This window comes from Bos mutus, chromosome 6, assembly GCF_027580195.1.
Source record: "Bos mutus isolate GX-2022 chromosome 6, NWIPB_WYAK_1.1, whole genome shotgun sequence".
Classification (NCBI taxonomy): Eukaryota; Metazoa; Chordata; class Mammalia; order Artiodactyla; family Bovidae; genus Bos; species Bos mutus.
In genome coordinates, this window is record NC_091622.1 from 67,128,096 (window position 1) to 67,602,838 (window position 474,743).

The 474,743-nt window shown below is 39.3% G+C and overlaps 5 protein-coding genes across 13 annotated transcripts; 3 read left to right on the top strand and 2 right to left on the bottom strand.

The window, feature by feature from the left end:
• Positions 1–4,606: 4,606 nt before the first annotated feature.
• On the top strand, positions 4,607–10,303 carry SLC10A4 (solute carrier family 10 member 4). Its single transcript, XM_070372940.1, has 3 exons — positions 4,607–5,316; positions 6,072–6,282; positions 9,457–10,303. The coding sequence occupies exons 1-3, from the start codon at positions 4,694–4,696 to the stop codon at positions 9,967–9,969; spliced, it is 1,347 nt and encodes a 448-aa protein (XP_070229041.1). The 5' UTR covers positions 4,607–4,693; the 3' UTR covers positions 9,970–10,303.
• Positions 10,304–11,396: 1,093 nt separating this feature from the next.
• Positions 11,397–15,363, top strand: ZAR1 (zygote arrest 1). Its single transcript, XM_005897627.2, has 4 exons — positions 11,397–12,236; positions 13,703–13,795; positions 13,879–13,953; positions 15,053–15,363. Exons 1-4 carry the CDS (start codon positions 11,397–11,399, stop codon positions 15,194–15,196), a joined length of 1,152 nt encoding a protein of 383 aa, XP_005897689.2. The 3' UTR covers positions 15,197–15,363.
• A 3,115-nt stretch (positions 15,364–18,478) lies between these two features.
• FRYL (FRY like transcription coactivator) lies at positions 18,479–287,310 on the bottom strand. 5 transcript variants are annotated; one of them, XM_070372373.1, is made up of 65 exons: positions 287,077–287,310; positions 243,249–243,424; positions 215,799–215,929; positions 199,520–199,609; positions 164,385–164,584; positions 153,369–153,422; positions 149,603–149,742; positions 148,232–148,328; positions 134,808–134,887; positions 134,347–134,427; positions 130,510–130,678; positions 130,122–130,214; positions 126,612–126,710; positions 125,062–125,163; positions 119,126–119,229; positions 118,823–118,931; positions 115,745–115,831; positions 113,513–113,684; positions 112,916–113,048; positions 107,434–107,541; positions 104,244–104,481; positions 103,206–103,391; positions 102,851–102,937; positions 100,666–100,934; positions 95,394–95,589; positions 94,530–94,654; positions 92,555–92,612; positions 90,168–90,259; positions 87,927–88,099; positions 86,370–86,530; positions 85,711–85,821; positions 84,508–84,662; positions 84,102–84,201; positions 81,483–81,651; positions 77,131–77,390; positions 76,616–76,756; positions 72,895–73,063; positions 70,883–70,967; positions 70,277–70,389; positions 69,137–69,287; positions 68,367–68,470; positions 66,630–66,815; positions 65,148–65,352; positions 63,548–63,669; positions 62,319–62,509; positions 60,859–60,953; positions 59,140–59,747; positions 58,724–58,821; positions 54,604–54,774; positions 52,066–52,206; positions 50,497–50,694; positions 47,868–48,029; positions 47,679–47,753; positions 47,182–47,358; positions 43,565–43,768; positions 40,769–40,936; positions 34,561–34,811; positions 31,689–31,896; positions 30,075–30,224; positions 29,244–29,342; positions 25,762–25,830; positions 23,076–23,093; positions 22,165–22,275; positions 20,964–21,154; positions 18,479–20,618 (listed from the first exon to the last, which is right to left on the bottom strand). In XM_070372373.1, the coding sequence occupies exons 5-65, from the start codon at positions 164,502–164,504 to the stop codon at positions 20,360–20,362; spliced, it is 9,048 nt and encodes a 3,015-aa protein (XP_070228474.1). In that variant the 5' UTR covers positions 164,505–164,584; positions 199,520–199,609; positions 215,799–215,929; positions 243,249–243,424; positions 287,077–287,310; the 3' UTR covers positions 18,479–20,359. The 5 variants fall into 5 exon arrangements, with proteins under 5 accessions (XP_070228474.1, XP_070228473.1, XP_070228471.1 ...); XM_070372372.1 differs by lacking the exon at positions 199,520–199,609; XM_070372370.1 differs by lacking the exons at positions 199,520–199,609; positions 215,799–215,929; positions 243,249–243,424; positions 287,077–287,310 and adding an exon at positions 182,107–182,125 and having other exon boundaries at positions 65,148–65,349.
• A 47,820-nt stretch (positions 287,311–335,130) lies between these two features.
• Positions 335,131–358,042, top strand: OCIAD1 (OCIA domain containing 1). 4 transcript variants are annotated; one of them, XM_005897620.3, is made up of 9 exons: positions 335,131–335,223; positions 336,781–336,843; positions 337,270–337,350; positions 341,929–341,982; positions 348,826–348,873; positions 349,674–349,809; positions 350,676–350,851; positions 354,787–354,939; positions 357,516–358,042. In XM_005897620.3, the coding sequence occupies exons 2-9, from the start codon at positions 336,786–336,788 to the stop codon at positions 357,551–357,553; spliced, it is 744 nt and encodes a 247-aa protein (XP_005897682.1). In that variant the 5' UTR covers positions 335,131–335,223; positions 336,781–336,785; the 3' UTR covers positions 357,554–358,042. The 4 variants fall into 4 exon arrangements, with proteins under 4 accessions (XP_005897682.1, XP_070228475.1, XP_014334264.1 ...); XM_014478778.2 differs by lacking the exon at positions 335,131–335,223 and adding an exon at positions 335,263–335,442; XM_005897621.3 differs by lacking the exon at positions 335,131–335,223 and adding an exon at positions 335,498–335,607.
• Positions 358,043–366,763: 8,721 nt separating this feature from the next.
• On the bottom strand, positions 366,764–378,714 carry OCIAD2 (OCIA domain containing 2). 2 transcript variants are annotated; one of them, XM_014478775.2, is made up of 7 exons: positions 378,575–378,714; positions 376,030–376,153; positions 372,880–372,976; positions 371,247–371,300; positions 370,883–370,930; positions 369,593–369,710; positions 366,764–367,939 (listed from the first exon to the last, which is right to left on the bottom strand). In XM_014478775.2, the coding sequence occupies exons 2-7, from the start codon at positions 376,093–376,095 to the stop codon at positions 367,858–367,860; spliced, it is 465 nt and encodes a 154-aa protein (XP_014334261.1). In that variant the 5' UTR covers positions 376,096–376,153; positions 378,575–378,714; the 3' UTR covers positions 366,764–367,857. The 2 variants fall into 2 exon arrangements, with proteins under 2 accessions (XP_014334261.1, XP_005897686.1); XM_005897624.3 differs by having other exon boundaries at positions 376,030–376,157; positions 378,575–378,706.
• Between the last annotated feature and the right edge of the window lie 96,029 nt (positions 378,715–474,743).

The window sequence follows — 474,743 nt, forward strand, 5'->3', positions numbered from 1 at the left end:
TTCTCTCCCATACCCCTCCCCAGTCCCCAAGAGGAGTTAGTTGGATGGGTTGGCCTGCCTCTAGTTACTGCTTATTTAATTTGATTGTGGATTTTAATACCAGTAGCACAAATTGGAGTGGTGTCTGCAGAGTCGGGCTTCAGCTCACCCTCTGCCATTTGTGTTCTTGGTTTATCTTCTCCTGTGGTTTCAAGAATGTAAAGATTCCACAGTGCCTCCTCCTTATCTTGTCTGTCTGTTCACATGTCTCCTACTAACTTAACCGAAGTATTTGGGTGGCATTGTTTTTATCTGCACATAAGCCAAAATGAAAACTTGGAATCTTTTTGGTCACATTCTACTTTCTTCAAAGCTCTATAGATGTTAGAGCATTGTTTTTTTAGATTTACTGTCTGGGGACAGTTTGAGGGTATATTATTTTCCTAAATGCTTGCAGAAGCACTGCTCTTGTGGATTTATGGTCTAATGGAGAGGAAATAAATTATTTGTGATAAAGAGTGTACTATGCCATGAACTTAATCATATTTGTTATGTGTGTGCACGCGTGCTAAGTCGCTTCAGTTGTGTCTGGCTCTTTGTGACACTATGGACTGCAGCCTGCCCAGCTCCTCTGTCCATGGGACTCTCCAGGCAAGAGTACTGGAGTGGAGGAGTGGGTTGCCTCTTCCAGGGGATCTTCCCCACCCAGAGATCCAACCTGCCTCTTTTATGTCTCTGGCATTGGCAGGCAGGATTTTTACCACTAGCGCCACCTGGGAAGCCCCCTGTTTGTCATAATCTCTTCCATTTTCACAAGATTTGGGGAAGAGAAAATATAAACATACTTATATTTTCAAAGGGCAAAGGAGAAAAGGAAAGATGTATCCATTTGGATGCAGAGTTCCAAAGAATACAAAGAGAGATAAGAAAACCTTCCTAAGTGATCAATGCAAAGAAATAGAGGAAAACAATAGAATGGGAAAGGCTAGAGACCGCTTCAAGAAAATTAGAGACACCAAGGGAATATTTCATGCAAAGATGGGCACAATTAAGAACAGAAACAAACAAACAAACAAAAAGAACAGAAACAGTGGGGACCTAACAATAGAAAATATTAAGAGGTGGGAAGAACACTCAGAAGAATTATACAAAAAAGATCTTAATGACCCAGATAATCACGATGGTGTGGTCACTCACTTAGAGCCAGACATCCTGGAGTGTGAGGTCAAGTAGGCTTTAGGAAGCATCACTATGAACAAAGGGGGAGGTGATGGAATTCCAGCTATTTCAAATAGCTCATCCTAAAAGATGATGCTATGAAAATGGTGCACTCAGTTTAGTTCAGTTCAGTTACTCAGTCATGTCCGACTCTTTGCGACCCCATGAACCGCAGCACACCAGGCTTCCCTGTCCATCACCAACTCCTGGAGTCCCAAACCCATATCCATTGAGTCGGTGATGCCATCCAACCATCTCATCCTCTGTCGTCCCCTTCTCCTCCTGTCCTCAATCTTTCCCAGCATCAGGGTCTTTTCCAATGAGTCAGCTCTTCGCATGAGGTGGCCAAATTATTGGAGTTTCAGCTTCAACATCAGTCCTTCCAATGAACACCCAGGACTGATCTCCTTTAGGATGGACTGGTTGGATCTCCTTGCAGTCCAAGGGACTCTCAAGAGTCTTCTCCAACACCACAGTTCAAAAGCATCAATTCTTTGGCACTCAGCTTTCTTTATAGTCCAACTCACATCCACACATGACCACTGGAAAAACCATAGCCTTGACTAGATGGACCTTTGCTGTATTCAATATACCAGCAAATTTGGAAAACTCAGCAGTGGCCACAGGACTGGAAAAGGTCAGTTTTCATTCCAATCCTAAAGAAAGGCAATGCCAAAGAATGCTCAAACTACCGCACAATTGCACTCATCTCACACACTAGCAAAGTAATGCCCCAAATTCTCCAAGCCAGACTTCAACAGTACATGAACAGAGAACTTCCAGATGTTCAAGCTGGATTTAGAAAAAGCAGAGGAACCAGAGATCAAATTGCCAACATCAATTGGATCATCGAAAAAGCAAGAGAGTTCCAAAAAAACATCTATTTCTGCTTTATTGACTATGCCAAAGCCTTTGATTGTGTGGATCACAACAAACTGTGGAAAATTCTTAAAGAGATGGGAATGCTAGACCACCTTACCTTCCTCTGGAGAAATCTGTATGCAGGTCAAGAAGCAATAGTTAGAACCAGACATGGAACAACAGACTGGTTCCAAACTCGGAAAGGAGTACATCAAGGCTGTATATTGTCACCCTGCTTATTTAACTTCTATGCAGAGTACATCATGGGAAATGCCAGGCTGGATGAAGCACAAGCTGGAATTAGGATTGCCAGGAGAAATAGCAATAACCTCAGATATGCAGATGGAGAAGGCAATGGCAACCGACTCCAGTACTCTTGCCTGGAAAATCCCATGGATGGAGGAGCCTGGCGGGTTTCTGTTTATGGGGTCGCACAGAGTTGGACACGACTGAAACAACTTAGCAGCAGCAGCAGCAGATATGCAGATGACATCACAAAGCAAAGAGAAACTTTGCTTTGACAGAAAGCAAAGAGAAACTAAAGAGTCTCTTGATGAAAGTGAAAGAGGAGAGTGAAAAAGCTGATTTAAAACTCAACATTCAAAAAATACTAAGATCATGGCATCTGGTCCCATTACTTCATGGCAAATAGATGGGGAAACAATGCAAACAGTGACAAACTTTATTTTCTTGGCCTCCAAAGTCACTGCAGATGGTGAGTGCAGCCATAAAATTAAAAGATGCTTGCTCCTAGGAAGAAAAGCTATGACAAACCTAGACAGCATATGAAAAAGCAGAGACATTACTTCGCCAACAAAGGTCCATCTAGTCAACACTATGGTTTTTCCAGCAGTCATTAATGGATGTGAGAGTTGGACCATAAAGAAAGCTGAGTGCCGAAGAATTGATGCAAGGAGATCGAAACAGTCAATTCTAAAGGAAATCAGTGCTGAATGTTCATTGGAAGGACTGATGCTGAAGCTCCAATACTTTGGCCACCTGATGTGAAGAGCTGACTCATTTGAAAAAGACCTTAACATTGGGAAAGATTGAATGCAGGTGGAGAAGGGGATGACAGAGGATGAGATGGTTGGATGGCATCACCGACTGGATAAATATGAGTTTGAGCAAGCTCCTGGAGATGGTGAAGGACAGGGAAGCCATGGGGTCGCAAAGATTGGACACAACTGAGCGACTGAACTGAACTGAACTGAAATATAAACATATGAACTCAGTGCATCATTGGGAAATGGAAGTCACCCAGTCTCCACTGATGTAGAAAATGGGGGTAGGGACAAGTTTCCAGGAGGAAGAATTCACTCGAGGATCTTGGCTCCATACAGACTAAACCTGAACTAAGACTTCAGCCTAGAAATCCCTGCTGTTGGCTTTCACAGCTCAACTGGCTATCAGGTTATAGTCACTTCAGTCAGCCAGATGCCTTCTCCATGGCTTCTTGATATGCAGGGAGGTCCCTTTCCTTTGCAGATGCACCCAGGGACTCACATAAAGTTGTTAAGTCAACACTCCCAAGAACTCTGTATTTGATTTGTTTTCTGGATAAACCTGTCTGAAGCGGGGAACCTCACCACTTTAATTCTTTTCAGTTCTTTAATCCTAAAGCCTGGGCTATACTCAAATCACTTCATAAATCTATGACCACTGAAGTAGCCTTTCCCCATCTGCCAAAAATTCCCAAACACACATTTTTCACGGAGACTTTTCTTAGCAGAGCTCTTCCCCTGCAGTGCTTTAACACCATATCCCGATGAACAGAGTCAGGTGCTTGTGGATTTGGCTGATGAGGCTGAGATTTCCCTGTGCCTCGGATTCCTGGTGTGGAAAAATCGAGCTAACAGGATCTCTCCCAAGGCTCTGCTGAGAGAAAATCAAATAAAATAATGCATACGCACTTGCACAAGACCTGGCCCAAACCCCACCAATATATTTTATTACTTTCTACGTTGTCAGAACACAAGTGTTGTGTCTTGCTACCAGAGAGCCATTCCTATGAAGTCAAGCATCCCTCGCAACACTCGGGGTTGCAGGCTCTTTGAACAGTCTGTATGATGTATGTGCGTGCATAGACCAGCTTTCTCTCTCTCTTATGTGTCTGGATGTCCAGATTTCATTATCAAAGAGACAGAGACCATCAGAGAACTTGATCAGCAGCCAGGCACGGTTTTTTCTGTTTTTTTCTTCTTGTTGTCCTTTGTCAGGTCTTTGTTCCGCCCCTGGCTACACTCTTACAGAACCACTTACTGGTGATTAAAAGGAGGGACTCGACCGGCGAAGGCGGGGCCTGCGGGCGCGGGGGGCCCAGCGATTGGGTTCACCCTCGGGGGCTGCGCTTTCTTAAGTGCCAGCCAGCGGGCGCCGGCCAACCCTCCACCGCCCCTCTCCGGCCCCCGCCGCCCACTCCGCCCCACCACAGCCGAGGACCAACCGGCCGCCCCAGACGTCAGCCGCGCGCAGCAGAGCCTTGCAATTGAGTTCCGTTTGGCAGCTGCGGACTGGCGGACAGACAGACGGACGGCGGTGGCGATCGAAGGCGCAGGGAGGCCCGCGCGGCGGGAGGTAAGAGACGTCCGCAGGGCAGGCAAGAGCCAGATCCGCTGCCTCCCCCGACAGAGCCATGGACAGCACCGACAACGCCACCCTGCTTTTCGGCACCGACAATGGCACCCTGCTCTTTGGCCAGTCCACACTGCCCCCGGACAATTACACCTTGTCGCCCACCGCCAGCAGCCTGAGTCCCGGCCCGGACGCACCCCTCGCGCCGGCCTCCAGCGCCGGCCCCGGCCCCGTGCTCAGTGTGGCACCCGGGCCCGGAGTCAGTTTCAGCCCCGGCCCCACTCCGACCCCGGCGCCGACGGCCGGCAGCTTCGCGGGCGGCGCGGGTGGCCCAAGCCCGACCTTGTTCGCTCGGCCCGAGGCGGCCCACGAGCCCCCGTTCTGGGACACGCCGCTGAACCATGGGCTGAACGTGTTGGTGGGCGCCGCCCTGTGCATCACCATGCTGGGCCTGGGCTGCACGGTGGACGGGAACCACTTCGGGGCGCACGTCCGCCGGCCGGTGGGCGCGCTGCTGGCCGCGCTCTGCCAGTTCGGCTTCCTGCCGCTGCTGGCCTTCTTGCTGGCGCTCGCCTTCTCCCTGGACGGCTCGGCCGCCGTGGCGGTGCTCCTGTGTGGCTGCTGTCCCGGCGGGAATCTCTCCAACCTCATGTCCCTGCTCGTGGACGGCGACATGAACCTCAGGTACGGAGCTGCTTACGGTCCCATAGCCGTCTATCTAATCGCCGTCAACCGCGTTTACAGCCACGGGTTCAAGACCAAGGAGGGAGGAAGTAGAGGCGGTTAGCATGGTGCGGAAGAGCTGCAAAGAAACTGGAGATGAGGGTGATGTCCAGGCAGAAGAGATAGGGTTGGAGGGGAGAAGATCTAGATGGGAACAGAGGTGCTCTGAGGTCTGGGGGTCTCACCCCTAGCTCTCTCCCCACCCGCCCTGACTGTTGCACTGTCAGTGCAGGTCTGGGCCCCAGAAGACAAAGGAAACTGGGAAGTCTGAAGCCAGGACTCTCGGGAAATGTAAAAGCAAAATAGGACTGTTGGCTCCAATAAAGAAAGTAATCTCATATATAAGGTTGTGATTGAGGTCAGTCCAACAAGTAGTATCCAGCAGCTTTACCATGTCCTTCAGGGTGCTTTGGAGGATTAGAAAAGATAACAAAAATATTCCTTGCCCTCACAATCATCCAGAGGGTAACCAGTGCAGTAGGCTGCAGAAAGCAGAGAGCCACAGTCCTGAGATTCTTTTTATCTCTTACCTGGAGTTCCTATTTCAATTGGGCTTAGACATGCTGCTCTCTTGGTGCTCCCCTGAGATGAAGCAGGTTCACCCCTGACTTCAAACTGGGGGGCTTGCAGGCTCCCTCTTTCTCCTTTATCCAGTGTGCAAGCAAGGCTCTTTGGCTCAAAGCTGTTCCAACTTCTGTCCATTCCCTTTCCTGCAGTATCATCATGACCATCTCCTCAACTCTCCTGGCCCTGGTCTTGATGCCCCTGTGCCTGTGGATCTACAGCCGGCCTTGGATCGACACTCCCCTGGTGCAGTTACTACCCATAGGGACAGTGATCCTGACCCTCTGCAGCACTCTCATCCCCATCGGTTTGGGCGTCTTCATTCGCTATAGATACAGCCGGGTGGCTGACTACATTGTGAAGGTAAGGTCACTCTTCCCTTTGCCTCCTTTACATTCGTAGAGGGTCCTTGGTCTCCGACCCATGGCTGAAATGGTGAGAAGTTTGGAAAAGAAGGATAAGGAAGAAAAGGACTGGGCAGCCCTTGCATGGATAAACTTAAAAAATTATGCCAGGAAGATAACTTCCATCCCATCTTTTGGAACTTTAAAAATAACAGCTTTAATTAATATACCAAGGTTTATTAAAAACAGCATAACTATCAGTACTCATAGGTGGAAACAGATCATGAAGAAAAAAGATGACTGTGCAATTAAACGGCAACATGTTTTTCACTAAGAAGTCATGTATTACTAAAAATCAAAGCAGGTGAAGTAAAATTATTTTAATTGGATTTGTGCAGTATTTTAGAAATGCATTACTCTGTTCTTTAAAAGTGGAACTCTAATTCTGAGAAACTCTGTAGCAGATTCCTTTAAAATGTTTTATTAGTTTTCTAAAAGTAGCTTTACACTAATAAGACCAAAGGTAATTCAAAAATTACATCGTGGAATATAATAGAATACACAAAATAAAATTAGGTCCTGGGTAAATAATGCAGAATATATTACCATTACTAAATTTGTGTTTCTTTTTTCCTTCCCCATTGCAATATATCATATTATTTCTAAAGCTAGTGAAAGGATGAGATTTCTATTATTTTGTGCAATATTTCCAATATTGCTTTATTTTAAAAAAGTGATGCTTTTTGTAGCAGTAGAGATTTTGTAAAAATTGATTGGAGGAGAAAGATTTAAATATTTGTAAATTAAACTTTCTTTGAAAACTCAAAAATAGTAGTAAATAAGAGTAAACCATGAACAGGATTCTCATTTTAGGAAGTTAAATAAAGTATATAACTAATTACTATAAAGTGTATATGCAAATTCCTTTAGAAAACAGAAAAAGGCTCGCCCTAATGTTTAAATTATGTGGATTTAAGATGACATAATCTTTTGTGTTTTACTTATTTTATTTATTAAAATAATCTGATTATACAGAGGGGCTAACTTTAATATGAAAAATAGAGGGCTCTTTTCAGTACATATATTCAACCTTGAGTAAAAAAAATATGCTCTGTAATAAACATCTATTCTTTGAATGTAACAATTGCAGGTGGATTCTTTACTGTCTGAATCACCAGGGAAGCCCAATAAATATATATGTACATGAAAACATAAATATTTTAATGTTAAACATAATATACTATAGATTATTTTTGAGAGCATTAAGAACTTAATAAGTTTGATCATTAAGCTAAGAGTATTAATGTGATGCATTTACTATAAAACCTTAGGAATTCTAAGAGAAAGTCAATCAAAACCCTATTCCCATGCTAAAAATAGATAAATATATTTAAATAACAGACAATCCAATAACTTAAAGCTGGACTCATTTCTTAACTAGCACACTCATAAGATCAGCTTCATAATATTTTTATACTTTTGCAAACACTTTAAAATGAGTATTAAATGTCAAATGATTTAAAATGGTTCAAAGGAAATGATTCAGAGCCACTATTTTCACAATGAAGAATCAGATTTCTTGTCAAAGCTTTTGATGTAGACACACTTTGAAACTTAATATAAGAAAAGTTTTGATTGGTACATTTGTAGCATGAGTATCTTATAATTTTATTTCCGTACCCTTTAGGATAGATTTTTGACCAGCCCAGATAAATTTTGAATGATTTTTTAAAGAGTATATGCCAATCCCACAGACTCCAAAGGATTATCTTCCCACATACATCTATGAAGCCAGAAGCAACACTTAAATGTCTCTGGAACTGTTGTCTTCCTCACAAACACCCACCCAACCCTCTGCCCCACTGAAAAAAAACAAACTGCCAATCTGAAGAACAAGAAGAATTTCTAGGTTTCCATCTTATTATTTACAAGCCTTTCTTACTTGTATGAGTGAAATGTATCAGTCAGACATCAAGATGACACACTGTTTTATAAATTGTTTTGTATCTAAAATCTTTCTATTATATATAATAATTCCTAAGCACCACTAGAGACAGGTGGGAGGTTTCTCATCAATAGATAAAAAGGAGGGAGTTGCAGAACTACAAAGAATTCCTCACATCTTATGTTTACGTTTTTTCTTTTCTCTAACCTAATCTGAGTTGGTAATTGTTGGGTGTTACTAACAGTTCTCTGAGATATAAAGTATTTTGAAAGTTAAAAATATTGGACACTCAGTTGCATAAATTAATAGTCTTTTATCTTCTGTGTAAAACTAGAACTAATTTCTTATGGAAAACATGGAGTCCTGTTCAGGGGAAGTAATATCCATCTGTCTACTCCATTCATCAGACTATACCTGTTATATTGGGCTCAGTTCTAACCACCCTATTTTTAAGAGGCATATTTACAAATTAAAAAAATGTTCAAAACAGTCGGGCTTCCTAGGTAGTGCTAGTGGTAAAGAATCTGCCTGCCAATGCAGGAGATGCAAGAGATGCGGGTCCGATCCCTGGGTCCGGAGGATCCCTTGGAGGAGGAAATGGCAACCTACACACAGTATTCCTGTTGGGAAAATCCCACGGATAGAGGAGCCTGGTGAGCTACAATCCATGGGGCTGCAAAGAGTCAGACAGGACTGAGTACTCAGAACAAATCTGGACTCCAAAACAGAGTTACGGGATGGAGGCTGAAAACCTGGGACAATCTGCCCCCAGAGAAGAGTAATAACCTTCCCCTCATAACTGATTTTTAAACATGTGTAGGCTGTTTTTAGGATGAGTAGTCTGGTCTGTGTTGCTCCTGAATGTCTATCCAAGACAGTGGCTAGCAGTTATAGAAGGCACACTAGACATAAGGGCAGGTCGCCAAACAGAGCTATCTGACATGGCCTGGATGCCTCCTGAGGTGATCTACCCATTCTCAAAAATAATGTCAAAAACTTTTCATTATATGTAGGAGATCAGACTAGATGACTCGCCTCTTCCAAGAGTCCAGGGTCCCCTTGTTTGAATTCCTCTGCAACTCTTATTGTTGTCTTTAGGGCATACCATACTGGCATTGCACAATCTTAGTTCCCCCACCTGGGACTGAACCCATGCCCCCTGCTTTGGGAGAGCTGAGTCTTAACCACTGGACTGCCAGGGAAGTTCCACAAATTATTTTTGATGGCTTCTCTATTTTCTTTTACTAGATTTCCCTGTGGTCTCTGCTAATGACGCTGGTGGTCCTTTTCATATTGACCGGCACTATGTTAGGACCCGAACTGTTGGCCAGTATTCCAGCAGCTGTTTACGTGGTAGCGATTTTTATGCCTTTGGCAGGCTATGCCTCAGGCTACGGCTTAGCTACTCTCTTCCATCTTCCGCCCAACTGCAAGAGGACCGTGAGCCTGGAAACAGGGAGCCAAAATGTGCAGCTCTGTACCGCCATCCTGAAACTGGCATTTCCACCACAAAACATAGGAAGTATGTACATGTTTCCCTTGCTTTATGCCCTTTTCCAGTCTGCAGAAGCAGGGATTTTTGTTTTAATATATAAAATGTATGGAAGCGGAGTACTGCACAAGCAAGATCCTCTAGATGAAGATGAAGATACAGATATTTCTTATAAGAAACTGAAAGAAGAGGAAATGGCAGACACATCCTATGGCACAGTGAAAGCAGATAATTTAATTATGATGGAAACCACTCAGACTTCACTCTAAATATGGAGATACACAGGAGAGTTTATCTTGCTGAAATACTACTTCATATTTATGGTCTGTGGTAGTGTCTATGGTTTACATAAAGAACAACAGCTGGTTCACATCATTATACATGTAACGATTTTGATCTACCCACCATAAGGTTGCATTGGTATATTACCCAAGCATTTACATAAACTACAAATCAGTGTTGTGAAGTAACTTGCACCTGGGACTGCGAGGTTGCTGGCCTGAACAAGTGTGCTTTTTGGTTTTCACCATGACCAGTATCTATGACTGTTTCAAATATGTTAAACAGGGTCTTGGAAATGTAGAATTTTGATGCACTATCTTATATGAGTAAAAACATGCTATATTTGTAAAGCATAATTGAGTTGAATGTAATTGTTGTTAAAACAAAGTGTGCTTGCTCAGTTTATAAATACTTGACACTGTTAAAATTTGACCTGTATTCAGACAAATCCCCAAACAGGTCAATTAAACAATGAAATATAATATCTCATTGTCCAACCTGTTTCAAATCAGGGAAAAATTACATTAATGTATTTGATTACTTGATCTGATATCTATTTGTAATGAACAGCCGACATGTTTCTAGTGAACGAGGCACTTGCTTTTCAACTGGGGACTGGTTCCATCTTCAGCGTTTATGTAAACACAGTCTAAATCAGTTTTCCTTTGCAAAGTTTATTTGGTCAAAAAAATCTGTGGAACGACTATCCTCCCCAGAGAAGAGCAATCCCTGGTGGTACTTAACAGCACCTCCTGGTCACCATTTGAGATGGGCGGGGGACGGAGGAGGCGGGGAGGCGGGGAGGGAGTAAGTCTTCCAAGGGAGAAAACAATTAGCCTAGATACGATGCCCTAGAGTGCTTTCCCTATGCACTTACTGAAAGGGTTCAATGCGTAGATTTCTCAGAGCAACTCTGAGATGATTAAATAACATATAATCTGAGATCGTAGGTTATCAGACCCCAAGTAGTCTCCCCAAACCTTCTCATTTTTGCTCACTAGCCAGAGGCACCCAGCCTAGCCTCAGCTTCGAAGGCGGCGCAGACAATAACCGAGGAACGGCTATCACCTGGCTCGGTTAATCCGCGGGATGGTTCTGCGGGTATCTTCTTCACCTGGGGCAAGTTCACTTCCAGATCAGTTTTGCATCGCAAAGAAAGCTTTCTTTGCAGATCATCTTAAGAATATTCGTGCCGACCTCCGGGTGTGGAATATTCCCACACCAAGGTCGGGGAGGGAACCCTTCGGCGAGGAAGCTAGGACACCAGTGGGTGGCGGGAAGGGTGCGGGGGGTGGGGGTGGGGCGCTGCCCCAGCACAGCGCTGGCCGCGGGGGTGGGGCCCGCGTCCGACTGCCCCTGGTAGGTCGTCTATTTAGGGCGCCGGGGCCGACGGGCAGGCGGCAGGGGTACACTGATGGCTGCCCTGGGGGACGTCGTCCTGGATGGTTACCTGTACCCGGCGTGCGCTCTCTACTCGTACCGGTGCCTCTACCCGGCCGCCGCCGCCAAGGGAAAAAGCGGGGCGGACGAGGGTGGCTGGCGACCCCGGGGCGGGGGCTACCCTCCCGTTTCCTCCTCCTCTGACGGCGCGGCCTCGTCGTCGTTCCCGGGCCACGGGCAGCTGGCGGCCGCCGAGTACGTCCACAGCTACCAGCGCGCGCAGCTCATGGCCCTGCTGTCGCAGGTGGGCCCCCGCCCGGCCAGCACTCGGGACGCGGCGGTGCAGGTGAACCCGTTCCGCGACGTATCGGTGCAGTGCTCGCTGGGGCGGCGGACGCTGGGGCACAGGGCCCGCGAGTCCGGCCCGAGTCCGGATCCCGAGGGCGCGGCGGACGCGGGCGGCAGCTGCCCGGCCTCCCCGCAGCGCGCCCGCCGGGGCCCGGAGCAGGACAGCCCGCCGAGCCGCGCCCCGCGGCGCGTGCGTTTCCTGCGCACCCTGGCTGTGTACTCGCCCGTGACCTCCCGCTGCCTAGCCACCCTCCTGGAGGGGGCCGAGGCCGCGGCGGGCCAGCAGAGGCCCGGGGAGCCGGAGACTGAGCGAGGGCCGCCACCTGCGAGGCCCCGAGGCCCCGAGGAGGGAGACGGGTCGGCGAGGAAGGTTTCCCTGCAGCTGCAGCCTGAGGAGGACGAGGCCCAGGCCGCAGTACCGGCAAGCCGCGAGCAGCCCCCGCCCGTTGCCAGGGTCCCGGACACCGCTGGCGAGAGATCGTCGCCCCGGAGCCCCCAGCCGAGCAAGGAGCGCCTGCGCTTCCAGGTGAGACCCGAGTCAGCCCGGGAACTGGCAGGGGATCCCCCAGAGTTGTGTTGGCTCCCATCCGCGTCCGGGTGCCCGCCCTCGGCTGCTCTCGACACGTGGTAGCGCGCGCTCCCTTTACGCGCCGGCAAGCTTCGGTGCCTTTCGGTGGCTGCTGAAGTCTTTCTCCGTCAGCATTAAATCGAGTGTAGTGTGCTTGTTGCTATTATCGTAGAACTGCAGCTGCACAGGGGTGACTGTAGAAAAGCTCTTAACATTCTTATTCCGAGAGTATTTGCTGACCGCCAGAGTGTAGTCAGCTGTATACAGCAAATACATTGTACGCTGGATGATCCAGGATGGGTCTCAGAACATGAGAAAGTGAACTTATTGGCCAGGAGAGTCGATTCCCGTGGATCCCACTCTCTGTTTTGAATTCAGTGTGTTAGAAACTGTAACCATTGACTACTGGGGTCCTGGTCAGGATTTTACCTTGCATTTAAGACGCACCCCTATTCAGAAATCTGATGGTACTGCTGGAGCGTGCGCACTGCCGTGCATTGCTACCCAGGAGCAGCAGGCGTGGAGGGCCATGTGGTAGTTGCCTGAACGCTAAAGAGCTGGAGCGCACTGAGGGGTTGTAACCCAGCGGAGGAGAAAGACGTGAGAAATAGTAAGAGGCCTGGAGGAATCCTTCTGATATCTCCTCCAAGCCCTCAAGGCTATTTAGTCGGGGTCCGGGAAGCAAAGAGAGTGAAACAGATTTGTACACAAGCTATGACCGCTCCAAACTGTGTTGATACTCAACGTTTAACCTTCCTGGACTTGAGTTTGCTCACCTGTGAAAATGCTGAGTCTTCCAAAGTTCCTTCCAATCCTAAAGACCTAACCTGAAAAACTTGTCTGTAACTTGTTGCTGAGAATAACTTAAAGAATAAGGTAATACTACTTTTGTTCATATTGTGTATGAATTAATGGCTTATCCATATTTTCAACTCTCAGCACCATTTGGTAGAAACTTAATTAGCAACATAAAGAGCTTTTTTTTTCAAGGTGTTCACCCAAGATTATTTTAGGGTGCAGTCTTATTTCTTCTGTTTGACTACCTCATTTGTGTGTGTGCTAAGATCAGACCTATTTTACAGAAAGAAAAACCCTCCCTCCAGAATCCCAAGATTCAGGAACCCTGTATTTTTGGCTTTCCCCTTGCCTGTCTGCAGGAAAACACCTGCTTAGTAAACTGCTACTTGAACCAAGTGAATGTGGAACACAAACTTTTGTGGGCCCATGCTTTTCTATTCAATACTTGATTAAGCTATTAGCTTTCCTAACTGTTACCTTCTGGAGACCACCTTGAACCTGATTCTACTTTCCTCCATGATCTGAAGCAGAGTGCCAGTTTTAAGTATCAGATCCTTTCCAGGCTGCTTGAGATGAAGGCTGATTCTGATGGCAAGTTGGTTAAACTCTGCTGTTCTTTCGCTCAGTTCTTAGAGCAGAAGTATGGCTACTATCACTGCAAGGACTGCAATATCCGCTGGGAAAGTGCCTATGTGTGGTGTGTACAGGGCACTAACAAGGTAAGCAATGCCCTGTCACCAGCGTCATCCTGACGGAAGGTTCAGGAGGGTTTGGACTTTAAGTTTTTCCTTTGTCCCATCAGGTTTACTACAAGCAGTTTTGCCGAACATGCCAGAAGTCTTATAACCCTTACCGAGTGGAGGATATCACCTGCCAAGTAAATTGAACGCTTGCATTTTATGTGTGAACTAGATAGTGATGAGAAGGTTTAGGAGTAGTTTCTTGAATATTTTTTCCTAAGAGAGCCTAGATTCCCAGTGACCTGAGGTTTTGATTCCTTTCTGGAAGGAGTTGTAGAAATAATACTCAACTGGGAAGCCAGGCCTCGGTGATCGTTTCCTCCTGCTCTTGTAAACCTTGGTCGTGTGAACATCTCTGGAGACTGTCGTCTCATTTGCAACGTGGAAGAATGTTTGCTTTACCTGACACTCAGTCCAGTTCAGGAGAGAGTAAACTTAAAGAACAGAATACCTTTTAACATGAGGTAGTAGAGGCTGACGATTTTATGCAAATACATTTCATGAAGCATGTACCCAAGTTATAAGTATTTAGTAAAAATGCGAGTTTTTCAGAGCTTTCTGTTTTGCCTTAGTTCAGAAAGGAATGTCAGGTTGAGTGGTAACAGGTTGCTTGTTAAATGAGCACTGCCTTGTGATAATGGACTGTGATAATCAGAGAGGGAAGAACAGACTAGGCTGTTACCACACTGCTAGCGGACCTTGGCTTGCCAGTTGAGACAGCCTAATCAATGCCCTTGACTCTGAGAGTAGAGCAAGTTCTAAAGTAGAGAGGAATCGGACAAGGAAATCGAACTCACTCACAGCTCTGCTCTTGGCCCAGCAGCTGTTGTTCTGCCTTCTGCCTCAGCTTGAGGTCCTTTGCAGCAGGGAGAGGGCCAAGGTCAGCCACTGGTGCCGGGCCTGCTACTAGCTCCTGGCCTCACACCTTCACTTTTGTTGTCAGACTCCTCTCTCCTACCTGGTGGCTCTCCACCCTGGCTTCAAGGGTAGGAAAAGATTTCCTCTTAAAACGTCTTCAAAAGAAGCTTCACAATTCAGAATTGAATCCTATGCAAAATGGGAGCAGGAGCGCATGACGGAAGTGCTTCTGTTCTCCCATTCCTGTCCTTGCGGACAGAACCTTGCTTAGTGTGCATTCAGTTAGTATTTGAACGGACTAGAGAAACAACTTTGAAGTTCCAGGACATCACCAAGGGTTTATCTTCTGTATGCATGTCTCACTTTGATCTTTTTCAGAATTGTAAACAGACTAGATGCTCCTGCCCAGTGAAACTTCGCCATGTGGACCCCAAAAGGCCCCACCGTCAAGATTTGTGTGGGAGATGCAAAGGCAAACGCCTATCCTGTGATAGCACTTTCAGTTTCAAATATATCATTTAAGTGAATGGCGGGGGAAAAAAACCCAAGAAAACTGAGGTCCCACTGTGAATGTGTGCTGCTGGAGCAGAAAAGCGAGCTGAGCTTTTTTGCCCCCCATGTCCCTCCTCCTCTTCTGCCGCTCCCTCGAAATACTTCGTGAAAGGCTGTTGTTTGGCAAAACTGTAAAATAAAAGCATTGCAAAACAGTTGATACATTGCATAAAATCCATAGGAGAGCCTGTCTTAACGGTCTGTGCTTGTTACTTTAGCATTTGTCCATTGCTTATGGAGCAGCCAGGCTCTGAGTTAGGCTAGTCATTACTTGACAGTATGAAGGGGCTCACTGATGGGATGTTTATTGCTTGTAGGTCTGATGCCTATAAGAAATTAATTGAACAAAAAAGCCATCTATTAAAATGAGCATTCTTCTGCAGGAGGTGAAGGCAGAGCTAGGCCTTGATGTTTGAGGGGACAGGGGCGATGGGTAACCCAGTCGCAACCGGGAGTGGACGGCCTCCAGATTACCTCAGTGTAGTAGGTGCTGAGGGACAAAGGCTCTGAGAACCTGACTTGCTGACAGCGTCACAGATACGGAACAGATGTGGACTGGAATGGGTGGGGGGCGCCGAGGGCAGTTTTTAGATGTTAAATAACTTCAAATGAACTTCAGCTGGTAATGGAACATTTAAAAAAAATAAGGTCTCCTAAATGTATTTAAAGATGAAGTTGGAGGCAGCTTTAGCCTTTGTCATTGTGGACTTGCAGTTCTGTAGGTGGAAAGTGTTTGGCACCATTTAGCACTATCCTAACTGTGCCTAATAGCTTTCTGCTAGATTACCAAGAAAACACCGAGACCCTGGAGCATTGGTGGGGGTGGGGTATGACAGGAGGGATTCTAATGAAATCAGAGTTGAGAGCTATTGGTTTCCTGGTTACAGAAACAACATAATTGGAACCAGGTGCTAATTATGCCCTCCAAATTTCTAACCATCCTACTTCAGTTAACCCTTACTACCTTAGAGCAACCGTGTATATAGTGAGTCTGTTAAACATCTTGGATGCTTGTACGTAGACAAATATGGGGAGTAAAAGAAACTAAAATTGAAGTCTCTAGAACCTTTTATAGTGGGGGGAAGGCCTCTAACCCCATGGCCTGGTATTTGTAAAAATGCAGAGTCTTAGGCCTCTGTTCCTACTGAATCACTACCTGGAGGTGAAGTGTTTAATAAGCACCCCAGATGTTGCTTATGTAATTGAAGTGTGAAAACAATTGAGTCAGCCCTGCAGTTCCCATGGAGAAACATGGCTGTGGCCTCTGCCCTGTGTAGTGGGTGTATGCCCATTAATTTCTGCACAAAACTTCTGCTATGCACTATGTAAGAGCCCCTTAGCACCTGGTAGAAAACAAAAGGGATCTGACTTGGGGAGGGAAGAGAAGGCTTGCCTGAAAAAATGACACTACAGCTGAGCTAAAGTTTGGATGAGCTGAATTAGGCGAAGAGGGAAAGAAAGAACTTTTCCAGACTAGGCTAACATGTGCAAAGGCCCAGTGGTAGAGAAAGCCAGGAGGCCCCAGTGGCAGAATACACTGGAGGACAGGGGTGGGTGTGATGGCTGGCATCACTGGTAGGCCCAGGCTGGGGCAACTGGTCCTCGCATGTCATCAGGATCCACTGAAAGGCTTTAAAGCTGTGGTGGGGCCTTAGTGACAGATTCACCTTTAAAAAAAAAAAATCACTCTGGCAATACCATGTATCCTCGTAAACCCATAAGAAGTCGTGCAAAGATCAAATGGCAGTGGGGCCAAAGAGAAATGCAGGACGAGGACCACAAGGTGTGGCTGAAGGTGATGAGTTTTGTGTTAATGCTGTTAACTCATCGTGAGGTCACTGGTAGGTACACGGATAGGAAACCAATTTGACTTACATAACATGCAAGAGGTACATATTTACTCTAAGCATCTGATGAACAAACGAGGAACAACAGAAATGAGCCCTACAATGAGCCCTAGGACAAATTCAATGGTTATTAATACGGCTATTAATCATTCTTTAGGCTTAACATGGCCATTACTTTTCCCAATAGCGCAGTTAACCCTATTTTACAGTTGAGCAAAGCCAGGATCAGAGCATGTTTTACTTAGAGTTAGTGGCCTTTCAGAAACTGAACAAAGTGGTACAAGAACTTGTGATGAGAGTTATCGTCAGAACATTCTGGCAATGAAGCACTGTCAAACTGGATGTATAATTAGAGATTTATGTGATTTTTCTGAGAGAGAGTCTGAGAGGCTAGAAGGAAATACCCCAGAATGCTATTCTCTCTTGGTATCAGGGGAAGTGATTCTAGTTTTGTTCATGTTTCTTACATTTGCTAAAGTGACAGTTTTGAAATTTTGAAAATTTAAAAATGCCATAAAGTACAACTATATTGACATCGATTATTATCTCCTCTTGTATAGATTATGCTGGTGGATAAGCAGCTCTCAGAAACCAAAAGGAGGGATGGATGCTCACTCTGGCTCTGGTGAGTGTCCTGAGACTGTGTAACTGTTTTCTGAATTTATGATGGACAGTTGTGGGGGTGGGGGACACCACACCCTCCCCATCTTACACTACTAAAAGTAAAAATATGTTCTAAATCATGTAAACCTTTGGAGAAACCACAGTATCTCATGTTATTGTACAGACTTACTTTTAAAAATGATAAATTTAGCGGGCAAAAGAAAAAGGTTGTAAATGAACAAAAATTGGTTTCTCATTGAAACTAAATAAGGTGTTTAATAAATTAAGCATTTGATATATTTTGTTAATGAATGCACACTTTGGATCCAGAGGACAAGGAGCATCAAAATATAGGTTTTAAGAAAATCTGATTTGTAGAGGGAAATCCTAATGATTTTATATCTGCATCTTGCTTTCTGCAGGTGTATTCATCTTTATTACATTATTAATAGACTTAGTTACATATGAATCGGAGAAGGCAATGGCAACCCACTCCAGTACTCTTGCCTGGCAAATCCCATGGACGGAGGGGCCTGGTAGGCTGCAGTCCATGGGGTTGCACGGAGTCGGACACGACTGAAGCGACTTAGCAGCAGTAGCAGTAGCAGCACATATGAATAGGAAAAGGAAATTTCCAGTGTTTGGAAGATTTGGGTAATTAGTCAATTGAACTAAATGTGTTCTCCCCTTTTGAAGGACAGTTTTTTTTTTTTTTTTTAGAAATAGTCAAGGCAACATTTGAAAAGTTCCTTAATGAGGCACACTATAATCATTCATCCTTTCTTAAAATACAACACAGACCAACAGCTACAATGCTTTTTATTTTAACAAAAAGGATATAAGGAGGGTGAGAAAAATAGGGGATGGTGAGATAGGATGTAAAGTGTGGTGTGTCTCCAGACACCACTGCTCTCTTCCTGCCCCACACCCAGAAGTCATTAAATAATTTAAAGGACACCATTTACAGTACCAGAACACCATCAAAATAATTATTTTTATCAGGGTCAAAAAATACAGTGATTATGAATGTGCTGTGACCAGTTACAGAATTTTATAGGTAACATAACTCTAGTCAGCAGTCCAGTGGCGTGCGCGGCACCCTCAGTTAATGCACTTGAGCATAATTACATTTCTGGCAGGGTCCACGCCGCCAAGAAAAGGCAAAGCTAAGCATTTCATTTCTACATTCTAAACTCTGGAATCCCAGAGCCCAGTTTAAAAGAAAAGTCACAGTGGATAAGAGATGCATATAAAAAATACAAGGTGTTCCTTTCAAATCAGAGGAATTTGTGGGACTACATTCATTTCTTTTACAAAATGCTATTTTAAAAAAAGGACAGAGAAATCCAGTCCATGTTATGCTGCAAACTTGGACAGTGAATAAGTGTATTGCATGTTTTGGTTAAGTCAGTCTTCAGGCTTCCTTTCATCTTCCCCCGTAGCCCCGGGTTCCTTAAGGGTGAAACATGTGAGTCCTGCATAAACATATACAAATGCATCTGCATCTCTCTCCTTGAATTCTGCAGACTTTCAGGGCCTGCAAGTCACATATTCTGCCATCAATGACCACAGTTTTTTTCTTTAGCTTTGTACACCTCTTCTTGTATAACAGTGCATTGCACAAATGTACAAGAAAATACCAGTTTTAATCTATACAGTTTCTATAATAATTATGGAGTAAAATAAGTTAACTTTTCTAATGAGAAGCGCTGACGGGCAGCATACATCTTTATTGTACATTTTAAAGTCTCCGCAGGCATCTACTTTGGTTAGTTATCAACAATTGTAACATAAGCACTGATCAGAGAACTGAGCAGCATTCCAATAACGTTAACAGATATATTATTTCTTTTTGAAATACTGGGAAAGCCCAGTTTTAAAATATTATTAAAATGTCCTAACATTTACACACTAAGAAGAGTTAGATCTAATAAAATAAATTTTTTCAAAAATAATCTTGCAGTGCTCTTTTAGGCATGCTCTGAGACGTTATCACCAAACACCCATACCTTGAAAATATGACTATCACATATGCACACATCTCAGCTCACACACACACACACACACAATTCCTTATACAGACCAAAAAAACAAAACACCCACGCCCTTATCCCACATATTGGAAAAAAAAAAAAAAAATCAATGGTTTTTGCAAATAAGTCTTTCTGTGTCTATCTATCCGAATAGATGTTCTTCATGTAGATGATTAAGCATCAGTTGTCGATTATGCTTGTGACTGCTAGAAACCCAAGCAGCTCTGCAGGTCTTCAGCTAAAATGAACCAGCCTCGATTTCAGCCTCATTTTACCTGCTTTCCAATGTCTCAGTATTAGAGGCCATTATTGCAAACATCCTTAGAATTCTTTTCTTTCTCCAGAAAGTATTGTATTTGTATGCATCACTTTTAGCCCTTTTCTTTTCACGTAGGTAAAGTCATTAAAAAAATTCTTTCTTTATACGCTTATTGTGGGAGGTATTGGCAGCTGTTAAGATGATTAGTTTTTTCCCCTTCAGATGTGGTTCTGACATTCTTTTTTACCTTGAGAAAGTTTGACATTAGTTACACTGGGGTTGTGGATGCTGCCAGAAAAAGCTGTCAGTGAACTGCAAGGGTCCGTAAAAGGTGCTTGTTAATATTCTTAATCATCTTCAGTTCAGTCTTTTCCTGAATGCCTGAAGTTTCTCAAAATCCAGTGCTCACCAAATTTCCAATTGGTTTGGCCTGTGTGAGGAGTTGGTATGATTGCACCGTGCGTAGAGACTCTCTTATTTCTAGGTTAAGTTCCATCAGTTTGTAGTTGGCTTCTGACATGTCCAGGTCAGAGCCTATGACTGCAAAGCTTCCCGTCTGGCCCAGCGTCTGGTGGTGGAAATAGATGTGTAACAGCGTCTGGACAGGGGCGTCTTCACAGCTGCCAAAGATGTCATTGGGCCAGAGAGATCTGAAAGAAGACAGTATTTGTAAGTCCTGATTGTACATTTTACACAGCACACATTTACATTACCACAGCAGTCATTCCAGATTAAGTACTTTTAGGTTAATACTCACAAAAAGTAATTTCCTTATGAATCACTGAGGATCTGTTTTAACATTTTAACAAATATTACTGAAAGTAGCACAGATAATGAACAAAGTCTAAAATTGGTGTCACTGCATTGATAAGTGTACAAAATAAGGTCATGTTTTCCTTTCACAAAGATTGAGACATCAAGTTGAAAACCCAAACTCCATCATAAATTTCCAGCTAGGTATAAAGGCATCTCCTATAAATCCCTTCACATTTTACCTGAAAGCTTTGACTTGTGCTACAGCTGATATAAATTCCTTATTTTTCAAAGTTTCAATTAAAGAATGAATGGCAGTTTCTATAGTAGTTTGTGCAGCTTTGGAAATGTCAATTTCTTCGTTTTCTGAGGCAGACTCGGCTTCTTTGAGGATACTTTCCAACTGGGCAAGTTCCTCTGACATGTTGAAGACCTAAAAGAAATAAATATACTTTAAAAGGATCAAATTTGTATATTCAGTAACAATACTGAGTACTTAGCTGTGAAATTACATCTGATGATGGTAATATTTTCCCTTCAAGATTATTTTCAGTTGTTAAACTTAGGACAGTTAATATTTCAAGTTCTCTATTCAGCTGGAATAATTTCAGCTACCAAACAGTAGTCTTTAGATACTGTTGATAAAACAACAGGTTATCTTAAATGTAATAAATGTTATCAATACACTGTAATAAGTAAAACAATAGGTTGTTTATATTGGTCTGTATTTTAACATGTGATAACATGTTATACATACTTCATCTTAGTAAAAATACATTTATATTATTGTTTTGTAACATAAGGCCTGGAATTCTGGGAGGATCATGAAAAAAAATAATTGACAGTAATGAGATGTCTTTATATTTTAAAGGGTTATTTCTCCAGGGTATTTTATATAAACCGGTATGTATGTATTTTTTTTTTAAGTAAATTTAGAAAATGCAGTGATTTCCTTGGTGATAGTTCTGGTACCAGTGGTTTACAAGAGGGAAAGATTCTAAAGCCCCTACCTTTGAATCTATTCATGCTATGATTTCTAATACTCGCAGTGTTCTTGATGTGTTTATTCTTGTGTGAGTTACTAGAACTATAGAAATACTACATGGACAAGATGTTAGGGGGTTTCATAATACAATTTTGTCTTTATTGAACTGACGTGCTTCACTTGATTTTTGATTACAGATGATCTATTGCTGCTACTGGGAATTTTAAGGTCTCAAACCTTTTAAGATCGCTGGATATCTGCTTTCAGATTTCCTAACTGGTCCTAAAACAGCACATCATTTCAAAAACTGATAATACTTAACTAGGGGGGGGAAAAAGACCCACTAGCCACTCTCCATAAGTGATTTTCGACTTTAGCACTCCCACAAGGAAATAAGTATGAATGTATTTTAATTTTGTACGATCAGTTACTAATGCCTAGTACAACTGAATATTTACCTCTGCTTCATTTTTTATTGTGTTAACTTGGTTGATAAGTTTACAGTAGGCTTGGAACAGAAGCAGCAGTTGAAAATGCAATTTGTATAACCTTCGACAGAGCTCCAGTTCCTAGAAATAAATAACACCATGTTAAATTTAGGTGTTATTTTCCATATTTCACGAGACAACAAAGTTCCAATAAAAATTTATAAGTAATTATTTTAAATTGTTCTGAGATTTATCTTTCTGCAGTAAGCAAGTTAATATGGTATGAAGTTGACGAAACAGATGAAAGATGCTCTGAAGACTGGGATTAAAATAAAAATTTAAAGATTATTGGTTACATAGTTCATTTTTAGTGTGATACATTTTCACATTAGACAAATAGAATTTTTTAGCAGGCAATAAATAGATTGCTTTAAAAAGGATTCACTAGAACTTAAAACTTTAACTTCATAATGAAAATAATTTACAAATTCATATACTTTTGCTACACTGAGATATACATCTCATTGCATTTATCAACAAGTGCTTGATAAAGCAAAAGTAAAACTTTGGATAACCTCTCATCTAAAATGTAAGAATAGTTTGCTTTTTAAATTAATTCCTTTTTCTAAAAAAAAAAAAAATTTATAATCTCACTGAAATAAGACAAATTAACAAATGCTCTTGGATTATTAAAATTAAGAAATTTAAAAGGAGATTCATTAGAGATGTGTAAAAAGGCAACTGCTAGTTGTACATATTAATTATAAAACCTCATTATCTTTGTAGGACTAAAACATTTCATGGATTAGGGCTATGCAGAACTAAAGCATACACTACTCTTAAAGCAGTCCATGATAAATCATTGCGAGGTCACAAATGGCAAATGAAACCAGTTTGTCTGACATGGATAAGTAGTCTATAAATTAAGACAGGTCACTTACTGCTAGAATTTCCATTTGCTAAGCAAGAAGGTGATCGGGTCACAAAAAATACAAAGGAAGAAAAAGACCAAGAATTAGTGTAAGAAATCATTTTAACTAGGGTCACAGATGTCCCAGGCAAACTGAAGAACATTTAATTACACCCCAAAGAAAAATTTATGATGCCATTTCCAGAATAAAGTTTTTTTAGACATTTCTATAACAATCCAGGGTGTTTTTTTTTTCACTCTTTGCCAAATAACAGCTAAATTACATTTAGGCTATAGTTTATTTCTTGTGCAAAAGCTACAAAGGATAAAATCAAACTAGTGGGATGTTGGGAAGTTGGCTAGTGAAAGTGGTCATCTATCTGGGTTTTTATAGCCTTAAAAAAAGCTAAATGTAACAAATTTCTGTTAGGAAAGTGGAAAACTTCCAATTACAATAAGAAATGAGTTACTCCTACTTCTCAGAAGAGAACTGGGATATAATTTTATATAATAAGTATCTGCCCATGAGAATATTATCTCTGACATGGCTAATTCTGGCTTTCTTACCCTTTGCTGTCTACTTAAATCACAAGTTACCATAATTAGCGCTGAATCAGAAGGTAAAATATTGAGAGCAGTTGTGTGTTTTAAATTGCATTTCAAATGAAGTTTACTAAACCTCAGAAATTTAACCCAAGTAGGTTTGAATCAACCAACCAGCTTATGGAATATTTAAAAATTATTACATGAAAATATCTATAGCAACTTAGACCTAGTCTCATTAAAGGAGAAGAATTCTAATTAAAACAGCAATCATCATATGTAAATACTGCTTTTGAAATATTCGGAAATCCCTTTGAAATCTGCTTTTCTAAATAGTTTCCTCTGAAGCACTGTTTATATAACATTTATTGCTATCAATTTAGAAGGGATTTGCTAAGCATAGGTGAACTTTAGCTCTGAACTACTTATCATAAATTACGTGGATGGTCATTCCGTGAATGTTGAGCACAATCCAGTGTCAAACATTAGCATATCTAAATTTCTGAGGTTTTACTTCATATTGTTTTGTATAGAAACTATGAATTTTAAATATATTTTCATTTCTATTAACATAAATAAAAACTGACTCCATACACATATATCCATAGCATCTACTTTAGGATGTAATGGAAAAGATATCACTGATAAAGTTTATAATGATCACAATTATAGGAAATAACAAACATAATTAATTTCTTAGTTTTGAATTACTAGATCACACAAAATGTTAACACTGTACCTTTAAAAATATTGCTTTTTAGTATGTTGAAATTTGCATATATACAATCCTTTCATTTATCTTTAATATTTATTGAGTGCTTATTAGGCAAATGGCTATACTGGTATATAGGAACAGACAGTACATAATGTTGCATAAAAAGAGACCTCTCCTCTCAAGGAGCTGAATGTGAAAGGAGAGCTAAGATATAAATGGAAGGCTTAAATGTAAAGAGTTTTCACTTTTTACTCAGTAGAAAACCTCAAGCTATTTTAATTGACATAGACTGCTGAGATGAACTCCTTGTCATCAGGTAGAAGGGATACAAGAAATACTTAGTCTAATCATCTAATTTATATATGAGAAAAGCAGTCTGTTCCTTGTTTAAGCCATAGTGGCAAAGACAGAATTAGAACCAAAGGATCTAATTCTAGTCTGGGATTAATCCCTTATCTTGCCTTGTTTCTTTCTTTACACGGATGACATGACAATTTCTTTATGACAGAGCAGGATTCGGAGTCAGCCTTTCTAGGTTTGAATCTTAATCCTATTTACGTACTGATTTTAGATAAATTAGCTTCTTTGAGCCTCGATTTTAATTTGCATATATATTTTCTCCTTATTTAAAAATATTTATTAATTGCTTATTATTTATCCTTATCTCATAATGGGGATAATTATAGCATCTACTAGATGAAATTGTATGGGTAGAGATAATGAATATGAAATGCTCAGCACAATGCCTGGCAAACAGTTAACATTTAGTGAGCATATACTGCTATTTTCTCAACATTTCAGTTTTGTAAAACTTCAAATTTTTATTACAGTACTACAGTAACTTTTATGCCAGTCTGACATTGTAAAAGATTAGAATTCTGATGTCAAATGCAGAGGCTATTAATTAATGCATATTCCCCCTATAAAGTTACACTTCTATTAAAATAATTTGTAGGTCTTAATTCTATCCTCATTTAATATATGTGTTATATATGTGCACTCTTCTCTATATTACTATTTTTTTCACTGAATTTTACTAGCAAAAACCATAACTTATCCAACCAGAATTTCATCTTTGGAAGGACTAATATGAATGTATTACTCCAGTTTGCTTTCTTGACCAATTTATCTGTAGAAATCTAACGCAGAATGAAAAAATTTTTAAAGAGGCAGACGCAACTAAAAGTCAACCTGGACTATCCAGATATTCATCGAGCTTATCTATTGAATGTTATTAAGTTTCAGTCACAAGCTGGTCGTTCATTTTTATTAAAGTGAGTTTTTCATTACTAAGCCAACATTCCACTGAACCTAACATTTACAAAGACTATTCTGATAATAAAAATGAAAAATGTTACAAGTATTCTTTATTTTTAGGAATAGCAAATAAGGACATTTGAGCATATACATTATTTTACCTGATACAGAAATATAGCAAAACTAAGAACAAGAAACTTACTTGTGCATCTGTGTTTATCCTATACATGTCTTCTTTGGCACCAAATGTCCTCTTACAATTGTCTAACCACTGAAGAAATAAGTAACAGTACAATTTTAATACAGTAATTGCATAGTACACAATGAAACTGGTACTATAACAGCCCGCACATACAGAACAAAAATCCTAAAAAGTGAACTTGAATTTCTAGGATTGGTTGTAGACACAGATTTTGATCTCCACTCGAGCAGAATCATTTGTATGCGACAAACCCAAGCAGAGGAGGCTGTCTACGTGGCAACATGTACACACTGGGGAGAGTTTATTAATGGAAACGCAATCAGCTGTCTTCTATTCCAGGGACTTGTGGTGCTCCATTTCAGTAAAGAATATTCATTTTTGTAGATTTTACTGGCAATCTTCACAACCTATACTTGACCTGTGTCTAATGTAAGATGGAGAAATGAAAAGTGGGCTTCCCCTCTTGTTAGTTTAATAAAGGCAACTTAGAATTAACCAGGTCTGTTCGTTTATCAGAAGTGTAATTCTCAGAAGACGTGTGTCACTTTTAATTAGTGAAACAGAAACGAAAATCCATTTAAAATCTTGGGTTTTTTTTTCTTCCTTTTTGGACAGCAATGTATGGCAAATGTGTTATCTCCAAAGAGATACTGGTTGCAGAAGCCAAATATGATTTTCTTATCCAGGGGCTAGTCCTAAAGATGGATAATTTATTTAAGGTAACTTTTCCTTGGCCAGATAAAAAGAAAATAACAGTACTGTGGTTTAGTGGGGAAAACACTGGACTCATAGAATTTCCAAGCTGAAGTGAAAGCTAAGAGCCTTCAAGCTAAGCACTTAGGTTTTGATAGTTTGATATTAATAATCAGTTCTTTTGACTGCCAGGCTCTTTCTTATGTGACAGATTAAACATAATAAAATTACAATATATATAATATTATCAAATATATAATATGAATTATATTTGAAATTATATATATGAAACTAGGACATTTTTCATTAGGACTTTGAGAAAAACCATGAGCTACATTGTTTATTCTTTGAAAATATTTCATTATTAGACATTTGAAATTCTCAGTTGTAGCTTAACGGTCTACACGCAAAGAATGAAAATTAGGTGTCTCGGTTGTTTCAAAACAGTCTCTTTGACCTTCTGTCCCTTTTATCCCAGCCCCTCAGCCTGCCTGGGCCCTTAGGCTCTGTACTTGACAGCATGTCAGAAGAAAAACATGTTAAAGCTTTCGTAGTGAGATACAGCTGCTGGCAGCCATTGTCAAAAGCTAGTCAGCAGATTTCTCTATATCAGCAAAATTCAGCTGACATCTATCATGGAATCTGTACATGAATGTCTGCTCACACAAAATGTTAGAATGCCTATATGGTTCATCATCATCATCACAAGTCTAGCCCAGTGTGTCCAGTATGCTGATGAAAAAAATTTTTAACTGCTTATTCTTACTAAATATATTTTTTATACTGTATGCCTATGATAGGGCATGGGGGGGCACTATTCAACATAATTCTGATTTGTATTCTGTTACAAGACAAGCCCCAACCCTGTTGTGCTGTGGCTGCACACTGGCCTGAAAAGTACAGGTCCACAGCTTCCCGGTCAGTGTGTACAAAACACAGCAGACAGTCTGTGTACAGAATAACCTCCAGTTCACAGGTTAATCGGTCTTCCTATCATGATGGATTTTTTTTTTTTTTAATTCAGGGCTCAAATAAAGGTTAAAAATGAACTGGAGAGGTACGGCGTCTGGGTGTGATGGAGTAGCTTATGTAAGGCCTGCCCTCGAAGGACAGCTATGGAAGCTGAGTGAGAACTAGTTGAACTAGGAAGTCCAAAGAACTGACAGGAAATATCCAACTGCCATATTTAGGGAGTTAGAGAAAAGTATCAAGAGAGCCCTACTTTGATTCCAGCGTTACTCTAGGGGATTTGCTCATTCCTGTCCATGGGCTCAGAAGCTGAACAAAAAGTAGTGGCCTGTAGTTTCACTGGGCTGGGAAAGCAGGGCTGTCACAGGTAGTGAGGCCCTAAGGGTCAAGATCCTGGAGAAGAGGGAGCTGCAGAGGAGGCAGCCCAGCAGTCCGTGTGCACTTTCCCCTTGGGGCATTCGTTCCTGTGTTTATCCTGCGCAGGAGGAGAGGCTAAGAAAGCCAGCAGTGGCATCTGGGAGGCTGAAAAGGTAAACAGAGGCTTTTTGGTCTTATGGTGCTGGGGAGACAAAAACTGTTCACTCCAGCCAAGAGAGAGGGTCCTGATGAATACCCCAGGCTTTCACTTGTGATTCTGAGAAGCCTCAAGGAATATACAAGAATGTATTGATACAACTGAAAAACTATTAGAGGGGCAAAAACTGAATAATGAAAAATAGTTGTTTGATAGAAAAGAAGAAAGGAAGCAAAGGAAGGGATAGGATAAAAAATAGTGACATGATTACTTATGAAGGAATCGAGTTCATTTTTCTCTTCCATACAAGTATTTTAATTGATTCAGCACAATTTTCTGGAAAGAACATTCTTGTCCCACCATATTGCAACAGTACCTCTGCTGTAAAGTATATGATTTGGTCTTACTGGCTATAGGTCAGAAGTGACCTCTTCTTGGAAATCATAGATTTGGTTTGCACCCATTCTCTGTTAGACCTACACGACTTTGGGAAGTCTCTTTAATTGCCAGTACTTTTATTTATACTATAATCCCTACTTTGGTTACTAATTATTTGTTACTAATTATTTACATAAAGCACAAAGACTTCTATTCCTAAATATTCCTATCTAGAATATTTAGGGAATAAGAACCAGGTTTGACATTTCATTCTTCATAGGCCTTTACATGTGGTAGATATTTAGTACTTACTAAAGAAAGATGGGCCTCCTAGGGAAAAAATACCTGTCTGCAGTTTGTGTGTAAACGAGAACCATTTTTTTCCTTTAAGTTTTTCTGCCCCTGCCATTGAAAACAGCATGCTGGATTTGCCCTCAGGGATCAGAACTGCTGGCTGTGTTTTGCAGTGCCAGACTGGAGGTAGAGAAACATTTGTGTGCAGGCAGTATCTATAGTCTACTACATGCTCCTTTCTCCCTTTGCTTGCCCATGTACACACACATCACGGGAAAAAGATCACCAGTTCGTCACAAGTGGCGGGTGTTCTGGACCACAACATCATATGCGTTGCTCAGGCAAATACTGCTTTTATATTCCTACTTGCAATGTTAACAGCAGCTATACAGTCTCCACACAGAAGCTTTTTATAAAGCGAGTTTTCCATTGTGTTCTAAGATGCTTAGAAGGCCAGTTTCTAAAAGCTGAAGATCGGGATTTACTGGACAGGCAGCTCCAAGTTCCCCACCATTCTCAGCACAACCTGAGGCAAGTGGCAAGAGGTCCTGTTTCCCTCTCGGCTATTCTGCCAGGTTAGCATGTCTAGTGACACAAGTAACTCTTTTTTTTTACATTGTAAAAAGGGACTGACCTGCTCAGCTGCTTCTTTTTTGGCATTATAAGTATCCAGGTGTTCTTGCAGCTCCAAAACACTGAACTTTAGTGTTTCTAGCAAATCACAGGACATCAGCTGTCAAATCAGAAACACATTGATCCAGGTCACCATTTCTGATCACAATCCTGAGACCAAAACCTTTGGGCTTATGGGTTAGTGAATTTTCAAGCCAACTTAAGGCAGCGTCCCCTACTGTCCACTGTCCTGTACTAAGGACTGACCTTTCACTGAAACAGAGGAGTGCGGTGTGGTTTCAGGAATGTCAGGAAGCGTAAGCATGCCTTCTAATGCTTTCAAAACCTGGCTCAGGCAAAAGTGGCATGTCCCACCAGTGAATACCTTAACAGTAATACACTTGAAGCTTTTTAAACCGTAATTCTTTAACTGTCTTAATACATAATCTACAAATGTGCTTGGAGACAAGTGGAGAAGACCAGGGAGTTCTGGGTTCTTCATGGTGGTGGTGGGGCGGGGGTGGGGGTGGGGGTAGTGGAAATGTGTCTAGCCCTCTCCTGTGAGCTTTGATTCAGGAATCAGGGAAAAGTATGCATCTCTAAGCATGATTCTTTAGCTCTCCCATCCAGGACTCTATGAAAGGTGAGGGCAAGAAGAGGTCAGAATCAGAAACAGTCACAAGTCACTGCATACAGTACATGGGAACTATATTTTTCTAGATATTTATAATCAAGTTGAAAATATGAACCTTTAGACTTTAAAATTCTGAATTACCTTAAAAAAGACCATTTACTGAGTGATGCCATTCTAGTTTACTTTTTATGATAAAGTAAGCCTCATGTAAAAACTTACTGTTTCAGCATCCACAAAGACTGTTGGGCATTCTGAACACATCATCATCACTTCCAATGAGCTTTTAAATTTGGCACCAATGCGCTGCAGACTCTCACCAAGAAAGCTGACTGCCTCATTAGTTATGTCCCCAAACTTTCTTTGAATTGACTGTGGAGAAAATATAAGGAAATGTATTTCATATGAAAGCCTTTTTTAATCTTTAAGTAAAAAAGCATAATTTATAATTAGAGCAACCTTCTATTTTAAAACTATGATTGTAGTGATATATATATAGAACCCTAAAAATCAATCTGTAAATCCTTATTTTTAGGCACTTCTTTAGGAAACATGATAATTTCTAAAAATGATCAAAGATTTATTGTATAGTATTCCTGAAAAGAGAAACTAATGATACATGCTATTCGTCTCCCCAGAGAGGAGTACATGCTAGATATTGCTGGAAATAAAGCCCTCACATGCATGAGGAATTAGATCTTCCGAAGTTAAATTCTACCAAGTGAAACTTTCAGTAAAAGTAGTTTACTCTCCTTGGATAGTTTACTTTCCTGCTGACTTGAACTGAAGTCATCAAAACGCACCAAGGGCAGTATCTTCTCAAAACTCAAGAATATTCATTCACATAAAACCATCAGGGCCTAAACCACAGTGAACACTGAATGAATCAGATGCTATATCAGCAATGTAAGTACTATACAAATACTTGGATGTGTACCTACATGTATACGTGTAGCACCATTAGGTGGCATTATGATTAATTTAAAACAAAGTATAAGCCACAGTCTCACGCATGGAGAAATTTGTATCTCTGGAAAGAAAAGAATATAAATAGAAAACCAAGTAGCAATGCAAAACTACAAAGTTAAGTAAATAAATGCTCCAGTTAATAAGCACTGAAGAACTTTCAGGAGGGAAAGACTGAAGGCTGGGAAAACTTCAGTGAGATTATGTACCGAGCTGGGTCTTCTAAGATGGGCAAAATTTGCTTAGGTAGGGTAGAAAGGTGGCAGGCAGTTGGGAAAATAATGACTTAAATGTCAGCCTTGGTTTCCCTAGCTACAGAATGCTAAAAATACATTACATAGGTCTCTTGTAAGAATTACTTACTGTAAAACATTTAGCTTAGTGCCTTACATGTAGTGAGTACTGAATAAATGTTAGCTCATATTACTTTCAGGGATGGAAGCAGCCTTGGTTAAAAATTTTAAGGTCCCCACATAGTAATGAAAGTGCCAATGAAGTGAACCCTTTATGATACATTGTCTTATGATACTGACTGAAAGCTCCTTAAAGGCAGGAACCCGCCTTTATATTTCTTTGGTGTCCCTGGAGGTGTCTAGCATATTCCAGAATTTGGTCAAATGTTATTTTGAAGTTTTACTCTAATTACCTTAGGGGAAGTACCTGTACTAGTCACTGTATAATGTCATATTAAAATGTAAATTTAAATTATCACTATCTTAGGAAAATAAAAAACCTTTAAAGGAAACTAGTGAGAATATTAAAATTTGAGATACTGATTTTAGATAAATTTTATCTAAATTTTATCGTAATTTTATCGTAATTTTATCCGATAACTGTAGTAGGAATTCAGAAGTCTTCAACCGTACTGACCTGAAACAGCCTAGAAAACACGTGAAAAGTAAAGACTGCACAGGACCCGTCGGTGTCAGACAGCATCTGATTGACGTGGCAGCGCCAGGCTTCTTCCTCGTCGTCATATGCTACTGGCTGAAAAGCGGCTATGATGGCAGAAAGAAATGGTGATGGCAGAGGTGATGTCTGTACTTCTGGAAAACCATCTTGTTCTTCTTCATCTTGACTGTTAACACATACACAGTCGTCATAATATTATCTTAAAAGAATACACTCAATTATTTAAAATACTTTAAATCACCTAACATTATTTCTTACATATGTGCACATATTGATTCAGAAAACGGGCGACCACCTAAATTTTGTGAGAAAGCATGAATAAGCAGATTCTCAGCCTGTTCTTTCTAGCATCTTTGGATTTAGAAATCTGATTTCACACAACCACCTTAAAACAACTTCATCCTACAATGGGGCTTCCCAGGTGGCTCAATGGGGAAAGAATCCACCTGAAATGCAGGAGACACAGAACACATGGGTTCAATCTCTGGGTCAGGATGATCCCCTGGAGGAGGGCATGGCAACCCAGTCCAATATTCTTGCTTGAAGAATCCCATGGACAGAGGAGCCTGGAGGGCTACATTCCATGGGGTTGCAAAGAGTCAGACATGTCTGAAGTGACTGAGCAATCCTACAATATGCCAGGGCTATGGAATAATTTCAGTAACTTCTATGACTAATATAGCCTAGAATGACTTCATTTTAAATGGTCAATTTCAGAGTCTTTTTATTTGAACAGGCCCAAATTGGCAATCATGATACTTTTTAAGTTTTTGTCATGTACTTTTGTGTCAAGGGCTATATATTAGGTGCCTTACATGGGCTGTTTTCATTCAATCTTCACAGAAACTCTATGACAGTTAAGTGCAATTATTCTGATTTTTACCAGTGAAGGACAGAAAGTTCAGTGAGGTTAAATGATGTGCCTAGGCTGCTGGGTAGGAAATGACAGAGCCAGAATTTGAGGCCAGTTCTATGGGACCAAACCCAGTATTATAAAGCCATGACGCATGCTATGTGCCCAGCAGTGTGGCAGTAACAGATCTGACTCAAAGAAATAGAAGACCTGGCCATTTTTTTTGAGGAATCTATAATCCCCACAGTCAGATAATATATACACACAAATATAAGACAATGGAGAAAAAGGTATACATGGTATTTGGGTTGAGCATCCCATAAAGAAACGTGTGACCCTGGGTCTTGAAGAAGTGTTTGGAGCCAGACTCCATAAAGAAATGTGTTACTCAAGGTCTTAAAATTGTGTATTTCACATTACAGGCCTCCACAAGGCCATTCAGAAATTACGGAGCAATTCATATAGAAGAGAGGGATCTGAAAAGACTGGGGAGAAAAGGTCAAAAGGAAGCAGACATGTGAAGTGAAAACTTAAATTCTACCTCAAAAAATTTAATTTTTAAGATGTCACTATGGTGATTGATTTTAAGCAAATGTATCCTGTAACCTTGAGTAGATACACCTCTGTATTTACTAAGGATGTTCTACTTATTGTTTCATCTTTAGTACTTGGCCAAAGTCAAGTCTTTTGTCTGCAGCCTTTTAGAAAGCCCGATATCTGAGTATCTATCACTGCATCATTCCTGACTTCTCTGAATTCGTGTATGATCAATGATGAGTAGTACATAGGCTACTGTCATAGCCAAGTCAGTGACATGAACAACATGTGTGACCAGGATCCTTTGTTAATATCTGAGTGTACACTTTAAAATACAGGTGAACATTCTAGCTATACTGAGAATGAAACACCTCCTTATGTGCTGTATATATTAAAACACTGTTATCACTTGAAGTATAAATAAAAAGCTTTTATTGTAGGAGTAAAACTCTGATATACTTGATCATTAAATATTAAATTTTATATGAGCTTCAAACTGTTGAATAGGGAAATAGATATACTGATAGATAATGCATTAAATTAGATGCCTTTATAAAGAACATTATTTAGAGCTACAAATATTTATAAAATTAAAAATATAAAAACAAAACAGTAGATATAGATTACATCATAATTCTCATCACTGAAGAACTATTTTGTGTTTAAGTAACATAAGCCACCAAAATTTCCTTTAAGAACTTTATGTAATAATTGATCATTCAATTCTGTCTGGTAAAGAATCTGCCTGTAATGTGGGAGACCTGGGTTTGATCCCTGGGTTGGGAAGATTCCCTGGAAAAGGGAAAGGCTACCCACTTCAGTATTCTGGCCTGGAGAATTCCACGGACTTTATAATCCATATGGTCACAAAGAGTTGGACATGACTGAGCAACTTTCACAATTCCATCAGCCCGTGAGTAGAAAAAAGTCCTGTGTGAGATTTCTTCATACTTCGTGGTAATTTTGAATGTATGATGCATAAACATTTAAAAAGAGCACTCTAACATTTGACAGTACTAAGAAATGATACTTCTGCCCGTTATATAAGTCAAACATTATAACTATTGGTAATAAGACTATAATTTTTGGAATATATTTCAGATTTGTTGTGGTATCCAGAAGTTCCTTCCATAATTTTGATACTTGGCTCCACCCACGGCCCAATATGGATTTCAGCACTTGGCCATTGGCATTCTGCCCAAATAGGTATTTGGTGTACTTCTAAATATAGACTGCCCCTCACTGTGCTCTGAGAATGGCCTACTTGTTTTTCTTTAAGTGAATGGCAGTAACAGAGAGTAAAACCATGGCAGGAGCTCATTTTACCTTTAAAATGTACACAGAAATGAAAGTCAGTTTACTGGAACAGAGGGTCATGTTTGGGAGGGGACAGGGTAGAAGCATCCCCTCATCACCGTGTCTGCAACACTGTATTCTCACCTAGACAGCCCCGAGAAGTCTGCTTCCTCCTCCTCGCACCGCTCGTCTAGTTCCTTCAGAGCTAAGGTGACGTCTTCTTCACAGACTGACCCGGGGTAGCTCTCAGGACCTGGAGGCTCCGGCAGGTCTGTCTCCTCTAGATCCAGAATCCCTTGACACACAAGAGAGTCCTGCTGTTCTTGAATAATATACGACCCATCATCTTCAAAGGCGGTAAGAACCTGTTCCTCCTTTAATACTGAACTTGTATCCTGAAAAACAATCGTATTTTTTTTTTTACAGACTTTTAAAACATTAAAAAGCAAATTTTACCAACACAGAATAAATGACTGTTGCCACCAATCTACATTTATTTTATTAGGCAATCTTCATTTATACAGTCTGATTTTTGGAGTTTTGGACTCTGATCACATAAAATTGTTCTTTTTTTTTTTTTTTTTTAATAGTTTCCAGTTTAAAACCCTTTGAAATTAAAGTGTATCACCAACTGCCACACAGAAACATCAAGGAGATCTTTTTTCAATAGGACTCAGCTGTTTACTTAGAAACATATCCTTTGGGGAAATATCTTCTCTCCTGCATATTCTAATTCTCCATAGGTAGAGCTTTATATTACAACTATAAATTCTCTCTTATGGAAATGTCATTTCTTTCATTATGCTAGAACTTATTCTCCAATGAATTCTAGATGTAAGAAGGGGAGGTAATTCAAAATGCTTAACCCGTTGGTTCTGCGGGGCTACCTGTGAATCACGAACAGGTCTTGACCAGTCAGGATGCTGTTGAACAGAAATGACGAGAGCAGCCTGACTGGTATAACTGAGCTGGATACCTGGGATGTATGATTTGCTTTCAGGTAATAAGATTATAATAATTTATTTAGATTTGAGTACTGAGACATCTTCACCACTGAGTTAAGAGTTCAGAAAATGCTGGAAAATTTTAGACTGTTGTACTCTTGAGAATTAAATGAACTATAAACTCACTTATCAATGAGGGAAATGATAACGGAAAGCATGTTGTGGCATTTTTCCCCCCTATCCATTGTAACGTTACTGAAATAATGTTGATACATGTGCCTGGCTTGGAGTAAAAGTTCAACAGGTGTTGGCTGAGTAAATGAGCTACCACTACTGAAAAAGAAAAATCCTTCCAGGGTGTAGATCATGACATATCAGCACCAGTTTTAATTCACATGGACATTAGTTCAATCAGTTTGAAAATAAGCACTTAACGGTCTCTCAGTTTCTTTCAGGACTTAGACCTAAGGTTACTACTGATCAAACTGCAGTTTCTCACCTCTTTCTCACAGATGAAAATACAATTTTCCCTTCCAAATTATGAAAAGTGAAATCCAGCGCCCCTGACCTTAGACCAGTCTGGGCCTTTGTTGTTTAGTTGCCCAGTCGTGTCCGACTCTTTTTCGACCCCATAGACTGTAGCCCTCTAGGCCCTCTGTCCACGGGATTCTTCAGGCTACTGGAGTGGGTTGCCGTTTCCTCCTCCAGGGGATCTTCCCGACCCAGGGATTGAACCCCTCTCTCCGCATCTCCTGTATTACAGGTGGATTCTTTACCACTTAGCCTCTGGGGAAGGCCAGGTCTTAATTTACTCACCTGTAAATTCATGTATAAAATGAAGGATTCTGGGCTGAGTGCTCTGGGATAAATTAATAACGAACTACAATTAGTGTGCAAACTAATATGGGGCTAGTTATGCAAACCACAATAATATACAGTAGAGTATGGTAAGTGAAAGGTATGACAAAGATGGGGTAGCAATAGTGCAATGAATGTTTCTGTCCCCTCAAAATTCATATGCAGAAACCCTAAGCCCCAATAGGGTGGTGAAGTGGGGACCTTGGGAGGTGATTAGGTCATGAGAACTCTCATGAATGAGATCAGACCCTTAAAAGAAGAGGATAAAGAGCTATTCTGTTCTTTCCCACCATGTCAGAACGCAGCAAGAAGAGCTCCCAGGAAGAGAGCCTGCGCCAGACAGCAGTTGGCTGGCACCTTGATCTTGGAGTTTCTGGCCTCTAGAACTGTGGGAAATGCATTTCTGTTGTTGATAAGCCCCTCCCACCCCAGGTGATGGAATTTTTGTTACAGCAGCCAAAGCTAAGACAGATGCGAAAAGGACCTAGAAGATACTAAAGGCACAGAAACGCGGCAGGAAAACACGAAGTATACTAAGGGATAGTTATGGAGAGAAAGTACAAACTCTGAGTCTTCACAGGATGGTGCTTTATAAATAATATGGTATAATCATTCCTTATTTGGTGCAATAGTTTATATTCAATACACTCTATTTAAGGTTTCCATCTGAATTTTCTTCTTAAAGATTTGGCCATTAAATGACTAAGAATTAGTTACTTGGAAAGATACTGTGAGTAACAGTGCCGAAGACACTGCTACACCTAGAATTTTTATTGGTATTAATTTTTCCTTGGGCATCAGTTTGAACATATCGTACTGAAATGATGCACCACCAAATTTCTTGGTTTAATGCCATTACTTTTCATTACTGTATACCTGTAAACACAGGCATTGGTTTTCATTACTGTATACCTATAAACACAGGTATTATTATTTGTTCTTGAATAATAATTTGAAAATACATGTTTCATCTAAAATTATAATGTATGCTGAAATTTTCTAGTAACTCCTGGATTTCATGAAGAGAGAACTTTTTGGCTAATGGAATGAATTCCACTATTATATGTAAATGGTGAGAATCAAATTTTCTTGAACATTACCTTATTGCACAACGACTCCTTCTGTCTCTGTCCCTCACACACACACACACACACTTTCAAAGTTTGATTTTGTATAAGCAATATAATTTCTGGCATGCATGAATTGGTATCTAAACTATTATAAATACTAGGAGAAATCCCTCTGTGGAGGTTCTTCTGATAAACACAAGGATATAATCCTTTCTAGAAGGAATTAGCCAAGCAAGAATATTGGAGTGGGTTGCCATTCCCTTCTCCAGGGGATCCTCCCAAACTGGGGTTTGAATCTGGGTCTCCCGCATTGCAGGCAGGCAACCTGAGCTCTAAGTTTTCTGTCTTGAGGTAGAATGCTTTAGCCTATTATGGCTTCCTAATATTAACAAAATTCAAGGGCAGAAATTCAAATAAACATTTCTAGGAATTTTTTTCTTTAGTTCATAAAATATTTCATCCGGTGAAATTAACTGCTTTCCTCATCTTAAGAAATTGCTTTATAGCGATATGTATAGTATCTGTAACTCATATATAACTTTATACAGTAGGATTATGATTTTATTTATTAGTGCTTTTATACTTTCTTTAAAGGGGCAATTTTGGGTTACGTGACACTATTTGTCACACCAGGAAAAACAAACTAGGCCAACATATCCAACAGACACAAACCTGAATCATACTCTTGTGGACAACTGTTCTTCTGGTGAATTTTTATGTCAACAGAATTATTTTTAAATGAAATAGTATGTTTCAAAAAATATCCCCATTCTCCTCTGTCAGTGTTACAAAGTTTATAGTGATAAGGAAACACACTATTGTAAAAAGAAAAAACATAGTAAATTAAAGCGTTTTTCCTTCATTTAAAAAAAAGTGTCCTTGGGAACTTGATAATGCGTCGGAAGTAGGCCCATTAGATACTGTTGGATAAATGAATGACTCATCTGAAATAACACAATTTCCAGTATGTATGGGAATACATATGAATTTCCAATTCATTTCCAATCAATATGAATGACTTCCAGGAGGTAGCTTACTCACTTACTATGAATACAGCTATTTTAATAACCAAAACTAAAAGACTTTCCTGTTTGTTCACTATTTTTGTAGTTAAAACACAGGACCATTAACCATATCGCTTTTGTTAAAAAGCTATTTTCCATTGTTTCTAATGAGAATGTCTGCTGACTTATAACATGCTATGAGCTATCCTGGACACAACAGATCAGATGATCAATGAGTAGCTAATGCTCACGTCACAGCCTTCCCATACTGAAAGGAATATAGTCTACTTCAGGTGCAGTTCTGAACACTGTCTGCTCCCTTCATAAACACCTTCCTGTCCACGCACTGTGTCAGTTATGGCCCCTTATCTCCTGCTAATATGCCTCTGGTGTGTCTCTTCATGTCAGCCTTCTCCAGCCCTCCCTCCACTAAAACACTGGTCAAACTATAACCTTGCCTGATGACAGACTGCAAGCTCCATGGAGGAGGTACAGGTATGAGAACACACTCACTTTTCCACAAAAAAGCCAAGATTGAAAAAAATAAACACGATCAGATTGTGTCCTTCGGGCTTAAAATCCTCTAGTTGTTGCCCGCTGTGTGGCTTCTAAGATCACCCTTGTGAGCACCTGGTCCCCTCCAGCTCCTTCTCTCCCAATGCCACGCTCTCAGGTTCCCTGCACTCCAGGCCCACAGGCTGACATTTTAGCTTTTCAGATACATGGGTGCCTTTTCCACTCCTGTTTCCTGGGCCCCGAACTCCCCTCCTCCACACTTACAATGACTGGCTCCTTCTCATCACTTGTTTCCACCAGATGCTACCCTACCTAAGTGTCTCCCTCACCAAGTCCATATTCTCATTAGATTTTCTTAATATGGGTAGAAAAGGGATCACTTTCTGATATATCATTGATATTTTATGTTTTTACCTGTTTACTGTGTCTCTCCTGCTCAAATGAAGCTCCATAAACCAGAAGCCTTTGTCTGTTCCACAAAGCACTGTGTGCCTAGGGCTAGGACAGAGCCTAGCACATGGCAGGGCTCAGTAAACAAAGATGCTTAAATGACTGAGTGCTTGGGTGCCCTGGGTATTCCCACCCAGGTATCTGGGACAGGGCTTGGCACATAATTGGCATCTTTGGAAAGAATGAAAATTCATGACTTCCTATTGTTTCAAATAAAGCCTGCCTTTAGTGGAACCCAGCGTGTCTTAGGTCCATCCGTCTTTCCTCCTGCTGCTGCTGCTCCTCCTCTTCTCTACAAAGAGTGATTCCTGCTGCTGCCTGCACATTCCATGTTGTTTCACATGGCCGTGTCTTTCTATACCATGTCCCTCTGCCTGCAGTGTCTCAAATGCCACATAACCCCTAATGCACAGCTGATTGGTTCTCACTCTGAGTTTTCACAAAGCCTTGAGCATGTCTGGTTCTGAGTTTCTCATACTGACCTGCAGTGCTTTTTTTTAAAAAACTTCTCTCCCTTAATAGCCAGTGGACACTCTGAGGACAACGTCATGCTTTACGCATCTTTTCAGCACTTAATGGAATGCCCAGCATCTAGTAAATCTCAACGAATATTTGTTGAGTTATCTAAGCTTGAGCCATACTAATATGAACATTTAAAAAAGCTACCCCCCAAAAGCCTTCATTTCAAAATACATCTGCTTACTGTAAAGACGTATGATACACTGTTGGCGTAATCACAAGAACATGAGATTTCTCCTTACTCAGACAATAAGATCTAATAATTAGACTGGTCTTGCTCTGATAACTATATTAATTTGGTTAACACTGAAAAAAGTGTAGTATTTTCCTGATACCAGGGCATAACAGCACATATGAAAGAGCTATAGCAATTACAGTTTTTTAAAAAGAGATATCTACAGTAGTCTTAAAAAAGCAACTAAGAAAACGAATACTCACTTAGTTTTGGTCATTAGCTTGGAATCTGGCTTACTTCTCACAGGCCTTTCCAAAAAACATAACACTGGTAGTTCCACAGTCTTTCTAAAAGGTTTCATTTAACCAATCGCTAACACAGCTGGCCTGAGGTTTTCATCCCAATTACAGCACCAATCACAAAAAAAAAAAAAAAAAAAAAACCAAATACAAAGCAAAAAGAGAAGAAAAAAACAAAAGCAGTCCTTCAGCACCCGAGAAGATGCTCCCATCCCCGGAGAAGCGCCGGTACATTAACCTAATCACATTCTGCAGCAGGAGATGCTCATTAAAAACACTTAGGGTTATTTTTAACCTGTAGGTCATTTCTTTAATCCATCACTTTTTTTTTTCTTCAGTGATCAGATTTGACTATTTCAGTTGGACTAAATCACTTAACCAACAGGTTAGAAATACTGTAAACAAATCAAATAATTAGCATATCAGATGAAAACTCCTTTGAAAGAAAAGCAAGGGGTATCACAGATTGCTAAAAAGAGCCCAGATTGGCCATGCACCAGCCCCCATGACTCCCCACCTCAGGCAGCTGGCTGTTAGCCTTATCTAGAGAAGCTTCCAAACTGGGGGTCTCATCTCTGATTTGCAGCACTTCTTCTGTGGAGAGGCTGCCAGTGGAATCTTGAGACTGAAGAAGTAAATCAGAATGGTCCGGCAGGGTTTCGTCTGCAGCAGAATCGTTATTTAACTGAAAGGAGAGACAGTAAAATAAGGAAATTTATTTAGGAGTTGGCGATGGTCACTAAGGCTACAAGAAACCTGTGTCATAAGATATTCTGAAGCCATAGTTATAAAGAGCTTCTTTGACTTCCTAAGACCACCTTTCCCCCTCATTTCAGTCTGTATCAGAATTGGTGCGATTAATGCAAGCAGCTAGTTCATCAGTAGAAATGAAGTCTCCATTAACACGGATTAAATTTTGCTGAATAGAAACCACCAAAATGGAAGAGCTCTATATGACTCTGGTAATCTTCATCTAAAATTCTTATTTTTACGGTAATGTCTTATGTTTTCAGTTGGCCTAAGGATTCGCGAATGCAGGGGCTTTTTTTGCCTCCCTGTGGCTTTGGCGCAAGCACTCAGTGGATTCTCAAGAAGCAGTGTTAACTGGAGGCAGGTGCTTAAGTCTGAACTGGCCATTAACTTACTGAACCACAAATCAATACGACAGAACTTCAATAAGACAAAAAGAGTTAGGACAATAAAGCTGAAATGGCAGGCCAGCATTAGTGGGTTTATGTTCTTTGAAAACTAGCAGTAATCAATTAGAACAAAGAAAACACTACCATTTTTCTTCTTTTAAGCAGGGCTATACATTTTTCATGGGTCAGTATTTAACATAAGGAAAATCAAGTTCATGATTTTGAGTAGATAAAAGCAGAAGCTAATTTTCTCCCCCTATGAGGAGGAAGTAGCATCAGATTCTCTTCCAAACTCACTACCACTATAACTGGGCTTCCCAGGTGCTGCTAGCAAGGAACACGCCTGCCAATGCAGGAGACATAAGAGATGCAGGTTCTATCCCTGGGTCAGAAAGATCCCCTGGAGAAGGGCATGGCAACCCAGTCCAGTATTCTTGCCTGGAGAATCCCATGGACAGAGGAGCCAGGCGGGCGACAGTCCATGTGATCGCAAAGAGTCGGACATGACTGAAGTGACTTAGCATGCATGCATACCGCTATGACTAGGGTTGGCCTTATGAAGAGACAGTTCTGCTCCAAGGCTCTCATGGAAGCTAACCTTTGTTCAGCACTTACTATACTGACTTCCCCATGAAATTCCCCCGAGGCAGGTGCTGCCAGGAGTCCTGTTTTAAAGGAGAGGGTAGATAGGTAATGACCATAGTTCCACAGTGGTTTGGTGGCACGATGCTAGTCTCTGAGCCTCCGGTCTGGCCCCGGGAGGGTCTGAGCCTCATTCAGTGAGTCACTGCTGCCAGCAACTCACCGTTCCTTTAAATGCACACAGTCCTGGGGAGGAGCAAGCCTTAGGTGGCATCCAGACTGCCCTGCTCAAATGCACTTACAGGCTGTGTGTCCTGGGACAAGTCACTTAGTCTACAGAGCTGCAATCACTGTGCTTACCTCGTGTACTTGAGGGGAGAGGTATAGTGACTAATCCATGTAGAACACTGTGACCAGGGCCTGGTGTGTCTCAGACACTCAGCAAGTGGTAACTGCTGCTACTGTGTCAGCAACAGCTTATCACTTAATATGTGACAGGGAGTTAGGGAAAGACATATCGGCATAATGGTGAGATGCCAAAACAGGACAGGTGACAAGAAGCCGGCCACAAACCGACAACTGTACATGTTGTCTAAAGGCCAGCTCAGCCTGGCCATTCAACAGCACTACCAGCACTTTACCAGCAGACTGAGTGTGATGCGGATGGGCCAGATTAAACAGAGGTGCAAAAAAAGGCCCTCATATAAGAGCGCTGTAATGTGGCTGCCACCTGGTCTTCACCAGCTGATTCCTCATCGCATGGGCCTTGGTGGCTAATCCACACCCCTGCTCTCTCCTTGTTCTGCCATCTTCAAGTTCTAACCTACTGCCACTGCAAGTTCAGCCTTCCCCTCACTCAGTATTTGGAACACACAGATGATGCTTATAGCCTTCATTTTCTCGTCTCTCTCTCTCTCTCTCTGTATCTCTGCCACTCACCCTTGGAATGTAAGTCAGAACTTCCATATAACTGACTTGATCTTGCAAAGGGAACAAAGTTGTGCTCTCTCTTTCCACACTGACAAGGAAAGAAAAGCAGATGGAGAATTATCCAGTGCTGGTGTTTGCACTGATATCAAAACGTATCATTCAGGGCGAAGGCCTCTAAAAGTGCCCAGCGTAGCTCACTGTGACTAGGAGAGAAGCAACAGAAAATACGTCTCATCAGCTCAGAGGTGCTGTCTGTGCTCAATCATGTGATTCTGTGATCCCATAGTCTATAGCCCACCAGGCTCCTCTTCCATGGAATGTTCCAGGCTAGAATACTGAAGTGGGTTGCCACTGCCCCTTCAGTGCTCCCCTTGCTCCCGACCTAGGGGTCAAACCCGAGTCTCTTGCATCTCCTGCATTGGCAGGTGGATTCTTTTACCACTGTGCCACCTGGAAAGCCCAAGGGGTGCACAGATGAAATGCTTAGTTCCACCATGAATCATGCAACACTCCATTGCTGCTACAGCCTTGTGTTTTCATTTCAGCACATGCATTTTACCCAGAAGGAAATGAAAATCCGAATATCGAGCAATGGTAATTACTAAGTTGGAAGTGAAGACAAAGAGGAGACCAGCTGTCACTGTACAGAAAGCTAAGTGTACCATCTGCGTGCGTGAGAGTATCTGGCTTGCTGTGAGCGCCGCCTCCTCTTCCGAGGACTCGTCTGTGTCCTCCTGGTTTGTCAGGTTCAGGCTGGGCGTGCTGCTGGAGCACTGGTACTCCTGGAGCGACGGCGTGTCCCCTTTGTCGATGCTGTCCAGTGAGCGCCTGCGGACTCCCCAGTTGAAGTTGTCCATACTTTCACCCTGGAAAAGCAAGGCGTCATTTCTAAGACCTCGAACACAAGCTTATAAATATAGGGAAGGTAATACACTGGGAGAACATACACCCAGATGAAAAATACTCAGTGTATTGTCATAAGCAGAGATTCAATCAGCCCTTCAGTTTTTTGAAACTTTTAAAACATCACTCAATATTTATAATGTTTAAAGAGATCAAAGTATGTGGTCGATGACCTGTTTTAACTGAATAGGATTCTCTTGACTTTCTATCTAGGGGCGACCAACTAAATCGACTACCTAGGCCATTTCTACTCTAATACACAAACACAAATGAGACCACAAAGAAGACAAATACGTTCACAGATGACAACAAATAAATAATCCAGAACGCCAGGCTGCAACTTACCTGCAGCTCCTGGATAGCAAAAAGGAAAACACACAGAATTAGAAAGAACGAAGACACACGTGTAAATATACACTACACTTGTGGGGAAAAAATGCTCGGTGATTCTCAAACCCAAAGACTGATTCAAGCTCTGGATGAAGCTTTGTGCAGGAAGTCAACACGTGATTCACATTATTTTTTTATGTAGAATATATCGTGGAAAAAAAGACAGACACTTAAAACAACATTTCTATGATACACTCTGGCAACACAAACTTCAGGAAATCTTTAAAATTTACATAGATTTAATACTGGATACAATGCAAAACCGACTTAAAATACCCACATTCAGTTGACAACATACAGGTTCAACAATTATTTTAGACTGTAGCATGGTTCTAGCTAAATCCAGTGGTAATTTTTGGCTAAAGAGGAGTTTAAAATCAAGATCACAGTTATCAAAACATAACCTAGGTCAACTTCAAAAGGTCAGTAGGAAACAAGCAAGTTTCTGCTTTGCCCCACTTACGGATTTATCTAAGTTACGTTTCTGTTATTCCAAGCTGATCCTCCTTTGATAAGGATATAATTCTTATACTCTTTCTTAAGCTCAAATGACAAATTACAGTGAGTTGGCTAACAAAATCTGACTTATGTGTATTCCTTTATCAAGAGGGATTGTCCAGGATAGAGGTTTTCAGATCTTTTTTTTCTTAAATAAAGCAGAGGAATACTCATTTCACATGAAACATACAGTGGAAATCAACTGTGCAAAAGCGATAACAAAACCAGGGTTGTGGCAACAGCCCTCAATATGCATTTAGGGAATGAATGAATACACGCTGTGGGCTTTCAAGGCTGGAGAGTATTTTAGAAGTTTCATTAGCAGTTAAGTTTATTTTGTAGCAAAGTATTTACTATTACCATGGTTCAAAGCAAGACTAGGTTTTTAGAAAATCTCTTATCATTTGATTTAGCCTAATTATGAGACCTAAGTTAATACCAGCTCAAATTACTGCGACTTGAATAAAAGACAAAAGCATCTTTAATTCATTCTAGGGTTCTACTCAAAAGCCATATTTATTACTAGGAACATTTCAGAGTACAAGACAAACTTGAAAGCAATTATAATGATCTTAAAAAAAAAAAAAAGGCAAACAAAAGAACCTGACCATTATAAAAATGTCAAGAGCCTACCTTCAGAGCTTCTAAATTCTGAACTGAAAAAAGCAAATAACTGCAAAAGACTTTAGAACTGGCTTATGCCTGTGAGGTAGGGCAGCAGGTCTCTTGAACCAATCACACTTTCTTGCCTAATTGTGTAGGTTTTTCCTATTTCCTACAACTTTCTATGTTTTTTAAATTGTGGGAGTTGACAGCAGTTTTGGAGGGTGATGACCTGCTCTTTTTGAAAAAAAATCGAATAGAAAATAGCAGTGTACATAGAATAAGGGTGCATATTCTTTAAACTTTTAAAGGTGTGTCTATATATATGTATATACTTAGATGTGATATGTGATATATTAGCAATGGCTATAGTTTTTTAAAAAAGGCTAAAAGCCACTGCCCTATGACACTGAATAATATGTGTTCCTGGGTTCTGAGAACCTGTCCAGCTGCGTCTGGGAATACATACGTGGTGAACAGTGGCTACCCCTGAGCCAGTGTGAGGGCATCTGCTGGACCCTGAGGCACCATGGTCATATCCTCACATCCTCGGGGTGGCGGGGGAGAGGAGGGGAGTGGTAGTAGCTGAAGCACACAGGAAGACCTCCATACAATGGTTTCCTATCAACAAGTAATGGCGTGACGTGGTGGAAGCTGTTACAGTTCACTCCTCCACCTCGCCTACTTGAGTCAAAGGAAACATCCCTTCAAAGAGGACTGATGAATGCGCATGGGTTATACGAGTAACTTGAACATCCTTGGACAGAGGTGTAGCATGACATGGTGTGGATACTTGACAGTAAGGCATTTGGAGCTCTTGAAGACAGACATTTATAACAATTTTAGGAGGAACATTTCTGTGATCTGTTTGATGTAAACTTTTCAGATTTAGGAGTCTGTGGCTTAGGGGACTAATGTCAGCTATGGGAATAGGTCCCAAACAGCCTGACACAACCAGGGCGATGGGCAATCCTATTGCTCATTTATTTTTTTTAGAAATTGGCAAATGTCTCAATTTGGGCCAAATGAGGTGTGACAAGAAGTGTGCTGAAAACCTTAGGAGAGTTAACTTCTTCACTTTCCTGAGAGCCTTTATGGAAGTGACCCTCACTTTCTCTGAACACTGCCATGTATGGACATTTGAGGTGAAGCCAACTTGCAGAGAAAGGCAGAGCTTAGAGAATGCAAAGAAACAGCCAGAAACTCCACTGAGGTTTGCCTAAATAAGCTCTGACTCTGGGCTAGCCCAGTTCTGTGAGCAAGTAAATCTACCTTTTGAGTTGGACTTTCCACTTAGGAAGCATCTAAACTGACCCAACTATCAATTTTCTCTAAACTGAATCAGTTTTAAGGAGCGAGTCCTTGGTATTGAATGAAACAAGGCATTTGAGAGAGCTAGCTCCACCCTGAAGAAGAAAGTGGTGGGTGATGTCCTGGGTAGAATCTCAGTCACAGCAAAGTGTTCCAGAGCGCCAAAGGCACCTTAATCGTCATTCTGGTTTCAGGGCCACCCTCTTCAAAGTTGTCCGATAGATTTAAATGAAACGTTTACTCTTCTGCTGCACATTAATTTGTGTGGCTTACGCAAACACTTAAGTCTAAGCACACCCTCAATTAAATACTTTTGAAAAAAATCCATTTTTACTCTATATTTTGAAAGATAAAGATGGAAAAAATTAGATGTTCCTTTTATTTCAGACTTATTCTGCTATTGACTAACTGTACTAATTATCTTTAGTTCCCAACTTAGATTTGTACCTTTTGACGTGATACTGCCCCGAACAAGGAAAGATTAAATCCTTGTTTAATCCTGTGGTTAAATCCTTCATTCTCATGTAGCTGTAGCTATTCTATAAATATTATGAAGGAAAGCCCACATCCTTACCTCTGCATCTTCCAACTCAACATCTAAAAAGTCAAAATCCTTAAATACGCCAAACTGTTGTTCGCTGCTATTATCTTCCACAGCTACTTCTTCCTCTTGAATTATGTCGTCTGTTGTAGAAATGAGGCTAGTTTGTTGGTCACCAACTTCCAAATCCTCGTTAGAAGAAAATACAACCTGACGCCCAGCCAAAAACAAAACAAAACAGGCCATCCGTTAGCTCGGTCACTCTGAATATGGGGCATCAGTGCCCTATGAGCCACTGCAGGCCTCTTCTATCAGTGAGCTCAGAGCTTTAATTTGGGCAAATGTCTAACTGTGTGAATACTGAATTAGCACAGGGGCCAAGTGTCACAAAGGCAAGTGACAATTTTTTCATTCTTAGTCAACACCGTTAAGAAAAGGCAAACAAGGAGACACAATGATTTCTGTTTCTTCATGGACTAACACTTCTAAGATTTTTTAAAACACTTACACAGGTTTTCATGATTACTCACCGATGGATTCTTTGGAAGGCCAGACTCTGGACCACAGAGAGAAAGCACATTCATTAGCTTTTCTCTTGTTCTTCGCTAAAGAGAAAGAAAAAATGCAAACGTTAAGATTACTGATGAAAATAAGGCAAATTCTCAAGTTCTCACACGTACCATAAAATTGATTCTTCTGTTCTATGAACTTTTATGTACCTGTGATAACTGTGGCCTCTTCCAACTAACAGGCACCAAGGCATTAGAGTTAGAACCGGAAGAAGTGGAGGAAGTGCTTCTTGTCACCGCGATCACTTTGGGTTTCCCATTCCTACCAGCTGCGCTGTGCTGATCACCATATTTATTTCCAATAATTGGTGTCTACAAAGAAATAAATTGCCAGTGTTTGACTCACACAGTTCAACGTAAGTGGGTTAATAGTGTATCTGTGATGACATTTTTTACAAACAATCAGAAAAACAGCATAAGGAGAAAGATTACTTAGCAAAGGCAGATACTACAAAAATCAAAAGTAATGATACTTTTTTTTTTAATAGTAAGATTTCACTTTACTGGAAACAAGACTCTGAGGAGACTGTTGGAGAACTTATTCCTACTTTAAAAATAGATCTGTTGTCTTTAAAAGCCACCGTCTACATCTTTCCCCCCATGATTATAAAGTATGTCCTCTTTGAAAGCTCAGAAATACAAAAATGATTTTACAAAATCACCTGTCATCTCACCACTCAGATTTAATGTTGGTTAACAATTTGGTCAGACTTCCCCAGTATCTCAGATGGTATAGAGTCTGCTTGCAGTGCAGGAGACCTGGGTTTGATCCCTGGGTTGGGAAGATGCCCTGGAGAAGAAATGGCAACCCACTCCAGTATTCTTCCCTGGGAAATCCCATGGACAGAGGAACCTGGCAGGCTACAGTCCATGGGGGCACAGAGTTGGACACGACTGAGCGACTAACACACACAATATTTTGTGTATTTTTTTACGTAATTGTTAAGTATGTGTCTAAAAGTGCTTTTGCAAATATTCAAGATAAGTAACAACTTCAAAGTGAAAGCTATCATATAATGTCTTATTGCAAATCTAATATATGACATTTCCAAATTTTATTTCAGTAAAATTCCATGATGAATCCCAAATGGTGCTTACCTGGCTTTGTGAAGTGTCTCAAATTTGCATTTGAATATAATTTTAAGCTCATCTGCATGTCATACAAGTCCCTTTATGATCTAGTTCCTGCTCATGTTCCCAACTTCAACTTCTACCACTCGCTCCTGAACTTTGCACTCCATCAAAGCTGAGTTTGTTTCCCAAGATATGGCGCCTTTATGGACCTTTGTGTTGACACATATCCCCTGCTCTGCACGGAACACGCACCAAGCAAACCCTGAGGCACTTTGAACGCTGCCGCCACACTTTCAAGGAGGCCCATGCTGATGCCACCACCACATCTGGGTAATTACTCTTGGACATTTACCCAGTGATATTGATTTGTTTCTTTGCCTGTCTCCAATTGCTCTATGGGAGTCCCTAGACTGAGCGAGACTCATTGCTATTCCTCTAGTATATCTTCAGTGCCTACACATAGCAGGTACTTTAGGAATTTTTGATGAAATAAATTGAAATTAAGTATCTGATATATATCAAATGTTCTGAGGATTCATATTACTCTTCAAACAAAACAATTGTTACATTACCAATTTCGGACTCAGAAGAATAGCAAAGCTAGTTTCTCTATAATATTCCCACGCTGTGTACTCCATGTTTGAAATTCTCAGGTGATATTAACTAAAACACTAGCACAAGCATACTTTATATCTTAAAAAAACATAAATCAATAAGCTTCAGATAAATTCAGCACCAAGTGCTGTGCTGTGCTTAGTCGCTCAGTCATGTCTGATTCTTTGCCCATAGACTGTAGCCCTCCAGGCTCCTCTGTCTGTGGGGATTCTCCAGGCAAGAATACCGGAGTGGGTAGCCACCGTTCCCTTCTCCAGGGGAACTTCTGACCCAGGGATCGAACCCAGGTCTCCTGCGCTGCAGGCGGATTCTTTACCATCTTGAGCCACCAGCGAAGCCCTCAAATACCAAGACTAAACTGCAAATTTTTAAAAAATCTGTATTATCCTTTTCAATTAAAATGTGAGTAGATTTTCAATTGCTATCTTTCTTAACTCCCCCTACCCTGCAAAATACTTGATTGATAACTTCCCTCCTAAAAACTTCCTGCTGGTCTGTTTTCTATCCTGTTCCCAGACTGATCTCCCTAAAATGCAAATCCTAATATTTTCTACTCCAGCTAAAAATCCTTGAGGAGCTACTACTACTTCAAGATATAACCATCTCGTCCGACAATATCCTCATGATTGTGCTGCTCCCTATGGCTTCAGCTTTCTCTCTCATCACACTACTCTATTCTCTGTGCTACATGTTCACAGTAGGCCATGCTAATTAGAATTTTCTAGAGCGCCATGCTTCCTCACACTTACAAGCTTTCATTCACATGTGCTGCTTTTCCTAGGATTAATCTCCCCTGCCCACACTTCCATGTACGCTCCCATTTAGTCAGATTAAGTTAGATGTACATGCTATATAGTCCTATAAAACTTCGAACTTACTTGGCAACCAAAGCACTGTGTTTATTTGCCTATCTCCTCAAGAGGCTACAGGCGCGCTGAGAGTAGGCCTTTCCCCCATGCCCACCTCGTTTTCAGGGCACCTGTCACAGCATCTCCTGCTGACTATGGGCTCAATCAGTGCTTGATTAATGACAGAATGAACAAATGAACATTTCTAATACAGAGCCTTCACCAATACCTGAGCATCTTACCTCAGATATATCAAAATGAAAATCCAAGGTCTTCCCAGGCAACTCCTTAGAGACATTATTAAAAATTTTAGTGAAGGATATCTCAGGAGAGCCCATATCTCCTCCATAGGTCTTGGGGATATCGTTGGGCACGACAAGGCTTGCCGAGCGGGATACCACCAGTTTTAAGATGTTAAGGGCTTCCTTCCAATAAGGACTCTGGTTTCAAAAATTAATAGACATATAAAAGTTAAAAATACATATGTAACTAAGAACAAAAACTTAGTTACATTGTAGACAGTGAAAATATTATTTCTATATAAATTCCTTGTCAATTATTCATTTTTACTCTGAGGTCCTTAACTGAGGGTCTGAGTTACACAAGGATAGAAAATAAGTTATTATTTCTACTGTTAGATTTACAAGATATTATATGCATAATAATGCTAACAACTCAGGATATTTTGCACTGTTCTCAGTAAGTGCTTTATAAATATTATTCATTAAGAAAGTCTAATACAGTAATCTGGCAGTAGGGGTAAGCCAAAGGGTCGTATGTATGTGAACTTTCTAGATGAATGAAGTACATGGCCCTAAGACTCTAAACTTAAAATGTTTTAAGCCTTGTTGATAAACTATTTTTAATGCATCAGATTTCTTAGACATAAACATATTAAAATATTTTTAAAATTTAGATATTTCTTAATGACTCAAGCCCCAAATAATAAGCATAAGTGCTGTGCTAAAACAATCCTCTCAGTGATTCCTGACCTGTATAGGGTGAGCTTTCCCCCTCATATATGGTGGCAATGTTTCGAGTTATTTTTCTGCTTTTCATTTTGTATATTTCTACCAGTATAATTTAGGAATGATTTGTATGACAGATGTATAGGTGGAGAGAAATCAATGTCTAATTAGGAATTTAGAACATTTCTCTTTTACCATCTACTGAAAAGAATCATGTAAAAAACATGACTTTTTTTCTTATTGTGGTACTAAAATCACACCTCAACCCTTTATTATACATATTGTTTCATAGTTAACAGTTCTGAACCAGGTACAATATTACTAAAAAAAGGAAGTGAAAAAATCCTTAGCAGAACTGAGTTTTCCAATTTAGTTAACAACATCTCGATATGAAGCCATCTAAAGCACAAAATATTAGTGATAATAGAAATGTCCAAATGATATTGTGACAATTTAAGCACATCACTGTAGAAACAGTTTATCTTTAACAAAATTAAATAGAAATCATCATTTTTTTTTCCTTACGTAAAAAACTAGGAGCTCTGGGCACTGTAAAATGTGCAAGCCTCTTCAGGGATGTTCCTGTAAATTATATTGGTAGCTGTGTTCTAAATGTAAAAGAAGGCCTACATGTACTTGCTTGCTGAATCCTACCATTCAGATTCTGCTTTATGTCATTCACATTGGGAACATTTTCCCATCTCATAAATATTCCTGAAAACATGATTTATAAACTAACCACTTCCCCTGTTCTTAAGACATTTAAGGTGTTTCCAATTTTTTATGATTATATATTGTTTTTGAGATGATCACTTTCTATACATAAGATTTGTAGCTACTCACCTGAACATATTTGCCAATGATCTTTATGATCTCCAGATTAAACTGCTTTACTGGGGCAGCGGAGAGGTCAATATGACTCAAAAGACTGTAGATGATCTGTAGTAATGACTGCTGCATACTAGACAGTCCTTTTTCTAGCAGCTAAAAGTAATATTAAAAATATATTTTAATCAGGTTCAAGAAAATTCCATTGTATTTACATTACTGATGTTGAAAACCACAATACAGTTAACCTAAGAGTTTATGGTCAGATTATCAGAAATCCAGAGAATAATGAAGGTAAAAGGTAATGTCTGCTATTGTTACTTGTCCTTGCTTCAGAAAGGAGAATTAGGTAGATTGTTTTTTCTTAACCTTAGTGTTTACTTTCATACCCTTAACTAATTTAATTGAACACCATTTATTTTAAAACTCCTCTACCACCATTACCAAAGAATAACTAACTACTCCCGAGCCATTCCCACCAGCCAATGACTACCCATGTAATCTTGGACAAGTTTCTTAACCTCTCTGAGCCCTGATTTTTAAATTAAAAAGTGATACCACTTTCCTATAGGGTTTGTGGGACAATTAAAATTATATCTGTGTAATTTTAAATACATGTAAATAATTTTAGTACTGTTGTTAGTGATAATCTGAGATTCATTAATAATCATAGAACAAGGATAACTTATACTAATAAGAGTAACATTTGGGGCAAAGCATTCTCTTTACAGACTGGAAATATATTGCCCATATGTGGTACCCAATAGGCTACACTGTACCAGTGTCAGACCTTAAAGCCCCACGGGTCAGTCTTCAGGGAGAGCGAGTGTTACTTTGTGATGATGTGCTCAGTGGTGGCCGACTCTTTGCAACCCCATGGACTGTAGCCCACCAGGTTCCTCTGTCCATGGAATTCCCCAGGCAAGAATACCGGAGTGGGTTGCCATTTCCTTCTCCAAGTGTTACCTTAGTGTTGGGCTTTATGGTGGCACAAAAGTGAAAGCTGGATTAAGACACTTAAGTTCAAAAGAGCTTGGGCCTTAGGTCTGGCTTTATGTTGGCTCTTGTCCTAAAGGTACAGGTGTAAGATAAACCTAGTGATGCACATTCATGCATGTCAGGAAGCTCTCAGGCAGACAGCTCACTCTGTCAGCTCACTCAAATATAAAGGTGATGGGAGTAAATCTATCAAAACCAATACCTTAAAAATTCACACCATCTTGAGCACTTTATGATGGGCACCATCAGTGACTTGGATAAGTTAAACAGTGCTGTAAGCAATACTTAAATGCTTATTGGGTTACAAATAATTTAAGTCTGTGTGTTAGGTTTAATCTCTAGAGGTCAACTTTCTAAAAAGGAAGATATCACTTTATTGCAAGCTGATAAACATTTTTAGTGACTAGGAATTTCTTCCTTTTGAAGGTCTCCAGTATTCTCTACCCAGTAACTTACTTTCCTAGGCATGGAGTTACTTCTTCAACAAATTAATACAGTCGACCCTTGAGTAATACGAGTTTGAACTGTGTCGGTCTGTTTATATGCAGATTTTTTTCAGTGCCACAGCAGTACGTGATTCACAGTTGGTTGAATCACAGATGTAGAGGGCTGACTGTAAGATATACTCGAAACCGACTGCATGCAGAGTTAGCACCCTTAATTTCAGCGTTGTGCAAGATCAACTGTGTTAACTTTTTATGCTGTTCTAGGACTAGTTTCAGAGAAGGCAATGGCACCCCACTCCAGTACTCTTGCCTGGAAAATCCCATGGACGGAGGAGCCTGGTAGGCTGCAGTCCATGGGGTCACTAAGAGTCGGACACGACTGAGCGACTTCACTTTCACTTTTCACTTTCATGCATTGGAGAAGGAAATGGCAACCCACTCCAGTACTCTTGCCTGGAGAATCCCAGGGATGGGGGAGCCTGGTGGGCTGCCGTCTATGGGGTCGCACAGAGTCGGACACGACTGAAGCAACTTAGCAGCAGCAGCAGCAGCAGGACTAGTTTTAAATTCTATTTACTGCCCCGCCCATCATATTTTAGATTAGGAGGTAAACATATCACCAGAATAAGTACTTGCCCAGCAGAAATGACTTTACATGCTATACTATTATTCTAGAAAGAATTTCAAAGCCAAGAGCTAATTTATAGAAACAAAAAACGATAACCATTTCCTAGGATCAAGACCATGGAAAAAAAAACCCATTTTCCATTTTAAATAAAGGTGAGGTTTATATTGAGTTTTGTGTTATTTAAAGACAGTGAGTGCAGAAATACATTCAAAAACTGCTAAGTTGAAGTTTACATTATTTTGAGTTTATACCACTTAAAGAGTGAATGAAGAAGTAAACATTGAAAATGAAAAAAAAAAAAAAAACTCATTTGTACTTGAATGATATTACCTGTATATTTTTTCCTCTTAAAAAAGATGTTACCTCTATTCACTCTTAAATAAAATTTGAAAATTAGTATTAGTGCTGCTCTAGAAATAAATACTCTTGAAAATTCTGTCACAGAACAGTTGCAAGATCCTTTTATGGGGGTAAATTTACCTCTGCAAGATAAGTCACAAGACTAAACGTAGTATCTGAGAAGGAGTCGTGCAGGTATCTGCACACTACGTTGATCCAGTTAGAACAATCTCTGGAGTACGTGTGTGTACTGTACAGGCTCATCATGTGAGCCAGGTTGACAAGTGTTGGGCATTTTTCTTCTGCACAAACCTAAAAAAACAACAAAAAAAATTTCATTTACTTAACGACATTAAACATAATTTTATATTCAATGTATTCATTTAATGAAATAATTTAGATCTATATGTTGAAGCATTAATGCATTTTATCTCAATACAGTAGAGAAGTTAAACAGAAAAGGAGAAAGCACAAGGCATCCTTGAGGGAATGACTTAGATAATACGGAAAGATGGTTAATATGTCAAGCACTTCCATGGGTGTTAAGAACACAGCTTTCTTTTCAGTCCAATATTCTAGAAAAATGTCTTTGGTAAAAACCTAAAGTTTTTGTAAATCCTACATATCATCTTGTAAAAAGAGCTTTGTCTTATAAAATCCATATAAGGTTCAAAGTACAAGAAACTAAATAGGCAGACTCAACCAGGAAATCCTCAGGGAGGTTCAGAGTTGCTGTGCCAAAGAAGAAATGCTTTAGTCTCAAGGTGTTCAGGGTATCTCACCAAAGCAGTCAGCTGCAGAAGCCTCAACATGTGTGACACAGTAAAAGGACTTCACTGGAGGGCTGATGAAACGCTGGAGCCCTGCGTCTCCAATGTTCAGGGAATCAGCTAAAGCTCTCAAGGTCCTTGGCCAGTCATTTACAGGCTGGTACAAAGTATACTGACGTTCTTAGAGTTTGCTTGATATGGTATTACAGTATCTGAATCAACAAATGTTTGGGAGAATCTAATGGGCCAAATGCACCTTGTCTGTTCCCTGAGTCATTGGTGGGGATGTTCCTAAACCTCCTTCAAGGATAACTGAACAGTGAAGAACTGGAAAAGGGCCATGTTAGTCTCAGCTATTGTGAAAGGATAGCCGTGACAAAAGTCCTTTTAGTTCCCCTTTTTTTTATTTTCCTCCCTTATTCTTCCATCTTATTTTCACAAACTGCCTACCTAGAGCATTTGATAAAACAAGAGTATTATCTTTTAAAATATATATAAATTTTCAATTTTCAGATGACTGTAACTGACTTTTACGCTTATTCATCATGCAGACAATATCACTGGATAAGCCCAAGATATGAAGGCGTGCAAGACTCTGCAGAAACTTAACATAGTACCTTGGAAGTTATTTTATAAAATCATTCAAAGCAGTTGTTTTCATGCATTAGCCTTTTACTCATAAAAGAGACACCAGGAAGAAAAAAGAATAAGTTGGTTGATATTTCAAAAAGATTTGTATTTCACTTATATTTCAAGATATAATTACTTGTATTTCAAAATATAGTAATTTTTCACACTATTTTACAAAACCATATAACTTTACAATTTCATAATCTGTTACTCTTCAGCAAAAATTTTTATAGTTTGAGGTGAATTCTTTAATCTTAGCTTGAAGAATGACATTCTGATAGAATTCTTATCTTCTTAAAGGATATTTTTTTGAAAGAATGATTTTTTAAAACCTAGTTTTTGAAAAGGAAGACATTCTTTGGAATATAGGCTGTGCAATTTTATAGTAAAGCAAGACCAGCTTAATTTTGGAATTTTGGAATTATCAGGTTAAATTATGAGCCACAAAGAGTTATGTTTTATAACAAAACTTTTTTAGCATGCTGTTTTTGCCATAATGAATAGCTAAAAGGACAATATTTGTTCCAAGCATTGCCTCATTTTGAAATGCTGTGCTCTCCACGGGCACAAACAGCAGCAGCAGTGATATTTGCATAATGAGGAAGCACATAATGGCAGAAAATCACTCTCAACAGTTGAAGTGAGAGAATAATTAAGGAGTCAATTTAGTCCACATCCTGCAGGTTGCTGAAAGCCAACAGAGGGAAACTTTGTGTGCCACTCAACAGGAAGAAAACAGACTTCACAGCAGTTTATGACTCACAGAAAGCCATATATTTGATTTCTTAAAAACAAAAGATATTTGGGACATTCCTGTGCTTTGCCTCGGTCATGACAGCACAGGCTTGGAGCTCAAGGGGCTTCCATGGTCTTCTGGCCACACTGTGCTTCTCACCTGCCCCAGCACTAAGCAAATTACTCATCACGTTTCAGCTGCCAATCTCAAATGTTTCTACTTCCCTTATCAGGGAATTTATGCTTTTTATTTTCTTAAAATCCCCAAATAAGCCGATATTTTTTTCCTTATATTTTCTTTCTTAACCTTCATGTAGGAAAAAAAAAAAAAAAAACCCTTTGTTTACATTTTCCTAATGGTATGTTATCAGAATATTAAAATGAAAGTCATTTTAATAAAATTTTAAAATCACTTTTAGACCTCATTAATGCAAATACACGTTGGGTTTTTTAGTGCAAACCATCATTTTCACAACTAAGATGTATTTCCATTAACTATAATGATGGCTCTTCTTTTTAAACACATGCTTTTAAAATGGTTAAGAATTTCTCCACATCTATTTAGAAATTTAAATAGGGATAGACTCAACAGCATATTTTATTAAATATATTTTTGTCGTTCATTAAATATTATCCATCAAGATAATGAAAGTGTTCTTACTCTTGTAGCTGTATATGTGATAATTGGGTTGATAGTATTTTTTGATTCCATTGGTACCCAGAGATAAATCTGCACTTACCGACATTGAAATGTGGGCCAGGGAGAGGTGGGTGTTTGTTTAGCTTTCTAGAAGCTTGCTCTTTCCATTTATTGATGTGCTATCTGCTACCTGAATCTCAGGTTTGAAAAAAGCTGCTTATATAAAAAGCTCTTCCAGAGAATTTTATGTGCTTGTTCCCTTATGTTGCAGACTTCTCTGATTTTTCCCCAGTGATTTAACCAGGTTATTTTACTTATATTACTATTGAGTCACTTCCTCAGTTCACCTAATTTCCTGTTGCATATATATTACTGGTAAATTCATGTAACTCCTTCTTGTAACTGCTTGTATTTTCTGCTTGAAAAGTCTTTTTTCCAAGACTCAATGTGACAAAATAAATAAATACATAAAATTAGTTCAGAATTAAGTTTAAACAGAAGGCAAGGTAGTTACGATTTCTTTCTTGTTCTTAAGAGGAAATTACTAAGTATATAAAATTCAAAATAATTTTCTTTTACAATTTGATTGAGCTATAAAACTTTTTATACAAAGTTTGTCCAGAGGCAATTTAAAAATAGCTACATACTTGTTTAAGAAATGTATGATGGGAGGGAAAGAGTCAAAAAAGGAAAGAAAAAAGAATGAAGGGAACAGAGAGAAGATGAAGAGAATGTTCAAAGGCAAACAAAAAGAACTTTCAGAATCAAAAAATATATTATGCCCTCTTCTTCCTCAGGGACTCTGCACGTGTGATTTCTCCTGCTTGGAAAATTTCTACCCTCTGCCCTGCTTCTGTTTCTCATCCAGGAATTTTATTTTGGTCCTTCCTATTCAACTTTCAAAGTCAGCTTAGATATGAATTCCTCGAGGCAGATTTTGGTTTATGTGTCCCTAGAATATTTGCATGGAGAATCCCATGGACAGAGGAGCCTGGCGCGCTACAGTCCACAGGGTCACAATGAGTTGGACACCACTGAGCGGCCAACAGTTTCACTTTCATTGCAAAGTCACCAGATTCTAGGTGGTCACACCCCGAACTCTAGGCCCCAGGGGGCTAAAGGTTCTATCTACTTTGATAATCACTGTATTTCAGCACCTGATCCAGTGCTCAGTACATATCTGGTAGTGAATAAATGAATGACCTGGAAACTGACAGGTAGAGGATAAGTAGGGAAACGGAGCAGAAAAAGACTCAAGACTCAGAGGACAGTTAGTCTAAACAAGTAATTTTATTCACTGTCATTTGAGCAATTGTAACTTACATCACTACTATATTACTCCTTCATATATGCATAAAAATAAAAATTTAGATGCAAAATTCACATAGGAAGTGACAGTAAAAGGATTCTGAAGAGATTCCCCCCTTAAGATAGACTCTAGAGAAATTTCCCTCCAGTGTTATCATTCAGCGTAACATTTGCTTACCTTTGCTATTCGACTAGCTGTTTCTTTGCAAAACTGAGTTGGGCTGTCAAAATGCTGGATTAAGTGAGGCAATAAGCAAAGGATGTTAAGAGGAAAGCCTATCAAAAAAAAAAAAGCAAACAATAACCAATTTTATTGCACATTATTTTAAAAATTAAAGGTTTTTATTTTGTTTGTTTTTAACTGGTTCACAGAAACCATTTTCTTTTTATTTCCTGGGGTACTTGATCTTCTAAAAAATTGTGTTTGTTTTTTTGCTTTTACCAAAAAATTTATGCTACTTCACATATTAAGAAAACTCTGTGGAAAAGCAGAAATTAGTAGATTTCCAAACAAATGATTAGTTTACATTTCACTACATTAAAAAGGCAAAAAAAAAAAAAAAAAAAAAGTTGGTGCAATTCTAGTCACATCACCTGACAGCTGGGAAGGGTCCACCAGCGTGTGCTTGGAGACAGAAATCAGTTTACTCAGGAGGTGCACCGTCATTTCCTGCGTGGACACGGAGGTAAAACCCTTAAGGAAGAGCTGCTGAAGGCCTGGGAAGTTATTCCACTTCAGTTTGCTTTGCACGTTTTCAATCTTCTCTCGACTCTCTGATTTATCCAAAGGCAGGTGGATCAGCAGTTTGTTGAGAAGCCTGAGAGCCAGGAGGTATTCATATTCATAATCTGATTCTAACAAAGAGGCTGCTATCCAAAAAATGGTGGCCATCAAGTTGGCGGGCTCAGTAGTGGGCTGCACATCGTACACCGCTTTCTCTCGCAGGGAGGAAAGGCTTCGAGTCCTCGCTAAGCTACTGCTGTGGTTGATCCGTCCGTCCATTATATCCAGTGTGTTACTCCGCCGCCGGTCCCCTCTTCGGTCACCAATTAAACTTAACCTCAAAGAGTTACTTCTTGTATTACTGTTGTATCCCAGATAACTGCTACTATTAATGGGACTTGTGCTTAGATTGAGTTGTCCAGTGCTTTTCCTGTTAGCTGCATACTTGTTTCCCATTATAGGATCATGGTATGAGGTTCTTGAAAGAAAAAGAAAAAGAGATGAATCCAGGCACAATTGCTTCTTTTGCTACCTTAACTGTACTCTTAAAACAGCTGAAAAACAGTAACTGTTACCAGGAAAAGTCATTTTTAAAGTATATCTGACTTAATACCTGAAACTAACACAACACTGTAAATCAACTCCACTCCAATAAAATTAAAATATTTTTTAAAAAAGCATATCTGACTTTGCTAAAACCAATTTCAGTTCTTTCCTCTCTATTAATAAAAAAAACAGTATCTTTCCTACTGTGACCGATTATTTCCCCTGAGTTGGATAAGGTTTGATTTGAAGTGAAAATGCTGCTATAGTTACTGCTGATAATTTTCAGGTCTGGGATTTGGTGAACATTATATCCAAAGCCCAGGCCTCGTTTCTCTCATCTGCAGACTCAACAGTCCTGATGTCCCTATTTCTGTCAATTCACACTCTTTCCAAAAGAACCAAGCTCAAAAATTTAATTTTGATTTCTCCTTCTCCCTCATATCTAGTTATCATTGATTAAAAAACAATTACAGAATATTTTCTACATGTGCCAGTGGTATGCAAAATGCTAGGAATATTGAAGTCCATGAAAATTATAGCCTGCTAGTTGCTGTTATTAAAATATTAAGAGAATACTGTGAGAATCCAAAGGATAGAATGCTTAGCACTCCCCAGGTCGCAGTTAGAAATGCTTAACTAGGAGAGGGACTTGAAGGATAAATCAGTGTGGGATTTACAAACAGGAAGTTTGAAGAGAGGCTGGTCCACGCAGAAGGACCAATAGGTGGAAAGTGTGAGTCCTGAGGAGCCTGACCTGCTGGGGGGACAATGGGTTGTTGAGTGTGCTGGGAACAGAGCCTGTTACTGGGGCTGAAGCCTAGAAGCACAGCATGAAGGTCTCTGGCCAGATGAAAGAGGAACAGTATTGCCTCTGAGACCCTTCACCCATCCTCACTGTCTAAGGCTCATTTTCCCACTGGAATTCATCTGAATTTGGGGGTACTCCTCTCACTACCAATATTAAAACAATATAATATTGTGCCTATTTAGCTACTGAAGTTTTGTATACAAATCCACCGATTGCCTGGCTTATCAATTCTTACTGAGAAAGGGCAGACAGAAGATCATAATGCTTCATGGTTTCAGCTAAAGTATCAATTGCAGATTCCAGCGTGAGAAGCAGCTCAATCACAAATCCCTAGAAAAAAGGGGCAGATTTTAATTAATTATGCCTGAAAGAAGAAACTGTAATGCACATCCTGATGAGATTTTAAAATGGAACAAGTTCCACATTAATATTACAAAATAATTAAACTCTTGAGCAACATGATCTGTGGATGGATGAAAACGTAGCAAACTAATGGTATAAAATGATTATAATGAAAAAAAAAAAATTGATTATAATGGCAACACAACCCGCCCAAAACTGCTGGGGCCAGAAATCTAGGAGACATCCTTATTTCTTTCTCTCACATCTAAACTGAATCCATCAGCTAGTCTTGAAAATACTACTTTAAAAATACATCCTGTATCTGACTTCTCTACTTCCACAGCTTCCTGTAATCCAACTATCACCGTTTTGGTCTGGGGCCTTTCAAACAGCCTCTTAACTGACCTCTTTTGCCTTCCTAAGGATGCCACAAAGCCACCCACGGTGTGAATTTTTAAAAAAGCAAATCACACCCATCCTCCTCCCTTTAAAACTATGTGTAGTTTCCCATCAATTGAGAGTAAAATCCCACCTCTCGCCAGAACCTCCCCAGGCCTCGTGTGATCTGGGCCTGCTGCCCGCCTGCCTCTGGAGTCCCCATCCCATACACGGTAGCCACTCTGGACTGTCTGCTTTTCCTCTGAAGCGCCCACTGCTTCTGCCTCAGGGCCTTTGCACTTGTTAGTCCTATTTCCCTCTGCTGTCTGTCCCAGATGATCACAGGGCTCACTATTCATCTACGCATGTGTTCAGAACTCATCTTCTAGATGATTATATACAAAAAAAAAAACAAAAAAATACCCCTCTCCCCTATCACTGTTTAAGCTGTCACCCTACCGTATTATTTTCACAGCATTCATCATTAAGGAAAATTGTACTGTACATTACTGATGGATTAAAAGGTCTGTTTCCCCAGTGAAATGTGAGCTCTATGCTAAGAACTCTGTGGTGTCCACTACTATATCCTCAGTGTCTAAAACAGCGTTAAATAACATCATGGGTCACAGACCTATGTTAAGTTCCCTACTGCAGTATTTCATGTAATTTATCTTAAAAAATGAAATTCAGTGTTTTACTTTACATCTACTTTAAATTCCTCTTTTACCTTGTAGTCATCACAGAATATCCAGGTGAGTGTGCATAAAGCTGTTTTTATAGGCACCACCTAGTTCAATTTGTATGTTATTAAACATGAATCATCTAACTTTGTTTTTAATTTTCTGCTTCTTAGCATCTGACATCAACAATTCTCTGTGACATTAACTTGGTCTACCTGCCGTGATCTACATTTGGAAGCAGGTCCTTGACAATGAGGAACTGCTCAACACCTGCTGAAAGATGTGAACGAACTACCTGTGCATCTTCTCCTGGATCCCCTACAGTTTCTACAAGTCTGGAGAGAACATCAGAAAGTGTAGTTGCAGAGAGAGGCTGCTTTAGGGCCCTGAAAATCTGAAAGGATCTCCCAGCATAGTGTCGAGAGGAACAAGAAAGTGCTGTTTGCAGCGCGACCTCGCTAAGATGATGTTCCAAGTGAATTCCTTCTGTGAAAACAAAGGAAACGAGTAAGTGCTTCTTGTTTTTCAGGATATATATAGGGATGATGATCAGAAGCTAGGAACCGTATTAAATTCAGTGCCAGCGTAGTACCTGGCAAAGGGAGCATTAACATTTTCTAACATTTTCCAAGTCAATGCTTTTCCTTTTCATACAATTCTATTTACACTTTAGACGACTCTTCATCATAGTCTCCAGGGAAGTAATCCTTGAGAACAAGGTCTCTCAACGTCACCACTATGTCACTTTGGCAAGATAACTCTGTTGTGAGGGCTGTCCTGTGTGGTGTAGTTGTGTGATGGCATCTCCAGCCTCTTAACAACTTGACACCAGTAGCAACTAATCACTGACGTCCCGCCCCCTAATTGCAAGAAAAATGTCTCCAGACATTGCAAAATGTCCCAACAAGAATCACCCCCTAGCTAAGAACCACCATTTTAGACACGTTTTACTCTGATTTTCAGGATGTGTTCAATTTTCGATCACAGAAGCCCAAACCAGTACAGTTTGTCATCTCTATATATGTTCCTTTAAAACAATTGTTTCATGATGAACAATCGTGTTATAATTTCATTATACTATCATATGTCAAACAAAGAATGTCAAAGTGGCATTCTTTTTTTCAAAGATCTATTTGGTATATACCACTTTTAAAGTCTTTATTGAATTTGTTACAGTATTGCTTCTGTTTTTATGCTTTGGTTTTTTGGCCACTAGGCATGTGGAATCTTAGCTCCCTGACCAGGGATCAAACCCACATCTCCAGCAATGGAAGGCAAAGTCTTCATCACTGGACCACCTGGGAAGTCCCAAAAGTAGCAGTCTTATTTTCAAGTAGTAATTTTTCTTCAACCAAAACAAATCTGTTACCACTAATAAGTTAAAAAAGAAAACCTGTCTATGACTTTTGAATTTAGACATGTCAACTGTCAATTTTTTTTGCTGAATATCATCAGAAGTTTTGACATCACAGTAAAAGATCTACTTGAAAGTAAATATTATCTGAAACATTTACTAAAAGATACCTGAGCTTGACTGCTTAAAAACAGAAACCACATGTTTCAAAAATGTAGTCAACTGCTCAGCACTCTTTATGCTAGGATTCTTGGCAGAAACATCCTCATGGTTCCAAAGGGGCCCTCTTTTTCTGAAAACAGAGAACAGATGTGATTCCCTTGGTTTTTAATTTGATATTAAGTTTTACTCACACTCACTTAAAACGTGCTTTTGCAGTTAGAAAGGACAGTAGTTGAGTAAATCAAACAGCATGTCATACAGTCTACTGCTACTGTTTATATACTACCTGGATTTGCAATGATCTAGAGCAAGTAGCCGGAGAAGGCGATGGCACCCCACTCCAGTACTCTTGCCTGGAAAATCCCATGGATGGAGGAGCCTGGTAGGCTTCAGTCCATGGGGTCGCTAAGAGTCGGACACGAGTGAGCAACTTCACTTTCACTTTTCACTTTCACGCATTGGAGAAGGAAACAGCAACCCACTCCAGGGTTCTTGCCTGGAGAATCCCAGGGACGGGGGAGCCTGGTGGGCTGCCATCTATGGGGTCGCACAGAGTTGGACACGACTGAAGCGACTTAGCAGCAGCAGCAGTAGAGCAAGTAGCAGAAGATCCAAGTTACATATAATTTCAAAATGTTCCATCATTATAGTCAAAGGCTCTCAGAGGTAGTAGGAAAATTTGGCAAATTTTGCCAAGTGAGAAGAGTACTGGTTACTGCTTAGATATTAAAGGTCAAAATTTATAGAGGTGACACATTATTTAGATTCTAAGGCAAAGAAAATAATTTATAAGTGAAAACTACAGGAAGTTTAGGACAGAATAATGTCCTTCGGTTCTTTCTTTAAAAATATCTGTGCATTTACCAGTTTGGTTATTCAGGTTTCAGCCCCCTATTAGCACAGGCCAAGATGCCCTGAAAAAAAATGTGGTCACACCGCCTCTAGTTCCTGACACCTCTAATTCATCAAGTACTTTGCTATGAAACTGATTTTTTCAACATATTTATTTAATTGGGCCCTCCTCCACACTCCTCATTCTAGCTCAAAGATTTTCAATAATGTCTCCTTTCTTGAAAGATCTATAACCTCTGGCCTGGGCTTCATGGTTCTGGTTCTCCAGTTTGAATTCTCCCAAGCTTTCTTGTCTAGGAGCCCCTCAACATTACGTTCAAGCTGGATTACTCAGCAGCCTGAGTAACAATTACACCTTGTTTTCTTACGTCTGTGATTTTCAGCCAGCCCCTCCCTCCCCAACTATGTTTCTTCTTTACTTAGAGTGTTTTGCCAAGAGTGGACCCTAAGTAAATATTTGATGAAAGACTGGTAATGCAGCTAATGAAGGCAGAAATATACATTCAGAAAATACTACACTCTCTTTGGGCACTTAATCATTCAGACATGATTAAAGCCTTCCTCACATGTAATCTTGTGAGAGCAAAAGAAGGCGGCCTGGCTGCATCAAATTTTCTAAATATCGCACAAGACAAACCTGTCTTTTCCAAATCAATGACACTTTGGAAAACAAAAATAGGGTTCGCTGAAGCTGACAAATGAAACGACGACTTAACAGAGGTTTATGGCTGGGATGGGAAGAGCCGCAAATGTTACCTTGAGGTAATGAATTCCATGAGGGTTTTGACTTTTCCATCCTGCTCTACTGAGATGTCAACCTCGTTGAGGATAGTGGTGTGCAGATGGGAAATGGCAGCGCTGTTATTTCCTAAGCTGATACTAGAGGAGGTAGAACTTGAGCTGAGCCCTGAGTCGGTCATGGGGGAGGGCTGGTAATCAGGTATAAAATCACTAACACCTGCTGAAAGAGACCATGGGTGTGAATACCCAGATGTGAAACCATCTCCCACAATATTTAAAGATTAAGCTATGGGCCCTTACAGATTACACTGGAGCCTCACAAGCACCAGAGGACATCAACTGAGTTTTTGAGCAAACACTGTTTTCAGAGCCTCGTATTAAAACTGAATGGTTCGGATTTACTATGCTAGCCTATGCTGCCATCTGCTGAACAAAGTTGGAACTGGCAGTTTCCTGATACTTTGGCATATTTCCTCAACATGAGTTAAGGAAATAATTTCTACAGTGTTAGCTGATTTTTAATTTCTTACGTTAAGGGGTCCATACTTTCTGCTTCACTTTACTTAAATCAAGACAATTTTAAAGTCTGTGTGTAATATTTATATTATGCCAATTATTAAATAATTCTAAAGGTTATCACTAATGCCCATATTTATAAAATGGCAAAAGGAGCCTTAAAAACAAACAACAAATACAAACTATGGAATTCTGAATAGAAATGCTTAACTTAAAAAAGGCAGTAAACTTTATTCCATTCATCTTTTAATCATAGTTTTAAAAGGCAACTAAGTTTACTAACGATTGTTTTCTCACTAACTACAGGGCTTTGAGTAAGCTACAGGGCTTGCAGTAAGTAACTTTAAAATGGATCAACCCTGTATCTGACATTATATGATTAGGAAAAAAAGTAGTCTTATTTCAATTTTTAAACCCAATTATTTTCTGGGTCATTTATTATAAACCTGATGATACTGATGAATGAAATAAATGAGTTAGGGCTATTAGGGAAAAAGAAAATACAATTTGAAAAGTAAAACAAATTCACATCAACAGTGAAATAAATTCTACATTAAAGTCTCATTAATTTGGACCTCACTACTTAAAAATATATAATTTGGAACTTACTAGACTTTGAGATGTATAACATTGTAAATGCAATTAGTATAAATGAATGAATAAAATATTTTAAATGTCTTCCTTCGTCAGTTTTTCAGCTCTTGAAAGTAGGAGGAATCTAATACAAGTTCACCATTTTTTTTTCATAACCAGTGCTCAAATTAAGCCACTCAACATTGTTATGACAAAGATCCTTAAAGGTAATAGAGATTCAAATACTCCAAGTTTAATTCCTTCTTTTATGAATTAATAATGTCACTGGTACCTAAAATAATAAAACTATATTAAAAAGTACTCTAGTATCTCAACTTCAGTTGACTTTCTCTAATGCAAGATTAACAAAGTACGGCTGTATTTTCAAACCATTTTTAAAGCAAATACCTGTGAAAGTATAATCTAAGTGTGCAGTTTGTTTGACGGTAAGCACCCTGGGCTCATTGAACTCCTTGTTCCTGAGAAGGACAGAAGCAACAGTTCGGATGTTACTGTTGGATCCCATTACTATTAACAAGTGCAGAAGCAGGCGTTTGCAATGTTCATACACCTCAGGGTGGCAGTGGTCAAACCCTAAAAAGAGTAGTAGACAATTATCATCAGGAAAGGGAAATGATGAGTAGCATTCTTGCTACCAAATGTATATTTTAAAAAGAAAAGCACAAATTAAATATTTTGTGAAAGACGACATACTACATCAAGTTTTTATATTGGCCTAGAGTTCATTCACACTTTTACAATATCCTATGGTCCTACTGGACTAGGGCGAGTCAAGACAAGTTTCCAATGTGTTTTATGTCTAAAATTTAGTAATCTCTTAGAAACCATTACTCTGTTACTTAACACTAGATGGACACGAACTTCTAAAGGCAAGCATTTTTTGTGCCTGGAACACAACAGAAAGTCAGTAGACGTTTGCTTACTGAAGGAAGGAAGTAATATATAATATGTGTACATATCAGGAAAATTTAGGAAAAGATGGCTATTTTGACTTGCTTCAGGCAAACAGTCTTACAAACATGAAAAGTATTGCTGAGATGTGATGGATCCCACATATTTGTCACAGAGGGCACAGTGGAGCTTTAACTGTAATAATTAGACTGTCTACAATCTAATTATTTTGGGAAACAGTCAGTACCCATTTCAATTTTCCATTTACTCTGAAAGTTCCCAGTCCTAAAGGTAAATTAATTTTACTCTTGCTACTGTTACAGAATCTTTCCTGCTGGAAGGTATGTGTATTTTTGTGTGCAGTGGGAGAGACTGTATGAACGGAACAGGAATGGGTATAACAGACTTATCTGTGGTTAAAAGAGAGGCTAGGAATAACACCCCTCTAGACCATGAGAATCCCAGTAAAAAGTGTCATGGGAAACAACATACAAAAATAAGAACAGAAATATGTAGAAACTTTCTTAAAACCATACCGCTTTTCCCACTGAGGAAAACTATGAAGGTTCCTCAAAAAACTAAAAATAGATCTACTATATGATCCAGCAATTCCACTACTGGGGGTATACATCCAAAGAAAACAACGCTAGCAATGATATATGCACCCCAGTGTTCACAGCAGCATTATTTACAACAGCCATTAAAAAAGAATGAAATAATGCCATTTGCAGCATCATGGACGAACCTGGAGGGTATTATGCTTAGTGAAATAAGCCAGACAGAAAAACACAAGTACTGTGTGTTACCACCTATATGTGAAATCTAAAAAATAAAACAAACTACTGAATAGAGCAAAACAGAAGCTGACTAACCGATACAAAGAACATACTAGTAGTTAGTAGCAGGAAGAGGGGTGGTGGGGGAGGTGTGGCAAGATAGGGGTGGGGAATTAAGAGATACAAACGACTGTGCATAAAATAAGTAAGTTACAAGGATATATTATACAGCACAGGGACTCTAGCTGATATTTTATAATAACTATAAATGGCGTAGAATCTATAAAAGTTTTGAGTCATTATTTGTACATTATTTCAAACTCATATTTTAAATCAACTATACCTCAATAAAGGTAAATGAATAAAATGCAACCTATAAAAAACAAACATACCATATACTGCCTTTCAGCGATCACAGAAATGCACAATGAAAGAAACAGCACCAAATATTTATTACCTATAAAAATTGCATGAAGAAGAAGATGGAGGTAGCTTCCCCATTCCACCTTCACACTGTGATCAATGATGAGATCCGTCAAAAGGATCACGGCTATGTTACACCTATGACAAACAAGAGCGTTATTAATGTTCCACTAGAGCAAACCTAGAGAACATCTTAAGCAAATTACTCTAAGATTTTAATATTGTATTTTATGGAAAAATACAATTTCTCAAGAAAAAAAAAAGAAGAAAAGAAATACAGCTGAGGAAACCGTTCAATGATAGTTTTACAGCCTATCTGCTAAGGGCTCCTCCCAGTCAAGGGCCATGTTTTCTTCATCTTCAACCCCCAAGACCTGGTGCACTGCTTGCCACATAGTCGGTGTTCGGTACACGTTTGGTACATTAATACATTTTGAAAGAATGCAGTCACTGTTCTACTGTGATTTTTGCTAAGCAGGAAATCAGCTTAACTCAAAATAAGAGTGCCTACTTCTGTAAAATAGTATTTTTCAGATGTAATAACTGGGTCCCAGAAAGGTCAAGTAACTATGCCAGACACCCAGAAAAGCAGCAGCAGCAGAATTAGATTTAATACTATTCACTGTAAACAGTGAGAAGTCTGAGTTTTTAGATCACTTAAAATCTAAATACACGGATAGAATTTGTGGCAGTATCAAAGGAAAGAAGGTTGCTTGTGTTCCGTGTTGTCAGATAGCATAGAGACAGCTGAAGTATTAAGCAGCGGTTTGGCTCGTATGAAAGAGGAATGACGCTGTGGTCCACCTGTGAAGAGGTAATCCAGGTGATGACGTTTCAGGCAAGTAATCCACCAGTGGTGACCAGCAGCCTCCAGCTGGTGGGAAGGGTAGTGGCTCTCCTTGATTATGCTCCATCACTTTCAGTCGCCAATTAGAATAAAGTGGCATTGAGTCACCTATCAAAATAAAATGATCTCATTGTCTACACCATCTACTTTCTGCCAATATAAGCAAACTCTAGTAAGACACCAACTATTTATACCACTGGAAAGTGATAAGAAAGTTTCCCACTATTTTGACAAATGTTTGCTAGGTAGACCTGGGTACCAATATTATCAGATTAAGCAAATCAGAGAGAGAAAAAGATATATCAATTCAAATTCCTTTATTTTAAATCAAAGCAAAACTACATGAGCACCTCATCATGATTTCACAACTGATGTCCAAGCTATGAGACCACATTATAGGTAAAGCTGCCTTGTATCAAGGGCCTTCTGGTAAGTTACTCAGTTCAAATTTCTGGAGATAGGGCCGATAGAAACCCGTCTTCAAAGGAAATCTGCTCTACTGCAGTGGGGCTGCGGGGTGCAGTAAAAAAAGGCTATCAGGACATGTGAGTTCTGTGTGACGTGGATAAGTCACTTAACCTCTCTGGACCTCAGTTCCATCATGTGCAAAATGAGGAGATTGGACCAGATCATCTTCAGGGTCCCTTGCGGTCTGAAGGCTTGTGCCTCCATCTCACCCTACCTTAGTGTTAAAATGAGACTCGGACAGAGTGCTCATTTTGCAACTGCAAGGGAGAATGTTCAAGAAAACCCAAGTCCCACCAAAGATCAAACCTGTTCAAAAAAGCAGCCTGTTGCCTGTGTGTCTGTTCTGTGATTCTTTCTATGATGCTTCTTGAGAACCAATTCTTATGTTCCTTTTGATCAACCTACAGGGAACCTGTGCTTTTAAAATGTATTTCCCCCACTTCATGTTGCTTCTTAAAGTCAAGACATTTCAGATTATATTGGAACACCACTCGTGGCAGTTAAATACTCTTCTTAAAAACAATTTACTGGAAGAATACAATTACTAACGTTACTATAATGATAGTACACCTGACCATCGTAGTTATTAAAAAAAAAACAAAAAAAAAAACACATTTGGAATGTATTACTTTTTTCTTCTTCATAAGATCCTCCAGAGCTGCTACTGTATCGAGATTCTAGTCTGTGATGTTGACGATTTAAATGACTGTTTAGTCCGCTGTAGATGTCTAGGTGCACATAGCTGTGGGAATGACCACTGAAGTTAGTCACAGTTGATGGTAAAACGGTATTTGTACTTTCTATGCTTAAAAAAAGAACACAGTACACAAATTACTAAAGTTTACTGTGATATATTTTAATTTCCACATTACAATTCAAAAGCTTAAGCTTTGAAGTCAGTTATTTCTGCCTCAAGTTTTTCTTAAACTGTTGTGATAATAACATTCTGGTGAAACCTCTTCCATATAAGACAGGCAAGAGTAAAATTTCCATTTAGAAAAGTTTAAAAAAATGTAGCAACACAAAAAGTGACTCACCATACTCCACCTATTCATCCATTGGTGCATATTTAAAAATCTAGCATGCAAGTGTCTTTAATGTGAAAAATTTCCAGCATGGAAATATATTTCTTCACTAGAATATTAACACCATTCCAATGCAGAAATTATCGTTTATTCTGATGATAATCATATACGTCAAACTGAAAGATTAATAAAGAACAGAGACGTACTTACCTCTCTTCAATACACTCTTTTATGGGCTTATTATCAGGATTGCCATCTGTGGGAGCAACCATTGTATTGCTACTAGAAGTAGTTCCTGTCATCAGAAATAAAACAGTGTCAATGAATGTAAAGCTTAGGACAGCTCAATAAGAACAAAAGATTTCATACTACAGATGTCAAAACTCCACTAAAATGAGAAGAAAAGTGAAAGTTGCTCAGTCATGTCTGACTCTTTGCAACCCCATGAACTATACAAGTCCATGGAATTCTCCAGGCCAGAATACTGGAGTGGGTAGCCTTTCCCTTCTTCAGGGGATCTTCCCAACCCAGGGATCGAACCCAGGTCTCCAGCATTGCAGGTAGATTCTTTACCAGCTGAGCCACAAGGGAAGCCCAAATGAGATGAAGGTGATTTTAAAAAAGGAATGTACTCTTAATGACCAACAGAGTAAGGAGTCAACAGCAACAAAGTTAGGGATGCTGGAAAACAAATGGACAAGAAGTAATTAAGGTCAAAAGAGCTGAATCCAGAGCTGCTAGTGGAGGAAACAAGAAACTTCTGTATCTATATTGTTAAACCTCCAAAAGACTTAGGAATTAGTGGCAACAGAGTACCTCTGGAAGCAGGGGTTGAAGCAGATGCTAAAAATGGCAAGAATGGTTGAAAATCTGTTTCAGAAATAGCTGGGCCCCAAGAGCTACCCCTCTACCTCTTGTAACTGGGTAACTATCTCTGCTCACTTGAGGTCTTCTTTGATGACAATAAATCAGAGGATTTCTAGACTAGGGCACACCATCCACAGGGGAAGGAGGAAGTACTTTACTGAGGATAAGGGAACTAAGTGGAGATATACACACATACGTAACTTGAAAAGACATACCTCCCTGCAACCTTCTTAAACCACTGGGCTATCAGAAGGCTGGAAGACTGCAAGTGTGTTTATCTATGGATTATACATATCAGTACACACACAAACGCACACCCCTACATCTTCTACTCTAGGCAGAGGATTGGAAGAATTTTCTCTGGGGAATCTGATTAGTACAAGAGAAAAGACCAATGGACAGTTACATTGATGAAATCATTGTATAAAAAACCATATCAACAAGTTCCATATATACCTACAGACCATCCAGTCAACTCTTTAATATGCCACTGTTTATGAAAAGACAGATCTAGAATTGGTAGGCTTTTGAAGACAAAATCAAAACAAAGAAACAGCAATATAAAGAAAATAGGAACTTTCCCAGGTAGAAAGCTTTATCAAATATAGAAGAAGGTAGTCCAACTGTGAAACATGACTAGGATGCTCCTAAAATTTTTTTAATTAAAAAACTCTCTTTGGAATTAAAAATATTTTAGCAGATATAAAAAATTCAATAGAAGCATTATTAGAAATCTCCTAGAAAGTATAACAAAAAGATGAAACCAGATGACAAAAGTAAATTATAAAACACAGCATGAAAGATCTCTAATTATACAATGTTATTAACATCACAAAAGCATTTAATATAAACTGAGTGACAAAGAATTTCATATAAGTTTAATCTACAACAGTCCAGATATTTTATCAATTTTCAATGGATGTAGTTTCAACTCAAAATATTATAATATAGATATACATAAAAGTAAATACACTCACATGATTGAATACTATGTATAATATATGCTCAAATAATTATAATATGAAATTACACAGTAATTTCAATAAGTGAGCAATTCTGATATTTACATATTAATTATATCTATTTATAAGAGCATCTGTTGTAAATGGACAAAATGGATATATTCCAGTTCTGAATAGGTATATAAATGTTCCCTTTATCACATTACAAATCCTTACATTGTCAAACCTTTCTACTCATATGAGGATTTACAAAGTTCTGTCAAGTTAATTACATCTATGACTTAACATTTGAGTGTTTTCTCTAGGACGTTGAAAGCAAACGCCTGCTAAAATGAACAGTTGTGGAAAGCTTCTTTTTGCATACAAAGTAATCAGTTTTAAACGACTTCTCACCTGAGGTGACAGAAGGGATTTTATAGCTGGAAGTGATGCGGTAATAAGGGGGGTTATCCATGTGAGTGACTCCGGAACTGACAGGGTCGGTCAGCTGTAGTTCACTCACCAGTTCTTCAAGCAACTGCATTGTTTTGTCTCTACCTAAATATACAATAACTTTCTTCACCTGTCACAGAAAAAATCGTTTGGAAAAGAAAAAGCACAATTTTTATCACACAAACTTGTCTTGAGACAAATTTTATCAGAGTAAAGTTCAGCTTTAAGTAGTAGATGAATAAGCACAATCTAAATTTGAATAGACACTGATTAGCAATTAGACATTAATCAGCTTTATAAGTACTCTTCCCTTCAGCCCTTAATATTGTATCATTAGGATGACCTAGATATACTGCTTAGGCAATGGCACCCCACTCCAGTACTCTTGCCTGGAAAATCCCATGGACGGAGGAGCCTGGTAGGCTACAGTCCATGGGGTTGCGAAGAGTCGGACACAACTGAGCGACTTCACTTTGACTTTTCACTTTCATGCACTGGAGAAGGAAATGGCAACCCATCCCAGTGTTCTTGCCTGGAGAATCCCAGGGATGGCGGAGCCTGGTGGGCTGCCCGTCTATGGGGTCACACAGAGTCGGACACGACTGAAGCGACTTAGCAGCAGCAGCAGCAGCAGCTATATTGCTTAATGGTGTCCATAAAGTTATCACTCCCTTTACTTATTTTTAGAAAAGCAAAAGATCATTGCCTTTTTATAAATCAGTTTCTTTTTCAATGGAAAATGAAGTGAAAGTCACTCAGTCATGCCCACCTCTTTGTGACCCCCATGGACTATACAGTCCATGTTATCAGGGTTGATCTCCCTTAAGATTGACTGGTTTGATCCATCTTACTTGATCAATCATACTTGATCAAAAAGTATGTTTTAGTAGTATGTATTATTGAAATAGGCTGATCAATTAGTCAGTGATCTTTCTTTTTTCTCCCTTTTTAAACCTTAGTACTTAAAATGTGATCCTCGTAGAACATGCATTATTATCTGGAGCTTTCGGGAAATACAGAATCTCTGGCCCCACCCCCAACTCCAGAATGAGAATGAGAACAAGATCCCACCCAGCTGATTCACGCTGCATTCAGATGTGTGAGAAGCTCTGTTTTACATCACCCCTGGACAAATTTTAAAATATGCTCTATCACATCACACCAGAAATCTGATAATGGTTCTCTGATAGTTGACCTCCCACACAGCTCTAGATCTATCCAACCTGCTGTACTTGCTAATTCTTTGTTCTCAAGTTCAGTCTTCTCTGATCACATCAGGTACATTTCTGCCTCTGTGTCTTTGCTCTGACTCAGGACCTCTGAGACGATACTCATGACTCTAATCCTGTCAAGTCTTCAAGCCCCCACCTCCCACTCCAGCTGCAGGGCCTGTCAAGAAGCTTTCCTGGACTTTTCATCAACAGCTCTGGGTTAGAATTCCAGCTCTACAGAGACAGACCTAAATAGCTATGTGACTTTGAGCTATGTCACTCTTCTCACTACCTTACTTTATTCATTGTAAAACAGCAGTCATCTTACCAAACTCACAGATTTCTTCCAGGAATTAAGTAATGTAAATGAAGTGCTTGTACTTGGCCTATAAGTAGTGCTTGCTGCTGCTGCTGCTGCTGCTGCTGCTAAGTCGCTTCAGTCGTGTCTGACTCTGTGTGACCCCATGGACAGCAGCCCACCAGGCTCCTCTGTCCATGGGATTCTCCAGGCAAGAACAATGGAGTGGGTTGCCATTTCCTCCTCCAAATAAGTAGTGCTTAAGAAGTGATAATTAAGAAATTATTATTATCATCATGAAAAATAGCTCTTTTAAAATTTCTGGCAAATGGCAATTCTCTGAATTTCATCTTGAAAAGTGAAAGTGTTAGTCACTCAGTTGTGTCCAACTCTTTGTGACCCCATGGACTGTAGCCCACCAGGCTCCTCTGTCCAAGGAATTCTCCAGACAGGAATACTGGAGTGGATTGCCATGCCCTTCTCCAGGGGATTTTCCTGACCCAGGCTTGAACCTGAGTCTCCCACACTGCAGGCAGATTCTTTACCATCTGAGCTACCAGGGAAGCCCAGGAATTTCATCTCGGCTTCTTGGAATTACAACTTCATGCCTGTTTCTAGTGCCAGCCCCAACTCAGTCATTCATTCATCCAATTAAGGGGAACTTCCTGTGTGTCAGGCACTAGTCTAGGCTCTGACAAGGTGGCAATGAACTAAATAAAGATTCCTGCTCTTTTTTTTTTTTCTTTTTGCTGCAGTGCACGTCTTACAGGATCTTAGTTCCCTGACCAGGGATTGAACCCAGGCCATGGCAGTGAAAGCACCAAGTTTGAACCACTGGATTGCCAGGGAATTCTCAGATTCCTGCTCTTAAGAGCTCAGAATCTACTGGACTAACTGAGGCAAAAGTAATGAGGCAAAGAAATAAAATATACAGTGAGTTCAATGATAAGTGTTAGGAAAACCAATGAAACAGGGCAAGAAAAAGAAGAGTGTATATGTGGGGGCAGGGCATTTGCAGATTTGAACTAGATGACCAGCAAAGGTATCAGTGAGAACAGCCATTTGAGGAAACATCTTAAGAATGTGCAGAAATGAGCAACTGACTGTTTGGGGAGAGAGGAAAGCAAATGGCAAGGTCCCTGGGTGGGATGCCTGAGTGAGAGCCGGGCAGCAGAGGGTTCAGCATGACCCAACGGCAGCAGGCTTGAAGGGGACTGTTAGGACGTGTGGTCAGACAGCTAATGTGGGATCATGTTTTGTACTACACACCCACCTTTCTCCAAGTGCTTCTCAATGCAGATTATTGTGACATGCCTTCAGAACAAAGCTTTCAGTAATCAGATTAACCCAGGAGATGCTGGGTAAAGCAAGGCTACTCAATGGTTCATTTCAAGGAGGATCCAGAAGAACCTTTAGAGCAACACTCTGCAGAGCTAGTTTTCTGTGGAACATACTTTAAGGAGATGCTACCCTGTGTCTAACAGTTATATCTACATATACACACATGTCTGTGTGCATGTCAGTTTAACCTTTGTGCTTGATAGTTCCATAGTATTCTCTTGAGCAGATTTAAGTACTGTTCTTTCTTCAGAAGATAAAGACTGTGCATTATTCACTGTTTATCTCTTATCATGATTTTTCCTGCTTCCAGAAGCCTTTAGGGCATGATTCTATAGGTACTGAGCTCTCACTTCTCATCATGCTCTAATATCCCAGTGTCAGCTGCTGACAGGAAAAACTACTAACATTTCTCCACTTTCATATTACTTTCTGTCCAATATCATCTCGAATCCTCTCAGACAGTGGTGGCTCCAAAGTTATCCACTCTCAGGACTCTGCAGTTTTCCTCCGTAGCCCTTACCATGACTGTACATCACTAACCTAGTGATTTATTCATTAAATAAATTAGGTGTAGGTTCAAAGAATAAAATCTGTAGCATCCATCAGATTATAATGCCCAGAACACAGAAGAGCACTTGACCTGTAGTAAAGCCAGGCAATATTTATTAAATGAATCAATGAATGAATCCATGTGCTATTTCCTGATTGTCCTCCTCCTGGCCCCTGCTTTGCCTCTGCTGTTCTACGGCTGCCCAGATTCTGACATCACAAGACAACTGGCTAAGTATACATATACATATATACATGAAAGTGAATGAACTTGAACACATACGTAAGGCAAGAGGCTTGGTTCACTATTTACTCCACAAATGCTGATCAAAAAGTGCAATATTATTTTCAGGTTTTTCGGCCAGCCATCTGCGAGCGTGGTCCACACGTTCTCCACCTCCGACCAGGCCAGCTCATCACCATACTAGATACAGGAAATACAGCACACACTTCAGCAGCACTTCAGTAACAACCATCTATTCAATACCAAACTCATAACATCGTGAAATATTAGAAAATAATGCTTTGACAGACAGCTTTAATCTTCTTCACATTGTAGAGAAATAATCATTTCTTTCAACAAATCTAAATACAAATATCATTAATCACATATGATTTTAGCTCCATTCCCCAAAAGATATTTTATATCTGATGTGAAGCTTTTTTTTTTTTTAAAGAAAGGAACTTATTTATAACACATACTTGTTTGGATTATCTAATCTCATTGTCTGTTTCTAACCTGTTTACTCCTCCTAACTCGTAATTCTGTGCAGGAACCACAAATACAAAACCTGTTACCTTTGCTGTCATGTACATCAGATTATTCAGAACCATGGCAGTAGCTTGCGGGGATCCCCAGCCTTCTCCTCGTAACCAGCGCCTGCTAGTCACCATCAGTTCTCGGTCTTTTAAGGAATCGTCTTCATCTTCATCGTGTCGCCTTGCTGTGGGCAAGGGTTTCAAATCCACCAGCTCGATGTTGTTCATCCAGGGTAACAGGTAGTGCAGCATGACCTGTCTCCCAGCAGGGTGAGCTGTCTGAATTCTCTGGCTTATCTCTGTAGTTAAGGACAAGTCAAAGAGGGAACAACTGTGTAACTGTGCTTTCCTTTGATTTGTAATGAATTTAAATGTAACTTTTTAATTCTGAAAAAATAACAAGCCAGATTTTATTCACTACATTTAAGAATTATGAGCATTGTTTCTCCTTTTAATAAACCTGACCTTGATGACATCATAAAGAAAAGGAAACAGCTAACATACACCACAGACTTAACTTTTATATAAAATATCTCTGGTAGTTAAGAAAAATAAATGCACACTATTGGTGAGTCTGGTGTTAACTGCTATGAAAATAGTGTAATGGCTCCTCAAAAAAATTAAAAATAGAACTACCATATGAGTTAGAAATCCCACTGCTGACTATATATCCAAATGAACTGAAAGCAGGGTCCTGAAGGCCTAGTGCACAGTAGCACTATTTACACTGGCCAAGAAGTGGAACCAATCCAAATGTCCATTGCTAGACAAATGGACAAACAAAAATGTGTGTTTTGACACACACATACACATAATAGAAAATTCTGCAACCTTTACAAAGAATGGAAATCCTGTTACTTGCTACAACATCAAAGGATCACCTTTGAGGACATTATGCTAAGTGAAAATAGCTAATCATAAAACCACAAATACTGTAAGCTTCCACTTTTATAAGATCCAGTATAATCAAGTTCAGAGAAATAGAAATCACAATGGTAGTTAACAGGGCTGGGGGAAGTTCAGGAAAAGGGGAGTTTACTGTTTAGTAGGTATAAAGTTTCACTTCTCTAGGATGAAAAATGGCAGAGAGCTGTTTCACAACAATATAAATACACAACACTACTGAACTATACAGTTAAAATGATTAATGTGGGAAATTTTACAATATGTGCTTCTTAACAAATAAACCTAAGATAAAGACAGTCTTTATTCATGGATTAATTTAAAGTGACCCATGAAAAACCTCACATGTTTAGGTTCTATCTAGGGGAGACTCCTATGAAGTGCTTATTACTTTTACATTCATCTCATATAGTGCTCATGATAAACTTTGTGAGGTGGACAGTTCGAGTAACGTGTGCAAAGTCAGAAAATGATCAAGTGGCAGAGGATTCAAATACAAGGTTGATTCCAAAGCCTATGAGTTTTTATACACTGTTTACTCTCCATAAATCACTTTAAGTAAAAACCTCTTTCCTCAAGCCCCCTTTTGCCTGGGTCTGGGTCTGAATTCCAGTTCTACCACATATACACAGATTGACCTAGGACCAACTATCAACCTTTGATCCTCACCTTATTATTCTCTCAGAAGGTAACAAAAGTAGTTGTGTCACGGAGGTTTTTTTTTTTTTTTTTTTATGTACAAAACCTCTTTGAGTCCTTTATTAACATTTGGGGATGTGCCATACGTATAATTAACAGCATCACACCAGCTACAGAAGTACAGATAACCAAGAATGTACTTCGGAACAAGGATCTCAGAGCAACTTACAGTGTTGCCTGCTCTGCACCTCCACAAAAACCCAACTCTGACACACGCAGGACAGACAATATAACAATTTCACTTTGAAATGGTTCTTTAGAAAATGACAAGAATTGGCAGTTCAAACCCTTTAGAGTGAGATGTGGCAGGTCTTTCAAGTGCCATGGCACTGCTTTAGAAGGCCAGCGTGGGCATCTGAAGGTCAGACAGAGTAAGAACCGACTAGGGCGAGGGGAAGAGGTTTGATTTTCAGTGTACAGAGAGAACAGATGGTCCAAGTGGATACTTTCAGTTCAGGCTCAGTTTGCACAAACTCAACACAGTGCCAACAATCTGCTCAGTCCAGTGCCTTGCACACATTTATGCTCAATTCCAACTTTTTAGAAGAACCCTTTCTTTTTTTAAAGTAATTAATTTATTTTAATTGGAGAATAATTACAATATTGTCGTGTTTTTTGCCATATATTGACATGAATCATCACATGTGTCCCCCCATCCTGAACCCCCCTCCCACCTCCCTCCCCACCCCATGCCTCTGGGTTGTCCCAGAGCACTGGCTTTGAGTGCCCTGCTTCAAGCGTTGAACTTGCACTGGTCATCTATTTTACATACAGTAATATACATGTTTCAATGCTATTCTCTCAAATCATCCCACCCTCGCCTTCTCCCACAGAGTCCAAAAGTCTGTCCTTTACGTCTGTGTCTCTTTTGCTGCCTTGCATATAGGATCATCGTTACCGTCTAAAAGAATCCCTTCTGTTAACAGGTCAATATTATTACCACAAGTATGAAATATGAGACCTGGATCTCTGAATGAAGAGATCCTGGCTGAGGGATTCTACGTGTGTATGGGAGCCAAGGCCATGCCAGCACCCACTGCCATCCTGACCAATTCCATGACCTCTGAGATACCAGGGACTCCTCTCTTCTGTGCTAAAGCCTCCAGGAAAAGCCCAGGAGCCTCCGAGAAAAGCCTAGAAAAGCCTAGCAGCAAAATTAGTGGGGACAGCGGTTACTTATCTGCTTCCCAGGTGACGCTAGTGGTAAAGAACTCACCTGCCAAGGCAGGAGACTTAAGAGACTCAGTTTTTATCCCTGAGTCAGGGAAGATCCCCTGGAGAAGGACATGGCAACCCACTCCAGTATTCTTGCCTAGAAAATTTCATGGACAGAGGAGCCTGGTGGGCTCTGTAGGGCTGCAAAGAGTCAGACACAACTGAAGTGACTTAGCACGTATGTGGTTACTACTTTGCACTGATGACCATCCACGTCCATCCTGAAAGGGATGTCGGGACTGCGGAAGTTGGGAAGAAGGAAGAAGCGTGATTGCTGCTATTTACCAGTGCAAACCTAACACGTGTGCTGCTTTAAACACTGAATGTTAGGAGAATTTAAGTTGTTTTTTCCCCCAATCAGATCAATTAGGGGTGGGACTCAAACTATCTCCACTGCTAAAATAGGCACTGTGGAAAGACGGGCCAAGAAGGCGGAGGCCTCTGTGCCTTGAACCTGAATGAAAGGTTCAGAGCCCTGGTATCTCCTGCATAACAATTCTGGTGCATTTGCAGCACTAAGATTAGAACAGGATCTTACTGAAGATGAAGAAGAGAAAAACTAGCTAAGAGTCTTTTGTATTATAACTAATAAAACTTTTCAGTTAAAGGATTTATAAGCACTATGGAGGCATCTGCAATAGTGTGTTCATCGACCAGAAAGGCTCAAGCTGGATGAGCTCCCTAATTACCTTAAATCTGAGTCCTGGGAAACCCATATATATACATATAGGACATCTTGCTTGACACACAGCCCATGCTTTAGAAACTCAAGGCAGGAATGTTTTTTGGACCCAAGGAAAGGAAACTGGACCAGGAAGCAAGGTGGGTTCCTAGCTGTAGTTCTGCTTAAGGCAGTGCAGTATGTTCTCCTATGATTAGAGGTCTTACTTACGGAAAGAAACCTGTACCCTTATCCCTGCCCATTTATATTATTAAAAATAGACCAATATACAAGATAAACTACACACTAGAAGATTCAGGAAGTTTTATGTCTACTACAGGAATATTTTCAAATTGCCTGTGAAGCCTCTCCTACTGCTGCTAAGTCGCTTCAGTCATGTCGGACTCTGCGACCCCATAGACGGCAGCCCACCAGGCTCCCCCGTCCCTGGGATTCTCCAGGCAAGAACACTGGAGTGGGTTGCCATTTCCTTCTCCAATGCATGAAAGTGAAAAGTGAAAGTGAAGTCGCTCAGTCGTGTCCGACTCTTAGTGACCCCATGGACTGCAGCCTACCAGGCTCCTCCATCCATGGGATTTTCCAGGCAAGAGTACTGGAGTGGGGTGCCATTGCCTTCTCCAGAAGCCCCCTCCTACTTTGTTTTATTTTGGCTAGTGTGAGGTGGAGAAGAGAGGTCAAGGTTAGAATCCCTTTAGAGATCTTTAATAAGCAATCTCCGTATCATGGTAGATCAGTATTAAAGAGTTCATATTAAAGGAAAAAAACCTCTCTTATATAAAGACAGGTTTTGTTTTAATTCAACCTCAAATTTCATAGATTTACATTTCCTAAAAGTAGTTTTTTCAAAATGGTTGCTGAAAAAAAAAACTACTAGCCAGTTGAACAATCATACCTGAGAATATGGCGAGAGTTAGCTCGGGATACGCCCTTGCTAACTCTTCGGACAGCTGATAGTAAGACACGGAATACAGATGCGGCAGAGGGGCCAGCTGGCTGAGGACGCCGTCCGTTCTCTGGACCTCCAGCTTGTGAGCATAGCGAAACATCTTCGGTTCCAGGATCTACAGGAATGTAACCCATCCATGTAAGCTTTTGTGGGTCCTCTAAATTTCAGCTATAATTAAAAACATAAAATGTTCTCCCAAGAAACATTATAGTTTAAAAGCTATAGAGTTGTATAAATTGTAAAGTTTCTTAGATGCTAATCTCTAATTCCCAGAAATGTTTGCAAAAGGTCTCTAATTCTTGTTCTTTGTAATTCCAAATGAATACTAGAACAGAGGGTTATAAGGATCAATTTATCTTTCTTTCTAGCACTTAGGGGAAAAAAAAAGTACCAGTCCTGTTGGGGGCCGGCGTGAGGCACTCCGCCCATGGCAAAGGTCATGAGGAAGGAGGCTTGACATACGCAAAGGCGGGATCGAGCCTCAGGAGTCCCCCTGGAAATTCTCGAGCATCTACCCCCATAACCAGAGCCTGCCTACTTTACTACTTTGTGCTCTCCCCTACACCTCTGACTTTACGGGGGGCTGTCCCCCACCACCTCTTTCGGAGAAGGAGTTAACTTAGAGCTCCAGTTAATAATAATTCCTGGGCGTGATAGGAGTGTTTCAACCTACAAACTCCTCTGAAGGTTCTCTAGCCTGCCTGACAGGCTTGTCCGGCCACATGTGATTGCTCACAGCCTCCCAACCGTGAGAGGCACGAGATGCTTTAAACCTTCTAAAAACAGGTTCCTTAGAAAAGTTAGAAAACCATTAGTATAAGTATAGTGGGCTGATTAGAAATTGTATTGGTGAAGGGTTTTTCATTTGTTGAGCCAATGTTTGTTGCTAAGACTCCACATCCCCTGCCCTTACACACATTAATGAATATATAGAAGAAATAAGTATTAACCTTTGATATAAATCACATTAGACCTTAGGCCAAGTAAATTCTTTCCTTAACTAAAACCCACTACACCCTCACCCTATAGGAATGTAACTTTATTTGGGTGGCATCTGTTTTAAGAATAATCACCCTTGGAGAAAAAAGTATTCTGGTTGACTGACCGCTGTCACAAGGAGAGGGTCATAAATTGTCAGCAGGCCCCCCTGGCCAGAAGATGATGTAACACCCCTAAGACCTCTGTATACATTTGTGTGAAGCACCTGACTTTAATAAAAGTCAGGACTGCTGTCCCCGCGTGACTTCTGTATAACATCTCAGTGTATAAAAACAGACTCTGGAAAATAAAGAATTGGGATCAGTTCCTCGAAATACTGGTCTCCCCATGTCTCTCTCTCTCAAACTCTGGCTGAGTCTCCATTTGGAGCGCGGAACCTGCCATGCTTACTAATTATGCCTGGGCTTCTAAGATCCGACCGGGCAGGCCTCAGTGTCTCCTCTCCTTCGGGAGAACGGAAGGACGCCTGCGGCCTACGTAAGTGGCGCAAGCTTCTTGTCTTAAAGTTTTATTGGTCTCCCGCGTAAACCAAGCTACTCAGCCTCTTTTCTCCACTGAATTTTCCTACTGAGCTATCCTCATTCTATTACTCTTTATATCTTTGATGAATATTTAAATAGTCGCCGACGCCATCTACCCTTCAAATACCCTGGATCAGCCGGGGCTGGACCCCGGCACAGTCCCATCTTGATAAGCTCTGTAATTCTTTACAAGACTTTAACATTCCTTGTGTTGAATGCCAGTAACATAGTTTGAAAATAACTTCTGCAACTTAACATACAATTATTTGAAGAAGATTTATCACTTTTCCAATTCAAAATTATGACTATATAAAAATATGCATATGTGAAAAAAAATCTTCAAACCTATTTTGCTTAATCATGGATTAAATATAAAATACAAGCAAAAAATTCTTTTGATATTATACTATACAAAGAGCTACACCCCTCAACCTTCTTCTTAACTAATAAAGACATTAGGGTATAATTCTTAAGATGATCCCTCAGAACCACTTCAAACCCTTTGGGAAAATGTGCATCTCCTTGAATCCCATTCTTAACCTTTGGTTAAGAATGAAGAACCACATCCTACCATCAATGGATATAACCACATATCCAAGTGAAATGTCTAAGTTATTTGTCTCAGTCTAATAAAGAAAACTCACAAAAGGTTATCATAAAAGAGCTAATTACTTTTCACTTGATTCTCCAAAACAAACTGACTCACATTATTCTCATTTGCTCAACAGAAACAGGTGAAGGCACACAGAGGCTCTAACCACTCAACTTTTCCAAGTACTCAGACACACAGAGGCACACACACAGGTGAGTGTGGGGGTTATCACACACAATCCTCTACAATACACTCAAAACTTTGCATTATTTGTAGACTTAAATGACCCATATTATCTTAGTCTTCTGTTTCTAATGATAGTTAGGAATCATACCATACATCACTATTAAAAATAAAGATGAACATTAGCATACTTTCCAAGGCAAGAACAGATTGCTGTGCTTCGTTAAGTCCCGAGTAAAAATATATTTTAATTAACATTTGTTTACAAACCTGTAAAAGTTGCATAGCAACTTCATAGATACTTCGAGAAGAATCAGCGGCTTTAAACAGTATCAGATTGAGGAGCATCACTGTGTCACACTGATAATCCCTAGGGACAAATTTCCCATGTTAGATAAACAATGTTTAGAGGCTTTCACACCAGTTAATAAACATGATATGATATAAAGGGAAGGATGCAGGCATGCAGGGGCTAAGCCTATGAGGTGACTGTTTTTTTTTTTTTTAAAGGCAATAGGTAACAACAGGTGCATGGTAATCATTATCACCATTTGGTTAGATTTTGTTCGAGTTTAAGGTAAGAAAATATTGGTTTATTAATATTGCTGAGCTCAAAAAGACACATTCTGTTTTTTAAGAGATGCTAAATAATGAAAGATAGCAAAAGCTAGAGTACCTGTTCTGGAAAACATTGGCTATGGCTTTGAAACAACCGGCTGCCACTCTCTTGGAACCAGTGTAACAGCGATCCACCGCCCAATACATCAGGTTGCTCTGATCCGGGTTCAGCTCCAGCAGTAATGTAACTGCCTCACAGCCCAACTGATGAACCTAAGTAAAGGCCACAGAATTGCCCAGGAGAGAGAAAGGGATGTATTATTTATCTACTCCTCTTATATTTCAATTAAAATAATACAGTGCATATATTTATTGTATTTCATCACAAAACTCAAGTCTCCTTTAGTTCAACTCTTTCTGATTTTATTCAACCAGCAGAAAAACCAGCACAGAGAAATTAAACGTGGTCTCCTGCTTTTTATATAAGACTCTTAGTCGTACAATTCAATTTTCCAGCAGAGCCACAGAGGTGGCTGATGAATAGGAACAGTGATTAAGTGCTTTTAGGAAAATGAGTGATTAACCTCCCCAGCTATTTTTGTCAAAATTTATTGTTGTTTTTGATAGCCCAATACAAAATACATTTCTTCCAGGGGGAAGAAATGTAAGTCTTATTTTAAATTGTGAAGTCTGTGTTTGTATGGTATAAGTAATAAGGGGGGAAAAGTGATTAATTGGAGAGTCATCAAAAAAGTTAAACAGAGCAAATAGCATATTTCTTACATGGAGCTTAAAGTATTCCACAATTATATTCTTTTACTGATTTAAAACCGTTTGTGAGATAAATACACACTACTATATTAATCCTCTAAGAGGGAAATTAAAATTATTTAAATGAGAACTAAATAAGAATTAGAAATCTCTTAGTTTATGGTATGCTATTTAGTTTTACCTAATATGTTTTGGACCCATGATTCTAACCTATCTTATTTCAAAAAGACATATTCAGTGAGCCATACAATAACTCTAAATGATGCAATGTGTGTGTGTGTGCGCTCAGTCATATCCAACTCTCTAAGACCACATGAACGGTAGGCGCCCAGGCTCCTCTGTTTATGAAATTTCCTAGGCAAGAATACTGGAGTGGGTTGCCATCTCCTACTCCAAGGGGTCTTCCCAACCCAGAGATGGAACCTGCATCTCTTGCATCTTCTGCACTGAAAGGCAGATAATTTACCCCTAGTGCCACCTGGGAAGCCCCCCAAATAATGTAACGCAGTGGTAATTTACTACAGAATTTTAAGGGAACTGTCATAATTACCTTTTTGTCCAGAGAGTCCAAAATGTTATCCAACCATTTGTACAAATAGCCATCTGATGAAAGTCCTACATTATCTGCAACAGGGCCACAACAGAGTACAGCAGACATAGCCTTCAAACAATAATATTAGAATTACATTTAAAACATTTCAGAGGTTACATGTTGGTTGCTTAATGAGAAGAGGCAGGATATTTTACTCATGCTTATGTAGCCACAATATCTTTGATTTTTTTGTTTATAAAGAAAAGCATAATAGTAACTTTTGAAATGAAGAAATTTACTATGAGCAGTACATAAATATCATGATACTACATTAGACATGCAGTTTGAACAGTACTGGAGGTGAAGGGGAAAAAAAGATCAAGAGAAAGTACTTAAGTAAGAAAAAAAATAAGTATTTTTTTGAGGCAGTCCTCAATTCTTTAAGAATATGGCTTCCAGTTTTCATAGATTCTGGAATATTTCTACATTATATTTTATGCATTTAAATAAACTTCCTGTATAAGTGTTTGAATACAGCAGGCAAATATATATTCTAGTACTCTTAGGTACTCTGAAGAAATCCTGATCCTTTTTATAACACCAGGCACTGAGAGAGAAAAAAATTTTAACTCCACTCTTAACCTAAGAAAAAAGAAGTCAGATTTTTAGGTAAATACCTTCAGTGCACAGTACTGATGTCTGTTAATTTGCATATTTCTATCACTGTATCTGTCCAAGGGTGTAAACATGATGCTAAAAGGACCTGCCCAGTGACTGAACAGCATAAACAGACTGTGACGAAGGCTCTGTTGAGGAAAAATGCTTCTTCTCTGGTGCACTGTAAATAAAAAATAGGCAGAAAAAATTATTTCCATTTCTTCTTCCCTTAATATGCACGTCAATTTATTTGTTATTGGATGGTGGTGATGTCAGTCACTCAGTCGTGTCTGACTCTTTGCAACCCCATGGACTGTAGCCCACCAGGCTCCTCTGTCCATGGGATTCTCCAGGCAAGAATACTGGAGTGGGTTGTCATTCCCTTCTCCAGGGGATCTTCCTGATCCAGGGATTGAACCCAGGTCTCCCGCATTGCAGGCAAATTCTTTGCCGTCTGAGCCACCAGGATTGTTACTGGATACATAATATTATATAAAAAGAAAGCAAAAGTTTTCATTTTAACCTACTCCCAACCTCCACAGTAACAGAAATTATTTACATATATGCATATCACAGGAACAGAGCTGCAGTGTACATTATCATGTTAAGTGAGATGCAGTGTTATGTGAAATACAGCATCTTGCCAAGTAGAAGTGCATGGCAGTCACAATGCTACTGAAGGCTGACAGAGCTGAGCATCAGGACCCTGCTTCTCCCTGGGTTGTTGCTGGCTACGTGTTAACCTTGGCCAAAACATTAACACAACATACTTCTGGATCATGATTAACCAGTAAGAAAGGGCTTTGGACTATATATACTGTTTTCAGCTATACAACAATCATTACATGGAATCTTGATATATTGATCAAGACAACAAGGGAGCTGATCTACTTGCAGTAAAGTGTGAGGTCTGGAGTTAAAACCCACTCTGCTGCCTTTTGCTGCTGGTTTAGGTGATCTCCCTTTAGGTGATAACCCTTCCCTGGTGGCTCAGAGGATAAAGCGTCTGCCTGTAATGCGGGAGACCCGGGTTTGATCCCTGGGTTGATCCCTGGGTTGGGAAGATCCCCTTGAGAAGGAAATGGCAACCCACTCCAGTATTCTTTGCCTGGAGAATCACATGGACAGAGGAGCCTGGTGGGCTACAGTCCACGGGGTCGCAAAGAGTTGGACACGACTGAGCGACTTCACTTTCACTTTCTTTCTTTCTTAGGTGATCTCCAAGGAATCTTTCCACTTAAAAAAAAAAATCTATTCTACAAGCTCTCTGCAGCAATCCTTGTTGAAGAAACTCAACAGTATCATAATGAACCAAAGTAGAAGTTATAGACAAGTGCTGAGTAGTGGATTAAATCATATCTTTACATTAGTGAGCTTCAGATCAGACAATGTAGAGGAAACCATGCTCTTTTCCTCTACACAGCATCATTTACCTCTCAAGTTCCAAAAGTTACCCTGACATATTTTTCAAATGTTTACAAGTTGCTTGTCAATTTAGATCACCATTCCTCAGGGGGAGAAAAATTATGATAGTCTCTTAATATTCATTTATGGGTTTGAGGAACTAAAAGTCATACCTGGAACATTCTGAATGATATTCGCCACTAAGGCACTAAAATGGCATCGTATATCCTTCAGGGTGTCAGAATCTTTTTCATTTTCTGCTTCCAGGAGTTGTCTAGTTAAATCTACGTATTCCAATAAAGTGTTGTTGAGGAAATGTGTTTCAGTATCAAGGCCACCACTTGCACTGAAAATATGGAAGAAAATTCATGTTAAGGAAAACATGATTTTAAACTATAATTTAAGTCAACATTATTCTCTCCATCAAAATATATGGCTTTTCAAAATAAAATTATAAGGAGACACAATGGGAATAGGAAGGATCAGTTTAGAAGGTAGAAAGAAGAAAGACTAATTGTGTACATTTACACAGTTGTCCTACATAGACATATTATGCCTTTAGCATAATCAATCGAATACCCATCAGGTACCTATTCTCAGCAAAAATTACTGCTATTACTGGGGATACAAAAATTTAAGATAATTCAAGTAAGACTGTTGGTTTTTTAATCTTCTATTTTAGACCTTGGAAGTTTCTTCAAGAATCTCTACAGGAAGATTCTCTTTGAGGCCAGGGTTCTGGGCCTAGAGTCCACTGACTGCAAGGAGGTCACTGGTGAAAGAGTCCCAAATCCTGGATTCCAGTCTTGTTCCATCAGTTATTAAGTATGTGACCAGTAGGTACTTGAGAGTGTTTTACCAATAGTAATTTAGTTAACTTTTCCTTGTTATATTTATTTGAAAATACCTCTAAAGTTTATGATTCCAAAAGTAAAAATGCTCTTTCAATAGCTGCAAATAGTTTTTTTTATAAACATCCTAAAGCCATGAAAATAAGAGTAAGGAACCACAGTGATTGTACAGCATATTAAAAATATCGGTCTATGACTATAAAAATATGTTGAATGTATTCATGATGAAACTCTCCTTTATTCCTTAAGTGAGTGCTTTTAAACTCTGGGTCAACACTTCACAGTGGCTGGGAAACTAACATGGTAGATTGTAAGCTGACTCAGAATAACTGAGTACCTACTATGCACCAGGCACAGAGGATCAACTGATTGAACAAACCGAAGAGCCCTGCCTCCTGGCCATTCCAGAATTCATCTTTTTTTCCTTAAGCGAGGAAAAAAAAAATGTCCATAATAGTGTTCACTTTATCTTGATTTCTCTTGGGGCAAAAAAAAAAAAAGACAAATCCAAAAATAAAACATGCAACTGCGTTATTAACATTACAATAAAAGCAATAAAAAAAGAAAAAATATTTAGATGTATTTTAGGTTAATTTTTTGCATCAGGTTCAGCAAGTGTCAAATTCATTTTGGCTAACTTCCATTGTTTTATTTTTGTGAAGCAACAAAGGAAAAAAAAAAGAATGACGCTTCTTTTTTCTTTCATTTGCTTTTCATTTACTATAATAGTAAATCAATGGTTTAGATTCTCTTTGATTAAAGCTATATTTTGAAAGCACTTGTGAAAAACATTCGATATCAAAGGTGTTAGGTGCACTCAGAAATAAATGATCAGGATAAATGGTAAAGTAACAATAAACACTATACTTGCTTATTAATATTTTTTTCCTCAGGATCTTTTCTGGAAATGGTCAGATTCATTTTTTCCCTCCTTCAATGGTCAGGCAACACCATTATGTTTCTAGGGAAACAGTTATTTCCCTACATAAAGCTGATGGAATTTTCCTCAAGGCCCTGGCCTTAGGGTCAACAATAATTTTAGGTTTTATGTTTTTTATTTGTAAAGGATGGAAATAGAAATTATGTTTTTGGATTTCATAATTGCTCTAAGCACAATAGATTAACAGTTGACTGAAGTAAATTTGCAGTTTTTTAGCCTACATGAAAGGCTAAACTTTCATGTAGCCTTTAAATAACATGATTTTTACAACTCTAGAAAAAACAGAGCTTGAATATGGTAAGACATAGTTAAAACAGACACCCATCCCTGGAAAAAAAAAGCTTGCTGTTTACTGCCTAGATTACTAGATCTCAAGAAATATTAAAATCACAAGGACATTCCACTCAACCTTTGCCTGAAGCAATCTGTACAAGTGGTAGTTCTTCAATATATTTTTTAGCCATGGGCTAATGTATTAGATACATCTTTAGTAAATAATATTTATAGTGGTGCAGATTTTTTGTTGTTACAAAGGTACTTTTCGGTTTTTATATATTTTCTGAGGAAAAAAAATATGTTCTCTAATAAATTACAAGTTTTAAAAATCAAAATCCAATACCTACCTGTGACTAATGACACCAGCATCTGCCAGCAGTTCAAATATTCGTACCAGTTGTACTCGTAAAATATCTCGACGCCTGCGCCGTTTCATATTCTATTCCAAAGATAACAAAGATACTAATTAAAAGTCCTTTAAGTAAGTTGACAGAAAATTTGCTGGTGTAACTTAGAAGGAATACTGGGAATGCCTTACGAGTTTGGAGGCTTGTTAGTTTGCTTCTGCAAGGTAGATGTCAGACAGTCTAGGGGCTATTACATCAAAAAGGTATGTGTAGATTAATTTGAAATTAACAAGACAAATAAAATCAAATGACATTTTATATAGTAATAAACTTATGAAGGGAGAAATAGAGTTAAGTCCATAATTACTTTATGGTTACCTTTAGGTCAGATTTGCTAATCTGACAACTTTAGAGGAACTGAAACAGTAAACTATTCCCTTTGGATGATAAAGAATCCCTAAGATGCTCCCAATAATATGACAGAAAAAAAAAAAAAATATGACAGAAGGAGAGGGAAAACATCACAAAGGGGACTAAAGAAACCCCACAGATTTCACTCATACCATGATTTTTCACTTATCAGTTAATTCTGACACACAAAAATACAAGCAAAAAGAAATCCCTTTGATCATTATGGTGTGAATAAATATGTTTGTCCTACTAAGGCCAAAGTATTAATGCCTAGAATAATAGTCGTAACATCTCAACTTGATTCTGCTTCTAACAGGAACCAATATAATGGTAAGATATAATAAATCTCCTGTATCACTTTCTTCTTGAGCTCATCATTTCATTCATGATGTAATAGAGACTAATAAGAATTAGTCTTTCACTTTCTTGTCTACAACCCAGTTTTCTGCCTTCTAAAACAGGCCAGTTGTGGATAACCAGTTCGTTAAATTTACTGCTTCTCTGAGCTCTTAACAAGTTTGCTGCAATTCATACTGAATGAAATGGTTTCTTAACAGTGCTTGAGGATTTCTGCAGTTTCAGTTGATTTGCTTTCATTCTGTGTTCATAGAAAGACTGTGAGTCTAATGCTCTCAAAATAGCGCACATTCAGACACATCACTGTGCATATCTATTCCCTTGCTATGATGACTTTTTGTCCTGAAATTGATTAGTATACATACTGCCACTTAATTTTATTTCCAATTCTACTTGCACTGTAACCAACATATTATTTTGAAGCAAAAATCTAATCAATTACAAAATGGAGAATTATCACTACTCCATAGGGCTGAATTAGAAAAAAAGGAAGTGAAGAATTACAGATGCTGTCATAAGGTCCCCATACAAAGTAGCTACTGTCATCTTCCTCTCTTGTTAAAATTCCTCAGAGGATTGCCATTGTTAATAGCATTCTAATTCAGTGTTCTACATCAGATTCATCTAAGGTGCTTAAGAAAATAGATTTCTGGGCTCTACTCCAGGGATTCTCATTGAATAGGCTAGGCCCAGGAATCTATAATTTTTGCAAGCTGTCTGGCTAATTCTCAGATTCTACTGCCATTTGGGGACCACTGGTCTATTGGCTAAAGCTGAAATCAGGGGCTTTATCCTTTCACGTATAGTTCCTTTCTTGCTTTCCAGCCTCACATCCCATCACTTTCCCCATAACAATTACAAAGAAAAACGTGCAATGTCCACATTTTTTAAAAGTAAAGTTTGCAAACGCTGTTCCCTATACCTAGAATGTCTTTCCCTTGCTTGTCTACTGGGGAAATATGCTTCAGAAATTCACCTCAAATGTCACTACCTCAACTAAAAAGCTTTCTCTTACTCCACAGGCAGAACCAAAGGCTTTCTTCTCTGTAGCTCATATAACCCTTTACCTGTTACTTGATTTGTGTGCATAATACATTGTTGTAATTATAGATTATACATCATCTGTTCCACAAGAACTGTGATTTCTAAACGTAGCTCAGAACCTGACGTGTAGATGTGGGGTTCTAGACCTGGGGTTGGCAGAATACAGCCCTCAGGCCATATCCAGCTCATTGCTGCCTGTAACTGTAATAGAGCCACATCCACCTATTTAGCCATCTAGGCAGCAAAACTGAGCCGCTGCAACAGAGACAGGATGACCTACAAAGATGAAAATAACTATCTGATCGTTTACAGAGATCAGTGGACTCTGATCTAGACTCTGACCACCCTAACTTCAGGCAGAGAAAATTTAACATCTGTATTACAGAATGGGTTTCTGAGTAAGACCTCCTGGGGAGTGGGGATGGTAGTGGTTTCCACATGTTTTTAAAATGTTGAAAATGGCACTAGACTTATTTACTTCTGAATTTCTAAGTTTTGTTTTACTATATAGAATATAGAAGCCAATTTTCAGTGTTTGCCAAATAAATATTTAATGATATAAAAATACAGTTTACCTCTGGCCTTCGTTCAAGCGCTTCTTTAATTATGGGATGTAATTCCTCTATTAGTTCCCTACAAGAAAAATAATATACATTCTTTCAATTAATAGCCAAACATATAATCTGACCTGTAGAAATATGTAAATATTAATATAATGATATAACCTGACAAACGTTAACCCTAATCTTACTGTTTTAAACACAATTTTTATTGTGTGTATGTTTTTTGTTTTTTGGTCATACTACATGGCTTTACGGAATCATAGTTCCCTGACCAGGGATCAAACCTGGGTCCTTGGCAGTGAAAGCATGCAGTCCTAACCACTGGACCGCCAGGAAGTCTCTGTTTTGTTTTGATTGTGAAATAACACACACACTCTGTAGAATATGTGAAAAACAGGAAAAATGGCATAGGCCACTTATTCTAATTTGTAGAGATAAATACCTGTTCAATCATTTACAACCCATATATAGTTTACATAGTTGAAACTCTAACATACATAAAATAGTATCCTTTTATCTTTAATTAACATTAGTATAAGCACTTCTACATGCCATTATTTAATTTGTAATACTCTAGTATTGGGTTGAATATGGTAATTTTCCTAACCATTTTTAGTTATTACTGACTCATTAAATTTTATCTATTAAATAATGTCCAGTGAACACCTTTATGTATTAATCTTTGACTTCAATTCTGATTATCTCAATAGGATTAGTCCTTACAAATGAAATTATCAATCAAAAGGTATGAACTTCATGAAAATAATCTTTTTTTGCTTATATTCTGATTTTAAATTGTAAATGTACTCACTGTAGAAAATTGGGAAAATACACAAAAAAAGAAGAAAATAAAATCCATCTGCAATTTCATTGTCTATAGAAACTACTGCAGACATTCAAAGTATCTGCTTCAGAATTGTTTCTATTTATGTGGATTTGTGAAACTGAGATAATTTTTGTACCTCATTGTTTTCTATTAGCACAACAGTATATCTACTTGTCCTAAAATAATCTTCCAACACTTCATTTATAATGAATGCTATCCAGACCTACAGATATGATTTATTAACCTATTCTCTGTTGTATATGTTACCTTGGAGACAAAACATCAACCATTACACCATATCAATAGAGGACAACCTCAAAAGAAAAAATTCAGGATCCAGAACTTCCCTGGTGGCACGGTGGATAAGAATCTGCCTGCCAATGCAAAAGACACAGGTTCGATCCCTGGTCGAGGAAGATTCCACATGCCATGGAGCAACTGAGCCCATGCTCCAAAACTACTGAACCGTGAGCACTCTAGAACCTGCATGCTGCAACTGCTGAGCCCACGTTCTGCAGCAATGAAGCCTGCACATGCTAGAGCTTGTGCTCCTCAACGAGAGAAGCCATGGCAGTTAGAAGCCGACACTAGGCAAAGAGCAGCCCACGCTCACCGCAACTAGAGAAAACTTGCACAAAGCAAGAAAGACCCAGCACAGCTGTAAATAAATAAATATTTTTTTAAAATTCAGGATCTAGTCAGCAATAACAAAGAAGAAACTCAGGCAAAAACGAAGAATTTGCTTTATGATTGTGAAAAACATCAAGAATGATATAAAATATGTATATAAATAATTCTTTTAAAAATAGCCACTCTCTTGAACAAGAAGCAGAAAAACTACTTTTAAGCAACAGAATCACTATGTAAGACAGGAAGGAAAATATTATACCTTTACATGGCATTTGATAATCTCTAGAACATGTTTATGTATAATATATGATTTTCATAATCATTCTTTGAAGAAAATAGGGTAAATGTTAAGCAAAATTAGAAAATAAATGTGCAGATAAATTAAAGGACCTGCTAAATGTTAAATGGCTAGCTAGCTGGTAAAAGTCAGGATTGATATGAAACTATCTGGATAAGTATGCTACCTTGCCTTCTCAAAAAGTAGCCACATTTACTATTCTACTACCTACAGAAACATATAAAGATAATTACCTAAATGCTCCTGGGTTGGTCCTGCCAAGACCTAGAACAAGGGATTCAGTGATTTCCATGCTCTCAGAGCGCATCATTGGAACTATGTGCTTAAACAAGGATGAAGGGGATGGGATGCCAATAATCTGAAAAAAAGATATTATATTTATAATAGCCACTAATGATAGTACATTCAAATAAATAATGACATTTCAGCAATATTTGGTCACAGACAAGGGAATAACGACATTTTAGAATGAACGGTGCTTCAGAATTCACCTCTAACGCACATAATCTTAAAGGGTCACTGTGAATTTGCTGACTACAAATTTGTTAACAGAAGTGGGATTTGCAGGCCTCTGAATTTCTTACAGACACTCACTATCGTGTAATACAGGCTGACTCCCTCCCTTAGCTTATTTCTTTTGACCTGTAAAAATAAGTAAAAACAAAAAAACTACTTCTAAAAGAATCATCAGTGTTAAACACCCAGTATTAAGTTTTGTCAATTTCCTTCAACCATCTGATAATATTTTATTTCATATCATGGAGACCATATCACTGTTCTTATCAAGTTTTTGTCCCACTACATAATTTAGGGAAATTCTAAAAGAAAAAGTTATATATTATTGGTTCCAACTAAGCATCCATTAAAATATTGGATTGGCCAAAAAGTTTGTTTGGGTTTCATACGCTCCTATGGAAAACCTGAAGGAACTTTTGGGCCAACGCAATAGTAATAGGGATTTCTTGAACCATTTTCAGTATTAGTCCATGTAACTAATACATTTTTCAATCGAGTTACTTTATTGTCCTGAAAAAGAAATTTTAAAACATTCCTTTTATGCTGTCATTTGGGTTCAATGACAGAACTAAACAACTTACTTTAGAATCAATGCTGTAGCCACTATCAGGGGTGGACGCCAGCGTCTCAGGCGGAGAACACCTCACAGAACCCGCAGATGTTGAGGATGCTGCGGAGGTCGCTGCACTGCAGCAAAGAAGCAGGTAGTTTCTCCACAGGCCAATGTATGAGTCACTGCTTGTGGTAGTATTTACTTTCTTAGCATTGATGGGGCTACTGAGAAAAAGAAGAAAAACAGGTAGATGTAAATAACATGTGTTTTTAAAAGTTTCTTTTAAACAAAAGCTCCTCTGTCCATGGAGTTCTCCGGGCAAGAATCTGGAGTGGGTGGCCATTCCCTTCTCCAGGGGATCTTCCCGGCCTAGGGATCGAACTCGGGTCTCCTGCGTTGCAGGCAGATTCTTTACCATCTAAGTTACCAGGGAAGTCCAACTAAAGCTAAATTTCTACCAATTTAGGGGAGATGGTTAGCATAAAGTATTTATTACTACTACTGAATCCCTGTGGAATAAGATATAATGAGTAAAATACAAGATTGAAAGTTAAAACATTATAGGATCATTTTAACATAATCTATTATTTCTGTGGGTACAGTTAATATTTTATCAGGTCACATTTGATAACTTATTATATATACTCAATGCAGAGGAAAAAAAGTGAAAACAAAATGAAAATCACCATTAATCCCACACCAAAATAAGCTGATGTCCTTTTCATTATAGGGGACTGGAATGCAAAAGTAGGAAGTCAAGAAACACCTGGAGTAACAGGCAAATTTGGCCTTGGAATACGGAATGAAGCAGGGCAAAGACTAATAGAGTTTTGCCAAGAAAATGCACTGGTCATAACGAACACCCTCTTCCAACAACACAAGAGAAGACTCTATACATGGACATCACCAGATGGTCAACACCGAAATCAGATTGATTATATTCTTTGCAGCCAAAGATGGAGAAGCTCTATTTAGTCAGCAAAAACAAGACCAGGAGCTGACTGTGGCTCAGACCATGAACTCCTTATTGCCAAATTCAGACTTAAATTGAAGAAAGTAGGGAAAACCACTAGACCATTCAGGTATGACCTAAATCAAATCCTTTATGATTATACAGTGAAAGTGAGAAATAGATTTAAGGGACTAGATCTGAGAGATAGAGTGCCTGATGAACTATGGACGGAGGTTTGTGACATTGTACAGGAGACAGGGATCAAGACCATCCCCATGGAAAAGAAATGCAAAAAAGCAAAATGGCTGTCTGGGGAGGCCTTACAAATAGCTGTGAAAAGAAGAGAAGCGAAAAGCAAAGGAGAAAAGGAAAGGTATAAACATCTGAACGCAGAGTTCCAAAGAATACCCAGAAGAGATAAGAAAGCCTTCTTCAGCGATCAATGCAAAGAAATAGAGGAAAACAACAGAATGGGAAAGACTAGGGATCTCTTCAAGAAAATCAGAGATACCAAAGGAACATTTCATGCAAAGATGGGCTCGATAAAGGACAGAAATGGTATGGACCTAACAGAAGCAGAAGATATTAAGAAGAAGTGGCAAGAATACACAGAAGAACTGTACAAAAAAGATCTTCACGACCCAGATAATCACGATGGTGTGATCACTGACCTAGAGCCAGATATCCTGGAATGTGAAGTTAAGTGGGCCTTAGAAAGCATCACTATGAACAAAGCTAGTGGAGGTGATGGAATTCCAGTTGAGCTATTCCAAATCCTGAAAGATGATGCTGTGAAAGTGCTGCACTCAATATGCCAGCAAATTTGGAAAACTCAGCAGTGGCCACAGGACTGGAAAAGGTCAGTTTTCATTCCAATCCCAAAGAAAGGCAATGTCAAAGAATGCTCAAACGACCGCACAATTGCACTCATCTCACATGCTAGTAAAGTAATGCTCAAAATTCTCCAAGCCAGGCTTCAGCAATATGTGAACCGTGAACTTCCTGATGTTCAAGCTGGTTTTCGAAAATGCAGAGGAACCAGAGATCAAATTGCCAACATCTGCTGGATCATGGAAAAAGCAAGAGAGTTCAAGAAAGGCATCTATTTCTGCTTTATTGACCATGCCAAAGCCTTTGACTGTGTGGATCACAATAAACTGTGGGAAATTCTGAAAGATATGGGAATACCAGACCACCTGATCTGCCTCTTGAGAAATCTGTATGCAGGTCAGGAAGCAACAGTTAGAACTGAACATGGAACAACAGACTGGTTCCAAATAGGAAAAGGAGTTCGTCAAGGCTGTGTATTGTCACCCTGTTTATTTAACTTATATGCAGAGTACATCATGAGAAACGCTGGACTGGAAGAAGCACAAGCTGGAATCAAGATTGCCAGGAGAAATATCAATAACCTCAGATATGCAGATGACACCACCCTTATGGCAGAAAGTGAAGAGGAACTAAAAAGCCTCTTGATGAAAGTGAAAGTGGAGAGTGAAAAAGTTGGCTTAAAGCTCAACATTCAGAAAATGAAGATCATGGCATCCGGTCCCATCACTTCATGGGAAATAGATGGGGAAACAGTGGAAACAGTGTCCACAGTGTCAGACTTTATTTTTCTGGGCTCCAAAATCACTACAGATGGTGACTGCAGCTATGAAATTAAAAGACGTTTACTCCTTGGAAGGAAAGTTATGACCAACCTAGATAGCATATTCAAAAGCAGAGACATTACTTTGCCAACAAAGGTTCGTCTAGTCAAGGCTATGGTTTTTCCTGTGGTCATGTATTGGTGCAAGAGTTGGACTGTGAAGAAGGCTGAGCGCCGAAGAATTGATGCTTTTGAACTGTGGTGTTGGAGAAGACTCTTGAGAGTCCCTTGGACTGCAAGGAGATCCAACCAGTCCATTCTGAAGGAGATTGGCCCTGGGATTTCTTTGGAAGGAATGATGCTAAAGCTGAAGCTCCAGTACTTTGGCCACCTCATGCGAAGAGTTGACTCATTGGAAAAGCTAACAATAACCCGGTGTACGAGACAGCAAAAGAGACACTGATGTATAGAACAGTCTTATGGACTCTGTGGGAGAGGGAGAGGGTGGGAAGATTTGGGAGAATGGCATTGAAACATGTAAAATATCATGTAAGAAACGAGTTGCCAGTCCAGGTTCGATGCACGATACTGGATGCTTGGGGCTAGTGCACTGGGACGACCCAGAGGGATGGTATGGGGAGGGAGGAGGGAGGAGGGTTCAGGATGGGGAACACGTGTATACCTGTGGCGGATTCATTTTGATATTTGGCAAAACTAATACAATTATGTAAAGTTTAAAAATAAAATAAAATTTAAAAAAAAAAAGAAAAAAGGAAAAGACTCTGATGCTGGGAGGGATTGGGGGCAAGAGGAGAAGGGGACGACAGAGGATCAGATGGCTGGATGGCATCACTGACTCGATGGATGTGAGTCTGAGTGAACTCCGGGAGTTGGTGATGGACAGGGAGGCCTGGCGTGCTGTGATTCATAGGGTCGCAAAGAGTCAGACACGACTGAGCGACTGATCTGATCTGATCTGATCTGATTCTTCTTCTGCTGCTGCTGCTGCTAAGTCGCTTCAGTTGTGTCCTACTCTGCGCGACCCCATAGACGGCAGCCCACCAGGCTCCCCCGTCCCTGGGATTCTCCAGGCAAGAACACTGGAGTGGGTTGCCATTTCCTTCTCCAATGCATGAAAGTTAAAAGTGAAAGTGAAGTCGCTTGGTCATGTCTGATACTTTGCGACCCCATGGACTGCAGCCCACCAGGCTCCTCTGACCATGGGATTTTCCAGGCAAGAGTACTGGAGTGGGGTGCCATTGCCTTCTCCATATATTCTTCTACACATCTTCAATTCAGACACATGTATAAAGGTATAATATATCTCTTTTAGCTTATAAAAACTGAATAATATTATTTCATTTGTTTTATACTTGCTCTTTATACTTAACATATATGTTGAAACATCCTTCATGTAAATAAATACACTTCCATGACCTCATTTTTGATGACCATAAGTTATATCATAGAGATTATTTTGATTTTAGAGCCACACTTTCACTGTTGGATATTTAAGCTAACAGTAATTGTTCCCTATTATACACAATATTAAACATTTGAATATATGCTTCATTATAATACATGTTTAATTATTTTCTCGGGTAAATTCCTGAAACTGGAATTGCAGAGTCAAAGAATATCTACATTTTTAAAGCTTCTATCAAATTTCTGTCTTGAAAGAGATTAGACCACTAAAATATTTTGGAACAATTCCATAAATCTTCCCCAAAATGGAAAATTCTGTTGGGATTAACAACTGAGAGCAAAACAAAACAGGAAAAATACTAAGTTTTAGTCCTCACCTTCAGTAGGCTTATAATCTATTAAGATAAACAATACATACCATGCCATTGATTCATTGATAGTTTCTCAGTATCTTATAAAAGTTTCAAAGCACTGTGACGGCAGTAAAATAACAAAAACAAAAACCTGCTTAAAAAAATCACCACCATCATACGTGCTGGGGGAGATATACAACACAGAAATAAAAGTGTTGAATGGTGCTAAGTCTGATGAAGAAAAATAGAGCAGAAAGTGGATACAGGGAATGGTGGTAGGAGAGCGTATTTTAGGTGGTAGGAGGGGTATTTTACCATTTAAAATATGGTAAAATAAAGGAGACTAAATACATTCGTAAACGTTATACAAGGTGGCAAGTGTCAATCTTCATTAAAAAAAAAAGGCATCCAATAAACAATACCTGAGAATCTGTATCAATATATAATTAACATGTATGTATACATATATATAAACAGTAAAAACAAAACCAAAAAGTGTATATATGCTTTTTCAAACAAATTTTCTTTGCAATTTAAGGCTTTATAATCTGCAGTTTATAAAGCAATGGTCAGCTCTCTGTCACATTGTCAATTACCCTTAACTCTTTACTATTATGCTCAGAAACTCACTGAACTCGTTTCCCTTCACTTCCCACCCTGTATCTACAAACTTATCTATACCCACATCCATATTTATCTTCAGACTCTCTCCTCATTCATTCATTCATTGAACACAAAGTATGTACCCATCAGTGTGATAAGTAAATGAACAATTATAATTTGTAAGACCAAATTATACAAAAAGAATGAAAGGATTATATGACTATATCCTTTATAACTTTCATTGTCCTCCTTAACACACTAGTACATTATGAAATGTCGTTTATGGGATTTCCAATTTGTAGAATTTTTCAAGTGCATGTGTTATGAAGGCTGACAGCCTGTATATTGTAAAATTTACACTAGGAAAATCACTTACTTTATATCAACTTGTGGGGATAACAACTGCAGCCTTGTGTAGGCAAACATCCAAGCATAGCTCACAGCTGTAGGGCAGTGTTTTGGAAGGTTTTCTTGCTTTAAAAAACTGGAGAGACTTATAATCCATGGGTCTTGGCCTTGGGTCACATGTGCAAATATCCATATGTGTGATGGACTGATCACATCAAACTGGTGGCTAATGGGAGAGGAGTTCCACTCTGCTAATGTCTGTAAATCTATTGAGCTTGGGCAGTACAGCAAAGTAGTCTAAGCAGAGAAAAAAATTCATTATTGCACATTTCAACAACTTTTGTAAGTTTTACCACATATATTGCTTTAAATTATGAAAATGGTCTACTGGTAGTTTCTAGAACAGAGATTCTTAAACAGGGATAATATGAAGTCCGAGATACCTTTAAGGAGGTAGAGAATTCCTGAAATTGCATATAAGGTTTTTGTGCACATGCAGTTTTCTAGAAGAGATTCTGTAATTTTTATTAGTCTCAAAAAGATCTATAAACCAAAAAGGTTAAGAATCACCACGTATGTAATTCTTAAATGAATACGCAATTCACAGGATACTCAAGATGCTAGAGAACTCAAAAATGAACCATTAACTTTCATGCTGATGTGCACTGCAAGACAAGTGAAAATGTCAGTTGCACAGTCATGTCCAACTTTGTGCGACTCCACGGACTGTAGCCTGCCAGGCTACTTTGTCCCTGGAGTTTTCCAGGCAAGAATATTGGAGTGGGTTGCCATTTCCTTCTCCAGGGGATCTTCCTGACCCAGGGATCGAACCTGGGTCTTCCACACTGCAGGCAGATTCTTTACCATCTGAGCCATCAGGGAAGCCATTGTGTACTATGTATGCATAAGTGGAACAGACTGGAAAATGGGCTCCTCTCCAGAGCTACACATTCTCAAATATTTGTTCAATAATAGTCAAAGCTCTTAAAATGAAGAGATAAAGACTTCAGAGCAAATTATTTATGATTCAATAGACAACAAAAAATGGAGCCTTAAAAACTGAACAGAGGCTTGATTCACTTGATCATTCAACAGATATTTACAAAGGACCTGCTCTCAGTCAGGCACTGCTTTAGGCACTAGAAGAGAGTCACTCGCTTCTCTTCTTGTTGGCCAATTCATGGTTAATAATCTAAAACAGAATTCTTTAAATTGAACAGATTCATAACCATACCTTAGGCTTCTAAAATTTTATTATTATCTCTCTTGGTTACATGTAACTTTGAGTTGTAAGAGTCAAGAGTTATGTAGAAAGTACAGAAACCTCTTGTGCAGGTATTGCAAAACAGGAAGAAAATAATTTCAATTAGTAAAGTTTGATAGTTATTCTCATATCAGTTTTGAAAACTTGGTATATGACCTTTCTCCCCCAAACCAAACTAAGAAAGATAGCATAAGCTTTCTTAGTAATGTATGTGTTGACGAAGTATTTTTCTTCATTTTAATGAGTGAAATTACATATGTTACTGTTGTTTAGCTGCTAAGTTGTGTATGACTCTCTTGCAACCCCATGGACTGCAGCCCACCAGGCTTCTCTTTCCATGGAATTTTCCAGGCAAGAACATGGGAGTGGGTTGCTATTTCCTTCTCTAGGGGAACTTCCAAACCCAGGGATCAAACCCACATCTCCTACATTGACAGGCAGATTCTTTACCACTGAGCCACCAGGGAAGCCCCAAATTACATATGACTCGGGCGTAAGGTATTACATATTTACTCCATGCACTTGAATTTATATGGCAAAGCAAACAAATACATTTATTGCAAGATGCAGAATGCAATTTTTTTGCTTTGAATTTCAACAGAAAAAATTTCGATAGCCCTTTAACCAGCATTATACAGGTCAAGAATACTATATGCCATAATCAATAGCAAATAGTAGTCGATTGCAACTTCAGATTTAATAGAAACTTCTTAGATTGGAAAGATTGGAATTTTACAAAGATAAAATATTTATATTTTTGTGGGGAAGAGTACTAAGCATAGCATAAAGTAGTGCCACTTTTTAAAAATTATTTTTTATTTTCAAAGCACTTTACCATTTTCACAAATACTTTCTAATGCATGATATTTGTAAAAGAAACTCAGGTATGTATGTATGTACATCTTAAGTTTCAAAACATTGCTGAATAACATGAAATCATTACAGTTACCTGATCGGCCCCAGTGAGATGAATGAAGCTCTCAAGAATGGATGGGCTCAGCCTGTCCATCACATCTATGGCTAATTCATCATCACCCTATAAAAAAGACATCACATGTCTATTAAAGTTTACGAATGTTTAAGAACAGCAGCCAAACCTAGATAAACATTACAAATTTACTTTAGCCCTATCTGTTACAAATGGAATAGAAGGCAGGTTGGTGAGCTTAGACCCTCTCAAAAAGATCTTGTTAAAAAGTAAATTATACCTGCATGGTAAAAACAGAAATGGAACAAAGATGGACAAAAAGGATAGTTTTTTAAGTATTTTCATTAGATAGCTGAATGAAATATCTAAAATTTACCTTAGGTATTTCCAAAAGTGCAAATAAAGCCCGTATTTCTCTAAGGACACTGACAGCTAATCTCCTAGTGGCAGGTCGACTGCTACAGAGAGTGACGAGTGCAAACCCTTCGACCACATGGAATACACTGGAATATGGGCTCCTTTCCAGAGGAGGGGGATGAGAGGCTCCATTAACCACACCATGCTTGAAAAATAAAATGCAAGTTAAAAAAAAAAGTATGTATTCCAGTAAAACAATTAGTAAAGAGTAAAGGCAAATCATAAAATGACTGCTACAGGTCTGCCTCAGCTCAAGAAATTTAAATAACATTTAATTTATAAAAATGTCACATCACATAGTGAAAAAAGCATTTAACTGGCAGTCTAAAACACATGAATATACAACGTACCTAAGTTCTATCATTCTCTGGCTACTTTATAAAAAGCTTTAGAGTTGATACTTAATCACTATTGGCCCAACATTTCTATATGGAAAATGAAGGATTGAATGGCATCCTTTGTACTCAAAGTTTGGACCACCAGTGTGGCATCACCTAGGAGATGGTGATGTGCAGGCTCCCTAAACACTGATAAGCTGGGTTGGCTTAGATGATCCAGCTCTAATATCCAAGGTTCTATGGCTTCTACATTTTCACAAACCAATAATTTGAGTACCTTTTTCAGTTAAGAAGCACACATACTGTGTATGTGAAATGGGGACCACTGATGCCTTTGATAAACAACCAAATAACTGAAAGGCTATCAACATTTTTTATTATACCAGCATTCAACATATTGGAAACAGCCTATTATGTGAGTTAGAATTGCCTTCACTTTGTATGTTCACTGAAAACTAATTATTACCAAAGGAAGAATTTAATTTCTATATTTAATACATAAACTATAACAAAGTTCTGTTTAAGGGGTTACAAACATTTTGAAAGAAAGTAAAACTAGTGAAACTTCTAATTTTTGAGGAAGTCAATATGTTTTAACATCATAACCAGTCATTTGCCACTGATCATACACAGAGGAACACCATGAAAGAGTCTGGTACCTGTGAGTCCTGGTTTTTGTTATGCATTTGGGTTGCTTGTTTCCACTGATTTATTAATTGTACCAACATCTTTACAGCATTATCAAGAAGTGTGGGATGGACATCAGTCACTTCACGAACAATAAAATAAACAAATCCTGAAAGGACATCCTCACGCCAATCTGGAAAATCAAGCATTAGTGCCTGCAGAGTATTGAAAGCCAGAGCACGAAGTTCTTCATCCATATGAATTGTGAGCCTACCAAGAACAAAATTCCATTAGCAAACCTCAAAAACCTTCCAAAGAGCTTTATCATCTAAAACTTAAAACTAAGAATTTAAAAAATACATCCTCTCAATTGGTTCTTAAGAAGTAAGAAAATAGGAACCAATGTTCACTTTTTGTGCGGTATTTTGTCCTTATGCTAATCTGTATTCGTTTATTTAAATTCACATGTCAATCTATTAATATCAGTTGGCATCAGAATAGTAAGTTTGATAATTCAGAATAGTAAGTTCGATCATAACACAAATGTTGTCCTTTAGAAAACACAGAACCAGAATTACATTTAAAAAATTCTTTAATCCTTAAAATGCCATATATTATTCTATAATCAATCAAATTTATGCTGAATTATATAATACCTTAGTACTAGCTCACACTGATTTAGTCCTATGCTATCACTGGAAAGGACACAGTTTATCTCTGTTGCTCCTTTCACGCTGCTGAGCTTACAGTTAAACATAAGACGGCTGATTGTGAAGGAAAAAATACAAGTCGGGATGGAATGAATTTAACAGAAATAATTCTTGAAAATGAAAATGAGAATTAAGCTGTAACTTCATAAATGGGGTATGCCTAGAAAGAAGATGAAAAAAAAAAAAAAGAGTAACACATGAAGTCTTCAAGAGAATTTATGTTAAGTAAATTATAGGAGAGGCTATATATAGTTACCTTTTAAAGACATCAATAAGATATATGAGGACAGGAATGTAATATTAGTTAAAGGATTTTGATAGGACTTAAAAAAGAGAATGATAAACAAGAAAATCATAAAAGATGGCTGCAGCAATGAAACTACTAATATTTAATGCTATATGAGTAAGAGTTTCTGTTTGGGGCTACAGAGAATTATTTACATGATTGACCATCAAGACACATGTATCAGAGTTAGAAACAGCCTGAATGAATAAAGATAAGTAGGTGATATTTAAAAATATGCCACAGTTACATGCTTAGGCAGCTGAAAAGATGGAGTTATCCTCAATGATAGAGGAAGAACGCTGTGTGATATCAGTCTTCACCCTGCTGAACTCAGTTCTGGTCTTCACTAAGCTAACCTTCAACTGACAATGAGACTGTGGAGAAAATGTATTACAGTTGTTTAATACAAAGACCCGGAAGTGAGCCACGAAGCAGCAGCAGTTAGTTACAGCAGCACATTGGAAATACCACACAGGGTCAGATCAAAGGTCTCAGTCCAGTGTTGTGTCTCTGATAGTGGCACCAAAGGAGAGACTGTGGGAAGGGAGAGTGACCAACTCCATGCTGCTGGCTATAAAGTTGTTCAACATTCCTTAAATCCATGAATGTACACCTCTCTGAGTGACTTGGGATATATCCATGCAGAGAAAGGGGCCTGACTCATTTATGGCAGAAGAACTATTGAACCTTCCCTGGAGACAGCAGACAGGTCTGCAGACTTACAGTGTATCTTTGCTTTGTTTGTTTGCTTGCTTTATTCTAAGTAAATAAGATTTAGACATCACAATTCCAAATGATAGGAGCTAGGGACAAAATAAGCAGACACTGGGATCTTTCTTTCTGCCAAAATAAATTAAGTATCACAGGGGAAAGAAGCAAAGTCAATAGCAGAGCAAAGTGTCAACCATTGGCTAGATGTTTGCTCCTTTACTCGGCTCCTCCACCCCTGCCCCTTGCGGATGCAACTTCACTTTGGTGGGGAATATGGACTGCCACCCACAAAATGGTGAACTAAATTGAGGTGGGAGGAGTAAGAGCAGAAGTGAATGACAGTTGTTTACTGTGTTCTCAAGGAATAATATTATAAATATTTAATATTATAAATTTTATAAATATTACAAATTATAAAATATTATAAATTATCTAATTTATAGCAAGAGTTAAGAGATACAGTGGGAAGGGATGACTTTATCTCATGATGCCAAGTTTCAAAGTCACCTCTTTGTTCTCCTCCTCATCCAATACCATTCAGTCTCCTACTGCAACCCTTAAGAGCTGAGGATGGGTAGTGTATAGGTGTTTGAAATGCTCCGTGACCAGGGAGGTGGGAAAGGCTGCTAGAGCAGTCTATTAACTGTTTATTCAATTGTGAGTTTAACTTGTAAGAGTTCAGCAAGCAGTAAACATCTTCGAATATGGTAAGATATCACTGCTCCATTGATAGTCTTCGTGCTTGGTTTCCCATTAGGGCAGGGCCAGCAAACTATGGCTCAAGGGCCAAATCCAGCCAGGCTCCTTAACAAGTGGCTGCTTCTTCACTACAATGGCAGAGATGAACAGCTGTGACAGAGACCACGTGACTCACAAATCTTAAAACAGTCACTATCTTGTCTTTTAAGAAAAAAGTCTGCTGGCCCCTTATTTAAAGAGAATCCCCAAATGTATCAGCAAAGCAGTTTTTCAAAAGGCCATCACCTCAACTTAGAATTACTTCCAGGAACTGGTATTTAAGTTTGGATGTCATATTAATTACCCTTTTTATAGAGCCTAGTGAGGAAAGAGATAAAAACTTGAACTTTATGGGCTCTGCAATAAGAGACAAAAGTGAAAATGAGACCTGGTCACCACCTTAGGTGCTAAAGAATGGACTATAGGAATTAACACAATAATTAATTGCCTAGTGAGTGTCATCACACACTGATAATGTCCATATGTTAACAGAACATGTTCTATAAATCCCAAGAAATAATAAACACTAGATGGAAAGGCAAGGAATTTAAAAATAGGATTTATAGGGGAACCCAGAAGAATTTTAAAAGTTAAAAGATGAGTAAGGAGAATGTGTTAACAAAACAAAAGACAAAATGGGAGTTTAGAGAGTTATCCACGGACTAAAAATGTCTTTATCACTACTTTTTTTAGTGATAATAGTAATGGGATGCTTTAGAAATTTAAAAAGACTGAATGACATAAAAGTTAAACTCACAAACAGGAATTCTCATTTACCTTGCTAACAGTTCAATCAGGTCAGTTCTGCTCATACCATCAGGAATCAGCCTTGGAATAGCAGCAATGCAAGTTCTAAACAAATCAATTTTGGGTTTTCTTTCCCCGCTAAAAAACAGATTACAAGAGGACTTAATAAAATGAATCCTACATACATCAAACAATGAAAGCAAACTTAGAAAAATTATTACAGAAAATATGAGCCCACCTCCAAAAGTTTAATGTATTTAACATAATAAAAAGAGTATATACATTTCCAGTAAATAATTATCAGTTTATAAATGCAAAAAAATAATATATAATTAAGGAAAAAAACATAGCTAGCAAGAAAAAAAGGTTTTCAGTAATTGGTAATTAATAACTAATAATAGATAACTAGTAATCGATAACTAATAAGAACCTTCCCTGTATATATAGCACAGGGAACTCTACCCAATACTCTGTAATAGCCTACATGTGAAAAGAATCTAAAAAAGAGTGGATATATGCATATGTATAATTGATTCACCCCTTCTATACTCCTGAAACTAACACAACACTGTAATAAATCAACTAAACTGCAATAAAAAACTTTTTTAAAAAGAAAACAAGCATAACAAATATTCCAATAGTAAATATTAAGCAAATTATTTATTGGTAGCGCAGTGGTAAAGAATCTGCCTGCCAATGCAGGAAACACAACAGACATGGATTTGATCCCTAGGTCAGGAAGACAGCCTGTAGTAGGAAATGGCAACCCATTCCAGTATTCTTGCCTGGAAAATTCCATGGACAGAGGAGCTTGGTAGGCTATATAGTCCATGGAGTTTCAAAAGAGTCAGATATGGCTGAGCACACACACACACACACACACACACACATTTATATTATTAATTGTTTCAAATAAGTTAAATCTCTGATTTAAATCTCTATATTTAATTATTAAAGTAAGTAATATTGACATTAAATAACCTAATATTAGTTATTTGGGGGGCCTATAAAATTAACAAAAAAATGTCTTTATTTTCAACATCATATACTAACAGGAGTTTTAGAAAACAGACATTCTCATATACTACTGGTGGTATTCTTTGTTCTTGTCTTTTTATTTTACTTCCGAATACACAAACACACACAAAAATAAGCATATTGTTTATGTCATAAAATGTGTGAAATTTGGAAATCCTGGTTCTTCCAGATGCTTGATGCAATTTAATTCACCTGTATTTTCCCTAGTTATTCAATGATTTTATTTATTTATTTTAAATATCTACCCTTTTATATACCGGCTTTTATTGTGGTCTATATTTCAAGGGAAAGCTGTTAATGTATTTGACACAAATTGTCCTTCAGCTGGCCCAATAAAACATTCTTATTAGAAAAGAGTTGGGATGTTTTAAGAGTTTTGGGGTCAGTATTCATTACAGTGGCAATGAATCTACTACTTATTTTTAGTGATTTTATATATAGTCAGTCTTCTCTTAGCTTTGTCCCAATATGCATGATTTTAGTTACCATAATTTAGTCAAATAATACCAGTCCCCAACAGTGGGATTCAATTTCTGTTACCCGATATTAACTGAAAGTAATTGTATAGCCAAGCTTCCCTACTAGCTCTTCAGCCTACAAATCAGGATGTAAATAACAGATGTGAATCATAACCAATGATTTCACCACATCAGTTTTTTCTAAGTCTGTCATGATTGGTCACTATACATCTGTTATTCGGTTCACATGGCAAAAGTGTGTAGCTGTGTTGATTCCCTGTCTCCAGTGGTAAACTCAGGTGATACTGGACAAAAATGGATAATCAAAAGAGTAAGTTGGCCAACAAAAATTAAAGTACAGCAAAGGAAAAAGGAAGTGAACACTGGAAGTGAAATTCAAATCAAACATTAATGGAGTTACAGAAGAAACAGCTGACGAGGGCAAGCTGACACTGCTGTCCCTGAAGACCCAACATATGCAGTCAGAGGAACTCAGTGAGGGCACGTTCATGGGCATAAATGAGGCAAGTGTGACCGAAAGGATGATGATTTTCCAGAGGAAGTAATGCAAGGGGAAAAAAAAACCCTTCATATTAGAGTAACTCTCCTGGGGCTTGCCAGGTGGCGCTAGTGGGAAAGATCCTGCCTGCCAATGCTAATGCGGGAGACAAAAGAGATGAGGGTCCACTGCCTCAGTCAGAAAGATCCCCTGGAGAAGGAAATGGCAACCCATGCCAGTATTCTTACTTGGCAAATCCCATGGACAGAGGAGCCTGGTGGGCTACAGTCTATGGGGTCGCAAGAGTCAGACACGACTGAAGTGACTTAGCACGCACAGAGATGTTAGCATACACTAGTATATAGTAACCATGCATTCACTGAGAGATCCAGTATCCAATTTGGTGGTCTAAGACCTACAAAGCAGATATTAACACCATAAAAAAGTCCTCTTGTAAAAAATACATGGATACTTTCTAGCAAGTAAAAGAAGTTGTTGCCATAAAATATATCCTTCTGAGAAGGAAGTCCCTAACAATAAAGGGAAACTCTGTGTTGACAAGCAGTCCTGGGAGTGGCGTGGAGGGTGAGGTGAGGTAGTTTCTCACACAAAAAACTACTCATACATTATTTCCCTCTGTACCCTCAGTTCCCAGGAGGTTTTCAGGGTTTTTTTTGTTGTTGTTGAACAAAGCTCTGGAAATAAGAGCATTTATTTGACTATGCCCTGACCAGTAACGCCAAAGAAGCTGAAGTTGAACAGTTCTATGAAGACCTACAAGACCTTTTAGAATTAACACCCAAAAAAGATGTCCTTTTCATTACAGGCGACGGGAATGCAAAAGTAGGAAGTCAGGAAAGACCTGGAGTAACAGGCAAATTTGGCCTTGGAGTACAGAATGAAGCAGGGCAAAGGCTAATAGAGTTCTGCCAAGAGAAAGCACTGGTCATAGCAAACACCCTCTTCCAACAACACAAGAGGAGACTTTACACATGGACAGCACCAGACGGTCGACACTGAAATCAGATTGATTATATTCTTTGCAGCCAAAGATAGAGAAGCTCTATACAGTCAGCAAAAACAAGACCGGGAGCTGACTGTGGCTCATCATGAACCAAATTTAGACTGAAATGGAAGAAAGTGGAGAAAACCACTAGACCATTGAGGTATGACCTAAATGAAATCCCTTATGATTATACAATGGAAGTGAGAAATAGATTTAAGGGACTAGATCTGATAGAGTGCCTGATGAACTATGGATGGAGGTTTGTGACATTGTACAGGAGACAAGAATCAAGACCATCCCCAAGAAAAAGAAATGCAAAAAAGCAAAATGGCTGTCTGGGGAGGCCTTACAAATAGCTGTGAAAAGAAGAGAAGCAAAAAGCAAAGGAGAAAAGGAAAGATATACCCATTTGAATGCAGAGTTCCAAAGAATAGCAAGGAGAGATAAGAAAGCCTTCCTCAGCGATCAATGCAAAGAAATAGAGGAAAACAACAGAATGGGAAACACTAGAGATCTCTTCAAGAAAATTAGAGGTACCAAGGGAATATTTCATGCAAAGATGGGCTCGATAAAGGACAGAAATGGTATGGACCTAACAGAAGCAGAAGATATTAAGAAGAGGTGGCAAGAATACACAGAAGAACTGTACAAAAAAGATCTTCATGTTCAAGATAATCACGATGGTGTGATCACTCACCTAGAGCCAGACATCCTGGAATGTGAAGTCAAGTGGGCCTTAGAAAGCATCACTACGAACAAAACTAGTGGAGGTGATGGAATTCCAGTTGAGCTATTCCAAATCCTGAAAGATGACACTGTGAAAGTGCTGCACTCAATATGCCAGCAAATTTGGAAAACTCAGCAAGTGGCCACAGGACTGGAAAAGGTCAGTTTTCATTCCAATCTCAAAGAAAGGCAATGCCAAAGAATGCTCAAACTATTGCACAATTGCACTCATCTCACACTCTAGTAATGTAATGCTCAAAATTCTGCAAGCCAGGCATCAGCAATACGTGAACTGTGAACTTCCAGATGTTCAAGCTGGTTTTAGAAAAGGCAGAGGAACCAGAGATCAAATTGCCAACCTCCGCTGGGTCATAAAAAAAGCAAGAGAGTTCCAGAAAAACATCTATTTCTGCTTTATTGGCCATGCCAAAGCCTTTGACTATGTAGATCACAATAAACTGTGGAAAATTCTGAAAGAGATGGGAATACCAGACCACCTGACCTACCTCTTGAGAAACGTGTATGCAGGTCAGGAAGCAACAGTTAGAACTGGACATGGAACAATACACTGGTTCAAAATAGGAAAAGAAGTACGTCAAGGCTGTATATTGTCACCCTGCTTATTTAACTTCTATGAAGAGTACATGATGAGAAACGCTGCGCTGGAGGAAGCACAAGCTGGAATCAAGATTGCCGGGAGAAATATCAATAACCTCAGATATGCAGATGACACCACCCTTATGGCAGAAAGTGAAGAAGAACTAAAGAGCCTCTTGATGAAAGTGAAAGAGGAGAGTGAAAAAGCTGGCTTAAAGCTCAACATTCAGAAAACTAAGATCATGGCAACCAGTCCCAACACTTCATGGCAAATAGATGGGGAAACAGTAGAAACAGTGTCAGACTTTATTTTTCTGGGTTCTAAAATCACTGCAGATGGTGACTGCAACCATGAAATTAAAAGACGTTTACTCTTTGGAATGAAAGTTATGACCAACCTAGACAGCATATTCAAAAGCAGAGACATTACTTTGCCAACAAAGGTCCGTCTAGTCAAGGCTATGGTTTTTCCAGTGGTCATGTATGGATGTGAGAGTTGGACTATGAAGAAAGCTGAGTGTGAAGAATTGATGCTTTTGAACTGTGGTGTTGGAGAAGACTTTTGAGAGTCCCCTGGACTGCAAGGAGATCCAACCCGTCCATCCCACAGGAGATCAGTCCTGGGTGTTCATTGGAAGGACTGATGTTGAAGCTGAAACTCCAATACTTTGGCCACCTGATGTGAAGAGCTAACTCATTGAAAAAGACCCTGATGCTGGGAAAGATTGAGGGCAGGAGGAGAAGGGGATGACAGAGGATGAGATGGTGGACGGCATCATCGACTCGATGGACACGGGTTTCGGTGGACTCTAGGAGTTGGTGATGGACAGAGAGGCCTGGCATGCTGCAGTTCATGAGGTTGCAAAGAGTCGGACATGACTGAGCAACTGAACTGAAATGACTGAAACCAGCCATGTCCACACACATCTGGGGTAACCAGGATTTATCCATAAGGCCTCGTCACTGACAATAAACTGTATGGATCAAGGGTGACTTTTGCTGTCTCTACTGGTTTGACAGCACATAAAAGAGTAAAACTGAGCCTGCGGAAAGAACTGCTGTATCAAAAACTGCAGCAGATGGCAACAGGGGAGAACTCCAGAAGAAAAAGTAAGGGAACAAGCAGAATCAACCCTCTATACTTATGAAAACTGAAATGGCAATGAAGAGAAATTACTGACTACGCACGTAATCATATCTTCAGGCTCCTTATTGGACATCTGCACACTAGTCATACACATGGGCCTCCCAACTTCTTTGTCCAAATGTCTTAGAATGCTATCTAACGCTTTTCTCACTTGAGGATAATAAACTGACATTCCTGGAGGAGAAAAAAAACTCAGTTATAAAATGTCAGACATTAGACATAGAATAATGAGTTATTCTCTGTAAAATATAAAAGGTTATTGACTTTTAATTGGCATTAGCTTATTGATGTTACAAAAGAAATTCTGACTTTGACATACTCTTCTCCCTGATGATCAGCTTCAGTATACTGGAGGAAATGTGTAAAAATTTGTACACAACTGAATTTGAAGAAGGATAAGATGCAATGAATAGTATCATATAAGAAGATATTTAATCCAAAGTCTTTTAACATGAAAACTTACAGATATTATAGGAAATGTATTCATTTTGTATCACTCTGTATCCTGGAATAACCTGGCACATATATTCATAGGCAAATACATGTATGTAGGCAAATATATTCATTTTAGATTTGATCATAAACTTTCACAAAAGAACATTAAACTATATTATTTATTTATTTCAGTTAACACTAACCTATGACTTTTGCTTCTTCATCTGTCAAGGTTTTATTGAGAAAAATTTTCTTTACACGCAAGGTGTTTCCTGAGGGAAGGATAACTCCTGTCGTTGGCATTGGCGGTTCACCATCTTTTTGCTGCAAACTGTCCGCTATGACAAGGAAGACTCTGAGGCCTATGTTCATTCTCTTCAGAGAAAAAAGTTCCAAAATAAAAATGTCAGAAAATTCCTCTTTTTTAACGCTAAAAACATCTCATCAAATAACAGTGAGGGATGGGAGGAAGAAGGATTGAAGAAAAATGAACCTCTCTGTTCAACATTTTTTAAACCAGCCCAGGCACTGGAATTTAACATCAAATTCCCAAGTGCCACTCTTTCACTTCTGAGGTCAACTGGCTCTCCTGTTTTCTGCTGCTAAGTCACTTCAGTCGTGTCCGACTCTGTGCAACCCCATAGACGGCAGCCCACCAGGCTCCCCAGTCCCTGGGATTCTCCAGGCAAGAACACTGGAGTGGGTTGCCAATTCTTTCTCCAATGCAAGAAAGTGAAAATGAAGTCGCTCAGTCATGTCTGACCCTCAGCAACCCCATGGACTGCAGCCTACCAGGCTCCTCCATCCATGGGATTTTCCAGGCAAGAGTACTGGAGTGGGGTGCCATTGCCTTCTCCGTCCTGTTTTCTAGCTTTCTTCAAAACTCTCCCATTCCTTCCTCAAGTCTACTACCCTGATACTGTACCTTCCCTTCTCTGAGTAGATGATTTGTCTCCCACGTCATAGTAAAAAACCACCAATCTTCCTCAGTTTCTCACTACAAAGTACACTGACCTATTTATATCTGCACCTTTTCTTAATGTCCTTTGCTTTTGTCACAATCAAGGGGTTCTGATATTCCTAGTTATTATACAGAATCCTACCTGCTCTTGCATTACCAGGAAATTACACTATCAAATCATTCCTTCTCTTTCTTGCACCTTCAACATTTCCCTTTTAACTGAAGAGATCCGATTCCTGTTCACTATACTCAACTAGCATAATGGAATGATCCTTCCCCGTTAGTTAATACTTCCCTCTCACTCATCAGTGAGCATACTGCTCAAAACAGTGGGCATTTTTCCTTCATTCTATCTGACTTGTCAGCAGCATGGAACACTGTCAAAGCATTCTTCTTCCTTAAACACTCCCTTCCTTGACTACATCTGTAGCACTGTGGGCTGTGTCTTATCTACCCGCATTTCAGATTTACCCTCCTTTACCTGGGTATTAAAAGTTATGTTGCTTCAAGGCAAGTTCCCCGGTTGCCTTTTCTTACCATTAAGTGTTCTCTACCATTAAGTGTTCTCTCCCAAAGTAGTTTCATGTATTTACATGTCTTCAACTACCACTCGTACCACCCCTAATTTTAAGCCCTATTTCTCTGAACTTGAACCCTTAGACCAATCTGATACTTCTACCTGGATGTCAAAAAGATGCCTCAGATTCACCATGTTCAAACCAAAGGCACTTTCCCCACAAACTCAGTATCTTCTCAGTGTTTCTTTTCTCAGTAAATTATCTCTCTATCCACCATACCATCTCAGCCCAAGCTGTCACTATTCACGACCTACACCAGTGGTCTCTAAATGGGCATATACATCCCAGTGGGTGTGTAAGACAGTTCACTGGAATACAGGAAGAAAATAAAACTTTCCTTTATATATATATTTTTGTCCAAGATCAAGGTTTTCAGCTTTACTCCTATCTTTATATATAACATAATGCTGGTGACATTAGTCTAAATATCAAAGGTCATTTCACATAGTCATAGAAGACATTTTGTTAAGCATGTCATCTATAAAAAACAGTCATTTCTGCTCACTTTAAAAATCTGGAAATAATTATTAACCTATCTTAAAAATCCTACAAATAAAAAGCTTCAATAACTTTCTAGATCACTTGTTAAGCTACTAAATATATACCTTAAGATCTGATTATGAGAAGAACCAGCACAGTAATTTTATACATTCTCCAGTGTCATTAGAGTCCAATAAGCAATTAGTTCACAAAATATCTTTAAATGATCTGAAAATTTAATATCTAAAGTGTAAATAGGAGTTTACTAGGGAATAACAGGACCAAAGAAGTAGGAAATAACATTTAATTTGTCTTTAACTAGGAATTTAAGCCCAAGAGTTCTGATTCCAGAAACTGTGCTCTAAAACAAAATTTTTTTGATTATATAGGATAGTAAATGACTATAATTTTTTTACCTCTGGATTAATGGTGAAAGTTTTAGTAGATTTTCCAACACTGAGAAGATCAAATATTATTTCTTTCATTGCAAAATCCAAACGTTCCTAGAAAAAAGAAAAACAATCAATAAAATCTTATAAGTTTTTACTGCTATAGGGATGCTTTGGAGATATTGTGTGTTTGGTCTAGACTGCAATAAAGCAAGTCACATAAATTTTCTAGCTTAGCAGTGCATATAAAAATTATGTTTATACTATATTGTAGGCTATCAACTGTACTATAGCATTATACCTAAGAAAACAATGCACAACCTTAACTAAAAAGTACGTAATTGCTTAAAAATTGCTAACCATCGTCTGACAACACATCTGACAACACAGGGTTGCCACAGACCTTCAATTTGATTAAAAAAAAAATATCTACAAGGAAAAATAAAGCAAACTACAATAAAACAGGGCTCTGCCTGTATATGTTAGGTTATCATGCTAGTGAAGTGAAAGTCGCTCAGTCATGTCCGACTCTTTGCAACCCCACGGACTGTAGCCTGCTAGGCTCCTCTGTCCATGGAATTCTCCTGGTCAGGATACTAGAGTGGGTAGCAGTTCCCTTCTCTGGGGAATCTTCCCAAACCATGGATCATGTTAAGAATTACACAAACAATGTCAAGAATACTTGTCTGTGACCAGAAGTTCCTGAATCTAGTTGGACAAAAGGGGAATACATATGAATTAATGTTAATGGGAGAAATATCAATAACCTCAGATATGCAGATGACACCACCCTTATGGCAGAATGTGAAGAAGAACTAAAGAGCCTCTTGATGAAAGTGAAAGAGGAGAGTGAAAAAGTTGGCTTAAAGCTCAACATTCAGAAAACTAAGATCATGGCATCCGGTTCCATCAATTCATGGCAAATAGATGGGGAAACAGTGGAAACAGTGGCTGACTTTTTTGGGCTCCAAAATCACTGCAGATGGTGATTGCAGGCATGAAATTAAAAGACGCTCACTCCTTGGAAGGAAAGTTATGACCAACCTAGACAACACATTAAAAAGCAGAGATATTACTTTGTCAACAAAGGTCTGTTAGTCAAGGTTATCATTTTTCCAGTAGTCATGTATAGATGTGAGAGTTGGACTGTGAAGAAAGCTGAGGGCTGAAGAATTGATGCTTTTGAACTGTGGTGTTGGAGAAGACTCTTGCGAGTCCCTTGGACTGCAAGGAGATCCAACCGGTCCATCCTAAAGGAGATCAGTCCTGGGTGTTCATTGGAAGGACTGATGTTGAAGCTGAAACTCCAATACTTTGGCCACCTGATGTGAAGAGCTAACTCATTTGAGAAGATCCTGATGCTGGGAAAGATTGAGGGCAGGAGGCAAAGGGGACGACAGAGGATGAGATGGTTGGATGGCACCACTGACTCAATGGACATGGGTTTGGGTGGACTCTAGCAGTTGGTGATGGATAGGGAGGCCTGGCGTGCTGCGGATGGGGTCGCAAAGAGTCAGACACGGCTGAGCGACTGAACTGAATGTTAAAAGTATATGATTATATATATATATGTGATTTAATTATCAAATGATTAGTTTAATACCCAAACCAGTAGGATAGAAGTTTTAAACACTCATTTACCAAAATCATACTGAAGATCTAAGTGGCGGAATTTCTAAAATAATGATGAAAGGAAGCCTCATGATAAGAGCTATGTGGCAGGCCTGGAGAGCAAGAAATTCAAACTGGGACAGAAAAAACTGGGCTCCAGGAAGGTAATCTCCAAGGAAAAAGATAAAGTCAACTAAGAGTAACTGATGTTTGAGAGCAGCTGTATAGTTCTGGAGGAATGCTGATGTGAGGTGATTAATCCAAGGGAATGGGTACAACCCTACAAGAGATGTGATGAAATGGCAAAAGTTCTCTGAACCACAAATCTAAAGCACAATCTGCTTTCATTCATATCGCTGACACATTTATACTTATCTAATTATCATTAATTCGGTGCTTCTGTAAATAGAAATGAATTATTTTTAAAAATATTTTTTACTTCTTCACTGTCAAGAATAATTACATTATGGGTCATCTTCATTGTCAACAGTTTCAGTTCAAAGAGAACTCAATAAATATCCTGGAATCCCAGTGTTTTTCCTAAATTGAGAAGGTAACCCTACCTATGCTTCTCCAGGGCTGATGTCCCAAAAGACAATGTAGATGTGCTTGCTCAGTCTCCATTTACTCCTCTTCAAATAAACCTGCCTTTACTGCAGCAGCTCCAAAGCTAACATGACATTTCCCAGGATGCCTTTGAACAACAGGCTTCAGAATGTGATTGAAACCCAGGGAACTGGGGTAGAGGAGGAGGAGGACAGGAGGAAAGCAATCTATTTTACTGGTAGGATCATGGTAGCAGCATGATTCTGAAGCACCAGGGGGCATACTTCCTAATTTGGCAGCTTTTATGACTGCGGCAGAGGCAGCAGCTTCCTTGGGAGTCCAGTGTTACGGTTTCTTCTGTCGCATTAGCAATTCTGTGAACAATCTATATTCCTTAAAAGACCCCTTTGGGGACTTCCCTGGTGGTCCAGTGGTTAAGACTGCCCTTCCATTACATAAGGCACAGGCTCAATCCCTGGTCAGGAAACTAGGATCCCACATGCCACATGGTGGTCAAAAAAATAAAAATAAAAAGACCCCATTGGGTTCAACTATCTACAGTGGATTCTAGTGTCTGTACCTGAGAACCTAGATTAATGTAATTATGAAAACAGTGTTTCACTATCTTTCAAGATACTCGGGCATTAGTTTATAGACTAAAAGTAGGATTAGGAGATTTTCTCGACTCTTCCTAAATTGAGTGCTTCTGCTTGTGGGAATTTCCTTTCCTTCTCCAAGTGTGTAGATCAATGATTTAAACATATTTTGCACACACACACAAATCAATCATTAGCCTCATTTATTTTTTACTTTTTAAAGTATACTTTTTTCACTATTCAGTATTAATAAATGTTTTACTACCATGCTTTTAGATGCGTAACAAATTCTAGGAGTCTGAGTCACTCTTACAACTTCCACGTATATACGTATTATGAGTCAGTCACTCACCTGAGCAATGAACTGAATAATCTTTACAAATATATTGAGAGGTGTGTCACGAGGAACCACACTTCGTGAACCTTTCGGGAAAAGTGCTGACACTATGCTCATAAGACGACTAGAAGGAAAAAAGATTTAGTCATGAGGAGAGAATGAAAGTAACAAAACATTAGCAAAAGTCCTTCCCATCCTGTCAAGGTAATTCATAGTCTTCCTCAAGGTATTTATGTTAACTAAAATTCATTAGTGTGGTTATTTATTTTTTTTAACCCAGACGTTATTTGAAATACACTGTAAAACAAAGGCACTCACCTTTGAGTTACAGTGTTGCTTTCACATTTTATTCTAATTACATAGACCCACAACAATCTATACAAAGATTCCAGTGCAACTCGAGACATTTTAGGATCTTTATTCTGTTTAGAAACAAAAGAGAATAAAAATAAGCTTATTTATTAGAGTACTTGCAATAAATTTAAGATCAATTATATTCTATCAACAATTAAAAGCCCTTTCCATTCCCTTTTTTATTTAATACAAAACAGGTTTCAATATGTAAGTATATGTTTAGTATATAGAAGTAGAGAGAGCTCAAAAGCAACCATAAATAAGGAAACTGAGTCATTCCTTGTATTCTCAAAACAAACGAGTAAAATACTAGAATGATGTACTTTCTGTATATATAATTCAACTTACCTGATGGTAAATGGGTCCCACAACAATACTGACATAATGATGAAAGGATTATTCATCTTTGCCATAATTCATTGCAGCTCATAACAGTTAAAATTTAGAACACCAAATGCTGTTATAGATATTTGCACTTATGAAACAATGCAAAATATTATTGAGTGATTATACTTAAAAAAAGAAATATGGAATGGTGGGTTAAAAGTATAAACTCTGAAATTAGGAATAACTAGCCGAACCTCATCCTTGGAGACTGTTACATGTTTGTTTGGTGAAACAGTTTCCTTATCTCTAAAATGGAGATTAGGGTATAAAGTACCCCGTACCTACCTCACAGATAAAGGAAGTTATTATATTATATGGAAAGCATTTGGAACACTGCCTAGCACATCTTAAATGCTCAGTACATGTCAAGTGTTTACACTTAATTTTTAGTTTAGAACAAGAACATTATTATTTAAAATGAGAAAAGCATCCATTTCAATCACAATTTGATCAACAAACCTTTTCCTCATATGAGCTATTATAAAAAGTGAAGTTCTCAAATGACAAGTCATGTAGTGAGATTTAGTTGTAAAATTTGAAAAGTAGCTAATAATCATCTTTATTAGGAGAAACTCTTTATGCATCTGTTAATTATAATGCATTTAGTCCTATAAATTAGCATTTATTTAATTTGGCTTGAGGGATTTGCTATTGTTAAACAATTATTTTATATGTAACAATAGACAAAAGGGACTTTTTAAATATGAAGTAGCTGAGCCATTCTATCTTATATTTTCTCAGACTACAGAATAATAGACATCTGCTCCCTATGATTAGAAACAATGCGAAAAGGTTACTACTGGAGTTGTTTTTTAAAAAGACAAACACTAGGGGGAAAAAAAATAGGGCTTCCCTGGTGGCTCAGACGATAAAAATCTCCCTGCAATGTAGGAGACCTGGGTTCAGTCTTTGGGTCAGAAAGATCCCCTACAGAAGGTAATGGCTATAATTTTGCACATCTATATATATGAAGATTTGATATAATTCAGAATGGAATATCAACTATTCAGTTGTCAGAGTCTAAAAATCAGTCTCTTCCTCTACTGTCAAATCCATGATTCCAAATTTTAAATACACTCCCCAAGTAGTTTTTTTTTATTAATTTGCTACTAATGTAAATAAAGTAACATATATAGTTACACACAATATATGTTTCTAATGTAACAACCAAGCTTTCTGAAATACTTTCTTTTCTAGCACTTAAATACAAGGTCTCAGATATCAAAATAAGAGTTCAGTTAGTTTTATGTACACTACAAATAATACTTTCACTTTGTTAATTATATTTCCAAAATATGAATACTATAAATAAACATATAGGAAATTATATATTAAAAATCTAAGTCTAATTAACATAAAAATTCTTCTCATATAACTTAGATTATCTTAAATCCTGAGTCATCTGACATGAAATAAAGTTTGATTTTCAAACTTTCCAAGATGGACTACTGTGTTTTATAAAGCAGATTTATTTTATAAAGAACAATGCCAAACAAGATAAAAAGTGATTAAAAATCATATAATTGTTTATTTGGTCACTGAAATGCTGCTATACATGTCTGAATAATGAAAACATCCTCAGTTAATCTAATCCTTAAACAAAGATACACAATTCCCTAGCTACAGTTTTGGTCTAATTTGAATAATCAGATTACATTAGTAAAGTCCAGTTTTATTAACAAATAATAAAGTTTTGATGTCAGTCAATATGCTCTTGGCAGCAATCATTTTAGTATTTCTTCACCTTTTCCTACTATGAACAAAAACAAAAAGATTTATTTAAACTCAAACCAGTAGGATTGAAATTTTAAAGTGTTGCATCAAACTTATATTCAGCCTGAGTTACTGTCCCCTTAATTTCATTAGAAAATATTTTAAAAGTATCATTTATTAAAAAAAAATATATATAAAAAGGTATCATAACAGCTAACATAAATTAAATAGAATATATTAAAACTGAAGATGATGGCTAAAGATCAGTATTCGGTATCATATCTCTCTATTAAATTGATCTTCTTGGGGCCACATTAATATTAAACCTTTGGTAGAAAGTTCCTGCTGTGTGTGCCTCTTCTTTTATAAAACAAGAAGCAGGTTTGAATAAATACATTGGACATGCAAGGCAGCAATGGGTAAAGGGGGGAAAAAAGCCACACTTAAGGAGATAAAGCAATATTTTACTTTGTAACATCAACACGACTCACCTGGAGAGTTTCTATTTGTTTTCTGATACTGTTGTTAGATGGCATCTAAATAAAGCAATGTGAGACAGCAAACATAAACATGAGATGCAGCACATGCATGTTAGATGAAAATAAGCACAAAACAAGACAGCTCTTCACCAAGGTCTCTATTTAGAAGAAATTTGAAATTTCCAAGACAGTGGCTAGAAACACTGAGGGAAAAAAATTCTATAATTTGGACATCATGGATCATGGGATATACCTACAACACTGAAACTGAGAGAAAGTAGTTAAAGTTTCAACTATCTAATTTTTCCTCTAAAAGTACAGCATTTAATTTTAGGCAAGTTTCCATTTTTAAAAGAAAATAGGCATACACTGTAGAAAAAATATTTCAATTATTTTTATATGGCACCTGCTCTCATTCCTCTCTTTCTTATTCTTCAGAAACTTTAAAATTTTTCACATAATGACCTCAACTGACATAAACATAGGGGGATGGGAAACTACCAAATCACATTTGGAAGAAAAAGAGCAGATTTAACATTTTCAGTGAAAATTAACTGTTGTTCTCTCATGCTATTCATGGACCTACAGATTAATGGCCATTTTTCTGGTCACCAATTTAAAAAACTAGTATGATAATTTTTTAAAAACTGTGCACTATTTTAAAGTACCTTGAAAATATATCATATTTATTCTTATGAATCTATAGAATAATGCCTTTTTGCTAAGTCGCTTCAGTCGTGTCTGACTCTGTGCAACCCCATAGACGGCAGCCCACCAGGCTCCCCTGTCCCTGGGATTCTCCAGGCAAAAGTACTGGAGTGGGGTGCCACTGCCTTCTCCAATGCCTTTTTAATACCCCAGAATTATAGCCAAAAGTACATTTTAAAATATTTAAGTATAGTAATATTCTCGGAGAAGGCAATGGCACCCCACTCCAGTACTCTTGCCTGGAAAATCCCGTGGACGGAGGAGCCTGGTAGGCTGCAGTCCATGGGGTCGCTAAGAGTCGGACATGACTGAGTGACTTCACTTTCTCTTTTCACTTTCATGCATTGGAGAAGGAAATGGCAACCCATTCCAGTGTTCTTGCCTGGAGAATCCCAGGGACAGGGGAGCCTGATGGGCTGCCGTCTATGGGGTTGCACAGAGTCGGACACGACTGAAGCGACTTAGCAGCAGCAGCAATATTCTTTATAATACATTATAAGGTAACATGGTAGACCAGAAAGAACAAAAACTATGGAACTAGATGGATTTAGATGCAAATCTTATCTCTATCAGCCTTAGTTACAGTAAAAATTAAATGAGATACTGTACTTAGAGAATCTAGCCTATAATAAATATCAATAAAAATTTATTTTAAGAAGTAGTAGGTCTAAAAAAAGTGTTAAAGATTACTTTGAGATCAAGAGATTACTTGAATCTCAAAGCAAAATCAATTTAGGTAAGACCTTCATCTTGGACCAATTTTCCCTATATACAAATCAAGTAAGTTGTACCTGTCACAACAGATAACTAGCATAGTTCTTCCCTGAATACTCAACTCCTTACCTCAACTATGCAGCATAGCCACAGTATATAAAACTTAACAAGCAGGAACCAAGTCATAAAATTTCTGCTGAATAGAGCCTTAATGTAAGTTAAGGGTTAATGGTCAAGACAACTATATTCCAAATATTCATGCTAAGTGGCTCTTATCTCCTTTAGTCTGGCAGATTGACACAGCCATTAATGAAAATGGACAATATGCCAGAAATGTTTAATAGGAGGTAAGGGTTCAAAGAAAAGAGCATTTTAAATGAAAGCCTTAAGACAAAAAAAAAAAAAAAGTTAAGGTACTGCGAAAGAACTGCAAATATGTTAGGTGGAAACGTATATATATAACATTCCAACAAGCAACAGAAAAGTATGAATTGTCATGAAACAAAGCAATCTTCCAGTAACACTTAAACTCTGTGCCTTAAAATATGTTATAAGTTTGAAGAATCATACTACCTAGAAAATTGTCACCTCCCTTTCAGCACCTAAATCTGTATGAATTACCAAAATAAGGAAAGAAAACAATATAATGTGCTTAATTAAACAAAACTTATTTTCTGGTTGCACGGCATAAAGAATTTAACCAGTTTGACTAATCCTGGGAATTTTCATAAATAAAGCAAAGAGAATATATCAATTTTCATCCAAATATGAATAACATCAATGTATGTATATTATGGAGGGAAACAGCCAAAAATACTTCTGGGAAGACCTATTTTTAGTATACCTTACTAAGAAATCAAAGTATTTTTCAAAATGATATGTAAAATCATTAAAAAAATGTATATATAATAATGTTGCCCAGTAAATCAATCCTTAAGTGAGAAAAAAAGAGCCAGTCCTACTTCTAACATCATGGTTAGCTGTTGGATCAGAGATAAGTCATTTAATCTCTCTGCGTCTTGGTTTCATCATCTTCAAAGCTTAAGATTTTCAGTTTTAACCCTAACTTAGAGGAATAACAGAAAATAAAAAGCCATGTCTGCCATATTTCTATAATATGTAAGCAGATACTCAAATATATTCATTTATGCATCAAAATAGTATTTACGCACAAAACAGTATTCAAATGGGAAAGTGTTCACATGACATTCAGAGGTGGAACATTCCCATTCTGTGTCAGATATTAACTGTGCTCCTGTCCACAGAAGAAAAGAAGATCCTGTGAGATCCTTCAGCAGAGTGTCCTGGGAAGATCCTTCTACCTCACAGGTCTCAGACTGAACACAGATGTGCCAAATACTGTTAATAACAATTAATTATCCCTTGATTCAAGCCAGAACATTTCAGGAGCTGTCACATCCATATGGATCCAGAACCATACTTCCAGATTTGGCCAGGCATAATTACACTAAATGTGCTTTGAGTGATATTTTATCATCAATGCTTTTTTCATATTATTCAGACTTGAGCCAACATTACTGAATTTTCTCAAAAGAAAACACAAAATAACTATTTGAAGAATTTTATAAGATTAACTAATACTCTGAAATTCTAAAGGAATTAATAAATATTGCTAAATCTAAGATATTATATATAATTATTAAAAATATATAATTTTGCATTCATTAAGACCAACTAAATCTAATAAACAGTTTATTCATGTCTGTAACATGATTCCCTATAGAAGAAATGAAGTATGTATAAGAAAAGAAATATGGTGAAATACTTCTATTCAAATGAACTATGTACTACAAGTTTTATTACGTACTGTTTAATATACATGCATGAGTGATGTACCACAGTCAGTATTTACAGGTCAGAAATGAGATTAAGTCTTACCTTTAAATGTGACAAACAGTTCTGTAGGAAAATATGCCAGTTATTTAAAAAAAACTGTTTCTGACTGACACATAAAAGGCAGGTAATTAATGGATATAGAGCCTAAAGGAGAGGAAGAAAGAGAATTAAGATTTTTCATAAAAAAGGCAGCACTGGACTTGTAAATTATATTTCATTCATTCTCATAAACAAAAAAAAATTCTATTAGCATTTTTTTCTTTGTAATAAAAAACACAATCAGGGAATAATCAAACAAAGAAATGACAAAGGGCATTTTTTCTCTAACAACAATTTCCTGACCTATCACCTCTCCCCAAGTTAGAAATATGCTGTTATTTCTCCCTAGACCCATTACTCCTCTAACTAGAACAGTGGCCCTGGGGTCAGAGGCTAGACCAACGTTAACGTTTCAGCTTTCAATTCATCAGGTGACTTTAGGGAGTGTGTGTGCTCCAGTCGCTCAGAGGATACGTTAAGTGCTAGCGGTCTCACTTTCCTAACATGAACAGTGAGGATGACCATCACACATATCCTATAGGGTTCTGAGGCTTAAAGTAAGATATAGAAGGGAAAGCACTTGGCTTAGTGCCTGGCACAATCACTGTTGATTATTATTATACCTCTATCTTAAGTGGTCAAGTATTCATCCAATATTTCACATTTTCTCCAAGCTGCATACAAATTTACAGAAAAACCCCTCAAAGTTATTGAAGTGTATGGTTAAATGGGAAAAAAAAAAATCACCTTAAATTTCTGAAAAGAGAAGTTGTAATTATACAGACAATCACATGCTTCAGAATACAACTTATTATAATGTAAAACTGGACTTCCCTGGTAGCTCAGATGGTAAAGAATCTGCCTGTAATGTGGGAGGCTTGGGTTAGGTCCCTAGATTGGGAAAATCCTCTGGAAAAGGGAATGGCAACCCACTTCAGTATTCTTGCCTGGGGAATCCCATGGACAGAGGAGCCTAGCGGGCTTCAGTCCATGGGATCGCAAAGAGCCGAACATGATTGAGAGACTAACACTTTCACGTCTCACTACATTTAAATTTTTCTATATTCTAATACGGGTTTCACTTGTGGTTCAGATGGTAAAGAATCTGCCTGCAATGCAGGAGACCCGGGTTCAATCCCTGGGTTGGGAAGATCCCCTGGAGAAGGAAATGGCAACCCACTCCAGTATTCCTGCCTGGAATATCCCATGGATAGAGGAATCTGGGAGGCTATAGTCCATGGGGTCGCAAAGAGCCAGACACAACTGAATGACTAACACTCTCATTTTACATATTCTAATACAAAATTTAAAGCATCTGTCAAAACCTAGAATAAAGTCTGAATAACCTACCAAATACAGAGCTAATAAAATTAAGAATATACAGTTTTTAAAAGAGCAGGAGAAAATAGGTAAAATTTCCCCTTGTGTTTACACTTTGGATATTTTACAATTTGAATTTTATAATTCTCTTTAAATTCTACTAAAAAAACTCTACTTAAATCATTCATTAAAATTCCAAATAAATATGTGAAGGTTTGAAATGTTTCTCATACCAATGAATGTTTCTTTCTGGAACTCAGTTCAAAAGTAGTCTGATAAAGCATCTCCACAAAATTTTTCAAGCAGGGAACATTCACTTCGTTTTTCACAGCCTAGGTAGAAAGATAATACAAAAACAAAGAAAATGGTTAAAAACATTAGATCAAACTATACAAGGATTACAAAAAGGTTTTGTAAGGTTTGAAATTAGTTAGTAATTCCCTGAGTATCTAATGGAAGTTCCATAAAGTAAATAAGATAAACCAGGTCCCTGCCCTGGGTGAACAAGCAGAGACTAGAGACAAGTGAACAGGCAATGAATATGTAGTACAAAAAAAGCTCTAAGAGAAAATTCTGTGTGCTCTTAGGGCACTCAGAATGGACCCCAATGAAAAACTCCATAAGAAAGTAATATATACACTGAATCCAGCATTTCCTTGCCTAAAATACTACAGTAGCATCCCATGTAACATCTCTGATCTTATCTCCCATTGCTCTGGCCCCTGCACTGGGATCCAGCCACACTAGCATCTCTGTTATTCCTAGAACACATCAAACATGCTCTTGCTTCAGGACGACTGTGCTGGCTCCTTCTGCCTAAGAAAGTCTTCCCCCAAATCTGGTATGCCTTGCTCCTGCATTCCTTTAGTTTTTGGTCAACTGTTATCATCCCTTTCAAGGTGGTGGTCTTCGCTGAAAGTGAAAGTCGCTCAGCCGTGTCCAACTTTTATGATCCCATGGACTATACAGTCCATGGAATTCTCCAGGCCAGAATACTGGGGTGGGTAGCCATTCCCTTCTACAGGGGATCTTCCCAAACCAGGGATTGAACCCAGGTCTCCCACATTGCTGGTGGATTATTTATCAGCTGAGCCACCAGGGAAGCCTGGTCTTTCCTAATCTCTCTATTTAAAATTTCAACTCCCCTACCCACTGCAGCATTTTTAGGTCCCTACCCTGCTTTATATTTCTCCATAGTACTCACCAACACATCTGGCATACTGCATATTGTACATATTCATTTATTGTGAGTTAGCTGCTCTGGATGTAAGATATATAAGAGTAAAAAAGTTTACCTACCCTGATCATTGTTCTACTCTGTGTATAGGAGAGGCCCTGACACACAGAAAGCACTCAATACAGATAATAAATAAGCAGATGTCAACTAAGAAAGGAGGCTGCTGCTGCTGCTGCTGCTAAGTCACTTTAGTCGTGTCCGACTCTGCAACCCCATAGATAGCAGCCCATTAGGCTCCGCTGTCCCTGGGATTCTCCAGGCAAGAATACTGGAGTGGGTTGCCATTTCCTTCTCCAATGCATGAAAGTGAAAGTGAAGTCGCTCAGTCGTGCCCAACTCTTAGCGACCCCATGGACTGGAGCCTACCAGGCTCCTCCGTCCGTGGGGTTTTCCAGGCAAGAGTACTTGAGTGGGGTGCCATTGCCTTCTCCAAGAAAGGAGGTTGAGGGTTATTAAAGTGTTAAGAATGTTCCAGACAGAAGAAGCTCCATGTACAGAGGCAGGTGTTATGGGCTGAATTGTCCCAAAATTCAAACACTGAAGTCCCAACCCCACATACCTCATAACGTGACCTTATAAGAAAATCACTGCAGAGGGGGAAGGGGGTGCTACTCCAACATGACTAGTGTCCTCAAAAAGCGGAGGAAATGCAGATATAGACGTGCACACAGGAGAACACCATGTAAAGATGAAGGACAGATCAGGGTGAAACTTCTACAAGACAAGGAAGGTCAGAGATTTTCAGCAAACTACCAGAAGCTAGGTAAGAGGCATGGAACAGATCTTCCTCACAGCACTCAAAAAAACTTACCAACACCTTGGTCTCAGACATCTAGCCTCCATAACTGTGAGACAATAAATTTTTGCTGTTTAAGCCACCTAGTTTGTGGTACTTTGTTAGGGCAATCCTAGTAAATAAACTAAAAAGGTAAACCTGGCATAAAAGAAGAATTAGGCAACAGTAATAATGGACCACAGTCAAAAGTCTTTCTTCCTACAATCTGCTCCTCTTGAGGAACGGCCTTAAAAACTACAGCATACTCTCAGATACCTGGTAAAAACAGATTTTCAGACAAAGGGGAAGCACACAGGACAATTCGGGATGGATAAGCAGTAACTCAAATCACTTCTAGGGAACAAAAATCTTCAAACAGGTAAATACATAACCGAATTGTGTATCCATACAATAGAATACTAGTCAACAAAGAATAAAATGCTGATACATTCTGTAACATAGCTGGATCTCAAAATAATTATGCAGAGCAAAAGAAACCAGAAAAGAGTCTGTAGGGTAAGATTCCATTAGTATAAAATTCTAGGAAACCCCAAACTAATAGATCAATGGTTAGATCTGAGAAAAATGTTGGGTGAGTGGTAGTGGGGATTAAAAAGGAGCATGAAGACACTTTTGGAGTATGGTAGAAATGTACACTATCTTCATCGTGATGAAGGTTTTACAGACGTATACATAGGTCCAGTTGTACAATTTAAATATGTATAGTTTAAGTCAATTTTACCTCCATTAAGTTTTTTAAAATGAAATATGTGTGTGTGTGTATAAATATAAAGAATATCATACATACAGCAGTACATAGTAAACTGAAAGTAAATAGCGTTATCACATACTACACACACACAAAAAAACCACACAGGAGGCAAAAAAATTCTAGCATGTCTAAGTATTCTAAAATCCCTAAATCCTATTTATAACACATTATGTTACTAGTGTATGGGCTTCCTTGGTGGCTCAGATGGTAAATCCGCCTGCAGTGCGGGAGACCTGGGTTCAATCCCTGGGTTGGGAAGATCCCCTGGGGAAGGGAAAGGCTACCCACTCCAGTATTCTGGCCTGGAGAATTCAATGGACTATATAATCCATGGGGTCACAAAGAGTTGGACACGACTGAGGGGCTAATAGACACACACTTGTTAGTAGTAACTACAAATTAATTTTGAGAAATACAGTGAATTTAGACCAAGAAAAGCTTTCATAAATCTGTTTCCCTAGAAGTTACCATGATCATATTTATAATAATCATATTTTCTAAATAACTTAAGATACATATTTTGACAGGTATGATGAATGTGATGGCAACTACAGAAATGAACATTTAAAAGTGAGACAGTCCTGTAAAATCTAGGATATATGTCACAGTACTTTTAAATTCTTCAGAAGCATTAAAATGGCAGCCACCCTGTAAGGAGCAAATGCCATTAAATGCAGTGTGTATGCTGAGCTACTTGAGATAAGCATTACTTCAAGGTTGCAAAAACACTGCCTGTTAATGGTCTCTAAATCTTAAGGGCCTGGGCTTGTTCTTTTAATTAAAAGACTGATCAGTGTTCTTCTGCTATTTGTCTAATAAAGATTTCCCTACACCCACATAACATTCAAAGTTTCCACTTTATTGTCTATGAGACTATAAGAAAGTAAGAATGTATCATCTGGTAACTCTTTAGTGAACAGAGACTTTCAAATACAACATAAAAATAAAAATGGACTTACAGCAGCTACAGGGATAAGAATCTCCACAAATAAACCAGCAAGTGCATGTTTTATATCTTTATCTTTTACTTCTAAGAAATACTGAGCACATTCCTTGAGAGGGGAAAAAGATACATTAGATTAACAAAGGAAGAAGATTAAGAAATGTTAATATCACAATAATTTCTTAAACATTCTGCAATTTTATCAGAAAACTAAGTCTGAAATCATGCTCAAATTTAAAAAGAAAGTTAATTCACACTTGTGGCAATTTAACACTTGGAATAAGGAGTTAATAATTATCGTTAATTCATATTTATTTTGTTTCTTTTAAAAAAAAGTCATTAAAAGCAAAAACAACTACTGTTAGGCTAATTCCAATCACTGCAGTTGAAAAGGGTAAGGTCACCTGCATGAACTGAAATGATGCTTCAAAATCTTCTACAGGATACATTTTCACTCGGAAAAATTTCATTCCCATTATTAAGCTGATGACACTTTGTACCACATGTGGACTTTGTTCCTTTTGCCGCAGTTCTTTTAATTCTGTCACAAACTTCTTCCTCACAGCCTGAAACCTTTAAAATACATGGATACATGATTTGATATGAATTAAAAATACTCATGTCTCACATGATATTAAAGGTTGAACTCAAAATGTGTTTTATCTAAACACCATCTCCTTTCTCTGCCCTCATCAAAACTACCAGAAAAACATATAGATGAAAACAAAATTATTTGTTGTTCTAAATTTGCTATTCATTTAGTTTTTTAAATCAAAAATGCCTTAGGGAGAAATTCTAATTTGTAATAAGAATTAAAAATTTCATATTAGAATTAGAAATTTTTCTTATTAGAATTATAACTTCTTATTGCTATAATACCATCAATACAACATTACTACCACTTATTAATAATCATCATAAAGATAAGATCTAATACTGCTAAGTCACTTCAGTCATGTCCGACTCTGTGCAACGCCACAGATGGCAGCCCACCAGGCTCCCCCGTCCCTGGGATTCTCCAGGCAAGAACACTGGAGTGGGTTGCCAATCCCTACTCCAATGCATGAAAGTGAAAAGTGAAAGGGAAGTTGCTGAGTCGTGTCTGACTCTTTGTGACCCCATGGACTGCAGCCCACCAGGCTCCCCCATCCATGGGATATTCCAGGCAAGAGTACTGGAGTGGGGTGCCATTGCTTTCTCCAAGATCTAATAACCCACCCATAAAACATCCAAGTGTAAATCAGAGTGTGTCTCTAAATTTTTAAGGTTCCTTTTTAGTGAAGTCTGCAATGTGAGTGACAAGGAGGGCAGACTGAAGCTACACATTTGTTTAATGAGATAAACCAATCAACTGTAGACTACTAATTATCACTAAAAATTATTGTCTTCTTACACTGTAGAAAAACTGAAGAAGAAGAATGGGGGGACGCTGGTCTCACAATGTGAATAAACTAGAGAATCACAATGCTTTTAAAACACTGAGCACCATCTTGGATTCAAATGACCCCAGTTGTTAAGGCTACTAAGTTTTTCTTTGTTTACATTGCAAAAAGATATCTGATAGTTTGTTCATCAATAATACTTCATTTAACCTCTATATATTATGAAACATATATACTATGAAAAATACAATAAACAGATTGCTTATATTAAGTGAAGAGTTTACTGTTAATGTTACTTGGGTAAACTAGTTCTTGAAAGTTAAAATGACAAAGCATACTACCCAGTGGTCACTGATTACATATTAATATTAATAAATATAGATATTAATTACTGTTTAATGAAATAGGGACACATGACAGGAAGTATAACTTATCTATTTCTGTTTCAGTCTTGGACAATACAACACCATTTTCCATGAAAGTATTCTCTTGCATTTTATAAAGAAAATATAAAGTGAATAAAATTCCTTCCATTGCAATAACATTAGAATCTAAAGATTTTTTTGTTGTTGTTATTAAATTTCTCATAATAATTACTAGTCACTATAATCAAAGGTGGAGAAGGAAATGGCAACCCACTCCAGTATTCTTGCCTGGAGAATTCCATGGACAGAGGAGCCTAGCGTGCTACAGTCTATGGGGTCGCAAAGACTCAGACATGACTGAGGGATCTTTAAACCTACTTATGCCCTCTTGTCGGAGAAGGCAATGGCACCCCACTCCAGTACTCTTGCCTGGAAAATCCCATGGACGGAGGAGCCTGGTAGGCTGCAGTCCATGGGGTCGAAAAGTTGGACATGACTGAGCGACTTCACTTTCACTTTTCACTTTCATGCATTGGAGAAGGAAATGGCAACCCACTCCAGTGTTCTTGCCTGCAGAATCCCAGGGATGGGGGAGCCTGGTGGGCTGCCGCCTCTGGGGTCACACAGAGTCGGACACGACTGAAGCGACTTAGCAGCAGCAGCAGCATAATCAAAGGAAATGTGTAGACAAGATGCTAAAACACCCCCAGCCCTTCTCTTTCTCCTCACCCCTTTCCCACCTCACCACCTTTCCTTTCAAATGGTGGTGCCGTCAGCCCAACCAAATGCGGATGTGTCCACGTCTTTTCTCATGCTCACTGTATGTGAGGGTGGAAAACACCTCAATACTGCTCCGAGCGGCATTTCTCTAACAACTAGACCAGTGAGTGTGCTCAATCGCTCAGTCATGTCTGACTGTTTGTGACCCAGTGGACTGTAGCTGCCAGGCTCCTCTGTCCATGGAATTTTCCAGGCAAGAATACTGGAGTGGACTGCCATTTCCTATGCCAAGACCAATGAGACTGAGCTACATTTCATATATTTACCTTATATTTACTATCCTTTATTGTAAATATTTTTATTTACTATCCTTACCATCTTAGATTTAACTTAGCTATGATGTAAGGTTCTTCTGGATCCAACTTGCTCATGTATTATTTAGCATTTCTAACCTATATTCCAGATAGAAAATCATTTTCAATAAAAATCAAACTATCATGAACTACAGGGCCATAAAAAGAAATATATCATTGCTCATGTTTTAGTAGCTATATTCCTGAGACAGGGATTCATTGCTGATTAAATATAAATGCAATATTAAAATATTATTGTCTAAGTCATTTCAAATACTCCAACTATATTCCAAGTTCTCTAGCATTGGGTATACAAGGGTCTCTGGTAAATTACAAAGGATAAAAAAAATACTAAATTAAAAGATGTGTGCATACTAAGTCACTTCAGTTGTGTCCGATTCTATGTGATCTTAAGGACTTCAGCCCTCCAGGCTCCTCTGTTTATGGGATTCTCCAGGCAAGAATACTGGAGTGGGTGGCCATATCCTCCTCCAGGGGATATTTCTGACTCAGGGATTGAATCTACATTTCTTGAGTCTCCTGCATTGGCAGGCAGGTTCTTTACCACTAATGCTATCTAGGAAGCCCAAATTAAAAGACAGTAAATACTAAATAAAATACATTACTTAGTATTAAAATCTAAACTACTAAATGCTAACAATAATTGCGTTTGCTCCTTTAGAATTTAAAAGGTTGTTATATGATGATTTCAGGGCCAAAGACTGACTCTTTAAATAGCACCCAAGAAAATCTAAACTGATCCTTTCTGCCTTATAGATTTCCCAATAGGAACAAAGGCAATTCAAAATCTTCCACAGTCTTTAGAGTAAGCACAAGATACGAAAGACAAGCACCTTTTTTAGTGTTTACAATAATTATGGTTCAATATAATCAATGCATGTAACTCCTAATGAATAACCCTTTTTATGGAGTACTCTAGTATATCTTATCATCCCTTTTTGATATGTCTTCTATCTATTCAAAACTCTGTTCAGTATTAAAACAAATTAAGATGGTTAGAAGGAAGATACTGCAGTGCTATCTCAGAGATAAAAGCCACTCAACTAGAAACCACTAAAAGTAATTATTAGTTTTGACAAGAGTTCAAAAAACACTTCTCATAGAACTGTGAAACATAGGGAATAAGGTAATGACCTGACAATTTTGGGCAATTTCTGACTTCCTTTATTCAGGTTTTATGGAAAATACCAAATAAATGAAAACAATTTGTAGAACTGAAGTATGGGTGTCACTTAAAAATCCTCTAAAAACACAGTAGCAAAATAATAAAAAAGTGAAGCCAACTTCGCAAAATTCTATGGAAAACAGAAATAATAGACCTAAAGTAGTTAGTGTCTATTCTGTTGGTCAGTAACGAGGCATTCTAAAACATATCAAGATCAGTGATTTATGAAACTTACTTTGATTGGGCAAGAACGCCTATCACTTCTGCATATAAATCTGCAATGATATGCACATTCCCAGTGTTGGTTCCTGAATATCTAAAGCAACAAAAAGAACACATTATTTCATTAAATTTTTCCACAAACTCTCTTTCTTAATAAATCTGAAAATTCCTTATCAGGGTGTTATATAATTTTTCTCTGAAGATTCACGTGCAGGATGATAAAAAACCACAAGAATTTTCTCCTATCTCTACATTTTAATTTGCCAGGAAATTTAACCTGATTCTTAAAAATCCAATCAATGGTTTTAAGAATTATTTTTACAAAATCCTTTCCATAAGCCTCTTGTATGTATTAAAACACATAAAGGCATAACTACTTTGAACTTCAGTAACAAATAATTGAGGAAAATTCAAATTAACAGTCCAAGTCTAGACTGCAGATAAAAGTAACAATGCCGTAAGTATTTTACTTACCCTTCCTTATGTTTAAAGTGCTTAAAAGCTAAGTTTAGAACTTCATGAACTAAGGGATCAGGCACAGGATGAACAGGAATCTAGGGGAAAAAAAAATTGTGTGCCAAATAGGTTATAAGCCTTTTATGAGTATTCTCATCATTTCAACTAACCAAATTAATAACCAATTTTAACTTTCATGATATAATCTACTACTAATCTGTCAATCTTCCCCTTTTCTAAGAAGGTTATTATTTTTCTCTAAGAATTTAGTTGAACACCTACTTTGTTGTTGTTTGGTCACTAAGTCATGCCTGTCTCTGTGTGACCTGGTAGACTGTAGCCCACCAGGCTCCTTTGTCTATAGGACTTTCTAGGAAAGAATGTGAGTGGGTTGCCATGCCCTCCTCCAGGGGGTCCTCCTGACTCAGGGATCGAACCCACGTCTCCTGCATTGGCAGGTGGATTCTTTACAACTGAGCCACTAGGGAAGCCCTCAACATCTACTTCAGCAAGTTCTAAATTCAAGAATATTAGCTTCATAACCACAAACCCTTAAACTACAGACTATGCAGATGAAAAAACAGTCATTGTACTATTCTCTCTATCAGAAACTTAAAAATACTTTCCTGGGTAACTCTCTGTGACACCTATAGGAAAGGGAGCTTGATTGAGCCAGGTCCATATTCCATATAGTCTGATATTCTACCACAATAGTATCCAAAAGGAACTCCAACTTCAAACAATTTAAAATTAGTTATGGTTTTACTAGTATTAGAAAATTTTCATTTAAATGTTTGTTTTATTTAGTTATTTTAAAATTACATGTTAGTTCCTAATATGGAAAACACATCAAAACATTAAAACCAGAAAGTAAAATCCCTGCCCCTTCCCCCATATATAATCACTACTGGTATATATCTACTTGCAGGTTTTTTCCTACACTCACCCACCCACACACCTTATTTTTACTTAATGGAATGATGCATCTTTCCCTGTCAGTACTGAGCACTCCTTACACTATATAGCAGCCATATAAAACTCTGTGTATTTATAATTTATTTAATGAGCTCCCTATTAATGAATATTTCATTCCAGATTTTCAATATATATGATATTATACAAAAAACATCTTATGTATTTAGTATTATTTACTTTTAAAAGTTCCATGGCAAAGAGTTCAAAAAGAGGAACTGATGAGTTAAACATCATCCAAGTCATCATTTACAGAGATTCTTGTTCTTTATATGTGGGGGTCTGTTTTTGACCTCTCTATTCCATCAATTAATTCACATCTATACCAAAATCATTCTGTCTTAATTATAAGAGCTTACTACTAGGTTCTGATGTCTGGTACTGCAAGGCCTCCCTATTTTTCTTCCACGACAGCTTGGCTATTGTTCTTTCCTATTCAATTTAGAGCCATCTTTTCTAGTCCCACAAAAACTGTCTATTACAGATCAATTTGGGGATAACTATATTCTTATACATTTGCATGAAATATCTTCCCACTTCTTTAAAGGCTTTCAGGAAAGTTTTACAATTTTCTGATTTTGCCTTTTGTTATTCTTAAGACAGTAAACATATGAAGAGATGCTTGCTTTCATCAGTAATAAGAATGAAAATACACAATTCAGTTCAGTCGCTCAGTCATGTCCAACTCTTTGTGACCCCATGGACTGCAGCACGCCAGGCCTCCCTGTCCATCACCAACTCCCAGATTACTCAAACTCATGTCCATTGAGTCAGTGATGCCATCCAACCATCTCAACCTCCATCGTCCCCCTCTCCTCTGGCCTTCAATCTTTCCCAGCATCAGGGCCTTTTCATATGAGTTAGTTCTTTGCATCACGTGGCCAAAGTATTGGAGTTTTAGCTTCAGTGTCAGTCTTTCCAATGAATATTCAGGACTGATTTCCTTTCAGATGGATGGTTGGATTTCCCTGTAGTCCAGGGGACTCTCAGAGTCTTCAACACCACAGTTCAAAAGCATCAATTCTTCACAACAAACTGTGGAAAATTCTTCAAGAGATGGGAATACCAGACCACCTGACCTGCCTCCTGAGAAATCTGTATGCAGGTCAAGAAGCAACAGTTAGAACTGGACATGGAACAACAGACTGGTTCCAAATCGGGAAAGGAGTATGTCAAGGCTGTATATTGGTCACCTCGGTTATTTAACTTATATGCAGAGTACATCATTCGAAATGCAGGGCTGGATGAAGCACAAACTGGAATCAAGATTGCCGGGAGAAATATCAACAACCTCAGATATGCAGATGACACCACCCTTACAGCAGAAAGCAAAGAACTAAAGAGCCTCTTGATGAAAGTGAAAGAGGTAAAAAAAAAAAAAAAAAAGAAAGTGAAAGAGGAGAGTGAAAAAGTTGGCTTAAAACTCAACATTCAGAAAACTAAGATCATGGCATCTGGTTCCATCACTTCATGGCAAACAGATGGGGAAACAATGAAAACAGTGACAGATTTTACTTTGGGGGGCTCCAAAATCACTGCAGATGGTGACTGCAGCCATGAAATTAAAAGACCCTTGCTCCTTGGAAGAAAAGTTATGACCAACCTAGGCAGCATATTAAAAAGCAGAGACATTACTTTGCCAATAAAGGTCCATCTAGTCAAGCCTATGGTTTTTCCAGTGGTCATGTATGGATGTGAGAGTTGGACTATAAAGAAAGAAAATACACAAGGTATCATTTTACCCTTACTTGACGGGAAAAAAAACTAAGTCTGACAATACCAAATTGTAGAAATAAGGTAAATGAATGAGGGCTCACAAACACTGCTGGTCAAACTTCAGATCAATTTCTCACATAGCCTGCAGTCTCGTGAAGACCACAGTGTGTCACCACAAAACATGGCCCTTGGGCATAAGGACTGTTTTAAGCTGAAGGCAAGAGAGAAAGAACAGATGAGGGAAAAGCACTCTGCTCCTCCTTCCTCCCTAAAAGCAGCCTCTTGTCTTCCTTTTCCCTAACCAAGAAGAGGACAAACCACTGTCACTAGAAACACAAAGTGGGCACAGAGAAGGAGCTGCACAAAGAAGCCTTACCAAATAGTCCTTATTTTCCACTGGCTTCCCCCACGTATTTACCTTCCCATGATTTACCATCTCTAGGGGCCCAAACTCTTTTCCTTGTCTTGTCACTTCTCCACAATGTGCTGTACTTTGTTAAAACAGGTTCTCGGGTTGAACCATTCTTTGAGTCTTCACTTATTTTCTGTGAAGGCCTCGAGATGTATATGCTGTAAACCTTTTCTTCTACTAAGCTTACTTCTGGCAGTCTAATCTTAGGCCCCAGCTACTAAACCTAAGAGGGAGGAACTCTATTACACTAGCAGTTACACACATTATAAGAAAATATGGATGTTTAGCTACATACTTCAGAGATCAATCTTAGTAATATAATATTGAATGAAAAAAAGAAACAGTATAATACAACTTTTTAGAAAGTTCAAAAACAAGAAAAATTTAATATATTATTCAGACATACATGAAAACATTTTTTAAGAGTTAAGGGAATAATTAACATAAAAATCAGTATGATAGTAAGGAAGTAGCCAGGGAGTGAAATAGGAGCTTTACATAATTAAGGTTAAAATTTTAGGTAATAGTCGAGTTCTCAGTCTTAGGTGGTAGGCTCATAAGCTACCGTTACACTGTAAATAAATACATAGGTAGTCACACAGAGATCAACGACAAAAGTGTGTCTTGAACCAGGATTATAATTTATCCAATCTGTGCATCTCAGGGTCAATTAGAGCCAAACACATAGGAATTCTTTACGTTTGCTTAAAATTTTACCAGCTGAGCTACCAGGGAAGCCCCAAAATTGTTAATAATATAGTTTATAAAACACATCATCAGTAAGATGAAATTGTAATAAAGATACTAAATATAACCAAGAAAGTCACAAACTAGACTGGCGATAATAAAAAGGATTATAGCTACTCAGAGATGATCACAATGTTTCTCAGGGATTAGATGAAGAAGAGATTTATATTTAAAATGAAGATAACTTATTTCTTACAAAGATTAACCAGGTGCTTATCAGGAGGAGGCTGAACTTCAGCCTTAATAATGATCAGGAACTAGATTAAAAGTGGTGGATACAAGACAGACATTAGATAAGAATAAAGATAATTAAATTACAATGAGGGGCAAGAAATCCAATAAGGAACTATTAGTTTACATTTATTCACTTTAATGAGAAGGTGACCAAATTCACACCACAGTAAGGAGAGCACTGGGATTTTTTTTTAAATTTTACTTTTTTATTGGAATATAATTGCTTTATAATGTTGTGTTAGTTTCTGCTGTACAATGAAGTGAATCAGTTATATGTATACATATATCCCCTTCCTATTGGCTCAGATGGTAAAGAATCTGCCTGCAATGCAGGGGACCTGGGTTTGATTCCTGGATCAGAAAGATCCTCTGGAAAAGGGAATGACAACCCACCCCAGTATTCTTGCCTGGAGAATTCCGTGGACAGAGGAGCCTGGTAGCTATAGTCCCTGGGGTCACAAAATTTGGACACAACTGAGAGGCTAACACTTTCACTTCCTCTTGAGCATCCCTCCCACTCTGCCAATACCCTATCCCTCTAAGTCATCAGAAAGCACCAAGCTGAGCTCCCTGTGCTATACAGGGACTTCCCACTGGCTATCTATTTCACTCATGGTAGTGTATATATGTCAATGTTACTCTCTCATTTCATCCCACAGTTCTAGGATTTTTGAAACACTGTCTCAAGCAGACGGAGGCACAGCAGCTGACATGGCTCTAAAAGGCTTGTGGTGAACCCTGACTCCAGAACCAACGGCTACAGCCACATCTTGGCTAAGAGGCTCACTATTTACTGTTGACCAGAAGAAATCAGAAAGAACATTCATCTGAAATTTCCTAGAAATGGGTACTGTCCTAAAAGCCTGAACTTGAAATTCAATTAGAAGAAAATGTACTCTGAGGGACACCCCCATGCTATCCGTCATATAAGGGCTGAGCAACCAGCTGTGAACAAAATCTTTCAAGGTCTCAGATAACCTTTTAAAAATAACCTGACCTTACAAGAAAAGTTTATGCATCAGTTTGTAGAAGCTGAGATTTTTAAATGCCATGCTAATAACTGTGCGTGACTGTATGCTAAGTTGCTTCAATCGTGTCTGACTGTGCGAACCTGTAGACTGGTGCTCACCAGGCTCCTCTGTCCATGGGATTCTCCAGGCAAGAATACTGGAGTGGGTTGTGATACCCTCCTCCAGGGGATCTTCCCAATCCAGGGATCCAACCTGCCTCTCTTACATCTAACCTGCATTGGCAGGAGGGTTCTTTACTACTGCTGCTGCTAAGTCGCTTCAGTCGTGTCCGACTCTGTGCGACCCCATAGACGGCAGCCCACAAGGCTGCCCCGTCCCTGGGATTCTCCAGGCAAGAACACTGGAGTGGGTTGCCATTTCCTTCTCCAATGCATGAAAGTGAAAAGTGAAAGTGAAGTCTCTCAGTTGTGTCCGACCCTCAGCGACCCCATGAACTGCAGCCTTCCAGGCTCCTCCATCCATGGGATTTTCCAGGCAAGAGTACTGGAGTGGGGTGCCACTAGCCCATGATAATAACAGACTAGGACCTAAATTTATTCTACATAGTAAAGTCAGAGAGCTCAGCCTCCAGAACAGTGTTAACCTTTTTCTCCCATTGGGAAACTGAAATTATAAACCCGAAATTCCTCTTGCAATTAGGGATACTTTAAGTAGGAATTTTATGACTGACTGCATAATTATAAGAAGCTTTCCAATCTTTTATAGGCAGACACATCCCACCATTATAGAAGCATAAGGTTAATAATCACATCTCACTGATATAGGAATTTTGGAATATTGGCTGGGCCATTAAGTATGATCTTGGCATGGCAATCTTTTATGTGGTACCTTGAGTACCTCTTCTTAGGGCTACACTATTCATCACATATTAACAACTTATTGACCAGAGACATATTAATACTCACTTATATAATCAAATTGTAGACCACAAGAGTTTGCTTCTACAAAAATCCCCCAGTCAATAATAAAAGGAGAAACTAAAACCAGTAACTCCAAAATGCTCCCTTAAATTTATACAAAGTTGCCCAACTTATTATAAGTAAATTATAATCAAATTGTAAAATATTTTCTTCATTAGAGTGATAAAAGATGTCTTTCTACACTTTTTATCACTCTAACGAAGAAAAGCTGAGCTATTCTATTCACTAATTGTGTAACCTGGAGGAAATTTCCACTTTTTTACCTGTGAAAATTGCAGATAATAGATTAGAGCCCGTAATTACCAGACCAGAGATAAAAAACTGAGAGAATGCATTACAATAGGAGATTGATTCTTGTCCCTGCACTTTTTCTACCCTTCTCTAAAAGGGACTAAGACAAAATTCTTACCTCCTAGGAAGGAACGGCAGATGAGGGAACTAGAACATAGAATGGAGACACCAAGGACAAGGTGTCGTAGGGGAAAATGGCAGTAATCCAGAGTTCATTAGGAAGCAGGGAGGCAGATGTATTCTCCTAGCCTGATCTTTCCCAGACTGGGCCAAACAAAATATGCCTGAAGGTAACTAAAAGGTTACTGAAGTCACTGCTATTGTCCCCTATGTCCCAGTTGTTCTTGTACAGTTACTAAGTCATCTCCAACTCATTGCTACCCCATGGACTGCAGCATCCTAGGCTTCCCTGTCCTGCACTATCTTCTGGAGTTTGCTCAGATTCATGTCCATTAAGTTGATGTTGCTATCTAACCATCTTATCCTCTGCCACCCTCTTCTCCTTTTGCCGTCAGTCTTTCCCAGCATCAGGGTCTTTTCTAAAGAGTCAGCTCTTCGCATCAGGTGGCCAAAGTTTTGGAGCTCTGGCTTCAGCTTTGGTCTTTCCAGTGAGTATTCAGGGTTGATTTCTTTTTGATTGGTTTGATCTCCTTGGGACTCTCAAGAGTCTTCTCCAACACTACAGCTCAAAAGCGTCAATTCTTCCTCAATCAGCCTTCTTTATGGTTCAGCTCTCACATTTGTACATGACTACTGGAAAAACCACAGCTTTGACTACATGGACCTTTGTCAACAAAGTGATGGCTCTGCTTTTTAATATGCTGTCTAGGTTGGTCATAGCTTTCCTTCCAAGGAGCAAGTGTCTTTTAATTTCATGGCTGCAGTCACTGTCTGCAGTGATTTTGGGCTCCAAGAAAAAAAAAATTGTCACTGTTTCCACTTTTCCTTTTCTATTTGCCATGAAGTGATGGGATTGGATGCCATGATCTTAGGTTTTTTGAATGGTGAGTTTTAAACCAGTTTTTTCACTATCTTCTTTCACCCTCAAGAGGTTCTTTAGTTCTTCTTCATTTTCTGTCATTAAGTCCCAGTAAGCCCTCTGATTAACCCATGGATGGTTAAAATAAAGGAGGTATCTACCACTAGGTGACGCCAACCTTTATTTGGGAATAGGCTGTATATGGATCAAGCAGCCTGACTCCCAGAACTTCCTATAGAGCTCACAGTGCTAATCATACAGGCTGGCACCAGACACATCAGTGACCTTGCAATAATGTGACACTACACGTGACAGGAATAAAATTTCCTGTGCCCACTCACTGTGCTGTGCTGTGGTTTTACCATAACGATGTCCTCACAGGGATGTCTGGTGTGCTCTAGGCCACAGATATGAAACACAAGCTAACTTACACCCATACTTTCTCCTACATAGTCTTTACTGGCTCCAATTACGCCAGAAGTCTAACAGTGACAGCTAGGGACACTACTTAGCCCTGTTGTGTGCTCTCTATTACTACCTTAATACTGAACTACCAACACTTTCCAAGTGTCTGTGCGCTGGGTATTTGCCAGGCATTTTATATACATTATTTATAACACTTATAGCAAGCTTACATGGTAGTATTTGACCCCTGTTTTGCAGATGAGAGGACTGAAATTTAGAAGTTAGAACATACTTCTCTAAAATATACTGTGTGCCCAGCTTCTGACCAGTGAAAATACATTTAATAAATGGAACAAATGAGGAAAAAAGCTTTCAGTTTTATTACACTGTAGTTAGAAAAGAGAGAAACAGAAGTGAGAGAAGAAACATTATCTCAGTTTTAATTTTTACGAGAAAAAAAAGCATAATCTCTAAAAATTTAAGAATGGACACTATTAGAATGCTCAGACATTCTTGAAATTTCTACTTCTCCCCCTTGCTTACAATAACAACAACAACAAAAATTCCCAAATTGAATCTCCAAAAAGTGGGGGTGGGGTGGAATCCTATTTCAGTTTATAGAAAAAAGTTCTACTTCATGGAGTAATTAATAGCCTCATCTATAGTATCAAGAATTTTTCAAATTTTGTCATTTGCATGACTAGAAGCAGCTCAAATTCTACTTGAACATTCAAGAAGGATATATCAAGTAAACTCTAAAGAATACTCAAGTTTTATTCCAAAGCTATTTCCTAAATCTAATGCTTTTAGCACATCATGAAAGTGGAAAACCACAAAACCAGATAAGATATGTATACCTGAGAGTCAGCAAGGTTCATTCATTATGTAAATGACCAGTCCTCAATGAAAAAGAGTGAATAAACTCACTACTCAGCAAAATCACAAATAACATAATGTTCAGGGCTACTCACTAACATCTAAAATGTCAATGTCAAATCTGAAAATCCTAACGATCTACTACTCCATCTTCTGATATTTCGCAATAAGGATTGATAAGACTAAGCCAAAAACTTGAAGTGGCTCATAGGCCTGGTTTCCTAATCTTGTCTATTTCAATGAACAAATGTATGGCTAAAATTCAATATGAAAAAAAAATTCCCTCAAACATTCTAAATGCTATGCTGCTGCTACTAAGTCGCTTCAGTCATCTCCGATTCTGTGCAATCCCATAGATGGCAGCCCACCAGGCTCCCTTGTCCCTGGGATTCTCCAGGCAAGAACACTGGAGTGGGTTGCCAATTCCTTCTCCAATGCAAGAAAGTGAAAAGTGAAAGTGAAGTCGCTCAGTTGTGTCCGACTCTTAGCGACCCCATGGACTGCAGCCTACCAGGCTCCTCTGTTCATGGGATTTTCCAGGCAAGAGTACTGGAGTGCGATGCCATTGCCTTCTCCGTCTAAATGCTATGGTGCTGTTTAAATATGCTTTTTATCAAGGATTCTAAAGCCTCTGGTACTAACATTCTAACATTTGTAGTTGGCCATGACCCCAAAATTATTCTTCTGACTTTCTTGAAAAAATAAAATTAGTCCTTTACCATCTTGATTTAATTTTGTTCTCATGATGTATCACACTGATTTAACCAGATTTTTTCCCATCACATTTATATAATTTCAATCCTTTGTCTAACTTACGATTTAAACTTTAATTTTATAAGATGCTGGTCATTTCACCTAATTTTATATCACTGATTTTACTAATAAGAATAGTTTTATTTAAAAAGAGAACTAGCTTTATAATCTTCAGCAAATCATTGTAACTAAGAATATTTATCCATAAGATAAAAACAACAGATAGCATTTATTGGACACGTCCCATGTTCGTATTATCGTATCGAATTATTGTATTTAATTCTCATGATTCTTTTATAGAGGAGGAAAGAAATCAGAGAGTAATAACTTGTCCAAGTTACAAAGCAACCAAATGACACAGCTGGGATTAAAAAACATTCCCAAAGTTTATCATAATGATCAGGTGGTATAAGGGATACAGAGCTCTTTGTGTATTGTGAAGAGTTCTAAATATGTGATTATGACACATAATAACGTGTGATAAGGACATGACAAATTAATAAAGAAACAAATAATTTGTAATATATGAGATCAAGCACTAACCCACAAACAATATGTACTCCCCTTTCAAGACTGACCCAACCATGTATCAATATTTCATTACACTCCAGGTTACTCCTGGAGCCATCCATCTCATCAAAATAAAACTGAATCACATTTTAATACATGTATATTATGTGGGACAAAAGTAATAGTCATATTAAATTCAAAATATACTACCATTGATTACTCTCTGAATCTATTAAACCCTACATCATTTTGACACAGAAAAAAATTGGGTTCGTTTGTCATGATAGTTCAGAAAGTTCTATTGATTTTTACTTCATATTCTGCAGGTGCAGTAATTTTGAAGAAGCTAAAAAGACTTGCATTTTACTGGGAAAGAGAAAACCTATATAGGATTTTAAATAATGAACATCAAAAAGATGTTTGCTCCTTGGGAGAAAAGCTATGACAAACCTAGAAGGCATATTAAAAAGCAGAGACATTACTTTGTCAACAAAGTTCCATCTAGTCAAAGCTATGGCTTTCCCAGTAGTCATGTATGGATGTGAGAGTTGGACCATAAAGAAAGCTGAGCGCCAGAGTTGATGCTTTTGAACTTTGGTGTTGGAGAAGACTCTTGAGAGTCCCTTGGACTGCAAGGAGATCCAACCAGTTCATCCTAAAGGAAATCAGTCCTGAATATTCATTGGAAGGACAGATGCTGAAGTTCCAATTCTTTGGCCACCCAGTGCAAAGAATTGACTCATTGGAAAAGACCCTGATGCTGGGAAAGACTGAAGGCAGGAGAAGGGGTCCATAGAGGACAAGATGGTTAGATGGCATCACCAACACAATGGCCATGAGTTTGAACAAGCTCCGAGAGTTGGTGGTGATGGACAGGGAAGCCTGGTGTGCTGCAGTCCATGGGGTCGCAGAGTCGGACGTGACTGAGTGACTGAACTGAACTGATGCTTTTGATATATATTTCTTTGATGAGTGCATTTGAATGAAAATATGAGGATAATGGTAAGAGAGAAAAGGGGTATAAATGTTGTTGTACAAAAGAAAATAATGTAACACTGTAAAGAAATTATACTCCAATTAAAAGATAAATTTTTTAAAAAAGAAATGTTAAGTAGAAAGGGAACTGTAGGTTAGAAGAGTATGATAAAAGAACCAAAAACAAGGATGAGCTATGAGAACCACTGTATTTCCCCTTTTTATACTTTAAGTCCATGTGAACCATGGATATGAAAGGATTTTGTGCAGAGGACTCGAAAAATGGGCCTGAAAGGATTTTCTTAGGTTTACAGACCTTGATTTTTTTTTCCCTACTAGAAGAGTTATCTGGACTATTAGAGTTTTTAAAGGAACAGGAGGAAGATCAAGACAAAGACAATGGGGAAGGGTAAAAGGACAGCTGAGAAGGAAAGGTAAGGGGAGAAAGAAAACCCTCCAAGGGTTTGTCTGTGCACTGAAGTTCTGAAGCCAGTGCAATCATAGGTAACTTTTAGATGAGAAGAGAGACCAGTTGCTAAGTGGAAGACCATCATGGCAAACAAAGGAGAAAAAGCATAAAAGAGTCAGATGACGGAGGGGTCTGAAAGTCAGTGCACGGAGTTTGCAATTTCTTTGGCTGGGAGAAGAAATTCCTGTATCATTTAACTAAGAAATGCAAATACTGATGACTAAACTCATCACAAGATCTACATTTAGCATGAGATCAACCTTGATGGGGCTTCCCAAGTGGAGCTAGTGGTAAAGAATATGCTTCCCAATGCAGGAGACATAAGAGATTTGGGTTCGATCCCTGGCTCAGGAAGATTCCCTGGAGGAGTGCATGACAACCCACTCCAGTATTCTTGCCTGGAGAATCCCATGCACAGAAGAGTCTGGCGGGCTATGGTCCATGGGGTCACAAAGAGCCGGACACAACTCAAGTGACTTAGCATGCATGTAACCTTGATGAATGCAAAGCCCAAGTCTGTTCATGGTATCATGCTTCTGGTCCTCAGGTCCTTCCATATCTCTACTGACTTCCGCCCTAGGATCTAGGATCCAGCTAAACTGAGAGATCAAGAAAGCAAATCTGCCTTTCAGAAAGCACAACTTTCAGAGGAAACTTCTTTCCCACATTGACTAAATAAATCTTCATGAAAGGTACAAATTAAAGTGATTTTACCTTTGATTAATGCATTTATCTATTTCACATATTCAAAGTTATTAAACTTTTATTTTAAACAAAATAAAAAATAAGAAAAATATATTTTTATCTGTAGGTTTCAGATATTCAGATTTCAATATTTTTTCACATACATTGTAAAAACAAAGGCAAAGTACACATGATTACACAATTCAAATATTTTTATAGTGGTTATATCAAAAAAAGACTATCAAATCAATTAACTTTTTATATCTTACACTTGCTTTTTCAAGTCATATTAGGTATTCTATTCCATTTTATACAACAAAAACAAAACTCCCTGTCCAAACATGTCATATGCAAAATATGATTTTTCTTTTTCTTTTAGGTGACCTGATTTTTTCTTTTCCCAAAACATTACAGCATACATCGCTGGAAATACATGGATCATCTTTGAATGCTGTATAAGTTTTTAAAGACTACAAACTATGGAAAACATACTTTCACATCAGTACAGGCACTTATACACATACTTGTACTGATCGTGAATAGTAAAAATATGTACAAGATGATAGCTGACACTAAATTACATATTTATATCTTCACTATGTCACTGAGATGGTGAGCTCAGGAGTGCAGCACCTAGAACAATGCCACCCAACAGTAGACATTCTAACACTTATTGAATGAATGAAAGTGAAAGAGAAAGTCATGTCCAACTCTTTGCAACCCCATGGACTATATATAGTCCATGGAATTTTCCAGGCCAGAGTATTGGAGTGGGTAGCCTTTCCCTTCTCCAGGAGATCTTCCCAACCCAGGGATCAAATCTAGGTCTCTGGCATTACAGGCGGACTCTTTACCAGCTGAGCCACCAGGGAAGCCCAAGAATACTGGAGTGGGTAGCCTAATCCCTTCTCCAGCAGATCTTCTCGACCCAGGAATTGAACCAGGGTCTCCTGCTTTGCAGGCACATTCTTTACCAACTGAGCTATCAGGGAAGCCCGTTGAATGAACAAACATAAATAATTCATTATCCTGAAAATCATTTGCACTTGACAGTTCAGATCACCCCCATTGCTCAACAATCACTGCACAATTATTACATGTTGAAATGCAGGCTTGAGGGCTAGGAAGAGAATTTCTTTAAAAGTGGAGGTAAAAAGGAATTGAAGTAGGTAAATGACAGGTAGACTACAGTGACAGCTAAAAGCCCATATTTAACAGTTTCTATTCAGCTCCATTTTACTAACACGATTTCATGTCTTAGATGGCAAACGAAGGTAGAAAGAATGGGGAGAGACAGGTACAGGACATGTAATCCTCAGGCAATTGAAAGGCATACAATTAAATTACAGGAATTGTGTTTCTGTGAGCCAGAATTTTAGATACAACATCCTAAATTAGGTAACTGAAACATGAAAGTAAATCAGCGAAAAATAGGAAATACAGACTTTGCAGAAACGAAAGAGCTTACCTGCTTTAGAACTTCAACTAAAACTAGACAAAAAATGAAATCTACTGCTAAGTCTCTTCTTTCAAGAAGATAGTCTCTTTCACGTTGCTGTTCATCCCTGAAACAAGAATCTCAAATTAGGATTGCATTATGAAAAGAGCTCTTGGTTAGTATTTCATGTTATTTACTGAATTCCTAGTACGTATGGTGTTTCATGGCAACTGTTGAAAGTTTTTGTAATCACTCAACATATATATTGCATTTCTTGTGTTCTCATTTTGTACGTTAGGAACTTACATGCAAATCTCACTACTATATCTGTCAGAAATTAAACCTAATCTAAAACAATTAGGGGGAGTTTCTGGTGGTTCAGTGGTTAGGACGCCGTGCTTCCAGTGCAGGGGGTATGGGTTCAATTCCTGGTTAGGGAACTGGGATCCTACATGCCAAGTGGCACGGCCAAAAAAATGAATAGAATTTATACCCTACTGTTGTATGAAAATTGTATAAATCTTAATTATGTTATTTTGAATAGGTTCAGAGAGCTTTTCAGACCTACAATATCCTTCTACTTCTCTGTATATTCATTCTGTTACTTTTTAGAGTTTGCTATTGAAACTCCAACTAAAAATCTTATCTACTTCAAAAAATTATTATAATATATAAATGGAACGATATGTAACCTTGTTCTGTATTTTCCAAGTCGCCTGTAAGTGTGTTATCATATGTTCATAATTTAAAAAAAAATTAAACATACAAATGGAAAATTTTTAATAAATAAAACCATATTTTAAAATAAATAAAAATAAAAGAATAAGAGGAAGAAAAATATGAAAATACAGTGCCAGGTCATTTTTTCACAAATCTAAGTTGGAAAATCACAGGTGGCATCTGAAATCCAATTCTAAACCATAGGCCATCATCTGAAAACAAACATGTTTTACTTAAATCTATGATCTCCCTGGAAAATTTGAAGAAAGAAAGACAAGTTCAAGGATTTAACTCCAAGAAGAGTCTTAAGTTAAAGAATATAAGGTTTGAGCAGTCTTCCAATATCACAATTGTTTCCCTTCACAAACCATATGAACAGGACTTTCTTTGCATATTTTTAACTTTGTCGATGACTGTTAAAGCTCCTCACTGCACCACTGAGATAGCTTTCTTGAAATGCATTTTGGCAAGACTAGCTCCAGTGGTGACTCCTGTGGGGCAGCACCTCCTTTAACTGATACCTTCACTTGATTCACAGTTTAAGTGTGAACCACCTTTTCCCTCTGTTACCTGTTCAACAAAAGTAACCAAACAATAACAATCGTCAGCTGATAACACTATAGCCTCTTCATTGGAAGTACTTCAAGCCCAGACAGAAAAGTAAAAAAATGCGCCACTTACCCCTTAGATTTTGTGCTAGACCGAGGCCTATATTCATATGATTCATCTTCAGTTCCGTTCTGGCGCTTGTACCAGTCAAACAAGGTGCGGAGTAAGGAAGGGAGACAGTGCTCTGCTACTGAGCTCATAGAGCTTATCAACTGGAAACACAAGATGTTGCCAAAGATAAAATACATCAAAGTGCCACGCTTCTAACTCTACTCGCAATCACTTAGAAATGAGCAATATTTCTGGAATAAATTAACACGAAACACAGTAATTCAAGAGCAATAAATGTGTTTCAAAATAAAAATAAGGGCTGGGAGTCTAGCCAAGTAATAAAGTATAGTGAGTTACATTTCACTGACTTAAAATTTACCCAAATCCTTGCAGTTTAGTTCAGTGGCTTTCCACCCTTTACCTGCCTCCATATGCTGCTCGTGTTAAAACATGACTGTCAGTAACATCCCTGATTATATTCATGACGCCTCTGGGTGAACCGTTACACACAACATGAAACAATCACACCTCCTTCCTTTTCCTGGCCAGTTCTTCCCTACTCATGTGAATGAAATGTTCTAAAATGTTACCACTAGAAGGAATAAAGGGATGCAGAAACAGAGAAGACCGCACCAGTTAGAACTATGGGAAAAGCTCCACTTGCCTCTGTGCTGCTATGACACGGAACAGAGAATTATAATTACACAATTTGTGATACTCACAAATGAACATATTAGAAATGTGTTACATACATGCTTTTCAAGCTTAAAACATATAAATGGACAGCATAAAAATAAATGGAGTGGGACGGATGCCTGCCACTCAATTTGAGGCATCCCTTAAACTATCTGAACTGTAGGTTAGCTTTATCAGATTCATTTCACGAATGAACCCAGCTTGCCTGTAGTGGCGGTAAGAGGTACACCAGCTACCACCAGTCATCCCTAAGGTCACCTTGAGGATCCAGAGAAAAAACACACTCTCTTCATAAGAAACTTTGTATCTGATTCAATCCATTGTTCATAAAATTAGTATTTTAAAATTAGTGTACAGTGAAACATGCTTCACTTTGTTTGACTTAACTAAAAAAACTACAGGCTGCGGGGATATTCAACATCTCACTCAGTTCTACAACTGTAGGAAGTGTCAGTTAATGAAGATAAATGGCTACTTCTAGGAATTAAACATTTATTTTTCCTAATATTTTATATTTTTCATGTAACAAAGAATGAAACAGGTTGTGCATTCTTCTCTTTTTTTATAATCTGTCTTCCTTTAATCATACATTTATGATTTATAAATTATCATAACCTGACAGGTGAATAGTTTCTAATCTAGAAAATGAAAATAAAAACAAGATTCTAATTTTATTTAAGCATTTTGAAATTTTATATTTCATTAACAATGAATACTATCAAAGGAAATCTCTTAATATTTAAAGAAGGAGCTAACATCATCTGCTATTGTAAATATATAAAAGCAGTTTATTTCACACATAGCTTTTATTGTAAGAAAGAACCAAGCTATTGGGCATGATAATTTAGTTTTATTGTCATTTACATAAGAAAAGAAATGGAAATTTCCTTAAAATATGGCTTAATAAGTTTCAAATTCTGATCATTCATTCATCATTAGTTAAATAGATTCAAGATTATTTAAATATATTAGTAATACATTAACAATAACATTAATAACTTTAGTTATTAAAATATTAGTAATACATTAATAATAACTAGTACTTAGTATCTTCTGTAATGGCATTAAGATTTGAAAAGGGCTGTATGAAGTGATCTTATTATTACCGTAACAAAAGCCTTCTTATTTATAGCTTCTTAGACCAGCAGCTATTTACTGAGTGTATGCATCAGAATCACCTAGGGAGCTATTGTAAAATACAGGTGCCAGAGCACCAATCTTGGTCAGCAGAACTGCAGCAGGAGCCAGAAACACAGTATTTTGGTAAGCCTCCACCAAGTAATTCTAACCAGTCATCTCTATCTAATCAAGCAGACTAACATGAGCATTAACTTCTATTTCCTAGATACCTAATTATGAGAAAAGTAGCTCAGGAATACTAGGTGGCAACAGAAAGCTGATCTCGGTTATTGAGCTTTGCAGACAATCAGTATATAATGAAATAATTATTGAGCAAACATAATTATGATAAAAATAACACTTGATCAAATATTCATTATTAGCAAGAGGAAAGAACTGACATTAGAAAAATACCACTAAATTTTAGATATTAGTATTCTTTATAAAGATTTCTGGTTTGGGGATTATTTTGGGGTCAGGGGGTTGGCCATTGTATATTTTCTTTTTAAGCTTCTTTGGCTTTCTAACACAGGCACTCCCCTTGATCTTTGCACAAGCACAGCCACAAGTTCGAGTATGGGGTGTAGTCAATGCCTCTGAGGACAACGCACAACTACTGCAGAGGGAACTGCAGATAAATGCTGCAGCCCTCCATTCTTCAGACAGACAGGTATGGGCAACATTCTCAATAGCTCTCAGAATGGAATGAACCCCCAGTGCCCAGAGCGGTGATCTCTATCAGTTCTTCCTTTTCCCTGCATCACTCTCTCAAGTCTCCTCCCTAGAATCTCTTTCTAGAACCAAGTCCTTGTCTCTGGCTCTGCCTTTAGAATGGGGTGGAAAGAGAGAAAACCAGGCTAGATGCTTCAATATAAAGGTTCTGAAGCCCCAACAGGAAAAACAGTAAATGTTAAGAGGTCTGCTGCTGCTGCTGCTGCTAAGTCGCTTCAGTCATGTCCGACTCTGTGCGACCCCATAGACGGCAGCCCACCAGGCTCCACCATCCCTGGGACTCTCCAGGCAAGAACACTGGAGTGGGTTGCCATTTCCTTCTCCAATGCATGAAAGTGAAAAGTGAAAGGGAAGTCGCTCAGTTGTGTCTGACTCTTCACGACCCCATGGACTGCAACCCACCAGGCTCCTCCATCCATGGGACTCTCCAGGCAAGAGTACTGGAGTGGGTTGCCACCGCCTTCTCCGTGTTAAGAGGTCAAATATGTAAAATTGTATACAAGGAAAGATTGAGGGATATAATTGGAAACCTTCTGAAAATTTTCAAAGGGCATAGTAAAGACAGTACCAATGAAAAGCAAAGTTTTAAAATATTTAATAAACAGAAATCAATAAAGTTCACAGCTCATAACTCCTTCTATTTGTTTTGTTAAAAAACAAACTACCAAGGAATTCCATGGCAGTCCAGTGGTTAGCATGTCATGCTTCCACGCTGGTAGCCTGGGTTTGGTCCTTGTTTATTTCGGAGAAGGCAATGGCAAGCCACTCCAGTACTCTTGCCTGGGAAATCCCATGGACGGAGGAGTCTGGTAGGTTACACTCCATGGGGTCGCAAAGAGTCGGACACAACTGAGTGACTTCACTTTCACTTTTCACTTTAATGCACTGGAGAAGGAAATGGCAACCAACTCCAGTATTCTTGCCTGGAGAATCTTGGGGATGGGAGCCTGGTGGGCTGCCATCTATGGGGTCACACAGAGTTGGACACAACTGATGTGACTTAGCAGCAGTAGCAGCAGCAGGTGTCTTTGTGTGTGTGTGTATAATATATATGTATATATTTATATAAAACAGACTATCAGCTCCAGACAGAATCTAGTGTATAACGATATATAGGGCCACTAAACAAAATATAGAAATTTCTTAATACTGGGTGTATATGTATTTGGATCAGACTGTTAGGATAAACATTTTCCTTTCAGGAAAAAAAAAAGAAAAAAAAAAAAGCACACTGGCATACCTGGTCAAACTGAAGATCTTCACCTCTCTGAAGAGATCTAGATAATGGCTTCTCCTACAATTGAAAAAAAAGTATATGCAAAATATTAGAAATTTTACATATATTAAACAGTTGAGATTTGTAAGTTGGTTTTGCTTTCTTTGTAATTAGATTTTCTTTTGTAATTAATTAGTCTTAAGGAAAGGTGCTGATGTGGTAATACAAACAAAATTTAATTAATTTAATTTAGAAGAGCATACACAGCGTGACCCTTTCTGTCAGCCTTACTATCTACTTTTCTTGCTTCCTATTCCACATAGAATTATTTAACTTACTGAATGTGAGAGGTGTCTCAGATTATATTCAAATCTAATACAATTGATTCTTTTATTGAGATTCTTTAGGATGATTTTCTAAACTTTCTACATTAGGCTTTCTTACTGAATTTTTACCTGAAATATGTATCATAAAAAACCAGTGCCATTCTTCAATTGGAATTTAGAAATTTCGAATTTTTAGAATTTTAAATTTAGAATTTTAGAATTTAGAGAAAAACTGGAATTTAGAAATATGTATATTCTGAAGCTTATCTATCCAAGAGTCCCAATTTCCTTCTCTCATTTATGACTCACCTTCATGAAAATAAACTCAGAAACATATTTGCCACTGAAATGTAAAAATTCCTAATCTAACTACCAGAGAATCATGTTTCTAACTAATTTAATTGAGTCGGTAAAATGCTTGAATTTTATGTTGCTTGACTTTCTTTTTTTTAATTAATTTATTTTTATTGAAGGATAATTGCTTTATAGAATTTTGCTGTTTTCTGTCAAACCTCAACATGAATCAGCCATAGGTATACATATATCCCCACCCTTCTGAAACTCCCTCCCCGTCCCACCCCTCTAGGTTGATACAGAGCCCCTGTTTGAGTTTCCTGAGCCATACAGCAAATTCCCATTGGCCATCTATTTTACATATGGTAATATAAATTTCCATGTTACTCTTTCCATACATCTCACCCCCTCTGCCCTATCCCCATGTCCATAAGTCTGTTTTCTATGTCTGTTTCTCCATTGTTGCCCTGTAAATAAATTCTTCAGTACCATTTTTCTAGATTCCATATATATTTGTCAGAATACAGTATTTATCTTTCTCTTTCTGACCTCACTTCACTCTGTATAATAGGTTCTAGGTTCATCCACCTCACTAGAACTGACTCAAATGTGTTCCTTTTATGGCTGAATAACATTCTATTGTGTATATATACCACAGCTTCTTTATCCATTCATCCGTGGATGGACATCTAGGTTGCTTCCATGTTCTAGCCATTGTAAATAGTGCTGCAGTGAACAATGGGATACATGTGTCTCTTTCAATTTTGGTTTTATGGCACTTGACTTTCTTAATGGGCAAAAGATTTTTGGTATGTCCTTGGCATTTGAGTCCTTAAATGCTAAGCACACTTTGGTAATTATCTTGCAGACAAGTCTTCTATCTCTAAAACCAACTACAGATGGTGACTTCAGCCATGAAATTAAAAGACGCTTACTCCTTGGAAGGAAAGTTATGACCAACCTAGATAGCATATTGAAAAGCAGAGACATTACTTCGCCAACAAAGGTTCGTCTAGTCAAGGCTATGGTTTTTCCAGTGGTCATGTATGGATGTGAGAGTTGGACTGTGAAGAAGGCTGAGCGCCGAAGAATTGATGCCTTTGAACTGTGGTGTTGGAGAAGACTCTTGAGAGTCCCTTGGACTGCAAGGAGATCCAACCAGTCCATTCTGAAGGAGATCAGCCCTGGGATTTCTTTGGAAGGATTGATACTAAAGCTGAAACTTCAATACTTTGGCCACCTCATGCGAAGAGTTGACTCATTGGAAAAGACTCTGATGCTGGGAGGACTGGGGACAGGAGGAGAAGGGAACGACAGAGGATGAGATGGCTGGATGGCATCATTGACTCGATGGACGTGAGTCTGAGTGAACTCCGGGAGTTGGTGATGGACAGGGAGGCCTGGCGTGCTGTGATCCATGGGGTCGCAAAGAGTCGGACACGACTGAGCGACTAAACTGAACTGAACTGACTGATGCACGATAAACATACAACACGATAATGATACTGTCCAATAATATATATGCCCAATTAATGAGCTCTAAGTCTCACAGCAAGTTCAAGAGAACACTGCTTCTGTAAGTATCTAAAAGTTTGAAGACTAGTGAGCTATCCTAATGTGAATTGTGTATTTAAAACCTGGGCTAGGCGTGGTATAGAAGAGAGAATAAGCTGTTTCTTCCCAACTTACTTGACTTACTTGATCCCCCTCACTTGATCCCTCTTTCACTGTAATACTAAATTGAAAGGTTTTCAGTAATATTTTGAGGAACGCTGATCTACATAGTTCATTACCCCATAGGGTATTTATACAGTAAAGTAATGACTAAGAAAACTAAAAGAGAGAAATTAACTTTTCCAGAAACACTCACACTGTTTTCTTGTACTCAACATTTTTCATTTTTCAATAAACTCACACTTTCTCAAAGATTTCTGAACATTTGATAGCCTCACAGAGTTTTTCCTAAACCAAAAAGTGAGAGTTAGCTGTTTTTTACATAATAAGAACTCAGAAACGATGTTTGAATGTGAAATACTCATGTCACTATCAGTTAAAAAACATTAATTTCTTGGACTCCAAAATCACTGCAGATGGTGACTGCAGCCATGAAATTAAAAGACGCTTGCTCCTTGGAAGAAAAGTTATGACCAACCTAGACAGCATATTAAAAAGCAGAGACACTACTTTGCCAAAGGTCCATCTAGTCAAAGCTATGGTTTTTCTACTAGTCATGTGTGGATATGAGAGCTGGACTATAAAGAAAGCTGAGCATTGAAGAACTGATGCTTTTGAACTGTGGTGTTGGAGAAGACTCTTCAGAGTCCCTTGGACTGCAAGAAGAGCCAACCAGTCCATCCTAAAGGAGATCAGTCCTGAATATTCACTGGAAGGACTGATGCTGAAGCTGAAACTCCACCTGATGTGAAGAATTGATTCATTGGAAAAGAGCCTGATGCTGGGAAAGATTGAAGGCAGGAAGAGAAGGGGACAACAGAGGATGAGATGGTTGGATGGTACCACCGACTCAATGGACATGAGTTTGAGTAAACTCCAGGAGTTGGTGCAGGATAGGGAGGCCTGGCGTGCTGCAGTCCATGGGGTCTCAAAGAGTCGGATACGACTGAGTGACTGAACTAAACTGAAGTGTACTGCCTTAAATACAGATTACTAATCAAGGGCTTTGTATTAACCTCTCAGTTTGATTATAATATGGTTGAGGACAGTCTAATCATTGCTCAAGCAGACGTACTTTCAATATGAGACTTTGAAAAGATAAAGAATTTAAAAACATGCTTATAGTATCTGCAACCCATTAACATGACAACTAAAAAGAATACAAGTTATTCTCCCATCCAAGTACTAACTGGGCCCGATCCTGCTTAGCTTCTGATATCAGATGAGATCTGGGTGCGTTCAGAGTGCTATGGCCATAGACCAAATTATTCTCTATATTTACATATAGATGAATGCAAAGACTTACGTATAAGAATATTTATTGTACTATCTTTTTCTGCTGTTGTCTTCCTGGTAGCTCAAACAGTAAAGAGGCTGCCTGCAACACAGGAGACCTGGGTTCAATCCCTGGGTCAGGAAGATCCTCTGGAGAAGGGAATGGCAATCCACTCCAGTATTCTTGCCTGGAGAATTCCATGGACAGAGGAGCCTGGTGGGCTACAGTCTATGAGATCGAAAAGACTGGGACAGGACTGAGCAACTAACACTACACTGTTTTTTGCAATGGCCTCAAATTGGGGTAAGTCCCAAACAGCTTATCCATAGAGAGTGGTATACAAACATTTATAGTACTTTCTCTAAGTGAAGTAGTATTCAATTGTTAGAAAGAATGAGACAAATACATATGGGTTGACAATAGAACAATCTCTGATTTTTTAAATAAAAATAGGTACAGAAAAAATATATGTATATAAAATCTCATGGCTGTGTTTTTTCTTTTTTAAAGGTGGAAAGTGCTACAGACATTGATAAATAACAGACATGAAAAATAGTAAACTAAAACTATGGACAGTGATTACCTTGATAAAAAATGAAAGGATCACTATTTTTATTACATAACCTTTAAAACTATTTCCACTTTTTATAATGTCATTATTTCAAAATAATAGAATATACTAATAATGCATCTAAAGTTCACAATCCCTTATACTCTAATTTGACCCTTTAACTAGTATCTGTGTGCAGAGTACCAGCAGCAACATGTAGCTTCCAAGGAAAGCAAGAGGGCTTACTGAAAAAATTTTGACAGTGTAACAATGATACTGAAATATTTCAATAATCTGCAACTAAACATGGCCTTCTCTCCTACTAAACAATCCTTATCACTGTAGATTAAAAAGTCCAATGACAGAGCAAAAAAATATATATATTATCTTCGACTTTAGGATAGGAAGCTGCAGTGGAGGTGGGGACTTCCTAATGACCACTGAGAAGATGACATCTGAGTCACAATCAGAGGGAAGGGACTGAGCTTGCCATGCAAAGTGGGGAAAAGATAATCCAGTCTGTACCTTGGAACTCCCCAAAGGCTCAGGAATTGGAGGACTTCAGTACTATGAAAGTGTGGGTGAAGGTGAAGTTAAAATAAGAATGTTGAGGGATTTCCCTGGGGGTCCAGTGGTGAAGAATCCATCTTGCAACACAGGGACACAGGTTCAATGCCTGGTAGGGGATCTGAGACCCCACATGCCACGGGGCAGCTAAACCCATGTGCCACAACTAGAGAAAAAGCCTGCGTGCCACCATGGAGACTCAGAGCAGCCAAAAAATTAAAAAAATAAGAGGTCTGGTACTGTATTGACCTCTTTTATAGGCTTTTTATTAAAAAGAGAAAACTAAAAAACAAAAAACAAAAAGAGCTTGGTTGAATGTTTAGGAAAAGTTTAAACCCTACCTCTCACTCCCTTCACCCACTCTTACTTAGCAAGTTGGCCGTCTCTCCATCCTGCGCATAGAGGAATTGCCCTTCTTAGCAAAGAGCAAAACAGAGATGTCAGCTGGGAGAGTCTACACTTGAAGACAGGGTATCATCCTGAAGACAGGAGCTTAAGTGAAAAAGTATATGCTAAATAATAATAATAATAATTTAAAAAATAACAGTTATCTTCTGCCTCTATATCCCCTGAATGTTAGTAGCCAAGCCTAAATCTTCTCATTTGGGCTACTGAAGCACCCCTCTCAGGAGATTCTGACTAGCTCCCAGCTAAAGAGCTGACATTGATGGTTCAGATGACTACATGCTAAAGACCACAGTCAAAAAGGCCCCTCCATGAAGGTGGGGCTTCCAATCAGCTGTTCAGTGCCTCAATCATAGTAAATAATATATACCATGTAACAATAAACATGTGAGGAGAAGGGGGGAAACTAACAGAAAAATGCAAGACCAGAAACTCTTTAAAATACAAAGATATTTAATACTATCAAAAAAACAGTGGGTAGTGCAGTTGTAAAAATGCTGGTCCTAAACAGAAAAATGGGAGACCAGAAACTCTTTAAAATACAAAGATATTTAATACTATCAAAAAAACAGTGGATAGTGCAGTTGTAAAAATGCTGGTCCTAAACAGAAAAATGGGAGACCAGAAACTCTTTAAAATACAAAGATATTTAATACTATCAAAAAAACAGTGGATAGTGCAGTTGTAAAAATGCTGGTCCTAAACTAAATACATACAGTCTATATTAGCAGGTGATTGGTTAAAGCCCTTTTCCCCATCTTCTTTATAGGTCACCGGCAATCTAATAACAGTAACAAATAAGCACAAATGTGCCTGGATCAATTATCCAGGATTGATCTACCTCCTTTTAGGAATAAAGAAACCTAAGGTATTGGATTACATTGCTTGCAAGCTGAAATTTTAATCAATGGTTGCCCTTCCTTTTTGAATCTTCCAAGATGAAAATGAAATCATGGCTGAAGTCAAGCTCAGCTAACCTTTGAATCTTTCAGCTTCCTAATTTCCTTTTATTATGAGTTCTAATATGAAAATGAAAAGGCCAGTTCTCTCATTTTAGTGGTTGATTAAATTCTTTTAACAGAAGTCTTTCACATGGGTGCTTCTAAGTTTCCATGTAACCTACTGTCCATCTGACCATGAGACACAGGTTAGGCTCCTTGTATGTAACAATTTGTGGATGCTATTGTCTTTAAAACAGAATGAGAATTTCATTCAAGAACTCGAGAGAGTCATCTTGAACAGCAGTTTATTACTGGAAAGGGTACAAAATACATTTCAAAACAAATGAGATCACAATAAACGCATCTGAGGCTATAATGTATTTTCATTATCTAATCATAATGCTGGGTAGATGATACACCATCTACTCAGATCTGGACATAAATGAAACAAAGCTGGCAGAGATCTGATTTAGACAGGAAGAAATTATGCTGGTACATAGGATGTGGTGGTACGAATGGTAAAGAACCAGCCTGCCAATGTGGGAGATAGAAGAGACGCACGTTCAGTCCCTGGGTTGGGAAGATCCCCTGGAGGAGGAAATGGCAACCCACTCCAGTATTCTTGCCTAGAGAATTCCATGTACAGAGGAGCCTGGCGGGCTACAGTCCATGGGGTCGCACAGAGTCGGACATAACTGAAGCAACTTAGCACGCACACATAGGAGTGTCGGTGGTAAAATCTATAAAATATGATGGGGATTTTCTCAGCCAGTGTTTGTCCTGAGCAGCCAGAGTCTACAACATTTGTGTATTTTCCTGGGGTGTCAGAAGGAGAAGGAAGGAATGTCTCTTCTCTCTTAAGTGTGATGATGGGGTAGAAACACCTATTTTTCAATGGAATCCTGAGCACTACCCACTATAACTCAATAATCTCACTTTAAATTACATAGTGGGGGTTTCTGAAATGAACTGTTAAATGAATGAATAAAATATAGTCAGCATCAGTCTATTCTGAAAGAAATATTAGAAGTTCTGGCTAACACAATGATACTGTGCTTTGTCAGAAGGAAAATAAGAGTGCAGGCCGCAGCAGTGTTCTCAAGAATAAGTTCAATTTATATGACAAACTTTTACTAAGAGCCTACCACCAAGGTCAGTGCTGCAGGTACAAGAAGAGAGAGAGACCTGGTTCCTGGTATCAAGTAGCTCACATCCGTAGAGATAAACAGATCTTTAATAAAAGATCTTTTAATGTAAACAATAAACCATAATATGACAATGTCAGAATCTAGGAGTGTGGACAAAATTACTATGGTAAAACACAGATTCATTTAGCTTAAGGAAGGGTCACTATGTTAGAAGGAACACGTGGGAAGCTGGAAGGATGAGTAGAGGTTTAAAAACAGAGGAGTTCAAAGCATTTTAGATCAAGAGAAAAGTAAAAACAAATACATCAGAACAACAGAATATACAGAGGATATTTTTAAGCCAATACTTCTGTCACAGCATACATCAAGATAGGAGAATCAAGAAACATTATACAAACTATAACAAGGCTTTGAAGAGGCTGAAATGACTCCCCCAAGAACTTGAATTTAATACATACGAATGAAAAGGAAGCAAGAATTCTAAAGCAAGAAGGTGATAATACTGATATTTGTGTTGTAGATGAGGGACAGTTTGGTGAGAACAAGGGAAATGGAAAGGTGACGGACTACTACTTGATTGGTGAGAAGGCTAGTGCAATGGTCTAATATGACAGAATCTGACCCTGACAGACTACTACTTGATTGGGTAGAAGGCTAATGCAATGGTCTAATATGACAGAATCTGACCCTGACGGACTACTACTTGATTGGTGAGAAGGCTAATGCAATGGTCTAATATGACAGAATCTGACCCTGACGGACTACTACTTGATTGGTGAGAAGGCTAATGCAATGGTCTAATATGACAGAATCTGACCCTGACGGACTACTACTTGATTGGTGAGAAGGCTAATGCAATGGTCTAATATGACAGAATCTGACCCTGAGCTAGGTCAGTAATACTAGCATTGGTAGAAAAAGGAAAGAGCAAGTTATAAAATTGCTATATTATAGACTCGTTCAAAGTAGGTAATTTCACTCACATTCTTTTAGTTATGTTACTCTCAAGACTTTTAGATTTCAAAATTGAAATTTCTTTAAGACTACAAGACATTTTAGAGCTGTTAGGACCATACTACATCATGCTGTTTATAAAACATTTTATAAAATAGGAAAAGAGCTTTTAAAATGTGCTGTGTACGCTGCAAACTGTCGAAGCCAAGTGATGGGTCTAGAGGGGTCATTATACTATAATCTCTACTTTTCTATAAGTTTGTATTGAGATATATGAGTAAATAAAGGTGTTATATATTTCAAGTATACAAGGTGATAAATACATATATACTCTGAAAGGATTCCCACTATCAAGTTAATTAAAACATCCATCACCTCACATATTCACTTTTTCTTTCTTTCTTTTTTGTTTTTAGTGAGAACACAAATTCGACTTTCTTAGCAACTTTCAGTTAAACAATATAGTATTATCAACTATAATCATCATGCTCCATAAGCCTTTTTTTAATGTATCTTTTAAAAGTGGTTTCCTTTCTGACTGTATGCTATTTAAGTAGGCCAGTAAAGCAATCTAACATGTAATTCACAGACCATGGATGAAGAAAATAACATTTTATAGAGTAAGTACCTTTCTAATTAAACCTTATAAGCACTATTTCATATCTATAAACTCTCGTAATCCTAATTTTTAAAACAGAATTTTATATTAGATACATGTTATACATACATTGGTATAAATATAAAAATATATATATATATATATATACATTGGCATAAATATTGACGGACAGGGAGGCCTGGTGTGCTGTGATTCATGGGGTCGCAAAGAGTCAGACACGACTGAGTGACTGAACTGAACTGAACTGAATGCAGAAAGCAATCATGAAATGACTAAACTGAATATATTAATAATGAGATGTACAGTTCTGAAATATACATTTTAGTTAATGATCTTTTATGTACTATTATTTCTTAAACCTCAAATACATGATTTCATAGATACTCTCCTCAGAGTAGTGTCCTCTATTTAAAGATCAGAAAGAAACTCGATGCTTGCAGGCACCCCACCCACAGACCATCACAGTATGAGCAGTAAGTCCTACTTAACTAAGAAAATTAAGAACATATATTTCCTTCTTCTTCCCTCCTTTCTTAGGTCATCTTTATTCTCTCCCCTTCCTTTCTTTCTTCCTTCTGAGAAAGGACAGCAGGTTGAGTTAAGCCTAACTCTTTGCTCTGCTGCTTATTGGCTTTGGGCCTCAGACAAGTAACAGACCCTCTGGGTCTCAAAATAGTGGTGCACATCTATCTCTAATTCAGTTATGTAAGGAATAATACATTTCAGCTGTTACATCCTCTACCTCCATCTTCATTATCACCACCCAACTTGTAATCTACCAACATGCTCTTGATTGATCACATATCCGTTCCCTTCAAACCCCGAGAGTTACTTTCTAAAGTTACTTCACCTTGCAGAAACGGTTCTCAGGCTATTTAACTTCCAAGTCCATAACCTGTTTCCCAGTGTTCACTGTACTCTGCATCTATTATTTGACGATAATAATGCCATTCTGTAGTTTCTTTCCCGGATGCCATCATCTGCTGTTTTGGCTTCAATCATCACCCTCATGTGGATGATGCCAAAATCTATGTTTCCTGCAAATTCCCCAAAAGAAATTTCCAGCTACCAAATAATTCCACATGGTCTAGATTGCTAGTAGCTCAAGCTTAACATACACAAACATCTTAATCATCCTTACTATCCCAATAAAACTCTAGTTTTCTTTACCGAGGTAAACACACTACCATCTTTTTGAACACTTCAAAAAATCTTTAACCCTTCATGTTCACTCAAAACACCTATTCCATTTTAATTGTGCATCAAGTTCTACTGATTCTGCTTTTGTTATTTATCTCACTTTTTTCCACTGCTAATGCCCTGGTTCAAGACTCTTCATTTCAGCCTGGACTTATACAACAGCTAAATAGTCTCCGCCTTTCATCTGTTCTCCTTGTTGTCCCACCACTGTTTATCTATCGTAAAACAGTCATCACAATTCTTTAGAATCCAACCCAAACCTTTGTTCTTGTTCTTTCTCCTTCCTTCTTTCTCATAAGTAGAACTCCTCATGCTTTTAAGTATCCTCATGTACTGTAAATTCAAAGCTGTTTACTTGTTCTAAATTTGGCTATTGTCATATCACCAACTCACAGAATATTTTAGATTTTCTTTAATTTTCTCGTATGTTTTATCTATCTCAATAACTCCCCTTGGTGAAATCATTTTTGTCCTTTTGTTACCTACAGTAACTCATCTAAGTGTATTCTAGAGTCATTACAGCTTTTTAGATGACCACTTTTTATCACCTATCCCTTTTTTTTTTTTAAAGACATTATTTTTTAGAGTAGTTTTAGGTTCACAGCGAAACTGAGCAGAAGAACAGATTTACTGTTTTCCCCTGTGCCCACACATGCATAGCCCCTACCATTATCAACATGTGGACTAGAGGGGCATATTCATAACTGACACATCCTAATGATGCAAACTCTACAGACTGCACTGTGGTTCACAACAGGTGTTGTAAATTCTGTGGGTTTGGATATCCCTATGATGATGTGTATCACCATTACAGTATCATACAGGACATGTTCACTACCCTAAAAATCCTGTGTCTGCCTATTCATCCCACCTCTACCCCTGCCCAACCTCTGGCAACCACTGATCTTTTACTGTCTCCATAGCTTTGTCTTTTCCAGAATATCATATAGCTGGAATTATATAGTATATACCCTTTCAGATTGGCTTCCTTTAATATTTTTCAACTATGTTATTTTCTTTGGAAAATCTATAATATAATGGTTAAGGCAAGAAAAGATTTCAGGTTTATAGGTCAGCTCTACTCACCAAGGGTTCAGCCATTACAACTTCAATTTTCTTTTCAGCTTGAACAGCAAATTCTGCAAAGAGGCTCTTGATGACATATTCACCAGGCTTGACATCTGGGTCAATTGTAATGCTTGACATGATGATATTCTTTTTCCCCAAAGTAGAATGAGAGTTGGAAGAAGTGCAATACTTATTCACTTTGCTGACTGGTGCTGAAGCTAAAATAAAAGAAACAAAAGAACTCTACTTTAATAATCAACTCAATTAGGCCAACCATAACCACCTGGTTTAATATGCATCCTGCCCCTAAACTCCAACCAGATCTCCCAATCCGTATTACCAGACTCTATTTTTTCTATTACACTTGTTGCCTTCTAACCAACATAACTATAACTTTATTATATATCATGTTTACTATGTACTATTTATTTATTATGTGGTATTTTTCTCCTCACCCTGCTGTTGTGAATTCTATATGCTCAGAGACTCTCTTTTGTCTTTTTTGTTCACTGATGAATCCCAAGTGCTTAGAACAATGCCTGGTATATACTGGGGATACAATAAATATGTCATGGATGAATGAATGAATTCTAAACAAAGTTGTATGCAATGAAGGAAATATGTGTGAATAAATAAGATGCAAATTAGGTTAAGAAGTTAAAATACACTACTTGGGAGAGAATGCTCTGGAAACACATTTGAAAAAGCGAACTACATTTGAACTCACATCTAAATGATGAAAAAGAGGAAGCAAGGCAAAGCACCAGGAACAGAAAGTACAAAGTTGAGTTGAATGTTTGAAAAACAAAAAAAGGACCAGTGTGGCTGAAGCTCAAGGGATGGAACAGGGGTGGATGTGAGATGAAGTTAGAAGCATTAGTCAGAGACCAAAGTTTTAGAGCTCTATAAGGAAAATGGATATTACTCTCAATGCAATTAAAATTCAGTGCAAAGTGATGACTTGGAGAGGAAGAGGATCTGGCTTCTCTTTAAAAGATCCCTGGCTCCTCTGGAGAATGAATTATATGAGGGCAAACGTAGAATCGGGGGAGCCACTACAGAAAATCCAGGTGAGATGATCACAGTTTGGGCTAAGAGGATGGTGATGGCACAGGAGAGAAGGGTCTGTCAGATGATAGTGGACTTGGCTACTCACAGGAGGGCAAGCAATTAACGATGACTCATAGGACTTTTCTTTGAATCATTCAAAAGAGAGATCAAGATGACATTGTGCCTGGCAAACAGTACATCGAACCAAGTGTGACATAAAAAGAGCACCTGTTCTGTTTTCTTGACACCTGGGCAGCCTACCTGGCTTTTATCCACAGCTTCTCCAGTTGCCTTGATCTTCCTACCTGCTGCATCAAATAGACCTTCCCATTCTCTAACTTCAGCTTGTGACATCCCCTTTGGCCTAGAATATCCATGGAGAAACCTGTAAGAAATGTACTTCTCTACCTTGACCTGATCTCCAGAGACTGTGCTTTCAATATGCTGTCCTAGAAATTACTCCCTCCTTGAAATAGGAAGCAGAACACAATTTTTCAAACACTTTCTGTTCATGTGTGTGTTACATAACCATAGGACAATACATTTAATCTAAAGAAATACATTCCCAACTCCTAAGGAATTGTTCTGTCAACTAAAAAAACAAAAAAACCTACTCTACCAAACATAACATATGTCAAGATATCTAAAGTGACCATGGTAACATCAAAAGAAAATTCTAGAAAGTAATATAAAATCAGGTGAGGGCAGTCACTTCAGAAAAAAATCATTTGCAAATTTAAAAAATAAGTATTTTTGAAAGACTGAACTTATAAATGCCAAAGAATGGCTTACTTTCATGTCCTATCCATTATCTATGTTTACTCATTTTTGCATAGTACATAGTACATTTTGCATAGTAATCTTACCTCCAATGGTAAGATTACAAATTAGTCATACATGATGCTTATATTTTCAAAATAATAATAATCAAAAGACTATTATAAACAGTTAATATTGCATAGAAGATAAATATCTTTGTATCACATAAAATTAAAATATATATTGTATTCTAGAACTAAAATCATATAAAAGAGTTCAAAATAAAAATTCACAGTCCTTTGAACACAGTGCATGCCATTTATTTTAAACAATGACGTGTTTGTTTACTCTGTTTCATGATCCAACATTGTATATTGTAAGTGTCACTGTGGGGAAAGAAGATCTTAAATTTAAAAAATGTATTTTGGATCATTAAGAATACTTTATATTTTATATCCACATTATGTTGGATAGATGTAGAGAATCATAAAATAGTCAAAAAGGCTACTCAGTTTCTAGAATTTTAATTTACATTTTAGGAATAAAAATGAGGATAAAACATTTTTAAATTTTTGACTTATGGTAGTAGATGCAAAATATATCTTTTCTGGTAATTAAGATTCATAAGGTCATATGAGAGTTACAAAGTTTCTTTGGCTTTAACTTTATAATAAATGTTTTAAACAAGAAGCCTATAATAGATCTTGGCACTTGAACTGTAGACTTTGATGAGGTATAACCTTAATGCATTTTAACTTTTACAGTCTTCTCAAAAAGAAAAACTTTAGTTAATATGATCTCTCAAATAGCTCATCGTTACTATCTTCTACTTCCTAAAAAGCATAAACATAAGTTAAGCATAAATAAATATCCCTAGGTATCATAATTGAATTTTCAAGACATTTGCCAATACAGCCAGAAGTTTTAGGGAAACTTGTATTTATCTTCCAAATAAAGGTCTATCTTCTAAATATCCACATTACATTCTAACATCAAAATACTTCAACTTGAAAGAAAAATCAAATTTTTAGTGTTTAAGAGTTAATCAGTTTTACCTCAAAATGAAATCAGTTAGAAAAAGACCCACACCCGAACTGAAAACTGGACAGAAACGATGAAGAAACAAGCTACAAAAGATAAAACAAGCCAATAACCACAAAAACAATATTTAACTTCACTGATATTTTAAAAATAAATAAAAATTAGATAACTTTTTTTATGTACCAAAATGGTTTCCCCCGATTGTGTATTTCAATATAATGTTCAGCTTGGTTAAGATATGTGCATTTTTCTCATATTCTGCTAATAGTTAAGAAAAAGGGATAGTCACTCTAAGCAGGGTTAAGAAGGTTAGTTTCTACATAACTAGATTAACCTGATGTCACCAGATTGCTTGAGTCAAATATTTTATGAAGCTAAATAGTACTATTTCTCTACATGCTATTAAAGTCTTTTGAAAATTTTACATATGTCTACTAGAGAATAATGACATAACTGTTAAGAGTGTAATTCTTAACACAATTTAGGCATTGAATTACAAGTTGTAAAAACCCAATGTCATATTAAACATCCTTGGAACATAAATCTATTAAACTCTGATAATAAAAAGAATAAAGCAAGACCTGAGTGATTAATATATAAATTAAGATATAAAAATTAAAAGCTAGCCTGTGTACTCTTTCTCATAGATACGTGTGAAAGTCGCTCAGTTGTGTCCGACTCTTTGCGACTCCATGGATATACAGTCCATGGAATTCTCCAGGCCAGAATAGTGGAGAGGGTAGCATTTTCCTTCTCCATTCTCATAGATAAGGCGCAAATAAAAAGTAAATATGGCACTTCGAAAATCATTTATTTATTTATTTTTATGATTGTGCTGGGTCTTTGTTGCTGTGTGCAGGCTTTCTCTAGTTGCAATGCAAGGGCTTCTAATTGCAATGGCTTTTTGTTGCAGAGCAGCGGCTCTAGGAGCTCAGGCTTCAGTAGCTGTGCTATATGGGCTTAGTTGCTCCAAGGACTGTGGAATCTTCCATGGGACAAGGATCGAACCCATGTCCCATGAATTGAAGATTTTCAACCTACTGGACCACCAGTGAAGTTTGGTATTTTTAGATAGCGAGCTCTGTATAAATAACATTGTACTTATCATGTTTCATAGAAAAAAAAAATTTACCTTCTTCATGCTCATAAGTCTCCTATTCCCTTATAGGATTAATTTAAATTCATTGAAGGAGAACAGACACGTGAGAAGAGACACAAAAACCCTAAGTTGAATCATGTTTGACCTCATTACTTTACAGCAGTGGTTCTTGTTGTTTTCTGCCTCCGTTATATTCTTACGTGCAACACTCTATTCAATAACTCCCTCTAAATTCAGTGACTCTCAGTGATTGAGCTGCCCTAAAAAAGATGAGTAGGAGTGAGTAGATGTAGTTTTAAAAGACCCCAGTGGAGTCCATGAAAACTGAGCGCAGCACCCTCACCCCCAAGGCCAGGTCTTTAGACATAAAAATTACTAGTCTTTGGTCATAATCTTATACATACATATTTATGTAGAGATTTATATAATACAGAAAAGTAACAAAATACCACACAATTTCTTATTATAATAATGATTATTCACTTATATTGGTTAATAATAAACATGTTGATGATGACCTAAGAAAGAAAAGGTATAAGGTAAATGGCCTTTTGAATAAGACCAAAAGTCAAACATAACTATTTTAAAAGACAAAAGCAAAACTCTTAGTTTAAAAATCAAGCCTCTCCCAGCAAGATATTTTGTGGCTATCAACAAACTGAATGAAATTTACACGCAGAGGCAAATAACTCAGAATAGCCAAAGCAATACTGAAGAAGAACAAAGTTGGAGGACTGACAGTACTCAACTTCAAGACTTATTTTAATGCTACCGTGAACAAGACAGTGTGCTACTAATGAAGAATACATGACGACATCAAGAGGACAGAATAGAGAGCCGAGAACAGGCTCACACAGAGTCAACTGAAACTGATCTCTGACAAAGGCGCAAATGCAATCAGTGGAAAACGGAGAATTTTCAGCAAATGGTATTGGGATAACTAGACATTTGCATACTACAAAAATAAATAGATCTAGACACAGAACCTACATCTTTTACAAAAACTAACTCAAAATGGATCACAGATCTAAATGTGAAATGCAAAACAATAAAATTCCTAGACTATAAGGAGAAAATCTAACAGTTCTTGGGTTTGGTGATGACTTTACAGACACAACACTAAAAGTAAGACCCATGAAAGAAAAATTGATAAACTGAAGCTTTATTAAATTAACTTCAGCTCTGCAAAAGATATTGTTAAGAGGATGAAAATACACAGACTGGGAGAAAACCTTTGCAAAACACGTATCTGGCATCCAAAATATATAACAATTCTTAAAATGCAATAAGAAGATAAACTATCCAGTTTTAAAACAGACAAAACATCTGAACAGACTGCTCACCAAAGACATACAGATGACAAGTAACCATATGAAAAGATGCTCCATATCGTACATCTTCAGAGTAATGCAAATTAAGACAACAATGAGATACCACTCTGGATGAAAAATGTCACCTGCTCTATCAGTAAACAAAGGAAGTTGTAGTTATGAAGCCATCAGCCACTGCAGAGCCCTCAGGTGTGCACTCTGAGGAGATTCAGGATGGAGAAAAACAGGATACTGGCCCTAGATAATTAAGGTACATATCAAAGGAATGATTTCAATAAGCCCAAATGCTTCCATCTTCCCATACATAGAAAAGTGCTAAGTTCATTAACTTCAGATGTCTGCTTTTCTTTAATTAACAGCAAACTTTTGATGTTCAGATTACCTGGCTTTTTGTTGTAAAAACTCTAATATATATCCTGACTCCTCCTTTACCTCTTAGAAGCAGTTCTTCAAAGCTATCTGAGAATCTGCCTCCCAGACCTAAGTCCTCAGCAAGTCTGCCAAATAAAACACAATTCTCAGTTTTTAGGCTGCACTTTTTTTCTTTTTTCAGTCAACAGCACTACACACCCATCATAGTGATCAAAATCCACAACGGTGACAACAACAAATGAGCCTGTGGGACAACAGGGACTCTCTGTCATCACTGGTGAGAATGTAAAAGGGAAGACAGTTTGAAGGATCCTCACAAAATTATATTCTTATCAGAGAACACAGCAACTGTGTTCTTTTGTATTTACCCAAAGGAGTTGAAAATATATATACACAAAAACCTGCATGCAAATGGTTGCAGTCGCTTTATTCCTAACTGTCAAAACTTGGAAGCAACCAAGATGTCCTTCAGTAGGTGAATGGATAAGCAAACTGTGGTACATCCAGACAATGGAATATTGTTTAGTGCTAAAATGAAATGAATTACATAGCCATGAAAAGATGTGGAGGAAACTTAAATGCATGTCACTAAGTGAAAGAGGCCAATCTGAAAAGGCTACATGAAAAGGCTATATTCCAACTGTATGATTCCAACTATTTGACATTCTAGAAAAGGCAAGACTATGGAGACAACTTAGATGAGTGACTGCCAGGGGTTAGAGGGAGGGCAGGATAAATCTGTGGAACACAGAAGATTTTTAGGGGCATGGTACTATTCTATATGATACTGCAATGCTGGACACATGTCATTATAAATTGTCAAAGCCCATATAAAGCACAACACCAAGACTGAAGTTGTAAACTACGGGCTTTGGGTGATTATGATGTGTCCCTGTAGGTCCATCAATTTTAACAAACGTATCACATTAATGTAAAGTGTCAACAGGGCCCTCCCTGCTCTTCCCAAATGGGCAGAGCAGGGAGGGCAGGAGAAGAGGTACGTGGGAACTCTCTGTACTTTCTGCTCAAATTTCTATAAACCTGAAACTGCTCTTTATAAAAAAGTCTATTAATTTTTCAGAAAAGAAAGAAAGGCCTATTCTATTCCTGTCAGCTAGAACCAAAGGTGCCTGGGAAGAGCCACAATAAACAACAGCCCAAGCCAAAGCTTAAAACAATAATGTATTGGATTAAGCTAAGAGGAAAAAAGAAAACAGTTTTAAGTCAATTAAAATAAAACATCAAAAACACACATCAGGTTACATGGTAGATAAATTGAACATAGAGACAAAGGTAGTAGAATCAGTATTAGGGAATAAATGAAAATTTCAACTTTTGGGGAGACCAGTTGGATTCATGTATCTTTCTACCAACTATCCAAAGCAAAACTGTACATTTGAAAGCAATTATTTCTGAAGAGGAAAAAAGAAAATATAAATAATGTGCATGTTGAACATGTTAAGAGATAAATTATGAAAATATCATATGATGGCTTCAGTGCACAAACACAATTTGCTGCATAAGGCAAGGAAAGTGATCGTGTTAGTCACTCAGTCGTGTCCAACTCTTTGTGACCCCATGAACTGTAAGCCGTCAGGCTCCTCTGCTCATGGAATTCCAGGCAAGAATACTGGAGTGGGTTGCCATTTCCTTCTCCAGGGGATCTTCCTAACCCAGGGACCGAACCTCAGTCTCCTACATTGCAGGCAGATTCTTTACCATCTGAGCCACAAGGGAAATCCACTTAGCCAAAGGCAAGGAACGTATACCTCAAAATTCCTTCATAAATTTAAGAACCTCATACCAGACACTATTCGCTGATGATTTTGGATACATTATTTAATATTTATTAAGACAGTTTGCATAGTATCTTATTTTATGCTAACAAACCAAATCTTATTTCAAGTGATAAGCTGGTAAATGGCCCTCTTTAAAAAAAAAAAAGTCCTGATTTGTAGCATTTGCTAATTTCCATTGTTCCATCACTCCCATTATGGATGATTTCAAGCCATCAATAATTTAACAACCAGCTGGTAAAATTCCTGGAAGGAACTAGATCCAAAACATCACATCAAGTTATTGTTCATGTACAACAAGGAAACTGCCTTCTAATTAAAGTTGATTGTCCCATTTGAATGGAATGTGGACTTCAGTCCTCAGTTTAAGAATGTTCAGATCAGTGGCTTTATGTCCTCCAAAACTGCCAGATTTTGATATATCCATTTTTCCTCCTTAAAAGTCTGTATTATTAACGTAATATTTGCTTAGAATAACTATCCCAAGTCAAATATTGTTGCATCTTCAAATTCATTTACATAAAACAGGCTAAAAAAGAAAAAGTATTCCCATTTTGATCAGACATATATTTACCACTATTTTCTTTTAACTCTCTTTTAGTCTCATTTACTCCATTTAAACCTGTCCAACTGGAATTTATTTGCGGTGTTACACAATAAAGATTTTAAAGTTTTTCATTAACATTTAATTGGTTCTTCTCAGTATGTTTACTAAAATTTTGTCCCTGATTTTCACTATCATAAACTAAATTCATACTCAAATATGCTTTCTAGTTTGCTCATCAACAATCAGTTTTGTATCAGTACCATTCTCTTCATTACTGTAGCTTTATAATAGGTTTTATTATCTGTTGGAAACAAATACTCCTGGTTTACACATTATCTTCAGGAATTTCTCATTTATTGTCATTTACTTATACTTCCAAGTTTATACAAACCTTCACAAAATAATTAGAAGAAAACTGACACCTTAATTAACTTCTTATCTAGAACCTGGCATACCCTTACTAATTTGTCTTCTTTCATGAACCCAAAGAAAAATGTCTATTTTCCTTCATAGGAGAAACTCTCCAATTCTTCTGTTTCTAAATACTTTGTCTATTCTGTGTAAATGAAATTATTTTTCCTCACCACTCAATCCAAAGATTTTGCTTCTGGATGAATTTCAATGGATAGAAAAAATAAAACTTTTGCTTGTTCTTTGGACAGCTGTTCATAAAATGTTTATTTATCCTAGGCTAAACTATTCCCATCGAAAACAATTTCTAAACATAGAAGTTCCTATGACATCTTTGGCACATTTCCAACTTTTTTTTTTTTTACTTTAAATCTACCACAGTAATATTGTTTACTATAAAGATGAAGAAAAAACGACCGATCATCTAAATAATCCATTACTCACTCAGCCAGAGTCTCCCTGTGGTTATTATTTTTGAACCTTCAGAATCTTGGCTAGGAAACTATTCTATAAATTTAGTAATAACGTGGTATTTTAAAAATATGTATGGATCTAAGAGTCAGAAGATGAGAGCCCTAGACTTGATTTGGCTACTGAGTGTCATTATAACCTTGGGCAAAATATTGAAGCTCTCTAAGCTTTGTTCCCCCTCCAAAAATGAATGAATGAGTTTTAGCTCAACTGTGGGTATGGTATCAGAAGCAACAAAAAAGTTGTTTTCATTTTTGTTCTCCATTCTTCTGCCCATAAAAATTTTTTACTGCCAATGAAAAACCCACTGTGGCAAACCCTCCTCTGGCCAGACATAAGCTTGGGCACCACCACAGCACAGCCGTAAAGTAAAAATATTGGGTTGGCCAAAAAGTTCATTCAGCTCATAGAAAAACCCAAGCAAACTTTCTGCTAACCTAATGTATATGAATACCAGAATCCTACAGTAAACATACCCAGGTGTTTCATCCAGTAAACGTACCCAGACCCAGGGAGAGAGAAATAACTACATATGGCTGTGTACCCGTTTTTCTTCAACTTACAAGAAAGCGAGCAGAATCTAAACAGTTGGGCTGAGTTCTCTATACCCTTGAGGCTGATAAGATGTAAAGAGACCAAGAAAAAACAGACTTTCTCTTAATATTTTAACTGGTTGCTAACTAAGAAAGGCTCACGGAGCCTGCATTTCCTTCCATCACTCTTGGGATTACACTTTAAAACAGTCATATAGCTGTATGGCCCACACACTTAAATTAGCTGACAAAGAAATTTACTGGTATCCAGCAGAGACAAAAGGAACAAAATATTTACCATACACCAGCAGCAAATATCATTGTAGATTTCAAAACACCAAATCTATTTCAATTAAAACAGAAACTAAACAAAGATGCTGATTCTTGCCTTACCATTCACTACTGTTTTAAAGTTTACAGGATAATAAGTAAATGCAATAACATAATAAAATGAAATAATTATTATAAATATTGAGAAAGAAGATATGAAATTTATTAACTAGCAATTATCACGTAGAAATGAAAATAGATAAAAACTTACTCACATATATAAAATACATAGGTATAAATTTAATAAAGAAGCATAGAACTTACATAGAGGAAACGACAAGAACTTCTTAAAGAACATAAAAAGAAGACCTGAACAAAGATAAGGACAAACTTACAGATAAAAGCATTTGTTCTTTTAAGTGCCAATTCCCAGAAAATACGTTAATTAGTACAATTCCAATTAAGATTTCAGTACAACTTTATTTAGGTTGCATTAGAGAAAATTATCTTAGAGTATACTAGATGGTGAAGGACAGGGAAGCCTGGTATGCTGCATTCCATGGGGTCACAAAGAGACACAACTGAGCAATTGAACAATCCTAGGAGGAAGGCTCCCTAGGTGGCGCTAGCGGTAAAGAACCTGATTGCTAATGCAGGAGACATGCTGCTGCTGCTGCTAAGTAGCTTCAGTCATGTCCGACTCTGTGCAACCCCACAGACCGCAGCCCACCAGACTCCTCTGTCCCTGGGATTCTCCAGGCAAGAGTACTGGAGTGGGCTGCCATTTCCTTCTCCAATACATCCATGCACGCTAAGTTGCTTCAGTCGTGTCCAGCTCTGTGCGACCCTATGGACAGCAGCCCACCAGGCTCCTCCGTCCACAGGATTCTCCAGGCAATACTGGAGTGGGTTGCTATTTCCTTCCTCATAATGAGATGCAATGCAGTTTCAATCCCTGTGTTGGGAAGATGGCCTGGAAGAGGGCGTGGCAACCCACTCCAGTAGTCATGCCTGGAGAATCTCATGGACAGAGGAGCCTGGTGGGCTACAGTCCACAGGGTCACAGAGTTGGACACGACTGAAACGACTTAGCACGCATGCACATACTAAAAAAAAAAAAAAGCATTTAAAAATAATACAAACACTATTGTCTAAATCAAAAGATAACTATAATCAGAACAGACTATAACTATAATCAGAATATAACTATTATCAAAATATAGTATAAAATGTATAACATCACTAATCACGAGAGAAATGCAAATTAAAATCACAGTGAGATTATCATCTCACACCTGTTAAAATGGCTATCATCAAAAAGGCCACAAGTAACAAATGTTGTCAAGGATTGTGGAAAAAAGGAAACCCCTTGTATACTATTGATGGGAATGTAAATCGGTGCTGCCACTGTGGAAAACAACATAGAGGTTTCTCAAAAAACTAAAAACAGAACTACCATATATACCAACTGGGTATATTTTCAAAATAAAGCAAAAATACAAATTCAAAAAGATACATGCACCCCAGTGTTCTCAGCAGCATTAATAACAATTGCCAAGATGTGGAAGCAGCCTGTCCATCAACAGATGCAGGGATAAAGAAGATGTGGCGTATATGTATGTCTGTGTATGTGGAATACTATTTAACCTTAAAAAAGAATGAAATTTTGCATTTGTAACAACATGGATGGACCTGGAGGACATAATGCTAAGTGAAGCAAGCCAGACAGAGGAAGACAAATACTGAATAACATAAGTTATATGTGGTATCTAAAATACAACTAACTAACTAATGAAAAAGAAGCAGACTCATAGATATAGAGAACTAGTGATTTTCAATGGGGCAGGGAAGAGGAGAGGAGTAATACAGTGGCAGGGGATTAAGAAGTAAAAACTACTATGTATAAATAAATTACAAGGATACACTGTACAACACAGGAATATACCCAATATAGCATAACTATAAATACAGTCAACCTTTAAAAATTGTGAATCACTATATTGTATACCTGTAACTTATGTAATATTGTACATCAAATATACTTAAATTTAAAAAAACTTAGTAAAATAGGTAAAATATATCTGTCTACATATAAATAATTATATCAGAATGTTATGCAAAAGTAATCAACTCAGTGAATATTAAATGTACATAAACCAGATTAATATAAAAGATTGGAGAACCTTGCCAAAATTTCAGAAAAAGAATTCACCATAGCAAAGGTAGAAGAAAAGGGGGATTTATTTAGTAATAATTTTAGAATATCTTGCTACTCATTTGCAGAAAAATAAATATATTCAAAGACCAAATTCCAGATGGATATGAAGTAAAAATGTTTTAAAGTCTTAGAAAAGAATTCAAAATCAACATGCATAATCCAGGAAAGAGGAGACCTTTAGTGAAGATAGAAGGCCCAAAATTATTTAAAAAGAATGCCTTTGACCAAAGAAAATTTTTAAATATTTATAAGGAAATGATACTGTAAACAAGAAAGGACAAAAGTTGGGGGGAAAGTAGAATGTAGATGACAGAAAATATAAAATATTCAAATTTACAAGAGAAAGACAACGCAATGGAGAAAAAATGGCAAAAGATATAATTAGACAATTCTCATAAGAACCAATCTAAAAAGACAACAAACATATGAAAAAAATATTCAGACTTTGTACTGGCCAGAAAATGAAAATTAAACTTGCAGTGAGCTTTCACTTTATACACAAATATTAAATTTGTGGCAAATATTCAAAAGAATAATTGGATGTATAGCTGAAAAGGTACAAGGAAATTAACACAACACATTGCTGATGGAAAAGTCCTGTTCAACAGTCAAGTAGGGTGGACAAAGGATGAGTGTTCTGGCCCCTATAGCAGAGCCTGGGCAGATAATAAATTTCTTTGATCTTTAGGCTCTCCATCCAACTTCCTGATTACAGTTTAACTTTGTATGACCTACCCCACAAGCAGAGCAAAGAACGGTCGGTCTGCCAGCTCCAGCATTAATGTTCTTTCACTTGGCATATTTCTCATTGTGAATTAGTAAATTGGCACACGTAAAAGCTTGTCTCTGTCAGAAGACTGTTTATAAAAATTCTGCCCCTTGAGAAAGATTTCACATCCACTCTCAGCATTCTGGCAGAGTCAGGATTTCCTGACCTGATGGTGGTCTTTGCTGGCCTTCTCTGGCAATTCCTTAAATCAGAATCAAACTCTCTGGAGGGAGACCCAGGCATCTGTATGTTTCTGAAAACTCCCCAGCGTGACTCTCTTTTGCTGTGCTTAGTTGCTCAGTCGTGTCCAACTCTTTGGGACTCCATGGATTGTAACCTACCAGGTTCTTCTGTCCATGGGGATTCTCCAGGCGAGAATACTGGAGTGGGTTGCCATGCACTCCTCCAGGGAATCTTCCTGACCCAGGGATCAAACCTGTCTCCTACATTGCAGGCAGATTCTTTACTGGCTGAACCATCGAGGAAGTAGCCAGGGTGAAAACCACTGCCTTTCACTATTCTTCCAAAGCAGAACATTGGTTCCACACAATGATTTTATTTAAAACTAATTTTGATGATAAAAAGTTTCAAAAACACCATAAACAAGGAAACCTACTTATATAATATCACAAACAACATCCATCAGAGTTAGATGAATGCATGTCAGGGACAGAGCTCTAGGGAGCAGAGTAAAGGATCATTTATAGGATAAATAAAAAATCTAATTTTAAAAAGTTATGTATAATTCTCTCAATTCATACTAGAAATCTTAAACTGATTTTTCTCTCAGGCTTTCAGTCTCTTCACTTTACTCACTATCAATGACCTAAACCACATATCTCGGTCGCCAATCAATCTTTGCCTTTCATTATCTGTTATTTCAAAGAATAAAGTTTCAGTGATATAAACTTAAAGAGTTATCACTGATTTCTCCCTGTGCCCTATATTTCATATCTAGTCTAGCCATCAAATACCATGACTACTAAAAGTAATCCCCACTTCCTTTTTCTGCATAGCTGAACTTTCTGCATAACTGAATTTTTAAGTTCAGGTCCTAATAACAGTCTACGTAAACTCGTTAAAAGTCTTCCTTCACAGTCATCCCCTGCCTCTCAGATGATGAAATATCAACTTCACATAGCAGCCAAAGGGACTACTTTATATTTGAACCATGTGTGTGTGCCTGCCTTCTAAGTCACTTCAGTCGTGTCCGACTCTTTAAGATCCTGTGGACTGTAGCCCACCAGGCTCCTCTGTCCATGGGATTCTGCAGGCAACAATACTAGAGTGGGTTGCCATGCCCTCCTCCAGGGGATCCTCCCCATCCAGGTATTGAACCCACATCTGTTATGTCTCTTGCACTGGGAGGTAGGTTCTTTAACACCAGCACCTCCTAGGAACCCCATATTTGAACCATACTAGCACGTGAGTCTGAGTGAAATCCGGGAGTTGGTGATGGACAGGGAGGCCTGGCATGCTGCGATTCATGGGGTCGCAAAGAGTCAGACATGACTGAGTGACTGAACTGAACTGAACTGAGGCCTTTATATTGGAGAAGGAAATGGCAACCCACTCCAGTATTCTTTCCTGGAAAACACCATGGATGGAGGAGCCTGGCAGGCTGCAGTCCATGGGATAACAGTCAGACATGACTGAGCGACTGAGCAGAGGCCTTTATATATGGAGACCCTGGTAGCTCAGACAGTAAAGAATCTGCCTGTAATGCAGGAGACCTGAGTTCGATCCCTAGGTTGGAAAGATCCCCTGGAGCAAGGAATGGCAACCCACTCCAGTACTCTTGCCTGGAAAATCCCAGGACAGAGGAGTCTGGTGGGCTACAGTCCATGGGGTGGCAAAGAGTTGGACACAACTGAGCAATTAACACTTTAAACAACACAAGGGCCCTTATATGAGCTTCGCTGGTAACTCAGAGGTAAAGAATTTGCCTACAATGCAGGAGACTGCAAGAGACGTGGGTTCGATCCCTGGATTGGGATTCAGTATTCTTGCCGGGAAAATCCCATGGACATAGGAGCCTGGCAGGCTTCGGTCCATGGGGTCACAAAGAATTGGACACAACTGAAGCGACTGAGAACACACGCACACAGATCCTTATATATCAAACATCGCAATGCAGGGCCTCTGTACTCTGCAAAAAAATGCACCACTAACCTTACTTTCAAGAATATTACTAAAGCCATTTTACTGGAGTCATCGTTTTCTTTTCTTCCACAGTCTCCCTACAATAAGAATGGTTCAAAACTTTATGTGAATTTTCTTCATCTTTTTTTTTTTTTAGAACAATTTTTTAAAGAGCAGTTTTTAGGCTCACAGCTAAATTGAGAGGAAGGTACAGAGACAACCCATATACTTCCTGCTCCCACACATGCATCCTTCCCCCATAATCTACATCCATTAGTACACTTGCTGCAGTTTATGAGACTACATCGTTATCACCCAGAGTCTACATTAGGGTTCACTCTTTGTGTTGTACACTCCGTAGGTTTGAACAAACGTACCCCGTATGGAACAACTGACTGGTTCAAGCTTGAGAAAGGAGCACAACAGGGCTGTTTGCTCTCACCCTGTTTTGCAAATGCTAAGCACATCATGAGAAATGAGAAATGCTGGGCTGGATGAGTTACAAGTTGGAATCAAGATAAGCAGGAGAAACATCAACAACCTCAGATAGGCGGATGATACCACCCTAATGGCAGAAAGCAAAGAGAAACTTAAGAGCTTCTTTTAGGAGGAGAGTGAAAGAGCTGGCTTAAAACTAAATATGAGAAAAACCAAGATCATGGCATCTGACCCCATTACTTCCTGGCAAATAGAACAGGAAACGGTGGAAGTAGTAACAGATTTCCTCTTCTTGGGCTCTGAAATCACTGCGGATGGTGACTCCAGCCATGAAATCAGAAGACGATTGCTTCTTGGCAGAAAAGTGATGACAAACCTCGTCAGTGTGTTGAAAAGCAGAGACATTACTCTCCCGACAAAGGTCTGTATAGTCAAAGCTATGGTCTTCCCAGTGGTCACATATGGGTGTGAGAGTTGGACTGTAAAGAAGGCAGAGCGTCAAAGAACTGATGCCTTTGAGCTGTGGTGCTGGAGAAGACTCCAAAGAGTCCCTTGGACAGCAAGGAGATCAAAACAGTCAATCTTAAGGAAGAGCAACCCTGAATACTAGCTGAAAGGACTGATGCTGAAGCTCCAGTATTTTGGTCATATGATGCGAACAGCCAACTTACTAGAAATGTCCCTGATGCTGGGAAAGATTGAGGGTAGAAGAAGAGGGTGTCAGAGGATGAGATGGTTGGATGGCATCACTGATGCAATGGACATGAACTTGGGCAAACTTCAGGAGATGGTGAAGGACAGGGAAGCCTGGCATGCTGTAGTACGTATGGTTGCAAAAAGTCGGACAAGACTGGGCCACTGAATAACAATATCCATCATTATAGTATCATACAGAGTAGTTTATTTTCCCTAAAAATCCTCTGTGCACCACCTACTCATCCCTCCCTCTCCCAATCCCCAGCAATCACTCTTCTTACTGTCCCCATAATTTTGGCCTCTTCTAGAATGTCATACAGTATGTAGCCTTTTCAGACTGGCTGCTTTCACTTAGTAATATGCAATTATGTTTCCTCCATGTCTTTTCATGGTTTGATAGCTCATTTCATTTTAGCACTGGATAATGTTTCATAGTCTGGATGTACCACAGTTTATTTATGCATTTATCTACTCAAGGACATCTTGGATGCTTCTAATTTTCGGCCATTATGACTAAAGCTGCTATAAACATCAGTGAAGCTTATTTTAAACAACAAAGATCCACTGAATACATCTAATGTAAATCTCTTATTTGTTATTATGTTATCAGTTCAGTTCAGTTCAGTCGCTCAGTCGTGTCCAACTCTTTGCGACTCCATGAATCAAAGCACGCCAGGCCTCCCTGTCCATCACCAACTCCTGGAGTTCACTCAAACTCACGTTATACTGTTACTATATTGCATGTTAACGGATATTAATAGATTCTTCAATTTTTGAATGCCTTTGCTAACTAGGTAATTTATGTTCTCTTTGACCAATGAATATATCTCTGAAATCAATGTCAATGAGAACATAAATTATGCTACCAAATTCATTTTATAAAACCCTAGTTAAAAACTTCCTTGACCTTTCATATTTAACCCAAGACCTATCGTTCTTAGTCTTAAATAGGTCCCATACCCATGATTAAGTGAGCTAATATTTTGTAAAGCATTTAGAAGAGTACCCACCAACCCACCCACACGGGAGGCATTACATACACGCTTGCTAAGGAAATAACATTTATTTATTCCACCTTCCTCTAGTGTCTGATCTACTGCGGTAGTAACCTAATGGCACCCTACTCCAGTACTCTCACCTGGGAAATCCCATGGACGGAGGAGCCTGGTAGGCTCCAGCCCATGAGGTCGCTAAGAGTCAGACACGACTGAGTGTGAACTTTCACTTTTCACTTTCATGCATTAGAGAAGGAAATGGCAACCCACTCCAGTGTTCTTGCCTGGAGAATCCCAGGGACGGGGGAGCCTGGCGGGCTGCCATCTATGGGGTCGCACAGAGTTGGACATGACTGATGCGACTTAGCAGCAGCAGCAGCAGCAGTAACCTAATGCAGCTTCCTATACATGCTGCATCCCTCTCTCATCCCCTTTTTTGTCCCCAACCCATGAAAAATGGAACTCTGATGAAATCACCTGAACCACTGTCACGAAGTCCATCAATGGCTCCCCCTCCATTTTAGGTTTAAGATCAAAATATATGAGAAGGTCTTTAGGATATGTGGTCTGGCCTCTGACAACCTTTCTAGGTCATTCCCATCACTCTCCCCCATCCCTCAGCTCCAGTCAAACTGCTGTATTTCCTCCTACTCCCAGCACATCATATTCCTTCTACCCAGCTACTGCCCCCTGAAACTGTCAACTATTTCTTCCTTCACATTTCACTCAAGTCTCACTGTGTGTGTGTGCTGAGGTGCTCAGTCGTGTCCAAATCTTTGCAACCCGATGGATTGTAGCTCACCAGGCTCCTCTGTCCATGGGATTTCCCAGACAAAAACACTGGAGTCGGTTGCCATGTCCTCTTCCAGAAGATCTTTTTGACCCAGGGGTTAAGCCTGCATCTCTTGCGTCTCTGGTATTGGCAAGCAGATTCTTTACCATAGTGCCATCTGGAAAAAGTCTCACTAGATCAGGGAAATTTTAAAATTGAAATATGAAGGATTAGAAGAAGTTAGTTGGATTAAAACATCTGGGTGTGTATATATGCCTGTTTGTTTTTTTGTAGGGGGAGTGTCTTAGTGCACCTTAACTTGTCTGTGCCCCTATCTACTCTTTTGTAAAAGCATCAGTTTTTAACAGATAAATGGACAATTAAAATATGGTATATTCATACAATGGGATATTATTCAGCCATGAAAATAATCAAGTACCAATATATCCTACAAATGGATGAACCTTCACTTCAGTTCAGTCGCTCAGTCGTGTCCGACTCTTCGCGACCCCGTGAATCGGAGCACGCCAGGCCTCTCTGTCCATCACTAACTCCCAGAGTGCACCCAAACTCATGTCCATCAAGTTGGGATGCCATCCAGCCATCTCATCCTCTGTCGTCCCCTTCTCCTCCTGCCCTCAATCCCTCCAGCATCAAAGTCTTTTCCAATGAGTCAACTCTTCACATGAGGTGGCCAAAGTATTGGAGTTTCAGCTTCAGCATCAGTCCTTCCAAAGAACACCCAGGACTGATCTCCTTTAGAATGGACTGGTTGGATCTCCTTGCAGTCCAAGGGACTCTCAAGAGTCTTCTCCAACACCACAGTTCAAAGGCATCAATTCTTTGGCGCTCAGCTTTCTTCACAGTCTAACCCTCACATCCATACATGTCCCCTGGAAAAGCCATAGCCTTGACTGGACGGATTTTGTTGGCAAAGTAATGTCTCTGCTTTTTAATATGCTATCTAGGTTGGTCATAACTTTCCTTGGATGGTCATAATATTTCCAAGGATGAACCTTGGAAATATGGTAAGTGAAAGAAGTCACAAAAGAACATCTATAGCATGATTCCATGTATGTGAAAGGTCCAGAAGAGGCAAATCTGTACAAACAGAAGTCAGAAGACTTTACCAGAAGTTATGAATATGTGGTTTCCTTTTGAGGTGATAAAAATGTTCAACAATTAGAAAGTAATAATTGTTATACATACAATTCTGTGAATACACTAAATACTATGAAATTATATACTTTAAAAGGATGAATTTTATGGTATGTGAATTATATCACAATAAAGCTGCTTTTTTTAAAAAAGCAATAACAGCTTTTCTCAGATTATAAGGATTATAAGAGATTTAAAGTATGTGTATGTTATTGAACACACACACGCATTTACACAATTATACTATGCACTTAACACATACTAGACCCATAAGTACTTCAATAAATGGTACATACTATTTTGAGGAAATAACACAGGTTTTAACTGAAATTAGATGAATGCATAATTGTGCTTTTAGGATTTGATTTTTACTATTTTTGCAATCCAAGAAAAACATCTGGACATTAAAAACACTGCTTATGAATTTTTACATTGTGTAAAAATCCAAGTAAATTATGCAAATCTAATTTTTAACATACTTTATCTTACTCACATTTTAATTTATAAAACTGTGGTTAAATAAGTCCATTTATTTCTTCTATGTCTGTGATAAAAACTGAATTCTTTGAAACACTGTCACAAAATTATGAAAGTAAATTCTATAAATTAATATATTTACAAGAGGCAGTATATTGATAATAACTGTATCTGTTACCTTACACTGCAGATATATAACTAAATAGATCTTAGTACTAATTCTTGCCTTGTCTTATCAATTTTAGAGAGCTAAGCTAATCTTTAAAATGATAACATCCTCACTACACTGCTGGTTTAACAGAATGTTCCTGATTCAGTTTTTAAAAGAAGTAATGCCTAAAACTGTTGGCACAAAGACAAAATCCTGAATTTAGGCCATATGAATGTCACTTCATTGTTGTTACTGAAAGAAATAAGCTCAACTATAATCAAACTTCAGCAGTACTGCATCAACATTCTGCCAGCTAAGCAGGCCTTGAAACCAGAGGGCCTCTAGCAAATAATATAAAATGTGGCATCGATCATTAATACAAATCATGGCAAATGCATCTACATGAAACATTATTATATTTAATGATAAAGAATTATAATATATATTGCTAATAAGTTATTTTCAATAACAAAAATCAGATCTTTCTCTTTCCTTTTTTCTTTGGAGGATAGGGGCAATATTTGAAATATATATAACTTATTTAACAGAAAAATTACTTTCCATCTCTTTCTTCTCCCTAAAAGCTATTAATAAAGCTAGTTTTTCTCAGCTTTTCCCAAGGAATTTACTGAACAGAATTTAGTCAAACATTATTATCTTTTTTAATCACTGAGGGATCCTTCTATGCATTCCTACTTCAGAAACTGTTCCCCTGAGAGACATCACTAGTATAATAATAATCACATAGTCTAAGAGGGCTCGTATATTTGTCCTCCTACCTTTTTTCCTATTATTAATCCATTCCAACAAAAATGTGTGCAGCTCTAAGCTTTATCTTAATTGCCTACACATTTATCAGAAGTTAAGTAAGCATTAAGTCTACAAAGAAAAACAAAACCACAACCAACCTATGCCCTTCGGGAGCTTATCCTCAAGTAGCAGAGGAAGACATGAACGGTGCGGTTAGTGTAGCGATAACACTGATATTAAAGTGAAGAACAGAACAGACTACACACTTAGTATCTGGCTGACTCAAGAAAGGGTAGGTCTTCAAACACGAGTAAGAATTCACTGTGAAGCAGACAAAGAGGTGAGGGGGTAGGAGGTGCATTCGAGGCAAACGCAGCCGCAAACAGTAAGGCACGGCATGCTCCAGGAACCAGGTGAGTGTGGCAAGAGAGAAGACCAGCAAGATGAGCAGGGCTAGATGACGACAGGCTCCACCACACAGGGGACAGGAAGACTAGGCAGTTAAGGAGGGGAGAGACTCTAGATGCAGACATTTAGAAGGGGCTCCGGGCAGCAATGGGGAGGATGCAGAAAGGATGGAAAAGAAGCTATGGCCATACTCCAGGTGATAAGGCAGAGGCCTGAACTAAGGCAAGTTAAGCGGTGGTGGCAACAGAAGGCAGGAGAGACTAAGGACACTTCAGAAGGTAGAATTCAGAAGGCAAGTCTTGGTGAGTGACTCAAAGGGCTGAGTCAGAAACCTGGTTTCTGGTTTGGGGAGACTGTGGGTGGCTGTACTGCCTACCACCATGGGTAGCATCTTATTATTCAAAACTGAATTCCAATAAATGCCTTTTCTGCTAAGTCTTCTCTGCCCTCTGTGGTTCAATATGATTCCTTCCACCCTAGGATTCCCTGTGTCTATAGTGTGTACCAGATATTTGGTTAAGTCATAATGCATACATAACATTTTTAATTTAACTTCCTTACTGTGAACTTTTCATGTATATTTTCTGTCCCTGAGTAAACTATCAATAGAAGTTCCTTATAATCAAATATCACAAGGTTACAGAGCAGTATATACTCAATAAACGCTCGCTGATTCAAGTGTTGTGCTTGTGTGTGCTTGTGCTTAGTTGCTCAGTCGTGTCTGACTCTTTGAGACTTCATGGACTGTAGCCCGCCAGGCTCCTCTGTCCAAGGAATTCTACAGGCAAGAATACTGGAGTGGGTAGCCGTTCCCTTCTCCAGGAGATCTTCCCAACCCAGGGATCGAACCTGGGTCTCCCACACTGCAGGTGGATTCTTTACCATCTGAGCCACCAGGGAAGTCATATTATGAATAGATACTGGGAAGAGATAGATAACCACTGTCCTTTTCTAGGGTCTTAAGACTATCCTCTCTCTCTCTCTTTAAATACAGTAGGGCTAAATGAGGATTAAAATTTTTTAAAAAAAGATATCCACAGATGCTGGTGAAATAAAAATATTCTCCCACTTTCCAGGACTAGGGCAGACATGGTTAGGGCCGTATTGAACAGTGAGAGCTGTCACTTCTTTTCAGTAGTTAGCCACTGTTTTAAAACTATTAAAAAATATCTTTAAGAGATTTGTACCATGAATGCCCAAGGGCAATGGGATGCCCACAAACCGAATCATTTTTTTACTAACAGTGAACAGCAAAGGTTTTACAAACATCTGTTTTGGGTTCACTCTTGGATTCAAGGAATATGACTGCATGAGATTTGGCTGTGGATGGTTATATGGTTCATGTAATGACATGTAGAAATGTTTAAATGGTCACAAAACAAAATAACCACATAGTTCACAAGCATCTAAACAAACTAAGTTTTTATAGGACAAGCTGCTGTGTATAATCTAATATACACTGTTTCTCTATAAGAACCCATTTATAGCTTCATTCTCACTACAAAACTGTCTTACTATTTTTAAAAAAGTACATGGTAGGGACGGGGGAAGAAGGGAGAAGGAGAGGGAAAAATAAAAAAAAATTAACAACCAGAGTCTAGTTTATTTTAGTAAATATGTATTCCATAGTATCTTTTTAAGTAGTAAATTATTTAATTTAAATTAGTCAGTAATTATAATTCTCCAATATTTTAACTATGTGTATTCACTTAGAAGCTTTCCTCATACAAAGATAATTTTCTGCCATCTGTCACAATAATATCTCCATATGGAAGCATTACTTACATATCAAAAATAAAAGAGAAATAAGAGATTGTAAATGTAGTATATTTGGCATAATACAAATCTCAAATTATAGTCTATAAAGTTCTATTTTAAGAAGTCCTCCATATCAACATTTGCTCTTTTATATTATTTGATTATAAAACAAAACTATATCAAATATTTTGGTTAGAGAGTTAGCCAGAAAAAATTAAATTTAGTCTCTCATATTTTATTCATTAGCTTGCTTAGACATGGACAGCACAGTTGGGAGTAAGAACAACTGGGTTCTAATTCCAGTTCTTTGCCACCATATGACCTTGGAAAAGTCACAGTTTTTCTATCCTTCAGTTTCCTTTGGGCAAAACAGATATTACAGCAGAATTTCTGCTTGTTTATTACTTTATTAGTCTGGTATCATTTTATTAAGATACTTTTCACAGAAAAAAGAAAGAAAAGAAAAACAGACTATGATAATAAATAATTTTCATAAGTGCTTTGAGATCTTCAGAGACAAGTGCCACTGGAATTTACTGGAAAGACTACACAAAATCAGTATTTGCCAAGTCCATATATTAGGAAGGAATGAATAAAATAAGAGCTCAGTGATATTGGTTTTAATGACTTATCTGAACTTTGAAATACAAAAGTATATCATCCTGAATGTTCTTTATCCTAAAATTGAGTACACGTGAAAATTACTCAGTGTAACTTCAGGACTATGAGAAAGTTGCAGTCATTACATTACACTGTCTGATGCTTTAAGATAGCTAATGCTGCTTCCAATCAACATTTCGTGCAAACATAGCTGTGGAATAGTACTGGTATCCGATAACCCTGCAGACAGAGATTAGAGCCTGTTATCTTTATTCCCCATTTTTGACCAATAGAGAGAAACTTTGCCAGAAGGACACAAATTAATAAGAAAAGCCCAGACTGGTCAGAGAATATTTACTCATTTTACAGCTGCCAGCATGTGCGCACCCAGGTTGCTCTAGCTATCTTACTGATTCTTCATGTTATTTTCAACAGCTTTCATTCAATTTGGATGGGGCTAAAGAATTAGCATGCAAGAAATGGCAATGATCATACCTCAAGCATTTCTCCTGTTTAGGCAAATATACTTACAGCTGCTGCTCCAGGACTTTAACAAGGACTTTATGCTAATTTCAAAAAACACAGAATCCTGTAGACTCAACATTGTGTCCCAACTGGCTGCAGTAGCAGCGGTAGCAGCAGCAATGGATTTGTTGATCTCTCTCTGAGCCGCTGTCCCTTCTGCTTTCACAGGCAGCAGAGTTTTGGCCCACAGAGCCTCAGCTTCATTACCATGCAGTCTCGCAGTGACGCACAACTATAGTGGAAATGCTGCTGAATGCAGATGAACTATTCAGCTGAATAAAGCCTTACAAGTTTATCACAAGTGCCCTGAAGGACACCCTCACCTTTCCTGCTGGAGATACACACGTGGCCAAAATCACCAGCTCTGTTTATTGTCCCCGTTATCAGTTTTGATGAGCTGTGTCTCTGGCTGCTTTCAGTGTAGTCGCTACTGCTAGTAAACAGACAAGGGTGGCGCTCTGCCCTTGGGTGCCAACTTTTCTAGCTCAGAGCCTCAGAAGTCAGAAACAAATTTGGATCCAACATTAAGATCTTTAAGTCTCTTCCTATAACAGCTGACCCTCTCTGCTGCCAAAAAAGCATCGGAGGTGTTTATTCCACTTCAGTCAGTTTCTCTAGGTGATTTTCATAGTCAGTTCTCTCCACCCCTCTACACACCCAGGCAGTAAGCAGTGACTTTCTCAGCGGGCTTATGATGATGCAGAGTCCACTGCCTCACTTAACCCGCCAGAGAGAACGCTGGCTAATGGAATCAAAGGATGATGTAATGAACACCGTGGCTGAGCTTCCATCAGCCTCTAAAACTGCTCAGCTCAGGACAAAGTTTCCTCTGCTACAGGCAACTTATTCAAAAGAGAGAACTCTATTAGAATAATGGGATTATTTTAAAACATAGGGTCTTCTATTCTTAAAACAGGACATAATTCCTCTCAAACTCTTATAGTCAGAATACCAGTAAATAGTGAGAAATCCTCTGGCCAAACAAAACACACGTTTTAAAAACTTCATTCTATAGAAGCTATTTTTAAATGGAAAGCTAACACTATTGAAAGTCTGACTGCTCTTCAAAATAGTAGAAATATTCTAAAATCAAACCTGACAAATAATATTTGGTGTTAATATCATAGGAAAAATGTCTTGACCTCACAATTTACCATTACTCCGAAGATCAGTATTGGGGGGAATGGAGGAAGGTGGTATTTTTCCATCTGTGGCAATACATTTGTACTCATCCATCTATATACTTCTGTATCCTTTAAATACCACAAGGAATAAGTAAATTTCATGATCAAAGTCATAACTGAATGGATTAATTCATAGCCAAAAGGCTAGGCACTATATTAAAAGCTAAAAGAATATTCTTCTATGCATAATACATTAAGGGGAAAAGATAGTCATATTCATTAAGACACATTCAGTGGTAATAGTATTACTGAGAGCATCATTTAAAGCTTATTCCTTCAGAGTAGTCCAGGAACTCTGGAATAAGTCTGCAGCCATTCCTACCCCTGACAGATCTAAAATTGAAATCCAAACCAAGGCTACAAAGGATAACCACACAGAACTCCAATACCACAATACTGTTGTTTCAGCACATCTTCTTGATCAGACACATCTCAGGATCAGGGAAGAACAAGGTTTCTCCTGGCCTAACAGAGCACAAGTGCCTCAAGGAGTTGCATGAACAAAGGGTACTCCATAGTCCAAAAACACTGCCTACAACATCCATTCTTGAACATTAACAATGTATGTCAACCAACAAAAGGCTCTCGGTTATACACAAACTGGTTCAATTTTTCCCTTTAATTAAATATTCCCCAAAGTGATTTGACAATATAATCCTTTTTTCATCAAATGGCTGTATTTGATGAAAAAAGGATTAACTCTATTAACATAGAGTCAGGGAATAAGCTGATCTAGACCCAGACAACGGAGAAGGTGATGGCACCCCACTCTAGTACTCTTGCCTGGAAAATCCCACGGATGGAGGAGCCTGATGGGCTGCAGTCCATGTGGTCACGAAGAGTCTGACACGACTGAGCAACTTCACTTTCACTTTTCACTTTCGTCCATTGGAGAAGGAAATGGCAACCCATGCCAGTGTTCTTGCCTGGAGAATCCCAGGGACGGGGGAGCCTGGTGGGCTGCCGTCTATGGGGTCGCACAGAGTCGGACACGACTGAAGTGACTCAGCAGCAGCAGCAGCAGACCCAAACAAACTACACCAGTCAATGTCAAGACACAGAACTGAAGCATGTCAGCAAGCAGATAAGTCAGAAGGCGTACACACAGATATTTTATCATAGTTTTTCTACCACTACTGAGCTAAGCCTGTTAGTCTTACACAAAACTTAAAAGCTACTTAATATTATTTGTTCCACCAAAGTAATCAGAGCTTATTCTTAGTAAACCTTTGTAAACTATAAACTTTTATAAACTATAACTGTCACATAGAATGTCCAAATAAGATAATTTTTTTAGGGGCTAGAGCTCCAAAGAATTGATGCTTTTGCACTGTGGTGTTGGAGAAGACTCTTGAGAGTCCCTTGGACTGCAAGGAGATCCAACCACTCCATTCCGAAGGAGATCAGTCCTGGGTGTTCTTTGGAAGGAATGATGCTAAAGCTGAAACTCCAGTACTTTGGCCACCTCATGTGAAGAGTTGACTCATTGGAAAAGACTCTGATGCTGGGAGGGATTGGGGGCAGGAGGAGAAGGGGACGACAGAGGATGAGATGGCTGGATGGCATCACTGACTCGATGGACATGAGTTTGAGTGAACTCCGGGAGTTGGAGATGGACAGGGAGGCCTGGCGTGCTGCAGTTTGTGGGGTCGCAAAGAGTTGGACACCACTGAGCAACTGAACTGAACTGAGGGGTTAAATAATAGGTGATTTTTTTCACAATCTTAAAAAAAGAGGATTTTCTTCTGCTTAAGTTTCACATACATGGATCTAAAAGAATAAATCAGAACCTAAAGTGTCTCTTATATCTAATCAATTACTATGTGCATACAGCCAAAGGAAATCAACAGCTTCTTTGAGACAGAGCTACATAATTTAGGGCTTATTTTAGAAGTTCCATTTACACCAGGTCTTCCTTGTAACAGAAGGTGAATGAAAATGACACTTCCATTCATATGGAGAGTAATTCAACAAACCCATGTGAGCAGAGCCTGGGTTCTTAGCATTATACTGAAATGCAAAAAACAAAATAAGTAGCATTATTATTCCAACTATTATTCCCAACTTTAACAAACAGTAATGGACTAAGTATTTCCTTTCTAACCCTTGCCAAATGTTCATCACCCATATCACTGAGAACTACATACGCACTCAACAATTCTTCCAGGAGACCGGGCCAGAGTAGTACTATATTCCAAATGCTTCTCAATCTCTCAATTACTAACCAAACTTTTATATTACACAAATAATAACAGTCCTATCATCTTCAAGTAATTTCTCTATCTTCAACCTATCAATCAATCACATAGCTTAGAGCTTATTGCAAGCTCAACAAAGTGAAGTAAAAATTGCTCAGTCGTGTTGACTCTCTGTGACCCCATGGACTGTACTGTCCATGGAATTCTCCAGGCCAGAATACTGGAGTGGGTAGCCCTTCCCTTCTCCAGGGGATCTTCCCAACCCAGGGTTCGAACCCAGGTCTCCCGCACTGCAGGCAGATTCTTTACCAGCTGAGCCACAAGGGAAGCCTAAGAATACTGCAGTGGGTAGCCTATCCCTTTCTCCAGCGGATCTTCCAACCAGGAATCAAACTGGGGTCGCCTACATTGCAGGTGGATTCTTTACCAGCTGAGCTTAACCTATCAATTAATCACATAGCCTAGAGTTTATTGCAAGCTTGACAAAAGACTAGTCAAAATGTCAGTCAGTTTTCCATTTTATTCATTCCATAAATTCAGAATTCTCCAAGTTGTATCATTCATACATATTTTCTAGTCTAATCACCATAAAAAGATAGCTGCACAAATCATTTCTTGATGGCATATTCTTGGCAAAGCAGAAAAATTTATTTTGGATCATTTCCTTCAACAAACCTCTCCACCCTTTAGACTGTAATATTAAAGAATGTTTTTAAAATTTATAACATTTTTTAAAAATTCACAATTTCAATATTATCAGCCTTTGCTGAGGTCCTCTTGGCATGGGCCAGATACTGTAAAGCACAGGGAACAGAAGAAGGCTATGCCAGTCTTCTTGCCCCCAAGGAATCAGAAAGTAGATGTTCTTTCTTTTAATCAATTTCCATTTGATTCTATGTCCTTTTCACTGACATTTTAAGGATTCATGGAATCGGTTACTTGCTTTACATTTCTAAGTAGAAGGCAGATAACAGTATATCCTAATAAACTGAGTGTGTATATCAGGAAAAATTCTCAGTAAATCCTACAAAAATATTCCCATTTAGATATAGTATCCAAACAAATGTTCTTTAATAAACAATGAAGTTTGGACTTAACTGACTATATCATACAATCCAATCCAAGAAAATTTAATGTTCTACCAACCCAAAAGGAAATAAAAGTCTTCAATTATTAACAATTCTTAGGAACAGTACAAATATAATGGATTATGCCTTATATTACTACTACTACTAAGTCGCTTCAGTCGTGTCTGACTCTGTGCGACCCCACAGACGGCAGCCCATCAGGCTCCACCATCCCTGGGATTCTCCAGGCAAGAACACTGGAGTGGGTTGCCATTTCCTCCTCCAATCCATGAAAGTGAAAAGTGAAAGTGAAGTCGCTCAGTTGTGTCTGACCCTTAGCGACCCCATGGACTGCAGCCCACCAGGCTCCTCCGTCCATGGGATTTTCCAGGCAAGAGTACTGGAGTGGGGTGCCATTGCCTTCTCCGTGACTTATATTAACACCTTTTAAAATATCTCAGAAATTATTAAACCGTATCCAAATAATCATAATATGGAAAAAACAGAAACTTGACAAGTTTTTCTACAAAAAACGTTAAATATCCTATCACTCCCAGAGCCTTTCACAGTCCCTACAGATTTTAGCCTCTTTGGAAAGTCCTCATCATTTCTGGAGTTTAGAAAAGAGATTGAAAAGTTTTCGGTATGGAAGGAAAGATGCTCTTGGGTCTATGAGATAATTAACATCACACATGAAATATAAAAAAGAAAAATCAAAAAGGCTGTAGAAATCACTTCCTATTTTGCTTTATAATACAACAAAAAATTAACAATAATTATCTATAACAGTAGTTAACATTTACTTTTTAGTACACTTAATTCTACTTTCTCTATTTCCCAAATTGTCTACCATGAATTGGATTTAACATTTTAAAAATTCCTTTCCTTGGAGAAATCACTGATTCGAGGGCTAGAGCATAGAACACACAAGATAAGCCTGGAACATCTTGTAAGGGCAGGAAGTGGGAAAGGGCTCAAAAGACAAAATAATGTGGGTATGTCAAAGAAAAATGGGAGCCAAGTGATAGAGCTGCCAACAGTCAAAGCTAACACCTGGAGCAACAAAATAAACAATGTAGTATGGAATACTACAAAACCCAAAGTACAAAATAAATATGCATTGAGGCTGTACTTATATAAATAAATGATTAGGTAAATAAAGGAGAAGAGACAAATCTCATATTGTACACACAGAAGTGTTAACTTACTAGGCTTGACTGATATTCTTTGAAAGGTCTGCTTTGATTGGCCCCTGGCTGGCATCAAGGAACTTAAATTTTAAGAGGGGCCCACCATTCCCAGAACTGAAAAGAGCTGCTCAATTATGCATAAATTTTTGGTACAAACAATATAGTTTATGCTGAACAACTGCTTTCCTTCAGCAAGTCCAAAACGGGGTATGTGCCATGTCAGCAGCCCCAATAAAAATCCTGTAATCTGAGTCTACAATGAGCTTCTTTTCTATGAGGAGAAAAAGAAAGATAAAGAAAAAAAAAAAAAGACTCAAATGGAACACAGATAAAACAAACAATATCTAAAAAATACATTTAATGGCTGGCACCAGGAGAAGATTAGAGTTTGTGAAAGAAAAGATCAGTAAGTATGGAGAAATGGGAACATTAACTCTACAAAGTGAAGTCTAAATGATAAAACAAGGGGAGGAAATGCACAAAGCCTCAGTGACCTTTGGAGCAATATCAGGTAGTCTAATACATGTTGGAATATGCCAACCACATCATAAGCTAACTGCTGGAAACCAACGACAAAAGAGGAAAATCTCAAGAGCAGTTGAAGAAAATGATAAATTACATACAGTGGAACAAAGATAAAAATGAACACATGTTTCATCTGAAACTATACAAAGCAGAAGTTGGAATGCATGCTATCACTGAAAAGCTTAAAACTGATGACTTATAATTCTATTATCTGGTGAAAATATCTTGCAAAGATCAAGCAAAAACTTTTCTGAGACAGACAAAAACTGAAAGAATTTGTCACCAGTATATCTACATACAAAAAAACGTTAAAGAAAGTTCTTTAGGCAGAAGAAAAAATTATACTGGATGAAAACCTGTATAACCTGTATAACCTAAACAATATCATCGAAAACAAGTGATGGAAAGTGTCAGAAATGGTACACTGGCAGGAAGGAGAAGAACTTTTGCTTCTTGTTTTAAATTTTCTTTATGTTAATTGATGAAAGTGGTTAACAATCTACAACAAAATCAGGTTTATACTGTGTGTAAAAATAAAACATTTGACTACAATAGTACAAAGGATGAAGAGGAGAAACAAGTATAAAGTTTTAAGATGCTACATTCTACATAAAATGTGCTATCATTTGAAAGTAGACTACAATAAGGTAAAATTCATTTTTTAAACCCTAGATTTAAAACCCCTAATTTTATTTAAAAATTTTTAAATAATAAGCCAACAGTAGAATAAATTAGAATACTAAAAAGCAAAGGAGGAGGGGAAAACAGATGGGACAAACAGGAAACAACCACAAGATAGATTTAAACCCAACCATGTCCCTAATTAAATATAAACGGTCTAACCACTGTGTGAAAGCATCATGCCAGGTACAAAAAGGATAATTTAGTGAATAAAACAAAGCTTGAGCCCTTGGGAAGGTTGGGATCCAATGGTGGTGATAAACAGCACGTGGTATGTGGGTGTCCGTCCCTACATGCTGTGTGCTTAGTCGCTCAGTTGTCTCCAACTCTGTGACTCAATAGACTGTAGCCGGCCAGTCTCCTCTATCCATGGGATTCTCCAGGCAAGAATACTGGAGTGGGTTGCCATGCCCTCCTCCAGTGGATCTTCCCAACCCAGGGATCAAACCCAGGTCTCCCACATTGCAGGACTGGATTTTTTATCATCTGGGCCACCAGGGAAGTCCATGTCCCTACATACATACATCCAGATATAAAATAACCAGTTGTGATTAAGTGCTGTGATGGTAATAAAGGAGGTATAGTGACAGAGAAAATCAGAGAAGGCCTAGATAAGATAGAGTGATCAGGGAGATGGCCACTAACAGGGAACAATATCAAATATGAAATCTGTTCAGCAGTGGACCTTCTTCTGAAGAATGAATTTTATGGTTAATCCCCAAAAGGAAATCAGACTGAAATCAAAGTAACTCTGGCTGACCAGGGTTAGAGTATCAGAGCCCTCGCCACTTGCCTGAGGAGATTCTCAAAGAATCCCTGAATGACTAATAGGCCCCCACAAAATACTGAGGTCTATAACTGGATGCCGTAGAAGAGCTCTGATCAAGAACAAGGTCAGACAGACCAACCTGATTAGTGAAGGGGAGAACGGACTTGAGGAGAACACAGTGAAAGCTGATGGGCTGTCTAAATTGCTTAGGTAAGGGGTAAGGACTAAAAAGATAACTAGTATACATATTTAGTGGCTTCCCAAGTGGTGTTAGTGGTGAAGAATCTGCTGCCAAAGCAGGAGACACAAGAGATGCAAGTTCGATCCCTGGGTGGGAAAGATCCCCTGGAGAAGGAAATGGCAACTCACTCTAGTATTCTTGCCTGGAAAATTCCATGGACACAGGAGCCTGGCAGGCTAGTCCATGGGGCCGCAAAGAATTAGACCCAAATGAGCACACACATACTTAGAATAACTCAGAAAAGGGCAATAAAAATGGGACTAGGAAGACAGATTCCATTTTTTCTGAATAGGTACTTCTTGATGGACCTGGTGACTGTTAGCATAGGGAAAAAAAGAGGCAAACCTAAATAGTAAAAAAAAAAAAAGTGACCCCTACACTTAGGTGACTGGGTGGACAGTGGTAGTAAACATGGACCGGCAAGGGGTGGTTTGCAAGGGGTAACAAGGAGAGTTTGGGCAACATAAATCTCAAGTCTAAAAGAGGCATCAAGGCTAGAAGCAAGAGAAGAACAAAGACGGAAGTATACGGACAGCCATTCTCACAAGTTCTCCAGCTTCTCCATTTGTGAAGGGCGTAAACAGAGTTCACTATCTCCAAGTACATGCTAGCCAATACTAACCACAAATTAACAAATTCAGCTGAAACCAAGAAAAATAAAAACAAGCAGGAGACAATAATTTAAAAATGAAATAAACAAAGGAGTAATGATGGGACTCTTCCCCTGAAATATGAGGACCAGAATTCCATCTAGATTTCTGGAGAGAAAGGATTCAAGTCGTGACCAAATAAACTACTTATTTTAGAAGTATAAATCAAGTTTCTGAATTAATGGTCATACAACAGAGTCTCTAACAAAAATAAGCTTCAGACAATGTCACAGATTAGATCAATGCATTAGTGTATTCACAAGTTAGCAGCATAAAAGCAATAAAGAAGTTTTTTAACTAAGCTCAATAACTTGGAGAGTGGTTATCTATACATCAATATATTATTCAAGAATGCCATAAGGTATAATTACTGTTACCTTCCTGACACAGGGCATTGATTAATAGCCCAATTTATTCCTAGCCTTGAAGTTCTTTTTATATATTTCACACGTTAAAACAAAAAAATTGCTTCCTCTGTTTAAAATGAAGTAGTCCAGACCCTGTAATCATACTTTTCTTCTCTGCCCTCAAAAACCATACCAATTTGCTATCATTTGGCCCAGTGCTAAGACATTATTATTTCTTGAATTAAAACAAAAATCTATTTTTGAATATTTAAAACTGATTCCTGAGTTCCTTAAGAACTCTAGACACTAGAAATTAAATGTAATTGCCTGAAATTGTTTTTGGAAAATACAGGTGAAAAAAATCCAGATACAAATTTTCTAGTCAAAAGGTTATTGGATTTATATTTTTTACAACATGCACAATGTATATTCATTGCCCCCAAAGAAACTAGAATTCTTAATACTAAGATACTTTCATTGTCAGTACAGGATATACAGATGTACTGAGAAGAAAAAAGAGGATATGCATTATAACTGGTCAATCCTACTGGGAAAAATCACTGCACATGGTGATTGCAGCCATGAAATTAAAAGACGCTTACTCCTTGGAAGGAAAGTTATGACCAACCTAGACAGCTTATTAAAGAGCAGAGACATTACTTTGCCAACAAAGGTCCGTCTAGTTAAGGCTATGGTTTTTCCAGCGGCCATGTATGTATGTGAAAGTTGGACTGTGAAGAAAGCTGAGTGCCGAAGAATTGATGTTTTTGAACTGTGGTGTTGGAGAAGACTCTTGAGAGTGCCTTGGACTGCAAGGAGATCCAACCACTCCATTCCGAAGGAGATCAGTCCTGGGTGTTCATTGGAAGGACTGATGCTGAAGCTGAAACTCCAGTACTTTGGCCACCTCATGCGAAGAGTTGACTCATTGGAAAAGACTTGGATGCTGGGAGGGATTGGGGGCAGGAGAAGGGGACGACAGAGGATGAAATGGCTGGATGGCATCACCGACTCGATGGACATGAGTTTGAGTGAAGTCCAGGAGTTGGTGATGGACAGGGAGGCCTGGCGTGCTGCGATTCATGGGGTTGCAAAGAGTCAGACACGACTGAAAAACTGAACTGAACTTAACTGACTGGGAAAAACAGGTAAAATTCTATGGACCATAATTGAAAGTGAATTTAAAATGTATTGCCCAAAGAAGAACTTTTTTGAATGTGAAAATGGGCACTAGCTAGTAACAACATGTCAGAACAGAGATGTAAACCATTAACTGGCCAAAGTCAATGGAGACCAATGGTCACGTTCTCCATGAAGCACCATCACAAAGCAAAGGCTCATGACTTCCTGCCAACACTTGTCTTTCTGAATTTTTCTCACATTGTCAGTAGCACAATAAGTTTTCAATGAACTAGAAGTTTTTATTGTTAGGGCCACTTTTTAATACCATTCTTACTTTTAAAACAAAAGGGTGAGTTGGCAAGGCTGTAATAAAGAATACGAAAGGAAAGGAAGTACCAAACTGCAGAAGCAACCAAATGTAAAGACAAAAATTACACTTAGGAAGTAGAGTACCAGCAGTTTTAGGAAGATGAAGAGATTGTTTATTGTAATTAAATGGGAAAGCCTAAAACCCAGGAAATGTTTATGAATGATCAATCTTAATCACAATGTATTATATTATATTAAAAACTAATTTGGAAGAACCTACCTTCCTAACATTAATATTCTTTAAAACCTCATTCTAAACCTTGTAAATCAGAACCCACTTCTTTATAAGATTCCCTAGGTCATTCTTACGGAGAAGGCAATGGCACCCCACTCCAGTACTCTTGCCTGGAAAATCCCATGGATGGAGGAGCCTGGTAGGCTGCAGTCCATGGGGTTGTTAAGAGTCAGACGTGACTGAGTGACTTCACTTTTACTTTTCACTTTCATGCATTGGAGAAGGAAATAGCAACCACTCCAGTGTTCTTGCTTGGAGAATCCAAGGGACAGGGGAGCCTGGTGCGCTGCTGTCTATGGGGTCGCACAGAGTCGGACACGACTGAAGCGACTTAGCAGCAGCAGCAGCAGGTCATTCTTAAGCACAGTAAAGCTTAAGAAGAGCTAATTTTAAGATATATTTATATAAAATATAAGATATACTGATATAAAATTATCTTGCTTGTGTCATTTTTAGCACATCTTATTTAAAAATAATAACAAATATTTATTTAGAAATAGAGATTAACAAAATTCAGAGCCCTAAGATATAATAAATTTTCTGCATTCCTTATAAAGAACTTTTTAGAGTTTTTTTAAAAGTTTCTAGAAATATATGCCAGTTTATACTTCTTGAGAACAGCATAAGAGATCTTATCGGATGGCTTACCTAACCTTAAATAACCACTCTTTAGAAACAGAAAATTCTGCCAAAAATGTATGTGTGCGTGCTCAGTCATGTCCAGCCCTTTGCAGCCCCATGGACTGTAGCCTGCCAGGCTGCTCTGCTCATGGAATTTTCCAGGCACAAATACTGGAGTGAGTTGCCATTTCCTACCCCAGGGATCTTCCTGACCTAGGGACTGAATCCATGTTTCTTGCATCTCCTGCACTGGCAGGCAGATTCTTTACCACTAGCACCATGTGGGAAGCATCAAAAGTTTAAATAAAAGTAGACTTTAAAACTCAGTTAATGTGCCAATAATTTACATCTATAATATCTAAAATTATTTTATATTATTACTTAACAGTTTGAATAAATCAACGATAGAATGTTTACTTTGCTGATACGGCGTTTGGAAAAACAATTCTCAAAGGCGGACTGATCCCCATCTTGATCACCATCTGTCTATAAAGAATCCTTGTGTTTCTAAAAAAAGAAATATGCAATGAATTACCTTTAGAGTTAATTTATTCTATTTTAAAAATGACTAGGTTTAAAAAACTTTATGGCTAAAGTAAGGCAAGGTGCATATTCTATCTACATATGTAGCAGGATGGGATGCTAAAGGTGGCTGGAAAGTACAGGGATAGCCTAGTAGACAATGAGTTCCATTATGGAAAGGTCCATAAAACAAGATTATTGATAAAAAGCAACTATTTTAGAACTCCACATCAGGGTATTAAGGGCATACAGGAAATCTGTTAAGCCAACAATTGTTATCTTTAAAGAATGAACCATATGGCCTTCCACAAATAGAGACTCACAGATTTTTTTTTTAACTGAAGAATCTTTAGAGATCATGAAACATAGTCCCTCAAATCTTAGATGAGACAACTGAAGCCCAGGGAGGATAAATGATATAATTGGATCCAAATCAAATTAATGAATATTTAATGAATACCTACTGTGGATAACACACTATTCCAAGAGTTACAGAAACTAAGTTTAACAGTGGAGCCCTTCTTCAAGCGGTCCATTCTCTACTTCCCAGGTAAATCACCTGTATGTAGCTCTCTGATGTTAGCAATATCCTTTTCCATATTCTAGCTTAGAGCTGGAACACTTAGGTCCCTAGACCAAATCTGGTTCATCGCTTGATTTGTAAAGAAAGCTGTACTGAAACACAGCCACACACATTCTTTCACATTTCATCCAGGCTTCTTTTTTTCTACAGAGTCAAAGCTAAACAGTTATGACAGAGACTTATGGCCCCCAGATCCTAAAATATTTACTACCTGGCCCTTCCCAGAAAAGGCTTGCCAATCTCTATTCTAGATCACTTTTTGCTTTGATTTGAAGGGTGTTTTTTCCCCCACCTTTTTTCCTTTTCAAACTAATGGAAGGCTGGTTTTGCCTCAGGAACCACTGCCCACTGAGCAATGTGCTAGATGGTTTTGAAGGAAAAAGTCAGTGAGCTAAATATGGCAACTGACAGCAGCTCTCCATAACAAGTGAAAACTTGCTCTGGCACATAAAGGAGAAGAATCAAAGGACAGAAGACTCTTAACTTTCAACAAACATTTAATAAGTGCTTACTAAGTGCCTTCCATGGGGCTAAGCTCTGGGGCTACCCACATAGATAAGACCAACTTAGTTCTCAAAGAATTCACTACCTAGAAAAAGAAGCAACACTTTTATATTAAATGGAATAACAGAAGTTAGTGGACAAAGACAGAGAATAGTTAACTGAAGTTAGGGGTGACAGAAACTAGTTAACCCCAAGGACAATCACACAGAGACTTCTATTCCCCCTACCGAGTTCCAGCTGCAGGAAGTAAGCATGATTAGAAGCTTATATCTACGGATTGTTGCCTCAACCCAAAGGCCACAACGTATAGGTGGGTAGAGTTAACCCTTGGACTGGATGTTGCTTCCTGATTCCCTTTATAGCACACTTTATTTTTGTTTAAACTTTCTAGTATAATTCTTTTAGTTACATTTTAAATTTACACTCAGCTTTAGTCATCTTAACCTACTCTGCTGTGCATGTTTTAACCTCTATATTCTTTTTTGAGAATCTTCCAATATAGACATTATTTTTTATCAGTTTTTCACCTTTTTATGCATTATTTCTAATATTTGTTTATATTTTTCTCATCCCCTTTTGTTTCAACTATTTTATCTTAGACATGCTATCTCCTGCCTTTTGTTTCTCTAACTGAGAATAAGCAGGAGTGATGATCAAAATAGCCACCAGGAAAGTATGGTAACTGAACAATGTAACCAGCCCAGCCTCAGAGTGGAGGCGGGTCCAGGGAACCCTGGTGTGGCGAAGACTCACCAATTAGTTGACAAAACCTGAGGTGGTCAAGGTCTTCCCTTACAGCTCAGTTGGTAAAGAATCCACCTGCAATGCAGGAGATCCCAGTTCGATTCCTAGGTCGGGAAGATCCATGGGAGAAGGGATAGGCTACCCACTCCAGTATTCCTGGGCTTCCCTTGTGGCTCAGCTGGTAAAGAATCTGTCTGCAATGCGGGAGACCTGGGTTCAGTTCCTGGGTTGGGAAGATCCCCTGCAGAAGAGAAAGGCTAAGAGGGTCCTGGGGTAGGGCAGGAGGGCTGAAACTGCAGGAACACTTGGGGAAGGGATGTGGCTATAGCTGAATATCAACTGATAGCAGAAATTGTAGTATTTTAACAACCGGTATCACCACACCAGGGTTGATACTAGATCAACATCAGTTCTGTGATTAGGAAAACAGCAGAGTAAGTGGGATAGAGAAGAAATCATTCCAGGCCTCTTAAAAATGGAGACAGGTACATCTCTATTTCAGTTAAGTTTCTTGCAAGTCCTTTCTAAAAGGACATTACAGGCAGACTTCTAAAAGTCTTTCTAAAAGCCAAAGAAGTAAAGACCCTGCCCCTAATTCTAGCCACATTTAACTGCCCCGATTTTCAAAAATATACATCCATGTAATTTGAGGAGACAGTTCAAAGTGACCCTTCTTAAAAAGTCTTAGGTGAACTTTAAAACCAGCCAAGAGAAACTACTGAAGTAATACTGTTACACCAACTTCTAAAAACCTTCATATCTGAATCACAAGACCATTTGGCCGTAGCTATTTGGAAGAGCACACATTATAGACAAAGAAGGAAAGCACAGGAGAAGGTGTTGCAACCCAAGCTCCCATGATCTGTCAGGAAGCTATAAATCACATGCTAAAATGGTTCAGAATTATGCACAATGAAAGACCTAGATCCAAATTCCTAGAATGTTTTTTATGATGGAATGCTCCAAAGATAAATTCTAGCTAAACTGATTCATCTACCTCCAAGTCAAAAATTCAAAATTCTCTGTAAACAATAATAGCCACCGTGTATGGAACTGTGTATCAATTTCATTGCCATTTTTGGTAATCTTAAAAACAATGCTACATAGAAAATATCATTCAAATTGCCAGGTGAAGTCAACTGGCCTAGAGAGATTAAGTAGCCTGTTCAAGGACACATAGCCAGTCACAGTAGAGCTCAGCTCAGGTTGGATCAAAGCCCCAACTCGACTCTGTTCTCAATACTTCACTGCCTCTCTCCTCTCACACTTGGAGGTCTTTCCAATATCACTTCTCTATCATGAGAAATCTCATAGACTCAGAGAAGGCGTGAAAGTAACCACCCACAAGGCTTCTCCTACAACCTTCAGTAAGTACTGCCTGAAAAGTAACCAAAGGCCCACTTAAGGAAGCAGTCCTACTTGATTTCAGGACAAGACCCTGACACTGGGGAAGGCTGAGGGCAGGAGGAGAAGAGGGGGACAGAAGATGAATTGTTTGGAAGGAATCATTGACTCAATGGACATGAGTTTGAGCAAGCTCAGGGAAATGGTGGACAGGGAAGCCTGGTGTGCTGCAGTCCGCGGGGTCACAAAGAGTTGTGCATGGCTTAGTTACTGAAAAATAACAACAATGAAAAGCTCAGGACTTCCAAAACGTATTTGCGCATAAAAAAGAATTCTTGAACTCCTTCATACACTTACACATGAAAACAAGCTATCACTTGGGTCAAATCAGAAATTCTAAAGCAGACTGAAAAAGACCTGGAGCTCAAGTTCTTCCATGATACTACTGTGCCCACCAATCTTTAATGACATCTGAATTTCAAAGGATTCTCCATCTCTTTTGGTCTGTTAGCATTTGAAATGGCAAAAGAAAAACTTCACCTCGATTTTTTCACAAGACTTTCTCTAAATTCCCTATTAATAGTCTAGTCTTTGATGAACACTTAGAACACTCTTTACTCATTTCATTCCCATCTTAAAACAAACTGGTCTGCCATGGTATTCCTCTACCCAATATAGGGTGTATCAAACAAAAGCAAGTTATTCGAGTGACATAAAATCTAACCACTGAGAGCAATGGTTCGACACAAACAAAACTAAAAAGATCACTTATTAAGAAAATCCAGTTGGTAATAGTTAGCATCCCCCATTCTTCACTAGTCACTTCTTCACTAGTCAGTTCAGTTGCTCAGTCACGTCTGACTCTTTGCAAACCCATGGACTGCAGCACGCCAGGTTATCCATCCCTGTCCATCACCAACTCCCAGAGTTCATTCAAACTCATGTCCATTGAGTCAGTGATGCCATCCAACCATCTCATCCTCTGTTATCCCCTTCTCCTCCTGCCCCCAATCCCTTCCAGCATAAGGGTCTTTTCAAATGAGTCAGTTCTTCATATCAGGTGGCCAAAGTATTGGAGTTTCACCTTTAGCAACAGTCCTGCCAATGAATACTCAGGACTGATTTCCTTTAGGATGGACTAGTTGGATCTCCTTGCAGTTCAAGGGACTCTCAAGAGTCTTCTCCAACACCACAGTTCAAAAGCATCAATTTTTTGGCGCTCAGCTTTCTTTATAGTCCAACTCTCACATCCATACATGACCACTGGAAAAACCATAGCCTTGACTAGACGGACCTTTGCTGGCAAAGCAATGTCTCTGCTCTTTAATAAGCTGTCTAGGTTGGTCATAACTTTTGGAGCCCCCCAAAATAAAGTCTCTCACTGTTTGCATTGTTTCCCCATTTATTTGCCATGAAGTGATGGGACCAGATGCTATTATCTTAAAGTTTTCTGAATGTTGACTTTTAAGCCAACTTTTTTCAACTCTCCTCTTTCACTTTCATCAAGAGGCTCTTTAGTTCTTCACTTTCTGCCATAAGGGTGTAGTCATCTGCATATCTGAGGTTATTGATATTTCTCCCAGCAATCTTGATTCCAGCTTGTGCTTTATCCAGTCCAGCATTTCTCATGATGTATTCTGCATATAAGTTAAATAAGCAGGGTGAAAATATACAGCTTTGACGTACTCCTTTCCTGATCTGGAACCAGTCTGTTGTTCTATGTCCGGCTCTAACTGTTACTTATTTACCTGCATACAGATTTCTCAGGAGGAAGGTCAGGTGGTCTGGAATCCACATTGCTTTAAGAATTTTCCAGAGTTTGTTGTAATCCACACAGTCAAAGACTTTGACATAGTCAATAAAGCAGAAGTAGATGTTTTCCTGGAACTTTCTTGCTTTTTGATGATTCAATGGATGTTGGCAATTTGATCTTTGGTCCCTCTGCCTTTTCTAAATCCAGCTTGAACATCTGGAAGTTCACAAGTCATGTACTGTTGAAGCCCGGCTTGGAGAATTTTGATCTTTACTTTGTTAATGTGTGAGATGAGTGCAATTGTGTGGTAGTTTGAGCATTTTTAGCACTGCCTTTCTATGGGATTGAAATGAAAACTGACCTTTTCCAGTCCTGTGGCCACTGCTGAGTTTTCCAAATTTGCTGGCATATTGAGTGCAGCACTTTCACAGCATCATCTTTCAGGATTTGAAATAGCTCAACTGGAATTCCATCACCTCCACTAGCTTTGTTCATAGTGATGCTTCCTAAGGCCCACTTGACTTCATATTCCAGGATATCTGGCTCTAGGTGAGTGATCATACCATCATAATTATCTGGGTCATGAAGATCTTTTATGTACAGTTCTTCTGTGTATTCTTGCCACCTCTTCTTAATATCTTCTGCTTCTGTTAGGTCCATACCATTTCTGTCCTTTATCAAGCCCATCGTTGCATGAAATTTCCTTGGTATCTCTAATTTTCTTGCAGAGATCTCTAGTCTTTCCCATTCTATTGTTTTCCTCTGTTTCTTTGCATTGATCACTGAGGAAGGCTTTCTTATCTATCCTTGCTATTCTTTGGAATTCTGCATTCAAATGGGTATATCTTTCCTTTTCTCCTTTGCCTTTCACTTCTCTTCTTTTCACAGCTATTTGTAAGGCCTCCTCAGACAACCATTTTGCCTTTTTGCATTTCTTTTTCTTGGGGATGGTCTTGATCACTGTCTCTTGTACAATGTCACAAACTTCCGTCCATAGTTCTTCAGGCATTCTGTCTATCAGATCTAATCCCTTGAATCTATTTGTCACTTCCACTGTATAATCATTAGGGATTTGATTTAGGTCGTACCTGAATGGTCTAGTGGTTTTCCCTACTTTCTTCAATTTAAGTCTGAATTTGGCAATAAGGAGTTCATGATATGAGCCACAGTCAGCTCCCAGTCTTGTTTTTGTTGACTGTATAGGGCTTCTCCATCTTTAGCTGAAAAGAATATAATCAATCTGATTTCGGTGTTGACCATCTGGTGATGTCCACGTGTAGAGTCTTCTCCTGTGTTGTTGGAAGAGGGTGTTCGCAACGACCAGTGCGTTCTCTTGGCAAAACTCTGTTAGCCTTTGACCTGCTTCATTCTGTACTTCAAGGTCAATTTGCCCATTACTCCAGGTATTTCTTGGCTTCCTACTTTTGCATTCCAGTCCCCTATAATGAAAAGGACATCTTTTTTGGGTGTTGGTTCTAGAAGGTCTTGTAGGTCTTCATAGAACTGTTCAATTTCTTAAAACTCAACCAAAAAGCATTTGGAATTTTATAACAAGTCCTACATTTTGATTTCTTCCTCCTAGGGAACTATGGTGAACACCTCAAGAGAGATATACCAGCATTCTATTTAAATGTTTATATTCCATGAAGTCATTAACACTTTGTAATGAAATGAAAATGGTATCTTAATGTGAGTCTCAATTGTTTTTGTTAAAGTCATGTGAAACAGCTATATACTTAATCAGCTTACCTAACCAGAGTGTTATAAAAATAATTATCAACTGTTCATTAAAGTGCAACAAAGGATCTGAAAAAGATGCAGACACATCGAAATTACAGTATTTTCCTATTGAAATATCACTCTTAATTAAAATGAAAGCAGCAAAAGAAAAAAGTACGTGTTCCTTAGTGGAACAATCAATCTTGATAGATATACTAGTGTTTTAAAAAACATTTCATACATAAAAATTCAAAAACATCAAACACTGCCATGATGTAGAATAAAAGGACAGTGGCATTACTGTGTCACTTGGTAGCCAAGAAACCTCAAATAATTTGGTTAAGCCTCCCTGAACTAAAATTTTGTGTAACAACATATCTTAAAGGGTTTTCATGAGGACTTAGATAACATCTGCTTGCTGCTGCTAAGTCGCTTCAGTCGTGTCCGACTCTGTGCGACCCCATAGACGGAAGCCCAGCAGGCTGCCCCGTCCCTGGGATTCTCCAGGCAAGAACACTGGAGTGGGTTGCCATTTCCTTCTCCAATGCATGAAAGTGAAAAGTGAAAGTGAAGCCGCTCAGTCGTGTCCGACTCTTCGAGACCGCATGGACTGCAGCCTACCAGGCTCCTCCGTCCATGGGATTTTCCAGGCAAGAGTACTGGAGTGGGTTGCCATTGCTTCTCCAACATCTGCTTAGTTAACCAATATTTATTGAGCAACTATTATATTCCAAACCCTGAAACACATCAGTAGACAGAGCAAAGTCTATGCTCAACTTATATTTTATTTGAGGGGAAAAAGAGAGAGGTATGCACTAAATGGGTAGACAAATGAGACCATTTAAGTAACTGGTAAATTAAAGCAAGGAAACAAGACCCAGAATAATAAGGTGTTCAAATAATGTTGATACATACTCAGTTCTGCTCAATGTCCCATTATCTCTGTTCTTGGTAAATTATAAAAGTCAGCCATAATATATTTACACTCACTTATTCTTGACTATAAACAGAATGAACAACAACAAAATTAAGGTTGATTCCATCTGAATAAAAATAACCCAACCCTGGAGATACAAGGATTTTGCAGCTGTTACAACAGAAGCCTGTGAAAACACACCGCCTGATTCTTAGGATCTGACTCATAACTATGCCTAACATTCATTCTCCTTCAATGGTCAGTCAACACTAGTATATTCTGAATCAGTGAAGGGCATTTTTTCCCCACCAACTCTTATGCCTGAAGATAAATATTAATATTAATAGAATTGGCATGAATAATATCTATCAGAAAATCAGCCTTTGATTACATAATTAGGACTCTACACAAAAAGTATACAGATATTTGAGGATTTATGAATAAGATTACATAACATGAACACAGGAAAATTGTAATTCCTTTTCCTATTAAGGAAATAGTTTAGTAAATAAATGATTTACTTCTTTACAACAAATTTACAACATTATGCAGCCATATAAAGTAGAGTCTCTTTACTGTAAATTCTAACTGTTAGCTAATTATTTAATCAAAAAGCTCCATTACAGTAGGAATCAGGAGGGGAAAAACAAGTTAACCTTTAAGTTAAAAGTTTTAACCTAAACATAAAATCCATGTTTATTCCCTAGCTTTCTGATGTAGTGCCAAGTCCTTGTCTCTTAAGGTGAATTTGCTGATTACTCAACTATTGTCTTTCCCGTCTAGATTCCAGTCCATGTACATCACCTATGATAACCCAGTCTCAATTTCTTCAAAGTGGAGTGGGAAGTTAAAGGGCTCTAAGAGCAAAATCCTTCTTGAACACTTCTCTGACCTATGTGTAATTTAAAACAAATTTTCTTGAGGAATTCACTTCTGTGGAGTATAACAAAAGTATTCAACTTTGTTTATACCAAAATAACTTTCTTTTCAGCCTCAGCTTTTCCTGAGTTATGTGATACCTAATTAAAATACATGATCACAGTTATAAGTATAATTGGCATAAACAAGTTTGGTTGAAAACACAAGTCTTGGTAAGCCCACAACTAAACTTGTTAGGAGCAGAAGTGGTGGCAGGGGATTTAAACGGTGTGCAGTGTACTACCAGCAATTGTTAATATATTCTACAGAGAAATAAAAGATTTTAGGTAAATTCAGTGGGTTGTTTGAGAATTTCTATCAACTTTTAAAACATCAGGTTAGTTAATGTTTAGAGAAAGTTTAAAAAATGAAAAAATTTATCAAAAGCAAAGAAAAATGTTCTTCCAAATATCAACCCCTGCAAATATGCATATTTTTTTTAAAGAAACCGTAAACATCTATAAATACTTCTGGAGTTAAAAGACACAAGGTCAATATCTATATACTGCAAACTTATTCTCAATTTGTCCTCTCACAAAAGTACAATTATCAATTCATATGATTGATCCAATCCAATCTAAATTCCTTAGAAATAACTTTTATTTTGAATGAACAATGAAAGAAGTTGGAAACAACTGACTCAAGTACAAAGCTATGAGATTACATACAAGTTTTTCTCTAAAAGAGTACTTCCTTCTTTGCACTACTGATATGAAATCTCTTCATCCTCTTGGTTTCTCCTTTCATTAAATAAGCAAAACTGTAACACCCTTTAGAAGAACTGTACCCAGTTCTTTGAATCACTTCTGAATAAACTATTGCATTATCTCTATCCCAGAACCACCAGCAAACAGGAGGTAAAATTTATTCACGCTGGTTCTAAGGAATCAATGTGTAGACTGGTGTTAATCATGTGCATAGACTGGTGTAAAACACGGTATCAACTTTTGAGATTAAGAAAAGGACTTTATTGGTAAAGTGAAATTTAAGAAACCAAATCTTTGTACAGATATTGCCAAAGAACTCCATTAAATTAATTTTAATAGTCATTTCCTAAAGTTGAGATTTATTTTTGAAGAGAAAAACGAGGTAAGAGCAATTCCACAAAGGACCCGTAGCCTCTGAAACGTCAAACAACAGATTCTTCAGTTGTTTCAGTTCCATAATTTTGCTTTATTTTGACTGATTGGTAAAAATGATATACAGTAAAGAAAGTCTTTTAACTGGCAAATCGAATGCTTTTTTGCAAATTAATATAAATTATAAAATCCCATTATTATAATTTATAACATATATATTATGTCCAAAAATATGTAAAGTAGTCTTTTAAAATAAAAAAGGAGCCATATTAAACTAATGGGCATAGGATATTACATTTAAACACAGGTCCCTTATATAGGAGTTTGAGCAAGCTCTGAGAGCTGGTGATGGACAGGGAAGCCTGGAGTGCTGCAGTCCGTGGGGCTGCAAAGAGTCGGACACGACTGAGTGACTAAACTGAACTGACAGTGAAGAAAGCAATTAAATGATTCAAGATTGAAAGCTAAAGACTAAATTTCTAATAACATAAATAACTACATATACTAATATATTCATATTGCTTATTTATGCATATCTACATTATTGAACACAAAACTAACTGCTGAATGATTCACAGATTTTAATTGAAATTAAGAGTCACTTTATTTGGGGGGCTCCAAAATCACTGCAGATGGTGATTGCAGCCATGAAATTAAAAGACAGTTGTTCCTTGGAAGAAAAGCTATGACCAACCTAGACAGCATATTAAAAAGCAGAAACATTACTTTGCCAACAAAGTTCCATCTAATCAAAGCTATGGTTTTTCCAGTAGTCATGTATGGATGCGAGAGATGGACTATAAAGAAAACTGAGCACCAAAGAATTGATGCTTTTGATTTGTGGTGTTGGAGAAGGCTCTTGAGAGTCTCTTGGACTGCACGGAGATTCAACCAGTCAATCCTAAAGGAAATCAGTCCTGAATATTCATTGGAAGAACTGATGCTAAAGCTGAAACTCCAATACTTTGGCCACCTGATGAGAAGAACTTACTCATTTGAAAAGATCCCAATGCTGAGAAAGATTGAAGGCGGGAGGAGAAGGGGACGACAGAGGATGAGATGGTTGGATGGCATCACTGACTCAATGGACATGAGTTTGAATAAGCTCCAGGAGTTGGTGATGAACAGGGAAGACTGGTGTGCTGCAGTCCATGGGGTCGCAAAGAGTCAGACACAACTGAGAGACTGAACTGAACTGAACTAAGGAGTCACTAACCATCAGTGGTCTCACCTCCATTTTATACACTCAAAAGTGAAGAGTGAAGAGTATAAAAAAAATAACTTCTACTACCAGTACATTCTAGATATCAATATTTATTTCTTCTTAAAAGTTCCTTCTCTTTTCTTCTACATAATATTTTAACAGAAAGCATGGTTTCTTCTAAATATGACTCTATTTTTCAAAATGACAAGAAATAGTGTTAAGGAGAATACAAAGAAATAGGGATACTGCCCTGGGGAGCTTGAACTGAAAATACCTTTGAAAGATAACTTGGCCTTGTCTACCAAAATTTTCAATGCACACAGAGATTTATACTAAGAAGCAATCATACAAAAGCATAAAGTAATACAATAAATAGATAATAAAGTAATAAAAAATAAATGGATATTTATTAAATAATTACCTCTAATAATTTACAACTAAAGTCACTCTAAGTGTTCATCAATAAGAATAAACTATTGTATCACACAATGGAGTGCATAGTTTAAATGAGACAGAAAAATGTTTATGATGCATTAAATGAAAAAGCAAGTATTGAAACAGTTTAGATGGTAAATATCATTTTTAAATTCTATAAATAAAATGCATAAGTGCATATTAAATACACATGGAAAACAGCTATAAATCAAATTTCCAAAGGATTTAGAGAAAATCTTTTCTTTCTACTAAATATTATGTTAATTTATAGGAGCAGTTAAGTATTCCCTATAATAAAAATCAATAATCATAAAGAACATTTTAATATCTTAAAGTGTTTTAATCAAAATAGTAAAGCAGGCATTTTTCATCATCTTCCTAAAGATTTTCTTTTTTAAAAAATATTTTCTAGCTACTATATGCAAATCTGATTTTTCTCCTAACACATGAGTACCATGCTCTCAAACTTTAAAATGCATTATATTCAACTTTGCAGAATTATATGAAACAAAGGTACTGTGACACAAAATAATCACAATTATATTCAAAATTGTAGGATTTTTTTTTTATAGTTCACCTCAAATACTCCTTATCTTTTAGAACAAAAGAATGGGACTTTTAAAAAAGTGATTTCTGTAACAATAGATAAAACTCAGTATCTTCTTTTTCACTTATATATGGTATAAGTTGCAACAATAACATTTTTGTCAATAAGCATAATCAAAATATTTTCCACAATCACTAAACTGTTAACTTCATTAATGGCTTTATCTTGATCTACAGCAATCAATATTTCTCCATCTCAACTCGAAGCAATCAATATTTCTCCATCTAAATCCTAAGCAAAATTTCTGATACTAAAAACATTTATGCCAACTATATATTTACTCTATTTAAAAATTTTTTTAATATTTAAACTTTCAAATAAAGATTTATGCTCACTAGAATGCATACTTGTAAAAATAATTTTACTTTTCTAAAATACTTTTTATTAAAGGGTTGAAAACACATCTTTACTTTACCTCCTTGTTGATGTTGGTGTTTGTCATAATGACTGTGACAGAAATGGATTCCACCTTCCTGATCTATTGTCTTCTCTGATGAAAGCAAACCAAGACGTTTCAATTTCAGTAACCTTGGAGAACTTTCCTGAAAACTCTCTCCAGGGCCCAAAACCATATTTCCCGAAACAACAGGAGGAGCAACTCTTTTCAAAAATTCCATATTAAGGTTCTTCTACATTACTGGACCCACAAGTACACAGAAAGGTTTTTGTACCAACTTCCTTGATGAGAAGGTAAGGTTCACTCTTTGTGTCAAAGAGCAAAGAAACGTCATGTGAACTTAGGTGGGTCAACTACCAGCTGTTTTGAAGCTGATTTTTAGGACATTTGCTGTTCATACTGATAAGAAGTCAAACAGCTACCAACTGTGAAACTGCACCTCATATATACATATACAAGTGCATGTACAATGGGTGGTAACAGCAATACTGAGACTATAAAATGCTTAGCATCCATCTAGTTTAACGTTTAGACTTTGAAAACCTACACTGTGATAATGTTAGGACAAATTTACTTTGGTCTGAGGTGTGTCTTATTTTAAACACACTTAACAGCTGAAATGTGAAACAGTAACTTGAATTGAAAAGATAATTCTGATCATTCCAGAAATTCACTAGCAGACTGCAGGAAGATCAAGTTTTATAGAAGGTGAAAAGGAGTAATTTAAAACTATACTGTATTATGAACATCCCAATGTACTTTTACTTTTATTGTATTTTCTGCTGCTGTGGTTCTGCTTTACCTTCTGGTGGTTGTTTCATTTAAAAGTTTATCTTTTCTAATACATCTGTGGTGGTGGTGGTTTAGTCACTAAGTCATGTCTGACTCTTGCAACCCCATGGACTGTAGCCTGCCAGGCTCCTCTGTCCATGGGAATTCTCCAGGCAAGAATACTGAAGTGGGTTGCCATTTCCTTCTCCAGGGAATCTTCCTGACCCAGTAATCAAACCCAGGTCTCCTGCACTGCAGACAAATTCTTTACCAATTTGTACCAATGTACTTTTAAACACACACCAAAAAAACTTCATTATAATCAATCATAAGTTATAATCTTAAAATCATAAGTTATCTACAGTAGCAAAGGAAATCTTGGGATGAATTACTAAAAAAAAAAATTGATAATTTAAAATATATGAATCTAAGAAAATAAAATTGAACAGTTTAAAGTATAAATATTTAATTCAATAAACCCAGTAATCAACCTTACATAATTTATTTCCAAATAACTAAGCATCCTATTAAATATTTTAAAATAGCAAAAGTAACTGATCCTACTGCCTTATTGTAATCCAGAAGCATGATAAAATGTGCCAGTGAAAGGTACTAAATAAGACTTTGTGCACTTTAATATCTTCTTTTCTCCCTTTCTTTGCCTGCCCTCTGGTGGGGTTACTAAGTGACCAAGAAAGAAACAAAAACAAACAAAAAGGAACAGATAAGACATAAACTTCCCTAAGTAGTCAAATTGATAACTTTGAAGGATACACACTTAAGAGAAAAAAAAATCTGATTCATTTAGTGAAACACAATCTTTTTCTTCCAGCACTCAGTAGGAAGAGAAATGATCTACATATATTAAAAGATGAAGCATAAAGTTGTCTACATAGATATCAAGGAAATTGCTGTAATATAAAAACAAGTAAATTTCTGGTCTGAATTGTGATGTGCTTAGTCACTCAGTTATGTCTGACTCTTTGCGACCCCATGAAGTATAACCCACCAGGCTCCTCTGTCCATGGGGATTCTCCAGGCAAGAATACTGGAGTATGTTGCCATGCCCTCCTCCAGGGGATCTACCCAACCCAGGGATTGAACCCAAGTCTCCAGCATTGCAGGCAGATTCTTTACTATCTGAGCCACCAGGGTCTGAATAGATGAGTTTTTAATCCTTAACATTAATAAGGAAGTCAATTATTCTCTATTTCATTCACTTAAAAGATATTAAGTAAAAATCCTCTATACATAAAGCATTAATATATTATTAAGGTTCAGAGGAAATTTAGAGGATTTATTCACACAAATCCTCTCTCATGGAATTCTACAGTAAAAAGGAGGGAAAAAAAACAAGGAAGTCAAGTAAAGGACTCAAGTTTCTTGCCCTAAAGCAAGGCTATACCAACTAGAAAGAAACACTGACTTTAAAAAAAATCCTTCTCAGAAGTAGATTCTCTCTTAACCCTGGAGCACAGAAGGATAAAAATTATGTGATCATCCTATTGCCAACACACTGCAAAAACAAACCGGTCAGAACCATAATCCACGTCCTTTAATAACCTAGAAGTTATCCCTGTATCTTCCCAGGTTTTTATTTTTGTTTCTTCCATCTCACCTCATTCATATTTTTTAAACTGAAGGACAACTGGCTTATAATATTATATTAGTTTCAGGTGTACAAGATAGTGATTTGACATTTTTATATGGATAATTATGAAATGATCACCATGGTAAGTCTAGTTACCACCTGTCACACACACAGCATTACTACAATATTACTGACTATATTCCTATGCTATACATTACATCTCCATGACTTATTTTATAAGTAGAAATTTGTACCTCTTGATCTCCCTCACCTATCTCACCTATATCCCCATGCCCTCCCCTTTAGCAAACCTGTTTGTTCTCTGTGTCTATGAGCTATTTCTGATTTATGTGTGTTACTTTTTTTGAGATTCCACATATAAGTGAAATCACATGGTATTTGTATTCCTCTGCCCGACTTACTTCACTTAACATATACCCTCTAGATTCATGCTGTCCTTTTGTTTATTTCCTCTCTACTGATATGGTCTCTTGTTCTTTAAAACTTAGTTCAAGTCCCTCGTGTCCAGCTCTTTGCAACCCCATGGACTATACATAGTCCATGGAATTCTCCAGGCCAGAATACTGAAGTGGGTAGCCCTTTCCCTTCTCCAGGGGATCTTCCCAACCCAGGGATTGAACCCAGGTCTCCCACATTGCAGGCAGATTCTTTACCAGCTGAGCCACAAGGGAAGCCCAAGAATAGTGGAGTGGGTAGTCTATCCCTTCTCCAGGGGATCTTTCCGACCCAGGAATCGAACCAGGATCTCCTACACTGCAGGCTGATTCTTTACCAACTGAGCTACGAGAGAAGCCAGCACATTGAAACTTATGTGCGTTGTTTTTCTCAGGTCCCTTTGTAGGTCTTCCTTATCTGTGGAGCCCAGGAATACAGTAGTGTGCAACAAACACATGCTGATTATGAGGGCAAGTTACCTTCATGTTTGTTCACGATATACAAGACAACCACGCATGTCACTGTTAACCTCACTGTTCTAAACTACACTTTCAGTTGGAAAAAGAAAGGGCAAGGATTAGGTGATATAGGAGAGACCACAAAATTTTTCTCAGACTTCCTTCTTTCAACAAATGTTTGCTGAGTAGCTTCTTTAATAGCCTGTGCATGATGCGAATGCACTAAGGATTTATCTTCATCCCCAGGAAGCTTAACTCTCACAACTACAAGACTCCCTGTTTGGCTTGGCCAAGGTTTTGTTGAGCCTGCAATATGTTCAATTTCTTCTGTCCAATAACGTCTTTTCTTTGCAGGTGTGGATTCCTAATAAACATCTAGGAGCCAAACTCCTTTTCAGTGTCAGCTTTTGGAGGACCGTCCCTAAGACATATCAGCGAGGGATAAAGCATGAGCCTGCAATATCCATTACTAGCTGAATCTACGACAGCGAAATGCCATAAAGCTATTTCTAAGATCTTTGGTTGATTATCAAAACTTTGAACTCTTGCTATAACGGTTAAAGAATTAAGAAATTGTAACAGTTATAAATTATAAATTATAACTAACAGGGCTAGTCACTCAAAGACAGCATTTAAAAATCTTTTGAGACCTGTAAGTCACTATTTCGCCTTTAGAATATTTACTATAATCTTACCGTGGAATTCAAGACAATAATTTCTTGGTGGTAAGCTGGATCATCTAATCCTGGCTGTGGGACTCTTGAGCAGTTTTGAGAATTAAGCATTTAGGTGTTAATCATCCAAGATTAAATAAATGGCTTCAGCTCTGAAGAAAAACAAAATATGAGATTGATACATTAGACATGTTTATAATAAGTACATCTGTGTGTGACCCACATCCACCTTTACTTATGAATATATTATATTGCAGGGTCACTAGGTGCTACAGTTATCCTCTTTCAATTAGTGTTATGTTTCTTCTAAGTTTTTATTATGACAATTTTCAAACTAATACAAAATTATTGAGACTATTATGATGAACCCACCCTTATCAACTCATGGCAAATCCTATTGCATTTACATCTTCACCTACCCCTTAACCTCTATCCCACCACTCTGAGTCATTCTGAAGCAAATTCTAGGCATTATACCACTTTATCTGTAGACCATTCTGTATGTCTCTTTCTAAGACAAAGATTTGCTTTATAAACATAAGGCAATATCATTGTAATACCTACCATTAATTCACAATAATTTCTTTATTACATCAACTACCAATCACTGCTCATATTTCTCCAACTGTCTGATAAGTGTCTAATTCAAAGCTAAACAAAATCCATACAGGCAATTGTTACCATTTCTCCTAAATCCCTTTTAATCTACAGCTGTTTTTTTTTCCCTTTCCCTTCTTCTCTTTGCAGCGACAAACAAAGCTTTTACAAGCCAAAAATTGAGCAAATACATCAATACCCTAACTGTTCAATAATAAATTAAATCCATTTTCATTTTATTCACCAAAATAATCAGATTTGCAAAATAGTTCATATATCCACTAGGCCTAATATTATCCCATCTGCAGACACTGTTTATGGTGCACATTTTTCAAAGTCCAACTATAATAACTCTGAGCAGGTCCTGGATTATGAACTACTATACCTTATATGTAATAATTTGATGACTACTAAGAATGAAACCAATGACCAGAAGGAGTTATCCTTTAACTACATATAAGGCCTCACATGCAATCATATACATTTCATGTTTTTACTATCATGAAAGGTTGTGCATTTTTCAAGTTAAATAGGCCACATTTTTAATTTGTCATTGAACTACAAATCAACCTCATTTTAAATCACATCCTGTTTCTTACTATTTTCCTGTTTAATGAATTTAATTCCCAGCCCAAAAGAAAGAACTACTTCCTAAAATATTAATTGTGTACTTAAAACTTCTTAATCTGAAATTCCTTTAGCCAAGTTAGAAAAATATAAAAATATTTCATTTATTCACAATGCATAATCAAATAAATTATGACTAAAACCAAATCTCTGAAGCCCCAAAACTGGTAAATATGAAAATACTACTTTAATATAGATGTACTCATTCATAATCAATTATCATTCAGACTTATGGAATTTTTAACTGCCCCACCAAATATTTCTGCATCTACTAACAACACTGACTCGATGGACGTGAGTCTGAGTGAACTCCGGGAGTTGGTGATGGACAGGGAGGCCTGGCGTGCTGCGATTCATGGGGTCGCAAAGAGTCAGACACGACTGAGCAACTGAACTGAACTGAACTAACAACATGGTATCTACAATCCCACCATAACTTTTGATACTTTATTTTAGGTTCATGGAATCATTTCTCCCTCAAAGCAAATAAAGCTTATGTGACAAACAGCATATCATTTCTTGCCTAGAGTGAGCAGAGCAGTCATGCACTGGTCTGTATTTAATGAAATTTATACTATTTTTGTTTTGTTCAGGGGTAGTTTGGAGTTTTTTTGTTGGTGGTAATGGGTTTTTTTTGCGGCGGTGTGGGGGGGGCGCAGATCAATTGTACTTTTATCTTTTCTGCATATAGACTACCTAAAATGGAACTTTTATTTTCATTTTACTTGAATAATTTGGAGAATAGTTTATCTATAAGAAGAGTAGTTTTTTGGGGGGTGGTTCACATTCCACAGCACGTGTGTCCTTAGTTTCCTGACCAGGGATTTAAACCACACCCCCTGCACTGGAAGGCAGAGTCTTAACCACTGGGGAAGTCCTGAAAAGAATAAATTTTATTACTACTTCTATACTACTACTTTTGAGATGGTCAAGGTCAGAGAGGTCAGGTAACTGCGGTCGTGGTACGCACATGACCGATCCTGTTGTTTCTTATTTTAAAAGAATAAGCTCGTATTTAACAAGAGTGACTTAAGGAGGTCAGATGGCATTTGACAACACTGAAAAGAAGACTGTAAATTAGTCAAATAGCACAAGCTTTAAAGATTCAAGGCTTTAAATCAGCAATAAGACTAATGATCTAGGACCTTCCATGTGTAATAAAGAGAACAGTGGCCCAGCTCTGGTGCTTGGAAGGATTCTCAGATCAAATGAGGTCCTTCAGGGACAACTCTGCTTCACTTTAGTCTAGAAAGTAAGAGAGAAAGTTGAATAGGTGCTCAGGTAACATATTAACCTCATTTCCTTTCTGAAAAGGATTATAAGAATAATGAAGAAAAGAAAGGCCACAAATCTAATGTACCCTAACTGCAGTAAAACATCTGACATAAAAATCTCTGATATACATTGATACAGAAAATTATAATCTTGAACAAATAGAGTAGAAATTAAGAAAAAATGAGTTTCAGTGATGTTCAATGTTAAGTACTCTCAATATTTACAGGCTTGGAATACTTCATAATCTGAAAAGGAGAACAAGAGGCTATGGTTCTAAGCACAAGGTAGATTTGAGCTCAATATAATAAAAAGAATAACTTAATTATTATATAATTCATTTAAAAGCTTCTTCGTGAAGAACTGGAGTTCCTGCTGAGTTTTTAGGTAAAGATTGTTCAGTTAAATTCAGTTCAGTCGCTCAGTCATGTCCGACTCTTTGCGACCCCATGAATCGCAGCACTCCAGGCCTCCCTGTCCATCACCAACTCCCGGAGTTCACTCAGACTCACATCCATTGAGTCAGTGATGCCATCCAGCCATCTCATCCTCTATCGTCTCCCCTTTTCCTCCTGCCCCCAATCCCTCCCAGCATCAGAGTCTTTTCCAATGAGTCAACTCTTCGCATGAGGTGGCCAAAGTACTGGAGTTTCAGCTTTAGCATCATTCCTTCCAAAGAAATCCCAGGGCTGATCTCCTTCAGAATGGACTGGTTGGATCTCCTTGCAGTCCAAGGGACTCTCAAGAGTCTTCTCCAACACCACAGTTCAAAATGCTATAGAAAGGGTTATACCACTGAGTCAAAAGACTAAGCTAAATTATTTCATAGATTCCAACTTGAAATTCTAAATTTCACTTTAATATATATTTTGTATTTACACTTGAATACTGGAAAGTGTGATGACCTAAAGATTCAGTATTTCAACTAAAGAAAGAAACCACAATGTAAGGTATGAAATCTATAATGGAAAACTGTCTTTCTATTAAAATTATTCTGTGAATATTGGAAGACCTCTTTAAATGATGCAAAAGACCAAAATGATGCAATAATTTTCAAATAAATTAGAATAATCATAGCTCCTATCTATAATGGCAAAATAAATATGTAAAATGGAAAATGAAATACTTTTTTTAATCTGCCAAAGATTATGGAGGATGTGAAAAATCTATGCACAAATACTCAAGTGTAGGCAGCAAATAATTACTCAAATTATCCTTTGTCTGACTGACAAAATTTATTAAAATAAAGAATTTATAGTCATCCCTTTAATTAAGAAAGAAAATTAATGATTCATAAATCAACACTGACTCCACTGCACTAATATTTAGAAATTCATTTTTTGTCTTACTTTATAAATGTTTTAATTTTTACAATATCTAAAACAAACCTGCATTTTAATCTTCTGCCATTCTTTTTAACCTTCTACCAAATTTCAACTTTCGAGAAGTATGGAAACTTACGATGCTGACTAATGCAATCATGGAGTACACAATATCACCTGCTAAAAGTGCTGTATAATGGCACTGAGCTAGAATAATTGGGCTCGCTGCAAAAATCTAAATCTCTTGCTGATAAAGCAATGTTCTCTGCAGGTAAATTTTTCTATATTTTGTTGATTTTACATTTTTAGCGAAAATAGCAGTTATAATCATACTACTTGTCTTAATGAAAACAATTAGGAAAATTTTCCATTCACAAATTCAAAGGGAAGCTTTCTGTAACAGTTGCATTCACTGAATCATACAGACACAGCCCCAAAGTACATTTTCTAGTAAACTGGTGAATGAATATGTATTGTTTAGAATAATTTTCCTTTTACATTTCTACAGCATTACATTTCTATAGTATTTTTAACCCATTCAACAGCATTTCTGTTGGCACAGGAAAAAAAAAAAAAGAACTAGATCACAAAACTATCATATAAGTGCCCTACCTACTCATCTAGACTTAAATAAGAAGAAAAGTTTTGGACAAATGTAGAAACAGCCCAGTAAGACATCACCTCACTAAATCTGGAATTTTCTCCCATCCCTAATTTCTAAAAATCCATTGCTGTAACTATGTATGCCACATATGAATTTATAAAAATCATACCTTTAACAAATATTGAGCAGAACTATGTGCTAAGAATCAGGGACAGAGGAGTGAACAGAACGGACAAAAATCCCTAGGCTCACAGGGCTTACCTTCCAGTAGGAGCTTGAAATTTTTGTAATCCTTCCTTTGAGAGTCTGAAAAAAGTGTTGGAGGCCTCTCCTTCCAAAATGTAAACACAGCTAATCTTGCAGGGTTATGAACCTCTATAATCCAATTACTAATTATGGATTAAGAATTCCTGATAAAAACCCTCCTTATGCTTACTTTCTGTCTGCCATTTATAGTTGATAGTGTCATAATTTTACTATTTGTAGTATTAAGAAGTAATACAGTCATCCTTCTATATCCAGGAGGTAATGGTTCCAGGACTCCTTGTGGAAACCAAAAGAATCAGATGCTCAAGTCCTTTATATAGAAGTTTACAGTATGTATAAATAACCCATGCAAATCCTCCTTTATGCTTTAAACCCTCTCTAGATTATACAATACCTAATACAAGGTAAATGCTATGTAAATAATTATAAATAAAATGCTAATTTTTTGGTGAGCAGTAAACTCAAGTTTTACCTTTTGGAACTTTCTGGAATTTTTTTCTGAATAATTTTAATCCAAGGTTGGTTGAATCTGTAGATGTGGAAGATATAGAGATAGAGAACCGACTGTGCTTTTTCTTACCCATTAAAATGCTTAAAGCCTTCAAATTTCAATAGAATGTGTTCTATTTATTCTATTTGTACCTCAAACAAATTTCTAGACTACTGACAGAGAGTATCCTTTATCAATCTTAGTTTTTCCAGGAGAAAACTAATCCTAACCTCTTCAGCAACTTCATAAATAAACTTTCTGATTTCATTATTTATTCTCTGGACCTTCTTGAGTTAAAATTCCCACTCCCCCTGCTCAACTCCTCAGCTGAACTCTCCATAGAAGTCACCTACAGTCCTTGCATGAAGATATTTATGCTCAAAAGAAACCACAATAAAGCTTTAACCTTAACAGAAATCATCAATGACCCCCAAATTTTTATTCTTGCTTTTCACAAAAAGAGAGTGATCCACTAGTAAAAAGCTTTTTATTTAAAAATACGACACCTAAAACTAAGGTTATTACCGTCTCTAAGCAATGTCTTATGCTTTTTATACCTATGAGTGAGTGAGTGAAGTCTCTCAGTCGTGTCTGACTATTTGCGACCCCATGGACTGTAGCCCACCAGGCTCCTCCGTCCATGGGATTCTCTAGGCAAGAATACTGGAGTGGGTTGCCATTTCCTTCTCCAGGGGATCTTCCCGACCCAGGGATTGAACCCAGGTCTCCCACATTGCAGGCAGATTCCTTAACCTCTGAGCCACCAGGGAAGACCATTTTATACCTATAATTTTTTAAAATTGGAAATTAACATTGGAAATTACTCTACCTAATTATGATCCTAAGGTCCTAAAATACCAAACATTAAAGAAAATTATGAAAATATGATGTATATATTTTATATGTTATATGAAGCAACTGATAGTAAAGAGGTCTCAAGACTAATCCAAATTTTAAGTTATTCAGAAAAATGAAGAAGTAGCTAGGCAAGATCACAGAGCAAGTAAATGGCCACAATTTCATCTCCAAAGTGTGTCTTTTCTTTTTTTCTCTGTTTATAGTCTGTAAACTTAAGAGAGGTCTTGCTTTTATAAGAGCAACTATGAAAGCACAAACCCCCACTGATGTTTGGCTGACCTATTTCTGCGAAATTTATAGCACCAAAATAATTTCTCTAAATTTAAGGAAGAATGATCATCTGTTATCTGCAGCCTCATAAACTGGATCAAAAGCCTTTAAAATGTCTATGCTCTTTGACCCAATAATTCTACTTCTAAAGCTTTTTCTAGGAAGATGATCAGAAATGCAGACAGATTTATTCACAAAGGTATCATTGTATTATTATTCCTATGAGCAGAATACTGCAGGGGAGGGACAGGACAAAAACAGACAATGAAAAAAAAAAACAAAAACAAATCATGGTACAGTCACTAGATGAAATGTTAGCCATCAATTAAAAATCATTTACCAATATGCCATAATATTCACTATATATTTTTAAGTAATAAGTAGAAAAACAAAAGTCTTTATAGTACCTTCGCAATTACTAGAGATAAAACTACATTTAGAAATAAAGAATAAACTTAGAATGATAGACTCAAATTGTCAAGGCAGTCAATGTCTCTAAGCCCATGTCCTTATTTATAAAATAAAGATAATAAAAACCTCTCAGGGCTATCATGAGAATTCACTTGTGGATGAAAAGTGCTTAAATGGTGCTTGACATAAGTACTCAAATGTTATTATTATTATTTATTAACTCATATCCCATATGCTGATAGATAAAATCTGTAATGCTTCTAAAAAAAGAAATGAAGAAATTAAGTTACTCATAATTCTAATACCAAGAGATGGCCACTATTAATTCATGTAAATATCTGGGTTAATTTTTTTCAGATCTTTTAACATGCATTCAACATTTTATACAATTGGTGTTAAGTTTTACTGTTTCTACTGGTTACAAAATACTGTAAAATTTTATAAATATAGTATATGCATTTCATCTTTCCACTGGTATTGAACTTAAGGTTCAGTTCTTCACTCTATAAATAAAACTGCAATGAATATCCTGATTGGCAGTCTTTGCATACATCTTTGATTTTTCCCTCAAGAGTCTAAAATCAGAATTTCTATCTCAAATGATATGAAATACACTTGGCCTTACTTCCTACTGACCTCTATAGAATGTAGACACATACTAAGTGTTCAAAGCTGCCAATTTATCTCCTTTCTCCATGGGTACTTCAAAGATATTAACTGGCTTTTTCATTGTAAGTTTTCTGCTGTGTTTTGGTACAATTGCTTGTCAAGTGTTCTTTTTGCACTTATTCTATTTAAAGAAGTTCACTTTTCCTTTATATCACTCTAACATCCTAAACACAATTTGAGTGTTCGTAACTTCAGTACATTCCTCAAAAAGATTCTTAAGAATCTACTTTGTATGACTAGAAAAAGAAGTCCTTGTCTTTCAGAAACACATCCTAAAATATTTACAGATGATATGTATGACAGAGGAACTGCATCAAAGTAAGTGGGAATTGGGGAAAGGGAATGGATAGAATTAACAAAGAGCTGATCAGTGTTGAAGCTGAAGAATGGGTATATGAACATTAATTCCACTAATCTCTCTGTTTAAAAATTTATCATTATATTTAAATATTAAATACAATATTTATATAAATGTATAAATATCTATAAATATTTATATAGATTTTCTATTTTATATAAATATTTAAATATTAAATATCTTCAGGGGAAATTGTTTTTAAAATAAATCTTTAAGAAATAAATTAAAATATACAAAACAATTATAAACTTCTACCATAATTCAATGATTATAAAAATATAAGACCAAAAATATTTAAGCCAAATTCAAAAGTGAAGTAAACAACTACAGTATTTAGAATCTCTCAATTACACTTGCCAGTAATTCCCACAGATATAAACCTACTACAATGCCTTTTTCCAAACCATGGTTTCAGCATACCATGCTGATTCTCCAAGACAATATTAGTATTTATATTGTGCATTACAAGAATACAATTATGCCTCTGTATGTGCCCACGTGAATATTTGATAAGTAGTTTTATTATGTACTAGTATTAAATAATCCAAATTCTCTTGGTGCTTAAATCACATCTTGGTACCAAGCTAGGCACATCATAAACAATACTTGCAGCTTAACAGTTAGATCCACCAAAGTGTTTATTTCTACCCAGAGGCATGCAAGTGTAATGAAAATACTACCTCACTGCACATCTTTAGTACTGTGGGAAAATGTCACCTGTACATATTTCTAACTATGTAGAAAACACTTTATCTTGGAGACAGGTCATTATAACAAAAGAGCATAGCAAAAAGAATTAAGTAATATATCTAGCGATAAAAGGAGAAAGAAATGGCAACCCACTCCAGCATTCTTGCCTGGACAATCCCAGGGACAGAGGAGCCTCGTGGGCTGCTGTCTATGGGGTCGCACAGAGTCGGATACGACTGAAGCAACTTAGCAGCAGCAGCAGCAGCAGCAGTGATAAAAGGATCAATGGCTGTTCCCTAAGTTTAAAGCAAGGAAGAAACAGACAGACTAGACACATGTTTTCTAAACTCTCTCACTGCAGTTGAAAAAAGAAAAAAAAAGAATTTTGCATAAATGAACTGTTAATACATTTTATATAACATGCCAATATAAATATACCCACAGGATACATTTGATACATTTGCAATACACTTTAATAGCCTCCCACCCAGTCACTACCCACTAAAATGATAATCTTGACTTCATAGTTTTAAATACTGAACTAAGAAATTGGCCTGCAAACAAAACAAACCAAAAAATGGCCTGTAACTACTCCTGCTTACCAAACAGAGCAGAAGAATTCCTTTCAACCCTGTATAGAAAATAGCATCAGTACTTATCTGGGAGAATGGGGAGCAGGGTGCAGAGACACAAGTGGGCAAGAATCAAAGGATTGCTATTTAAACACACACAACTGGCCACCCACAAGAGGAGAATCTCTCACATCTCTTCATGTTCTAAAATTCTGTGCTTCTGAAAGCACCGAGATTATGAGTCCCTGAAGAGCAAGAAATTCATTTTATATCTCCCACAGCACCTAGCAAGCCAGCTTTCATAAAAATAATAAAGTACTAAATAAAGATTAAGTTCAACTAATAATATGCAAAATAAGCATAAACATAAAAGTTTCTGTCCTTTAAATGTATGTTTTCCACATTCTATTAAATGTAAAATCAATGCTATTGTATATTATTTACAAACTCACAAGCATAAAACTGTTAAAATATATATATATATATAATGTAGCAGTATATGTGTGTGTAATAGATAATATACATATCACAAACCTACTATTAATATTCATGCTATTTCGTTCATAAAGGTATGAGAAACAATTCACAATAAAATTACTCTAAAACTCAGAATCAAATCAAATTACTAACTTTTAGTTTCAATAATACGTTTTTTTCCCTGCATCCTTAATGACACTATTAATGAACAAAGAAATAAGCAATGGCCCCAGTATAGAAGAAAAATAACAACAGAGTACTTGAAAATGTAGAACTTTTATAACTCAACCACGATTTCTAGCATTCTAATGTCTAACAGTTCTAGGCTCAAACAGTCTCCTCTGCTTCTGTCTAAGAAGGAACAGTTTTCTCAAAAAAAAAAAAAAGTGAATGACATTGTAGAGTTTTCCTATACACATTAACTTTCAATAAACTATGATGGCTTATTTTAAGTGGGTGAAAGATGAAAAAGTCATACAAAAGTCTATGTATGACTTCCAATTTTAAAGCCCAATAAATCCTTTTACAAATAAGGACAATAAGATCAATCTTTATCCCTTTTAAAATGTTATAAAATGACATATGATGCAATAAGACACCTTTTTCATGACAACCTGAAAATTTAACACACCTCTTGATTTCTTTCCATAAGCTTTAGTCCAAATTCCCATTTCTTCAAGGTTCTGAATTAAATTTGAAAAAAATTTAGAATTTTACTAAAATTAACATAACTTCTGATTTTTTAAGAGCAAAGTATTTACAAATATGTTTTTGTTACTTAAAAGTATAATTTTTTTTTTTTGCAACTGTTTAAGAATCATGGGTTTATTTTTTGTAACTCTTTGGCTATCGTCCTTGTGTATCCTGACAGCGCCATGCGTGTCAGCCCATGTCAATCAAGATGGGTGATTACGAAATGCCAGACTCCTAAATTCAATGTTTTGGAATTCAGTGGGTAAATAAAAATGCTGCTTTGGGGATATTTAAAAAAAAAAAAAGTATAATGTATTTTAACAGGCCAATTCTAAGCTTGCAGTTCTAGTTAACACTTCTCACTTATTCTTGGATTTCTGAATTTTAATTACTACTAAAATTAAACATACCTTTAAAAACCTTCATGGAAAAAAAAACTTGAATTGCTCCTTGAAAGAAATAAAGGAAATCGAGAATTTGCATTGGCAGCAGAGAAAGAAATAAGAACTGGAGTACAGGATTCAGGGTAGAATGAGCCTCTGTAGAGGTTTTTCACTGAAGAACTAGAGAGCACCTGGAACAATATAACTGGACCAGTTAATGTTGAGGAATCTCCACAAGCCACAGCGGGATGGACACTTAACACAGACCATGGATCCACCCTGAGCTCCCAGAATCTGCTCTAAGTGACACTAACACAGATGCTACCACAGCCAACCAGGAGCTTACAGGCCAGTTGGAAGAGAGATACATGGGACAACCCTTTTTAGATGCTTTGAGAGAAGTTACTTAAATATGTTCAAGCAACAATTGGGTACAAGGGAGTCACTCATCAATTTAAATGCAGGATGGGACAGGAAAGACTTTGCCAAGGAAGTGGTGCTCACAGCCTCCACTGCCAGGGAGTAACTGGAGCTACAATCTACAACTACATGAACGGCTTTTTGCCTCTCTCTGAGGAACTGGCTAGCTGTTGACAGAAGAGCCAGTTAAGTGACATATTAAAGCTTAATAAACATGATTAATAAATATGATTTTTTGCTGTAGGTCTCTGAAACATGACTTCCTACTGTGACAGGCTCCAAAGCTGGGTGCTACCACATACCCTCTGAATTGCACAGCAATGCCTGTCTTGTGTGTGTGAAAGTGGAAAGTGAAAAACCTGGATTAAAGCTCAACATTCAGAAGACAAAGATCATGGCATCTGGTCCCATCACTTCATGGGAAATAGATGGGGAAACAGAGGAAACAGCGTCAGACTTTATTTTGGGGGGCTCCAAAATCACTGCAGATGGTGACTGCAGCCATGAAATTAAAAGATGCTTACTCCTTGGAAGAAAAGTTATGACCAACCTATATAGCCTATTCAAAAGCAGAGACATTACTTTGCCAACAAAGGTCCATCTAGTCAAGGCTATGGTTTGTCCAGTGGTCATGTATGGATGTGAGAGTTGGATGGTGAAGAGAGCTGAGTGCCGAAGAATTGATGCTTTTGACCTGTGGTGTTGGAGAAGACTCTTGAGAGTCCCTTGGACTGCAAGGAGATCCAACCAGTCCATTCTGAAGGAGATCAGCCCTGGGATTTCTTTGGAGGGAATGATGCTAAAGCTGAAACTCCAGTACTTTGGCCACCTCATGTGAAGAGTTGACTCATTGGAAAAAGACTCTGATGCTGGGAGGGATTGGGGGCAGGAGGAAAAGGGGACGATAGAAGATGAGATGGCTGGATGGCATCACCGACTCGACGGACGTGAGTTTGAGTGAACTCCGGGAGTTGGTGATGGACAGGGAGGCTTGGCGTGCTGCGATTCACGGGGTCGCAAAGAGTCGGACACAACTGAGCGACTGAACTGAACTGCCTGTCTTTTATTCCCGAAAGGTTACCCTGGGATTGCCTCCTCCCTGTGTTTATGAAAGAAAGTATTGAGTCAGATAAGATTTACACTGATTGACAATTCATCTCATTCTAGATATTTATAAAGGATAATAAGCAATTTGTTCAGATCAACATTCTCTGTTCAGAAAATAACACATTTCAAAGTTAGCAACAAAACAACATTCCAAATCAGTTTGGTCACTATGCATGACCATATAGAACATGCCACAGAGCTTAATCCTTCACATTCCAGTACATCCAGTAACTCTAAAAAGGACTCACACACACACAAAAAAAGCTCCACCCCACCAATATGCTTTATTCTCCACAATGATTAAGTCAGTCTAAACAAATTACAAACATGGGACGGTAGAATTCAGAATTAATCCACTGCACCCTAAGAAATGGTGCCCTAGAAACTGAAATCAATAACAATCACTAATCACTAAGAGCTGCCTATGTATGAAAAATATGGGTTAGGTGCTGAACATACTTCGTTTTAACCCAAACAAACCTATAATTTCTATAAATGTTCGACTATGCAGCTGTGGAAACTGACAACTAGCAGATAAAATGAGAAAAACTGCACATCTGGATTCTTCTATATTTTAAAGAATAAGTTCTTATATGGAGTTATTCAAGATAAAGTTCTCAAATTAAAATGCAATTATGATTTCAGTGTTTTTATACTGATTCTGAACATTAGAACAAAAGCAAGAGGTCTCTCAAAAAAGGATAATTAAGCATAATTAACACATAATTTACCTTAAATATTTCATGAAGAAAGAATAAATTTGCCTTATCAGAAGTAAAAAATAGGGAGGAAGGAAGAAATCATATCATGGCTAACAAGTCATAGGGATGCTCATTTAAGAAGAAATTCAATCCTCTTCTGCTAATGTCTCCCTATTAAATGAAAGGTCCAAGAACAATTTTCTAAAGGAAAGTGACATTTCTCTGCCTCAACCAGAATTCTCAAAATAATCTTTAACCTAAAATACATTTTCCCAAAGATGTTTAACTTTGATAAAGTTAACTTTTAATTATAAATTTTAATTATCACCGTTTAAACAGTGATATGGAGAAGGAAATGGCAACTCACTCCAGTATTTTTGCCTGGAGAATCCCAGGGACAGAGGAGTCTGGTGGGCTGCTGTCTATGGGATCGAACAGAGTTGGACACGACTGAAGTGACTTAGCAGCAGCAGCAAACAGTGATAACTCAATCAGCTGCAAAATGCTCTGCCCACAATTTTTACATTATAGGGGAAACCTGACGAAGCATGCAGGTATCAATTGCTCTGTCTGTGGTTTAACTTCCCTCCACTCCACTTAAATCATCCTTTTCCTGCTGAGTCCCTGCATGCCTCTTTTCCTTTATTCTTGCTCTACCTTGCAAGAATTTTTAGTTTCTAGCTCACTTTAGTGGATTTGAGGTCACTGGAATTATACTTTTTGAATGTTGACTCTGGACCAACTTCCCAATTCAGGTTATGCTCTTATTGTTAAGAATAATAATACATGTTCCAATCATACTAAGCTAGATATAAATGCTAACTGGAAAATGTATCAGAATAAAAGTAAAAAGACAAAAAGAAAACATTTTAGCCTTTCTAGAAACCTAACACCAGGTACAGTATAATAAATGAAAACAGACATAGTTCTATGACCTTCACTAAGCCTGACTATATTATCAAGCTAGACAGTGAAGGACACAAACAATGAATAAGACATAAACCTTAAGAAACTAGTTGTGTGGTGTGACTTACCCAGCTCTATAAACCTGACATGGAACAACAGACTGGTTCCAAATTGGGAAAGGAGTACATCAAGGCTGTATATTGTCACCCTGCTCATTTAACTTCTATGCAGAGTACATCATGAGAAATGCTGGGCTGGATGAAGCACAAGCTGGAATCAAGACTGCTGAGAAAAATATCAATAACTTCAGATATACAGATAACACCACCCTGATGGCAGAAAGCAAAGAACTAAAGACCTCTTGATGAAGGTGAAAGAGGAGAGTGAAAAAGTTGGCTTAAAACTCAACATTCAAAAAACTAAGATCATGGCCTCCAGTCTCATCACTTCATGGCAAATAGATGAGGAAACAATGGAAACACCGACGGACTATTTTCTTGGGCTTCAAAATTACTGCAGGTTGTGACTGTAGCCATGAAATTAAAAGACATTTGCTCCTTGGAAGGAAAGCTATGACAAACCTTAACAACATATTTAAAAAGCAGAGACATTACTTTGCCGACAAAGGTCAGTCTAGTCAAGGCTTTGGTTTGTCCAGTAGTCATGTATCGATGTGAGAGTTGGACTATAAAGAAAGTTTAATGCTGAAGAATTGATGCTTTAGAACTGTGGTGTTGGAGAAGACTCTTGAGAGTCCCTTGGACTGCAAGGAGATCAAACCAGTCAATCCTAAAGGAAATCAGTCCTAAATATTAATTGGAAGAACTGATACTGAAGCTGAAGCTCCAATACTTTCACCACCTGATGAAAAGACTCATTAGACTTACCTGACTCATTAGAAAAGACCCTGATGCTGGGAAAGATTGAAGGCAGGAGGAGAAGGGAATGACAGAGGATGAGATGGTTGGATGGTGTCACTGACTCAACAGACATTAGTTTGAGCAAGATCTGGGAGATGTGAAGGACAGGGAAGCCTGGCGTGCTGCAGTCCAAGGGGTTGCAAAGAGTCGGCCACAACTAAGCAACAACAACACAACCACTCCTAAACTGTCCTAGAAGGAGAGTGTTCCAGAAAGTTCCAATATGGTAAAAATGGAGTATTATAAAATAAAAGCTTATCCTTTAATATATCAGACCTCTGAATTAATGTTATGATTATATTTGAAGCTGTAATATTCATGCAAAATTTTAAATGAGAGGAAATAAGATGTGGAGAGTGCAAAGTGAGGAACTGAGTCATTTCTCCCACCTCACCAGGTTTTTTCACTTTCATTTACTTAGTTACATAAATCCTATGGATAATGCAGTATTTTACCTATGACAAATTTATCTTTCAAGCCTTTCATAAACCTGTCAAACCATGAGCTACATGAAACGTTTTTTGTTTTATAGGTATTTAGTTTTAAAAGTAAAATCTTTCATCATTCTAAACTTGAAGATCACAGTACCAAATGATAATTCGATTCTTACCTATAATCACCTACCCTAGTTGATATTTCATGGTGATTTTTTAAAACTCAAATTCCAGAAACTAAGACGTAATGTCCTAGTTTCATCTTAAGAAAGCTCATTTAAAACTTCCATTAAGATATTTTTACCTTAAAATAATACAACCAAAATACTTCCCATTAGTTAACACTGCTGAAACACAAAAATCTGAAATGTGACTTTAGGAAATTTAATTTAAAAATAGCTTTAAAAGGTTTAGTATCTACTGCATACCCAATGACAAAATTAAATTCCATTTAGAATGAAAGCAAAATTATAATCTCCTATCCCTTTCATTGCACCAATATATATTCGAAGACAAAAATAGTCATTTAATTCAAGAGGTGATCCAAAGAGACTTAAAAGTTAGATTTATATCCAAAAAGTCACATGTAAGACAAATCTGTATAAACCCCATTTCCATTGTAAGTTCAGAGAAATGACCTCGTATGAGAAGGCAACACAATGTATGTAGCACAGTTACACAATACTAAGCTATATTAACTCACACAAAGTAACTTAGCCTCATTTGTAGAAAGAAAGGGAGAGAGGGAAGGAGGGAGAGAATATGAGAGGAAGAAAAGAAAGCTTGTTATAATTTTAAAAGATGGAATACATAATGATAGTACCCTTCTCCTTACAAAAGAAACACGCTGGCTGGCCCCAATATAAACAAAATCACGTATGAGAATCAAGTATATTAAACTCAGTCAACAAACAAAAGTGAAAGTGAAAGTCACTCAGTCGTGTCCGACTCTTTGCAACCCCATGGACTACACAGTCCATGGAATTCTCAGGCCAGAATACTGGAGTGGGTAGCCGTTTCCTTCTCCAGGGGATCTTACCAACCCAGGGATCAAACTCAGGTCTCTCACATTGCAGGCTGATTCTTTACCAGCTGAGCCACCATGGAAGCCCAGTCAACATGCAAGACCACTATATTTAACCTAGCAAGCACCTGGTCAGAAGTTGGCCGCATGGAGTCTGGGGGAGAATGGATACATGTACATGTATGGATGAATCCCTCTGCTATCCATCTGAAACTATCACAACATGTTAATCGGCTATACTCCAATACAAAATAAAAAGCTTAATTAAAAAATTAATTAAAGAAAAAAGAAGTTGGCCCCATGGACAGTTAGTCAGAAAGATTCCTCAGGTAAAAGCAGAGGTACATTTAGATATGCTACATAGTCAGAAGTTTATTGGCTATTCCTCACTGTCCTGGAAATTGTCTATTTGTGTTCTAAACACCCCAGTAAATCAGAAGAATTCTCTGATATTATCATATAAACATTCTTTGCCAAACTACCATAAAGAGTTTAAGGATTACCCAATATTCACTGAATTGTAAAGATTGTTTCAAAAGGCAAGTCAGATCTTACTATTTCTAAATGAGGTCACTCCCTGAAGGTTCAATACAAGATATTTATAAACTTGTACTTGAGACTTACCTCTTTTATAAGAGATTTCAGATAGGGATCTAGCACATGGAAAGCTCCCTAATCTCCTAAAGTTCAACAAATATCTATTGAGTTCTTATCAGTTACAAAAATGAAATATACACAATTTGTTGCACTCCAAATAAATACAAAAACAATTCTAATATTTACACAGGCTATGATGAATCTTAGAATTAGCGTATCAACAAAAGTTAAAAGCCAACCTGACTGAGAGGATTTAAGAAGGATTAGGGGATATAAATGGAGACTTTAGGAGAAAGGAAAAAAAAAAGAGAGGGGGGAAGAAGGGTTCAAGAGGCAGAGATATCATGACAAGGATGAAGATGAGTTAAAAAAAAAGAGATAGAAAAATACCAGACTTGATCTTCTAAAGAGTCTCAAAGGAGCAGAACTTAAAGCTTATAGAAAATGATAAAGGCTTCAATTTCAGGCGGGCTTTCATTTGTCTACAATGAGGGAATGTGTTAGGTTTCACAGACTATACAGAAACAAAACCAATGGGATAAAAATAGATATATAAGAGGATATTTATTATAATTGGTTTTCCTGGTGGCTCAGATGGCAAAGAATCTGCCTAGAAAGCAAAAAGACCTGGGTTTGATCCCTGGATCAGGAAGATCCCCCGGAGAAGGGAATGGCAATCCATTCCAGTATTCTTGCCTGGAGAATTCCATGGACAGAGGAGCCTGGTGGGCTACAGTCCATGGGGTCGCAAAGGGTTGGACACAACTGAGCGACTAACATACACACAGTTACAGTGGCTGAGAAGTCCCATGATCTGCCATTTGCAAGCTGGAGACCCAGGAAAACCAGTGATAAAATTCAGCGTGAGTCTGAAGGCCTGAGACACAGAGGAGCTAATGGTAAAATTCTCAGTCTGAAGCCAGAAGGGTTTGGGGTTGGGGGGTGAAGGTGATGTGCATGCGGCATGCTCAGTCATGCCTGACTTTTTGATACTCCATGGACTGTAACCTGCCAGGCTCCTCTGTCTGCAGGATTTTCCAGGCAAGAATACTGGAGTGGGTTGCCACTTCCTCCTTCAGAGGATCTTCCCAACCCAGGATTGAACCCACATTTCCTGCGTCTCCTGCATTGGCAGGTGGATTCTTTAACATTGAGCCACCTGGAGAGCAGAAGGATGATGTGCTGCTGGTATAAGTCCCAGAATCCAAAAGCCCAAGAACTCAAACGTCTGAGGACAGGAGAAGATGGAAGCCTCAAGGAGACAGAACAAGTTCACCCTTCCACTGCCTTTTGATTCTATTTGGATCCTCAATGATTGGATGACAGCCACCCACACTGGTGATTTAAACACTAATCTCCTCTGGAAACACGCTCACAGATACACCCAGAAATAATGTTTAACCAGCTCTCTGGGCGTCCCTCAGCTCTGTCAAGTAGACACATAAAATTAACAATACCAGGAAGCCACCATGAGTTTTCAAGAAAGACAGTGATATGAACAGACTTGTGATTTCTTCGCTTTTGAAGCAGACTAAACAGAGTGGGACCAATTTGTATAAAAACCTATCAGACCAGTCAAGAGATGACTTTTTGAATTAGGGCAGAATGAACAAAGCACTAAAGGTATAGAACTGAAAGAATTTCACAGAAGAATGAACAGGATATCACTACTTCTCAGTTACCACCACAGCCTCCTAACCAACCTCTGCATGCACCCCTCAACCTCATTTTACAAAGTAAATCAGATCACACCTCATAGCTCTCTACCTCTTCTGCCTACATGCCAGCCAAATGGGCCATTTCATTTCCTAAAATTAAGTTCAACTTCTCTTGTGCCTCAGGATCATTCCACATGCTGTTTCCTATACCTGGAACTCCAATTTTTTTCACCAGGTGAACCCTAACAAACCTTCAAATCCCAGTTTAAAAGTCACTTCCTTGGGTTTCCCTCGTGGCCCAGTGGTTAAGAATCTGCCTTGCAATGCAGGGGACACCAGTTCGATCCCTGGTCTGGGAAGATCCCACATGCGGTGGCAGCAGAGCTGGTGTACCACAATTACTGAAGTCAGAGTCTAAAGCCTGCAAGTCAAAACAACTGAGGCCACACTGCAACTACTAAAGCCCATATGCCTAGAGTCTAAAACAAGAGAAGCCACCGCAATGAGAAGCCCTCACACTGAAACTAGAGAGCAGCCCCTACTCATCACAACTAGAGAAAGCCCGCATACAGCAACAAACACCCACCAAAGCCAAAAAATAAAATAAATAAATCTTTTTTAAAAAGACTATTAGTCTCCAAAAGACTATTCCTAAACTCTCCAATCTAATCATGTGTCCCACCCTTAACTTCTCTCTTGAAATACATACTACCTGTTTAGACATGGGTTTGTGTTTACTAGCTATTCCCACATCAGACTGTTACCTGAAAGCTAGGATTATAATTACTTAATGACTAGTCCAGTACCTGGCACTTGGTGGGTACTCAACAAATACTTGCTGAATTAACAATAAGTAAATCACAGAAGACTGCTTCAAGTTCCCAAGGAGGAAAACAATAATGCCATTACCTGACAAAGGGAACATCAGTTTTGTGGATAAAGTCAAAGTCTATCTGAGGTATGCTGAATTTGAAGAAATCATGGAATAGGTTTGAGCTGCAGAAGTAGTCATTAAATACTAAATAATTGTTTAGCCAGAAGAAAAAAATGTAACATTAATAGAAAAGGATGAGAAGCAAAACAAAACAAGCTAAAGGCAGAATATGGAAAAGCAGAATAGAGAATATCTCTATTTAACTGGTAGGAAGAAGAAACAACTGGATAAAATATGGATATTCCTAAGATGTAAAAAGCTTGTAAAATAGAAAACACCAACAAACCTATAGAAAAAGAGCTAAAGAAATGGGCAGTTAACAAAAAAAGAAATGCAAATGCTTCTCACCCATATAAAAAAGATACTCAGCCTAATGTGTACAAGATAAACATGCTATGTTATGTCTAAAAGAATCCACAGTTGATGTAAATGGTTCTGAAATGTGTAAATATAAAACTGTAAATTATAAAAAAGATATTCAATCTGACTCATAATGAGAGACGAAAATTAACACTATGAGATTCCATTAGGACGAAAAAAAAATTCTCACAATATATTCTATTGATAAGGTTACAAATATATGTATTCTGTATATATATATGAAGGCTGAGCACCGAAGAATTGATGCTTTTGAACTGTGGTGTTGGAGAAGACTCTTGAGAGTCCCTTGGACTGCAAGGAGATCCAACCAGTCCATCCTAAAGGAGATCAGCCCTGGGATTTCTTTGAAAGGAATGATGCTAAAGCTGAAACTCCAGTACTTTGGCCACCTCATGCGAAGAGGTGACTCATTGGAAAAGACTCTGATGCTGGGAGGGATTGGGGGCAAGAGGAGAAGGGGACGACAGAGTCTGAGTGAACTCTGGGAGTTGGTGATGGACAGGGAGGCCTGGCGTGCTGCGATTCATGGGGTCACAAAGAGTTGGACACGACTGAGCGACTGATCTGATCTGATATATATATATACACACGAAGAGGCACTCTCATATTTTACTGATGGGTACACAAAGAGATTTGATTCTCATGAGGATAAATCTGTCAATAGCTATAAATCTGTGTACTCATTTTCCCTTTGATCCTGCAATACCACATCCAGGAATCTGTCCCAAATATACAGTGGCAAAAACATAAAAAGGTATATATATGGATAATAAAGTTACCAACTGCAGTGCTATTTGCAAAAAATTAGAAACAACTCAGATGCCTATCAACTGAAAATTGGTTAAATAAGCTATGTCTTTTTTATTCATGCAATGAGATATTATGTAGCTATAAAAAGGAATTAATAATTTATTACTAATGAGTGATCTCCATAATATATTAAGTGAAAAAAGCAAGGCATATATTATCATTTGTCTAAAGAGGAATATTTTTTAAAAAGCAGAATGGAAGAATAAACTTAGGTTTTTAGCAAGTTTTCTTTTCTACTTAGAAAGAGAAAAAAGAGAAAAGGGTAGAGAAAATATAGAAGTCAGACTCCTTTCAATAAACCTTGTTTTATGGGGATGACTTTGGAGGCATGAAATTATTATATATGATTATAAAACCAAACTACATTTTAGAAGTTATTAAATATCAGAATATTTAAAATAAAATAACTTAGATGTATACTCTGTTGGTGGCATAACTATACACTTAAAAATGATTAAAATTGACATTTTATGTTATGTTTATTTTACCACAACAATTTAAAAATTAAGTAAAAGAACACAGCATACCTGTTCAGTTGTCACTCAAAGAACAGGTTACTAAAAAGGCCATTAAAAAGGATAGTCTTCCCTCCCTTGCTCTGAACTCACAACCAACTGCCATGATGTTAGCGGCCCCATGGAGAGGCACAGGAACTGGTCTCAAGCCAACAGCCAGAAAGGACCTGAGACCTACCAATGATGACCTATGTGTGCTTGAAGCACCTCCAGAAGGCTCATTTGTGGCTCCTCCAACCGAGCCCAGGGATATATGCACCCCAGCTAACACCCTGACTGTAGCTACATGAGGTACAGTCATGTAAGCTAGAGGTACCCAGTTAAACTGCACCCCACAAAAACTGACTCATAGCAACTGTGAGATAATAACATTTGCTGCGTTACGCCATTAACTTTTGAGGTGATTTGTTACACAGCAATGGAAGGAAAGTCATGACCAACCTAGACAGCATATTCAAAAGCAGAGACATTACTTTGCCAACAGAGGTTCGTCTAGTCAAGGCTATGGTTTTTCCAGTGGTCATGTATGGATGTGAGAGGTGGGCTGTGAAGAAGGCTGAGTGCCGAAAAATTGACGATTCTGAACTGTGGTGTTGGAGAAGACTCTTGAGAGTCCCTTGGACCGCAAGGAGATTCAACCAGTCCATCCTGAAGGAGATCAGCCCTGGGATTTCTTTGGAAGGAATGATGCTAAAGCTGAAACTCCAGTACTTTGGCCACCGCATGCAAAGAGTTGACTCATTGGAAAAGACTCTGATGCTGGGACGGATTGGGGGCAGGAGGAGAAGCGGACGACAGAGGATGAGATGGCTGGATGGCATCACCAACTCGATGGACATGAGTTTGAGTGAACTCCGGGAGTTGGTGATGGACAGGGAGGCCTGGCGTGCTGCGATTCATGGGGTCGCAAAGAGTCAGACACGACTGAGCAATTGAACTGAACTGAACTGAACAGATAACTAACAAACACAGGCCATTGAGTAAACATTCCTAGGGAAATGAGCCCTAAGTCCAAAAATGAACTGCAAATTCCATTGCTGGACTATAGCCAAGAGAAGAAAGTACATACGCCAACCAAAAGCTGCATACAAGAGTGCTCATGGCAACCTGATTCCTAACAGCCCCTAACTAGAAGCAATGCAAATATCTACCAACTAGAAAAGGCATAAATAAATCATGGCATTTCACACAACAGAATACTTACTATACAGAAATGGAAAAAAACAAAATAAAACAAAACTACTATTTCATACAACAACATGGCTAAATCTCACAGAAATGAGAAAAGAAACCAGACAAGACAAAATGCCTGTACTACTACTCTGAGACTGTTACATGTATAATGAGGGTACTATAAATGAGTAATTATGAAATATTTTAATAAAATATTATTCTTAGTGTTACTGAGAACTAGAATTCTCAGCTGAAAAATACAGATATAAAATAAAAAAGATTAACAAAAAATCTGATAGTATTGAAACTGAATTGGAAATGTCAGTATGAATTCATGAGGTACTCTGTCCTAAAAAAAAAAAAAAAATTCCCTAGTTCTGAGAATTGAAAAGGCCTAAAACAATGGTCAACCCACTAGCAATGAGAACCCCTAGAGCCCAAACTGTGGTCTTAAAATTCTATTCCCCAATAAAGGAATCAGGACTCCTTGGAGACATTGCTGACACCAGGTATGGGGATGAAATGTACATGATGAGTTATACTAGATAATCAAGAAGCTATCAAAAATTACTAGTCATGTCAAAATAACTCAGTCTCCTGGTGCAATCTACCCCAAAACCAGAGTCTGCCTACTTTTTTTGCTTTCACCTACACCTTGTTGGCTGTCCCCCATTGTTTACAGCTCCAGTTAATAATTCCTGGGTGTGACAGTGTTTAACCTACAAACTCCTTTGGAAATCCTCTAGCCTGCCTGAACCTGCCACATGTGATTGTTCAGAGCCTCCCAACCTGAGAGGCAGGAGATGTTCTAAACTATCTAAACACAGATTCTTTTAGTAGTTATAGATTGATTAGAAATTGTAAGTGAAGGGATTTTCACTTGTTGGGCCAATGTTTTTGTTTCCATATCCCTTACCTGCTGGTCCCTGGCAGTGTATTGATTAATATAATTGGTGTAAGTAGTAGCTTTAATGTTTGTAACCTGGGATTGAGTTAATTCTTTCTCTTGTTATAGCCCACCACACCTTTGCTCTGTAGGAATGCAACTTTATCTGCTTTTTGGAGGGTGGCTCTGACCAATCACCTTTAGAGAAAAAATAAGTTTTCTGAAAAGGTCTTAAAATGTTAACAGGCCTCGGGCCAGAAGATGATGCAAATCATGCAAAAGCGTTTGCTTTTATGATAAGTTTGCAGGAAGAAAGCCTGGTTTGCTGCAAGACTCTACCCCTTCCCCATTATCCTCTATGCATAACTTAAGGTATAAAAACTACTTTGAAAAATAAAGTGCGGGCCTTGTTCACGAAACTTGGTCTCACCATGTCGTTCTTTCTCTTACCTTCTGGCTGAATTAATTCTTCAGCCTCTTTTTCTCCACTGAATTTCCTCACTGAGCTATCCTCATTCTATTACTCTTTATATCCTTAATTAACATTTAATTAAGCAATTGTTTCCTGTGCGAAGAGCTGACTCATTGGAAAAGACTCTGATGCTGGGAGGGATTGGGGGCAGGAGAAGAAGGGGACAACAGAGGATGAGATGGCTGGATGGCATCACTGACTCAATGGACGTGAGTCTGAGTGAACTCCGGGAGCTGGTGATGGACAGGGAGGCCTGGCATGCTGCAATTCATGGGGTCGAAAAGAGTCAGACATGACTGAGCGACTGAACTGAACTGAAAGTTATAATATTAAAATATCACCATTTTGCAAATCTTAATGATTTAATAGATTTCAAGCAGGAAGCCCATCACCTATTTTTATAAATACAGTTTTACTGGAACACAGTCATGCCCATTCATTTACATTTTGTCAACTGCAGCTTTCTCATTGCAACAGCAGAATTTACTAATAGCAGCAGAGGAGACCAGATGGGCCATAAGGCCTAAAATATACACTATCTGCCTCCTTACAGAAAATGTAAGATCTGATCTATATCCTGGAGCACAAATGGCAGCTAATCAGCAGAAAAAGACAGACACTTGCCCAAAGACAAAGACTTGCTGAAAGAATCTGAACTGGAGTCTAAGCAAGTCTCTAGATTCAACTACCAATTAACATGAAATACAAAGGTCAGATGAGTATGCTTAATCACTGCACAGGAATGTAATCAGGAATATCCACATCTACGAGACAAAGACCAATTTATCCAACAAATAAATTTTAAAGACAAAAAGGAAGGCAGGATGAAACCTTAAGAGAAAAATCAACCAACTGCAATGGGGAAAGGGCGTATCTAGACCCTGAGCCTATCCAGTCAACTGTTTTTAGAGCGTGTGGGGGACTTCCCTGGCAATCCAGGGTCTAGGACTCCATGGTTCAACTGCAGGGGGCACAAATTCCACCCTTGCACAGGGAACTAAGATCCTGCATTCCATGAGGTTGTGTGATGCTGCTGCTGCTGCTAAGTCGCTTCAGTCGTATCCAACTCTGTGCAACCCCATAGACGGCAGCCCACCAGGCTCCCCCGTCCCTGGGATTCTCCAAGGCAAGAACACTGGAGTGGGTTGCCATTTCCTTCTCCAATGCATGAAAGGGAAAAATGAAAGTGAAGTCGCTCAGTCGTGTCCAACTCTTAGCGACCCCATGGACTGCAGCCTACCAGGCTCCTCCGTCCATGGGATTTTCCAGGCAAGAGTACTGGAGTGGGGTGCCACTGCCTTCTCCAAAATGTGTGAGAATTACAATTAACATTAACTGGATATTTGACTATATGGGAATTACTTTTTCAAAGTTACTAATGGTATAACGGTATCAACAGAAAAATACAAATAAATTTTATGATGCCTAGAATTTTCTTTAAAATAGTATAGGAATGGGAGGGAAGTTGGTGAGAGACAAGACAATTTGGCCATGACATGATAATCACTGAACCTGAGTAATGAATACAAGAGGATTCATTACACTAGTCTGTAACTTTTATATGTCTTAAGTTTTCTATAATAAAAATTATAATAAGATATAACACTTCCTCTTTAGGCACTGAAAAATTCTGAAGTAAAAAAGAACAGGTCAAGAAGTATGCTAGGTTACCCCCAAAAGGCAACTTGACTGTGACAAGGTGTGGGGTCTTCTAAAGACGGGTAAAAAGCCAAGCTTGGAAAGAACTGGTCTAGAGATAAAGTAAATGACTGCCTACTAGATCCAAACTTAGTTATGTGACCTTTTCCAACTGCATCAGGCAGCTAGAACTAGGAAATATATATTTGGCAAATTAACTTAGGTTTGTGGTTTGGACAGGGTCTTCAGAATGTTAAAAAGGCAACAGAACATAAGATGCTGCTGCGAATATGATCACGAGGATTGGGTTTTAATTAGAAAAGCAAGAAAATGCCAAGAAACAAGTCATAATAAAGAAAAAGAACAGAAATCGAGTGTTATGATCATGAGAGGAGACTCCAAGGCCTCAGAAGTACAACTAATTGATGATGTGATTTAAGGCAAGAAGTGACAGTCTATGAGACCTTGGGACTCCAGTCCTGGTGAGCTAGTAACACTGGTTTCTAGTAGGTTTCAGCTACCTGCCAAGCTCACCCTTTCCCAAGCTCATTTTAGAAGGAATCTGTATTTTTTAAAAGGGTCCCAGGATTAGAATCACTGGTATAAGATGCAGTGATCCTGGAAAATATGAAGGTGAAAACAATGGATACTAAACAGGTCAAGGAAACATGATGAGAGTAACTAATAAGATACAAGAGACAGAAAGGGAACAAATGAGTTAAGTGAAGAATTCTAACGGTCAAGACAACAGAAGGATAAGAATGTGAAGAAAAAGAATAAAAGCAAGATATCACAATCCAAAGACAATGACTAATTGACAGTGGGACCTTATTCTAACCCCACGATTCAAAGAAAGCAGCCTAAAAATATCTCTATCAGATAGGTTGGGAAAGAAAAGGTATCCTCAAAAAAACAAATATCTATCAATTTGTTCATTACAGACATAAAGTGTTGTGTGTATGAAAGCACCAAAAAAGAAACCTTATAAATTATTTAGTTAATTCACTCATTTCATAGATGAGGAAACCAAGGGCTATGAAGACTAATTAACTTGCACTTAAGAACACTATGTAATTAATTATTAGAATTAGAGCTAAGGAGTACCTCATTCTTCACTCAATCTCCTCATCTACCTACATGGTTTCTATTTGGAGACTTACCTCTTTACAGTGCTAAATGTTATCATATATATTTTATTTATAAATAAAAATTTGGTAACTCTTTGTTGACTGACACTCAAAATGAGTCTTCAATATTTTACATCAATAATTTTAATCGTTTCCCATGTCAGCAACTTGTTCTGCTCAATTTTACTCTTCTGCACCCCACCCCAAAACATGTGTTTTGAATAAATCTCAGAGACATTCAAAAAACATATTGGCTAACTAGCACCTATGCTTCCAAAAAAAGGTTAAAAATATGAAAAGGGACACACAGTGCCATGCTATAAAAAGAAGAGGTGGCATTACATACTTCTCTTATCAATTCCATAAATGTGCACATAATTTACAATTATGTCAAGAGGATGCTCTTGACTCAGTGGATTCAAAATACCTAAGTAGGTAGGAAAAGATAGCAATAGGAAGAACTACCTCAGCCTTATAATAAGAAAATATAGAGTACAGACCTAAAGTTGGAATCCATGGCTCTAGCAAAATGAAAACAGAACCAATAACAAATCATAAAATACTAACACAATTCACTTACCATGCAAGTTCTAGTTTGGACATGAAATTACTCTTATTTTCACAGCTTTTCTACTTCTAACATTTTTATCATTCCATAAAACAATTTTCTTCCCAAATAAAACTAGTTTTAGTAAACCCAGTTTTGAAAGCTCACTTATTGTAATAACCACTAAAAATGGTAATCACCTATAGCAGTAAATATAAGTTTAGATCATTATTTAAAAAACACTTGTAAAAATCTCTAATTATGAAATAAATATAAACTATGATCTTGTGACATCAGTAAGTACCACTTGTACTTCATTCAAAATGAAAATGAAATGATAAAAAAATAGCTAATACAGAGCATATAAAAGTGCACACACAAAAAGTTGTTTACATATTTTTGTATTCTTCATAAATACTGCATATTATACTATACCCAGATTATAATATGGAAAATGTTCTGAAATCTCCAAAAATTAGGTATTATTGTTATTCTTAGATAAGATTTTGAAAATTACCACACATACACAAAAGAATAGGTGCTTACCCATGTGTGAAAAGAGAACATGGCACAAAAAAGGGGAAGGTAATTCAAATGAATTAGCTGTTTTACAAATCCCTATTACTCCTTTTTAAAAGCACAATACATACATACCACTTACCACTTAGAAAGGGTTGCTGAGGCACAGAGTTTGTAGAAAAAACACCAAACATGGAAAGGATCCATCTAGAAGCTTTTTCAATCTGGAGCTTGTACTTTATAGGCACACAAGTGGGCACACTGGTGCAAAACAGTAGTGATTCACCATGTACAATGCAGAATGTGGAATGTTAAAGGCTGAACGACAAAGAAAAAAAGAGAGAAAAGAAACATGGTAGGTTATTAGTTACTAATAACAGCCATGTTTAAAACAATAGTTGTAACACTTGGTAGGTTTCATGTAACATATATCATTATTGAACTTAGTTTTTAGAACTTGAGAATTTAGCCAAGAAGAACTTACTTACTAAAAAATCTCAACTATATACGGAAAGAATCTCTCTGGAGAGAAAAAACAAGAAAAGGAGTATTTGTCATTTAAAGGTTCTAAGTTAAATCTTTCATCACCGATAACATTTTTTTCAAGTACATTGTGAATCTCCTCACCATCTAAGCAAAATTACCTATTTCTTGATGATACAAGGGTCATCATCATAACAGTCCTTCCATAGTACTTGAGTATACATACATTATGGGGCAATGACTCTATAGACCTTTTCAAAAGGTACCCTAAGGCACTCCAAGAAATGAGCATTCTCTATTGCTAGATATCTTGTTATCTACAGTATCAAGAATGTACTTATTCTTTGACCCAACAATCCTCCTTCTGGTACATTTTCCTACAGATACAATTCAGTTCAGTTCAGTTCAGTCGCTCAGTCGTGTCCGACTCTTTGCGACCCCATGAATCACAGCACGCCAGGCCTCCCTGTCCATCACCAACTCCCGCAGTTCACCCAAACCCATGTCCATCGAGTTGGTGATGCCATCCAGCTATCTCATCCTCTGTCATCCCCTTCTCCTCCTGCCCCCAATCCCTCCCAGCATCAGAGTCTTTTCCAATGAGTCAACTCTTCGCATGAGGTGGCCAAAGTACTGGAGTTTCAGCTTTAGCATCATTCCTTCCAAAGAACACCCAGGACTGATCTCCTTTAGAATGGACTGGTTGGATCTCCTTGCAGTCCATGGGACTCTCAAGAGTCTTCTCCAATACCACAGTTCAAAAGTATCATTCCTACAGATACAATTGCACACTCACAAAATAAAGTGTACAGCACGATTATTGTGGGATAATCTATAAAAGTGAAACACTGAAAACAACCTAAGAGGATTGGTAAAATCACCTATGATGCATCCACTATAAGGAATATGATGCGAGTATTAAAATGATTAAGGAAGCACTCTGTATTTCCATGGAAACATCATCAGAGAATGTACATATATGTTGTTATAGTCTGTGTTCTTAACAAGGGGAGGGAAAAGGGAAGAAAGAATATCTATTTTTATTGGTTAAATTTTACTAAAAAGTAAAGAACCATAAGAAATTGCTTAAAAAAAAGAGGCAGGGGACGGGAGAGTCAAGGGGATTGGTTACCAATAAAGGACGGTAAAGAAACAGGGATAGAAGCTAAGATTTCAAAGTGTCACTCTGACTTCCAAAACATGTAAATGTTTAAACAAAATAAAATTTAAAACAAGTTCCTCAAAAAAGCTTAATTTTTACTCTTTCATCCCTTTTTTATTAAAACACAAGCTGTTATACGGTCAGTATAACAAGGCTACTCTCCTGGAATGTGCATGTGTGCTAAGTGCGTGCTAAGTCGCTTCAGTATGTCTGATTCTTTACTACCCCGTGGACTGTAGCTTGCCAGTCTCCTCTGTCCATGGAATTCTCCATGCAAGAATACTAGAGTGGCTTGCCATTTCCTTCTCCAGGGAATCTTCCCAACCCAGGGATTGAACCTGCATCTATCTCCTGTGGCTTGTGCATTGTAGGTAGCTTCTTTACCACTGAGCCACCAGGGAAGCCCTGGAATGGTGAATGGCAAATTACTTCCTTGTCTTTCAGAGAAACTCTTCTCTTTCCTACTGGGAGTAATTCCACATATATTCAGTGCCTACTATCTACCAGCAATACATATATCAGTGAACAAACCCAAAAGATGCCTGCTCCAATGACCTTAAAATTCACTGTCACCCATTTACTCATTACTAGTGAAGGTACACTAAGAAAGGAATAAGTATACATTTGCTAGAGGAAATGTAAATTTGACAACCATTCTGAAAAGTAAATTTGTCAATACGTAACAAGAATCTTTAATACGTTCATAGCTGTTGACCTAGTAACTCTGTTCCCATGAATGCAAAATGCAGAGAGAATTTTATATACAAATTTTTTTATACTATTTATAAAGAAAATTTTTTTACATTATTTTAAAAGAAATTTTACATTATTTATAAAGAAAAATTCTAAGGAATATAAATGCCTGAAATAGAGAAAATAGTTGGCTAAATTATGGTTTATTCAGCAGATGGAACATTATGCTACAGTTAACCTAGAAGTAATTTCTAGTTAAACATGTTAGATTAACCGCAAATATTTATCCCTATTCCATGTCTGGCTCCTCTGAAATAATTGTAAAAATTTTTTAAAGTAATAAGAACACAAAAGCCAGAGAGAACAGAATAGACATTCTTTGATAGGATAAAATTAAAATACAATTTCAAAAAAAGGGGGGCAGAATGATGTTAAACAACAATTTTAAAAAAAGGGGCAGGACTCAAAATTATATATAATTTTATCCATTTTTTAAAAATTACATTGAAACAGAGATAAATAACTTAATATTATTTCTAAATAGTGATTTTAAATAAATGATGTTTTTATCTTTTATGCTTTTCTGTATTTTCCAAAATATCTACAAAGGGCATTTATTACTGTTATAGTTAGAAAAATATAATCTTTTTAAAACATATAGAGAACATATATATGGCCTAAGAAGGCCATAATCAAAACAAAGATAACAAGTGTTGGCAAGTGTATGGCTAGAACCCCCTTCACACACTGCTGGTAGGAAGATAAAATAGTACAGCCACTTTGGAAAACAGTCTGGCAGTTCCTCAAAAATAAAATATGTCCTAACCATTCCACTCCCGGGTATACAGCAAAAGAAATTAAAACATACATCCATGCAAAAATATGTGTACAAGTGTTCACAATAGGGTGATAACCCTATACTACAGAAACTGTCATAATAGCATTATTTGTATTACAGTCAAAAGGCAGAAACAATACAAATGTCATCAACTGATGAATGGATAAATAAAATGTGGTGTATCCATCCAGTGGAGTGTGCCATAAAAAATACTGGTACATGCTACAACATAGATGAATCTGAAACAATTAGGCTAAGTGAAAGAAGCCAGTCACAAAAGGTTACACATTACATTATTCCATTTTATGAACAGACAAATCTATCAATATACAGAGAAAAGATAGATTAGTGGTTGACTCTGGACAGGGAGGAGATGGGGAGGTAATGGATACAGGATTTCTTTTAGGGGATGATGAAGATATTCTAAAATCAATTGTGGTTGTGGCTGCACAAGTCTGTCAATACACACAAACCTCAAATTGTACACTATAAACTGGTGACTTGCATGGTATGTGAATTATATCTCAATAAAGCTATTATATTAAAAAAATATACACAGCCTATCACTTCTTCACCACTCAACAATATTTCACATATTATTCCTTATCACCTTGCAACACTATATAACAGGAAAAGCATTAGATTCAAGATAAAACCAGATTCTCATCAGTCCTAAAACCACTGATAAACCATAACTCCCAAGTTTCCATTTCCTTTTGTGGGGAATGCTCCCAAGTTTCCATTTCCTTTTGTGGGGAATGAGGAGTCCTTTTTGGTATAGCACCTCATTTTTCTCCCAACGACTGAAGTGCATTCCTACCAAGAGTAAGTTATCTTGTATTTGTCCAAAATTCGCCTTGCCAATATATCTTAGCTAAATTTTATATCAAAAGTATATTGATTTAAGAAGAAGAAAAAAAAATTTTATATCAAAAGTATGAGTGCAAAAAGAAAATGTTTTGTTTCTGAAACTTAAGCCAAACAATTTGAAAAAGGCAAGTCACTTTTAAAATATCCTAAAGAGAAGGCCTCAGCTCTACATCAAAAAACTGATAATATCTGAGCATTTATACACTTGACTATAAAACATTTAAGGCACATACCTTCCCTATGATTCTTCATCCCTATGTAACACGATCCCAAATACTAGTTGATTATACAATCAATATTGTATAGAAGACTGTATTGCATGTAATTTATTTGTATAAAAGACTAACAGAAGTACACTATTATTACTAGTATTCTATCTCACACTCTAAAGACTGATGGTTGACCCTCCTGAGTTGTCTCTTAGAAAGGCTGAAACTTTTCTATTCTTCAAGTCTCAGGACCACCACAGTCCTGTACTCTCTACAGATATCTTCATCTCTCAAACTGAAAGAAGATGCCCAATGTAAACTTATCAAATTCAGTTCAAGGCTGCTAAAGTCCCTCTTCCTGTGCTCTTGGGCCCTCCGAACCCTCTCTTTTTAAAGCAAAACCTATATCTGACCTGTATATTCAGATGACCATTAAGGGGAAAAAAAATCTTACATTCATGCACCACAGACTTCCCTTTATTTCCTCTTACTACAATCTGGGCCTCTACGTCTTCAAGTCTCAACTCATCAACTCAGCCATTTACCCTCTGACCCCAACCACTGCAATACTAAAATACCCTTTTGTCAAAAGGACTCCACAAAGCTTCTCACCTGCCCTCTCTCACTATTCTGATGCACCTCAGATACTGCTCCCGAGTGCATCTTTCAAATTGTATGACTCTGATCACAAAGCTCCCTGACTCGGTAATTCAGTGGTACTCCCAATGCCTACAGAATAAAGTCCAGAAATCCCTTAGCCTCACAGTCGAGGTTCTAATGGAAGAGAACAAAGCGCTAGCCCATCTCCCTAATGTTCTCTAGAACTCTGCTCTGTGCCAACACACGCCATTCCTTCCTACGCCCAGATCTTCCTTCCATCTGGAATGCCCTCCCTTTGCCTCTATGCATTAAAGTCCTCTAAAGTCATTTTTTATTTATTTATTTATTTTTTCTAAAGTCGTTTTTAAAGTAGAAAATCACTTTTTAAATCACAGGACTGGGTTTCTCAACCATAAGAGCTTCAAGGACTTTTTATAAGGGTTATAAATGTTAGAAGTATTATAAGTGTTACAATGTGTAAATTTAGAAAAAGAGCCAACATGTAGCACATAATGTTGTTACTGTTATCCATTCAACATAATGAGGGTTCAAAACATATTTTTTAATTGACATGCAAAACAAAGAAGTCTTTTCCAATCATACTATAAACTTTGCTCTCAAAGCAACAGTTTAAGATCTGATACCTCTGGAAGTTAAGATGATGAAAATTTCTGATAATCAAAACTTCAGTTTCTGGGAATCTCACACAGATTTATGATGTATGAACAGCAACCTACTATTTCATGATTTAGTCAAGAACAACTTGATTTATAATCACTTCACCATATATATAAGTCATGTTGCTGTACACCTTAATCAGTGTTGCATGTCAATTATACCTAAATAAAATGGAAAGAAAAAATGTTTAATATATTTTAACTAATAAAATTTAACATTTAACCAAAAATGGGCGGTGAGGGCAAGCCTTATCAACATAAAGTAGTTTCATCATTTACTTTTTTAAAAAGTAAGGTACATATAATTTACCATCTTAACCACTTTAAGCATACACCTCTGTGGTACCAAGTACATCCATACTGTTGTACAAAGACCACCACCATCCATCTCCAGAAATCTTTTTATCTTTCAAAACTGAAACTCTGTATTCACTAGACAATAACTTCTCTTCCACTCCCCGCTCCCCGCTCCCAGGCCCTGGCAACAAGCACTCTACTCTCTGTTTCTACGAATTTGACTACTCTAGATATCTTATTTAAGTGGAATCATACCGTATTTGTCCTTTTGTCACTGGCTTATTTCACTAAACACGAGGCCTCTTTGAGGTTCATTTGTGTTATCATTTACTTTTTCAACAAGAACTCCAAAACCACATAAAGGACATGGTTTAAACATTTTCTAGTTTAAACTCATAGTTTTAGCATACTCTGTATTATATGGCACTGGACTGCAGATCTGGCTGACTCAAATTACAGAAAGAAAGGGAAAGTAGAATAACACATACTCAACAATCTGGTATGATACCAGGTATCAAACTAGGTGCATGTCACACAATGAAATCCACGCAACTCTAAACAGATAGGTTATTACTATTCTCAGTTGGTAAATGATAAAAAGGTGATTCAGAGGACCTCCCATGTCGCTGCCCTATCTCCATTTTGTTTTATCATTCCATTTATCACTATCTGACATATAAACATACGTACATACATTTTATTTCCTTATGTGCAACTTATATGTAGGCAAAAAATAAGTTGAGAATCACATTTATTCAACAACGTTATATCTATAATACAATGCCGCTTAGAAGCTGAACATTTTATAATCTCTAGGTTTTCTGAGATGCTTGTCCATAGGTACATTTCTTAGATACTCAAAAGTTGAGAGATTTTATTATTGCCAAAGATATGGGTTTTTGGGGTTTGTTGGTTTGTTTGTTTTTTTTTTTTTTTTTTTTGAGTAGGTATGGGAGGTGGGGGGTATTGGAAGACAGAAGTAGGGAATAAAATTCCAAGTAAAAAATCCAAGGGTCCAAGAAGGCTGGTCTCCAGTAAGCCCAGATCTGCTATTATAACATCCTCATCTTCTATAAATTTTGTTTTTTTAAATCAAACTTCACCCGAGGACTTTTCTACCAAGCAAGAATTTACAATATGAGGAGAGACACTAGGTTGTGATGGATGGTCTAGTTACCCTTGAATATACTGTCACTATAATACTAACCATATTTACATTACACTACAGATTTCCTTTTTCTGTTTCAGAGTGAAAAATATTCCCACCACCATGTACTGCTACATTTTCTCCCTTAAAATTGGTTAAAGTTTTTCATCACATTTCAAGAAATTAAGAACTAGACACCTAACTTCTAAATTTTATAAACTGTATTTTTTCATAATCTAAATGAGAATATCTTCACAATAAGAAGAATTTTAAATATTCTTTAGAGAAATCAAAAAATGTTAAGGGGTCCCACTAAATAAATTCCCACTTGCGACAAAAGTCTACATTTCCCATTAGTTTACTGTTTTCAAAAAATAAATTTCTCTTCATCACAGTTTGAATGTTACTTACAAAAGGAGTACTGTATTCACAAAATAATTTTATCTTCACTGATGTAACAAGAAGTCAGTGGTTTCCTTTTTGTGGTAAACAATGGGCCTTGGGAAACATGTTCTCTGGTAAATGTCTTTCACATATTTTTAAATACACAATTGGTTCCACTTCCTAATAATCACCATTTACCAGAAATGCAAAAGATAGAAATCTATCAAGATACACAATAAGACTAAGCAAGCCAAAAAAGAAGAAAGCAAAAGAAAATTACAAATGTTCTCTGAAGAGGGTGGGGTCGAGAAAACTTCTAACCCAACCCCAACCAGCTATGGATTGCTTTTTAAAATGGAGAATATCAACGTAAGGTGACAAAAATCTCACATTTTTCTCTCCATTCCTTAGGGATCAGGCCCATCAGTATCAAACATACCATAAGGATCACTCATCTTAAAGAGAATAAAAGGGGGTAAGCCCTCCTTGACCACAAAACTTTCCCTGTCAGTATGGCCCTGTTAATCTGTTCCCATTTATAATTAACATCTTCCAGACAATTCTCTCTAGTCAGCATTTCAGCACCTCACAATTCCATTCCCTCCCATCTTCTATGCACAGGACTGCTGCCAGTGTCACTGATGACCTCTGCTGCTGCTAAGTCACTTCAGTCGTGTCCGACTCTGTGTGACCCCATAGATGGCAGCCCACCAGGCTCCCCCGTCCCTGGGATTCTCCAGGCAAGAACACTGGAGTGGGTTGCCCTTTCCTTCTCCAATGCATGAAAGTGAAAAGTGAAAGTGAAGTTGCTCAGCCGTGTCTGACTCTTAGCGACCCCATGGACTGCAGCCTACCAGGCTCCTCCATCCATGGGATTTTCCAGGCAAGAGTACTGGAGTGGGGTGCCGTCGCCTTCTCCGACTGATGATCTCTACCCCTCATGAAATCCAAAGGTCAACAATCAGGACTCATCATGGCTGACTCGCCAGCAGCATTTCTCTCCCTCGTTGTTGAAAACCTTCACTTGGATGGCAAGATGCCACACTTCCTGGTTCTCTCCTTTTCCTCAGGAGTTGCTCCTCCTCTGCCTGTTTCCTAACTCAAAATGTTAGAAAGCCCAGGGCCAGTCTATCCCCTTTTCTCCACTGACATTTACCTCTAGATCTTATCCAGGCTAAAGGCCTTAAATTCAAACCTGGAACTTGTCAGCATATAGATGGTATCTCTGGCCCAGACCTCTCTATTGAGCACTAACCTTGCAAATTCAAAGACCTGTCTGTTCATCTAATAGGATGTCAAACACAACTCTTAACACCGTGTCCTAAATCTTTGCCTACTCCCTGCACTGCACCTCAGTAAATAATGCCACCATTCTTCTAGCTGCTCAGCCCAGAAATCTGGCAGTCACTTTTACTCTTTTCTTTACCTCACACCCTCACATCTAATCCATCAACAAGTTGTGTCAACTCTACTTTCAAAATGCTGGATGTTTTAAATCTGACCACTTCTTTCCCACCCACTGCAACCTCCTAGTCACAGCCATCATCATTTCTGGCCCACACAATTCAAGGAGCCTCTTAACTGGTACCCATGAATCTGCTTACCCCTTAATTCTCCACATAGTCACTAGATTTTTTTTTTTTTTTTTTTTGCCACATCACACCATGGAGCTTGCAGGATCTGTTCCCCAACCAGGGATTGAGCCTGGACCAAGCAGTGAAAGCATCGAATCTTAACCACTAGACCACCAAGGAGCTCCCAAAGTGATCTTTTTAGACTATAAATTTATTCACTCCACTTGTGCTCAAAAATTCTCCACTTGTTTTCCATCAAATGTAAAAAATATCTGTGGTCTCCCTAAAGTTTCCTTTCCTCTATGCTAGCTACACCAGCTCTCCTGCTATTCCTCAAATTCAAGAAGCTTACTCCCACATCAGGGTCTGTGTACTTGCTAATCCCTTCACTGGGAAAGTGCCTTCCTTTGAGTATGCCTTGTTCTTGCCCTTCAGAAGACTGCAAATGCCACCTCCTGCAAAGAGCCCATCCCCATCACCCTATCAGAAATAACCCACACCTGTGCATGTGTGCTTAGTCGCTCAATTGTGTCTGACTCTTTGAGACTCTTTGCACTGTAGCCCACCAGGCTCCTCTGTGTAAGAATACTGGAGCAGTTGTCATTTCCTCCTCCAGGGGATCTTCCCAACCCAGGGATTGAACCTGAGTCTCCTGTGTCTGCTGTACTGCAGATGGGTTCTTTACCTGCTGAACTACTGGGGAAGCCCAACCAACACTCATCACACTCTAAACAGACTTAATTTCTCATCATAGAGCCTATCATCTAATATCTGTTTAATGTTTGCCTACCCGACTAAAAAGGAAGTTTCAGGAGGGCAGAGGCTATCATTTGTAATCCCCAGTATCATCATCTCCTAGTTCACAGGTATACAATAAAAATTTATTAAATAAATGATGGCAAATATATGATATGCACTAACAAAAACAAAACAAGAACCAATATATAGACTTTCAAACATTTTATTGAACAAAGTGACTATTAACCACTTTATAAGGTTCTCTTTTACAACCTTTAGAGAAGCTAAGGGAAGCAGAGAATGAGAGAAGAAAAGAAGTGAACTTTCTTGTCTTCAGCACATAAATCCAATATATTTGCATACCCTACCTTATATACATTTTCAGATGGAACCTAATGTCTCCAGAAAATAGCAAGTTTTAAACTGTTTCTTTTCTTCTTATTAAATACCTGAAGCAACCTGCATCCAAACAATCAGCTTAAAAGGAGGAACAATACTTAGAGGATAACCTAGGAATACATATTTGACTAGACCCCTGTTCCACTAATCTCTAAGATAATTTAGTCAACATAAAAAGGAAAACTTCAGCAAGAGACGGGAAATTAAAAAGGGGTATTGCCCCCACCCCTGAAATTTTGAGCCTCCACAAAGATATTTTAAAGTAAGAAAAATGGGAAAGGAGAAGCAATGTGTCATTGATGGGCTGTATCCTCAAAGCTAGCTTACAAGTCTACTCCACTGAGGTGCACATCAGAGGCCGATGCTCAGTCCCTCCCACCATCAAATTCATGCGGCTAGATACTAACTGCAACCTTCAACAGACTCTGACTATCCTTTAAGAGAAGAAAACAGAATAAAATCTCATGCCAGGCTGTGAGCCTGTACTATTTATCAACATAGAATAGGGTGTACACAGAACAATCACCAGTCTGAAGAAGAGAATTGGCAGATATAGAACTGATCAAACGTTCGGACAAAGATAATGACCTTGGCAGAATTCTAAACAAAGAGGTAAGAAGTGAAGCCATTTGATTTTCTAAGATATTCACTGTTTTGGGGGCATGGAGTGGCAGTCAAGCAGACATTCTACAAAGGTATATCTACAATCAGGTTTAGGGACTTGAGGAGACTCCTCTCAAAAAACAACAAAACATTCCATAAGAATAACAAAGATACAAGGGATATTAACAATACCCACTTCCCCTTTCCTTCTAGGCTTTCCTTCTCCCTCTTGAAGCCAGGCATGGTCATGTGATTTATGTTGGCCAATGAAATGTGAGTAGAATTGATAAATAAATTTCCAATGGAAGTATTTAACTGTTGACACTAGGTTCCAAACCTCTCTTTCCCATTGTCTCTGTAATTATAGAGGGAGCTACTGATATGAAAGTACAATGCCAAACCTACAGAGAGAAGATACTTGCCCCAAATGCATGGACTTGAATGAGAAAGTCTTGCATTTTGGGCACAAATAATTTGAGGATTGTTTTCACTGTAGCATAAGCTAACTTCACTTGATTATTTTAAAATTCTAATTAAATTAATTAAAATTTGGCGAATCCAGAAAATCAGACAAGGGAAAATATTTCAGAGACAAAAAAACATACACACATGACAGCATAATGAGAAACAGTTTATAACCATCCATAGAAATAGAGGACTTTAGTAGAATCTCTCTCCAAAATAATTTCATCTTAATTTAAAAAATTTTAAGAATAGTCGGCTATCTCTGAAAGGATGCACAAGAAACTGATAATACTGGTTGCATCCAGGAAAGGAAACTAAAGTAATAGAAAAAGTAAGGAGAGACTTCCAGTTTCCATTCTGGCATGAAAGACATCACTTCATCTTTTAAAAAAGGTAAAAAGATAAACAAACTGAAAAAGCAACAACTCTTAGATTCATAACCACTAGTCCCAAACTTGGATGTAGGCAGATGCAGAGAATCACAACTTTTGAGAGCAATACCCAGGAGCAGATGCTTTCACAGGAGCCAATGGCAGGGTAAGAAAACCTGAACTGTAGTTGATAAATTGAGAGGTTCAGCGTGGACAACTATGAGTGTTAAAAACTCCAAGGGGACCAATACCAGGGGGAACCCCATACTTGTGTGAGTTTATCTCCAAGAGCCCCACTTGATTCTAATGTGTTTGTGTGCTCAGCCATGTCCGACTCTTTGTGACCCCATGGGCTGTAGCCCTCCAGACTCCTCTGACCGTGGGATTTCCCCCAGGCAAGATACTGAATAGGTTGCCATTTCCTCCTCCAGGGGATCTTCCCAACCCAGGGATCAAACCCGAGTCTCTTGTGCCTCCTGCCTTGGCAGGCGGATTCTTTACCACTGAGTCACCTGGAAAGCCCCCTAGTTCTAATTGTGAATATCAAAGAAAAATCTCCTCAGGTTTCTGGCAGGGGGAAGGGGTAAATATTTTGAAATACTCCAAAGTATTCTGTTCTCCTTGACAAAGTTTGCCCTCAGGAGAAACTAAGAAACTATTACCTAGAACCTAACTGATGTAGGAGAAGGGAAATACCCAACGCCAGCTCCCTCTGGCCATCCTGCACCACCACCTAAGGTGGGAGAAAAAACTGAGAAGCACTTGTGAAGTTCACAGTCTGGAGGAATAGGTTGACTAAAAGGCTGCAATCTAATCATGGGGTCTTAACACACCTCCCCTCCTTCCACATCTCAACACCACATTACTGAAGAAGGCCTATTTAAGTCAGTCTCTTTTACTTTAAGTAAAAGTTCTTAAGTGCTTTTGAGAACAAAACCCATGAGCAGATGCTTCCATGGGAGCCAATGCCAGGGTAAGAAAACCTGAACTGTAATTGACAAATTGAGAGGCTCTGCGTGGACAACTATAAGTGTTAAAAAGTCCAAGGGGACCAGTACTAGGGGGGATCCCCATACCTGTGTGAGTTCATCTCCAAGAGCCCCACCTGATTCTGTGAGTGTGTGTGTGTGCTCAGTTCTGTAAGCCCATGCCCAACTACCAAGAAAATATTACAAGGCATACTAAAAGGAAAACAAAGCAGAAAATGAAAAGACGAAGTAAGCATCATAACCAAATTCATATATGGCAGGATGTTGGAGTTTCCAGTCTGGGAATTCAAAACAACTAATTAATATGCTAATAGCTCTAGTGGATAGAGTAGAAAGCAGGCAAGAAAAGATGCACAATATAAATAGAGAGATGGAAATTCTAAGAATCAAAAAGAAACATTAGTGATCAAAAACATTGTAACTGAAATTGTAATGGAAATAAAGAGAAGCACTGATGGATTAAGGAAAAACTTATGTGAGCTTGAGGATGGACAGGGAGGCCTGGTGTGCTGCGATTCATGGGGTCACAAAGAATCGGACACAACTGAGCGACTGAACTGAACTGAGGATATATCACAGAAACCTGAAAAGAAATAGAATACTGAAAAGCAAAGAGAAAAAACACTGAATAAAATAAAACAGAATATTCAAGAGCTGTGTGACAACTACAAAGGATCTAACATACATGTAATAAGAACAGGAGAAGAAAGAGAGAAAGAAACAGAAGAAATATTTGAAACAATAATGACTGAGAATTTCCCCAAATTAATATCAGATACCAAAACCACAGGTCCAGGAAGGTCAGAAAACACCAAGCAGAAAATACAAAAAGGAAAAAAGAAACCCAAACCTACCACACCCAGGATATATCATGTTCAAAATCAAAGATAAATTTTAAAAATCCTGAAAGAAGCCAGAGGAAAAAGTAAACATTACCTATAGAGGAACAAAGAATCAAAACCACCTTCTTTTGAGAAACCATGCAAGCAAGAAGAGAGTGGAATGATATATTTCAAATGTTGACAGAAAAACAAACAGACCTAGAATTCGGTACCCTCAAAGTCACCCTTCAAAAGAGAAAGAGAATAAAGACTTTCTCAAACAAAAGTTGAGAAAATTTGTTGCCTTCCAAAAAATATTAAAAGAAGTTCCTTAGAAGGAAGGAAAATGATATAGGTCATAAACTCAGAGCTACACTAAGAAAGGAAGAATATCAAAGAAAGAATAAGAATGTAAAATATAAACTTTTCCTATTTTTAGTCATAACTCATCTAATAGACAACAATTTGCTGAAAATAATAATAGCAACAATGGATTCAATTATGTATGTCTAGAAGTGAAATGAAGGACAGCACTGATATAGGGAAGAAAGGGAAGAATTAGAATTATTTTACTATAAGTTATTCTCTCTACTCATGAACCAGTGTAGTGTTATTTGAAAGTAGATTTGGATTAGTTGTAAATATATACTGGAAAATATAGAGAAATGACTAAAAACAGTTTAAAAAGAAGTATAATTGATATGCTAACAAAGGTGAGAAAAGAGAATTGGATTAAATACTCAAAACCATAAAAGGCAGAAAAAGGCTTAAAGGAAAAGAAAAGAAAAAAGAACAAGGGTAACAAATGGAAAACAAATATGAAAGAAATTAATCCAATTGTATCAACAATCACTTTGAACATCAATGGTCTAAATGACTTGATTAAAAGACAGATTATTAAAGTGGATTGAAAACCAAGACCCAACTATATTATCTACCAGAAACCCACTTTAAATATAAAAACACAGATTAAAAGTAAATGGATGGAGAAAGATACACCATGCTAAAACTAGTAAAAGACAGACTGTCTGTGTTAGTCGCTCAGTTGTGTCCAACTCTTTGTGACCTTCACTCAGTTGTACCTAACTCTTTAGGATTGTAGCTCACCAGGCTCTTCTGTCCATGGAATTCTCTAGGCAAGAATACTGGAGGGGGTAGCCATTCTCTTCTCCAGGGGATCTTCCCAACTGATGGATCAAAGCTAGAGACAGATTCTTTACTGTCTGAGCCACCAGGGAAGCCCTAATAAAAGACAGATTAGCTATTCTAATTTCATACAGAGCAGACTTAAAAGCAAAGAAAGTTATGAGCGATATAGACGGGACTGTGCGTGCATGCCTACAGTCAGGACTCTTTGCCACCCTCTGACTGTAGTCTGCCAGGCTCCTCTGTCCATGGGATTATTCCAGCAAGAATACTAGAGTGGATTGCTATTTCCTCTTCCAGGGGGATCTTCTCAATCCAGGGATTAAACCCACAGCTCCTGCAGCTCCTGCATGGGCAGGCAGACTCTTTACCACTGAGCCACCTGGGAAGCCCATATATGGGATTACAGAATGATAAAGGGGTCAGTTCTCCACAAAGACATAACAGTCTTCAATGTATATCTACCTGAAGCAAAAACTGAGAAATAGATGAACCCACTATTATAGCTGGAGACTTCAATACCCCTCTGTCAGAAATAAACAGGCACAGCAGTCAGAAAATCAATAAGGACATAGAACTCAACAACACTGTCAATCAACTGGTTATAACCGACCTCTGCAGACTACTTCAACAACTGCAGGATGCATATTCTTCTCAGGCTCGAAGATAATATTCACCAACTAATTTAAAAGAAATCACAACATCTACTCTCAGACTGCAGTGAAATTAAGCTAGAAATCAATGACAAAGATAATAAGAAAAATCTCAAATCACATGGAGGTAAAACAACACACAGCTAAATAACGCAAGTCAAAGAAGAAATCTCAAAAAAAATTTTTTTAATATTTTGACTAAATGAAAATGAAAATACAATTACCAAAATTTGTGGAAAATAACAAAAAAAATCCATAGAAGGGAATTTATACTAAGAACATTGAATGCATATATTAGAAAAAGAAATCTTAAAATCAATAAACCAAGTTTCCATTTCTAAAAAGTAGAAAGAGCAACTAAGTGCCAAAAGAAGAAAAATAATAATAAATTAGGGCAGAAATCAATTAAAGCAAAATTAGCAGAAAAAAATTAATAAAACCACAAGCTGATTCTTTGAAAAAAAATTAGTAAAACTGACAAATCTCTAGCCAGACTGACTAAGGGAAAAAAAAAACAGATACAAATTGCTAATAATAGAAATGAAAATGGACATCATTACAGATCCTATGAATATGTGAAAGAATGAATAAATACTATGAGCAACTCTATGTCCACAAATCTGATAACCTAAATGAAATGGAACAATTCTTTGAAAGACACAATCTGCAAAAATTCTCACAAGAAGAAATAGACAATTTGACTAGGCCTGTTTTTATTAAAGAAATTGAATCAATAATAACATTCCAACACAGAAAGTACCAGGCCCCTTACAAAAATTAACTTAAAATGTAAATGCAAAACTATAAAATTCTTCATAAATAACATTAGTAGAAAACCTTAATGACCTTGGGTATGGCAATAATGTTTTAGATATGACACCAAAAGCACAATCAATGAAAGAAATGGTAAGGATATTGATAAGCTGGACATTATTAACATTAAAAACTTCTGCTCTGCAAGACACTATCAAGAGAATAAGAAAATAACTACTGACTGAGAGAAAATATTTGCCAAATACACACCTAATAAAGGGCTGCTGGGGAAAAAAACAAAAACAAAGAGCTCTTAAAATTCAATACAAAAATGACACAATTTAAAAATGGGCCAAGAACCTTAACAGACATCTCGCCAAAAAAGATATTCAGATAGCAAATAAGCATAGAAAGAGATATGTCACAGAATATTTCATCAGGGAAATGAAAATTTAAACAATGAGATACCACTGCATTGCCTATGAGAATGGCTACTTTCAAAATAATGATAATACCAAATGCTATAGAGAACATGGAACAACAGGAATTCTGATATACTGTTGGTAAAACGTAAAATAGTATAGTCACTTTAGAAAAGTTTGACAGTTTCTTACAAAACTAAACATACTCTTACAACTCAGCAACTGTGCTCTTTGGAATTCACCCAAGTTGAAACCATGTCCATGCAAAACCTGCATATGGATGTTTACAACAGCTTTATTCATAATTGCCAATCAAGATTTCCTCCAGTAGGTGAATGGATAAACTCTGCTATGTCCAAATAATGGAATATTATTCAGCACTAAAAAGAAATGAGCTATCAAGTCACAGGAGGACATGGAGGAATCTTAAATGCATAATGTAAGTAAAGGAAGCTAATCTGCAAAAGCTACATACTGACATTCTGGAAAAGGCAAAACTATGGTGACAGTAAAAAGATCAGTGGTGGCCTGGGAGGGAGTTGGGGGATGGACAGGCAGAGCACAGAGGATTTTAGGGCAGGAAAAATATTCTATATGATACTATAATGGTGGATATATATCAGTACACACCTGTCTATACAACACCAGAAGTTAGCCATAATGTAAACGATGGACTCTGGGTGATTATGATGTTCAATGGAGGTTCATCAAATGTAAGAAATACACCACCCTGAAGGGGGATGTTGTTAACAGCAGAGGCTATGCATGAATGGAAGAAGGATTATATGGGAAATCTCTGTGCTTTCCTCTTAATTTGCTTGTGAACCTAAAACTGCTCTCTGAAAAGGAAGTCTTTATAAAAAATAAACTCTATTAAAACGGTTTTTAGTTTAAAAAACAAATCTTGCCTTTTGTGATCTGACTCTAATTTCAATTATTTCTACAAATCTTAAAAATCAGGTTTCAGCTTTAGTTGCCATTAAAACAAAATTTGTTTAGAAATGTTTAAATAACACATGCATTGCTATATCAAAGGCAATGCCCCACGATTCTGACTTACAAGAAACCAGTCTCCCTATTAAAATTAACTTTTGAAAAGAAAATTCAATGTTTTATCAAATATTTGGATCTTGCAAAATGATTTTACACAAAAAGAAAAACGAGACATTTTCAGAAACTGGTTTTACATGATCTGTGATATAAATCAATTTACAATGCAATAAGTTGTATAAAAATTATAAAGTATGTGCTTATAGGCATTTTTCAAGTGAGATGTTCATAGTTTTCATTAGATTCTCAAAGGGAGCCATCACTTAGATAAGAGGGATGGTATGGGGAAGGAGGTGGGAGGGGGGCTCAGGATGGGGAACACGTGTACACCTGTGGCAGATGCATGCTGATGTACAGCAAAACCAATATTTGATTTAGGTCATACCTGAATGGTCTAGTGGTTTTCCCTACTTTCTTCAATTTAAGTCTGAATTTGGTAATAAGGAGTTCATGATCTGAGCCACAGTCAGCTCCTGGTCTTGTTTTTGCTGACTGTATAGAGCTTCTCCATCTTTGGCTGCAAAGAATATAATCAACCTGATTTCAGTGTTGACCATATGGTGATGTCCATGTGTAGAGTCTTCTCTTGTGTTGTTGGAAGAGGGTGTTTGCTATGACCAGTGCATTTTCTTGGCAAAACTCTATTAGTCTTTGCCCTGCTTCATTCCATATTCCAAGGCCAAATTTGCCTGTCACTCCAGGTGTTTCTTGACTTCCTACTTTTGCATTCCAGTCCCCCTATAATGAAAAGGACATCTTTTTTGGGTGTTAGTTCTCAAAGGTCTTGTAGGTCTTCATAGAACCGTTCAACCTCAGCTTCTTCAGCGTTACTGGTTGGGGCATAGACTTGGATTACTGTGATATTGAATGGTTTGCCTTGCAAACGAACAGAGATCATTCTGTCGTTTTTGAGACTGCATCCAAGTACTGCATTTCGGACTCTTTTGTTGACTATGATGGCTACTCCATTTCTTCTGAGGAATTCCTGTCCGCAGTAGTAGTTATAATGGTCATCTGAGTTAAATTCATCCATTCCAGTCCATTTGAGTTCGCTGATTCCTAGAATGTCGACATTCACTCTTGCCATCTCTTGTTTGACCACTTCCAATTTGCCTTGATTCATGGACCTGACATTCCAGGTTCCTATGCAATATTGCTTTGTACAGCATCAGACCTTGCTTCTATCACCAGTCACATCCACAGCTGGGTATTGCAAAATCACTGCAGATGGTGACTGCAGCCATGAAATTAAAAGATGCTTACTCCTTGGAAGGAAAGTTATGTCCAACCTAGATAGCATATTCAAAAGCAGAGACATTACTTTGCCAACAAAGGTCCGTCTAGTCAAGGCTATGGTTTTTCCTGTGGTCATATATGGATGTGAGAGTTGGACTGTGAAGAAGGCTGAGCGCCAAAGAATTGATGCTTTTGAACTGTGGTGTTGGAGAAAACTCTTGAGAGTCCTCAGACTGCAAGGAGATCCAACCAGTCCATTCTGAAGGAGATCAGCCCTGGGATTTCTTTGGAAGGAATGATACTAAAGCTGAAACTCCAGTACTTTGGCCACCTCCTGCGAAGAGTTGACTCATTGGAAAAGACTCTGATGCTGGGAGGGATTGGGGGCAGGAGGAGAAGGGGACGACAGAGGATGAGATGGCTGGATGGCATCACTGACTCGATGGATGTGAGTCTCAGTGAACTCCGGGAGTTGGTGATGGACAGGGAGGCCTGGCGTGCTGCGATTCATGGGGTGGCAAAGAGTCGGACACGACTGAGCGACTGAACTGAACTGAACTGAACTGAAAACCAATATTGTAAAGTAATTAGCCTCCAATTAAAATAAATAAATTTATATTAAAAAATAAATAAAAATCTGAGAAAAAAAAAAAGATTGAAAACGGCAAGCTTTTAGGTAACAGTTAAATCAAGACATTCACCTACTATTTAACTATTTATTTAACTGAGGCTTCTACACGGTTAACCGTGAAACCCTCTCTGACCTCCATCCTGTATCAGTTCCCCTTTCCAAGGATATAAAAAGAAAATCATTTGTCACCCAAGTATTGAGGAAAGCACTAGGGAACACCATAAGAGCTCATTATTAGATGAAAGAGCACAAAAGGAAGTCAATTGAATTACCCCAATAATCATCATTTTTTAAAAAGATATATTCACATGTGGTAGATGGAATCCTGGAAAATAACTGGGCTACATGTGTCAAGACATTAAAATGTCCATATCCTCTAACTCAATAAAGGGGAATTTACCAAAAAGAAATAATACAAAATCAGGTAAAAAAAAAAAAAATTGCAGAAAGATGCTTAACTGCATATAGCTAAGAACACAGGCCCCAGAGTGAGCTTGCCAGGATTAACTTATGAGCTATGCAACATGAAGCAAGTCTCTCAACCTCTGTTTCCACTCTTATTTTTAAAAGGATAATAAAACTACCTATTTCAAGAGGGTTTCATGAAGATTGAATGAATATATGTTAGATTCTCAGTGTACAGTAAGCTGTCTGTGATCATGCGTTACTTAAACCTGCTAAGCATCAACTATGTGTCAGGCACCATCAGAGGCAGTTGAGACACATCAATGAACAAAAGAGAAGAATCCTGCCCTTCTTATGGCTTACATGCTAACAAGAGGAGACAATGAACAATAGAAATAAGCAAATTATGAGGCATAAAATGATGAGAGAAGCTATGGGAGAAAAAAAGGGAAAAGTAAAGAATCACAGAACAACAAGTGCCAGAGGTAGCAGGGGTTACAATTTTTAAATAGTCAGAATACATCTCACTAAAAAAAATGAAGACTCAACCAGGTAGCTATCAGGAGTAAGCATGTTCAGTCATGGGAAGATCGGTCACAAAGGCCCTAAGATGGGAACATGCCTGGTACATCAGACCAAGAACAAGGATTAGAGCAGACGACTAAGGAAGAGAGTCACAGGAAAACAGGATCAGAGAGGTCATGAGGAACCAACTCAGGCAGGAGATCCGAGATAATGGGGGACCATCTCAGGTAGGGCCTGTAGGCAACTTGCTCTCTGGGCAGCCACTGCAGGGTTTGCAGAAGAGGAACATGACTGTCATACATTTGAAATGATCACTCTGGCTACTGTGCTGAGAACAGATGACAGGGGAGAAGCACTGACGCAGGAGAACTCTCAGTATGGGACTATTTGTGACTGAAGTGTTAGCAAAACCCTTGTCTTTGAGCATGAGAAATTGCTCTTGAATTCAGTTCATATTCTAGCTCTGTTCCCCCGGAAACCATACAGGCAGAATGCCAGCTGTGTTACTAGGCAACATTACTTACGGTAAAAATGACCATCGGTAAATTGTTTGGGATTGAGACAAACAATAAATACCTGGTGAGTGGCTGTAATGCTGGTTGCTCTTAGTTCAGTGGCTCCTATAATTAGGCACGTACCTTGTAGGGATCCTGGAAGCTATGCTCATGAGTTGTTATATAAGATAACGTCTCTTGTGGAACATGGGGCTCCTAAGTAAAGTTAGTTACATACCATGTGAGTCTCATTACTCATACCTAAGCTTCACTTGGAAGAGAGGAGAGGCACAAAGAACAGAGCTGGCTGTTCTCTTTGTGGACTGCAACAGGGACTCCTACCAGGGACTACATGATTCTTCTCTGCTGGGAAGCTGTGCTTCCTGTCCCATATCCTCTTAAGCAAACCTGAAGTCCAATGTGGCCTATGGCAACCCATACATCTGTCTAGCTGAACCCTAAGAAAATGCCACTACTCTGTTGTGATAACCCAGGCAAGAAATGGCAGTGACTTGGACCAGGATGGCAGTGGTGTCAATAGGAACAAGTAGTAAGACTGCAAATACAATCTCAAGGGGGAGTTTACAGGATCGACTAATGAATAGGACGCAGGCTGTGCATATTCTATGTGCATACAATAAAGTTATGGATAAGGGCAACATTTTTTGGCCTGAGCAACTGGAAAGATAAGAGTGAAAAACTGGGGGAGAGAACTGGAAATCAGGAGTTCAATTTTTGACAAGTTAATTTTGAGTTGGGGTCATTCATCATCAGGCTTTCTTCTCAATGACTCAAAATGGCCACATGTATCATGAGCTCACGTGACCACATCCAAAAGAAGGGGTGTGCCTTCATAAACCGAAGGAAACCAGACTCCCGAAGGACTTCTTTTATTTGTCACCATGCTTGAACCAATCACTGGCAAGGAGAATGATACTAACAATATTGACTGAGCAACATTTACCAACTGCCTCCTTTGGGTTGGGGAGGAATCCATGAAGCCTGTGAATAACAAATACCTGAACAAAACTGATCTTAAGAAAGAGAACAACTAGTAAGTGCAGTGTTTGTCAAAGGTATTGTCAAGGGCTTTAAATGGACCATCCACACTGATGTTAACATCATTCAGAATAAAAGATCAGAAATTAAATATAGGTATAAAATGAATGAATAGAAGAAATGACCTATTCTCAGTTTCATGAAAAAGACATCTAGACAAATTCTGTGAAATTTCGTAACCAAAAAAAATTATTCTAAATGATTTGAGGAAAAAAACAAAAATAAGAATTTGACCTAAAATCAAATTCTCAGTTGTAGAAGACAGAGCAATGTCTTGAAAACTCCCAGAAGTAAGTAATTTTGACCTAGACTTTTACACCCAAAAGATCAGGCAAGTAAGAATGCAGAATAAAGACATTTTCAGACATGTAAGAACATTACTTGAGGGTGTTCTTCAGCAAACAAGAATGAAAACCAATAAAGTGGATGTGAGAACACAAGAAACAGTGGAAATGATCCAAGAGTGAAATGAAAAAGAAATCCCAGAATGGCAGCTATGCAGCAGGACTAGACAATAATTCATCCTATTAAAACAGAAAATTAGTGAGCTCCATGAAAGGAAGAAATGGATGGATTCTGCTCAAAAGACAGAATAACTAAAAAGCTGGCTTAATGATAGAAATGCATGTGTTTTTTTTCTCAACAGAAAAAAAAAAAAAAGATATGCAACCAAAAATTCCAACAGAATGCTGTCTATCTACAGCTTTTCCTCCCTTGCTCCTTGCTAAAGGAAACTAACTTTTTTTCTTTTTTCTTCCTTAAGGTATCAGGTGAGAAACAGAGAATTAGAGAAGGCAGGCAGTCCCTCCCCCAGATCTGTGGGATAAATCTCTACAGGTCTCAACTAGCCCTGGAAATCACATTCTCCTTTGTCAGCAATTGGGTTGAGCAACTGAGGTGAAAGAGCAACTCGGTTTAAGGCAATGAGACTTACAGGAAAGTCATCTGGGGAGCTTCCTTCAAGGAAAGCTTGAAAGACTTTCCTCCAAGGTAAAAAGAGATCTGATGGGTAGGAGGGAAGATTTTGCCATAAAAAGCACTATTGGGCAACTGCTAAATTTGAACATGTTCCGTATATTAGATAATAGTACTGGTTTGCAGTAGATATGGAAATCTTCCACTCACATCCACAACTCACTACCGGGCGTAGGGAGTGTGGTTAAGCTGTAGGCTTCATCAGTTTGCTTCAGCCTTCAAGAGAGGGTCTCACTATTCTCTAGAGGGCTCCCAACCTATAAGTGAGAAAGGCAAGTCCAAGTATACCTGTACCAGTTTAAGTACAAGCCAAGCACCTTCTGCCTGGCATAAAACTCTCCTGATGGACAGTCTTAACTCCAGATCAGCTTCTTGTACTGGCAGTCAGCGTGTCATCACAACCTGACAGCTCCACCTGCCCAATCCTGCTTCCTTCTACTTTGGTACAATCCCAATTCTGGCTCAGCATCTGCTTCCCAGAGATCTCAACCTCTGACAACTACATTTCCTTAATCACGGTTGCATGATCACACCTTTTCTTATGTGATATGTGATGAAGTATTTAAGAGTAAAGAATCACAACCTCTGCAACTTTCTCTCAAAAGATTCACCAAAATAGATGGATCTAGATATATAGAGACAAAGATAAAGTGGGGAAAAAGCAAGTATAGCAAAATGTTTATAACTGATAGACCTAGGTGAAAGACAATTCGTATTACTATTTTCATAATTTGATGTTCCAAAATTTTCAAAAATATATTTTAAAGGGGAGAAGATTCAAAAGAAGCACCCATCCTATATTCCCTTCCTCCTGGGCTTTTTAATAAGTGAAAAAAAAAGAGGCCTGGGAGCTACAACAGCCACTGGGAATAAGAGAAAGGTCAGAACCATCAGATATGTCACCTGTGGGTAGATATTCTGTAAAACGCTGCCAAAAATAACCAAGATGACACACCAGGAAAAATAAAAAAGCTATTTAAGGAAGTAATGGTTCAAGTGTGAAAACATACACATATGACATGATTTTGAACAACTGATAAGTTACAGGAGATTACTGATAGATTCCATTTGTCTTTTTTTTTACTAGGAATATCATCTTTCTATTGGCATGGGATTATGATACACATGTAGAGAAAGAAACGTAACCATAAACTCACTATTCCATTCTGCAATTAATATTTGCATAATGATTAAAAGATATATCACCAACATAAACACAAAGGACCAAAGATTTAATTATGGTTACGGAACGGAATGTAAAATGTTTACAACCTTTCAGGATAAAAGACAGAGCTGAAGGAAGTTGGGAGATGGAATGGGAAAGGGCAAAAGGAAAAGTGGTGGAAACATAGGATTTCAATTTTGATTCCCATTCCCTTAAGACTAGAAACTGCTAAACATATTCCACTTGACTCATTTTTTAAAGTTTTTAAGTGAGATAATTCACATACTATAAAATTCATTAATTTATTCATCATTTTTCATTAGGACATTAATCTTTTTATTGTTAAGTTGTAAATGTTCTTTATATATCCTAGATACAAATATTTTCTCCCATTTTGTGGGTTGTCTTTTCATTTTCTTGATGGTATCCTTTGAGCCATAGATGTTTTTAATTTTGATGAAGTGAAATTTCCCTTTTGTTGCTTGCGGTTGTGTCATATCTAAGAAGGCTTTGCCTAACCCAAGGTCACTAAGATTTATCCCTATTTTATTCTAAGAGTGTTTTAAGTTTAGCTGTTACATTTAGATTTATGATCCATTTTTAGTTAATTTCTGTCTATAGTGTGAGGAAGGGATTCAAATCCATTTTGCATGGGTATCTCCAATGCCTCAATACAGCTGAATAAGCTCTTCTTTTCCTATTGTATTGTCTTGGATCATAAGGCTTATTTTTGGACTCTCAATACTATCCATATGTACTGACACTTTTTAAAATTAAGCTAAAATCCACAAAAAAAAATAAATAAATAAAATAAAATCCACATAATATAAAATTAACCATTTTAAGGGACTTCCCTGGTGCCTCAGACGGTAAAGAATCTGCCTGCAATACTGGAGACATGGGTTCGATCCCTGGGTTGGGAAGATCCCCTGGAGAATTCCCCAGTGTTTTAGTGGTAATAGCTCTGGGTTGTCACGATAGAGAACGAGGTTTGATCCCTGCGTGGGGAATTAATGACCAAGAAAGAAAAAAGGAAGTCAGAGTATTGATTATTGGGTTTCCTTTGTGGCTCATACAGTAAAGAATCTGCCTGCAATGCAGGAAACCTGGGTTCAATCCCTGAGTTCGGAAGATCCCCTGGAGAAGGAAGTGGCAACCCACTCCGTTATTCCTTCCTGGGAATTCCCATGGACAGAGGAATCTGGCCAGCTCAGTCTATGGGGTCGCAAAGAATCAGACACAACTGAGCAACTAACACTTTAAAGTGTACAAGTCAATGGCATTTACTATATTCACAGTGTTTTTCAATCAACACCTCCTCTTATCTAGTTCCAAAACATTTTCCAAGCAGTCATTCCCCATTCCCCACGCCCCTGGCAACCACTATGTCTAAGGATTTACCTTTCCCAGATATTTCATATTAACTGACTTATACAATGTCATCATCTGTGTCCAGCTTCATTCTCCAATCATGTTTGAGTTCCTGCACTTTGAAACATTTATCAGTACTTCATTTTTATGGCTGAATAATATTCCAACATATGTATATGCCACATTTTGGTTATCAATTCATCAGTTGATTTAGGTTGTTTCTACCTTTTAGATAAACTGCTTTGTAAGTACTGCTGTAAACATTCATGTCATCAATTCTTTTGGATATATACACAAAAATGGAACATCTGGGTCATATCACAATTTTTGGTTTAACTGTTTGAAGTCAAACTGTTTTCCACTATCCTAAACTCATACCAACAATGTGTAAGTGTCTCAATTTCTTCATGTCCTCATCAAAACTTGTTATTTTCTATTTTCTGAGTTATTTTCAAATGTCACATCCAGAACTTAACACAATACTCCAGGTATAGTCTCAACAGTACAGAATAAAGTAAGACTAACACCTTTCCTCTTTTGAACCACCTCCCCCAGTAGTCCAGATGATGCTCCTATGAAGTCGCTCTTATAGTCACATTACATTTTATATCCGTACTGAGTTTATTACAGTAAAATACCTAAGTTGTTTGTACTCAGCCACATCTCCCTCACCCCTATAATTATGCAGCTATTTTCTGAACTCATATACAGGATTTCACATCAACACCCATTAAGCTTTCTTCTTAATTTTGACCTAATATTTTCCCAAAAGTTCACCCTAAAAAGTTCATTTCATCCAAAAATTTGATAAACATGGTATAAACATTTTCATTCACATCATTACAAAAATATGGACAGTGACTTTCAGCATGTCAACTAGAAATTTTTCTCCAGCTGTCATCAATTCATTGTTAATTTTTAGAGCTGCTACTTAACCAATCACACTTCCACCTAATTGTAAGGCCATTCAGCTCACAGCCTGTCAACAGAGAGACATAAAATGCTTTGGCTAAAATCCAGTTATAGTAGATTCAGTCTCTTGACCCACAGTCTAATAAGCCTATCTAGAAAGTAAGATTAGTCTAATGTAACTGTCTTTAGTGAGCCCATGTAACACCATCCTTCAAAAATGTAATCATGATCAGTGCTTTTAGTACTTATAACACAATGAACTCAGATGAGATCATACTAGGTTTCCAATCATATTTTGAAATTTAAAAAATAAAATACAATGGAAAAGCAGTATGTATCACTTAAGGCAGTATGGATCACTCGAAACAACACAGGGAATAAAAATGTTTCGTGTCATACTCCACATCATCAAGACAAATATGCTGTCAATTTACTGTACTTTATAAGTTTTTAAAATTCTACAAGAGTTTCTTCTCAACCATAAAAAGTTCAATAGGAAAAAAAATATTTCTCCCATGAGTTCACAAAATTAATAAAATAATTAAACAGGTCAATTTTATAAGTGTAGTGTTTCTAATAACAGATTATCTTATTGAAACCAATTTCCCCAGGTCCTTTAAGAGCATACTCCTAGCTCGAAAATCTCTTTTACAAAGCCTTCCGAGATTATTCCGGTCTAAAATAGCTGCTACTTTGCCGTTTCATGATACCCACTATTCCCACCACTTACTTTGTCACTCAGTCATCTGATGCTTGGTAGTTATTGCTGTTAACAGTTTGATAATTATTATCTACAATAGGGTTCTGCAGCATTCTTTTCTAACTTCATAACAACCAACATAAAAAAGGTAATCACTCCGATTCTTTTATTAATTTATATCACATATATTATAAACCTATAAAGAATTAAAATTATTGGATAAACCTGAAGACATCTTAGGATCCTCTGGTTCTTCCCCTTCTGAAAGGGGCAAACGAGGTACAGAGAAAGAGATGTTGAGGTAGACAAGGATAAAATTCAGCAGGTTGTGTTTACTTAACTTCTAAAACGTATCAGGTAAGCACTGTGTCAGTTTCCTATTGTTGCAGTCACAAATTACCAAAAATTTAGTGGTAACAAATACATGTCTTACAGTTTCAGAAGTCAGAAGTCCAAAACAGGTCTCACGGGGCTAAAATCAAAGTGTCAACAGAGCTGTGTTCCTGTCCAGAAGCTCTAAGCAAAGTCCACTTTCTTGCCTTTCCTGGTTTATGGAAGCTGCCCAGTTCCCTTGGCTCACAGCCCTCTTCTGTCTCCAAAGCCAACAATGCCTGGGTTTCTTCCTTCTCATGATGCCATCTCTCTGGTTCTGACTCCACTGACTCCTGCTTCTTTTAAAGTCCTGTGATTACATTAGGTCCACCTGTTTCTAAAACCCTCACAACTCCATTTATGCATGTCGGAGATGGATATAAAAGGAAATGTACAAAAAGTAAGGCTTTTCTTGACCCCTACATCAACCAGATAGCATCACTGACTCAATGGATATGAATGTGAGCAAACTCTGGGAGACACAGGAGGACAGAAGAGCCTGGCCCATGGGGTTGCAAAGAGTGGGACACGACTGAGCGACTGAACAACAACACATCAACTAAAATTACAAAATTATCTCTCCATTCCTTACTCTATACTAGAGATCTCTGTGCATGATTTTGTTTAAAAAGAGGGTTTTTAAACCTCTACAAACCATGCTACATTTCATTTAGGTTTCCGCATATGAGAACAGGTCATAAGAAACAAGGCTAAAACTATGTAAAAGGTGACACACTGGATGTGAAAATCGAACAAGTTATGTGTCACTGAATCATCTCGTACCTATTTTAAATGGATTACAGAGTTTAAGGTCATAGATTCTTTCCCAATTAGTACAATTTTAGGCTCTAGGGTTGAACATGTAAATTATTTTTATGACTATTTCAACCATTCAGATAAATTCCCCCAAAGGGTAATATATTGAACTACATATTATCAACAGTTTAATATGTCTTGACACATATAACACATTATTTTTCAGGAAACCATCAGCCATATGGGAACATATCCTGTTTAAAAAAAAAAAAAAAGGTTACTGGGGTGATATAACTGACTTCCAGGTATCCCTGTTCATCTAATAATAAACTCTTAAGGATGCTCCTCGGGCCTTCCCTGAACACCTGGGTAAAAATAGTTTTCTTTTCATGTACTGAAAAAAGGCTACAGATACATGATGGGGATTAGGGAAGCGATATGTGATTGACAGCAGAAAACTTGGTGTTAAATGACTGGCAAATATCTTGATTGAACTTATACCTCTAGAGCAGCCGTTTTTAATCTCTCCTGGGTCATGTCCTCTGTTTTGAGAATCTGAAGAACCTACGGATTTCTCACTAGAAAAATGCACATAAGCACATATTCAAAACTTTTCATATAACTTACTTTATTGCATTTTAAACTTACTGACATTATAGACCATATAAAATCAGTCTTTGGAAAGAGATCTGAAGGTCTCAATTTTTGGTTTTATGCCAAAATTTGTTACACCCAGAAATAAAATTCAAAGTATGTAGTAAAACAAACCAAACTTCATAATTATTTCAACAAACAGATACCAAAATAGTGATGGCTGCTGGAGGTACTGCCTCTCACACCAAAGCACAGTTCTAGGAGAAAACGCACCTCTTTTGCAGAATTTTCCAGGGAAAGCTGGGTGTAAGAGAGAAAGTTTAGGTCCTGACAGTAAAGAGAATACTGACTGAATTTAATGAATGTTTCCCAAAACAGTAACACTTTATACTTGTACATATTTATAAATAAGGGAAGGCAGAAGGCGTGGTTTCAAAACTTGAGAAATAAGATTAATGTAAATATTTGGGGGAAAAAAAAAAATCACACCAGACCTACTATTTTCCTGCTACTCAGTCATCCAAAATGTATTAAGTTCAAAGTGGAGTAAATACAACCCTCAGAGAGATTCTCAAGCCAATTAGATAAAAAGAAAATACTAGAAGATATAATGAGCCACCTTCCCAGATGGCTCAGTGAGTAAAGAATCCGCCTGCAGTGCAGGAGATACAGGTTCAACTCCTGGGTCAGGGAGATCCCCTGGAGAAGGGCATGGCAACCCACTCCAATATTCTTTCCTGGAGAATCCCATGGACAGAGGAGCCTGGCAGGCTACGGTCCATGGGGTCACAAAGAGTCACACAATTATGAAGTGATTTAGCATGCATGCAGAAGACACATTACATGTGTGATCTTAAATTTGAAATTTAATAATATTCAGTGTGTGAGATGGACAACAGTACCCTCTCCTGGTCCTGCGTCACGCTGCTTAGGGCCTTTACTATGCTGGATATGACAGATCTGCCTCACTCGACCTCCCACCTGCCTATGGGCAAGTAGAAAGGGAGTTTCTTAGTTGTTTGGGAGGCAAGCACAGTTGTAGAAATACGAGATTGCTTCACAGCATCATTCCAGCATCCCCCAGCTTCTTGGGTAATGAGAAGCAGGACAGCAGGAGCACCACCAGCAGAGGTATTGGGTCTGACCTCCTAACCCTGGGTTGCAGCTCGGGGTCTGTCCGGCAGTTTCCAGAGTGTCCGGAGGCAAATATTAATACAGCTGTGGAAGAGGTGGCTCCAGGTATGGATTCCAGCACAGCTCCTGGCATGGTCTCTGAGCCGCCCTGGTGAGTTACCTCTGGACTGATCCCCTAAAACCTGCTGTTAGGTACTTTAACAATTCTGCAAGCACCTAATACATTGTATGAAATCTCTTCAGCTTAAAATATCCAGAAAGGCTTCTGTTTGTGACGTTGAGACACACATTTGTTGTTCAGTTGCTCAGTCATGTCTGACTCTTTGTAACCCCACGGACTGCAGCACGCCAGGCTTCCCTGTCCTTCACCATCTCCAAGATGGTGACTCAAATTCATGTCCATCAAGTCAGTAATACCATACAACCATCTCGTCTTCTGTCGTCCCCTTCTCCTCCGGCCTTCTATCTTTCCCAGCATCAGGGTCTTTTCCATTAAGTCAGTTCTTCGCATCAGGTGGTCAAAGTATTGGAGCTTCAGCTTCAGCATCAGTCCTTCCAATGAATATTCAGGGTTGATTTCTTTTAGGTTTGACTGGTTTGATCTCCTTGCAGTCCAAGGGACTCTCAAGAGTCTTCTCCAACACCACAGTTGGAAAGCATCACTTCTTCAGTGCTCAGCCTTCTTCATGGTCCAACTCTCACATCCATATATGACAAATGGTAAAACCACAGCTTTGACTATATGGACCTTTGTCAGCAAAGTAACGTCTCTGCTTTTTAATATGCTGTCTAGATTTATCATAGCTTTTCTTCCAAGGAGTAAGCATCTTTTAATTTCATGGCTGCAGTCACCATCCGCAGTGATTTTGGAACCCAAGAAAATAGTCTGTCACTGTTTCCGTTGTTTCCCCATCTATTTGCCATGAAGTGATGGGACCAGATGCCACGATCTTCATTTTTTGAATGCTGAGTTTTAAGTCAGCTTTTTCACTCTCCTCTTTCACCTTCATCAAGAGGCTCTTTAGTTCTTCTTCACTTTCTGCCATAAGGGTGGTGTCAGCTGTATATCTGAGGTTATTAATATTTCTCCCAGCAATCTTGATTCCAGCTTGTGCTTCATCCAGCCCGGCATTTCACATGATGTACTCTGCATATAAGTTAAATAAGCAGGGTGACAATTACAGCCTTGGAGTACTCCTCTCCCAATTTGGAACCAGTTCATCATCCCATGTCCAGTTCTAACTGTTGCTTCTTGACCTGCATACAGGTTTCTCAGGACACTGGTAAGGTGGCCTGGTATTCCCATCTCTTTAAGAATTTCCCACAGTTTGCTGTGATCGACACAGTCAAAGGCTTTAGCACAGTTAATGAAGCAGAAGTAGATGTTCTTCTAGAATCCCTGCAGTAGACAGACATCCCCTGGGGAGAGGCGGCAGTTTCACACCCTGGAGAGGTTGTCTGGGATGGCCTCACCTGTTTACTTTCATCAGATCACAGTGAGCTGCAGAGTGCATGGGCCCAAGCAAGAATACCTGCAGATGTCAGTAGAATTATGCTATCATTCACAGATGAACTTTTAAATTTTTTGTAAAGAAAGGCAGATTAAACACAGTATTAATATAGCAAAATACAAATAAGCAATAAGAAAATAGGAGCGCTGACAACTGTCTGTTACCAATATCAGTACTTTATTAAAAAAAAACAAAAAACTATAAGGTAAAAAATGTGATTATCTTGTAAAATGTAGACTATAAAACTTTTAGAAGAAAACACAGGGGGAAAAAGTCTTTGAGACTTAGGACTAAGTGAAGAGTTCACATACAACACCAAAAGTACAATCATAGAAGAGAAAACAATGATTAAATGCACTACATGAAAATTTAAAACTTTCTTGCCTCTTCAAAAAAAAATCCTTGTTAAGAGGATGATGAGACAATCTGTGGATGGGAAGAAAATCTGTGCCAATCACATATCTAGCAAAAGACTTACATCTCGAATATATAAAGAACTCTCAAAACTCAACAGTGAAAAACAAACCACCTAATTTGCTCATTCGGGAAACAATTTACCCACGAGGGAAAGGCAAACCAAAACTGCAAGGAGGTATCACTACACAACTATTAGAATGAGCAAACATTTAAAAACAGTGAAAATAACCAAATTCTGGCAAACATATAGAGAGACTGGATCTTTTGTACACTATTGGGAGTATACAGCCACTCTGGAAAACAGTCTGGCTCTTTCTTGTAAAAATAAATACACACTTACAATGCAACCAAGCAATTATACTCTTGGGCACGTACACCAGAGAAATGAAAACAGGTTCACACAGAAAACCTGTACACAAATGTGCACGGTAGCTCTATTCGTCACAGCCAGAAGCTAGGAGTAACTCATGCTCTTCAACAGGTGAAGAGTTAAACTGTGTAACTGTGACGCACCCACACACTGACCCCGCTCAGTACTAAAAAGAAATGAAATACTGATACACAGGACAGCTTGGATGGTTCTCTAGGGCACTGGGCTGGGTGAAAAGAAAGTTCATCTCAAAAAGTTACATATAGTACAATTCCATTTTAACACTCTCAAAATGACACAATTACAGAGATGGAGAACAAATTACCCGCTGCCAATAAATAGGGATGCAGAGGGTTGGGAAAGAGGAGACCTTGAGCTACATGATGGAGTTTCTGGGCAGTGATGGAACACTACTGTACCTTGATTGAGGTGGTGGAGAAATCTAGACATGAAATGTTATCAAAGTGCACAGAACTATACACACATACTCATGAGTGAGCGCACTGAAAATCATGAAAACTGAATGCGACTACTTAACAGTATTGTACTACTGTCAGTTTCCTGGTTTAATGTTGTTATAAATATGTTGTGTTATATAAGATATTACAACCGAGGGACACTGAATGAAGGTTACACAGGAGTCCTTGTATTATTTTTGCAACTTGATGTGAATTTATAATTACTTCCAAATAAATTTTTTTAAGTGATGACATTCAAGCATCCTTATTTTGAAAATTACTAATATTTTAGGTAGAATCAAAAATATGGAAATAATATATTTTAAATTGCTCTAAAATTTTTTCATTTTTATCTCACTGTTTTTGGTAAAGTCTTACTATGTACATAATATTACAGTATATAGTTTACAACAGACATACACATACTGGGAATGCAGACAGAAATTTTTACACTGCTGGAGTAACACATAAAAGTTTCACAGACTACTGTTACAGCAGTTATAATAATCTAAGACTGTCTATTACATTTTTTTTACTTGGGCAAGCATATGTTAGAACACGAAAAACATGGGTTTGAGAATCAAAAAGAACTCAATTTGTAACCATATAAACAAGTCACAATCTCATCCTCATTTGTGAAATATAGACGTTGTATTAGATCATTCCCAAGGACAGTCCAGCTCTAAAAACACTATGACTCCATGAGTTCTACAACAGGAAAAAGTGAAACAACCATAAAGAAATGTATGACTAAAACTCTAACCAGCAGTTCTTGAAACTATTACTATGGATTCAGTATCGCCAGGAATATTAAATAAAGACATAGTCTAAGTCATCATTGACACAAACACAGAAAAGTGCATCTACAAAGATAATTTTAGCTCAAAGAAAACAGATTACCAAAAAATCCTGTTGAAATATAGATAGATAACAGGTACATGTGACTATTTTACATGCAATCTCACAGTTCTTTAAAGCCTCTAATTCCTGCCCATGGAATTATATAAGGTTCTGAATTGCAGCAAATAATACATCAATGCATACAGGTGTCCTGATGCACAAGTTTGCAGGTTGGTGTCTCACAAGATGGAGAAGGCAATGGCACCCCACTCCAGTACTTTTGCCTAGACAATCCCATGGACGGAGGAGCCTGGTAGGCCGCAGTCCATGGGGTCGCTAGAGTCGGACACAACTGAGCGACTTCACTTTACTTTTCACTTTCATGCATCGGAGAAGGAAATGGCAACCCACTCCAGTGTTCTAGCCTGGAGAATCCCAGAGATGGGGAAGCCTGGTGGGCTGCCGTCTATGGGGTCGCACAGAGTCAGACACGACTGAAGCCACTTAGCAGCAGCAGCAGCAGCAGTCTCACAAGACGTAGACTATCAAGACATCCAGAAGAGAATTACTTTCCATTCACTTAATTATTCTCCGTCTACTTGAATTAGACTTAATAAGATGGAATTTTAAGACATTCATTATTCATGGGAAGTTAAACATCTACAAGGTGATTATACCACCCTGTTACACCACCTTCTGCTATGCAGAAATACCACCTGCCTGAAACAGAGGCCAAAACCCAGGAAAGAAGCCAACAGTCTTCTAAGCAGTAAAAACACAACAAGGTCCTACCACTAAAGCTCCACGCACAGGACGTTCTTTGGTTTCTCACCCAGAACCTTCTATCATTTTTATCCACCATTCAACAAGTAGCTATGGGTTCTATTTTCCTATTGCATGGAAAATACCAAATTTGAGTTAACTACTGCAGGTGGGTATAATGAGAGCAAACAAAAAGATACAGTTAACAGTAAAATAATAAGCAAATCTACCCCTCAAACCAGACATGATTTAGGAAGGAATGGCTCCACCAACGAACAAAATATGGTGGTCTGTATATTGCTGACTGAGGAGATTAATGACTGGAGATTCTACAAATACATCATTAAGAGTTCAATGACACCCAAGACACATGAATGGAACCACCAAAGTAGTATCTTTTTTTTAAGCAGTATTATAGACAGTATTATCCATCTTAACTTTTTCTAATGGAGAAGAAAATTGAAAATCACATTTAAAGTATCTTTCCAGCTTCTTTAGTACTGAACTAAATTACATCACATCTAATGTTACCATGAAATAGAGACATACGGAAACAACAAGGACAAAACACAACAAGGAATCCTGAGAAGTTGAAACATTATGTTGAAATTCATGCAGGCAACAAGGCATACCTGCGAATGTTTCAGGACCTAAAAAACAAAGCTGCACTGCAGTAAATGAACATACTAGTATCCTGTCTTCCATTGCCAGATGTTCTTTAAAAGAAAAACCACCACCACCACTTCAACCTCTCCGAAGTATGGTTGTTCTAAAATACAATGTATCTCACAACTGCTGTCACCCAACAGCAAGATTTACTTGGTAAAAACTTTATGTTGACATTTCCTAGAAAGATGGAAACCTACCAGGCTTACGTTTGATCAAATATAGTCATTCAAAATACTCTTAAAAAAAAATGACCAGACGTCTGTAAAAGTACAATCAAAGGAGAATGACAGAAAATTTTCAAAAATAAATTACATCCTTTTACTTTAAAAGATAGTACATACAAAGTACTTATCACATTACTTATTAAGTATTCAATAAATGTGGCTACTATTATTATTAACAAGCTGGAAAATAAGGACTGGGAGCCGATGAAAACATCTGTGATTATAGTGATCAGGCAACCAATAAACACTTACTAAGTGCCTACATGGAGAAGGCAATGGCACCCCACTCCAGTACTCTTGCCTGGAAACTCCTATAGACAGAGGAGCCTGGTAGGGTGCAGTCCATGGGGTTGTGAAGAGTCAGACATGACTGAGCAACTTTATGTTCAATTTTCACTTTCATGCATTGGAGAAGGAAATGGCAACCCACTCCAGTGTTCTTGCCTGGAGAATCCCAGGGACGGGGGAACCTGGTGGGCTGCCGTCCATGGGGTTGCACAGAGTCGGACACAACTGAAGCGACTTAGCAGCAGCAGCAGCAGCAAGTGCCTACAAGGTCTCTAGCAGGGCAATACAAGTTCATCACAAGCAACTTACACAGCAAGTTTATTTATCTCTGATCAAATAAATGACAAGTTGCATAATACCTTCTAAGCCAGTAAGGTAAACATCATACTACATTCTACAATGACTAGAACTTAACCAAGTACTTTCAGCTTCTTTCAAAGCACTGTCCTTCATTTAAGTCCAGTATGCAGAACTCAAGACATAAATTATTCACTTGTAGAGAGTCACCAAATGATTAAATGAATATTTTTAAAAAGCGTCACCAAAATGAGTGGGGTTTTTTTTCCCATTTCCAAAAAATGAATCTTGTGATTTTTATAGGGGGAGACAAAATGCTCTCCAGGTTTAGGTAGAATAAGGATTTAGATAAATTTCCTCTTAAGGAAAATCTTTCTAAACTTGGAGCATCATGAGAGCACCCTCTCTACTCCTAGGATTTATGAACAGTACAGGGACAGATTTATATAAGAACACACACTAATTAAAACGTTATCTTTCATTTATATTAAATATCAGAACAGCCAACGTACAGAGATGGAATGGAGATTAGCCGTTGTTGGCTAGGGCTGAGGAGGAGAACGCAATGGCACTCCACTCCAGTACTCTTGCCTGGGAAATCCCATGGACAGAGGAGCCTGGTAGGCTACAGTCCATGGGGTCACAAAGAGTCGGACATGACTGAGCGACTTCACTTTCACTTTTCACTTTCATGCATTGGAGAAGGAAATGGCAACCCACTCCAGTGTTCTTGCCTGGAGAATCCCAGGGACGGGGGAGCCCTGTGGGCTGCCGCCCATGGGGTTGCACAGAGTCGGATACAACTGAAGTGACAGCAGCAGCAGCAGGGCTCAGGAAGGAGGTCAGGAAGGTGATGGCGTGATGAAAGAGTTCTAAAACTGGTTGTGATAGAAGTGCATAACTCCAGAACACACTAAATACCACTAACTTGTACAATCTAAATAGGTGAATTGTACAGTATGTAAATTATATCTCAAGCTGTTATTTTAAATTTTTAACTCTTTTCAAAACTCAACAAATCACACTTGCCGCATTGCAAAGTCCATGGGATGTATCCTCCATCTACCTCTCTCTTACCTAGCTGACTCCAATTAATGACGGTCCCACAAGGGCCACTTTCTTAACCAATTCTTTCTCCACAAATACAAAGATCAAGCAATAGAACAGGTTTATGAGGGAAGGAGCCAGTCCATTTTGTAAAAGAAAGAAATACTTCACACTGTATTTTAATACAAGCGATTTTTCAAAACAATTATTTTCATGCCATACAAAAAAAAATACTGATAAAGATATCTATTTATTGTAGCATTATGAGTTTTAACTAAGATCATCACATCTGGTCCCATCACCTCATGGCAAATAGATGGGAAAACAGTGGAAACAGTGTCCGACTTTATTTTGGGGGCTCCAAAATCACTGCAGATGGTGACTGCAGCCATGAAATTAAAAGATGCTTACTCCTTGGAAGGAAAGTTATGACCAACCTAGACAGCATATTAAAAAGCAGAGACATTATTTTGCCAACAGAAGTCCATCTAGTCAAAGCTATGGTTTTTCCAGTGGTCATGTATGGATGTGAGACTTGGACTATAAAGAAAACTGAGCACCAAAGAATTGATGCTTTTGAATTGCGGTTCTGGAAAAGACTCTTGAGAGTCCCTTGGACTGCAAGGAGATCCAACCAGTCCATCCTAAAGGAAATCAGTCCTGAATATTCATTGGAAGGACCGATGCTGAAGCTCAAACTCCAATGCTTTGGCCATCTGATGCAAAGAACTGACATTTGAAAAGATCCTGATGCTGGGAAAGATTGAGAGCAGGAGGAGAAGGGGATGAGACGATAAGATGTCTGGATGGCATAACCGACTCAATGGACCTGAGTTAGAGTAAATTCCGGGAGCTGGCGATGGACAGGGAGGCCTGGCATGCTACAGTCAGTCCATGGGGTGGCAAAGAGTTGGACACGACTGAGTGACTGAACTGAACTGACTGATGAGTTTTAAAGAATGTGTTACTACTCTATCAGTAAACTAGGAATCACCTACTAGGATAGAGATGTAGTATCATTTTGGGGTCTATGAAATATATGATCCCTGGAGGGTATAAGGAAAGATACATCAACATTTGCATAATTTCACAAATATTCTGCCTCATGGCAATAACTAATACAATATTGTAAAGTTTAAAAATAAAATTAAAAATAAATAAATACACCAAAAAAAAAAATTCTAGAACTCATATATTTACTTTAACAGGCTCCATGGATCCCAACCCACCTCCTACGGAATACCAGGTCTGTCTGCTAGGATACTTTTAAAGAAACTATACAAAATAATAAACAAGGGTGAATCACACACCTAAGAGTGCACTTTGTGCACGCTATTTTTCATCCACATGTACCACTCTGTCTATTTAAGGATCCTACTCAGAGGAACTCGTGGTGAAGACAAATTTCATCATCCTATCCTCAGTGCCTACGTGGTGCACAAATTAGGTGCAGTTCTCAATAAAAACTTGCTGAATAAAAAGAGATTTCTTGCCTGATTAGCCCTACTGGCTGCTTGCAGCTGGGCTTTCTATTTAGGAACTTTTGGAAAACCTTTTTCCTTTCTGGGCTGGCTTAAAGAAGCACCCAGAGAGCAACGGAATCTTACCACCTTCTTCATCAGCCTAAGATGTAGCTTCCTTTTTACAATGAGCAACATTAAGGGTAGAGTAAGACCTTTGCATGTGAACTGATCAGGAACAAATATCTTCCGGCAGTCCTCCTGGGGCTATTACGAGATGTGCCAGTTGGCAGCCTCAGAGCAATTTTTAAGGCTCTCTAGAGATGAGAAGAATCAAGAAATGAGAAGAGATTAGGCTTACGGTATGTACTCCAAAAACATTTAGGGTAAAGACACTTAAAATGTTCAGGGAGACAGATTTTAACCATTTTTGAAATGATTGTGATTCTTATAGTCTATAATCATAGACTTTGTTTTGAACACAAAAATACTGGTGAAAGCCTTGTTTCTTAAGAACAGGTAAAAATAAACATAACTATCGAGCCTGAAGAAATTAATAATAATCATTTCATTATATAAAATAAAAATAAATAAGTGTATAAAATTGATTACCCTTCTCCATTCCAGTAAATGTAACTAATTAAAATTTTCAAGTAAGACAGCTTAAGGCATTCCTATCTGAAAGTAATAAAAAAAAGAAAGGAAAAAAACTGGAATTAAAAGTCAAACCATGATCAGTAGCTATAATGTGATGAAGGCAATTTTATGGGGGATATTTAGTTTCTAAATTACACATTTTTTTCATAACAATATTTTACAATGAACATGTGAAACTGGTGATAAGGAAAAAACTGGTTTTTCCTTTAAACACACATATACACTTTCCCCAAATAAAACAATATGAACTTTTTTTTTATGGTTTTACAGAAGCTTTTGGGCTAATAAAAACTGCTCAAGCACTTTAGAAAATAGTAAAAGGGGCTTATTTAACTTATATGCAGAGTATATCATGAGAAACGCTGGGCTGGAGGAAGCACAAGCTGGAATAAAGACTGCCGGGAGAAATATCAATAACCTCAGATATGCAGATGACACCACCCTTATGGCAGAAAGTGAAGAGGAACTAAAGAGCCTCTTGATGAAAGTGAAAGAGGAGAGTGAAAAAGTTGGCTTAAAGCTCAACATTCAGAAAACGAAGATCATGGTATCTGTTCCCATCACTTCATGGGAAATAGATGGGGAAACAGTGGAAACAGTGTCAGACTATTTTTCTGAGCTCCAAAATCACTGCAGATGGTGACTGCAGCCATGAAATTAAAAGACGCTTACTCCATGGAAGGAAAGTTATGACCAACCTGCTGCTGCTAAGTCACGTCAGTCATGTCCAACTCTGTGTGACCCCATAGACGGTACCCAACAGGCCCCTCTGTCCCTGGGATTCTCCAGGCAAGAATACTAGAGTGGGTTGCCATTTCCTTCTCCAATGCATGAAAGTGAAGTCGCTCAGTCATGTCCAACTCTTAGTGACCCCAAGGACTGCAGCCTACCATGCTCCTCCATCCATGAGATTCTCCAGGCAAGAGTACTGGAGTGGGTTGCCATTGCCTTCTCCGATGACCAACCTAGACAACATATTAAAAAGCAGAAACATTACTTTGCCAACAGAGGTCCGTCTGGTCAAGGCTATGGTTTTTCCTGTGGTCATGTATGGCTGTGAGAGTTGGACTGTGAAGAAAGCTGAGCACCGAAGAATTGATGCTTTTGAACTGTGGTGTTGGAGAAGACTCTTGAGAATCCCTTGGACTGCAAGGAGATCCAACCAGTCCATTCTAAAGGAGATCAGTCCTGGGTGTTCATTGGTAGGACTGATGCTAAAGCTGAAACTCCAGTACTTTGGCCACCTCATGCGAAGTGTTGACTCATTGGAAGAGACCCTGAGGCTGGGAGGGATTGGGGGCAGGAGGAGAAGGGGATGGCAGAGGATGAGATGGCTGGATGGCATCACCGATTCAATGGACATGAGTTTGAGTAAACTCCGGGAGTTGGTGATGGACAGGGAGGCCTGGCGTGCTGCGATTCATGGGGGTCACAAAGAATCAGACATGACTGAGCGACTGAACTGAACTGAAAAGGGGCTAGGATGAGAGTGGAGAGGGCAAGTTCCAACTTTTGTTAATGCTTTTTAACCAAAGTTCAAAATCTAACGAAGAAATATACATATAAGTCAAAGCATGGCCTGAGCTGAAAAGGACTTTACAGAATCAAGAGAAAAGAGCCATCACTTGGGATTAGAACAGGAGAGCTTGCAGATAAGGTAACATGAGCTGGGTTAGAGGGATGATCCCACTGATGAGGTAACAGTAACTGAAATTCAGAGTACATGCTCTGCCCCACAACCAATATTTTACATACGGAAAATAGTTCAAGTAGTGAACATACACCCCAAACTTACTTTATTTTTTATTTTTAAAAAATGTAAGATTTGCTACATAAAACAATGAAAACTTTCCCACATCACCTAAGTTTCTAACAATTCCACTATTCCTTTACCATTTTGGCATGAACCCTGTGTCACTGTTACTATGCACCTGTTACTGCAATGAGATACACATTATCTTTTTCCTACGGATGATAATTTTGCATCTTCCCCATTAATCTCCGTAACTTTCAGAGTAATGACTGTCATCCATTTCTACTTTACGTTTCCACAATACTCCTCAAATAAATGGGTACTCAACAGATGTTGACAGATTAAACCTTGTTCTAGTAATTGGGACGACAAACAATCACCATCATGAAAGATGTCTGTGGATCAAACACTATTAACAATTAAGTCACATTTTTGTACACAGAACAAAAAGCAACTAGATTAATATACCTTCCCCTAGACACTAAACCAACTGCTGGTGTTTGGTGTAACTTGTTCAGAAAGGTGTTTTTAAAAATAAATAAGCCTCTCAAGCAGCCTTTACAGAACATTATCTTTTTCTCTCACAAAGTCCTAAGTCAACAAATCCATTTACTGGGCACTAGAAATGAATTAGGTGACAGAGTGTATCTGCACAGAAATAGAGGACAGTCCTAGTTCCCAGGGATCTCAAGGGACACTTCACAATTCAAGAAATGCCTTGGCAATGTGTATAGTTAAGACAATGTGTTTAAAACAATGTGAAAAGCACACAGGAAAAATATGTTCTCCAGGAAACACAGCCTAGATATTTCAAAGATAATTCTGAGTGTTTTCTTTATATGTCATCTTTTAAAAGTTCCGGAATTCTCTCCTTTATTGTTTAAATAAGCTGGTAAGTGAACAAAAACAGAATTTTGGAAACTTGCTTTAATCTTCTACTTTCTATTATGAGATGGAAAGGAAGATTATGCTAGCCAGCTTGCCTGACATACTTATCAAAGGAAAGAAGAAAGGGGACCATTATGTGTACAATGCCAGATACCATCAAGATTATTAGGAAAGATCACGTGTTTGTATGTCTACACTTGCAAAATTCTATAGGAAGAGTAAAGCATCTCTCAAACATTATTCTCTGAAATTGACTTTTAGTTTCCCAGGTATAGTTTCTCTGTTGTTATTGCTGAGCCTGTGAATTTATGTTATAATGCTTCACATCACTCAAAGTTACTAAACAGTTAATGAATACTTCGGAAAGTTGTTATATTGCTTAAACACACACACACACACACCAACCACTGGGCCAGAAGTTCCAATAAATTCACTTTTCTAAAAAAGTAGTTTTACAAAATAACAGAATGGAAGAAATGGAGAAGGCAATGGCACCCCACTCCAGTACTCTTGCCTGGAAAATCCCATGGACAGAGGAGCATGGTAGGCTGCAGTCCATGGGGTCGCTTAGAGTCGGACATGACTGAGCGACTTCCCTTTCACTTTTCACTTTCTTGCATTGGAGAAGGAAATGGCAACCCACTCCAGTGTTCTTGCCTGGAGAATCCCAGGGATGGGGGAGCCTGGTAGGCTGCCGTCTATGGGGTCGCACAAAGTCGGACATGACTGAAGCGATTTAGCAGCAGCAGCAGCCAAAAACAGACTACATAATAACACACCCACCGCAACTTTGTTTATAGGCTTGTAACTTGCACATGCAAGTACTCTACAAAGTATTGCACAAGAAGAAACTGTCAAAAATGAATGCTCATGAAAATATTCCTTTTCTAAATAAGGTTTCTAACAAGGATGTAGTGTTTCTAAATGTAACTTCTTTAGCATGTTTTGACAGGTATGTGTATTAGTCGCTCAGTCGTGTCCGATTCTTGGCGACCCCATGGACTGGAGCCCGTCAGGCTCCTCTATCTGTGGAATTCTCCAGGCAAGAATACTGGAGTGGGTTGCCAGTCCCTTCTCCAGGGATTGACAGGTATAGAATAGCACTAATGCTTAAGATGGAGGGGGAAAAATTTCTTGTTTATCAATAGTACAAGCTGCTGTTACTAACTATAATGTCTATGGGTTCGGTAGCAGAAACTAACTTTACGGAAGGTATCCGCTGGACAGAATAGTTAAACTAACTTTATTTCTATCGAAATTCTATTTTTTCCGCCTAATCCTATAGACCCTAGCAATCTGAAGTTTTTTGTTTTGCAACGTTTCTTTTTCCTTCCAAAAGAATCTCCGCCAGTCAGTCGAGGTAACACTTTCCACAGTTCAAAGGTGAAGGCAAATTCTCACTACAAAGAGCTCTTGCTCCTCATCAGCACCCCTCTTTTTTTTTTTTTTTTCAAATTATCTTGACCTAAAAGGGAACGACAGAGGATGAGACGGCTGGATGGCATCACCGACTCGATGGACGTGAGTTTGAGTGAACTCCGGGAGTTGGTGATGGACAGGGAGGCCTGGCGTGCTGCAGTTCATGGGGTCGCAAAGAGTCGGACACGACTGAGCGACTGAACTGAACTGAAGAGAGGTTAATGCTCCCTTACAGTGCAAATCCACAAAAGAAACGATTTTAGATGCCAGGAATGAAACCAGGATGGGAGGAAAAGTCCGACAGCGATCAAGAACCATTTCGTCCTAGAAGTGAGCCTTTCCAAAACGCAGGAAACGATGTTTTGCCCAAAGAACCTGCCGCCCGGAAGCCATAACTTCCATCAATAGGCAAAGAAAAGTTACAAAGAAGAGCTCAGCACCCAGGCAGCCTGCGCGGGTGCGGAGACGGGAGAGCTGCAAAGACGCTCCCTGGCCCCGACGGGCGGCGGCTGCGGGATCGGTGGGGGTAGACTCCGGCTCAGGCAGGCACGGAGTCTAGGGGTGCGCCGCCGGCCCGGAGCAGCGCGGGCACGGTGCCCGCATCCGCACCCCTCCCCACGACCGCGAGCAGTGGGCGGAGAGACCAGAGCAGAGGAAAAGCAGGACAATGCTGGGCCCGGCTGGCGACTCTGCACTCTCCGTGGTCCCCAGCGCCCCTTCTCGCCCGGGGTCGCCCAGCTGCCGCGCTGTTTGCTTCCCAGCCCTGCCTTCAGGGCCAGGGAGGCAGAGCGGTGGCCGCCGACCTCCCTCCGCCGCGCCGCCTTCCTCCCCGCGGGGCGGCTCCCGCGAGTCCGCGAGGACGCGGCGCGCGCGAGCAGAATTGGGCGCGCGAGGGGAAGGGGACGCGCAAGGAAGCAGCGCGCGCACCGGGAGCCGGGCGCGCGGGGGAGCCAAGCGCTCGGCGCTCCCCGAGGACCAGCTGCCGCTCCGGCGAGTTTTCGGTTGAGACGGGGACTGCGGTGCGGCTTAGTGTCCGTTACGGGTCTTGGCCCGGGCGGCGCAGATTGCCAGCCATCCTGGCCCGCCTCCCCTCTCGGCCCCCATCAGAAAGCGGGCGAGGGCCGGCGATCTCGTCTCCCGCCGGGGCTGCGGCCGCCAACCGGCGGGCATCCCGGCGCCCGCCTCTGGAGCTGGAAGAGAAAGTGAAATGAAGCGCCTTTCCCCAGGCAACACCTACCCGTCCCCAGTCCAAGTGCAGCTGCCTCGCTCCTCAGGCGCCGCCGGTCCCCGCCCTCGGGCCCCAGACTTCGTTCTCTTGACAATGGCGCGTCCCCTTTAAGGAATAATCCGATCGGAACCGATCTGTGGTTAAACCTCCCTCCGACTCCAGATTTTAACCGGATTTCTCTCTCTCTCTCTCCCCAAGAGCCCGACGGGCGCCCGGCGGTGCTGCGAGCTCTTCCCACCTCTTCCCCGCCCCGCCTACCCCCTGGTCTTCCTGATTGGCGAGAAACACTACAACAGGAACAGCAGTTCTCACACGCCACTGGCCAGTGCAGCCGCCGCTCAGAGTTACCCCCGCCTTCACCCCGCCCCTTTTCCTGGGTTGGTCCTACCTCTAATCATTCTCTGTCTTCTACTCCGTCGTTGCTTTGGAGAACTGGCAGTCAAGGCTTACCCTCCCGCCTCCGGAAAGCGAACTTTATTTTTATTGGTAAAAAGACATCTTCCTGTGCACCTGATTGGACAAGGAAGGAGTTAGTCTGCACGCCCCTTACCCATTATTGCTCTCTCTACACGGGTTTGAGAAACACGACCGCAAAGTCCTCCTCCCCACTTTGCCTAGTTCGAAGCGCCTTTCCCTTTAAATGTTGGTAGGGGTCGTAGACAAACTCATAGTCTGTGTTGGAGAAAGACGGAAAGGGAGAGGAGAAAATTTCAAAATCTCCTGATGACTTTGGAGCTGGGATCCAGCGGAATCTCATCCTTCGGTCTACTGAATGGAGTGGTTAGAATGAGCAAGAATACCTGCAATTCTAGTACTCACTCTTGAGATGTAATCAACAAGTTTTCACTCACTGTCCACTCTACTCCTACTGTCGATCCCACTGGCATTTTGCTACCCCAAAGAGCTTTAATAAAGATATCTGCAAACCTAGGGGTGCCCTTGTTTGTTCCACAATCGTTCGTTTAAATCGCTTCTATTTAAAGCTCCGTTTAATTCATATCCTCTGTTGTTATCTTGGGTTTGTCATGAGATCTAAGTTACTCTTCTGAAAAGATTGAATAGATGCCCACCCAGCGTGCCATCCTCCAAAGTTGAAGAAGTCCTTACCTCTTGCTAGAACTGCGTAAGGGAGCCTGGGTTGAGCCCAATTGGGCACCAGAAGGTTATTCCTTGAGAGAATTGGGGGAGTCTGGCACCGGAAGCTTAACCCTGCAGCAAAACCTCACGCATGGAAAAAGGAGGAATTCTTCGGCAGCCTGGTAAGGTCTGTGTTAGGAGCTCCCCAGTTTCCCATGGGAACTGTAAGAACCGGAAGGATTGTACCTACTAAGATTCGGTACTCAAGTGCTTTGGTACCTATCTATGAATGTTAGGGAGAAATAGTTAAATGTCTGCCTCCCTTTGCCAATGAACTTAGAGAGACTTTGGACCTCAGGATGTTTAGTATATTTGCAGTGAGAGCCCAGCGGAAACAAGCGGTGCCAAGAAAGTGGCAGCGCTTGGCAGTACCCCAGAAGGGATTTAGGACCAGAAAGAGGGAGATAAACAGTGGCAGCCCACTCCAGTGTTCTTGCCTGGAGAATCCCAGGGACGGGGGAGCCTGGTGGGCTGCCGTCTATGGGGTCGCACAGAGTCGGACACGACTGAAGTGACTTAGCATAGCATAGTAGATAGGAATTTTCGGAGAGTTCAGGGGGAAAATCTCCTGGAAATACCCTAAATATGGAAGAGTGAGAAAAGGGAAAGGTTGTAGGTGGTTTAGGTGTTTCTATTAGGGGCAAGAGACAAGGAAATAACCTGGATTATATTTATATGGCCTTCACAGGTTTTTTTTTTTTTTTAATCAAGATCCAGGTTAAGTTTTCAAGTTCTTTGTAAATCTCTTGCTTCATGAGGCCAAGAGTATTTTGTTACACTAGCACATTGGGCTCATAACTCCAGAAAGCAGTCTACAGTAACCTCTGGATTCTTTTCCTTACACCTAACCAACCATGATCATCACCTAACAAATGTAATTTATATTGTTTTCTCTCTATTTCACACTTGCCCACAATAGGTTTATTTATTACTTTTTTAGCCTATACACCCAGACTCCTGGTAATAATACTGCTATTGGTATTTTACACTGAGGAAGAATTTAGAAAATCTACAAACCTGCATATGCAGGTCATTCTTAAGAATGTTCTGTGTTATTGAACACAGCTCCAATTCTAACCCCAGAGAAACTGATAATTTGCCCTTTTATCTTCAGAAGGACTTTATATTTCCCACATTTGTTTCCCATCTCTAAGCCAGATACCCATTCTTCAAAAAGAAATATTCCAGACTTCCCTGGTGGTCCAATGGTTAAGATTCCACCTGTCAATGCAGGGGACACAGATTCTGTTTTTGGTCTGGGGAAATTCCACCGCCGAGGAGCAACAAAGTCCTTCTGCCACAACTATTGAGCCCACAATGCTGCAGCTACTAAGCCTGCACACCTAGAGCCCATGCTCGGCAACAAAAGAAGTCATTGCAATGAGAAGCCCTGCACCACAATGGCAGGTAGCCCCCTACTTGCAGCAACTAGAGAAAGCCCCTGTACAGCAACGAAGACCCAGCACAGCCATAAAAAATATTCCCCCAATTTATGCCAGTATGACCAAAGCTTTTCAACATCCTTGTATATAGATCTTTGTTAAAAACTTTTAAAGGGATCCCCTGGTGACTCAGTCAGTAAAGAGACTTCCCGCATTGTGGGAGACCCGGGTTCAGTCCCTGGGCCGGGAAGATCCCGAAGGAAATGGCAACCCATTCCAGTATTCTTGCCTGGAGAATTCCATGGACAAAAGAGCCTGGTGGGCTACAGTCCATGGGGTGACAAAGAGTCAGACATGGTGAAATTTCGGAAAGGTGAAATTCCACACATTACGATCTCTTATTCTCTTTTGTTTGTATATAAAGGTAAGCCAGTAATTTAGTTTTCCTCAGAAAAATTATGTTACCATGTATATGGCAAATTCTTTTCAGTTCACCATACATTCATATAGGAATTACTATGCACTGAGTAAACAACAGGGGGAATTAATGAATGTATCTCCATTCTCCAGAGAGTATAATGAATTTCCAAATTCTATCTGTAAGTGGCACAATTTTATCTCTCACCCAGCATGTAGGTGGATACCATCTATTAATCAGTGATTTTCCATAGTAAAATTAAGAAAAAACCCAGTCACTAAAAGCTATCTATCAAAATCTCTTTCCCCAGTCCTTTATTAGTATTAACAAGAATAAGATACATTAAAACAAAATCTGTTCATAGTAATTTGTTTTATAAAGAAACTTCAAAAAATATTTCCTGGATCTCTATAGAGGAGGAAGTCCTATGCATTCTATACTTCAATGTCTTCTTTTATAAAATGAGAACTAATATTCATTTAGAAGATCACTGAAAGATCTTCAGTTATCAGTAAAAGATTCAATTATGTTCAGTATGGTACTGAGGCAGGAAAAAAAAATGATACTAATATATTTTCTAAAAGACTTCCAGTACTCCCCTACTTAAAACTCTTTAAAGATTCCCCAAGCACATATTGAATAAAGTCAAAGCATCTCAACAAAACATACAAGTCTCTTATACCTCTCAGGTTTCTTCTCTGGCTACTCCTTCATTTGACACTTGAAATGGCTGCTCTTTAGATATCAATGATCATGATTTTTCAAGCCTCCGTGCTTTGTGGCATGAGGTTTCCTTTGTGTGGCATAGACCTCCCTTCCATGCTTACCTGACAGACTCTTCCATCTGTCCATCAAAACCTAAAAGAAGCTTTACCTGTTTTGTGACGCCTTCTCTGATTGTACCCACTCCCTGATTTAATTATTCTTATATATATATATATATATATATAATTTTGATTATAGGTATCACACTAAAGGAGCTTCCCTAGTAGCTCAGCTGGTAAAGAATCCACCTGCAATGCAGAAGACCCCAGTTCAATTCCTGAGTCAGGAAGATCCCCTGGAGAAGGAATAGGCTACCCACTCCAGTATTCTTGCCTGGAGAGTTCCAAGGACAGAGGAGCCTGGTGGGTTACAGTCGATGGGGTCACAAAGAGTCAAAGGCAGCTGAGTGACTAAGCACAGCACAGCACATCACACTAAAGACAGAATTAAAAATGTTTCTATTTCTACCTCTTGCACTAATCTGGTTTGTTTCCAACAGCAAAGGCCATACATACACATCTTTGCATCAGCATCATTTAGAATGATGCCTGACATAACTGAAGGCTTTTAATAAATGCATGTCAAATTGAATGAACAAGGCTGAGACTAAAAGGTTAACCTACAATGTGAAAATCTAATTAACCAGAACACTATTTTAGGTGTATTTTAATTATTTAATATTTTATTGTAAATCTATCTTATCATAATTTATTTTTGCGCTTAGTCTAGATCACTGGTTCCTAAACTTTTTTATTTTATGACCAATAAAATTTACAAGGAATTTTTGAGAACTGATAAAGGTTTAACAACTTTTTTATTTCATAAAGTAGTGGTATAAAAATACATATAAATAAATCATCTTTCTATTCTCCCCATTATTTCATAAAATAAGAATATCTTTAAAACCTAAATTGGGAAGTTTATTTCATAAAACAGGAAAATCTGAAAACCAAAAATTGGTTGGAGTGAGTTATAACTTCAGAATCAAAGTTCTTTGAATAAATTTGATAGTATAAAGAATTTGTACAAACTTCCAACTGAGTCTAGAAAACTCATTGCATTTCACAGTACTTGATCCAATGCTCCTTTTCATCCATTTTAAAAGATGGCTTAGAAATTAAAATATTCCTAAGATTTTCTTTTCCCTCCATAACATTTATGGGGAAGAGGAAAAACTATTTGACTTTTTGTTAATTTTCACTCTACCCATGAACAAATATTAGAGCATCATAACTAATAGACTTGCTAGCTTCCTGTCAGAATTTTTGTACAGAAACTCTTATTGTTTATGGGAGGCCCTGGCAAAATGCTTCCTGAATTCTTTTTTGCATCTATCAGATCTTACAGAGTTTCCCTCCTTTCTTTTGGAAACTGACCACTCTTTGAAAACCATTGTTTAGAATGCTGCCCCTTTTTGTCAAAGTGTCAAACAATAAACATTCAAGTGCTCTTTTATAAAAAATTTTGCCCATATAATACATACATTTTCTGAGTTTCAAAAAATGTAGGTTAAGTGTCCAATAACCATCAATGAATATCATAGTATCTATCCTGTATCACAGTTATTGTAATGATGCTATAAGCCATATTAAAGCACATGGAGAAACGTTTGTGTTAGAGTAAGTCAAATATATCTATTTAAATATATTTATTTATTTTATATAAAAGTGCTCTTTAAAATTGTGCAACCCAGTTGGATATAAATTATTTATGGTAGGATAGCTCATAATGGCTAAGCATCTTGTAGAAGAAATCTGATGCCATGGTAAAGGTCTGGAAATAACACCTTCTAAACTGAGTCAAATAGTTGATTTCTTGTTTCATGGAATATGTGATTAATGTATCACCTATCACCTTCCATTAATAAAACATTATATTCATTTTGCATTCAAATTCTATACCTATTTTAGATCACTTAGGAGCTTTATAATTGAGATATTTTATCAGTAACATCTTAATTTTTTCCAAAATATTTTACTGCTGGTATGTTAGTATTTTACCATTTTTCTTTCCCTTTATCACTACAAGGGGACTTCCATTCTAAACAGATTCCTTGTGTAAAAATGTGAATTTAAAGAAGAGATAAATTAAGGAATACTGACTTTATAAATCTGAGAAGGCAATGGCACCCCACTCCAGTACTCTTGCCTGGAAAATCCCATGGATGGAGGAGCTGGGAAGGCTGGAGTCCATGGGGTAGCTGAGGGTCAGACACGACTGAGCGACTTCACTTTCACTTTTCACTTTCATGCATTGGAGAAGGAAATGGCAACCCACTCCAGTGTTCTTGCCTGGAGAATCCCAGGGACGGGGGAGCCTGGTGGGCTGCGGTCTACGGGGTCACACAGTCGGACACGACTGAAGCGACTTAGCAGCAGCAGCAGCAGACTTTATAAGTGAATTACTCAGAGAATTTTTAGAATATTATTCAAATGAGATCTATTTTTACTCAGAAACAACTTCTCAGAAGTAAAATGCATAATATAAAAAAGATGCCAAGGGAATTCCCTGGATGTTCAGTGGTTAGGACTCCGCACTTTCACTACCAAGATCCATGTTCAGTCTCTAGTAGGAGAACTAAGGTCCCATAAGCCATGCAATGCAGACCAAAAAAAAAAAGAGGCACCTATATTCTGTACAATCCTTTTTATGTACTCAATCACTAAAAATATCTTTAAATTCAGTAGCCAAGAGCATAAACAGTGGTTACTTTTCAGATTAGATTTTTATATTAAATTATGTAAAGGAATGAACAGTTCACCTCTCCCTGTTGGGATGGTCATCCAGTACTATGGTGAAATCACTTTGCAACTATCTTAAAACCTCATAGATTCTAACATGTATTTTAAAAGTGTTGCCCTGGTAAGTATGAATTTGTAACTGGAAGGGAATATAGTTACTTTATGAGAAAACAGAAATCCATTCCCGGTTTATGAGTTGCAGGAAAATTGATGGGAAATGTAGGCACTTTTAATTCATTGCTACCACCTATCAACTTATTTTCTCATTTGGGAAAGGAATTAATAAATTATCTAGAAAATTGGGAAATTGTTTGTGGGTTGGAGGGAAACAGTTATGCCATCATACCACTGGCAAAGGCGTTTACCATATGACTGACTGCCTTGGGGGTTCTGTCTGTTGACAGAAAAGCAGAAAAACAAAGGACAAAGGAAAGTCTCTTTAAATAATCCTTCCCACTAAGCAAAATAAATAGATCACTTGTTTCAGCAACAGAAGCAAACTGTTAACAATTGAGAAAAGCCACCTGCAGGTGCTTATGAACACAAACTGCCCCAGAGCCCAGAATTACTATTGTTTAAAAGGGTTAGCAAACTTTTTCTGTAAAGGGCCAGACAGTAAATATTTTTGGCTTTGCAGCCTATATGGGGTCTGTCACAACTACTCAACTCTTCCTGTAGCACAAAAGTGGCCACAGAGAATACATAAATGAATATGCAGAGCTATGTTTCAATAAAACTTTATGTATGGACACTGAAATGGAATTTCATTTAATTTTCATGTATCAAGGTGTATCATTCTTATTTTGTCCCAATCATTTAAAAATATAAAAACCATTCTTGGCTTGCAAGCCATGCAAAAAGAGGTATTGGGCCAGATCTGTCTATGGGCAGTGGTACTGATCTCTTGTTTAACATAACCCTAATTCATTTAAAAACATTTTGAGGGGGGTTGAGTACCTAGTATGTGGATTTCCCAAGTGGCTCAGTGGTTAACAGTCTGCCGGCCAAATGAGTTTACTGGGTGACTCAGGTTCAATCCTGGGGTCGGGAAGATGCCGGGGACAAGGGAATGGCAACCCACTCCAGTATTCTTGCCTGGGAAATCCGATGGACAGAGGAACCTGGCAGGTTACAGTCCATGGGGTCGCAAAGAGTTGGACAAGACTTAGCGACGAAACAGCAGCAGCAGCAGCAGCAACAACCCAGTATATGTTCGGTATTATGCTAGGCCTGGGGACTATAACAGCTAACAAGATAGGCGCAATCCCTGTCCTCATGGGGCTTATGATAAAATAACCGCACAAAGATATAGTTAGAAACTGTAATTAGTGGTTATGAAAGAAAAGTACAGGGTGCTCTAAACTGTGACTTGTAATCTAGACTAGGAGGTCAGAGAAGACTTCACTTTTGACAAGGACTGGAAAATTAGTATGAACTGACATAGTGAAGTGCAGGAGGGTGGGAGACGGGGGAGAAGGAAAATATTTCAGGCAGAAGGCACAGCATATAGGGAACCTTAATGGCACTAAAAAATCTGTCTGCCTGGAAAATACAAAATGAAAGGAAATTAAGTTGGAGAAATAGAAGTTAAACAATGAGTTAATAAGTATTTAAATTTGAGAAATAGGTAAAGGAAAAGCATTCAGGGCCTAGTAAGTCTTTCTTCACCCTAATGGTAGAAAGTGAAGAGCAACTAAAGAGCCTCTTGATGAAAGTGAAAGAGGAGAGTGAAAAAGTTGGCTTAAAGCTCAGCATTCAGAAAACTAAGATCATGGCATCGGGTCCCATCTCTTCATGGGAAATAGATGGGGAAACAGTGGAAACAGTGTCAGACTTTATTTTTTTGGGCTCCAAAATCACTGCGGATGGTGATTGCAGCCATGAAATTAAAAGACGCTTACTCCTTGGAAGAAAAGTTATGACCAACTGAGACAGCATATTCAAAAGCAGAGACGTTACTTTGCCAACAAAGGTCCGTCTAGTCAAGGCTATGGTTTTTCCAGTGGTCATGTATGGATGTGAAAGTTGGACTGTGAAGAAAGCTGAGCACCGAAGAATTGATGCTTTTGAACTGTGGTGTTGGAAAAGACTTTTGAGAGTCCCTCGGACTGCAAGGAGATCCAACCAGTCCATTCTAAAGGAGATCTGCCAGGGGTGTTCTTTGGAAGGAATGATGGTAAAGCTGAAACTCCAGTACTTTGGCCACCTCATGCGAAGAGTTGACTCATTGGAAAAGACTCTGATGCTGGGAGGGATTGAGGGCAGGAGGAGAAGGGGACAACAGAGAATGAGATGGCTGGATGGCATCACTGACTCAATGGATGTGAGTCTGAGTGAACTCCGGGAGTTGGTGATGGACAGGGAGGCCTGGCGTGCTGCGATTCATGGGGTGGCAAAGAGTCGGACACGAATGAGCGACTGAACTGAACTGAACTGAAGTCTTTCTTCAAAGTCCTAGAAAACCTTCAAAGCTTTAAGTCAAAGCCATAACATGGTCAGATTTTCATTTTTCAAAGATCACTCATTACAGTGTGGACAAAATTAATGAGGGAAAACCATAATGACTGCAATACTCAGAGGTTTCTAGACCCTAGACTCCATGCCCTAGAATCAGACATAAGTATTTTACCTAGTAAAGTAGTAATAGCCAGTATGTTCTTAATATTTTACATGTACATAGGTCCCCTATATCCAAACCTTCAAGTTGCAAACTTTCAAAGATGCGAACATGTGTTTACATGTCCAATCATATAAGCTGGTTCATCTTTCTGGCATACATTGTCACACGTGAGCATCCTCTACCAGTGGTGGTGCTTTTGTGTACTTTACAGTGCTGTAAAGAATACAGTACTACAGTATCTTTATTTCAAGCTAAATCTGTAAGAGGACGACTTCATTGAATTCCTTACTGTGGAACACAAGGAGCTTATTAATGAAGATATGTTGAAATTGGAGACCCAGAGAAAGGATGAAGAGAGACAAGAGGAAGAAGTAACTGAAGAACAGAAGAGATTCATGATGTGGAAAATGGCAAGGGGAACTTCTTTATCTGAGGACCCTAACGTGGAACGGTACACCAAGGTTGCAGGAGCTGTTCAGGATGAAGTCCAATGCTACCATGTCATCTATGATGAGAAAAAAAGAGCTACTACCCAGACATCACTCGATCATCTTCATAAAATTGTAGATAGAATTGAATCCAGCAAGTAACCAGAGCCTGAGCCATCAGTGTCGTGCGTGAGTGAAATTGCAGCTTGCTCACTGTCTCCTATTGCTGACAATCCTTCAGCTCTACCATCGCCCACTTCTCTCCCTCCTCCAGTCAGTAACTCTTCCTGCCTGTTCACTCAATGCCAGCCCCTGTGTGTCAGCTGTTGTACTGTACTACTGTACTTTTCAAGATACTGTACTATAAGATTTTAAATGTTCCTTTATTTTTTGCGCTTGTGTTTTATGTATTATTTGTGTGAAAAGTATTATAAACCTAAAAAGAAAAAAGATCTTTACGACCCAGATAATCACGATGGTGTGATCACTCACCTAGAGCCAGACATCCTGGAATGTGAAGTCAAGTGGGCCTTAGGAAGCATCACTATGAACAAAGCTAGTGGAGGTGATGGAATTCCAGTTGAGCTATTTCAAATCCTAAAAGATGATGCTGTGAAAGTGCTGCACTCCATATGCCAGCAAATTTGGAAAACTCAGCAGTGGCCACAGGACTGGAAAAGGTCAGTTTTCATTCCAATCCCAAAGAAAGGCAATGTCAAAGAATACTCAAACTACTGCACAATTGCACTCATCTCACACGCTAGCAAAGTAATGCTTAAAATTCTCCAAGCCAGGCTTCAGCAATACGTGAACCGTGAACTTCCAGATGTTCAAACTGGTTTTAGAAAAGGCAGAGGAACCAGAGATCAAATTGCCAACATCTGCTGGATCATCAAAAAAGCAAGAGAGTTCCAGAAAAACATCTATTTCTGCTTTATTGACTATGCTAAAGCCTTTGACTGTGTGGATCACAATAAACTGTGGAAAATTCAGAAAGAGATGGGAATACCAGACAACCTGACCTGCCTCTTGAGAAACCTGCATGCAGGTCAGGAAGCAACAGTTAGAACTGGACATGGAACAACAGACTGGTTCCAAATAGGAAAAGGAGTATGTCAAGGCAGTATATTGTCATCCTGCTTATTTAACTTATATGAAGAATACATCATGAGAAATGCTGGGCTGGATGAAGCACAAGCTGGAATCAAGATCGCTGGGAAAAATGTCAATAACCTCAGATATGCAGATGATACCACCCTTATGGCAGAAAGTGAAGAGGAACTAAAGAGTCTCTTGATGAAAGTGAAAGTGGAGAGTGAAAAAGTTGGCTTAAAGCTCAACATTCAGAACACTAAGATCATGGCATCCGGTCCCAACACTTCATGACAAATAGATTGGGAAACAGTGGAAACAGTAGCTGACTTTATTTTGGGGGGCTCTAAAATCACTGCAGATGGTGACTGCAGCCATGAAATTAAAAGACGCTTACTCCTTGGAAGAAAAGTTATGACCAACCTAGACAGCATATTAAAAAGCAGAGACATTACTTTGACAACAAAGGTCCACTTAGTCAAGGCTATGGTTTTTCCAGTAGTCACGTATGGATGTGAAAGTTGGACTCTAAAGAAAGCTGAGCACCGAAGAATTGATGCTTTTGAACTGTGGTGTTGGAGAATACTCTTGAGAGCCCCTTGGACTACAAGGAGATCCAACCAGTCCATCCTAAAGGAGATCAGTCCTGGGTGTTCATTCGAAGGACTGATGTTGAAGCTGAAACTCCAATACTTTGGCCACCTGATGCGAAGAGCTGATTAATTTGAAAAAAACCTGATGTTGGGAAAGATTGAAGGCAGGAGGAGAAGGGGACAACAGAGGATGAGACAGTTAGATGGCATCATTGACTCAATGGACATGAGTTTGAGTAAACTCCAGGAGTTAGTAATGGACAGGAAGGCCTGGCATGCTGCAGTCCATGGGGTCACAAAGAGTTGGACACGACTGAGCGACTGAACTGAACAGTACAGTACTGTATAGCCAGTTGTGCTAGTTGGGTACCAAGGCTAACCTCGCTGGACTTATACAAACAAATAGGAATTACAATGGCACTCTTGGAACAGAACTTGTTCATTTGTAAGAGACTTACTGTATTAACAAAATTGAATTTCATAACTAATCCATAAGAAGGCATTATTATCATCCCTTTATGGAGGAGGAGACTTAACTATGTGCTACCTATCAATTTCTTCCCTTGGTGCAGCCCCAGCTAAGTTTAGAGAATCATGGGAAAGAATTGTAGGAGAAAGGTAAGAGTGAGGAGGAGAGAGAAGCAGAAAGAAATGAAGAAATGTGTTCCCTGGGATAGCCTTGGGTCAGACCCTAGTCTCTTCCCCAAGAGTTTGTACTATTTACTGGGAATGAGCCCCAAATTCAGCGAGGTGACTGTCTTGGGCTTCTATGGAAACCCTGAAGAGAGTACTCATTTGTACAGAAATATACCCAATATCTCACCAACTTGATGGACATGAGTTGAGCAAGCTTCAGGAGTTGGTGATGGACAGGGAAGCCTGGTGTGCTGCAGTCCATGAGGTCACAAAAAGTCGGATACGACTGAACGACTGAACTGAACTGATACCCAATGCAATGTTTGGTACGTAGTTACATCAAAAAAATCCTCTTTGTTTATCTAAAATTCAAATATAACTAGGCATACTGTATTTTATCTCCCAAACCTATATTAAGGAAACAAATACATTCCCTCCCATAAAACCAAGATATCAGCTAGAGAAACCTAGCTCCTTAAGATTTAAAAAATCAGCCTGCACACCTTTTACTCAAGCAGAAACCTTTTCAAGGACTTTGGGAATTACCAAGGCAGAGATATGGGATGGAGGACCATATTATTACCCTTGCCTCCAGGCTCATTCTTTCATTTGTAAGATTCACTTTTGAGCTCTTTCACTATCAAGAAGACCAACAAAGTTGGAAACATTGTTAGAGTGGTAGATATCACAGGAGAGCTGGGAGTTACAGGAAGCAGTCCCATCAAGCACAGCCTTGCAAACAGTTCAAAGCAGAATTTTCTTATACTCATTTGTTGAGAGTCCTTTCGGCCAACTACCACCAGTGGTTTTTCATGGTCGTCCGCCAGGATCCCTGGGTCATGCTCACTCTCTTAACATGTTTTTTTTTCCCTCCTCTGTCTTCTCAACAGTCTTTTAGGAGCCAAGAATTTCTTTCCTCCTATTGAGCAAATTCCCAAACGAAGCAGTTTTGACTCCTCTCTAAAGCTTTGTCACCAGCAGATGACCAAGACTTCAGGATCTCAATCACTTATTGAGGCATTCCTCCAAAACAAAGACAGTTTGACATTCTCCCTAAGAAGAATTCTGATGCCAGCATTCAAGACAATAATCACTTTTTCTTAAGTTGTTTCAATATCGTTTTTTGCCAGCATTCAGGATAAAGAGGGATACCTCTGTTGGTTGCATCCAGTTTGGCCCACTTTTACCAGTTACATCATCATTTTCTTGAGGAAGTTCAACTGCTTTTCATCCCTGTGACTTCATACATCAAAAATTCAGGAAAGGGGCTTCCCTGGTCCAGTGGTTAAGATTCAGCCTCGCAATGCAGGAGACACTGGTTCGATCCCTGGTCCAGGAAGATCCCTCATGATGCGGGGCAAGTAAGCCCATGCACCACAACTGCTGAGCCACACACGCTCTAGACCCCGTGCTCTGCAATAAGAGGAGCCACTATGATGAGAAGGCACCATAATGAGAAGCCTGCAACTAGAGAGTCGACCCCACTCACTGCAGCTAGAGGAAGACTGTGCACAGCAATGAAGACCCAGCGCAGCCAAAAATAAATATACAAATAATTAAATAAATTACTAAAAAAAAGTTCAGGAGAAACTCAGTGGGCAGCATCTTGGATTCTATTATAGATTCCAGAAAACCCCTTTTTTTTTCCTCCCTCTGTTCTGCCTTTAAATCTGATTCAAAATGAAAACTGATTACTTTTTCCAAGGTAAATAGAGAAGGTTTGATAAACATGCCACAATTTTCTATAGCTGGAAGCCTCATCTGATTAAAAAAAAAGCTAAGGTAAGCTCTCAGGACAGAGTGAGAAGAATAGAGGAGACAGAAAGATATGAAAAAAGTGGGTTCTGTAGAACCATAGCCTTTGGCTCAGGCCCTATTCCATTATCTTTTTCAAGGTTTATCTTCTAAATTTGGCTTTACTTGCCTATTTTCCAGGTGGTTCCGAGATACTGCAAAAACCACTTTAGATATACACATAACAGTAATCTTACTACCCAAGTGAGATAATAATGAAAAAACACAATGGTTTATAAGTACATATTCCTATGAGGTCATCTATAGCAAAGTGAAATAGGGAATTGGGTCAATCAAATTGATACATTTAAAAACAGCTTTGCCACAATTATCTTGATATTTTGTCATCTACTGGTTAGTGTCTTTTTTTTGTTTGCTTGATGTATCCAAATAAAAGCATTAATGTTTTACTACTGTTTTGAAAGTGTAAATTCAGCCTGAATGCTAGAGTATTAATAACTGAAATAGAATATATTAATTATTAATTAAGTAGAAGACAAATAGATTAGTAATATAGTAGCCACACTGATAATATGATAACAGAGAAATAGAGGCTCAGATTCAAGCAGCAAAACAATGTGATGGATTTTTCATTTTTTCAGGATGTTTACCACACCAGAAAATATTTATTTTCTACATATAATAAAAGTGCCAATATAAGTAAATATTCTTACAAACCAACTGAAAAAAATAAAATCTTATTTCAATAAATTACTCATTTAACACAGAAAGAAAAAAATCCGTAGTAACCAAACAATATTCTAAATTGTCCTGCAAAGAAACATCTTACCTTTAAGAAATTATGATGTTTCCCTCAATCAATGAAGCAATGTAAATCTTACCTGTGTGGGTTTTTACCCTTCAAGAAAATTCTCAACTTTCCATGTGCCAGTACTATAGCAGGTCACATTTTCCATAAGACAAGCTTTACAAACCATATGTAGATATCTGATGGCTGTGGATAATCTCCTAACAAAATTTACTATTTTGGATCTGTTTATAGAAGTCCTGTTATGTGAACATTTTTAGTCTGTACGATGTCAGCCTGGTAATTTTCATGCAAGTAAGGAAACAGTTTGTTCTGGCCTCCAAAATGGTACCAACATAAAAAGTGTCCTTCACGTTGGAGAACTTGTGACTGAAGAACCTTCAGCAAAAGCAGTAAAAAATGGTGACTATAACAAGTTTGAAGTGGCAGTGCTAATGGGAGAGAGCTCTTCCTCACCAGCATAATGGAGTCAGCAGTGATTGTCAAGTGATGGCGAGAGAAAAAGCACCTGACCTTCAAGTTCATTCCTTTCCTGACATGGAGATTCTGTCAGCCTCAGAGAATCCAGATTATTGTTTTTAATAGCAATCTCATTATAGACCCCATCCTATTTTTCTAGCACCATCTTCCACTTTGCTCTAATGTTTGGATCAAATTGGTCTATACGCTATTCCCCAGATTCCTTCATTACCCTTGCCTACATCACAGAGAAAGGTCTCAGAAGAGCAGGGTCCAAGAAGGTAAACAAAGAAATCAAGAGATTTAATATTTAATCATGAAGGCATTGGGGCTTCCCTGGTAGCTCAGAAGGTAAAGAATCCATCTGCAATGCAGAAGACTGGGGTTCGATCCCTGGGTAAGGAGGATCCCCAGGAGAAGAAAGTGGCACCCCACTCTAGTATTCTTGCCTGGAAAATCCCATGGACAGAGGAAGCTGGCAGGCTACAGTCCATAGGATCACAAGAGTCAGACATGACTGAGCGACTAAACCACCATGAAGGAATTGAGAGCAGCCAAGCTAGAGAAGCCTGGCTGTAGCCCCAGTCAATGCCCCTAAGAAACCTACAGTTGAATCTGAAGAGGGTGAAAATGAGACAGACAATAGAATGGTCAAGTCCTCTCAGGCTATTCAATACCCGTGAGCAGACAAGTCAAGTGGGCCACAGACTACTGTCAGTATTTGGAGACTGCATTGAGATGTCCTTAAGGAATTTGGAAATGAGAGGACTCTAAAAGTCATTCTGGAGTTCACTGGAAAACCAACACATAATAAATCAGAGAGGAGAAATCCAAAGTCACCATGAAGAGAATGGCTCCCACCAGACTTGTCTGAAGAAGATAAAATATGCCATCACATCTAAAAAGACAAGAGTCCATCAGAATGGGGATGGTTATCCACGAAGGCAGACGAATAGAAGAGTCACAGAAAACTGAGAGCAGGCTTCATCCAAGCCCCTATAGAGGAAGGACACAAGAACTGACTCATTGGAAAAGATCCTGATGCTGGGAAAGATTGAAGGCAGGAGGAGAATGGGACAACATAGGATGAGATGGTATCACCGACTCTATGGACATGAGTTTAAGCAAACTCCAGGAGTTGGTGATGGACAGGGAGGCCTGGCATGCTGCAGTCCGTGGGGTCACAAAGAGGGGGACACGACTGAGCGACTGAACTGAACTGAACTGAACCATGATTGAACAAGCTGATCTGTCAATCCTAGTGGTAGGAACACTATTATCACAGGTGTTCTACATGTCTTAACTTACTGACATCTTACAAATACCATGTAGTGCTGTAATGGTCAAGGTTCTTTTGTTGCAAATGGCAGAAACAACCCTAATTAGCTTAAGCAAGAAGAGGAACTTTATGAGAGAACACAGGGATGTCTCCAGAAAAGGTAAAGCCACTGAGCCTCTGAAGGACTTGGAAGAGGGAGCTGGCAGGCACTGCCCCAGGTGCTCTCTCTGGGGCCTATGGCCTCTGGTTTCTTCTTTTCTTAGCAAAGTCTGCTTCATTCCCTTCTGCCTTTCTCTGCAGGCCAGCCTCAACTAGCTCTGGCAGCACACGGATAGGCAGCCCCTGACCCCAAGGTCACATTATTTCATTCGAGAAAATAGAGCAAGGACTTCCCTGGTGATCCAGTGGCTAAGACTGCACTCCCAGTGCAGGGGGCCAGGTTCAATCCCTGGTCAGAGAACAGGATCCCACGAGCTGCAACTAAAGATCCAGCATGCTGCAGTGAAGTTCCTGCATGTCCCAACTAAGACTCAGTGCAGCCAAATTTAAAAAAAAGAGAGCAGACTGGATACAATCTCTGGGTCTAAATTGCAAGTTTCTGAGAGAAAGAATCTGATCAGCCACACCTCAATAAAGAGTCCTCTCATTCATTTCCCTCTGCACAGTGGTACAAGATCATACCATAAAACATGGATATGAGAGGCCCATATATATGAAGGGATGGAGGGAGGGAAGATGGCTATTCTTAGAGGAAGTCAACCAGTGTGAAAACATCCCGAAATACATCTTCTGCAGGTAGGAACCATTATTATTTCCATCTTACATATGAAGAAACGAAGGTGTTCACAGCTTTAGTAACTTGCCCAAGGTCACAGAGCTAGTCAATGGTAGACCCAGGATCTGAAGTCAAGTCTGAGTCTTAATCACTATGCTGTAATGTGTCCTCAATCCCTGTTCACCAAGTAACCTTCTTATTTGATACAGCTTCTTATGAGGTTCTACCTGCAGACATGTATGATCACACAGACTTCATATATTCTAATTCTTATGATGATTATGGTTCACATTATAAACTAATAAATTGACATTCATTTTTGTTGTTCAGTCACTAAGTTGTGTCCAACTCTTTGCAACCCCATGGACTACAGCATGCCAGGACAGCATTCCCTGTCCTTCACTCTCTCCCAGAGTTTGCTCAAATTCAGGTCCAGACTTTCTGGTTCTTACGTCATTATTTTGAGTTTAGGTAATGTTAGGTCAGTCCTAAGAAATGAATGGATTCTTTGTATGTTGACAATATTGGTTTTTAGAGCCTGTGAGACTAAGGCTGAGCCCTCAACTATGATGGCTGTCATGGTTGTAAATCCCACTATTCAGGTAATTCATGTTCCTAGGAAAATTCTTATTGTTGTTGTTGCTTAGTCACTCAGTTGTGTCTGACTCTTTGCCACTCCGTGGACTATAGCCCGCCAGGCTCTAATTGGAGGATAATTGCTTTACAGCAATTGTGTTGGTTGGTTTCTACCATACAACAACATGAATCAGTCATAACTATGTAACTATAAAGAAAGTAAAAAAGTGAAGTCGCCCAGTCGTGTCCAACTCTTTGCGACCCCACGGACCATAGCCTACCAGGCTCCTTCGTCCATGGGATTTTCCAGGCAAGAGTACTGGAGTGGGTTTCCATATATAACTATATATATATATATATATATATATATCCCTTCCTTGAGCCTCCCTCCCACACCACCCCATGCCATCCCTCTGGGTTGTCACAGAGTTCCAGGCTGGGCTCCCTGTGTTATAAAGCAGCTTCCCAATAGTTATTTATTTTACACATGGTAGTTTATATATTGGAGAAGGAAATGGCAATCCACTCCAGTGTTCTTGCCTGGGAAATCCCATGCACAGAGGACCCTGGAGGGCTGCAGTCCATGGGGTTGCAAAGAGTCAGACCTGCCTTAGCAACTGAGCACTGTGTATATACGTCAATGCTACGTTCTCAATTCATTTCACCCTCTCCCTCCCCTGCTGTGTCCACAGTCTGTTCTCTATGTGTGCATCTCCATTGCTGCCCTGCAGATAGGTTTATTGGTACCCTTTTTCTAGATTCCATACGTATGTATTACAGGCTTCCTTGGTGGATCAGCAGTAAAGAATTCACCTGCGAAACAGGAGATGCAGGTTTGATCCCAGGGTTGGGAAGATCCTCTGGAGAAGGAAATGGCAACCCACTCCAGCATGCTTGCCTGGGAAATCCCACGGACAGAGGAACCTGGAAGGCTACGGTCCACAGGGTTGCAAAGAGTCAGACACGACTGAGCTACTACACCACCACTGTGTGTTATTATACGATCGGAGCAGGAAACAACTTCAATATTCTTGCCTAGAAAATCCCACGGATAGCAGACCCTGGCAGACTATAGTCCATAGGGTCGCAAAGAGTTGGACATGACTGAGCAACTAAGCACACATACAATATACAATAATCGTTTTTCTCTTCCTGACCTACTTCACTCTGTAACAGGCTCTAGGTTCATCCACATCGCTACAACTGACTGAAATGCATTCTTTTTATGGTTGAGTAATATTCCATTGTGTATATGTACCACATCTTCTTATCCATTCATCTGTCAATGGACATCTAGGTTGTTTCCAGGTCCTAGCTATTGTAAATAGTGCTGCAGTGAACACTGGGGTGTGGGTTTATGTGTGTGTGTATACGCTCAGTCACTCAGTCATGTCTGACCCTGTGTCACCCCATGGACTGTTTATTCCTAGTTTTTTAAGGAATCTCCATAGCGGCTGTATCAATTTACATTCCCACCAATAGAGCAGGATGGTTCCCTTTTCTCCACATCCTCTCCAGCATTTACTGTTAATAAAATTCTTAAGGGACCACTGCTGGCCTTTCTGTCATGACAACCCTTTTCTAACCACATTGAAACATTTTGAATTCTACAAAGATCAGGTCTTTTCCCCTAGTAGGCCCTAACAACAATAAAATGCTTGGTTCCTGTTTGCAAACTGAGTAATTTCTATTTTCCATTCATCCATGCATTCTATAATTATTATTAATGCCAGTTATATGCCAAGCAATATGCTAGTGAAGAACATAAGCACTGACTTTGCCATTAAGTTGCTTGGGGTACAGACTAGCTTAGTATTTGAGAAAAGTAAAACAGATTTTCAAAGGAGAATAAGAATGAAGGAAAAAGAGAAGAAAGCAGAAAAGAGATGTGTGGGCCTTTTCCCACAGCAGAGATAAAGAAAGAGAAAGAAGGAAAGAAGAATCCTGAGTTGATTCAAATATAACCCAAAGACAGATTTCTTGAGTGCTTATTATGATAATAATCATGAAAGTAATGTCTTCCATCTCACATCCCAGTGGAAAACAGAAGTACATTGTGATATAAATAACCCAAATCAAGCAGTCTTGGCTAAAGAGCAACTAGCATCTGCAATTGCCAAAGTACTGAATGATTATAAGCTTTCTGACACGCCTGTGGGGTTCACTACTCATCAACAATCAATCCACAAATATATACAAGATGCAATTTGATTCAACTGATAGATCCATCTGAATTCCAACATGTTTAATTAACCAGAACTCTGTTAAGTTGTTGTCTATCCTAAAAGCAAGATTCTCTATAGCTGTATTTTCCCCCATGATAGAAACAAGTTCAGCACATTCAAAGAAGAGGAGGGAGTCCAACTTGCTAAATCAGAATGAAGGAAAGAGAGGTCGGCCAGGTCATGAGGGCCTTGTAAACATGGGTAAAGACTGGGTTTGTATTCCAAATGCAATGGGAAACCACTGTAGGGCTTTACTCTGATGAATGACAAGATTGGATTTACCAATTAAAGAAGGTACTTCTGGATTACATATAAAGTATGTGTTTTGTGAGGACAAGAATTGAACCAGAGAGACTTGTTAGAGGAATATTGCAAAAGACTGGAGGAGAGATTTTGAATTGATACTTTTGAACTGTGGTGTTTGGAGAAGACTCTTCAGAACCCCTTGGACTGCAAGAGATCAAACCAGTCAATCCTAAAGGAAATCAGTCCTGAATATTCATTGGAAAGACTGATGCTAAAGCTGAAGCTCCAAAACTTTGGCCACCTGATGCAAAGAACTGACCCATTGGAACAGACCCTGATGCTGGGAAAGATGCCTCCTGAAGGCAGGAGGAGAAGGGGACAAGAGAGGATGAGAAGGTTGGATGGCATCACCGACTCGATGGACATGAGTTTGAGAAGCTCTGGGAGTTGGTGATGGACAGGGAGGCCTGGCTTACTGGCTCAGTCCATGGGGTCACAAAGAGTTGGGCACGACTAAGCAACTAAACTGAACTAAGATTTTGAAAGGAGAATAAGAATGAAGGGAAAAGAGAAGAATGCAGAAAAGAGATGTGTGGGCCCACAGGGGAGATGAAGAAAGAGGAAGAAGAAGAGTCTTGTTAGCCTGGACTTGAGTGGTAACAATGAAGGTGGTAAAATTTCACTGAATATATTATGATATAGATAGAGCTGACAGTACTTGCTGATGGATTAAATATGAGGGAATTTAGAAAGGAGTCTAGAATGACTGTCAGATCAGTGGTGCCAAATACTCATTCAGAAGGGGAACACAGGGCAAAGGAGCAGTTTTGGGAAAGGAAGTTAGGAGTTGAAGTTGGAGTTATCAAGTAGTCATCCAAGTCATGCAAAGGGAGTTATCAAGCAGGAGTTGGGCTCTGAGTCTGGAGGTCATGGAAAGAGATAAATTGGAAGGCTTCAGTATATAGATGGTATGTAAGGCCGTGGGAAATGAGCATAAATAAGCATAAGTAAACAAAGGCAAACAACTCAGCCCTGATGTGCTCCAATATTTAATAGTCTTGCAAATAGGAGTCAATGAAGCAGGAGAAGCAGGAGGGAGATGGGATCTGGAAGCCAAGTGAAGAAATGTTTAAGTGGGGAATGATCCCCAGTTTAAATGCTAGTAAGAGGCCAAGCAGGTTAGAACTGAGATGTGAGTTCTGGATTTGGCAAGACAGTGGTGGTTATTTGATCATGACAAGTGTAAATTCTGGAAATAGAGTTGAGTTGAAACTATGAGGTGACAAAATGGAGACATTAATAATAGGCTTTTTGTAACAGACTATTGCAGTAAAGGGCCTTCCCAGTGGTGCCAGTGGTAAAGAAGCTCCCTGCTAATCCAGGAGACATAGAGACACAGGTTTGATCTCTGGGTCGGGAAGATCCCCTGGAGAAGGGAATGGCAACCCATTCCAGTATTCTTGCCTGGAAAATTCCATGGACAAGAGGAGTCTGGCGGGTTACAGTCCATAGGATTGCAAAGAGTCAGACAAGACTGAAGGAACTTAGCACACATGCACGTGTTATAGTAAAAACGAGTAGGAAAGGGTGATATTAGTTTAGAAGAACAAGGACACTAGGGAGAATTTATATCCTGCTTGTATATTAAGAGTAGAAGGAAAAATTGTGGATGCAAGAAAGGGAAGAAATGCTGGATTGAAATTGTTGATGGGTCAAAAGCACAGGATGAGGTGTATACATGGAAATGTTGACTTCAGATGGGAGCACTGATTGTTATTCAGGATAACAGAAGGGAAGGTGAAATATTTAGGTACAGATGCTGGCAGGCTGATAGATGTAGTGAAGAAAAAAATGAGATGGTTTTCTTCCAATTTCTTCTATTTTCTCAGTCAAATCAGAAGAGTGGTCATTACTTAAGACTGAGAAATGAACTGGGGGGATGTTTAAGGTTTGAAGGTAGAGGGAAAGCTGTGAAATACTTACCTAGGAGAGGTGAATTGACCAGGAAAATGTAGCAAGACTATTGAACAGAGTAAGGCTGACTTGAAATTTATGGTTAAAATTTTTCTTGATGTAAGAGCAGTCAACATGGTTGTATACTCTTCTCAAGCCATGTTCAATGGCTCATTGATGATGTGAAGTAGATAAAGAATTCTGTTTAATATGGGGTTGGGTTTTTCTAGTGAGTAAGATGGAAAATGAGAAGGGTGTGGTAGTTGTGGTATATGCAATGGAGTGATTGGTTCCAGTAAGCCACAAAAACAGAAAGGACAGCAACACAGGAGAAAAAATAGCCAGTGAAGAAGTGGTAGGCTACTAGCTGGCTGCTCCAAAAAGGTTGATTGGGTATGGTAGTGATGGTAGAGATAGAAAGTTGAGAGATGATTGATCAGAAGAGTAAACAGAATACTGGAAATCAAGATTTCTAGAGGCGATATAGTAATATGGTAGGAAGTTCTTCAAGACATATGACCATGATAGCATTTTGCTGAAATGCAGTGGAGGAACATAATATTGGAAGTGAGAAGACTGAGGAACTCAGAGGCTAGGGTGTTTACATGAATAATTTTTATAAACGCTGACATCACCCGACACAAGATTATAGAGTAGTGCTGGGGCGGAAGACAGTAAAACCAGAATCTAAAATCTTCCCTGAAAAAGGAAAAGTTAGCAAGAGGATGGGAGACAATTCAATAAAGAGAGATGGTGGTCTGAGAGCATGTACTTCAAAGAAGTACAAAGCTGAGTTTGTTGTTGTCATTGTTGCTTAGGGAGGAAAAACAATAAAGATACCTAAAAGTAGCATCGAGAATCAAGGGCATCACCTTGGGGTCCTCTTCAACTGGGGTGTAGGAGGAAACACAACTACCACTTGAGACAACTGAGCAAATATGTCTTGAAAGCCAAACTTCAGTTAAGGAAAGAGGTACTATAAGTTCCAAGACACACAGTGGAAGGGTATGGCTAACTAGGGAAGAGTGAGCGACTGATGCAGATCAGTGGATGTACTAAACTCTGTGAATGATAATGAATGACCCAGGAGCTTACACTTCTGTTTGTGTGGCTGAAATATAGCCGGCATTTGACATAATGAGATTAATTCTGATGGTCACTTAAGAGAAGGTACCATCTTCACTGTAACCTGTGCTTTGGGCCTGATTTCTTGGCACTCCGTAGGAAAGAGAATGGTGGTATCATGATCTTCGTGAAGTGGCAGCCTTGCAAGATGTGTGGCCTTGCTTTCAATCCTGCTGAACGTAGTGTGACAGGGAGAGAACTGATTTTACCAAGGTCAAATGAATGCTCATGGTCTTGCTTGAATCCTCTGAGCCTTTCAAAAGATGTATTCCATTAAGCCGCCAGGAACACATTCCCTTAGAAAATTCCTGCTTTCAGTGTCCAAAGGCATATGCTTTGACTCCCAGGCACATTAATCAATGGCGTAATTAGTTCTACAATAGCCTGCTTATCCTACAAATCCTCCAGTACTGAGATGAAAAAGTATCCAGACTGAAGTGACTTAGCATAGCATAGCATAGCATAGGAACGGCATTGGCCTTTCCCAAATTATACCAGTGAAAATTGATGTGAAGATGGAATGACTGTCCCAAAAGATTTAAATCAAGTCATGAAGGAAAAAAGAGGCTCATAACTGATGTTTATGAAACTCCTTAAATTTCATGATAAAAAATCAGCATACATGAAAATAATAACTGTTTAAATTATATTCTTTTCAACAGTAGTGATCTTACTTCCCAGCATACTTCAAACACATATTAACAGTCACCTTTTGTCTGGATATAGTTTAAAACTACAAAAAGCTTAGTGCTACATAAATTAGAAACACTTTAAAAAAAAGACAGAGGAAATCTACAGGTGTTTATTCAGCAATGAACTATTATGGATGAATGGTAAGAAGACTTGAGTTCAAAGAACTGAAACACATCTCAACAAGCTAAAAGCTATTAAAAGAGCCTGACTAATAACCTTTCACCCCTACCCAACACCTCTTAACATAAATTCATGACATAGAATGATGTTTGAAACAATGGGTGTTTTGTTTTAAAATTTCAAGTCCAAGGTGTTACTGCTTACTACTGGAGTCTGGAATGCCCAGATGGTTGGGCTTGACAACTGATTCAACATGTCTAAATCTTGTTGGGACACAACAAAAGGTGCAGATGGTCAGAGCAGACAGTCACATTTAAAATACACTGTTGTTATAATGATTTAGAATAGGTCTTCATGAAAGCTACATTTAAAAGTATAGTGGGGAGTCAGATGAAAAACAAGATTTGATTGAAAGGACTTGAACTAGAAAGGTTCCATAAAAGTTTAAAACAGGTAACTCTTGCATGTGAGCTAAGCATTTCCCTTTTTACAACTTCACCTATGCGATCACTCCCCTTGAAAAAAGCTTCTTCTCCAGAATTTTTTTCTTCCTCAAGTCCTTTCCCAAAGCTGCTGCCAAAATCAACTTCCTCTGTTGCCATTATGACAATGTCACTCCCATCCTAAAACTCCCTTTAATGGCCTTTGCTGGTCTCCCTGTGAGTGGCAGGCTTTTGGCCCTGCCCTGATGACAAACACACTATTTCTGCCCAGATTTATTTAAGGCTCCTACCTATTTTTACAAACCCACATGTCATTTTCCTCTCCACATAGGTTGATTATCATTCAGTTTCTGAACTTAATGTGCATTAGTATTTAGATTGTAAACATTTTACTCAGTTTTGCTCAGTAAGAGCTCCTCATTTTACCTCAATCTTCCCATTCACTCCACCCCAACAATACATACACACTGCAAATCTCTAGAGCTATTTGCCTTATTCAAATTTCTCCTGAAATTTGATCATTTTTTTGTAAAAACTACACAAGCAATCAGCCACACTGAAAATTTTGGTCCGATGTAAATCAAACAACACCAAAAGCAAAGTACTCTTAAAAGATGAAAATCATGTGGAATTTCCCCAAGAGGCAAAAAGACTTTTCAGAATGAGTCACGGGAAAAATTATCTAATATTTTTATCACGGGCAACTTCTAGGAAAATGTTCTCCAGATTCTGAAATAGCACCAAGGCTAAGTACTTTTTATTCCTTCATCCTTTTCTTTTTTTAAAAACCTAAAAGACCTGAATACAAGTCTCAACTTGGTTATCTGCAACTTTTGTTATTTTTGTCATTTAATCTCTTCAAGCTTCAGCCTCTTGTTTGTAAAGGGGAAATAGCCATATCTATGTGAGCTTTTCCGAGGATTCAGTAGCATTTGTAAAAATGCTTTGTGAAGTAAAAAGTGCTACACAAATACAAGGTATTATTATTACTTCCTTCAAATGTTCCTTTTTGATAGAACTTTCCCAGGATTTCCCCTTTCCCATGCATTTTTAATCTGGAGACAAACCTGGTAGTGTAATCATAAACTTACCTTCTAAATGGGAAACTGTGTTAAATCTTTCAGATATATTGAATATTGTTGTCAAAAATATCTTCTATAATTATTGGATTTTACAGGAAATCAGAGATACTGATGTCATTTTTTATGATTATAATTTTTTAAATACAGAAAACATATAAAAGAAAATGAAATTTATCAGTAACCTCACGACCCAACAACACAACTATTAAAAATTGTGGGGTCTCTTTCTTATCTTTTCGTAATGCATATGTATAACCTTATGGAGTGTTTGTACATACCTATGCTATGCTAAGTCACTTCAGTCGTGTCTGACTCTTCTGCGACACCATGGACTGTAGCCCGGCCAGGCTCCTCTGTCAACAGGATTTCTCAGGCAAGAATACTGGAGTGGGTTGCCATTTCCTTCTCCAGGGGATCTTCCCCACCCAGGGATTGAATCCACAGCTTTTACATCTCCTGCATTGGCAGATGGATTCTTTACTACTACGGCCATCTGGGAAGCCCCTTTGTACATGCAAGAGGCTTTATATGAATTATCTAATTTATTATTCACAACCACCTTGTGAGGCAGATACTATGAGCCTCTGCTACCTTTCACAGAGGAAGAATCAGTTCAGAGAGATTAACTTGCTGAAAGTTACATACAGGGGGCTGCCTAAGGATGCTGAAGTCCCTACCACGGAGCACCCCATTATTTCATGTACAACACTGCAATCCTACTGTGCCTGCCACTCTCCTCACTTGTGAAACAGTGGCCATTTTACTATGTCATTATATATTAATTAGAAGCATGGTTTTTAATCATCTTTGTAGTTTGGATGAGTCATGATTCATTTAATTAGCCCCCTATTGTGGGATACTTAAATTTATTTCCGATTTTTCACTAAACATTCTTTTGTTTAATAATATTCAAATATATGCTCAATATCTAAAACTTTTTTAAAAATCTATTTATTTATTTGTGGGTTTTCTGTGCTGCATGGGCTTTTCTCTGGTTGCTGTGAGTGGGGGCTACTCTTTGTTGCAGTGCTCGGGCTTCTCATTGCGGTGGCTTCTCTTACTATGGAGCCCAGGCTCTGGGGCACACGGGCTTCAGTAGCTGGGCTCCAGAGCACAGACCAAGTAGTTGTGGTGCACGGCTTAGTTATTCCGTTGGTATGTGGGATCTTCCCAGATCAGGGATCGAACCTGTGTCTCCTGTATTAGCAGGTGGATTCTTTACCACCGAGCCACCAGGGAAGCTCTAAAACTTTTTTAAAATAAGGAAATATATCATAAAGAAAGTAAAAATCTTCTGTACACCCTTCTCCAAAAAGAAATTCTACCCTTACCTCTTTCTCTCTCTCTCTTTTTTTTTTTTTTGAGTTCATCACTTCTAACAGTTTTGTATATATTTTTGCAGGACTGTTTTTCCTACTTTAATTTCATTTAATTTTTCTGACCAAAAAAAGAAATAAAATCATTCTATATATGATTTGCACTTTGCTTTTTTTGCTGTGCAAAATTTCATGGAAATCTTTCCATGTCAGTTCATGTGTTTATCAGGACTCTTTCTATGGCAAGAATTACACACCAATTCAAACCAAACTAGATTAAAAGGGATTGCTTTTTTGCATACATAATTGGGAAGTCCAGAGGTAGATTTGTATCTCATGTGCAGCTGGGTCCAAGTCCTTTAGAGACAGCATCAAGAAACCCTCTTTCTCTCCCACTCCGGTCTCTGCCTTCCACTGCAATGGCTTCCTTCCCAGGCAGATACCAGTAGCTTATCAAGGCCCATGAAAGGAGTGTGTGTCTTAGGATGGACAGTCATCACTGCAGCTTGTGTCCTGGGTTCACAGCTAGCATTGAGAAGCAGAATCAACCTCAGCCTCACACACTAACTGAAAAAGGGTAACACTTGGTTTCACAAAGGAAAATCAGGGCACTGCTACCAAAAGAAGGAAGGAAGGAGGCTGGGCACATACAGCAATAAATACTTGCTAGTGGCTTCCCATGGAGAAGGAAATGGCACCCCACTCCCATGGACGGAGGAGCCTGGTAGACAGTCCATGGGGTCGCAGAGAGTCGGACACGACTGAGCGACTTCACTTCACTCACTTCATCCTCCAGTACTCTTGCCTGGAGAATCCCACGGACGGAGGAGCCTGGTAGACAGTCCGTGGGGTCGCAGAGAGTCAGACACGACTGAGTGGCTTCACTTCAGTGGCTTCCCAGGTGGTGCTTGTAACAAAGAACCTGCCTGCCAGTGCAGGAGATGCAAGAGACGTGGGTTCGATCCCTGGGTAGGGAAGATCCCCTGGAGAAGGAAATGGCTACCCACTCCAGTATTCTTGCCTGGAGAATTATGTGGACAGAGAAGCCTGGTTGGCTACAGCCCATGGGGTTGCAAAGAGTTAGACACAGCTGAGTGACCAAGAACACACACACACACGGTATGTATAGATTTGTCTTACGATGGATGATAGCTTATTTTTTAACTTGGTGTTTGGACCACAATTTGTTCCATAACTAATCTACTGATGAGCAGTTCAGCTATTCTTACCAAATAGTCTAAATGGATATATTTTGTACTTACATTGTCTGATTTAAGTTTTAAGTATCTTTAGCACTCAACTGATTTCATATTTGTTACATAATACATCACAGCCTTCTTATTAATTTTGCAATATTTCACATGGAAATGAACACACCCCATGTTATGGACTGATTTGTGTACTTGTGTACCCTCCAAAATACGTGGTGGAAGCCCTGACCCCCCTCAGAATGTGACCTGATTTGGACATAGGGTCTTTACAGAGATAATCAGGCTTCCCTGGTGGCTCAGACAGTAAAGAATCTGCCTGCAATGTGGGAGACGTGGGTTCGATCCCTGGGCCAGGAAGATACCCTGGAGAAGGAAACAGCTACCCACTCTAGCATTCTTGCCTGGAGAATATCATGGACAGAGGAGCCTGGAGGATGACATTCCATGGGCTTGCAAAGAGTTGGACCTGACTGAGAGACTAACACACACTGAGGCAATCAAGTTAACATGAGCCTAACCCAGCAGGACTGGTGTCCTTACAGAAATGAGAAATTTGGGCACAGAGACAGACACACAGAGGGAGAGACCATGTGGACACCCAGGGGGAGGAGAGCCAAGAGACTGGAGTGACACGTGCACAAGCCAAGGAACGCCAAGGATTGCCAGCAGCACCAGAAGGTTCAAGAGGCAAGCGAGAATTCTCCTCTAGAGCCATCAGAGAAAGCATGCAGTGCGCTGACACCGATTTCAGACTTCTCAACTCTGCAACTGGGAAACAGTAAATTTCTGATTTTAAACCACCTGATTCTTGGTTCTTTGATATGCTCTCCTTCAGAAACTAAGATATGGTACTTACCTTCCCTGGAGGACTCTAAAGTGTCAGTTCAGTTCAGTCGCTCAGTCATGTCCAACTCTTTGCAACCCCATGAATTGCAGCACGCCAGGCCTCCCTGTCCATCACCAACTCCTGGAGTCTACCCAAACCCATGTCCATCGAGTCGGTGATGCCATCCAGCCATCTCATCCTCTGTAGTCCCCTTCTCCTCCTGCCCCCAAAGTGTCAGTAAAATGCAATAAAAACAACAATGAAATCATTATTTCGTGCCTAAAAGATAGTAAAAATTAGAAGGCTGGGCAATGCCAAGGTTGGTTGGGATGTCGGGATGTGTATATAGGAAGTCTCTTGCACTGCTAGGGGAAGCACAGTGGGGGATCTATTCTGGAGAGTAAGCTAACAGTGCTTAGCCCAATAAAGAATATGCCTGGCCATTCTCCTCCTAGGTACTTAGCTTCTAAAGAATTCTCATAAAGGTCCATGAAGGTACGTGTTTAAGGAGGTTTGTGTATTATGACTTGTGGTGGTCACAAGTTTGAAGCAGACTGAGTGGCCATAGCTGGGTAGTAGGTACAAAGGGAAAATGTGGTAAATACACACCAAGGACTACTTACTATGCAGTCATTAGAAATAACAGGCTACCAGCCATAATGGGAACGCATCTGAGTCAGTTCTGATGAGGTGGATGAACCTAGAACCTATTATACAGAGTGAAGTCAGAAAGAGAAAGAAAAATATCGTATTCTAACACATACATACGGAATCTAGAAGAATGGTACTGAAGAACTTATTTACAGGGCAGCACTGGAGAAACAGACATAGAGAACAGACTTATGGACATGGGGAGAGGGGAGGAGAGGGTGAGATGTATGGAAAGAGTAACATGGAAACTTACATTACCATATTAAAATAGATAGCCAATGGGAATTTGCTGTATGGCTCAGGAAACTCAAACAGGGCTCTGTATCACAAAGAGGGGTGGGATGGGGAGGGAGATAGGAGGGAGGTTCAAAAGGGAGGGGATATATGTATACCTATGGCTGATTTATGTTTCAGTTTGACAGAAAACAACAAAATTCTTTAAAGCAATTATCCTTCAATAAAAAAATAAATTAAAAAAAGAAGAAATAACAGGTTACATATATGCAATCCCTAGCGGCATGGATGAATTTTAGAAACATAGTCCTCCATATGAAAATAACAATAAAACAAATTATGTAAATGTGAAATACAAACTCATATGTGCATCCAGGGTTGAGACACCACTGCTTGAATACACCAAAGCAGAAAACCAGGAAACAGTACTGTATCAGAAGCCAAAAGAAAGATAACTTCAGGTAGAGAATGATTTACAACACCAAATGCTGCAGAGATTTTAAGATGTGAAAGGAATCCAAATAATTTAGCAACTAGAAGGCCATTATTGACCCTTGGGGAAGAGCTTTAGAGGAGAATTGGGGGTAAAAGACAGTAGTAGCTTGAGGAATGAAATGCAAGCAAGATGCTGGAGATGTGGAAGGTAGACAGCTTTTTCCAGGAAAACACATAATCATCCACTTGAAAGACAACTCTGACATCAAGCTATAATTTTACATGATAGGGACTGTGGTGGATTTAAAACATGTCCATACTCCATGCTTCCACTGCAGGCAACATGGGTTCAACCCCTGGCTGGGGAACTAAGATTCTACAAGCCATGTGGTTCAACCAAAAAATAAAATAATGCACTGATATGTCCTTAAAGCCTTTGATGTACTGTGCTTAGCCACTCAGTTGTGTGCAACTCTTTGCAACCCCATGGACTGTAGCCCACCAGGCTCCTCTGTCCATGAGGATTCTCCAGGTAAGAATACTGGAGTAGGTTGCCATGCCCTCCTCCAGGGGATCTTCCCAACCCAGGGACTGAACCCAAGTCTCCCGCATTGCAGATGGATTCTTTACCATCTGAGTCACCAAGGAAGCCCAAGAATACTGGAGTGGGTAGCCTATCCCTTCTTCAGGGGATCTTCCCAACCCAGGAATTGAACTGGGGTCTTCTGCATTGCAGGTGGATTCTTAATCGGCTGAGCTATCAGGAAAGCCCAAAGCTTTCGATACTTCTCCCTTAAAAAGCTAGAGTTCAATTTCCCCTTCTCTTGGGTATAGGCTAGACTTAGTGCTTTACTGGACTTACTTGCTTCTAACAACTCATACAGAGGAAGTAGTGGTGATGGCTTCAGATACTAGGTCATAAAAGGCATTGCCGCTTCCTCCTCTTTCTTAGATAATCGCTCTGCAGAAATAGCTGCCTGGTCACGAGGACACTCAAGCAGCACTACGAAGAAAAACTGAGGCCCTTGCCAGTAACCAGGAGAGTAAGCTGCCTTGGAAATGTTGAATTCCAGCCGCAGGCAAAGCCTTCAGATGACTGTAACCCCAGACTACACCTTGACCAAAGCCTTCTGAAAGACCCTGAGCCAGAACCACACAGCAAACCCACCCCCCAAACTCCTGAACCACAAAAATTGTGAGACAATAGATGTCTATTGTTTTAAGCTGCTAAACTTAAGAATAATTTGTTACATAACAATGGATAGCTAATACATACACTATACAGATGGGTGGACAATTTGAATTTTTGTATGGTTAATACGGGTTTCCCAGGTGGCTCTAGTGGTAAAGAACCCGTGTGCCAATGCAGGTGATGTAAGAGATGTGGGTTTGATCCTTGGGTCGGGAAGATTGTCTGGAGAAGGAAATGGCTACCCACTCCAGTATCCTTGCCTGAAAAATCCCATGGACAGAGGAACCTGGAGGGCTATAGTCCATGGGATCACAGAGTTGGACACAACTGAAGCGACTTAACACACACATATGGCTAATACTCTGACTTACTTCAGATAGATCTGGAAAAAGACACGTCACATAAGATTTATAAGAACTTTCAAGTTTGTTTATATCCATGTATGTTAAGTTTGCAGTTATTTAGAAGAAATTCCATCATTTAAATTTTAGTGGTGAGCAGTTTAATTTTTTTATTACATGGGTATGTGGATTTCTACATTTTATGCTGGTTTTATAAATTAATGATATCTAGAAAAGATGATGTCCCTGTTTTTTAAAACTAGAACCATGTGCATTTTATTCATTCACAGTTTCATGTCTGGCTTTAGCATTTGTCAGTTAAACTTGGCAAAACATTTGGGAAAAAGTAATCAATTTTTATTGCTTTCATTACAACATTTTCTTTATCAGCTTTGGGAATGGATTTTATACTTTGTTGGCTTTCAACCTTTCCCTAAATTGCCTTTATAATTTTCTTTATCTTCACCCAGAAAGACTCTTTAGATTTAGAGTATGTTTTAAAAAATCATTTCAAGTTGTGGCTATTTTTAAAATTAGACCACAGATACTCAGGATTAGATTGATTTGACTGATCTCACTTTTTTGTAGATGGCCCAGTATCATCACTCCCTCCACCTCACCCCACCCAAACCCCATTCTTAAAATTAATTTCAGTCACTTTTAATGCTCCACCCCCCAGTGTCTTTCATATCCAGATCCCGCACCCGAAAATTCCACTTGAATTAGTTTGGGGCAGGACCTGGACTCATTCCTTTTACAAATCTGATTCAGTTCAGTTCAGTTAAGTCACTCAGTCGTGTCCGACTCTTTGCGATCCCGTGAATCGCAGCACGCCAGGCTTCCCTGTCCATCACCAACTCCCGGAGTTCATCCAGACTCATGTCCATCGAGTCAGTGATGCCATCCAGCCATCTCATCCTCTGTCATCCCCTTCTCCTCCTGCCCCCAATCCCTCCCAGCATCAGAGTCTTTTCCAATGAGTCAACTCTTCGCATGAGGTGGCCAAAGTACTGGAGGTTCAGCTTTAGCATCATTCCTTCCAAAGAAATCCCAGGGCTGTTCTCCTTCAGAATGGACTGGTTGGATCTCCTTGCAGTCCAAGGGACTCTCAAGAGTCTTCTCCAACACCACAGTTCAAAAGCATCAATTCTTCAGCCCTCAGCCTTCTTCATAGTCCAACTCTCATATCCATACATGACCACAGGAAAAACCATAGCCTTGACTGCTGCTGCTGCTAAGTCGCTTCAGTCGTATCCGACTCTGTGCGACCCCATAGACGGCAGCCCGCCAGGCTCCACCATCCCTGGGATTTTCCAGGCAAGAACACTGGAGTGGGTTGCCATTTCCTTCTCCAATGCAGGAAAGTGAAAAGTAAAAGTGAAAGTGAAGTCGTGTCCAACTCTAGCGACCCCATGGACTGCAGCCTACCAGGCTCCTCCATGGGATTTTCCAGGCAAAAGTACTGGAGTAGGGTGCCACTGCCTTCTCCGATAGCCTTGACTAGACGGACATTTGTTGGCAAAGTAATGTCTCTGTTTTTGAATATGCTATCTACGTTGGTCATAACTTTCCTTCCAAGGAGTAAGCGTCTTTTCATTTCATGCCTGCAGTCACCATCTGCAGTGATTTTGGAGCCCAGAAAAATAAAGTCTGTCACTGTTTCCCCATCTATTTCCCATGAAGTGATGGGACCGAATGCCATGATCTTCGTTTTCCGAATGTTGAGCTTTAAGCCAATTTTTTCACTCTCCACTTTCACTTTCATCAAGAAGCTCTTGAGTTCCTCTTCACTTTCTGCCATAAGGGTGGTGTTATCTGCATATCTGAGGTTATTGATATTTCTCCCGGCAATCTTGATTTCACCTTGTGTTTCTTCCAGCCCAGCGTTTCTCATGATGTACTCTGCGTATAAGTTAAATAAACAGGGTGACAATATATAGCCTTGACGTACTCCTTTTCCTATTTGGAACCAGTCTGTTGTTCCATGTCCAGTTCTAACTGTTGCTTCCTGACCTGCATACAGATTTCTCAAGAGGCAGGTCAGGTGGTCTGGTATTCCCATCTCTTTCAGAATTTTCCACAGTTTATTGTGATCCACACAGTCAAAGGCTTTGGCATAGTCAATAAAGCAGAAATAGATGTTTTTCTGGAAGACAAATCTGATTAGATGATTCTAATTGGTAACCAACTTGAGAACCAGTGTGGTAGACCCTTGCTATTCAAAGATGATCTTAAGATTAGCAGAACTGGCTTCACCTGAGAGTGGTTTGTTGCACAAACAGAATTTCAGTTTCCATCTCAGACTCACTCATTCAAGCAGAATCTGCTTTTTAATAAGTCTCCAGGTCATTCATAAGGCCTTTAAAATTAAGAGCACTGGCTAGATTCAAATCCTCCCTCTACGACTTACCAGCTATGTGACATTGAATAACTTAACTTCTCCGTGCCTCAAATCCCTCATTTATGAAGCAAGAATAATAATAGTACCTATGACCTATAGGGTTGATTTGAGAATTTCACACGATATTGCACTAAAATATTTAGAATGGTGCCTGCCTTATAGTAGTGAGGGCACAAAAAATGTTAGGTATTATTTATAGCAGTTACCTCTTCTTGCTTCTTCTTTAAAGTAATACTTCTTGGACTCTTGCTGCTGCTGCGGCTGCTAAGTTGCCTCAGTCGTGTCCGACTCTATGCAATCCCACAGACAGCAGCCCACCAGGCTCCCCCGTCCCTGGGATTCTCCAGGCAAGACCACTGGAGTGGGTTGCCATTTCCTTCTCCAGTGCATGAAAGTGAAAAGTGAAAGTGAAAGTGAATTTGCTCAGTCATGTCTGACTCCTAGCGGCCCCATGGACTGCAGCCCACCAGGCTCCTCCATCCATGGGATTTTCCAGGCCAGAGTACTGGAGTGGGTTGCCATTGCCTTCTCCATCTTGGAGTCTTAACCATCATTTAAACCACTGGCTCCAGGTTGTTTCTTTGGAAGCTACAGGCTAACCAGAGCAGAATCAACTCAGTGCTTTCAAAAATCTAGAAATCCCTCAGTCTCATCTCTGAAGATTCTGATTCAGTCAGTTTGCGGACTGAAAACAAATTCCAGAGAATCTGTGTTTTTAAATCCTCCCAGGGTGATCTGGGTGATCTGATGCTCAAAGTCCTTAGACTGGGAATCAGTGCTTGGCATGCTGGTATTGCCCAGCATTCACCCTACCCTTTCACTACTGTAACATCAGCTTCACTGATGGCCTGACAACTCTAGCTTAGGCCTTTTCCTTAGCTCCAGATCGACATACCTAACTGATCATGACAGCCCTCCACCTAGGTATCCTGTAGACACTGTAAAATCCTCACATTCAGAATTCATCCCAACAATCAAAATGCCCCCTTCCAACAGAAAGTCCTTTGACACATGAGGCCCCTGACTCTCTGTCAGCCAGTGGTTCCAGCACCCAACACTGTGCCCAAAGCCAGGAACCTGGGAGTCACTCTTGTCCTCTTTCTCTTTAATTGTCCTACTCAATAACAATGTCCTTTTGATTATACATCTTCATTATTCCTGAAATCTGTTCTCCTGTCTTTGTTAGCACTTCAACCATGTAAGTTCAGGCTTTCATCTTTTCTTTTTTGGAATAAAATAGTCTTAATTGACGTAACTGTTCTTCTTGTCTTTTTTATTTTTTTTATGTGGACCATTTTTAAAGTCTTTATTGACTATGTTACAATATTGCTTCTGTTTTATGTTTTGGTTTTTTCACCTTGAGGCATGTGGGATCTTAACTCCCCTACCCAGAAGCTGCACCCCCTGCAAAGGAAGGCAAAATCTAAACCCCTGGACCACCAGGTAAGTCCCCTCCTTGCCTTTAATTTAATCTGTTAACTACACAGCTGATAGTGATTTTTCTGAAATTCAAATCTGATCCTCTGTTCATTCCCTTGTTTCAAATCCGTCTATGCCTTCCCTATTGCCTTTAGGATAAAATGGAAAGTCCTTTCTATGACATATGAGGCTCCTCATGGTACGGTCTCTATTACTCTGATCACTTTCTCTCTACTACTTCTTCTCTGCTATGACTAATATGATTATTTTGGAGATGTTCAAAGCAATCCACTCTCTCACCTGTAGGTGCATATGCTGTACTCTCCTCCTTGAGCACCCTTTCTTTGGTTCTTCCTTTAGCTAACTCATTTGTCTCTCAAAGTTACCTCTTGCAAAAACCTTGTTCCCTATGATGCTATAGGATCCCCTTAGTTACAATAGTAATTGCATTATGAACTGTATGTATAAGTAGTTAAGCATATGGATTCCAGAGTCAGAGTGTATAGATCTGAGTCCTGGTATCACTGGTTACAGCTCTATGACACTAACCTACTTAATCTCTGTGCTTTGGTCACCTTGTTTGTAAAAGTATTACTTTAATAATTCATCTCTTATTTTGTCTTGAGAAGTAAATGATATGACACATAAAATTCTTAAAACACTGCCTGAAACAAAGTAAGTGCTTAGCAGCTATCAGTTATTATTATTATCTCTATTGATGAACTTAGCTTTTTAACAGCAGAGGCTGTGTTTATGTTTGATTTTGTTTATGTCTTGTTTTGTTTTTTTAACCTCTGTGCTCTTTATCTGGTCCCTCCCATATCATATATACTCGTTAATGACTATACATCTTTATTCATTCTGTCTTTTAACAACTATTAGTTGAGCACTTATGTCAGGCACTATTCTAAGCACAAGGGATACATCAGTGAAAGAATTAAAATTCTGCCTACATAGTACTTACCTGGAGACAGAAAGGCATAAGTAAAACATGTCAGGTGGCAGTAGACAGGGAGTCAGAGAGGGAATGGGAAATGCTAGTGACAGACAAGTGTTGCTGATGGGAGAGAAGGAAGAGAAGCATTCCAATTTTTAAATAGGATGATCAAGAAAGGTTCATTGAGAAGATGCAGGCTCAGCAAAGATCTTAAGTAGATGAGAGGTTGATATCCTAGGGCACTCAGATATCCCACTCAGAGGAGGAAACAATTACATAGTCCCCAAGATGAGTATCTGCTTTGCATATTTGAGAAAATGCAAGAGCAGTGTTACTGTAGTGTAGTTAGAAGGGGAAGGGCAGCAGAATATGAGGTCAGGAGGAGTTCTCTGATGGCCTAGTGGCTACGATTCTAGGCTTTTACTGCCAAATTCAAGCTGTATTTGGGGAATTGAGATCCTGTAAGCCACATGGTATGTCCCCCCCTAAAAAAAAAAAAAAAAAACAAAAACACACACACACAAGTCAGAAGGGAGGCAAGAAAGATTGCAGGGTCTTATTAGCCATCATAAGGACTTTGTCATTTACTGGAGAACATTGGGAAGCCATTGGAGGGTTCTGAGAAGAGGAGTGAGTATCTGACTTGGATTTTAACAAGATCAGTGTGGCTGCTATGTTAAGAGTAAACTGAGGGAGAAGGAAATGGCAACCCACTCCAGTACTCTTGCCTGGAAAATTACATGGACTGAGGAGCCTGGTAGGCTACAGTCCAGTCCATGGGGTCACAAAGACTCACACACGACTGAGCAACTTCACTTTCACTTTTGATAACCTGAGTATATCCATACATGAAAAATTATTCAGCTAGGAGAAAAATGGAGTAGAGCTGTATCGATCTGGAAGGATATGACTCTATACACACATACATGTATCAGTCATATGGAAGAAATAAAGCAAATTTCAGAATAAAAAAAAAAGAGTAAACTGAGGCAAGGCAGAGAGAGCAGTTAGGGGACTTGAGCAATAATTAGGCAAGGGATGATGACATGGACCAGGGTAGTTGTAGTGGGTCTAGTGAAAAGGAATGAGATTATGGTGATATGACTGGAAGAGAGAGCCAAAAGGATTTACCATGTGAGTGTATGTAGGGTGTGAGACAAAAAAGCAGTCAAGGACAGGAATGCCTCCAATGATGTTAGCCCACTTAGAAAGAGGAATTGTCTCCAAGTGAAATGGGGAAGATTGAAAATAAGAGGTTAATTTTTTTCTGTTCTGGAGTTGGAGATCAGAAATTTGGTTTGGGATGTGCAAAGTTTGTGACACCTATTAAGTATAAAGGGAGACAGATAGATGAGTCTGGAGTTCCAGAAGAAGGGTCTGTACTGGAAAACTAAATTTGGGAGTTATCAGGGCACAAATGTTATTTAAACCTGAAAATTGTATGAGATTAACAAGAAAGTAACCACAGAGATGTCCAAACTCTGAATCCAAGGGCACTCCAAAATTTAGAAGACGGAGATGAGGAGGAATCAGCAAAAAACACTGGCCAGTAAGATTTTAAGAAGAATGGAAAAGTGGGAAATTTTAGAATCAAGTGAAGAAAATGTTTAAATAAGGAATGATCAGTTGTGTCAAATACTTTTCCTGGAATAGGTCAAGTAATACAAGAATTGAGAATTGAAAAATCAGCAACGTGGAGGTCATGGGGACTTTTTACAAGGGCATTTGTAAGTGGAAGAGTGAGGGAAAGAACATGCTTGAAGTATGTCCAAGAGAAACTGGGAGGAGTTGGATTTAGGAAGTACAGAAATTCTTTCAAGTTTTTCCATAAAAGAGCAAATAAATAGGATGTGGGCTCAAGGGAAGTTTGGGGGGGGCAGTTATTGTTGCTAAAGGTGTGAGAATTATAGCTTGTTTATAAGCTGGTGGGAATATTCCAACAGTAAAGGGAAGTCAATGATGTGGGAGAGAGTGAGAAGAACTGCTGCAAGGATGACCTGGAGTAGATTAGAGAGAATGAGATCCACCTGACAAGTGTAGGGTGGGTCTTGGACAGGAGTACAGGAAAAAGACACACAGTAACAGGAGGAAAGACAGACTATGTGGGCACAGATGCAGGTAGGCTGGCAGATGTGATAAAAGCCTGAGATTTCTCACTGCATCTCTTAAAGGTCCTTTAAGGAAATATCAGAACACATACTCTGTTACATATATAAATGACTTTTCATTTAACTATTTTAAAAAGAGCCTAGTACGCATGATACTGTTGATAGAAATATAGAGGGACACAGAATCTTTTCTAGCAAGAATCAGTACTGTGGGTGAAATAGGTAAACAAACAATGTGGTGCTGAAAGTATTATCAAAAAGGCATTTGAAAATACTACAGGAGCTAAGACTGAGAAAAGCATTGAACAAAATTTTCAGAATATATAAGTATGCAGCCAGGACTAATTTCCTAAGGCTTAATATTCTGGGTCAGTAAACTTGCAAAATTCTGTGTTTTAACATTATAAGAATGTGAAAGTTCTCATTTCCTGCATAGATAGAAAAGTAAATACTTGTATTTGCTTTTTGGCCAATTTGAGGTTGATACAGTGAAACTCGTCTGACACTGTTAATACTTTACACTTCTAGACCTCAAACTTCCTTCCATATCAGAAACTCCTTGGCTCTTGAATCAAAGTTTTAAAAATATTTTTTCATGCAATAATTTTTCTTAAAAGAATTCATGAATAATTATTTAAATATTTACAGTTGGCCTGAATCTTAAACATTTTGTGGGAGTTAATTATAAATAAATATAATATACATATATATATTTCAACTTTAAAAGAAGTTTAAGGCCCACTCTCTTAGGAGTTACTATGATAAAATGAATTATTCCCTTTGTGGTTCTAATCTTATAAGAAAATAACTTCAAAGCTGAAATTTCTGAGTGGAACCCAGATTCAAAACTTCAAAATCAGCTACATGCAGCTGCACTCTGGCTCCCCTAATCCATCTAACAGCTTTTAGTGGGTTCTATAAGTGACATTAGAAAAGGCACAGCAGATGTGCAAGATGGCTTCTGAAATCTAAAGTAGGACAGATGGTTCTCTGGTTGATTGACAGCATGAGGAGCTCTACGCAAGGGTCACTTCCTGTGAAGGTTTGCCCCTCCCAACCCCCACTCCTGCTTCTGCCTGCAAATGGAAGGGTCATACAAGAAACAAAAGCAGAGATGGCTATTCAGAGTGTCTTTGTTTAAAAACATTCATTGTAGTGAAAAGATTTTCTATAAAAGAAAAAACCACCCAGATATGGAAAAAATTCTCCTTTTTTTAACCTTTGACAAAGAATTGACTCTCTGCATAGTTACAACAAAGTACATTCATGTTTGAACACAATACTCAGGAGACTGGAGGTAGAGATGAAAGAACAAAGAACTAACAACTGGAATTTATAAGCATTGGTTAGTACTACTGTTTAGTACTACCAAACAGCATTGGTTAGTACTAGACTATTTCACCATTGGAAGTCCCATATTGCCCTTAAAAATAAACTTCTTATTTTAAATTTTAACTATTTATGATTGGTAACCAGGAATTAATAGTCTAGGCTACATCACCTGTATGCTTATCCCTCTCTCTCTTTTTTTTTTTTCAAATTCCTTTCTAGTACTTCAAATCTTTAAGAGAAGTAAAAACAAACTCATATTCATTGCATGTAAACTAAATGCTGGGCCCTGTACCAGGTGCTTTCTTATAATTTAATATGATTTGGGATCTCAGCAATATTAACTGACTCTTTCTTCTTAGGTTCACATTAATACAGAAACTTGGGCCCCTGGTTTTATTGATATTCTTCTTCGTCTCTTCTGCTGTTAGAGGGAAGTGTAGTGTTAGTGGCTCAGTTGTATCGGACTCTTTGCAACCCCACGGATTGCAGCCTGCTAGGTTCCTCTGTCCATGAAATTCTCCAGGCAAGAATACTGGAGTGGGTTGCCGTTCCCTTCACCAGGGGATCTTCCAGACCCAGGGATTGAACCTGGGTCTTCCACACTGCAGGCAGATTATTTACCATCAGGGAAGCCCCGGGTGTCAGAGGGAAACCAAACACAAAATACACCCAGGAGAATATGTCCACGCCTAAGTTCAGATCTGTGCTATGATTCCAAGATTTCTGCCTTCCACCCAGCTCTTGAAGACATTTATACAGTGGCAGATGCAAGGTCTCTCCATAGAAGAGACTCAGGAACAGTGATGTGTTTGTAAGGAAGTGCTGGGGATAAATTGTCTTGAAACTTCCTTTGTCTAAAATTATGCTTATTTAGAGCAAGCTGCCAAAGTACCAGTAAATTCACATCCTGCTAGGAATCCTGCATTTTGGAGGGTCTTCAAAAACTGCTGCACATTGATAAAAGTCTGAAGACTATAGTGGATCCTGTCCATCTAGTCAAGGCTATGGTTTTTCCTGTGGTCATGTATGGCTGTGAGAGTTGGACTGTGAAGAAGGCAGAGCACTGAAGAATTGATGCTTTTGAACTGTGATGTTGGAGAAGACTCTTGAGAGTATCTTGGACTGCAAGGAGATCCAACCAGTCCATTCTGAAGGAGATCAGCCCTGGGATTTCTTTGGAAGGAATGATGCTGAAGCTGAACCTCCAGTACTTTGGCCACCTCATGCAAAGAGTTGACTCATTGGAAAAGACTCTGAAGCTGGGAGGGATTGGGGGCAGGAGGAGAAGGGGATGACAGAGGATGAGATGGCTGGATGGCATCACTGACTCGATGGATGTGAGTCTAGTGAACTCCGGGAGTTTGTGATGGACAGGGAGGCCTGGCGTGCTGCAATTCATGGGGTCGCAAAGAGTCGGACACGACTGAGCAACTGAACTGAACTCAACTGAACTGATACACAGATACATTTAGATTTTACTCCTGAGGCTCATGAAGTAAACTGGGTCCTGACCATATGGACAGCAACCTCCCAGCTACCTCTTTCCATTCTCAAACAATTCTAGAAGCAACGAATAGCCAACTAAGTGATACAGAAGAATGAATAAGTGATCTGAAAGATAGAATAATGGAACTCACTCAGAACAGCATACAGAAAGACAAATGAAAGAAAAAAAAAAAGCAAGCAATGTATGAGATCTATTGGATAATATAGGTGCTCAATACTGCTATTAGAGAAACGCAAATCAAAACCACAGTTAAGGTATCATCTCATACGAGTCAGGATGGTCATCATCAAAAAACCTACAAATAACAAATGCTGAAGAGGGTGTAGAAAAAATAAAACCCCTCCTACACTACTGGTCAGTGCATTGGTCAGTCAGCAAAAACAAGACTGGGAGCTGACTGTGGCTCAGATCATGAACTCCTTATTGCCAAATTCAGACTTAAATTGAAGAAAGTAGGGAAAACCACTAGACCATTCAGGTATGACCTAAATCAAATCCCTAATGATTATACAGTGGAAGTGAGAAATAGATTTAAGGGACTAGATCTGATAGAGTGCCTGATGAACTATGGACAGAGGTTCGTGACATCGTACAGGAGACAGGAATCAAGACCATCCCAAGAAAAAGAAATGCAAAAAAGCAAAATGGCTGTCTGAGCTTACAAATAGCTGTGAGAAGAAGAGAAGCCAAAGGCAAAGGAGAAAAGGAAAGATATACTCATTTGAATGCAGAGTTCCAAACAATAGCAAGGAGAGACAAGAAAGCCTTCTTCAGTGATCAGTGCAAAGAAATAGAGGAAAACAATAGAATGGGAAAGACTAGAGATCTCCTCAAGAAATTAGAGATACCAAGGGAACATTTCATGCAAAGATGGGCTCAATAAAGGACAGAAATGGTATGGACCTAACAGAAGCAGAAGATATTAAGAAGAGGTGGGAAGAATACTCAGAAGAACTGTACAAAAAAAGATCTTCATGACTCAGATAATCATGATGGTGTGATCACTCACCTAGAGCCAGACATCCTGGAATGTGAAGTCAAGTGGACCTTAGGAAGCATCACTATGAACAAAGCTAGTGGAGGTGATGGAATTCCAGTTGAGCTATTTCAAATCCTGAAAGATGATGCTGTGAAAGTGCTGCACTCAATATGGCAGCAAATTTGGAAAACTCAGCAGTGGCCACAGCACTGGAAAAGGTCAGTTTTCATTCCAATCCCTAAGAAAGGCAATGCCAAAGAATGATCAAACTACCGCACAATTGCACTCATCTCACACGCTAGCAAAGTAATGTTCAAAATTCTCCAAACCAGGCTTCAGCAGTATGTGAACCATGAACTTCCAGATGTTCAAGCTGGTTTTAGAAAAGGCAGAGGTACCAGAGATCAAATTGCCAACATCCGCTGGATCATCAAAAAAGCAAGAGAGTTCCAGAAAAACATCTATTTCTGCTTTATTGACTATGCCAAAGCCTTTGACTGTGTGGATCACAATAAACTGTGGAAAATTCAGAAAGAGATGGGAATACCAGACCACCTGCCCTGCTTCTTGAGAAACCTATATGCAGGTCAGAAAGCAACAGTTAGAACTGGACATGGAACAACAGACTGGTTCCAAATAGGAAAAGGAGGATGTCAAGGCTGTATATTGTCACCCTGCTTATTTAACTTATATGCAGAGTACATCATGAGAAACGCTGGGCTGGATGAAGCACAAGCTGGAATCAAGAGTGCCAGGAGAAATATTAATAACCTCAGATATGCAGATGACACCACCCATATGGCAGAAAGTGAAGAAGAACTAAAGAGCCTCTTGATGAAAGTGAAAGAGGAGAGTAAAAAAGTTGGCTTAAAGCTCAACATTCAGAAAACTAAGATCATGGCATCTGGTCCCATCGCTTCATGGCAAATAGATGGAGATACAGTGGAAACAGTGCCAGACTTTATTTTTTGGGGCTCCAAAATCACTGCAGATGGTGACTGCAGCCATGAAATTAAAAGACGCTTACCCCTTGGAAGGAAAGTTATGACCAAGCTAGATAGCATATTCAAAAGCAGAGACATTACTTTGCCAACAAAGGTCCGTCTAGTCAAGGCTATGGTTTTTCCAGTAGTCACATATGGATGTGAGAGTTGGACTGTGAAGAAAGCTGAGCACTGAAGAATTGATGCTTTTGAACTGTGGTGTTGGAGAAGACTCTTGAGAGTCCCTTGGACTGCAAGGAGAGCCAACCAGTCCATCCTAAAGGAGATCAGTCCTGGGTGTTCATTGGAAGGACTGATGTTGAGGCTGAAACTGCAATACTTTGGCCACCTGATGCGCAGAGCTGACTTATTGGAAAAGACCCTGATGCTGGTAAAGATTGAGGGCAGGAGGAGAAGGGGACAACAGAGGATGAGATGGTTGGATGGTGTCACCAACTCAATGGACAGGAGTCTGAGTAAACTCTGGCAGTTGGTGATGGACAGGGAGGCCTGGAATGCTGCAGTCCATGGGGTTGCAAAGAGTCAGACATGACTGAGTGACTGAACTGAACACTGTTAGTGGGAACTGAATTTGGTGTAGCCTCCATAAAAAAACAGTATGAAGATTCATTTAAAAATTAAAAATAGAGCTACCATATGATCCAGCAATCCCACTTTTGGGTAAACATGCAGAAAAGACAAAAACTCTAATTCAAAAATATTTATACACTCTAATGTTCATAGCAGCACTAATTATAATAACCAAAACATGGAAACAATCCAAGTACCCACCAACAAACAATTGACTTAAGTTTACGTGGCATACATATACAATGGAATATTAACCAGTTGTAAAAAAGAATGAAAATGTTGCCATTTGCTGCAGAATGGATGGACCTAGAGAATATCATATTCACTGAAGTAAGTCAGAGAAAAACTGACTGAAACCAAATATTATATGGTATCACTTCCATGTGAATCTAAAAAATATTACAAATAAGTCTATATACAGAACAAAAACAATCTCACAGATATAGAAAACTAGCTTATGGTTACCTAAGGGGAATGGAAGTACAAAGGATAAATTTAGAGTATGAGATTAGCATACAAAACTACTATACATAAAATAGGTAACAAGAATTTTCTGTACAGTACAGAGAACTATATTCAATATCTTGTAACAACCTATTGTGGATTAAAAAATGTTGCCTGACATATCAAGAATGCTGTGGCCATCAAGCCACCAGCTATTACCACAGCCCATAGCTGTAAGCTGAGGGAACTGAAGATGGAGACAAAAGGGGTGCTGGATGCCAAGCCCTCAGCCACTGCAGCCATCCCCAGTGGTGTACAATGAGGGGACTCAGGATGAGAAAGAACCGGACACTAGCTCTAGGTAGCTAAGGTTCATGTTAAAGAAATGATCTCAATGACTCTTGCATCTTTCCATACATAGAAAAATACTAAAATCATTAACTTGAGATGTCTGGTATTCTTTAACCAAAAGTAATCTTTTGATGTTCCGACTACCTGGTTTTTGTTGCAAAGCTCCCATATTGTATATCCTGGCTCCTCCCTGAACTTTTTGGAGCAGTCCCTCAGAGCTGTCTGAGACGCTATCTCCTGGGCTTGATGTCCTCAGCAGGTCCACCTACTAAAATATAAGTCTCAACTTTTATGGTGTACATTTTTTTTTCAGTTGATACTATATGGAAAATAATCTGAAAAAAATCATATATATAATTAATTAGTTACTCTGCTGTACACTGAAACTGGCATAGTATTGTAAATCAACTATGTTTCAATAATTTTAAAAAAGAGAGAGAGACAAGTAAAAAGGTGGATCAACTTTCAGTAAGCCTTTGGCGCCAACCCAATCTATGTTTAAATTCTTTCATTGTTGCATTACCAATGGACTCATTAACGTCTAAATTCCAGAAGAGAAAATGCCAATTTACCTTGAATGTTTAGAATCTTATTTTTTCCCACAGAAGGAGTACCATACCGTTTCTTCAATAGAAATCCAAGTTTTCAGTTAACTTGATTGCTGAGAAATATGTGAGCAACAGAAAATACACTCATCAATGTCTATCATGTGCCAAGTGTTAGGCCTGGCTCAGTAATATAAAGAATATGGTAAAATTATGTTCTGTACTCTTACAACTTATTCAGAAAGCAAAGAGCAGATTACCTTTTAGTGTTAAGCTCACTCAGTGTGTCTTCTAATTTTCCTATTTTTGTTTCTTCTTTTATAAAAATCTACTCAAATTCAGTTAAGAAACACTTATTGATTTCACACTATGTGCTAATCATTTTTGATGCCAGATAGGCTCCTACTGTTATGGATCTTTCATTTTAGTGAGGTGCTGGAGAGAGGGGGTGGCGGGGGGGAGAGAACAGACAAATAATTGTTTAGGTCATGATGAATGGCATGAAAATATTAAATGGAGTAATATGGAGAGTGACTGGGGAGCTATTTTAATTGTGTGATCAGGGAAGGTTTCTTTGATATGATGACATCAGGTGCAACCACAAACGAGAAGTCATGTGATCTGGAGGAACAATGTTATTGAAAAAGTAACAGTGGTTGTAGAGGGAATGATGATTGCAAAGGCCCCAAACCCAGAACCAGACTACCATGTTCTAGGAGCAAAATGAATATTAATTATTAATATTGATGACCTTAAGGATATATTTAGGAGTATTATGATTTATAAGCCAAGTTGTCAGTCTGAGAGAAGCTCTGCAATAGAGACAGAAATGAGCAAAAAGATCACAACAGTGGCAGAACAACATTATAGTGACAGAATTTTGCACAAAGATAGGAAGGAGTTATTAATCCTCAGGGTGTATTTCAGGGAAGTCTTTGCAAAGGAGGTAATGTAAAAGCAGGATTTTGAACTATCAATAGTGTTGACAAGGCAGGAAGGATGACTATGTCAGGGGCAAAGCATACAGGGAACTGTGAGTGCAAAGGAGTTTCCTACAGTGAACACGAAAATAGAAAAAAGTGAGGCTCAAGAGGGCAGAGGCCAAGCCATGAAAGGGCTGGATATTCTGTGCATGATAGGAAATATGAAAGGCTCTAAGGAATGAACCACAGGATTGAATTTTAGAGGATCACCACAGACTGTCTCCCACATATGTCTGTGGGAGAAGAAAATGAAGGCAGTGAAAAAAAGACGGAATGAGGATAGCCACAGTTGGCCTCAGTAAGAAATAAAAGTGATCTGAGAGGTTTTTAGGAGTTAAACAAAAGAGGGCTTGACTGTTCACTGCTTCAGTCGCTCAGTCATGTTCAACTCTTTGCGACCTCATGAATCGCACGCAGCATGCCAGGCCTCCTTGTCCATCACCAACTCCCAGAGTTCACTCAAACTCATGTCCATCGAGTCGGTGATGCCATCCAGCCATCTCATCCTCTGTCGTCCCCTTCTCCTCCTGCCCCTAATCCCTCCCAGCATCAGTCTTTTCCAATGAGTCAACTCTTCACATGAGGTGGCCAAAGTATTGGAGTTTCAGATTTAGTATCAGTCCTTCCAATGAACACCCAGGACTGATCTCCTTCAGAATGGACTGGCTGGATCTCCTTGCAGTCCAAGGGACTCTCAAGAGTCTTCCCCAACACTACAGTTCAAAAGCATCAATTCCTTGGCGCTCAGCTATCTTCACAGTCCAACTCTCACATCCATACATGACCACTGGAAAAACCATAGCCTTGACTAGACTGACCTTTGTTGGTAAAGTAATGTCTCTGCTTTTGAATATGCTATCTAGTTTGGTCATAACTTTCCTTCCAAGGAGTAAGCGTCTTTTAATTTCATGGCTGCAGTCACCATCTGCAGTGATTTTTGAGCCCAAAAAGATAAAGTCTGACACTGTTTCCACTGTTTCCCCATCTATTTCCCATGAAGTGATGGGACCAGATGCCATGATCTTCGTTTTCTGAATGTTGAGCTTTAAGCCAACTTTTTCACTCTCCTCTTTCACTTTCATCAAGAGGCTTTTTAATTCCTCTTCATTTTCTGCCATAAGGGTGGGGTCATCTGCATATCTGAGGTTATTGATATTTCTCCTGGCAATCTTGATTCCAGCTTGTGCATCATCCAGCCCAGCATTTCTCATGATGTACTCTGCATATAAGTTAAATAAGCAGGGTGACAATATACAGCCTTGACATCCTCCTTTTCCTATTTGGAACCAGTCTGTTGTTCCATGTCCAGTTCTGTTGCTTCCTCACCTAATCACCGATAACTTTCAGTAGCTGGCTCTCTACAAATATTTGTATAGTGAAGAAATGAATGGTGGTTGAGAAGTCATGAGCCCCGCCCTCAAACTTCCATTACTAGAGAACTTGGACGGCTTATGCCTCGTTTAAGTGTGTCGTTTTAAACCCAACAACCCTATGAGGTAGGTCGTATTTCCATTTTTCAGTAGAGAAAAACCTGAGGTTCAGAGAGACCTGGAAGGTACCTTGCCTGAGGTTTCTAGAACTAGTCAGAAGGCTCAAAATTACCAAGTGCACATGTTTAATAATTATTTGCTACTACTAAGCCTAGAGGCCCAAAGGAAGAAGTGCACTATGTAAAGCCTAAAAGCAGAGAAAGCTAAATAGCCAACTCTAAACAGAGGATAAAAAGGGCTTCCAGAACGTTCCTGGTGGCCAGTCACTGGAGGATTACAGAGGTGCGTCACATTAGCCTAAACCTTTGCCTCCTCCCGCGCGCTGCAGGGAGGAGGTGGGCGGGGCTCCGGTCCGCAGTGGTGGAACGCGCAGCCGCAGTGCAGCCCGTGAGCGCCGCGGCCGGCGGTGGAGGGGAACGCCGCAGGAACAAGCCAAGGAGGACAACGCAGACAGACGCAGGAGTTCGCGTCCGTTCTGAGGCTGCTCGCTTTCAGACTCCGCAGGGAGGACTTGACGTCATTTCCTTCCGTAGGTCACCACTGCTTCCGGGTCGCGGTCATTTTGAGTCTGTATCTGGGTGACTTCTTGGCGGTCGTGTCGTTGACCGCTCCCCACCCCCAACCCCGCTGCAGTCCCGCGCGCCTCCCACCTTCCCCTCCCCCCTCCACCACACTTGACTCCCCTCCGGGCCTTCTGTCCCTGGTCGACCGGGCTCGCCGCGCCACCGCCCGCCGCCGTCGTCGGGAGGTGGGTGAAATGACGCAGAAAGCCCCGTTCCGCCCCCCCACCTACCCACTCACCATCTCTGTGCGGCCGGCTGCTCCCCTGCGCCTGCCGCCATTTTTCCCGCCTGCGAGGGTGGGCCGATCGCTCTTTGGGCCTCGGGCTCCTGGGTGCCGGTGACCAGGGCTGGTGAGGGAGCGTGTCTGGGGGTGTGCATGGGAGAAATTGGTGGTGACGGATGTGTGTAGGTGTTGGAGGTGGGAGACGCAGTGCGTGGGGGATGGGGTGCAGGAATCGACGGTGGTTGTTTTATTCTTTGGGAGCAAGAGATTAAAATGGTTTTGTCAAGCCTGACAGTCTCTTTCTAGGTAGGATGCGGTTGTGAGAAGAGGATTTCAGTTTTTTCTTTTACGGTTGTTCGATGATATACGTAGTTTATTAAGGAACCTCTATCCATCCATGCATTGATTTATTTATTCTTTTTCTCTAGTCAAGAGGTTGGCATGAATTAATAGAAGGCCCTCAGTGACAACTTACTGAATAAGTGAATTATGGAAGGGTCCCAATTTCTATCCTCATCGCGTGTGAAATTTCCCGTTTTCATTTAAATTGTCTTTAAGATGAGAATAAAGACGATATGTGAACATTGTGCAAAATACGTAGCTGTCTAAATCTGTTGATCTCGTAAATCCGGAGACATAGGTTAAAAATAATAATAAAGTGTACGTTCTTGAAATGCTATGCATTTTGTGTATCTCGTTTATTTTTCTAGGTCTCCATTTTAGGGTGGGAGAAAAGAGGATACAATCGAATGTTCTGTTAGCTTCGCACCACAGGGAGAACAAAATGACGTCCTTGTTATTTCAGTTTTTTTTTTTTTTTTGGAAGTACTGCTTTGTAGAAGAGATTGTATGTTTCTTGGTGATTATTTCATTTTTTAAAAATGTAAGCCCAGAAATGACTTGGAATTTCCTTCTCTATTTTGGTGAATTATCTTAATCGTTGGGCATATGTTTCAGAGAGGATCTTAACACAGTATAATGTGAAATAAAGCAGCCTCAGAAGGAAAAATAAGTCTTTTTAAAAAACCGATAACCTTTTGTATCTTGATATAACCAGCTGATAAATAATTGCAAAGCATCTATTCTTCTTCAATTACAGGACCTAGTGAATCGTTCTAAAATAGGTAATAGGTTTGTGACTTTTTTAGGCAACTTTTCAAGTACTCTAGATGTAGTTGTGTTCTGTAAATATTTGTTGACTGGTTGCAATGTAGACTAGTAATTTTACTACGTTATATCTTGATTTATTTTGGCCAGTTGCAGTCATTTCTAATGCTTTTCATGAATGTTTTTGATGCAGGAAAGATGAATGGGAGGGCTGATTTTCGAGAGCCAAATGCAGAAGTTCCAAGACCAATTCCCCGTAACTATCAGTTAAATTATTTGTAATTAAAAGCATTTTTTATGTAGAGAAATTTTCTTTGTCTTGAATAACGTAGCCACTGGGCTGGCTTCATGGCTGTGTGACCTTTGTGGTTGCACATGGACCCATTAATGGTCTACTCTTGGCACCCTTAAATGCTTAGTAATTTGAACAAAGGGTCCCAAATTTTAATTTTGCGCTAGACCCAGCCCATTTTGTAGCCAATCTTGACTACATAACTGGTAGAATATTGGCACTAATTTTATATTTGAAGTCAAAGTTCGTTAAAAGTTTACAATCCACTTATTCCATTACTTTATTTTTTAAAAAATTATGTTTTGTTAATGTTTAGACTAAGGCAATTTTTCAGACTTAGTTTTTCTTCATGGATGTTTTAACATTTTACTAATTTTCCTTGGTAAAAAGACATAGGGGCTGATTACATTCCAACGGAGGAAGAAAGAAGAGTCTTTGCAGAGTGCAATGATGAAAGCTTCTGGTTCAGATGTAAGTTAAATTTTCTAATCAACAAAATTTGATCTTTAATATCTGAAATTATGATGATTTCACATAGAAAGAATGGGCAGCTTTTTGACTTTGGTATGGTTATTGCTAAAAGAGGTTGGTTAAAGAAATAAAAGTTGTATACATTCTATTAAGCATTTAAAATTGAATTATAGTTGATGTATGATGTTAGTTTCAAGTGTACTCCATAGTCATTTGGCCTTTGCATATATCATGAAATGATCAGAATTGTATGCATTTTAAAGTAATAATTTTTTTCAAGATTGTAAAGTATTTTTGTTGACAATAGTTATAGCATTTACTGAGTGTACATGGGTTATATAAAAATGACCTAATAAGGTTAATAACTATTACCCTCACTTTACAGATGAAGAAATTGAGGTTTAGAGCTGTTAAAGATACTATCTGTTGTTCTGCAGCTGGTAAGCGGTGGTGTCTGGACTTGAAGCCATGTCTCTGAAAATAGTTCATGATTCTACCCCTTAAACTTTTAACCGCTATAGGATAAAAATTGGTTAGTTTCTGTTTTATTGATGTGAAGTATAATTACACTACAGCTCTTAATTTCTGACTAGAGGTCTTATACATGAAGATTTTATTTTTTAAGTACAGAGAATGGTGAAAGCAACACAGAACATAATTTTCCTTTCAATAGAACCACGTCGTTTCTTCAAGAGGTCACTGCAGTCCTTTCAGATGAGGTAATTCTAGCAAAAAAAAAAAAAAAAAACAAGGTGGGATTTTGAAAAAGGAGGGGGTGACAAGTAATTAAAAAGGATGTACATTTTCATCAGTCAGCCTAGTATTTGTGCATATAGTATGTAAGGTACTGTGCTTGGAATATGTTTTATGAGACAGTCTTTGTCTTGAAGTAGTTTTATGATGTACCTGAGACAAAACTAACTCATGAGACACCTTGAGAAAGGTTAAGTGCATAACAGCAATAGGATTAAAAAGATAAATTAGTTGGAATTTATTTAGCTATAAAAGGCTTTATTAAATGAGACTTAACAACCAATAGAAGTTCAGGTAAATGAAGAATGGTGGGGGAGCATTTAAATGAACAAAGGCAGGTTCTCTAATCACTTAATCTCTACTGGAGCCTTGAGTCTGAAGGGATTGGAGCAGAGGTCTTTTGTTGGGGGTGGAAAATAAATATAATACCAAGAAGTTAAAGGTTTGATTTATTACCTATTATATGTTCTTGGGGGCTTCCCAGGAGGTGCTAGTGATAAAGAACCTGCCTGCCAATGCAGGAAACATAAGAGATGCAGGTTCAATATCTGGGAAGATCCCCTGGAGGAGGACATGGAGACCCCACTCCAGTATTCTTGCCTGCAGAATCCCATGGACAGAGGAGCCTGGCGGGCTACAGTCCATAGGATTGCAAAGAGTCAGACATGATTGAAGCAACTTAGCACATGTCTGTGAGTTCTTGGGCCAAGGGGATGATACGTTATTTTCTTTAAAGGAACATTAGTTAGCAGTGTGCAGAATGGGTTAGAAGGATAAGAAGGTGTACAATTGGTTACATCTGCACAAACATACAGGTAATGTAACAATCTACATGCTAGGGTTAGTTTAATGTGTATTATATGTTACAGCAGTTCTCAATCTCTGCAATTGAGATAGTGTATGAATTCATATTTGTTTCATGCATCTTTTATAGGTTTTGTGAATGATGTTTCATGCATCTGAATTGGTTTTCGAATAAAACAGTATATGATTTATGTAAGAGAGAGCATAGACTCTGAGACCTGACTGTCTGGATTCAAGTTACAGCTCCAACGTATATTAGCTGTGAGATGTTGGAGAAGTTCCTGATCTCTATATGCCTCAGTTTCCTTCTCTTAAGTGGGGATAATAATAACCTATCTCATGGGATTGTTAAGGAGATTAATTCAGTTTAACTTATTTGTGTTAAGCTGTTTTATTGAATGGCTGTCAGTGCTGTTGTGATAAATGAAAAGTTTCAATTGAAAATGATTATGAGTTTAGAGAAGTATTTTGCTAGTGTAAGAAAAGAGTTAAAGGAATTTTAGGGGTTCTTGTGTTGAATATGATTGAGATCATGGTCATAATATAAAATAGCATTTGGTCAGCAGTTTTACTGATTTGCCTAAAGAAACATTTGGTAGACTCTGGAGTGGGAGTCAAGTAGTGCAATGGGAAAAGACCACTGACCTGGGAGTTAGAAGACTTGAATTTTGATCTAAATTCTACCACAAACCATCTGGGTTGCTTTGAGCAAATGACTTCTTTACTCTGACTAGAATGAAGACTGAATAATCTATGAAGTCTCTTAATTTTCCATTCTCATTTTCTGTAACAATGCATGAGTTGGGAAGAGACCTTAGTTCTACTCGGTTACCCTTTATTGTATGGAAAGAAGTTAGGAGATTTATGGAAAGATACAGTGGTGAATGGCAGAACTAGTACTAGAATCTCATTAACCAGACTGTTGCTCTTTACATTATGCCATCTTGGCCTAAGAAGAAAGCAAAATGGGGAAATTGTCCTTTGCAGAGATGGCCAACTAACTCATTGCCTTTTATCCTTAATGATTCTTCAGTGCTTCAAGTTGCAATTCTTGAACCAAGCTGAAGGAGAAAAGTGATTGCAAATTGTACTGATGCTGTAATTTTAAAGGAGTATCCTTTGAAAAACCTTAAATAATATATGAAGGCATTCTAACCAACCAATGTTAGATCATTTTTCCAGCAGAGGTAAAATCCATTAGTAAGTAATAGAGCAAGGATTTAAGCCTTAGAGTTTCTGCAGATTGTGTCTGATGGCAAAGCTAATGCCCTGTTCCAGCATTATGGGTTTTAATCATGAATATTTTAATAATTCAAATGCTTAATGGCTTTGGTTCTTAAGTTGCCCATATATATTCTAGACCATAGTTGAACAGGCTGTAAGCCAAGGGCCAAATCTGTTTTTGTATGGCTGTGAGCTAAGGGTGACTTTCACATTTTTGAATAGTTGAAAAAAGCAAAAGAATTTTTCATTACACATGAAATTTACCTGGAATTCCTATTTTTGCATTCATGAAGTTTTATTAGGACATGGTGTGTTCATTTATTTATATATTATCTCAGTGCTTTTGCTTTAAAATTCATAGTTGGGGCAAAGACTGTGTGGTGGACAATACCTCAAGTATTTACCACGTGACTCTTTACAGACCATTACCCAGCCCCTAGTCAGGAACTTCAGTCTCCAGTGCGGCAGCCATGTGTAGCTATTTCAATGTAAAATAGTTTACAGCAGAAGGGATACAAAGGAAAATCAGCAAAGGTAAAGGAGTGGGTGAAATTCAGAGACAAAGCTTCTAAGAGTCCTCTCCAAGTAGTCACACACTGAATGTACTAAATTTCTGCAGTTGCATGTTGTAGTAACACATCAGAGACTTAGCACCCACAGTTTTTATTAGGATCTGGTCACATAGGCTCCTTCAGCCTAGCAGGTAACAAAAATTCCAGACTCCCCGAAGGAAAGGAGGTGTTTGATATGAACAATATTTGTGCAAGTAGTTTGGGCATAATGAGCCACTTATCATCCAGGTAAAGTTTTATATCGGTTTACCTGTCAACCTCCTAGATATAAGGGAAGGACCAATCTTGAAAGCAGGCCTTTGTAAGGAAAGCAGTCTCCGGGCTGCCGTGTTAAATCTTTCCTGCACACTGCCAACTGGAGAAGAGATATAGACTTAACATCTAAATTCTTTTGGGCAGTTTGGGTATAGAAGACTGGCTTCATAAATTATGAGCCTCTGAGATTATGAGAGTTTTGGATTTTTCACTCGGGATTAATATGCATATGTACGTCAGTCATATTTTCATTTAGTTTTATAGAATTCCCTGGTTTAAGAGAAAGCATTGGTGTTTAAAATATATGCTTTCTAATTGTACCAATCACCATATGATTTTGGGCAAATAATGTGTCTTGTGTATTGGTTCACTCTGTAATACAGAACTTAAAAACTTGATATCTGGTATCAGAATTCATTGGAATCTGGAATCTGCCATTGACGTGGCTGTATGATCTTGAACAAATTACTTAATGTCTCTAAGCTTCAGTTTCCTTATCTTTAAAAGGGTAATAGTAATATCTAGCTTATAAAGATGTGGTAAAAATTAAATGAGATAATGTGCTGAAAGCACTTAACATGGTACATAGAATTTTGCAGTTTGTAATATATGTCTTGCCTACCTCATCAGTAATTTTTTCCCCCGTTCAACTTCAGAGGTAACTTTTGATCACTATTACTGTGTTGTTTTAGTTGATGATATCAGTGAATGGCTTTTTTAGAGCCTAAATCTGGGTGGTTCTGAAATTATGTTGTTTAATAATCTGTTGTATTTTCTTAAATTTAAAATGCTTTTTATGTTTCCCTGAGTATATATAGCACAGCTTTTAAAAGTGGAGAAATCTCTCTTGAAGATCTTAATTGCAATGTACTTCTAGCTGGTTTTACTGATATACATCTATTTATCCTAATGAACTCAGACAAAATCCTTTCCTTTTATTGATGTTGACAAATTCTTTTTCCCCCTATAGCTGTACCTTTGGCTGCAACAAGTATGTTGATTACTCAAGGATTGATTAGTAAAGGTAAATATTTTAAACTTTGAATTTGTTTAGCACATTGGGTATCATGTTTTTATGTTTTGTTTTTCTCATCTTTAGATAAGGGACATATGGTAATGTATCATATTAAAAATTATCATTAAAATTTTCTACATCAGAAGAGATCTATCTCCATGAATCCAGATTCAAATGTCAAATTTGAGAATTTGATGTCATCCTGCACTGTAGTGTATTAACACTCTAAGAACAAGAAAGTAATTAAAAGCCAGTGGTGGTTTATAGGAAGGTAGAGAAATAAACCTGGCTTAGGTAGACCATCCACATAACTCATCACCTAGTAGCTTGTTAGAAATGCATATTCATGGGCCCCATCCCAGGCCTGCTGAATCAAGAGTCTGAGTTAAGGCTCCAGCTGAATCTTATGTATTGGTTAAAAGACTGAATTCTCTACCTAGCTTCCTAAACCAGCTTTGTCTTATAATGAGGGAGTGGAGGTTCTTCGTTGTCCAAATTCTGTTGGTTTAAATGGTGAAGTTGGCAATCTCTTAATAACCAGAGCAAAAAGAAAATACATAGATATTCTGTTCAGTTCAGTTCAGTCGCTCAGTCGTGTCTGACTCTTTGCAACTCCATGAATCGCAGCACGCCAGGCCTCCCTGTCCATCACCAACTCCCGGAGTTCACTCAAACTCATGTCCATCGAGTCAGTGATGCCATCCAGCCATCTCATCCTCTGTCGTCCCCTTCTCCTACCCCCAGTCCACCCCAGCATCAGGGTCTTTTCCAGTGAGTCAACTCTTCGCATGAGGTGGCCAAAGTATTGGCGTTTCAGCTTCAGCATTTAGCAAAATAAATGAAAAATTTGAATTATGTAGTAAAATATGCTACTTGGAAAGAATAGTTGCGTTTAGGTTAGGTATTAAATATATCAGTCTCTACATATTTAAATTTAGTTGTGTAAACAGTAGAAATATTCATTACATTTATTTTGTGATCTGTCGTCTTGGAATTAGAAGCTATTCCAGAAAATGATAGTCAACAAGCTCCTTCTAAAATGTTACTATGATAGGAACATATGGCTTTTTCATATTAGCAGTATGAAATACTTAGTAGTATTGATATAACTAGTTGAGAAAAGTAGTTTTGGGAAATGGGAGGAGTTTTTGAGGTAAAATTTTGTTTTTATTTCAAGAATTTCCAAAGAACCTCACTAGACAGGAATTTTTAAAAAGCAAATGAATCAAGATGCATATAATCTTACTTGTCTTTCAGAGTTGTTTTATAGACTAGGGTTGTTTCTATAATGTGAAACAGACATTTTAGTCTCATTAATTTTAAGGAAAAACTGAGCAATGGAGAAATTATAGTGTCTATTATTATACTACCCATTTTATTTATGTGAGTTCTGTCAGTCATTTAATGATTAGAGCTAGACATGGGGTGGGGTGGATTACAGAAAAGAAAAATTAATAACAGCTGGTGGTTCATGTAAGGGAAACAAAGTGAATACAAAGTCGTGAATACAACTTTGTGAATACAACGTTGAAACAAATAGAGACTATAATTAAATATTAAATAAGCTTCTAAGTTTTGTGGTAGAGACTCGAAGAGCTATAGGTTTTCAAAGAAGAAAGATCTTTGTAGGGCTACTGTAATGAAGGTTTTGAAGATGGGTAGGATTTAGATTAAAGGAGATGTAAGAGTATCTTAGGAAGGAGGGACCTGGTTATCAGAATGATAACTATGACAGTTGGGGGGACAGTCAGGGGACTGACAAGGCTAGAGTGACAAAATCGTGCAGGGAAGAATGAAAATGTATAGCTAAGGTAGAACCAAGAGAAATGGTAATTTGAAAAGATTATAAGAAAGCAAACTTTGGGAACTTTGGGGCTTACGTAGAGTAGGAGACTTTGGACAGCTTGAAGGTAAGACACAAGTGGTAAAGTTTGGGAGGATCAGATTGCACCTACTCACTTAGACCTTATGTTTTCAACAATAAAGTGACACCATTGCTAGGTTTTTGCCTGTTTGGGAATGCCTTGTAGCTACTCATACATACAACCAAACCACATAGAGAAATTCCCTTTTTGTAGTTGAACACACATCTTCATAGGGTGGTTCTTATATAATTACCACTGAAAACCTTAGGACCTAGTACTGAAATGACAGATTATTTTTGCAGCCAAAATCATCTTGGACTTCTGGTTACCGTTTGGTGATTATTTGACTTGAAATTAATGGTGATTTATGCCTCTGATTTTGTTTGCAGAAGTCATACCATGAGCAACAACCATCCTCAACATCTTTCTCTATACAACATCTTTCTCTATAGTTTTTCATAGTGACTGGGCTTGGAGCTTTTTGGTGGGATTTAGTAATCTACTTTTTAAAAAGGATGAATTGCTGAAAATGACTTACCTAATTTGTAGAATAACATTTTCTATTGAGCGTGTCACGTCACCTTTATACCTTTGTCAGTGTTTTGCTGTTGGGATTTTGATACTTTGAGTAAAAAATACAGAAAAGAATATTGAGTGATATGTCATCCATATAATTACCTCCCAGAATTGAGGGCTTTTATTATTGTTGAAATTGTATTGGGGTCTTGTTTTTGGAGGATGAGGTATTCTAATGAAAAAGTCAATGTCAAAAAAAAATATTGAGAGAGACTTTAGAAAAGGAATTTGAATCCAGCAAAGCATTTTGCATTTAATCAAAATGCCTAACATTTTGTGTATGATTTTATCCACATGTATGATTTTTAATCCAGTTTGTCATAGTCTGCATAGTCTTAGCTGCTCCTGCTCTAGTCATTCTTTTAAATCAAAATATTTAAATATACTCAGATCATTTCTAACTTCAGAACATAAAAAAGAAAAAATCTTCTTTATCCTTTTACAGCTGTTCCTAGTTGTCTTGAATTTGAAGCCAGACTTCATGAATGAGCACTTCACTTTTTCTTTTGACCTATTGCAGTATATGTCATAGATTATACATACAATCTGATACGTACTAAAACGTACCAGTGCAACCTTTTTGTAGCTTGAATTTGATAGACAGGTTTTCTTCATGACCATTACATAACTTTAATCAGTCCTTAAAATGTTCTCTTCTCTTGGCTTCAATTATAACACATTCTTCTGGTTTTTCTCCTGTTGCAGGCAACTTCTCTATTTCTTCATGTTTTTTGAATGTCTGATATGCACTATATGTTCTGGGTATGTAGCATTGAAGACAAAAACCCACAGCCTCTTAATGCTTACATTCTTAGTGTGGGTTTTTTCCTTCATTGTGTTCTTAAGAGTTTTACTTTGCCTTTGAATTTTTAGTTCATGTACTATCCAGCAATGATGGGAAGTTTAGTGGCCATTTATTGCTCTAAATCCTCATAATTATCTCGAGCCTAGGTAATCGGCTCCAAAACCACGTTCTGCACATCTCCACATGAATGGCCCTTCTACAGGCTCCTCAAATTGAACTCAAGTTCAGTCCCAAACTGAATTCACTTCTCCATAAATTAATTCCTCCATTCCCTCCGAGTCTGAATGGCATCCCTCTCTAGCCAGGATACAGACATTTTTCACTTCTATTCCTTACCTGCTTTGTCCAACAAATGTCCATTCTGTAGTCTAGCTCTTAAGTATTTCTGTAAGCTGTCTACTTTCATCTGCACTCCCATTGTAATTCATGTACCATTTGTTGGTAAGAATATTGCATTAGTCTCAGTAATTGTATTTGTCTCCATTCTTGCTACTTCCCGTTAAAATATGGACTTTTTTTGGCAGTTGACGGGGCATAGTGCATGCAGTAGACACTAAAATACAAGAATAATTCATTTTATTGTGCTTTACAGATACTTTTGTTTTTTTACAAATTGAAAATTTGTGACAAGCTGCATAGAGCAAGTCTTATCAATATCACTTTTCTGAAAGTAGCTGTTCACTTCTGTGTCTCTGTGTCATATTTTGGTAATTCTTCCAGTAATTTAAACTTTTTCATTATCATGTGATCATTGTCATGGCGATCTGTAATCATTGTCCTTTGATGTTGCTGTTACAAAGATTATAGCTTGCTGAAGGCTCAGATGGTTAGCATTTTTAAGCACAAAGTATTTTTTTTTTATTAAGGTATGTACATTGATTTTTAGACATAATACTATTGCACATTTAATAGACTACAATACAGTGTAAACATGAATTTTAATATGCAGTGAGAAACCAGTAAATTTGTATGATTTGCTTTATTACAGTGGTCTGGAACTGAGCCTGCAGTTGTCTCCAATCTGTGTCCGTATTTGAGTGGATGAATAGCAACCATTACACTATATTCTGTTTGTCTTCATTTGCTCTGTACTAAAGCTCTGTGAGGTTAAAGAGAGTGTCTCTTTACTGTTATATTCCTATTTCCTAGAATGTAGTGCCTGTATATTATAAGTGGTCTATAGGTATTTGCTGACAGAATAAAGAAACAATGTTTTGGGTAAATGTAGATATTGATATAGTCCTCCCTTTTCTCATCATCTCAGTTCATTTTGTATAAAATTAAATGGCAAAATTACATATACATGATACAATCTTTTATGTACCTTCTTTCAACGTTGTGAGATTCATCCAATAGTATGCCCAAACTGGCTTGTACCAGCTCCAGAGGGCTAATTGTTACAAATTTTAGAAACTTGGCAAACCAGTTTTTAAAGCATTGGTAGCTTGAAATTGGTCATAGTGCAAGTATTTACACCACAGAAATCAACTAACATTACAAATCAGAGCCTTTTATTTGGGGAGCTTGTTTACCAGCATGTCACTAGATTCATTCACATTGTTGCATGTAGTTGTAAGTTATATACACTCATTGCATATAGTTTTTGCTATGTGAATATATCATAGCAGTGTGCCCATCCTTTTGTACACTGATGATTGTGTAGTTTCCAGTTTTGACATTACAAATGGTTCTGCCATGAACTCCATGTCTCTTTGTAGACGTTTTGCTTGGTCATAGATTATGTCCAGGTACAATTTTAGTAGATACTTTCTAAACTTTCCAAACTGTTCAGACCAATTTATACTCCTACTACCAGTTCATTGATTTCTGTTTGTGTCATTATCACCAACACATGCTACTTTTGTGTCTTTTGAATTTTAGCCGTTGTTAGTGAACACTATAGTGATTGCATTGTAGTTTTAATTTGCATCTCCCTCATGGTTAATGGGAGAAGGCAGTGGCACCCCACTCAGTACTCTTGCCTGGAAAATCCCATGGACGGAGGAGCCTGGTGGGCTGCAGTCCAGGGGGTTGCGAAGAGTCAGACACGACTGAGCAACTTCACTTTCACTTTTCACTTTCATGCATTGGAGAAGGAAATGGCAACCCACTCCACTGTTTTTGCCTGGAGAATCCCAGGAACGGGAGAGCCTGGTGGGCTGCCGTCTCTGGGGTCGCACAGAGTTGGACACGACTGAAGCGACCATTAGCAGCAGCAGCATGGTTAATGAAGTTGATCTCGTGTGTATTTATCAGATCTCTTATAAGAAGGGCTTTGTGTAGTCTCTTTAGGATATTTATCTGGTATAAGGACATGAAGAATCTCTTGTGCTTTTTCTGTAAACTTTAGTGTATGTATTTATTTTGTCACACTTCTGAGTTCACTGACCAGGGTTTGAACTCAGGCCCTTGCCAGTGAAAGCCCAAAGCCTTAACCACTGGGATGCTAGGGAATTCCCTGTTTTGTCTTTCATACTTTTATTTTCAGGTCATCTCGAATTACTTTTGAACATTAGATGAGGTAGGATCAAGGTACATGTTTCCCCCGTACAGATTCGTGGTTGGCCCAGGACTATATTTTGAAAGCTAGTCTTTGTTCACTGCAATGCAGTGTTGTTGCCTCTGTTACAAATCAAGTGACTGTATGTGTGGGTCTGTTTCTGGATTTTTCTGAATTTGATCAATTTATGTGTTTTTGTACTTATAACACATTATCTTAATTAGTATAGCTTTATCATAGATACTGATATCTGGTGATAGCTGGTTCTCCATTGTGGTATTCTTCAATATTGCCTTGGTTTTTCTTGACCCTTTGTGTTCCCACATGAATATTAGAATAAGCTTTTTAGTTTGGGGAAAAAACTTTATTTGCTTTTAATTGGGATTGCGTTGAATTTATAGATGTTATGAAGATTACCATCTTTATTTAATCTTTGAATTCACGAACGTGGTGTGTTTCTCCATTTACTTAGCTTTCATTTCCCTCAGTGAATTTTTTAGTTTTCAGAATCTTTCTAATTTTTTATTAGATTTGTGTTTGGGTCTTTGATGGGTTTTGGTGCTGTATAGTATCCTTTTTAAATTGTTGGTTCTCTTGTTTGTTCCTGATTCATAGAGATGTGTATTTTTTGTGTGTGTGTATTTTTGTATATTGACCTTGTATCAAGTGGTCTTGCTGAATTCATCCATTCTAATAGATTAGAATCTTTTGATTTCTTCATATTTCTCTTGATGTTGAATTCCCTTTTGAATAGCTTCAGGCTGCTTTGGTATTCTAGAAAGAGCTAATGCCGCCAGGTAATATATAAAGGTAGTCTGTACTAATTTTTCCTTATGTCTTTGTGAGTTGCTCAAAGCCACTAAGAAATAGATATATCTTGCTTTATACTGCACTGCTAAACTTACAGCTATTTTTGTCTCACATTATAAAAGACGAGCAGAAGTATGTGACTAGCAGAATTATTTTCTTTGTATTTTTGACCATGATTTCTGTACCATTCTTGTACTCTTAGCATAAACTTCTTTCCTTGCAATAAAAAATAAAAAACATCTTAATTATGTAAATGTAACAGTGTTGCTCAGAAATATTTACTGTTTTATCTTTAGGAATCCTTTCAAGTCATCCCAAATATGGTTCCATTCCTAAACTTATATGTAAGTATGAACAATACTAATTCTCTTAGTTTTTTGCCTAAGTAAAATAAAAAGCTTTTACAAATGATCTATCTTACTAATAACAGTTATTTGGTTATTTGTTTTGATAAATCATTGTGTTTAAGTTTTAAATGAACTACTTGGGCATTTTATTGTTAGCATTAAAAACCATGAGTTAGTTGAAAGAGGCATTTTTCCCTGTTTTTATAATGTCTAAAACCATTAGTTTTAAATTATTTTGTAAAAAGGTAATATTTGAAAATAAGTTATCTTGGTCTATGAGGAAAGAAAGTTCAGCTATTCTGGTTAATCAAAGAATATTTAAAATTAAGTGTAATTTTTTTAAAAACTGTAATTTGCAATTAGTAAATAAACATAACAGCATTTATAAGTGTAGTTTCTTTACATTTTATGATATGGGTAATAAAAAAATAGTAAATTGCCCTAAAAGAGAGTGTCTGAAGCTTTTTATGAATCTTTCCAGGGTATTCTGTCTTCTGTATTGGAAAGATAGAACAGTAGCCATGCTTAGGTAGCACTTCATAATTTATCATTTTAAGGGATTTGTTTCACATAATTTTTAACTTACTTGATTTTGTGAAAGTGAATTATATCCACTGAATCTTTCTGTGAACTCTGAATGCAACTCAATGTTGTACTTTTACCAGTATTTCAGGAAATCTGTTTTTCCACACTAGAGATATATTTAGAACTACATTTTTTTGAAGTGTTCTTTTAGAAAAGATTTTTGTCTAAAGAGGCACATTGAATTACACTTTTTGTTTATTTTTACAAATAAGTTGCTTGCATCATGGGATACTTTGCTGGAAAGCTTTCTTATGTGAAAACTTGCCAGGAGAAGTTCAAGAATCTTGAGAATTCCCCTCTGGGAGAAGCTTTACGATCAGGACAGGCACGACGATCTTCACCAACTGGGTAGGCCGTTCAGATCTTTATAAAGGCTTTCATTTTAGCTAAAAAAAACCCCTGTAACTAGATACTGATGTAGTTGAGTGCATGAAACATTGCCTTACTGAAGGACCATTGGAAACTTTCCATTTTGCGGCAAGCTAAAGCTAATTTTATTTTTAAAAGTAAAACAAGACTTGTTTAGTTTAAAATAAAGAGTTGCATCCTATTGGGAGTTCATGTCCGAGAATGAGAGATTTTAATTTGGCAAACTCGTTTGGTTACTATACTCTTATTTTTTTTAATTGCCAAATATTATCAGTCTCATCTCTTGACAGATTTCAACTTTTTAATTCTTCTGTTGTTTAAAACTGTATAAGTATAGATAAGTGAATCTGTCTTGAGAGGTAGATAAATAATAAGGTAATTAAGTAGATTTGGTAGATAAATTGTCCTGTCACAAATGGCAAGCAACAGAAACCCCATTAGAACTACTCTTATTTGTATTTGCTTCAGCAAAATGGTGTTGATACGGACTACTCCCTGTGGAAGTAACTTCCCAGTTAATGTGAGAAATGGACATATTTTCTGATCTGAGGTACTTTTTCTTTCCAAGAACTTCAAACACATTAAAAGGATCTCTGAAGCCTAATAATAGAAAATTGGGTATATATTTTCTCTTCTCTATGTTAAGAGTGACAATTTTTTAGTTATATAAGTGGATCAGAACATGTTTTTGTGGCAGAAACAGACTTTATTTTAGTGTTTTAAATAACTATACTAACATTATATGATTCCTTTAGAAAATGACTTAAGTTTTTGTATCTTAACACACTTCTTTAAATAAGGCATAGACAGTAACCCTGTTTATACAATATGATTTTATCTTATAGGCACTATTCTCAGAGGTCAAAATATGACTCAAATGTGAGTGGTCATTCATCTTTTGGAACATCCCCAGCAGCAGACAACTTAGAAAAAGAGATGCTTCCTCATTATGAGCCAATTCCATTTAGTGCTTCTTTGAATGAATCTACTCCAACTGGTATTACTGATCATATTGCCCAAGGTAGAAACTTCTCTTGAAATGAATTTCAGCTTTTATGGTCCAACGTATGTATAAACTTTATTTGATGACCTTTTTTGCTGGATATCACCTCTGTATTCCACCATCAGCCTAAACTCAGCATGTTTGTTTGCTCATCTGTTCATTTGAATTCATTCTTCATTCATTCAACACTTTTTGAGGTCCAGTAGGTATCAGGTACTCTACTAGATATGGAAGTAAAGATGAATAAGAGTTGGCTGTTTGCCCTGAAAAACTCTCTCAGTCTGCTGGAAGATATAGAAAAATAAGAATAAATTATTAATATGCTCCATTAATTGAAAATGCTAACCATGTTTAGTGAAATAGCAAAGACGAAATGATAAATGGTCCTTGGAAGAGTCTTTAAAAGATTTCATTTATTACTGTGGTCTTAAAGGCTCTCTTAGCATCTTGGTAATGTGAGAAAAATTACCTGCTTTACAGAACTGTTGTCAAGTGAGAAAATCCATGTGAAAGTGCTTTGTGAAGTTTGTGTGACTGTTAGCTTTGAAGATCACGTGATGTGAGTGAAACAACATCAACTTTGAATTAAGGCCTGCATATGAATCATGATTGACATTTGCTAGCTATGTGTCTTTAGACAAGTAATTTGTGGTGCCTTCAGTCCCTTGATCTCTTGAATTGAGATGATAATACCTCTCTTAAAGAACTTTGGGAATGAAATGAACTAATGAGAGGTAATGCCTGAAAAGTATTAATAATAGACTGTCAGCAAATGTTAGCTAGCTTGCTTCCTTGCTTTCTTCAGTGTAATTTGCCATGAAAGATGAATTGGAAACAAAGTATAAGTTTGTAATTCCTTACCTAAAATCCAAAACATTTTTAAAAGAACAGATTTTTAAATAGAAATTAGTGATAAAATTCTGACCTGAACTCAAACCGATTTCAGCTGGATAGAACTATATTGATAATCTTTATCTTAATATTTTTTCTAGATTTTGTTTTAGGAATGTTGTGTTTGCTTATTCATCACTACTTCAATGGACATTAAGTAATGAGGGATATATATGGTAATGTTTTTTCTAAAATCTAAAACTGATTTTTGAAGCATTTCTGACTCCCAAGGGTTTGGAGAAGGGATTATGGACCTCATGAGTATTTGAAAACACATGCTTTGAAATAAATACAATAAGCCAGTACCTGTGGGGAGCAAACAAGGTTAAAGGGACATTCGGGCCTTCATTTCTTTTCAGACAGAACAGATTTTATTCTCTATGTATGAATATGTTAAAAGGACGGAAGGTATAGAGTGGAAAGAGAGGTGTTGATTATAGATCAAGTAAGGTTCCAGATGGTGCAGAAAAGGTTCTAGGTTGGTCAGGATATAAAATAGCCATTTGCTGTATGTGGCTGTTAATTCATTAAAATTAAGACAAATTGAACATTCAGTTCCTCAGTTGCTTTGGTAGCATTTCAGTTGCTCAGTAGCCATATGTACTACTGGCTACTGTGTTGGACTGTGTAGAGAACATTCACATCAATATAGAAAATTGTATTGGACAGCACTGTCTCAGAGCAAGAGTCAGTGGTGGGGGTGGGGGGTGAATAACTGAAGAGATTCTTAAGTCTTATTTTTGACTGCACTGTACAACATGTGTACAACACGTGCTGTACTGAATCATCAGGAAAGTTCAAAAGTCTTTTAATTCTCACCTTTTTCCCCCTTAGTGGCTGGACACAAGACACCTGATTAGTGAGAAAGGAAAAGAGGTCAGCAGCCTAGGAGAGAACGGTTAAAGTCATTATTTTCTCTCCAAAGTCAGCTGTCTCACAGTGTCTCGCATTTCCCCAGTCTGCCAAATGCAGATCTATTGTACGTCTGTTCTAGCCGTGCACCAGGTCTTCCCTTGCTGTGTCTTGCGTCTTTCCTTGCATTTGCGTTAGAAAATTTCGTTCCATGTTACATAACTTCTTTGCCGGTAAAAACAGACAAAACGCCCTTTGGTATCTGCCCACAGACTACAGCAAGGACCAAACTTTCATGTATTTTAAGTCCTCCACTGTAGCCATCCACCCATCCTGCTGTGCTGTCTTACCCCCTGCCCCCAAGTCACGATCGCCGCTTTAGTTCCCTGTGTGAGCCCACAGTGGCCTCTGCTTTCCTGCGGTCCTCCCTTACCAGAACATCCTCCCCTTTTGTTTAAGTCCTGTTTGTCCTCAACTTTCTCTTACCAGGAATTGAAAGTTATTAATCTCTCAGAGTAGAAAGCATTCTTTCATAGTTGTCATGAGACTTACTGTAGTTTATTACAGTTAGATTTAAATCAGTGCTTTTTTACATTTTCCTGTTCCTTCCAGCTCTTAACTGTAAGTCTTGCTCCCTACACAATGCAAGATATTTTCATTTGGCTTTTACAAGTGAAAAAAATTGTCCGTAATTTTCTGTCTGATTCATGTTTTCATTATTCGTTGCAAAATTTCAGAACAATGAAGTGTTTTTCTTTTTGATACGAAAATGTATTAGACCTGGAAGGAATTTTAGTGAAGATCATCTAGTTCAAACTTCCATATTTCACAGTTGAGAAAACCAAGATTCGAAGAAGCTTAGTGATTTGCCCAAGGATGTTCATTGAATGTTGTCAGAGTGGGAATGAGAATCTAGGGCTCCTAACTACTCATCTAGTATAAGCTGTCTCCTTTAGAATTTTAAAAATATCATTTATGCTGAAAGGAAATGAATTCAATAACTTATTACTAATGAAATGCAAGGTGGTTTTAAATGCAGTATACAGTTTTAATATTTTTCTTTAAGCAAGAAAAATTTGGTTTTTATCCATGGTATATAATATTAGAACTAATTAGAAATTTAAATCCTCTGCTTTGTATCAGTGCAAGTATACTTCATGGTAAAAGATTGTAGTTGAATATATTCAATGAATAGTTATGTTGCTTTGAAAAATGTGAGTATTCGCTGGGACCTTACTATTGACTTTCAAAATAGTACCATTTATAAAAACTGTTTTAAAACAATTATTTTAATTCATATGGTTATATTATTAAAATGATATACCTGATTTCTATGTCTCATTAAAAACCTCTGAAAAATACTATTTTGGGAGTGGTTTGTTAGATTTTGTAAGTTAAATAGTTCACTGAGTGTTATGTTAGCATTAATTAATTTTTAAAAAATGTTATCTGGCTTTGCTTGCTAACTATATATTTTATAAACTATATTCAATATTTAGTCCTGTCACCTAACCATTTCCTTATTTTTATATCAGTATTTGACTCTGATAAAATGTTTTCATACTTTGACTTTCTTTGGGGGAGAGAGAATAAATGCTGGTTCCCCAGGTAAAAGTTGCTACTTTTTTCTGCCTCAGTATTGCATCCATTCGACCTGAATCAAAATGATGCTTCCTGTGGTTAAAGACTATGTTTTATACCTTTCAATAGCTATTTTCAAGTATTATTGAAATACAAGAAAACATAAATGTTTTCTTAATTGCTGGAGTTGTTTGTATATATATAGGCTGCAACATTTAACTATGGAACTATTACTAAATCTACACCATGTCTAGTTTTGTTCAATTGTCGCTAGTAGAATATATTTCTCTTTAATTATATAAACTGTATGAATAACCTCCCAGTTTAGAGCAACACTAGCATTTTAATGAGTGAATTTTGCTGGTATATATTATATCCATTCTTCTTCTGGCCATGGGTAGTTTAAAAATATATTTTTTTAACTTTAGAAATAAAAGCTTGAAAGTGTAAGAGGAAGTAGATTTTGGTTTTATAGTTACCTTGGGGAAAATACAGAACCTTTGGAATACTGGTAATAATCTGATCCTTCACTTTAATTTTTTGGTAGGTAAGAAGCATTTGTAAACTTTAGTTGCTTTGGATTTATTAAAATCCTTTTATCACCATTTATTAACTGTTTGTTGTTTTAGGACCTGATCCCAACACTGAAGAAAGTCCTAAAAGAAAAAATATTACATATGAGGAATTAAGGAATAAGAACAGAGAGTCATATGAAGTTACTTTAACACATAAGACTGACCCCTCAGTCAGGCCTATGCAGGAAAGAATGCCAAAAAAAGAAGGTATGATAGTCTAGTCTGAATCACTTTACTCTTTAGGATTGGAAACTGCAGCACTAGTTTCATTATACTAACGTGTGATTTAATGCCTCAAGCAATTAACCAAAATAACATTTTTTAAGATGGTAACTATTAATAGTTATCAGTTCTTCCTTTTTCACAATGTTCCAAAAGCCAGTTTATGTTAGAAAATAATGAAGTCCAAATAAGTATAGCTTACAACAGTAAGACTAAATTTTTAATGTAGAAATTATACAAACATTTGATTGTATGAGAAGCCACCTTGGGAATTGATAACATTTTTTTAAATGATGTATCTATTGCATAAAACCAGATTGGATTGATAGTGCCCCTTTTGGCAGAATCACAGAATCCTGATTGAGTAATAAAATGATGGTCTTGTATGTCTATGAAATTGAGAGTTACATGCTTACAAACTAGCTTTTAGGGCATTTCCAAATAGGGAGTTTGACTTTTAACAGAACTTTGTGCATAGTTGCTCAGTTGTGTCCGACTCTTTGCGACCCCATGTACTGTAGCCCACCAGGCTCCCAGGAAGAATACTGGTGTGGGTTGCTATTTCCTCCTCCAGTGGATCTTCCTGACCCGGGGACTGAACCCATATCTCTTACGTTAACAGGTGAATTCTTAACCACTGAGCTGCCAGCGAAGCCCCTTAACAGTACTTCACTCTGTAATTATTATATACAGATTTTTAATATTATGATTTAAGACTTTTTGGAGCAGCTGTGCATAACTGAGAGTAAATTTTCTGACACCAAAGATTTGTCAGTAACGAGGGCATTTTGAATAGGGCTTTGTAGCTGTTTCAGTATAAAATTTTGTAATATCTTTCTTGAGGAATTATAGAGGATGTATCATTGTTTCAAGGTTTTCTATTTACTACTTTAAAAATTGAAGGAACAAAAAGGTCCTTTGTACCTTCTTGAGAGTACGCCACAGAGAATGCAAAAATACATAAAAAATCCTTAGTATTTTTTATTATGATCATTCCTTTAGAGCTAGTTTTATTTCTAATCCATAGTAATTGTTTCATTTAATTCTATTTTATAACAGTGATCCACCTCTGTCATATTATTGATGTTGTTTACAGCTTTAAAATAGATTTATAATCAGCGATACTTGTTAATGTTTGTCGTAAAACATAAGCCTTATGTATTTAGTAGTTATTGCTCTGTAATATGTGAAGATTCACTGGTACTCTGATCTTCTAATTAATTTGAGAGTTTAGACTGTAAGCTCCATGAGGGCAGGCGGTAGTATTCTTCTCATTTTTGTAATCTGCTCTACTGTGTGCCTGCATAGCGTAGTGCCATCGTTTGATACGTCAGGAATGTTGTGTTTTGGTTGGGCCTTCTAGTAAGATAACACAGTAGATGAGTGGTATTTGCTGGATTTGGACATCGGTGCTTTTGGCTGTGAACAGTTTTGAAGTTGTGTTTCGTGATACAGTGATGTGAACTTTTTCTTTGTAAAAAGAAAGCTTTTTTTGTGCTTTATATAATTTAAAGAAAAAAGTTATGAAACAGTTTGTGATTTCTGTTCTAGAACCTAGATAGAAATTTAACAGTACAAAGGTCATAAAGTGTCATTTAAAAATTCTCAGCTTTTGTTTATGTGGATTATTTCGTTGTTACTTTAGCTAGTTAGAAATTATGGCAGAAATTTTAAACATCTAAGCATATTTTCAGATAGCTGTCAGCAGTGATGTCCCCACACATCATGTAGCTCCGTGAAGACTGCCTTCTACACATAAGGGGAGAAGAGCAAGGGGGAAAAGCAGAACAATGTCTTAGTATAATAATGAAATAATTTTGACTTTATAAAGACTTCACTGAAAAACTTGGGGAAGGGAATCCCCTTATACTTTGATAATTGCTTCTTTACATTGTTACGAATACTTGGGTCTTGTGAAGTTATAATTCACAGATGATGGCTGTGTAGAAGAGAGGCTAAAAAGTAAGAGTAGAGAAGATAGAAGAACATGTTTCAAAATATAACTTCACATAAAATACAAAAATATTGGAAAGCATTTCCTCCTTGTACTAGTATTAATCTCCTGAGAGAGATTACATTAATCAAGTCTGAGGTTTCTGTGAAAAACGACATTCAAATGTTCAGTATTGTTTTATTTTGCATTTACTGGTAACTGTTGTACATCGTGTAATGTATACCATGCTTGCTTTCGATGGTAAAGCTGTAAAGGTACCCAGGCTTTGGACCTAAATAGACCTGTGTTCACGTTTCAGTGCTACCTATTTTTTTAGGCTTGTACCTTGGGCAAGTTACTAATCTGTTTTCCTTAGAATGGGGATTATATTTACTTTATCAGGTTGTTTTAGACATCAAATACACATGTAAAGATCTTGATGCCATATTTATGTCCAACCTCCAGTTCACAAAAGTCTAACCAGCCCCTTTTTATAATTATAATTTGACTCTTACGTACATTTATTCAAATGAGAAACATAATTTAAGTCATAATAATAGCAAACATAAAACAGTTCCTTTCACTTATTACTATTTGGAATCATCAATTATTTGTGCTTTTTTCCTAGTCAAGGTAAACAAATATGGAGATACTTGGGATGAGTGAAAAATTGCATCATTGGACCTACTGAAGGAGTTTCAGTATCCAGCTTCATCTAGGTGGTCATGAACATCTGCATGCTTTGAGCTCAGCAGCAGTCTTCATAAACACATTTAAAACTAGAACCTGGGTTTTTGTGGTTTGACTTATTGAAATGATGTTTTAAAAACTCAAGACTTTAACATTAATATTGTGTGAATGTAGTCATTTGGGGAACTCTTTGAATGATGTTATTATATCATGATTATACAGAGTTTATGAAATTGTTTTAAGTTACAGGCCAAGGATACTCTGTTCTAAAACTTTCAAGAGAATGTAATGCTCTACAATCACTGCATCTGGAAATAAATGATACCTGCATGTTGAATTGGGGTGGGGGGAGCAAGCATAATTTTTAAGTGTTAAACTTTACATCAAAATTATTAAAACGCCTTTCTCCAGTGTTTGCTGTATTCTCTTAGTGTTTATGGTAAATAAAATATAAAGGAACATGTATCTTCATTGATTTTATGGTCTTATTGTTTCTAGTCTGCCTGTGTGCTAAATTGCTTCAATCGTTTCCAACTCTGCAATCCTATGGACTGTAGCCTGCCAGGCTCCTGTCCATGGGATTCTCCAGGCAAGAATACTGGAGTGGGTTGCCCTCTTCTTAAGTACAATCATAAGAAAGAGTTTTGTAGGGATAGGAAATAAAGTCATCTATCTGAATATTTAATTATACAAAGAATGTGACTCAAATAAAGCAACATACAGTGAGTAGCCCAATGCCCTGAAAAAAGCGGTGTTTGAAAAATTTGCGAATTCCAGGGGAATAAAAATTTGGTATACTGTATTTTCTTCATTATTGACCTAATATTTGTTTCTGGTTCAGGTGAATGGAAAGTGAAATTGTGGTCTCATCTAAATTATACTTAATTGTATTACATTTCCACCAGAAACAGTATTTCAGTTAGTTCTGCTCCAAATCATCCCCAAACTTTGTGGCCTAAAACAGCAACAATTCATTGTCTCAGTTTTTCTGTGTCAGAATTTAAGGAAGGATCAGCTGAGTAATGGGCTCTGGGTCTCTGAGGTTTGCAGTCAGGTACTGGATGGAATGGAAACAGCAGGCAGCTGGGCTGGGGCCTGGCCAGGCTTCTCTTAGCTTCAGGACCTTGCTGTGTCTCTCTGCATAGAGTGTGGGCTCCCCACTGCATGTTGTGCTCAAGGCCATTAGGCTGTTGACTTGATCATTAGTGCTCTAGTGTGACTGCAGCAAGCGTTTCAGAAACGCCTTTTTTTCTGACCTTGCCTCAGAAGTCCCGAAGCATTTTTTGTAAACCTGCCTCAAGGCAGGAGCATAAACTCCACACCCAGTCAACGTTTTTTAAAAAAAGAAACATGGGATGGAAGATGCTGAGCTTTCTTCAGCCCCCATTTGACCACAATAATTCACACCATTCTCACACACGAAATAAACTCATACTTTTTCCGGAAGTCCACTGTGACAGCTCAGGGTCTAGGAGCTCATCGTCTAATCAGGTCCAGGTGTGGATGAGGTAAAGGTCCCTGAGTATCATTCCTCTCAGTCTGAATACCTATGAACTTAGAAGTAATCTTCCCTGTTTGTCCCAAATTCTTGCTGCTTTAGACTTCCCTTTTTAAAGGGTGAATGAGAATGAGAGGCATACAGCAGTCACTTATCTTTGGCACTTAAACCCAGCCAAGTCTTGTGTTGCTTTGACTAGGATTTAGGCATAACCCTTGGGGCTCTTGGTCCTGCTCTCTGAGTCATCCTTTCCCACAAAGGTAGCACATGATTGCCATTGAATAGTGCTCTCGAGCTGCCTCTTTCCCTTAGGAATTAGGGATTCCAAGGTCTATATTCCTATCCAAGCTGATAAAATTTTTTAAACCCGTGGAGCTCTTAGGTCCACTCGATTACACAAATGCCCCTGTAAGTCTATTAAAACAGTCTCTTCTACGTTGGCCTCCCTATGAGGCTGATGAACGACCTCCCTAAAATTCTTGGAAGCCTTGGGCAGGGTCTTCAAAGTTATACCTTTAAGACTTGTAGAAGGCCATTTGTGTCTGAAACGTTCTGAGGCACTGTCATCTTTCTCAGATCTGAAAGGAAGTCTTGGTGCCCTTCTTTGAATTTGACCTTTGCCTGGAAGCTATTTCTGTATATGAGAACACTTTCCTGGCTTAAAAGACTCTTCTGAGCTTTTATGTTTTCTCCAAATCACATTTGTTCCTTATGTAAGGTTTCTCCTCTCATTTTACTTACAAAGCTAGAAAAATCCAGGTGACATTCTCAGCACTGACCTGAAATCACTAGATCAAGTTTATTAGGTACGTATTTTTTTATTTTCCATTTTACCACAGGTAGCAGTTTTGCTAAACTCTGCTACACAATCTTCCCCTGTGGCTCAGCTGGTAAAGAATCCGCCTGCAATGCAGGAGACCTGGGTTCGATCTCTGGGTTGGGAAGATCCCCTGGAGAAGGGAAAGGCTACCCACTCCAGTATTCTGGCCTAGAGAATTCCATGGACTGTATATATAGTCCATGGGGTCACAAAGAGTCAGACACGACCGGGTGACTTTTCACTACACAGTTAGGGTCTCTTCCAGCTTCAATAACATTTTCCCTTATTCCCTATAATTCCTCCTTTTCACCCTCATCCAAGCCCTTTAGGTTTTTATGAAAACCTCCTCAAGGTCTTGCAGTATCCATCTGCCATGTGTTTCCCAAACTAGTGCCACATGTTTAGGTTTTTATGGCAGCTCCTTATGTCCAGCTACCCAGTTTCTGTATTAAGAGTTTGATAAGTAAAATTGTTCTGAATGATAGAGATTTATTATAGGAATTAGATCTTAGAAAATTGTGAAACTGATAAATCAGTCTATTGTGTCTGCAACTAGTATTAGGCATGTTCTTACGGACACAATAGAGACCTAAGTAGAAACAGGTCACTCTAGGCCTAAATTTGGAACTGTCATACCTTCATTTCTGCCTCATATTTTTCCTAAAGCAAGTCATATGGACAAGTCCAAGGTCAAGACATAGGTAAGTGCATCCCACTAACAATGGGAGAGAAATACAAAATTATATGACAAGAAGCTTGCATGTAAAGAGAGAGAAGGAATTGGCTTACTCAAGGGTCTTCCCTTGTACTTCCAATGCAGGGGACCCAGGTTCAATCCCTGGTCAGGGAACCAGATCTCATGCTGCAACTAAGAGTTTGCTTGCCTCAACTAAAAGATCCTGTGTGCCACAAGTAAGACCCAGCGTACCCAAATAAATGAGTCGTTAAAAACATTGAGCCAGTAATACAATCACAAGGGGAGCAGAAGTGACCAGTTCTGCCGCTGGCATTCTAAAGGCATTTAGCTTGTATCTATCTCACGCAGACATTGCATCACATTGTATTACAGCTATGTATTTAAATATCTTACCTCCTGCACTAATCTCTTTGAAAGCAGGGATTATTTTATATATGTATGTATCCCTATGTCTTCAAACACATTGCCTTGCATATTGAAAGTCCTGAAAAATATTTGTGGAGTTAATGGATGAAGCCATTTCTGGGCTTCCAAATCATAAGCTCTGGTTTTCAAAACGTTGTTAGGAAGCTTCCTCCCCCCCCCGCCCCCGACCCCGCCCTGCCCCCCTACTTTTTGGCCGTGTTGTGTGAGACATAGAATCTTAGCTCCCCAACCAGGGATCGAACCTGTGCCCCCCGCAGTGGAAACATGACATCTTAACCCCTGGACCACCAGGGAAGCCCCAGGGAGCTTCCTTTTTGATATTTTCTTTCCTCACCATCATTAATTTCAACCTCCCAGGTTCCTTCTCTTGCCACTTCCCCATTTCCATCCGTATTCTTTCCCCAGCCACTTCTAGAGATGAGAGAATCTAATCAAGTATTTTATAAATTCTTCAAGATGGTCCTTTAGTCAAAGATTTTTTAGACAACATGAATATTATACATTAATAAAGCAAAGGGTCAAACTGGTTTTCAGTACAGGTGACGCAAAACTTTAATCAGAAATTTTGGACTGAAAAGGACAGATAGTTGAGTCTGAAAATAGTTCCATGAAATTGAAAAGAGGTAAGTGTATAACGAGTTATACTGAAGTTCAGAATGACCAGCTGCGTAAGCATAAAGTAGGCAGATGAGACTTGAAGGCAGATCATGGGGAAAAGCCTAGCGTGGGCCAAAGACATGACACAATCACACAGGTTTGGACTACAGCAGTAGTTGTTAACCTCATAGCTAACATCCATTTGTTACCGAATTAGGTCATAAGGATCCCGCTTGGGCTCTAGCCCAGCAGAGGCCCCTGCCTCAGTAAGGAAGGTTCTTTTTCCATTGGGGTTCATGCAGTCAAAAATGAGTTCAAAGCTGAAATTGAAGCCTTTTGCAATGGCCAGAGAATGGAGATATGGGAACTTAGTTCATAAATCAACTTAACGTAGGGGATGACTGAGGCAAGATTTTAGGGAAAGTTTAATGAGGGGGAGGCATATGCATTGCTTTTCTGAAAAGAGGGAGGGTTCTTCCTGGTGCCACCTCCTTTTTCCCCTGTGTAGTCCTCTGGCATCTGGGTCAGAAGCAGGTCGAACCACCATGATGCAGACAGGCGGTGATCTTAGCCTGATTGGTTGGTGGTGAGGTAATCGGGAGTTGACATCATCAACCTGGTTCCAACGGTTTGAGGTCTGTGTGGTTTGTGGGCAGCATACAGTTAACTTCTCCCACCTGCTAGGAGTTTTAGTATCTTTGAAACATCCCAAAGGACATGACTCAGAGTATTAGCTACACACGTTGAGGAGGAACTAAAAGTCCTTGACTTTAATGGTGCAACTATTATTGCATGTGTGTGGAAGTGAAGAACATGCTAGTGTATAATACGCCACTGGTCCAGCTTCACACAACCACACGTTTTGGTCCCAGACTTTGAAGCCTCTGGGTTAATCACTAAAATCTCTACAACGCTATAAATGTCTATGAAATCAGATTTTATAGTTCAGATTTGGGTGTAGAGTTTCAAAGTGAAAATGTTTTCTGTTGATTAGCGAATTCCATTGTTGAATAGTAAGAAAAGTACCTACATGACATTTTCATTACTTAGTCATTCAAGATAAGTATCATTACTATCACAATGTTAACAGAAACTAGGAGAATCATTCTGACAGCACAGGAAGAGAAAATCTTTGCTTAAATGAGAATTTAGAAAATACATTAGCATTGTATACAGTATATCATTATATATAGTTATAGATAGATAACAATATATATTGAAAATTCTGGAAATTATGATCTACTTTGGTAAATGAATCAGACATAAGAGGATTTTGCTACTATTTTTTAAATTGTGAGATGTTTATTTCATGTAGAATATAGTTAAACTCCAGCAATAACTTTTGAACTTCAGGATCACACCGAAGCAAAATTTAGAAACAAATGGTCACCCTAGCTAATACTGGGTGGAACGTTTAAGCAATGTCTCAGAATTTAAAATATCTTTTATAGAGTCCTTTCTAGTCATCCATACATATGTTACCTAAGACAGAAACACACTTCTGGCATCACTGGAGTGTCAGTTCAGTTCATCACTCAGTCGTGTCTGACTCTTTGCAAACCCATGGACTATAGCATGCCCGGCTTCCCTGTCCATCACCAACCCCCCTGGAGCTTGCTCAAACTCATGTCCATCAAGTCGGTGATGCCATCCAATAATCTCATCCTCTGTCATCCCCTTCTCCTCCTGCCCTCAATCTTTGCCAGCATTAGGGCCTTTTCCAGTGAGTCAGTTCTTCCTATCAGGTGACCAGAGTACTGGAGTTTCAGCTTCAGTATCAGTCCTTCTAATGTATATTCAGAAAGTGTCACATGGGAGTAAAATAAATCACTTCAATGCTGTTTTCTGATTGGATGAGGATCATCCTTATTCTCATTACTGCCCTTCTCCACTATTAATGGGCTTCCCACATGGTGCTAGTGGTAAAGAGTCTGCTTGCCAATGCAGGATACATAAGACGTATGGGTTTGATCTCTGGGTTGGGAAGATCCTCTGGAGGAGATAATGGCAACACACTCCAGTATTCTTGCCTGGGAAATCCCATGGACAGAGGAGCCTGGCAAACTACAGACATGCGGTTGCAAAGAGTCAGACACAACTGAAGCAACCTAGCATGTACGCATGCCACAGTTAAGAACATTTTACCATGTTATCTAAAAATACACATGCAGGACAACACTTGTTGATTTCACATATCGTTTGTCTCTTCTTATAGGTACATCCACGAATAAAGTATCTCAGTCAGTTTGGTCACTCAGTCATATCTGACTCTTCGTGATCCCATGGACTGCAGCATGCTAGGCTTCCTTGTCCATCGCCAACTCCTGGAGTTTACTCAAACCCATGTCCATTGAGTCGGTGATGCCATCCAACCATCTCATCCTCTGTTGTCCCCTTCTCCTCCTGCCTTCAATCTTTCCCAGCTTCAGGGTCTTTTAAAATGAGTCAGTTTTTAGCATCAGGTGGCCAAAGTATTGGAGTTTCAGCTTCAGCATCAGGCCTTCCAATGAATATTCAGGACTGATTTCCTTTAGGATGGACTGGTTGGATCTCCTTGCAGTCCAAGGGACTCTCAAGAGTCTTCTCCAACACCACAGTTCAAAAGCATCAGTTCTTCAGCGCTCAGTTTTCTTTATAGTCCAACTCTCTCATCCAAACATGACTACTGGGAAAACCATAGCTTTGACTTGAAGGACCTTTGTTGGCAAAGTAATGTCTCTGCTTTTGAATATGCTGTCTAGGTTGGTCATAGCTTTCCTTCCAAGGAGCAAGCGTCTTTTAATTTCATGGCTGCAGTCACCATCTGCAGTGATTTTGGAGCCCCCAAAAATAAAGTCTGGCACTGTTTCCACTGTTTCCCCATCTATTTACCATGAAGTGATGGGAGCAGATGCTATGATCTTAGTTTTCTGAATGTTGAGTTTTAAGCCAACTTTTCAGTCTCCTCTTTCACTTTCATCAAGAGGCTTTTTAGTTCCTCTTCGCTTTCTGCCATAAGGGTGGTGTCATCTGCATATCTGAGGTTATTGATATTTCTCCCAGCAATCTTGATTCCAGCTTGTGCTTCATCCAGCCCAGCATTTCTCATGATGTCCTCTGTATATAAGTTAAATAAGCAGGGTGACAATATACAGCCTTGATGTACTCCTTTCCCGATTTAGAACCAGTCTGTTGTTCCATGTCCAGTTCTAATTGTTGCTTCCTGACCTGCATACAGATTTCTCAGGAGGCAGGTCAGGTGGTCTGGTATTCCCATCTCTTTAAAGATTTTCCATGGTTTATTGTGATCCATACAGTCAAAAGCTTTGGCGTAGCCAATAAAGCAGCTCTCTTGCTTTTTCAGTGATCCAGTGGATGTTGGCAATTTGATCTCTGGTTCCTCTGCCTTTTCTACAACCAGCTTGAACACCTGGAAGTTCATGGTTCACGTATTGTTGAAGCCTGGCTTGGAGAATTATGAGCATTACTTTACTAGCATGTGAGATGAGTGCAATTGTGTGGAAGTTTGAGCATTCTTTGGCATTGCCTTTCTTTGGGATTGGAATGAAAACTGACCTTTTCCAGTCCTGTGGCCACTGCTGAGTTTTCCAAATTTGCTGGCATATGGAGTGCAGCACTTTCACAGCATCATCTTTTAGGATTTGAAATAGCTCAACTAGAATTCCATCACCTCCATTAGCTTTGTTCATAGTGATGCTTCCTAAGGCCCACTTGACTTTGCATTCCAGGATGTCTGGCTCTAGGTGAGTGATCACACCATTGTGATTATCTGGGTGGTCAAGATCTTTTTTATACAGTTCTTTTGAGTATTCTTGCCACTTCTTAATATCTTCTGCTTCTGTTAGGTCTCTACCATTTCTGTCCTTTATTGTGCCTATCTTTGCATGAAATGTTCCCTTGGTATCTCTACTTTTCTCTAGTCTTTCCCATTTTATTGTTTTCCTATATTTCTTTGCAGTATCTAAACATTACATTTTAAATTCCAAAAACCAAATGTGAAAACTTTCCATTTTCTTCACTCTTGAACATCAGTCCAGTAAGGAATAAGGAAAGTTTTGCCAAGGAAGCTGGTTAGATATCCAATGTTTACCATGTAGTCTCTTCAGTTCTTTCCTTTATGCAAATTTATGTACAATTTTATCTTGTTCTTTGCCAAGGTTTTTGTTGTAAATCATGAAAATACTGCTTCAAAAACTTATGATCACTTTGTTGGTGAGTGTTGATAACTGCTAAATGCTAACAGACAAATGCTGCTCCTTTAAATCTTTCCTGCAAAAACAGAGCCACCCTCAGACACCTGTTTCCTAATAAACACAACAGATAATGCAGCAAAATATTCAAGAATTATTGGCTGATCTTCGAGGTTTTTTCCCTGATTGATTTTCTTTTGCACTAAAATCACTGTGATAAACTGTTTCAATAAGAAACTTATCCACTTAGGAAAATCAGAGAGCCCAAACCATAAACCCAATTGGAGTCAGAAGGACTATGAAGTTGTCAGCAATAAGCATAATGTTCCCTTTCAGCAATAATAGATTCATCCTTCCCCACTGCCCCAAGATGGGTTTTCACATTGACTTGCTGTGCTTAACAATGTGAAAATACTCTGATCCCTGGGAATTCATTTTCTGGAACACAGGAAATAAATGTGCCCAATTCTGAGTTTCTGCCAATAGCTGAGATAACACAGAGTCATCAATTGCTAGTTGTCAGAACCAGGAGTCAAACTGCACCCAAGAACCCAGGATATTGGCTCTGCATCCTGATTTACACAAACAGAATTTTATTGACAGGAAGAAAACCCAGGATATGTAATATAAAAGTGTGTGAGTATTAGTTGCTCCGTTGTGTCTGACTCTTCGCAACCCCATGGACTATAGCCCAACAGTCTCCTCTGCCCATGGGATTCTCCAGGCAAGAAAACTGGAGTGGGTTGTTATCTCCTTCTACAGGGGATCTTCTCTACCCCAGTGTCAAACCGGAGTCTCCTGCATTGCAGGCAGATTCTTTACCATATGAGCCATAAGAGAAGCCCACAATATAAAAAGAGACATGGTCAAAATTACTCCATTTCATACACTTACTATCCATGTAAAAATAAAAACTTCTAAATATTTTTGATGTAGAAAATAAAATATATATCAAGCATTAATTTTTTTCTCTTTGAATTTTTTTATTTTTAAGCATTAACTTTCAATGAGGTTTTCCTTTTTACCTCCATGATACAGTTTTCAAGATGAATTAAGTAAAATGTAAAGTGAACATACACACACCTTCATTAAATGAATGGTGACACACATATACAGCATTTTCCTGAGAAAGTACAAAGATGCAGAAATGTTCACGTAGGGCTCAGACAACCTAACAAAGACAAAGGGTCCCCAGTGGAAGAGTCTGTCTTCATGCAAAAAAAAACCTGGCATGAGAATAGGAATGCAACTCTTGGGGTTGGATTGGCTCCCTCTGAGCTCCCTTAAAACCCTGAAGTTTATCAGTCTCTGAATTAATTCTTCCAGTGATTCTTCCCAGAAATATGCAAACTGCTCCGGAGGGACATTTGGAGAAGTTTTGTTTATTCTTTTAAGCCACGAGCAGCATATAAAAGAGCCCCAGTTCTCGAGAACTGACCATGAGCTAAGCAAGTAACCTAAAACAACCAGCTTTTCCAAAACTTCACCATACCGGGCAGACACGAAATCGCTAAGGTCACTAAAAGGACAGCTGATTTGTATTGCGATGCTCTCAAATGAAATACTTTCCATTAAGTTAGAAAAGCTTGGCTCCTACATTTTAGAAACCACTTCCCATAGACACAGTCTTCCTTGTAGTTCTGTATTTCTACCTCCATACACATTGGTTTTCTTTGGGCATGATTTCCCAAGTTTCTCAGCGTTCATTCCTGTTCTCTATCAGAGATCTTAAAACCCTGAACAAAAGCAAGAGTGAAATGGGGGTGAATGGGGGTGAATCAGAGAAGACTTCAAACTCTTTCATTTAGCTGTAAGGAGGTAAGAGTGCAATGCAATGCTATTTGGTGTATGAATGCTCCCAACATGTTCTTAAACAGCAGAAAACATGGAATGCTCAATCCAATTGAGAATTAACAGGAAAGCATTTCAATAGAGCAAGAGAATCACAATGTTGCTGTTCCACAATATGCAAGTTATTTTAAAGTACACTTGACATTTTAAAGGTACACAAATTCAGATGCTCTTTGAGGCTTCGGTGCCCACACACAGAGTTTAGGAAGCTGAAGGCTGTGAACTTCTCTCCTGACTTAATCCATGCTTTGTTTTGCATTCCTCACAGGTAAGCAGGCAGTGCCTAAAACAGAAGCAAAAATGTTGTTTTGTACTTTGACACTGGAAGCTCTCGTCTGAACACAATATTATTCAGGGATTAAAAAAAATTTAATTGATATATAGCTAATTGACAATGTTGTGTTAGTTTCTAGTGTACGCAAAGTGACTCAGTTCTCCATATACATGTTTGTGCTTAGTTGCTCAGTCGTGTCCGACTCTTTGCAACCCCATCAACTGTAGCCCACCAGGCTCCTCTGTCCCTGGGATTCTCCAGGCAAGAATACTGCAGTGGGTTGCCATTGCCTACTCTAATACATATGTTTATATACATATTATTTTCTATTATGGCTTATTACAGGATATTGAATATAGTTCCCTGGGTTATACAGTAAGACCTTGTTGTTTATCTATTTTATATATAGTAATTGTGCATCTGTTAATCCCAATCTCCCAATTTATTCTTACCCCCTTTCCCCTTTGGTAACCATAAGTTTATTTTCTATGTTTTTGAGTCTATTTCTGTTTTGTAAATAAATTCATTTGCATCGTATTTTAGATTATTTAGAAGTATTTTCTAAGCTAAAGTTTTCAAGCTTTTGTTTTCTCAGGAATAATTGGAGTTGTTTCTCGGTTTTAGACTCCTGGAATTTCATCCACTAGAAGGCCAACAATGATCTTCCTGTCCAATGTTGTTGTCAGCATGCTGTGCTGCCTTTCAAACAAGTATGGGGTGTTTAGAGTAAGGTGTCCCCAACAGCAGTCCTATAGTACCATGATAGAAATAGTTATTATTCACTGAGCACTCACTGAGTGTCATAAGCAATCATTCCTATTCCTTATAACATCCCATAAAAAAATTCTGGTGGCCATTTTATACAGATGAGAAAACTGAAGATTTGAGAATTTAAGAAACATGTCCAAGGTCACACAAGTTAGTAAGTAAACAGAACTGCTTTTGAACCCAGTGACTCTAACAGCAGAGGTAATGTGGCTAACTCCAGAGGCCTACTGCTTGTATCCCCTCATGAGCATCACAACTTATATTAATAGTAAAGGCTCTGAGAAGTCTTGCAATTGAGAATCCTGGTTAAACTTGTATAATCTTGTGACGGTAGAAGCTGTGTTGACTGATTAAGGCATTCATTAGACATTTGTACTGGAGAAGGCAATGGCACCCCACTCCAGTACTCTTGCCTGGAAAATCCCATGGATGGAGGAGCCTGGTAGGCTACACTCCATGGGGTGGCTAAGAGTCGGACACGACTGAGCGACTTCACTTTCACTTTTCCCTTTCATGCATTGGAGAAGGAAATGGCAACCCACTCCAGTGTTCTTGCCTGGAGAATCCCAGGGAGGGGGGAGCCTGGTGGGCTGCCATCTATGGGGTCACACAGAGTCGGACATGACTGAAGCAACTTAGCAGCAGCAGCAGCAGCAGTAGACACTTGTACAATGCCTTGAAGGTAGTAGGTACTTACTAAATGTTTGATGAGCAAACAAAATAGGTAACTCAGTTAAATCATAATTATTAATGAATAGCAACAACTCAAACTTTGAATTTTTTTCAACATATCAATGTTAGAACTATTTTAATATTACAAATGGTTGAATGACCTTTCATTTACTTTTTAATAGTTACCTTTATTATAATCCCTTAACCAAACAGAGTACAAACCTGTTATGCCCTGGACCGAAACCAGCTCCACGCAGCTGGCCTTCAAAGGAATGGAATTTACTTTGGCACACTCCTATATATGATGCTTTTCCAAGGCCAAATCCTAAGATACCAGCAACTGTAAAAGCAGGTTAGGAAAGATAAACAATTTAAATATTTGGAACCTCCTGCATTGTCTGCTAGAACTTTCTTTATTAACAGCAATAATTCTTATATCAAAAGTACCTTACTAAATCAATGAACAAAAACTCTGGGAATGAAGCTCTCTATTAAAGAGCAGGATTGGGAACTAGAGACTTTTTGATCTCCTCAGTTTTGAACTGGAGATAGAAGGGCCAGGTTATAGCAAGCCAAGGTGATGCTCTGACATGGGCAGCCAGAGGGTGGCCCAACTGGCAGACAAGTCTGTGAGGTCACCCAGGAAGGGAGAGGTGGGACTTGGGTTGTGGCTCTGGGTAGCCTCCAAATCACTAGGTAGGAGACCCCTTAATTCTCTGTATGGATGGAGTATGGGGAGCCACATTATCTTGCAGGCAGGGGAGGGAGGTCACGAGGCAGGACCATGGAAAACATTTCTAACCTGCTATTCCTGCCGGGAATGAGGTTTTGGATGGTACACCAGAATGTATCTTCTGTGGACATAAAAGGTCTCTGTATAATCAGTGCAAGAAGGTGAAAGCCTAAGTTTATGGTAAATGTATATTAGAAAATGGGCTTCCCTGGTGGTTCAGTGGTAAAGAATCTGCCTGCTGGTGTAGGAGACTCAGGTTCAATCCCTGAGTTATGAAGAGCCCCTGGAGGAGAAAATGGCAACCCACTCCAGTATTCTTGCCTGGAGAATCCCATGGACAGAGGAGCCTGGAGGGCTATAGTCCATGGGGTGGCAAAAAAGTCGGACATGACTTAGCAACTAAACAACAACGTTATCAGAAAGCCCTGATTTTAAAAAACTCTTCATTTATCATGTCCATTATAGAAAATATTTGGAAAAGATTGGCCAAAATAAAAAATTAAAATCCCTTGTGGAGCTGTTGTTCAGAGGCTCTGCTGGCAATGTCCTTTTGTGTCTCCGGCCAGGCCCTCCTAGGCCACGCTTCAGAGAGGACTAAGGTGAAGTCCCTACTGCTCAGCTTTCTGTCAGAAAGTGTGGAATGAACTAAAAAACTGCAATGTGGCAAAAAATGGACACTAGTGTTCAGAGAGATTGACCTGGACATTCCTATCTCCAGTTACTATAAACATAACCTTTTTATAAAAATGAATCTTTGTTTTTTAACTTCTATGACTTACGTGCAACTTTAGGCAATGAACCAAATCTCGGATTCGCTGCTAAATAACCTAGGAAGTAATGTATAAAGACATTATTATTTCATTTTATAACATTTAAATTCAAAAAGGATAAAGAAGTCTTAATTTCATCTTCAAATTTAATTTCCCTTTGCCATGTAACCTAACACAGTCACTCATTCCAAGGAAGAGGACATCTATGGGAAAGAAGTATGGGGACATAGACTAGAAACAGTCTAAAGCCTGCATAAATAAATCCTTCACCAAAACAGAAATGCCAAGTATTGTACCAAAACCTGCCAGGAGGACCACAGAAAACTGGATTTTCTTAAGTTAAAACATTTACTAAATATCAACTCTTACTTACCATGATGGACCAGTCCTTGGGTGACAAGCATGCTTACAAGAGAAAAAGGCAGAGCTGTAAAACAAAAAAGCCCTTAAGTATTGTTATTTTGAAATTTGGCACCTTCCCTAGAGGTCAGGGAGAATTACTCTGTTTTTTTCTTCTTACTTTGGCAGTGAGATCTTAGTCATTTGTTATTTTACTTATTTGACAAATATTAAGCACCACATGGAGAATTTTCTTGGGGTCTGCCCCAGGCGCTCAACCTAATGCACAGCATTAACATAACAAAATCTAGACTCCCTGCAATTCCATCTCCAACACCCACCATGCATCATCTCTCTCATCACTACATACAACACAGGCACATTCATGTGTGTGTGCACTGAGCTGGGGAATTTGGGAGTTGCCGTGAGCCGTATATTTAGAAAATTTCAATCCTGCAGAAAAGTTTTTTTAAAAAAAGGACAATAAACTGCACCTCCTGTTTAGGATAGTGCCCTGCTTTTGTCTAATGCCATTTTGTTGCACGATTTGGATATATTTATTTTCTGAAAATTACTATATTCGCAGTAAACATGGGCAATGTTTAGAGATGATTTTTAAAAACAGACACGTTGGTCTGGCAAAAGCAGTTTCTAGTCAAAATGTGTCAAATGACTTCTTCCCAAAGCAGTGAGAAGTGATTATATATACTATTTGATTTGGCTTAGCTGCTAGCTCTTCCTAGTAACCAAGACAAATCAAATAGCAACCAGCTTTTCCACTCAGATCTATCTACCTGATGGTAGGCAAATGAGTCATACTGTAATTTTAAACTACTAGGGGCTTACTTCAATTACTTACTCATGGGTTATCAGAAAACAATTTCTAGCAGCATAATCAATAATCAGTAATGCATAGCAAATATCAACTTCTAAACAGTGTTATTTCCAAAACAACTGATACTGAATTTGAATAATTTAAGAAATCAAAATGAGTATTTCAAAGTAAAATTAGCTCTATGCCAGCAATATTGGGACTATATCTACAGGCTCTGGTATGACATTTTCAAATGAAAAGTCATGAATTTTTAAAATTAGATGGGACTTTAATGCACTGCCTGAATTCACACCCTTGTCTTATATAAAGCAGGCCCAGAAAGAGAAAGAGACTTGACAGAAAAAGTTATTTCAAGACACTGTAAGGGAAGTATTAACAGAATGCTCCCACTCTTCATTCATTCCACAAATATTTAACTGGTTCACGTATTTTTATATGTGAAGCACCATGCTTGGCTCTAGGAGGGCGCAATGAACCTGAACTTGATGAAGGTTAGAGTCCAGTGGAATTGTGGAAGGTCTACTCTTTCAAGAAATTCTAAGTTAACATTCCTGGTTCACTTTCTCGGTCACATGAAGGAAAGTGTTAGGGGTGAATCACTTTCTGCTAAGGAAGGTAAACAGCTCCTACATCAGATACTGTCCCTGCCCTTAAAAAAGTCTCAATATGGATTTAAATTCCAAACAGCCTCAGATACCAACGTTCTTCCCGGAATTATGCAAAGTTCCTGCTAAAAAAAAAAAAATCATTACCATAATTCTAATATGATATTAGGCAGTTTATATTAGGCAGCAAATACAGTGTTAACGACAATTAAGAGGGGTGCGATTACCTCTCTTCCAGAAACTTTCTTCTTGACATTCCCGGATAATCTTTGAAATCTCTGATCTGTGGATGTGCAGTTTTGATTTTGGACAAAACAACAGACTCTGCAAGGGAAGTTACATGATGAGTTGACTGAAATCATCAGAAAAGCATCTGTTTTATTTTCCCCCCGAGGAGGGCAAGGAGGTCTCTTCCCTCTGGTCTCACAGCGTGTATGCCTTGGATCCTGGCTGCCAGCACTGAGCAATAGCCGGTTTCAGCCAGTGCTTTGCAGATGCAAGCACTGGGTGAACTTGAGCAAGAAAAGAATTTTTTTGAGAAGCAAACAGTGATTCATGGTTTAGCGAGCATGAAGCAGATATCTGGTCAGAATGCATTACTGCTGAGGCCACATTTTCTTTTTTAAATATTTATTTAACTAGGCGGCACCAGTTCTTAGTTGTGGCATGCGGGCTCTAGTTCCCTGACCAGGGACTGAACCCTGGCCCCCTGCATTGGAAGCTCAGAGTCTTAGCCACTGGACCACCAGGGAAGTCCCCACATTTTCTTCTTCTATCTTTCTCCTCTGCACGCTTCCCCTGCAATGCTACTCACTCCTTGGGCTGTAATCTTTTGTTGTTCAGTGACTCATTAAATTTTTATTATGGTAAAATACCCGTAATAGTTACCATTTGAACCATTTTACTTAAAAATTTTTTTCATACTCTGGTATACTTTATTTAAAAAAAATTTCTATATTAAAGTATAGTTGGTTTACAAAAATGTGTTTAACCATCGTATACAATAAAAAGCAGACAACAAATGGCATTAAGTATATCTATAATATTGTGCAGCCATATCTATCTAGTTCCAGAACTTTTTCATCACCCTCAAAGGAAATTCCATACCCATTGAAGAGTCTCTCCTCATTCCCTAATCACCTAGCAACCATTAATCTGCCTTTTGGATCTGCCTATTCTGGATATTTTGTACAAACAATATCATACTGCATGTGACCTTGTGTGGTTAGCTTCTTTTCCTTTGTGTAATGTGTCAAAGGTTCATGCATGATGTAACATGTATTTCATTTCTTTTTATGGCTCAGTAATGTTCCAGTGTATGCACATAACACATTCTGTTTATCCATTCATCCATTGATGGATATCTGGACTGTTTCCACTGTCGGACTATTGTGAATAATGCTGCTGTGAACATTCCTGTACAAGTTTTAGTTTTCCGCTCTGCTGGGCCATGTTGTAACTCTGTGTTTAACTTATTGGGGAACTGCCAAACTGTTTTCCACAGGAGCTGCACCATTTTACAATCCCAGCAACAATGTATGAGGTTTTCAATTTTTCTATATCCTTGTCAACACTTGTTATTTTCTGTTTTCTTTCTTTTCTGTTAGTTGCACTGTGCAATTTATGGGATCTTAGTTCCCTTACCAGGGGGTGAACCCCAGTATTTATTTTTTAAAATTAGCACATTAAATGCTTTTAATATAAACTATTTAATTTGTTTAAACTAAAAAAACTAAATTGTTTATGTTTTTGATTATGGTCATGCTAGTGGTTGTGAAATGGTGGTTGTGATTTGCATTTTCCATTAAGTATCTTTTCATCTGAATTTTGGCCATGTGTATATCTTCTTTGGAGAAATACCTAATCAAGCCCTTTGCTCATTTTTTCAAATTAGGTTGTCTTTCTGTTGTTGAGTTATAAGAGCTCTTTATATATTATGGATACTAAACCCTTATCAGACATATAATTCATAAATAATTTTTCCCATTCTGTGGGTGATTCATTTGTTTTTTAGAAACAAACTTTATTGAAATTTTTCCTTAAATCACACTTATATTTCCTTGTTTGTGAATTACTTATGTAGGTCCTTTTCCTTTTATCTCTTGGAATTTTAGTGATTTTCTTGTTGAGGTGAAGTCTATGGCTTTTGAAGTTCACCCTGTTGATTTTGCAAATGTTCTTTTTGGACTTTCTGTAGTAGATGTCAGTGTGAACGGTGATCACCATTTCTCGAACACTTGCCCCTGGGCCAGGCACTGTGCCAAGCACTTTACGTGCATGATGGTGAGGTACAAGGACCCTGTGGTGCCAGTGCCTTCAGAGCTCTACCTACCACCCAAGCAGGCAAGTCCTCTCTTCTTCCTCTACAGCTCCCCCAGTGCAGCACGCGGAAGCAGTGGTCAGGGTGAGCCACAGCAACCAGAGAAGGACCTGCTCTTATGCTCCACTTATGTTAGCTCAGCAAACACTCCTCCTTCCCCCAGTGTAAATATTTCTTCTTGGTTCTGCCTGTGGCAGAAATAAGCATCTCTCTCCTTCCCCTCCCCTAAACACACACATGCAGGGTCAGGGAACCCGACTATCACAGCTGCTGTGAGTCCTGCAGTCAAGAATGAAGTACCAGCAGAGAGTGTCCTCAGGGAGCTCTGGTGAGCCTTTTCTGTAGAGCCATAAATGTTTTATGGCTCTCCATTTCACAGAGGCAACTTGGGTGTCTAAATTCTTTTCCTTGTGACATGATATCATTTGTCTATTTGCCTCTCCTAAGCTTTGCTCTGAAATATAATCTCCATAACCCATTTTTAGCTTGAAAAGTTGACCTCAGAGAACATGAGCTCTATTTACCTATCACAATACCTTCTCTTTTCTTCATTCATGTGTCCCCAAGACACACAATCTTCATTCTCAACAAGCTGAAAAACTGTGCCCCAGTTAACACTTGGGTTCTCAATCTGATGACTAATTTAGTAGTTCAGGGCTCTGCCATCTTGAACAGTATCTACAGTCAGCAGCATATCCTTAGCATGATTAGCCTTGGTAACAGAAATGTAAAAAGCATGCATCATGTAGCATTCTGTTAGATTCAATAAAGAGTTTTGCTCTGCTAAAGGAAACCTCTTCAGTCACTGACAACCTACAGAAGAGTTAGTTAAGTTGAATTCTAAACAGGGAAGAGTAAAGAAAAGATTTTGTAAATAAAAGTCTCCTTTTCAAGACAGCCAGAAACATACTTTCCTTCTCCGTTCTATTTTCCTTGAGCCTATCCTACAAAGTGCCAGGCAGAGGAAAGTAAGACAATTGATCAAGGATGAGGTTTAAGGGGAAGTCCTGTATGATATTCCTCTTTAGATGGCAGACTTCAAATTATAAATACATACCTGCTTGCTTGGTGGTGGCAAATGGGGACCTTTTTCTTGGTTTTCATGTGTGGATACTGAAGCCATGATGACCTTGTCTTCGCTTCTCTTCTAGTTGAGTGGACTCAGCTTCCTTGTTGACCCACTATCTAAGGAAAGTGTAAGAGTCACTGTGCAGTGATAGAACATTTATGTCAACCATAAAACACCCTTAGGATCAACACCCCTATTTGGAAAACTTACTTTCATTTTGTCATTAATCTTAACTTCCAACCACCTGCAAACTCACTTTCTAATGCTCCTTCCCCAGCAACACACACACACATACTAACAGACTGATGGTGACAGATCAGAGGTGGAGTGGAGTGAGATGTCAAAGAAGGCAGAGTGAAATGTTTTACAACCTACAGTGTCAGTCACGACCGTGTCTGACTCTTTATGACCCCATGGACTGTGTAGCCTACCAGGCTCCCTCTGTCCATGGAATTCTCTAAGCAAGAATACTGGAGTGGGTAGCCATTCCCTTCTTTAGAGGATCTTCCCAACCCAGGGATCCAACCCGGGTCTCCCATGTTGCAGGCAGATTACTTAGCCCTTAAGACTTAAAAACTACCTTGAAAAATTTCAATTCATTACCATGTCATTAACTTACACAAATATTTACTGAGTGTCTATTATGTGCCAGACCAAAGGCTACAAAAGACGACGACATCAATACTAAAGTAACTCACAGTCTACAGGGAAGACAGGCAGTTATACAACATGTAGAAGTCTTCCCTAGAGGTAGGCACAGGGTGCTGAGGAAGGAGAGGAAAAAAGGCATGTTCTCTCTGGTTAGATCTGAAGACACCAAAGACTAAGACTCTTGAGCTTTCAAGACGGCCTGTGGAGAGTGGATGGACTCCAGGGGCAGGGAGACCAGATTGGAAAGTGCTATCATAATCTAGGGAATGAAGTCAAGAGGCCTGAACCAAGACCCTTGTGGGAAGGCTAGAGATGATAATTTTGCATCTGGAAATGTTGGATTTGGGTGCCTGTGGGGGCATACATTGGAATTAACCATTGGGGATTAGAATATTTGAGGATTTGGGTCTAGAGTTACAGATTAAGAGTAGGCTGGAAAGATCAGTTTGGAAGTTGCCATCTAGGAAATGATAGGTAAAGTAGGAAACAGGAATAAAATTGTGTAAGAAGAGTACTGGAGAATGTGAACATCGAGGCCAAGGGAATACCAACAGGAGGAGGAACAACAGGCCAAGGAGAGGACTGAGAAAGAAGAGCTGATACAAAGTGGAAAGGGTGTCTGAGGAAGAAATAAATCATCAGTGTCATGTGGCTCAGAACAACCGGCATAGTCCAGGTGGACCATGAACCCTACCCAACCTCCTGCCCAGTCAATGGGCCACTGTCCTCTGCAGGTCCAGACTCCATGACAACCACTGACTTTCATGCAAAATGAACATATTTTCATACACAATTCAGTTTCCTACTAAGCTGCCAGGAATATCAGCCAAGGGAATCCACACTTGACCAAGTTTCACTTTCGGTGCTTGATGTTATTATAGCGGGAGTATGATGCCCTAGGGTGGAAAGTCTTGGAATCAGGAAGACCTGAGTTCAGATCCTGACTACTTGGTAGCCTGGCTTTGGGGTAAGTAACTTGAAGTGTCTGTGCCACAACTTCTCAACTGCCAAGTGCGGGTAATGGACCTTAAGGGGCTAGTACAAGGATGAAGGGTGAGGTCCACAAGTCGGCAGCTCCACAACCAGCACACAGTGAGTGTGTGAGCAGTAAGGGGCAGCTGTCAGAACCCTGAGCACCCTATTTCTTGAGGACTTCCAGGAAGTCTTTGCTGACATAAGGCCAAATTAGATTATCTTTGCCTAGTTAGGCCATTGCCTCAAATCCGGAAGCAAAAACACTACAACTGGGCTTTGGTGGTGAAGCCCCTTCACACCCATCTAGCCTTCAGTCCACATCTAAGCTGGGCTTCTCAGGGTGTTGCCTAAAGGTGCAGCCCCCACCCTATGCCCAGATCTGGTTTGGGGTCCCTCTGCTTCTTTAGTTGTTGGGGGTGGGGTGGCAGAAGTCCTGACGGGTGGGCAGTGGGAGGGAGGCGATCGGCAGGATAGGGGGGTGGGGGCGTGCGATCGGACACAGCTAGGGAGGGTCCCTGCACTTTCTGGTAGGGGAGCAGGGACTGGGAGTGGGGTTGGGGGTGGAGCTGGATCAGCTTGCAGGAAATTGCTGCCATCGGGGTCTCATCCGGAGCCGGGCCAGTAAGGGGCGATTCTAGGCTAAGTACCACCGTCCTGAGGACCCCAGAAGTCATGTAGTCAAAGAAGGCCACCCCCTGTCGCTATCGCACCTGCTGTTACCTGCCCCCACCCCTCAAGTGGGCACACCCGCGGGGCTGAGGATCTCCTCGCAGGCCGCGTCTCCCTCGCGCGCCCAGCCAAGCTCGCCACCCTGTGCGGCCGTGGCTGCACCTCGGATGCTCCGGCTTCCCGGGTGCCCGCGCCCGCCCCTGGCGACCCCCGGGAGCCGTTATCGTGGTCCCCTTACCGCGCTCGCTTCCAGGACCTCGCCTGTGCTCTGGAGCTTCCCTCCGCCTCTTTCTTCCTCTCGCTCCGCCCCCGTGGCGCCCCGCCCCTCGCTTCCTCGCGTGAGTCATTCAACAAGTGCACCCCATCCCCCGCCTCGCAGTCCCTTTCTCTCTTGGTGGCCTCACCCACACACAACTGCCCCGGCTGAAACCCGGCTCCTGTTGGAACCTCCGACTCCACCCCCAAGGCTTGTCCAGACACCCGGTAGATTCTACTGAATACTTCCTCGATTGCCTTACAAATTACTTCTTTCCTCCCAACGAAAAGAGCGACAACCATTTATTGAACACCCTCCTTGGACGAGACGGCTACTTCCACTTATCTGCAGGCTTGTTTTGGCTTGTCTTTTTTTGCAGTGTAATTGGCATAGCATTATATTAATTTTAGGAGCTCAACATAATGATTCAATATTTGTATACGTTGCAAAATGATTACTCAGTAAATCTAGTTAACATCCCTCACTATTTGTAGTTACCAAAAAAAATTACCCCACCCCTCCCCTTGGATGAAGATTTTTAAAATCTCCTTTTAGCAACTTTCAAACATGCAATATATATATATATATATATATATATATATATATATAGTATTATTAACTATAGTTGCCATGCTGTGTGTTACATTCCCATGACTTATTTTATAACTGGAATTTTCCACCTTTGATGCCCTTCACTCATTTTGCTGATCCCTATGCAATCTTTTCTACAACTCTCTACAAAGAATACTGTTATCTGCATTTTATGGACCAGGCAACTGAGTTGTGCCAGGCCACACTGGTTGTTCAGTCTCAGTGGTATCTGACTCTTTGCCACCCATGCACTGCAGCACACCAGGCGTCCCTGTCCTTCACCATCTCCCAGAGCTTGCTCAAACTCATGTCCACTGAGTCAGTGATGCCATCCAACCATCTTATCCTCTGTCGTCCCCTTCTCCTCTTGCCTTCAATCTTTCCCAGCATCAGCGTCTTTTCTCCAGTGAATTGGCTCTTTGTATCAGGTGGCCAAAGTATTGGAGCTTCAGCTTCAGTATCAGGCTTTCCAATGAATATTCAGAATTGACTTCTTTAAAGATTGACTGGTTTGATCTCCTGGCAGTCCAAGGGACTCTCAAGAGTCTTCTCCAACACCACAGTTTAAAACATCAATTCTTTGGCACTGAGCTTTCTTTATGGTCCAACTCTCACATCCATACATGACTACTGGAAAAACCATAGCTTTGACCATACGAACCTTTGTCGGCAAAGTATTTAAGTAAAAAAATAAAAGATACGTCTTTACTACCTGTGTCACTCTCCCCAACCTCAGCTGCGATTCCTCCCTGGAACATGCCACTGGGACTCAGGGAATGTCTTGAGTTGGAAGAGAGGCTGTGGGATATGTGGAAGGCCCTTATCATTTCACATCTTTCCTGACTGTCCTAATTAGTCTCTACACCTCTGGCCTCTTGCGAGCCCCTCTGGCATCCACTGGGCCTTCCTTCTGTTCCTCGTGTTCACCCAGTTCTTCCCACCTGAGTGAGGCCTGGTATGGAGCCTGGACTCCTCTCCCCATCAGGCATGTGCTGGTTTTTTCCTGCTCATTCTTCTCTGACTCTTACTCATGGGGACCTGCCTTGACCCCATGCAGCCTAAAGTGGGTCTGCCTTTTCCTTGTTCATAGCACTTATCATGCGTTATCATGAACACTCTTGTTAGTGTGCTTACTCCTTTAAAATTTGTTTCCCCTTCTTCAGTGTCCTCTTCCTGAGATAAGGAACAAGATGGTATTATTTTGCCCACCATTGTATACTTAGCATCTCATATTTGGAAGGGCCCAGTGAAGAGCTGCTGAATGAATGAATGAATGAACCAATGAGTCTGAGCCCAAAGGCTGGATGTCAGGATACTGTTTGGGAGAATCTGTGTTCCCCCCAGTACACCCCCAGACCACTGTTCCTCCATGTGATTCACTGCTTTCTTTTCACTCCCACTTCCCCCCTCTAAATAAAAAGGAGACACAATTCTGTTGCTAATTTTGCTCTGTGTTACCGGAAGTCAGAAATAACTTTATTTCGTGGTCTAAAAGGAAGAGCTTTCTAATCGGTTTTGTGATAAAATTGAATAGCCCTACGTTACGAAGTTTATCTTCCAACAAATATGCTACAGGCATTTGACCTTTTAACATCTTGCTACAATAGAGTCTATGTCCCTACCCTCACTTCTACTTTCCACCAGAATGTTCTACTTAATTGTCTGAAATAATTAGAAGTTATCCATCAGATAGTAAAGAATTCACGTGCAATGTGGGAGACCTGGGTTTGATCTCTGGGTTGGAAAGATCCCATGGAGGAGGGCATGGCAACCCACTCCAGAATTCTTGCCTGGAGAATCCCCATGGACAGAGCAGCCGGGCAGGCTGCAGTCCATGGGGTCACAAAGAGTCGGGCACGACTGAGAGATTAAGCGCAGCACCCGTATGCCATGGGCATGTGTTATATAAATTCATTACTTGGTACTGATTGGACAAATGTGGGGTGCCCCTGTATTCTTCTAGGTACTTTCAGAGATAAAAGAGAAAAGACATGGGTCCCTTCCACAAAGGATAGATCACTTCCCAAAGAATTAGGATAAAATACAACATCCATAGCCCTAGAAGTGGACAACACTGAACAGAGCCTTTCTTTACTAAAATTTTATTTTTTAAAAAAATTTATTGTAATATAGCTGATTTGCAGTGTGTTAGTTTCAGGGTTTTTTTGTTTTTGTTTTTAAATTCTATTGATATATAGTTGATTTACAATGTTGTGAACAGAGCCTTTCTTAGGTCATGCCTCAGTAGCTGCCGGAGCCTCAGGATCATGATGGCAAAGTTGATTATCGCTGGCTAATGCTATGGAAACTGTGGCTGATTTAGAAAGTGCAAAAACATTCATAGCAGGCTGCAGCTTGAGCAATTTCCATAGCTCTGTGCTGTCCCCAGGAAAGATCCCAGTTCATTAGCAGGGCCCGACAGGATTCAGCCCCTGCCCGTCTTTCCAACACAGCGATCTTAGGCCCTTCAGGGGTCCTACAGAGAGGCTGAGGTTCTCTCTTCTCATGTTTCATGCTTTTGCATATGCTGGGGCTTCAGCTTCTGCATTCTCCACCCCTCCCTCACCCATTTTTTAAAAAAATTGAAGTATAGCTGATGTGCAGTATTATATGTTACAGGTGTACAAAATAGTGAGTCAGAATTTTTAAAGGTTGTACTCCACTTATGGTTATTACAAAATATTGGCTCTACTCCCTGTGTTGTACAACGTATCCTTGTAGCTTATTTTATGCATAATAGTTTGTACCTCTTAATTCCATCTCCCCTTCTCTCTCCCCACTGGTTAACCACTATTTTGTTCTCTATAACTGAATCTGTTTCTTTTTTGTTATATTCACTAGTTTGTTGTATTTTTTTAGATTCACAAATAAATGATATCATACAGTATTTGTCTTTCTGTGTCTGACTTATTTCACTTAGCATGATGTTCCCAAAGTCTACACATGTTGCAAATGTTGTTTTTTTAATGGCCTAGTAGTATTCCATTGTACATATACCACATCTTCTTTATCCATTCATATTGATGAATGCTTAAGTTGCTTTCATGTCTTGGCAATTATAAATAATGCTGCTATGAACATAGGGTATACGTATCTTTTGTAATTAGTGTTTTTTGGGTTTTTTGGGATATATACCCAGGAGTGGAATTGCTGGGTCATATGCTAGTTGTATTTTTTGTTTTTTGAGAAAACTCCATACTGTTTTTCACAGTGGCTGCACCAATTTACATTCCCATTAACTGTGTATGAGGGCTCCCTTTTCTCTACATCCTTGCCAACATTCATTATTTGTGTTCTTTCTTATGATAGCCATTCTGACAGGTGTGAGGTGATACCTCATTGTGATTTTTAACTTGAATTTCTTTGACAATGTAGAGCACCTTTTCAAGTGCCTGTTGTCCATCTTCATGCCCTCTTTGGAAAAATCTCTATTTGGGTCTTCTGCCCATTTTTTACTCAGCTTGTTTGCTTGTTAGATGTTGAGTTATGTGAGCTGTTTATATATTTTGCATATTAAACCTTATCAGCAAATATTTTCTCTCATTCAGCAGGTTATCTTTTAGTTTTGCTGATTGTCTCACTCATTCTTAAAGACTATGCCTAGGGATCACTTCTTGACAGCTTGGCCAGACTCAAGCTTGCTTTCCCAGCTCCTGGGTTCCCATTGCGCTTTGCAGTGGATACCTATTGTGTATATGTGTGTGCATATATACGTGTTTGTTATGCACGTATGTGTATACAAGTTTAACAGTTATAACTAACATGTATTAAACACGATGTGCCACGTGTTCTTCTGGTCTCTTTTCACCTTTTAACCATCTGCACAGCAGTCACCTGACAGAGATGCTAATAACTTAGCCAGGAAGTGACAGGACCAGCATTTGAACCCAGGACTGAGAGCTGTACATTTCAGAACTGTCTCTCAGCTGTCATCACATTATGTTACAACCACTGATGTCGTTCATGGTCACTCCTCTTGACTGTGAGCTCCTTGAGGGCAGGGACTGATCTTGCTCAGTAAATGGAACACAGTATGAACTCAAGAATGAGTAAGTGAGTTTAATGAGGCATGGAATTAAAAAAATGAATAATATCTGGTCCTTTATTTCAAGAGACTCACAGTCTCTTTTTCTCCTTTTTTCTTCCCCAAATGGTTGCAGGGCCTTTTAAAAAATCTGAGAAATTGGTATTATTATTCCAGCTTTACATGTAAGAAAAATGAGGCCAAGAGAAGTTCAGTAACACAGCCAAGGTCATAGCTGGGAACAGGCACAGCCAAGATTCAAACCTTAGTGGCTTGGCTCCAGACTCATGCTCTGAACCTCTAGAATAAATATGTCTCCACTAGCCTCAGTGGGCAGAAAAGACACAAAAATGGATGCAAAACTAGAGACAGGTATGGAAACTTAGGCAGCAAGGTAGGGAGAAGGAGCAGCCTGCCATGAGACTGACTGAAGAGCAGGCCCTAGTTGGGAGGGCAGGGTAGGGGATGCATAGAAAACAAAATCCTGGTGGGAGTCTCTATAAGTGCCTTAGGGAGGCACTCACAACCACCTCTGGGCTCACTCACAACCACCTCTTCCCTGCTGGTTAAAAGGGACTCTGACTGGGATCTGGTGGGGAAGTTTCCTTGTGTGTGTGTGTGTGTGGCGGGAGGGGGGCGGCGGGGGGGATGGTGGGATGGGCATCTTGAATGACCTTGGAGTGGCCAGAGCAACCCTCACCTTCCGGCCTTCCTTTTTCTTGTGCCAGCTCCCCACTTGCCAGCTGCCTACTTCTGTGAATCACAAGATCTCGTTGAGTCACTCATTCCCTCTCTGAGGAATAAATAATGTCAAGTCTCACAAAAGCTGAGCAGTTGGCAGAAAGCATCATGCGAAGATGGAGCACGGGTTCTCTTCTCCTTTGTGAACCCGCATGGCTGTCAGGATAGGCGTGTTGCCAGGCTCTCAGCATGAGCTTTTGGGCCATCAACCCAGAGCCCTGCTGTTTTAGTTTTGTTTAGACTTGATGCTCAGGCTGCCAGACTCAGCAAGAAGCAAAGTCAGACCCAAGGATCATAATTTTGGCCCAAATGGGGAAAATCTGAAATATGAAGATGAGTGTACATCAATTTGGTCGTGTCTCCAGTCTTCCTGAGACAGGCCTATCCTTTATTTTGCTCATGAATGCCCATGATTGACACCCTGAAAGTTAATTTAGTACTTTAATATTCCAGAGCTGCTTCCCACAGCCTACAATGTGCAGAGCCCTTTAAATGCAAAATCCAGAATGCTCCTGCTGTAGCAGAGAGAATATGCAGTCAGGCAGAGGACAATCATATCTTGTGGCAGATATTTTGACCTCTCTCTAAGAGGGCGCTGTCATCTTTGTGTCTTGGTGTCTGATCTGAGCCTCTCTCTAGAAGGGCCCCCCAGTGTGGCTGGAGTAGGGGTAGCAGTGTTTTGTGTGTGTGTGTGTGTTAGTCACTCAGTCATGTCTGATGCTTTGTGACTCCATGGACAATAGCCCACCAGGCTCCTCTGTCCACAGAGTTCTCCAGGCAAGAATACTGGAGTGGGTTGCCATTCCCTTCTCCAGGGGATCTTCCCAACCCAGAGATCAAACCCAGGTCTCCTACATTGCAGGTAGATTCAGAAAAGCAATTTGATTTTATAGTGAAAAATACAACAGGGTATAAACACAAGAATGGATTTTGCTCCTTGCAGGGCATAATTCTACTTCAGAAGAGAGGCTAATTAATCAAAATCTAATTGATAGAAGTTTGGGTAAAGCTGACGTGTTTTGAAAAACTAGACTTTCTTTTTTAGAGCAGTTTTAGATTCACAGCAAAATGAAGAGGAAGGTACAAAGATCTCCCCTCACCTCCACTCCTTTACATCTTTCCCCTTATCAACCTGCCCCAAAAGAATGGTGTGTTGGTTGTAACGGGTGAACCTGTGTTGACACATTATCACCCAGAGTTCAGAGCCTATGAATTTAGTACTTGGACTCGAGCTAGATTGCCTGGATTCAGTTATAGCCCCACTGTATGCCTATAGTTATATTAATATAAATAATGGCTTGGCATGGTATCTGACACATAGGTAGAGCAAGCAGTTTGTGTTCATGCCCATCTCCTTCAGAAAAACCCTCCCTAGCCTCTTGTGCAGCAATCCTTCCTGTGTGCTATTCTTGAATGACCTCTTTATTTGCCTCGAAGATGTGAGATCCCTGGAGGCAGGGACTGTCTTTCTCACCTTCATGTCTGTGGCAGTAAAACCACCTTAAGATATTAATTTTGTTCCATACTCGTTCAGCAGCTTGAGCAAATAGTGGGACCTCCCCATAGCAAGAAAATCCTCAAGGCTGGCCTTAACTCTGTGGCCAAAATTTTGGCTCCCTGTCCGCCAATGCCAAAGAGAAATACGGAGACAGAGTTTAGAGGAAATGGAAAAGAGGAGCTTTATTATTTTTGCCAGGCAAAAGAGAAACACAGCAGGCTAGTGTCTCAGGAACTGTGTCCCCCTTTCTTGAGAATAGGGAGAGGTTTAATATCCTCTTGAAGGTTTTGCTTTTTTTTTTTTCTCTTGCAGAGTTTCAAAATGGCCACAGCTGGCATCAGGCAACTCAGTAACTGGGTCTTGTGTTCTGAAGTTATCCGCCTGTGACCTTCTTTTTTGAGATGGAGAATGCTACAAGAGTGTAGGGGGAAAAGAAAGCCAGGTGCTGGGTATAGTTTATGGGTCAGAGAGTAATTTGCTTTGTGAAGGACAAGTCCAGCTACAAGTGTTTGTTAGTAGTAACAGCTAAAGAATAACCAAGATTGTTTAATTCTTGTGGGCCAAACTTGAGGCCTGTTTGACTGGTATGTGCCAAAGGTTGTTCACTCATTTTCTGTTGTTGCTGTGACAACTCCAGGTTTGTTGATGTCTTTTGCATCAGAAGTAAAAAGGGAGAGTTCATTTAAAAAAGCATGAAGCAGGCATCTAGAACATCATTCCTTTGTAAAATTTCGTTGTAGGAAAAAAGAGCCCTAGCTGAGAGAGGAAGAAGCGGACTGATCCTAGAGGGAAGATTTTGAGTTTCTAGAGGGACTGGAGAGGAAACAGAAATGTGTGGAACCTGGAGGAGTGGAGGCCAACACTTCTCTCCCTCTTTCTAGATCTGGTCTGTGAAAGGACCTCATGGCAAAAGAGCTCCAGTGTGCCCCGAGGAGGGAGGTTCATTGAACATTCAGCTTCATAAGTTGTGGTGCTGGGTTGGGGCCACAGATTTCAAGGGATTGTGTGGATTTTGACATTGACCATCTCCACGACACCATAGGGGATCAGAGGACAGTCTAAAATGCTCTGGGCTGTGCCAGAGTCCCAGAGCCCTCCTCTTGACCCTAGGAGAAGGTACCTCCCCTCTCTGCCCCCATCAAATTCACAAGTTTGAATTTCCTGAGTGGCAGGGTGCACCTAACAATTGTAATTTTATCTAGAGACATAAGAACGTGGCCCTTTCTGAACCGTGGTGAAATGAGCTAAAATTCACACATGCAGTGTGTGCATGATCCTTGCCAAAGCAGACCTGAGTGTGTTTGGTAAGTGGATGATACAGGAAGCATCTTGAAATGGATCCAGTCTATTTGAATGATACTATAGAAAGGGTAGTTTTTGTTTACCAGCTTTGAATAAAGATTTTCCAGGGCAATTTCCTGAGCTTTTAAAGCACATTCAAATAAGTTGTCTTTGAAGAAAGATTCAAAAGACTTTCGTGGCTGCAAGTAAGCAACAAGTTGAGTTTATAACTCTCAGTCTTATATTTGTTGGTTGCCCAGGCAGCTAAGCCTGGCTGCTTAACACTTGGACCCTGAAAAGATTGGAGTCTCCAGTCAGAACTTGTATCACAAAGCCCCACCTAATATGGTAAAGCTTGTTAATAGGCAAAACACCCAACTGCTACTTGGTATACTGCCCTTCATTTCACAAAGCTGCCTTGTACCTACATTTCCTGGTCTTTGTTCAGAATGAAAGTTGTTTAGGCTGTTCTATTCTCAGTTACTGGCAGTCATTCACTCAAGAATTACTCAAACGAATTAAATCTAAAGATAATAAAAATATATATATATATTCCTTTAGTGTCTGCTCATTCCCCTCTTCAGCTTCAGTCTTCAGAAACTTCTTTCTAGGTTGCTTTAATAACCTGCAGACTTGATTTATTTTCTTGCCCTTCTAAGTATCAGAAAAGCATTTACAAGAAAGAAAATAAATGGAAAAGCAAGAACAGGCTAAACAGTATGACAAAGAATTCAGGCAAATCTTGAAAGGTGAGATATTCCAGTGGACAACTGCTTTGGACTCTTAGCAAGTCAGCACCATAGAAACCAAGGATGTTATGGAGGGAGAGAAATTTTGACCCAACCACAAGTGCAGCCTATGGTCCTAGATTACATTCTAGTTTGAACTGTTTTGAACATCTATTGGGAGAATAATTGTGAAAATTGGAATAAGACTTGGGTCATAAATGATATTAAAGCTCATTAAGTTTTAATATTAGGATTAATATTGTGGCTTGTTGGGAGTAAAAAGAATTCATTTTGGTTACATAGGATGTCCTTATATTTGTGAGCTGCATACTGAAGTATTTAGGGGTGAAATGCCATGATGTACAGCATAAAAAAATATGAATATAAAATAATAAAATCTGGAAGAACTGAGTTATATCTCACGTTAGATCTTCCTTATTACATGATCCAGTTAACTTGAAAGTCTGCTTCACTGTACATGAGTATAGATATGGTACACGAATACCTAGGTAGGGAAAGTACATGGAATCTGGGGTATGTTTTGCATTTAGTAAGTGTGTGAATTTGGATGTTTCTCTCTGTGCCTGCTTCCCAGCTGTAATATAGGTGTAGTATTAGTGAATCTATTACAGAAGGTAATTATGAGATTAAATGAGTTAGTATATATAAGCTCATTAAAACAGTTCTTGGCACAAAGTAAACTGCTACGTAAGTGTTAGCTCTTATTTTTATTATTGTTTTTGTTATTAAGGAGTATGATTCTAGAAGATCTTTGATAGAAAAAGTATCAACACATACTTTTGTGTTGGCAAAAACTGATATAATCAGCACAGCTTCTTGAAATTTTTGATATGTTTTTAGTAGCTGTGGGAGGCCTATATTCCTAGGGACCCATCTCTGAGTTCTTCCTTACAGTATATTGAGAAATGTCCCAACCATTGTTTTAGGGATTGGTGAACAGTGGTGAGACCTAACAACATTTTTTTTTTCTCATTGGTTATAATAAGGCTTTGGGGTTAGTGTCCTATTAAAAAATCCAAAGTTTTAAGTGTAATTAAATAATAGATAAGCAAAGATACTACTAGAAGTAGAATCTTCTGACAGGAATACTTCTTTATTAGAGATGCTAGAATTCGAATTCATCTTTTCTTTAAAAAAAATTAGTGAAAATAATATGTGATGACTATCTTTATGTGTCAATTTGACTACCCGCAGATGCCCATACTAAAAGTGGACTTCTCTGATGGTCCAGTGGTTACGAATCTGTCTGCCAGTGCAGGGGACCCTGGTTCAATTCCTCATCTGGGAATATTCCATATGCCATGAGGCAACTCAGCTCGCGTGCCACAACTACCGAGCCCACACGCTAGAGCCCGTGTTCTGCAACCAGAGAAAGCCCTGAGCAGCGACGAAGACCCAGAGCAGCCAAAAATAAACAAATAAAAATGAAAAAAATAATTCTGATTGTATCAATTATCTGATCCAGGATGTTTGTGGATAAGATTAGCCTTTGAGTCGGTAGACTCAGTAAATTGTCCTCCACAATGAGGGTGGGCATCATCCAATCTGTTGAGGGCCTGAACAGAACAAAAAGGTGGAGAAAGGTCTAACTTGCTCTGTTTTTCGCTGCCTCACTGATAGAGCTGGGACTCCTCATCTCATTCTCTTTGAACCTTGGATTGAAATTTACACCATCAGCCCCTCTGATTCTCAAGCTCTTGACCCAGCTTTCCTGTGTCTCCAGCTTGCAGATGTAGACCATGGGTCTTCTCAGCCTCCATAATTACATAGGCCAATTCCTCATAACCTCTGTCCCTTTCTCCTAACCAGTAGGAGATATATTTGTTTGTTGTTTAGTCACTAAGTCGTATCTGACTCTTTGCGACCCCATGGATTGTAGCCCTCCAGGCTCCTCTATCCATGGGATTACCCAGGCAAGAATACTGGAGTGGATTGCAATTTCCTCCTCTAGGGGATCTTCTCAACCCAGGGACTGAACCCATGTTTCCTGCATTGGGAGGCAGATTCTTTACCACTGAGCCAACAAGGAAGCCAGGAGATATATATCTATACATATCTGTATCTAACACACAGTATAAAATACCTTTATAAATACATCCCTTCAAGCAAATCTGACACATGATGATTTAGGACTACAGTTGGTCTCTGTCATTAACAGAATAGAAAGACAATAAATATGATTTTGTAACTATATTTTCAGATTTTCAGTTTAGATAAATGCTGTCCCTCAATTAATACTCCAAATGGCTTTAGTTTTCAGTGTTTTATGTCAATTTTGGCTTTTTGGGGTCGCAAAGAGTAGGACATGACTGAGCGACTAATCTGATCTGATCTGATCTGAAACTCAGCAGTGGCCACAGGACTGGAAAAGGTCAGTTTTCATTCTGATCCCAAAAAAAGGCAATGCCAAAGAATGCTCAAACTACCACACAATTGCACTCATCTCACACGTGAGTAAAGTAATGCTCAAAATTCTCCAAGTCAGGCTTCAACAATACGTGAACTGTGAACTTCCTGATGTTCAAGCTGGTTTTAGAAAAGGCAGAGGAACCAGAGATCAAATTGCCAACATCCGCTGGATCATGGAAAAAGCAAGAGAGTTCCAGAAAAACATCTATTTCTGCTTTATTGACTATGCCAAAGCCTTTGTGTGGATCACATAAACTGTGGAAAATTTTGAAAGAGATGGGAATACCAGACCACCTGATCTGCCTCTTGAGAAATCTGTATGCAGGTCAGGAAGCAACAGTTAGAACTGGACATGGAACAACAGACTGGTTCCAAAAAGGAGTACATCAAGGCTGTATATTGTCACCCTGCTTATTTAACTTATATGCAGAGTACATCATGAGAAACGCTGGACTGGAAGAAGCACAGGCTGGAATCAAGATTTTCGGGAGAAATATCAATAACCTCAAATAATGCAGATGACACCACCCTTATGGCAGAAAGTGAAGAGGGACTAAAACGCCTCTTGATGAAAGTGAAAGAGGAGAGTGAAAAAGTTGGCTTAAAGCTCAACATTCAGAAAATGAAGATCATGGCATCTGGTCCCATCACTTCATGGGAAATAGATGGGGAAATAGTGGAAACAGTGCCAGACTTTATTTTTTTGGGCTCCAAAAGCACTACAGATGGTGACTGCAGCCATGAAATTAAAAGACGCTTACTGCTTGGAAGGAAAATTATGACCAACCTAGATAGCATATTCAAAAGCAGAGACATCACTTTGCCAACAAAAGTCCATCTAGTCAAGGCTGTGGTTTTTCCAGTGGTCATGTATGGATGTGAGAGTTGGACTGTGAAGAAGGCTGAGCGCCAAAGAATTGATGCTTTTGAACTGTGTGGTATTAGAGAAGACTCTTGAGAGTCCCTTGGACTGCAAGGAGATCCAACCAGTCCATTCTGAAGGAGATCAGCACTGGGATTTCTTTGGAGGGAATGATGCTAAAGCTGAAACTCCAGTACTTTGGCCACCTCATGCAAAGAGTTTACTCATTGGAAAAGACTCTGATGCTGGTAGGGATTGGGGGCAGGAGGAGAAGGGGACGACAGAGGATGAGATGGCTAGATGGCATTACTGACTCGATGGACGTGAGTCTCAATGAAGTCCGGGGGTTGGTGATGGATAGGGAGGCCTGGCGTGCTGCCATTCATGGGGTCACAAAGAATTGGACACTACTGAGCGACTGAACTGAACTGAATAACTTTTTATTATCTTTCTTCTAATATAAACAGAGCCTTTGAACTTTAGGCACTGTGAGGACTTTGCAAGGTGTTCCAACAGCACATTTATCTTAGGTTTCAGAGTAAGCTGATAGTTCAAGATTAAATGGATGTGTATCAGAGAAAGTCCTAAAGGGCTAGGTTAAAGTTTACAATTATGAGAAATTATGAAAATTATTTATTTGATAAGGTCTGCATTATCAAACTTTCAGCCTCAGAAATGAGAACATTGTTATGATGTTACTATATCATAATTTCATAAAAGCAAAACTTTATTTGAAATATACACATGAATAATTTAACATCTCCTGACACTGAATGACAAATACCTTGCTAACATACTTCACATGAGATGTCTCATAACTTACCACAACACTCAAGGATCTTTCATGCCTGTTTCCCTTGAGATAACTGATATGCTGACAGGTTAAAAACTGGATTGAAATTTAGAATCAATGATTTATTCTTCATCCAACCAATATTTATTGAGTGCTTACTAGGTGTCAAGCCCAGTTCTAGGTTCTGGAGATACACAGGTGAATAAAACATCAAAATTCCTGCTTTGAGAATTGGGAACACAGTTCTCTGGAGTCTAGCAGTTAGAATTGAAAATTACTTCTTAAATGGTTAGGTGGCATTCTAGCCTGACTTTTTATAAGTTTAACTCTACAAGATGGCTTCTTTTTCCTGATGGAGAAAGGTCCCCAAACACATCCTAAGTCTACAAAGGGTGAAAATCTGGACTAAAGCTAGACTCCTCGAGAAAAACAAATAAACAAAAACCAAAAATAAAAAACACTCTTTGACATAGCTGCTGCTGCTGCTGCTGCTGCTGCTGCTAAGTCGCTTCAGTCGTGTCCAACTCTGTGTGACCCCATGGGCTACAGCCTACCAGGCTTCTCCGTCCATGGGGTTCTCCAGGCAAGAACACTGGAGTGGGTTGCCATTTCCTTCTCCATTGACATAGCTGCTTCCTTAAAAAACAAAAAACCAACACACTCACACACACACACACACACGTTTCTCTGTATCTTTTCAAATCATCACCCATTTTAGACAAACTTTCTGAACAAAAGGCAATACCCTATACAATTCAGGATTGCCTAGCCAGTGGACTATTTTTCTCTGTTATAGATACCTGGTTGCAATAATTTTTATGTAGTACAAAAAAAAAAAAAAAAAGGAAACCTCAGTGTATTTCCGTAATACAGTGACCTGAATTTGCTGGGAGAGACTGTAGCTCATCAGGTAAGGTTTTTACTCCCTTAGCAACCAAATTGCCCTCATGCTGCAAACTATAACAACCTTTGCAGTCGCCTGACCTACTTAGAGAACCCAAAGTGCACACCAAAGCATCTGCATTTCCGAACACCATGGCCCATATGTACCTCTAACCTATAATTTATGGTTCAAGGTTGCTGTTTGTTATGTTACATGGGCAAAGAGTCTCAATAAGACATTTTAAAACAGTGACATTTCCCTATAGACAGCTTCTGCACCTATCTAAACTTTATATAATTTAAAATAGAGCACAAGCTTTTCATATTGAAAAGTACTGGGATAAGCAAATAATGGGATGCCTTCAGCAGTAATCATGAGCATATAAAAATTTTAAATCATCATCCTTATACTATATAGTTATAATGATGAGCACATTTTTTACTTCTATTTTCAAATATGATGATTTATGATCTTTATATCTGAGAACCACTTTACAGCCTTAATACATACATATTATATTAAAGGAAGTGAAAGAATCTTGAAATAAGATTTTCCTCTCCTCCAGGTTTCTGAAGATAGCTCTCTTTTCTTTTACCATTTTTTGAGAAAAAGCTCATATGATTCATAGTAATGTCGGATTTTTTAATAACAATGCCCAGGAGGTTTGAGCTGTGTATGAAAATTTAAAACAGACGACCTTAGGATACTGGAGTTTATATTCATATTAAACACCTACCTAGTTCTTCTGAATTTAATGAAAGTAAAAAGCAAAATCTTCCTGAACAGAGAGTCTCAGGTAAGCACAGCGCCATTCACAGGAATAGATGGGAAATTTCAGTGCAAGGTATCACATCATGAAAGGGACAGTGAGGGGATGAGGCCATCATTTTACATCATTTAGGGTAAATGATTGCTGTCTTAACCTTGAACACCTCATCTTACTGCCATCTCATAATCTTGACTGTGAAATTGAACTATATATTATGTTTTTGTTTCTTATTATTGGGGAGGAGGTTCTCTTTCCTCTCCTTGGCACTAGGGACAATTTGATGATAAGTCATTGGATAAAGGCTTTGGACTAAGAAAGAGAACAGAGAGTCCCACTCTGGCTCTAGGGGACCTGCATACATTTTTGTTATAGGACAAAACATCCCACCTTCTGGGCCTCAGCTTCATTAGCTGTAAAAAGGACAGTACTGGACCAGATGATCTCTGAAGTTTCACTTTTGGCTGCAAAATTCTATGGTTTAATCTAGTTTCAGCTTTGGAAACTAAGAAGCAAAATGTTAACTGTAAGAGGCTAATGGTTACATACTCTGTTTCACCAAATTCATAAAGCAAAAACGTAATCCAAATTCCTGCAAGAGTCGTCCAATTGCCCACGGGTGGTACTGTGGCAAGGTCGATATCATTCCTCACTCAATGTTTCCTTTTATTGAAGGGAAATCCATCAGGAGGCACTCCTGGCATCTCTCTGCACTATCCTCGCTCTGCTCTTGGGGAGGTACAGCGGTTTGTCTAACAGGTGAATTTAGAAGGAGAATGAGGACCAACCTAGATAGCATATTCAAAAGCAGAGACATTACTTTACCAACAAAGGTCCGTCTAGTCAAGGCTATGGTTTTTCCAGTGGTCATGTATGGATGTGAGAGTTGGACTGTGAAGAAAGCTGAGCAGTGAAGAATTGATGCTTTTGAACTGTGGTGTTGGAGAAGACTCTTGAGAGTTCCTTGGACTGCAAGGAGATCCAACCAGTCCATTCTGAAGGAGATCAGCCCTGGGATTTCTTTGGAGGGAATGATGCTAAAGCTGAAACTCCAGTACTTTGGCCACCTCATGCAAAGAGTTGACTCATTGGAAAAGACTCTGATGCTGGGAGGGATTGGGGGCAGGAGGAGAAGGGGATGACAGAGGATGAGATGGCTGGATGGCATCACTGACTCAATGAATGTGAGTCTGGGTGAACTCCAGGAGTTGGTGATGGACAGGGAGGCCTGGTGTGCTGCGATTCATGGGGTGGCAAAAAGTCAGACACAACTGAGCGACTGAACTGGACTGAACTGCAGACAGAGTTGCTAGCCATTCCCTTGGACTCCTCTTGGGAGCTGGTGTCCCTGTGGAGAATGTGTGTCCTGCTCTGTTCTTTCATGCTATCAGTTTCGAGGACCAAGACCCTGCCTTGGGGGTTCTGTAGTCACTATGGGTAAGTTTGTCTAGTTCAGGGGTCTAGCATTATGAAAACATTTGGCTTTAGGTCAAAGCCACATTCTGCAGTATCAGCGTTCATAGTAGCAAGCCTGATATTTTTATTTCTTTGTGTCTTATTATTGAACTATATTTCTAAAATAGTTCAGAACTTGGATGAGTCAGACAGGACTGAGCAACTGACACTTTCACTTTAAGTCCCAATGAGAGTACTAGATGGTCCTAACAGATGACTTTGGCCATGAACTTTCTACTTAGACTCATGCAGGTCTTCTCCCAGCCTTGATGTCTCTGTTAAGGTCTTAATGACATGATTGCAAATTCTGGCATTCAAGATGCCAGAGATCATTATTTTAGCCAACAATTACACAGCTACATGGCACTCACAGTTCTCAAATGGAAGCCAAATACTTAAACAATCACCACATAACTTAAATATATTGCATTCAATTTATTACAGAGCTGAATCGAGATGGGAAAGAAGAAGCATTTATTGCATGATATGGATGTTGGCTGAAATTTGAATAATCAATCTACCCTTATTGCAATTTGTTTCCCCCTTGAATCCAGAAAGAAGGGCTTAAAGTCACAGAAACTATGCAGTTTAATAAATACTTGAGGGCCTAGTATGATGTCTGGACTTCTTTAGGTGCTAAGGGATACAGCAGTGGACTGAATACACACAAATGTGTATCCTCAAGGAGCTTGTATTTTAGTAGAGGAGACACACAATAACCAAAGTAAACAAGTAAATAAAGGAAATAATTAAATAATGTAAATAAATGGAATACAGTGGCACAGTGTCTAGGGTCAAACAACCCGGGGTCAGAACTCCATCACTTTCGAGCCATATGACCTTCACCTCCATGTGCCTCAGTTTCCTCATCTGTAAAATGGCTTTAATAAAACTTTGGAAAGTTTATCATGAACCAATGCCCAAGAACTGCAAGTGGGCCATGTGACTGAAGAGCAAAGTGCAGTAGAGAGGGGTGATGCATTGGGACTCCAAGTGTAATTCACCCAGTTGTGTCTGACTCTGTGACCCCATGGACTGTACAGTCCATGGAATTCTCCAGGCCAGAATACTGGAGTGGGTAACTGTTCCCTTCTCCAGGGGATCTTCCCAATCCAGGGATCGAACCCAGGTCTCCCACATGGCAGGTGGATTCTTTGCCAGCTGAGCCACCAGGGAAGCCCTTCGGGTTCCTTCAAAGAAGAGCCTAAAATGGAAATTTAGGTTCAGTTCAGTTCAGTTGCTCAGTCGTGTCCGACTCTTTGTGACCCCATGAATTGCAGCACACCAGGCCTCCCTGTCCATCACCAACTCCCAGAGTCCACTCAAACTCACATCCATCGAGTTGGTAATGCCATCCAGCCATCTCATTCTCTGTCGTCCCCTTCTCCTCCTGCCCCCAATCCCTCCCAGCATCAGAGTCTTTTCCAATGAGTCAACTCTTTGCATGAGGTGGCCAAAGTACTGGAGTTTCAGCTTTAGCATCAGTCCTTCCAAAGAACACCCAGGACTGATCTCCTTTAGAATAGACTGGTTGGATCTCCTTGGTACCTATGATTTATTAAGGCTGTGCTCTCAGGAAAAAGGTAGAGAGAAAAGCAGAAGAGAGCAGATGAAGGAGCTAAGCAAGGACGAGGCCTCAGCTGGTGTGGACTGGCCCTTGGGGAGCTCTGGAGCATGATTGCAGTACAGAGTGATCCCCCTTGAGACCAGCGGGCTGGCCTTTTATACCCTCAAATCAGTGAGTCATTGGCAGTGGGCCACCAGGAGAGTTTCTCAGTCCCTTTGTGCTGCTATTACAAAAACCACAGACTGTGTAGCTTATAAACAACAGAAATTTATTTGTCATAGTGTGGAGGCTGGAAGTCTGAGATCAAAATACCAGCATGATGGGGTGAGGGCTCGCCTCTGGGTTGCAGACTTTTCCTTGTATTGTCACTGGTAGAAGGGGCTAGGGAGCTCTGCAGGGTTTTCTTTTATAAGGGCCCTTATCCCATTCATGTGGGCTCCACTTTGATAAACTCATCAACTCTCCAAGGACCCACCATTGTATTGCAGGTTAAGACCTCAACATAGGAAGTTTAGGGGAACACAAACACACAGACCATAGCCGTCAGCTAAAGTCAAGGTGTCAGCAGAGCTGCATGCCTTTCTGGAGGCTCCAGGAAAAGGCTGAAAAGAAGAGCTGCAGGGGGCACCTTGCTGCCTCACCCCCACGTCCTCAGTGATCCAGGTCTGCTCCAAATCAGAGTATCCCCCACATAAAGCAGCAGCCTTGCAGGGAGATAGCCCCGCATCCTCAGAGGCAGCACCAGGCAGCCCATGAGAGAAATGTGATCTTTAAGAGGCAGAAATGAAGCAGCAGCCATTTGAAGGTTGGTGGAGGGAGTTAGGGGCAGTTGCCAAGGTGCTGGTGAGTTTTAGTCCAGCTCTTCTTCCCAAATGCTGGCCCTATTGACCAGCAGTTACCCCAGACCCATCAGGAAATGTTTTGCTGTGAGCTCATTGTGGTGGAAGCCAAAAGAGCCAACAGAGGCCTCCTTCCTGACACCTCTCCATTAGCCTTCTCCACCATTGATTTCACCTAGCATCAAACTTGTCTACCTGCACCAGGTACTTTTCTCTTGTACTTCTGGACCTCTTCTTCCTCAACTTCCCCCAGATTTGTGCAACATCTAATTCCATAATAAGCAATCTCTCCCATAATACTCATAGTGGTATTGCTTCTCTGACTGGACTTTACTATTGTAGGAGGGAAAGATAATTAACTTTTTCTTATCACATTTCTAGGGGCATTTTATCATTTTATCACAACTTTATGGCTGTCTGTCCTTGAATATAATGAATATATATCAGTATAATCAATGAGACATTGAATATAATGTCTTTGAATGTCTGATATGGGAGGCACAGAAGAACTCTTTTCAGGAGAACCTTAATCTGTATAGAGATCTTTGTCAGTGAGACAAACAGAAATTGGGGGCCAGAGAGACAGCAGAAAGATAAATTCTTCACTCTCATATCTTGCAGAGAACTGAAAATTTCCCATCTCCAGAGCTGTTATCTCCCAGTTTCTTCTCCTTGTACTTGGCTTGAGTCTTTCTATCTCATCACACAGTATGATGCTGAAGAGAGGCCAGCAGGACTTAATTCAGTCACGAAATTGCTAAATTTACTCATTCATAATCTCCTAGTGTAATGAGAAATGTGTTGGCCTAAGGCTCAGAGGATCTGGTTTCTAGTCCTAGTTGCCAAGAACCCTCTAACTGGGGATTGGGGGAAGTCATCCAGACCCTATGGGGTTTGGTGTTTTTGTAAGATGTTTTATAATAGACAAGTTAATTGAATGGATTATGGATCTTCTGCTACATACCTAAATTCATTGCTCTTGTAAAAGTCTTTTTAGAAACTTGCCTTTTAGCTTTTTACATTAGAGTTCTACCAAGTCCAGTGCATGCCTCTCAGAAGTGATGTAATAATAACTACACGGATTGCCACAGCACCCTCACTGATCCCAAGGTCGGACGGTGCTGTGTCACGGTGGGATCACACACAGGGAGCCATCCTGAGGAAAGAGTGGGCTTTCCAGAACTCAGAGGGATTGACGGAGCTTTCCTCACTCTTTTATTTGCTTTTGGCACAGTATGACATATTTGTGTATGCCCAGATGCATGATCACTACTGTTTTTAGATAATATTTACCTGTTCTAATGACATTAACTCTCATAAAATAGACACATGACTTTAAAAGATTTCCTGCAAAGAAACCATGAAGTATAAACAAGAACATGAGTGCAAGCAAATAAACAACATAAATGGCAAAGTGGGCACTTTTACTCTTAGAACAAAACCCTTGCTATTCACATAAAAAGGTAAAAATAATGAGGATCAAATCAAATCTGATGTGGATGAACCTGGAGTCTGTCATACAGAGTGAAACTAGTCAGGAAGAGAAAAAATATCAAGTATTAATGCATATACAAGGATTCTAGAGACATGGTACTGATGATTTACAGGGCAGAATAGAGACACAGTTGTAGAGAACAGACTTCGGACACAGCGGAGAAAGGAGAGTGTAGGATGAATTGGGAGAGTAGGATTGACTCATATACACTACCTTGTGTGAAATAGATAGCTAGTAGGAACCTGCTGTATAGCCCAGAGAGCTCAGCCTTGTGCTCTGTGATAACCCAGAGGGGTGGGATGGGGGAGGTGGTGGGAAGCAGGCTATATATACATGGACATATAGCTGATTCATGATATTGTACAGCAGAAACTAATGCAACATTGTAAAGCAACTATATTCCAATTAAAAAATAAAATAGTAAAAATTGAAAAAAAATCAGATCTGAAAAAAACTCTGACAAAAACATTAAAAATTATCAAGAAGCTGCTTTACAATTTGACTTTACAATCTATTGATTTATATTTACTATAATTAATGAGGAACTTCTGCTGCTACTGCTAAATCACTTCAGTCGTGTCCGACTCTGTGTGACCCCATAGAGAGCAGCCCACTAGGCTCTGCTGCCCATAGGATTCTTCAGGAAAGAACACTGGAGTGGGTTGCCATTTCCTTCTCCAATGCATGAAAGTGAAAAGTGAAAGTGAAGTCACTCAGTCGTGCCCGAATCTTAACGACCCTATGGACTGCAGCCTACCAGGCTCCCCGGTCCATGGGATTTTCCAGGCAAGAGTACTGGAGTGGGGTGCCATTGCCTTCTCCGAATGAGGAACTTCTACTTAAGGGCATATTGTGTCTTGAAATATTAACTAATGTAGTATAATGCCATGTGATTATCAAGGCATTTAAAAATAGTATTTATTTTATCTTGATATCATCTTTTCATTTTCTTTTTTGCAGCACTTGTTATAATGCTTGTAATAGCTGGGTAGGTATACATACATATTGGAAGCATGTACGAAAACATATTACTGATTAGAGAGACATGACCCAAAAGCTGCAGATGACTGATTTGGGCTGAAACTGACATGCCCATCTGTCTATCTGACTTACTACGAAGAGGTGTGTGTGTGTGTGACAGGCAGCCAGGATTCTGCACTTCAAGATGGCAAGACACTTGCCACTCTACTTTTTATGACTTATGACATAGAAGAACTAAGGTAGGGATCATACTTTAGAAATTCACATAAATGTTTTCATTTCAATTGTCGGGACCCTACTCCCCACCTCAAACTTCTAGGAAAAACAGGACTATGTTTAGTAATCTTTCAATGAGCTGTTTATTTTCTCTTTTACTTTCATCTGGTTCAGCATCTAAGTAAATCAACATTGTTGCCCTGTTAGTTTTGGGAAACAAAGGGAATCTGAACATTTTTCTGATTCAGCAAAGAATTTTGTTAGGGAGTTGAATGTGTATAATATACATTTTTAGGTCTACTTTACAGAACTAAAGTTACTTTTGTTCAAGAACAAAAACAAATGATACAGTATTTTAAAGTATACTTTCTGCAGAAAATATAATATTTAATACTTTAAGTTATTTTTAACAACTGACAAAGGATTGATCTCCAAAACATGCAAGCAGCTTATGCAGCTCAATACCAGAAAAACAAACAACCCAATCATAAAGCAGGCAGATCTAAATAGACATTTTTCCAAAGAAGGCATACAGATGGCTAATAAACACATGAAAAGATGCTCAACATTTCTTATTATTAAAGTAATGCAAACCAAAACTACAATGAGGTGGCTCAGTGGTAAAGAATCCATCTACCAATGCAGGAGACACAGGTTTGATTCCTGATCCAGAAAAGACCCCACGTGCTGCAGAGAAGCTAACCCATGTGCCACAACCACTGAGCCTGTGCCCTAGAATCTGTGCTCCACAATAAAAGAAGCCACAGCAGTGGGAAGCCCTCACACTGCAGCTAGAGAGTAGTCCCTGCTCGCTACAACTGGAGAAAAACCCAAAGCAGCATTGAAGACCTAGCACAACCAAAAAAAAAAAAACTAGTATGATGAGGTATTACCCCACACTGGTCAGAATAACCGTCATCAAAAATTCTATAAACAATAAATCTTAAAGAGGGTGTGGAGAAAAGGGAATCCTTTGCCCTGTTGGTGGGAATATAAATTGACGCAGCTGCTGTGAAGAACAGTATGGAGGTTCCTTAAAAAACTAGGAATAAAACTATCCTATGCAATGGCAACCCACCCCAGTACTCTTGCCTGGAAAATCCCATGGACGGAGAGGCCTGGTGGGCTGCAGTCCATGGGGTTGCTAGGAGTCAGACAAGACTGAGTGACATCACTTTCACTTTTCACTTTCATGCATTGGAGAAGGAAATGGCAACCCACTCCAGTGTTCTTGCCTGGAGAATCCCAGGGACGGGGGAGCCTGGTGGGTGGCCGTCTATGGGGTCACACAGAGTCGGACACTACTGAAGCAACTTAGCAGCAGCAGCAGCATGACCCAGCAATCCCTGTACTGAGCATATACCCTGAGGAAACCATAATTGAAAAAATCACATGTACCCCAATGTTCATTGCAGCACTGTTTACAACAGCTAGGACATGGAAGCAACCTAGATGTCCACTGACAGATGAATGGATAAAGAAGTTGTGGTACATATATATAATGGAATACTACTCACTCATAAAAAGGAATGCATTTGAGGAATGCATTCAGTTCTAACGACGTGGGTGAGCATACAGCCTATTATACAGAGAGAAGTAAGTTGGAAAGAGAAAAACAAATATTGCATATTAACTCATATACATGGAATCTAGAAGGATGCTACTGGTGAGCCTATTTGCAGGTCATCAATGGAGATGCAGAGAACAGATTTGTGTACACAGTTGGGGAAGGAAAGGGTGGGACGAATTGGGAGTAGTATTGAAACATATACTTTATCGTATGTAAAATAGATAGCCAGTGGGAATTTGCTGTAAGACACAGGGAGCTCAAAACCGGTGCTCTGTGACAACCTAGAGGGGTAGGATGATGTGGGAGGTGATTCTTTGGCTGCTTCATGTTGATGTATGGCAGAATTCAAGATGAAAGAAGTAAAAGTTAGTCACTCAGTCATGTCTGACTCTTTTCGACCCCATGGTCACATGAGCCCCCCTGCCAGGCTCCTCTGTTCATGGGATTCTCCAGGCAAGAATACTGGAGTGGGTTGCCATTTCCTTCTCCAGGGTAATCTTCCTCACCCAGGAAATGAACCTGGGTCTTCTGCATTGGAGACAGATTCTTTACCATCTGAGCTATCAGGAAGCCCCCAAAACCATGTAAAGCAATTACCCTCCAATTAAAAATAAAATAAAAAACTCTAAGTTATTTTTCAAAATATAGCCTGAGACAGAAAAGATACAGGGTATAAATGTGGACTTAATTGTGCATCAGTAACAGCCCCCTAAATCTTAGTGACTCAATGCCATGAAAGTTTTGTTTTCACTCATATTACATGTCTAATGCAGTTTGGTAGGTGGGGCTCTGCTCACTGGAACCTCTCAGGAACTGTAGTAGACAGAATAAGGGCTCCTAAGGAGATCCAACCAGTCTATTCTAAAGGAGATCAGCCCTGGGATTTCTTTGGAGGGAATGATGCTGAAGCTGAAACTCCAGTACTTTGGCCACCTCATGCGGAGAGTTGACTCATTGGAAAAGACTCTGATGCTGGGAGGGATTGGGGGCAGGAGGAGAAGTGGATGACAGAGGATGAGATGGCTGGATGGCATCACTGACTCGATGGACATGAGTTTGGGTGAACTTCGGGAGTTGGTGATGGACAGGGAGGCCTGGCGTGCTGCAATTCATGGGGTCGCAAAGAGTCGGACACGACTGAGCGACTGAACTGAACTGAACTGAACTGAAAGATGTCAATGTCCTAAAACCTAGAGTCTATGAATATATACCTTACATAGCAAAAGGTGCTTTGCTGATGTGTTTAAGGTAAGGAATTGAGATGGGAAGATGTTCTTGGATTATGATTATTATTAAAATTGTCCTTTTAAGAGGGAGGAGAGCAGGTCAAAGGCAGTAGTAGTGGGAGATGTGACCGTGGAAGGAGGAGGTTGGAGTGATGTGAGGGAGGGTCACAAGCAGAGTGCAGGCAGCCTCCAGACACTTTAAAAAAAAAAGCAAGGAAATGGATTCTCCCCTGAAGCCTCTAGAAGGAATGAGCTCTGAGGAACCCAGTGAAATTGATTTTGGACTCTGAACTCCAAAATTATAAGACAATAAGTTTGTATTGTTTTAAGACACTTAATTTGTGATAATTTGTTATAGAAGCAAGAAGAATGAATACAGGGACCTATGTTCAATTCTGACTAATACGTTTATGGTCCCTAAGGCAGAAAATGGAAAAGCTGTGAATGATGTGCCTGTTCCTAAAGCTTCAACCAGAAGCAGCACACACTGCTTCTACTTTTATTTCACTGGATAGTACAAGTCATATAGTCACACTTGCTGTCAAAGGAGGTGGGGCAAACAATGCCACCATTTGCCTGCAAGTGGGAGCCACTGGGTTTGTGAACAGCTCTGCTGCTGCTGCTAAGTCGCTTCAGTCATGTCTGACTCTGTGCGACCCCATAGACAGCAGCTCACCAGGCTCCTGAATCCCTGAGATTCTCCAAGCAAGAACACTGGAGTGGGTTGCCATTTCCTTCTCCAGTGCATGAAAGTGAAAAGTGAAAGTGAATTTGCTCAGTCATGTCTGACTCCTAGTGGCCCCATGGACTGCAGCCCACCAGGCTCCCCCATCCCTGGGATTCTCCAGGCAAGAACACTGGAGTGGATTGCCATTTCCTTCTCCAATGCATGAAAGTGAAAAGTGAAAGTGAAGTCGTTCAGTTGTCGACTCTTAGTGACCCCATGGACTGCAGCCTACCAGGCTCCTCCACCCATGGGATTTTCCAGGCAAGAGTACTGGAGTGGGGTGCTATTGCCTTCTCAATGTGAACAGCTCTAGGGATTGACAAACAGGAAGAGCAGAACTAAAGAGAATAGGTCTCAGAAAAGTGAAAATACGACTTATCCCAGAAAACTGATGCACACAATCAGGAATTTTTCAAAATTTCTCACTGGCGAGTGATAGTAGGGCTTCCCTGGTGGCTCAGTTGGTAAAGAAACCACCTGCAATGCAGGAGACCCCAGTTCTATCCCTGGGTTGGGAAGATTCCCTGGAGAAGGGATAGGTTATCCACTCCAGTATTCTGGCCTGGAGAATTCCATGGACTGTATAGTCCATGGGGTCACAAAGAGTCAGACACGACTGAGTGACTTTCGCTTTTTGTTCTGGTGAGTGAGGCAGTGGCTACAAATAATTCATCCAGAATCCCAGCAATGGGCAGATTCGACTTCTCCTGGATTCCATGTAGCTAGAAGAGATGGCCCTGCCTTGACGAGAGGAGACGGGACCCTGAGTGAGCATCAGTATCCGTAGACTCAAACTGCCTTAGACCAGCTGGAGATTCCAGGTCCCTTGGTAGCTGGTTTTCAACCGGGTTTAGCCAGTGGAAAACACTGGTAGGGAATTGGCTGGTGGGAGGAGCCAGGGTGTTTTTCCCTCTGCCTTTCACCTTGAGTGGATGCAGGGGCTGTATCTCTTCTTGTCTACTGCTTCTGCTGGTTCAGCTTGTTTTCAAGTTCCAGCTTCTGCCAAATGACTCCAAGTCATGAATTCTGGTAGCTACCTCCTCCTTTTGTCCCTCCAGCCTGGGGATGGGAATAAACATACATTTCCTGATCTGTGAGTTTCATCATAGTTTCCTGACTGGTTTCTTGAAGCCTCTTACATCATCTGTGTAACCAGTTCCCTACCATAAAATTCCACTTTATTTCTGGTTTCCTGGTTGGACTCTGATTGAAACACTGAGTAACCCAGAATCTGACAACCTCTCCACTCAGGCAACTCTGGTTAAGGGAAGGTCCTTGTGGTCCTGAGCAGTAGGTAAGGAAGAACTAGTGAAAATGACACAAGTCCACAGGATTCAAGGCAGAGTGGTAGAGATATAAGGTTGCCAGGTAAAATACAGGTATGTCTTATGCATATGTCTTAGGCTGTATAATTCTTTGTGGTCAGGACTGTATTGTGCATTGTAGGATATATGGCAATATTTGGGACATATTTATACTGAAAGATTATTCATTGTTTATCTGAAATTCGGATTCATCTAGGTGTCTTATATTTCTATTTGCTCAATTCAGCAATCTTAATAGAGAATGAGCTCACATGGAGAGCTGGCTTCAATGCTGGGTTGTGCAGAAACAAATGTGAGGGCAGGCAGGATCAGCTTTGGAAAAAAATTGGGCATGGGAGTCAGGCCTTAATTGAAGTCTTTGTTATAGGCAACACTTACTATGACTGAGGCAGTGATGAAATATGGATAGTCCAATCAGAGGACCCAGGAGAGTGAAAGCTCAGGAAGATGCCAGTGCATGTGTGTGTGGGCATGTGTGTAAATGAATTACAGAAACTTGCCTGAAATAATGGCTTCAATTCAGCGGTTGCTAATCAAATGTCTCAATTAGTTGGGAGTCTAAAGATATATAGATGATAAGCTTGCTTGTGGTTTTTGAGGACAATGATGGAAGAGAATAGAATCTTTTCAAAAATAATTTAACTTATTTATTTCTGACTGTGCTGAGTCTTCGTTGCTGCATGGGCTTTTCTCTAGTTGTAGTGAGCAGGGGCTACTCTTCAGCTGTGGTGCACAGACTTCCCATCGTGGTGGCTTCACTTACAGAGCATGGGCTCCAGGACGTGCAGCCTTCAGGGGTTGCGGCACATAGGCTCAGTAGCTGTGGCTCCCAGGCTCTGGAGTACAGGCTCAGTAGTTGTGGCACACAGGCTTAGTTACTCTGCAGCCTGTGGGGTCTTCCTGGATCAGGGATCAAACCTGAGTCTCCTGCTTTGGCAGGTGGATTCTTTACCACTGACCCACCAGGGAAGCCCCCATAGTATCTTGCAAAGACCAAATGGCCAAAGCTGGTGAGCTGTCTAAGCCAGCGGTTCTCAACTGGAAGCAATTTTGTCCTTTTTTGTCCCCCAGGAATGCTTGGCAATGCCTGAACAGTTTTGATTGCCACAAATGGAGGTAGGTGCTGCTAACACCTAGTTGGGTGGAGGCCAGCTAACCGCCCTGTGGTGCATAGGACAGCTCTTAAACTCCCAAACAGTTCCCAACAGCCCACCTAAGAATCATCCAATCCAAAAAAGTCAATAGAGCCGCTGTGGAGAAACCTGGTGTAAATACGTATGGAAAGTCAGTAGTCAGCACACATTCCGTATAGAAAAGCGTATACAAAATGTGCTGTGCCAAGAGTGAAGCCAGATGATAATGCTGAAATGCCATGAGGACAGATTCCAAACTGAAATAGAAGCAGCTGGCACCACATAGACCCCTCATTTGTCATCCCATAGCTGGGATTTAGCCACCTCTGCAAAGAGACAATAAATCATCAGTGTGGGTGGTATGTCAGTATCCCTAAATGTTTTAGCCAGAATACAGGGCCATTATTTCTTCAGGGTGATTCATTTCTGTATGATACAGGAGATGGATATATAAGCGTGACAATGTGTTCAAGTATATGGAGTTCAAGGGAAGATGTTGCGATCTAAGGGGGACAAGGAGACATAGCTGACATTTCGCAGGGAGGTTTTCTACCCAGGGTCCTGGTAGCCTAAATGTCACATCCTCCCAACTTAAAACTTTTCTTTCCTACCTTGTTATTTCCCTGGAAGTGGTCAAGAATCTGCCTGCCACTACAGGAGATGTAAGTTCGATCCCCAGGTTGGGAAGTTCCCCTGGAGAAGGAAATGGCAACCCACTCCAGTATTCCTGCCTGGGAAATCTCATGGACAGAGACCTGGCAGGCTAAATCCATGGGGTGGCAAAGATTCAGATATGACTTAGCAACTAAATTACAATGTTCCTGATATCTATATGTTAGACTCAGAAAAGGTCTCTGATTGGCCCTACTAGGGTCACTGCCCACTCCTGGATCACTCATTGTGTCCAGGTTGGCCAAGTCTGTGTCATGGGTTCACCCCTGTCCTCAGGAGTGAGGTTGCACTTCCAAGGAGTAGAGGTGTTTGGCCCAGGGTAGCGTCTCCAAGGTAACCTGCACAGCCAGGGATGAAAACCCACACGAGTCAGCTCCTTCCAGCAGTCAGGGACCAGCTGGTACAGTCACAAAGGGTCAGGACTAGAGGAAGCATAGTCATGTGATCCAGGAACCTGACCCTTAATTTCCTTCTCCACTAACAAACATGGGTCTGTCTATAAGGGTCAGACTCTGTTTTCACTCTGAGGTTTCAAAATATTTATAAATTTTCTTCTCTGGTGGTTGAACTACCAATGAGCTCTCCATGTCTTACCAAATGCTTACACGTAGGACTGTCTGTCGGAACACCATCCCAAGTTACTAAGAATAAAGAAAATGGAGCTTTTCTAGAGCAGTGCTGTTTGAGTAAAAATTTTGGGAAAAGCACTTTGAGAACAGACTGTATTTCTAAAGCTTTCTCAGTAATGATTATTTCTCCTAGCATGAGCAAGAACAGAGATTTGTACGTCAGAATAAAAAGATTATGTGTCCCAGCAACCTGAAATTTTAAACGTTTTATGAGTCTTCCTCTGCAGCTGGCACATGAAAGAGGAAAAACACACACGTCATTAAAAAGAGAGTTTATATGTAACGTGTGAGGTAGAAGAGCTTCCTCTTGCAGCTGAGTAAATTTTTGGAGTGTTGACTGGTTTACGTGAAATGAAATGTACAATTAAATTATAGCTTGACAAGTTTATTTCTCCAAGGAGGATCTTGACTTTCAGGCTTTTGTTTTTTCACTGTTTTAACTTCCTAATCAGGTTGACATACTATAGGTGTGTAATTATGTCAAATATATGAAATTTATTTCTCCTTTTATCATTCTCCTTCAAAAGCAGAAAGCAAATATACAAAGAAATGCATACAACGAGCTTAATTAACTGGGAAAGAGTCAAGAGGGCATATTAACTTATAGGAATTATCTGCTGCTGCTGCTGCTGCTAAGTCACTTCAGTCGTGTCTGACTCTGTGCGACCCCAGAGACGGCAGCCCACCAGGCTCCCCCGTCCCCGGGATTCTCCAGGTAAGAACAGGAAATATCTAGAACTCTTCATTGCGTTACTTGCAACTGGGATTGATTTCTCCTCCTAAGGACACATTCCCCTTTTTCCTTCTGAGCCAAAGACTTAACATGATTGAATGAGATGACATATGTTCAGTATTGGCATAGAGCAAGTTTTCAATAAATGTGGCTTCTCTTGTCAGCTCCTTCCAATAACTAATCATCAAGCCTGATGATTTAGCAGAACAAGTAGTTCTCAAATTTCACAGTATATTGGGATCATCCCAGAAACTCATGAAATATTCCACCCCCTGGTACCCACTTTGGAATCACAGGATCTGAATTTCCAACCCCATATCTAACAAGCTCTGATGGACACCAAGTACCATAAACTTTAAGTTGGAGTCTACAACAACTTCTGGGTTTGTTTCTTTGGCTCTCAAGAATTGAATGAATTTTGTATTCATTTTAAACAGAAATTTGGAGCTAGAAAGGAACTTAGTATTTTTTCCATCTCCTTCTATTACAGTTGGAACTGAATCCCAGAGACACTAAATGATTTGCCCCGTAGGGACACCCAGTCAATTGCTAGGCATGGTGTGTTTGTCCCTGGGCCCCACCCCACACCAGGGCTGACTTAGAGCATTAAGTCCTCTTTGGCTTCATGTGGTGGAGACACTGACTTTGGGATCAGATTTACCTACTTCTGCTGCTAATACATAGACAGCTCCATCCTGAATGCATCATACAGATCCTGTGCTTTGTACTTTGTACAAAAATAGCTTCCCAATTCTAATGGCTGGCTATTTCTCACTTTTATTACCTGATATAATTACCTCTTGCCCAGTCTTCTGCGTGGTGATGTGATTCATGACTGTTATTAGCAGCAGGCCTGAATGCACTTTGAAAGGAACATTATGACCAAATATCATCAATCAAATACCATATAATCCTATTTGATTATTTTAGTGTCTCAGGAGAGTGAGAGATTTAGAGATAAATTTGGAAAGGATTGTTGCTTTTTTATAGCTTCAAGTCAAGTTGGCTTTGGAGAGTATAACATTGTCCTATGTTTCAAATTTAAGGGCAGAATTTTTAAGTGCCCACCCACCTATTTTAGAATTGCATGATATGACATTGAGTGAAAGATCATCATATGTGATTTATGGTGATGTTTTTCAAGTTCTAGTCCTAAAATTGAGTGAATAACTCAAGATTAGGTATATTTAGTATCTCTCTCAGTTATCTGAATTGATCTGTCCTAACTGTAACTCAAGGGCTTCCCTGGTAGCTCAGACAGTAAAGAAGCCACCTGCAATGCGGGAGACCCAGGTTTGATCCCTGGATTGGGAAGATCCCTGGAGAAGGGAATGGCAACCCACTCCAGTATTCTTGCCTGGAGAATCCCATGGACAGAGGAGCCTGGTGGGCTACAGTCCATGAGGTTGCAATGAGTCAGATATGACTGAAATGACTTAACATGTATGTACCTGTAACTCAAATTATTATGACTAGAAATTAGTCCTTCTCAGGCTGTGCCTTAGTGATTTCTGAACCATTCCTAAGATGTTCTTCATGTTTTCCCATTTGTTCTTCTAGCTGTGGCCTTGTCTGTGGCTGACTCCCGTGGGATTCTTCCCCGTTGGCCAAGGCGTCTTCCACTGCTAATTGATTCTATTTCCACCACTGTGCATGGGTGAAGGGGAACTGCCTACACTTCTGTCTCTTCATTCCCTATACCTCCGTTTTATGGATAGTTTCCTGAAGATTTGATACTAATGAAAGGGAGTAACAGGGACTTCCCCTATGGTCCAATGGCTAAGACTCCATGCTCCCAATGCAGGGGGCCCAGGTTTGATCTTGGTTGGGGAACTAGATCCCAAAGGCCTCAACTGAGAGTCTGTATGTCACAACTAAGACATACAGCCAAATAGATAAATTTTAAAAATAATTATTAAAAAAAGAGGACTTCCCTGATGGTCCAGTGGTTGAGAATCCACCTGCCAATGCAGGGTACATGGATTAAATCCCTGGTCAGGGAAGATTCCACGTGCTGCAGGGCGACTAAGCCCAGTGCACCGCAACTAGTGAAGCCCACACTGCAGAGCTCGTGCCACCGCAGTGAAGAGAAGCCCAAGCACTGCAGCTAGAGTGTCTCCCACTTGCTGCAACTAGAGAAAGCCCTCATGCAGAAATAAAGACCTAGGACAGCCAAAAATAAGTGAATAAATTAAAAAAGGTGGGGGGGTACAATACCTGCAGAGAAAAGCCAGATCAGCACTCCAGTTCTCTAAAAAGACTAAACCCCTACTAAGCCCAGACCTTGTTTTACCAGGCTGTGACAGCTCAGTTCCTGTTGGAAAGCTCTAAATGTTTCAGGGTTTGTGTCATTTGTCCCCCATGCCTAGAAAGAAAAATGAAAGAGGTCCTGGGAGTCTGAATGACTGTGATTTGTAGTATGGTAGGCCAGCTTTGACATGGCGCACTAGGGTCATCCTTCTTAGAAGAGCCATCAGGCCAGGACTGCCCTTGGTATTTGAGGGCCCCGGGGCAAACACAAGCCTGCATACCCATATGTCCAAATCTTCTGAAGTCCTTGTGCCCAACATGACCACAGCACTCCCCAAGGACTGTCCTTACAACCTGGAAGCTGAAGGAGCCACACCCTCCCCCTGCCAACCAGCAGCAGCCCAGCTCTGACCAGGAGGCCAGCACAGATGGGCCAGGGCAGTTTGGGGTCTGGGGTCGGACTCCTGTGAGTGAACCCACCTGCCTGACCCGGGGTCAGGGACTGACCTGGGTCCAGCTGCTGAGGGAGTTCTCAGTTCTCAGTGGCTCTACCAACAAAGCAGAAGGATTCTATTGTGGAATTGCTTTGGAAAATTCTACAGACCAACTGCGCTGCCCACCCCCTTGGAGACTCACACTTTACATTATAGTATATAGCAAAGGTTTGGAACAATCATGTGAGAAGAAAATCTGCTTAATTTCATTTAACCCAATGATTCCCAAATGGAGCACTTTTGGGGGACCCTTAAGCCTTATTTGTATCCCAGAGTTCTCCAGCACATCTGGGGCTGCTATTTTGGGAAGGATTTTTGGACCTCAGAAGCAGAGGACCAAGTGAATCTCGCTTCTCAGTCTGAAGCCCAGGATTGCTCCTGGGTCATGACAGATCCTGCTCTTGTTCACGCCTTCATTTATCCAGAGCTCATTATTGTCAGTAAGCATGGTGCTTTAGGGCTCACAATACTTTTAGGGGTCCATGAAAATGTTTTAATTTATTTTAAATCAGATATAAAAATGTGCTTTCAGGTCAAAGACGATGTTTCCGTAAGTAATATTAGCACATCCACCTTTATTCCAACAGTTGTAAAATATGATTTTTTAATATATTTTAGATGATAAAATGATTCAGGAATGCAAAAGGGCTAAGGGCCTCCAGAAATCAGAATGTAGCCACACATTTCTGCCTTCTCTTTGTCTTATATCCCAATCCTAGTGTCCCCAACAAGCAATGCTTTTAATGTGCATATTTCTGTCTATGTGAATGTTTTTGAAAACATGTATTGTTGCTTTGTGGAATGTAGTTTTCATTTACATGATATTGTATTGTTCTGTGTCCTGCAGTTTTCACTGAGCACCATGTTTTTATGATCAACCCACGCTGCTCTAAGGATGTCCAAGTCTATATCATTGCTTCTGCCTGCTGTGTAATACTCTGTAGTACATCTGCATGTCTCACCAGTTCACTCTCCCAGTGAGGCAGGCCCAGGACTCCAACTCCATCTCCGTACTCCACCATGTCCATGCACATTCCCCTCATGGTCCTGGGTGGGAATGTCCCCAGTATGCTGAGCAGTTACCTTTGGAGTCAGAGGGCAGAAACATACTTAATTTGGCAAAGTTATACCAAAAGGCTTTCAGGAAGAAATGTTTTTCCTTTTTTGTGAGCTGGTTATGACAAGGTTTATTATCCATTGTGTTAGCTTCATGAAATAAATTGAGTAGTTTTTTTCTTATTTTCTGGAGCAATTGCATTGGAATTCGTTTGTTGGCAGTGTTAAAACAGGGGCAGTATGACTGCTTGATGTTAAAGCACACTTATAAAGTCAATTGTCTGAAAATGTTTTCAATTTCTTACTTGGCTATGGGTTCTAATAATTTTAAGGGCTCTCAGTCTGATGTTGACACCTAGGCAGGATAACTAGATCCATGTGACACCATGATGGGTTTTTCTGTTATTGATGACTTTGTAACTTGGTGTAACACCTGATTTGTGCACAGTGGGTTTTCAGTAATGCTATTGATGGGTTTTCAGTCCTTTACTTCCCACTGCCAACCAGGATTTCATTCTCTGTATGTCAAATAAGTCTGCCCTGATCAAGGAATTGGTATTTTTTTTTTCATGATCTCAAAGTTTTACATTGACAGTGATGTCATGTAGCTTTTGGTGTAAGGTTTTCCCTCTTGAGGAAAAAGCCAAGGCTGGCAGTTGATAACTTATAAATCATATGAATCATTCTGATTACCCAGTGAATATTTTTTTCCTTAATAGTAGACATTCCAAAATTGCACTTGTAGCACAAAACAGTCCTATCCTGAATCCTCAGAAACAACTGGCTTGGTGAGTGTATTCTCCACTTTCTCTCTAATTACTGCCACTCAAGATTAGTATGTTTTAAAAAAGGAAGCTACCAGTAAAAATGATTTGAGTGTATTTCATTTCTCTAGTTCACTTAGCAAGTTACATTATACAGATATCTTCCATTTTAAATAAACCCACTACTCTTCTGACATTAAAATTTATAGAATTATACCAAAAGAGGCTCATGTGTTTCCTAAAGAGCTTTCTCTTGGATCTATCAAGAAATGACCCCTCCCCCACTCACTTAGGAAATACACCACTAATTTTGTCAGTCATTGAGAGAATAAGATTTACTCTTCTGATATTAATATAACTTATTTTGCTGGAATACAACTATTATATAAAAGAAAAGATATTACAATTGGATTCTAGGATCCAAAGTGAATCAGGGGCCAAATTTTCTTCCTTTTCTCTGACATTTTCCAAAAGTAACCTAAAATCTCATAGGCTTAAAAATTTTTTTCCAGAAGAAAAATCCCTGTATGAAAGCAACAGTGTAGACTTCATATCATTAATCCTGGAAAGAAAAGCACAAAGTCCATTTTCTAATCTTAATTTATTGTACTTGAGTATCTTTGCTGACTTCTGGAATCAGTGGGAGTTTGGTGGTTTAGTCCATTAATTGATTTTACAAGCATTTACTTTATGTCAAGTATATAGTGGTGAACCCTGGTGGTTCAGATGGTTAAAAATCTGCCTGCAATGCAGGATACGTGAGTTTGATCGCTGGGTCAGGAAGATCCTCTAGAGAAAAAAATGGCTACCCACTCTAGTATTCTTGTCCGGAGAATCCCATGGACAGAGGAACCTGGCGGGCTATGGTCCGTAGGGTCGCAAAGAGTCAGACACGAATGAAGTGACTTCACATGGATACATGTAGCAGTCAACAGTTACAACCACAAAGAACAGGCCCTGCCTTCCTCAAACTTACATTCTAAAGGAAGAAATAGAGAGCAAAGTAACAGAGATGGCTGTAATTCTCTGGGGTTGCTGTGTAGAGTGGAATGTGTTAGAGGAGCGTGGGGGCGAGGCATGGCAGTGACCGCAGTGGTGGCTTGGTTGACAGCAGTAGCAGTGGAGATGGAAACAAAAGGACAGATTGGGGATAAGATCTGAAATAGAGCTACAGATCTCCAGCATACTGTATGGAAGGCGACCTTGGTCTGACTTCCTGGAAGCAGACCGAGATGGAGATTTGGGAGCAGGAGTACCTTGAGGAGTGTTCTCAGAATGCCTGTGATGGAGTGAGGGAAGCAGGAGGGACCAGTCAGAGAAGCTGAACTGTGCCTACAACAGAGACCACCTCAGTGGATCTCAGAGGGAGGGCTGAAGCTGGGCTGGCCCTTCTGATGCGTCCCAAATTGAAGTGAGGATGGGGTGGGTATTGTTCTTCTCAAGGACCAGTCGTTGGAAATGGACTGCTCAAGAAGAGTGCACCTAGGCCAGGCAGCCCACTTCTGAACCTCCTGGAGAGGGACTCGGCTGGGAGTTGTCAGGAACCAGCTCTCAGCAGTCAGGCACCTAGGTCCCAACTGGGGAATCTGGTGGCGCATCACACCATCCACTAGAGAATATGTGGCTCTGGCTCCGTAAGACGTAGGTAAGATGCTGTGTTCTAACTCAGGCTGATGATGAAATGCTAATATCTAATTTTTGAATTCTCAAATTCAAGTGAGTATCAGAATCATCTGAGAAGTACTGATTTCTGGACCCAATCCCCCCAATCAGAGGTTTGTGGTGTGACCAGAGATTCTTCAGTTTTAATGAGTATTTTAAGTTATTCTGATGTAAGAGTTCACTCTTAACACTGTGGGGAAAAGATATCTTGCATTAGGAACAATTCTAAGAAGCTGCCAAGATATCCTGTCCCTGGTGTAAACACCCTGCATAATTTCAGGATTGTGAATTGGTGCATTTTGCTCTTATGATTGGACTTCCCATATCCCTGGGAGGAGGGCATGGCAACCCACTCCAGTATTCTTGCCTGGAGAATCCCATGGACAGAGGAGCTGACAGGTTACAGTCCATGGGGTCACAAAGAGTTGGACACAATTGAAGCCACTTAGCACACACACCCTCTTGTGATTAGACTGTATCATGTGGCACAGTGTATCTTAAGGGAGGGAGATTATCCAGGTGAGCCTGACCTAATTACTTGAACTTTTTGAAATCAGGGAGTCTAGCCACATCACGTGAGACATTTCACCTACAGAACAGTGAGATAATTAAGGGGAGATAACTAAGGGGTATTGTTTTATGGCACTGAATTTGTGGTATTTGTTATGCAGTAGCAGAAAATGAATTCACAAACAATTGTATTAGGCGTATCCTGGAGACATTACAGAGAAGAAATAGACTTGATCTGCTAGTAGTCAGTCTAAGAGAGAAAGGGAATGGCAAGACACGGAATGCCCCCTTAGATTCTTCCTAGTTAAATGGAAATGGTATGCCCACCCTGCCTTCCTCAGGGGATTGCTTGGGGAGGGGGAGTCCAAATCAAGTGTAAACATAACAGAGAAGAACTGAACCATAATTACAATATGAGCTCTCGGGCTTTTATAAGATTCTTTATAGGGATTCTTCCTAATCAAATATACAGATTTTTGAATGAAAATGTTCTTGTGTACCCTAAAGACATATAGAAGGTACTTCCTCTGACTTTTAAACAAACGATAGAGTGCCAAGCTACCTGCTGGCTTGTCTGCCAAGTGCCAACGGATGGTGGAACCCAGGTGAGCAGAGATTTGGGGTGCACTCCTCTTCCTCGCACATTGCAGGGCTGGGTCAAGACTGTTCATGGGGGGACAGGGGTGGGCAACTGAGAGTGGCATTAATCAGGATATAGCCAGGAAAACAGAAGCCACGTTGGCTATTATAACAGAGGGAGTATAATATATAGAATAGGTATTGGAGGCCTGATGGGGCAAAAGGGAAGATAATAACTACAGGAAGTACTGACCACCACTTGGAACTGTGGGAAGGAAAGGAAGAAGTTAGGATTAGCAAAACCTAGAAATTTAGAGGAGAAGCCTCTTGGAGTGGCAGGCAGATCTCTGAGAAAGAAGCCTAGAGGGTGCTGGCACCTCTGAAAGGGTAAAGTGAGACTGGTTCTGGGAATGTTGAAAAAGCTGGAGTCTGGGACAGCTACTGCTGCTGGGGCAAATGCCCGCTGCTGGGCTCACAGTCTCTCTAGGCCCCTCTGTGGACAGAACCCAGTAGGGGAGCAAGCAGGCAAAAGGAAAAGCTTGTGTGAAGAGTCCAGCCACAGCATCACAAAGCAGGTTATGAAACGGTGGGTATGGAACTGAGAAACAATACCTTAATCACCAGCACAGGTGGTTTCCAATGGGGCCAGGGAAGTCTGATCTCATTTGAAGGACTCAAGACAGTGATTGTGGATGGGAGTGGTGGGAGAGAGCTGGCTTGTTATCAACTTCTCCTTTGCCCTAATAAAAGATCTCAAATGCATGATGCCTGAAAGGAACAGCTTTCTCACAATAGAAACCCTGGGATGGAGAGAGGGATGAGATGGGTGGGACAGCAGGCTAGAGAGTACCTGTCAGGGATGTTCGTATGAATGATATTCTCCATGAGAGCTGGACCGGTGGAGAGGATCTCCTGATCCTCCAACAGGGTACTTGATCCCTGGAAGTGTCAAGAAGTGTATGGAACTGTTGGGTGAGCATGGTGCATCTTCTTGGAATGTTAAATCTTCTGGAAGGTTTTCAGGGAAAATATTTTTGCATTAAAAAGTGTACTGTGGAATTGCAACCATAAGTGGGACCCAGCTGCTCACTGCTCAAAAGCCAATAAAGAGGCAAAATTAGTGGAAAGGAAAGTTTGCTTTATTTTGGATGTGGCAATGAGGTGAGGGCAGACATCTGTCCAAAAGCTGCCTCCCCTCACCCTGACAATCAAGGGACAATAACTTTTATAGGTTGAAGGAGGGGGCTGCATGCAGAAACAGCACAGTCAGCTCTGATAGTTCGCTTGAAATTGATCATCAATGGTCTGACCAGTGTCATCTTGATTGTTTTAAGTACAATTAGTCTTTAGTTCCAAAGTTGGTTTGTTCCCATTTCCTTGAGGCTGATTCTTGGAACCATGGCATCTTATGTTAAGGCTACAGTCCAGTCACCATGTGGTTAGCTTCTTCCACCTGGTGGGGCTGTCAGTATCTGTAAGACAGCTCACAGGATATGGCTCAAAATATTACCTATAGCCCTTGAGAAGGAGCTAAAGGCCCTTAATTATGCTTAATAACTGATCTATTATTATTTAAGGGCTTTCCTGGTGGCTCAGTTGTAAAGAATCCGCCTGCAATATAGAAGACCTGGGTTTGATCCCTGGGTCAGGAAGATCCCCTGGAGAAGGAAATGGCAACCCACTCCAGTATTCTTGCCTGGAGAATCCCATGGACAGAAGACCCAGTGGGCTACAACCCATAGGGTGGCAAAGAGTCAGATACGACTAAGCACGACGATACAGATATATCATTATTTAGTCTTGTTAGACTGTTTTCCTTTGTTTTTGCATTTTCTTGCTTCTCTGATTAAGCTTATTCTTTGGCTAAAGTTTTTCCACAGACAAAAGGCAGGTGGAGGACATGGGGTCAAGGACCATAGATAGGATCCTGCTGTGTTTCAGAATGGTGCAAATTTTACTTTTGGCACTAATATATAAGATGTCAAAGCAAATATATGTTTGCAGTAGACAAGATCAACTGCCACCTATCCTTCCAGAGTCCTTGAAAAAGTTTGGAAAACACTCCAAGTCTTTACAATTTGTCACTTGAGTTTTTAAAGCTCAAGGAAGGATTCTTTTTTTTTTTGTCTAGAAAAGACTTCTTTTCTATTTGAAATTGCAAATGTTTAAATTATAAAAATTAAAACAGTTTTCTTAAGCCTTAATGTTAAATTTAGAAATCTTGTTAGACTTTTTATAAACCTAATAAAATAAGAACAGTCATCTTTAATTGTTGTCAGGTTAAGGGTAGATTAACTCAGTTTCAACAGATTAAATCTGCCACATATTGGTCACAGTTATAAACTTTATTAAATTCCCTTAAATATTTTAAATTGCATTTGTACATTTAATATATTTAATTTTCTTAAGTGCCTCAAATGCCCAACAAGACAAATTTATGACCTTAACAAGCAAAACCTTTCTAAGTAGTTAGATAACTCATAAATTAGATTTATAAATAGAGTTACCTTTTTGTTCTCTTAAACATTTCAGTACTGGTTAAATATTTCTTCAAGTTAAAAATAGAAGTAAAAAACCAATTACACCTTTCAAACTGAGGTCACAGGCTAAACCACCAGATTTTCTACTCTGGCATGTTCTCTAACCCTTTAAATAAACTTGGTGATTGCAAAACTGATTCCAAAAGTGAACATAAAGGTATTAGTTGTATGGGTTCGATTTGCTTCTTCATCTCTATTCAATTCTTATTTTTTTCCAGGGCTAAAAATGTATTTTCCCAACTACAAGAAAACAACTGAACCACCTTAGGTGGGTCCATGTGACAAGATTAACCATTCCTGATTAAGTCATGGTTGGGATTTTGATCAGGGTACAGACCTGTGGGCTTCATGCCTCACAAATGATCATGTTGGATCATTTTTGAAGATGGAGGCTTGAAGGCCCCTTTTCTGGCTATTTCTATTATATGTACATTCCTTTTTAAAAATGAGATATGATTTACACGTAATATTGTATAAGTTAATGGTATACCAAGTGTTGGTTCCATACATTTATACGTTGCTGTGTGATTACCACTGGTAGCATTGGCTAACATCTCTGTCACGACACAGAGTAACTGTTAGGGGAATCACACTGATTGAAACCTCCCACCCTGGCCAGGCACCATAGTAACGGTTCACATGAGTTGTTTTATGACAGGAGATCCTGATTAGGAATACGGAACTAATAAGCCACCACCAACGGGAAGAGTTTGGGAAAGGTCGAAAGGAGACACCGCATGTCCGTCCACTTCCCAGAATCCCTTTCGCTAGCATCCATCTTGGCTGAGCGATGCGTGTGCCACCAGGAAAGACTCTGAATTCGAATGATTGGCCAAAGACCACCCGGAAACTAATCCCATCACCATAAAACCCGAGACTGCGAGCCATGCGGCAGAGCAGTTCTCCTGTGTTCCCTTACCCTACTGCTCTCCACCCGGGTGCCCTTTCCCAATAAAATCTCTTGCTTTGTCAGCACATGTGTCTCCTCAGACAATTCATTTCTGAGTGTTAGACAAGAGCCCAGTTTCCAGTCCTGGAAGGGGTCCGCCTTCCTGCAACACAACCATTTCTTTCTTGTGGTGGAAACAGTTAAGGTATATATTCTTTCATTTTCTCCTCCAGCCTGATATATTAGTGCTTGTCTTGTCTGAGTCTGTTCACCACGTAAAGACATTTTCATTGCTTATCTTCTGATTCTCCCAGCAGAGCATTATTCTGCTGCAAGATGGCAGGTGCGGGTCCATGAGGGAGAAGACCTTCCATCTCTCCCTCTGGATACAACCGCAAGCGCAAAAAATAAACAGTTACTCAATGATAATGAACAAATGCATGTATAGGAGGAGACAGGAGAAGGAGGAGTCAGCCTCCCTCTCCCACTCCCACTTTCTTTTCTGTTGTTGCCACTGAAGGGACATAAAAGGTGTGCTAACCAGGCAGGGGGCAATTAGGAACTCGGGGTATGGCTTCAAACAGGTTTGGACTTGAATCTTGCCTCCACAATTGAAGAAAAGCACAGCTATTGAAAGGTTCCCTGACTTCTCTGATCCTATTTTCTCAACTTTGAAGTCCCTAACTTATGGATGATTGTTAATAATCGTTTGAAATTGTGTACATAAAACAGACAGCATTGTGCCTGGAATATGGCTCACTATAATCGCCAATTTATTGATTTGTTTTTATTGTCCATCTCTGTCTTGCTCAGTGTTCTGTCTCTCTCAGGTGCCTAGCACAGGGCCTGGCACCAGGACTTGCTGGATGGATGACTTCCTATCCATGACAATATTTGGACCACTTGTCCTCAGCTGCTAGAACTCTGAGCATTGGACACCACCGGTACCTGAGTGACATGCTTGGGTCATGCATGGCGCATTGGTGTTATAGGAATGCTATGGCGATTGTTTTGTGTAATGTGTGTTTATGCTGTTGCCTCTCAGGGTAAAGCCATAGTTCTCTGTATACAGAGTTAGGTCAGACCTGAAGGATGAGAAAAAGTCATTGTGTCATCAGTTAGATAAGAGCCTCTATTACAGAACTGAGTGTGAGAAGTGTAGGTGGGTAAGAGAATGAGACTCTTTCTCTTGGACTTGACAGCAGAGATGTCAAGATGACTGGGGAGAGATTGTGAGAAGAAGGTCTTTACATGACACCCTTCACAGATAGTCACTTTCTGAGTCTCAACCTTATTTTATTCTAATTGCTTTCCAAGATAGCTACACTCTGCCTCCCAAAGGCTGGGATCTCTCCTTCTTTTGGTTCTTAGCCTGTCACCAGGGATTCTTAATATCCTCACTGTTGACACTTGGGCCTGGATAATTCTTTGCTGCAGTGGCTGTCCCGAGCACTGTAGGATGACTAGCAGCATTGTACTGTAGGTACAGTAGCTGGGAGCTCTTTGTGACAATAACAAATGTTTGCAGACATTGCTGAATGTCTCCTAGGGAAGCTCGTTTGCAAACCACTGAACTGGCCTCTCTCTTATGCTTTTGTATTTACTTCCCTTGTGTGCCCTTTGGCATCCTGTGAAGTCTTCCTGAACATTCCATCCTAACTGTGCCTAGGAGAAAGAAACATTTGGGGGTATGAATAAACCAGGTCCTTGAAGGAGGAGCGAGCCGATCTCAACAGCTACTGGGGTTGATGGTGGCAGTAGGAATCGAAGCCGAAGAATCCTAGGGGGACTGGAAACACAGCTGTTCCCACCTGGAGCCTCTTTTCAAAGTGTTTGAGACCCTAAAAGGGATGGTGGATTTGCTTAAGTTGTTTTTCCCATGAGTTTTTGGATTTTTTTCCACTCTGAGACAGGTGCACATTTAAGAAGTTCTGAATTCATGTCATACCCCTTATGGAAGCCTAATTAGAGCCGGTTTTATAGTTTTGACTGGGAATGGTAAAATTTTAACATGGCTGAAAGCCCAAGAAATAAATTTGCAAAGCACTTTATGGCCTTTCCTGCTATATCAGAAATTCAGAGAGAATGACAGCGATGTTTCCTGGTGGCCAAGCATCTGGAAGTGTTTTCCCTTTGTTTTCATGGGCACCATGGTTGACTCACAAGGGACTCTCCCTCTTGGCATCTTTCACATGGAGTGCTAGTTGCAACTTTTTGGCACAGGTAAGATTGGTGGATCCTTTAATTCTCCACACTTTCTTTTCCTTGTCTTGAGACATTCTATCCAGGATCCACAGTGCTCTCCAGTGGAACAATACATCAGGGTGGCCTGCCAAGCAGGTGCAAAGTTTTGGAAGACATTGCAATAAAGGTATCTCTGGATAAATGGGCAAGTCAATAAACGTATGCCCTAGGGCCAATTTGCATTTATTATTATTTTAATTATTTATTTAAAGTTTATTTTTGGCTGCACTGGGTCTTCATTGCTGTACCCGGGCTCTCCTTTGTTGTGAGTGGGGGCTACTCTTCATTGTGGTGCCTGGACTTTTCATTGCAGTGGCTTCTCTTGTTGCAGAGCGTGGGCTCTAGAGCGCGAGGGCTTCAGAAAATGCATCGCATGGGCTCAGTAGCTGTGGCTCACAGGCTGTAGAAAGCAAGCTCTGTAGTTGTGGTTCAGGGGATTAATTGGCCCCGCCACCCCCCTACCCTCCACCCTGGCATGTGGAATCTTCCTGGAGCAGGGATCAAACCTGTGTCCCCTGCATTGGCAGGCCGATTCTTAACCACTGGACCACCAGGGAAGTCCCAATTTGCATTTTTTAAACAGTCTGCGTATTGAGTTCAAGAGATGTTATTAAATGATGCAAGAGATTGGGCTGGATGTCAGACTAGACATGGGATAGAGTGGGGCAAGTTGGTCAGGTAAGATTGTTTTTGGAAACACCTTCACGTTGTAAGGGAGTGAAACCAGGCATGAATAGAATGATGATACACTTTAATTCCTTGTAGAGGTCAGAGGCTATGGGAGGGAAGAGCAGGGAGAGGCTCTTTCTGGTCCAGAAGAAGGAAGGATGGCCTCATGGAGGAGAAAGCACTTGAGCTCTGTGGGATTTTGACAGATGGTGGTAGCTGGCTGTGGAAGGGCCCTGAGCTGTGAGGAATGGAATAGTATGAGCAAAGGAATGGACATGGGAAGGAGTAAGACATGTTCTGGGGCTCAGATGTGGTTAGAGTTTAAAATATGTTAAAGGCAGTAGAGAAAGATCAAGCTGGAAACACACATGTTGGGTGTTCAATAAATAAATACCCATTAAATGAATAAATTAGTGGTAGATTGTTATCATATGACATAGGCTTTAAAGAGCAAATTAAAGAATCTGGGTTTTCTGCTCTAAGCAATATGGGGCAGTGGGCATTAAAATGTTTTGATCAGAAAAGTAACAGCAGGTTTTCATTTTAGGAAGATTAAATTAGCAAAAGAAGGTAGCATGGATTGCAGCTGAAAATCCAAATATGCTACATGTACCACTGGCGGTACACAGGATGATTCTAGGTGGGAGATGCAGGACTGCCACTCAGGTAGTAAGAACCAACAGAGCATTACTGCTCATTCATTGCCCCTCTGCTATTCTGGATGGTTAAATGTTTCGCATATAACCCCTGGGTACATGGGTACATTTTAAAGTGTTAATGGTTATATTCAACTATGAATTTCAAAATTGCAGTATGATACAAAATTTTAAAATACATTTATTTAGGAAGAAAAAGTAGGTTAATTTAAAGAGAAAATTAAATAATAGGTGGATAAGCAAGTCCTGAAGATGGCATGTGAATGACTGAAGTTTGGGAAACACTGGACCAGAGGCATGAGGGATTAAAGGCAGAGGACTGGTCAAGAGCCATTGGACTGACTATCTGTGCAGTCAGCTAGATCATGATCAGTAAAGCAGAGACATTACTTTGCCAACAGAGGTCCGTCTAGTCAAGGCTATGGTTTTTCCTGTGGTCATGTATGGATGTGAGAGTTGGACTGTAAAGAAGGCTGAGTGCCGAAGAATTGATGCTTTTGAACAGTAGTGTTGGAGAAGACTCTTGAGAGTCCCTTGGACTGCAAGGAGATCCAACCAGTCCATTCTAAAGGAGATCAGCCCTGGGATTTCTTTGGAGGGAATGATGCTAAAGCTGAAACTCCAGTACTTTGGCCACCTCATGTGAAGAGTTGACTCATTGGAAAAGACTCTGATGCTGGGAGGGATTGGGGGCAGGAGGAGAAGGGGACGACAGAGGATGAGATGGCTGGATGGCATCACTGACTCGATGGACGTGAGTCTGAGTGAACTCCGGGAGTTGGTGATGGACAGGGAGGCCTGGCGTGCTGTGATTCATGGGGTGGCAAAGAGTCGGACTCGACAGAACAACTGAGCTGAACTGAATTGAACTGATAACAAGTGGCTAGTACTGAGCCCACCCATCATTTACAGGTTTAGCTTTTTACCTTTTTACTTAACTTCACTATGTATGAAAAGTTCCAGTCCAGTTAAAGGGATTTTCCATAAAGTATATCCAAAAGTGTGCTAAGCCTATAATTCTACTTCCGTAAATATTTTGAACATTTCCTTCTAATCTTTTCTCTGCTTATCCATGCTTATATTTAATGAAGTTGGGATCATACTTTGTATACAGTTTGTATCTTCTTTGTCCATCTATGGTAGTTTCATGAATGTTTTCCCATATTCCTCTAGATTCCCTCAAAAATATTTTTTCCATTTGGAGGGATGTACCATGATTTAATCACCTTTAATGTTTGACTTTTAGATTGTATTCAGTTGTTTGGACAGATAACAAAGCTTTGGAAATAACCTTTTTATGGCCATCACCAAAAAGTTTACAAATAATAAATACTGGAGAGGATGTGGAGAAAAGGGAGCCCTCCTACACTATTGGTGGGAATGTAAATAGGTACAGCCACTATCGAGAACACTATGGAAGTTTAAAAAAAAACTGAAAATAGAAATTCCCTGATGTTCATTGTTAGGATACTGGCTTTTCACTGCCTAGGGTGCAAGTTCAATCTCTGGTTGGGGAAATAAGATCCCACAAGCTGTGAGACATGGCCAAAAAAATTCCCTGAAAATAGAGTTAGCATATGATCAAGCAATCCCACTCCTAGGAACATATCTAGAATAGACAAAAATTTGAATTTGGAAAGATACATGCACCCTAATGTTCATGGCGGCAATATTTATGATAGCCAAGACATGGAAGCGATCTAAATGTCCATGGACAGATGAATGTATATATAAAGATGTATATATATTTCATTTATACAATGGAATTTTACTCAGCTATAAAAAGAAATGAAATCTTGTCATTTGCAGCAACATGAATGGACCTAGAGATTATCATACTAAGTGTAGTAAGTCAGATAAAGAAAGACAAATATTATATGATATCACCTATATGTGGAATCTTAATAAATGATACATATGAACTTATTTATATAACAGACAGATATAGAAAAGAAACTTATGGCTACCGAAAGAGAAGGGGGGAGGGATAAATAGAGAGTATGGGGTTAATAGGTGCACATTACTGTATATAAAATAGATAAACAACAAGGACCCACTGTACCGCACAAGGACCTATATTCATCATCTTGTAATAATCTATAATGGAAAAGAATCCAAAAAAGAATATAGGTGTATACATATACATGCATAACCAAGTCATTCTCTGTACACCTTAAACTAATACAATATTTAAAATCAACTATATTTCAATGAAAAAAGAAAGAGTCTCTCCTTCTTAAAATGTACAATTATAGTTTTTTTAGTATGTTCACAAACTAGTCCAACCATTAACATTCATTCTACAACATTTACATCATCCCAGAAAGAAACCCCATAACCCATTTGCAGTCACTTCTATTTCCTCCTCCCCTAGCAATCACAAATCTATTTTCTGTCTCTACAGATTTACCTGTTCTGGACACTTCGTATAAATAGAATCACATATACGTGGCCTTTTGAGACCAGCTCCTTTCACTTACTATAATGTTTTCAAAGTTTGCCCACACTTAGCATATATTAAGAAAGCACTAAAAGTCCACTGTATATAAAATATCCACTGTATACATACTTTATTTAGTATATAAAAATTCACTGTATATAAAATATACAGTCTATTGTTTACAGGTGGAAATCAATAGAATGGGAAAGACTAGAGATCTCATCAAGAAAATTGGAGATACCAAGGGAACATTTCATGCAAAGATGGGCCCAATAAAGGACAGAAATCATATGGACCTAACAGAAGCAGAAGACATTAAGAAGAGGTGGCAAGAATACACAGAAGAACTATACAAAAAAGATCTTCATGATCCAGAAAACCATGTGGTGTAATCACTCACCTAGAGCCAGACATCCTGGAATGTGAAGTCAAGTGGGTCTCAGGAAGCATCACAATGAACAAAGCTAGTAGAGGTGATGGAATTCCAAATTCCAAATCCTAAAAGATGATGCTGTTAAAGTGCTGCACTTAATATGCCAGAAAATTTGGAAAACTCAGCAGTGGCCACAGGACTGGAAAAGGTCAGCTTTCATTCCAATCCCAAAGAAAGGCAATGCCAAAAACTGTTCAAAGTACTGTGCAATTGCACTCATCTCACACACTAGCAAAGCAAAGCTCAAAATTCTCCAAGCCAGACTTCAACAGTATGTGAACCATGAACTTCCAGATGTTCAAGTAGAATTTAGAAAAAGCAGAGGAACCAGAGATCAAATTGCCAACATCCACTGGATCATTGAAAAAGCAAGAGTTCCAAAAAAACATCTACTTCTGCTTTTTTGACTATGCCAAAGCCTTTGACTGTGGATCATAAGAAACTGGAAAATTCTTCAAGAGATCGGAATACCAGACTACCTGACCTGCGTCCTGAGAAATCTGTATGTAGGTCAAGAAGCAACAGTTAGAACTGGACATGGAACAACAGACTGGTTCCAAATCGGGAAAGGAGTACACCAAGGCTGTATATTGTCACCCTGCTTATTTAACTTATATGCAGAGTACATCTCGCGAAATGCCGGGCTGGATGAATCACAGACTAGAATCAAGATTGCTGGGAGAAACAGCAATAATCTCAGATATGCAGATGACACCTTTATGGCAGAAAGCAAAGAACTAAAGAGCCTCTTGATGAAAGTGAAAGAGAATGAAAAAGTTGTCTTAACTCAATGTTCGGAAAACTAAGATCATGGCATCCAGTCCCATCACTTCATGGCAAATAGATGGGGAAACAATGGAAACAGTGAGAGACTTTATTTTTGGTGGGCTCCAAAATTACTGCAAATGGTGACTGCAGCCATGAAAATAAAAGATACTTGCTCCTTGGAAGAAAAGGTATGACCAACCTAGACAGCATATTAAAAAGCAGAGACGCTACTTTGCCAACAAAGGTCCATCTAGTGAAAACTATGGTTTTTCCAGTACTCATGTATGGATGTGAGAGTTGGACTATAAACAAAGCTGAGCGCTGAAGAATTGATGCTTCTGAACTGTGGTTTTGGAGAAGGCTCTTGAGAGTTCCTTGGACTGCAAGGAGATCCAACTAATCAATCCTAAAGGAAATCAGTCCTGAATATTTATTGGAAGGACTGATGCTGAAGCTGAAACTCCAATACTTTGGCCAACTGATGCAAAGAACTGACTCATTTGAAAAGACCCTGATGCTGGGAAAGATTGAATGCAAGAGGAGAAGGGGCCATCAGAGGATGAGATGGTTGGATGACATCACCGACTCAATGGACATGAATTTGAGCAAGCTCTGGGAGTTTGTGATGGACAGGGAGGCCTGGCGTGCTAGTCCATGGGGTTGCAGAGTCAGACTTGCCTGAGTGACTGAACTGAACTGAAAAATTCCACTTATCTTCCTTATTTAAAACAAAACAAAACTTCTTGCTAGCTTCTGACAGGAAGGTGTCTCTTCTCCTCTCCTTTTCTTTCTGTACGCCTCTCTCTCATTCATATTCTCTCTCTCTCTCCCTCTTTCCTCCTTTTCATGGAAAATAACTGCCTGCTCTGGCTTTTCCTGATGTTAGCACATCTTAGCTGTGACATCCTTCACCTCTTTTCCATTTTTTGCTCCAGTCACCATTTCTCCCATTATTCAAAAATAAGAAGGGACAATCTCTTTTTTTTTTTAGCCACAGCTTTCTCATTTGTATCTGCTGACTGATCATAAGGAAACTTACCTTATTCTGGGAATGAGAGGGGAGGGCTTCCTTTCTGGACAATGTTGTATAAGAGCAGGCAAGCACTTTTTTTACAGAATTCTCTTAAACAACCTAGAAATATGCATTGTCTCAGTGCATGGCACCATAGGGGATCCTCTGTGGGATATGAAGATGGGAGGACCAAAGACCCACTTTAGGTAGTTTGTATTCTAAGAAAGGATCTGAAACATTCTTGATAATACTGCCTGATAATCACGAAATTATAATTATAATTATAATCATGAAATTATACTCCTTCAAGGGCTAGAATCATGTTCTGTTAACCTTCTCCAAAACTGCAATGCTTGGCACAAAGCAGGCCTTATTTTTGTTAGGATGTTTTAAAAGAGATATGCATAAGGTGCTGAGAAAGGTCAGGTGAGGTAGGGGTTAATTCTGGCTGGAGAAACCTAAGAAGGCTTCATGGAGAAAATGGTTTCTGTGGTGAGCAGTGAAGGAGGAATGGATTTAGGCCTGGAGCATCAGAAAGAAACTTCTAGGAAAACAGGAAATGTATAGAGATGAAGCTGTGTGAAGTGTGGAAAGGGAGCGTGAGTCAAGTTAATGAGTTAACTTTGAAACAGACAAAAACGAAGTTGAGAATTTCACATCAGATGCCCCAAACTTCCAAGTAAGGAAAGAAGTAAGAGCGTCTTCAAAACAGGAAAGGAATGGGAGTGGAATTTGGATCCAAAGGAGTGTGAAAAAGTTTGGCTGTAGGATGTGGGCTGGAAACTCAACTAGACACAAGATTTGAGACCTTGAGGTGTTTGTGGTCATACATATGGAGATATCGACAAATACTGAATCATCTAGGTTATAATTCAACCAATATCTTAAATATATTGGTACACATTTTACTTTTTAATAAGTCACGTTCTATTAAAATTAAAATATAGCATACATTCCTTTTCTTACCAACTAGCAACAGATGTTATTAAACACTGTTTTAGACTCTGGGGACATAGCAGTGAACAAGATAGACAAGATTTCTGCCTTTTTGGACATTTCCATTCTAGTGGGGAGTGGGGAGACAGAGAAGAACAAAACAAGTAACGGAAAGGTGTATAATAATAGCAGAGACCAAGCATAGCTAAACATTATTATTTCAAAACTTTATTCAAAATAATACATAAACATTAACAAAGACTGTTTTCTAACTAACTAATCACCATTTGCTAATATAAATATTGGAAAATCCAAACATAGTTTATTTACGCATGTTTTCTCAAACACTGTGTGTGCCAAATTCACAGGGTTTTATTGTACCAAAGTGAAAAAGTTATTCAGCACAATATGCAAGACAATTTGAAAATGTCTGGGAAATTTCGACACAGAGTATATCTGTAGTTAATTTCTAGAAAACTGTGCTAGGAGTCATAATGTCTTGGTGACAATAGATAACACTGTGTAATTTTTTCCTTGTGAATGTATTTATGTACATCAATTCAGTTCAGTCCCTCAGTCATGTCCGACTCTTTGCGACCCCATGAATCGCAGCACGCCAGGCCTCCCTGTCTATCACCAACTCCCGGAGTTCACCCAGACTCACGTCCATGCAAAAATACATAAGACCCCAATCCTACTTTCAGAGAGCTCCCAGCCTAGAGGAGGAAAGAATCCATTAGAAAGCTAACAAAATACACAGTAAAAAACTGGTCCAAATCCCCTGTGAGGTGTGCTACGCCTTGCCTTGAACCTTCATTAATGTCACAGAACCTGACCTTGCAGGATTCAGGATGGGGATGCAAGAAGTCTGCATAGTAGAAAGAACTGCATTAACAAAGATGAGGCAGAAGCAGGTGTAGAGAAAAGAAACGTATTTATTGAGTTCTAAACTCAACCTTATGTACATAGTAGGTCCTTTGTAAATGTTCAGTGAATAAGTATTCTTGTTGAAAAAGGATCATTAGAGCCATTTTGAAGACAAAGAAACTGAGGCTCAGAGAGATTAAATCATAGTTCTAAAGTCACTTAGCTAAATGTGGGGAAGTTAGATATTGACCCCCAGGCAGTCTGCCTAGCAAGATTCTCTTCTTTGCCCTGTCCAGATGGGTGGCTCAAGTCTAGGGTGTGCAGTGAGGGGGCAGAGTGGGCATTGTAACCAGAGGGGAACTTAGACACACAGATTGGGCCTGGGCTGCAGCTGTCCCTAAATGACGTTCTAGATAACACACGCTGTTCTTGGAGAAAAGCTACCGAAGATCTTAAAGTGGAAGAGTAATATCATCAGTCTTTATTTTAGAAACAAGGTCAGTCAGTCGGTCAGTCATGTCCAACTCTTTGAGACCCCATGAACCACAGCATGCCAGGCCTCCCTGTCCATCACCAACTCCCGGAGTTTACTCAAATGCATGTCCATTGAGTCGGTGATGTCATCCAACCATTTCATCCTCTGTTGGCCCCTTTTCCTCCCACCTTCAACCTTTCCCAGCATCAGGGTCTTTTCCAATCAGTCAGTTCTTTGCATCAGTTGGCCAAAGTATTGGAGTTTCAGCTTCAGCATCAGTCTTTCCAATGAATGTTCAGGACTGATTTCCTTTAGGATGGACTGGTTGGATCTCCTTGCTATAAGTGGGATAGGGTGGAAGTTAGAGGGTGGGGATGGGAGCAATGGCTATGAAAGTAGACTAATAGATAAGTTAAGAAATGGTATTGTACAGAGCTGATGAAGAGGAATAGATTTGAGACTGAGCAGGGGCTGTGGAAATGGAGACCCAGGGGGAAAGAGGCCTGGAAACACGTCTGAGGGAGCGTAACCACCACTCACAGGCCAGATGGACTAGAGGGGCAGAAAGGGATGCAAGATGGAGCTGGGATGTCTAGCTTTAGTAAAGGGTGATGCTATGAGCTGAAACAGAGACAATAAGAAAAGAAATGCAGTTGGTCGGCAGAAGATAATATTTTAGACATTTCTGGCTAGAGTCACACAAAAAGAAATGTATAATGGACAGCAGGGAATACAAGATGAGCACAAAGGAGAGTGGCTGGAACAAGAACATGTTGGAAGTCATCAGTCTCCAAGAGACAGTTAGGACCAGAAGGATGGGAGGGCCAGGGAGAGGTTTAGAAGGAGAAGAGAGGGGAGGAGCAGGGCACAGGAGGGGAGGTCACAAAGGAAGGGCAGAGAGGCAACAGGAGACCCAGAGGGAGAAGGCTGTGGAGGCCACGGAAGAGTCTAGGAGAGCTGGAGTTGGCTGACTGAAGGTTCCCAGAAGAATGGATAGGGCGGAAGCCAGGGGAGGAGTGAAGAGTGAGTGAATGAATAGGGAGAATCAGTAAGGTGGATTCTTTCAGAGTTTCCCAGCAATGAGAGGAGAAACCGGGTAACTTGAAGGGAGTACTGAGGAGAGAGAAACCTTAGCGTGCTCCTGGGGGAAGTTTGTGAGCTGCCAGCTGCCTTGGTCGGCCACCAGAGGAGGAAAGTGGGTGAAGCAGAGTTCTTTCTCATCTACTCTTGTGCAAAGCAGCTTTCTTAACAGGGAGGGGGAGAATCTGACTTAGTAGCAGCATCGTCTCTACCACTGTTAAAAGACCAGAGTATTGCAACATTGCTCTTCTCACGGTACAGTCTACTGATTGCTTTATAATCATGTTCTCTTTTGGAGGGGTAAAGATAGAACTGGACTTGTAGCAAAAGGTTGTAGGAGGTGGCCAAGTGCTCTGATTCTTGAGCCAGGTTGCCTAGACTCAAAGCCCAGCTCTGTCACTTGCTATGTGAACTTATCAATTATTTAACTTCTCAGAGGCCCAGTTTCCTGTTGTGAGCATTACCCAAGACAATACGAAGAACTTAGAACAATGTCTGGCACACAACCAGCCTCATGGAGATACTGGCTATTATCCTTAATGGTTATGCCAAAGATCTGGGGCATCGGTGCTGGAAATGACCCAGGGGTTTAACTGACCCTGACTTTTCCACCTGCCACTGGCGCATATTACTGCTAGGATTGCTTTAGCTATTCTTTACCAACATGAAATTCTTTTAATTTTGCATGAAACATCCTGCAAATTAATATTTGCTTTTTAAGATTACAAGAAGCTGTTCTTAAAATGAAAAATAAAGCCTTCTCCTGCAAGGTAATAAGGAAGAGGACACTATTTAGGAAAAACTGATTTTGGTGTCGTAAAACTCTGAAGTACAGAGCTCATAACAGTATAACTGAATAAATAATTATAATACTAGAGAGGAGGGGGTCTACATGCTATTGAATATCTAACTCTTATTTTAACTGATTAAGGAAGCTATATTTATGCTTCATACACTTCTTAAAACATTCTTCCTCTAAAATATTTCAAAGCACCAAAGTAAAACATCTGGCACCAGGCAGTATGCAAAACAATCTTTTGCTGTTTTTCATGGCAGTGTGAGCTCTTACTTGGAATTGCTCTACCTCACTGCCCCCTGCTGGTCGAGACTCAGTACAAACCAAAGCCCTGTGACCACTCCAGTCGACTTCAGATTGTGTGCTCCCCACAGGCTGCAAAAAGATAGCCCAATTGATTCCTATTAAGAAAATAAATTGCTGGAAAAAAAAAGAAAATAAATTGCTGGGACTTGCCTGGTGGTCCAGTGGTTAGGATTTTGCCTTCCAATGCAGGGGGTGAGAGTACAATCCCTGGTCAAGGAGCTAGGATCCCACGTGCCTGCTGGCCAGAAAACCAAAAAACATAAAACAGAGGCAACCTTGTAATACATTCAATAAAGACTTTAAAATAGTCCACATCAAAAAATCTTTAAAAAAATAAATAAAAAAGGAAAATAGATTGCCATTTTAACTTACATCCTGGTCAGGTATTGGTTTTGTGGAACTTGTAGTTTATTCTATTCGGGGGACCCTCTAAAAGATTAAAGAATACAAAGTCACAAATACAATGTCAAAGGTGGAAGAAAATATCTACTTTAAAATAAAAGAAATGACAACACATTACAGATGTCAAAATGCTGACAGCTGCCACAGGCGTTGCACAATCCAGAAAACAAAATATTCTGTATTAACTAGCTGTCTTACACACCCCCCAAACTCTCTTTTACCTTACATTAAAAAATTCTTTGCCTCTTTTTTTTAAAAAAGGTTTTGCAATTTTTTTTGTGGTGGGAATAGAAAGACAATTCAAATTTTCCTCAATCATGGTTCATCTTTTTTTTTTTTAAACTGTTGATGGTTGAGAAGAATTTCCCTCAACTTCACAATCCATTTGCAATGTTCTGTGTATTTCAGGTTGATGGTCAAATTTGGTGGTCAGTTTCTTAATCATAGAAAATCATTTCTATGATTCATGCATGCAGTTTCAGGACATTTTCTAGTTTTCTACTACAATATGTAATCTTGAATACTACTTGAAATAGGTAGCACTTATTAACCAGTTTATCTCTATGTCCCCCTTGCAGTGGATACAATTTCTGTTTTTTAGATGGCAGCATTTCATGTTAAATTAGCAAGATAACTAAATACTTTTCTAATTAAGTGTATTTTCACTTCTCTTCCTTAATGGAATCATCAAACAATCCAAAAACTGATTACTTCTGTTTGACATTTGTCTCTTCTTTTTTAAAAATTATCTTTATTTATTTATTTGGCTGTACTGGGTTTAAGTTGCAGCATGTGGGATCTAGTTCCCTGACCAGGGATCGAAGCTGGGCCCCCTGCATTGGGAGTGCAGACTCCCAGCCACTGAACCACCAAGGAGGTCCCTGTCTCTTCTTCTTGATGAATTACTGCTTTTGGTATGATCTGGAGTTTTTTGGTCACAATTTGTTTCTCAATATCAGGCTAATTTCTCCTGATTTCATTCTTCATAGTAACCACTTTTCTTTCATATTCCACTAAATTTACTACCTGAATTTTCTTTCAAAATGGTAACTCTGTGAGGTGGGTGTGTTAACTTTTTGTGTTAATCATTTCACAATATATATATATATCATGTTTTGCACCTTAAATTTTGCACACAACTTTGTACATACTTTACACAACTTTGTAAAGTATGTCTCAACAATGTTGGAAAAAAAATTTTTTCAGTTCTTTAATAAAATAAGTAAAATGTCTATTGCTTCTCACTTGTTTTTACTGAAAACTTCCAAAACAACATTCAAAATTGCTCAATTTCTCCTCAGCAGGACCCAAAACTGCCTGCCGCCACTCTAATGCCTGCGATGTGAGGCAAATGTGACAGACAGGACGCTGAAGTGGAAAGGGACAGCTAGTTGGCTGAACCAACTGTGTTTAAAATAGCTTACTTTTGAAAATTTTGTGTAAATGGATGACCACGTGAGCACAGAGCTGGAGCACGTCACAGGGTCATTAACTCCATGGGGAAACTTCCACGTGTCTCTGTGATCCCTCCTGTTTCCAGGCAATGCCAGGGTTTGCGGACAACTCTGTATGGCTTATTGATCCCATTCTGCTGTGCCTGTCCTTGCAGAAAACTGTTTTAATTTAAATCAGGTGGATGAAAAGTGAAAGTCGCAGTCGTGTCTGACTCCTTGCGATCCCGTGGACTGTAGCCTGCCAGGCTCCTCTGTCCATAGGGATTCTCCAGACAAGAATACTGGAGCGGGTGGTTGTTCCCTTCTCCAGGGGATCTTCCCAACCCAGGGGTCAAACCCAGGTCTTCTGCATTGCAGGCCGATTTTTACCATCTAAGCCACCATGGAAGGCCGTGGATGGAAAGTCAGTCTAAAAGAGAGTAAATTCAGAATTAAGAAATATTTTTTAATGTACCTTTAAAAAAATAGGCAGATCTACAATTATATTTGATGATTTCACTCAGTAATTGATAGAGCAAGCAGTCAGTAAGGATATAGTAAACTTGAACATTTTGAATAAGCTTGTCCTGATATTTGTAGAATATTGCATACTTGAAAATGTATATTTTAAGGTATGAGATAGAAATCAAGAGACTGGTTTAGTTTGTCCCTTCAATAACTTGACGTTGGAGTATGTCACTTATTTGTAGAATAAGAGAATCTAAGAAACTTAGATTGTTTCTAAGATCCCTTTTAATTCTAAAATTCCATAAACTTGATGTACATATTAGACACTAGGATGATTGCATGAAGAAAGAAAATCAGACCATTTTTACTATTAAAATTTTGGGGAGGCATATGAAAATGTATTACTATCATGCTCACCATCAACTATTGTTTTTAGCTTTTCCTTCTAGTCTTTGTATAAGGCCAAAGAGAGAAACTGGCCACTTTGACAACCTGAAACTGGACTCCAGGAATGTCACCAACAGTATGACCTTTGCAACCAAATCCAGCAACCAGAACTTCATCATTTTCCTCAATAAAATTCAAACAGCCGTCATTGGTACAAAGGTTGTGATTTTTTTTTTTTTTTGCCATTTCTGATTACTGAACCCTGACACACTTCCTAATGGCAGAATCTGGCTCTTTGGCTTCAACTTCTACTTTTTCAAGCACGATTTCCTTGGCATGAGAAGCACCTCCAAAAGGATTGGCTGTCAGAGTTATGCACAAATGGGCTTCCTTGTACTGTTTACTGGGGCTTCCCAGGAGGTGCTGGTGGTAAAGAACTCTCCTATCAATGCAGGAGCAATGCAGGGTTGGATTCTTGAGTGGGGAAAATTCCCTGGAGGAAGGCATGGCAACCCACCCCAGTATTCTTGCCTGGAGAATCCCATGGGCGAGCCTGGCAGGCTACAATTTATAGGGTCACAAAGAGTTGGACATGACGGAAGCAACTTAGCATGCACGTCTTGTTTATCAAGTCATTTCCAGTCTTGTCGGTGGCTACTGAGCTTCCTGGCAATATGAACACCAGGATATTTGCCCGTCATCCACAGGCTTGAGCAAGAGGGAGAAGAAGCACAGGAAGGAGCCACAAGCCACTGCAAGCCCAGACCTTTAAAAAAAAAATAAAAGAACTTGCACACTTGCAATAATTAGTTGTAAATAGTGTGACTATTTCTTGTGTGTTATTAGGCTTGAAAATTCTGTTTTTCATAAATGGACTAAATGTTTGCTCTCACTATATTATTATATTGCAAATATTATATCATACATAGTATTAATTGACTTAGAACTCACATTTTTCTATTGTAGTATACAATTTACTTAGCCCAGTTCTATGGTGATTACCACTGATTTAATATTGTCAGATTAATTTTGTATGTATATATTCTTAGGCAGAGCATCACTGGGTCGTTAGACTTCCTTTTTATTGTTGAAAATGTACACCTTCTAGGAAGGAAGGATATTTTAGGAAGGTGGATACTAAATGAAGGAATACTTTAAGGAAAAAGTATTGTTTTTAAAATAATTTAAATAGAAAATAAAAGCTTGTTGCTATAATCTGCTTTGTATTCTCAACTTCTGGTTTTTGTTTTTTTTGTTTTTTTTGAAACATTGATAGTATATTTATCTGGGCAGCCAGTTTGCAAGACTTCAGATTTCTAAAAACAAGTATTGAGGCCCAAAATGTTGGGATTCCAACTCATTCTTTCTCAGAAGGCTCTGGGGTCCTTATGCAAATTCCTTCCATTCTTCTCCAGCAACCAGCTTTGCATAATAGAGACCTTCCAGGAACAGTGCCAGGATTACTTCTGATACACCCTCTGCCCTCCTCTTAATGCCTCCTGGACAATGCATCTATCTCATAAGTATTAGTTTGATACAGAAGTAATTGCAGTTTCAGACTGTGAATTTTAAATCATTATGACTAGGCTCAAACACATCTTTATTAATTAAAATAGGAACCATTATAATCAACACATTTTTGCCAATGAGAAGTGTTTGTTTATTCCTGGAAATGTTTCAGGATTCGACGGACACTTGGAAAGCATTCTGCCTCCTGTGGTTATGGAAGGGTTTTCCTTGCAAGTGTTGTGGAGATGCTTGAAGAAGTGGTAGTCAGTTGGCGAGAAGTCAGGTGAATATGGCGGGTGAGGCAAACCTTCATAGCCTAATCCGTTCAAATTTTGACGCATTGGTTGTATGATGTGTGGTTGGGTATTGCCGTGGAGATGAATTGGCCCCTTCTGTTGACCAATGCTGGCTATAGGTGGTGCAGTTTTTGGGGCATCGATTTGCTGAGCATACTTCTCAGATGTAATGGATTTGCCAGGATTCAGAAAACTGTAGTAGATCAGACCACAGCAGACCACCAAACAGTGACCCTGACCTTTTTTTGGTGCAAGTTTGGCTTTGGGAAGTGCTCTGGAGCTTCTTCTTGGTTCAACAGCTGAGCTGGTCATCACTGGTTGTATAAAATGCACTTTTCATCACACATCACAATTCGATCGAAAATGATTCATTATTTTTGCCTCGAATAAGAAGATGGCACTTCAAAATGATGATTTTTTTGGTTTGTGGTCAGCTCATGAGGCACCCACTTACTGAGCTTTTTCACCTTTCCAATTTGCTTCAAATGCTGAATGACTGGAGAAGGGTTGACGTTGAGGGTTTTTTTTTTTTTTTTTTTTGGCAACTTCTTGTGTAGTTGTAAGATGGTCAGCTTTGATGATGGCGGCTCTCAATTGGTCTTTGTTAACTTCCAATGGATGGCCACTACTCTCCTCATCTTCAAGTCTCTCGTCTTCTTGACAAAACTTCTTGAACCACTGCTGCAATGTACCTTTGTTAGCAGCTCCTGGGCCAAATGCATTGTTGATGTTGCAAGTTCTCTCCACTTCCTTACAACCCATTTTGAACTCGAATTAAAAAAAAACACTCAAGTTTGCTTTTTGTCTAACGTCGTGTCTATAGTCTAAAATAAATATAAAATAAACCACAAGTAATGTCAGTAGCAAAAAACACAAAGTGAGAAATATGCATTAAAATTATGTATAATACAATCCATTTATTTAGAATATATTTCAATATCAAATGCCAAAGTTCAACAATATAAAACCACGATTACTTGTGCACCAACCTAATAAAAGGGGCTGATCAACTGCTTCTTTTCAGGACAAAAAGGTGCACTTGCAGCTTTTATCACTGGACAGGGGATCTGTTGAAATAACTGAGCACTTTTGCTCAACAGACCTCTTGTTTCAGTTTGGCCTTAGCAAGGTCCCCATCAGATAGAAGGAGAAGGCAATGGCACCCTACTCCAGTACTCTTGCCTGGAAAATCCCATGGACAGAGGAGCCTGGTAGGCTGCAGTCCATGGGGTCGCAAAGAGTCGGACACAACTGAGCGACTTCACTTTCACTTTCACTTTCATGCATTGGAGAAGGAAATGGCAACCCACTCCAGTGTTCTTGCCTGGAGAATCCCAGGGACAGGGGAGCCTGGTGGGCTGCCGTCTGTGGGGTTGCACAGAGTCGGACACGACTGAAGTGACTTAGCAGCAGCAGCATCATATAGAAAACCTCCAGTGCACACATGGTTAGTGATGCCATATGTCTTGGCCTCTAGGGACACGTTTTAGAATAACACATCTATCCTCTTTTGCCACCTTGCTCCAATCTGCTGCCATAAGATGCTGGTCTTTTGGGAAGGAATTGCTGGTATACAACCCTCGCACCGTCCTCCTCCTTTTCTTTATGGGGTGGCTGCAGAAAGTATCTGTCCTATTCTGCAATTAACTACCCAGTAAAAGCTCTGCCCAGTGGGGTGAGGCCTGTGGTTTTCTAGGCCTGCCTGTGGCTGACTCCCTCAAATCTTACACAGGGGACTAATCAAGAGGAAACGAATCAGTTCCTTCCCAGGACGATCTAGTAACTATGAAGATGTACACATTAGAAACTTTCGGGTCAACCCACACCCCAAACTGGGTGATCCCAACCCTTTCCCACTTAATCTACCAGCATAGGTTATTCTACCTCTGGATGAATCATCTCATAGGACTACTCCTGGCTTAACTGCATACAGTGGTGTGGGTGGTGTTGCAAAAGGTTTTTTTTAATGCCTGTTAGAATGGGAGAGGACAGGGAGGTGAGGGAAGAGGAAGAGGAGCCAAACTGGAAACGTTGCAAGCTGACTCTGGAGCTGAACTCGTTTTCACTCACCAGGGTGCTGTGGAATGTATCATCACACCTGCCTCATCCTGTTTGTGTAAAGTCAGAAAGCTTCACTTGAGCACGTCCTAAGTGGGAGGTACATTTCACATTCTTTGTCCTTGGCTTCTGGAGAAGGCAATGACACCCCACTCCAGTACTCTTGCCTGGAAAATCCCATGGGTGGAGGAGCCTGGTAGGCTGCAGTCCATGGGGTCGCTAGGAGTCGGACACGACTAAGCGACTTCACTTTAACTTTTCACTTTTCACTTTCATGCATTGGAGAAGGAAATGGCAACCCTCTCCAGTGTTCTTGCCTGGAGAATCCCAGGGACGGGGGAGCCTGGTGGGCTGCCGTCTCTGGGGTCACACAGAGTCGGACACGACTGAAGCGACTTAGCAGCAGCAGCAGTCCTTGGCTTCAGGGTCCCTTCATTAGACCATGCTGTCATATTTGGTGAAACTTCTAAGTTCACCTGAACCTACAACACAGCTTCATTTTTCCTGACTTTGTCTCTTTTCTAGACGTCATCCCATTTACCTGGATGGCCTTCCCCCAGTTCCTGCCCTTTGTAATCTTCTCCATCCTCCGAAACCCACTTGCCTTGATCATCTTAGCTTTTGCTCTGTGTAAAAAAGACCTATCCTTTACTGTTTCTGAATCGTTTGCTTAGTGAGTCACCAGCAGAATTTAATTTTTTTCTCCAGGTTTCTGTAGTGGGGACCATGAACTGGCTTCTCATAGTTCTGTCATCAGAGAAGGCAATGGCACCCCACTCCAGTACTCTTGCCTGGAAAATCCCATGGACGGAGGAGCCTGGTAGGCTGCAGTCCATGGGGTCGAGAAGAGTCGGACACAACTGAATGACTTCACTTTCACTTTTCACTTTCATGCATTGGAGAAGGAAATGGCAACCCGCTCCAGTGCTCTTGCCTGGAGAATCCCAGGGACGGTGGAGCCTGAGGGGCTGCCGTCTATGGGGTCGCATAGAGTCAGACACGACTGAAGTGACTTAGCAGCAGCAGCAGCAGCAGTTCTGTCATGGCAGGAGTCTAATGTGTAGTGACCTCACAGATACAGAAGCAATCTCTCATACTTCTCAAAAGAGACACACCTCTAGATATCTACTTGATTCATTTGTTCATGTATCTTGTTTCAGTTTAGATTATATACTTTTGGAAGGGTATATATTTTGTATCTTCTAAGATACTGTTGCAGTGAAAAGAAAAAAAGAGGACTGAGTTTTTCTCTTTCCCTATCCTGAGAACGAAAGATAAAGAGAAGATAAAGAGAACAGTGAACAGGTCTGAACATTCCTAGTTTTTTTTTTTACTTTAACTGCTCTTAACTCTGCATGTCTGTAGCTAGGTTTGCTTTTCTGCCTCCTAACTCTACAGGTGCTACAACTGACAATTTTTCCTTTGACTCTATTTTAAATACATCCTCTATCTTGTATTTACCTTTGCAATACCCTCCCTTGTAGCTACATATCAGAAAAAAAGGCCAAAGAGCCACCACCAAACTGCCAGACTCAATTACCGGGTTACTGACTCCAGTTTATGACTGTCTTTGAAACAGTGCAAGAGGAAGAAATTAAGATCCTATCACCTTGTTCCTCATCACTGACTCCTGATTGTGAGCCCTTGGCTTATATAAGCCCCTAGAATCTTCATGAAGCAGGGAGCACACAGTTCTTGACCTATCAGCCTTGTGTTCTCCTCTCTGCTGGCTGAGATTTAAAGCCTTCTTTCTATTTTCTCCAAACTCTGTTTTCGTATTTTTTTGATTTAGCTTCGGTGGGCAGAGAAGGCCAAGAGTTTGGCCAGCAACAATACTTATTTAACAACTGATGTTCAATTAATGGCAGAAGAGAAGGAACTAATTCCTCCTGGATCCTGTAAGACATAAAGAAGTCCACCATGAGCCCGCAAAGCTTTATCCTAAAACTTTGTATGCATTTTACAGCACTGTCTGTAGCTTACCCCTATTTGTTTTAACATGAAAATGTTATGAGTTAGTTACACTAGGTAACCTTATGGGCTTCCCAGGTGGTGTTAGTGGTAAAGAACTCACTTTAGAGACTTGGGTTCGATCCCCAGCTTGGGAAGATCCACTGCAGCAGGAAACAGCAAACCACTCCAGTATTGGCTGTAGAATCCCATGGACAGAGGAGCCTGGTGGGCTACAGTCCATGGGGTCGCAAAGAGTCAGACACAACTGATGAGACTTAGGACTCATGGAGGTAAACTTAATGCCTTGAAAAGATGTGTAATATTAAATTTCTAAGTCTTTATATCCTCTGATGGGCTTCCCAGATGTCTCAGTGGCAAAGAATCTGCTTGTCAATGCAGGAGACACAGGAGACTCGGGTTTGATTCCTGGGTCAGGAAGATCCCCTGGAGAAGCGAATGGCAACCCACTCCAGAGTTCTTGACTGGAAAATTCCATGGACAGAGGAGCCTGGTGGGCTACAGTCCATGAGGTTGCAAAGAATCAGACATGACTGAGTGACTGAGCACTGGGCACATATCCTCTGATAAACTGCTGCTCACCCTTGTTGTATATCCCAGTTAAGAAAGCATGGCAGGATGGAGACATACACCATGTTCATGGATCAGAAGAATCAATATAGTGAAAATGAGTATACTACCCAAAGCAATCTATAGACTCAATGCAATCCCTATCAAGCTACCAACGGTAATTTTCAGAGAACTAGAACAAATAATTTCACAATTTGTATGGAAATACAAAAAACCTCGAATAGCCAAAGCAATCTTGAGAAAGAAAAATGGGACTGGAGGAATCAACCTGCCTGAATTCAGGCTATACCACAAAGATACAGTCATCAAGACAGTATGGTACTGGCACAAAGACAGAAACATAGATCAATGAAACAAAATAGAAAGCCCAGAGATAAATCCACGCACCTATGGACACCTTATCTTTGACAAAGCAGGCAAGAATATACAATGGGGAGGAGACAATCTCTTTAACAAGTGATGCTGGGAAAACTGGTCAACCACTTGTAAAACAATGAAACTAGAACACTTTCTAACACCACACACAAAAATAAACTCAAAATGGATCAAAGATCTAAATGTAAGACCAGAAACTATAAAACTTCTAGAGGAAACATAAGCAAAACACTCTCTGACGTAAACCATAGCAGGATCGTCTATGACCCAGCTCCCAGAGTAATGGAAATAAAAGCAAAAATAAACAATGAGACCTAATTAAACTTAAAACCTTTTGTGGAATGAAGAAAACTATAAGCAAGGTGAAAAGGCAGCCTTCAGAATGGGAGAAAATAATAGCAAATGAAGCAAGTGACAAAGAATTAATCTCAAAAATATACAAGCAACTCCTGCAGCTCAATTCCAGAAAAATATACAACCCAATAAAAAAATGGGCCAAAGAACTAAACAGACTTTCTCCAAAAAATACATTTAGATGGCTAACAAACATATTAAAAGATGCTCAACATCACTCATTATCAGAAAAATGCAAATCAAAACCACAATGAGGTACTATCTCACTCTGGTCAGAATGGCTGCTGTCAAAAAGTCTACAAACAATAAATGCTGGAGAGGGTGGGGAGAAAAAGGAACCCTCTTACACTGTTGGTGGGAATGCAAACTAGTACAGCCACTGTGGAGAATAGTGTGGAGATTCCTTAAAAACCTGGAAATAGAACTGCCTTATGACCCAGCAATCCCACTGCTGGGCATACACACTGAGGAACCCAGAAGGGAAAGAGACACGTGTACCCCAATGTTCATTGCAACACTGTTTATAATAGCCAGGACATGGAAGCAACCTGGATGCCCATCAGCAGACGAATGGATAAGAAAGCTGTGGTACATATACACAATGGAGTATTACTCAGCCATTAAAAAGAACACATTTGAATCAGTTCTAATGAGATGGATGAAACTGGAGCCTATTATACAGAGTGAAGTAAGTCAGAAAGAAAAACACCAATACAGTATACTAACCCATATATATGGAATTTAGAAAGATGGTAATGATGACCCTATATGAGAGACAGCAAAAGAGACACAGATGTAAAGAACAGACTTTTGGACTCCGTGGGAGAAGGCAAGGGTGGGATGATTTGAGAGAATAGCACTGAAACATGTATTTTATCATATGTGAAATAGATCACCAGTCCAGGTTCGATGCATGAGATAGGGTGCTCAGGGCTGGTGCACTGGGATGACCCTGAGGGATGGTATGGGGAGGGAGGTGGGAGGGGGATTCAGGATGGGGAACACATGTTCACCCATGGCTGATTCATGTGAATGTATCACAAAAACCACCACAATATTGTAAAGTAATTAGCCTCCAATTAAAATAAAATAATAAAATGAGAAATCACAATGCACAGAACTAAAAAAAAAAAAAAGGCATGACAGGGAGTTCCCCAATGGTCCAGTGGTTGACTCTGTTATGCCAATGCAGGGGGCATGGGTTTGGCTCCCTGGTCAGGGAACTAAGATGCCATGTGCCCCACAGAGTGGCAAAAAAAAAAAAAACGCTACACACACACAATGTAGACTAGCACAATAAAAGAGAAACATTAAAATATACATAATTAAAAAAAGAAAAAACATGGGGAATAAAAGTTAAATGTTTATGGGATGAATAAAATGGAAAATTTGATATTAAAATCCATTTAGGCAACTTCTTGCAGAAGTTTATATATTGGCAAATATAAACAGTCTTCCAAGGGAGTGAACTCACCAACAAGAGTCTGGTCTGTATTTCTTTCAAGTCTGGCCAGCTAGTGCACAGATGTGATCACTTCTTACTATAGCTTAATTTTACAGGTGGGAAAGTGGAGGCTTAGGCAGGCAAATGGGCTTCCTAGGTGGCTCAGTGGCAAAGAATTCACCTGCCAATGCAGGAGACACTATTTCCATCCCTGGGTAGGGAACAGCCCCTGGAGGAGGAAATGGCAATCCACTCCATTAATCTTGCCTGGGAAATTCCATGGACAGAGAAGCCTGGTGGGCTACAGTCTATGGAGTCTCAAAGAGTCAGATTCAAGGGAGCATGCATGCACTAGGCAGGTTAACAAGCCCCACAGTAGCTGTAGCTGTGAGTAAACAGACCATACTACCAGGGCCCCCAGGCCCCCAGGAGACTCAGGCCTCTGGGCCAACTCCCTCCTGTAGGACTCCAGCGCCAATTCAGGACTTCACATATACTTTTCATGCTGGGTTGAAATTATTGGAGCACTTCAGACTCCACCCCTGGGTCAAGAGCTCCTCCTTGCTGGGACTATGTCTTGTTCACCTCTCTCTGTGCACTCAGCCTGCCACACAGAGGGTTCCCAGGAAGTGTGAAAATGAATAGGTGAAAATGTATAAATCTAAGAAACTGATGAATGAGTCTCAATTTTACAAGCCTATCTTTAAAAAAAAATTTTTTTTTACTAATAGTTGCTTTACAAATGTGTTACTTTCTACTGTATAGCAAAGTGAATAACTTATACATACACAGATAACCCTTCCTTTTTGGATTTCCTTCCCATTTAGGTCACCACAGAGCACTGAGTAGAATTCCCTGTGCTATACAGTAGGTTCTCATTACTTATCTATTTTATAGTAGTGTATATACATCAATTCCAATCTCCCAATTCATCCCACCTTCCCCTTTCCACTTTAGTATCCATAAGTTTGTTCTCTACATCCGTGTCTGTATTTCTGCTTTGGAAATAAGTTCATCTGTAGCATTTTTCTAGATTCCACATATTAGCGATATTATACGATATTTATTTTTCTCTAACTTCATTCTGTATGACAGTCTCTAGGTCTATCAACGTCTCTGCAAACGTCCAGGCCTGTCTTCTATAAGCCCTTTGTGTTTAACTTGTGCCAAGATTATAAGTCTAAATGAAAAAGAATTCAATGCTTATATGAGAATGTGAACTCAGTGTTTCTCAAGATTTTTCTTACTGTTTTCACTGTATTGAAAATGTTCACTCAAGTGGATCTTCTTTACTTTGGATTGATTCCCTTTCACCTCTTTGGGAACCCCCTGTGGCCCAGGACACAGTGATTGTTTCTGTCTCAGAACAGGCTCTTCCTATTCCGCTACTGCAGGAACACAACTTGCCTGTCTTCTGTGGTGGTAGTTTAGTCACTAAGCTGTGTTCTACTCCTGCAACCCCATGGACTGTAGCCCACCAGACTCCTCTGTCCACGGGATTCTCCAGGCAAGAATATTGTAGTGGGTTGTCATTTCCTTCTCCAGGGAATCTTCCCAACCCAGAAATGGAACCTGGGTCTCTTGCACTGCCGGTGGATTCTCTACCGACAGCTACCAGAGAAGCCCTATGACATACAGCATCTTGGTCACCATTCTCACAGGACCCCAAGTTAAATCACCTTCAGGTAGATACAAGGAGAATCCCTTCTTAACTATGTTATAGGTACAGATGGTAATTCTACAACTTAAGATAGTTTTTAAAAGCAGCTTTATTGAGATATAATTCACATGCTATGAAATTCACCTATTTACACCATTCAATGGCTTTTGGTATGTTCAGAGTTGTGTAACCATCACCACCCTCCATTTTGGAACATTTCCGTCACCACATAAAGAACTTCTACTCTTTGGCCATCACTCTCTAGCCTCTCCCAGGGCTGGGGGTAAGGAACTAGTCATGTGTACGATGAGACAGCTCTGTGGCAATACAAGCATCTATTTTGCTTGAATATGAATCAGTCAAGATCATTGTTCTCAAGTGACAGAAATATGAATCAAACTAGCTTGGGCAAAAGGGAGTATTTATTTTTTTAATTAAAAATTTACATTGGATTATAGTTGATTTACAATATTGTGTTAGTTTCAAGTGTACAGAAAAGCGATTTAGTCATACATATTTTTGACTTAAATGTAGAAAACTTACTTCACAAATCAATAATTTTTGAAGTTTGACTTAGTTGTCTTCAATTATGAGAGTTGTGAGTTTGGGGCAAAATGAGGGCTGCAGCCCAGGCGATGGCACCTCAGATAGCTCTGAGAGACTGCTTCAAAGAGGTGAGGGGAAAAGGTCAATATATATGATTTTTGGTGAAGGAGGAATACATGCAGTCAAGCACATATATTTCCTTAAGGTTTCTACTAGTCTTGTGAAGTTCTGCTGGTCACAAGGAGTAGTCATCACCATGAAGGATTTTAGGGCTTTTCTAGATATGAGAAGATACAAGAACTGAGCTCATATAATCAGCTCCTGAAAAGATCTTAAGTATCTGAAGACCTGTCCTGCCAGTTTTTCCCTGAGCACAGAGTATCTCACTTCTGCTCTCCACCCTGAATTCCTTTCAGTGGGTATTGAAGGTCAGCAGCTTCAGCAGCACATGGCTTAATCCTTGTTGAGGTAGATATGTAGATGGCAAGTGCCAATTTATAATTTGCAATATACATATATCTATTCTATTTCAGATTCTTTTCCCATATAGGTTATCATAGAGTACTGAGGAGTGTTTCCTGTGCTATACAGTAGGTCCCTGCTGATCATCTGTTTTATATATAGCGGTGTGTATATGTTAATCTCAGTCTTTAAGGGAGCATTTATTGACCAGTAGGATCCATGAAGTTTGAAGCAAACCATGGGAAGGGCACACAGGCAGCTGGGTCTTAGAAAGCAAAGAGGGGTTTGAATACTCTTCTTTCTCCTTTGCCCTTCTTTTCATCTTTTTTCTCAGTGAAACCATTTTCCTCCACATGGCAGGAAAGAGGAGCATCTCTGTTTCCTCACATCACATGCTCTCTACCACCAAGAAACTTAGAAATAACCTGGAAGCCTAAAGCCAACAACATAGACAAATTCCCCTGGAAGACAACCAGGTCAAACTTCAAATATTATTGATTTGTGAGGTGAGTTTTCTTCTGGGGGTAGAATGACAATTCATCTATATGACAGAAAATGTGGTTGATGACAGCTGACATCTGGTTATAAATTAAAGATAGAAAGTGATACAAATTAAGAAGCATATTTACTTCATACCATGTGCTTAAAATCCAATAATAGTCACGATGCAGATATAGAGGTACCACGAAAATCTGTAGTAGATACCATGAAAATAAGCATAAAATAAGGATAGAATGTTAACACAATCACATGACAAAGTCCTCGTCAATGGGATGTAAGTGGAAGCAGTGTGTGCAACTTTTAGGAAGTGTCCTTCAAGGGTGACCTTTTTCCTTCCCCTTTCTTACTCTTTTTTTTTTTTAAATTTATTTTGTAATTAAAGGAAAATTGCTTTGCAGTGTTGTGTTGGTTTCTGTCATACAACAATGTGAATCAACCATAATAAGACGTATATTCCCTCCCTCCCCTCACCCTCTTTCTCCTTTCTTATTCTTGGTGGTTTGAATGAGGATGCAAAGCCTGGCACTGAAGGAGTTATCTTGAATGGTGAAGTGGAATCTGTCTGTAGAGGGTATTGAGCAACAAGATTGAAATGGCCTGGGTTCCCGAAGACTGTGGGGCCATCATAACAGCCTAGGACTACTTTATTAAAAATGTATTGTTATTTATTTATGGCTGTGCGGAGTCTTCGTTGCTGCGAAGGTTTTTCTCTAGTTCTGGGAAGCTTGAGCTACGATCTAGCTGTGTTGCGTGAACTTCGCATCATGGCGGCTTCTCTTGTGGAGTGCAGGCTCTATGGCTCATGGGCCCAGGAGTTGTGATTCCCGGGTTCTGGAGCACAGGATCAATAGTTGTGTCAGTTGGGCTTAGCTGCTGTGCAGCATGTGGGATCTTCCTGGCCCAGGGATCAAACCCATGTCTCCTGCACTGGCAGGCAGATTCTTTACCACTGAGCCACCAGGGAAACCCAGCCCAGGGTTACACATGCCAACATTATTAACAGAAAGACATAACCTGAATCTGGTTCAAGCCACTGTTATTTTAGAATTTCTGTCATACGTGACCAAAGCTTGGGATAAAAGATTGAAAAAAAAAAGGTTCCTATTCTAATAATTTCTCGATCTCAATGGATTGTACTGACAAGGTAGACAATGACATTTGCAGGTAAATCCTCAAAAAAGGAAAAAATAACCAACTTTCTGGTGGCTCAGCGATAAAGAATCTGCCTGCCATGCAAGAGACCCCAGTTCATTCCTCAGTTGGGAAGATCCCCTGGAGGAGGAAATGGCAACCCACTCCAGTATTCTTGCCTGGAAAATCCTATGGACAGAGGAGCCTGGTGGGCTATAGTTCATGGGGTTGCAGAGAGTCAGACATGATTTAGAGATTAAACAACAACAGCAATGTACTCTTTTTTAGGAAATCACGGGAGTAAACCAGTTAAGAGGAAGACATGGTCCTGGCAATGGAGAATCCAACACAGGAGACAGGTCAAAGTATTTCTCAAGAGGGACTGGAGGGAAGCTCCAGGACAACAGGCGTGCAGCCAGCCTGGGAAGCAGCCTGTTCAGATTAGAGCACAAGCAGATTCTTCCCAGTTATAGATTCTTTTCTATGATGGGTTATTACAAAATGTTGAATATAGTTCCATGTGCCATACAGATGGACCTTGTTGTTTATTCTGTGTGTAATAGTTTATATCTGCTAATCCCAAACTCCCGATCCATCCCTTCCCTCTTCCCCTCCCTGCTTGGCAACACAAGTCTGTTCTTTATGTCTGTGAGTCTGTTTGTTTCATAGATAGGTTCATTTGTGTTGTATTTTATAAGTAATATCATATATATTTGTCTTTATCTATCTGATTTATTTCACTTATATTCCAAGTCCATCCATGTTTCTGCAGGTGGCATTATTTCTTTTGTTCTTATGGCTGAGTAGTATTCCATTGTATATATCAATACTTACCGCATTTTCTTTATCCATTCATCTGTCAGTGGACATTTAGGTTGCTTCATGTCTTGGCTATTGTAACTGGTGCTGCTCTGCACATTGGGGTGCATGTAACTTTTCAAATTACAGTTTTCTCAAGATGTATGCCAGGAGTGGCATTGGCAGGATCATACCATAACTCTATTTTCAGTTTTTTAAGCAACTTCCATACTGTTCTCACAGAGGCTGCACCAATTTACATTCCCACCAATAGTCTAGGAAGGTTCCCTTTCCCCTCACCCTCTCCAGCCTCTATTATTGTAGACTTCTCGATGATGACCATTTTGACTGGTGTGAGGTCCCCTCCTAACGGTTGTATTATGCTCCTCACTTTGCCAGTTCAAAAGAACGTGGTATTTAACCTGTAAGCTGAGTTTAAAATCTGAAAAAGGACTCTGGGAGTTGAGCAGATAGGCTCCTTGCCTGTACTGACCCCCCTAGGTGGTGTTTACTAAACAAATGTTCAATCAAGGCAGTATAACAATTTCTAGAGGAGAAATTATTTTGAGCACAACATTCATATTTTGTAACTTGAATATTCCTCTTTCTCTCTTTCCTGTGCCCAGAGGGGCATAGGATTGAAGGAGGAAACAGACAGAGCTGGACTCCATCTTAGGCCAGGCTGTGAACATTAGGCTACACGCGTGGTCACCCTCCCAATGGACTCTGAACTTTGTGCCTTGTGTCTATAGAAATGGCATACCAATGGAAAACCAGACCCCAGATTAAGGAGCCTCAGGACTTGTACTTGGACTCTCCATTGCCTAAAAGAATATGCTAATTATCTCTGTAACAGAACAAAGTGGTAAATTCCATTATGTTTATCGGGATATGACCACAGGCCTATTGATAAATATCCACTGCTTATCTAGTCTTGTGACACATGAATCATGGGTTAACTTTGATCGTATCTCTCTTTTACCTTGTCCAGACTAGTTTCAAGAAATTTGGGGAGGTGGGTTTGAGCAAGTACACTTAGGGTATATAAGGTTTTCACAAAAACTGGTCGGGGTCCTTGGCTAAGAGGAGACTCTGCCTTGGGCCCTCCAGTGTAATAAACTGTGCGTTGTCCTTCTGAGTGAGTTTGTTTCCCAGGACGCATGGCTACAACATTTGGTGCATTGGCCAGGAAGCCAAGGCTTCCCCAAAGATGGTTGCAGAATTCTTAAACCCTTGTAGGGGAGTCCAGGTGAGCTGTTGTTTGGTGCCCCTGACTGGATCTTCCCATTCAAAGACAAAGATGGGCTGTGATGCTGGGGCTCAGAGATATCAGGTCCCTGAGAGCCCATGGTAACCTTAAAAGTGGGGGACCAAAACATTGACTTCATGGTGGATACAGGAGCAGAACTGTGGGTGGTAACAAAACCTGTGGCACCACTGTCCAAAGAGACTACCGCTGTAACTGGGGTATCGGGAGAAGACATGACTAAATCATTTTGCCAGCCCAGAAAATGTCAGATGGGGGAGGGCACCAAGTGATTCATGAATTCCTCTACATTCCTGAGTGCCCAGTACCCCTGTTGGGTAGAGACTTGCTCTCCAAACTAGGAGCACAAGTGACTTTCTCCCCTGAGGAGAGGCCCACCTTCCGGATGGACACTATGACTTATTTGTTCTCTCTCTCAATACCACCCCAAGATGAGTGGAGGTTGCATGAGCCTCTGAAGGAAGAACCAGGTGGGCTAGAAGAGCATGAGAGAGAGCTAACTCAATTATTCCCTGAGATCTGGGCGGAAGACAACCCTCCTCCCTCCAGGCTGGCTAAACATCAAGCCCCAGTGATAATAGAACTCAAACCAGGCACCATCCCGGTTTGATAGTGCCAGTACCCACTACCGATAGAGGCCTGGGCCAGCATACTGCCCCGTATCAATAGATTGAAACAAGCGGGCATTCTAGTAGAGTGCCAGTTATCTTGGAATACACTGATCCTGCCAGTCAAAAAGGAAGGAGGACAGGACTATAGGCCTGTACAGGATCTCAGGCTAGTCAACCAGGCTACTGTGACTTTACACCCCACTGTTCCAAACCCCTATACCTTACTTAGCCTCCTCCCGCCAAGGACTAAAGTTTATACTTGCCTAGATCTCAAGGATGCCGCCTTCTGCATACACCTCGCCCCAGCGTCACAGCCCATCTTTGCCTTTGAATGGAAGATCCAGTCAGGGGCACCAAACGACAGCTCATCTGGATTCCCCTACAAGGGTTTAAGAACTCCCCAGCCACCTTTGGGGAAGCCTTGACTTCTAACCTGGATTCATTCCATCCGAAAGAGTATGAATGATGGCTCCTACAATATGTGGATGACCTGCTGCTGGCTGCCGAAACCAAGGAAAAATGTTGGGAAGGGACAAAAGCACTGCTCCAGCTGTTGATGGAAGCAGGTTACCGGGTGTCGTAGAAGAAGGCACAGATCTGCAAGGAGGAGTTAAAGTTGCAGGTATTGCTCCTTGGATCTATCATACAAGGATGAAGACAGCATACCACGCAGACCCAGAAAACGCCGAGTGGACTGCTCAGAGGGACCCCGCTGACCCTCAAGAGACCATCCTTAAGAAGAAGGAAAAGAAGATCCTGGACGAGCCCCTTGAGGATGAAGCCACATAATTAACTCCTGCTGCTTGGTCTCATCAACGTGCACATTCCTACACGGACTTCACAATATCTCCAACTGTTGGGTATGTGGGGCTATGCCTCTGTCTGTGATGGATGGACTTCCCTGATGGCTGTCACTGCTCCGCCAAGGAGATTTTAAACCACTCTGCTCTTTTCTGGGACGTAATCATAATCTCTCCCTGCTCTCTGGGTGTAAGCCAGACCTACAGTCAATAGACTTGGGTCATAGGGTTACCTTTGATATAAATGCCAGCGTAACAAAAGCCTAATCTACAACAAGCCCTGGTAAATCTACCTTTTTTACATGCTAGGTGGACAAGATCTGTGTTTCAATGGTATGAGTATATTGCTTCCTTATTTGTACCCTCTATAGGGACAACAGATATTATGATTAAAGTAGAGGCCTTGACTAATTTCACAAAACAGGCCCTCCTAGATAGACCAAAAGCCATCCAAGCCTTAAATGAAGAGCAAATCCAATTGAGAAAAGTGGTAATTCAAAATAGAATGGCTTTGGACATACTCATAGCTGCTCAAGGAGGGACCTGTGCTTTAATTAAGGTTGAATGTTGTGTATGCATTCCTGACTTATCTGGCAATGTATCAACTGCTGTAGATGACATGAAAAGCTAGGTAAAAGAAATGTCAAATGAAAACATTCCTTTCTGGACTTAGGTCCTATCTTGGGTAAAGGGCGATTGGTGGAAAACTATATTTACCATTGTTATAATTGCCTTGATAATTCTGCTTTGTGGACCCTGAATTTTACAATGTATTATGAACTTTGTAACCCAAAGGTTGTTGTCATTCTCCCAAATTGGCGGTCGGAGAGCCAGGGTGCAATATATCCCTATGAGTGATACTCGTAATATGAGTTAAGAGCATCAAGAGAGGGGAATGAAGGAGGAAACAGACAGAGCTGGACTCCATCGTAGTCCAGGCTGTGAACATTAGGCTGCATGCATGGTCACCCTCCCAATGGACTCTGAACTTTGTGCCCGGTGTCTATAGAAATGGCATACCAATGGAAAACCAGACCCCAGATAAAAGAGCCTCAGGACTTGTACTTGGACTCTCTATTGCCTAAAAGAATATGCTAATTATCTCTGTAACAGAACAAAGTGGTAAATTCCATTATGTTTATCGGGATATGACCACAGGCCTATTGATAAATATCCACTGCTTATCTAGTCTTGTGACACATGAATCATGGGTTAACTTTGATCATATCTCTCTTTTACCTTGTCCAGACTAGTTTCAAGGAATTTGGGGAGGTGGGTTTGAGCAAGTACACTTAGGGTATATAAGGTTTTCACAAAAAGTGGTCAGGGTCCTTGGCTAAGAGGAGACTCTGCCTTGGGCCCGCCGGTGTAATAAACTGCTCTGCAATATCTGCATTGTCCTCCTGAGTGAGTTTGTTTCCCGGAAAGCGTGGCTACAACAGGATGACTGCTGAAAGGTATTCCCTTTATAATTTTTTTAAATTTATTTTAATTGGAGGCTAATTCCTTTACAATATTGTGGTGGTTTTTGCCATACATTCACATGAATCAGCCATGGGTGAACATGTGTTCCCCATCCTGAACCCCCCTCCCACATCCCTCCCATCCCATCCCTCAGGGTCATCCCAGTGCACCAGCCCTGAGCACCCTGTCTCATGCATCGAACCTGGACTGGCAATCTATTTCACATATGATAATATACATGTTTCAGTGCTATTCTCTTAAATCATCCCACCCTCGCCTTCTCCCACAGAGTCCAAAAGTCTGTTCTTTACATCTGTAAGGTATTCCCTTTAATTTGTATACCCCTTAGCCTCTGGAGAAAGCACTGGATGGGATGTCTTGGTCAGGGCAGTGCTGGTTCAGTAATGAATAAGCCCCAACACAACTGTGGGTCAGTCACACAGAGCAGCCTGAGACCCTTGTCCCAGTCAAAGGGCTGGCCTTCCTCTTTGCAATAATTCAATGATGTAGGCTCCCTTCTTGTGGTGGCTCAGACCTTTCCCTCAGACCTCCTTATCACAAGCAGAAAGGGAGAGACAGGAGAAATAACACTTTCTAACCTCCTTGTCTGGCAGTGACACATATCACGTGGTCACCTTCTACTGGTGACAACTAGTCACTCAAGATTTCATGAAGATGGCAGGGGAGCTGAGAAACATAGCCCCTGGCTGGCAGCTCCTTTCCAGTAGCAGCTCTACTGTGTGACAGGCAGGACCAGCAGGGATGTTTGGTAGATAGTTAACCTTCTCTGCCATAGGGAGCTTCCATTCAAGAAAAGACAGGAGAAAGGCAGGCAAAGGGTACTCCTCCATTTCCTCATAGAAAGTCTAAAGTCTCATCAGCTCAGTTCAGTTGAGTCACTCAGTCATGTCCGACTCTTTGCGACCCCATGAATCGCAGCACGCCAGGCCTCCCTGCCCATCACCAACTCCCGGAGTTCACTCAGACTCACGTCCATAATCGCAAGCAAAACCCAGTGCCTTGAGACTTGGCTAAAACAGCTGAAACCCACCACCTTCTTAGAGAAGGTCATTACTTTTCACATTTATCAAAGACAAGGAACCTCTCTCTCTTTTGGTATCTATTTTTTCTAATTTTATTTTTTTAATTGAAGTATAGTTGATTTATAAAGTTGCGCAAGTTTCAGATACACACACACACACACACACACACATATATATGTATATATACAGCATAGTGATTCAGTGATATATATGCATATATCCTGGTGGTTCAGCTGATAAAGAATCCTCCTGCCATGCAGGGGACTCCGGTTCTATCCCTGAGTTGGGAAGATACCCTGGAAAAGGGATAGGCTATCCATTCCAGTATTCTTGGGCTTCCTGGTAGCTCAGACAGTAAAGAATCTGCCTGCAATGAGGGAGACCTGCGTTAGATCCCTGGGTTGGGAAGATCCCCTGGATAAGGGACCAGCTACCCACTCCAGTATTCTTGCCTAGAGAATTCCATGGACAGAGAAGCCTGGCAGTCTACAGTTCATGCAGTTGCAAAGAGTTGGACATGACTGGCAACTTTTCGTTTTCACCTATGTATGTATCAATATATATATATTCTTTGTCAGATTCTTTTCCCTTATAGGTTATTCTAAAACACTGAGTATCCAACAAGGACCTATATGGTAGGTCTATTTTATATCTATTTTATATATAGTAGTATGTGTGTGTTAATCCCAACCTCCTAATAACCTCTCTCTCTTTTGAATAGACTGTATGAAAAAAAAAAGTTGTTCATGATTTCTAGGTGTTGAGTCTGTCCATCTGAATGTTACCCTAAACAAAGCCACTTAAATATCAAAAGAGGAACGTTAAGTGAATGAGATATAACCATGCTGTGGAGTATTAACCAGCTGTTAATAGTTACTGTGCACAAGACACTTTATCGACAAGAGAAAATATTCATAACATATTAGGTTTAAAAAAAGCAGGGAAACAAAGATAACTAAATAACTCCTAATCAAAGACTAACTAAAATCAAACAACTAACTGAACTATATGTATCTTTTTTTTTAAAGAGAATTGTAATAGACTGCATTATTATCCAAAAACACTTTCCACCTCCTCGAGCAGACTCTGCCCCATTGAGACTGGCTTGGCCAGTGTAGGTGGAAGCGATGTGGTCCTTCCAGGAGACCTGAAAGTAGGCGCTGCTCCTAAGCTTGAGTCCCAGATGCACGATGATGGAGCATAGGTGCAGTCAACCCACTGTGGACACATGATCCGAGTGAGAAATAAACACTTGTCAATGTAAAACAGGAACTGAGCTTATCCTAAAGTCAGAGAATAATCTCTTTTTGAAAAAATTAATGAGCATAATTAAGAGCCTGAAGTAACATGGATGGTTTCTCTTTATTTCACCTCTTCAAAGAAAAACACTTCTGTTTTTTGCTAGATCAGAACATCTTTATTATACCATAAAAGTACTATCTCTTAGTAGAAATTCTTGTCTTCTGATAAAAAGAAAAATAGTCTCAACATGTTCTGACTGAACTTGATGTGCTCATGCTGCAAGAAATAGGGGAGGCAGAAGGAAGCAGTGGGCAGTGCCATAATGGGCTTCATTCATTTCCATTCACAGTAAGAATGCAAATGGCCATTTGAGGTCCTAGAACAGACTCCGACAAAAATGAAAAGGCCATGGCCTTTGAAATGAAATTTAAACCAAGCAGATTGTAAACACAAAAACTGAAGTAGCAGCAATCAATTTACATATAATGGATGCATTCACAGAACAGGGCAAACTGGATGATGCTGTTATCAGTTATATAAGTAACTCATATCCTATATGTGATGAGTAAAAAAATATGCAGTAACTATTTAAATAGCAATGACATTCAATGAAGAACAAGGTAATTAAAAATTCATATGAACATTCTATTTGACTTATGATATTTGGGAAATAAATTAAAAGCAACTTCATAGTTAACTGACTGTAGGGACAATATACTTCAAACTTACAAGATACAAAGGAAAGGATCTGGAATCATAAAATTTCTTGCCATGTGCCACCAAGGGACAAAATAATAAATCATAATAATTATTATAAACTAAAACATTACCCCTTTGTAAAAAGGGAGGGGAAAAAAAAAAACCTCTGATGACATTGCCCTTTGCATCCTGAGTACGTTTCTTATTTCTGCGGTTGGAAAAAGAGTCAGAATGAGAGAAAATCTGAATAAGTGAAGTGAAAGTTACTCAGTCGTGTCTGACTCTTTGCGACCCCATGGACTATACAGTACATGGAATTCTCCAGGCCAGAATACTGGAGTGGACAGCCTTTCCCTTCTCCAGAGGATCTTCCTGACTTAGGGATTGAACTGGGATCTACTGCATTGCAGGCAGATTCTTTACCAACTGAGATATGAGGGAACCCCCAGAGAAAACCTAGCAAAGGCAATGATCTCAGGATGGAGAGGTAATTGATATAATTGCCAAACAAGCTTAGCACAAGGCCCACAGGATGTATAAGGTAGGTTTTTACAGCAGAAATGGATGGCTGCTCACCAAAACTTGGTTTCTTTCCTTTCTGGGCTCATAGCTAGACAGCATTTTCCAGACTCCTTTATAGTTAGCAGTGATCAACCCCACCCCCACCCCACCATGGTGGGGAGCAGATTAAATCTGTTGGAAATTCACCCAAAACTCCAAGACAAGAATCAGTTCAGTTCAGTTCAGTCGCTCAGTCGTGTCCGACTCTTTGCCACCCCATGAATCACAGCACGCCAGGCCTCCCTGTCTATCACCAATTCCCAGAGTTTACCCAAACTCATGTCCATCAAGTCGGTGATGCCATCCAGCCATCTCATCCTCTGTCGTCCCTTTCTCCTCCTGCCCCTAATCCCTAACAGCATGAGGGTCTTTTCCAATGAGTCAACTCTTCACATGAGGTGGCCAAAGTATTGGAGTTTCAGCTTCAGCATCAGTCCTTCCAATGAACACCCAGGACTGATCTTTAGGATGGACTGGTTGGATCTCCTTGCAGTCCAAGGGACTCTCAAGAGTCTTCTCCAACACCACAGTTCAAAAGCATCAATTCTTCGGCGCTCAGCCTTCTTCACAGTCCAACTCTCACATCCATACATGACCACTGGAAAAACCATAACCTTGACTAGATGGACCTTTGTTGGCAAAGTAATGTCTCTGCTTTTGAATATGCTATCTAGGTTGGTCATAACTTTCCTTCCAAGGAGTAAGCGTCTTTTAATTTCATGGCTGCAGTCACCATCTGCAGTGATTTTGGAGCCCCCCCAAAATAAAGTCTGACACTGTTTCCACTGTTTCCCCATCTATTTCCCATGAAGTGATGGGACCAGATGCCATGATCTTCGTTTTCTGAATGTTGAGCTTTAAGCCAACTTTTTCACTCTTATCTTTCACTTTCATCAAGAGGCTTTTTAGTTCCTCTTCACTTTCTGTCCTAAGGATAACAAGGCAGTTAAAGGAGGAGGCTGGGCCCTGCCCAGACACCATATTTCTCATTCTTGAAGTCAGGAGACCTCCCTGACCGCACGTGTGTAGAAGGCTCCTTAGCGGTCAAAGGGGAATGATGCTAATACAAGGCTACCCATAGGCCTTTGAGGTAGAATCCATCTTGGCTAAGAGATGTGTGCATACACATGGGAGGATCCTGAGATATGCCAGTTATGGACTGTGAATTGGGCAAATTAAAAGGATTGGCCTTGGGCTTCCCTGGTGATCCAGTGGTTAAGAATCCACCTTACTATGTAGGGGGCATTTTGGGTTCTTATGCTTTCTAGTCTCTCACCTCACTCTATGCCCAGAAATCTACTATGAGAATTTCTCTGCCTCCTGACCTGGGCCTCAAGCCTTGAATCCCATGCCATCTTCCCTAGTGCCCGTAAGAAACATTCATGTTTAATGGTCCATTTTCAAGAATAAATGCTAACCTAAGAATGAGGAACTATTAATAACTAGCTTGAATAATGACATTGCTGTTGTAGCAACCAAAGGAGTTACAAAACTGGAAAGTCTGGGCAAACAAAGGGAAGGTGAGATAACTAGGGTTTTGGGCAGGCTCATTCTATCGGTGAATTCAAAACATAAGAACAGGAATAACTGCGTGGGAAAGAGGAAGACAAGATGTCAGTGAGGGGCCAGCCCATAAGGAGGAAGGGAATAAGCTTAGGCAACCTCTGGGAAGACTGTTCACCCCCTAGTACTCAGCCAATGAGGAACTGGGTAGGGGGGACGTGCATGCTACAGAATAAATTGCTTCCTGTTACTGTCCTGGGTGTGCCTGCTCACCAGACACCCGATCTTACAAGACAGTCATTAAAAGTCTTGCTTTCGCTATGTTTTGTGTGTCCAAGTCCATCCTTTGGTTTTGGGCTAGCAAGCATGTTTCTCATATGCCTAGCTCCAAGTTTTCCAAGGGTTCCTCTTTGCATCTATCAGATCCCCTTCACTCCTAGCCTTGGCAGCCTCCACATTGTTATAGATGGCCTTCTGGGCTGGCAGCTAACCAGAAGCCCAAATTATAAACTTTGTGGATGCTGTCTCAAGAAATACACTCCAGCATAAACTGGAGGGCATAAGCTCTACAGGCAAGGGATTCCTCTTCAGGAAAGTCCTGGAAACAGATCTGGACTAGTTCAAAAACACTTCTCTGGCTGTGCTGGGGCAGGCACCTAGCACGGTGCAAGGTCACAGGAGGGTGTAAGACGTCTGATCAGAAATCAGCTGGCACATAGAGGATGCTTGCTTGCAACCCAATCGGGTTTGAAGGGAATTTGGGGGACACCCTAAACTCTTCAGGTTTCCTGGTCAATGTTCCTAGGATTCCATTTTAGGAGTGCTCTCTTGTTATTGGTTGCAGAATACTACATGGGAGAATCCCCTTCTAAGCCAGAAGAAACACCTCTGGAGTGTATCCTTAAGAACTGGAAATTTTTTGAAATCAAAGGATTAAGAAGGGAGAAACTTCAGTTCTACTACAGCAGTGCCTAGCCTTTGTATAATTTGGGGAACAAAGAAAAATGATCTGAATATGAGTTTCTAAAGTATAATGCCATTCTGCAACTGGATCTTTAATGCTGCAGGATGGGAAAGTGGAGTGAGATTCCCTATGTTCAGGCCTTCGTGCTCCTTTACCAAAATCCCACCCTATACGGCTCTTGCCATTTAAAACCTGGACAAACAGAAGACTCTCCCGACATTTTGGATGATCCCTTTCTAAGCTCTCCTGTCTCTCAGCAGGGCAACCGAGCTCTCCCTGCCCCTGACAGTATTCCTACCTCTCCATAGCCACCTACTTCTCCAGAGCCACCTACTTCTCCTGGCCCCTCTGACCAATTCCAAACTCCACCTTCCCATGTCCCTCAAACTCCATCTCCCCATGTTTTTCCTTACCCTCTGTTACCTCAAGAAACAAAGACTAGTCCTTCTGGGGTAACATGCAGTGGAGCTTCCTATCACCCAGGACCAGAGAAATTGTACTATCTTAGGGAAGTGGCAAATGGTGAAGGGACAGTCAGAATACTTGTGCCCTTCTCTTTAACCGAGTTAGCCCAATGCAAACAGGAACTGGGTAGATTTTCTGAAGACCCTAGTAAATTTGTTGAAGGGTTTCATGCCCTCATTCTGGTCTATGATTAACTTGGAAGGATGTGCAAAGAGTTCTATCTACCTGCTACACTCCTGAGGAAAACAGAAAGTCTGGATAGTAGCTCAGGGGCGTGCTGACCAGCTTGCTGGAAATCAACCTGAACACAATTCTATGAGTGGAGATGCAGTCTCAAATCAGGAACCCTCTTGGAATTATAATTCCCAGAAGCACATGATCCAATTAGAAGGGATGAGAAAGTATATCAAAAAGTCAGTTAACTAGGAAAAAGGTTAAGGAGTAACCCAGGAAGAAAAGGGAAATCCAGTCCTTCTTCACGGGCAGCTTATGGAGACATTTAGGAAACATACCAGTAAAGATCCCTTCAACTCTGAAGGTCAGTACCCGCTGGGACAGCAATGCCAGTCTGCTCCTGATATTAGACGCAAACTCCTGAAGTTGCAATTTGGCTCACAAATGCCCATGCCCCACTCCTAGATGTGGCCTTTGGGTATTTAATAATAAAGACCAAGCTCAGGAGAAGAGAGGACCCAGTGTGGGAAAAGACAGGCCAGGGTTCATGTATAACTGACAGCTGTTGCTATCAGTCATGCCTGTGACCTCAGGCCAACCCAAGGGGTCCGAGAAAGTCCAACTATCCATCTGGAGGTAAGACCAACAAGGAGCAACATTACAAATGCAAGTCAACTGGCCACTGGGCCTGGATTGCCAGAAAGAGCCCCCCAGACCATGCCCAACTTGCAAACAAAGAGTTCATTGGAAGAGGGACTGCCCTCAGTCCTGTAGGAGAAGGGGCTCCTGCTCCTGAGACGGCCATGCTGGATGACTGAGGTGGCCTGGGGATTCTGGTGGGTACTACCCATCCGCCAGTGAGAAGTTGATCTCCATCAAGGAGCCTTGGGTAGTCCTTGACGTGACAGAAAATCGATTTCTTAATTGACGTGGGAACCACTGACTCTGTCTTAATTTCTCATGTTGGACCTCTCTCCTCCAAAAGCTGCACTGTGACTGTTGTCAGTGGAAAGCTTTGCACCCATTATTTCCCTGGGCCTCTCATTGGCCAATTGGAGCAATGGTTGATTTCACACGCCTTTCTAGCTATGCCTCAGTGTCCTACCCCTATCCTTGGGAGGGACCTTCTGAGCTCCCTTGGGGTCCGTTAGGAGGCCATTGAGAAGCCCCTTATTTTGACTCTAAGACAGACCAGCCATAAGGGCAATTCTATTCCCAGCTATATCCTACAGGCAGTAGACTTTTCAGTATGGGACAAAGAACTCCCTGGAAGGGCCATAAATGCCCAACCTCTAAGGATTGACCTTTAGGCCAGAAACTGCCTATACTAACAAGGGACAATATCCTATAAAGTTGGAAGTGAAGAAGGGTTTACAACCTCTCGTGGATAAAATTCTAAAGCATGGCCTCTTGGTGCCCTGCCAGTCTCTGTGCAACACTCTTATTCTTCCAATTGTTAAGCCAAAGGGGGAATGTAGGGTGGCCCAAGACCTGACAGCAGTGGTCCCTATACATCTCCTCCTGGCCAATCATAACGTACTAACCCAAATCCCTGAGGACACTACTAGAGTAAGGTTAAGGAGTCTAGTAGTGTCCTCAGGAATTTGGGTTAGTACGTTATGATTGGCCAAGAGGGGACGTAAAGGGACCACTTCATTTTCTTGGGCTCCAGAATCACTGCAGATGCTGGCTGCAGCCCTGAAATTAAAAGACGCTTGCTGCTTGGAAGGAAAGCTATGACCAACCTAGGCAGCATATTAAAAAGTAGAGACATTACTTTGCCAGCAAAGGTCCGTCTAGTCAAAGCTACGGTTTTTCCACTAGTCATGTATGGATGTGAGAGTGGGACCATAAAGAAAGCTGAGCACTGAAGAATTGATGCTTTTGAATTGTGGTGTTGGAGTAGACTCATGAGAGTCCCTTGGACTGCAAGGAGATCCAACCAGTCAATCCTAAAGGAAATCAGTCCTGAATATTCACTGGAAGGACTGATGCTGAAGCTCCAGTAACTTTGGCTGCCTGATGTGAAGAACGGAACTCATTGGAAAAGACCCTGATGCTGGGAAAGATTGAAGGCAGGAGGAGAAGGGGATGACAGAAGATAAGATGTTTGGATGGCATCACTGACTTGATGGACATGAATTTGAGCAGGCTCTGGGAGTTGGTGATGGACAGGGAAGCCTGGCTTGCAGCAGTCCATGGGACTGCAGAGTCAGACAGGACTGAGTGACTGAACTGAACTGAGGACACTAAATGGGTTATTGTACTAAATCTCTTTTGCCTTCTTTTGCATCTGAGTTCATTCCTCATCACACTATATGCTTGCCTTCGAGAAGACTAGGTCTGACTCAGTCTGGAGTTCCTCGGCCTATAGGATACTTTTCCAAGCAAACTTCCAAGCAACTAGACTCCACGGCCTGAGGTTGGCCTGGCTGCCTCCAGGCAGTAGCTACTACTGCTTTATTGGTAGAAGAAGCTAATAAGCTTACCTTTGGACAGCTGCTGGAAGTCCAGACCCCTCATTGAGTACAAGAAATTCCAAGATAAAAGGCCACCGCTGGTCACTGGAGGCCACTCTATCAAGTACCAGGCTTTGCTCCCTGACTCCCCAGAGTTAATCCTCAAAACTTGCCACACTTTTAACTCTGCTACCTTAATGCCTGACGAAAGCCCAGAGTTAACACATTCTTGCCTTGAAACCCTTGGCCAGATCTATGCCTGTAGTTCTGACTTCACAGACCAGGCCATAGAAAACCCTGAGGAAAAATGACTTACGGATGGCAGTAGTTTTGTTAGAGATAGAGTCAAGAGGGCAGAGTATTGCTATTGTGAGTGCTCATAGCGTCATAGCAGCAAAACCTGTGCTACCTAACACCTCGGCCCAAAAGGCTGAACTAATAGCTCTAGCTTGAGCCTGAATCTTAGGGGAAGGAAAGGCTGTAAATACACACACAGACACAGAATATGCCTTCCTTGTTTTACATGCCCTCGCAGCTATCTGGGAAGAGAGAGGGCTTCTAAATGCAGGAAACTCCTCTACAAAATATGGGCTGAGATTTTACATCTCATCAGATTAGATCAGATCAGATCAGATCAGTCGCTCAGTCGTGTTCGACTCTTTGTGACCCCATGAATTGCAGCACGCCAGGCCTCCCTGTCCATCACCAACTCCCAGAGTTCACTGAGACTCATGTCCATCGAGTCAGTGATGCCATCCAGCCATTTCATCCTCTGTCGTCCCCTTCTCCTCCTGCCTCCAATCCCTCCCAGCATCAGAGTCTTTTCCAATGAGTCAACTCTTTGCATGAGGTGGCCAAAGTACTGGAGTTTCAGCTTTAGCATCATTCCTTCCAAAGAAATCCCAGGGCTGATCTCCTTCAGAATGGACTGGTTGGATCTCCTTGCAGTCCAAGGGACTCTCAAGAGTCTTCTCCAACACCACAGTTCAAAAGCATCAATTCTTCGGTGCTCAGCTTTCTTCACAGTCCAACTCTCACATCCATATATGACCACTGGAAAAACCATAGCCTGGACTAGACGAACCTTTGTTGGCAAAGTAATGTCTCTGCTTTTGAATATGCTATCTAGGTTGGTCATAACTTTCCTTCCAAGGAGCAAGCGTCTTTTAATTTCATGGCTGCAGTCACCATCTGCGGTGATTTTGGAGCCCAGAAAAATAAAGTCTGACACTCTTTCCACTGTTTCCCTATCTATTTCCCACGAAGTGGTGGGACCGGATGCCATGATCTTCGTTTTCTGAATGTTGAGCTTTAAGCCAACTTTTTCACTCTTATCTTTCACTTTCATCAAGAGGCTTTTTAGTTCCTCTTCACTTTCTGCCATAAGGGTGGTGTCATCTGCATATCTGAGGTTATTGATATTTCTCCGGGCAATCTTGATTCCAGTGTGTGTTTCTTCCAGTCCAGCATTTCTCATGATGTGCTCTGCATATAAGTTAAATAAACAGGGTGACAATACACAGCCTTGACGAACTCCTTTTCCTATTTGGAACCAGTCTGTTGTTCCATGTCCAGTTCTAACTGTTGCTTCCTGACCTGCATACAAATTTCTCAAGAGGCAGATCAGGTGGTCTGGTATTCCCATCTCTTTCAGAATTTTCCACAGTTTATTGTGATCCACACAGTCAAAGGCTTTGGCATAGTCAATAAAGCAGAAATAGATGTTTTCTGGAACTCTCTTGCTTTTTCCATGATCCAGCGGATGTTGGCAGTTTGATCTCTGGTTCCTCTGCCTTTTCTAAAACCAGCTTGAACATCAGGAAGTTCACGGTTCACATAGTGCTGAAGCCTGGCTTGGAGAATTTTGAGCATTACTTTACTAGCATGTGAGATGGGTGCAATTGTGCGGTAGTTTGAGCATTCTTTGGCATTGCCTTTCTTTTGGACTGGAATAAAAACTGACCTTTTCCAGTGCTGTGGCCACTGCTGAGTTTTCCAAATTTGCTGGCATATTGAGTGCAGCACTTTCACAGCATCATCGTTCAGGATTTGGAATAGCTCAACTGGAATTCCATCACCTCCACTAGCTTTGTTCGTAGTGATGCTTTCTAAGGCCCACTTGACTTCACATTCCAGGATGTCTGGCTCTAGGTGAGTGATCACACCATCGTGATTATCTGGGTCGTGAAGATCTTTTTTGTACAGTTCTTCTGTGTATTCTTGCCATCTCTTCTTAATATCTTCTGCTTCTGTTAGGTCCATACCATTTCTGTCCTTTATTGAGCTCATCTTTGCATGAAATGTTCCTTTGGTATCTCTGATTTTCTTGAAGAGATCCCTAGTTTTTCCCATTCTGTTGTTTTCCTCTATTTCTTTGCATTGATCGCTGAAGAAGGCTTTCTTATCTCTTCTTGCTATTCTTTGGAACTCTGCATTCAGATGTTTATATCTTTCCTTTTCTCTTTTGCTTTTCACTTCTCTTCTTTTCACAGCTATTTGTAAGGCCTCCCCAGACAGCCATTTTGCTTTTTTACATTTCTTTTCCATGGGGATGGTCTTGATCCCTGTCTCCTGTACAATGTCACGAATCTCATTCCATAGTTCATCAGGCACTCTATCTATCAGATCTAGGCCCATAAATCTATTTCTCACTTCCACTGTATAATCATAAGGGATTTGATTTAGGTCATACCTGAATGGTCTAGTGGTTTTCCCTACTTTCTTCAATTTAAGTCTGAATTTGGCAATAAGGAGTTCATGGTCTGAGCCACAGTCAGCTCCTGGTCTTGTTTTTGCTGACTGTATAGAGCTTCTCCATCTTTGGCTGCAAAGAATATAATCAATCTGATTTCGGTGTTGACCATCTGGTGATGTCCATGTATAGAGTCTTCTCTTGTGTTGTTGGAAGAGGGTGTTTGCTATGACCAGTGCATTTTCTTGGCAAAACTCTATTAGTCTTTGCCCTGCTTCATTCCGTATTCCAAGGCCAAATTTGCCTGTTACTCCAGGTGTTTCTTGACTTCCTACTTTTGCATTCCAGTCCCCTATAATGAAAAGGACATCTTAAGTGTTCAAAAACCAAAATAGGTGGCAGTCACTCACTTCCACAGGCACCAAAAGAAATTCTCAAATTTCCTAAGGAAACAGCAGGGCAGATTTGGAAGCAAAGAGAATAACCCTGATGCCCATCAGCAAAACGGCTCTAATTCCATCCCTTACACCTTCTAACTTAGTTATAACCAGGTACTGGGATTCCAAATAGGAAAAGGAGTACGTCAAGGCTGTATATTGTCACCTTGCTTATTTAACTTATATGCAGAGTACATCATGAGAAACGCTAGGCTGGAAGAAGCACAAGCTGGAATCAAGATTGCCAAGAGAAATATCAATAACCTCAGATATGCAGATGACACCACCCTTATAGCAGAAAGTGAAGAGGAACTAAAAAGCCTCTTGATGAAAGTGAAAGTGGAGAGTGAAAAAGTTGGCTTAACGCTCAGCTTTCAGAAAACGAAGATCATGGCATCCAGTCCCATCACTTCATGGGAAATAGATGGGGAAACAGTGTCAGACTTTATTTTTCTGGGCTCCAAAATCACTGCAGATGGTGAATGCAGCCATGAAATTAAAAGACACTTACTCCTTGGAAGGAAAGTTATGACCAACCTAGATAGCATATTCAAAAGCAGAGACATTACTTTGCCAACAAAGTCCATCTAGTCAAGGTTATGGTTTTTCCAGTGGTCATGTATGGATGTGAGAGTTGGACTGTGAAGAAAGCTGAGCACCGAAGAATTGATGGCTTTTGAACTATGGTGTTGGAGAAGACTCTTGAGAGTCCCTTGGACTGCAAGGAGATCCAACCAGTCCATTCTAAAGGAGATCAGTCCTGGGTGTTCTTTGGAAGGACTGATGCTAAAGCTGAAACTCCAGTACTTTGGCCACCTCATGCAAAGAGTTGACTCATTGGAAAAGACTGATGCTGGGAGGGATTGGAGGCAGGAGGAGAAGGGGATGACAGAGGATGAAATGGCTGGATGGCATCACTGACTTGATGGACATGAGTTTGGGTAAACTCTGGGAGTTGGTGATGGACAGGGAGGCCTGGCGTGCTGCAATTCATGGGGTGGCAAAGAGTCGGACATGACTGAGCGACTGAACTGAACTGAACTGACTCGGATTCTAAAGAGAACTGGGCACGAGACAGAGGGAAAACTATGGAAAGAGATGGGTGGCACACAGATCAGAAATTGCTCATCTCTCTTTGACAAGTAGAAAATTATAAAAGGGCCACATGACTCTATCTGGGGAGAGATACAATGTCTATGATTATTTTCCAACTTTTTACAGGGAGAGGGCTCCTGGAGACAAAAGAGTTACTCAAGCATGTGCTCTTTGAGCCACCCATAATCCAGGAGGCAATCAGCTTCTTCCTCTTGCTAGTCTTGTCTCGTGATATGGGACGTACCCAGGAGAAGACTGGCAAATAGATTTCACTCAGATGCTCTCTTTCCAGGGCTTCAGCTACTTATTAGTCTTTATAGATACATTGCGGGGCTTCCTCGTAGCTCAGTCTGTAAAAAGTCTGCCTGCAATGCAGAAGACCTGGGTTCAATTCCTGGGTTGGGAAGATCCCCTGGAGAAGGAAGTGGCAACCCACTCCAGTATTCTTGCCTGGAGAATCCCATGGACAGAAGAGCCTTGCAGGCTATGGGGTTGCAAGAGTCGGACACGACTGAGTGACTAAGCACAACATAGATACCTTTACTAGATAGATAGAGGCCGTATCCAGTAGAACAGAGAAGGCAGCTGAAGTGACTAATTCACCGTTAAAGGAAATTATTCCTAGATTCAGATTGCCCCGTCACCTGCCCTGTCACCTTCAGAGTGACCAATGGACCTTCGTTGGTAGCAAAGGTCATGCAACAGCTTTTGCAGGTTTTAGGAATTAAATACCACCTCCATTCATTCTGGAGACCTCAGTCCTCAGGAAAAGTGGAACAGGATAATCATACTGTAAAGAAAATTTGGGTAAAAACTCTGTCAGGAAATGTCAGAGTCAGGGTATCGCCTGCTGCCAATAGTCATCTTAAGGGTCAGGGCAGCTCCTAAAACAACTACTAAGCTAAGCCCTTTTGAAATGACATACGGAAGGCCATTCCTTACTCCGGACATGCTAACTGACCCAGAAACCCAGGCTCATCTTGAGTACATTATGAATCTGGGCCAGGTCCAGAAGACTATACAAGAATATGGCAACAGAGTGCAGCCTGCTCCAGATGACAGTCCCAGCTACCCTGTTGTAAAATGTGGAGACTGGGTAGCTTCAGAGACTTGGAAGTATGAGTACCCTGGCAACCAGCTACTCCCCAAATGGAAGGGTCCTTACCAAGTCTTGCTGAGCACTCTTACAGCAGTCAAACTCCAGAGGGTCATCAACTGGGTTCATCTGTCCAGGATTGAACCTGTCCTTAGTGATAGGTTACAGGAATCTGAAGAACCACATTCCAGCCACCCCTGTGAATCCACCTCTTCCTCTAAGTCTCCCCAGGATCCAGAAGACCAGAACAGCCTGAAAATTCTAGGTGGATGGTTGAGCCACTAGAAGACCTGAGGCTACTACTCAAAAAGAAAATAAACACTTCTTAAACTCTAGGCTTCTCTTGTGGCTCAGCTGGTAAAGAATCTGCCTGCAATGCAGGATACCTGAGTTTGATTCTTGAGTTGGGAAGATCCCCTGGAGAAGGAAAAGGCTACCCACTCCAGTATTCTGGCCTGGAGAATTCCATAGACTGTATAGTCCATGAGGTCACACGACTGAGTGACTTTCACTTTGTACTAAAAAAACTAAAACAGACTCTAGGCTAAGTACAGGCTAAGTACCCATAGTTACTATCTTCATTTTGCCTCCTGGTACTCCAATCCACCTTCCACTTCCTCTCCAATCCACATACAGAGTAACTGATATGCTCTGGTAAATTCAGATAAGTATTGTTTTCTCTGCTCTCACTCTTGCTCTCGGAATTCACTGAACTTTTCTGCCCATGCTGGGTGATTTAAATATGACCCTGACTGGTGCTACTAGGAAGCTACTAATTGCCTTAGCTTTTCTATGTGTATCTCCCTTATCTATAGGCTGGACAGAAAACTCTCTGGTTCACATTGCACAAACTCTTGCTTCCTCTACTGGGTTGACAGAATGCGGGATTTGTTTACCCAGAGCAAAGTTCATCATGGGCCGTGGTGATCCCTTTATCCATCTCATAAAGAATTTTAGCCAAATTCCTGATGAAATGGTCTTCTACTAGAGACCCAAGTCTCAAAACAGTAATGTACAGGGTCAGCATTGTTCATTTTCCTACTGAAGAAAATCCTAATGTCTCTTGCCTAACCCAACCCTCCCAGAAGGAGACTTGGGACCAACAGGTTCAGAGCTTCCATTTTGGAAATAGAGAAAGATATGCTGACTTTGTACAACCAGATTCCTACCCTTGCTTGAGCCTCTGATTATAATAGTCTTACTGATCTTTGGCCCTTGCTTCTCTAATCTAATTATTTAGTTTGTTTTCTCTAGAGCATCACTGGAAAATGGTGCTATGCAGGGACTCCCCACAGCAGATCCTGCTGAAACCATAACAGAAGTCACACTGGGGCCCATTTAATGACAGAGTGGGAGCTCCATGACCCCAACCAGGTGAGGTCTACAAGCCTCTATCTAGCCTGAAGAAGTTACAGAAGACAGACCTTCACTCTTCATTTTCCCAATAAAGTTTTTTTTTTTTTGGTTTACATCTCTCAGGGGGGATTTGAGACAGGAGGTAGATGGGTACCCTCAGGGTAAAGTGATTGGAGATTCATTCCCTAAGGACCAAAACTCCAAAATAAGAACAGCAGGACGAATAAGAGAGGAGACTGGGCCCTGCCCAGACCATATATTTCTCATTCTTGAAGTGAGGAAACCTCCCCAACCATACATGTGCAGAAAGGCTGCTTGGAGGTCAAATGGGTGTGATGCTAAGGCCAGGCCACCCATAGGCCTTTGAGATAGAATCCATCTTGGCTAAGAGATGCATGTACACATGGGAGGATCCTGAAATATACTGAATATGGACCGTGAACCAGATAAATAATAATTGGCTCAAGGGAACCTGGAAGAAACGCCCCATATAAGTGATTTAAACTGCCATGTGGGTACAGCTCACAGACTCTTCCTCTGAGTCTGCCTGTGTGTCTATCCATATATACTGTACTCTTTTTCCTCCTAATAAACAAAACTTGTTTCACTACTTTCCGTCTTTAGGGAAATCATTTCTGCAAAGCTGAAGGGCCAGGCCCTTGTCACTGACCACTGGTTTAGTGGCTAAAATTTGGTCCTCTTTCCACCATGACCCAGCCTCAATCCCTGACTGGGAACCCAAGTCTTGCTTCAGGGCATTTCTGGCTGAGGTCACCTGAGATCAAAATTATTAAAGAAAAAAAAAAAAAAAAAAAACCCCAAAAAAACACTAAGACAAAAATTGAGCTTTGAGTGGAAGAGAAAACACTTTGCATCCTTAGTAGAAGCAAAGTTTTTCCTAGCACTTAGCTTTGAAAAGGGACAAATTTTGAAGAGCACCCACTAAGTATACACAGCACAGAATTAAATGCTTGTCATTATAGGTGCCTGGAAAAGAAACATATTTAGGCAAAGAGAAAGGAAAATGCAATGTCTGATGTTTTCAGTCACTGACGTCTATCACATGTTAAAGAATGGCTGATACTAATTGGAATTCAGTCAAAATATTTTTACGTGATGTAACTAGAATGAATTACATGTTAAAAGCCGTCTTTTTGAGATATAACTCACACTCCACATAATTCACCCACTCATTCAACATGTGCAGTGCCATGTTTTTAGCATATTCACAAAGTTGTACAACCATCGCCCATCTAATTTTAGAAGATTTTCATCCACCTTGAAAGAAACTATATACTAATTAATTCCTTTTCCTTCACTATCCATTCCCACAACCGTAAAAAAATCACTCCTCTACTCTGCTGCTGGAGGTTGGCCTGGCTGCCTCCAGGCAGTAGCTGCTGCTTCTGCTGCTGCTAAGTCACTTCAGTCGTGTCCGACTCTGTGCGACCCCATAGACGGCAGCCCACCAGGCTCCCCCGTCCCTGGGATTCTCCAGGCAAGAACACTGGAGTGGGTTGCCATTTCCTTCTCCAATGCATGAAAGTGAAAGTGAAGTCACTCAGTCGTGTCTGACTCTTAGCGACCCCATGGACTGCAGCCCACCAGGCTCCTCCGTCCATGGGATTTTCCAGGCAAGAGTGCTGGAGTGGGTCTCCAGTGCCTTCTCCGCTCCTCTACTCTAGACCACTACAAATTTGCCTATTCATAACATACAAATGGAATCATATAGTATGTGCTTTATTTATTGGCTGGCTCCTTTCACCTTGTTGTTGTTTAGTCGCTTACCACTGTTTTTGAGCTTCATCTATGTCATAGAATGTGTCGGTACTCCATTCTTTTTTATTGCTGAATGACATTCTATTGTGTGCTTATACCACATTTTATTTATCCATTTATCGGTTGCTGAATATTTGGATTGTTTCCATTTTTGGCTATTATGAGTAATACTACTATTTGTCCACAAATTATGTATGTTTCATTTCTCTTGGGTATAAACACCTAGGGGGCTTCCCTGGTGGCTCAGTGGTAAAAGAATCTGCCTGCAATGCAGGAGACCTGGGTTCAATCCCTGGGTCAGGACAATCCCCTGGAGAAGGGCATGGCAACCCACTCTAGTATTCTTGCTTGGAGAATCCCATGGACAGAGGAGCCTGGCAGGCTGCAGTCCATGGGGTTGCAAAGAGTCGGACAAGACTGAAGCGACTTAGGACCAGCATTCTTGCCTGGAGAATTCCATGGACAGAGTAACCTGGTGGTCTACAGTTCATGAGGTCGAAAAGAGTCAGACACAACTGAGTGGCTAACACATACATAAACACCTAGAGGTAGAATTGACATGTCATTAGGTAATTCTATGTTTAATCATTTGAAGAGTTATCAGATTGTTTTCCAAAGTGACTGCACCATTTTACATTCCTCTAAGCAATGTAGGAGTTTTCACTTTTTACACAACCTTATCAACACTTGATAATTTTTTTAAATTGTATTTTAATTGGAGGATAATTAAAATATCATGATGGTTTCTGCCATATGCCAACATGAATCAGCCATAGGTTCTCAATACTTGTTCTCAATACTTGTTATTATCTGTTATTATTATTATCTGACTTTTTGGATTATTGTAATTTTAGGGAGTGTGAAGTGCTATCTCATTGTGGCTTTGATTGGTATTTCCCTAATGAAATAATGTTGAATATACTTTCCTGAATATATTTTGATTATTGGCCACTTGTAGATGTTCTTTGCAAAAAAGCCTATCCAGTCCTTTGTTCATTTTTAAAGTGGCTATTACTGAGTTTTAATTTTTTAAAATATATATTCCAGATACCAGTTCCTTATCAGATGCACAAGGGCTTCCCAGGTGGTGCTAGCGGTAAAGAACCCACCTGCCAATGCAGGAGATCTAAGAAACTCGGGTTCAATCCCTGAGTCAGAATATCCCCTGGAGGAGGGCACAGCAACCCACTACAGTATTCTTGCCTGAAAAATCCCATGGATAGAGTAATCTGGTGGGCTGCAGTCCATAGGGTCCCACAGGGTAGGAGACGACTTAAGCAACTTCAATTCAGTTCAGTTCAGTCACTCAGTCGTGTCCAACTCTGTGACCCCATGGTCTGCAGCATGCCAGGATTCCCTGTCCATCACCAACTCCCAGAGCTTACTCAAACTCATGTCCATCGAACTCTCAGAGCTTACTCAAACTCATGTCCATCGAGTTGGTGATGCCATCCAACCATCTCATCTTCTGTAGTCCCCTTCTTCTCCCGCCTCCACTTTTTCCCAGCGTCAGGGTCTTTTCCATTGAGTTAGTTTATATCAGGTAGCCAAAGTATTGGAATTTCAGCCTCAGCATCAGTCCTTCCAATGAATATTCAGGACTGATTGAGTGACAGATAAGATCTCCTTGCAGTCCAAGGGACTCTTAGCATGGGCCAAATGTATGATTTTAGAATATTTTCTCCCATTCTGCACATTGTCTTTTCACTTTTTTCAACTGTCTTTTGAAGCACAAAAGCTTTTAATTTCCATGAAGTCCAGTTTAACTATTATTTCTATTTTCCTTTGTGCTTTGCTGTTGTATCTAAGAATTCATTGTCTAACTAAAGATAATGAAAATTTACTCCTTTGTCTTGTGACTTTTACAGTTTCATCTCTTACATTTAAGTTATTATCCATTTTGAATTAATTTTTATCTATTGTGTGAAAATGGGGGGACGTCCTATTTGTTCTTTTTTTTTTTAATTTAATTTTATTTTTAAACTTTACATAATTGTATTAGTTTTGCCAAATATCAAAATGAATCCGCCACAGGTATTCATGTGTTCCCCATCCCGAACCCTCCTCCCTCCTCCCTCCCCTACCATCCCTCTGGGCCGTCCCAGTGCACCAGCCCCAAGCATCCAGCATCGTGCATCGAACCTGGACTGGCAACTCGTTTCCTACATGATATTTTACATGTTTCATTGCCATTCTCCTAAATCTTCCCACCCTCTCCCTCTCCCACAGAGTCCATAAGACTGTTCTATACATCAGTGTCTCTTTTGCTGTTCATGTGGATATTCAATTATCCTAGACTGCTTTGTTGAAAAGACCAATCTTTCCCTTATGTAATTGTTTTGGCAAGTTTGTTGAAAATCATTTGACCTTAAACAAGCAGGTTTATTTCCAGAACTCTCAATTCTATTCAGTTGATCTTTATCTAATTACAATGAGAACTCTTTGCTTAAAACTGCTATGGACTTACAGCAATAACTTCTCTTCACTGATTCTTATGCTTTTAGACAATCCATCATTGCTTAATTCCATGGCAAAACCTTCCAGAAGTGCTAGATGACAAACTGTCCCCCCCCCCCGCCAAATTAAAACGAATTAAAATACATTGCTTTGAGAAGGTTCTAAAAAAAATCCAAAACATTCTGGGGTGTGGTAGTATTTGAGCAAGAAATAACTGGCCTGGTTCACTGGCTCCATTGTTGGTTAGAATGTCTCTCCCTGTCTCCTCAGGGATGGGCACTCTCAAAGATCATTATCCATAGAGAGGAGGACGGCAGAGTTTCCACTGCCATCAGTTGCTTTCTTTCTCATGAATGAGCAAGCGTTGAGACGTCTTTGAAAGCCAAAGAAAATTCTGTAATCTGTAGAATTTTTCAACCACCTTTCCAGAATGTGATTTCTTTACTACCAAAGCTAAGAAGGAGAAGCGCACACAGGTGGCCGTCGGAGGTGCCCCCTCGCCCGAGAGCGTCGCTGGGCCTTAGGAACGCCAAGGTCCTGTTGGCACCTGCTCGCCGAAGGCGCCAGAGCCCCTGGCTGCTCAGTTCCCCTTCTCGGTCTAAGCTTTCCTCCCTCGCCACGCGCCCTCGGGTCTCCTTTAAAGAGCACCGCGGGTCCAGAGCTGCCACGATGCCGCCCTCCTGCGCGCTCGCAGCGCGCCACCCCCGGGGCTGTTTCGCTGGCTGGCCGAGAGACCTGGTTTTTGCCCCGGTGGCAGGTCGGAGGCCCTCGGCTCCTTTGCTTTGGCGTCGGCGGTGGCGCTGGGCACCTGGCGCTCAAAGAAGCCCCGGGGCCGGGCGAGCGGCGCCGGGTGTGGCTGGGCGGAGGGGGCGGGCCCCACCCTCGCCAGGGCCGGGCGTGCGGGCTGGCTGGTGCCAGGGCGTGGGCGCAGGCTCGGGAGGACGCGGCAGCTGGCCCGGGACGTAGGGGCTGCGGCCATGACCTCGCCATGGAGAGAGGTGCTCCTGGAGACCCTCCTGGGTAAGCCAAGGCCGCCCGCCGCGCATTCGCCGGTCGGTCCCCCTTGCCCTACCGGGAACCACGATGCTCGGCGGGCTTGGCTGAGCCCCGGGAGGAAGGAAAGCAAGCTCGGTGCCCAGAATAGAGATGCTTATCGTCCCCTGTCACTTTCTGCTGCTGAAGGAATTTTAAAAAGGAGAGAAAAGCCCTAGATTGAGGTTCCGAGGATCCGGCGCTCCCCCGAGTCTTCCCGAGCTCCTACGCCATCCTGGTGTTGCGCCCAACGGGCACGACTTCTTCACCTGTCGGCCTCGAACCGCGAGGCTGGTACCAACCCCGAGTCCCCTCACCCATGACCTTTAACTGAATAAATTTCAGTACCGAGCTTTGCCTTCCCAAGCGGCTCAATGATAAAGAATCTGCCTGCCAATGCAGGGGATTCCATTCCTGGGTCAGGAAGATCCCTTGGAGGAGGAAATGGCACCTTTCAGAAAGGGGCGCCGTTCCCCCTCCCTCGACGCCCTGGCTGTAACACTCAGGGCCGTGTCTGCTGCTTGGGTTGGCCCGGCACGAGTGGGCTTGGGTGGTGGTCGCACATTGTGAACATTTGGCCACAAACATCCGACATGGGACACGAGTCCCGTCGTGTGCTCCTTAGCAGCTTTGTAAAAAGTACCAGGAGCAATTATTGTTGTTAATATTGTCTGAGTTTTGTGGTTGAAATCAGAACTCCCAGACAAACGTTTGGGAGATTGGTAGTTCACAATGAAAGGAAGGGGTGCCTTCCTAAGAACTGGGTTTTCTGGGAGCTGGTAATGCTGGGGGGTGGGGGGTGGCGGGGAGGCTCATTATTTGGCCCAGTCTGTATCTCACAAGTACAAGATGTAAAAAGAATTATGCACTCAGTAGGTACCTAGGGTGCTAGGTACTCTGTGTACTCGATCTTTTTTAATCCTCATAACTCTGTGAGGTGGTTAAAAGTACTGTTTTCAGTGATTAAGAATAGTTTGGAACTGGATTCCTTGGTTTTCAGTTCACTGCTATTTGCTACTTTTGTGACCTTAGGCAGTTACTTAACTTTCAGGATCTCTGGAGTTTTTGTTGTTTGATTTTGCATTTGTAAAGGAGGAGTAGAAATAGTGTTAGTTTCATAGGACACAGATTGTCTGAGGAATCAGAAAAAAGATCCCTGTGAATACTTAGAGCCTCACATGTGTTAAATGTCCATTGGTTAATTATCATCACTGTAGAAGATTACAAGGTCGGCAGATGTGAAAGTAACTTCAAATCTGGATTTTCCACTACCCCACACTGCCTCCTAAGGCTTAGGTTTAAAATATTTCCTAACTAACCTGCCTTTGGCTGTAGTCTGCAGTGGGAGGAAGGAGTTCTATTGTTTTTTGCTGTTTTTGATTTTCACCATATTGCTCATTAAAGAAAGGTCAACTTAGTTGAGGAAATTTTTTCAGGGTCCTGACAGGAAACCAGATTGAACCTAGATGGCTGAGATGAAGAGCCTTTAATAAAGGGACTGCCACATTACAGGGCTTCCCTGTTGGCTCAGATGGTTAAGAATCTGCCTACAATGAAGGAGACCTGGGTTTGATCCCTGATTTGGGAAGATCCCCTGGAGAAGGGAATGGCGACCCACTGCAGTATTCTTGCCTGGAGAATTCCACAGACAGAGGAACCTGGTGGACTACAGCCCACTGAGTTGCAAAGAGTCAGACACCACTGAGCTACTTTCACTTTACCTACCTGTATGAACCTAGACAGCATATTAAAAAGCAGAGACATTACTTTGTCAACAAAGGTCCATCTAGTCAAGGCTATGGTTTTTCCAGTAGTTATGTATGGATGTGAGAGTTGGACTATAAGGAAAGCTGAGTGTTGAAGGACTGATGCTTTTGAATTGTGCTGTTAGAGAAGACTCTTGAGAGTCTCTTGGACTGCAAGGAGATCCAACCAGTCCATCCTAGAGGAGATCCGTCCTGGGTGTTCATTGCAAGGACTGATGTTGAAGCTGAAACTC

Coding starts and splice junctions, on each gene's coding strand:
- OCIAD1 (XM_005897620.3), top strand. CDS start 336,786: ATGAATGGGAGGGCTGATTTTCGAGAGCCAAATGCAGAAGTTCCAAGA. Junction 337,351..341,928: donor TGAAAGCTTCTGGTTCAGAT/GTAAGTTAAATT, acceptor TTCCCCCTATAG/CTGTACCTTTGGCTGCAACA. Junction 354,940..357,515: donor AAGAATGCCAAAAAAAGAAG/GTATGATAGTCT, acceptor CTTTTTTCCTAG/TCAAGGTAAACAAATATGGA.
- SLC10A4 (XM_070372940.1), top strand. CDS start 4,694: ATGGACAGCACCGACAACGCCACCCTGCTTTTCGGCACCGACAATGGC. Junction 5,317..6,071: donor GACGGCGACATGAACCTCAG/GTACGGAGCTGC, acceptor CCTTTCCTGCAG/TATCATCATGACCATCTCCT. Junction 6,283..9,456: donor TGGCTGACTACATTGTGAAG/GTAAGGTCACTC, acceptor TTCTTTTACTAG/ATTTCCCTGTGGTCTCTGCT.
- OCIAD2 (XM_014478775.2), bottom strand. CDS start 376,095: ATGGCTTCAGTATCCACACATGAAAACCAAGAAAAAGGTCCCCATTTG. Junction 372,977..376,029: donor TGCCACCACCAAGCAAGCAG/GTATGTATTTAT, acceptor CTTCCCTTGCAG/AGTCTGTTGTTTTGTCCAAA. Junction 367,940..369,592: donor TTCGGTCCAGGGCATAACAG/GTTTGTACTCTG, acceptor CTTCTGTTTTAG/GCACTGCCTGCTTACCTGTG.
- ZAR1 (XM_005897627.2), top strand. CDS start 11,397: ATGGCTGCCCTGGGGGACGTCGTCCTGGATGGTTACCTGTACCCGGCG. Junction 12,237..13,702: donor AGGAGCGCCTGCGCTTCCAG/GTGAGACCCGAG, acceptor TCTTTCGCTCAG/TTCTTAGAGCAGAAGTATGG. Junction 13,796..13,878: donor GTGTACAGGGCACTAACAAG/GTAAGCAATGCC, acceptor TTGTCCCATCAG/GTTTACTACAAGCAGTTTTG.
- FRYL (XM_070372372.1), bottom strand. CDS start 164,504: ATGTCAAGCATTACAATTGACCCAGATGTCAAGCCTGGTGAATATGTC. Junction 153,423..164,384: donor TTGTAATGGCTGAACCCTTG/GTGAGTAGAGCT, acceptor TTTCAATTGTAG/GAGAAGCCATTATCTAGATC. Junction 148,329..149,602: donor TCTAGCACAAAATCTAAGGG/GTAAGTGGCGCA, acceptor TTCTTGTTTCAG/GGATGAACAGCAACGTGAAA.